Source organism: Podarcis erhardii (assembly GCF_964252035.2).
Source record: "Podarcis erhardii genome assembly, chromosome: 8".
NCBI lineage: Eukaryota > Metazoa > Chordata > Lepidosauria > Squamata > Lacertidae > Podarcis > Podarcis erhardii.
Window position 1 is genome coordinate 60,301,158 of NC_138499.1, and position 576,716 is coordinate 60,877,873.

At 41.7% G+C, this 576,716-nt stretch overlaps 5 protein-coding genes and 7 long non-coding RNA genes across 22 annotated transcripts; 6 read left to right on the forward strand and 6 right to left on the reverse strand.

The window, feature by feature from the left end:
- Positions 1 to 19,140: 19,140 nt before the first annotated feature.
- Positions 19,141 to 22,128, reverse strand: SOX4 (SRY-box transcription factor 4). The gene has a single exon (XM_081873439.1). It carries the CDS (start codon positions 20,764 to 20,766, stop codon positions 19,447 to 19,449), a length of 1,320 nt encoding a protein of 439 aa, XP_081729565.1. The 5' UTR covers positions 20,767 to 22,128; the 3' UTR covers positions 19,141 to 19,446.
- Positions 22,129 to 23,344: 1,216 nt separating this feature from the next.
- LOC309348384 lies at positions 23,345 to 25,951 on the forward strand. The gene is made up of 2 exons (XR_014159377.1): positions 23,345 to 23,770; positions 24,884 to 25,951. It is a non-coding gene; the product is annotated as an uncharacterized lncRNA (long non-coding RNA).
- A 6,165-nt stretch (positions 25,952 to 32,116) lies between these two features.
- LOC309347999 lies at positions 32,117 to 32,907 on the reverse strand. Its single transcript, XR_014159121.1, has 2 exons — positions 32,796 to 32,907; positions 32,117 to 32,438 (listed from the first exon to the last, which is right to left on the reverse strand). It is a non-coding gene; the product is annotated as an uncharacterized lncRNA (long non-coding RNA).
- A 76-nt stretch (positions 32,908 to 32,983) lies between these two features.
- LOC309348358 lies at positions 32,984 to 137,467 on the forward strand. The gene is made up of 9 exons (XR_014159343.1): positions 32,984 to 33,378; positions 56,889 to 56,964; positions 65,333 to 65,392; positions 66,380 to 66,510; positions 66,612 to 68,540; positions 119,072 to 119,214; positions 133,991 to 134,104; positions 135,394 to 135,627; positions 135,872 to 137,467. It is a non-coding gene; the product is annotated as an uncharacterized lncRNA (long non-coding RNA).
- On the reverse strand, positions 104,923 to 336,184 carry CDKAL1 (CDKAL1 threonylcarbamoyladenosine tRNA methylthiotransferase). Of its 4 annotated transcripts, none has more exons than XM_081873411.1 (16): positions 336,068 to 336,163; positions 334,770 to 334,803; positions 333,520 to 333,692; positions 330,942 to 331,054; positions 291,608 to 291,692; positions 263,240 to 263,336; positions 261,022 to 261,070; positions 250,196 to 250,316; positions 230,784 to 230,887; positions 187,701 to 187,867; positions 177,987 to 178,132; positions 164,274 to 164,454; positions 161,653 to 161,715; positions 122,309 to 122,392; positions 121,499 to 121,663; positions 104,923 to 108,113 (listed from the first exon to the last, which is right to left on the reverse strand). In XM_081873411.1, exons 3-16 carry the CDS (start codon positions 333,687 to 333,689, stop codon positions 107,922 to 107,924), a joined length of 1,737 nt encoding a protein of 578 aa, XP_081729537.1. In that variant the 5' UTR covers positions 333,690 to 333,692; positions 334,770 to 334,803; positions 336,068 to 336,163; the 3' UTR covers positions 104,923 to 107,921. The 4 variants fall into 4 exon arrangements, with proteins under 4 accessions (XP_081729537.1, XP_081729539.1, XP_081729536.1 ...); XM_081873413.1 differs by having other exon boundaries at positions 334,760 to 334,803; positions 336,068 to 336,151; XM_081873410.1 differs by lacking the exon at positions 336,068 to 336,163 and adding an exon at positions 335,458 to 335,558.
- Positions 336,185 to 337,927: 1,743 nt separating this feature from the next.
- E2F3 (E2F transcription factor 3) lies at positions 337,928 to 365,841 on the reverse strand. 4 transcript variants are annotated; one of them, XM_081873414.1, is made up of 7 exons: positions 365,104 to 365,841; positions 350,047 to 350,158; positions 348,558 to 348,777; positions 345,985 to 346,145; positions 343,843 to 343,955; positions 342,057 to 342,192; positions 337,928 to 340,283 (listed from the first exon to the last, which is right to left on the reverse strand). In XM_081873414.1, exons 1-7 carry the CDS (start codon positions 365,824 to 365,826, stop codon positions 340,018 to 340,020), a joined length of 1,731 nt encoding a protein of 576 aa, XP_081729540.1. In that variant the 5' UTR covers positions 365,827 to 365,841; the 3' UTR covers positions 337,928 to 340,017. The 4 variants fall into 4 exon arrangements, with proteins under 4 accessions (XP_081729540.1, XP_081729541.1, XP_081729543.1 ...); XM_081873415.1 differs by lacking the exon at positions 365,104 to 365,841 and adding an exon at positions 364,171 to 364,393; XM_081873417.1 differs by lacking the exon at positions 365,104 to 365,841 and adding an exon at positions 350,729 to 352,810.
- Positions 365,842 to 380,282: 14,441 nt separating this feature from the next.
- Positions 380,283 to 421,840, forward strand: MBOAT1 (membrane bound glycerophospholipid O-acyltransferase 1). Of its 3 annotated transcripts, XR_014159338.1 has the most exons (14): positions 380,283 to 380,446; positions 390,294 to 390,439; positions 390,820 to 390,897; positions 391,374 to 391,469; positions 393,789 to 393,844; positions 396,089 to 396,143; positions 396,715 to 396,898; positions 397,901 to 398,093; positions 402,359 to 402,462; positions 403,203 to 403,267; positions 403,812 to 403,944; positions 405,195 to 405,346; positions 406,049 to 406,238; positions 421,530 to 421,840. XR_014159338.1 is itself a non-coding variant. In XM_081873421.1 (13 exons), the coding sequence occupies exons 1-13, from the start codon at positions 380,357 to 380,359 to the stop codon at positions 406,185 to 406,187; spliced, it is 1,491 nt and encodes a 496-aa protein (XP_081729547.1). In that variant the 5' UTR covers positions 380,283 to 380,356; the 3' UTR covers positions 406,188 to 408,561. The 3 variants fall into 3 exon arrangements, 2 of the variants coding, with proteins under 2 accessions (XP_081729547.1, XP_081729548.1); XM_081873421.1 differs by lacking the exon at positions 421,530 to 421,840 and having other exon boundaries at positions 406,049 to 408,561; XM_081873422.1 differs by lacking the exons at positions 390,294 to 390,439; positions 421,530 to 421,840 and having other exon boundaries at positions 380,284 to 380,446; positions 406,049 to 408,561.
- LOC309348368 lies at positions 391,613 to 419,623 on the reverse strand. The gene is made up of 3 exons (XR_014159357.1): positions 418,146 to 419,623; positions 413,387 to 413,560; positions 391,613 to 392,069 (listed from the first exon to the last, which is right to left on the reverse strand). It is a non-coding gene; the product is annotated as an uncharacterized lncRNA (long non-coding RNA).
- A 14,635-nt stretch (positions 421,841 to 436,475) lies between the features above and the next one.
- On the forward strand, positions 436,476 to 441,296 carry LOC309348377. 2 transcript variants are annotated; one of them, XR_014159370.1, is made up of 3 exons: positions 436,476 to 437,015; positions 440,844 to 441,010; positions 441,171 to 441,296. It is a non-coding gene; the product is annotated as an uncharacterized lncRNA (long non-coding RNA). The 2 variants fall into 2 exon arrangements; XR_014159371.1 differs by having other exon boundaries at positions 441,179 to 441,296.
- An 11,246-nt stretch (positions 441,297 to 452,542) lies between these two features.
- Positions 452,543 to 467,028, forward strand: LOC309348373. The gene is made up of 3 exons (XR_014159366.1): positions 452,543 to 454,833; positions 457,334 to 457,448; positions 466,844 to 467,028. It is a non-coding gene; the product is annotated as an uncharacterized lncRNA (long non-coding RNA).
- Positions 467,029 to 489,221: 22,193 nt separating this feature from the next.
- LOC309348375 lies at positions 489,222 to 497,297 on the forward strand. The gene is made up of 3 exons (XR_014159368.1): positions 489,222 to 489,336; positions 495,856 to 495,994; positions 496,943 to 497,297. It is a non-coding gene; the product is annotated as an uncharacterized lncRNA (long non-coding RNA).
- Positions 497,298 to 550,043: 52,746 nt separating this feature from the next.
- On the reverse strand, positions 550,044 to 555,388 carry ID4 (inhibitor of DNA binding 4). Of its 2 annotated transcripts, none has more exons than XM_081873324.1 (3): positions 554,462 to 555,388; positions 552,714 to 552,772; positions 550,044 to 550,460 (listed from the first exon to the last, which is right to left on the reverse strand). In XM_081873324.1, exons 1-2 carry the CDS (start codon positions 554,906 to 554,908, stop codon positions 552,728 to 552,730), a joined length of 492 nt encoding a protein of 163 aa, XP_081729450.1. In that variant the 5' UTR covers positions 554,909 to 555,388; the 3' UTR covers positions 550,044 to 550,460; positions 552,714 to 552,727. The 2 variants fall into 2 exon arrangements, with proteins under 2 accessions (XP_081729450.1, XP_081729449.1); XM_081873323.1 differs by having other exon boundaries at positions 550,044 to 551,579; positions 554,462 to 555,385.
- Positions 555,389 to 576,716: the final 21,328 nt, after the last annotated feature.

A 576,716-nucleotide genomic window follows, 5' to 3' on the forward strand; every position in this document is an offset into this window, starting at 1 on the left:
TGAGAGCGAGCCAATTTAAAACAAAAAGGAACCAACCTGAAATCAAAACATTTAGCGCATTAGAGAGGAACTTTTTTTAGGGCAGGCAGCAAATTTGAGACTTGTAAATAGTTCTTTTTAAAAAAAAACCACAAACAACTTAGTAAAAAGGGATATTCGAAAATTATATCCCTTCCGCTGTCCACAATCTGAAACTGGCACGGTCTATTCCACGACCACTGGTAACAACACCACCTCCTATTGTGTCACTATTCTGACCTTGAGGAAAGGATTCCAAGTTGTGTGGATTCATTCCCATGGCACTTCACCCCTGGAAGTGCCTCTGAGTGAACCTCCTACCTGTATGTAGATAGCAGGAGAGGTCAGAAAGCCATAGAATGTTTGGCCTCAGAATCAAGTGGGTCTGTTGAGCACTCCCGGCTAAGTTCAAAAACTGTTGAGGGAGGAATTCAACCATTCAAAAGAAATGTTGTTGTTGTTTAGTCATTTAGTTGTGTCCGACTCTTCGTGACCCCATGGACCAGAGCACACCAGGCACTTCTGTCTTCCACTGCCTCCCACAGTTTGGTCAAACCCATGCTGGTAGCTTCGAGAACACTGTCCAACCATCTCGTCCTCTGTCGTCCCCTTCTCCTTGTGCCCTCCATCTTTCCCAACATCAGGGTATTTTCCAGGGAGTCTTCTCTTCTCATGAGGTGACCAAAGTATTGGAGCCTCAGCTTCATGATCTGTCCTTCCAGTGAGCACTCAGGGCTGATATCCTTCAGAATGCAGAGGTTTAATCTTCTTGCAGTCCATGGGACTCTCAAGAGCCTCCTCCAGCAAAATAATTCAAAAGCATCAATTCTTCGGCGATCAGCCTTCTTTATGGTCCAGCTCTCACTTCCATACATCACTACTGGGAAAACCATAGCTTTTACTATACCGACCTTTGTTGGAAAGGTGATGTCTCTGCTTTTTAAGATGCTGTCTAGGTTTGTCATTGCTTTTCTCCCAAGAAATGTTGGGTCAGTCCAATTGACGCAATCCATCTAGACCTACATTCAGTGCTATTTTTCTAGAAAAAGAGGTGCCGGAACTCACTCTTATAATGGCAATAACGCCCACCTGAGAGGTGCCGGAACTGAGTTCTAGCAAGTTCCAGTTGGGGGGGGGACCCTGCCTACAATTCCTTCTTCTGGGGATAGTGGATTTACTATGAAGAGAGGTACAGGGTAGCAGAGGGCTTGTGCAGAACTGAGGTGGGCGGCCTTATTGAAGAGGGTTGTATACCTGCTTCAGTTCCAATGGTGGTTGGTACCTTCTGAGACTGGCAGAGCAGAAGGCTGGGAGACCAACAGTAGGCAGAGCCATCAGCCATGACAGGAAGAGGCAGCTAATTCTACTTCCCCCCACCTCACTGGGAGGAAACAACACAGACTGAGGAGGATGCTGACAGCCATTGCCATCCCTGGATTGGTGATAAGTATGAAAGCAGGCAGGTGGGGGCTGGGTGATAGCAAACTGGGAGCAGTGGGGCAGTGCCTCAAGCTCCCTAATGAACCAGTTTCCACTGGTCAACCCTGATTGTAAGAAGCACCCCTCATTCAAATGATCACCCCCACCTCATATCAGGGGTAAATCAGTCTGTAGACCATGAGACTCTTACTCTCATGGGTTTGAGCCCCACATTGGGCAAAATATTATTGCATTTTATGGGGGTTGGACTAGATAACCCTTGTAGTTCCATCCAACTCTACAGTTCTCTTGATTCTGCTGCTTAAAAACCCAGTGGCTATTTGCTGCTGTCTTCTCTGGGTTGCTTGAAAAAGGAGGTGCTGACTCTTAGGAATGCTCCCTACTTCCCTGGCAATGTGAACACCGCGGAACAGAATATGCAAGCAAACTACTGCTGCTTGGAAATGTAGCTAGGAATACATCCTGTTTCAGTGATAAAGCCATAATTCATGTTAGTGACTTCTGAGAATGGAACTGGATGTTGGTGGTGTGTAATGGATGCTAAACACTGAATCTAAAAATATTATTTTATATATCTGGTGTCTGACTTGGATTAGTACCCACCTTGCGAGACTCAACTCTTCCACAACATCCAAGACATCCTTGAAAATGCTGGAATCCTGACCTTGTGGGATGGGCATCAGTGGCACTATGTTATGGTGGTTGTCTTCCTACCTGCAAGGTCATGTCCGGAGACATGCATTGGGAGAGTTCCCTTAAGCCCCCTGATGTTTACAGTTCACTGTTTTATCTACATGAAGTTGCAGGGAGTGGTCATTAGGCGTTCTGGAGCAAGGTGTCATCAGTGCACTGATGATGCCCATCTCTGTTTCTCCATTGCATCTGAGTCAGATGAGGCTGTGCAAGCCCCGGGTGCAGTGGTGGATGGGACGAGAATAAACTGAGCTGTGTCCTACAAAGACAGAGGCTTTGGAGGTGAGAGGTTCCCATGCACAAGAGTTAGCCCAATTACCTTTTTTGGTTAGGTTTGCACTTAATCTGAAGAAGTTTGAGGGTAGTGATCCATCTTTATCACAAATGTCCCAAGTGACATTTTTCTGTGACTAGGCGTGCCTTCTACCATCTTTGCCTGATATTCCAGCTGTGACCATTCCTGGACCAAGGTAGTCTGACTACAGTGGTCCATGTATTGGTAAACTCAATACTTTACTACTGTTCACTACTGTGGGGCTGCCCTTGTATCTAGCATGTCTTGTATGAGACGTGGGGAGGGGGAGAAGAAGAGAATCCCATTGCAGTAATCTAGCCAAAGAATTTAGTTCAATATCACCCCCCATATTTTTTTCCTTGATTTAATGACTACATGGTGGCTGTAGAAACAGGCTTTATATCGACTTTCAAATACTGTAAGTCCAATCCATTTACAGTCCTTTTACTAGACCGCCTGTCCGCACACAGGTTTAAAAGCAGGTTTAAAAAAAATTGAAGTGAACCTTTTGCAAATACTTCTCTGTCTGTTGACCTAGGGGTGATTCCTATTTAACCAGTCAACCATTCTTTATTTTAAAGAAATTATGGTATATCCCATTGAAAAGGATATTTTCTAACACAGATCTCCTTAATTTTAGGAAAAACAGCATATAGGAATAAAAGTGTATCACAAATTAAAAGAAGTTCATTGCTATTTGTTGTTTCAAGCTTCATAGAACTGAAGGTTACAGGTCTTGATCTAGTAGTCCTACATATAACGTTGGAAACAATGCAAAAATACTTGCCTGTGACTTGCTGGGACATTTTTAAAAGGGGCATCAAAGTGTTCAAATCGTGGTGAAAAAAGTTGTCTTTTACTATCAGATGAAGATGTGCACTTTAGATGGGACCCAGAAGGGCTGTAAAATAGCGACAGAAGACTTAATAAAGTCATTTTTCATTCCTGTGTCTTGCCATCCCAATCTAATATCTCTCAACCACAGAAATTCATTTATCACTTTGTTTCACTTCAGCCCAGACCCTCCCATCATGTAGCTCACATTCAGCTACAATTAGATAATGCTACATGTATATTTTTCCCTTGTGAGCTTCAGGAGGCCCAAGGAGATATATTTCTACAAGATTAAAAATTATCCTTGCACATCAGGATCTTTCTACTACTAATTCTTAAGGTTTCAAGTCAGCTGAGATTTTGTCCTCTTGGCCACTTGCCAGGATTGGAGGCTGCAGACACAGAAAAGATTCCAAGTGAGCCATTTTGAGGAATGAGAAGCACCCATCTTCAAAGTATAGAAGTTGCAATTTTCTGGATGTGAAAAAATAACACATTTTGCCACCTTTAATTCTTTTATTTCTTTAAAACTTTGTTAAAATAGTTTATGCTGCTTTTCTGGGCATCTGATCATCCAAAGCAGTTTACAACTAAAAACAATATTAAGTTAAAAGAACAGCAATACAAATTTTTAAAACTTAAAACTACAACTCAGCAATATCCCATAGAGCTGGTGGGAAAGCATAGTTCAACCATACTATCACCCAGCTAATTTACACCATGCCTTGAAGGCCAATTGAAAAATATAAGAAAATTCTAAAGCCATGGGACCACCACAGAGTTAGAACTGTCCCTTGTGGCCATCCACCTGAATAGACCTGGGATACAAGGAGGACCAGAAGGTCAGCAGTTGGAATCCACACGATGGGGTGAGCTCCTGTTGCTCTGTCCCAGCTTCTGCCAACCTAGCAGTTTGAAAGCACATCAGTGCAAGTAGATAAATAGGTACCACTGCGGTGGGAAGGTAAATGGCATTTCCGTGCATTCTGTTTTCCATCACAGTTGCACCAGAAGTGGTTTAGTCATGCTAGCCACATGACCCAGAAAGCTGATGGCCTGAAAGTGAGATGAGCGCCACACCCCATAGTTGCCTTTGACTGGATTTAGCAATCCAGGGGTCCTTTACCTTTGTTTTACAAGGAGGACACATAATAAATACAATTTTGCAGCACATTTTTAGTGAGAATGTGTTTTGGACTTGGTCTTCCAGTTCCACCAGGCAGGTGAAATGTTCTGCTCAAAGCAGAACCCAAAGCCCTTCAGTCAAGTAAAGCCTTTCATTTATAACCACGGGCTGCTGCCACCCTAGGCAGTCAAGCTAGGACAGACAAAGAGAAGCATTCCTTGGAAATACATTATGCTTAGGCACTTTGATGTTAGATCAAAGGGGATGAGAGACTTGGCTGCTGTAGAAGAACAGGAGCTCTGTGCACTCTCAGATGCCGTCAGTCTGAGGTGCCAGAAGGATTGCTTTTCCACATATGTGCCTTCAACAGAGGCCTTCCTTAGTGTGTTCCTGCCATTGGAGGTGCAGCCTTCTCGATGGTGGTGTCTCACCCAGCACCTGCATCAATGTCATTTTGGCACAAGGTGAAGATCTATATTATTTTACCAGGCTTCTTAATGACACCTCTTTTACCTCTGCCAGTTACTTCCATTCTGCTTTGTATTCCCCCCCCCAACTGCTCCCCCCCAAGCTGTTTTTTTAATGGTATTGTTCTAAATTTGTTTTTGCTGTAATTTCAATTCCTTGTAAACTGCCCTGGGAACCGATGGAAAAGCAATATATGATCCTCTAATAAAGTACAGTGGTACCTCGCGTTACATATGCTTTAGGTTACATACACTTCAGGTTACAGACTCCGCTAACCCAGAAATATTACCTCAGGTTAAGAACTTTGCTTCAGGATGAGAACAGAAATCGTGCTCCAGCAGCGTGGCAGCAGCAGGAGGCCCCATTAGCTAAAGTGGTGCTTCAGGTTAAGAACAGTTTCAGGTTAAGAACAGACCTCCAGAACAAATTAAGTACTTAACCCGAGGTACCACTATAGAAAGAACATTAGAAAATTCAACTGGTTGAGTGTATGCTCCCCCTCCCATTCTTATTCTACGCGAACTTCCCCAAGATCAGCCAAACAATTTGCTCTGTCTTCAGAGTTGTTAGATCCCAGACCTCGGTCTTGATGAGACATTCTCTGAAGAGGAGAGGGAGCCAGAAGCTGTGGTTGACCCTTCTGAGGCACATCTGGACACCACTTCCTCAAGGGGGTTCCAATACCTGGAACCCACTCCCCTTTTCAGCACACCCATCCCAAGCCTCAGAATATCAAAGGAGCAGTGGTGATCAATGTCCCAGTTCAAAGCTCAGGACCAGCAAGGCCTCCTGTTCATTGGCTTGGTTCAGGAGGAGGGGGAATAAAGTTGTCTATAAAAACCCTCAGTGCCTGGCTGCAACAAGTGCATGTTAGCTCTTCGGCCTTGCATCTCTAGCATCTTTCCTGACTTGGAGCAGGACGAAAGGAAATCAAAGCTCTTTTGCTAGCTTTTCAAAGTGTAATAAGTCAAGCAGTTCCATGCACAGCCAAGCTAGGCCAGGCCACAGCAGATATATCCTGCCAATTTCTTCAGCCGCTAAGCCTCCATGCAGATGAATGCCTGTAGCTCACAGATATAATAATAATAATAATAATAATAATAATAATAATAATAATAATAGTTGTACCCTGCACATCTGGCTGGGTTTCCCCAGCCATTCTTCCTACCATAGTGTTGGCTAGTAATATTGATGCTAGCTGTAAATATTCAAGCTAGCTAGAAAACAGTACTGAAGTTAGGTAATAGTGTGGATACCATAGGCGTCTTGTGGGCCCCTGTGAGAGTAAGATGGGCCATTTTCCGGTTCCAGCAGACTCTTGTGTTCTTTAGTTGTTCTTAGGGTTACACTGGGCTTAATGAGCTTATGGCAATGTTTACATTACAGTGGTACCTCGGGTTAAGAACTTAATTCGTTCTGGAGGTCCATGCTTAACCTGAAACTGTTCTTAACCTGAGGTACCACTTTAGCTAATGCGGCCTTCCGCTGCCGCCACGCAATTTCTGTTCTCATCCTGAAGCAAAGTTCTTAACCCGAGGTACTATTTCTGAATTAGTGGAGTCTATAACCTGAAGCATCTGTAACTCGAGGTACCACGGTACATCACTTCCTTCAAAGTTCCTCTCCATTGGGAGGCCCTCCTGCTCATTCTGCTGAGCAGGACCCTGGATGTCTGCCTCAAAGTCCTGCCCTGACACTACCACTGGGGGAGGGAGAACATCCAATGACAGAGAGGCCTCAGATCACATGACTATAGAGAGTGACAGCAGATCTGACCAAGCTGCAGACACACAGGCCAGACACAATTGCATATTGGATAATGACCCGTTCGTGTCTCCATGGGTTATACTTTCCTACCCATACTTCATTCTTGCATTTAAGGTTGTCTCCAACTAAGTTTTACCCATTGAAATTAATGGCCCCAAGTTTGTATCGTTCATTAATTTCAGTGGATCTACTCTTGAGTATTCCAAGCAATGGCTACAACCCTCAATTTATACCCCACTCTTCCCCCGAAGGAGCCCAGGGTGGCAAACCCATCAGTAGTAAAGGGGAGCTTGGAAGGACTTGCTAGATATGCGGTGCAATGGGTCGGTGCATCTGGCTATTAACCAGAAGGTTGGTGCTTCAAACCTATCTAAGGATGGCTGTTGGACTAGATGTCTCTCAGCATCGCTTCAAACTCTATAATTCTATGCTTCTATGAATTGATTGATAAAAGGTTTCTAAAACTAGTATATATGATGAATCTTGCAATTTTTTAAAACACATGTTAAAACAAAGAACTCAATCCCCAGAATTGTATCCCTTTATGGCGATTGTTTAGTCCATATTATCATAAACATGGGATTCAGCGCTCTGCATCCCATTTCTTTACTTCCAATCAACAGCTTCTGTCTTCTACCAATGCTGCTTCTGAAATTATGTTTTAAGATAGGAATTAAATCATTAGACCAATCTACAAGTACAGATATAACAATCAAGATAAATGTGCCAGTAAGTGAAACAACATATGTTGTGCTGGGAATTATTACTGCTGCTTCTTTTTTTGCCTAGAGATGCCACCTCAGCAAGTCGGTGCTGTGTTTGTTTTGAAAGTCCAAGTGCAGGAAATGTCCATGTGACCTTAGTTTTTTTCCTACTATGGGAGATACATCAACCTGCAGTTCAGCAGTGGTCAAATAATGACTTAAGGCTGTGATCCTCTGCTACTCGCTTTGATAGCAAATGTTGCACCTGTGCTAATTATAGAATCATAGAATCATAGAGTTGGAAGAGACCACAAGGGCCATCGAGTCCAACTCCCTAATTTAGACGATCAGGATATCTAAGGACTTTTCATGCTTAGGGGGGCACTTCTAGACTCACTGTTTTCGGGTGAGATTCTGTCACATCCCAGTAAAGTCAGGCTGCTCAGTTAAAGCTGATTTTGAGCTATTGTAAAACAATACGGCTTCCCAAAAGTGATGGAAAACTGTGCTGGAAAGTGTAGAATAACACCTGCTGGGTGCAACATTGTCTAATCATCCCACAAATCGGACTAAATGCTTATTAAACAGGTTGGTTGGAATTGACCAGAGTTTCCAAAGTTTCAAGGATTAAAGATTTTCCAAATTTTGGGGCCATTCATTGTTCCAACATGTTCTGATTAGCTAATGATAAGCAGCGGTGCAGCTCTGATGACCTCAGAGCTAAAGTTCAGAGCCCCACAGTCCAGGCCCACCCCAAAAACAAGCATCCAGAGGTCAGCAGTTGATCATGGAAGCTGCAAACATTCCCAGACATCAGCACCTACATTGGAAAGGGTGTACTGGGGCCCACCAAGGCTGACATTGGTTGTTTCATTGTTTATTCTTATTTTTTTTAAAAAAAAAAATTAAAATCACAATATTATAGTCAGGGCAACTGGCCAGGTATGTGCCTGGTTACAGGTTCTCATTTTATTATTTTTACATTTAAAACCTGCTGTTGTTTTCTGCAACAAAATAGTGCTTTTTCCCAAGTAAACATGTTTAGCATTAGGGTAGCAGATGCAAACACCATTTTATTCCTGTAGTCATGACACACTGTGTTTTAAGTAAGTTTTTAAAATGCTAAACCTCATATGCTCAGAATATTATTATTTTTTAAGTGTTGGCATGTTTGTTTTTGCTCTAACATGTTGGAATGTAGAAGTAGTTTTAACGCATGGAATGTAGGGGGTGAATTGTGTGCTTCACAAATGAAATCATGCACATGATCATCTTAAGAGTGGAGTGTATAAGACTATTAAATGTGGATGGTAAATTACCTAACTGCACCACTGATGATAAGCCGTTATTCTCAAGTGTTGATCTTGAGTAGACTGATCAATAGTTTAATGGCTGGTACCCTGAAAAAATTGCTGAGATGCAAAGGCTCTTTAATTCAGAAAATCTTACCTTGGTCTTCCTACCAGTTCCTTTTCTACATCAGACTCTCTTCAAAGAGCCCGGTTTTGGCCAGGGGAAGGTGGGGTATAAATAAATAAAAATTTATTATTATTATTATTAAACTTTCTCAATTAACAACTTGCTGAACATTTTTACTTAACTTTTTCTTTTTTTAAAAAAAGTAAAACCCACAATTTAACAACCTATTTATTTATTTTTTAGTATTTCTACTTGAGAATAATAGAACTCATACTAAAAGATGGTCACACACAATTCTATCTATAAAGTTCAATATGGAGAAAAGAGGAAAACTGTATAGTCAAAAGATTTAAATGTAAAACTCTAGAGGTGGGCAAAGCTGTGGTGTAATGTGTGAGGGCACAGATTTCTACGGGGCACACGGAAAATTTCAAAAGGAAAATACTAGTAATAAATTTAAAAATAGTGCACCCTCCCCCTCACACAGAGAACTGTAGTCCCAAACAACAAATGAAAATAGTAACAGAGGTAGTGCTGCTCTCCTGGGAGTTGAAAGCCACTGTCTGGAGAATACCCACTGGCTATCATTAGAAAAAGAGGTCAGGTGATGATCACTGAATAAGCTGCCATGGTAGCAAGTGGGTGCCAAGCAGATGATCAAGCCGTGTCAGCACCAGACTCACCAGCATCTCTGGGGTTCCGCTGGGCCCTAACACATGTCCAGGTGACAGTTCTCCAGATGCAGGAGCTGCACTCCAAGTTCAGCCCATCGCAACTGGTCTGAGAACATGGGAGTGGGGGGGAAGATCCTTGTAATTTCTCAGCCTACATTTAATAATGCACAATTTATCTACAGTTGTTCCTTTTGGAACCCAAATCATCCTCCAGATAGACTTCTTTTACCTCCCTGAACCCAACTGTCACCACTCTCATTTTCCATCTACTTCTTTTAACTAAACTAAACCAACCCTGATTTTCTTCACAAAATTGATTACAGAATAGGAAAACCACTCACTCGTTGGTAGCTTGATGTGTTTGTAGATACACACATTTTACTTAACCCTTTTATACCATGAAACATCAGTATTTCATGTGCACCCTGCCCAACCATTACAGTGGTACCTTGGGTTACATACGCTTCAGGTTACACACTCCACTAACCCAGAAATAGTGCTTCAGGTTAAGAACTTTGCTTCAGGATAAGAACAGAAATCGGGCTCTGGCGGCACAACGGCAACAGGAGGCCCCATTAGCTAAAGTGGTGCTTCAGGTTAAGAACAGTTTCAGGTTAAGAATGGACCTATGGAACGAATTAAGGACTTAACCCGAGGTACCATTGTAATTCCATTGTACAATATTTTAAATTTCCTATCGCAAGTACTGGGAATGCTTCATTTTCAGAACCCAAGAATTATGCTGTCTGCCTGTTCTGCAACTGCATTATATTGGCAGCTCACAGACATTTTTGATGGATCAAGACCTTAAGGTCATTTTCTTCCCCTGTAATTTCAAGCTGACAAGTCTTCTGCAGGAGATATCCAAAGACAACCTTATTAGTCCCAAGCGAATGACTTCACATGCGGTACTGCATTTTCAACCCATTTTTGTTCCTTTTCTTACTCGTTCTGCACACTCTTCCATTCCCAATGTGCAGTAGTCATGCAAGGCAACTTGATGCAAATAATAATACACAAACTAGCATCTCTTATTGGGGCTGATAATGAATTTAAAGGGGCCTTGGTAAGTATAATTAATGAACCTGCTCTGTTCCTATTTTGCAAATGATATAAGCTGAAATGTTCACCCATGTAATCCACCACATGTATTATAGTATACATGAGTGTACTGCCTAACAAGTGCCTAAGCTTCAGGTAACAGGCTCAGCAATGAACGAGTCATTATTGTAGTTAATGCAGAAGTTCTATCGCCATGACTGGATCTCATGGCATTTATTTTAATTCTGAAGTGTGCATGCATGCACACACACACACGTGCGCACACATACAAAGTGGTGCTGTGGAAGAGAGTGCTTTAACCCTTCCCTTCCATGGCTTTTCTTCCACATATATTACAGTGGTACCTCGGGTTAAGTACTTAATTCGTGCCGGAGGTCCTTCTTAACCTGAAACTGTTCTTAACCTGAAGCACCACTTTAGCTAATGGGGCCTCCTGCTGCTGCCGCGCCGCCAGAGCACGATTTCTGTTCTCATCCCGAGGCAAAGTTCTTAACCTGAGGTACTATTTCTGGCTTAGCGGAGTTGGTAACCTGAAGCGTATGTAACCTGAAGCGTATGTAACCCGAGGTACCACTGTACTGCACTCTCTATCTGCTGTTCATCCAATTATGGGGGAAACTGCAGGCATGATATATGTACCTTTATTTTTTCCTTCCATGGAAAACAACAGGGCAGGGGGTTAGGGGAGGGAGGACAATGGTTTGGGAAAAAATAGCTTGGGAAAAGCTTTAAAGACACCTCTCCCAAAGCTATTATCCAATCCAAATTTTGTTAAAATAATTGTCAGGAGTTCCAGCCTCAATGAACGAATTAAAACAAAACAACACAACAACAAGGTAATGGCTTACATAGCCTCCCTTGCTATGCAAAAACTGTTTTAAGTTTGTAATTACTATTTTCTGGTAACCTTAAAAATCCAAAACACTTCCAGAGGATATAAGCATCTAGAACCTATGAAATGCTGAGGACGTAACTGTGGGAAATTGCAGTAAAATGTAACTAGTAAGCTTAGGGCTAGTTAATGCATGAAGGGGTTAAGACCGCAGAATTGTATTTCTAGACTCACCTAGGTCATGCACCCTCACCTCTGGTGAAGAAGGAAGTGAAGCTTCCTTTGTTTACTCTCTTCCACTATGTGAAGTTGACCAGGAAACACATCTGGGCTTGACCGTTTCAAGCTCAGATCACAAGCTCATTCCACACCCACCCAAGCCTGTGTTTTTGCTGCTACATGGAATAACAAATGAATCTGACCTTTGGAAGTTTTGTAAGTAAAGCATTTAAACTTATTAAAGTGTGGTCTGTTCAGCCTATATTCCAAATACTTCAGTCGCTATGCTTTGTGACTTTTAAACTCTTCTAAGGCTTTCTTAGGGACGTGGGTGGCACTGTGGGTTAAACCACAGAGCCTAGGACTTGCCGATCAGAATGTCGGCGGTTCGAATCCCCGTGATGGGGTGAGCTCCCGTTGCTCAGTCCCTGCTCCTGCCAACCTAGCAGTTTGAAAGCATATCAAAGTTCAAGTAGATAAATAGGTACCGCTCCAGGCGGGAAGGTAAACGGCGTTTCCATGCGCTGCTCTGGTTCGCCAGAATCGGCTTAGTCATGCTGGCCACATGACCCAGAAGCTGTATGCCGGCTCCCTCGGCCCATAAAGCGAGATGAGCACCGCAACCCCAGAGTCGGTCACTACTGGACCTAATGGTCAGGGGTCCCTTTACCTTTACCTTTAAGGCTTTCTTACTGGTGTTTAGTTCCATGCTTTGGATGTAGGGATTTAGCAAAGTTTTTTATTAATTACACCACATGGGTGATCTCTCTAGATTTCCCCCTCAATAACAATCTCACTGTTTGAAGAGGGAACTTCCAGCTTCAAACTGAATGCCAAAGGCAGGAACTAATTTAGTTATTCTTGTTTCAAGGAGTTTTAAATATGCTGCTGCCCAGTTACACCTAAGTTAAAATACTATTTCCCCTCCCTGTTTTCTATTAACAGCTCTCATTTCCACATTGGAAGAGAAAAGGGGTCTAAAAATACCAGAAGGCAGGTTCAATACAGTCCCATTCAGGCCCTGTCTGTATGCACATGAGCTCAAAATGGTGGCAGGACAGGGTTGTTCTAGGTCCTGTTCCTAACATCCCTCATCATGTAGGCTTCTTTATAGACTTTGGGTGTTTAGCATGAAGGTCTGCATAAGATTTCTAAGCGCATTCAGTTGAATGCACTTTTAAACCTCCCAGCAAAGATTTCTAAGCATGTTCTGTAGAATGAGGCTTGTGTGAATCCAGCCGTTATGTCTATAGGTTGAGAGCAATGGAGTAATATATATTATAGCTTTATGAGCCGTGGCAATACATTGGAGCATCTTTAAATGGCAGACAGCCACCACTGATGGGAGCCGAATTTGACTCCCATTCACCAAAAAGTTGCTCACCTCCAAAAAGCATCCAGAAGCACTACAGGAGTAATGCAGCTAGGTTGGGCCTGTGAGGGGCATCTGGGCCCCTTTGCAAGTTTTAATATACAACATAAAGGTCCAGTATGCAGCCTTCACTTCCTTCCTGTCAGGAGACCAATTGCTCCTCTCTTCCTTCCTACCTCCATATGTTTAGAAGCATGTAAGTTTGTGATATGGCCCCTGCCATTCTATGTCACTAACTCAGAAGGTGGCTTAGACAGCAGGAAGGCAAACTGATCGCAGTAGATTGTTGCACTCATCTACTGCTTCCAGGATTCCCTTAGAAATCTGTAAGAACCAGAGGACTTTGGTCTGATCTTATGTAACCAATCTGAACTGTACTGCTACATTCAATAGTAGGCTTGCAGGGGAGGGCATAAATACTGCCCCATATAAAATAATTTCTATGCCATGGAAAGCTAGCAAGTGAAATACCGGTAAGTTGCAGATCATTGAAATCAGATCCTCACTCAAACATTTCCCTTTTTCTCAATTTGTTTAAACAGTTGGGACTAAAAATTTTTGCTGGAAGTCAAAAGCTCACATGCTGCATGTGGTTTCTCCTAATAAAGGCATATTATACTGTCCTTGTATATTGGCTCTTCTTGGGCTTCTAACAGTAACATGAATTTGATAAACACAAGGTCTTCCTTTGTATCCCAAGTGTCAGTCCATCTATATTGCACCAGGAATCCAGTTTTAAAATATGCAGAACACAGCTGCACAAAATAATTGTTACTGTATCATTTATCTATTACTTTCTGTAGATGGGACCTACCCTGGTAGCTATTATGTGGAGCTTAATTAAAGAAATATACCAGCATTTGGGAGTATTGCATTCAGCCCTGCCTGATTTGACTTTATTTTTGCTAGAATCCTTGTATAGAAATATGAAAAATAACATTATTAAATTATTGTTGTGATCTACCAAATGTCATTTACATTTACAAAGAAAAGCATGCGTACCAAGGACCTCGTCACTTAAGGAATAACTGGTGTGTGCTAAATGATTACTGAGTGTAAATTCTTGCTTAAGAACTTACAGAGTGATTTCCTGGGTCACATTTCCAGTTCCTTGGCTTTCTTTGCAAGAATTCCAGAAACTAGTAGGTGGAATATCAGAGGTTCTCAAACTGTAGCCCGTGAGCTTTCAAGAGGCCCAAGGAAAGATGGTAGCAATGTCAAGAACATGTGTACTTGGCTTTGCACTCCATTTATTTTTCCTGCCAGAGATCAAGGCCAGTTTAATCATGGCCAGATTGTTAGGCGGGTTGATAAGGTCCTGGCCTAGGCCCCAAAACACACTAGTTTTGATCATTACACCAGTGCTGGAGAAACAACATTACTTTAATTTCCTTCATATTTAACCCAGAAGGGAAATGTGTTTTTCCCCCTTTTAAATTGCCACCACCCTCTTGTATTACATATCGTTTTAATTTATTGCATTTTGTCAGCCATGCATGCATAGCTTTCACCCGACGCATTTTGTCAGCTAGCCTGCATCATGGATTTTCATTAGATGAAATTCGGCCAAGTTTCATATATTGCTTTTGTTGGGTACCATTTGTCAGCTGTGTGCTTTTAAGTGTTTCATGGGTGGAAGTGACTGTAGAAAGAAAGAGATGTTTGCTTCCATACAGCAAATTACTAAATATAAATCTGTGTCCATTAGTGAAAGCAAAACGCTAATTCACAGCATTACGGTATGTCCTAAATGTGCTTTCCTTTGCTGGGGAAAAGAAAGATTTAAGTAACCATATGAGACCCCCAAGGAATTCAAAGTGACCCCCTCCATACATTTGAGAACCACTATGCTAGATGGCTCACCAGAAATAGGCCAGTAGTCTGCAGGTGGACCACACAGTCCACTTTCCATCCAGACAAAGGGGAAACTCTTTTCTGCCCAAGGGACACCTATTTCATAGGCAACTTTGCCAATGGTGACTGGGGCAAAAGTTGGGTGGGGTAAGGCCAAGGGAACAGTGGGTGGAACAACTGTTCTGACTCTTGCCCTTGTATAGTAAGCTACATTCCAGCCACACCAAACTCAAAAGGTTTGTTTCTACACATACTCCAACCTCAAAAGTTATTATCTCAATTCCAGGGCACATTTGAGCATGGCAAAAAGACTGGGATAGGCTGTGCTAGGGGCATGACTTACGCCTAGAGTGCCATGTGCAGCCTTGAGGGCGACCTGAAGGCCACATTTGGAAATTGTTCTGAGGTTCCCAACCCCTATTCTAGAAAGATCCCTTTAAAAGGATTTACTGTGTTTTCATGCATCATGTAATTCTTCGTCAACTCAATCCTAGTTTACTTGGAAGCAAGCTTCATTAAATTAAGTGGGGCTTACTCTCTAGCAAGAGTATTCATAATTGCAACCTAAGGCTACAAGAATGCTGCAGTTATTTTTCAACATGGGCTCCTTGCATGTATGTTTGTTCCTTTCTCTGTGAGAGAGTATACCTTCCTCTGGACTTCCAGTGTTTCCCAAATGAACTGCCACCATCTAAAATATAAAAGCTTATGAAATGATAACTAAAATCCAGTGTGCCCACTCTCCCTTATGAAGATCAAACTTTTTAAAATAAAAAACCCCAACCCCCCCCCCCCTTGTTTGGAAATGCTCTTAAACAGCCCCAATCTCAACAATGGCTTGTCAAGTGCAATGGCTTTCAGTTCATTCTGTTTCCAAGCCAGTGTGCTTGAGCAGGTGGTTTAAAAAAAAAATATTTGGAAAACTACAATTCATTCACTGCACAATTAACTGCTAAGCTTTAGATCATTGCTGTGTGTGTGTGTGTGTGTGTGTGTGTGTGTGTGTGTGTCCCCTAACCCTGATCTGCAATGCAAATTCTAAGCTGCTTCTTCAAAGCTGCTACAGAACTCACAGTTCACCCACTGACCTAATATTTCATATCTGCTTTAAAAGGATTATCTAAAAGGCCATTAGAGAAAGTGAAGCCAATGAAGTATGCTTGAAGATCAGCCCAAGTTAGAGGGGGGAAACATTTCAGTTGGCACTTCCCTGTCCTTTCCTAAGTTACTTTCCCCCCTCTCTTATAGACAGTGTTCTAATTGCTTTCCCCTGCATTTTCCACAAATAGATTACAGGGGGAGGGGAGGGTAAGGAAGATCCACCAAATGTAATTCATGTGTGTGGTTGTGTTTTGTTTTTTTTGGCAGTGCACCAAGCTAAAAACATCTAAATCCACTTTCTCGAATGCCAGAGATGGAATCTAAAGTGCTTTGGCTCTAATAAGTGGAATTCTAAAAGTTCCTCGCTGGTAAAAAATTAAAAAAAGAAGAAACCCTTCTGTGAATTCGCAGTGACCCCAAACAGGCTTGCTTTCTCCCATCTTAACTGCAGATGAACCAGCAGGCAATGCACGGAGCAGAATTGTAGCCAGAAGCCTACTGAAAGGGTGAGGCAGGATTTTCACACTGCAAGGTCAGACTGTTGAGGACAAATGGTGGATGGGGCCTTTAAAGCTTATCCCTTGCCTTTCATCTCCAGTGGCTTTCTCTGTTACCGTGAGCAGCAGCTCCTTCATCTCACTGCACCTCTTCCCCTCCCCCTTCCTCTTCCAGGGAAAAAACCCCAATGCTATCAGCACTTGCTTAGTGCATACAAATTCCTAGAAAGCATGCTGTGGCAGCACACATTCAAAGCAGCACAAAGAGCTTGAAGATCTGGCTTGCCAAATCCTTCCAGGGGGGCGGGGCAGGTGTGTATGGGGGGGGGGTGCTGGGAGACAAGGCCAAGCTTCTGCATTAACAGTTTTGCATTTCAGAAGCATTAAGACATTTTTTTTTCACTGGCAATGTAATAAGAGTACAAGAAAACCACAAAAGAAGAGCTCTGGCAATGACAACAAGGATGGCAGGGTTTTAGGGTTCAGTTCCAGCTGATTTTATTTCCTTTGGAAAAAAAAAGATAAAAGGTTATTTACAGAAAGTATATTGACAATCTGACAGGCAGTGAACTTGGCATCGTTAGCCAGCTTCCTCCCCACCCCTCCCCCACCTTTGTGTTATGGGCAGATTGTTAGACAAAGATATTCCACACAGCATATTGCACAGGATGGATGACCAAAAAACAAAAGGGAAAGAAAAGGAAAAACCCTTAACGGAACAACCTCCTCGTTAGGCAGATGGTCCTAGCGCCTGTCATGTTATATTAACATACATAAACACACACTCTTTTTTTTGCTTATTATAATACAGACTTAAATGTACAAAGATGTTTTCACTTTTTTTTCTCATCTTAAACACAACAGCTATAAACCTGAATACATATGCTATCATCATGCCATAAGAGACTAAAACAATTATATTTAGCGACAAGTAGAAAGGATTAAATAGTCAAAATACGAGAATGAAAAAATGCAGTACATAGTGTCGCGAACTCAAATCGGCATTTAGATAGATCCAGTGATTTTTAAACGGCACGGTTTTTTATTTTATTTTGTTGCTTATAAAAAAGTGCAAAAGATGTGGTTTAAAAGTTAAAGCTACAGGATCCCTTTTCTCTCTCTTGAAAATGCTCCAGTTGTTTCTGTACAACATACTATTTACTTTGAGAGGGTTTGTTTATTTGTTAGAAGTTAGCCCTACAGTGAATTAGTACAATCCCTCTCTCAACTCACAAGTAGAGTGGAATAGCAAGGGATGCTGTCTCTTTAAGAAGCCTGCAGATTGGAGTGTAAACATGAGGAAAGTAGGGGCTGATTTTTTTGTGTGTGAGAGATTAACCAGCAGCCCTGTTATAATCAGGAAATCCAAAACAGCAATTTACACCCCTTATATATTTTTTACAAAAATACACTGAGAAAATAATCAAACGTTTTCATCTCTCTTCTCTTGTTTTTAAAAGTGTCAAAAGTCTACATTTAAATATAAAAAATTAAAAGTTAAAACTCTAGCCCTTCAGTGAAGGTGACATAAAAATGGTGTGGGTAACAACAAAACTACCAAAATAAAAAATAGGACAAAGTAATACAGGTAAAAAAAATGTTTGGCCAGTATAAATACTTCACTTATAAAATGGCATCAAATTACATTTACAAGGAAAAATAATAATGTTTCAAGGATGGATCATGGGTGTGAAAAGAAAAGAGACTTCATTTACAGCTATAAAGGAGAACACACACACACACACGCACGCACACACATACAGACACTGAGGAAAAATTTGGTCCTGAATTTCATTTTTTTTAAGTCCAGCACAGATTTGAGTTGCGTTTGAATCCTTTAAAGAGTTAAGAATGAAAAAAGCTGGTGATAATTTTGTAGGAATCAAACATAGCGCCATCTATCTGCTTCTTATATTATTCTAACACTATTCTTTTAAACTGTTCAACAGTCTTACAGAAACCTCAGAAAGATAGGATAACATGCTATATTAAACCCCACCAGTGAAATAATCCAACACCATCACGATTCTGAGCAAGAAAACACATTTTCGCAAAAAAAAAAAAAGAGCAACTGCCCTCTATTTTCCCCTGTACCACATCATTACAGAAACTTGGTATGTTCTATATCTGTCTCCATTTCTTTTTTCTAAACAAAAGTTCAGCGTTGTTGAAATTCCACACATACTGACTTCTCTGTATATAATATAAGGTGACTTAAGAAAATCGCTGCCACCTCCTTTATACGTGCAAATCCTTTTCAGCTTTATTATTATCTTCTTAGCAGAGCTTCCAGTTCCTTTTTAACGTCTCCCCTCTTTTCCATCCCACTCGGGGTGCCAAGTCCAGTTCCTAGGGCCTCTCTCTCTAACCCCATCTGCTCTCGAGGCGAAAGAGGACACCCCCATTCCCCCCAAAACGCAAACTAGGATTCTCCCCCACCCCCGGCAATTGCAAGTCCTGTTGATTTGTTTGAAATATTATTTTTTTCCCCTCCCCCGGGAAACCCTAGCCCGCCCGCCCCCCAAAAGAGATCTCCAAAGCACAATCTGCTCCCCACCCCTTTCAAAACTTATGGACAAGAAACAAACCTTAGATGATGTGCCTGACTTCCAGCCCTCCCTCCCTCCCTCCCCCCCCCCCGCAAGTCGTTGCCATTCTCGTTTTAGCCACTTGATTCTCGCTATAGTCTCTGAAACGTGGAACTCCTTCTCCGGCTGCTGGAAGGATGAAGCGTGGGGGCGGGAGGAGAGGGGGGGGTGTTTCTGTGTGAGGATCTGTTTAGCCAGAAATCGGACTCCTGCGGTCGCTTTTTCTCCAAGAAGAAGGGGAAAAAAGGTTGATCCCTTTTGCCAAGTTCCGTATCTATATATTTTTTTTAAAATACACACAACTCCCCCCCCCCCAAGTCAGATTCATCAGGGGTGGGGGAAGAAGAACACTCAGAGGGCAAAATTCTCGTTCCTCCAGTCTGCAGGGCGCAATGGGGTCTGTGTGCCATCCATGCGCCCCACTTATTTTTCTCTTTCTCTCTCTCTCTCTCTCTCTTTTTCTGTCTCCACCTTCGACCCCCCTCAGTACGTGAAGACCAGGTTGGAAATGCTGGATTCGAGCCAGTCCCCCGAGATCATCTCACTTACCTCCGGGGTGCAATAGTCCGGAAAGTCAAAGTGGGAGCCCGAGCCGGGCTCCAAGTTAAAATCCAGGTCCCGGTCGAGCACCGAGGAGCTGAGGCTGCCCAGGGCCATGCCGTCGAAGCCCGGGCTGGGGTGCAGGTCCAACAGGTCGTCTTCGAACTCGTCGTCCGAGGAGGAGGAAGCGCACGAGGCGGAGGAGGAGCCCGACGACGACGAGCGCGAGGTGGACGGGGCCGGCGAGCAGGGCGCCCGCCGGCTGGTGTAGCTGCGGTGGTCGGACGGCGAGCAGGGCGAAGCCAAGGGCTCGGCGCCGTCGTGCGGGGCCCCCGCGGCGGCGCCCGCTTCGTCGTAGAGGCTCAGCGGGTCGCTGGCTTCCGTCGACGAGCTCAGCGTGGGGCTCGCCGGCACGGCGCCGCCGGGCGAAGCGTGCGAGAAGAGGTAGAGGCGCTTGGCCTTCTTCTCCGGGAGGTGCCTGGCGCTGCCGCCGCCCGAGGGCGAGGAGGAGCCCGGCGAGGCGGCGCGCGATTTGTACAGAGAGTGGTGCTCCGGGGGCAGCAGGGCGGCCGGCTGCTCCGAGGCGGCGAACGGAGGCGCGCCTTTGCTGCTGCTGCTGCCGCCGCCGCCACCCAGGCTGAGTTTGGGGTGCGGCTTGCCCGCGCCGGCGCCACCCGACGAGAGCTTGGCGGCGGCGGCGCTGCTGCCCTTTTTCAGGGCGACTTTGGAGGAGTTGGCAGCGGAGGCGGCTCCTCCTGAGCTGCTGCTGCTGCTGCTGCTGTTCCCGCCGCCGCCGCCGCCGCCGCCGCTCCCTCCGCCCCCGCTCTTCTCGCCCGGCTTGGAGGCGCTGGCGCCCGACTTCACCTTCTTCCTGGGCCGGTACTTGTAGTCGGGGTAGTCGGCCATGTGCTTGAGGCGCAGCCGCTCCGCCTCCCGGATGAAGGGGATCTTGTCGCTGTCCTTGAGCAGCTTCCAGCGCTTGCCCAGGCGCTTCGAGATCTCGGCGTTGTGCATGTCGGGCGACTGCTCCATGATCTTCCGCCGCTCGATCTGGGACCACACCATGAAGGCGTTCATGGGCCGCTTGATGTGCCCGCTGGGCGTCTTGCACCAGCTCGGGTCGTCCGCCTTGCCGCCCGTCGATGCCGTCGAGCCCGGCGTCGGCGAAGAGGCGATGCCCAGCTCCACGCTGGCCCCGGAGTCGGAGCTCTCGCCGGCCAGGAGCGCCTCCGTGTTCTCCGCGTTGTTCGTCTGCTGCACCATCTCGGCGGCTCGCGCGCGCAGCAGCGGCGGCTGTCGGGGGAAGCGGCGGCGCTCAGTTTGGCACCAGCTTGGAACCGGGCGCTCAACTTTCCCCGTCGCTCGGCAGCCCCCTCGGCGAGCGCGCCGTCCTTCGGCTACTTAAGGCACGGTTCCCTCTGGGAAGTAGTTGTAGCTCCACACCGCTCTCCTTCTCCTCTGCCCGGCAGACTTTCTGCCCGCCTTTCCGCCGCAACTTTGCGCCGGGGGTCTAGTTACAGAAGCCGGGCTCCAAGTAGAAACAGTTTCTTTTTTTAACGCCGCCAACCGTCAATCCAAGGTCTCTCGCCTCTCTCTCTTCCACCTCTTCCCCCACCCCGGAGTTTACAAGTGCTTTGCTCGCTCCGTCTTTCTTTCTTTCTCCCTCTCCTCTCCCTGCTCGAGGTGTTTCAGCAAAGCAGCACGCCCACTGCTGAAAGTCTCTCGTTTTCTTGGAAGGGCACAGCAAAAAACCAAAAATACCTCTTTTTTTAAAAAAAGGCCGCCTCCCACAAAGCAAAGGAAAAAAGAAAAGAAAATGAAAATCTTCCTCAGTCCGTCCAGGACTCGTGGTAGAAGGGAGCAGGAGTTTGTTCGACGGGCATTCAGTGGCTGCGAGGGATTAGGCGGCCCCGCGCATGCAACCAAGTAGCGTTAACAAATGTGTGTCTTCCCGGGAGGAAGCGCGGTGACTGGTGCAATCAATGTATTTAGTCCCGTCTCGCCTTCCTTTGGATGCACAGCCCCAAAGAGAGGAAAGAGACATGTACAAACCGGGGCGATGCAAGTGGCCTGCTTTTTCGCACCGCCCCCCTCTCTTAGACAGTTACTCTGGCTGCAGCTTAGAGCGGACCCCAATTCCGCCTCGCGCCCCTTTATCCTTTCACAGTCATTTCTCCAGCCAATCGCAGGCTGTATCCAACGCTCCGCCGTGCCAAACCCCACCCCCTCGGCTCCCATTGGCTTGGAACCCAATGTAACAATAATCACCGCGTGCAATGAGAAGCTCCAAATCTGACCTCATTCCAATTTACACAAACTTTTTAAAAGGGCCAGAAGTGCAGCTGAGATTTCTGGTTTTTCTTTTTCTCTCTCTTTCCCCCCACCTCTCCTCCCTTTTTTTTGCGTTTGCATTTCTCCTCCTACTTCATCGCGTGTGCGCGTGTGAGGGCGAAAAGGGCGGCGGGCCTAGGGCGGCGGGGGAGGGGGGCGTGGAGAGGAAAGTGCGTGTGCACGTGTGAATGCGTGTGCGCGCCGGCGCGCTCGCGAGCGGAAAGGAGGGAGCGGGGCTGGCGTCCGTGTGTTACTACACTCTGGGGGTGGAAGGAGGGAGGGAAGGAGATGAGCTCTGCCCGTTATGTTAGCAGAGGAGGGGGAGGGGAGGGGGGAGCGGGCGGGCGGGCGATGCATTGGAAGCGTGGACTTCCGCGTAAAGGGAAAGGCGACTCCTTGGGAACGTTTCCTCATTGAGAGGAGGAAGCGGGGTGGGGGATGGGAGAAGAACCCAGCACGTGTTTTTGCTTAATCTCTTCCTTTTATCTAAACAGATTAAACACACAAACTTCGCTCCCGCCCCGCAACGCGCTCTTCACTGCTTTCTATTCGATCCTGTCTTCTCCAGTGGAAAACATATGGCCTACTGGTTTGTATGATTGGGGCTACCACGGCCCCCACTAGTAGTTTTCGCACAGTAGCGCAGCTTCTACATACTTATTTGGGAAGAAGGTGCAAAGGAGAGTTTTTTTGTGGCTGTAAATTACACCGTCGTGTTGCTTTGCCTTTATGAGCTGCTACCGTGGATATCCTGAATGCCAACCGGCCCTCGTTATTCGCCATGCAGGCAGGTGGATAAGGTTCACTCTCCTGCATATGATTTCTTATAATCCTGGATGATTTGCATTAAGTAGCATGCCAAGTCTTCCTTCCTCCCTCCTCGCCCCCTTCAGTTTCTCTTGGAGGGAGGAGGCGAAAAAAGCCTCCGTGAAGAGCTCCTCCTCTGGAAAGCACTGGTGAGCCGGTGGCAAATAGGCTGGTCAATGAATGGTTTGCAGAACAAATAAGGCTATAAACTGGGTGCTTGTCTCTCCCCCCCCCCTCGTTAATACACTCAGGTACATTGTTTACAATGGCATACTTTGTCTATGATTCGTTGAGTTGCCCAACTCAAATCCTAATGCCTGTGAAAATGGAAAGCAGTAATTTTAAAACAAACAATAAATAGCTCTTACTTTCCCTTCTTATCCAACAGTACTGTCAGAAGTGAAACAGGTTCTACAGCACCCATCAAGTCATTGCTTCATCCCTAGTAGGTGCTGAGACAAAAAAAGGAGAACCTTCACAATAAATTACATGCCACCTGATGACAATGTAGGGGGGAAAATGAATTGAGGACAAAAAAGTACGATCAGACAAAAGCAGTCCAAACTTATCTCCCAAATACTCTGCAATCCTCAAAATTAGTGTGCCACAGATATGCTGGAGTGAACGAACAGGACCCCTATGTTGTGAACTGCCCTGAGATGTAGGGATGAAGGGTGGTTAATAATAATAATAACAGAGCAGGCAGGTCCCAAAACTGGTGTTAGATTCCTAACAGGATGGTTCTAGTGATGGTCTTGTTCTTTTCCAGTTTAAGCATGCATCGTTAATCATGAACACAGAGCACTGAAGAGTGCATAGGGACTGATGACAAATTACTGCACCCTTAACAGAGATAATACTTTAGGGGACATCTCAAATAAGGTTGGAAAGTGTAATTTCAGAAATCCACACAGTTGCAGAATTTGATTTAGTGATCATCCCATCTTAAAGAAATCACATAAAATAGCAGCAAGTATTTGAAGCGAAATTCACACATCAGTGGTGGAATGCATGTTTTGTGTCTCCAACCTCTCCAGATCCTGCCTGAAACCCCAGGAAGTTGAGTATCGCTGGACACGGCTGGGATGTTGTTTTGTGACTCAGCGGTGGCATGGATGTCCAATCCTAGGTATGTAACTGTGACGTAAATCTTAGAACAGAGTTTTACAGTCTGTTCCTAATAATATAGCACTTTAGGTCTATAGTGCCTTGAACTGGGTTTAAGGGCCCATACATAAAAATATAGAAAATGACACCAGGTGCCAATCTCACCATGAGAAGAAGGCGGCGACAGCAACTGATTCTGATGTGCTTTAGCATGACACTGTGTAAAGACAGTCATACAATTATTTTATTCATTTATAAACATGTTTATGGGTCACATTTTGGGGCATAACCCACACAAGGCAACTTACAGCAGAATAACAAAATGCTGTAACACACACACACAAAACAAGTGAGTTATGCAGCAGCATAAAAAATGCAACATGAGCCAGATAAACTACAAACAGGAATAAAAGCATAGGCTTTGATATTAATTTCAGGGCTGGGGGGGGGACCCCACAGCATTAAAACATTTTTAAGACAGCTGAATAACTTGAAATATTGTTGGTTTCCATCTGTCTTGAAAGACATTGGAGTGCACCTCCAGGGGCGAAGTCAAACCACTGGAGAATTTAAAGGACCTGTTGTGGTTGCAGAGACCGGTAACTTTAAACTTGGTTAGCAGCACCGAAGGGTCCCCCCCAGGGCACAAGCCTGGGCAGTGTGCATGGAGGTCCTGGGCTGCCCAGGAGACAAGACCTCCCTCTCGGTGTTGCTGATGTGGTCCAAAGAAAAGCAGAGCAATATATTTGGCATCAGCGTGGCTGCAGGAGTTGCTGGAAGGAGGCATACAAGGTGCCATCCAACCATCTTAGGGATTCCACTCTGTATTTATGTAGGGTTTACTCCTCAGCCTTTTCTTCTCCCAAGCATCAGAGTTTTCCTTCTCCTACATGAGCTACCTTCCCAGGTTGATGAGCATCATTTGCCCCTCACTTCCCTCTACAGCACATGCAGGAACCACATTATTGACCCTTGCAGCCACTATTGGTCTTGTCTGCTCAATCCACTAGAGCCTGTCTTCACATGCAGGGAAGTCCCTAACTCACTGAGGGTTTGAGACCCCATTACTTGGTTTAGCCAGCCAGTCGAAGCTGTTCCCAGGGTGTGGCTGCTGTCACATGCTGATTTTTTCTAGGAGCCACAGGTGAGAGCTCCCAGGATGAGGACAAAAGGTGGACAAACTACCCCAGAAGGAGCATGATGTGTTCCCAACCAGAGGTACTACACCTCCCCTAATACCCCAAACGCCCCACTTAAAATAATAATTAGGCCTTCCTAAATAAGCATGTTTTTAAAGCTATTAATGTAGAGTTTGTTCCAACTCAGTAGGGGAGTAGTTACGTAACCCAGGGCAGGCTTCCTCAGCCTCGGCCCTGCAGATGTTTTTGGTCTACAACTCCCATGATCCCTAGCTAGCAGGACCAGTGGTCAGGGATGATGGGAATTGTAGTCTCAAAACATCTGGAGGACCGAGGTTGAGGAAACACCCTCATTCATGCCCACCAACCGAACCAATCTCAGTGGCAGGCCTTTTAAAAAAGGCAGCTCTCAGTGTTCAAACAGGCTCCAAAGGGTGCAGATAACTTGCTCCTAAACCTTTTAGCGCTTCACAAGTCAAAACCAACATTTACAGTAGTCTTGATCCCAGAAACATACATTCAGTCAATGTGGACTGGCACAAAATCTGTGTCACATGCACTAACACCCCTAAGTCCCAGATGGATAAGATAACTATAGTATAGGTGACAACACAAGCTACTACCTCTGCTGCAACAATTACCACAGATTAGGATAAGCAGCCTGCCTTGCAGCCTTGTAACTGCAATGCAATTACTGAAAATATCACTTCAGTAAGAGAGCTGTGAAAGGAACAGTTCGAAGCTAAATTCAAATGCTCTTAATACATCACTTCTTCAGTGGCAGGAACATTTAAAAACTATTAATGTTTGATTTACTGCCTAAATGTGGACCCTTTTCTAAACCAGATCTTGCCTTTTCGGTTTCAGATCAGTCAATAACATTTGTATCTTAGACAGGGAAAACTTTGTATGCAGAGAATATCTGGATAAATTGTTGCTTATCCAAGCCAGCCAATATCTAGTTATGTCATCCATTTCTCAAAAAGTGCTGGCAGCATCTGATCATCATTTTTAGTTTACTCAGCCTGATAGCAATGATAATAAATACACTGTTAAGATCCTAATAGACCCCCTATTTTGATTTGTTTTATTTCTGCACCTTGTTTCTCTTTTTACTACTGGTCTCTGTTGCTGTTGATTGATTTGCTGAAATTCTGTTGTTTAAACTGTTGCAAGCCCCCCAACCCCATCACCGCAAATGCAGTGGTAGGCGAGGAGACTATATGATATTAATGGATTAAGAAAGCAGCTAACATTGTTCATTGTTAATACACATTACCTTGCTGTGCAGTGTTATAGCCCTGTGCATCTAATTGAAAGTAAGCCCCATTCACTTGGGACTTGTGTGTATGGGATCAGGCTCCGTAATTAACAACAGCACTTTATTTTCTGGCTTTACATTCACTGAACAAAATATAGTAGAAATCTATTTGCACAAGTGGCATTACATTGAGATTATATTAACTGGTGGGATACACAATTTGAGCACGTATAGAGGAGCTTAATCCATTTTAATATTCAGAATGAAATGCTTGTTATTGTTTGTTGTTTTTGTCTTCTAAATATATATATACAGTGGTACCTCGGGTTAAGAACTTAATTAGTTCTGGAGGTCCGTTCTTAACCTGAAACTGTTCTTAACCTGAAGACCACTTTAGCTAATGGGGCCTCCCGCTGCCGCCGCACGATTTCTGTCCTCGTCCTGAAGCAAAGTTCTTAACCTGAGGTACTATTTCTGGGTTAACAGAGTCTGTAACCTGAAGCGTCTGTAACCTGAAGTGTCTGTAACCTGAGGTACCATTGTATGGCCCACTGAGTTCATTGGGACTACCAAGTGTGTGTGTGTAGATTTTCAGCCTTAATGGGAGACAAATAAAATGTTCTGGCGTAGAAAAAGGCCAGTGCCTTCATTGGTAAAGAACCATTGCTATTCGAAGTGCCTCAACCAGAAACTTACATTCGTGTAAATGACATTCACTTCATAGGGAGCAATCCTATTGCATGATCCACCGGGATAAGCAAGGTCAGGATCCAGCAGATCTCTAGCTGGGCTGGAAGGGTCTACTCCGGCTTAACTCCCTCATCCTTGGCTCAGTCAAGAGATACAGCAATGTGGATTTCCTGTCTCACTTGGGACCTAGCTGGCTAAGCCTAGCCCAGCTGGTCTTACGCTAGTATGCGTTCAGGAGCAGGATTAAATCAGGGCTGGATCCAAAGCCACTCAGTCAGTGTTATAGGGGTCAGCCCATGACAGCCAGATGACCTGGCAACCTGAGGTAAATTAAGCTGGCGAAAGTGTGGTGTGACAAACACTATTTCCAAGGCTCATTTTCCCTGTGTGAGGCTTGGGCCAGCTTGGATTTGGGTATAATTTTATGCTGCCTTAATTTACACCAGCTTCCTGGGTATAATAATACTGCTTCTCTAAGCACTTCCCAGCCCCACTGCAAAAATATAACTTGTTATATTAGGTACATCCAGGGATTTCACTGTGTATGAAGTTTTCGACATGTAACTTTATGCCCAATGCACAAAACATTAGTCAGTAACATACACGTAACTGAACATGGCCAATGTATACATCCCAGCAACTTTAGCAAAAGCCTCAGGTTTAATTTCAGTCTGATTGAGCAGAAGCCTACTACTCAGGCGTAATTTCAGTCTGACCTTTTCCAAAGCATAGGATGCCATTTCTGGGTAGGGATCAGCTCCAGATTTTCACAGTCTGTGTTGCACATGAACACTCCACAAGTGGGCACTGGGAATGAATAAAAAAACTCAGCTCCCTTGATGTGCAGTACTGCACCTGGTGACTTTTTAATCTTGCAAAAAGACCTGGAAGCTTGTAACATAGCAAAATGGCTGGAGAGAAGGGGATATGTAGGAAGTGGGAAAGCCTTAAACAATCACCCCTTCCCTCTACTGTGTTCCACTGCAAGTTTCCTCCACCACCACCCCCAATACCGTTTTGCAATGTAGAAGCAGGCCAGAAGGGTTTTATTATATGCACGTGCATGTAATATTTAGTTAGACCCTTATATGGAGAAAAGCACAGCCACATCCCATGTGAGTCAACCAAAACACATCTGTTGTCTTCTGTTATGCTGTGCTATAACTTCTTACTACAAATACTATATATCAGAAATGAGGTTAGAGGAACACTGCTGTTTCCAGTCCTGCCCCCAATTTCTACACTACCAGCCACAGCTTTCAGTGTAATATAGTATAGTATATAGTATAGTATAATATAATATAGTGTAGTATAACAGCACTTAAAGCTGCTATGGTGTACCGATTTTGGTAGCTGTTTCCACTGCAGTAGCATGAGCATGCACATTCTTCACACCAGCACAATGCTCTGTATCTGTTCATGTCTCCAGCAGAATAATCTAATTTTATACCATGGTGTGGCTGCAGTAACCCTGAATTTGATGATGCTTATTTGCCACTGATGTGAACGAGAGTCAGCCTGCAATAATAACTAACTTACACCTAATACTAATTTAAGGTTAATCTCTGTTTAGATTTGTTGTGCCGCGTTTGGTATTTTGGAGAGAGAAAATGTAGAGTTGAGAGGAGCGGGAGCAGTGTCTGCTTTAGGTGGAGGGCACAGAAAGCAACCCACCTGAATGTTAGGGTCCTCCAGGCGCATTTCTGAGCAGGCCCAGATTTCTTCCCTTCACCCAAATTACAGAAAGCAAAGCAATCAGCATTAGCGTCTGGGTTGAGCTAATCAGAACTCTCAGAGAGTGCAGAACCTGCAAAAATCAGCCCCAACCACACAAAAGCAACAGCAGCAGAAGCTGTAGGATGTGCGCTACAGGAGGCCCCAAAGTTCACTTTCCCTCAGGGTGCATTGAAGAAAGCATATCCTAAAAGGAGCCACTTACAAGTTGTGGCAGGTGTAACCGGCAGCAAAGTAAAGATAGGTTCTGAAAGCAGGTTGAGGAGCTTTTGCACGAGACTTTCCAAATTTCCCTTTCTTCACAGCTTCTCCTTTGAAGGCCCTTGTATCTCCTGGTCTACTTGCTTCTGGAGTGCTCAAACTGCACTGGGTGCTGCATCATCAATGCAAGCACATATACATTCTTGAAAATAGAGTGACAAAGCTGAACGAAACCATTGGTAATTCCCACCCCCTCACCCTTATAGCCTGATACTGTGATAAATGTTTCCATATGAAATCAATGCTTTGTCTTTATCTTCAGAACTGTGTCAACCATGTAAGCAGGGTACTGTAACAGTTAAAATTAGTAAATTCAAACACATATTTTTAACAATACAGAGCAAAACAAGCACTTATGTATAACACTAACTTTGTTTTGTTCTTTGTTCATGTGATAAAATTATTAACTATTTTTATTTTGAAGGGAGGCTCAAAATACCTAAGGTGTGTCAATAAGCTAATGGTGAAAGACAACGAAAGGTATCATTTAAAAACAAACAAACATATTTTTAAAAGAACTGGGCATTCTGGTCACCATCCTCTGATAACTTACTCCACAAGAGTTTTGTAAAGATCCATACACTGGGGTATAAAATTGCACATTTTCACTTTTGATTATATTTCTTCCTAATAAATGAAGTATGTCATGGAAAACAGAACACTAGGGGGCAGTGCTGAGCCTCTTCTGCAGAAAAGTAAGTAAACGTGGGAAAATTCAGATGTAACTAACACAATGTATTATTTCCCCCCATGATTTATTGAACAGCATAAAGCTGTATGCTGCTGACTGAACTCCAAAGGCTTTTTTATATATAAATATATTCTTGAGGGAAAACACCATACACCTACACACAACTTCGAACAGTTGGAAGTTAGCTCTAAATATTACCATAGTGTGGGAAATTTAGGTTTTTGGGGGGTTTTTTTACTGCAATTTGTGGAAAGCATTGGAACTTATAAATTACAATATAAAAGAGAATATGCTTGAAGTTGCTGCCTCCAGAATACCTCTCTCCGCCTGCTTGATCCTACAGCAAGTACACAGTGGGATTTATTTCAGAATAATTAAGCATATGATTGGGCTGTTCAGCTTAAATTTCTGTAAGATTGATTGTGATGTTATCAGTATTCTTAAAAAATTCCAGCGTTCCCGCACCCCACTTCCATATTATATAGATCAGGGATAAAAAGTCACATTCCTTATCCAACAGATGCCTGGGGTCACACCCATAATTCCCCGTAAAAACATACAAATGTTACTGTGGCTAGACACCAAACTGTTGGTTCCATTTCAATCAATGTCACACACAGACACACACGCGTTTTGAAATCTTTAGCACACACCTTTTCCCTTGCTATGCTCTGGTAATGTCTCTAGTGACCATATGAGTCAGGCCACTGCCCTTCATTCTTCCTCCTTCCTGTCCTTTGCTGAAATGCTGGCCAGTCCCAAAGTTCCAAGCACTTAATGCAGCACATCCTTTGACACCCATGTTGCTCATTTGGAAAACTTGGCAGGGGTGGGTGGGTCGAGGGGCCAAGTGGGTCTGCTTTCTTGTCCACTGAAAGCAGGGATATAGGGCACCTCTGCCCCTCCAGAATTTTTTTAAAAACACATAGATGCCGTTCATAGAAGCAAAGGATCGTAGAACTTCCAATACCAAATAAAACAACAGCTAATAGGCCACCACAGTCGTGCTTGTTGCACCACAACTTCCACCACTGACCATTGCCATTGGAAGAGCCACAGATCCCATGTCCCAGCACTAAGAGTGCAAGCTTTTTATCCTAACTCTGGTCATTCAGTAATTCTGGGTGGATATAAGTAGGGCTCCCCCCAGGGGGGACGCAAGGGTACGCAGTACTGGCACCTCTTTTTGTGTGGCACTTACTGTAACAACTTGGTGGTGAGTTCCGGCACCTATTTTTCTAGGGGGAAAAGCACTGGATATAAGCACCACAGGCCCTGCTGATGACCCCAGAAGTATCTCATAATAAGGCCCCAAGCCTTATATTTGATAGTCTTCCTGATTTACAGTGCAGCTGTATACATGGGACTAAGTGACGCTCACTCTCAGGTAAGTGAATAGAATTGCACCCATAGAGATGAAGAAATGGCCTGGAACTCCCGTCAGACTGGTTTTATGGTACTTAATGGTTTAAGGAACTATGCACACCAGCCTGAGGATGTGCTCCCACTGAATACAGTTACACTTACAGCTGAGTAAAGGATCGCAGTGCAAGATTGTCAGCTGTGACCCAGGAAGTTGGCAGTTCAGGTCTTTCCCAGTGGTTTCATGGGTGATGTGGCCTCCGGCAAGATACTGTGGGGACAGCTATGAAGCATGGAGCTGCAACTTGTCCCAGTTGCCTGATATGCATTCCTATATGATATACGTAGCTGGGAACGAGCATCACCATTAGCTTTTGCAGAGAATGTTAAGAGATACCCCATGTTTTGCAGGCTAGGCACCCATGATAAATGCAGTGTGTGATGTGCAAATCACTCCTGTTGATTGTCCTCTAATACTTGTTTCTCATAATCCCTTTGCAAGCTTACCAAAGCTCAGTTGGTAGAGCATGAGACTCTCAGGGTTGTGGGTTCAAGTCCCACATTGGATGAAAGATTACTGCCTTCCAGAGGGTGAGACTAGATGAGCCTTGAAGTCCCTTCCAATTTGACAATTCTATAGTTCTATGATCTCCTGTTCAAACTTTTTTAAAACATACCCAAGGCTCACATGGTTAAGGAGCTGCCTTCTACAGTTGCACCATTAACCCATCCAGCTCATTACTGTCCACATTGACCTTGAGGTGGTTTATCCAGGATTTCAATCCCAGTCCTACCGGGAGATGCCAGGGATGGGACTTTTTGCATACACCAAAAGCTACAATCTCTGTGCCTTTTAACTGTTTCATGCCTAGCACAGCTGCAACAAAGCCTTTTCCATTACAGCAAGTTGTTGGCACAGACTCGCAGTGCCTTTCCAGGCCCGTGACCTGTAATCTCAGAGCTGTTTCATTTGGGCCTGCCAACTGTGCAAACAAGAAGCCGCAGCCAAGCCTGTCTCCCTGACGAGTGCATCTGTATTTGTGATCTGTCACACTTAAGACTTTACACTTTCAGATGTACAGTACATTTAGAACAGGGCAGGCACGTGACACGGCCTAAAAGCCTAACTATTGACAAGGTCATTGCCATCTGCAGGAAGCAATTAATGGGTTCCAAGCCGATGTCCGTAGCAGGCAAGTTCCGTACTGGGTGAGCACAAGGGACTACAAGTACATACAGCCCATTTATTGCTAAAAATTATATCTCATTGCTGGGAGGGAGGCTGCATGGCATTCCTTAACTGGTTCATTTATCAGTCCCACTGGTTTTAAATGGAAGTTGACTGGCTTTGTAGGACCACATCCCTCGAAGAGAGCAGGTTCACTGTGCTGTGGGTTGTGGGTGTGTTTTGAGCCACACTCGTGCAAGCGTTTACCGAATTCTTACGAGTCCTGTTTGTGCATGCCAGTGGTTTCCCATGGTGAGAACCGCAGTTAGATTTCTACATTTCTGAAGGGGAATGGGATGGTGGAAATAACTCTTCAGCAATCTTCTCAGGGGGGAAAAGAAAAGGGAAAGGATAATATCAATATTTTATTGAAAATGATAGAGGGGAAAGGGGGGGGAGTAAAGGGGGGGAGAACAAGGATATGTATAAATATATACACGTGTGTGTGTGTACGTGTACATACACACACACACACACACACACACACATATATATATGGATGTGCCTGACTCGCTCCCCGTAGCAAGCGCCGGCGCCGTTCACCCCGTCCTTCCCCCTTAACCTCCCTTCTCTTCTTCCTGGTTCCTCCCCAGAAAGGCTGCGGCGGGGTCACCGAGAGAGAGAGAGAAACTGGGAAGAGAACCAACTGCTGCGCAACGCTAAAATAATAATAATAATTACGAAAAAGCCGCAGGGGGAGGGGGTTGCTCCGCTTTCGCGGTCAGGCAGGCCCAGACACCTGCCGGAGCGGGAGGCCGAGAGGGAAGGGAGCGCGCCGCTGCCTCCCGCCGACCCCGCGGAGGAGGGGCAGCAGCAGCAGCAGCAGCAGCAGCTTCGCTGGAGCAACTCGAGGCTGAGCCCCGCCCGCGGCCGCTGTCTTTAACCCCTCGCGCGCTGCGGAGTACCCGGCGTCTCGCTCCAAGCCGGAGGGCTCTTTTTTTTTTCCTAACCAGGACCCGCGTCGGCGTGACATTTTCGCGGCCCTCCTCCTCCTCCTCTTGCAAACGGTTGTGCTTAAGCTCCCGCCTCAGGGTGAGAGGGAAGGAGGTGGCCCGATTTCTCCCGCCAAAGTCCACTTTCCGCCGGCAGCTTCTCGGTTACACCCACCCGCGCTAGGAGCTCGTCGCCACCCCTTCCCCGAAAAAGCCAAACCAATAGGCGGCGTCTCCTGACGAAGGCTTTCCCGCCCTTTCTCCAGCCACCATTGACGCCCAGGGCTCGCTCGAAGGAAAGCGCCTGTGGCGACCATCCCCGTCCCGTCCAAGTAAGTGCGCAGATAGCGCTACCTTGCGCCCCTGAGCGGGAGGGGACTGGAGCCCTGGTAAGCCTGCGTGAAATGGCCAGCTTTTGCAGTGCGCCCAGGTGCGAGTCTCTCCAGCACATTTACTGGGTGAAAATGCGAGTCATCGTGGAGGTGCAGCTTGCTTGCCTGAGGGTTTAAACCCTGCTTTGGTGTCCTAGGTCACAAAGAGACTGAAATCCTGTGCTCTATTGTTAATACAGTGGTACCTCGGGTTAAGTACTTAATTTGTTCCGGAGGTCCGTTCTTAACCTGAAGCTGTTCTTAACCTGAAGCACCACTTGAGCTAATGGGGCCTCCTGCTGCTGCCGCGCCGCCGGAGCACGATTTCTGTTCTCATCCTGAAGCAAAGTTCTTAACCTGAAGAACTGTTTCTGGGTTAGCGGAGTCTGTAACCTGAAGCGTATGTAAGCTGAAGCGTATGTAACCCGGGGTACCACTGTACCGTACTTGAAGTAAGCCCCTAAACAAAACCGCTTCTGACCGTCTAAACGCGCAGACGGGTTGCGTTTCATCAGATCCACCCGGGACTGCGCAGCAACTTCTTTCTGTTTGCCAAAGTCACCTTTCTCTCCCCCCCCCGCCCGTCCCTCCCACCTGCACCCTTCCCCTCCCCCCCTTTTTTTTGAACTTGGATTTGCTCTTGGGTGGGGGAAAGGAAAGCACCGCTTTCGGGAGGAGCTTTCCAAAAGGAAACGCCACGCGCCTCTTGGCTGGCAGAGAGAGAAAGGAAGGAGCGGGCGTGGCGCGTGGCTGCGCGCGAGACAGGCAGGTGGCGCCGGGAGTCCTGCTGGGGGAGGGGAAAAGAACAAGGAAAAAGGTGAGGGATTGCACAAGCGCAATTCCGAGCCTTGCCCATGCCTGGCGGTGGGGCTTGTTCTGCACTGCCGATGCTTAGTTCATGTGCTGACAGCGCAGTCCTATGGATGCCTGTGCTCAGGAGTAAGTAAGTCCCATTGAGGTCTGCGGGACATGCTCTCAAGGAAGTGTTCGTGTAGGATTGCAGCCTGCGAGTGCATGTAGAGAGAGACGCAGACTTTAGAAGGATTACTTTGGAGGCAAAGGTTCTTGTGGCATCTTATAACAACAATAATAATTTTTATTATTCATACCCCCCCCTGCATTCTGGCTGGGTTGCCCCCAGCCACTCTGCCTGGCTTCCAACAGATATAAAAAGGCAATAAAACATCAAACATTTAAAAAAACCTTCCTGATACAGGGCAGCCTTCAGATGTCTCCTAAAAATTGCTTAGTTCTTTATCTCTTTGACATCTGGTTGGAGGGCATTCCACAGGGCGGGCACCACTCCCAAGAAGGCCTTCTGCCTGGTTTTGTGTAACTTCACTTCTTGCAGTGAGGAACCACCAGAAGGCCCTCGGAGCTAGATTTCAGTGTCCAGGCTGGACAATGAGGGTGGAGGAGGTCTTTTAGGTATACAGGTGCGAGGCTGTTTAGGGCTTTAAAGGTCACCACAACACTTTGAATTGTGCTCGGAAACATGCCAGGAGCCAATGTAGATCCTTTAGGACTGGTGTTATATGGTCCCAGTGGCCGCTCCCAGTCACCAGTCTAGCTACCGCATTCTGGATTAAAAAGATGTTAAAAGATCAACACATTTATCATGGCATAAACTTCCTTGGACTGCAATCCACTTCACCAGATGCATGAAGTGTTATCCTGAGTTGCAGGTAGAAGTGGAGATTGTAGGCAGTGAGGTCGGGGGGAAATGAATTACAGAAAAATACAGTGATAATGCCTTTATTAACAGTGGCAGTTTCTACCCCTCTTCCTCCCAAAATGTTGAGAACACATACACTCTGGTATTAGTAGTGTTCATTGAAATCAATTGAACTACTCCAAAGTGAGTGGGTTGTACAGTAGTTTGAAGCTTTGCCCCTGCTTCAGTGTCCAAGCTCAAAGAGACCAGGTCACACCTAGCTAAACGGCAATTGCAGTTGAACTACTTCCGTGCGTGTCTCCTTAGTAAGCCCTAACACTTGTCATTTTCAGAAATCAAATGCCACGTTATAACTTGAAGCTCAAGTGTTGTGAACAGCCTAAGAGTGAAAACAGAGCTTAAGGCTGCAGTTCTATGCACAGCTGTAAGGAAACACACATAAATCAGTGAGCTTTACTTCTGAGCAAATATGAAAAGTTTACTGCACTGTAAATGCGGTGGACGTGGTTTCAGTACACATTTGCTGCTTTGAAAGCAGATGCATTGGAATGGAACCCTGTTGTTGAGTGCACTTAAAATGTTATGTATGTAGTTGCCCATGTGCTCTTTTCACATGTTCCCTTTGTGCCACCTGCATGTGTGAAAGATAGAAATGCAGTTTTAAATGCACGTGTATAAGGTTTTTTTAAAAAATCAATTTCTGTGTAGGAAGGTGTAGGATTTATAAACACCTTTCAACCTTTGTTCATGTAACCTGTGAATAGACATTTTCTAAACTAAGTGAAGTGTATTTTTAGTCTTCCATCCTCCACCGCCCCCCCCCCCCATAACATTGTACATATTTGTGAATAGCGTTTTTCACACGTTAATCTTGTTGGTCACAATTAACAGGAAAGGTGCTTTTAAGGCTCCTGTGCTGCTAACAGCAGCTTCACAATCAGAAATTTAACGGGTGAAGGTGCGTTTCCCCCTTGTACTAGAGATGAAGCGATAGGGAAAACTTCATATAATACATTTATTCATGTCAGCTGCCTGTAGGCACATTGATTAGCCTGTACGTAATGAGGGTGCTCTTGATTCTAAATATGAACTATCTTAAGGAAATGTGTTATATAATTACAACCCCCCCCCCAAGTTATCTCTTTAAAATAGTTTTTCAAGAAATACTAGATTGGGCACCATCCGTTTTATTCTGGATAGCATTTTTACAACTGACACTGCGATCATTTTTTATGATTGATCTTAATGTGCAGGTGTGCTTAACTGAGGCAGGATTTGAATTTGCTTTTCTCTTTAAAGCTTGTATTTAAGGTTGATGAATTGTTACCTAATACATTTTCTGGGCAGGAAACGGGGAAGTTACAGCTGCTTACAGCTGTACTGTACAGAGACTGTGTAAACGTAGTCACTTTAAATTAATCGAAGTATTCTATAGTTTCAGATTTTGTGCTTTATGACAATAAATATTCCAATGGCCGCACTATCTTTCTTTTTTTAAAAAAGTATTTTTTGGTTTTTTTTACAGTAAAATAAAATTCTCAGGGACCTGCTTGTCAGGCAACATAATCCTAAACCAGGAGGGGGGAGCGAGATGTTGCTGCTATGCTGGTAGAAGGCCAATATCTAGTGTGCTCTTAACTCAGGAGGGGAAATACTCTACGCTTGAGTAGGCAATAGAAAAGTGGGGTGAAAATGACAGGTGCATCTCCAGCCTCCCTGGAACATGGCCATTGGCCATCAGTTGGGGACTGTGTCAGCAATGACCCTACATGCCAGTGAAACTCACAACAATGGGGATGTGCCCTCAGCACACATCCCTGCAGTACAGCATGATGCAAGAGTGCCCTAACTCCATCGGTCCAAGGGACACAGCCAACAGTAATGCCAGCACCCTTCACATCATTCTCCCTCCCCCCCCACCCCCCGCTGACTGCCCCATACACCCCGGCAGCAGCACCCGTCCTCCTGCCGCCTGAGAGGCTGCTTCCTTACACTACAGTGATCAGAGATAGGAGGAGGCACACATCGTGAACTCCCCAAAGTTCCTGCTTTCCTTTCCTGAGTCCCATCCTGTGACTAGCTGAAGGCAGATAAAGCTAGGGTGGGGACAGTTGAATCCTATCTTCCAATCCCTAGCACGGAAAACAAAACAAAAGGTGCCTGGGAATGAATAGCATCTAGGACAATGTTTCCCGAACTTAAGTCTCCAGCTGATTTTGGACTACAACGCCCATCATCCCTAGCTAGCAGGACCAGTGGTCATGGTTGATGGGAATTGTAGTTCAAAAACAGCTGGAGAGAGACCCAAGTTGGGGAAACACTGAACTGAGGATGCCTGAAAAGGAAACACACATGTGTGATGTTGCCAAGCCGTCACACCAGCAGTGTAACTCAACAAACGAGCAGAGGAGCAAATGGAGTCTGCTCTTCGTCTTCCATGCTAGGGGAGAGGACCTCAAAGCGATTGTGTATTTCTAAACAATCAGAGCGAACCCTGGGCCTCCTACTTCTTTGAGTCACGTTTCTCCATATATCTGGCTCCTGTGTTGGTGAACTAGCCTCCTTCTCAGGGGAGTCCCCTGTCTCCTCTTTGGTGGAGACTGTGTGCTCTGTTGCTTCCAAAAAGAGCTCCAGCTCTCTAATTCTTTGGAGCGTAGCTACACGTTCCTCCAGTTGCTGGACTTTGTCTTCTAAGAGGGCAATCAACATGCAATTGCTGCAGGTAAAGCTGCCTGCAACCTTTGGCAAGATGGCAAACATTGCGCAGGAACCGCAGGCAACTGCAGCTGTTCCCCCACCCTCCATCTTGAGAACGTGTCGTTGGGGGTGGCTACAGCGGTCCTCCATCATAAAAAGCGTGAAGGCAGGACAAATAACTCTCCCCCCAAAAAAACCTAGCTCTCCCCCAACAAATGTTTGAGACTAGCTCCCCTAAATCTAAAAGATGGATCAAACTGTGCGCGCCGCTGCCCTGCAATCTCTGATAAGCTCCTCCCACAGCTAACAGAAACTCTGCCCCCTCTGACCTTTGCACAGGGAGAGCAGCTAATCAGCCACAAAGAAACACACACACACAAGAAAACCCTTTTTGCTCCTTCTTCAGCTGCTGCCCTGCAAGCTCTTTGACGTGCTTTCGAACTGCTAGGTTGGCAGGAGCAGGGACCGAGCAACAGGAGCTCACCCTGTGGCGGGGATTTAAACCGCCAACCTTCTGATCGGCAAATCCTAGGCTCTGTGGTTTATCCCACAGCGCCACCCAAGTCCCATGACATGTGCATAGCTATTCATAATTCCTTCGTCGTAAGATGCACATCTTACAAAAGAAACCAGTACTTATCAGGGTGCTTATAAAACACATAAAACATTTTTGGTAATTTTTTTTCCTGCACTCATGGCAATGGAAATTATATGCAGAATGCATATGGCTTGGTAAGAGAAAACACAAGTTATCTGTTTATTTTTACAAGTTAGCTAGCTATATAGACACTGATTCAGGAGTAATAACAACACACTATGAGTGTCTTCTGTCTGGCATCAGGCCTCGTGGAAAACCTTCAAGAATTTAATTGAGAATTGGATGAATTATGTCTGCTATAGTAAAATCTGACAGGCTTGCAGTCCCGTCTTAGAGAGTAAAAAATGGTGAGCTAGCGAAGCTCTTAATCGGTCAGATCTCCTATAGTTAGGTAATGTTCTAATTGAGTGAGGGGGGCTTCAGTCTGCTTGATTTCCTACAGTATCTTAAGAGATGTTTGTTGCATTGTTCTGTTTCATTTTACAATGTATCCCCAAACATGCCTGAATCTGTAGACGATCTAGGATATTGGCTCTAAGCAACATGGAACAGACAGTTCATTTCAGTTTATAATGTCAATGCCCAGAGTTTTGAGCAACTCTGCCCAAACGTAGCTGAGAATATTTTCCATTGATCTTCACAGTATCACCTATAAAGCGAAATTCTTAAGATTTGGTTTATTTTGCAAACTGAATTGTAAACCAAGTTTGTAGTATAATTCCATTTTGGTTTGTAATTTGGGTTAAAATGCAAAGTTTTGGTATAAAAAATGGTGTCTGTAGATTTTTTTATATAATATTTATACCTCTTAGTTTCTCATTTAGTTCAAGGCAGCTTACATGAATAATAAAAGTCAACGCCATAAGAACAGCAATATTAAAAAGGCAACTTATTTAATTTTATACATTTTCCCTACCTTTGTCTATTTATTTGTGTTGTTCTGTTGCTGCACTTTCTTTCATAACCTTCAATTCACTTGCTGTTGCCCCCAAGTCCTTAGTCCTAAGCGCTTGTCACTTATGCATTGCCATAGCTAGGGGGCGGGGTTTCCTAGCTGATTTTTTTGCCTTGGGTGAAGCCTCCAGAGGAGCGCCATTGAGGCGCCTGTGTGTGTGTGTGCGCGTGCGCGCGCACACGCCAAACTGTGTCTTTGACCCCAGTGAAATAAAGCCTGGTTTCACCCCTGACCAGACATAAGCTTCAGCACAGTGATATAATCTTGTCTCAGAGGAATTCCAGCAGTGCTTTCTTCTGTTGCACTATATGCTTTCATCTCAAAACTGGTTGCAATCACTTTGTTCATGCATGTTGATTTTTTTAAAATAATAATTTTGCCACTATGTCTTAGTGATAAACTCAGCAATAAAAATACTTCTAAAATTTTGAAAAGAGACTTTAAAAATGGAACCCCGCCCCCCCCCCCAAATAACTACTAGGTGATTTCAAGAAGTGGTGGAAACCAAATCACTTAAGAGTAATTTAAGTTAACCTTAGGAACATCTGGCAAGTTTTTGAGAAATCAGAACGGTTATATAAGAAAGACTAGTTTGTTACTTCACTTAACACGGATTATTGTCTTTATCTGAAAGGCACTGATCTGGATAAGTCAACCAGTGTATTCCAGACCATGTACCAAACTGTTTGTTCTTCACACAGACCTTCTCATCTTGTAAATCATAAATCTGCACAGAGACAAAAGTTTGTGCTAAGTAAAATACTATCAGCTGTTCCTACAAAACAACAAAGTCTTCTCTCTCTCTCTCTCTCTCATATTAATTACCAAGCTAGAAAATGCTCACTTATCACCGTCCCTAGTTAAATCACAGAGAACATTTTATTGAAGGCCAGGTGCAATGTTATCGCTCATTTGTTTTACCTGCAGCTGCAATAGTTGGTGTCGGTTAATAGTTTACTCACTATCAAGAATACTATTTCCTTTTAGCTGCTTTCTGACTCAGTTCTAATACATTGCCCTATTGTGTTTGTGCACTAGCAGTTTGGATTTAATGCCACCATTTGGAAAGCAATCCTGTTTGTTGTTTAGAGACTAAAAACACTTGTGTGTGCAGAGCATTAATTCCCTAAATGGACCCTGTTAAGCATGACCCTCAAACTCAAGCGTTTTCACCATCTGGGGCCAAAAGTTTTATATTCAGCTGAAGAAAAAGAGGCTGCAATGCAAGACAGAGACGGGGCCGGTACTGTATTTATAATGGTGCTTGCCTGTTTCTTGTCAGGTCCCTGGAAACAGACATACAAGGTCCCCATGTTCTTCCTGAGACCAATGATTGCTACCAGTCCAAACACTGTTGTGGGAGGTGGAATTGATCCCCCACAGAAATATGTACTGGGGCCCCAACAGACAAAGAGATTTACTCTCCAGTCAGAGGTGTGGTGTGATTGTTGTATATACCTGTTGTTTAAATTTTGAATGTGGCCTTGGGCATCTTTGAATGGAAAGACAAATGTCATCAATAAATACTCATGGAGGTTCCATAATAAGGAACAAGGACTGTAGAAGTAAAGGGAAATGCACAAACCATGGTATTGATAATAGAATTCCGTTTCCTGTGAATCACTGGTCTCTGTCACTTTTAAATGCTCAATTAAATTTTATTTTTGTAATCAATTTTCATTGAAAGTTTTTCACATAAGAAACAATAAATAGGTAGAATAGGCACTGGCCTATTGGGCCCTACGTCTTTTATGTGCCCTGCAACAATGGATCACAATAACATTGATTTGATCTTGAAAGAAAATTACAGTTGAACTTTCTTAGTTCAATGTTATCCCACTAGAGTGCATGCATGAGCCCCCCCCCCTCGAGATTTTGGCTGCCTAGCGGCCTCCACAGGATTTAATCCAGCACTGCCTGGGAGCTTGCCCCTCTGGGAGGCCCTCTCTGCCCTGACCCTCAAACAGGACCCTCCATCTTCAGTCCATCACCTTCTTGTGTGCATCTTCCTTGATAAGAGATAGGGAACTTCAGATTACAGGATGACTTAAATGTTATTTTTGGAACTGACAGTAGAACAGTGGAGAAGCCAAATGTTAGGACACAAAGCTAAGAGCATATACTGTAGGAGCAATGGTTAGGGTCTTTGTACTAGGGACTAGCACAAAATTGTAAAGTGTGGTTTTGAAGCAATAGCACAAACGGACCAGAACTTTATATTGATCAGATGCTTTCCATTTATTTGTTTATAGCATTTATATAGGATTCACAATGACATACTCTTGGTGGCTTCAAAAACATGAAATACTACAATACAGTATTACAGTCCCGCTCATGAAAGCACAGCGTCAGTCCGAGGTAGGTGGAGAGTGATCATTGTGATGGGCAGTACAGCAGAAAGTACAATCCTGTCTAAATTGACTGGATTGAAGGCAGCAGCAACAAAATGCTAGCCATTATTTGAATATCAATACTCAAACTTAAAAGTCTTAGTAATGAACTCATCTTTCAAGAAAATGTATTCAGGTCTAAAATTCAAGACAGCAATGATTAAAATCACTGACACGACTATTGAAGACATTATCACGTAAAAATAATTTTGCTATACAGTGGTACCTCGGGGTACAGACGCTTCAGGTTACAGACTCCGTTAACCCAGAAATAGTACCTCAGGTTAAGAACTTTGCTTCAGGATGAGAACAGAAATTGTGTGGCGGCATGGTGGCAGCAGGAGGCCCCATTAGCTAAAGTGGTACCTCAGGTTAAGAACAGTTTTAGGTTAAGAACAGACCTCCAGAATGAATTAAGTTCTTAACCTGAGGTACCACTGTAATGTTAAGTGGCTAGAAAAACACAGTGCATAGATGAGAAGAAAGTTACCTGCACAGCATATTTTGCCACACTAGATAACCTGTGGGTCAAAATTATCTTTAATTACTTCTTAATAAGTACAGTATACAACACCTAAGGAGATATGCACAATGGGTAAATTCCTAGTCACATATTACATTGCCACAGATGTGGAAAAACTAGGCCAATTTGTTTTCATGCTTTGCTTAATTGTGCAGAAATTGCATGCCATATAAAGTATAATAAAGGCACCATATTGCAGAAACGGCATGCCTTATAAAGCATATAAACAAAAAACTGGCAGTGAAGAAGAAAAGCCGCTTTAAGAGGGGAATTATGAACAGTATCTGGAAGGAGCAGTTGCCAACTCTTGTTTCCAGCTGTACTCTTTTTCTACTCCAAACATACCCCCAATCTACTTTTTTACTTGTATTCAAAGCACAACTCTGTTTTGAATGATACAGGGGAAAGAGAGAGCTCCAGGAAGCAACTGGAGCAGAGAAGCCATATAAGCATTCTTCCAGTTCTCACCTAATTAAAATTTCTCCTTTAATATAATGACTTCTACCACAATAACCAAATCAATTAACATTTACCATGGATGGGTGCTGTACGGAAAAGGGGACCATGACCCTGTGTATATACCACACACCTGTGAATTTTCACGAGACCAGTTCACTGCTACAAAAAACACAGACCTGCAAACCTTTTCTCACAATGTCTGTGATATTACTGGCACCATATAATACCTAAAAATTTGCAATGAACATTGCAGCTATTACTTTCCACAGTGCTCATTTATACAGTCGGTGCAAGCAAGAGAGTTTATCAAAACTGATAAACATTTGTCTCCTATTGAACAGGACGGTGCCTGATCTCCCTTGTTTTGCAACACTTGACATGCTCATTATGCCTGGGGTTTTATCTGTGTGTTCGTGTGCTTATATAAGCAAATGGAACTGGCACCTGGCCAGTTTTAAATTGGTCCAACAATTTGAAGGTGAGGCTTTTACCATCAAGAAAGATGCATTAGTGGGCGGTAGGTATAAAAAGGTTGACTACCCCTGGTGTAGGGGGACGTGTCAGTCACATGACATCAGTAGGATATCAGGTGATTGGTAGCTGGGTGGCCCCACCTTCCTGTCAAAGTTGGTTTGGCAGTGTGAGGGAAATAAAGATCTGGCCCACCAGGCCAAGAAAGATTCCCCACCCTTTGGCATAGAGGTAAGCACTGCTGAAAATGTGTCCCTGCTGATCTTTTAGGCTCAGTTGCATGAATTTACTCCAAACTCATCTATCAAGTATGTCTTCAAACAACTAAAAATATGCCTAGTTTACTGCTGGTTCAGCCTAGAGATGGACTCCTAGAATGAATTTCAGAGTGTCTCTGTGATCTAATAGTGAAATTATATATTTATGGCACACTCTCGTTATCTTGCTTTTTATATGTGCTTGTTACTGGTTAACAGCTATTTGCAGTAATGCTAATGCATTTTTCGTGTGTTTTGTTTCACTCATCAATTAATGAAAAAATGAATTGCATTTTGAAAATTTCCGCAGGTGAACAAAAATGTCTGAAAGTTCTCATTGGGTAGGGTGCAGGGTTTTCGTCACTGATATCTTACTTTTCTCAGTGCTAGGGTGCAAAACTGGCTCAAGGGGTGGTTGGAAAGGAAAAGCAGAGATAAAAGCAAGAGAGAGAATAAATGGTAGGAAGCAAGGAGTTAAGCTGCTAGGGGAAGCCAGCTGCTGTGACTTGATCACATAAAGATAAGATCTTTAGGCTTGTGTCATCTCCTAATCTGTTATATTATGTGCCTAAATACTATCAGATTTGACCCTTGTGAGCCTAGATTTCACCAAGTTAAACAAAACTCATTCCTTGCAGAACTAACAAAAAACCCAAGACTTTAATTTAAGCAGGCACAAGGCCTTAACTTGGGACGCAGGTGGCGCTGTGGGTAAAACCTCAGTGCCTAGGACTTGCCGATCGTATGGTCGGCGGTTCGAATCCCCGCTGCGGGCTGAGCTCCCGTCCTTCGGTCCCAGCTCCTGCCCACCTAGCAGTTCGAAAGCACCCCTAAGTGCAAGTAGATAAATAGGTATCGCTTTATAGCAGGAAGGTAAACGGCGTTTCCGTGTGCTGCTCTGGTGCTGGCTCGCCAGAGCAGCTTCATCACGCTGGCCACGTGACTTGGAAGTGTCTCCGGACAGCGCTGGCCCCTGGGAAAGTGCATGAGACCAGTGGGAAAGTGCATTCAGATCTTTTTAAAGACCATTGTTGAACATGCTGGGGGGGGGGGCTAGCAGCATTTTTTGATTTCCTGTCTTTTGGTTTACCCTACACTTTTCTAATGCTCTATATTGATCCCTTCCATTGATATTACGTGGGCTGCAATATAACAGAATCCCTTCTGTCTCCCTACCTTTTGAACTCATTTGAACAGGCAACCTTAAGAGAACCCCCCTGCCACCCTTTTTCAAATTTCCCATCTCATCCTAGCCTCTCAACACTTCAGATGAACATCTGGCCCAGAATATTACTCTTCGAATCCGTCTGAGCTGAACTTTATTTAAGGAGAGTGCAAATAAATAAGTAATGCAATAGTTGTCTTTAATAGGGAAAGCAGGGTGGCATGTTTCTTTTATTCATTATTGCTTAATAAATCAGAAACCTGCAGTGACTGTGAGCAAATCACCATTTAAATCCACGGCCACCCAGAGGAAAGAGGCAAACAGTAAGATGTATTGCTGAGTCGGTACCTGGCAATAATATTGAATTACATGGAATTTTATATATATAATGCACTAAAATGTAGTGCATTTTAGGCAGTTTGATACATGATGGCTTTCCTACACAAGATATCAAGGTGGGGGGAACATACATGTCTGCATTTGTCACACATACATGTGCATTTGTCGTGCATGTGTGTTCTAGTAGGACTGATGCTTACAATTCGTGAAGTGCCCCATGGGTGTTCAGATGCCCTGCTGATTTCAACAGAAGTGTGTCTCAGCTAGCTTTCTCTGGCCTATTTCCAATCTCTCTGTATAAAACCCAGTTCCCCACATCCCTATTAATATCAAGAAGCAGAATGTTGGAGACTGGTGGGAGGTGGGTGGATGCTAAATTTGGTCACATGAGATGAAAGAGATTTATTTCCCACATTCCTGAATGCAGTCTGGAAGTTGGCTTTGGGAGCAGTGAATGGAAGGGTATTTCGGACACACGGTGTTCCTCCTGTTTTCCAAAGGCAGCTTCAGAGAGCTGCAGGGCAACAGAGGATTTGCTTCCAGCTCCCTGCCAACCTTTTCCACCTGAAACTCTATTGACTAGCAGAGCATAGACAGACATCCTTGATGTCCTAGACCAGTGGTTCCCAATTAGGGGTCCAGGGAACTCACCTGACCTGGTGCTGGGTAAGCCTGGCAGCGGACTGGGCAAGCCTCGTGCCAGCCAGGCTGAGATTGGCGCACCTGGAGCAGGAGCCCCTGTGGCATCCGTCACAGCATCCACGGCCAGCAGGGTTCCTCAGCTGCAGGAAGACTGGCTGCTTGCAGACCCGCCTAGGCTGTGACCGCCACAGCCACTAATGCTGAGAGCCCCGCAGCCGTGGGGGAAGGTGGAGGTGGTAAGGTGCAAGTTCTGAAATCCTGAGGTCAGGGGTGGTACGTCTCATTTTGCCACTTGAGGCAAAACAGGAAGTGCCACCCTGCTCTGCCACACTACCACCATACCACTACCCACCACGGGGCACTCACCCCCACTGAGCCACCTGCCAGATGCACTACAGCTGTACCACACCCTCCAACATTTCTCCAATGAAAATAGGGACACCCCATTCCATAATTATAATTTTACTATTTATACCCCACACATCTTACTGGGTTGTCCCAGCCACTCTGGGCAGCTTCCAATGTATATAAAAATATAATAAAACATTGAACTTAATTTTTTTTAAAAAGAAACTTCTTGTATCTATATAGCATGGGTAGGCAAACTAAGGCCCGGGGGCCAGAGCCGGCCCAATCGCCTTCTAAATCCAGCCCACGTATGGTCCGGGAATTTGTGGGGCCTGCCTGGCGTTTTTACATGGGTAGAATGTGTCCTTTTATTTAAAATGCATTTGTGGGGCATAGGAATTCATTCATGATTATTTTTTCAAAATATAGTCCGGCCCCCACAAGGGACTGAGGGACAGTGGACCGGCCCCCTGCTGGAAAAGTTTGCTGACTCCTGCTATATAGCAACATCCTTAAGACTGTGGCTGTCAGCAGCAGATAAACATTTCCCACCTTTCCTACAGTCACAGAGCACATATGTGATGGGCTTTTTTTAAGGAAGCTGGTGGCAGCAAATCTAATTGCCAGCAATTCACCTGGCAGGAGTCCTCAGCCCTTGCAGGATCCTCTGCACATCTAATTTAAGCAAAGAAAGGCACAGGCTTGTAGGCTATCAAGCCTATCAGAGCATGACTGAAGTGTAGCAAGGTTAGGTTTGGAATTGTAGCTGGTCCTGTGAAAGAGGACATGGGTGATGAATTCTCCCTTTCCCCATCCACAGAACAATAGCCTTAACACTTTTCTGGATACAGCAGTATTTTCTGCCAGTGTGGCACAGGAGTGGCTGGTGGAGAGATGGAATCGTTGGCTACTTAGTTGATCAGGGAAAGGTTGATTCAAACCCTGCAGCTTCATACCATAGACTGGGGCAACCCAGTCCATAGCTGTCAACTTTTCCCTTTTCTTGCGAGGAATCCTATTCGGAATCAGGGAATTTCCCTTAAAAAAAGGGAAACGTTGACAGCTATGACCCAGTCGGATGGGCGGGGTACAAATAATAATTTATTATCTTATTATAAAGGAGACTAGATGGCTGAGAACCCTTTACAAAGAGACTGGCCTTTTGGATCAGGCATATGCTAGCTTAATATTCTGAACATACTCATTTTTTTCCCTCAGAAGCAAGCCCTCTGAATGCAGTAGTGCATGGGATTGCAGCCCTAGTCAAAGATGGGTAGACTAGAAGATGGTTTCTCTGCTACCAGTGGCTTCTGTTGGGTCACTTCGGATGAAATATTTTGGTGTTCATGCCCAGGCACAGTACGCATTTCAACTAGACTGAAACCGGTTTAGTCATCCAGAATTTTCCCCCAAAATGATCTATCTGCTAAAGTAGGCCTTTGCTGACAAAAACCTAGTGTCACAATAGTCTTCAAGGTGCCACAGGGTTCTGTTGTTTTTCATGTTAATGCTCTCTTGGGACCATGGCTCCTTCATAGAATTAAAGTTCCCAGGGATCCTTGATTTGGTACTGTGACACTTGAACGTGTTTAAAACTGGCTTTAATGTGTAATGTCGGCATGCTCTCCTAATTTTCAGACATCAGCTCGTGTTAGCTTTAGCTGAGAACTGCTGCACGTTTGTCACCTGTAGGAGGAGGGTTGCTGTCTGAGCACCAGCATAATGAAGACTAAAGAGCTTTCTCCTGGACTCTTAGAATTTGCCGTTCCTTTCTTGGTCTGCATTTTCCCACGGCACCCATTACTTCAGTATCTGGGCAGCAGAGACATGTTCAGAGTCATGTTAGCAAACCTTCTGTAACCCATTCCTGCCTATCTGTTGCTCCTCACTTGATGATGATGCTAAGAGCTATGTAGCAGCTTTAGAAACGCTGCGAACAGTTCTGTATGCCAAAGGGTAACTCTACTAAAAGCAGCAGGACTCCCACCCCCAAAAACAAGTCACCCCATGCAAAACAGCTCAAAACAACACATCTGATATAGGGTAATAATAGAAGAATCCCTGGCACCACTGCATCCCTGCAGGTTTTTGGGGGGCTGGATTTGGTATGCCGGGTCATCCTCTGGTGCTAGCTTAGAAACTGGCCTTATTTTTAGAGAGGACATTGAATTATAACAGTGCAAGTCAGCTGACTGCTTTGTCACAGAGCTGCTGCTTTCTACATTATCGCAAGTGCCAGAGCTCTCCCTGCTGCAGTTTTCTAGTCGCAGTGCGGCAAAGCAGACGCCTAGAACCGGGCACGGAGCAGCATAGGCTTTATTATTTTGTATTAAAAAACCTTCCATCTGTTTTACTGCGGTGTACATTTTTTACCTTTGTCCAGGAGAAGCATACCACCTGGATGTGCACGTTAGCTTCAGACATTTGCAGCATCTCTTGAACGGAGGCACGCACTGCTCGGAGCCTTTTACCTAAATTGCCTCTGACGAAGAGCGATTGGTTTTTCTGCCTTGTATGTGAACAGTTGCTTACGCCACAACGACACACACCTGCAGGGACAGGACAAAGGAGACGATACCTGTTACTGTCTGGGGCCTTTTTAACCCCCCCTTCTGTTTTTTTGGTTGTTGTTTTTTTGCAAGTGCTCTGCTGCGGAAGCCTTCTCAATATCCCAGAGTAATATATTAGTTCCTGGTCCTATAGATATAGCCACAGTTTCTCCCACCGGTTAGAGCAAAAGCTCAAGCGAGAAAGCAGACTCCCTGACCTAAATCAATCCCAGTCCTTTTGGATGGATGCAGGGTAGCAGTCGGCTAGCAGTGTCACAGCCAGCCATCAAGTGGAGAATCTCTGGGATTGCAATCTCTTTCGCTTTCAGCCTGTGAGAATCGAGTGCTCCACTTTGCTACCCAACTGCTGCTGGTTTCTGTTTTTTACATTTTCCATAAGCAGCTATTTACTTGCGGTTTTCTTTTCTCTTTTTTTTTAGCCTCCTAAGTGTATATTTGTGTGGATTAGTCTGTCGTGAGCGCAGTCCTTGTCCGCGTCACATTGGAAGCGAGGGCACTGAAGTCAGCCTGCCTTAACAGTTGTTTCTTTCTGCGTGATGCTATGCAGCTAGAATGGGTTACATTGACAACAAAGGAAGACGCACAAAACACCACTATCTTCTGGGTTGTTGTTTCAGGAGAATATATAACTCTTCTTCAGTTGCAACACGCTCTCTTTTTTTGTATTTTGCTGTTTCTTTTTCCTTTTTCCTTCTCTAAAGCCATCTAATCAAAGAACAGGCAACGTTGTGGATGTGGGTTTTCAAAATGCTATTGGAGGGGGGGCGATGTGATGGGGGGAGAGAAAAAGCTCGTGGAGAACTGTGATTTGTGGCAAGCAGCACATCCTTTGCATTCTTGCTGATTTGAAAGACTCAGGTTTTTGTTTTTGTTTTGTGAAGAGGAAGCCCTAAGGGACAACTTCTGTAACTAAGAAAGCGATCGCAGATAAAGGAATAAAAATGACAAGCGTAAATGGAGGCTCAGAGCAGAAGAAACTGTCAGTGCCTGGATGGCAGCTTCACCCAGTCTGAATAATTATGAATAATTCATAGAACAAAATTACTCTGCTTTCACCTTTTCCACTTAAAATGGCATGATGTGAATCTCTAATAAATTTTCAAGATAAAATATAATGCCAATTTGAATCCGAAGAGCTTTTTTTCTTCCTTTTTGCAGCCAGATGCTACATGCCGATTCTTCCAGTATACCTTTCACAATTATTCCGTGAGAATCCCACTTCATCACGAAGCACCATTACCAATGAAAATTACTGTGATTACAATGGCAACAATAGAATGCCATCAAACGATTTCTAATTTACCTAATTTGCTAAGGCTGACTGCATTAGTTTCATTGCCCTGGTCTCCATGCCTGGCATCTTGGATCCATATCAGAAAGAGACAAAAGTGGTTCAGCACCTTTAACTTCTACAGCACAGGAGAAATGCAGCCATGTGTTTCATGCTTTCAGCCATGTATGTGTTACACGCCTGCTTTTCCATCATCCTTGGCGATTTTGTTTAGCTTCTGGGCGTAGGATGGAATTCTGTTACAGGTTTGTGGATACCGTAATGCTCAAGTGCTTTAAACTGCAGGAGATTTTCAACCGTACGATCTGTACAGTATATATACTTTGAATTAGATAAATCTCCCCCCCCCTTCCCCTCATTTGAACGGTTATCTGATTGCAATATAGAAGAGCTTTATGCTGCCAATGAGCGTTATGGTTCGACTACTTAAGTGTATAATCTGAAAATGGTTGTAGTCGACAAAGCAGATGAAAACTCTGTACGTGGCTATGAGGATTGTTATTATTCATTCAACTCTTATCCAGTGATTTTATAGTTATATGTCTGGTTAAACTAAAATGTTCCGTCCATTTTGGGAGGGGGGGTTGAAATTAATCAACTAGGCAGCAATATAAGTAGTGCTTTTTCTTCTTCGGGGGTACGCAATACCTGCACCTCTTTTGTTGTTGTTAAAAAGTGCTGCACTTAGTGTAGAAACTTCATGGTGACCTCTTTTTCTAGAAAGAAAGAACTGAATATAAGACATTATCAAAACATGCTAATATTCTGAATGTGCTCTTTTGGTACTAAATTTCAGTAGTAGCCATTACTATGGAGAGACAGAGGAATTGAGTGACAGTATATTAATGTTGGTTCCTAACAGGGCAATGCCTAACTCAGAAGTAAGCCCTGTTGAGTTCAGTGGGGGTTACTCTCATGTAAAACTACAGGACTGCATCCAAAAGTGGAATTCAAGATTGTCACTATGTGTTCAGATACAGACAGATTCTGAATGCACTTGAAATAGTAAGGGGAGCTAGAATATATTAGGGTTGAAAATCTGCACTGGGGTGAAAATACTGTTAATTTGAGTAAATGCATTAAAAAAATAATTCATTCGTATCAGCAGATTCAAAGAATATTTAAAAGGTGGTTTTTATAAAAGCAAAATTATGCAGTAGTTCTTTTCAACTACAAGACTTCTTAATTATGCACTAACTTGCCTTAGTGGTAGAGATGTCATCTATTGGCATACTTGATTACTATTGCAAAAGCATATTTAACAAAATACGCCCACTATACATTTTTATAATACTATTTTTAAATGTTATATTTTGCATTTAATTTACATAATCTGTTTGTTGATGGAGTGCTTCTCCTTGTATTTTTAGTTTGCACAGAGTTTTAGCTGAAAGTTTGACAAAATTTTTGCATGGTACCACTGTATATTTGAAAGGTACGGTCAGCACCACCCACAAGCCATTTAAGGCTGCTGCCTACCAAAAGTCCACATCACTGCGTGAAAATATGTGGTCTTCAGTAATTTGTGCAATCCAATCTGATTCAGATATAAATTTCCATGTTTTTATATCTGCTGTGTTTAATTGGTGTATCATTTAACCCTTTATTGCATTCTGCATTCGGCAACGGATTCGGAAGAGTTCCTTGCAGGCTGTTACTAGCAGAAAAAAAAGCAGACTTACAGAATTACTTGAATTGCCACAGTGCAAACAGCCGCTTGCGCTGCAGTCCCTTACAAGTGAGCAAGAGCCATTTTCCTCATGAGGCAGGCACTAGAAAAAAAACCAGCATTCAGAGTTGGACTGCAGTGGCTGGGATGCTCAAATGGTCCTTAGAATATCACATATCAGAACTCTCCAAGGCTCCACCTCCTCCCCAGCTAGTTTCAGGGACGCACGCCTGCCCTTAACACTTTCAGTGCTTGACATTCTGGTACTAGGTCTTGAGCTTCTTTGTGATGGCTAGCACCCAAACTCTTATTTGTGGCATTGTACCAGTAGAGGAGGGCACTATGCCTGGTCCTACGCACTTCTGGAGCAGTGATTGGATGGACAGAATGTGGCTGCGGAGGCACGGGATTGGCTTGTTTCCATAATCCGTATCAGGAATAGAAGCTCTTCAGGCTTGTGGGATCTGCTTTTTGTTTGTCTGGCATACTTTTTGTTTGTCTGGCATATAAGACAGATGCTTGGTCTCTGAGCTACACTACTTGCCAGTTGTTGAGAACCTACTGCATCAAGCAAAAGACCTCCCCTGCCCTAGCATCTTGTTCTCACGGTAGACAATCAGATGCCTATAGGAAGCCCATAAGCAGGGCTTGAACGCAACAGAGCTATCTGCATTTATGTTCTCCCACAACTGCTATTCAGAGGCACACCACCTCACACCACATAAGGAGGCTGAGCTTAGGGACAAAGTTACATATTTTTATTAGATGATCAGCAATCTGATATTAGGGATGCGGGTGGCGCTGTGGGTAAAAGCCTCAGTGCCTAGGACTTGCCGATCAAAAGGTTGGCGGTTCGAATCCCCGCAACGGGGTGTGCTCCCGTTGCTCAGTCCCAGCGCCTGCCAACCTAGCAGTTTGAAAGCACCGCCGGGTGCAAGTAGATAAATAGGGACCGCTTACCAGCGGGAAGGTAAACGGTGTTTCCGTGTGCTGCACTGGCTCGCCAGTTGCAGCTTCGTCACGCTGGCCACGTGACCCGGAAGTGTCTCTGGACAGCGCTGGCCCCTGGCCTCTTAAGTGAGATGGGCGCACAACCCTAGAGTCAGACACGACTGGCCCGTACGGGCAGGGGCACCTTTACCTTTACCTTTACCTTTTAATCTGATATTGATGCCATTTCGCCCCAATGATGAGTTTGTTTTAATTTTGTCAGTAAAGCCTAAAACAAGGGTCAGCAAACTTTTTCAGCAGGTGCCTGGTCCACTGTCCCTCAGACCTTGTGGGGGGCCCGATTATTATTTTTTTTGGGGGGGGAAATGAATGAATTCCTATGCCCCACAAATAACCCAGAGATGCATCTTAAATAAAAGGACACATTCTACTCGTGTAAAAACATGCTGATTCCCAGACCGTCCGTGAGCCAGATTTAGAAGGCGATTGGGCAGGATTCGGCCCCCGGGCCTTAGTTTGCCTGCCCATGGCCTAAAACATTGTCTCTTGTGGCTTTGATTCCCCTTAGTTCCTCAGACTGCTATCCTGGGTTAGCTTGTGCTCCATACTTTTAAGTGGCCATTGCCAGTGGGTTTAAAGTAGCTATAACAAGCGCAGGGGATGAAATGGGAGTTCCATAGGACCCATAGGCCAAAGGCTAAGGGGCTGAGCAGTGGCCCCCCAGCACCACCTTCTGGAACTTGCCTTTCAAATAGTGCTGAAGCTGTCGCAAAACCATCTGTAACCCAGGTAGAGAATCCAGAGGTTACCATAGTAGGTGGCGTTGAAAGACACAGAGCGATCCTACAGAAATGACGATGCCACGCTCCCCCCATGCAGTTTCCAGTGCAGGTCATCTGTCAGTGCAGATTCAGTCCCCGAACAAAGCCGTCTTCCCAACCGGAATGCATCCATCCTATCCAAAAACCTACCATTTGCTTAAACGTCTTGGACACAGAGAAAGGGACAGTGGAAACTGGCTGATAATTATCCAGGACAGAAGGCTCTAGGACAACCTGATGCGCTCCAGATATGTCATACTCCATGTGCCATCATACCTGACCAATGGCCATGCTGACTGGGCTGATGGGAGTTGTAGTTCAAAGTATCTGGAAGATGCAATGTTGAGGAAGGCTGGTCTAGGGATTGACGGATGTGCCAATGCAGATGCTTAAGATCAGGGTGTCAGCTGTTTTTTTTAAGCATTTCACTTCCCACTCAACTAGTTTATCATGTGTAAAACTGGAATTTCTGCAAGTAATTTAAGTTGAGCATATGTTCCAAATAACAAACATATATTTCCAAGGATTCACAAGTTAACTGAATTAATGAGTCTAATATAATACACAAGTATTTTTTTTTAAAAAAGGAGTGAGATTAAATTAATATCCTTTTGACATTTGTGGTTCGTGTGGACATGCATCAGGATATTAAAAGCATACAGGGGAAGGAATTCAATGTTGTGCTATGTCAATCGTTCCATCAGGGCGAGCTTTTCTTTCCGCTTGCCAAGTGGAACAGTCCCCCTCTCCTTCCCCCATATGCTGTTCTAGGGGTTCTCCCAACTGCCCTGGAGCCAGTTTTGGGGGGCACGGGGAGGAGAGGGGGGAGCCCCACTCCACTAGCAGAAGCCCACAACGCTCCAAAGTATTGAGGATCCTACATCATCATGGATAAATGCTATCATTCTTTAGGGCAGTGCTTTTCAACCAATGTATCGTGGCACCCTGGGGTGATGGTTAAGGATGCCATGAGCAGCACTGAGCCCCCAACCCTCCTTCCTTCCCTCCCTCCTCTGATGAAAAAAACCCCATTGCTTCTGACATAAGTCGGAAACTCCCTACTCAAGCAGACAAACGAGCCGCGTTTCTTTAATTTTCATGTATCTCTGTGCTTTGTGATGCTGGTCATCTGTCCATCCATGGTCATCTGTCATGGATGCTTTACTTGAGATTCCTGTATTGCAGGAGGTTGGACTAGGTGATCCTTGGAATCCCTTCCAATCCTATCATTCTGTATGCATATTGATTTATACCAGGCATAGGCAAACTCCAGCCCTCCAGATGTTTGGGACTACAATTCCCAACATCTCTAGCTTACAGGACCAGTGGTCAAGGATGATGGGAATTGTAGTCCCAAACATCTGGAGAGCTAGAGTTTGCCTATGCCTGACTTACACCCAGCCCTAACGCTATTTACAGTTTCACCCAGTGGCTTTGTATAGATGTTGAAACATTTCGTGTGAGAAGATGGGCTCCTTTGACAGCTGTTGCTAGGTAAACTCATTGTGGGGTAGGGGAGTGGGTGGGATTTCAACACAGAAAGGGATCCACCAGAGAACACTTTGCCAAGGTGGAGCCAACATGGAGACAGCCCTGTATGAACTACATAGTCACAGGAACTGTAGTGTAACTCAGAATAGCTCATTGATAGTAACTGTGCAAACCATTGATACAATTATTATTTTTTATTCAAGTCATATTCTAGTAAAGTATTATTAAAGTAATATTTAAGCAAAGTTGTAGCCTGGTCCTAACTATGTTTTCCCTAAATCAAATCAAATTGATTTCAGCAGCATTCCAATTTAATATATTTCGGACTGGAGTCTTAATCATATTTTTTTTTAGAAAAAAAATGTTCCTAATTTCCAAAACAGAGCTTTGCTTAGTATGTTTTCATGAGTAGTAATGTCAATGTAAATGTTTGCAAAAGCAAAAGGTTGGTACAGACCCAAACACTAGTCCCCTTGTAACTTCTTATAGGAGATCAGGAGCCAGCAACTGGTTTGCAAGGTCCCTCGGCTGGCTTTAAGAGGAAACTGGCACTACAACTGCATGTGCCATGCGACTTACCTTTACTTTTCCGGGTAACAATACTGAGCACTGTTCCAAATTGTCAGTCTTGTTTCATTTCAGTTTGAGAGAGGTGATTGATTATTTTTTATTTTATCTATAATAGCATTTATAGAAAGCATAGCACCCACTGGGGATTTTTTTTTTTTCTTAAGCCACTCATTCCTTTACAAGCCTCTACTTAATAGGACAGACTTTTACATGTGGGTGGCGGAGGGGAGGGAGTTGTGCATGGAAGTTTCTTATAATTTATTTCATAACAAACATGCTTCTTTTTGGAACGCTAGCTTATTAGGACATGTCTAGTCCAGGCCAGCTGTGATGTGCACGCAGCCAAGGTCAGCTTCCTTGGGTGTGTAGGAGAAAAACAGTGCAAGAACTAGCCCTAGCACAATTGATCTTCTTCATACATATATTCCCATAGATAATTTAATTGCAAACATTAGCACAACTGAACACAAATGGGGGAAACGGGATCATGCTGACAAGCCCTGACTTAGTCTATGCAAATACCTTTGTACATAAAAAACTGTATGCCCATAAGTTCTGGTATATGCGGGTGGGTTCCTGTCTGACATACTGCTTGAATGTACATAGGAACCATGCAAAAAAGGTCAAGGGACACAACTTGTTGCATGGATTCCATTCTCCCCCTGCCCAAGTACTGTACATTCATTGTACACACATCCACTCAAGAGAACAAGTGCTGCTATTTCCTCAGCTTAGCATACGAGGAGGCCTACGGGAGAGGAGCAAAGGCATATCTAGTCTACGTAGCATCCTGTTTACCACAGTGGCCAACCAGATGCCTGTCGGAAGCCCGAAGAAGGGCATGAAAGCTCTTTAGCAGCTGATAACCCATAGCATTTTGCCTCTGATGCTGGAGAAAATATATGACCAACATGGCTAGCAGCCCTGGATAGCCTTATCTTCCATGAATTTATTCAGTCTTTTAAAGCTGTCCAAGTTGGTGGCCTTTGCTGCACCTTGAGGCATCAAGTTCCATTCTATGTGCTGTGTGAAGAACGGCTTCCTTTCAGAACTTCTCCCACCATTCAACCTCTTTGACCACCCTGGGTTCTAGTATTATTGGGTTTCAACATCCAGTTGTCCAAGGTCCCCTACATTAGCTGCTGTAGGATCGGCGCATAGAAAGAGGGGAGGTTCATGACAATGTTGCTTGATGCTGATGTTGTTGTAGATGGTTTGACATGTAGCAAACAATCATTTGTCATTTCCCCACAGTGAGTGCAGCATGTGACAGGTCTGTAAGAATTCCGTAATTGACTCTCAGGTGTGTGGTCTCAGCTCGATGGGTCTGGCAGCAGGAGCCGTACTGTATTTTTCAAAATTTAATTTTGCCTTTCTTTTGTGTGGCATGCCGCCTTTTTTTTTTTTTTTTTTTTTGCTATGAATAGTGTTATTACAACGGCAATAACCAGATGCCTCAGCAGGCATATTTTCATTATGCTCCTATTGTTTATACGTGAGCAGGATTTTAAAGCTCTGTTTTACACTGTTTCCCCTTCCTCCTTTAAGTTTGATATGATTTCTCACTGTGGGCCATTTATTATTGATAGGACAAAGTGAAGTTACTGGAGGAGCCCTTATGAAGACGGCAGGCGAAACACTGGAGAAGCTCGGAGCTAGACCAAGGTAAAGTCTGAATTGGATTTCATGTGTGAAGAACCTTTTGAACACCTAGGACAAGTGCTGTGCTATATAAATGACTCAGGGGCTTGATCTCTGAGTTGAGCACTATTCCTATGAATACCAGTTCCTGCGAATCATAGAATTGTAGAGTTGGAAGGGACCCCAAGGGTAGAATCATAGAATCATAGAATCATAGAGTTGGAAGAGACCACAAGGGCCATCGAGTCCAACCCCCTGCCAAGCAGGAAACACCATCAGAGCACTCCTGACATATGGTTGTCAAACCTCTGCTTAAAGACCTCCAAAGAAGGAGACTCCACCACACTCCTTGGCAGCAAATTCCACTGTCAAACAGCTCTTACTGTCAGGAAGTTCTTCCTAATGTTTAGGTGGAAACTTCTTTCTTGTAGTTTGGAACCATTGCTCCGTGTCCGCTTCTCTGGAGCAGCAGAAAACAACCTTTCTCCCTCCTCTATGTGACATCCTTTTATATATTTGAACATGGCTATCATATCACCCCTTAACCTCCTCTTCTCCAGGCTAAACATGCCCAGCTCCCTTAGCCGTTCCTCATAAGGCATCGTTTCCAGGCCTTTGACCATTTTGGTTGCCCTCCTCTGGACGCGTTCCAGTTTCTCAGTGTCCTTCTTGAACTGTGGTGCCCAGAACTGGACACAGTATTCCAGGTGAGGTCTGACCAGAGCAGAATACAGTGGCACTATTACTTCCCTTGATCTAGATGCAATACTCCTATTGATGTAGCCCAGAATTGCATTGGCTTTTTTAGCTGCCGTGTCACACTGTTGGCTCATGTCAAGTTTGTGGTCAACCAAGACTCCTAGATCCTTTTCACATGTACTGCTCTCAAGCCAGGTGTCACCCATCTTGTATTTGTGCCTCTCATTTTTTTTGCCCAAGTGCAATATTTTACATTTCTCCCTGTTAAAATTCATCTTGTTTGTTTTGGCCCAGTTCTCTAATCTGTCAAGGTCGTTTTGAAGTGTGATCCTGTCCTCTGGGGTGTTAGCCACCCCTCCCAGTTTGGTGTCATCTGCAAATTTGATCAGGATGCCCTTGAGTCCATCATCCAAGTCGTTGATAAAGATGTTGAATAAGACCGGGCCCAAGACAGAACCCTGTGGCACCCCACTAGTCACTCTTCTCCAGGATGAAGAGGAACCATTGATGAGCACCCTTTGGGTTCGGTCAGTCAGCCAGTTACAAATCCACTGAGTGGTAGCATAGTCAAGACCGCATTTTACCAGCTTCTTTACAAGAATATCATGGGGCACCTTGTCGAATGCCTTGCTGAAATCAAGGTCGGCTACATCCACTGCGTTCCCTTCATCTACCAGGCTTGTAATTCTGTCAAAAAATGAGATCAGGTTAGTCTGACATGACTTATTTTTCAGAAATCCATGCTGACTATTGGTGATCACAGTATTCCTTTCTAGGTGCTCATAGACTGTTTGCTTAATGATCTGCTCCAGAATCTTCCCTGGTATTGATGTCAGACTGACTGGGCGGTAATTATTTGGGTCCTCTCTTTTCCCCTTTTTGAAGATAGGGACAACATTTGCCCTCCTCCAGTCTGCCGGGACTTCGCCTGTTCTCCAGGAATTCTCGAAGATGACTGCCAGTGGTTCTGAGATCACATCTGCCAGTTCTTTTAATACTCTTGGATGCAGTTCATCTGGCCCTGGAGACTTGAATACATCTAAACTAGCCAAGTATTCTTGTACTATCTCCTTAGTTATTCTGGGCTGTGTTTCCTCTGCTGAATCATTTGCTCCAAATTCTTCAGGTCGGGCATTGTTTTCTTTATCGGAGAAGACTGAGGCAAAGAAGGCATTGAGGAGTTCAGCCCTTTCTGTGTCCCCTGTTTGCATTTCACCATCTTCTCCTCTGAGTGACCCCACTGTTTCTTTGTTCTTCCGTTTGCTACGAACATACCCATAAAAGCCTTTTTTGTTGCTTTTAACCTCTCTAGCAAGCCTGAGTTCATTCTGTGCTTTAGCTTTTCTGACTTTGTGTCTACACGTGCTGGCTATTTGTTTGAATTCCTCTTTGGTGGTTTCCCCCCTTTTCCATTTTTTGTACACATCCTTTTTTAATCTTAACTCAGTTAAAAGTTCTTTAGATAGCCACCCTGGCTTCTTTAGGCACCTTCCATGTTTCCGTCTCATTGGTATTGCCTGAAGTTGTGCTTTTACTATCTCCCTCTTAACAAACTCCCAGCCATCATGAACTCCCTTTCCTTTTAATATTACTGTCCATGGGATCTCACCCAGCACTTCCCTAAGTTTTATGAAGTCGGCTTTCTTAAAGTCAAGAAATTGAGTCCTAGTATGCTTGGCTGCTCCTTTCCGCTGTATAGTAAACTTCAGAAGATCCTTCCACTTCTACCCCACTAACCAGGTCATCAACATTGGTTAGGACCAGATCTAAAATGGCTGTTCCTCTTGTTGCTTCTCCCACTTTCTGGACAACGAAGTTGTCTGCAAGGCCAGTGAGGAATCTGTTTGACCTTATGCTCTTGGCTGAGTTTGACATCCAGCAAATATCCGGGTAATTGAAGTCCCCCATTACTACTATCTCCCTTCCTTTTGCATGCTTGGCCATCTGTTCCAGGAAGGCATCATCTATGTCCTCCGTTTGGCTTGGGGATCTATAGTAAACGCCCACAATGAGGTCCCTGTTATTCATCTCTCCCTTAATTTTGACCCAAATGCTCTCACTTTGGCTTTGAGGTTCTAAATCTTGGATCTCTTCACAGGTATACACATCCCTGACATATAACGCCACTCCTCCTCCTTTTTTGTCTGGTCTGTTTCTCTGAAATAGATTGTAACCCTCCATTATTACATTCCAGTCGTGGGACTTATCCCACCAGGTTTCAGTGATGCCTATTATGTCATATTTAGTTTGCTGTACCAAGAGCTCAAGCTCATCTTGTTTATTACCCATGCTTTGCGCATTAGTGTACAGACATTGAAGTCCATTAATCATTCCCCTGTGTCTCTTATTTAAGGATTTTTTCCTCCCACCACTAGGTCTGCGTGCTGTTTGCTCCATTTGGTCTATGACATTTGGATGATCATGTTCATCAATTGATAGACTCCTACCTTCAGGAGCACTGTCTTCCTCCCCCACATTAGTCAGTTTAAAGCCCTCCTGATGAGGTTTCTGAGATTTTTGGCAAAAACATTCCTTCCAACTGTTGTGAGGTGCAGCCCATCTCTTGCCAGAAGTCCATCTTCAAGAAACTGCAGTCCGTGATCTAAGAATCCAAACCGTTCCTGTTTACACTAGTCCAACCCCCTGCAATGCAGGAATCTCAGCTAAAGCATCCATGACAGATGTCCACACTTAAAAACCTCCAAGGAAGGAGAGTCCACAACCTCCCGAAGGAGATCGTTCCACTCTTATAAGAGTGCCATTGCACCAAACTCCTGCTTTCAGGCTTCCCATAAGGCATCTGGTTGGCCACAGGAACAACACAACACTGAGACAGATGGGCCTTTGGCTAGATCCAGCAGGGTTCTCCATACCCCCAGATGTTTTTGGAAATCGCTACTAGGCACTTTCAAAGGTCTGATATTGATACTGTGTTTGGTATTAGCTGTTTCCTCAAGTCTCAAAAATGAATCAAATCATTACCACCTCAGCAGCAGTTCAAAGAAGTGAAGGTCAGAAATGCAATGCCTCCTAAGCCCTGCTTGGGTGCTCTGCTTGCATGTGAAACCTACAAGCTAGCACAGAGAGTGGGGACGGGTGTGCTAAATTCTTCCCACCCCCCAATCGCCTGCCAACCAATGGAGGGAGGAGGTCTGAACCAGGGAACTCTTCAGAGTCTCCCCATGTGATTTAGAATGTCAGTTGTGCAGCAGAAAATTCTATGATTGTATTATGAGTTGCATGTCTGCCCGAGACTTGTTTTATCCAAGAGAGAAATACTGGCCATTAAATTGCAGTTTATTCAAAAAGGGGAAATTCTCCCGGAATATGATCCACTTTACATGTTATCCTTGCAAATATGCTAGGAAGTCAAACGTCCTTCTGGCTGAGATCCTGCAGAGCCTCTACAGGGTAGATATTACTAGGCTAGAAAGATGAATAGTTTGATCTCTTAATAATGTAACTTCCTGTGTTCCCTGGGAGTACTGTGCTCCTTGTGGCCAGCCTGGGTCTGTCAGGAAACAATTTTGCACTAGTGGTAGCTTCTAAACTGCATCCTCAAGGCATTCCAGCGTAGGGTTTATCCACACTTTGCTTGTCTCACGCCCGGAAAGAATGGCTCTGAGTGGTTTTCCATTAGCCCTACTGCATTCTATGGAAAAACCTGCTCTTTACTGCTGAATCGGAGCAAATGTCAGTTTGTGGAAAACCCGATGGACGTTTGTTCCAGTTCAGCAGTAAGGAGCAGGTTTCCCTTGGGCAAAGTGGCAGGACAAACAAAAGTGTGGACGAGAGCTCATGGAGTGCAGTGGTAAGTGTGGCATTACTCAGGCATGGGTCACTGAGACCAAATCCTTTTCAGAGAGAAGCAGGTAAGTTGGTGCAGCATAAAAGGCTTAGCTCTGTGCAGGGATCTGATTCTTGGCTCAACATTCTGCTCTTTTGCTTAGGTTTCTCAATCGCACACCTTTCCCTATATACATTGCTCACTTGGTAGGGAATTTGCATAGTGTTGTTAACAGCTACCACGTGATGCTTTTAAGAGTGTCCATGTGAGGACCATAGCATATTTGCTCTTTTCAATCTCCTTACTTCTAGAACAACCACATCTTTTTTTCTTTTTTCAAAAACAAGAAGCCTTGATTTATAGTACTAAAGAAAATGGAAAGTGACACAGAGACACAGTGAGAGAAAAAAACCCTGCAGGAGGAAGTATTAAAACATGCTAAAACACACACCATTCCCTGGCCCCAAATCTTTTTTTATTCATATTTTCAGGAACAACCATCTCTACAGGGTACCTAAAAGATAATAATGTACTGGGAGTTTTCTGAGTTCCTTCCCTGGATCAGCACAGACCAGTGCACTATAGATTTTGATTGCTTACTGAGCACTTCTTAACTGCGGTGTTATTTTAACCTAGGGCATTATACTGCCTAACCTTGTTGTGTTGGTTAATTATATTTCTTTCCTTTCTAGGAATGTAAGTTTACTCTGTCTTGATTATGCCAGACCGCAAATCCTTGAAAGGCATATATACTGTAGCTCTGGGGGTGGAAAGGGCCAGTTGGGCTTAAGCCATCTCTGGGAAAGCTCCACCATCGTTTGTTATTAAACTGGCCAAATTTCCTTTTGTTCCCACATTAACAGCTCGCCTGCGGTGCCTCTAGCCTTGACGTTGTTTTTCAGTTGCACGCTAAATTTCAGCAATTGAAAGAAATTTGGCCCTTCCCATGTTCATTTGGGAGGAAGGGAGTGAAAGAGAGAAATAACAGTGTATCTGATTAATTCTAAATTCTATACACCAGCAATAAAAACGTCAGTAAAAACTGCAAGCTATTGCCCCAAATTATGTCCACCTAATCCATCCTGATATTTTTTCCCATTGGCAAAAGGAAACAAAGTTTGGTAGCCTTAATTTTGTCCTCCCCTCTCCTGCTTCCAGGGGATGGATTTTGCTTGGTTTGTGTAAACTGCGCAATTTAAGTCAGCTCTAGAAACCAATAAAGATGAAACATACAACACGCAAGTGAAGTCATTTGGGAATATTGAATCCAATAACGTTAACCTGTGCCTGGAATCCATATGGAGAAAAGGTACTGCGGAAGGAGGAGATGTGAAATGTTTAGACGCCATTTTCCGTTGTTAAAACTGTGTGTGTTTTTGTGCTTTTTGACAGCCCACCACTGCACAAGGAATGGGCAATCTGTCTCCCTTTGGATGTTGCTGGACTGCGATTCTGATCATCCCTGTTGCTGGCTGGGGCTGATGGGATTTGTAGTTCCACATCTGGAGGGTTGTCACGAGTGCCACCACAGCACTCCACTCTAAAATAAAAGGCAGTCTCCTCCTCTTAATTTAAAAAGGGACCATATATCTGGCATTCATTGCCAGACGATCACTGTTCTTGCTGACAAGCCTTCACTGGAATGTGGCCAGTGAAAGGCAATGAATGGAAAGGTCACTAATGTCAGGGACACAAAACTGTTAGGCCACAAATTATAAGCCCTGTGGGCTGTTATGCTTTCTGAGCCTTGGGGCCATGTTACGCCACAGTCGGAGCTGTTGTGTTCAAGATGGGGTGTTCAGTAGGCTCACGAATTAGAAAGATCACTATGGTACTCTAATCCTGACTATCTTCACCAACATCATAGCAACATTGCTGCTACAAGCAAAGTTATTTCATTGACAAGTGGGGCCTCCAGCACAACGCTGTGAAGAGGGCAGGTCCTGTTCAGGGCTCTAATCAGACCAGAAGAGGCAAATTGTGGTCCTGGTCAGGCCTCTTAGCTCAGTTGGTAAAGCATGAGAATCAGGGTCATGAGTTTGAACCCTATGTTGGCTGAAAGATTCCTGCACTGCAGGGAGTTGGACTAGATGATCCACGTGGTCCCTTCCAATTGATTCTAAGAATTCTGATGTGCTATGTAAATTTAGAGGGCTTCTAGGCCCAAACATGAGCTTTTATAGTGCTTTAATGGGGTGGGGAGATCAGTTATGGAGAACGAAGTAGGCTCATACGAGTGTTTGTGTGTATTGTGTGAGTTTTTTAATTTCACGTCTCCCAAACACTAATATCTCCCCTTGTCTAACCTGAATATTTACTCTAAACTGTAATAGGTCTGAACAGGTTAATTCCCTCATATTACTAGATATGCAGGGAGGAAGCTATGTTACACACAGTCAAGAGTAGTTTAAACATGGCTGAGCATGTGGTGCTAATGGGTGGTTGCTTTTTAGAAATACAAACCTGGAACCTCACTGCATTTTAAGACTGGGCGATATAACAATATATCGTCCCAAACTGGATTGAAGTGATATTGAACCGTGATACTGTTTTTATAATTTTTGACCTGGCAATACATCAGGAATCATGGTGTGTGTGTAGGAAAAGCCAGTGCCTGTACATACCTCCATCCTTATATCAGATATTGTGATATATCAGTATATCACAATGTTTAGCTGGTGATATATCACAATGTTAAAAACCAGGTATCGTCCAGACCTACTGCATATGTACACTCTCCCTGCCATGAGAATCATGAATTACCACCATGGTTTTTATTATACTTAATTGTGTTGAACCTTCAAAAAAGGTTATCTGTTTTAGTGAGTATCTGAGTTACATTCTCACTAATGATTTTTTACTGCCATGGTATTTTCATGAAGAAAGTACTAGAAATAAATCAATGGCCTTTTTTCTGTTTTTCGGGTGGCGGGAACCATCAAGTGGAAGTTATGCTATAGCTGAAGCTGCCGAATACCAAGTCAGACTATTTGTTCTCCTAGCCCTGTGTTGCTTATTCTGACTGGCAGTAGCTGTCTCCAGCAGAGATATTAGTTCTTCTGCTTTAGAAGTGCTTAAAACTTTGGGCTGGAGGGTTGTTGCCTGTTGCATTGTGAAGATCATAGCAGTTTCGGAATTCTACAACAGCGTAACAAAGTACATCTTGTTTGATTGATGGAAGAAAAATAAGAACCTATACTTCAAAGGTCTGGTGTTTAGGAGGCTTTCCCCATATAATCAGGTGAGAAGGGCATCCAGAGAGAAAAGCTCCAGTTTTTTATTGCAATTAGACGATTCGAATTAAGCTGAGTTTGTTTTTAAAGATTAAGACAATGCACTTTGATGAAGGTTTTATTAGTGAAGATGAACCGTACTCAAAAGGGGAGAGCATATCACTGCAGTCTGTCTAGCACTTCAGTGATATTTCCTAAATTAATCTGAAAATAGCTCTTGAGGCAGTGTGTAAAGATTATTAAGCATGAGGTTTTTATGTATGCAGAAAATTTGCTTTTGCATGATTACACTCTTAAAATGTTAATGCATGCGCGAGAAAATTGTGTTCCTTAATCTCTAAGAAATTTGTTTCTCAAAAGAAGCTCTTAGCTTTTTCTGTGCTTGGTTTATTAGGTGCTGAAAACATGGTACAACTTTGCGAACGACTGCATATTAATAATGAACTAATTTATGCCTTAAATGCAATCACTGTATCGAGTAGCATCTTAAATATATATTGGAATTCTTACCCATGATGGGGGGGGGGGAGGTGGATAGCATGAGAACCCAAGTTCAGTGCATCTTTCACCCCTTTAAGCCGCACTGACATTTCTCCCTGCTTTATTAAATCATGAGTGCACAGATTTTTACATTAGCCAAGCTAATTAACTTCTTAAAATTGTGTCATTTCAGGAATTTGAGGAGAAGGCTCAAAAGGTCTAAATACAGAATGAATGCAGCAAAAGTTGGTTGGTAAGCAGCAGAACCTTCCCAAAGGATGCAGGTCACATACCACTAGTAGGGATTATAAACATGTAGGGTGGAAGAGGCTCACCAGTTTTCTTTTTAAAAATGATGAATAGCTATTCCTTTTCAGAAGAGTCAAATCTTCCAGAAATTCCTTTCCCCAAACACAACCATCTACAAAGGACAGAGATAACAAAACAGATAAGTGGTGGCACCCAATGATGCCACTTCCTGCGGAAGGAATCTGTCAGCAGAAGAGGGTTAGAATAGGGTTGCAGTACACGTCTTGGCGCTGTGGTCTAAACCACAGAGCCTAGGGCTTGCTGATCAAAAGGTTGGTGGTTCGAATCCCTGTGACGGAGTGAGCTCCTGTTGCTCAGTCCCTGCTCCTGCCAACCTAGCAGTTCAAAAGCACGTCAAAGTGCAAGTAGATAAATAGGTACTGCTCCAGCGGGAAGGTAAATGGCGTTTCTGTGCGCTGCTCTGGTTCGCCAGAAGTGGCTTAGTCATGCTGGCCACATGACCTGGAAGCTGTACTCCGGCTCCCTCGGCCAATAAAGCGAGATGAGCGCTGCAACTCCAGAGTCGTCTGCAACTAGACCTAATGGTCAGGGGTCCCTTTACCCTTTACACGTCTTGAATTTGCAAAAAAAGAAAAGAAAACCTCAACAACTTTATTAGAAGCGGATTTCAGTGGTCCCCTCTCCTCCCTGCAGTGCCCTGTGTGCCTTCAAATCTCTTCCAGAGGGTAGCTGACCCTCCAGAAAAAGATTTAGGAGTTGGGGCATGGGATGCTACAGGGCGTGATTGCCAAAAATTGCTCTCCGCTTGTTCTGCTGATGGAGTCCTACTGTCAGCAGAGAGTCACCACTGGATGCCATCCACAATCCTTCATTTGGATTATCACCATGTTAAACCAATAGTGGTGATGATGATGATAATAATAATAACAATAATAAAAAAGATAGATTTTTTTGTTTTGTTTTTTTTCAGATGAGGTAGGCAGTGGCACATTGCTCAAGCAGTAAACCACTTCTAAGTGCCATGCTTGGCTTCCCAGAGACATTTGGGAATGCTGGACTTTGGTCTGTCCCAGTGTGGTTCTTACGTACGGGTGTGATAAGGTATTATTTGCATTTTAAGGCCATGGAAGTATATGTTGTTGCCATTATTATTATTATTATTATTATTATTATTATTATTTATTATTTCTGCCATTATACAGTTTCCTTACCACTCAGTGACTCCTAAAGCAGCCGACGGTCAATGAAATACAAAAAACAAAAAAACCAAATCAATTATTAACACCTCACAACAAAACAGCAACTCGAAGCTATAAACATCAAAGGAGGAATCATTAAACAACAGAGTTTCCCTGCTCTTCAAATCTCTAGCCAAAAGCATATTTAACTGGAAAATGCAGCAGCAAAATAGTTTAACAGTTTGGCCCAATACCAATTTGTAAACTAAAAGCCCATGGCCTCAGTCCTGTAGTTCACTTATTCTGAGTTTCATTTGGGTTTTTTTAAACTCCAAAGACAGCAGGTATGCAAGCGCTTAGTCAGTACAAAAATGTTTAGGCTCTTCTTCATTCATGTAGTGTTGGATCCAGAGCAAATTCGTTATGCTTTGTTCCCATAGAAATCAATGCAACTTGGGCTACAGACCTACACATGGGGACTGTAACTACCTGGGAGTGTTTGACTTGTTTCTGCCTAGACGTATAATGTTGCACTGCTAAGTTAAGAATCAGTAACATTACACACTGATTTCAGTGGCGCCTAACTGCTACTAATTTGGACGGGTTCATTGAAATCTATAGCTTGTGACTTATTCTTAGGGCTCATCCACACTTCCATTTCTCCCATGATTTCTATGCATGGGTCCAAGAGGTGTGTTTTTTTGTGTCTTACCATTTGTTCCAATTCAGCAATAAACAGTAGGGTTTGTACCTCTGGCTAGAAATCACAGAACAAATGGAAATCTAGATGAGCTCACTGGGAGGGGCCATAGAAGCACTCAATTTTAGCTGGCAAAATATTTTTAGTATGCCAAAAGGCTGTGTACACATTCCCATTTACTCTGCAGGCAGTGTGCTGGTTTGGGAAGCAGTGTACACATGGCATTAGCCACAGTCCATATCTACTTGGTAGCTATCCTGTTGTTGCTTATGAAATGCTGCATTTTGATGCTAAACCAGCTTTGATCCTAACGGAGGAAAAGAATGACAGAGCTGTGTTTTAAGCAGGCAACATGTACACATGTTATAGTGTGTTGGGGGCCATTTCAAACATTTCCATTCTTCTTCCGTGGAGATAAAACAGGATGCATAACATCACTACTGCATACTGGACTTCCTAATCTGTAACTTTGCAGGTCAGCACCAGGCTGCAGAGGGACTAGGAAAGCATCTCTTAATAAGTAAGCATGTGGTTTCACCACCAGGAGTTAGCAAGTTCATGTAAACAAGTTCCTCTCTGAAACCTAGTTCTCACAAGCGGCAGATTGGGGGGGGGGGGACCTGTTCGTCAACAGCAGATTGACAAACCACTGCAGACTGCAAGGGAATGATTCTCCATATAATTAAATTCTCTCCTTGTAGAAAGTTAGTATGCCTACGAAAAGACAACATTGCAACCTTTGTTGCTAACATCTAACTTTTATATAGAATGGATGCACATGAAGACCCTTGGATTATTGGTTGCATGCTTAAAGTGTTACAGAGATGACAACTCTAATATAATAAAAAAAAACTAATTAAAATTCAATGTGTGCTTAATTTGTCATCCTCTCCTTCATCAATGGTTCCTCCTTTGCCTAGGAAAGAACCATATGAATGGGGTGGATTGTGATCTAATTTAACAACATATTATGGTTCCTAACATAGCAAGGCATCTTAAACAGTCAGATTCCTGGTCCATCTGGCTCAGTGTTGTCTGCATTGGGGGGGTAGGTAACCTCCATCCTGGGGGCTGAAAGAGCCCCACTAGGCTGTATCCAGCTCATGGGAGTCTCCCCAGGCCACATCCCTCCACACATTACTTGAGTGCTTTTCCTAGCATGTTAACTGGAACTGAGATACTGCTTCTTGCTTGGATAGATATCTGTAGAAACGTCTGACTTACATGGCAGGAATGTAACCTACTGAGTGAAGGTAAGAGTTGTTTCAGTTCTTCTGCCTGTTGTTACCTCTGGTCCCACCCACCTGCTGGCAAGCCCCCCACCCCACCCCTAGGGCTGCCCACAAAAGAATGTGATGTCCTGGCTGAAAAATGCTTATCTGCTCCTGGTCTACATGGACTGACTGGCAATGGTTTTTTCATAGTTTCAAACAGGAGGCTTTCTCAATCTGGAGATGCCAGAAATTGAACCTTGGATCTTCTGCTTGCAAAGCACATTTTCCCAAAATGTCTGTGCAAATTAAGAAAATATTGAACCTCTTTAAAGCACCTTTGGCTTTTAAGAGGACTGAAATCTTGTGCTTTTTGGATCATGACTTTCAGTTACTCTGTGTTGCTGGTAAAGTTTGTCATCATCTTATTTGGGACACTCAGAAGCCCAACTCTAAAGGGTAGCCGCTATTCAGAAAAAGTTGATTGCGATTAAGTGGAGTCCCATTTCCTTTTCATAGGACTTAGTCCAAACTAGCTTTAGCTGGGCAATGGCCAACATGTTGGTGATCCAGAGAAAGTTGTCCTTATCTGCTCTTGACAGCTTTGGGATTAATTGCAACGAATATGTCCTACTGCTTTCGATGGGAGTTAGATGCAACTAATTTTCTCTGGACAGAGGCTAGCATAAACAAACAGCATTATATTACAGACTCTGTAGTGTCTCAAACTTTCTACCTTTAACTAAAATAAGTATTTATTTGCCTATTTTGGAATAAGTGGAATACAAGAAATCTCTACAATGGTTTCCCACTTGGAACACTGTCCATGTAGTGAACACTCTACAAACTCAATAAGATGTTCCTGGATTAAGTTTGCAATGATGGGTTAATTTGAGGATTTTACTGTATGTTATTGAAGGATTTTTATTTTGTTGGTCTTTGTATTGGTGTGATCCACCCTGACCTCCTTTATTCATCATCTGCATTTCATGATTATTTATTTGTTCACATGTTGTTGTAGTTTAAGGATTTACTGTGTTTGTATTAGGTAAACTGCCTAGGGAGTTTGCCTAAAGCAAATAAATATTTATTGTGTAATCCCAGAAGCTCCCAGGTTGGTTAGCAATGTAAAAATAAATAAATTAAAAATGGAGTATTTGTTGTTTAGTCATGTCCAGCTCTTCATGACCCCATGGACCAGAGCATGCCAGGCACTCCTGTCTTCCACTGCCTCCCGCAGTTTGGTCAAACCCATGTTAATAGCTTCGAAAACAGGATGGCATGCGTACTTATGGCAGGGGAAGAGGAAAAACAGGATGGCATGCGTACTTATGGCAGGGGAAGAGGAAGCACAAGGGTTTCGCAACACATATTTTTAAAGGCCCTCTATTGGAAGTTTGGGAGAGGAATAGATTTCTACTAGAACCTAAAGTACCACACTGGCTATCCCCATTGGAAGTTATGAGCGTGAAAAAAGTAAACATGAGAGGTGACTGGATAACTTATGAACAATTGTTAACAAAAGTAGGGGGGACATGGAAATTGAAACCATATGACCAGGTTAAAGGAAAAGTCTATGATTGGTTACACTATTTCCAAATAAACGAAATGTTTAGACAAGACGTTAAAGAGAGAGGATACGCGGATAAAGAATCTAAATTCCAGACTGAAATAATAAACAATGACTACAAAATTCTTTCTAAAACGTATAATATGCTATTAGAGTATAACCTGATAGATGAGGAAGTGAAGTCTGTGATGATTCATTGGGCAAGGGACATCGGCCATAATATATATTATGAAGAATGGGAGAAACTCTGGAAAAAAAACCTTAAATTTACAGCTTGCATAACGTTAAAAGAGAACCTCATGAAGATGTTCTACCGTTGGTATATAACACCTGCAAAATTAGTAAAAATATATAAAACTTGCAATAAATGCTGGAAATGCAGGGAAAAAGAGGGATCCTTCTTCCATATGTGGTGGGACTGCAGAAAGGTCAAAGGCTTTTGGGAAAGTGTATATAATGAAATGAAAAGTATATTAAGATATAACTTTGGGAAAAAGCCGGAGGCTTTTCTGTTAGGCCTAGCAGGAAGTGATATAAAGAACAATGACAGTAAATTCTTCCAATATGCAACAACGGCTGCAAGGGTCTTATTGGCTCAAAATTGGAAACAACAGAACATACCGACGCTTGAGGAATGGAGAGCAAAACTACTAGAATACGCGGAGATGGACAGATTGACGGGGAAAATTAGATATTTAAAAGACCAAAGGTTCATTGAGGACTGGGGGAAATTTGTGGAATATCTGGAAAATATAAGTGAAGGTCAGATAACGCTAGCCGGGTTTAAAAAAGCTCTGTGAAAAGGTTGGAATATTGTCTAAAGAGAAAAAGAAGGAAAGAGAAAATAATGTCAATATAAGCTAGGATTTGTGTGAATTTGTTAAATTAGGGTATGGATGATTTCAGGGGAAGCTGAAGGAAGTCTTATAGAAAGAAATCTGAGACAACAAGGTGTAAATTGTTTTATTTTCTTGTTTGTTATGATTTAAAAACAATAAAAATTATGCGGTGAATAGCTTCGAAAACACTGTCCAACCATCTCGTTTCCCAGCATTAGCGTCTTTTCCAGGGAGTCTTCTCTTCTCATGAGGTGGCCAAAGTATTGGAGCCTCAGCTTCAGGATCTGTCCTTCCAGTGAGCACTCAGGGCTGATTTCCTTAAGAATGGAGAGGTTTGATCTTGCAGTCCATGGGACTCTTGAGTCTCCTCCAGCACCATAATTCAAAAGCATCAATTCTTCAGCAATCAGCCTTCTTTATGGCCCAGCTCCCATAATGCATAGAAAATACCAACTAAATCCTAAACTAACTGAACTCAGGGTATTTATTCAAAAGCTTTTTCTATTATTATTATTATTATTATTATTATTATTATTATTATTATTATTAGAACTAGTGCTTCTGTGTGCAACTGAGCATGCAACCTCTGTGTAGATCATTGCGTGTTTATCCAGTAAAATGCTTAATATGAGCAGCCTTGAAGGATAGCATTGCAAGATGCATTAAACGATCCCCTCTTATCAGCAAATTGTAAACATTGCTATTTTGCTGGAAAGGTTCTCAAAGCATTCCCAATAGATAAAGCTAGAATCATAGAAACATGTTTGAATATCATAGGTGATAGTATGAGAGAAGACAGCTAGCTGGATCTGCTTTCATAAACATGTATTCTGGATGACATTTTTGTTTGTCTCTCACTATTTCAGCCCAACACCCACCCACCCCATTTCTCCTAATGCCCTTTCAGGGTCATTTGACTTTTCTCCCCCATCATGCCTGCTATTCTTTAACATTTCCCTCGCCTTCCTCCATCCTCCAGGGGTTAGGGTGGGAAGCTTTAGGATACAATGTCACTAACACATCAGGGCTTTTGGTCTAGATTTCTTTGACAGTCTGGACAGGCAATGAACTGTATCACCTATCTGGTGCTTCCATAAATCACAGTGGTATGTGTGTCTCACCTTGGGTGTTTTTCAACATTCAGAACATTCATTGTGACCGAGATGGTCAAAAAGACATCAGGTTTCAAATAATTCAAGAATGCAGCTACCGGTGAGATAATTTGTACATTCCTCCCATTGAAAAATATTAAGCTTACACACATTGAAGCAGAAATGGTTTGAATACCCCAGACAAGGAAAGGGGCAGAGGATGGTAAAATAATATCATTGTATGTCTGGTAAGAGTCTTATACTTTTTTCACAGTAAGAAGACGATGAATAGCATTCATTATTTATCCAATAATTTAATATAGGCAATGTACAAGGAGAAATAGCAACACAGAACTCAGCCAATCAAAATAGGGAAAGTATTATGTCTTATCTCTTTATTTTTATTAATTTTTTAAAAAAATCCTAATCATGCCCTGTTCAGATTTGAATTTATTTGTTCCTTGTTTTGCTAGTGTAACCATGATGTAATTCAAGTAGCTGAGCCTAGTTAAAAATGGTCCCTTTAAGGGATTTTCCACACACGATGGAATATTACATAACAGAAGATGCAAAATGGCATTTAAGAAAAAATAAAAATATATAGCAGTTGCACTGTACATAAGATCTCTCTTCTGAATTAAAATTCATGCATGGTATGAATTGTGAAAGGGACTTTTTTTAAAAAAAACCCTCATAAGTAAAAAGCTCTAAGGGTTTTTTCACATGGGCACACACCAAATCCAGAATGCTTTCATGAAGAATACTTTCGGCCAAACTGAAATAGATACGAAGCCCACCCGCTCGCCCCCTCCAAGTTTGCCACTTTAAAAAGCAATTGTGAATTACCCTGCACCCGTTCATGATTCAAGAATGGAATCAATGAACCAGACTGAGAAGATGTTCAGTTGTAGAAGATGTTCAGAAAGCAGAACCGCAGTGGACTAAGCCTAGAGAACACCCTCCCTCCTACCCCCTCCTTCCAAAGTATCTGCATGAGGTCGTTTTTGGCTGGAAGTTGTAAAAGGAACACACACACATACATATTTTCTGAAATCAGCCTAGTGATCTGGAAGAGGAGAGCGGCGCTGTCAACTTGAGAAAACAACAGTGGAAGTGATTAGTTTTGCTTGGGAGTCAGAGGGAAGCCATTCTGTCCTTGCCTTCTGGATTATTAAGGAACAGTATCAGTGCCAGTTTGTGTCACAAGATGACCTGATTCTTCAGACAGAGTAACCGGAACCAACACACACACACACAGAGAGAGAGAGAGAGAGAGAATCTACATAACCCAAGTCATGTTTTACACATCTGTCAGGCCAGTTAATTCATAGCCATGATCATACACTGTTGCTGTACAGACGTTGCCATTAATCTGCTAACATTGCATTTTAGGCTTCATAACAAATAGGATTGGCAAAGGTATATCTGAGGGGATAAAAGTTTTGCAACTACAACACCAGTCACATTTACCACAAACGCCACAAGACACATTTACCATGAACACAACAGCCTAGGTATTTAGTTTCCAGGTTCTTGACAGGAAATGCAACTGTTAATTCTGCTTAATTCTCCCCACCCCCAATCAAGATATATGAAAGCTCAGTTTTTTGGCTTTTGGTGACAGCATCTAGATTCTGGCCCAGAAGTTTTATGCTCCCTGGTGGGGATTAGGCATTGCCACTTTCTAGACTTCCTGAACAGGATATATATACCAGGGCTGGGGGAAGCCAGCAGAACCAGCTGTACCAAACTCTAAAGAAGCAAAAAGACGCAGGTTGGACAGTATGCCCTGAGAGCCTTTCACACAATCTAGCAGGAAAAAGTAGAGCGTATTCATGCTGGCAGCTTCGGCTTTCATAGGAAGATTCTGATGCCGTGACCTCTAAATGCATTCTGATTGGTCTAGCTCAGGGGCTGTCAGCCTGGTCCCTACCACCCACTAGTGGGCATTTCAGTATTCTAGGTGGGCGGTAGGGGGTTCTACGGCACAAGCTGAATCCTCCTTCCATTGAGCACTGGTGGGCGGTAAGGAAATTTTACCATCAATAAAGATGCATTAGTGGGCGGTAGTTATAAAAAGGTTGACTACCCCTAGTCTAGCTGGAATGTAATGAAATGAAACAAGCTCAGGAACAGAGAGACAGAGAGAGAGGCAGGCAGGCAATGGGCAATTCTTCCCAAAGTAATAATTCACCAGAAGTAAGTCCTGCTGCATGTGTTGCAAGGTTTACTGGGAACTCAGGCAAACCCAGTCAATTAAGAATTTTTGCTAAGACACTGACAAAGCTAACTTTTTACAGTGGGTCAAACAGATGTATGAAACTATCAATATACAGCAGTCCACCGTTCTTTGTATTTGTAAATACATCACTTTACTCTGGTATTTTGCTTTATGGGAGCTACCTCTTGCTGAATTTACACTGTTCAATTCCACTTGTTTTATAATACTAATGGTCCCCCCCCCTTCCCGGGTTTCGTAACTGGGAAGTATCCTGGGACTTCATGGTGAAGAGCAGTTAATAAATCTTATAAATAACTAAAAATGCAACAGACAGGAACTAAGCAGTCTGACTCAGCAGTCTGACCATATAAAAGCAGTACTGGCACAGTCACACTGGTTTCCCACACATTTCTACACCCAATTCAAAGTGCTGAGTTTCACCCACAAGGCCCCATATGATCTAGGACCTCATTACCTAATGGGATGCTTTTCTCAACAATGACATGCTCAGATACTACGGTCATCTGAGGCCTTCCTCCAGGTGCCCACCAAAAGAGACATTTGGAGGGTAGCAACAAGGTAGAGGGACTTTTTGGTTGAGGCCTCCTGCCTATGGAATGCTGTTTCCAGTGGGGCCTGCCTGAGTTAATGTATTTCCAGATACGTGTTTTCAAAGGTACGAATATGAATTCCATGCAGTAAGGAGGAACTATGGTTGCATTTAGTATGTTGTCCAGACCAACAAACACCAATGCATTACTACAGATCAAAATGTGTGATAAATTTCAAGCCATTCTTGGAAGCAAGAAAATTTTGAAACGTAACTGGGAGCTTCCTTTGGGTTATGATTGGTTGCCATATACCAACTGTAGACAGACAGCTATTTTGAGCACAGGGGGTAAAACAATATGTGGAGCAAATAGGAGAAGGAGGATTAGAATGAATGGTGGGCAGTAACTGAAATGTCTACAATAGCATGGAAGGCATCCATATCATCTGAGAATTTGTGAACCTCTAAGTATCTCACCTTGAAACCAATCCTCCTCAATACAATGGTTTCCTTTTACAGTGGCAAACACCTTTGCGTGATGCAAGAACAAGGATAATTGCTTAAGGGAAATTCCTTGCTGCCTCCCACTGCCTCCCTGAAATGCACAGTGTATGTGTATCAAGTCAAAGGGGCACGTGTAAAATTATTATAAGAAATAGCCCTTACCAACCCAAGACTGCTCCTTTCAGAAAGGATCTATGCATGTCTAGATTCTTGTGACGATGGAAACTCTTGACACTGAGGGGCAAGACAAGATGAAGTGAAATGTGACAAGACTGCTACTCTGAATGCAACCAAATATCTGACACATATGAATACACAAATCAATATTTCTTATTACAATCCAGATTTGCTGATATGGGGAGGGAAGGGAACTCCCAGACCTCTAAGAAGTTATCAGTAAAGCCAATGGATTTTTCAGGATCTTATTTTCAGGACAATTTTTTTCACCAGTCAAATGCTGTTTCCACAAAGAGTTTTAGGAACAATATTAGCTCGCATGGAAATTATTTTTAATCAGCTGGGAGTGGTTCCCTGATGGTTCCTGTCACCGCTCCTCACCGTTGATGTCCCATTCAGCCGGCACATGTTAGGAACTACAGCCAGCATGTAGAGTGACCTCTGTCCATAAAAACCCACATGATTTATTATTCATGGAGGGGACAAATGACCACTTGTACACAAATGACTGAGTGTCACGATGGGACCTCAGCTGCTTGACTGGCCAAATAAAAGCTAGAGAGTCAATTATACTACACATGAATGAAAAATTCGTTCTTTTACTGCTTTGTTCAGGCATTACATTAGAGTATTTTATCTGAAATAATGCACTGAATGTTTGTTAAAAGCATGTGGTTGCTAACTTATAGGGTGTGTGTGTGTGTGTGTGTGTGTGTGATATATATATATATATATATATATATATATATATATATATATATAAAGTTTACAATATACCATTAGCACAAGTTGCAAATAAAACATTCCAATTAATTGAAAACCACATAGGGTTACATATTATCATTGTACTTACTAATCCAAAACTTCAAGAACACCCACCTCACCATAAACTTACTGGGTTAATTTACTTGTATTTTCTTATATATATTAAGTTAGTTTGATTATTGTCACAATGGATTTTGTTGACCAGATTTTGTGGACCCCTTCAAAAAATGGCTAATATCATACAACCAGAAAGAGCATATTCACCTAAAGGCTGGAATATATTCACAAGTGACTCCTGTCTGTTTTAGCACAAAAAGGTGCATCCATATAAGTTTCTATGTCCTGAAAGAGACATTTCAAAATAAGAGTTATACAGGACATTTTGCCTGACAGCTTGCAACCATAATCACAAAATGGTCTTTTCCAGGGATTTTTTTCCAGCTGGAACTCATCAGAACTCAGTTCCGGCATCTCACAGGTGGACACCATTGCCCTTATAAGAGAACAAGGGAGGCATTCATGGTGAGTTCCAGCACCTCTTTTTCTAGAAAAACAGCAGTGGTTTTTTCACAAGTCCATTTTATACCATATTTTTTAATGAGGGCCTACAGTTACCTCAAAAATTATTGTGTACATAACATGCTCTAAGACAGCTCCCCCCCCCCCCCGGTGTCTTCCGGACCTTTTGAGCTACAAAACATAGGCTGGCAAAGGCTGCTTTAAGATATATAAGCCAGATGTATTTAAGCTGTGGTGAAAGTTGTTAAGACTGTTGAATGTCCTCCTTGCTTAGTGTAGGAGAAGTTCATCCCTTAGGGATTTCATAGAAACAACAGAAGCACATGCATCTGGTGACATGTCAAACATGGTGATCTGGAAACTACAGTCGTATAGTATATTCATATCTAAGTTAGCAGGCTCAACCCCTAGAATACAGCTAGATATGCAAATTGTATCTTCCATGGAAGAACAAGGATGCTAAGAGGAAATCTCATGGAACCAGGGGCAGAAATAAGGTTAAAAATTAGTGCCAACCTTTGCAATTGCTAAAAACGAAGGACTCGGCAGCCACCAGACCTTTATTATATCTGGATCCATCACTTATCTCTCTATTTGCCTTCTAAAACATACTTTGTTCCAAAGCAAATACATAGCAGATCATTCATCCTCCTGTCCTATAGGCATACCAGACAGTGACAGTGCGCTCTGTAGGGATATAAATACACTACAGTCAAAGGGGCCTAGCCTGTTGGCTACTATCCTTCAAGCCGCTTCAATTGGTTCATTGATCTTATTCAAGTGCTGGGGAAGAACAGATATGACAGTGTTGAAGGGAACTATTCCTTCAGACTTCAGAGGGGGAATATTGCTGCTCTAGCTCTTTTGCAGTTATCAGCATCCTTTTTTTAAGCTGTTACTTTGGCCTATAAGCCAGCTGGCTTCATAGTAAGACAAACTTGGCAACCTGAAGGCATCAAAGCCTGTGTGAGTTTAGCAAGGTATGATTTATGGCTCCTCTTTATTGTACAGTACACGCAGAAGCCAAAAGTATGTAATCCCCTCTTGGAAAGCAAGAATTCAATAGCCTTTCCAAGTAATAACCAGCATGAGGCAACTTTCCCCTATGCTCCTGGGGATGGAATTATGTTTTGGCAAGGCTAGTTTTCCTTTTGGGCCTGACAGTTCTGGAGGGGTTTCAGAATATTCTATGACTGGCTGCCATGAACAAGCACCATAAGGAAAATATTTTTTTAATATCCTGTCCTATCTTGAAGGCTCATGGAGGGTCGTGAAATGAAGCCAATTCTCCCCCACTATCTGCTTCTTGTGTGTGCCTCCTGGATGCATCTTCATCAATTAGTGAAAGAAGAAATTGCATTTGAAAAGTATGAAACAAAAGGACATTTTGGGGACATTTTCATGGGAGCATGCAGGGGTTTTGTTCTGCTTCCTTTCCTTTTGAGGTAGCTGGGGAAGAAGGTTGGGAGAGTCTCCTTCCTTTCATCCTATAAATCATCTCATCACCTGTGACCTGCACGCCAGGTGCCTAATGAGCTGACTCCTCCCCTGGAGTCTTTTCAGAACAGGAAGCACAGCCAGTCAGGGAGACTGCAGAGCAAATGAGAAATAGACACACATACTACCACCCTCAGCCATCTCACAACGATAAGGTAAGCTCAAAATCTTGTGCCTACCAAAATTCAAAATAATTTATAAAGTGCCTTGAGAACAAATCAGGAAAATGGAAACTTCTCTCTCAGGGGAAGTAAAAGGTTTACGAAACAGCAGTTGAAATAAGTTGGGAGTTGCAAGTTTCAAGGGTCTCCACCTGGGACCTTAAAAGAAAGTCACATGCTGCTTTTAACGTGCACAAGGACCTGACACTTTTTATTGCCTATTATTTTCCACATTGGCTGAAATACACATTTTGCATCTCACCCCAGCTGAATGTTCTCTTTCAGACAACGAGGAGAAGTGCAGAGAAGAGGAAGAACTAGGCCCCTTCTTCTCTCTACTTCCCTGTGAAGCTATCCTGAGTCATTGTTTGGAAAGTCCATATGCCAGACTTTCATTATAAACAATAACAACGTTGACTGTATGGATTCACTGGCACTTGCCTTCTCTGCCTAGGGTATAAAACAATACTTTTAACATATTGGTGGTGCACCATTGTATGGTTCAAAAACAGTTGCTATTTTTCCACTGTGGGATGTTATAAAGCCTTCTTGTCTTCACTGTGTTCATGGTTAAACCCGTTTACACGTTGGGCCTTCTTCCCTCTCTTCTGGCATTAATTTTATCCAAAACAATAGTTCCCTCATGTGTCTATATATCATTGCAAATGGATTTTCTCTTGAGTCAACAAGGTGAAATTTGTATGCAATTCTTGATTTAGGTTACTTGCTGCATTTGTAATTTAGTTGTTTTAGATGAGTCCAAAATATATAACTTCTAATAGTCAGGCAAGTCTTTTCTTTATTGTGCAGATTTGTTATGTTCTGATGTGCTTTTCCTTGCATTCAAAAACAATGGTCTGGGGTTTATGTTCAGATGGCGCTTTGAAAATTATTCCCACATATATAAAAGGAAATGGCTATTACAGTTCTGAATATAATATAGGAAATGCTGTGAAAGACTATACTCGCCAGTTAAGAGGTTTTGTAAACCTAATATCAAAGAGACAGTGGCTTTTCAATTGTGATAGCATGTTATGTAATTATCATTGGTTATGCATTTTTGCTCATTTAGGTGTTGAGCAGTTTCTCCTCTCTGTCACCCAATAGCATTTTTCTGTCTTCTCCATGCAGAGGACCTACTACTTGCTTGTTCTTCCTCTTCCTTCAAACATAGCAGAATAAACTTCTTCTTCTACCTCTCCTACAAGCCTGAGCTCGTTCTGAGCTTTGGCTCACCTGACCTCCTCCTTGACTTTCATCTAGAAATCTAGCCTCAGTTGGTCAGGTGCTGACATGATGACATAATGCATCATCTGCTCTGGCATTAAAATCCAAATGGAGATCTATATAGATATTGGTATCCTCCAGGTTTCTGCTCTAATGTCTACCTGCTATCTAGAAGAATTAATGGGATTCTTGCTCCACCTGTAAATGGGCTGTGAAGCCCCCAGCTCCTCCAAACATTAACCTTGCCTGGGGATTTTCCATCCTATTAAAATAACTGCACAATTAACAGTCAGGACATAGCCAGTTGGTAGCAGATGCTTCAATGGCCCTGTCTGTATTTCTCTTGTATATATGCTGGGTTTGGATTAATCATGAGCTTGCTTGTGAAAAAATTAAAAGGCTGACCTCTTCATCGAGGATCATCAAAAAGTAATCACAGCAGTTTACTGCTTCCTTCTTCCTATGTATAATAATTGCCCGATGGAAGGAATTTAATTTTCATAAATTAAGGTCATCTGAAGTCATCTGTTTTATTTAATAGAATTTAGTAAAGAGAATAATTGAGTTTATGTCAGATAGCAGTGAATATCAGGGGAAGTCACTTACTGGCTTTAGCATATGCCGTGTTCCTTGTGGCATTACTAAAGAGGTGGGAGATGTGGAGCCATCTCAGCTACTATTACATAATCCATTAATTTAAACTGTTTCTGTGTGGTTGCACGTTCATCCTGAATGCATCTAGTACATGAGTTGAAAGGTTTGTATTAAGCTTATATTAAAAATGAAGGTTAGAAACTAGTCCAAAGTGCATTGTTTTTGATCTCACAGGCTTCATAGCCATCCACTCTCATTAGGGGAACATAAATGGACACTATCTAGCATCAGCCCTGAACAAACAGTGAATTGAAAGATTTGGCCACTTGGCAAAACCAGGGACCTAACTATTTTCTTTTGCTTTGAGGCCGTGAAATCCCTCGGTAACAGGAATACCCCTCCCCTCTTGTTTCAAATGTATTCTTTTCCTTGGCCATTCCCATCAAAGGGAAGATATATGAAGAAGGTTCAAATTTCTTCTATGCTTCTCAGCCTTTCAGCCCAGTGTTCTTGACAAAGCTTATTTTTGTGCTCACCTCAGTCTTCGAGACCAGAGTTTCCAGCATCTATGCAGGATGCTGGTTTTTTTGGAATGAAGGTCAATTGAAACTGCAGTGTCTTTCAGATATATAATTTTATTTACACATATATAAAACCTGAGCTTGGGTTGGAAGGGCTCACAGCATTAATACTTCAATGGGTCTTGCTCCCTGTTAGGTTTCTAAGGAAGTTTGCTGCCCCAAAGCGATTCAACCCGTTGTGTCTACTTTCAGTATCATGCAGAATTCATCCACAGACAGTCCCATCCCTGGCCTATGGTTCTCCTCCCTAGGAGAATGTGGTATCCAGGTGGGTGAGGTAGGAAAAGGCCCACCTCCCTCTTCCTGGAGAGCACCACCACTTAGTTGTTGCTATGGTAACCTTTAAGTCATGTAAATATAGTGTTTACTTTAGCTGAATGTCTAAGGCAGCTTCTTTTACTAAATCCTAAACCTCACAGGCCTGGAAGGGACTCACAGATGTCATCCATTCCTATGACAATACGATGGTTAAATGGGAAGATATTGAAGAGTTAAGTTGTGTTCTTGTATTAACCTTTTCTCATTCTCACTTCTTTCGTCTTTGCATTCCTTTGCACTTCTTAGCTCTCCTTGCATTTTTCACATTCACACAGTACAGAAGAGACAAGGCCAAAGGCATTCTCCATACCTCTGGCACATTCGGCCTTTGGGCCAGCCTGCAAAGTCACTCAGCCAACATCTGAAAAGCCAGGCCATTACCTGACACACCCAGCTAAGGCAATATGGAAAGAAGCCCCTTTGTGTCCCCCCCCCCCCCAACAACTGATGAGGAAACTAGCAGCTACACCTTGCTTTTTATTATTTCATTCTATTCAATTATTCTAAATTGAATAAATTAATATAGATATCCCTTCAAATAGAGGACTGCTGCAAGGCAGGGCTCATGGTCACCTTGTCACTAGGGTCCTGTCCAGTATTCATACAACCAACGTGGGTGATGGACGTGGGACCAGACACACTGCCCACCAGAAGCCCTGCTGTTGTCTCTCCATTCTGTGAGGTATTTTGATCAATTTTTTTTTGTCTCATACAGTATAGGAAACGAGATAGAGAGAGCACCAGACACAAAATAGTCTAGAAACAGCTCTGCCAAAACCTTGGTTTCCAACTGAAATTAATGCACTAGATTTCAGAATTGTTCTTTAAAATAAAGGCAATAATTTGTTTCCAGCTGGTACAATTGTTAAATAAAATGCTTGCGGTGCCTCTAGGAACAATATTCCCATTCCCCTTGCAACAAAGATAATTTATTCTGTCACTAGTAAATCTATCCAAAAATGTTGTAATTTTAAAAGTATAAGATTTTCAGTGACAGTAATTTACCATATGGAAGAATAATAGTAGGATTTTTTTCTTTTAAAAAACCCACACTGGCATGTGTGCAAATTGCAAAAAGAAAATGGTAATAGAAGGCTAATGCATTTTGCTGTTGCTGAAATGATTCATCAGATGTTTTTGTATTTTAAAATGCCAGCAGCTTGTCTCTCTTCTTGTTTGCATTGAACTTCCACAATTGCTAGGTGTTAGTCTTTGCACCTCCCAACTTTGAAGTACTGAAGGGGAAAAAGCAGCCTCAATACTTCAAGGGCTGAAAATAATATGTCCTGGAGATGCAGTTAATTATGTGTCTAATGATCTATATGTTAAATCATGTGTTTATCAAGAAAATTAAAAGGAGAGGCAATAGGTGCTCCTGAAGAGTTATTAATGATGTGTTATTGGCTTTTTAAAAATGTGGTTATTTCCACGTTGTTCTGATTTATTTTTCATCTTTTTCTTAAAAAAACAAACGGAAAAACACGCTCCCAAAGGCTTAATAATTAAAATAAATGGATTTATTTCCTTTCACTCTGTAAATGACTAACATAAAAATCCTAAGTGGGGTTTGCTAGTCTGGGTTCAGGCCTAGGTTTTGGGACTGAATCAGCCATGGTTACCTCAATGGATGACGGGGAGGACAGGGAGAGTACAACAGATCAGTCTCTCAGTGGCTTCTGGACTGACTCTGTGGAATGGGTATTGGTGGCACTAGAGTTTCTCATGCCAGAGATACTCCAAAATAGAGGAAAGGTATGAGACAATTCAGATTGAGGGAGGGGGAAGTGCCAGAAGGCAGTGATTCGGAGGAGGACAGCAGAGAATTTATGGAGGTATGGGAAGCTTACTATCTACATTAAACAACTATCTGGGTGATTCCAAAGAAAGCTTTGGGTGTAAACGGAAGTGAAGTTTCATGTGAAAGAACTGTAAGCTTGGGGCTAGTACTGAGGAGAAGCTCCTGGACTGTGTGATGCATGAAGAAATGTCCTGTCCCTTAATTCTAAGTTTATGTTCAGCCTTCTTTCTAAGCTTTGAATGTTGGACTTCTAGGACCCCCCCCCCCGCCAAAGTAGATTCTACAACCTTGATGTTATTCATTCCCAAATGCCATTCCTGTTTCTATATGCTGTATACCAATATCCTCAGTAAGTATGCAAGTCCCCCCCCCCCTTATTTGGTGGAAATTACCATTTTTCTCAGTCATTATCCCACCCCAGCTCAGAGATTTGTATACACTCTAACTTTTAAAAAAATAAATAAATGCTGGAACAATATTATTTCATTTGACGGTTAAGCTAACATGTAGACATATGGCATAACTGAAACTCCTGTGCTCCACCAGCACTACTAGCAGATTTAATTATATGGACTGTTTCATTACAAACAGCCCAAAGCTGTCCACTCATACTGTTTCCAAGCCCTCACAGACCCTTAGCTCCGACACAGATGGCTTAAGAATCATTGGATGAGAATGAATGAAAGCATAATGTACCTGAACCATTTCTTTTTAAAGTTTATTTCTATAAAAATGTATGAAAGGTTTATATCATAACTAATGCATCCTATATAGTCATGGCTTCAAAATACATCCTCTCAAACAAGCTAACCTATGCTTGATTTTGTACAATAAGGGACGCGGGTGCTGCTGTGGTCTAAACCACTGAGCCCCTTGGGCTTGCCGATCGGAAGGTCAGCAGTTCGAATCCCTGAGACAGAGTGAGCTGCCATCGCTCTGTCCCACCTCCTGCCAATCTAGCCATTCAAAAGCACAATAGTGCAAGTAGATAAATAGGTACCGCTGCGGCGGGAAGGTAAATGGTGTTTCTGTGCGCTCTGGTTTCCGTCACAGTGTTTTGTTGCGCCAGAAGCGGTTTAGTCATGTTGGCCACATGACCCGGAAAGCTGTCTGTGGACAAATGCCAGCTCCCTAGGCTTGAAAGTGGAGATGAGCGCTGCATCCCATAGTCACCTTTGACTGGACTTAACCGTCCAGGGGTCCTTTGTCTTTCTTCCCCCCTGACTTTGTATCATTTACCCTTGCCTCTGTCCTCCTGCCCCCTCATTCCCTGTCAAAATTTAGATTGCAATGTCCTAGTGGGCAGACTCCTGTCTTCAACTTAGGTTACTTTGTAAATCTCTGCATACATTGTCCATGTTAAAAAAGTAATAAATGGTTGCATCATTGCTGTGCAAAATGTAGCATATAACTTGGGGGCCCTCCTATACTGAACCACACTGTGAAGAATATTTCCTATGGCCCTGTTTGATGTCTGTCTCCTACCAAAGGTCCATACCACCCGTTGCTTGCAAAAACAGCAAATAAATCAACCATTGCAATGTAGCAAATTTCATATGACAAGCAACTCTGCCCGGTGACTTTTCTCCCGTCTCCCACAGTCAGCAGTGATTATTCTTGGCATGGATTTTGAGTAACAATGCTGAGACTCAGACACACAAGCACTGGAAAGTCCCTAAATTCCAGGAGCTAAGATTAACCACTTAAAAAAAAACAAAACCACAACTCACACTTCTCTTGGTTCTCACCCACTCAGTAGCTATAGCCTTAGGACTGCATGAAGCAGCCACCCAGAGTCAATTTTAAGGAAGTGGAGAGAGCAAACTCACGTGAGCAGGGGCAGAGAGACACCTCTCTGAACTTGCTCTAAGATGCAGATCTGCAAGTTTTCACTTCACCACGCAAGACTACTTGAAGCAAGTCTTACTCAGTGCATTGAGCTGCAACCTTAAGGAATTTCACTTCTTTTTAAAGCACGCCTATTATATGCATGTGGAGCACATTTCATTCGGGTGTGTACTCAGTGATTTTTTTCTTTTTTAAAGGCGAACATTTATTGAACACATACTCATAAGGGATATCATTATGCTGTTATGCCTTTGTCTGCAAACATACGTCAAACTTCAAATACATGATAGGGCTGAATACATTTAATGATATGATGGATCGATTGGTTTCTTACTCATAGATTCAAAACGTAGATTTTTTGTTGCATTTAATTAAACTTTGATCCCTAGAGGTATTCCCCCCCTCTTTTTTGTGTCCTTCACACTTCTCCCTTGTTTACTAGGGAGGCAAAATGGAAAGCCATCTAAAGCTGCATGCTTTGGCACTGGTGCTATGCTTGATAATTATTTCCTCATTGGCATGTTCTGGGATAACCCACTGGAGAGAAAACACTTTGTGAATACCCAGTTTCTCTCTCCCCACCCCTTATGCAGTATTACTCTCTGTTTTTAAAAATTGTAGGTGGCAGTATCATAGAACTTCATCAGTTGCCTAGCTGAAGAGGAATGATTTGAGTACTGTATTTCATTTAAAAATTACCTATACACCATATGCCTGAAATCCATTTCTCTGATTTTGCTGAATATTCAGGGTAGCCCATGCAATGTGGGGTGAAATTGTTCAACCCTTCAAAACGCTAGGAAACGTTGTCCTCCCTCTGTTTTGTCTTGGTGATGTTGCCCTCACTCTGATTTATCTTGGTGACCCAATAGCTTACAGCAACAATTGGGCTCTTTTTCCCCAAACCTCCACTTTCATCTCAGGCATTTTCATGAAAATTTGGTGACCCCCTTGTAAATTGTGACCAGTTTCTAACCAGCAAAGAAACTGCCAGTAAATGCCACATGAGGGCAATCTTCCTACAAATGCATTTTTAAAAAATGAATTTTGTGCAGGTGCACCTGCTTCATCTGAAACTGCATGTATCTCACGGAACAAAATTCTTGCTACCAGAAAGCCGTGAATTATTTAATTAGAAGTATATTCAATATTCCTCTATTATAGAATGTTTGCTCATTAATGCAAAAGAGAAAGAAATTCTTTTTTTAAAAAAAAAAGTTGTGTTTTTCTTTTTGAAAGAGCGACAAAAAATAAAAGAAATAAAATATAATAAATAAATAAAAGTCCTTGATTCCCTCAATGTCTTTGCCATCTTTCTTATTCTGTCTTCCTACTATTACTGTACAGCTTATTCATTACAGAGAACCTTGAATTTGCAGAATGCTTTATAGCCTTTGCTATATTTCTCTTCCTGTGCTGTAGATGGCAGGACCTGGTTTGCAGCTTTGTTTTCCATTAGGCATTCAGTGCTGTATTGAACAGCTGGTTATTGAATGGCAGCTTCATATTATCTTGGGCTTGTAGAACTGCATTGCAAACCCATATATCACAGCAGCAGCTTCAGTTTCTAGTCCAAGAGCAGATGTCAGGGAGTGGGGGTCCTCAACAGTGACAAATATTTGGTTCACTTTTGTGGCTTGTTTCTGAACAAAAAGAGGACGCCAGGCAGTATTTTGAACACACAGCCCACATCATTTAAAATCTCACTTTTCTATGATCATGAGCTTCACCTTCCTCCCTTTTATGGGGCTATAGGAAGCTGCCTTATCCTGAATCAGATTGCTGGTCCATCAAGCCCAGTGTTGCATGCACCAACTGGCAGCAGCTCTCCATGATTTCCACCACTGAGCTATGGCCCCTAATCCTTATCCTTCATCTAGTGAACCATGGGAAATATTCTCAGTATATTTATTTATTTAACAAAATGTATATGCTGCTTAATAGAACAAAAGACCTTTAACCAGTTTGCAATAAACATTCTAAAATATTTACAGTGGTACCTCAGGTTACATACGCTTCAGGTTACATACGCTTCAGGTTACAGACTCCACAAACCCAGAAATAGTACCTCAGGGTAAGAACTTTGCTTCAGGATGAGAACAGGCGCGGCAGCAGCAGGAGGCCCCATTAGCTAAAGTGGTGCTTCAGGTTAAGAAGTTTCAGATTAAGAACGGACCTCTGAAACGAATTAAGTACATAACCCAAGGTACCACTGTATTTTTATTTTTATTTTTATTTAAAACTTAAGCACAAGTTAGATTAAAAAAAATAAGCTATAAAATAAAAACAGTAATTTTTAAGATCACATGTCAAAATTATTTGCTAAAATTGCATGCCTAGTTAGGCCTGCTGGAAGGAAAAGGACTTTAGTGGGAATTGAAAACAATACAGTTCCAGAGTGCAGGGGCTGCCATGCCACGCTAAAGAACGGGTTTATTGCAAGTGTGGAACAAACATTATGTGGCAATTGTAAAGATGCCAGTTCTGAAGATCTAGGCAGTTGAGTAGGGCTGGTTGCACAATGGGTTAACCAGAAGGTTGGTGGTTCAAGCCCACCCAGGGACGGCTGTGGGCAGGATTCCTGAATTGCTGGGGTTTGGACTTTGGGGTCCCTCCCAACTCTACAATTTTATGATTCTGTGAGTGGGTACTTATGGGGTGAGGTGGTCCTTCAACCAAAGCAGTTGAGGCCTTTATATCCCAACAGCAGCACCTTGGATTTGCCTAGTAACAAATCAACAGCCAGCACAGATCTTGTGAGAGCAAGATGACAGCAACTCTGAAGGGATAAACTTCTAAAGGTCAAACTGGGAGCGGACACCTGTATGCTAGAACTACGTAGTTGCCTTCTGCATGTAGGGCAGATCCTGCTCTACCAGCAAGCTGCAACTCTTCCCCCAGAAAACAAATGACCCACAGCCATTGAGATAAAACCCAATGCCCTGCCCATCACTTCCCCAAGTCTGTCATTCTCTGTGCTGGAGGAATTAATATGGCTTAAATGCTGCACCTTCCTACTCCAGCTTCTACATATGTAACTGGGCACTGGAGGCCTCCAAAGGTCCAAGGTGACTCTCCCATTTTGCCATTGAGTCCCTCGGGCCTTAAGGCCCGTCCTCCATTTTGCCACTTGTTGCTAAGCAAAAAGCCGAGTGACTTATTTAGTCGCACTGCTGAAAACCTTTGGTTGAATAGCTCAGTGCTCTGAAAACCAATTAAGGAACGCCAGGAATTCTGAATATTGTTAGGAAGGGCACAGATGACTGACTTACTGGGAGAAAAACAAAAGCAGAAAGCTACCAGAATAGCACAAATATATTCATTACAGTCTTTTAAAGGCACCTTTTCTACATGTGTCTCCCCTGCCGCCCCCGCCCTTGTCAGTGACCAAAAAGCTCTTGGGCTGAAAAGTTTGCTTATAAGCTGCTTCCTGAACAAGCCCTCCTTAATTACTTTAAAGCCTCTGCAGTTCAAATACTTGGAAAGTTCTTTCTAACAACCACAGCAGCATGAGCAGAACAGTCAGGGTGGTCTCCTTGCTTGAAAGGCCTTTGAAAATTCACAGCCTGCAGTCATCTTGACATGTCAACGTCCACAGATTCAGAAAGAGGGAGAATAGCAGCATTTCAAAAGGCCTGCTAAATGCATCCCACACACACACACACACACACACACACACACACACATTACCCTCACAGCTCCATAGACAGAGTCAGATTATGATCCCTGTCAAAAAAAAAAAATGATTTTTTTAAAGCCACATGTATTTTACTCTGCACAACTTGTTGGGGGGGCGGCGAGGAATGGCTTCCACATTTAAAAGACTGTTGCGAGGAAGTACAACATGGGGGGAAATAACGAAATAAACCAGGTTGCTCCTGAGTACTTATCCATGCGACTTAAGTGAACCTTTTTGGCAGTCAAGAGTCAGGAATGTGATCCTGAGTGAAAGCAGCTGGGTATGCCATTGATCTATAACTAGGCTGAAAATAAAGATTAGTTTCTAGATGTTCCTTTCTGGAAAATTTAAATTTCATTCTCATGTAACAATTTATAATAATGAGTAAGAAGGCCACAGTGAAATCTTGCTTCCCCACTCCCCAAAGTTTCCTGCAGAATTCTGCTGAACTGTAACACCCAAGCAATATAATGGATTACAGCAGCAAAGAGGGGGTCTGTAATTTTTAAAAATTTACTAGCCTTCTAAGCCAGCTAGCATGGAAACTTCACATGCTATCCTCTTAGTAGGTTGGTTGGTTGGTTGGTTTTGTTTTAAAAGGGCTTCCAACAGATAGGTTGGTAGAGAAGAAGGACAGCCAGCATGGAAACCAAACAGCAGAGAAGCGATGGAGAAATTCATCCTTTCTCTACTAGCTCATTCACTCACCTGCACCAGGTGAGATGTCGAATGCAAGGATGAATAGCTCCCCTTCCTAATCAGTCATATGCACAGGAGCTGCTGTGCTCCCACAAAGCTGTGTTATAGCTGCAAGTCAGGCCAATTACATGGGAATTTCCCACCTAATTGCCCCATATAAAGAAGGGCAACAACTTGGTGGGGAAGATCCTTGTGATTGTCACTGAATACACACACATATTTGGGGTCTCTTGCTTGGTTCCTCCACCATTTGAAGTTAGAGGAGTGATGATTGGAGGCAGGCTCTTTTCCATTGTAGCTCCCTGTTTGTTTATCATCGCCATTCAAATCTTGCTGCCCCCTTTTTTTGGGACCAGCTCAAGTTTCCAGGCTGCTTTCAAACACAGTTCCATATATAACACATTGCAGAAATCCAGATAAGATTTCTTAGTGCCAACTATGTGGGGCCCTGAGTGCCCAGGCACCCACAAATTGTAAATGAAGGGGCCAGCCCCCCCAGTTCCACTCGGCACCCCATAGGGGGCACTGTGTCAGCATGGCCCTGCAACGTGCAAGTGCCAACAACATGCCGCAGACATGCTGACATCATTCGCACATGCCGTGGTGATATCAGCACACCCCGGGCACCCAGTGTTTGGTACCAAGGTGGCTTGCCTGCTACCAGAGCATGATTAACTTGCTAAGTCCAGATAGACTGATGTGCCATCTATGTCCATAAGCTGATAAAAAGCCCTGAGAGATATTGAGGCCACTTGTACTTCCAACAACAGTGCTGGACCCAAGAACGCCTCCAAAGTTCTGTGCCCTCCACAACAGGCTGAACAACACTCAGCTGGGCAGAAGAACCGCACGTTAAACAGTTATCTCAGTCTTATCTAGACGGAGTTTCATCCTGTAGATTCCTGCAGCTGGACCCTCAGCTTTATCTGGATTTGATGAAAAGCAGATAAAGGGATCATCCACATATCAGTGATACCTTCAGTCCACAACTCCAGATAGCCTCCCGGAGTGATTTCATGCATTCTAGAATCAGCAATAGAAATTAGGATTGGGACACTTTCAAACACCCGTCTCCAACAACTATCCAGAAGGAGACCACCACCAATGGTGTCAAAAGCTGCTGAGAGATTAGAGGGAATCAAGGGAGTCACACACTCCTCCTGTCTCTGTCTCAGCAGAGGTCATTCTTACAGGATGATCAAAGCAGTTTCTGTTCCAAAAGTGAAATGGATGTAGAGAACTTATTTCATCCAAGAGCAACTGGAGCTGAGCAATCCAGCACCTGATGCCAACTGTATTGACTTTTCAGCACCAGGGAAAGATATTTTTAATTGTACTGCCATTCCTCCATAGACTATGAATGGCCTGATTTAATAGAGTTTTTACCCACTCTGCTGAGTCCTCCCTCCCACCCCAAATTGTTATGCTGCTGTTTGGCATTGTGCTCACCTTTGCTGCGATTTTGTCTGCTGTGCTGATAGTTTTACTGAAGGGGGGTGACCTAAACATCTGTTACGGAAATGGAGCTGCACCATGAGGGCAGTACATGAGCCTATGCCTGGGGCTGTTCCCCCAACCAAGTTGTGTTTGGGCTGCACCCACACGTAGGTAGGATCAGAAAAGAAAATTGCAACAGAAGCAGTTAGCTGCTTAAGAGAGGGAACCACTCCTATTCCCGCAAAACAGCTGCTCAGTGGTATTGCCAATGATCTGACCTGGGTCATGAGCTTGCCTCTGCTGCTGCTGCTGCTAGAATTATCTCTTGATGCTGGAGAAGGAGATCTGGGAGGGCACCTGGGGGAAGAACCATCTGGGCTAAAAGGCAGAGTCTAGAGCAGGGGTCAGCAAACTTTTTCAGCAGGGGGCCGGTCCACTGTCCCTCAGACCTTGGGGGGGCCGGACTATATTTTTTTGGGGGGGGGGAGTGAACGAATTCCTATGCCCCACAAATAACCCAGAGATACATTTTAAATAAAAGCACACATTCTACTCATGTAAAACACACTGATTCCCGGACCGTCTGCGGGCTGGATTTAGAAGGCAATTGGGCCTGATCCGGCCCCCAGGCCTTAGTTTGCCTACCCATGGTCTAGAGTAAAGTGAACACAAGATCAGAGCCAGAAGACAAAGGCCAGAATTTTTTGGTATGTGTAAAGGGGAGCCCAGCTCAAAAGCTGCCTATGAATCTCATACAACAAAACCAAGAAAGGGTATATACAACAGAAACCAATTAATATACAGTGGTACCTCAGGTTAAGTACTTACCGTAATTCGTTCTGGAGGTCTGTTCTTAACCTGAAACTGTTCTTAACCTGAGACACCACTTTAGCTAATGAGGCCTCTTGCCGCCGCCGCACTACCGCTGCACGATTTCTGTTCTCATCCTGAAGCAAAGTTCTTAACCCGAGGTACTATTTCTGTGTTAGCGGAGTCTGTAACCTGAAGCGTCTGTAACCCGAGGTACCACTATACTAAGTGAGCAAGCAAACTGAAACAAAGCATTGAACAATAAAACGGGATCACTATGTATAAGACAAGACATTACAAATAGAGAACAAAGCAGTTTTCTAATAAATATGTAATGAGATTTCAATTCTGTTCTAGTCTGTTCTGTTCTATTCTATTCTATTGATTGGAGTGTTGGCGAAACTATTTTGCTCCTTGTTGTAACTGGTCCCCAAACATAAACTCTAGCAATGCTATTTTTTAATGGCCAGTTCACAGATTTTTGTAGCTGCATCATCTACAGTAGTGAAAAACTGATGGAAAGGGTTTTTTTTTTTGTTAGCATCCACATGTACCATTCTTCTTATTTTTTAAATGATGTTTTATAGTGGCCCTCTCTCCATCTCAAGCTGCCCAGAGGACCTTTAATGACAGACATTAACAATGTGACAAAGGCTTGAAAGGATATCCTTAATATTCAGTGACACAACAAAATTATAACCCTGACCTTTCAACTGAAATTAAAGGAGAGAGCATCTTGGGCAAACATACACTCTGTCAAGTAGGCCATTCCCCATGGGTGAAGAGAGCACATTATTTTCTTAGCTTAGGGAGAAGAAGTAGAATTAAAAAATTGCTTGTTCTTGTCACGATAAACCTTTTAATGCCTTTAATGAAAGTTCTTCACTCCCCCTTCATGAAGTATTTGCAAATTATGGGCAAATTAATGCATCATTTCTGATACCCTTACAATCAGGTTTAATTGGGGCAATTCCTCCAGCGAATTGAAATATGCCATTCTTCTTCATTCCTTGTGTTGAATGTTCGATGGAAAGCAGGGCTGAAATGTCAAAGTAAAATAATGCCAATAATTATTCAGAATGTTACATTATCCTTGACCTTGGAATTTAAAAGGCAGGGATGAAGGCTTTTTGTCAAAATTCAGGAAGTCATCTAGAGACTCTACTGACATTTATGATTAATGGGATTGGGCAACGTGAAGGAGAAGAGAGATATGGTACCATTACATTCCTGTATGTGATGGAAATCCATTGCTAGAGCTCATTAAAATATCTATACTTATCAATCATGGCACATCACTTGTAATCTGGATGCCTTTAGAAAAAGAAAAAGCATCCTACAATATATGATAGTCACAGCACAAGAATATAATTATGTCAAGGGAATGGTGGAATAAGAGGTCTCCTGACCATGTGATACATTTTAACAAATAAGACACATACATTGGCCTTAACATTTTTTACAATAATACAATATTTTAGAGGGAGAAAGGGATTCTAAAGCATGTGGTGGAAGGGGGACTCAGATAAGCTCTTGATCAGTAGTGAATAGACTTTAGACCTCTCAGACATTGCTTCTGAGGGCCAGATATGCAGGACTGGAGGGCCACCCCCCTGCACTAAACAAAACATAGCCCACTGGGCCTGCATTATGGCAGAGGTGGGGAGCTGTTTGCAGTGCACAAGCCACACTGCCTCATGAGCAACCTGTGTGTGTGTGTGTGTGTGTGTGTGTGTGTTACATTCCCTACCAGGAGTGGGCAGGGCCAAAGGCAAAAGTGGGTAGAGCAACGGGTGTTTGATTCTCACCTTTGAAAGACAGGCTGCATTCCAGCCAAGCAAAAGACACGAGGCTCCTACATACCAGGCAAGCAAGAGGCATCATCAGAGTTCCAGGACACATTCTAGCCATGCAGAAATACTTGAGGAGGGAGTAGAACATGGCTGGTGAGGGGGCATGGCCCGGGGAGAGTCCAGAGGCCCAGAAAGAAAGTCTGGAGGGCTGCATTTGGTTCCTCGTTTTGAGCTGTCCTGCTCCTGTATTAGGCTCTGCCAGGCACTTGACAACACGTCTATTTTACAGTCTATGAAGGCAGGAAGAAAGGAGAGGAGTTACTGAGCCCCTGGTGAGCTGCTTTTAGCTTGATGGGTCATCCGTTGTGCTGGCTTGCAAAAGTCTCTAATGAATATTTTGGAACTTTCACAGTCTGCTTAACTACTTTATGGATTATTTTAATGACTTGGGGAATCAAGAAGTTATTTAAATTTATCAGTAGTTTTGTGCTCACAAGTGTGAAGGTTAATATGCTGGAGAAATTTCAGGATGACGTTCAAAAATCCCAACACTGTGTATATGTTGCTGGCTGGCAAAGGTTGGTATGATGCACCTGTCATATGTAACAGAACCTTTGTTGTAGAACTGGAATAGTACAGTTTAATGTTAAATATTTATATTGAATATATTTAGCCCCAATGAAATCAATAGGATTTGCTTCCAAAATGCAGTGAACAGAATTGTCCAAATCCCATGAAGCCTCTCAGAAGCCGTTGTTTTCAGCCTAGCCTCCCTTAGAGGACTGAGGACTGTTTAGGAAATGGGATAATCTTGTGGTCCTGAGCTCCTTGGAGATAGGCAGCTGATCAGCACCATACATTTAAAACATATTCAACACACATTTAAAGGACGTGGCTTCCCCCCCACTTGGCTTCTGAACAGAGACTTCCACCTAACCTCCTCTAACAGGTGCCTAGAAATTGCATTTACTTTGGGTTGGGGTGATGCAACCCCTAGGTGGACTAGGATTCCACCTGTGTGTGCAGCCAGCCTTTAAGACTTAGCAGGCTATCTCGCCGTCCAATGCAGCTAGCTAGACGAGGACCCAATGGCCTTTTCCCCCAGGGATTTTGGGGGGGAGGCCACGATGGGCTGCAACTGCCACCCTCCCCTGAGCAGGGTAAGCGGCCATTATCACCATGAAGCATGTGGGATGGCCCAAGTAGTTCTTCTGCACTGGAACAATCTATGACCTCTCAAAGTTGCAAAGCCTACTGGATGTCTAATATAAAAGTCCAGGTAGCAACTTGTTCCTCCTAAGGATATGTACTGAGCTGCCCAAAGCATTCTGTCTCTAATGAGGCTTCGGCATCCCAGCAGGTCTGTGGAGCAAGAAAAAAAGTAACTTTCAGCAAATGGAGCACACACACACACACAATCCTTTCTATATAAACTTGGAGAGGTTACATTAGTTTATTTGGGTGTTTGAAAATCTAACTCCAATAGACTTCCCCATCCTTAATTTTTATTTTACCATGCTTTCTCATTTTATCCTGCACCTCCCACCTTCCCTACAATATCATGTTGTATTGTTGTGAAGAGGGAGAGGGTTTCATTTATGCAAGAGCTGGGTAAGACCAGTCAAAATGTCGTGGGGGCTTGAGCTTCTCTTTTGCAATGCAAATACGAGAAGAACACTAGTTCCATCAACACTGCAGCTTGCGATGATTATTTTCTCTGTAAATGAGACAAAATAATAATTACTGTTTGGGATTGGTTTTCTCTATAGGTCTTGCTCATGAGGATATCTGTCTGCTTCTGGGCAGTGTGTTTTTGAAACCTGTTATCCTTAGCAATTCTTGGAAGAATTCCAGCTTCATTCTGCTAGGTCAGGCATGTCCAAAATCTATTTCAGGGGCCTAATCTGGCCTGCCGGTCAGTTTAATCCGGCCCCTGTGACAGTTTCTTTCGTGGGGTAAAATCCTAAAAAAACTCAACAACTTCAACTTCTTACAAAAAGGTTAATAACTTTGTTCGGCCCTCTGGTCAGCCCTCACGGCCCTTCACTTCATCGAATCTGGCCCTCTTTGAAAAAAGTTTGGACACCACTGTGCTAGCTCATCAGTGGTCTTGGAGCAGCAGGGCTCATGGTGGAGGGAGAGGGAATTATATTTTGCTACAGATCTCCACCATTAGTTATCTGGCCCTATAATAATGGATTAAAGTAGCTTGAAGGGCTATAGCTTAGTAGTAGAACATCTGCTTTGCATGCAGAACGTCCCTAGTTCAGTCCTCGACATCGCCAGGTAGCGCTGGGAGAGAAGGTATCTAGATAGGGCTGGGTCTGAAATCCTGGAGAACCACTGCCAGTCAGACAATTCTGTATTTGAAATAATATTTATTACTTTTAAACCTTACAAACAAGAAGAAAAAGAAAAGGAGAAAAAAGAAGGGGAAAAAAACAAAAGAAAGAAAAAACAATACAATACAATATATAAACAATACACCATACAACATTAACACATTAAACTAAACAAAACAGAACAAAAACAATTTAAAAACATACATCATACCATTTCAATGCCTTATCTTTCATTCCCTTGTTTCAGCGACTTCCTCTCACCTCCCTTTTTGTGTTCCACTTCTATTAATTGTTTCAGCAAATCCTTTCCATCTTTCACTATTTTCATATAAATATCTTAACTTATTTTAACCTTATTTCCATTAATACTATAATACTTATTTATGCTTAACTCCTTATAACACTTCTACTAAGGCCATATAATTTCATTCCAACATTTTTCTAACACTCATTAATTTTACCCTATTTCTATAAATAAACTTTAAACTTTTTTCAATCTTCTTCCACCATCTCTTCTCCCTGGGCTCGGATTCTGCCAGTCCTTTCCGTCAATTCCATATAGTCCATCAACCTGGTGATCTTCTGTCCGAGGCTCTTAACTCTTTTCCAGGTCCCTTCTGCAAGTCTTCTTCGTATTTATACATACACTTTACTTTGTCTTCTGCTGATCTTGTTCTTAATTTCCTTTCTTTGATGCTGAAGAGTAGGTCTCGGGGGAGCTCCAACCTAACAATGTTTTTATTCCTTCTCGACATGTCATCCACATCTCCGTGGTTAAAACTAAAATCCAAAAGATATTTCAGGATGTGTTTCAAAGTCCCTCCAAATCTGCAGGTCCCCACAACTCCAATTTCCTCCTGACCCAGGTCCAAATCCAAAAGGTCAGTAAATCCCTGCATGAGGTGATCTATCCAACTTTCCTTCTCCAGTCCAAGCAGGGTTCCAATCTGACTTTTTCTGAATTCAATCATAGAGGGCAACAACTTGTAATCATCAAATTGCCTCTGTAAGGCTGGGGCTCTCTCCCTCTCCACTTGTATTACTTTAGGTTCAACAACTACAACTTTCTCCCTCGCCTTCTCCCCAGTTTGCCATGTCAAAGTAGATTCCTGTATCGATTCCTGAATAATTTCTGTGTAGATGTTCACTTTTTGTCCCAAATTAGTCACTTTTTGTCCCAAAATATCAATTTTAATATTCATCACATCCGTCTTGTGGAGCTGTTCCACTTATCTTGCATAGTGCAATCACTAAGGCTTCTTCTGTCGACATTCTCAAGCAATCCAAGGTCAATCTCAAGGTTTTCTCTTGCAGCTGGAGATTCCACCAGCCCAACTCTTGTAACAGTTTCAAAGGCTCCCTCTAGAGGGAAACAATTTCTGTTTGTATCAATCCTTTTAAGCACAGTTCAAGCAGTAAAGTTAGTTTCAATTTTCAGCTACTTTTACTCCTTTTTAAATGCAGAAGGAGACAATGAAAACAATGTATTTTTCTTATTTAACTAACTGTCACAGTCCCAAAAACGTCAGTCTTACTAGCAGTCCATTTCCAGGTTCAGAGCGGTGGTGATCCAACTTTCTTCACACTCTCCTGCAGGCTTACGTGATCCAAAATTTCCCCCCTCTTCTCCTGCCTCCAAGGGGGGTTTAATGATTTTAGCCGATGGAAGTTTAATCCTTTACATAGGACTTTCCAAGACTTTAGCTTGCAAATTCTTTGCTTCATTCTATTTACAAAAGGGGAAGGCGGACTTCCTGTTTGAAACCTCCCCGTTTCAGTGCCAAATTAAGACGTTGAAAAATCAAATTTTCCGTTCTACTCACGGGTAGTTGTTTAGAATCAAATTGTCCACAGGAAAAAGTCAGCACTCTCCGGCAACAGCAATGCGGCTTCACTCCGTGAAAGAAGTAGTCAATTCGAAGCACCGCGCTGCTCACCCCACATCGCTCCGGATCCCCGAAACCGGGTCTCCCCGCGAGTAGGGGAGGCACGAAAGGTGCCAGCCGAATCCCACGTTCACAGGCTTCTCCCGCCTGCAATTTTTAGTGCGTCTCCGCCTTTGCCGTGGCGGCCAGACCCTGAATTCCACGGAGCAAGTTCCTCCCGATCAGAGGAATTCCGCCATTGCCGGAGGCGCTAACCCGGAAGTCAGAGTAGACAATTCTGAACTAGATGGACCAATGGACTGAGTCAGTATAAGTCTCCTTGCTATCTCCTTCCTCACACAGCTGCTCTTTATTAGCTGGACTCTGAAAAAGCAATGTCAAGCAAAACCAGGGTTGCATTCACACCCTACATTCAGAGCACATGGCTTTCTTCCCCACAAAGAATTGTGGGAACACTAGTTTCTCCTCACAGAGCTACAATTCTCAGCACTCTTAACAAACTACAACCCCCAGTACTCTTGGGGTGGCGTGGACCATGTGCTTTCGATGTATGGTGCAGCTTTGACTCTAGACTAACCAAGCCATATTTTTGGTAGATGGTCAGCTTTGGTAGGTGGTCAGAATTTTGTTTGTTTCCTATGCAACTGGGTTCTGCAAATCTGCCTGGCTGTCTTCTACTTGGAAAGCTGAAGCAGAGATCTGCCCGCCTAAGGTTTGTATTCCTGCTGTTCAGAGCCATTTCTCAGTTGCAGGAGTTCAGCAGAACTTACTGCTCAGAAACTTCCAGTCAATGGCGACCTGATATGGCAACAGAATTCCAGGAACCTTTTCTGGCTCCTCAGCAACAGAGTTAAGAGCTGCCCAAAGTATGCTCTTATCTTTCTCTCTTACCCTATATAATTAAGCGGTTACTCCTCCTCCTCCTCCTTGGGATTATTGCCGCAAACTGATGGGTTATTTGGAAGAGCTGGCAACCACAGGAAGGGACAGAATACTGGCAACAGATAAAACAAAAGGATACACACAGAAAGCTATTTAATTAAAAACTCCTCAAGGGGGTATGAAGTGCCAGCAGAGATTTTAGATACCCTGCTGAGCCTCTGTCTGATTAGCTCCAACACATCTGCTTGGTTTCCTAGTGTCCATCTGTACCATTAGGGAGAAATTTATTCTGACCCTATTCAGTTCCCTACATGATGACTCCACAATGGCAGTTTCAGATTAAACCAGAGGTTGTACATGCTGACAATAGTGTTTGCATGTAGCCTTAGCTGGGTTGATAAAGCACTGAATGCCAGTGTGCACATGCACACAAAAATTTTGCAGAATGTATGTGTAACCTCACCAACATCAGAAAGGGAAGTGAATTCTTGCAAAGAAGATCAGGTACATAATTATTTTTCTGACAGCTTCTGCCACATCTGTCCATAAAGAGCAAGGTGGTCTGCAAAATAGAGGGACCAATTTACAATCTGGCAAGACTTTTCTATTGATCTTGTTAGCCTTTTTACTATCCAGAACAAGAATAAAAGCCAAGTTTTTGAGTTTTGTGTGTGCACACGGAGGCATGGGTGAAAAAGGCTGTTATTGTGTGCAAGTACCTGTCAGGTGTCATAGAATATATTACTAACTGACTTTCATGAAGCTCGCAAGGTGGACAAGCACACTCCTTTTCCATTTGCTCAAATGGATTAAAACCAATTCCAAAACTCAGATAAAGCACTGCTCCAATCATACTTATCCTTGGATTAAGAACTGGACACTTGTGCGATTAAATTATGGACATTAAGAAATCTGTAGAAATGTAAGGCTTTTTAAAAACCCAATGTCACACAACTGGCCTGAAATGTCTCTCTGCACTCAGCTCCTCTGTTTATACTGCTAAAAGCCAGGAATCTGTTTGCAAAAATAGAGCATGAGATTGGAACTGTGGCGATACCCTCTCAAGGGTAAAGGACCAAGAGTGAGAAAGTACACTGCCCATCTTGTAGCCTGCAGAATGCACCCAGAAGTATGAAACTGATAAGAGGGGAAGGAAAGTACTTGAAATGTTGTGAAACTAGGTCACCCCAAGAACCACAGCTTTCAGAGACCAGTACAGAATGACATGAGCAAATTATGAGGACTTCCCTAATTCTTTGAGATGCCATTAAGAAGCCAACACACACTCTAAAACTGTAGCACTGCACTGTTTTTGGCCCATGAGGATTTCTTAAAAGCAGCCTGGTGGTTTGGCTTTCCAAGAAGATGAAGTAAAAGCCATCTTTGTTGTGCTGTAAAGGTACGTGTAATTGCAGGGAAGTGAACTGAATGTATAGAGGTCTGTGGTGAATGAGAACAGTCTCCAACTGAGACATTCAAGTGGCAAGATCCATGAAAAAGCACTTAGGAGAAACATGAGCAACAAAATGTTTTTTTATGTCTCTTGCCCCCCCCCCCCCACTCCTGGCCGACCCAAGTAGTATTTCTTAGAAGTTTGCAGGGGAAGTCTCAGGTGTCTTGATTCTTTGGGAGATAGCACTTCTGTTGCCTACAGGCAGATAAATTTATCAGAGCCAGGGACTAGCTTTGCCTTAGAGAAATGGAATGTGTGAAGTTCTCACCAATTTCTACTTTGACAGCTATGAACATGTCCACATTTTTACCTATAAGGAAGCAGAACGGTTGATGTGAGACTTTGAACCATAGCAGTGTTGGTGGTGGTGATGAACAACTTGTATAAGCAGAACTGCTTCCTTTTTAAAATTAGCTTCACAGCTGATTATTTATGTGCTAATGCTCATTCTTTCCAAGTAAACAATGCAAGATGTTTTTATAGGCTAAATGGATGCCCCAATACAGTCACTTCCTCACAGATGGTTTGATTCTTTTCCAGGACCTTTAAAAGATATGCCTAGGAATCAAAATACCTAGCCTTTTTACATTCATAGAACAATGGATTGTTCTATGAACATAGCACTGACTTCTGTAATGTTTACAAAACCTCTAATGCTCATGCTAGATAACATATTGTTTGATGTGCTAAATTTCTCGCAGCAAGGCCACTTTAAATTGCTAAAAATATTTGTGTTTGTAATAGGTTCTGAGAATCGGGAACTGTTCTAGGCTGCTTGATGACATATGTAGTGTAAACTTGAAAGCTTGTGTATTCCCTTTGCTATAAAAATAAATTGCTCAGTTAAGTGTAGGTAGATATATATCTGAAACATTCACACGCTCTCAGAAAAAATAGAGCCACAAGTTTCCATACAAAAGTAGGTGATTCAAAAGCTATAGTCCATAAATGTAATGTGAAGCAAACAATATGAAGTTCACCTATCTTTTATTTGGACAATGGTCTCATAGATTTGCAGTAGCATTGTAAATGCTGTCCTCTTTCCCAGCCTTCCCCAACCCGGAGTTCCCAGAGGTTTTTAAGACTACAACCCCCACAATCCTCAACTATCATGGCCAACGGTCAGAGATTATGGGGTTTGTGTTCCAACAACATATGGGACCCAAGACTGGAGAACGTAGCTCTATACACTAGCTTAATTCAAGTAGAAAATGCAATGGAGTCTCAGCATTAAAAAGCCATGAATTGTTGAACTGTAAGTAAAATCTGTTGGTTACATCTATGTTTACTAAGAAGCGAGTCCCACTGTGTTCAGTGGAGCTAATTCTGAGGTGTGCATAGGATTGCAGTCTTAATATCCCAGAGTCCCTGTTTCTTCTGACTGAAACAGATCCTAATGCTTTGGAGTTTGATATTGTTTTAAGGATGCAGTAACCTTATTTATCTATAAAGCATATCTTGTGCATAGAAGATACATGAGGCTGCTTCTTATACAGTGGTACCTCAGGTTACAGACGCTTCAGGTTACAGGCGCTTCAGGTTACAGACTCCGCTAACCCAGAAATAGTATCTCAGGTTAAGAACTTTGTTTCAGGATGAGAACAGAAATCGTGCTCCGGCAGCACAGTGGTAGCAGGAGGCCCCATTAGCTAAAGTGGTACCACAGTTTAAGAACAGTTTCAGGTTAAGAATGGACCTCCAGAACGAATTAAGTTCTTAACCTGAGGTACCACTGTATTTTGAATACAACACAATTTTCAGTGTCATGCCTGGGTACACTGTCATGGTTTAAAGTGTATATCCCTTGCACTGATGTGCCAGATTAGCAAGTGTGTACGCAGCAGAAGGGTGCATGCTAAAGTGTGCAGGCTGTTTTGCCAGTGATTTGAATGAACGAGGCAGCTCTTTGGCAGTCTAAGCAACGGATGCCTCCAAACACAGCACAACATTATTAGATAGTAGCAGTGGCTGCTGCAGACCTTCTCAAGCCTCTGTCCTATTTCTTCCTCTTCCTGTGTGTATTGCCCATCACATTTATATGATGCTTAACATACATACATATAGGTGTTGCTCTGACATTATTCATTCCACTCTGCTTACTACCACCTGCCTTTTGTAGTTTCTAAGTGGAAGAGATTGTGCAGTTCTCGGAACTCACATTCTCTCACAGTTTGAGATCTCACAGATAGCAGAGGGGAAGGAGACCTTTGACCAGCCTTCCTGGGAAGCACAAGCCTAGAAGACATTGAAGGCTGTATACACAGTGGTCAAAATCCTGCTGTCTAAAGACATTGCTTCAGGTTCTGATCCACATCAGGCCAGCAGGGAACCCTTACACAGCCAAAGTCAGGAAATCTCTGGCAGTTGTGGCAAAAGCTCCAAGCCTGAGCGGCTTACTAAAAATAATCTCTGAGAAGCACGGCAGAAGCTTAGAAACTGCCTAAGCATACCTCAGTGCTTGGGGCAAGTAATTAGGATTGCATCAGAAGCCCATATTGACTTCCATCAACAAGAAACTAGTATGCATGTATCCATCATATCTCATTCAACCCCAAACTCTTCTGAACAAAACCAGACAGCTATCGAGCTCTAAATTTGGTGCTCACTAAGCACTAGTTCACACCCTCAGTGCCACTGTCACCTTTTCTATGCCACCCTCTTAATAGCTGTCACAGCCTGGGCTATGCAGTTAAGGAGGGGTGTGGGGGGAAGGCAACCTACACAAACGGCTGAAGCCTTTGCTTACATATTCCTCCCAAATAGCTCAAGAAAGCAAGCCTTGCAGGAATTCCCTTTTGCTCTTGCTACAGCTCATTTCAGAGACCAGAGAGGTTCACCTAAGGCCTGTGGAGTTTGTGCTAGCTGAAAAGCTAATGGATACATTTTAACTGCTGGTGCCAGGCCTTGTGAATACTAATGAAGTAGCAGCAATTATGAGGCAGTTCCCCCAGTCAAGGCAAACATAACAAAAAAGACTTTACAAATCTAACTGGCAATTAAGGCCATTTTCTTCCCCCTTCAGAAAGCATGGCCCAGGGAAGAATGTGCTGTTGGATGCCTGGGACCTGGTGCCAGTAACTTTTGCTGCGAAGCCTTTATGCTACCCCTCTAGTACCCGTATCCTAATGTAACTAAGCCTAAATACACAGAAAACCACCCGTTGTTTTCTTTTAAGCTGTTTCCATTTCTGCTCCTTGCATCTGCCATTTTCCTTAGCCAGCCATTGAGGACCCATCTTCTCGGTCTTTGTAAAGCTGTTTACATGGATAGTGATGTAACAATGATAACATTTAGGATTGTTGTCCCTGGTCCATTTACTGGAGGAGCGGGGAATCTGCTCTGGCTAGCGTGGCTGATGCAAGGGATGATGGGAGTTGTAGTGTGGCCACACCTGGAATGCCACAGGTTCCCGTCTATCCTTCGGCACCTCACATTTCTGCACACGAGCTTCTCAACACCACAAATTCATTTTCTACAGAGATGTTTGCTGTGAGTATAGCCATGCTAAAATTGTGAGACCAGTATACAGCAACAATAAAAAGGGTAAAGGGGACCCCTGACCGTTAGGTCTAGTCGTGGCCGACTCTGGGGTTGCGGCACTCATCTCGCTTTATTGGCCGAGGGAGCCGGCATACAGCTTCCAGGTCTTGTGGCCAGCATAACTAAGCCGCTTCTGGCGAACCAGAGCAGCGCACGGAAATGCCTTTTACCTTCCCGCTGGAGCGGTACCTATTTATCTACTTGCACTTTGATGTGCTTTTGAACTGCTAGGTTGGCAGGAGCAGGGACTGAACAACGGGAGCTCACCCTGTCGCGGGGATTCGAACTACCAACCTTCTGATCGGCAAGTCCTAGGCTCTGTGGTTTAACCCACAGTGCCACCCGCATCCTGCCACAGCAACAATAGGAGCAACAAAAAACCCTGGCAGAAGCAGTACCTTTTGTTAAGCTCTGTTCGTGATGCTTCGGGGCCTGTAGTTCCTTTTTTTCAGTTTGGGCTAAATTCAGCTGTGGGTATTTGCCACTTGAAAGAAGTAACTGAATGCAAAACTATTACTGAGTAGCACCAGGGTAAGAGAGATGGGCAGAAAAAATCACACTGTGATTATACCATAGAATACTGCATTTGCCAGCATAAGCAGCGAGTTGGTCTTTGTGACACCTTGAATTTACATACATTATGACAAGTTTTTTTTTAAAAAAAAACCCCAAACATACAGGCTATTAGCTGGTTTTTATAGACATCACATATTAGGAAACATCCTGTGTGTGGGCAGACCATGCTGTTCTCCCACATGTATTCAGAGGCACTGGAAATCTTTTTAAGTTGTCAGCCCTGTACACAGGGTACGAGGAATTCTATTTTCACTCATTCCACGGTGAGAGATTAGCAGCTTGAAATCACTTTGACAGTTTGTTACTCTATTGCATACTGCAGGGAATTTTAATTCCAACCTGTGAAATTGTAATTGCTTCTCAAAAAGAACAGAGGGATTCTGGGTAATGGCTGCAACCAAGCTCAGTATCAGAGTTGCCAGTTGCTGCCACTTTAGATATTACTTGCTGTTACTCAAAAATCACTCCAGCTTTCCATATGGGGAGCTGAACTGGGGAGTGAGACTAAATTAACAGGAACTGTCAGATGTTCAGAAATCTGCAGGCAGGAATGTGACAGAGGTGGCGGAGTTCTCAGAAGGTACCATTTTCTCTCTCACACACCCTAAGCATTGTGTTACTTTTTTTTCTACCAAGGGGTGATTGTTTGTAGTCAGCTTGTGAAAGATATTTGCATGCTTCCTAGACGTGGCAGGTAGTTCGGGCTGCAATTTATAGATAGGCACAAATCACTGGGTAAAGTGAGCATTGAGTCCCCAAGTACTAAACCAGCCTCCCTTTTCTAATCTTTTGGCTACGGCATCGTGGAGTTTGCTCCAATGCCTGTCTTGGCTACTTTCTCCTGGGCCAGGTTGCTATTGTGGGACCTTGCCTACCTGTGTTGAAGAATCATAGAATCGTAGAGTTGGCAGGGACCCAAGGGACATCTAGTCTAGCCCCCTTCAATGCAAGAAAGACCCATGTACTGGAGGAACTTGCACTAGATCTTTAGCTCAGGGTCACCACAGGGCAAACTGAACATACGTTATAGTTACATCAGGCGGAATCATCAGACAAAAGACCAAGGCTTAGAGTAAAAGAATATACAATTTATTACAGGAAAGGATGCATTGCTTTTCACAGAACCAGGCGGCTGATTATTCAGGAAAAGTTCCAAGGGGACTTCCAACACAGTTCTTCCAACGGAGATGCTCGTAAATTGTCTTGGGTGCCAAGCCCATGGGGTTGCCTGGATGTTCTGTGGTAGAGAAGTGAAGGCCAGTGGAGTCCTACAGGTGAAGTAGGAGCAAAAGGCTGTGCATTGCCTGATGATCCAGACTAAAACAGATGATAAAAATAACAGAGAAGGGAAGGGAGGAAGGGGGCAGGAGGGTATGAAGGGCAGCTAAGCTGACCAAAGGTTGGAGCCATCTGAGCTAGAAGGGTTGCCACCAATATGGAACACCGAGGCTTAAGAAAGAGATCTCTTAAAGGGTCAGTCACCTAGGGAAGAAACCAAAGGAAAGAAGAAGAGCAAGGTTTCCCAAACTTGGGTCTCCAGCTATTTTTGGACTACAACTCCCATCATCCCTAGCTAGCAGGACCAATAGACAGGGATGATGGGAACTGTAGTCCCAAAACTGCTGGAGACCCAAGTTTGGGAAACCCTGGTCTAGAGTGTGGGGTAGGGGGAATCAAAGTGCCCATATCCATAGGATTTAAGTTTCCAACCTCAGGTGATGAGTGCAAAGGTATGCCGAGCGCAAATCGGGGTTCTCATTGCAAATATCTGCTGGAGTGTTCTCACCTCAAGTCATGTTAATAAGTGCAACTATGAGAATTACTGGGGGCAGGGTGGCTTACTCTGTCAGGAGGTCAAATCAGGATGATGGAACTTGATTAGAGGTCAGGTAGAAGGGGAAGCGGGGTTATTGTTTTGTTTATTATATTACACATTTTTGTGTTGTAATATGCTGCAAACTGCCCTGGCATCCTAAGATGAAGGGCTATATATATGTGTGTGTGTGTGTGTGTGTGTGTGTGTTTACATGTTTCAGGTATCTCATGGTAATATGCATGGCAATAGGTTTTACTTTATTTTAAGGCAAGTGTTACTGTTGACAGTGGTTTCTGTAATCCCCAAAGTGCGAGCCTGGAGATGGGGAGGGCTTGGTATAATGCTTGTGTGTGTGTTGCTGCTTGCTGTGTATGTTGGCATTTTGCTAGCTTTGTCATGAGTCTCATAGTGAAGTTATGTGGGGGATTGTTGCTTAAGGATGTGACACTGAACTCTGGGATTGGCTGCAGAGTGTGCATAGTCTGACTGAAGGGTGTGCAAGAGGAGTGAAGTTTGGGTATTTCAGTTTATAGTGTTTATGTGTTTGTTGTGAGTCTCTTGATTATGTAAGGGTGTGTTTGAGTGGAACTAAGTGGGATGCATTTTAGCTGTGGTTAGATTAGGCTGTGTTTCTTTTTGTTTAAGGGGCTGGGAATTTAATTGGCTCATTTAATTGCATGATTGATTGGGCATATGGTAGGTTAGAGTGATTATTTTTATTTTTATTTTGCTTAGTTGCTAACTACACTATTTAAAAATGTGGCTGTTTGGGGTAATGTTTTATGCCAGTGTTTAAGCTGTTAATTGTGGTGTTTTATGTAATGTAGAATTTCTCTAGGATTTTTTGTATTTGATCTTTTAAGATAGGCTGTAAACTACTTAGAGATCCCCCTTCTCAAAAATAATATAAGCAGTAATAAATAAAAACAGATAAATTTCTACACCCATCCACTCATGGAAGAACAATGAAGAGACAGATTTATCCAATGTTCAAGTTAATGGGCCTAATATCCATCAGGCCAGTAATTTAATTCCCAGCAGAGAAATTCAAGAGCAGGTTACTTAGGGTCTTGCATCTTTTGAGGCCTTGGTTTTAGGCATGGTTTCAAATATGTATTGTATGCTGCACTAGCATAGCATGGGAGGCTGATTGCCCTTAGTGTGGTTTGGAAGATATATGGTGGAAATTCCACGTAGTCAGTGGGATAGCATCTGGAAAGTAGAGCGGTTATTATCTGCTTCTATCTATATCAGAGAGGATATATCAAAAACAATCCACAGATCGTATTATACCCAAGTGAAAGTAACACACAAACTGGGTACCGTGACCCCAGACTGCAGGTCTGGTTGCTATCAATCTGATACTTTTATTCATCTGTGGTGGGAGTGTCCTATAGTAGTGAGAATTTGGGATGGAGGTACTCTTGAAGATCAACCCTATAATGGATAAAGCAGAGATACTCACTTGTAGCAAATTGGCAGGAGGCATTCTGATGGGTGAAAACCAACCAAGAAAACATTCTGCTTTACCCAACCTCAAGAATGTGTCATTATTTGGGGAACTGCAAAATTGTGATCTGCACATGTTCTTGCTTTAGGAAGCACATATGGACAGATGATGCATTAGCCAGGGAAGAAAGACACCAAATGAGGGAATAGTAAAACATTCACTACTTTAAATATTGCCTTATCTCCTCTGGATCTTTACGTATTTGAGAAAATGGATTCTAAAGTGATTTACTGTATTTTAGTTTTGTTGTTTGCATTTAGAGTCTGAACTACTCATTCTTATGAACATGAAGAAAATATATAACAATACAAATCAATAGTTACAACTTTTATAGTCTGAATGCCCAGCAACTTTTGAACTGAACATTTCATCAAAACACAAAAGATGACATGTTTCTAGGTACATTAAGAAAGTTTAATAAGGCTTCACATAAGCGCATTATCAACTGTTTGACTTAAGAAAAATACTTCAATAACTTAATTTTCTAAAACATACACCTATGGGTGGCAAATATGAACCTGGTATATGCAGACAAACACTTTCTTTTAAAATGGAAAAGCATGGAAAAGCCTGTTAACTTGATCTTGGAAAAATAACTAAATAACTTATAGGAGAGTCTTATCTAGATTATGATTACAAGGTAAGGCCTTGGCGTATAAATTGTCCGACTTTTTACTCTGACGTTTCCAACCATCTTGTTATATTTCCTGACGATGTCATCATTCAGTTCAGATTTCCACTTAAACACCTCGATAGTAAAAGGCAATAAGGACTGCCAGAAGAGTCACACTTAGTGACAGCGCCTTCAGTACACCTCCCCCTTGTTGCCAAGGCAACTGCATTGCCATCCTGTAGCTCAATGGTCCTTTATGCCTCTCAGCAGATGGACAGGCTTTTGATTCTGAGCTGTTCTCCAGTGCATGTCTGAACTCCTGTGGAGAAATGCAGAAATTAAATTGAGAAAGATGCAAAGAACATTTGGCACGTATCAAGTACAAAGGAAAATTCCCTTCAACTTTCAACAAGCCAATTCTCTCGTAGCCTAGAATAAATTAAAGAATATAGTACAATTGTATAAAACAAAGAGCTAAGGCTGTTGCAACATGGAATTGGCCTTTTCAATGAAATTAACTGCCAAAGCAATAAAGCTGTTAACATCACTGTAGACTAAAATCCTATTTTACAATATAACTCATGCCAATTCATTTGAGATCTGTATTTTCCCTTTAGTATTTCTGTTTCCTTAAAAGGCAAATCTGCAGTCAGTGATAAAGTGGACCAGCAGCACTGTTGTCTTTCCCACTGTACAGCACCACTAAGTCTGATAATTGTTTCTGTCCCACAGTATGCCAGCTCAGCAGTCTTCTAACATCCTCTGCAGTTCTTTCCCTATCTCTCTCAGGAGGTAACTGCACTAAAACATCCATCTTATTGATCATACTCGGAGCTACTTTTCCACACAGGGGAAAAAAAGCATGTGTGATTGGCATGTGCATCTATTTCACTGCACACACTCTGGAAGATTATGGCCAACTATAGCTTCCCAGCACCTGAAATATGCACTATTTCATTGTTTCCTATTATAGATATCACTTGGGAGGAATATCCAGGTGTGCTTACAACCACTTTTGCTGCTAAGGATACAAACCTGATGGAAACATCAGGTATATACTCCTGTTGTTCTTCTATTGATGTATTAACAGTAAATCCATCACTGCCCAATCTGACTTACTCCTGCAGTCCTTTGGTTCTTATTGACGTGGTGCGACTATAAATACTTATCAGTCAGGTCTCTGTCTTTGTCTCCTTGCCCATCTGCCTCCCCTCTCTGTGTACACTGGTGCCTGCTGGCCCTCTTGTTTTCCTACCTTGCCTATATAATTTTCCTCCCCATCACTGCCCTACATTATTTAGCAATCCTCCTTCAGATGGATTCCTGGCCTGTGATCAACCTTGTCTTTGGAATGGTCATCTTATGCTGCAAGTGCACAAACCTGCTTCCAATATCTCATCTAGACCTTTCCAGGAGATTCCTCCTGGATCTTCCGTTCAGAGCTAGCCTTTGATCCCACAGGGACTCTCAGTAACTTGGTTAATTTAGCTGTCAGGCACCCATCCCAAAATACACTGACACCATCCTTATTTACCAGTACGTGTTGCTATCTTTATTCGGGCTAATAGCAGTATAGCCTTGGCAGCAGGCACAAGGTTCAGCAGTCAAGATTACAAGGTACATGAGCAAGGTAAGAGGTTCATAAGCAAATGGAAGCTATGAAGATGTCCCAATGGTTGACACAGCCCTCCCACCAAGCTTTTAAAGATGAGGCAGCTTGCCCTGTGTGTCTACTATGTGCACGCTGTCTGATTCCACTTATGAAGGCAGCGCCTGGTTCTTGATGATAAAACAGTGACCTGCCTCTCTGCTTCCAGCTCTGCCACCACCTCTTCCTCCTTCAGACCTTCCTCTGGCTGGTTGAAGTCCTCCTCCCTCCCTGATGAGGCTCTGTGCTCCAGCAGAGGGGCATGCCAACAGCTCTGCTTCTCCCTCTCGGACATCTAGGCTCATAAGGAGAGGGCCCCTCTCCATCCCTGGGTGCCAGCCTTCCAGCACCCCCCCCCAGCCCACAGATTCCGTTTTAAACATCTAAGGTAGCAATGACTTATGGTGCATGAATGAACTACAGGTGTTAGAAACTTGTGGAACGTGAGGTTATTATGCAGAAAGGTGTTAAAGCCATGGGAATAAAAGAATACTAAACTGTATCCACCATTCGGAAGGTAGTACTAGACTTCCATCATAAAATATTACATAAATAGATGGCTATTTCCATGTAGCGACAGACAGAGTAATTAAAATCAATTGCCTAATGAATCTGAAAAATTAATAACTAGCTAAAGCTATTCATTCCTGGAGTCAAAGCTAATTAACCTTTATATGGAGAAATAAACTGGAAACCACAGAGTACCAATTATTAAACATTTCACTAATTTGCAACAAAAGCTACCTCATAATAGACTTCATTTTGTAGACTGATTAAACTTGGAAGAAAAGCTTGCACAGAGGAATCTAATTATTTCCTTGGATGCCTATTAGTTTTCTTTATCCCATTATCAATGTACAGTATACCCTATATTCAGTGAATATGTTTTACTTTCTAAGTGATAAATTTTTACATTTATAAATTGTGCTTAGACAAATGCCTAATTTGATCAATGTTACCTAAACTAGAATAGGAGTATCTGCATGACCAAAGAAAGCCTAATGAGTGAATATGGTTTGCTGCAGGGCCAATCTTTCTTTCTGAGTTTCAGCCAAGCCAAGAGTTCCAGTGTGAAGAATGCTCCATTTTAGTCTTTAATTTGGTAAGCTAACAACATCCAAGACTCTCTTGACAGAGGTTTTTATGATATGGTTTACTTGCTGGGAAAATGTCCAAGGCATCATTGATTGGATTAAAAATCCAAATTTATTGATATGTCTGTTTGAAAAAGCTTTATTAAGACATTATCCACAAGCATTATTATTGGTCAACAGTAGTTTATGCTCCAGGGGTACAAAGAAAAAGGCACTTTAATCTTCTATAGATCTGGGATAAATGCTAAGTAAGAACAAGTCCTGCCCCAAATCCCTACTAGCTTCTGTAGTTGATGATTAATTAGAATTTATGTGGGAAAACATGGGACATGAAGGGGTAACTGTGTATTCAGATGAAATGATGACAATACAATTTAAGTTTTCTTTAAAAATCAACTTTGGGTAAAAGGTTCTCTGCTTAGTTTGAGTTTTTTCCCAAATTAGATCCATCTAAATTACTTTTTGAGATCAAATATCCAATTAAGAGTTTTAATAAGATGGGAGAAGGAATAATAAACAAAGCTTGTGAAGAATCTCTAAAATCTTGCGGAAATAAAAATATAAATTTGAAAAAGGTATAAGAAATACAGTGAATTGTACTCTGGGCATCAAAGAGATATCTATTCAAATATGGGAACATTTTTCAATAACTGCCAAACCTTTCTCCTAAATATGGACACTTGAGGAAAATTACTACAAGTTGCTTATCAGAGTTTATTGCTGCTTTCCTGATAAGCAAGACAAAAATGTTCTCGAATTCCTAACAGTGAAAAGGGATATTTATCATTTGTGATAGACTTGTTCTTGGACCACCAGGATCAAAGAAGCACTGTATGGAAAACGATACATATTATAATGGAAAAGATATAGGGATGTACTGAACATTGTCACTGTTGCTTCTTCTTACCTATAGGAATTGATATATGATAATAATAGTAAGAATGGTTTTTGTAGAATACTGGAAACAAAAATTTACAAACACAAATAGGTTAGCTAAAATGTAGGAACATGCAAAAATAATCAAATATGCAACAATATAGGAAGAGACAGCAATATAAAGAATAGGATACCATTATAAATTTTTTTGCATCATGAATTTTCAACCGTTGTTAGTAATAAATGCCCAAGGCATATTAATGAGCTTACAATCTACCACCCTTAAAAATTGGATGTCCAATGGCAGTACATATCTGTGGCATCATAACTATTTTGATTATTTTTATATCAGTCATTAGATCTAAGAGAATTAGAGCAAAGCATGAAACTATTTGGATTTTTTGGACAGTGGCCTCTACTACACGAATCACATAGTATACTGTCAGTCCCAATATTTAGCAAATATTTAAAACCACTCAAAGAATGAGTTCAGTGTCATGTCTTGAAGTCATGTTAAATCCAACATTTGCAGCTTGAAATAAACTGTGTCTTGAGAAGCCTCATTACTAATGGGGATTCCTCCCCCAGCCCCAAACATCATAGATTTACATGAAATCCCTGAAATGCCGCAAGGCGCTCCCCCGCCCATAATGACAGAATTTTAATAATTAATCCTTTTTTTACAATGCAGCATGAAATATGTACGCTTTTGCATGAAAGAAGTGAAAACTGAGAGCAGCCATCCCAGTTCAGTTTAATGGGCACTTTGTTCAAATAGAACAAGAAAAAGGAGGAAGGAAAGAACATATATTGGGGGAGGGGGAATGGAACTGTTAATCAAACATCAGTAATAGATTATATTTTATGAAATCCCCAAAGTCAGGTGTAAAAATTACCATCAACAAGGCAAACATATGAACTGTTCTGGAAGTAGCCTTTCAACTTGTTTTGGCTGTGACAGCAGCAGAAACAAAAGGTTTTACTAATAAGGTATAATATAAATTATTAACACTTCCAGTGTATGATCAAATGCATTTCAGAGTATTTGCTGAATAATTCTGACCTGATGTGTGCCAGTAATAATATGTATTTGCGCACTCTTATTCATTCTCACTCATTTCACGCTTTCTGATGCACCTGCAACCTAAAAAATAAATCTAATAATTATAGTACAGGTTTGCATGAGATCTTACTCTTGTACGCCAAGACTGACATTACAGATTGGAAGGAATATATATGTAAAACACAGCTTCCCTTATTCTAAAATAAACAAATCACCTCTTGACCCATCTGCTCTCGCCAATTATTGTGCAATTTCCTTTCTCCCCAAACCCACTGAGCACACTGCTTACTCCTACTCTCAACTTTCTCTCCTTCAAGCCTGATTTTGGTCCCCCTCCTTCTACCCTCAGCACTCCACTAAAACTGCCCTCACCAAAACTATCCTGCTAAATCCAAAAAGTCTCTATTCAAGTCCTCATCCTCCTTGGCTTCTCTGCCTGCTTTTGATACAGTTGAAAACTCCTTCCTCCACTCGTTTCCTCTGTAGGTCTTGATGATTCTGTTCTCATAAAAGGTAAAGGTACCCCTGCCCGTACGGGCCAGTCTTGACAGACTCTAGGGTTGTGCGCTCATCTCACTCTAGAGGCCGGGAGCCAGCGCTGTCCGCAGACACTTCCGGGTCACGTGGCCAGCGTGACAAGCTGCATCTGGCGAGCCAGCGCAGCACACGGAACGCCGTTTACCTTCCCGCTGGTAAGCGGTCCCTATTTATCTGCTTGCACCCGGGGGTGCTTTCGAACTGCTAGGTTGGCAGGCGCTGGGACCGAACGACGGGAGTGCACCCCGCCGCGGGGATTCGAACCACCGACCATGCAATCGGCAAGTCCTAGGCACTGAGGTTTTACCCACAGCGCCACCCGCGTCCCTTCTGTTCTCATAGAATCTATCAAATCACAAACCCCATGTTTATACAGGGACACTTTCCCTCTTCTTTCCCTTTCTCCATTGGTCACCTTTTTGTTACACGGGAACAAATCTGTTCGGTACGTAGGAACATTAGTAGCTTATGGAATCATGTGCATCCTTCACATGCTAGTGCCAGTGGTCCTGGTGGCTGACATGGGATTTGATCAATCACCAAGCGCAAGTCTACCAACAGACCACTTTAGCATTCCCTGAGTTCACCATGAATACAAAGTTGTTTATATAAAAATCTCATGGCTCCATTGTCTTCTCACACACCAAAGTAGTGTAGGTGCTTTCTGCGCCGGCTGGCATGCATCTAAACACCAGAGGGAGTGACTGAAGACTCTTTTTTTAATTTCATGCTCAGTCAAGTTTAAGAGTCATTAACAGAACCTCTCTCCCTGGAAATGTTAAGTTCTGGGAACTTTTTTTGATTTACCTAATCAACAGTGGGATAACCTCACATAAATGTTCGTAATGTGTGCAGGAAAGACCTCTGCTCTCTGAAAGTTGCTGCTAGGGTGTTGGATGGTTTTTTTGGCATGTTTCCAAATTAATAATACTGTTCTTTTCCAAACACATTCTATCAGGAAGGTTAAATTTATACCATATATGCTTCTAGAGAAGTTACTTTGATTCTTGAGTAAGCTCTGTGGTCTCAAAAGGGAAATAGTTGCTGAATGGCACAGCTCAAATTTATTCTACCGGTTTTAATGGATGCTATGTAGCAGTGTAATGCCAGGCATACATCACCAAGGTTTGAATCATGGCTTACTACTCAAGCCCCTCAATTCAGGATCATAACAGTAAGGTTCCTAGGCAAAGTTTGAGCCAGGATTTTTAGTTGTACGTGTGTGTGCTAGAGTCACTATCAAATTGCTGAAGAAGACTGTTGAGACAACACAGTAACTGACAGTGATGTGTCACACAGTTTATTATGAAGCAATGAGGCACACTTCCTATACTGCCACCAGCCAGAGGGAGCCTCTTAGGGCCACTGGGAGCTTGTACCCCATGACAAGAGCGAAAACCACGTACACTGGGAGCAGTTGTTCCAAGGCTCCTTCGGCCTTCTTCGCATGTCATGGTAAATAATAGTTAAGGTTTGTTTTTGGCTTACTGATGGTGGTTCATGATATCTGGTTCAGTAATAACATGAAGAGAGAGACTGTGGTTTGTTTTTCTCACCTGCTAAGCAGGCAAGAACAAAATGGCTCAGATCAGGATGTTCATGGCCCAAAATGATCTATGTGCAAACTTGGCCCTTGTGAGCCTGTGGGCAGGGACTGTTTTATCTTTGAATATCTATACAATGCTTAGAAAATGCTAGGCACTTTATGAGTGTTGATCAACAACTTATTGATATTATAAGGACTTGAACAAGAGGCCACAGCCTACGCTTATTACTGCCTTCTAAAAACATCCCAGCTGCTTGACTTGCCTGCCACCCTCTTCCCCAGTCCAATTGTTTGGTGGCTCCAACTCATTTATTTGTATGGCAGTATTTCTGAGACTTGCACTTTAAAATCCAGAGTGTGGGGGAGGACTGGTAGGAGATCTGCTTACAAAAGTCTGTATTCATGAGTAGAGAATAGAGTACTAGAAACTGGGTGATCCAATTAAGTTGACTACTAGTAGATTCAGTACAAATAATCTGATGTTAGCATTTCATAACTCTTTGCAAATATTTTAAATTGTGCAAAACCCAGAATATTTCAAATATGTATGTCTTATTCTGGTATGACTCCCACCTTCCCTGCAAAACAGAATTTCCCTCTGAACATTTAAATACCCAACATCTTGAAGCATAAAGCCACTCAGATGTGAAAAACTGCATTTCCCATTTCTCCAAGCCACACTTACTGGAGGGGAAAGAGCTCACAGCAATATGGCTTATCAATATGTAGCAGTCAACCAGCCAGAGGTGTGGCATAATTTATCTTTGCAAGAATGCTTTTTAATCCTCATGCATCACTAAAAGTAGCAAAAGTAATTCCTCTCTCTCTGCAGGTTAGTTACATTAAATCATTTTAAAACGTTTATGCTGAAAACAATCTGCTTGTATCATAAATGTATGATCTCAAAAGTCCTAGGCAATATAATTTCTTGCAAAATAAGAGACTCTGAATCCACGTGAGCCTCTTGGATTGCTTCCACAAGCTTAGCAGGCAGTGCTTTCTGCCTATTTCAGTTTCTTTTGTGAAATTCCAAGTAGTTCCATTGAAATGCGTTAATGCTAAAACCATCTATCAGGAGTCCAAAGAAAGAAATTGTGGACAACATAGGAGATACTTGAAAATGACAACCATATGAGATATGCCCGGAGGAGAAAGGAACACAAACTTACAGTACAACCACCTCATTACCTTGGCTGGTTCAGGTTTTCAGATGCTATTTTTGGCTGTTAACTCTCTCAGACTCTGAAGGCACCACAACAGTAGCTTTATATACTAAAATGATCTCTGATGAAATAGGAGCATGATTTCTTCCTCCTAGGGAATTCTGGGCTATTAATCTATGCTAACAGTGTTCTCAGCTTCTTTGTTTATGTGCAGACATGCATGTTAAACAGTTCTGGTAGGAAAGAAGCTTCCAATAAGATAAGCAAAATTTCTAATGCTTATCACACATAATAGCCTTGGAAAGAATGGGCAATATGTTGTTCCTATAAAGAGACCTGTGTAAAATGATATTGTTCACTGATGTACTTTTGTTCTTTAGCAGCTATTTCTAGACTAAAATTAATGTGAATACTCTACAAGGCAGTTTCCTATCTTAGGAAATAACTGTTTCTTTAAAAGAATTTGCAGTCAAGCACAAAAAACCTTACAGCTGGCAAGCAGGACTCTTGTGTGAGCCATTCACATAAAGCAGCCTAATGCAGCCTCCACTGCAGTGAAAGCTGCATTGGCTTCAGGGCCCCCTCTTACATGCACCTAGAAGAGGTAGAACACACAAACTGAGAATTGGGTTATGCCGCTCTTGATGATCTTGGTTACTCTGTGGAAACAGTAGAACTGTTGGGGGGCCCCTCTGCTGGTCTTGGGGTCCAGGCAAATGCCCACTCTTGCCACCCTCTGGAGCTATCCCTGAGGGGAAGTGTTTATTTCACAAACAAAAAATGCAGTTGCACAGAGAAAATTTCCTGCTAATGCAACTCAGAGAGCATGCAAAGAACTATATGCGGTCAGGATACTTGCAGAGGAAAATGTTGAGATAGACATGTCAAAGCTGAACCCGCCAAATATACAGTTTATCAGGGATTGCTCAGAGGAAACAACAACAGTGCTCTAGTCCAAAGATTGCCATAATGCAAGAAGCAGTAATGGTAGCAGATTTCAGAATTCAGGCTCAAATATACTTTATTCCCCAAACCCAACATAAGCATAGTCAATATATCAAAGTATGTTGTGTATATAAAGGAAATTAGGCCACATAAGTTCCTATCCCCTTTTGAAATAATAGGCAATACAAACATTGTGTATATTAGTTATGAGAGTAAATTAAAAGTTAATTGTTCATTCATTGAGTTGATTATCTTCGCAGTGGTAAAAACCATATTAAATATCTAAACTATTACCGGCATGTGAGCTATTCTTGGCTTCCAATAGTACATGGAACACAGAATGTACAATTGGATTCTCTAAAATATTGCAAAAAGACCCCCTGCCAGGAACTCAATCAAAGATCTTAGGTGTGAAAAATTACGAGATGAGAAAGGAATACCCGAACTGGCTTTTCACAAATGGGTCACTGATCTGTCGGACATCAGATCTACTTTCAACACTTTTTTCTTTACTACTTCTTACCTTTACACATGCAGCTTTCATTTGCTTTTTTATTATTAAAGTCTGCAAATTTAAAACTGCTTTAAACTTTTGTGCTTTAGAGAATAAAGGTTCAGAGGAAAGAGTGTTAATAGATGTTTTAAGGGTCAAACCTTCTGTGCTACATATACATATAATTAAGAACATCTGAATCATCTGAATCTTCTTCTGATCTTTAGCCCGGTAATGGAAAAAACACTCACACAATTTATTTAAAACCCAGTTTCTTCTCAAAAGATTAAGGGTGGGGAGGGGCAAGGGAAGGGTAGGTATACCTTAATGTTCAAATGAAGTTGTTACTAGGATCAAAGCTTCATCTGACAGAAAACCAGGTTGAAAACATGTGAGCCACAGGTTCCACCGCATTTGAAATGAGTATTTGGGGTTGCAAAGGAAATACAAAAGGAGGAAAAGTAGTCACCTCACCATAATTTGGACTCCAACTAGGAAGAAAGATATTGCCATTTATAATGAACAGCACTATATCATGTTTTGGGTGAGTGAAATTATTTTCCTGGGGATCATCCTTACTCTCAAGAGAAGCCTAAATGGAAAACTGTTGGTGACTATTTGACACAATTGGCTGGAAACAACTGACCCTGACATTAAAAAAAATAATGATGAAAAAGAGTAACTATGTTTCAGTTCTTTCTGCTGTGCAACCTGGGGGAAATGTATGAAATGTTGACTTTATTCCTTTTGATATTATTGGCAGTTAACCATCTAACATTTCTAAACTTCAGTTCTAACCAGCAAAATCTCATTTTTGAGTGAAACACTTTATACTTTCGAATCAAAACAGACAAAATTCACTTAAACTCTAACTCTGTGGGTAATACATCCATACTGTAGATAGTCTTTTGTTTCCTTAACCATCCTAGAGGACATTGTTTTAGTCGCTCTCAGGTTAAGTAAAGCATTTCATTGTCGGGAGAATGAAAAGAAGCTTGCCCAATTTGTGCTAGACTTTGGACTTGCTCCTGGATGAGGATGCTGATCTAGCCTGTGTAGCAGAAACCTAATTAGGGAAGGAAGGAGAGGTCAAATTGAAACAATTATACCCACCAGGTTACACATGCAGCAGGAGGTGGGAGGCAGAGTTGTATGGAGCTATTGAAAGTCCATCCGCCTATCAAGATACACTTTCAAGTGACCTGGTTTAGAGTGTGTGAACCTTGGGTAACAGATAGGATTGGGATTCTAATGATTGGTTTTATTTATTTATTTAACATGTTTAATATATTGCTTTTCATCAAAGTGTTTTGCATAATTACGCATATATTTGATGTGATTAGATGCCACCCACCATTTGTCTCCTTGCCTGAGCTAGGTGAGGCACTCTTGGGGATGGTATTGGTTTCCCCCAGATTACATGAAGCTGATGCGAGAGGTCATGCTGACAGCCAACTCTATCTCTCCATTTCAACTGGTGCCAAGAAGGCTGTAGATATACTGGACTGTGGTGTGGGGACAATGATGGATACGGGCTAAAACCCGAAGCTTCATCTATAGAAGGCAGAGAAGCTGATGGTCAGTAGACAAACTGGTCCAGGAGTGGATGTACAACCGGTTCTGGATCCAGATTGCAACTTGGGAGCTACTATTAGATCTGACAGTGCAGATCTTGCTGGCAATTGTAGCTAAAATGTGTGTTTGCTCAATTTAGACAGATGCATGAACTGCTTACTTTCCTGGAGAAGCCAGAGCAGGCCAGTTACACATGCCTTACTAAACAGAGCATTTTACTGAAACATACCTACACAAAACTGGCAGTAACTGTGGTTCATGCAAAATGTGGCAGCCAGAATGCTTTCAGGTTTCCACTTTTTGGATATTACACTAATCGTGTTGTATCTGTTTTCAGGCCCAATTCAAGGTGCTGGGTGCTACCTCTAAAGCCCTAAATGGCTTGGGGCCAGAATATCTGAAAGACTGTCTTCTCCTGCAAGAACCTGCCTGTCAGTTATGGTCATCACCAGAGCCCTTGATCCTTGTTCTACTTTAAAGGTAAGTGTGACTAACAGTAACATGGCCTTCTTAGGGGCATCATCTCAGTCGTGAAACACTCTCCCAAGTAGGCCTGGGCGAAGTATCGATACATAGTCCAGGATTGGTATGAGGGCCAGAGTGTGATGGCTGCTTCACCTGGCTTTATATTGCGGGTGAACTGCCTCTGCTGAGTACCTCTGCCACCAATGCCCAAAGCGCAAGGGAGAAACAAGCTACCGTATTTTTCACCCCATAAGACGCACCTGACCATAAGATGCACCCCGTTTTTAGAGGCGGGAAAGCAAGAAAAAAAAAATTCTGTGCAGAGCATGTAAGCGGCTCTCGCTTATCTTCCTTTAAAACAAGCAAAGCGAGAGCCGCTTACATGGCTTTTGTCCCGCTTTGCACAGCTCTCACTTTGCTTGCCCATCCCTCCTCCCGCCTTGCTGTAAAAGAGGAGGAGGAGGAGACATCAGGACAGGTGCTTTGCAGTGAGGCGGGAGGAGGGATGGGCAAGTAAAGTGAGAGCCGCGCAAAGTGGGACAAAAGCCATGTAAGCGGCTCTCGCTTTGCTTGCTCCCGTCTGTCCCTCCTCCCAGTTCGCTGTGAAGCCAGCAGAGCAAGCTGCGCAGCTATCGCTGAAGCCAGCAGAGCAAGAGCAACAGCGAGCGACGGACGGGAGCCATGGCTCCGGCTGCAGAGGCATCCCTCAGCTCGCGACTGCAGCAGTAGCCGAGGGATCCCTCTGCTGCCCAGCACATTCGCTCCATAAGACACACAGACATTTCCCCTTTTTAGGAGGAAAAAAGTGCATCTTATGGAGCGAAAAATACGGTACATTGGCAGGGACCAATGTAGCTTGTTCCTCCCTTGGCTTCCTGCTCATCAACAAAGAAGTGTAATAGAGCCCCCACCTTTCCTCCAGCTTGCATGAGCTGGAGGTGGGGTGGGGGCTCTTTTGAACTTTTCTGTTCAGGGGCATGCAGCTGCCTGCCCTTCAGTGGAGACATCGGACTCTCTCAGCTGGGGGGGGGGCCCTTCCCGCCCCCCCAGCTGAGCAGCTGGCCAGCGGCTAGCTGCATTGGTCCCAGCCTGCAAGGTGCTGGGGTGAAAGAGCTTCAGCTCCCAAGGTGAGAGCTGTGACAGTTTCACCCCATGCCTCACGGGCTAAGGCCAATGTGGCTTGTTTCAATATTGCGGTGTATCGCCAGATTGCGATGTTTGGCTGGTGACACACCACAATGTTGAAAACCTAACATTGCCTAACACTACTCCCAAGAGCATGAAAGTATTAAAATCAAGGCACAAGAATTACAGATAATGTGACACTGGCCCAAATCCCCTCTGTGTTTAACAGACTATATGCTTTAGCTCCCCATAGAAGGTGTAACACCATTTGCAATCACATGTCATAAAAAAATTAAAACCATTAAGTTTATTTACTATTTGTTGTCTGTGCTAAACCATGACAATGAAAGCCAAAACTAAGGGATAATTTAAGAATAAAACTATAAAAAATAATATTATTTGATGAAAAATTCAAGCAGAACTGGTTCATCGAAAGGGTAATAAATACATGGAGTGTGTTACGGTTAAATGCAAAGCAAATCCAAGAAAAATTAATTCCAGCAATGCAGCTATTTTGAGTGCAATAGTATTTCAGGCATATTACAGGAATGTGGATTGTGAACAAAATATAACATGCAAAAACCATAAGGAGACCTACTATTTTTACATATACCGTATTGGCCCGAATATAAGTTGCACCCAAATATAAGCCACACCTTTAAAATTCAAGGGGGAAAAAGAAAAAAAAGGCAATACCTGAATATAAGCCGCTCCCTTAAAATTCCGCAGGCACTCACACCTGTTCCATTTTACCATATGTCTGTTTCAGCAGCGATATCGTAAAAACCAATTTTTGTAAGGTCTCAAATTTAAGCCGCACTTTGGAGAAAAAGTGAGGCTTATATTCACGCCAATATGGTAGTTGCAGAAATTTCTCATGAAACCACCTCAGACTGGCAGCATTCTTGTCTGATGATTCAACTGGATTATAGCAAGATAATCCTTTATAATCTTCTCCCAAGGACTGTTAAAAGTTGTCCTCCTAACTATTTTCCCCATTTTATATCATAGAAATAAAAAAAGCAAAATTAGAGATGCTTCTACAATAAACAATTCACTTAAAATTCAGATTGTAATTTGTTTTAAAAGGTTAGAGCTTCATTCACATCTAAAAAGCCTTCACATTCACTTTTTTTTTACTAGAGTAGCAAAGGCTGACATGTATTTTACTCACCTCTGTTAAACCAGACACCTCTCCTTTGGCTAATGGCCTAGTGATAGACGGGGTGAACACTCTGGCATCTGACACTGGGCTCCCCCTCATAAAGTGCTTCCCTGCTTCAAAAATGTTCACTTCTACCATTTTACCCATGAACTCAGGGTTCTTTGGCACAAGTACCTTTAAAACAATAATAATAAAAACTTGCTTAAATGGAACACTTTAAAGTACTCAAGTTTGACATGCAGACGTGGGGAGGGGGGAAGTAAATATAAAATCTGCAAATCACAGTTACTAATGCATGTTACTGTAAAATTTGGTAACAGGTAGACCTACCTTAACAAAAACATATGCAACATCAGATCTACTTTTTCTTTCAGGTTCTCTGATGTATATCCTCAGGATTTGAGTAGATGTATTCAAATTAATTTACTATCAGGAAATTTTAAACAGTTCTGCTTTGTAATTATATTCTTAACCAAACAAGCATTCAGGACAAACAAATTGTTACATGTTTTATTGTGATATACATTGAGGCTTTCTTTCATGTCACATAGGTTCCAGATATCAAAATATTGTTATAAGCATGTAGCTTTGCATACAGCTGAAAATCAGTTGCCGATGATTTTAAAGGGATAGAAGCCATATAAATGAGGATACACTAGGGTACCTCCATATGAGTGATATCAGTGTTTTTGAAGGAGGTAATGTCAGTAAATAGATTGCATTGATTAATTAATTTTTATATGATTGTTAAAATAAGGAGGGAAAGAAAGACCTTCTCTCTCCTGTTGCCTCCCCCACCAGTCCAAGAAAAAGATTTACCTGCTCGTAGAATCGATTATGAGCAACATAAAACTTGGAATCAAATGATTCTTCTGTCACAAGAACATTTTGTTTCTCCCCAATCTGTAAAGTAAAAAAGTCAACAGGTGAAGCCATAAATATGAAGAAAGAATTCCTCTCTGAAGGAGGAATCAAGAAACTTTCTCTTACAAAGAACCACATCACTTTATCTGTAAGGCAGATAATAAACTTATTATTACTAGGGAATTCATTTGAACTCATAACTTATTTTTCATTGTCAAAAGCTTTCAGTGTGAAACTCAAAAGACATCCCCATAAGTGCATCATATATGAACATGTGCATGTTTCATGTGCATCTCCACAGCACAAAACATGGATCTTTAGACCATGGGTAACTTTACCATTGGGGCATAGTAAAGCAAATGCCTCAGGCAACAGATGTTGAGGGGCAGTGGCGGCAGCAGTACCTATATTTAAAGACAGCGTTCTATATGTGCTACATCCCGCTAGCCCACCAACACCAGCTTGCTGCCCTGAGGTGTGATGGAGGGTGCTGTTCCATCACCAATGTTACTATCCAATCACCAGAATTGAAGCAAGATTCAGCTATCAGCCCAGCCTGCTTCTGTGCAATAAATGAGATGACATCACTCTGCCATTTGCTTTATTATTATTAATTTAATTTAATGTGTATACTGTACAAGCAAATATTTGCATATGCTGTTTTGGAGAATACATAACCATATAACTTTTTTGTATTTTGTGCACAGCTGTATACTATGTGTGTAGTTACTGTAATGCTGCATATACAAATCCTATGTTCTCCCCCTCTTACTTCTTTAACAAAATAGGACTGAGCTAGGCAGCAGATGTACACAGTGCAAGCCTCCATTTTTTCAACTGTTTCCCTGCCTGGCTTGAGGCTGGAGAAGCAGGAAGGATTAAACAGAAGTCAAAGAAAGCAGGGCTTGAATAGCATCTAGTTAGCATAACAAAAGGAAGTGCCTCAGTTATTCAGCATTGGGCAATGCATCTCATTAAATACAAGTGAAAGAACAATTATTTAGGCCCCCTATGAATACTGTTTGGCACTGAGATATATATCAGAGAGAAATAGCAGGGCCATTCTGCTGGGAGAGTTTCTGCTTTCCCAGCCCAGCAATCCTGCTTGAGGGTAAATAGCCCACTTCCATTACTGTGCACCTGCATCTGACTGCTTCATTTTGATTTGGTTCCCTGCTGTGAAAATGTCGCTTCTTCAAGCACATACAAGCCCTGAAATGCAGTTCATATGAAAATTATATTCAGAGATGTCAGCAGTGACCTAAAAATGACAACCAAGGCCTCAGACTATCTGCTTTATTTTAAATTCTGTAATGTTTTACTGATTTCCACTCCCTTTCTGTCGCTTCTGTTTTCTACAATAGCATAATAAACTAAGCTATAATGCTGGAAGTTTTAGAAAACCGTATTTTGATTTAAGATTAAACAAGTGTAAATATATATAATTTCATTCTTTATGCGTCCCAAAGATTGCCTCTTTTGATTGTCTTTTCCAAAAATATGGCCAAATAATCAAAGGACTCGGAACACAGGAATTACTATGGAAACCTGCTCTAATTACTTATAATTTGCCAACTTCAATGTCCATAATTACCACTAAGCATCACAGTACACGTTTTGAAAATTACTTTAGTATAATAAAGGAAAATATACCAAATGCATATTCCATTACCACTTCTAGAAATATATGCATAATTAATACAAACTTCAACATAATAATTCACAACTATAATAATCTTCAAACCTAAGTGTATTTAATTTCCAGATACATCATACATATGTACATAAGTCACTATATTGTTACACGCCACCCCAATCTCATAGCGGTGTGAGATTCCAGGGGTTCCAGACACTCAGCCGGGGTTCATTTTTCATTCTAAAAATGAGGCACAGCAGAGACTGGGCTGTCTTTAGGATATATGGCCTATTTGCACACATATACAACCTGAGCCTAAGATGGATAGGTTCACTGCATCAATATCCCCAAAGAGTCAGCTGCAACCTTGGATTCAAAGAGACACCCAACATCCACCTTTGACTTGCTGCCTTTACCAGCTTGCAACCTGTTTCCCTCTAGGTCACATCACAGCCTACCATCAACTCTAAACTCTGGCTATCTCAGAGCGGGAGGAGCGGCCCCAACCACTTGTCATCTGGCACAAAGCCCCCTGTCTTTGGCTTTCTTAAGGGTCCATTATCTTTCTTTTGTTCTTTTAATGGCCCAGCTCCCAGGTGATCTCCTGAACACAGAAAGCTGGGTCCAGGGATTAGGAATCTGGCATCCAGTATAGCCCCCAAGTGCTGATTAAATTCTAACACCTACTGGACCCAGGACTTTCCATTGCGTGCTTACTATATTTTCCCACTCACAGGCACTTAGAAGATGCTGATGCTGCTTTTGCAATCCAGCTATGGAGTGCACAAAAGAACAATATCCATTGTGGACTTTTCTTGCATAAATATAATCATTTCAGGGCCATGCAGCTCCAATTCAATGTTGTGCGTCTCTTATTCACTTCAGTTGGATAAAATCTCAATAGCTCATAGTCATCATTCTCAGAAAGGCCCAGTTTGAGACTAAATAGCATTTTCTTTTCGTTTTGCATTATTTTACAGTGAGACCAACTTTCCCCTTTTGGAGAAAGATGTTGTTATCTTTCAGGATGCATCTGTCTGACATTTTCACTGTCAAGCTTAGAATAAGAAAAAGTTAAAATGATTCCTAGAATACTACTCAGTCTTTATCTATCAATATTGATCAAGATATAGGAAATATTTGTTTCCTGGCACTTCTGCTAAATGTCTAAATTAGGGGATCAGATTAAAGTACTGCTGGGCAGATTAATGGAACACTATCACTGTCATTATAATATGCACGATGAATTTCTGTAAAATAGTACACAGATTATGCAATTATTGGACAACTGAATTTAAAGACTTCCATTTTGCTAGTGAGCTCTGCAGAACACAACACTTCAATATAATGAAAATGCCATTCATATACCAAAACAAAGTGGCCCAATTCACTAGCAAGCTAAAGACAATGAAAGTGATTGCATAGGAGTAAAAACAAAAAGACCCGGACTCCTTTTAATTAGATAGAGCAAGGTGCTCATGGAATGCCTCCTGAATATCAAACAGTGGTTTTCAAAAGAGAACTACAGTGATTGTGGGGGAAATCAAATGCAATTGATAGCACTGATTCAAATTTTAAGTTTTGGATGCTCCAATTTAGTTTTCTTAATTAAGGGAGCAATTTTAACTCTACTCACCTGGGAGTAAGCCCCACTGAATTCAAGTAGCTGTGATTACAATTGCACTGTTAATAAGTTTATGTTGTAATCAAAAGTAGGAAAGAACAGATAGGCCATGTATACAAGATCATGTCATATGATGAAACATGCTAATGCCTTCTTAATTAAGAACTGGGGAAAGCCTGTCACAGATTGGTAGTCCACAAATTGGCGGGTCCACTATAGGTACCAATAAGTCCCTACGGCTCCACAGTGTCTCCAGTGTGACTTACTCCCTGAGTTGTGAATATGTGCCATTTGACCAGTGTGAGGAACCATGAATGAACAAATTTCAAGGCGTTTCTCTAATGGAGAATTATACTGAATACAGTGGTTGTGTGAACCGAAATTGATTCCATCTTCCATGAGAGATGGAGAAATGAAATTCAGTCTGCATTTAAAGGCAAGTTTACTTAATTAACACTTTCTGAAACAATACATGAAATAAAACACAGCCTTCCATTGACATTTGCACTTCCCTGAATTTTACAATGCAGTTCTGTGGCCCATTAATGTGTATGAATTGTGTATGTTTGGGGAAATGTGCATGTAAATGCATATATGAGGGAAAATAAAATGCAAAAATACACTGTGCTGGGGAAAAGTACCGTATTTTTCGCACCATAGGGCACACCGGACCATAGGGCGCACATAGTTTTGGGAGACGGAAAACAAGAAAAAATTATTCTGAACCCCAGAAGCCAGAACAGCAAGAGGGATCTGGCTTCCGGGATACCGTGTGGCTGTTCTGGCCTCTGGGGTAACCGCGCCAAGCCTCTTCAGGGCAGCGGGATGAAGGCTCCCCCTGCCCAAAGAGGCTGCACAGGGCTAAAGCAGAAGCCAGGACAGATGCGTTGTTCAAGGGGCGCTGCGCCTTCTCTCTCTCTCTGCGCAGCACCCCTCCTTCACAGGAGAGGTGCTGCGTAGAGAGGGAGAAGGGGTAGCGCCCTTCAGGGAAGCTGGAGAAGGGTCTCCTTCTGTTCCTCCTCGGGCTTCGCTGGACAGGCGCGTTGCTCAAGGGGCGCTGCGCCTTCTCTCTCTCTCTGCGCAGCGCCTCTCCTTCACAGGAGAGGCGCTGCGCAGAGAGGGAGAAGGGGCAGCGCCCTTCAGCGAAGCTGGAGAAGGAACAGAAGGAGACCCTTCTGTTCCTCCTCGGGCTTTGCTGGACAGGCGCGTTGCTGCGAAGCGGGAGGAGGAACAGGAGACCCTTCCGTTCCTCCTCCGGCTTTGCTTGATAGGCGCGTCGCTCAAGGCGCACTGCACCTTCTCTCTCTCTCTGTGCAGCGCCTCTCCTTCACAGGAGAGGCGTTGCGCAGAGAGGGAGAAGGGGCAGCGCCCTTCAGTGAAGCTGGAGAAGGAACAGAAGGGTCTCCTTCTGTTCCTCCTCGGGCTTCGCTGGACAGGCGCGTTGCTCAAGGGGCGCTGCGCCTTCTCTCTCTCTCTGCGCAGCGCCTCTCCTTCACAGAAGAGGCGCTGCGCAGAGAGGGAGAGGGGGCAGCGCCCTTCAGGGAAGCTGGAGAAGGAACAGAAGGAGACCCTTCTGTTCCTCCTCCGGCTTCCAGGACAGGCGCGTCGCTGCGAAGCGGGAGGAGGAACAGGAGACCCTTCTGTTCCTCCTCCGCTTCCAGGACAGGCGCGTCGGGGCGTAGCCAAGGAGCCTGCATTCGCTCCATAGGACGCACACACATTTTCCCTTCATTTTTGGAGGGGAAAAAGTGTGTCCTATAGAGCGAAAAATACGGTATGTTTAAATAATGTGTATATCTGGCAAAAATACATACAAAATGTATGGATTAAGAGAAATTTACACTAAAATGCTGATGAATCTTCGTGAGAACTTAAAAAAAGTGAACTGATGTGGAAATGTGAAAACTGAACTTAACATTTGTAAAAAATGAAAAACTAAGAGAAATCAAAATTGACATATTCACTCATCCCTATTCTCTGCTCCCAGATGTGCAGTATACTCATCCCCTTCAAAAGGGTGATGATTCTGTTTTTAAAATAAAGCATATCTTGATCTTTGAAAGAAAAGGGCAGAAGTTATGTCACCAAAATTAACATTTTTTCCCCTGTACAGGAGGGTTTTTATGATCCCAGTAAGGAAATTATCACAAAGAATATCTGAATTCCAAAAACATGAATGTAGTTGGAGATGATTAATGTTGATAGAGATACGGTAATTCTGGACTATTATTTTAAAGAAAGCTCATAATGATATGTTTTTTAAAATGGAATTTCCTCTTTTCCAACTTAAAGATGCCTGAACAATTTATGCTTTTAGAACCTCTTCCTTTCCTTTTTGAGGCTTGCTTCCTGCCCTGAATTCTTTCCTAATTTTGTCTGCCTGTCTTTCTGTCAATCTTCCCTTGTGTTCCTGTACCTGTACCTGGCTTGCTTTTGCCCTGACATATATATAATTTTGTTTTAATTTTTTTCTTAATTAATAAAAATAATAAATACACATCATGGGCATGGTGGGTATACAAAAGAGAGAGAAATGCATAAATATATATTTTGCTATATAAATATGTATGTGTGTGTGTAAATCAAACATAGTTATGAAAAAAGAAAGAAAGAGCATTAAGGAAAATATTAAGGGGAAAAACAAATGAGGTAATTCATGGATGAGGAAAACAAAGAGGAAATGGCTACTTCTAATGAAACTGCATGAAATGTGGAGTCTAAGTCATAATGGATGCAAGCAATTTTAACCTTACAAATATACCAAAATGTGCCACCAAGGATTCAAACACATGGATTATGGAAAGCCTCTAACATAAAAAAAAAGCTCTGCTGCACAACACTAAAAAGAGACAATGCTAGTGAAGGAGAACTATTTCCTCACCACCACAACTATAGATTAGGTTCGACAGAAAGCTCTAACCCATGTGCAATCCAGTTCAGCACAGGTTTCCCTCCATTTCTGTTCAAGCCACCTTCCCTTCTTGTTTCATTGCCCTCAATTTATGCATATGGGCATACAGAAGGGGAAAAAGCAATAATGGACATGAGGCTAGTTTACAATGTATTATCTTAAGTATGTTTTGGTAGCTAGAAAGCGAAGCGCTCTGGCATAAATATACCCACTTCCTATGTTGCAGTGTATTATTACAATGATACTGGAATTCAAACATAAACCTACTGCATTTTTGACACACAGATGCTGGCAAAAAGTAATCTGTGCATCACTGTAGCTGCGGACAGGAATCTTGCATAAAAACACACAACAGTTTTCACCTACAGTTACTTTTCAACAACTTTCATGTTCTCAAAATGGGATTTCAGCATCAATTTGTGGCCTGTCAAAATCACACAAGCTCCTGTGGTGGTGGGAAGAAGGAAAGCAGTATGGCATTATACAAAAAAATTACCTTTGGGTATGAGAAAATAAAGCAAGAATTGTATTTCTAATACTTGTACACATTCCTCTCTCTCATTCTTTTAGTGCTTTCAAAGAAGCAACAGTGTCACTTGCCTAGCACCTCATTCCCCCAACACCAGTGGATATGATCAACTTCACTATCTCCTCCCCAACTTCATATTTCTAAAAAAATGCAAACAAAACACTAGGAGAATGGATAACAATATGGGACTCCACCACTTGGTTCTTGTACACTACTCTCTTTGAATCCTCTGTCTTCGTAACATGGCTTAACAACACTAAACTATTTTGCAGGGCTAATGTAGGCCACTCTCTTGCCTCTCCCACCCAGCTGGCAAATTTGGAATAACAGCAATGGCCTTCATTCCCATTAGCCTTGATAGGGCAATTTAAAAATCATTTACATGAAATGAAACCCAAGTTAGAAAGAGCAAAGTCCAGTCTTAGCTGCTACGTTTTGTTTGTAGAGAGATATAGTCATGTCCAATCATGACAATATTCAAGAAACATGTCTTTTAAATGAACCAGGAAATCCTTTATTGAGACAGCAAGTGTGTCACTCTAGACTTCTTTTTGCTCCTAAGGATATCACTGCTTCCCTAGAGGTCAATGTTAAGGCTTCTTTCACTGGACAGTGGAAAGTTGCAGTGGGGTTGTTTCTCACAAAATGATTGAGCAGAATACCACCTGCACATTTCCCCTCATCTTTCTGCTTCAATAAGAACTGGATAGTGTTTTTTTTTTCTTTAAGGAAAAATTGGAAACCAGACCAGCTAATGGTCAAAACAAGCAGTGGGTGGTGTGGCTAGAATTGGGCCAACTGCCCATATAGCAGCCTTGGTGTAAGAGATAAGGGGGGGACGACGACACACAGACTTTTTGAAATCAGGGCCCCTATTAAGTCTCTAACCTGCTTGAAAGATAAACCTGGAATTCCAGATGCTTTGGGGTTGAATCCAACTTGCTGAAGCTTTTATTACATGTCAGCAGGGAGCAGAATTTCAATCATTATTTTCTTCAATATTATGCTGTACTGTAAGATTAAATTAATGACTTTAGATATGCGTTTTAGGACTGCCAATATAATCCTACTTAAGGCAAACTAAGCAACTTATAAATGATTAGAAGAAGAGTCATTATATTGCCATGCTCACAACTGGCACAACTTTCTTAAGTCCCCACTTATTTTCAGAAGTAATAGATTGAACACTTGACACAGGAAAATGTGGCATATAGTGGGGATGTGGAAAGAAGCAGACAAGTGAAACAGATTTGAAACAAGCAATTGATTTTTCCTTGAAATTCTGATTAAAAAGGGTTTGCTTTTGGTTTGTTTAATCGAGAGAGAGAAAGAGAGAGAAAGGCCCAAAAGGAATGTATTAGCCATGTGTCACCTTTCCCTCTGAGTAAAGAGTTAGTTAAAGTGAAGGAAGCTGACGAAATAACCTCTGACATGCTGAATAGATACATTAAGTATAGGAAATCTGGCTAGACTCACTGACTGGCCCAAGGTCAACCAATGAACTTCATGGCTAATCAGGGATGTAAATCCAGCCAACATCTAATATGTTAACCAATACCTTTGCTAACACACTATTCTATGACTGTCAGCTGATCCTAACAGCCCATCCCTGGGGTCATGGCTATGGGGGCTGCCAGGATGAGCTCCTGAACATTTACTACACCACAAGGGTTTCATGACAGTGGTGGGCAGAGTTAGAGCTAAAACTGGGCAAGGTGAAAGCTGCCCCTCTCACCTTCCTTCAATTCCATTCTCTCTTTCTCTTTCTCTCTTCCTTTATCCTCCCCATTCCTTCCCCTCTTTTCTCTCTCTTCCTTTGCAATTAGGCTTGGCTTTTTTTTTTTTAAAAAAAGTTCCCATTAACACCACTGAAAGCTTTTGGGAAGAGGGCTTTACAGTGTGTAGGGACTAGAGAATTAGAATTATCCTCCCAACTGTGATCATCGCCACCAGAGCATGCCCAAGCAACAATTAGGCTAAAAATAAGGTTCCATTTGGCATGAATGCAAGCTTTTAAAAAGCCCAATTCCTGCATGGGCATGGGGTAAGGAGGGGAGGCAGCAGGGCAGGTAAGAGACTCCACCTTCCACATCCAACCCATGGGCTTTATGTTCTCCCTTGTTCTATTGCATCAAAGCATTGTGTGGTTGATTGAAATCTTTCATATAAATAGGAGATATACAAATAAATCATGATTAAGACCCAAAGGGGAAGAGGGATTTGTTTCCAGTAACAAATTGCTGAAGGGATGGGAGGAGACTGCCAGAGCAGGAATCTACATTACTGGAGTGATGATCAGATACGGCAGGCCTTAGAACTGTTTTCTTTAGAAAGAATGTGCGATATACATAATTGTATCTGCTCAGTCTGTCAAAATTCTATTTTTGGGGGGGAGGGTAAATGTTATGCATTGGTAGTTTGTACTAATCAATACCAGCTGACGACAGTGTGTTTCCCTTCCAGGCAAAAACTTATTTCACTACAACAAATGTTCTTTAAATTAACTAAATAGGCTTGTATCATGGCTCTTTCATAGAAAATAAGCTGAAATTATGTGATGGAACACAATTTCACTATTTCTTCAGCAATGTTCTGAAAGCACTCACATGCTAACATATCCACCTGCTGTAGAATATGAAATATGAAAAACCATTGTACTATGAAACAGTATTAGGATTAGGATTTTAAGAGGAAATTAAACTGTATACTGTCTCTTTTTCCTATGAACAATTATACCTTTGTAAGCCAATTCTTAGAAAAACTATAGCATCTTTTTTATATAAGTGCAATACTATTTTATTGAGATTTGTAGATCGCAATTAAATTAATTCAATCTGTTTGGCTCAATTGTTTCAGTTTTCCAGAGGCTGAAAACTTACTTTTCAACAACTGCTGTGTGCTGAAATAGGCCTAAACCAGTGGCTTCATCCAGTATGCACCATAACTGTCAGGTTTGTCAATAAATTAGATTCTTTTTCAGCTGTTCTAAAAACTTCATTGCAGTTGATCTGTCTAGTCTAGTTTCTCCCTTGCAGAGCAGAAATCAGAACAGATGTTGCATTTGTGAATATAGTATTTTCTCTCTCTGAATTGAAATATAAAAATAAAGAAATTCTCAATGTTAAATTTGAGAAGTTATAAAGTGTCAGGAGGAAACAGGTAATGACATGGACCAATGGCTGACCAGCAGTTTAATGTGTTTGATCACACTTCTGTATTACAATTATCAAATTCAAATGGTTCATTATACCTTAAACAGCACTTTACGTCATCACCAAAATAAGCAGAGTGCTCTACCAACATGGCCAGGCATAAACTCTGTAGATGCTGAACAATTAAAAAATAATTGCCTTTCACAGATATAGTCTATAGAACAATGTATTTTGACAGGCTTTTAAAATCTAATTTTAATATTAGTGCCATGTAAATGGTATGGTATATTAATTAATGAGTGAGCATATAAATTCAATCAATCAATCAATCAATCAATCAATCAATCAGATATGGGGTACATATATGAAAGTTGCCACCTTGTTGAATAAACTAGTTGGCTTCCACTCAGCCACAAAGTAGGTCATCTAAATGTCAACAAAATTATGTACACTAGCTAAAATACTACTGAACAGCAATTAACTTTCGTGGTTCTTTATTGCCAAGCTGCTTGAAGTCAATAGACTTCAAAAGCAGTTTAAGGGATTTGTTCAAAAATAACTAGAAGAACCTTGAGATATGCCTAGATCTGTCCTATGGATCACAGCCAATGTATTTTGCAAAAAAAAAATTTGCAAAGTAGAAATCATTACACAGCTATCATTCCATTTCCCCCTTCTTTAGGAAAAAAGCCTATTAATCTGAATAGTTATGTAAGAATAGTAACTTACAAAAATATATTCCCAGACAGGAGACTGATTTTAAATTATTTGTTCAGCTATTATGAAATCTGATCTAACTCTATATACACACTGATGTAATGCAGTAAATATGAAGGACTGAAGTAGTTAAATGAGCTCATTCAAAAAAGGCCACATATTTTCTATTTTTATTGGAAATTATACTGATCACATACAGCTTTAAAAATGTTGCTTTAGAGGATCTGAGCAGATACTGAGAAAGATGTCATACGTTGTATGGTTTTCATGATATGGACTGAAAATAAAAATATTTATGTCCTGTCAGAGCAACATACCTACAGTAGACCCAACTAATGAGTCCAAACATTTCACCAATGATAGATTGACACAACTAGGGCTATGGCTAAACTGTGGGAGTTCCATATTATATTCTGCACACCTTTGGATTATACTGATCACAGTAGCCTTTCCAAATATTCATAATTCTCTATGCTGACCTTGACACCACTCTTGGAGCAGCATGGATGTAGCCAGAACACCATGCTGTCCAGCTGAATAGGATCAGTTTCAGTGGGTGCAGCCTGATTAAGTATTTGGACAGATATAAGTAACTACCTGCATACTTTGCCATCTCGCTATTGATGACTGATGGGGTGGATCAAGAAGTTTATTAATGTCTCCTCTTGAAGAATCAAAAAGGCTCCACTCCTTTGGTCTCTTTCCTGAGATTGTTCTGGTGTCAAAAACCAGGCCTGAAGACAGATTGAAATGGATCTAGATAATCCACCAATCATTTAAGCACCTTGTACAAGGTTCTCAGCTGTCCAGAGAGGACAACCTTCTTGGACAAGAGAGCTTGGTTCAGTACTGCAATATAAAGATAAAGTATTACTTGGGGCTGTAAGTAAGACTGAAATGAAGAACACTGGAGATTTAAAACCCCACTTCCACAAGTGTGGTACTTAGATTGGGTAAACTTTAACATTTACAGGTATTAATTTAAAATTGCAGATTCAGAATTGTGATCAATTTCAGTTATCCAAGAGGCAGTCAAGGCAAGATGACACTTTCTTTGTCTGAATTTAGTTCATCGAGCCCAGAAATTGGAGAACTAATCTATAATCTATGGGAGCTGATGATGACAACTGCTGCAATAGGAAATAGATACGATCCTTTTTCTACAAGGCAGCCTCTTCCTTGGTAATTAGTAGATTTGGGTAAGATTAAAGTGAGCTGCTCAGTATGACATAACTACACTCTTAATAAAATAGCCTGCTGCTGGGAGGCAACACTGTAATATTGTAAAATCACTTGGCAGAACCACTGAAATGTTCATTTGTCTCAGGGAGCGATCAAACAACAATGAACAGCCAAACAGAACTCAAAATGGTTTCATATAAAATTGAGCACCACTATGGCATAGCTTATCTGAAAAAAAGTGTAATTGCAGCATTAACTTCTCAGAACAATATTATTTCGGAAGATAACAGTTTTTGGAACTGAAACCACAGAGTGAATGTACGGTAAAAGTCTTTTGCAAACAACACCAGATGTTCTATTGGCTCCAGCGCATCAAGTGGCTGGAGATTTCACTTTGGTGGGAGGGGAGATAGAGCATGTGGCTGTGCTCCACGTGTCTCTGGTTTGCAAGTGTGCCCAAGGGCCCCAAAGGGTTGGCACCCCTGGTTTAATCACAAAATTAAAGCGGGACCCAGAGCAGAGGGTTGAGTTTGAGATTGCCCCTGAATGAAACTCAGATACCAAACTCTCCATAAATATAAGCTTCATCTAAGGAAGGCTGCAAAAGCAAACAGCAGGAATCAGATAGAAGTCTGACATCCACACAAAACGGGTCATGGTCCTGAGGCGTCATTTCCATAAATTGTCTCTAATACTGAAACATGTGGAAGAGCAAATTAGGAAATGAGCGCAAGAGAAAACAAGCTGGATAGGTCAGAAGCATTTTGAAGCCTTTTGGTTTGGAGTTTGTCTTTTTTACTGCTGATACGATGTATACTTTTGTTCCATGCAGGAAACAACTCTTGCTGCCTGGATTTTTAGTCTCTCCCTGCAAATCACTTCTGTACTTTGCCTCGTGGCTTTACTGTTTAATCACAATCTTTGGTATATTCTGGGAACTAGTAATTAATTAATTTATAACCCGCCCTTCCTCCCAAAGGAGCCAAGGGCAGCAAACACACAAGCAATAAAAGAATTAAAACATCCAAAAACAATTCCAATACAGATGCCAACTGGGAAAGATTGCTATACTAATTTGTTATTACAAAACTGGCAGTGAACAAAACAAATAAATGGTTTTATGAACACTAGAATGGGCAACACAATAAAATACTTGATCTATTGTACTGCTGTACACTGCACCTGGGGGTGCTTGGTTCATATGACTACTGCAACATTCTGGCCATTTTTACTCCATCTATCTCCTGATTTACTCCCCTTAAACCTTTCTCTTTCTCTTTCCTTTATAGAAAAAAAGGCATGGAATATGAACATTATCTGTAGGAAAAGAGCCATAATACCTGCCACAAGAAATGGCCATTCAGTACTACGACTTTCCTCAAACCAGCCAGCTTAACATCACCAGATGACTCCTCCTCAAACTGTTCCTTTCAAAAACCCAATATCCATTGTAACTGTGATTGTCAAAAGCACAAGCACAACTCTAGGGATCATAAGCAGCCTATCTAATTAGAACTACAGTGGTACCTCGGGTTAAGTACTTAATTCGTTCCGGAGGTCCATTCTTAACCTGAAACTGTTCTTAACCTGAAGCACCACTTGAGCTAATGGGGCCTCCTGCTGCTGCCGTGCCGCCGGAGCCCGATTTCTGTTCTCATCCTCAAGCAAAGTTCTTAACCCGAGGTACTATTTCTGGGTTAGCGGAGTCTTTAACCTGAAGTGTATGTAACCTGAAGCGTATGTAACCTGAGGTACCACTGTATATAGCTTGCAAACTAAAAAAAACTAAAACAAAATAACAATGCAGACTAAAATCATGACAAGAAGTCAATGGATGCTTTGCTTTCGTTTGCATTATTGAGAGCTTCAGAGCAGGTAGGACAGGGCACATGCATCAATGCGGCTGATTGGGCAATGGGTTTGTCACTTGCCTTTGCTTTCAAGGCGCATGCCCCTCCCCTTACTCTAGCAGCTGATTTGGCCTCTTTCTGATGTACCTTTTAAAATCGCTATTCAAGGCTCAGGGGAGCTGCTTATGCAAGTTGCTCTGGCATGGTTGGAAGATTGTTTAAATGACCCAGCAACGTGGGTAAGAGCTAGTCACCTGGGAGGGCTGGGCTGAATCCATGGGAAAGGCCCCTGCCTACAATGTTGAGTAATTGTGAAACTTCCTCCTAGTTGGTTATGGGTAAGCACTTAAGTGTAGCTTTAAACACAGACAAGCTGTTTGAGGATTCAAAAAGGGAAAAGAATAAAGGTGGCAATCCTAACCCCACTTACTTGGGAGTAGGCCCACTTTATTAAATAGGACTTCAAAGTAGATATGGTTAGGATTGCCATGAAAATAGTTCTGTGGGCAGCTGAGGAGGTTGACTAGTAAAGTATTTACAGATAACTTAAAAACCTATTAGAAGCATTTTAAGGAAACAATATTCTAGGATTCTGTGATTAAGTATGTAAGGGATAAGTTAAATGTGGATGTTAAAGATAAAGAGACCTTGAACAAATTAATAAAATAGAAGACTGGAAGAGTTTTTTTTACTAGTGTTTATTATACTAAATACTGCTTGATGAAATGGGTGTTTTGGTAAGTTTGTTAAATCATAAAGAAGAGTAACAAGACTCTTATTTTCTGTCTCCCAGATTCATACTTGTAAGTGGGAGGCCTTAACAGGATCATCTGGTTTTTCTTCTTCTAGAAAGCTCTTATATATTATGAGAAAAGATTGCATTGGCTTGATAAAGTGGCTGAACAAAGAGATAGGTGTTGCTGCCACAGAATATATTATGATTTCTCAGAAAAATCTTCGAAGTTTTGCATGCTTTTCTGTTTGCTTTTAGTACAATAAAAAGCATGCAATAAGAAACGAAGCTGTTGTAAGAAAAGCAGAAGGTTAAAAAAAAGCCAACATAATTGAATAAAGAAGTTGAGAGAAGGAAAAATTATTTCTAGCACAAGGCTGATGCAGTCCAGCAGCAGAAGTTTCCAGTGCCTGCAGCTGTCTGACTTGCTGGTTTCCATCACCATTGCTTGATGTTTGTCCCCTGTGTAATGAGGAGGTAGCATATCAGATTCCTGCAGATGCTGGCAACGGAAAGCAAAGCTTTGACATCCTGTCACAAGGATGACAGGACAAAATGGCCTGCACTAAACAACAGTTCGAGCAGGGTAATTTGATGTATCGAGTTCTTAAGCTTCTCAGATGCTGAAGTCAGCTTGCATGCAAGATAAGGGTGGAACGTTTACTTTGCTGGATAGCCTGGTGTTATGCAGAACTAAAGAAGAAGGAATTAAAACTCTGTAGGGAAACCTGGGGAATCTGAAAATATGCTTTCCCTAGCCCATTCTTATCAACCAATATATATATATAAAATAAAGATAGATACTTCATTTATCTGTTAAGCCGATGGGAGTAATGTTGTTACTCTGTTGTGCTTCTCTGAGATTTTTTTAAATCTACTGGTTTTGCCAGTTTTATTTTAGTATTTCATTCATTGCACTGCATTTTAAAATTTCCTTTTTAACTGTTAAGCCGCCCTGGAGACATGGAGAGTTGCAATGAGGGGTGTAAATGTAGATAAATAATTCACTCTTTCAGTTTCCATGTGTTGCAAGTTATTTAATGTTATAGATTGTTTACAACGATGGTTTACAAGCTATAAGGAACACCATTTCAGATAAAACCACAGCGGACTTTGCTACCAAACTCTGCCAATTTGTCCTTACCCACAACAACTTCAAATTCGGCGATGACCTGTTCCTTCAGATCAGCGGCACAGCAATGGGCACCCGCATGGCCCCACAGTATGCCAACATCTTCATGGCAGATTTAGAACAACGTTTCCTAAACTCCTACCCACTCAAACCTCTCTTGTACCTTCGATACATTGACGATATTTTTATCATCTGGACACATGGTCAACAGACCCTGGACACCTTCCACCAGAAATTCAATGATTTTCACCCCACAATCAACCTAACAATGAATCAATCTATGCAAGAAATACATTTTTTGGACACTACTATAAAAATACAGGATGGGCGCATAGACACCACCTTATACCGTAAACCAACTGACCGACAAACATATCTACATGCCTCTAGCTACCATCCCAAACATACCAAACAGTCCATTGTATATAGCCAGGCACTACGTTACAGCCGCATCTGTTCCAATTCTACAGACAGAGACTCTCACCTAAGAGATCTACAGCAAACCTTTTTAGAACTAAAATACCCAGCAGATGAAGTTAGACAACAGATCAACAGAGCCAGACTGATACCCAGAGAGAACTTGCTGCAAGACAGACCCAAAAAAGAAAATAACAGAACACCTCTAGTCATCACATACAGCTCCCAAGTTAAAACAGTACAACGCATCATCAGAGATCTACAACCTCTCCTGGACAATGACAGTTCTCTTTCTCAAGCTCTGGGAGGAAGACCTTTCATTGCCTACAGACAGCCACCCAATCTTAAACAACTCCTAACCCACAATAATACTACTACCAGACTTAACACGGACACTGGCACCAGAGCCTGCAATAAACCCAGATGCCAACTTTGCTGCCACATACACCCGGACAACACCATTACTGGCCCCAACAACATCACACATACCATCTCGGGACTATTTAATTGCTCATCGTCTAACATTGTGTATGCCATCAAATGCCAACAGTGTCCTTCAGCTCTCTATATTGGACAAACAGGCCAAACCTTACGCCAAAGGATAAACGGACATAAATCTGACATCAGGAATCACAAGACAGAGAAACCAGTAGGAGAACATTTCAATCTCCCAGGACATTCTATACAAGATCTCAAAGTAGCTGTTCTATTACAAAGGAATTTCAGAAATAGACTGGAAAGAGAAGCTGCTGAATTGCGACTTATTCCCAAACCTAAAACCATGGAGAGACCTGGTCTTAACAAAGACATTGGATTCTTATCTCATTATACATGACAAAGCCATTTTTCACCTTCTCACCCCTTGCTTTTTCCTGTAAGACCTATTGCAGTCGTTAAGAGTCGTCAACAGGCTCATCACAGCTATCTGCCAATCACCCATTCCCACCACCCTTCTGAGTAATACCCCTCCCCACCTTCCCACTATTTAGAAGGGTCTGGTGACTTCTGTTTCAGTGTATCTGAAGAAGTGTGCATGCACACGAAAGCTCATACCTAGAACTAACTTAGTTGGTCTTTAAGGTGCTACTGGAAGGAATTTTTTTATTTTGTTTTAAGTTATTTAATGTTCATTAACTTTTATAAACAAATTCTGTAACCTTATATCAAAACCTATTTTCACATTTCCCCCGATTTTATAGAAATATAAATGGTCTGTAACCTTAATTTACCACTAACAATACCATAATCACCACCCTTTCGCTCTCAAAAACACAGCATTTCTTTTCAATATTATGAGGTTTCCTTTCCATCCTATTCTGAGATTTATAGCTGAAATCTACATGTGCATTGTGTGAGAGAGAGAGATGGGGTGGGGGGGGGGGGAAGGAGAGACAACATTTTGAGTATGCTAACACTTCTCTCTTCTTATCCAAGGGCCATTTCATGAGTTATGAAGTTTAGTGTGGTATATGTGAGGCACGTGAAATGTTGAACATACATACATATTTGTGTATTGCGGAGAAATCATCTTATTTCTTGAGATTTCCAGTGGGAGACACAGCTTTATAAGCAAACATATAGGACAGGGTGGCTGTTAGGACTGCAGACCTGTCAGTCACCTGACAGAATCATGACATTGCCATCAATGTCAAGGAAAGAACTGGGAACACATTCTAGGTGAACTTCCTATTTTTCCTTTGCAGCTCAGCCTCAACGCCCTAGTGCAGCCAATCCTAGCAGGGCTTGTTCTAAGCATTAAATTTAGCCCAAAGGCCTGAGATCTCCCACTGACGATGCAGGACAAGGATCAGCTCTAAGGCCAAACTTGGCCCTCTGAATAGCAACTGCTTGCTTTCATGCAATTGCTAACCCAGAGACAAAAGAGGTGTTTGTGACGGAGAGCAAGGGTAGTAGCTACTGGAGCAAAATTCGCTGGCAGTTCACACTGGGAGATAGGTAGCACGCCACACCTCCCTCAAAGTGCCCCCCCTCAAAGTAGTTGCTGAGCAAGCATGGAGAAAACTTGCACACAGAAATCCCTAAAGCATTCAGAACAGTAGGGTGCAAACCTGCCTCATACTTCCTCAGGCTTGAACTAGACATTACAGCAAACACAAAGTTGCCATCCAAAACAGCCATCCATTTTTCTTTCCTCCCCTTTGGCTTGTAACATCTAGGGATGCTGAACGGATAACATGTCACCACACGATAATTTTCCCTGCCCTGGCAAGGGGCAGCGAATGATGCGTAGTGGCTGGGGGAAACGTGCAGCCTGATGACATCATACTTGAATATGACTAGACATTACAAGGGAGAACAGAGGAGACAACAGAGGGCTGATGTTTTCTGCATCAGACTCGGGGTTGCCATAACATCAAATTCCAACCCCAGTCTTGTTTGTAAATCAAGATTCTATTCAATAGACTGAAATCCTCACTTCTCTCATGTTGAAATAAACTAACTGCAATGCAACTTCCAAATGGAAACTAAGACCCACCACAGTAGGGTAGGTCTTAACACTATAAATGATTTTGTGCTGTCATCTGGGAAACTAATCAGCCCCCCAAACCCAAAGAAGTTGAATTCCTGCTTTCACAATCATGGTCTTTTGGATGAAGAAGATGTAGATAACACATTGTAATTTTTTTTTAAGGGACTATGCTTACATAGGCGTATTTTATTTTATTTATTTCCAGTGTATGACTGGATCCCATTGCAGAACATTGCCAGTGAAATAGAACATTTACTCTGAACACTGTGGTGCATGACAATAAATTTCACACCTCATTAGTCAAGGAAACCTTAAACTTTTTATCAATGCTTGCTGGATTGATATTCATGACAGATTTCTTTCATCACCTCAATTTAAGATTCCCTGGTTGGAAAAATTACTCACTACAAGAAAATTCTGGTGCATGCTGTATTAATTCAAACTACACAAGAGGCAGCCACAGGGATGATATAACTTGGAAAACTCCCACACCCTGCATTTGCCAATTCAAGATCCTTTACAAAGCATCACAGTGATGTCTTCCCTCTATCTTAAGGTTACCAGACGTCCCCGTTTCCTGGGGACAGTCCCTGGATTTACAAATCAGTCTTCTGACAAAATCCTATCATTCCTATTGAAGTTGAAAAGTGCCCCCAGATTCATTGAAAAAAATTTGGTAACCTTACTCTGTCTCCCAAACCAACTAATAATAAGCCCCCTCAATATTTTTCCAGGTCAGCTGTATTGATCATGTTGTTGTGCTATGCTACTAACAGTCCAAGAGGAAGATTTTGTCATACAGAGGTAGAGACGTTACTAATACAGTGAAATGATTTCTTTCAAGGCTTATGACCTTATCCCAAGAGTCAGCTTTGGCTGCAGCAGGAGCATAGATGCACTCACTAGTAGTCTCAAATATTGGTAAAATGTGATACTTATAAATTGTTCTCAGAGACAAAAAATTCCATATATATATATGGTGCAAATATCATTCATAACATTTAATTATGCAGTTTCATCCACCTGAATCTGTTCCTTTTCATTCTACATATTTCTACTGCGAGCATTCTGCAGTGTCATCTACAGCCACAGAAAAAGACCAGTTTGAGAAACATGGCCTGTGGTATTACAGACCCTTCTTCTACTCAAGGTAGCATGTCCAAAAGGAGGGCTAAATTTACACAAGTATTATTTCTTCAGGCAAAAAGCCTGCAAGGGTAGCAGTTACAAACAATGACTGCAAGTAATTAAAAATGTATACACTGGTCTCTGTAGGGGCTCATTCCATTCCACACTATTCAATGAGGACATCTAACTGAGGAAATGGAACAAGCTATTTAAAAAGAGAGAGAATGAATTCTTTCTGTATGTTCCTGAAAGATCTGCAGTGGGTTATTGTAACACGAACCATTTTAGTCTGCCTTGATCAGACAGCAAGACCACCATTGCTGCAGCCTGATAAACCTTGGTCATTTACCTGACTATCATGCTCAGTGGTATTATAGAAGAATGGAGAAAACTGATAAGCAGCAAAGGCCATTTGAGAACGCTGGGTAACACATTAACAAAAGCCTGTATGAAAGATTAAAGTAGCTTAATACAAACTACTTGGAGCTTACAAAATGGGCCTGAATTGTTATGGTACCATTATTTTAACAGCTCCTGGTGCTAACACAAGCCTTTTCCAGACATATTTGACTTACAAGGGTAGAAAAAAAAGCTATTTTCTCTTGTCAATTTCTATGGTGAAAATGATAGTTGAAGTCCTTGATTGGGCAATGGAGATGGGAGTGGCCACATGTTACAAGCAAGGAAAAATGGCAGCTTTCCTATCATAAATGTAATCTGTAGACTGAGGCTTTTCCATTAAGCCCACTAAATATGTATTTTTTCCACATCCTTTTTGGCTTTAGTGTATTTTTTGTTTTGTTTTGCACAACTTCAGATCTCAAGAAGAATTCTGATAAACATAAAAACTTGCATATTGTGAAGCAGGTCTTCCTAAAACTATTATGCTACTATTTCAGTAGATCCTCATAAAGCTATTGTGCTATTGTTGGTTTTGAATTTCTTTCTACTAACATCCACTAAATTTTTTTATTATAATGTTTAATCTCAAAAGCACTGGGTTCAGACACCATAGGAAACCATGGTTTCACAGACCATGCATGAGCCACAGTGAGTTTTTGGGTTACACATTCTCCCCCCGCCCTTTTCTTTAAGCTATGAAGAGATAGCTGACAACCAAGTAATGAACACTTAGCTCACAGCAAGCTGTGCCAATTTTCTGATATTGTGAATTGTCCCCATGGGACTAGGATATACTAATCTTTAACATTTAAACTTGAGAAAACTGATGATACATTTTTCATCACACATGGACTACTGAACTAAATTAACAGCGATGTAGCACAGGTAACAGAATAACACTCAAAGTGCCATACATATATTTGTAAGAGAGCCTAATCAATTGCAATGGAACTGATGTAAACTGTAATTTCCAAAGGTGCGTTTTTTGAAAAGCAGATATCATTGGGTTGGATATAACTATATCAGACGGTAATCTACCTAGTAGTGGAATTGCATTTATTTAAAATAAAATATTTAGGATTTATGTATTTTGAGCTGTAAACACAAAAATTTCACCACAACATGGCCAAAACAAGCTTATGTAAAAATGGGAACAGTCTAAATGAAAGGACATACCAATATTTTAATTGTAATATGCTGCAGTGGTACAATAAAAAATGATAAATATTAATATTCAATTATAAATCAGAAAACACATTGTTTGAAAAAGTAAACAACAGTCTTCCTCCACACCTCCTCCAAACACTGAAAATGATTCTGTGAGATTTTGTTGAAAAACTGTTCTTAGTTTTTTTAAAAAAGGAATATTAGCTCCCAGTGACGTTGTATTTAGAAATGTTCTAATTAAAGTTACTTATACAACAATAACAACACAAGAGAAACAAGTTCAACATTTGCTTGCATATCTTTTGAAATGAACCTGCAAACTTTTCTTCTTCAATGACCTACAAATTAATATCCACTTTTTTTCTTTGCAATTAAAATATTTATCAGTGCTGTGTCTTCATCTTATTAGAGACAGCAACAATGATTTCAAAACGGTCCCACAAACTCTGTCCTGACAGCACTCCTATCTTGAGCAGCTGTAATATGGAAATCCAGGTATAAATTCAGGTAATGAAAGAAGTCAAACTGCTCATAAAATGTCACATTATTATGAGAGCCCACATCACTTCTCAGATACTGTATTGTCAATCAGTCAAAAGGCTATCCTTATGACAGTAATTTTGGCCCGATACATTCCCCCAAATAAAGACAAACCCCAAAACTAAATTTCATATTGTTTTGACAGCTTTAGCAGTAAAATATTATAGAAAATTCTTTTCTATAATGCTCTCTAGGAGGCAGCAGCTGACTCAGTATTTGACAATAAATAAAATGTTTATAGAACAACAAGGAAAGGAAGGGTGACAATATATTCTACTGTGCTTGAGGGGGCGATTAGCAAATAAATGATTTTTAAAAAATCAGATGTGGTGGATCAGCTGCACAAGTACACACAGAACTTAATCTGAGTCAGAGCTGAGTCTCACAACTTTTCAATGTAACGGATGAGCTCTGGAACATGTGCCTGTCACTGGTTCTGTCTCCATCTACTTCTCCTTGCCTTCTACCTTACCAGTCCCAAAGTGCACCAGCCACCATAGGAACTAGTGGTGAAGAATACTTCTGATCCAAGTATCATCTGTTAAAAATATATTTATAGAAGTGACTTTGCAATACCATTAAACCTGAGAAAAAGAGGAGGGGGGAGGAGGAGGAGGAGGAGGAGAAGAAGAAGAAGAAGAAGAAGAAGAAGAAGAAGAAGATAAAGCCCCTTCCTTTATATCCCAGAGAGCTAGTCTCAGGGTTGCAGGCTGACCACCAAGATGTAGACTTGATTTGGTTCTGTTATAATGCAACTCTTTAAAGTAGAAAAGGAAAGCCAGACAGCAGTTTGACATTGTAATCCTATGAGTGTGTCTATCTTCAGCAGTTACATATATCTAATAAGTAGAGCAGGTAAAGTAGAATGACAAATATATAATCTCCACTGTATGTTGTTTATAATTTAACTTAATTAGCTGGACTATATCTATCCCTTCATACTCTTCCCCCCAAGTATTCATTAACAAGTATTTCCAACTGTGCAAGATATTACCATCATTTTCAAGGTGCAGATGGTGTTAAAATGCAATCTAAAAATATGATTGAAATTGCAAAACTGAGCACCCCAAGTTCATTTAAAAGGGGGGGGGCAAGGAAGCTTATTTGGGGTTAATTAGTTTGTATTTTATCCAGCCCTCAATTAAAATAAAGACTCCTATTCTCTGCTGTAATTCTGAAAGAATACTTAGCTTTAACAGACCTTCCTGAATAACCCCATGAGAAGCAGGAATTAGTTAAACATTACCATTCCTGTCAACATGTTCTTTTGCCTAAAGATCTCAGTTGCCTTCCTGATTACACTTAGATTTTTCAATGTGAGAAAGAAGTCCATACTTCCAAAAATTACTTAGAATGGGGTTTCACAAAGGCGGCACATGATGAGAACAAGCTGAAGGAAATTACAATGGGAGTGGCAGACCTACCCATCTGACTGAGAACATAAGAATGAGAAACACAGTGACAACAGAGCAGACACAAACACATTACAGCAGGATGGTGCCCTCCTGATATATTGGAACCACAGTACCTAGGACAACAGTGAATCTCTACAAACCAAGTCCAAATAGGAACAGGAGGACTGCTATGGAACAGTGCAGCAGGCAGTGTCCACACAGAAGAACACTGTGCAAAATCAACTTTTCTATGCATGACACGTGTTTGCAAAGTATTGTTTCTTGCATTTCTGGTTTAACACTAAAGCACTGAACCTACTACTAATATTTGTTGTGTTCACTTATCACCAGAGATGTGCTAGGCAGGGTAAAAAGGAAAACTAGTAGCTTTAGGGCATTCAATCGGGGAATTGTTTCAGCCAATAAGAAAGCACTACTTTTGAAGCCAAAGGAGAAGAAACATTCAGTTTGTCTTTATTTCAGCTGTAGTTCTCCTATTATAAGTACGAGATCAACAGTAAAAATTCTCATCTTTTAAAAAACTTAAACTCCTAGAAGGCCAAAAAATGAGGCCTAAATATAAAAAGGAAATTGATATGAGGAATTAGGCCTGATTCAGAAACCCCTGTAGTATAAGATACTACAGAGTAAGATGAAAAAGAGCTGTCGGAAACATGTAAGGCAGGAGCAGGGGGAGTCCAGACTGGCCACTTGGCACATCCACAAAAAGAAAGGGGAAAAATTTGTATATGTATAGCTGTAAATTTAGGAGTGATTACTATATATTTCACAGTAGTGGGAAAGAATGTGATCAGGTGTCCCAGTTGTTATATAACATTAATCTCAATATTATATGTGCATTTGAACTTCCTTCTATTTTTCAAAGACCAGTTAAGTTTTATTCATTTCACAACCTAATAACATCTATTAGTGTGCACTGTTAATATTAAGAAGCACATTAACTACATAGCAATAGAATTATGATAAAGATAAAACCTATTATTAAAAAAAAATCTACTGCAATACCATACTTGCACACAGAAATCTGCTGCTGGGTTATAAGTGCTCCACTCAAGTCCCTTGACTGGAATTTGGAAATTATTCAGATTACTGCAGAGGGTAAATCCAACCATCTTGCACCTCCCATTGAAATACATGGGGGCTATGAAGGAGCATGCTTAGTAGACGTTAGTTCGAGTAATGTATACTCAAGGTCAAATTATGTAAACCCCAAGTGTTCTCTGTGTCACGTATTATTCTGTAAAACAAACACTGTGCAGCAGTAGGGTTTGAGAGTTAAAAGGCAAATTCATTTTAATGAGCTGAGGTTGAAGGTTTGTGTTTTACCATTAAAATATTCCTTTGATCTTTGCCATGAAGAACAAACAATTCCTGTGCTTTCATCCGTAAAGGACTGACTTGACTTCTACCGAGCTGAGGTTATGATCTTTCATTTCAAAAGAGAAATGTGACTGCACTGTCACACAGTCACAGAACATAACAGCACTGTATCAGAAGACTCGGGACAGTTATGGCTCTAGAGTAGTTCTGAAAAATAAACCGACTATTCACAAAGTTCTGCAGACCCAGGTACCATGCAGTGTGCGCAGAGATGCCACAAAACCATTCCTGGAGCCTCAGGCAGACTCTAAGAGGTCTCCTCTCTTATACCTCATGAGGTGCTTACAGGATTAAGATGCATCCCGGGGTTTTTTTCTGCACTGAAATATGGATTCTGAACAAAAAGTCTAAGGAATTATGTGGGCCAGCTTTTGAGCACTTGCCGCTGAAGCTCTTTCACAGTCTAAAGAGGATCAGAAGTGAGATAAACATATTCCCTCCATGTAGAAAAAAGAAGTGTAGAGAATACTGTAGCTCCCCCACTTTTCCACTAGGTGCTAAATGTACAGACAACATAAGAATTAGGAATGGGTAGGTGAGGGAGGTAAAAGAGAGGGGGTCAAGGGGGAAAGGAAGATAGTCTATTCCACCATTTTGTAAGATGCCTTAATTGTAATCTCGATGACGCCTAGTAATATCTTTCAGTTGAGGCTTATACATCTGAATTGTAATATTTATATCCAATTTTTTAACAGAAACTGGCTACTGCCCAGCAGTCTCCTGGCCTGAGCTGACAAAGCTGCTGTCAGAGGTGTGGTGAACTCCCAGACTCCTGTTCCGGGGGACTTCAACATCCACGGCAAGACGATTGGCTTTGGGGTGGCTTAGGACTTCATGGCTACCATGATGACCACAAGGTTGTCCCAACATGTCACCGGCCCAACGCATGTGGCAGTCCACACTCTGGACCTTGCTTTCTCAACTGGGCATGAGAGGGTGATCTGAAAGTGGGGGATATTGACATCAGTTCCTTGTCATGGTCAGATCACTTCCTTAGATTCATGCCTTGCACTCTGTCCTCTATGTCACTGGGTCACTCAACAACTTACATAAATTTTTCTCTGCCTTCATCAAATATAATTTATGAATGGGATGCTTTGCAAACAAAGCCAACAGATCTGATAACATCTCTGCAAGCCCCAAAATGATCGACACCATAAAATATGAATTTTATTTCTTTCATTGCTTATGCTCTCTCCTTTTTTTCCATCCAAAAAACTCCTACTGGAGAAACTCACAGGTTATGAGAAAGAAAAACAAGTTAATAACGAGGGTCATATTTTCTATACTTAATTCACCTTGAGGCAGTTAATAAGACCAGAATCAGTTCCCAATAGAGAAATCATTGTTAATTCACAAGGATATATTAACTATTATTATAGACAACACAGCATCTTTAGCAGTAACAATGTCCAATACTGAAATCTGACTTATGTTGCTGTACAGTAATAAAGAATGGCAACATTATCAAGAAGAAGAGAAGAAGAAGAGTTTGGATTAGATATCCCACTTTATCACTACCCGAACGAGTCTCAAAGCAGCTAACATTCTCCTTTCCCTTCCTCCCCCACAACAAACACTCTGTGAGGTGAGTGAGGCTGAGAGACTTCAGAGAAGTGTGACTAGCCCAAGGTCACCCAGCAGCTGCAGGTGGAGGAGCGGAGATGCGAACCCGGTTCACCAGATTACGAGATGACTGCTCTTAACCACTATACCACAGCTGCTTCACTGTATCTTCTAGATGGTTTTGTTTTATACCTGTTTGTATGCAAACTTTATATAATGTGTACCTCTGCATTATTAACATATTGTTTTTAAATAACTGAACTTTCATTCTAATTATTTTCTGCATATTTCTTATTTAAAATAAAATACCAGTACAGGTGCCTTGCATCTTATGTGAGGGTTAGGTTCTGGGGGTAGACATGTATATATCCCCAGAACCATCCCCTGCAAGGTGGAGGGCTGCATGCCCAGCTTTGGGAAGGCGGAACAAGGGCTACGGAAGGGTCCTAGAGTCCTCCCTTCTCCTCCCCAATGCCTGATAAATACTTGCCTGGCTTTGAGAAGGAAGCACAAAGACTCTAGGACCCTGCCATGATGTGGTGAGGATGCTGCCAGAGTCCTTGCACCACCTTTCCAAAGCCAGGTAAGTTAGCAAATGCAACTTTGTGCAGGTGTGGGCACACCCTTCTAACCACTTTCCACTCTCAGAATTTGCTGCCTCACTCTGCCTCACGGTCGGGCCTGGCCCTGAGCAAGGTGATATAAAGAGTGTGGTACTGAGTGTCAACTTTAGCATATTATCTTGCATTTAAAATCCAAGACCACAATCTTCTTTCTTATTCATAATTCTTAGGAGGCACCAGCTTTCCTGATAAGGAAGAAAAAGGCCTTCAGAACCATAACAGCTTGTAATTATTTAATTGTAGGGGTGGATGGATCAGTCTACTTTTGGTCTATGTCAGTTTTGCATGTGTTCAAACATAGGTTCCTTCCATTTCCTCATTTTTAAAAGATGCACACAAATGCAGTATTTTTCACTAAAATGCACAATTTTATATATTTTCAACTAACATTTACACATATTCCCTCCCAAAATAGACAGTTTTTTTCTATTTTTATAGCATAATCCAAATAAAAAACCCCGTATTTCAATCTATGTATTAGTCCAAAGAATACGAATTAGGTCTGTTTGCTTAGAAAAGAAAACTGAACGAAATTCATTACCAACCCATTAACTCATTCCATCTTGATCAGATTGAAGCCGTATAAAATAGCAACTGCTGGGTGCCATTTGGTAGGGAGTCTTGCATGTAAAAAAATGTCTCAACATGCCTGTGATCTATCACAGTATCTTGCAGGATCAACCCCACCCTCTTTCCCACAGAATCATTAAGGAATCCAGCACATCTTAGACCAATAAATCAAGGCTCCAGATATGTTAAAATTAAGGCCATTAAGTCACCATGGGAGCAAGTGTGCAGAATAGCCAACCTGGGTTTGTTTGTTTTCGCTCTGTCAGCAACTGGTTTTTCCAATTTCTCGATAGCTTCCTAGGGCAGCATTTATTTTGTCCCAAACTACACGACTTAATTATAATGAAGACTATGCCAAATGTCTTCAAGTAAACCTGATAAATATTTACCCTAAAATAAACCCTGTCAGGACTAGTTTGACTAAGATTAGACCTGGTGATTTTTGTTTTAGCTGGCAGGAAGATGTGTAGATTGCATCTTCTACTCTTTTTTGTTATATGTTATGTTCCAAAGATTTTGAAGAAGGAGGAAGACAGGCAGGAAAGGCAGAGAAATTTGTATTGTTTCTTACTGGTTGCTCAGCTTAAAAACAGTTTCAGATGTTTTTTTGGATGTTTGGGGAGAAAATCTCGCCAAAGCACTACATCATTTGCATTACCTCCCCAAGTAGCTCAGTTGAAATGATGCAGCTTCCACCCCCCAAAACTCTGTCTTCCACATTTATTTATTTTATTTACAGTTTGACTGTGCTTCACCCCACCAACGGAGTTGTGTCAGAGCCAAGGTACTACTGACTGCTATTTACACCTAGTTGTGTTAAGGTAATTTTTTTTTGGAAGGTACGTACAAATTCTATTTTTCTGCCTTTGAAATTTAGCATTTAAACTTCTACAAATGTCTTTGGAACTGGAAAAGAAAGATGCCTTCATGAATATAGACAGGTAAAACTCCAAGGTGACTTGTTGCCCAGGATCCAAAACGTGCAATGCTCTGATGCACAAGAATTTAATGTTTATTCCTAGCTTTGTCAGAGTGCTTATAATTTGGGGTTCGCCCCACCTTAGCTAAAGTACTAGTAAAGCCAGACACCTGAAACTTAAAGAGCATAATTATTTTGATAATTCTTATCTTTACACACCAGTTTATATAATTTTTTAATTGAGACATCTCATAAATGTTGTGGAATACAGTACTGTGGCTTTCACTTAATGGAATCTATGCCTGAGGTAATAAAGCACGCAGGTTTACATAAAAGCTTAACTTCGTGTTATGTATTAGATCACTAGCAGCATCAAGCTATATTGCACTGTAGAGGGTTGAAAGCATTTCATATACTTCCAGATTTATGCTGTCCACAGCAAACGAGGGGTTGGAGCCTTGGAGCCAAATGTTCTGCTCCAAGTCATGGAATGATCCTTTTTGTGAACAGAAACTCCTTCTGTGAGTGGAATGAAATTCTGTATCAAATCCATAGTATTCTGTGGGTGGCCTGCACATTGACGAAGTCAGACAACCACAAGCCAGGTGTCAACCATGGTGATCACTGCTAATCCCAATACACAAGCAGGACTGCCACTGAGCAGGGGAGTGTGAAATGGAAGGACAGCAACCAATATATTGTCCTCATGTGCCAACTACCACCTTTCAGAAGAATCCATTCTCTATCACTCTGACTCTGATCGCTAGCTGGAAAACTGGAAAAGCACTATCCTAGACACAAGTCTGGTGTAAGAACCAATCAAATCATGATTAATAAAGTACAGTGCATAGCACAATATATTACTTAAAAACAAGAATGAAGTATTAAAGACACCAAGGAACGTCTATGCAATACTGTATTTTTAAATATCAGAAGCTATTTGCTCCAGAGACACCGTTCTGCAGTTTTTTAAAGCTTACTGTGACTTCTTTGGGGTTAACTGATATTGGGGGATGGTTAGGTTGCTAGTCTTTTAAGGCTTCACCTAAGGAGCCCCATCAGCAGAAGCCCTGCAGAAGGACTTCTGCTTCTGTGATGGGGCTTCTCCACCTACCATTCCCCAGGGCCCCCCAAACTGACTTGGGGTGGTGTCAGAAGAACCCACAAAGCAGCATACAGGGGGAGGAGAGGAGGGACTGTTCCAGCTGGCAAGCTAAAATGCTTGCACAGACAGAATCTTCCATAGCATGACAGTGAATTACACCCTGAGTCTCTCTTTTTTTAATAGCCTGTGCTGTCATATCTAGATGTTTCATCAGCACAATGGCAGCATTAAAAAAAAATCTGACACTCTGCTGGTGTAACTTGCTCCTTCAATCAAACTTGATCATATGCTGACACAGTAAATTTAAGGAATGAACTAAAATCTACTAAAATATTTGGCTTTAAATAGGAGGCTTTAATGATAAAGTAACAGTACCCATCATATTCATAAACTGAATGTGAAAATTAAATTCATGTATTTGATGATACTAATATCTAAGAATAAATAGTACATATTTGAAACAGAGCTAATGAATCCTTTTAAAGAGATTTAAAATCATATTCACAATTTTCAAGTGGTTTTATAAAAAAGCCACAATTTTGTGGTTTTACAAAAAACGCAAAGCAAATAATTTTGAACTCCAAAGGCCATTTTTAAGTGGCCTAAAATGTAATCTGAAACCTAATATTAATTATACACCCAGTCATTTTGATGTGCTCAGATTCATTTATAATCTCTTGTGTTAGAAATGGAAGAAAACTGACAGCACAATCCTACACATATCTACTCAGATGCAAAGTCCACATCTGGGACTTTCCCCCATGTAAGTGTGTACAGGATTTCAGCCTGAATGAAACATAATTGAGTTGCTGAACTACTATGAAATATACACACATGAATGGATCACTCTCTATGTAGGCTGCATAAGTAATTTCATATGTAACCAATTTTTATCTATCAATATAAATGTTTTTAATGTTATATACTGAAATTAACACTCCTAGACATTGACACGCACAGACATTAAACAGTAATGAATATATTTTCTTGGTTTTCTTTCTCTGGGTTATGATTAATGCAGCCTATCAGAAGCCAGATGGTGCAAAACCAAAACCATCAATCAAAAGTGAAAAGACCACTGAGTACTATTCCACAATGATGTGCTTGCAAATGGAAATTTTGTTCATAGACCCTTGGCTATGATATGCATAGAAAACCATAAACAGGCTTACACTGTCACCAAAGAACTAGCAGAGATGGCCTGTGCTTTGTTAGCTAAAAGCTGGAAAGGCAATGGTCGTTGCTGTGAGGGGGTAAGCTTGCATAAGCCTAAATGCTACTTAGCTTAAAACAAAGTTAAAAGTGAGTTTCAAAATTATTTTAATAATCTTTGCATTGATGACAGTATCTATCAAACTGTCCATTTGCCACTGATTTAATATGGATAATGGCACACATGAAGAAGCAGCTGCCACTGTCTGCCTGACACATGAATTGGCATTTAATGACTTGTCCCGCACAAGCTTTTTAAATACAGTAATCTCAAATGTCTTCGTTTTACAATGCATTCCCCCCCCTCTCTAAAGTTCCAAAAGAAAAACAAATGCTCATTCCTTATAAACTCAACTATGATGCCTGGTTCTTGATTCATTTCTCTTAGTAGAATTTACACACACATAATTTAACATACATGAGAGCTACCACTGAATCTCACAAACAGTATTTTCTCTCTCTCCACACAGTGTTTGTGTGTGAAGATGCAAAATAAATCCAATGCCTCTCTGTGATCTTATACTCACACGTGACAACACTTTTATAAATATCTGTATTGCTATTCATGACATCATCTCTACATTCTATATATTCCATACTTTTCAACCCAACTATTTTGCAAGGTATTAATGTCCTGTTGTAAATTATTTTTATTTTTACCTGGTGATGCTGAACAAGTAGCAGTGAATTCAACAAGCTGCCTACAGTGGAATAATTCTACTAAAGTAAATAGAACTTATTTAGGTTATATTGTTGGTAAAATTAATTTCACTTAGGCTTACACTGCTTTGAGGACTCATAGCTTATATAAAGTAATATAAGCTATTGTTGTCTCTGGGTAGTCCCCACACAGAGGTGACTCGTAAGCTACATGCTGGGTGGTGTGCAGATTGCTTCAGGAGAAAGCTTTTGAAGAACAGAAAGGCTGTAGCACATCGTCACAAAGACAGGACTGGATCAAGTGACAGATTTAAAGTGGAAACACTTCATCTGCTTATTTTCTCCTGAATTATATTATAAGGCTGTGGTTTTAATTGCTTATACTGAAAACCAGGAAATAAATATTAAAAATACATGCAGAATTCTGGAAAATGGCAAAAGTAGGAACGATTCCTAACATCAGCAGGGAGTGGCCTACCAAATTTATACTACTCTGCAATTACAGACAGCAGCCATGTGGAAGGATCTGTGATGGAGAGCTTGCTGTTCTCAAGAGGAGGGACAGGAGCACCATTTCCCTTCAAAAAGCTCTTCTTTCTCAGTTTTGTGCAGACACCAAATCCATTTGTGGGACATCACAAAAACATAGGGAAAGCATTTTGCAAATGTTAAGCACAACTGAGGAAAAATGTACTAGATTGCTCATAGATGTGCATCTCTGTTACTGCCCGAAATGAGGGGGCAGGGAGGGAGAGAGGCCCAACGCTATATTTCACCCAAGAATTAGTAAACATCCCTCTGTTAAGAAAACCTCTGCCCTCTTTAAAAATAAAGTATCAAATACAAAAGTTTCTACAGTTTGTTCCAAGTTTCTTTGTTTGTTCATATAACTTTTGCTAGATTACTAAACAATTAGCCAAAATACACATTTAGGTGAAAAAACTCAAGCCCACACAATTATGGTTATTTCTAAGCTATTTAGTTGAAAGTAGTTACAGATAGGTAGCCGTGTTGGTCTGCCATAGTCAAAACAAAACAAATTCCTTCCAGTAGCACCTTAAAGACCAACTAAGTCAGTTCTTGGTATGAGCTTTCGTGTGCATGCACACTTCTTCAGATACACTGAAACAGAAGTTTCCAGAAGTTTCCAGACCCTGGAAACTTCTGTTTCAGTGTATCTGAAGAAGTGTGCATGCACACGAAAGATCATACCAAGAACTGACTTAGTTGGTCTTTAAGGTGCTACTGGAAGGAATTTGTTTAGTTGAAAGTAGTTTGTGTACTCAATATATCTGGCAATGCTGCAATCTTGGAAGTACCTAAGATGACTCTCTGATTTGATAAACTAGCCCTGAACAACAGCATGATGCATATATAGGTGAAGGACCAAAACCACACACCCTAAATTCTTCTATTAAGCTAATCTATTATCTTTATCAACACATTCTGCCCAATCTGCTTTTCTGAAACAGACACTCAGAAGCAAGATAACACCTCATCAGCTATTTTATATTCCAGGAGTTTAAGGGACAAGACTGAGAGCCTTCTAAGTTCCAGGGGTTGCCCTTTGGATAGACACATCTGTAAAGAGACAGAAGTAAAGAAGTGCCACGCATTAAAAATGAAAATGAGAAAATATACTCCGATCAACTCTTGATCTTTTAATGTGTTATTGTTACGTTGCTCAGGATACAATAAGACATTTGAGAATTTTATTTCTCTTAGGACATCAAAAACAAGCAAACATGGACTAGCCCTGCAAAAAAGGCCCAAGAAGCACTAGCCAAAACAATATAATGGTGCATGTTCACCTGGATTGTATTTTATAAAGATGCAATCTCCCATCTGGGCAGTTTTTCTGTTTTCCTGCCAAAGCACGGTCCTAAAGATGAAAGCCACAGAGGTTATCTCAACCCTAGTATATTATGTCTTAATGCCTTTAAGAAAATGTTTCCTTGCAACATATTAGGAGGCTGTAATAAATTTATTATTTCAGTAAGAATGCCTTTGTGAACAGACTACTGTTCACTGCCTGATAAAAAGAACTGGCTCCTATAACATCTCTCATTCTCTTGATATAAAACAAAAAAGCTCTTCTCACATGCAACACATGAAGATGTCTTTTGAACTGGAACAGAAGAAACTGAGAAAACAAAATAGCTCAAGAACAACTTGACATGGACTTCTAACAACATAAAGGGATAATGCTGGATTGCATCTGAAAGGAATCATAATGCCGAAGGTGAGGTGAAAAGCGATGTGCTTGGGTACACAATTCTGTATAGTCTGGGTAATGTTCAGGTGTGTATGGGGTGTCAGGTGCCAGTGGGTCTGAGCAGATAAGACCAATAGTGTGCCCTGTGATCAGGAAGGAGGTTCTTGCATGTGCTGTAGAGGAAAGTGAAGGGCAGATGGGACTTATCAATCTGGGAAGGTAGCCCATGTAGAAGAAGGAAAACTCTTAACTTAAACCCCCACTGCCTTGTAGGATATCTTTGGGAGAAGAAAAGGCTAAGGAGTCAACCCTACACAAATCTGGAGTCTCTAAGACGGTTGGATGGCACCTTGTACACCTCCTTCCTGCAGCCAAGCTGGTGCCAAACATATTGCTCTGCTTTTCTTTGGTCCACATCAGTAAGGCCAAGAGGAAGGTCTTGTTGACTGGGCAGCCTGGGACCTCCATACACACTGCCCAGCCCTGCACCCTGGAGAGGTCACTTTAGTGCTGCTAATGCAGTGGTTTGACTTCACCTTTGGAGGCACTCCACTGTCTCTCGAGAGAAGACAGATGCCAACAATAACATGGGTCATGTCCATCTTAAGGAGTGCCTTTACCTTGGTCAGTTTCATGGAAACTGACATCAGTTCCCTGGTGAAGGATCCTTATTCATATTACATGCTAGAAAGACCAAGGGAAAAAATGAATATAATGCTCTCAAGCTAATGAAACAATGAAATACTATCTTAAACCCAATATTGGTTTTATAAGCAGGGAAAATCTGATCAGTGCCTTTGTAGCTTAAATGAAATATATCTCGTTTTAGATCCTCAGCCTCCCTACTTCTGCAATCAATCAGCTGAAGAAAATTCTCAATTTAGAACTATTCCACATCATGCAGAAATACTTCAAAAATGCTGAAAGAAGTCTCATCAGTTTTAGTCAATTGTCAGCTATGACATCTGTTTCTCTACAGGGTTTTCAACAGGCTCCTGGAGCTTGAGTTAACCTCTGCCTTTTTTTGTTTGTTTTAAGACAACCACTGTGCCCCTGAAGAACGTCCTCTGAACTCTTAACAATAAAGATATACCACAAGAATCACAAAAGCAAAATCACAAAACTATTCACAAAGCCAGGGACCCCAAAAAAAGAAGAGGAAAATGTCTATCACCCATCAAGTGCTTTCAGATGTCACAAAAATAACAAAGAAGCTCCACGGTCAGTGAAGAGACAGCTTCCCACCATCCTAATCTTGAGCCATTACTAAAAATAAGGGCCTATGCTTATTATTATTGTTAAATTTACACTGCTCCTTTCCACCCAATGCTCAAAGCAGCTAACTATGCAAATGCAATGAAATATAATAAACACAATTTAGTACAAAGTAAAAACATGGAAAGAAGATAGCTAAAACAGTAACACAACCACCAGTAAAAACCAACACCTAGCAGCCAAATGTCTGCCTAAAAATGTTTTTGTCTGCTAGCAGAAGGCTGTCAGCGATGGCAAGTAGTTCCAAAGTCTGGGGGCCGCTATCAAGAAGGCATTTGCTCCTAAGGATATATGATCTATGACAAACAGGTGCAGAAATTCCTTGGACATTTCTCTTCCCCACTTTTGGTATGCACTGTTATCCACATGGATAACAATAATATTTCCCTGGGGTGTCTTTGGTAAGGATAACAGACTAGACAGAATTTGAAACACAGCCTCTGCCTTTCTATAGCCACTCCATTCCTCCAACTTTCTCAATGGTTTTCTACTCCTCTCTCTGTGTGAACATAGTGGGAATGGAAGTCCTACGTACCGGACTACAGAAACTCCCAAGAGACAAATTTCTAAATGTAAACAGGGAAATACCCTGCAGCTATGAGGATATACATATACTATGCAATTATTACATCTTACGTTTGGTATTGCATGCGGAAATATTTCTAGCACCGTCCAAAACACTTTGGCTCTAATTCAGAGTCTTGTGAGCACACCCTGGGTTTTGATGTCCTTTCTAACTCAGTAGCCTCACCAAAACCACAAATAAACTATACTAAAAGCAGTTTGAAATTGTGCTAGGGAAAGCAAGGAGAGAAAGGCACACCCTCCTTTCAAAGATTAGGATTTTGTTGGATTATAACCATGACGTGGAAATAAGCTCCGCTAAAGTCACTGTAACTAGCTTACTTCCAAGAAATGTAAGAAATTACACTTTAAGAATGGAATCTGTGGAAAATATTAGGAGCTAAAAATATGTGAAGTAAATTAACTTGCTAGGCTGCCACAAGGCAGCTGCTTCAATGTATTGAATTACAGAAACTGTAACCTAAAAAAATTAATGTGATGTGAACATGATTAGGTTACAGCAAATGTTTAAACTAAAAAACAATAGCAGAGGGTTGGTATATTGAAGCTGCTTTGCAGGGGAATGGGAGCTGGAATGCAGAATGACAAAAGAAAAATTGAGTGTTTCAGGTGGACACGCAGCAAGATATAAACGTACAGTGTACTGTATTGAGTCGAGATGATTTGGGACATAATAACACAGCCTTTTCATTTTGCTGCACTTCTCTTGTTTTTCTACCTCCATTCCTCCCAACAAACCCTTACACAAGCCTGTGATCTTAAAAAAACTATCTGCCACTTGATTCTGCAACTTTTGTTATTTATAAAAGGCCCTAAAACAGAGATCAAAAGAAAAGTCTTAAGAATTCATATTCCTTTTCTACACCTCCTGATGAGTCATTAGTAAAATAAGTGCATAAACTCACAACTGAAGTCAAAAACAGTTGAGGATACTTTGATATAGCGCCACAAAGGATATGTGCAAGGAGGCAACAGAGGTTACAAATGGCCCAGTTCCAATAAGAGTGCTAATAAAAGAATAATGGAATTTTCTTGTACTGTGAATGGAGAAAAAACAACCCTGTGCCACCAGGGAATTTAGACAAGGGGGAAAATATCAAAGCTTTGCCTCTTCAGTTGATTCTCTTTATTATATCTTAATTGATCTACTATTACATTTACCATATTTTTCGCCCTATAGGACGCACTTTTTCCCCCTCCAAAAATGAAGGGGAAATTTGGGTGCGTCCTATGGGGCGAATGCAGGTTTTCGCTGAAGCTTGGAGAGCGAGAGGGGTCGGTGCGCACCGACCCCTCTCGCTCTCCAGGCTTCAGAAAGACATCCGCAGCCTAGGCAGCCCTGCGGGAGTTCCTGCAGGGCTGTCTAGGATGCGGATAGCAGCCTGCTTCCTGGAGCGCCAGGCGCGCTGAAAGCAGAGAGCCCGGCGCTTTGGTAACACATCCGCAGCCTAGGCAGCCCTGCGGGAGTTCCCGCAGGGCTGTCTAGGCTGCGGATAGCAGCCTGCTGCCCGGCGCGAGGGGCGCCGTGAAGCAGAGCGCCCTTCACGCCGGGCAGACATCTGCAGCGTGGGGAGCCCTGCAGGAGTTCCCCGCAGGGCTCCCCTCGCTGCGGATAGCAGCCTGTTGCCCGGTGCAAGGGGCGCCGTGAAGCAGAGCGCCCCTCGCGCTTGGCAGACATCCGCAGCGTGGGGAGCCCTGCGGGAGTTCCCCCAGGGCTCCCCTCGCTGCAGATAGCAGCCTGCCGCCCGGCACGAGAGGCGCCCTGAAGCAGAGCGCCCCTCGCGCGGGGCAGACATCCGCAGCGTGGGGAGCCCTGCAGGAGTTCCCCGCAGGGCTCCCCTCGCTGCGGATAGCAGCCTGTGAAGCAGAGCGCCCCTCGGGCTGGGCAGACATCCGCAGTGTGTGGAGCCCTGCAGGAGTTCCCCGCAGGGCTCCCCTTGCTGCGGATAGCAGCCTGCCGCCCGGTGGGCAGGGCGCGCTGAAGCAGAGCGCCCCGCGCGCCGGGCAGACTTCAGCCAGCCCCACAAACTCGGGGGACAGCAGGGAGGCGTAATGCCACCATCCCGCTGTTCCTCGACCTGGTTCGGTTTCCCTGACCTGGTTTTGGGGGGGAAATAAAGGGGGGGAAATTTCCTTTATTTTCCCCCCAAAAAACTAGGTGCGTCCTATGGGACGAAAAATACGGTAACTTCAACAGTTCCATATCACAAAACTCCCTTCAGAACTCATAGTTGTCAATCTTTTTTAAAAAAACCATTAATCAATTTACACAAGCTTTACCATTTGAAGCATAATGCCTATGATTGCACAGCAAAAAAAAAAGAGCACTTGGATGAATGATTTAGCTAAAAACATTTCACAATTACACCTTTACACCTATATATTACACAATTACACCTATATAAGCACAATTACTGCTTATATATCATTTTACATATGCCTCTCTTTCTGTGTGTCCTGCTTTTTCAAGGAGATTTATGTACCCAAAATTCCAGAAGACAGTATTAATAATAAAACAAATTAAAACCTCTAAAAACCTCCTCCTACAAAATTAATAAGCCAGCAGTCATAACACATTTAATTATTAGCTCAAAATGTAAAAATCTACAAACCAACAATTAAAAGGAACAGATGGGGGGAGGTCTCACTCTCTGCTGCCTGGCCCACCATGGTCGAGGTGTGGCTATAGTTTAAGCCCTTCCTGCACACCACAAAGCAGCCTCCAGTTCTCCCTCCATCCAGCCACTAAAACTGTAGAGCAGAGCTTTCCAAACTGTGTGTCGCAACACGTTAGTGTGTTGGCTGCAGTGTGTAGATGTGTCACACGAAAGCTCCCAATGCTCCTCCCGGGACTGGAAAGGGGTTAGTTTAACCTCCGATTTGCTAGTAAAATTGAATTATTGTGTCGCAAAATGATGCATGTCTAAAAAGTGTGTCACCTGCATGTAAAGTATGGAAAGCTCTGATTTAGAGGGTGGATAGAGAAGGGAGGGGATGGAAAGAAAGCACAGAAGAGCTACAGAGGTGAGAAAAGAGAAAAGAAAGTGGGAAACAAGGTAGGGCTCTAGCACATTGGGTTCATAGGGAGCCCAGTGAGAAACCACAGTACATGACCAGCCAGTGGGAGGAACCATCCTAGACCGATGACTGTCCTCCTTATCAAATTCATTTAAAAACCTGAATTACCAAAATTGTGATAAACATGTCATTGCTACCTGATAGGGCCATATTCTTATCTGTTTTCCAGATGGCTACCACTAGCTACCTTGAACCCCTTGAACCATGCTCTTGCTTTTGCCTAATCAAGACAATGTTGATAGACAGGTAACAGTGATTTCTGAGATTCTTCTGCAGTTGTGAACAGTAGTGTAGGGTGTGTCATTATTCCCTCCACTCAGGATAATGTGACTGCCCACATACACTGTTAGAGAGATGGGAAGGATCTGTGCTGGAAATGGATTCCCCATAAAGCAGTAGATGCATTCATTACAGTGGGTTAACATCCACATTTTACAGTTTGAGAATCAGTTTTAGACACATAAAGAAAGCCAAGTGCTTGAATTATTCCAACACACAGCTGTTCAATTACGGCTGGTGCAGAGGAGGAACGCAAAAGGCCTCCCCATGGAAACTTCACCAAAGGGTACAAATTCTAGCTAAAGGAGTATAAAAGAAAATAACCTTCTCAGAATGGTGCTGATTGACATAAGATCCACTGCTGTTGGTCTGAAAATGTGCAGAGCAAAATGTATCAAGACCCCATTGATCTCTAATGACCTAATTCAAATTAAACTACACCAAGGAATGGGAGGAAAGGGAAAACCCACAGGTGGTCTTAACAGAGAATCAGTGGTATTTTATTCATGCAAGTAGGCAAAATGATTCATCAGAGTCAATGACTGGCTGGTCTAGGTAAACAGGATAGCCCTAAACTCCAACCAAAGGTAAAGGGTGGGTTTTTTTTTTTACACAGTAGGTACGTAGCTCTATCCTCAAAGATTGATCCTAGCAGTACCATGTCCCCGAGCAACAAGAACCACCCCCCGAGGTCACCACAGGGGTTGAACTGGTTGTACATCCTTTAGTAGCTTAAAGGGTGTGTATACCATCATCATTAGCAGAGTAGTATTACTGACAAAAAAAATTCTGCAATTTATTTTTACCTTGTGATCATATGGGTTGTACGAGTGAAACAATCTTGACAGTTCTTTCGTTCTCTGTTTTTTCTGTAGAAAAACAAGGAAACGTAGCATTATAGAACTGAAAAACAAAATTATTACATGTTGGATGAAGCCGTAGGAAACCTATTTTTATCCTAGCACTATTTGACTGCAAATCAAAAATATGCTTCATTCACATATTAGTGCTCAGGTTGGAAAGCTCCTTTTTAATAGTTTCATGTTGTGGAAATCAGAACTTTTCCACCAAGTTTTTTATTGCTGCTGTATCTATGTTGTGATTAATGCAATGAATGAATTGACTGTGGCAATCCTACTGTAAGTTTACACTGATTACTGTTAAACAACTTTTTGAAACATGTGCAAGCATGTGACAGCAAGAAACAACGCAGAGGATTATGTGTGTTTAAGATGTCCACAACTTCATTGGTTACAGTGCACACAGTTTAGTGTAGGGTAGGCTGAGGATACCATCACTGGGCAGCTAAACTATACTTGCCAATGTCCTAGTTCCAGCCTACGGGCCCACCATGGTACCCCAGGCAAATTCAGAGTATGGCAGCCTACCAACTAGCCAAATTGAGGGTGTGGGCAGAAAGCAGCACCCCAAAACCTTACAGGAATTCCCTCAGGATGCCCATCTGATGCCCATCTCCCAATTAAGTCCACCATGGATGCTGCCAAGTTCCTCTCCCACTTGTGACAAGGTTGTGACAGGTTCTCGACAACTGCTGTGAGGAAGGCAAAATCTGCTCAGAGCCAGGCCCAATTATACCTTTAGATAAATTTCCTCCTTGCAGCAAGCCTCAGTACACAGCTGTGTACACCAACATAACTTCAAATTAAGAATAAAATGAAGGTGGGCGAGCAGGTATGTTGTTGACAGCCATGCTGCAGCTGCAAGGTGGTCCTGTATTTATAGCAGCTGATTGGCTTTTAGAAGTGAGGCCTCCGCAGAACCCTGTGCTAACCTGATGCCAGATACCCTCTTTCAAACCCCGTGGGGCACAAACTGGCATCAAGGTGGGAATCTGGAACCTGCAGGAATAGATTCTGGGCCAACTGTATAAAGACAGATGTCCTCATGTCCTGATTTCACTGACATGCGTGGAAGCGGGCTTCCATGAGTATATCCTTAGCTGGATGGAGGCCAACAGGTTCAAATGGGTGCAATATACATGAGTTCTGAAATAAATCCAGCAACTGGGGCTGCATGTACATAGAAAACTTTTAAAAGCTGAAATCTCACTAATAACACGTTTGAACTGTCCTTCAACCAGCCTGTTCCTCTTACCAAACAGCTGATTTGCAGAAATTCAGCTTTTAAAAAGGCTTATGTACACACAGCCCCAGCTACTCTGTGATGGACTGGAGCCAGAAAATGGATTAATTTCAGTTAAGGGATTGTTAGAGAGCAGAGTTCCCATCATCACAGAACATTTACTGCCAGTCTATTATGCCACTGAATTATGTGATAGTGCCTGAAGTTCACAGGGGTGGTCTAAGACAACTTTCATGCTATATATCAAATGCTAAGGGTTAATAAGCCAACTTTTTCTCATTTTTGTGAAAGACTGTCCCCGGATGGATGAAACACAGATTAAACTCACTAAAATAATGCACATTAATATTAACTGACACTATCGTTTTTAGCTTTGAAAGCTTTGGGACCAAAAGCAATTTAAAAAAACAGCAACCCACAAACTCCTCTCTGTATGAATTAAAATAGAGTTGATGCCATCTTGTTCAATTAAATTACTTCCCACATTAAAAGGAACCCAGAGGAATGAGCAACAAGGTTGATAAACACAAAGTGGTTGCAAAATTTCTGACCAGATATAAGCACGTTCCTGAAAACCCCAAAGTTATAAACAATATTTGCAAAATCCCTAATAGATTTTAATGTAGAGGTTGAAAGGTGATGTACTATTTTACAATGCTATGCGATCATGGTGGATATTTATGAAGCAGGCCTCCACAGATCAGAAGAATGTAACATGCAAATCTGACCTTTGATATATACTAAGATTAATATAATTTGACTTATTATATCTAGCAAAGGATTATAGTGGACATTTATGAAAGCATTGGTCTGCATAACCAATCTTCAAAAATGTAGAAAAGGTGTGTGGGTGTGGGAAGTATACCTCCAGTCTCTTTCTAATTATTAGATTCTTACCAGGAACACAGTTTAGAAAGAGGCAAAATTAGATCCAAAATTGTGCAAGTGGAACTCTATTCACACAACATAACTTTGCCACCTCCTTTCAATTTTCTTATTTCTCTCTGTAAATCTCTACCTTTTCATGTGTATGATTTTGTTAACTTGTTTTAATACTTAATATGAAATTAAATGATTAGAAAACATACTCACTGAAACAGGATGATGGCTGGCAATAACAAAAGTTTGAATTGAATGAGGCCAATGAAACTAAACTCTAATCACTTCCTCAATCTCCTGCAAAAATGAAACTCCTAAGTAAAATAATAATAATAACAATTTTTAAAAATTCCTGGTATCTACTGACCCATGTATACACATCTTAACATCTCACATAAGATGAGCTGTCCTTTAAAGATGGGGAGGAGGGAGAAGGATCACTTACTACTTGGGCTGGAACTTGATGCATTTTTGCAGCAGGAGTCCCAGGGCGTGGGTAAAACTGGTTAATAAAAAGACTTGGAAACTTGTACTCTTCTACAAGCTTCATGGTTTCTTGAAAATCTTCATCTGTTTCCCCTGGAAACCCACAAATGATGTCTGTGGCAATTGTTATTCCAGGCACTCTGAAACGAATGAAAACAAGAAGTGTTAAGCTGAAGACTGGACATATTAGCTTCTTCCCCTAGCAAAATATTAGGCATTTAGCGTGTTGCATAACATACACTGCATTTACCTATGGAAACTGACAACCATTAAATATAGCTTTATATAAGGAAAAGCCCAAACTACAAAATTCAACTAGCTTAACTGTCATGGTTTCTCTCTAATACACCCATAAATTTTAGTTCTGCAAGGAAGCTTAGAATTTCTAAGAGATCATTCTCGGCATGATACAAAAAACTAAAATTCTCAGGGCTCTTTCAGGGAAGCCGTAATAGTTAAACCATTTTATATTTGCAGCATAGATGTCTGCCCAGAGACCAAGGAAGAGGTTAGGCAGGTATCATTTTTGAAAGCGAATGACCAGCTAGACTACAATACTTCAGGGCATATCTCTGCAGCAATTTCCAGGTCTTCCAGGCTAGCCAGACTCATCGGAAGCACACTGGAAGAGACTGGGACCTTTCTAACCCATGCTGTTGATGGTAAGCCATTTGTGTGGATGGTATGCTGAATACTGGAATATTCCCCTTCTAGGGTATGGGGTGTGGACTACCAAGGGGATGTGGCAATTGTGCAATGTCAGCAAATCCAAAAATGCACACTGACATATACTGAGCATATTTTTGAGCTCTTCCAGGATTTGCATAAATATGTACTCCACTATTATAATACAGAAACATTCTGAATTCTGTCCTTGCTTCACATGGGAAAGATTTGCAGCTCTGACAGGCTTAAATGAGGCAAGCTATACGACTCTACAAATGAATGGCAAGTAGCACTGTCTGACATCTCGAAGATTAATAAGATGCACATTATATTTGACAAAAAGCAGTTACAGTTTAGTTATACCAGTCATTTTAATGACACAGCTGGCATTAGCTAAAGCATGTGATACCTACAGCATTGGTAATGACATCCACTGCATGTGTATTTCCAAGTTTCTATGGGAACGTGAATGGTAAGTTTCAGTCATGCTAGATTCAGTGAAATGTCCATGACATGTGTTCCATCCAAGAAAAAAACCCAAAAACCTTCTCTGATTGACATGGAATAATTTTGGTGCTAATATGGAAATTAAAAACTAATGCATTTCCCTCCCTAAATGTTTCTTTCCAAACAAAATGAAAACTTGGATAAAGAAGAGCAGCAGGCCTGACCTAAATCATAAGATCCCTATGGTTCTCCTAACATTCTTATAGACAATAACACAAACACATTTTAAAAGTAAAAAGGATGTACAAAATCAGTAATTCATAAAAGAAAAATGAAATTACTCCAATCCTCTTTTTTCTTGACCAATTTTTTAAAATATGATTTATTATTGTTTTTTCTCAGAAAAAAATTATTGTTTTTTCTCAGAAAAAAATTATTATTTTTTCTCAGAAAAAATAAGGAGCTGTTGGGGTATTGCATTCTAATTTGCAAGCTTAAAACAATCCCAGGGGTCTGAAATTATTTCCAGTATGTTCATATTGAGCACCTATTCCAAAACCAAATGCAAAAAAGCACTGTGCAAAAAAAGAATCTGCCAGCAGACCCATGTCTGAGCTGCATAACTTCAGATTGCAATAATAATATTGAATGACCAAATGCTCATCCTTATAAAAACAACCTCTTCAAATAGAAATCAGTCTGTCAAGGAAACATTGTTCCTCCCTCACTTTGGGGTGAGAACCCACCCAAAATTGCATGAAATCTTGCACGCTTTATAAGATCTTGCCCAAACGAAAGTGACTGGCTCTCACCTCTAAAGCCCTAACCTGCATGGGACCAGGGTATCTTTAGTATTGCTTCCATTCATATAAATGGTCCTAAGCTTTACCATCTGGGATGGAGGCAGCATTCAGAAAATGATTCTTGGTGAAAGGATACAAATATGCATTGAGTGTCACCCTTTCATTTGCTAGCTATCCGAGGGTATAAATCAAACATCTACACCAAAAGCTATCTATATATTCCTATTGTGCCATGTAGTATACAAGTAAATGAAAAAGCACAAACAGATGTTTAGAAACTAGGGCCTGACACATCTTTAAGAAAAGCCTAAATGAAAGCTACCCCTGTCATAAAACACTTTGTAGCAGCAGAAAATAAAATCATTCGGATCCATACTGAAAAACAAAAAATATAAATTCAGTATGCGGTATTCAAGGAAGTTTTACTAGAATAAAACTACCGAAATAAATGGACCTAACTTATCCTTGCTCTGTAATTGAAATGTGTCTACTGTGAGCAAAATATAGTTGAATACCACCCAGTTTAAGGAAGTTCCTTTTTAAAATGCCAGTTATTGTGTGTTCTATTATAAGTTCATTATTTAAGCCTTCTGTTTGGATTACTTTTAACAAACTCAAATCTGTTGATGATGTTCATACTTCCAATAAATACATCAGCAGGAGACTCCTCACAGGCAGGACACCTGCTAACATCTTTTATTCATGTACATGCTCCCGGTGCAGAACAATTACATTGTTTCATATATTGTAAAATGTATTCTATAAGCAGCTGATATATTACTGCAGCCTACTCTGTCAGGCACTTTCCTTTGTGCTCTAGTTGCACCGAAGTACAAAATGACTTTTTACTGTTGCATTTCCTTTTAAAAGTCTGTAATGACAACACACTGCAACACTCTACAAACAGTGAATATTTTAAATTGCAAATACGTCTTTCAGGCTTTTAAAAAATGCAATTTGCTTCCATTGCTTCATATACCAGAGGGGAGAACAAGAGATGGCAATGCTTTCCTACACACATCAGGTCACAGTAACTAGAGCTTGGGTTCTGGGAGGTGCCCACCCACTCCACAAATCAGTGTTTTGTCAAGGCTTTTCATCTCTTCTCCTTTTAACTCTTGTGGCACACTACTACCACCTAATCCCCAGAAAGAAGACTTCCTCATCTAAGCTCTTGGCTACTCGCTCCCATCAGACATAACCTTTGACACACACTGGCTGAACTCAGGAACAGAGGAAGCAAAATTTGCAGCAATCCAAGATTTAAAGAGAAGTGGGCTACTGCAAATATACAACCATTCAAGCACAACCTTCAATGGGAAATCTTTGTTTTAATCACCATTACTCTCAGATTTTCAGCATCCTGACTATGAACATTTTCATTAACCTATTCGCCTGAAGTACTGAGCTGCCCCCTTCCAGAAACATGTCGTACTGTGTGCTATTTGAATGAGCCACTATCAAGTAATTCATCATCCGATAACTTTCCACAGCGTGTTTGACATATATGCTTGGTAAATTTCCTATCTATATCATGCCAAGTGGTAGGAAGAATTTATTTCCCATCCTATGAATAAATGTTAAATATCAACACATTATAAATACTACAAAACAGGCAGAAAGGACTCTTCTGCAGAATATTTTTTGAATAGAGGAAATAAGTGGACAATTCAGATTTAGGCAGCAATTGATACATTTGATTATAAACTGAGATATCTTAAGTTCCTTTGGCTTTTTCCTTCTAGGCTTATTGACATGGTGGCATCTATCTATCTATCTATCTATCTATCTATCTATCTATCTATCTATCTATCTATCATCTGTCTGTTTTTCTGTCTGTCTAACAGAATCCTCTGCTTTAATTGCATGCTGAGTGAATCGAGTCTTCTTTCTGTTTCCGTAACAGTAGTGGAGGCTTCTCAGCAAGCAGAAGTAGCCTAAATGATTTTTCCTCCCAACTTTCATCATTGATTTCTTTGAAGGCACAATTTCAGTTTGGAGCCCCATTTGGGCTTACTTATCCTTAAACAGTCTACACTTGCCATACAAATGAAACCCTGTACAAAACTTCATTAAAGATTTATAACTTCAGATCATTACTGTTTTATGACTTTAAAATGAGAGACTTAAGACAAAAGCTCAACATCCTTAAACTTCATTTCCATTAAATCTCTAATAAATACCATCTGGTGTGTACTTTGGGGATATAATACACGTCAAAAACTCAGCCACATTATGAGAACCAGCACCAAGTTTATCTGAAATGCATATTTGAACAGATGTGTTTAAATTACATCTCCTTCTATGCACATGCATAAATTCAGAGCAAGCGTGTGTTGATTTAAAATGCATAAAAATGGGATTTGGAGATGCATCACAAGTGAATGGCATCTCAATGGATCAAGGCTCACATTACTAAAGGTCATTACTAAAACTAAGGTTTGCATTTATTAAGAGTTGCATCGGGAAAATGATCATGAGAACTGGCTTAACATTTGCTGCATGATAGCAGTCACTGAGAACTGTCAACTAATTTTCTGTTATATCTCCACATTTAGTTTTCAGCACCATCGCTAAATATTATTTGCTCTACTAAAACAGGAGACAAAATTATTTAGCTGTAAGCTGCTCAATCTGGCTTTAAACAGCTGCTTATGCCAGTTTGGCATAAAAGCAGAAATTCCTTGCATTTGGCATGGTGATTTCAGAAGACGGAGTCCCAACAACATGAATGTCATTCTCTCAAAACCAGTTTCAAGCTACCATTATAAAATGGCATGTTCAGTAAGGAAAACTTGTCCGGATGGTTCAATAATTCATGCACAGAGCAGTGCTGACGTGTAGAGATATGGACTTGGAATGGGAAGACTTGTTTAATTCTTCACTCAGCCATGCAGCTTTTGGGGTGGTGTTGGGCAATTCAAGATTTCATAGCTTAAAACTCCTCACTGGATTTGTGTGTGACCAACCTCATCTAGCCTTGCCCCTTTGCCAAAGCCACTTACCCCTTCACATCTTACTGAAGCCCCTCCCTCCCTCTCTACACTCCTTACCAAAATCACTCTTTCCCTTAGACATAATCAAACCTCTGCTTGCTGGCCTGGGCCACATGCTTGTCTGTGCTGCATGGTTGTTCGTTTTTTAGCTTCGGCCACATGCCAGCCTGTCTGCAACTCCAGTTCCCTACTCCTCACATTCCTGCTCTGACGGCTTAGCAGCTCTGTAGTTCACAGTGCCACCTGTTGGCAGCCATGCAAACTGCAGCATGATGACATCCTTAGGAAAATATGCATTAGGAGAAATTAAAAATAAATAGTTCAATATGAACCACCCTGACACTCCTTGAGAAAAGGGGTGTGTGAATATGCAAGATTTAAGAGCATGTGCTTCACACTTTACATCAGAAGCACAAGTCAACTGCATTTCTACAAGTCCTGTCTCTTTCGTGTGACCAGCCTATAGCCCAATCTTCTGCTGGTTTACACAGCTAAGTTCAGTAGGGTTTACTCATCTTCAGGTGTTTAGGACATAGAACATGCAGAGGTGTACTATGGAAAGAAACCTTGACCTGTGGTCCACATTCAGCACAGATGTGAAAAGCATCATTACCTACTGGCACCCCAAGAATCTGCTTACAAACTACTTAAGGAAATGTGTAATTTTTCTTACATGAAGCGCTGGCATGCTATGTGAGCACTCAAATATGTTAATTGTTTTATAGGTTAAAGAAGGGTGCTGTTTGTCTTTTCAAGAAGACCACTCTGTAAGTTTGGTATTTAGTGTGATTCTGTTGCCTAGATACTCTGGAAGTTTCAATCAATAGTCACTGGTAACTATCCTTGCAACTGTCCTCAACACACAACGTTGTTTGAATTAACATTATTTTGCTAAGAATGTTGCAATGCATTCATAGTGATTTCAAATTGTTATGGATTTGTTTACCTTGGAATGGCATAAAGTGGGTGAAGAACAATCAAGTTGCTGCATATTCTGAACTCCAAGAATGGGAGGAAGACTGGGGGTTGCCTGGCAGTTGTGCAGATCATCTTGACAGCACAGTGCCAAACAAATCCAATCTGGATTGGGACCAAAGTGGAGGAAATTTTGAAAATTCCTTTTCATGGCACTCTCCTCCTTATATAAAAATCACGCTCACTCCAGGCTGCTATTAGCTGCAGAGGGTGGGAAGAAGACAGGTACAGAGTTGTATCTGTCTCTCCCTCCACTCACCAGGATTCTTGGTTTCTTCTTTGGTGTGTTTGTGATGACAGTTCTCCCATGTCTATTTTGTCTTTTAGATCTGCTGAAATCAGTGGAGCTTAAGTTCTTTAATACTTGCAAAATGGGATTTAGGTGCAGTTACCTAAGTTGTAATCAAACAACTCACGGCATTTGCTTTTGCAAATGGTTATAACCATAAATAAGCCAAGACCTTTTTAAAGTCCAGAGATGGCCTCTTGAAAAATGCTCTTCAGCAGAGTTGAGGTGGGGGGAAATGATGAGACTAGAAAACAAGTGAGCTAGCTTATAAATAATTACATGTGCCAGAAGCTGTTTGACTTGAAACAATATAAACTCAATAAAAAGCCATTGCCCTAAAGCATGAATTTAACTTTTTTATTGTTCATGTCAGTGGAATGCTTCTCTTTAAATGGTTACTTCACAAATCAGTCAATGTTTTGAAACATATTACTACGACAGCAGCACATCTAACTATTCTTGGGGAAATGGAAGCAAATAGTATGTACACTTTCAAAAACAGTGGATCTCATGGCTATGAAAACCTGGAAATACATTTCATAAAATAGCCTAGGAATGAAAACAGAAGCCACAAGTGGGGCTTACAACAAAATGGTGCAATGGGGAGGAGTGCTCCTGAAAGGTTTCTGGCCAACCAAACACGCCCTCTTTCAGCATTTCCCCACTCGATTTTCTGCCCCTCTCAAGACAGTCAGAAATATGTGCCACGGAACACAGTTAGCCCTCAGTGGGGTGTTTTGATGTCCTCCCCCTTTATACAGTATTCTAAATAGCGTGTTTTTGTCATTCTAAACGCCTCGGAATTTCCCAAGCTTGCTGATATGAATGGTGTATTTTGGCTACGCTAGGCCAGGCACTCTGAGAATGATTGCATTATTAGTATATTTTATTACTGTGTGCTTGGAAAGCATGTTCTCTTCTCTTAGACAAAGTCCACAAACTTATCTCATGCTATTCCCACCATTTAAAAGCTTTATTAGAAACGTTTAAGACTTACAAATACCTATATGAAAGTTTTGCCTACAGAGTGGGTGAACATGCCCTTCAAATATGATGTATATATCTTCCAGTCATTTCATACCTTGTGTGTTATTTATAACTAATTTCCAGTTTGATGAATATAAACACTACTATGTTTTCTTTCTTTTTGTCTGCTCACTGTGTTCCAAGGTTCCCATAAATGCTAGAGACAGATCTGAATAATTGCTAGCTTTTATATCATCTAAGGAAAGTGGCTTTTGCTTTGTTGTTGCAAGCTGCTACGGTGTAACATGCACTCTTTTGCTCTGTACCCAAACTATCCTAGTTATTCTGCAGCCAGCATCCAGAATCAGCATCACCATCTAAAGGTCACAATATATTGGCAACGATACATGCCCCCAGTGATTTTCATTGAATGTTGAATCCAAAGAAAACCTCTTAGTAACTCAAAAGCTCGCTCACTATTTTGTAATCTTTACTTGAGATGGTTTAAAATAATTATCCAATATATTTTCCAACATGATTTCAAATTGGAAGAGTTATCTTTGCTTGGCCAGTCCAACTCTATTTCCCATCACAAAATAGGTAATTTGTATTACTCCTCTTAGGCTTTAACGATCTGAGGGTGTTTTCAGTGAAAACTATTACCCACATGGAAGGAGGAAACCTAAATATCTTAAGCAAATACATTCCTTGACTAAGAGTGAACTGCATACAGAAACTAAGCAGAGTACACACTGTATTTTCCACAGTGTTATAAACAGGTCCCCTGTAGGCAAGAGGCTAGACGATAAATGATCGGAATGAATGGAATGGAGAAGTGAATGTCTGGAAGTTTTAAATGTAACACTAAGTCACAGGGCAGTGTTTCTGAATGCAGGATTCAAGGAAGAGGGTATATTGCAAGACTAATGGCTAACTGAGATAACACTTTTTCGGTCACTGCTCAATTGGCTGACTTAAGCAGTTGCCAGCAGTAGGTGTATGAATCAAGTCTGCTTGAGGACTGAAACACACAGTGTGGGTGAAACTATCCTGTTACTTCATAAAGTTCCTGACCAAAGTTAACTGCCACATCTCTGGAGGGAAACCCAAAGCTTTTTCTTTTTTTAAAAGAACAGAGAAGTCCAGCAACAAGTTAACTTTATTAGGAAAATGTGTTGTTGTTTTTGGATATAAAAGCTAACTTTTCTAAATGAAAGAAAGTACTTTTTTATGCAGGCTGAAGATCATCAATCAGATACACTCAAGTTAAAATCATAGAGAAGGATGCATGGCACGAGGTGGGCATCTTCACTGTACTCTTTTCAGCATCTGCTAAATATATTTTTGTTTAAGCAAGCCTATCCAGACATGCAGAAGTTGCCATGTGTTTAACCATGTGTTACAGCTTATTATTGATTTCAGGCTTTTTTTTTTTGAATGTATGAATGTTTTAAATATTTGTTTTTAACTGTTTTTTACTGACCATTTTACTGTTTTATTCTTTGTGTAAAGCACTTTTATTAGAATCAAAGGCGATATAACTGCTGTGAAATAAACAAACTAGCATTAAGCCTAACATTAATATTACAAACCTTATATATGATATTATCTTCTTCTCCTCCTCCTCATGTTGTATGCATATGAGGGCCTGAAAATTTCATCAAGCATTTAAAATGATAATTCTACCGCTGTAAGTGTATGAGCTACCAGAAAAGCCATATTTTAAAAATCCATTAAGAACCCTTCATTTGAAAAGCATTACGATCTATTGGATCAGTGATCTGTAAATAAAGAAGGATCAGCAAAAGGACTGTAATTAATCTGAAGGTGCTTGTCAAAAATTGCTTGTTAATATTACATGCTGATGATGAGTATTAGTAGAAAGCGAGCTGTGCAGCACTGCTGAGGAAATGCACTGTCTGAAAAACTGCACTTGCCAAAATTTAGATATACAAAACACAAGGGATATTGTGTACCCAAAAGCCTCACATGATTATTTGTTACTATCTAAATTTCAATTGATGATGAGTTATATATTAATTCATTAAGAATGTATTTCATCCTTCTTTGCAGAAAGTGGGGCAGCTTCCAACTTCTACATATTGTGAAAATATTTAAAATGTAATAAATTACAAAAATGCTCCATGCCAGAATGATCAAAATACAACAAATGCTTCAATTCCATTCAATGGGAAGCCTAACATCTGTTTTGCTAGAGGCAGCTTAGCATAAGAGAACCATTCTGGGGAAACGAAGACATGAGTTTATTTATGGGATGTCCACAAATAAATCCATTATGGGAGAACAGACCTAGGTAAAGAGGTTTTAAGCTCTCTTTAAAATACGTATGTAGCAGTAGCATAATCAATAACTCAAATACTGATATGTACTGCAGTCACTGGCTGGCTACTCTGTTGCTGCCATCTCCTTCTCTTGTTGGGGAACAAAGAGTTTGAGATGGGAAGATGTTGTGTTGCTTCCATCTTGGAGCCTTGGCTGTAGGTTGCACTGTCCCAGTAAGTTGAAGGAGATGGTGGTCTAGGAACAAGGGAGCAGTTGAGCAAAGAGGGCAGGCACTGGAGACCCATTAGAATGGCCAGAAGGATGTGTGAGTGTCCTTGGGTAGTTTTCACATTGCCATGTCTGGGGTTCCTGTTGATGTTTTAGCTATGTTGTGGAATTCAAAGATGAGGTGGGTGCTTCAATATAAGCAACTACGGTATCTTCCTGTATAGGCTGCCTGGGCTGGAAGCTGGGGACACTGTGTTGCTGTGTTTCTGTATTTATCTCAATGGCATATTCCATAAGATTCTGCTTATTTTGGGGGGCCCACATGGCATTGGTTCACTATCTACATAAACTGATCAGAGAGGTCATCCAGAAATTTAGAGTGTGGTTATCCAATATGTGGCCTACATCTTATTTTTATTTGATTTTGATGAGGTGGTAGACCAGTGTTTGAGATTCCTAATGAGTCAGATGAGAAGCAATATACTGAAACTCAGTTCAGGTAAGAAAGAAGTGCTGCTGGTCAGTTGTTCACCTGTCAGACTGATGGAACTCAATCTGTTCTGGATGGGGTTGGGTCCCCTGCTAAATGGGCAAAATACTTATACATTAAATTAAAAAGTGATTGGGCTTTTGTACAGAACCATGTACAGAAGCAGAAGTATGGCCAGCAGCACTATCCAGCTCCAAAATGAATACTTCATTCAAAGCTGTATCATCATTATTAAAAGGCCTAGTTGAGCAACACAAGAGCAGTCAACTATAATGCTGAAACTCTGACAGCTAACAAAGTAATTAAAATCAGTTAAAAATATAAGATTTTCACCGCCATTCTTAAGTTGCTTAAACTGATTTATGTCAGTGAAGTGAATACAAAAAAGTGACATTCAGATCTAGGACATTTTTTCAACTGTTGTTACCAGATATTATATACAGTGGTACCTAGGGTTAAGTACTTAATTCGTTCTGGAGGTCCGTTCTTAACCTGAAACTGTTCTTAATCTGAAGCACCACTTTAGCTAATGGGGCCTCCTGCTGCTGCCGCGCCGCCGGAGCACAATTTCTGTTCTTATCCTGAAGCACTATTTCTGGGTTAGCGGAGTCTGTAAATGAAGCGTATGTAACCTGAAGCGTATGTAACCTGAGGTACTACTGTATTATAAAAACGGTGGATAAATGCAACATATAAATGCTTCGGGGGAAACTTATCATTTGCTCATTCCTGCAGTTGCAGGAATGAGCAAATGATCAGTCCCCCAAAGCATTTTCACTCCACCGCATTCACAAATATTTCATACAAATTGTTTTTAGAGAAATGGGAACATGGAATTTAGATGTACTGTGGCAGCATCTCCTGTTTCTCTGGTGTTATGTTCAGTGCTACAATGCCCAACCTCAGCTCTTGATCATGACTCATGTGTATGTTTGCAGCTAGGTTTTTGAATTCCATCATTACAGCCAGGTGGAGGAAGAAGAAAAAATGGTTGGACTACTGAACGGACCCATAGATATTCTATTAATACAACATATTAGTGCTAGAAACTGCAGGTGCCTGATGTAATGTTTTGCTTTTGCAATGTCTGTGATGAGATGTCTATATGGGAATAGCTATACAGGAAGGTCATAGTTGGCTGCCTCTAGGAGATGAGACACTACAAATAAAGACCTCCCTATATACAGTAGCAAAGAGAAATGAGTTTTACAGATGTGACCAGCTTCAAATATCCAAAATGTGCCCCTGCTCCCAGCAGACCTAGACTATATGTTGGAAATATTTTCTCATGTTGTCTGGCAACTCTTAGTTACTGGGTCCACTACATGAAGAGGTAGAATTTTAATACAATTTTAATAAAAATAATTATGTTAAAAAAGCTTGGATTTCAAACTTTTATCATTTTTTTTTTAAAAAAAAGCTAATGGAGAATTCCTTAGGTTGGACTGATATATACTCAATAACCAGCTGTCAAATTTGGATATTAAATAATTATATGCATATTTTGTGCTATGACTGCTCAATTGAATACATTTCTACATAAGTCAATGTCTGCGTGTGCTCAGCAGCTTTGCTGGGTTATTTGACAGCAAGATGCTATTGTAACAATAGCTGCCAACTTTCAACACTCCAAAGATTAATGAGTCAGCTTTAATCTTTGAATATATGCAGTTCCATACAAAGCAGTATAAATTAAAAATAATGGATACTTTAATGCTTTGTTTGAAGAAAATACAATATTGCCAATCATACTGTAAAATTATAGTGGCAATAAATAAAATAACTGTCCCAATCAATCTAACAATGAATAAATTTTTTTTTTAGAAGTGATGTAATAAAACAAACTTTAGTATCACTCCTGGTCATTTGCTACGTGTAATCACATGGTAGAGTTCCACAGCCCATGCGGGCTGTGGGAGTTTATTGGAGTAGTTACCTTAGAAAAGTTTTTTTTCTGCTTCAGAATCTATAGGTAAAGAAAAATGGGCTAAATACAGTTGCATGCATGAAGCCTTAAGCGGAGTCCTGAATTTGAAGTACCTGGGATCAATATGCTTAGTTTTAAGTGTCATTAGAGAAAACGTGGTTCTGGTTAACTATTGGTGCAGAAATTAAGAGTTTTACAAATATCACTGCAACTGGAAGTGCCATTTTTACATATGGTTTGGGGAATATTAAAATCTATTCATTCAGCTTTTCTGCAATCTCTATTTTCCTCCTTTAGCACATCTTTGACTCCCTTTTTGTTCAAAGGTCCAAGCATCGTCCTAGCCAATTATAGGTTTTAGAATGTATTTTTATGTCATGTGCGAATTACACTGTATATGCTTTGATGGAAAGTGGTTTAAGATATTTAAAATAAAAAATGGATATTTACTTTATTTCTATTCCATTGCTAACTCTGAGGAGCTTAGGACAACAGGTATCTAGGTTTTCCCAGCTGGTCTACCATCCCACCCTTTCAAGGCTTGGGTGATTACATATTAATTACAACAGGCCATTCTTGCCCAGACCATATTGTTCCTACTCCCAGAGAAACAATTTACAACAATCCTACTTTTATCACTAAAGGCCAAATTATGAGTAGTCATTGGGAAAATGCAACTATTAAAGTTCCTAGAGCATGAGCTCTGTCTTTTTTAACAGTAGCATGGTTTTTGGTGAAGATGGCTGCTTCCTTTTCCAAAATCTGTTGCATATTTAAAATCTTGAAAAGCTGAGAAATAATTTAGATCCCTACAAACATTTTCTTTTCATACAACAATGCTAACTCGTTCAGTGACTTCTTCAGAAAAAAAGAGAGATACATACATAGAGTCAACAGCACTATTCTGTACAGATCTGCTCAGAATTCTCATTGTTAATAGTGCATACTTCCAGATAGGAAAGTAGCCTAAAATAATTATAAGTCAGACATTCCATAAAAGGACAATCAGTACAATTTTTGGTAAATAGTCTGTTCACAGTTCTCAATAATTGAATTGCTCATTTCATGCTGCCTGCTGTAAATATTTCTTAGATAGGAACAGGATTCTGTTTGTTGGAGCCAATGGAAAACACTTTCAAAAAGACTGTTGTGAAAATAATTCATGCCATTATGGAAAAGGATTCTGAACTAAAGCCATAAATTGTAATAATTTGCTAAAGTTAATTCCTTGGATTAACACACAAAAGCCATCCTATCCCATACATAGTAAATATAAAAGCAACTTTAGAGAGTATTATCCTGTTATGTTATTGCAGCTTGCAGTTTTTTTTTGCACTCAGTGTCAACTATCCTGAAAAGAAACATTGAAGAAGATTTCAATGAAATACATTCCAAAAAATCTATATATAGTTATTCAGGCGTAACTTGAAATAGATTAGAAGCCCACTGGATAAACCACATCAAAGCAACTGTTGGCACAGACAAATTCTGAAGATACAGAAGGATTATTTTCTTTTCTACATTAATTGTGATGTTGCAGGTTAACTGCTGAAAACCAGGGTGGCGGGAGATTTTGATTTTTTTATTATGCATTAGACTTACTTTTCTTTAAGGAAATCCACTACCCTTTTGAAGTCCGCCACACAGTATTCCCTCTTCATGTCCATGAGTACGCTATCAGAGGCACTTTGAACTGGTACATGAAGAAATGCATAGACTCTTGGATGGTTGAGAATTTTTGCCATTTCCTAGAAGATTAAAAATGAAAACAATAACATTTTTACCACATCCTGATAGGCACGCCATTGCCTCCATTCATCACCAGCTTACAGAATGTAATATTAACCAGCATTACAACACACATTTGTGTGAGGATGCACTAGAGTACTCAACATTTTATTTATGATGAAATCACATGCACCTGCAATGGATCACCGATGAATACGTGAAACATATTTACTGAAAAGCATCATGTCTGAGGTGGAGTAAAGGAATATGGAAGTTTCGAGGTGCTGCATTGTAAAGGCCCATCCCCCCCCGCCCTACAAGTCAACACTTGATAACACAGTAATTAAGTATACACATGTGTGAACTAGCCCTCCTCCAATTCTGTTACTTCTTCTGTTTTCACAATTTCCTGCTGGCAATTTCCCCTTACCAAAATTGAGGCCTAGGTGAAGAACATGAATATCTCTTCATTCTATTGGAGTCATAATTTGACTTGCTGTCTGCTGATATGAAGTTAGATTTGTCCCGGGAATTTTGTAAAATACAAAATAAAAATCCCAATTTCAAACTTGTACTAAATTGGGTGGTTTAATTTAATTTTTTTTACTACTCAGTTATTTTTCCTGATGCCTGGAAATATTCTCCTTTCTACCTCCTTGTACTTCTATAAATTATACTGTGAGACAGCAGATAACACCTCAAAATTTCAGTGCTTCTGTAAGTCCATAAGCCAACTGAGGCAAGGTCCAAGCATGCATTATTTGCTTATTTGCATTTCTCCACCACCTCATAACATAACTTGTTTTGAATGACATATATCATGACCAGGATCCCCACAACTATTTTTACGTACACAAGAGGCGTTCGAACATGCATTTCTCAGGCAGCAGATTGGATGCTAACCAGCAAATGGAAAGTTGAAACACATAAGGACTTATGAGCCACAGCCACCAGGGAGATTTTTCCTGCTTCTATTATGTTCAATTCAATATAATACAAGGTGTTAACAAATGAAGCCATGGAAGATGGTTTAGGACACAGAGAGTTAGAGCCAACCAGGTCACTGTGCGAGCAGAACAGCTTCCATGAGTGTGGCGAAAGTCCTTTCCCTCTCATCTAGATCCTACGTCGTAAAATTAGTCCTAGCTTTATTATAATAAGCAGGTTATAAAAACTGGCACAGAACGAACATCTAAAGTTGGGGGGTTCCCCAAAATATTTTTATTGGTCTTTTCAGAGACTGGAGGTGTCAAGTGAACCGCCACACACAAATATTGTAGCATTATTTTACTATGTGACTTGCTGGGGTTGATATATCATAAAAAACCTTGCTGCAGAAAGTTTAACTGCTCTAAAAACAACAACAACAACAACAACAAAAAAAAAAAACCCGGAAAAACAACTCTTCTTCCTCCTTCCATATAATCTCATTTGTATTTACATCACCATGTTAGATGCATTCTAAAGTCGAACAAAGGTACTATCGTGTTCTTACACAAGTAATTTAATTTAATGTAAAAAGCCAAAAAAGCTACAGATAGCAACACGTTTCCGCATAATTTTATGATGTTTTCTGGGATATGTGCTTATTAAGCTTCTTTTTTTCCTCATTCTCTCATTTAAAAATTATATACAAAATATGCATTCAAAAAACGAAAACAAAATCCTGATACTAATGAATCAAATTGCATTACTGCAGATTATTCAGATGATGTTGTAAAGCAGAAAAATGTGTCAGGTCATCTGTCAAGGAACACAAAAGATTTTATGCATTCAAGTCAAATGACAGATTTGTAATAGCAGAGGTGGTGGCTGATAGGACTTTAATTAGCCATCAGAATATAAATACCTCATATACTGATATCTCATTTGGTTATTAATGAATATACAAATATTAAAAGAAAAACTGTCGACAGTTAATTATGCAAGGTATATATTTGCTCTGTGTTAATAGCATTATCTTTTGGCCCTGGTGTCCTGAGCCAATAGCAATTATAAAGATATGCTGTTTCTTCTTCTTCTTCTTCTTCTTCTTCTTCTTCGCAAAAGCAGATAATTTTATTCTTTGTAAAACTGTATTTTTCAGTGATACTTACATTTGCTACCAAAAATCTACAGACTCAATTAATGTTGATCATCCTCCTGCTGCTAATCCATGAACAAAATTAGCCTTAGCTCCAAAGATTTGCCACAGGCAGATGGCATTTATAAGTGACTGACAGAGGACTTGACACCGAGCACAAGATTTACGAGTGGAAAAGTCTGCATTCAAATATCCCCCCCCCCCCACTATCTCTCATGGAATAATAGGAATTAAAGAGAACATTTGTGATGGATTTTAATTGCTGTAGGCTGCTTTGGGATCCAATTTTAGTTGAAAAGACAGAAAGAAATGCTAGGGCTGAATCAGGGTTGCATAAGTGGGACTCTACTCATGCAGCAGGGCTTTTCTGGCCCCACTTCTCTCACAATCAACTACACACTCACAAAGCTATACCAGAGCACTGAGGAACTCTCTTGAATGGCATGGGATGTGGTACTCAGCTTGTGCAAACTGCCTAAGCCCTACTGGGAGAGTTCAGCTGGTAGAGCATGAGACTCATAAACTTAGGGTTGTGGGTTCAAGACCCACGCTGGGCAAAAGACTCCTGCATTGCACAAGGTTGGACTAGATGACACTCGTGGTCCCTTCCAACTCTACAGTTCTATGGTTCTACTGCTGTTCATTCCCCACCACCATCAGTACCACATCTCACATTGTGCAGGAGGGTTCCCTAACTCTCAGCGGTTGCTGGGAACTGTAACAGGGAAGAGGGGAGAGGACCCCACCCCCTGTCCGCTGTACAAGCAGAATTCTGCTCATGCAAAACCTGAATCTGTACCATGCTAAATTATTGTATGATAAAAACAACCACCTTGAAATCTAAGAAGAGAGTTCAAAGAACCTACAAATTCACTTCTGCTCCAAAAGGCATGGGAATTGTAAATTACAGCACCACCCTTAACTTGCCCACCATGAAAGCAGTAAAGAGGCTGACAGTCTTAGATATGTGTTCGCTTACAACTAAGCCGCCATGCATACACGCTATGCCTTGATCTTTCAGCAACAGTAAAGCTGGCACTGCATAAAAATTTAATAAGAATTTTCTTACATACTGAAATTCCCATTGGAAAGAACGGATGCAACAGCAACCTCCATTTGGAAAGAAATCCTATTGCTGGTCACAGATCAAATGAAGTGACTCTGGGAGAATACAGAGGAGCAGCATCTTTGGGACTGGCAGGGGTGCATGATGGCATGGAAAGGGGAAGGCACCACAGTGAATGGGGGTAGTGGGTGAAATGACAGAATACAGGGACTGGGTACAATGGCCAAGAAATAGGTGGAATGATAGGACTATGGTCCAATCCATCAGTCAGTAAAAGAGAACCTGCTCTGTTGTTGGCTTCCCTTTTCCCACCCCACTCCCTTTTCCTTTAATATTGTGTTTGTTAAGATGTGAGACTCCATCAAGGCCTGCCTCTCTGCATGTAGGAAAGTAGCATGTCTCAGGTAAGATTTCAGCTCTACTGTCATGTGAATTATCCAAGGGAAGAAAGGTTTGTTTTTTTTATGAGGGAGAATTCAAGCATGGAGTTCCCCCACTTGTTACCTTAAATGGTACTGTCTAGAAAGGGCTGTGTTTTGGGGTATTTCCAAACATGGTAGCTTCATGAACATGGCTAAGATGAAAATCAAGAAAGACTATAGGGCTTGCTAAACAACACTAAGGAATGGTTAACTGATAGCACAGAAATAATACAATTGTGATGAAATCAACTCAACACATTTCTCAAAGGTGGCAAATTCTGTTAACACTGGGAAATATATTTCTATCACTCGCTAAATACATTTCACATCTTCTAAACAACTTCACAGTGTAGAATATTGAAGTATTTATTGTGTTATAAAGGGGGAGAGAGAGAGGAGAAAATTAGTGGTTGTATAACAATACATTTTAAAGTGTTGTGTCAGAGCATGTCTGGAGAAGTGAAAGAGCAAAGAAATGCTATTGTAACTTGCTGTACCATTGGCATTTTGTGGGCATTCAAAGGAAGGGGAGGTGGAAAGCACCATACAGCACTCGACTCTATGGCTGGTGTATCACTGAAACATCCTGAATTAATAATGATGATAAAATCCACAGATGGCATATGGTGGGGTTCGAACTAGACTCAGTTTGACAGGTAACATGGAAGGCTATGCATCTCATCTCATCTTCTGAAATTAAGCATTTAAATGGCACTAGCAGATGTGAGTGGCCTTTAAATTTACCTATATACCTTCACACTCAAACACAAGGTGCAGTACAGACAGGGAAATTGTGAAAATGTTTAAAAAGGCTCATGTCAACTCATTTCTGAAGCAACAGCAAAGCAAGCAGCATTTAGAGCCAGATTTCTCAACGGCATAATTTCACTGCTTCAGTTTACTTGCTACTTACACTGAAAAACATGGGCTTTAAAAGTGTTTACCACACAAGCATACATACCGCAGAATATCCAAAATTTCAACTCAGGAAAAAACAACAACCATAGAAGAAACTCATATACAAGCCCAGTGTTCAAATTCTGGCACTCTTTGGCTCACTAATTCTGATCCTGACAATGTAGCCTCTATATAATGAAGGGAGACAATCTCCACATGGTCTCTCCCACAGCTCAGTGGAAAGAGCCCTCTGATCTGCAGATTAGTGGAGATGATTTCTCTGTAACTAGTCTCATCTCTCAGCTGGAAAAACCCTCCTCCAGCTCCTGATGGAGATGGTGTCACTGCAGTGCTCCAGAAGAACTTATTATACTGCTCATCAAGTCAGAAAGCTGCAGACAATCAAGGTGGAAGGCAAAAGCAACAGAGTGGATACCATTTTTTTTTTTTTAAAGTTGCCACTTTAGTTTTTCTAAATGTTGCTCTCTGTCCATTCTCCATTGCTGGTTCTAATAGCCTTGGCTTTCACCAATGTTGGCCATTGATGCGATCTCTCAAGATCATTTCTAAGAACAAATGAAGTGCACCAGCTGTTCTTAAATGATTTTGAGTGGCAAGTATGAGTGTGAAGCAACAGGAAACGATGGAGATGCATGTTAACAAGAGCTGTGGAAGCATTCTTACCAAGGAAGTTGCAGGCAGCTTTTAGAGAACAAAGCTTTTATTTAGTAGGCCCAAGAAATTTAGGTTCTAGCCCTGCCTTCAAGTACCATATGTCCATTAACTGACCTGGATGAAATGTAAAGCCATGAAAATCGTGCTGACTTTTCTTCAGTTCATAAAACTAAATCATGCTAAAAAGAACAAATTTAAAATACTCCATATTGTGGCTATACAATAGGAATAAGCTGCCTACTGTATCCTGCAATCTGAGCTAAGCTTTGCCTTGAGGATTTCTTGCAAGACCTTAGACTCAGCTACTTAACAGCTCAGATATAGGAAAGCTCATCTTCAATACTTCGCAAAGAATTCGAGGTCTTGAAAAGCATTTTGCTTTGATGTAACACCTCAGGTTCTGCAGGGCTTACTTTGTTCTAAAGGGGCTTCTCTGGTAAAATCAAAGTGCTCTAAATCACATTTTCTGAATTTTGTAAACATGCTCAGCCTTCTGTAAATGAATTAGCAAAATGCTATGCAAACTGAACACTAACTCAGTAAAAGCTCAAGCTATGCAGTCTACAGGTTCTCTTTGATACAACAAACTCAGTTCCTGGTAGCTTTAATTCCGAAGAAAACTGTTTTGGGCAATTCCAGGCAGATGACTTGTTCTGAGCAAGTCTGTCTCCATATTAGAGTTCAAAGCAAAACAGAGTGAGCTAAACTTTAAAAATACAGGGAGTTTCCTATTCAAATTCCTCATTGGCAAGAACTGATGAGAAGTGACATTATCTCTCTGCGTGCTGTCGGAAGCAAACTGTGAAATGCAATATTTACCCCCAGAAGTACAGTGTCATCTAGAAGTAGATGACTTTAAAGAAGTAGATGAATTTAAAATATACATGACAAAGAAGTAAGATCCTGTTCACGTGTTGCTTTCCAGAAAGGAAACTTGACACATGATGGATACAATCTTATGTTTTTACCACTATGAGGACAAAACAACAACTAAACCAGGCTGTATAGGGGAGGCTTTTACAGTAAAACCTCGGTTGTCAAATGTAATCTGTTCCGGAAGCCACCTTGGCTTCCGAAACATTCGGCAACCGAGATGTGGCTTCTGATTGGTTGCAAGAGCTTCTTGCACTCAAGTGGAAGCCACGTCGGATGTTCGGCTTCTGAAAAACGTTCAAAAACCAGATCATTTACTTCGGTGTTTTCAGTGTTCGGGAGCCGAAATGTTCGAAAATGGAGCCGTTCAACAACCAAACTTTGACTGTATCAAGATGTACTGCATCAACACAAATACCATACAGCCCACTTCTAGTTTACATTTTCCTCATGGAAAGGGGTGGGCACATGCCTGTGAAACAGGTTGGGTTTTCTCTGAAGAAAACCATTATTGAAGTTGCCCTTAACCCACTTGCAACACAAAATTCTGTGAAAGTATGAGCTCCTTTGACAATGTTATTTCATAAAAACATACTAGTGTACAAATTCTGTTCATAATCTGATAGACAAAAGAATTCTAAAATAATTTTGAGATGATCATCTATGAAGGCAGACTGTTGTAACTTCCCATCCGAGCCAGAAGTCTGCTATTAGTTATTTTGGACCCTATCATCACAGCATGCAATTAATGTCAAGAATTCACTCCATTGCTTTATACTGTATTTTTTGCCCTATAGGATGCACCTAGATTTTTTGGGGGGGGGGATAAAGGGAAAAAAATTATTTCCCCCCCCCCCCCAGGCATCGCTCTGGGAGCTTACGGGGCTGGGGGCGGAGACCCCAGCCCCCAGAACAGGCTGCCGCCCCAAGCCTCGCGCGCCCGGTGGGACCTCCCGCAGGGCACGGGAGGCTTGTGGACACCTTCCCGAAGCACAGGGCGTCCTCCGGAGGGCGCCCCGTGCTCCGGGCTGCAGGCTGCTGCCCGCAAGCCTTGCGAGCCCATGGGAACTCCCCCGGGCTCACAAGGCTTGTGGATAGCTTCCTGAAGCCTGGAGAGCGAGAGGGGTCGGTGCGCACTGATGCCTCTCGCTCTCCAGGCTTCAGTGAAAGTCTGCATTCGCCCCATAGGACGCACACACATTTCCCCTTCATTTTTGGAGGGGAAAAAGTGCGTGCTTTAGGGCGAAAAATACGGTATATTTATCACCACCCAGGGACCTCTTTCTTATCACCACTACTTGAAACAAAAGCAAAGGTTGTTCTGGTTAAGAAAGATGCTTTCAGAAGTACAGTGGTGCCTCGCAAGACGAAAAGAATCCGTTCCGCGAGTCTCTTCGTCTAGCGGTTTTTTTGTCTTGCGAAGCAAGCCCATTGACGGATTAGCGCTATTAGCGGCTTAGCGGATAAGCAGATAAGTGGCTTAGCGGCTTAGAAAAAGGGGGGGGGAGGAAAAAAACCCCGCAGGAACTCGCAAGACATTTTTGCCTTGCAAAGCAAGCCCATAGGAAATTCGTTTTGCGAAGCACCTCCAAAACGGAAAACTCTTTCGTCTAGCGAGTTTTCCGTCTTGCGAGGCATTCGTCTTGCGGGGCACCAATGTAGTCACCACCCCTCCAACTCTTGCTCCCTCTAATCCTGCACACAATGCACACTGCTGAGGAATTTATAATTTCAACTGGCCCTAAAGGCCAGATGGGGAAGGCATCTGTGATCGCTAGCTCAACTTGCAAGCACTACTCCCCAGACTGGAAGAAAATAGACAGACTAAATCACATGGCAGTAAAAAACAACAACCTTGAAATGATGTGGTAGAATTATCAAAAATATTTGGAAGCTTTTACACAAATTCACTGATCAAACCTGCATGGTGCTTGAAATAAACATAATAATGTGCTGTTGGGCAGCCACAGCAAACCTGTGACCATCTAGATGCTGTTAGATGACAACTCAAATCCCCCTGACCACTGAATCAAACCATAAAATTATTATTATTGATGGTAGGTTTAAGATGACCCTACTGCCAGAAGCAGAAGTCAAAAGATCAGAGTGCTGCAGCAAGATTTCTCAAGCTAAAAAAAAAATATCAAAAAAATCCTTCAGCTCTTACCAGAGAGAGAGATAATCTGCAGTTAAACTTAAACAGTATGGGATGGTGGGGTGGGAGCTCTCACCTGACCTCCAGTTGCCCATGTTTCTGTGGCATACTGGGATGGAAGGGAGCAAGATGGCAGTGTGAAGCAAATGCATTATGGGAGTGCTGGATTAGCTCTCCTGCTTTGCTGATCCCGCCCTATGTACTGATATGCAGCAGTGATGCAGGTGACTACAATTCAGGCCAGCACCCCGCTGACCTGTCTGATAATGGCTTTAGAAATGGCCAGTCTCTTTGGCTATGAGCTATGTTTCAATCAATCAATCAATCAATCAATCAATCAATCAATGCTGTTTGGACTATTGGCACTATGTTAAAAAATCAAGGAGACATTTTGTACTCCACCCGACTTTTATTTCTCTCTCTGTTTCCATTATTTTATTGTTTTTGTAGTTTGCTGTTTTAATTGTTTTATAATATGTATTTAAGACATTTTAAATTTGCAAGCTGTCCTGTGACTGCTTGGTTAAAGCCAGCAGAGAAACTCCAAAATAGTAAAAATAAAATTAATACAGCATTATCTGTACGAACACCAAACCAAATATTTCACTATATTTATAAAAGTGCCAAAAAAGCCTCTTAAACCTTTAAAAAATATTGCTTGAGATCTAAAGGTTCAAGAACAAAGGGCTAAAGTCCACATATGGTGCTGCTACTGTATGACACAGAATTAAATTATGCTAACTAATTCTGATAAGCATCTCCAAGCATCTCACACCCACACAAAAACCCTTAGTAATTATTTTTTTGTGGGGGGGGGGAGTTAAAATAGCATAGATAAAGAAAAAGCAAAATATTCTAAGGTATGTTCTTGCTTATGATAACTCATACAAAGTCAACATTAGCGCTGGTTACTACACATTTTTTAAATCCCAATGAAGAGTTCACAATAACTGTAGATTATTCAGAACTGCAGAGTATAGATCTTAACCAAGGAATCTAATCTTGGATGCTTAAGCCTAATTCTTTAAAAAAACATATGGGAGAGATAGCTTTGATCTGCTTGTACACAGCAAGAATGCTACCTCTGCAAAGCAAGGAGTGTGTGAGTCAAAGTTTGATTACGAAATGTATTTTATCTTTCATGTAGTATATATTGCTTGATAATTTGCTGGTGAACGGCTACTTCCACAGGGGTCCACATTTAAAAGTTGCACATTCACAGTTTAATTTCTGTGCATTTACACTAGACAAATTGACTCCTGATTTTATCCTGCCTTGGGTTTAATGAAGTAAATTTAGCCATGACATAATCCCAGTTTTGGCTACAGATAAAACTTGTTGCTGTAAGACTTTATTTCACACAGGGTGCAAAATCAGCTTGTTCAGTCACCACAGTGATTCCCCTTTTGAAAGTTACCTCCAGATGCTCTAAAATATAGGGAGGGTTCGTCATGCCAAGTCTTAGCATTGCTCCTTCAGGGATTACTTCAACCAGCTTCCATAGGAGAGTAGGGAGGTCTGTGCCAATGTCTCTTCCGTAAGCCCCTGTGTCTTCACTGGTCAGCCATATCTCGCATACCCCTTCTGTCAATAAGAGAAAGAGCAAGATAATTAACAAATCTGCTTTTGAGCTTGTTATTTTAACATACAGCTGCTCACTCTTTTTAATGCACTATTTCATAAACTAAACTATTACGCCGCCAGTCTGGTTATTCAATTGCAAAGAAAGAGAGGTATATCCCTTGGGTAGTAGTGGATTACTGAGTTCATTTTATGAGCATCAGAGTGCTACAACAATGCTGTAAATTATTGCTTTGGAGTGATTAACATTCACAGCCAGTGACTAATGTGAGACGCCTTTTTAATGCAACTCAGACAGGAGTAAGATTGCACTTCCATCTCTAAGACTTTCTGGCTTATTAATCCATGAGCAAGTACTATATAGTGCTGGTCAAACTGCTAACAGTTAGCTGACTTACTGCCTAGTTAACAGCCTGTAAAATGCAAAGTAGCTAAGTCTCAAACAGGCCAAACTGCTGACTATACTGATCATCCCTTATAGGGAAGCAACTGTTACAAACCAAAACCTTTACATGGTATTTACAAGGCTATATTAAACTTGACTATTTAAAAACAACAACAACCAGTCAGTGTGATATGGAGAAATATTCACCTCAAGAAAATGCTTCTTCAAGCAGCTCATGTATGACTGAGGTTGCAGGAAATCATATTATTTTACTTGTAGCTTAAAAGAATAAGATTCTTGAACATAAGTTAATTACATCTTCCCTTACAAGAAATGACTGTTAGACTGCAAGCTTATTTTAGTTATAAAACTCTGTAAGCCACCACGTAGAATGAGTGGTGGAAAAAAGGCCCCCATTGAGGTCACCATGTTATTTAAGAAGAAATCCTAAATATGGAAAGCCAGAATAATTTACACCATCTTAAATTAAACCGGCATAAAGTATGCCATATCCGAACTCTGCCCAGGAGCAAGTCTACTGTTGGCTGAGCCATCCTAAGCCTGGCAGAGGGAAGACAATCCTTTAAAATAGAGTTTGACTTCACCCTTTTTGCCAGAGTGCATTCTGCCATGTTGCTAGGTTACATGACTGAGCTGATTGGAGTTAGGATCCAGCATTAAGTCCTGCCCCACTATGCTCATTTTTCAGGGCTTATGCCAGTGTCAGTTCTGCCAGTCTCAGCTGAGCGGGATGACCAGTGTCTCTCTGGCTGAGCTAGAGCTGGGGGCTTATACCAGCATAGCCCAGCTGAGCTGGGAAAATGCTGGCACTTGTTCCTGGCTTCATAAACTATAGGAAAGATAGCAAAGACTGTCCAAACTCTGGCATGATGTCAGTCCATATGCTTTCCCTCTTTCCATTTTAATCAATGGAAAATCTCACTTTCCATTTTAATCAATAATGTTGTCACATAAACTATATGAGAGGAAGCACATACATCAAAACCAGTTAAACAAACAATACGAAAATATTTCATAAAGCAAATCACATAAACAGGACATTAACTACTATTTTCCAGTTGCAAGTGTTCATCAAAACAATGTGCAGGCTTTAAAAATGAAGAGTAATCTTCATTATAAATTTCCCAGTCAAATGGTTCCACATTTTTGACCTGTGAAGAGGGTTTCTGGAATGCTGCCTTGCTGGTGCCAGATGAGTGTAAAGAAATAGTCACCATGAATAGGAATGAAAACAATATTCACATGGAAAAGAACAGCTTTCTCTGAAATCTGCATAGGTGGGGATCATTAGCCCCCTGGTGGGCTGAAAATTAAATCGTATAAAGAGGAAGCAGCTGCAACAGTAAATTAGCAACAACAGGAATAACTGTCTTTACCGCTCTACCATCAGGGCGTTAAATAACAGGGAAAGTCTATTATTCATCCAAGCACAAATACAAACTTCTAAAGAATCTCTGCTTTACCCAGCCTGTTTTTATATCAAAAACATTAGTTCAATTCAGACATCACAGCAAACAATGTAAAGGTAGTTCAACTATGATTTAGTGCAGAAGTGGCCAAGCTGTGGCCCTCTGGATGTCCTAGCCTTCCATTTCGCATCACCCTGGATCACTGGCTATGCTAGCTAGGGCTGATGGGAGTTGGAAGACTACAGGTACTGCACACCTGGCATAGTACAATATGGAAACAGGCCAGCAATGGTTTGATGTGGGTTGTGTACACCCTGGTGTGTGCTAACTATTTTCGTTGTGATATAAAAATTAACAAACCAAATCATAACATTATATAACTGTATCAACAGCAAAATGTTACAATTTGAAAGTAATTAGTAATAAAGGAACATACCACAGTATTTGGGGGAAATCTATAGTCTGTTGGCTTGTCTATGTATGCAAGAAAATTGTGACACACTAAAAAAACTACTTCTTCCTAGGTTTAACTTCTGCCTTCCTTATCTACTGACTCAGTATGAGTGTAATCACTATTTCACAGGCACCATTTTCCTGGGTTATTATTCCTTAAGGATTTTTCAGGGGATTTCCAACATCATGCCACACAGATTTCATCAGGTATCAACAGACTCAACAGAAAGTCTGTAGATGTAGGCTGGTCTCTCCTTTCAAAATTTATCACCAATAATTTGGAATTGAAACACCAATAATTTGGGGGTCAAAACTGCCTTGGTCCCTAGGAGTCGGCACCTATGGTACTGATTGAAATATTAATCTGTAGATGTTTTCCTATATTTTTACTTAGTCTTCTACATCCACAGTCTCACCTTCCCAGGCTATGGGATACAATGGAATGTCTTCATTTTTAAAAAATACAAGAGCAATTCCTAGTAAAACTAATGCCTTTCCATTTCTCATGGATCATACTAATGTTCAGAAAATACAGATTCTTGATCTGAAGCCATTCTCATTCTTACATTACATTACAACTTGTGACAGAGACACTGGTACTGCACTCTGGGAAAAGTTGGTGATTTCTGAGCACAGAATTTCTATTCCATTTCTTCTGATAAGCTAATAAATACATTTCAGTATTAATGTGTCTAAATAGATGCCGATGGAACAAATGTAGAAACCGAAAAAATTCATTGTCAAAGCCCACAGCTAATCTGTGAAGTTGCAATTGTAGTGGCTAAAGAACACCAAAAAGCATTGACCTGTCGCTTGAAACTTTCATATGAGCATTTGAAATGGTAACAGGCTGGATTCTACTGTAGAGTGGTTTGCTGCATGATGCTACTTTGGGTGAAACCTAGCTCTGACCTTCACCCTCACCCTCATATTCTTATTAATAATTGCCCAGCCACTTTGCCCTTCCTTTTCCAGCAGAGAATTATTTTGGCAGCCTGCCATGTTCTCCAGAACACAGAACTCTCCCTCACCATACCAAACATGTTTTAAAGAAGACCATCTGCCAAGGATAAGCCTGATTTTGAAGTGTTTGTCAAAAATTGCCTGCAGTCTCAAGGATAATTAATCCAAAATTGCCATTCCTGCTCATGCCCATAGAATTCATCAGTGACACAACATTAGCTCTAAGAAGAAGGAAAAGGCAGATATAGACTGGAAAGCTTATGAAATCAAATCCAACTAACAGAAGCTCATTGTTAAGGTTAATCTTACCCCACCTAAATTATTTGGTTTTCAATTAAGTGCATACTCCTAAACTAAAACATAATAATTAAGCAGGTCCTATTTTAGGAATTTAACAAAATTTGGCAAATGTTTCAGATATAAAGCGTGGAAGCTGCTAATTTTCCAAAAGCAGAAACTTGCTGCATAATTTCTAATAATAAAATAAACACAGCAGGCTCACTTAAAAAAAAGAAAAGAAGATGACAAGATGAAGAAGGGCTGGAGGAGCAATTTTATTTTTCTGCTTCATAGTGGTCTATCCCTTCAGCCCAAACAGTGTCTTAAAATAGATTTTTAAAAACATAAACAAAGTGCAAAATGGGGGCGCAGTGGGGGACAGAAGGACATTTCTCATCACTTCCTTCTGTCACACCTGTTATGGTCGCATTTAATTTCGTGCAATCAACGTAACATGCATGAATAAAATCATATTTCATTTCCCTTTAAAGCTATGCACATGTAGGAATATTACACCTTTCCAAGATAATTACACTGTTCTCTGTGCAGTTAAGAGGCTGATTTGCATTCCTTTCCTTTGGATTCAACCTGGCACAGCATTTTCCTACTTTGAAAAGGTAAAGGCAAAGGTACCCCTGCCCGTACGGGCCAGTCGTGTCCGACTCTAGGGTTGTGCGCCCATCTCACTTAAGAGGCCGGGGGCCAGCGCTGTCCGGAGACACTTCCGGGTCACGTGGCCAGCGTGACAAAGCTGCTCTGGCGAGCCAGCACCAGCGCAGCACACGGAAACGCCGTTTACCTTCCCGCTATAAAGCGGTACCTATTTATCTACTTGCACTTAGGGGTGCTTTCGAACTGCTAGGTGGGCAGGAGCTGGGACCGAAAGACAGGAGCTCACCCCGCCGCGGGGATTTGAACCGCCGACCATACGATCGGCAAGTCCTAGGCACTGAGGTTTTACCCACAACGCCACCCGTGTCCCTTTTTCCTACTTTAGATCATTTTAAAAAATTCATTGTGAAACTTCTTTCTCCCTATCAAACTCTGAAACCTGGCCCATCAAGTAGGATGCTAATTCCTAAGAGATTAGCCTGAATACTGAGCTCACTGTGGACCTACAATCTGAATTACAAAATTATTTTTCTCCTCCCTCTGAAGTGGGGTAGAAAGACTGACTAAGTCCCAAATGGGACCCTCTTTGCGTCACGCTTCATTAAAATGTCTAACCATAGAAAATAAACTAAAATCCTAAACGGTAGGCCCAGGGAGACCAACGTTTAGCTGGGTTGAGGGTATACCCTCTTTCACTTTGCATTTAGGAGAAATGAATACATAGCTTGGCTCTCTGTACAACTATATTAAACACATTATTAATAAACAGTGGCATATTGGTTTTCTTGGCATCAGTAGAACAGAGGAATAAGACATGATGGATCCAGAGGACAACTACGTATTTGAAGCAAAGCAGATCAGTGCCAAGAGACTGATAGTTGGCCAGATGAGTCAGAGAAGATGGGCAAGCATACAAAGGGAAGAATGGACAGGACTTGAGAATGAGAAGAAGCAGAGATCTGGCCAAAACAAAGGAAGGTGGGACAGGTGTGGACAAAATAGCTTATCATGTTTCAACTTAATAAGCAGAGATAAACAAGCCAATTGCCCATGAATACAGCCCCTACACTGCTTTCAGTAAATGCTTTCATCAAGCCATGAAGTCGCTAATTAACCATAGTTTCTCCTTTTGTCCACAATGGAAAACAATGATCACCAGGATCAGAAAATGCCAGGATATTAAACCAACTTCAAATGGTGGTTAACATCCTGGCTTTTTTCTGGTTTCCTAGACACTTCCTGGTTTGATTGCTAGTGCCACAAAGCGAGGGGCAAAGGGGCTGCATACCGCAGCTTATTAAGGCAATAATGTTTGAATTAGGTCAATGTGCTGGATCCAACCTAAGTCACACTTGGGTCTCACAAAAATCTGTCTGAAAAATTATTCATGACCCAATGATTTTTAGGTGCAAATGACTTAAGCTAGATCCAGGTCAATATCTACATGTGAATCACAAGCAAGTCATTTGACTTTTTCAAAAATAAAAATAAAACAAATCCCATCTCCTCAGAGAGAGACTGGAAAACTATCTAAAAAGTAGAAAAGCCTGAATAACGCATGAAAACAACATATTCTGTGACTGAAGAAACTAATTGTAAAAGAAAGGGTATTTTAAATACAGGCAGTGCCCTTTTTAAAAAGTATGCTCTCTCTCTCTTCTTCAGTAGATAGGTCTGTGGGATCATTAAATGATAAATGGAGCATAGCCTGTTTCTTTCCCCTTACAATGCAAACTATTGTATTTGCTTATAAAAGAGGTCATTCTACCCCTATAGGGACTTCTGCTTTTGTGGCCTAGCAAAGTATAAACTAAGAGCCTTGTCTCACAGTTTGCAGTGATGGACCTTCAGTAGAGTGGAGGGGGATCTATAATGGCTCACTTGATCACTGCAAACAGTATGATAGCAACACTTTACTAACAAAAACAGACCCTAAAGGAAACCCAGACAGACATAGAAGTCTTCATTGTTGTTTTAAGCAGTACCATCTATAATATGCATACGCTTAAAAAAGTGGAGCAAGGGTGAGAGAGACTCATTTATGTCATATATCACGATGATAGATTGGAGTCTCGGGCCACTCTAAGGCTGCAGCAAAAGTTGAATAATGGATCAGAAAATACAACATTTCAAATGGACTAGACATGAAGACGAGAGGGCTTGATTTTCCTTTCCCCATTCACACATACATGTACAAAGATTTAGTATTATTACACTAAAACAAACAAGTATCAGTAAAAGCAGCACATTAGCAACAGGATAACATACAAACTTCAAGGCAAATTCAAAGGGAAAAATTCTTCCTAGGCATGCCCAAGCCGTTGGATGTGCCTAAAATAGTACTTTGCCAATGCCTGTCTAGCTCTCTTTTGTTCCCTAACATAATTCTTTGTACTGCTCCACTTCAGGAAGACAAGGTCTAAATACTTTGGATTTAGAATATTCCCTATGGCATTCTCCCTGCCTCACTCAATGACTCTACAAGATGGCTAACTGCTTTCATTACAATAGAGAAACCAAGATTAAATTTTCAGGGGGCGGGCATATTAAGACATTCACCTCTTGCAGGTCCAAGATAAAATGTCTGTCCTCTCCTTCTTGAGAAGGAAGAGCTGCTTGACAAAGAATGCCTCATCCTCAGGTGGAGTCAGTACTATCAAACTAGATAGGAGTACAGTGGTACCTCGGGTTAAGAACTTAATTGGTTCTGGAGGTCCGTTCTTAACCTGAAACAGTTCTTAACCTGAGGTACCACTTTAGCTAATGGGGCCTCTTGTTGCTGCCGCACCACTGGAGCACGATTTCTGTTCTCATCCTGAAGCAAAGTTCTTAACCCAAGGTACTATTTCTGGGTTAGCAGAGTCTGTAACCGGAAGCATCTGTAACCTGAAGCGTCTGTAACTCGAGGTACCACTGTACATCAAAAGCTTGTTTCCTGCTCATATTTTCCTGTACAGATATTCTTGCAGGTGACTTCAGGCTTACTGTTTCAGAAACCCTGGCTTATGTTATGCACATTCAGGGCTCCCTCCCCTCCCATGGAACTCACCAGAAGTCAGTTCCAGCACCTCTCAGGTGGGCGCCATTGCCATTTTATTAGTAAGACAGCCTTCCCCAGCTTAATGCCTTCCAAATATTTTGAACTCCAGTTCTGTCAGTCCCAGCTGACTGAGGCTGATGCATGTTGTAGTCCAAAAGCATCAGGAGGGCACCAGGTATGGTAGACTGATTTAAGGCAGGTATTTTAAACCTGAAAGAGGGACCATAAAATGGTTTTAAAAAACCCTAAAAATTCAAATAAAATCATGACACATCTCGCACTGAATGGTGTAGAATGTCTGACTATGTACCATTAAAAAGCAACAGTAACATAGCTGCAAACCATTACAGTGGTGCCCCGCAAGACGAATGCCTCGCAAGACGAAAAACCCGCTAGACGAAAGGGTTTTCCGTTTTGGAGGTGCTTCGCAAGACGAATTTCCGTATGGGCTTGCTTTGCAAGACGAAAATGTCTTGCGAGTTTTTCCGACTTTCCCCCCTCCCCCCCTTTTTCTAAGCCGCTAAGCCGCTTATCCGCTAAGCCGCTAATAGCGCTAATCCGCTAATCCGCTAATGGGCTTGCTTCGCAAGACGAAAAAACCGCTAGACGAAAAGACTCGCGGAACGGATTCTTTTCGTCTTGCAAGGCACCACTGTACATGTGTAAGACTAGAATGCATTTGATGGCTTGAGAGGCATATGTAGCATAACAGAATAACCATTTAGTATTGATGGGCAAGATATCAAAACATACTCAAATGTACAGTATTGTTGTAGCTAAAACATCAAACACATATTTTTCAGAATTAAAGGCAATCTTAACAGTTTTATGCACATAGCAGGATATAGGGATGATTAAACTTTTTAGTACTAAATAAGAGCTACAAGCAGTTTAAAAAACTTGTTTTCATGGAACCAGATGAAATGGGGTTTCACATTTATGTAATACCAAATTATCATTAAACACTGTTCATGTAAATATAGACTTATTCGTGCTTTAAAAAAATACTTTTTAAAAAACTGCTTCGATTGGGAATAAATACATCCATGGCTGATACATATTTCCTTGTGAATAAGTCCTACTTATTGCGATGACATTTATTCCTAGAGAGTTGAGGACTGTAGTCCGTGCTGTCAACTACCATTTGAATAGACGGATATTAGTCTTGAAAACCAACATTCAATCACAATGTAAGTCAAACAACTGTCAGAGTATTAGTTTATGATAGAGAAAACGATTTGTTACTACCGCAGTCTTTTAAACACCTTGCTTTAATTTGCATATTAAAAATACAGTGGTACCTCGGATTAAGTACTTAATTCGTTCTGGAGATCTGTTTTTAACCTGAAACTGTTCTTAACCTGAAGCACCACTTTAACTAATGGGGCCTCCTGCTGCCGCCGCGCCACTGGAGCACGATTTCTGTTCTCATCCTGAAGCAAAGTTCTTAACCCGAGGTACTATTTCTGGGTTAGTGGAGTCTGTAACCTGAAGCATATGTAACCTGAAGCATATGTAACCCGAGGTACCACTGTATAGGTGGAACACATTCAGGGATGGGGACATTAATGGAAAGAACTGACACTGTGAGGGAGATTACACTTTTCCAGAGCCTTTGGATTCTTCTGTGTTAATACACAGTAAGCCAGTAAGCTGATATTCAGTCTTCGATATATTCAGGCTTGGTGGGGATGAAGAACATAAGGTTCAAAAGAGCTTGGGGCATTGAAATAGAGTATTGGTGGGTGGGTTAAGCATCCAACTCCTATATTAGCAATGATGCCCCCTCCATATCTGACTCATAATGTATAGTTCTATTCTGAGTATTACAACTTTTAAAAAAATGCTGCTCAAATCTTTGACATGAATGAAGAGCTCGTAGGATGGTTTCACAGTCAATGAATTCAGACTATTTCAAGTTACATTTTAAGTGTGATCTACTATACAACTCCCTTCTAACCTTTTATTAAAAGTAGAAAAAAGAAAAATGAGGTATGTTAAACTTATTCTTTATCTCTTGAAATGTCTGTGGCAAGAAAGGTTCTACTTGAGAGTTATTGAAGGTATTAATTACTCTTGTGGGAATTAGAAAAAAAATAGCTTAAAAGGTCTTGAATTGTCTGAAGTTCGACCCCATCCTCTTTAAAACAAGACATAATTAAACACACTCAAAAAGGGAAATAATAGCAAAATGGAAAATGCAGTTTTTGTCTTTGATCATCAAACTGTGTCCCTGGACACAACATGATTATTACATAGAGAAGGGAACCAGAAGGAAGAAGAAATGAAGCATGTAAAGAAAAATAAACCATAAAACTGGAAAAAAGGATAGAAAAAACATAAATTAAGGCAGAAGAATTTTCTTCAAGCCCTACATATCTTCCAACAAAACCAGCTTGTCAATATTCTTCTTAAATTGTGGTGACCAGAACTGGACAGTGTACTCTAGATGTGGTCTGACCAAGGCAGAGTAGAGCAGGATTATAAATTCCCTTGATTTGGACACTATACTTCTGTTCATGCAGTTTAGAAGCATTAGTTTTTCTGCTGTTACATCACACTGTTGACTCATGTTAAGCTAGAGATCTAGTAAAACCCCAGATTCTTTACACATGTACTACTTGCTAGCCAGGTGTCCGCCATCTTTTATTTGTGCATATGATTCTTCCTACCTAAATGTATAACCTTATATTTGCCCTTGTTGACATTCATTTTGTTAGTTTGGGCCCAGTCCTCTGTTAAGGTTATCCTGAATCCTGATTCTGTCTTCAGAAGCATTCCCCCCCGCCCCTTCCAGTTAGGTGTCATCTGAAAATTTGATGAGCATCCCCTCAATTCCTTCATCCAAGTCATTTATAAAGACATTGAACAATAACAGGCCCAGAACTCACCGAACCCTGTGGCAGCCAACTTGCCACTTTTTTCCAGCATTACAAGGAACCATTAATGAGCATTCTTTGCATTTGGTCAGTCAACCAGTTATAAATCCACCTAACAGTTACCTTATCCAGTCTACATTTTACCAGCTTCTCTGCAAGAATATCATGCAGGACTTTGTCAAAAGCCTTGCTGACGTAAAGATACACTATGTCCACAGCATTCCCCTGATCCACCAAGCTATCAAAAAAAGAAATGAGATTCATCTGGCACGACTTGTTTCTGAGAAACCCACCTGAGTCTTAGTAATCACAGCATCCTTTTCTAAGTGCTTACAGGCTGACTGTTTAAATCTGTTCTAGGACCCTTCCTGGTGTTGACGTCAAACTCACCGGCCAGTACTAGTTACCTGGGTCTTCTTTCCCTCCCCCTTTAAATATAGGGATAATATTTGCCCGCCTCTAGTCTGCAAGGACCTCACCTGTTCTCCAAAAATTCTCAAAGGTTATAGATAAAGGCTCTAAGATTACATTCACAAACTGCTTTAGTACCCTTGGGTGCAGCTCATGAGCCTGGAGATTTGAATTCATTTAAAGTAGCTAGTATCACCTCTTTTCCTACCTTAGGCTGCAGTTCCCTCCATGCATAGTCTAGTCTTTTATCACCAGATTGGCCACTGCTTTCAAACACTGAACCAGAGTTTATGAAACTAGCTTGTTGAAGCTAACTATGGCCAGCAGCTTAGGGTATGCAAACCTGAGGTTTGCTGCAGCTTATTCTCATGGTGATATACCATAGTTTAGAGCAGGGATAGCCAACGAAATACCCTCCAAATGATATGGACTGCAATTCACACCATCCCTGAACATTGACCATGCTGCCTGGGGCTTATGGGAGTTGTAGTGCAAAATGTCTGCAGGGCACCATGTTGGCTACCACTGGTTTAGTGTTTCATCTGAACACAGCTAGTAAACTCCAGAAGCAAAGGAAAAACTTGTGGAATTAAATCTTCATAGGAGTCTTGCGCTATTGAATATTTTAATCATTATGAAACAGCTTATATTCTAAAGACATTTTAGAATATATTCCTTAAAAAATTTAAACCTCAAGCATATATACATTTGACTTTTGAACAAAGGAGTTCTTTTTAAAAATCCTACTTGAAGAGCTGGATTTTTGTCAATTTGCTTTTAGGAATAGATATTCCAGAGAGACTTCTAGTCACTGTGAATTAATCTAAGTAAACAGGGAACTGCATCTGCTATTTTGAGAATGGTTATATTATTATCCATTTTTCACAAATTAAAAACTTTGAGAGACTTAAAATATGAAAAACTATTAGCTTAGTAAATATACTGTGAATCCATTTATTGCCTTTTCAATCAAGGCCCAACAATACTTTTACTTCACGGAATATATTTGTGTCTGCTGGTTTGAAAGCAGACTTTTAAAGCTATTTCTAATAAATCTCCAGAATTAGGATTTTTTAACAGTGGAATCCTAAACTTAACTGCTACTGTATTTATACTGGCCTGGTTTTCATGGCACAATTATCTAAACTATGGCTTATTGGGACCATGCAAAAGTGCTGGCTTCTGGAGAGGAGCTCAAAAGAGGCTTTGTTCCTCTGAAGTAGTTTTTGTTTTGTGTTATTCATGCACATGCTGAGCCAAACCAAAGTTTGTGGTTAAGCTCTCACCTGGCCCACCATGAGTCTGGCTTACCACATTGTGTAAATACATGCCACTGTGTATTAATTTTTTATTGTTGTTTTATCTTGTTTGAATTGGTTTTTATTGTTGGTGTTTCAATCAGTATCTTGTAAACCACTTTGGGATCCTGAGTGCATGAAGGGTGGTTTAAAAGCTGATCACCAGGAAGCGGAGAAGGGGCTGGTAGATGCTGCAGCCATCAACATCCCCCTTCTCTGCTTCTACCCTTAGCCCAGATCCTTGAGGACTGGCATCTTTTTCTGGAGGACGGCACCTCCAGGAAGGGCTGGTGGGGGGAAAAGAGGGAGCCCGTTCCTTGCCCGAAACCCTGGTGAGCTGCTGCTGGTCCACTGCCGGTCCACTTCCATGCCTAAGGTTAGGTGAGGCAACTTGTCAATTTCAATTTCACTCAGTTTCCCAATCTTATTTTCAGTTCTCTGTATTTCCACATCAGTGTGAGATTTTTCTTTTTAAGTCCTCATGAAAATTAGCCAGCATTTTAGCACAAAGTTCTCCTAACATACACATGTTTGCAAGGCAATCTTCCTTAAAAAATAATTCAGGCCATGAGTTGAGAAGCATCGAGCGTGTTCTTTTATAAAAACATGTTTTAACCTTTTTTTGGTGCATATTATTATCTACATCAGGAGTCACTCAACATGGTAAATTAAAGCCCAAACTATGAAAGCAAAACTAAAGTATATCCCATCTACTGAATTCACTCCTCTAACGATAACCTTCTATGGGTGCTTTGCAGATGTTTGGTGATCACCCCCATCATCCCTGACCATTGACCAAATTGGCTGGAGGTGATGGATGTTGTAGTCCAACAACATCTGCATAGCACTACATTTTGCCCTTAACAAAGAATAGACTTTTAGTTATTCATCATCGTATATCATCACTTTTGTGAACCTGGATTGGAATTTAATTAATTTTTGTGGTTATCTTTTCTCTTGTAGACAAAACATACAGAAAACTGAATGACCCATTCTCTTTATTTTCAACTCTGAAACTTTAGTCCTTTTCAGGAAACATCTGCACAGAAGGGGCCTCAGTTTCCATTCTGGCAAGGTAACATTAAACTGGAATTTCCTCTAGGAAAAAAATATATGTGAAATGGGGGCAAAGGAAAGCCAAGCCCTCAAAGATCATACAGTCATGTGCTGTCTGCAAAAAGGTATGTGCAGCCAAAGTGCAATCACTGCAGGCCACAAAACTGTGAGACCAAACATTGGTGGGTGAGCACCCATCCTCCACACTCTTCATAGCTAATGCTTTGGATCTGGCTTACTGCTTACTGTGGTGTCCTTAAGGCCTAAATATTTATTGACTATGCTTTATGTTTTAGTTAGGGTTTTGCTAATGTGTTTGTAATGTTGCATTTTTAAACTGTGTGCTGCTCTGCTATATTTTTTTGAAAGTGTTGTCTACTAAGAGAAAAAGAAAAGTAGAAATTACCTCAATGGCTAGATATACAGTATCAATATGTTTATGCTCAACAGAGTCATAATATGACACAATGAAATTACTGAACCCGTGAATGAGAACTGACTCATTCTAATTTTAAGTTAACATTAACTTAAAAAAATGAAACAAGAGCACATGCTACCAAAAATGGTACATTATGCATGAAGTTGGTGCTAAGATTCAGACATATCTGAACAGGATAATCTGTAAGAATTTCATTCTTTTGAGAATTGCTTCACTTCTGAAAAGCAGAAGCCATCTCAGTAACTGAACAACATGTAATTTATCCTAGAAATTCTCAAGCTGTTTACTTATTTCATAGCCAGGGTGCCTTACAATGCCTATTGTATTAAGTATTTGCTCAAGTTATTTGGCTGCCTGCCTGCCTCTAATTCCGATTTGTAACTTGGAAACCAGTTTCAGCCTATGCTGACCTGTTGTATCCAGAACACAAATTACCCATCTACTGACCACCCGCAGAGCATTTTCTGCTGTTCATATTTAGCTAGGGCAAGAGGCACATTTAAGACACATTTTGTGCACTTGTGTGTATGAGATGCACACGCCCCACACATAACTGATTGTTACCACACAGCTTAATTTACAGCATATAACATAGCACGACAATGCATTTCACATGTCAAATGTTTGCAAACTTTTTTTTTTTTGCAAAACACTATTATTATCCAGTTTGTAAAAGTGGCAACAATATTCCCCAACACATAATTCTGCATTGCTTATCAATGACTGATAACTTGATTGCATTTGTATAGGACTCAGTAGCAAGCCAGCACAAGTAGAAATAACTGTATTCTTTGCACAAACTGGTAAGAGCCTTAGCTCTGTGACACAGCACATCATTTGCATGCAAAAGGTCCTAAATTTCAATCTCTGGCATCTCTAAGTAGTATTGCAAAGGACCAAGACCCTACTAACAGTCAGTGCAGACAATACTGAGCAAGATGGACTAATGGGTTTGACGTCATATAAAAGAAGTTCCAGGTGTTAGTTTCATAATTCAGTGACAACTCTGCCACTAATCAGAGTGTTGTGCTGCAATAATACCCCCATAACTCATGCTAGGAAGCCAAGTCACCAATCAGTGCAGGGTATCGTAAAATTATTATCCCATTATTCCACTGTGTAGACATACTATACATAAAACGCACCCAGGGAGAGACCACACAGTCACATGGCACAGTGGAGATGAAGGAGGCAGAAAATGCATACATCTACAACATTCATTCTTCACTCCAATGATAGTTTGAAGCCTATAGCATGCAACAGCTTTTTAATAGCCACTGTTTCCATGGGCAAACAGACAGGATCCTGCTGCAAGGAAGGACTTGAGTCTTTCAAGAATCAACCAGCTCCATGTTCCAGTTGGTAAGATATTTGCAACAAACTCTCATTCCAATGCCATACTAGCCCAGGGCTTGCAAATACTGCCCTTTCACTCAGGACTTTATTCTCTTGACCTCATTTGCCAGCATATATTAATTTATAAATGAACCATAACCTGCTATGTGGAATACAACGCAGTCAATGCTAGGGAATGTTTAACAGCACCAACCTCTATTGAGAGAAAGGCCTTCAAGCTCTTTACTCAGACAAAAGGTTTTGTCTTTCCCCAGACTGTGCATGGGGAAATGTATGTGTAGAGTTGTCACTGGTGCTGCCCAGATATTCCCTGTATTTCCAGGGAAGATGTATTTTGGGCCTGAAATTTTAACAAGTAATATGCTTTGTTGTAGTATCCCACTCTGAAAGTGGGGATGAAATTCCAAGAGAAAATCTCTCTGTCAACCAAATCCCCAAAGCAGAAAAGGTACCTAAATCTGGACTCTTGTGTTAGATATATTATGCCTATGTTTCTTTCCAACTTTTGCATTTTCAAACTCACACCTCTTGCCCCAATATTGCTTCCAGCATCACACAAACAAATCAAGCAGCTGTATTAGAACCAAATAAGTATGTACATAAACAACTCACTCCCAACCACACATTTTAAAAATCAGCTTAGCTTTTTCCTGTCAGTGTTCGTGGTTCTGCCATGCAACAACATTAACAGAGGTAGCCACAAGAATGCTTAGTGAAACATTCTTCATTTGTATAAGACAACAGGAGGTGGTGGTGGTAAAGGAAAATAGAGCTTGTAATACTACAACAAAGTACATATGCACATGCACAACCTAACCTAAAACAAATGGTATGTTTTTATTTAAATTAAAAATTACGTAAAAACTATAGTTCCAGCACTCAACTTAAAATACAGCCAAAGATAAGAGGCTCAAATGAATAACCACTTCAAAAAGCTCTGTACTCTTGAAAATGCTCACTTAGCCTATTTTGGCTAGCAATGTTTATTCCCACAAGCCGTTGAAAGAAGAGATTACAGTTGAAACACATTAGCAATTTTAAAACATTAGCATGTTAAAATAACATTTTGAATACCCACTAGCATTTAATTGCTTCTTCTTGATATTAGAGTGCTATCGTCTTGTTGTGTGAGCCATCTTAACTATGCAACTACTGTAGTTAAAATAACCAAATGTGACCACAACAAGTGTCTACACATGCAGTTTTTATAGAGGACAGTGACCGTACTTTATCCAACCCCCATCCTACCCCTGAAGATATCATTCCGTTCCTAGTAGTAAAAACTGTAAGTGTGTGTGTGATGGTCCTCAAAGTTGGTATGCAATTGTGTTTCTATAAAAGGTAACACAGGAGGAAGCAAGTTTCCTGCATCTACTGTTAGGTCTCAGCAAGAGTCTAGCAAAGGGTACTATGATTCATGAGATCCAGAAGAAAGAAGCAGGTCCCAGAGAAGAGGAACAAGGATCAGAGGAGCTACATAGCCAAAGGTCAGATCCAAGACACCAGTTAGGGAGAGGATCATGGAATGAATCAATGTACGCACCCCTGAGAGATATTAGTGATTTGGATTAAAAAGCAAGATCAAAGAGGGCTTCAGTGAGCTTGGTGGATGGGAATGGAGTCAGCAGAATGACTGTTAAGGCAGGCTTGAACTACAGCCAGAATGGTGCTCCCAAACCACAGAATTCAGTCAGTGGGCTTACTGGGCAAACAGCATACTGGTACCACATGAGGTAAGGTGCAGCAACCTGAAGGCTGGAAGTTGGAGTCTGAAACACACACCCTCACCCAGGTGGCCATCCCACCTTCTTTAGTTCAAGGACCTCTGGGAAATGTGGGCAAAACTGATGGTACCGGACAGAAAGTCAGTGAGATGTCATTTAAATCAGGTAACCCAGGAACTTTGGATCCAACTCTGCCATATTTTACTGTTTTAGCTCTCAGGAAGGAGCTTTTTGTGTTGTGGTGGTTGTTTTAAGTAGCTTTTGGGGCATTACACGGACCTGGTAAACTTAAGAATCGTGAAATGTGTAAGGGACCAAAAGTTGACAATACCCATTATGAGCATACCTCAGTTTAAGGGTGGGGAACCCTTTTCAGCCTAAGGGCCTCATTTTCTGGGAGTCACTGGCTAGCGGTGGCTAGGGCCGGATGTAATAGGTGGGTAGAGCAAGGGGCTATAGAGCACACTCCAGCCCTGGTAAAAGCACCACAGAAGGGCGCAAAGCAAAGGCAGTGAGGGATGTGGCCAGAGGAGTAGGCTGGATGGCCTGGGTGATTGGGGTTCCCCATCCCTGCCTTAATTTAACTGGGCTGCAGTATGCTAGAATAAGATTATGAACATGAAAAAGATGGTTGATTTAGAGTCAGCTGAAATAACAGTGCAGGATTCTTTGACTTCTAATATGCCATATGCATATAAAATTAACAGCCAAAATGCAGAAGCATTTCTCATGCTCATGCTGCAACACCATAAAATAAATTTCACCCAAGTAACATGATTTTAGATGAAAGAAAATAGGAACTGTGTAATTATATACATTTACCTTGACAAATAGAAAGCAATCTGTGATTAGAGCATAGCAATTAGGTACAAAATGCTTCCAATGGATTTAATTACCCATCAGTCTACAAGTTTCTTAATTACTTCTATCTCACTGCATCAGTTTAAAAAAAATTTTTTTTTGCCTGAGGCAGCTAGTCACTTATTTACCAAGCTTGAAGATTTTGAATATGAATAAATTACTTCACTAAAGCAAAAATATTTGGGTTATGGATAAATTGTTTTTCTAAAGCCTGTCCTTATTCAGCCTTTTGTAGGGTGAAGGCATACATTATTGTTGCTTCTAGAATGGATCTTTCTCCAGCAAAACGCAAATAGTATCCAGTTATCTATTTTTGTTTTTTAAAAAACTGTCTCAAGCAAGTTCCAATGGTTATTTTTGAAAAAACAAAGAGTCACATGGCCTTTTGAAGATTTACATGTTTATTAAGGCATGAACTCTTGTGGGCAAAATCTTACCTATACTACTAATAGGAATTGGCTCTTGCCCAGAAATGTAATATAATGATTTGTTTTAGTCTTTAAGATACCAAAAGATTCTGGACTCCATCAGAAAGTTCATTGTACTATTCTGAAATATTTCTAGTTTCCCAGAGATGCTTTCTCACTACCACATCAGAAGAGAAATTCACACTCTGCGGGAAGCTTAAGGTACCGCTGCCCCACTCCTCAAAAGACACCTCCAAAAAAGGGGGGGGGGGAAGACACCTCCCAATTGGACAGATATCAAAAGCCTGATTTTCCACTTAGCTTGCATGAGTTAAAAATCAATGAGGAAAGTAATCTTAATGTAGAAGACTCTCAGGTCATCTACATTATTAATAGGCAATGCAACTGAAAAATGTTTTTGTTCACCTGTCTCCATTGCATTTCCAAATGATTTTGAAATGAAAGGTGCTGAAGCATGAAGATTGCAGGCACTCGTTGCCTTCTGAAATCACAGTGCAGGGAATTGGTGGAATTCCTGCCTCCTTTGGCACAGTGAACTTTCCTTGAAAGCAGACTACAAATTCACAGGGGTCCCTTGCCTTCAATCAAGAAAATGCTTAAAATGACCCCCATCTGCCACTTTAATGTATTCTGCCCAAAGACTTCCATAAATATTTAATGCAAGAAAGGGACTGTTTAAACACAATGAATAGCTTGTGAAATTAAAGTTGGCTGATGGATTACACCACGTAATGCACTGTAAACAGTCTTGGAGAAAGCATAGGACAGACAGATACACATGCCATCTCTTCAGTTAGAAGGGTCGGAAACGTACTCAAACCACTGTAAGGTTACTTTAATGCTTCTGTATTACAGAGACAATGACTTGGATCCAAAACTAATTGCCTCCCATGTGCAAATAAAAGGCATTTCCTCTTTCTACTCCCATTTCCTCAGCTGTAACCCCTCATGTCTCCTGAAGATGAGCTCTGGAGGGTCCCCCAAACCTTCCAGAAGGGTTAGGAGGAAGAACCATAGTGCTCATTTGGCTAATACTGTCTTCAATGTTGGAAAAGCTTTCTGTTCTTCTTGCACTCATGAACATATAATACAGGCACGTGTTGCATGAAAAACCATTTATTAAATTATTTAAATTTTGTTACTATCTTATTAAACAAGCTAGCATATTGATGAAGTTAACTACAGTGAAATGAATTACAGTTTTTGGACAAAGTACAACCAGTGTAACATGCCAACATCTGACAGAAAAAGAAGTCTGCTGGGTTTTATTCTAGACAGACCAAGTAGACCCAAATGAGTGAACCACCTGTACAGAATATACAATATTTTTGATTTTTTTTCTTAAAAAAAAAATGTTTTCCTAAACGCAGGAAGGATCTTCATTTTTAGGTTTATACTGTTGCATGTTTATTGTCACAAACATTGCACTCCCAAATTAATAGCTTGCTCAACATTTCAAAATTCTATACAGTGTAACAAACTTGGATTGTTTATTGTGTATCATGCTACAGAAACAGGTACAGTTAGCAGGCAAGTGCCAGTGCCAGGTACAAATACTTTAGACATTGGTACCAGTATGAGAATAAGAAAACAGAAACAGTAATTTCCTGACAATATTGTAAGAAAAACACGCATTTCAAATGTTTGTTTCACTTGGTGTTCCTGGAAACCTTCCCTAAATTTTCCCAGCATTCATGGTTTGAATTGAGGAAAGTTTGTATGTAAGCAAACAAAAACATCCAAGGACAGGACATAAACACACATGAAGAGGAAACACACATGCACACAAACCACAAAGTGGTGGTGAGTGCAGAGGGCTCTTATAGCCAAGGGAACACAACGGAGAGCCATATTGTTTCATTCATGCCTAGTTTATTTTTTATATTTGAAAAAAAGAACCACACACTCATGCACTGTGCACATTTTGGATGGAGTCGCCCTCCTGACTGAGCAGGTTTCCAGACTGGTCATGCTTCTTAATCCATCTTTGTTGCAGGTTACTTTTGTGACACAGAGCATCTCATACTATCTTCAGCTGGTCTGCCAGCTGTGACAGATATAGTCCGAGTTCAGCTGTCCTCCTGTACCAGGAGTCATGGGACAAAACCAGTAGTCAGGACCAAAAGGAAAAACAGGAGGCAGGATTGAAGTGCAAGTCTGAAATCAGGATGGAAGAGCAAATCAGAGTAGGAGTAAACCAAAAGTACCAGTACTGCTCATGAGTACCAGTCACTGGCCATGTCCTCCTTATTCAAACTTCTGCTTCTTCTCTCACAAGCTTGCCTTTCTTCTTTCTTCTGTATATCATGGGTCAAATGACTGTCACTCCCTGAAAGCCCCTCTCTTCAAACCTTCCCTTGGCCAATCTCCTTCCTTCCTTGTTGTCTTCTGTCATGGGCCCTAGTCTGCATGGCAGAATGTCTGGTTGATCCTTTGGACATCTTTGCTAGCCTCAACTTGGTCACTCTTGAGTCAGCCCTGAGTGGGTGTACCCCTCCAAACCACAACAAAGGTTTCAGTTTCCAGCAGTCCAACAAGGATTTATAAGTGACAGGGAAGAATAAACAATGCAGATTGCTGATTAAATTTATCTGGTTAGTATGAAGTATGGGAAGGTAAATGGCATTTCCGTGTACTGCTCGCCAGAAGCAGCTTAGTCATGCTGGCCACATGACGCAGAAGCTGTCTGCGGACAAACGGCGGCTCCCTTGGCCAGTAAAGTGAGATGAGCGCCACAACCCCAGAGTGGTCCGCAACTGGACTTAACGGACTTTACCTTTATGAAGTATGTGGGGCAGTACATATTGCTTTATGGCATACTGCAGAAGATATTAAGACATATCTTGAATTTTACACAGCCAGAGCCTGGTCTTGCTAGACTTTCATCTCTCCCTCTGCACATGACCATCAACAACTTAAGTGTCCTGTGGGAAGGATTCTGAGAGAGGGAGAAAGAGAGAAAGGGGGGGTGTAAGCGAAGACCTTCTCAGAGCCTTCTTCAGCAGGATCCATCTCCAATCAACTGCCCTATGAGATGTTTATATTATTTACTCTCTCTTTTTTTAAAGTAGCTTAATATTACTTATATGCCATTTTGGCATGGTTTTGATGCCAAAGAGTGGATATATAAATAGTTTAAGTAAACATAAAGAAATAAATACATCCTTTGGGCTTCCCCATAGAAGCCTGAAAACGTTCAATAGCTAAAATGTGGCCATTCCTTTCCTCTTCTTCTAGTTTCTCATCACATTTTTCTTATCTTATTCAAGATGAAACCGATCCTAGTTCTTCAGTTCTCTGAGGGTGTTAGGCTGGAGCCATCATCCATCTATCTAACACCAACACTGGTCATGTTGGGAAAAGGTAGTCCTGGACACCACCTTCTTTCCTGGGTTCGATGCCATTCAGATACAAGATACTACACTTTACTATTTTCCATAGATAACTGAAACGTTCTTAATATAGTAGTATGTCTTCAAAGCAGGGAAAAATGTCGTTTTATCTAACAATATAAATAAAAGACAAGCACAGTATACCATGTGCTGTAAGCAACTCTCTTGTCCAAAATCATCAACTTTTTGAGATGTATTTCTATGAAATACCTTCAAGTAGAAACACCTGGAAAAGATGAAAGGCTGTACCAGTGAAGAGGGTAATGTCTTTTTACAAGGCTTTGAGATCAAAGGGGAAAGTTCCCTGTATACCAAGACAAAACTAGTTTTGTTTTTTTTTAAAAAAAATAGTTTTCATTTTAAACCCAAGCAGTCACATCCTTTGGTAAATAAGAACTGGTGAACTAAAACTGCAAGATGCAGTTGCTTTAAGCATATACCCAAGGCTGTTACACACACATCACCTTGAAGAGACGTTTCAGGAATTTTATCTCATTCTCAGAAAAACCACTGTATACACATATACAAACACACACAGTACGATGTAAAAACCACTCACCTTATACCACAGACAATGGTTATAAATCAGACATTGTGGCAGGCAACACTGCAAGAAAAATCTGACAAATACAAAGCTAAGAAATATTTTTCAACTTCAAAAGAAATGCTCTATAATGAAGTGTGGGGGTTTTTACGTTCATTTCTTGGTCTTTTGGTCGGTTGCTTCATTAAAAAAAAAACCTTTTAAAAAGCAGCCAGGCTGCGAAACTTTTTATTCTTAAGTAATCTCACTGAGATTCCACTTCAGAGTCCAAGAAGGGTGCCAAATGAGAGCTATTACAAAATGGGATATTAAGTGGTCTTCAAATTTAAGTGGTCTTCAAATTTAAGGACTACTGTCATAATTCCTATGAGCTGGGCTAATCTGTTTCCATTTTTTTGTGGACAATAAAAACATTAAGCATTTTTATTTTATTTTATTTATATTTTATTTAGGATTTTCTTGTTTTACAGAAGTGTAATGCCTCGTATTTCCCCCCCCCCCATGTAACATTTTTACATTTATATAGCACTTTCCCTAAGGACTCAAATAAATGTTCATCCGTTGTCAGTAATCCCACCACCAGCCTTGTAAGGCAGGCCATTATTATTATGCCTCTAATACAAATGGGGGCTGAAGCTCCTGATGGTCTTACCCAGGGGTCAGCAACCTAAGGCCCATGGGCTGGAAGCGGCCCACAGAGGTCTTTTGACCAGCCCATGAGCCACCCCCGAACTGAGCTGCCCGCTTGCGTGCTGTGCTAAACCGGCCCAGCACGGAGCGGGGACTTGCTCCCATGGTGCCGGAAATTAGGTCTGCACTGACACAGATGCCAAAAATTGTGGGCGCAGGCACAACCCTGCCCACGGAGGGACCTCTGCGGGACCGATCCGGCCCAGGCAAGAAAAACCTTGCTGAGCCCTTCATTTATACTTCAGTTTCCTGATTCAGTTCCCTCACTGTGAGAAGCAAAGTTACATGAAACCAAGCAGAGGGCCTTCTTGGTAGTGGTGCCCGCCCTGTGGAATGCCCTCCCATCAGATGTCAAAGAAATAAATAACTACCAGACATTTATAAGACATCTGAAGGCAGCCTTGTTTAGGGAAATTTTTAATGACTGATGTTTTAATGTATTTTTAATCTTTTGTTGGAAGCCATCCACAGTGGCTGGGGAAACCCAACCAGATGGGCAGGGTATAAATAAATAAATTATTATTATTATTATTATTATTATTATTATTATTATTATTATTATTATTATTGCAATGGCTTGTGTAAAGCACAATGGCTGATACAAGATGCAAGACCACCACAGAGAAGGTCTTGTCCCTAATGGTGCCTGCCCTGCCACTGCAGCTGCAGGATACCTGTTCCAGGGAGATATGTCTGACTAATCTGTGGTTCAGGACCTAGCCCATCTCTGAACAATGGTTTTCTCTACTGCTATTATTTCAATGTTACAAAGTTGCTGCTTGTTATCTGTTGTGTTAATAGCTCGTACAATGAAACCTTGGTTTTTGAACGTAATCTGTTCGAAAACTGAGGATCAAAGCGCTGTCAGCAAGCTCAATAGGGAAAATTGAGAAACACGCCTTGGAAACCCTAGGCGCGTTCGAGAACGGAAGCATTCACTTCCGGGTTTTGGGTGTTTGGCAGCCAAGACATTCAAAAACTGAGGTTTGACTGTAATCTTATTACCTTAATGTTTTAGCAAGTGTTTTGTAAACCACATTGGGAGGGTGAACATTCTGAATGGCAGGATAAAAATATATAAACCTATTAAATAAGTAAAAATTTAACAAGATATGAACCAGCAACTTTCGTGCTTAAAAGTTCTTTCCCTTAATTGCTGTACAGTGGTACCTCGGGTTACATACGCTTCAGGTTACATACGCTTCAGGTTACAGACTCCGTTAACCCAGAAATAGTGCTTCAGGTTAAGAATTTTGCTTCAGGATGAGAACAGAAATTGTGCTCCGGCGGCGCAGCAGCAGCAGCAGCAGCAGGAGGAGGAGGCCCCATTAGCTAAAGTGGTGCTTGAAGTTAAAAACAGTTTCAGGTTAAGTACGGACCTCCGGAACGAATTAAGTACTTAACCCGAGGTACCACTGTACTGCAAGTTTGGGTCTGTAGTTGTTTTTGGACTACAACATGCACCATCCCTAGCTAGCAGGTCCAGTGCTCAGGGATGATGGGAATTGTAGTCCAAAAACAGCTGCAGATCCAAATTCTGGAAACTCTGCTGTACTGCATAAATATTCAGGCTCAGTGGCTTTCCCTTCACTAGAATTGTTGGTAGGTACCCTTTTCACGCAGCCTCCCAGGGAATAGATACCAGGAAGAAGCTAGTCATACATAAATGGTCATGCAATCACACTTCATAGAATTACTTGTTTATTGCACCTGAAAGTCTTTGAAAAGAATGAACACACATCACTTAAAGAAGCTAAGAGAATGACGATGACACCCAAAGTGCATCACTGTAAAGCCTAATAGTTGTTAATCAATGTGAAACTACAAAAGGGAGTGTCTGAATCAATATAAACAAACTAAAAACTGTTCCTCCTGCCAAACCAAAAGTAACTACCGGTAGCTCACTGTATCTTCAATTATTTTAAATATATGCAAAATACTCTCACTGCTCTCCTCTGAATGCCTTCCAAGTTGTTTGCATCTTTCAAGATCTGGCTCTCCAGATTTAGCAACATTAAATATTCAGTGGAGAAGGCTCAAGCAAAGGCTTTATAATACCATATAGAGAGAATCGCTGCTGTTGTTGGATTTCTGTAATCATGCGAAGAAACATCAAAATTGAATTTTATATGTTTACATATACATACCATAGCCTGTGCAGAGATTACTAAACCTCTTTGCCCCCGCAAGCACTCTGCAAGGAGGCATAGGGCAAAGCCAGTTAGCCTGGAAACCTGACTGTGAAGGAGGAGATGGCAGGAATCACTGTGGCTGTCTTGTAACTATTCCTTCCTGACAGCAGAGAATGAGAGAGAGAGGGATCCAAGCTGGTCCCATTTACTCTTTCATACTGATGAAACCACACCGGTGCTTGACATAACGATACTAATGATTATAAATGCTTTTTTAAAAGCATTTTTTCTTGGAAGCCATCATAATGCAGCATCTGTGTATTTCAAAGATAAACCTAATATTGCATATATTTGGAGATGCCCCAATTTTTCTACAATAAACCATTATGATCTAGTTTACATGTAGCACTATGCCAAACTAGAGCTTATGGTGAATGAGCAAAATGTGAGAGTTCCCAGGTAGAAGATCACAGCTGCTTTGGTCCTCCTCTAGTCCTACTGTTGCTGCACTGCTTTGAGCTATGCCATGATCTGGCTTAGTGTTACACCTGAACCTGGGCTTGTTGCTAATCCTGTCCAAGACAAAGCACAAGAAGTAGCCAAGGTGTGTTCTGTGGCTTACCACTCATGGTTTATCTGGAGGAAACAAACCATGAGTCCAGGTTTGGGTGTAACACTATGCCAAACCATGGCTTAGCTCCTAACAGTGTGGCAGCACTTGGACTGGCGGAGCGAAGATGTTGTGATCTTTCTAGCAACCTGCACATTTGCCCGTTTGCACTAAACCATGGCTTGGCTTAGCATTATGTGCAAACTGGGCCTATGTGTAATTCTATCTGGCAGAAAACCTAAGTTTTCAAAGCTGAAAGCAAAGGATTTTAAGCTGAACTCTGTTTATCCGTTGAAAAATTCCTATTGGCGTCTTGTTTCTGCTCAAGAACCAAATGGCATTTTTTGTATTTTACTGAGGGTCTAATGAGAGCTGCTTTTGTAATCAGTGGCTCCAAGCAGTTAGTAGATGTAGGTGCAGTACAAAGAGTTTTGTATTTGAGTCCCTGCTTAACCGTACAATGTTATTCTCTTGGTAACAGCTGTTTCCACTTCCCTTAAGTGTGGCAGGTGCAGGACAAAGGATTCAAATTCTCCCCACCTGCTGCCTCAAATTCTACTCAGGTAACTCACTAGAACTTATCTTTGTGTACCTGTCACCACAACAGATGTTCAATGGGAAGGCAAGACAGCCACACCCACATATCTCTGGCTTAATCTTTGGCTTGTTTAGCCAATCTGACTAGAGTAACTGAGCAGTGCAAATGATAACATTTGCTATCAAAATACAGCCAATCTGTTTAGTCAAAATGCAACAAATGAAAAAAAGCTGTTGCTTTTTTCCATCATGCCTCTGTTGAAAAAAGTAAACCAGTGAAACAGTTTTCACTGCAAGACATTTGATTAAACAACCATATAAGTTGATATGCAGCTTCAACAATCCTTCACGAAAATATTGTGACTATTCTTTCTAGGGTCTCTCCAGATGACCTGTTTATTGAGCATTAATCCTGATTTGTCTGCACAAAGCTTACACAGAGATTAGATTGTATCTGGTCTTTACTGAGGATTCGTTGATTTGTTTGCAGGACAGTTATAATCTTCCTGCTAGTCATTTGTTCAACCCTCATCTTTCAATGCATTTCTCCGTCACTTTCCAAACCACAAAAAAATCTGATTCCTTTTAAAAGTGGATCTGTTGTGCCAGGATGACAGAGCTCTTTAATCCACTTTAATTGCACAAACTAAAGTTTTGGTATGCTTCCTGCTAAATAGTGACAGTTCAAGTTAACGTTGTTAATAATATGTGAGAGTGTGCATTAGAAGATGCACTTTCACCAAGCTGCTGCCTTATATAGTCAGAGCATTGGCTCATCTCACTCAGTCTACAGTGACTGGCAACAGCTCTCCAGTGTTTCCAAAATTTACACCGATAACTGCTTTAACAGACGGAAGAAACACACACTTAAAAAAAGAGTGTTTCCAATTTCATTTTAATTTTTAAATTAACAGATAATGCAAGAAAAACCTCATTTTCTCCTAATTGAATGCTGTGTGTTCATAGTTATTGCAAACAAGACAGTTAACTAGTATTAAATAATAGAGAATGCCTACACATATATTAGAGACTATCATGTGTAAAAAAAAATAACCTTACTAACCACTGAATATCTATCTATCTATCTATCTATCTATCTATCTATCTATCTATCTATCTACCTACCTACCTACCTACCTACCTACCTACAAAACTGCCCAGGGGTGGGGGAGAGTACACGGAGAAATCTTAATTAGCATGATTTACATAATTTCAAATAACGGAAGCTCAACTCATGACAGTGCATTCTAAGGAAGCTAAATGCAGCATTATTGCTTTTTCAGTGAGATGAAAACTGCAGATATCTCATTAGTTCCTATGCATCCAGTTGCAGCCAAAGATAATATGGAAGCCGTGGGTAACACCTGCCCTGCTGTACACGACAATATTAAAGAGAGGTTGATGAGTTGAGGAATTTGCTAGAATTGTACATTTTTAAAAACCAGGTGATAGCTGAGAGCTCGGTAAGAAGGCACATGTATTGAATGCAGAAGGTACCAGGTTCAATCTCTGGCACCTTCAAATAAATGACCTCATGCCTTCTGGACTGGTTTGCTGGAATCCGCCATAAGTGTATGCAACTTTCCTACACATATGCCATATCCACACCATACATTTGGAGCACTCTTAGAACACTTTTAACAGCCATGGCTTTCCCCAAAGAATCCTGGGAACTGTAGCTTGTTAAAGGTGCTGAGCATGGTTAGAGGATCCTTCACAGAACTACAAATCCCTACACCATGGCTTGGCTTCAAAGGTTGTCCCCTCAAATGGAGGAGGCCAGCTTGAGGAAGGCCCTGGTGCTGGGAAAGTCATTTTCTATTTCTATAGGAAACAGGGTCTTCCCAATGACTTTGGAGATGGGAGGCGCTCTAGGAGGGCTCCCAAATAGTGGCAGCCCAGCAGTAAAAACAGAACAGAGAAGAAAAGATGGCAATGAAACAGCTCACAATGAATCCTGCTAATTCCCCTGGCTCACTCTATCCCCTTGTGCTATAAACCACAATGTTCTAGAGTGTCCCTTAACCCCCAAGAGAAGCTTTTGACGGAGTACAAGGGACTGCAGTGGGAAGAATGACCAGAAAGGGGTCATTGTGTGAGTAGAGTTCCATCCATGCTCTGCTGGAGCCAGGGAAAAGGTCACCCAGTGAAATTCATGGCTGAGCAGGGATATAAACTCATGTCTACCACACAGGCTCATGTTACATGACTTTCACCCTGAACCTAACTCGTGAACAGTGCATATTACACCATTAGAAAAGTGGGGCACTATGATACTGAATTATATTTGAACCATGAAACAGAAATATCTTAGCAACAGAGTTAAAAGGTGCAAATGGTGGTGCAGGGGGAGCCCAAAGCCTCCTATAAACTGTGACAGGTGATTTTTTTTATTTATGAAATTTATACCCTGCCTTTCTGCATATGACCTCCAAGGCAGCTTACAACAGGATTAAAGCGATACAACTCTCCTTGCCAAAAAATAAACTAAAATTTTTTACCACATTTTACCTTTCAGTAGTAATTCTTTAAGGAAATGTCACAGAGATCATTTTCTACACACATACAGCATACACCTCTGAAATGCTCAAATGTGCTCAAGGTGTCAGAGGAAGACAAGTTAACAGTTTCTGAATAGCACTGCTGCCCTCTTCTGGGCTGAAAGTTGCCCATCCCCCATGCTTTTAACTAATTCTACCATTAAGTCCTGGAGTTCCCTACTAAACCACATAAGGAAATACATTCAAAATTACTGAAGAAAGCAAAATTTTGTGGAAACGTGTGTGGGCTATTAAAAAAAGATTGTTAAGAGCTCTAACACATGAGTAGTGAAAGACCTTACTGAATAATAGCAATTGTTACCAAAACACTGATAAATATGGGCAGTGGGAGTGTTGTGCAGATGAAACTATCAAGGAAACATCTGGAATAAATCGGAAAAGTCTCTAAAGGAAATGTCTCGAAGAACACCTCCCCCTGCCTTTCCCCTTGCCAAACTTACAGGCTGCTTTAGGAAAAGAATGCCAACAGACTGCAATCCAAATCTTTCATAAATATTTGAGATTATAATTTCACAAATATTTCACACTTAGAAATAAGATGCCTGCATATTTTTATGTTATCAAATGACCTAGCAAAGAACTATGATTCAAGGAGGAGGAGGAGGAGGAGGAGGATGAAAAGAGGCTAACACAAAATCAATCCTCCCTTCGTCTCGCAGAGCCACCAACAGTTCATTACGAAATCCCAAAATAAAACCCTTAACACAAGTTCATGTACTGTTCAAGGGCTCAGGCAATTCAGTGCGTGGTGTTTTCATGACGTATTGATCATTCTCTTCCCTCTCCCACACACATCTTGCTTCCCACTGATTTGGCAAGCGTATCTTAACCTTTTACCAATGGAAATGAAGGCTTCTTAAGACATGCATCTTAAGAAGGATCTTTCTTCGGAACAAGTACATTTTTGTAGTTAGGATTGCTCTTTGGTATTAAATAGAGATGTGAAGGCCAAGAAAAAAGGTCTCCACCGCAAGGCCTGGAATTAATGGAGGAGGAGGAAATACTGGAAAGCTTGGAAGAAATTTTTTAAAACCATTAAATGGTTTTGGGGTTGTTGTTGTTGGGTTGTTTGTTTTTGTTTGTTTTTTTGGAGTAAGGGGAAAATGTAAACACTTTAAAAAGCGGTTATAAAAAATAAGATTGTTACGGTCCATTCATGCTGGTGTAAACCTCTTCTGTTCAAGCATTGATTGCACTCACTGGCGAAACGTGGCGTCTCAAATTTCGAGACGACTCTTAACGACTGCCATCAAATGCCAACAGTGTCCTTCAGCTCTCTATATTGGACAAACAGGCCAAACTTTATGCCAAAGAATAAACGGACATAAATCTGACATCAGGAATCACAAGACAGAGAAACCAGTAGGAGAACACTTCAATCTCCCAGGACACTCTATACAAGATCTCAAAGTAGCTGTTCTATTACAAAGGAATTTCAGAAATAGACTGGAAAGAGAAGCTGCTGAATTGCAACTTATTACCAAACTTAAAACCATGGAGAGACCTGGTCTTAACAAAGACATTGGATTCTTATCTCATTATACATGACAAAGCCATTTTTCACCTTCTCACCCCTTGCTTTTTCCTGTAAGACCTATTGCAGTCGTTAAGAGTCGTCAACAGGCTCATCACAGCTATCTGCCAATCACCCATTCCCACCACCCTTCTGAGTAATACCCCTCCCCACCTTCTCTCTATATAGAAGGGTCTGGTGACTTCTGTTTCAGTGTATCTGAAGAAGTGTGCATGCACACAAAAGCTCATACCAAGAACTAACTTAGTTGGTCTTTAAGGTGCTACTGGAAGGAATTTTTTTATTTTGTTTTGACTATGGCAGACCAACACGGCTACCTATCTGTAAAGGAGGAATAGCATAACTTGCCTCAAGGATTGAAATTTTAGAGCAGTGACTGGGAATCTGCAGCCCTCCAGGTACTGCTAGAGTACAATTCCCATAAGTCCCTGTTAGCATGGCCAGTTGTCAGGAATAATGGGGAGTAGTCCAGCAACATCTGGAGGGCACCAGGATACTCATGCTTGTTTGAGCAGCTACACACGTGGCAAGATACTTGGGGATGCAACAACAGCCTTATAGATGTGTCTCTACATCTCTCTCTCTCTCTCTCTCTCTCTCTCTCTCTCTCTCTCTCGTGTTGTTTTCTTCTATGTTGCATGATTTTCTTGTGTTTACGATTTTGTGTCTGGAAAATCTCTTAAAATTAGGTATGTAAAAGAAGTGAATAATTCAAAGTGAGTAGGTAAATAAACAAAATTAGACAAAAGATGTTAAATGTTACTATCTAATTTACAGTATAGGAGCCACATTCATTTTATAGAAATGCCTTCTGATTCTGCCTATTTTGGGGGAAAGCCCTTTTAAAAAAAGACCATTTATCTTCAGATTCAATACATACACAGGTGAGTCATACTAAGTTATGTTGTGAAGGAAAATGGGAGATGAGTAGAAGTGAAGAGAAAGCAGTTTAAGGTTATTTATTTAATAGATTTTTATTCCACTTTCTAAGATAATCTCTCCACAAAGCAGCAAACACAGGATATTGTAACAATACAAAACCCAGTTTAGAACTCCCACCCCCAAAACCCCCCAACTTTAAAATTAGCCAGCACACAAAAACAACAGTCTGCCCAGCACAGTCTTAAAAGGACAATATAAACCTAATAAAACTGTCTCACCGTGGAAGCAGCTGACTTAAAACTAGGGCCACTGACAGGTAGTGGTGGGATCAAGCATATTGCCATTCTGGGCTCAGAGCCAGACCCTTGAGCATTTTTAAAGAAGGCAGCTTACAGCCTCTTTAGAAAGAAAGTTATCAAGCAATATGTAAAAGCACTATTGAAAGCTGTTGCTTTCTGAGATGCGAGCTTGCTTCTAATCTTTCACCTGATGAGTGATGTTGGAGCTGATTGATACGTACTAGAGATGGACGCAGGTGGCGCTGTGGGTTAAACCACAGAGCCTAGGACTTGCCGATCAGAAGGTCGGCAGTTCGAATCCCCGTGACGGGGTGAGCTCCCATTGCTCGGTCTCAGCTCCTGCCAACCTAGCAGTTCAAAAGCACGTCAAAGTGCAAGTAGATAAATAGGTACCGCTCCGGTGGGAAGGTAAATGGCATTTCCGTGTGCTGCTCTGGTTCGCCAGAAGCGGCTTAGTCATGCTGGCCATATGACTCGGAAGCTGTACGCCGACTCCCTCGGCCAATAAAGCGAGATGAGCGCCGCAACCCCAGAGTCGGTCACGACTGGACCTAATGGTCAGGGATGACTTTACCTTTAGAGATAACGTTAAATTTATACAAGCCCAAGAGGAGATGGTTTCAGTTACAAGCCATTTTTCAGTCTTCTTTGGTATTTCTATCACTTCATATTTTACCTCTAGATTCAAACCAGAAGTGGCTTGCTGGTTGGGACAGAGCTGCTTCCTGGCAGGAAGAGGAGGTAACAGGTGGTGCAGAGGTCAGTCCAGTGCTCCTGTCAGTATGTTTGCTCCACAACAACTCCCCTGCTGCCTTTCCTTCCTGGTAAGCAATGCTTACCAGTAAATTATTTTTAAAACCATTTGCAACCCGTGCTATGGTTACAACAATATGCTTTAAAAAATCTGTTGAAAATGTTGTAGTTGACCCAGACATAAACCTGAGACTTTTAGAAGTGTTAAGAGTGCAGCTGTTGAAAGTAACAACATTTTTGGCAGGAAGTGTCTCTACAAAGGCAAATGTGCAGCACATTATCTTGAATAAAGCATTTACAAGAGTTGTTTGATCCAGTGTTTCAGGGCTGTGCCTTTAAAAGTTAAACAGAAAGGAAATTTCTACCAGTTGCAGTTTTTCGACAATGCTGGGGAATAACATACATAGTGAAATTCTCATTTTTATGCAACCCTTAAAGGTACAGGAAAACCCCTCTGGATCTAGATCTGGCAGCCCTAGCTGTTCTCACAGCCTCGATTAAGCACTGAAGTGCTATTCTAAGACAATTTGGATTAGGCCTAGGAAACAGGAATTAATGAGAAAATAGCAGATGGTATTGCAGTACCTCTTACTTCATCTATGCAACCTTGAGCAGTTTCTATACACGTGAAAGCTCAAGGGCCCCACCTGGTAACAGGATAATGATCCTAAATGTGCACTTATACTCCATTACTATGCACAGTGATTAGAAGCATCACTCCTTTTTATTTCCATGCACCTCTACATTTCTCCAGCATTTAACTGTGACAACATGACACACTCTCTGCTTCTAAAACAAGGCACATGCTAGAGAAGAAAAACGACAACAGCAGGCAAATTATTTGTCACTCGAAAAGGTGCCAAGTGAGCTTAATAAAGGTGACATCATCCTCTTTTTGCCAATGACAATGGGCCTAACAAGAGTATATAATCAACAAACCACATAGCCAGACTAGCAGTGGCAGGTGCAATCCCCCTTTTTTCTAGAAGTAAGTCAACATTCGCTTCCAGCACAAAACTATTCCTTTTATTACAATGTTAAGCAGAAGTTGGCTTCCAGAAGGCACTGCAGCTGCTGCTGCCACTTCTGCAGATGCTTTCATTAATTTTATCAAGGACATACTGAAATAAGTGCTTATTCAGCACAATGGCTGCTTGGAAGCAGCTGGAGGCATAAAACAAACTATTTTGGAAGGAGCTACAACTAAACCCAACATGTAGATTAAAAGAAATTAAAGGGTAAAAATTGAAATGTATTTAAGGATGTAACCCAAATCCAAGAAAAGCAAGAAAATTCAAGGTTACAGCAAAAATGTTTTCTGCCAGAAGAGTGCTCAGGGGTGGGAGTGGGCTTCCCTCTTTTTCTTGCTAAACCTAAACCTAGTTCATTATCATGCAAAAGAATACGGTACTGTCATTAAGTTCTGCATGCATTGAGATTGTTCTCAGACAATAGTGTCCCAATAGTTATAAATGTGCAATCACCAGCTGAGATACAGAGCCTCCTCTTAAAACCTTTGTTGCCTCCCCTGTCCAATTATTGCCACACTTTTGTTTTTGTTTTTCGACATGTTGCAAAATTTTGAACATTTTCTCCAACTGTATCACTTCCACAGAGTATTTTGCAAGGCAAACTCTGTTTGTAGAACACACACATTTTATTCATCCTTATTCAACTCCCCCAAATAAGAACTCTCTAACACTAATACAACATTGCTCAACACCAGGCCTGAATTTGTCACTCCCCAATAAACCTTTAGGTTCTGTGGAATGAAGGGCAATCTGAAATTCCAATTTAAAAATAGTGTAAGTCTGCCTGATCTGTTTTGCATCTCTTATCTGGAAGCAGGTTAAGTGACTTTTTGCACCGCCATGTTTTATTGCTGCTAGAATCATCTCCACATTCACATTGACCAAAACACCAAAAAGTGCAATATAGGAGCCAGTTAACTAAGGAATCTCTGCCACATCCACTTTTGAGGATGCAACTCCCTTACAGGCCTCAGCAAGCTGTGGTTTAGTGCTAAAAGCCACAGGGACTGCCATGATGCAAGTAAAACAATAAAACTATGGGTGCACTTGCAGACTTGTCTCACAGATTCATACTGCTAGATTTTGGTTCAGAAAAATACCCACCAGTTTAGTAGTAGTATTGCTTCTCTCCCCATTAGTATTGCTCCTCCCTCCGAAATTGCTTCTCTCCCCATTATGTTGAGCAACACCCTACAGTCAGCTGTGCAATACCACTGGATGCAACCCAAATATTTTAGAAAGTATGCATTTCCACCTCCCTCCATTAGTTAATCCAGTGAAAACAGATTTGTGGCTTGAATTAGAATAAGGGTAGGTGAATGTCAAAAAGTTCAAGATCCTACGCACATATGTTTGAGGTGCCTGTTCCTATTCCTATTGGCCCTTGTGATCTGCTAAACCTTAACATTGGGGAAGAGAAGCTAAATACAGCTATCTATAGAATGGTATAAAATGGCTACATGAGATCCAGTCTACAGTCTCTGAAGCTATCTTCCCACCCGCACCCCAGTTCATGTGATATTTGATGGATATATTAGCATTTGAGCATTATTTTTGATCTTTATTTTTAATAGTTCCTTCCTAGAACAGCTGCCTGGGATGCCAATCTCTTTTTCCTCAGTCTTTTGTAAATATTTGAAATAGCTATTCATTAACAGTTGCACATTTATTCAGCACTGTTGTTCTGCTTGTGAACTGGAATTAGCTTTGATTCTGCCCCCCTCCCCCTCCCAGCTTTGGCTGAGCTGGAGAAAGCCTGCTGCTTAGGTTCAATCTGTCAAGATTCAAATTATGCTCCAGCTGAGACCTAATCAAAGGCGTCTGACCCGGTTTGCAAATAAACCAGAAACAAGAGTGGGTTTATTTATTTTTTTCTCCTTTGGGGCACTTGGTCTGCAAATGAAAGCAAAGCAAAAACAGATTACAAATACAACTTAAATTAAAAGCAGCACAACTTGTACTTTTATACGAACTAAATCCCTCTTTTGGCAATGCTGGAGCACCCCACGAATGTGATATGGATCATAATCTTGTAAAGATCTGGTTTATACAAGACATATTGAAAATAAATATCTACACTTATTTTAACAAGTGTATGCCATAAAAAGAAGCATAAACGTTCAGCAATCAAGCTTCATTGATACGTATATCAGTGTTTGCCAAATAAATGCATAAATGTAAAAACTCTCTAAAGGGCACATGAAACAGATTTTATGTTTATGCCACATTCATCACACATCACTTTACATTTTTATTTTTATAATCTGATTGTGAAATTTATCTTTCATGCAGATTTTATATCTAATCAATTTTACAAATTTAACTCTCCCCTTAAAACAGTTACAGATACTTCCTTAACCAAGAGTACTATTGACACATATTATTATTATTATTATTATTATTATTATTATTATTATTACTATTTACTTATACCGCATCCATCTGGCTGGATTTAAATCCTGATTATCCTGCAACATCCATCACTATCCATTTCTACACTTTTTTGAATATGAAATAGCTTTACAATTGGTGCAAAAAAAGTAGAAATGCCCAATATTATGTGGAAGTTAAGCCATACATTATTACTGCCTCTAGGGTTGACAAGTTCCAGGTCCTCAAATACTGGCAATGACTACAAAAGATCAGTTGTACCAATTATGCAAATCAGCTGTGCCAAATTAGCATACCCAGTGTGTACAGGTACTTTGTCACTGCTCCACCAGAACACCAGAGGCAGTGAGAGACAGGGCAATTGCTTTCTATCACAGGAGAGAAGAGCTGATCATCTCCTAGTGCCATGGGTATTATTCAAAGAAACAACACATACCAGAGCTGTGTCTTAGTTAGTGTCCCTGCTTCTTCTCCAAGCTACTTTTAACATCACAGGATGTGTGCTTTTGTGTGTGTGGCAACAAAGTTAATTTTCTTATCGGTCTTGAACTCTTCTATGACTAGATACATAATAATAATAATAATAATAATAATAATAATAATAATAATAATAATTTTTTATTTGTACCCCGCCCATCTGGCTAGGTTTCCCCAGCCACTCTGGGTGGCTTCCAACAAAGATGAAAGATACACTAAAATGTCACATATTAAAAACTTCCCTGAACAGGGCTGCCTTCAGATGTCTTCTGAATGTCAGGTAGATGTTTATCGCTTTGACATCTGATGGGAGGGCGTTCCACAGGGCGGACGCCACTACCGAGAAGGCCCTCTGCCTGGTTCCCTGTAACTTGGCCTCTCGCAGTGAGGGAACCGCCAGAAGGCCCTCGGAGCTGGACCTCAGTGTCCGGGCAGCACGATGGGGGAGGAGATGCTCCTTCCGATATACTGGACCGAGGCCGTTTAGGGCTTTAAAGGTCAGCACCAACACTTTGAATTGTGCTCAGAAACGTACTGGGAGCCAATAAGAATGAATAAGAATTAAACATAAAAGTAGCTTGTCCAGTTAAGCAAAGGCTAGACTGTAAGGGATTGGGGGATGCCTGTATAGTATCCTCATAAAAACATTTCTGTACTTGCAATCATATCTGTCACCTAAAAATATGCAATTATCCTTTCTCATTCAAATTACATGTAACAAATTGGTCTAGAATCCAAGGTTCTATTGAGCCAGCTGAAATCATAGCTAATCAGAGACCACAGAAGCTACAGCGCTTTGAGCCACAGCTTACATTTTTGAGTGCCATGCTGCCACTGTTATCCATGCACAGCTAACATTGTGTTTATACCATATATGCTGTGCATGGAACAGTCTGTTTAGAAACTGCAGATAATGCAAAACGCAGCAGCAAGAATGTTAACTATGACTGGTTGTATGGAACATATTATGCTGGTCTTGGGACAGCTGAGTGGCAGCTGGTCAATTTCTGAGCACAATTCAAAGTAGGGTTTTAAAAATCCCCCCAAAACCTGAAGGACCGCCTTCTCCCAACATTAATACAGAGGTTGGGGACCTTTTTCGGCTGTGGGCAACCTTCAGGGGTGACAGAAAAAGTTAGTGGAGTTCCGACTCGTATCCACTTCTCTGTCCTCTATCCAGGTCAGCTAGGCAAACACACTGAAGAAAGAAGTGAAGAAAGGCCTGCAGGAACTGTGGCTGAGGAGAAGGTACAGCCTATGGACAATCACAAGGGCCAAATAATGAAGTATGGATGGCCACATTTGGCCAACAGGCCTGAAGTCTCCCACCCCTGAAAAGAGATTTGTTTTTTGTCTCCATACTGACTTGAAAAACCACCTTACTTGCCTGGCATCATCTTTATTTTAATAATAATAATAATAATAATAATAATAATAATAGGAAGAAGAAGAAGAAGAAGAAGAAGTTATTTCTACCTTGTCCATCTGGCTGGGTTTCCCAAGTGTATGCCTGGTGAAAACTTATTTATTTGCTCGGGCTTTTTAATGACTGTGGGTTTTAATGCTGGAGTTTAATCCATCTGCTGCTTTTTGGGGGGAAACCTGCCTGATTACATTGTATTTTTGTTTTATTTTGTAAATTGGTCTGAGACTCATGGCTGGAAAGCAGCTAATAAACGCTTTCAGTAAATAAGAGTCCAGATGCAAATGATGAATGCCAACTGTATTTAAGTCAATGGGAGTGATCTTTGACTCAAACAGCATCTTGGGACTTAACAGGTGTTATAAAGCAGCTCCTGATGCAGGAAGGCCTGGCCATGGTCCTGCATTGCAGTGGGTTGAACTAGGTGGCCCATGGGATCCCTTCCAACTCTACAATTCTGTGATTCTATATATATGCAGTAGTTGCAGTTCAACTGGACTACTGTAAGATACAATACAGTGGTGCCTCGCAAGACGAAATTAATCCGTTCCGTGAGGCTCTTCGTATAGCGGTTTTTTCGTCTTGCGAAGCAAGCCCATTGACAGCTTAGCGGATTAGTGCTATTAGCGGTTTAGCGGATCAGCTGATAAGCGGCTTATCATTTGGAAAACCATTTGGAAACTTCAATTGGTGCTGCGAAAAACCTGACTGAGCCAAAGTGTTGGGATCATGTGTCTCCATTACTGTATGAGCTGCACTGGCTCCCAGTCCATTTCTGGGTGCAATTCATGGTGCTGGTTATTACCATTCCCCTTTCCATCCTATGCTGCCTGGTAACTTAGATAAAACTCAAGTATTCATGGGGTGAAATCAAACCCCCACGAAAACATGCTGTTATTTTTCAAGGGAAAAAGAAGAATTTCCAGCTCTCCACAAGAAAGCCTGCTGAGAAGGGAGCATACTGAAAGCAAGCCAACATTAATCTGTCTAAAAAAGGTTTCAGCCACAAACTAAGGTGCCTTCTCAACCCTGTGCCTAAGACTTGCCTTCAGACTATGAAAAGCAAGCAGAAATATCATTTAACAAACAAGCCACTCGCTTACGCAACATTCCTCTGTTGTCTACCATACTGTAAATCCATGGAAACCATCCTATATACAGACATTTACCACAACACAAACAGAAATATTACACAAAATCCAGAAGCAATGTTCAGCCTCTGAGCTGTGCTTCTGGGAAGGTTTTATAAAGTTTAGCTGGTGAGTAATACTTTTTTTAAAAATGTGATTTTGAAGGTGGTCAATGTTACATAGCATCAAGTAATTTCCCTCCTTTTACTCATCAAACATACTTACGTAGCAATGTATCTTAAAGTTCTTGCCATTTGAAACACAGGTTAATATAAACAAAGTGGTGAAACACTGTCGCCATTGTCAAGAAAACAACAACCCCTAACCTTAATTACATAATTTACGTACACATATTCTCCAGATCTCTCATCAAAATCAAACTTTCCATGAAGATTTTTGGCTCAATTTCTTAGAACTCAACGCCCAACCAAAATGAACCTTAAGTATAATGGGCCTTTACAGATTGCTTTTTGTGGCAGGGAATTCAGTTTCACATGTACTGATGTAATATCTAAAGACGTGGCACCATATAGGCAAGGCCTCTCATATCAGTCGTCCTCACCTGAATGTGGCCTTCTCACCTGTAGCCCCACCCAGAGAATGTTAAACCTATAAATGTCACAGCTGATGAAGCAACAGCTCTCATGCTTCTGCTGTAATCTATAAAGAGTGCCAGAGTAATCTGATCTTCTTCATCCCTTGTTTCCTCTTCCTCCTCTATCTTTTTGTTACCCATGCCTCTCCCTAGCTTTCCTTCATTGTCCTGTCATACTGCCACATTTCCTTGTTCCATCTCAATAAAAGGCCACATACAATAATGGAATAGCAACATTTTCAATACAAAACGATGTATTTTCTCTTCCAATGCAGCTCAGGGAAACACAGAATCCTCATCCCAGGTTGAGAAATGGTGAATGACACAAGGTTCACATAATGTTCTTGTGCAACATTTTACCAGTTATGCCACACTAGCATCATTAAATCATAATAGTACCATCAACTTCCTCAAGATTTTGCAGAGGCTTTAGAATCGGAGCTATTCTCTGGCAGCAGGATGGATTATGGTGGTCACTTCTGAAAGGCAATGGTTCTCATTTAGCCTATCAAACAGATGAAATTTCTCAAGAGGCAGAGCTACTGCATTTAAAAGGTAAGGCTAACATAGCATTCCTAGTGTCTGGGCATAACTGTAACCAATTGCAAACCAGATCCAACAGAGAGGAGGGTGTTCAATACAAGTCAGAGTCAGTTTTGGCCTTACTGCTCTTGCAGTGCTAATAACCCAATTAATAATCCAACTGTTGAAATAAAAATAAAGGCAAATTACGTAAACGCCTTAAGAATCGTGGGATGGGGATTAAAATCACAGTTTCCTAAATAATAACACTTCATGCAATGCACCTGTACCTGCTTTCAATTTCCCATAGAACACTTTAGTCTGAAGGGTTATAAATGAATAATACCAGGGATAATCCTTGCTGAAATCACAAAACAGGCAAACTTTCCTATGGACAAATATTATTTAGAACAGTCACTTGCTCTAAGACGGCACTCCAAGGTTGCCAGAACATATTTCAATTATTTATTTAGAGGGTTTTCAGCTATAAAATAAGTACCATTTGAAAGTATGCTGGCAAAAGGTGAATTCCACTCTACCTTTCCAACATACTCTTGCATCTGGTGTTTTAAAACACACTAGCATTTGAGCAACCCTAGGAAAGCTAATATTTCTCATGTGTTTTCACACCGCAAAGCCACTAAAGAGTACTACACACAAAACTGCCATTATGAACAAACTTGCCTGTGGCTGTTATCATTTGCCGAGTCTTGTGGAGATCTTCTCCATGCCATCAATAATTACACAGGAGCAGATCCTGGACTATGCTCATAGTTAATAGAATTTATTTAATGTCACAATCTAAGGTGGCCGTATTGGTTTACAGTATAACCTCTGTTAAAAATATAGCTTTATATGCTTGTTTTTGTGTTGCACAGTAGTATTCATGGCTACCTAAATTAATAATAGTCTGAAGTCTGCAAATACATTTGTTTTTCCTGAAGAGCCATTAGGAAGCATTACATGGGATAATGAAAAAGAACAAACCCTAATTCTTCATGCTGTCCTGTGGAGCTTTAAGAAACCAACAGACTGGTATCAAAATATTTATCTTGGCATTAAGTGTTTCTACATTAGCAGAGTCAGCAGCCAAGTCCTGAACATTTCTAATATACAAAAGGGAGCAACAAAGCAAATTTTAAGTTAACCATCTTGAGAAGGCATTCCTGTTCAATCTGGTATATCAGAACTTTTGGGGCCAAAAGGATAAAAAAGGGGTTGGAAGAGATAATAGCATAAAATAGGCTACCCAAGTTATCTTAAACCAAGACCTCACATAAGTTTAGTGAGTACATTTTTTAGCCTTCTGCACAAATAACTTCAGAGAATATTACAATAATAGAATCAATTAATAAATAAATTACTTGCTGGGCAGAGCAGTGGTCATCCAGTTATCAAGTGGCTATCAAGTGTGTCACTCAGGTCTTGAGTGTATAATGAAAGCAGAACGACATTTATTAAATAAGGGACTAAATGATCTTCGGCAAACACTACAGTAAAAAAATATTTTGGATTTAATCAAAAGCAAATACTTGCACTGCCAAGTACAAACAGGCTCCCTCTTTGTTGACCTTCCTTCCATTATGCCGAACAACATGTCACTTAAAGTCTTAAGGGACTTCAACAAAAGACAGTGAAACAATGCCATGATATATAAATTGTTTAATGCTACGCCAGTTAAGAAAAAGGAAAAAAAGTCAAAGCAAAAAGAGCCCAACGTTGCTGTATGTCAAAAAAGAAACCCAAAACAAACCTTAAACAATGGTAAAGAATAAGACGGCAGTATTTCAAAGCAAGAGGATAAAGGGTTAGATATACCAAACCTTACATTGTCATCAGGAAGTTCTTAGTAGGAAAAGCTCTATGGGAATGAAAATCAAAACTTTGTAGTTTTCTTTTCTGGTGAAGCAAGTAGCAAAGCCCACACAGAAAAGAGCATGTGATTGAGATCAATAATTGAACCTTTTTCTCCTGGGCCTCTGGCTACTTAAAACAAACCAGACATAGACATAGAATCACAGAGCCGGAAGGAACCCTGAGGATCATCTAGTCCAACCCCCTGAAATGCAGGAATATGCAGTTGTCCCTTATGGGGCTTGAACCTGCAGCCTTGATGTTATCAGAACCAGGCTCTAACCAACAGAGCTATCTACGGCCTTACTGGAAATTAAACAACCCAAGTATCTAAGAAGATCACCTGATGCATTTGCTTTACTAATAAATCTACAACACAATCATATACACGCTGACTCAGGAGCCCCATTATCTTCAACGCAGCTTACTACCAGGAAATATGACTACAGATCTGTAAGACTGCACTTCTTAAGTGTCCACAGTATTTTTCCAAGACAGGAGGATGGGGAGAGAAGCAGAATGCCCCCCAAGACCTCTTAATAGTCCTACCAGGTCCAGCGGGCACCAGCTGCCACAGCTAATGAATTCAGGTAAATTCTGGATATGTTTATCTAGCAGATGCATGGGGAGGATTGACAGTAGAATGATACAGTAATGCATAGCACTTCAGTACATCTTACCATTCCAGTTTTCATTTCAGCTAGAAAACTACAAGAGAGTGAAGTTTTGTTTCCCCACAAAATCCTATCTTTGGCCTTTGCTGAAACTACAGTGGAGCTGGGAAGACAGAGGTTTAACAGCCCTTCCAGATGCCCTTGACTTGGTTAAGCTGTTGCCACTCAGTGGCGTAGCGTGGGTTGTCAACACCCAGGGCAAGGCAAGTAATTTGCGCCCGCTAACCCGGGGCAAGGCAAGTAATTTGCGCCCCTAACCCCTAACCTGCCACCGCTGCCAGCTTCTTCTTGCTGCTGCCTGGGCTGGGGTATTTGCGGTAAGGTAGCCACGGCGGCGGCGGCGGGTCCGTGTCAGGTGATCTGAGGCGAGTTGCCGCTGGCGCTGCCGCCCAAACGACGCCACTTGCCCGGAGGAGGGCAGAGAGGCGAGGAAAATGCAACATGGCCCAGCAGCTGCAGCAGCGCCGGCGGCGGCGGGGCTGTGAGGAGGGGCTGCCTGGCACGCCCTCCGCGGCCCTGACGCGCAGGGACCGCGGCGAGTGCTGAGAGCCGCTGCCTGCCGGACGCCTTCAGCCCGGACGCATGCACAGCTCGTCGGTTCCGCGAGACATGGGGCTCTGCTACAGCCTGCGCCCGAGGCTCTTCGGCGACTCTGGAGGCGGAGAGCGCCCCCCCCCAGATGTTGCGCCCGGCCCCCCCGCACCCCCCACGCTAAGCCACTGTTGCCACTCAGTAACTAGGCAGCTTAGAACCAGACAACAAAGTGTTAAGAGAGCCTACAGTCAACAGCATAATGAGATTTGAATTTTAACTTCCTTATGCAACTTCTATTGAATTGTTTATTTATTAAATTTCTATACCGCCCTTCATCCAAGGATCACAGGCTAGTTCACAATATAACAATTAACAATGTGACAACATGCTTTACTGGTATAAAAAAGGCTGAACAGTTTCAGATTCGTTCAATAAAAACCACTGGTTACAGACATGTTACACTTGTTGCTTATATGGAGCAATTCCCGTAAGTTTGCCTGGTGCTGATCATCTTGCAGTACTATGGGCTGTCTTTTTTGTGTGATTTTGCTATGTTTAGCACAGCCTTCCCAACCCTGATGTTGCTAGATCACAAATTTCATTATCTCTAACCACTGGCCATGTGTGCTGAGGATGATGGGATTTCTTAGCAAATACTACTTTATATACACTGATATAAATTTGATAGATCAAACCAGACTGAAGTTTTAGAAAACAAAAGAAAACAAAAAAAAGCTTACCTTGAAAGGATTGTTTGGCTCTGTTTACCAGTTCTTCAATAGGATAACTTGCGAGATCTCCTCTGGCATGCTTAGTTTTGCAGTAGGTACATGCATTCAAACACCTAGGGAGGAAGTAGAAAGCATTACTTTATAAATTAGTTCTCCCTAACCCCACAACATATTGTTAAATGCAGTTGTTTAAGCTTCAGCACCACTGCCAGATTGCTTTCTGCTGGCAGTGGTAAAGTCTAAAAGAAGTACTTGAAGAAATACAGAGAGTCTAAAAGAAGTATCTGGAGAAAAATTAGGTGAGCAGGTACCACAACTTTTTAAAATGCACAGATGAAAAGTCTGCTAGATGAGCACAAAAATACTACTACAAAACCTTTATTGCATTAGCATACAGCCATAGCAGGATAAAAAAAAAACAAAAAAATGCTATAGACAGGCAACCAAACAAAATTCAAAGCAATATTACTGGGGTTATGACATTTAAATTACCCTGAGACAATAATGTAAAGATTTAGTTGCCGGGGCCGGGAATCAAGAATGCGGATGTATATAAAGCATATAATGGCCCCAAAATAGGCACAAAAATAATTCGCAACAGATCTTGATGTTCACTGTACTGAAAATGAATCCATCTCCCCAGTAAGCCATTCTAAAATTTCATTTTCCCCACCCCAGTGAATGGATTTTAGTCTGGTTAATAGAAGGCTATTAAAAGTTAAGATGCTCAGTGCTGGTAAGCTTCTTGTTTTAACTCAGGCCAACAGCTGAATAGCAAAGGATATACTTCTCTTGCAGTTTTTTCATTTAAATTCTTTCTTTATACTCCAGTTCCATAAACTTCCATAAATAATATACGAAGCAGAAAACCTACATCAAGAAGGGAAAATAATGTCCATTCATGTTTGTAGGGATAGTAATCCTGCTAAAAAGATAATTCGGTAAAGGTACCTGGAGTTAGAAATGGTAAATACGAGGTGTGAACAAGATTATGAAGTTGCAGGAATTAAGACAAAAAGATACATAAAACCACAACAGAAAGTAAAATAATGGTTGATTCACAATACAGCGAAGATTACACAGCACCATATTTTCTAACACCACTTTCCTTTCAACTTTTAAACTGAACTGAATCTGAAGTGATGTGCCTCACAGTTGGAAATCAGAACAACTATGACAGAACAGGGAAAAAGACTTCCCCAAAGTATGGCTCTCATCTGGAGAAGAGAATGAAAACAGACAGTCATAGAGACATTAAAAAAGATAAAGTGCTTTTTGGAGAAGGGTAATCAAAGAGCTCAAATTTTATAAGCCAATTACAGCCCTCAGAGTGCATTTAGATGCCCACTTTATCCATCTCTGCTTGTAGAAACCAATGGTACGCAACAGATAAGAAATTGGTTCATTTCTAATCCAACTGGAAGTAATATGCAATTACACAACTGAATTTGTGTCAGGGCCTGGGGCCTAATACTTCACTTACTGCCGTAGGCTTAAACAAGTCATGCGATATACAGCACCCCAGAGTAATGCTGTGTTCCTGATATAGCAGTGCAACTAATGCATCACTGCTGACTCAAAGAGAAAAGCCATCCATCAAGGGTCTCTGGAAGATTGCACCCTCTCCCTCCTAGGTAGACTGTCACAGCAAGGGGAAGTCTAGCTTAGCTAAAGTCATCAGCTTGAGAATGAACAGCTTGAGGGAGCAAGTTCATCTCTGTTTGCTGGAAAGAACTCTGCTCTAACTGGGGCCCAAGAAACACCAGCGAAAGAAGATGCATTTGGCTCCCACTGGATGCAAGTATCTTTTAACGTTTTGTTCCGACATTATCCAGCTGATGATTTCCATTCCCTCCACTCACCTTCTGCAATGGCTCATATTTTTTAGATTATAAGCCTGGGGTCAGGGCTTATTGTTTCAATTTATGTATAGCGCCTATTAAACACAGACACTAACTTAACTAAGACGCGGGTGGCGCAGTGGGTTAAACCACTGAGCCTGGGAATTGCTGATAAGAAGGTCGGCGGTTTGAATCCCCGTGACGGGGTGAGCTCCCATTGCTCGGTCCCTGCTCCTGCCAACCTAGCAGTTCGAAAGCACGTCAAAGTGCAAGTAGATAAATAGGTACCGCTCCGGTGGGAAGGTAAACGGAGTTTCCGTGTGCTGCTCTGGTTCGCCAGAAGTGGCTTTGTCATGCTGGCCACATGACCTGGAAGCTGTACGCCAGCTCCCTCGGCCAGTAACATGAGATGAGCGCCACAACACCAGAGTCGGTCACAACTGGACCTAATGCTCAGGGGTCCCTTTACCTTTACCTAAACTAAACACTAATACCAATCCTTAGGCTTGTCTTCCTCATGGATTCATCTTTACAATATTTTCCTTCTTAGCATTCACTAAGCCCAAAAATGATTAATGCAAAGACTCTGGTGGACTGAGGTGACCATAGCTCAGCCTGCTTCCTGGGGTAAAAAGGCAAGAGTTTATTGCAAGCTTTGTGCTCTCACCTTTCAAGCTGTAGCATTCAATGGCACATTCTCCTACACCTCTAGCCTTTTGCTATCTTTTGCCTCAGACAGGAAGGGCAGTAAGTATCAGGAGGAGCTCGGGAAGAAAAAAGGAAGGGCTGCCTTATGCATAGTCAGATCATGGACCTATCAAGTTCAGTGCTGACTAGCAGCAGCTCTCCAGTGTTTCAGAAAGTTTTTGTCTTTTCTAGTCCTAGCAGGAGATGCCATAGATTGAAGCTGGAACTTTTCGTATACAGAGCATGCACTCCATCATGGCAGGTTCAGAGGTGGCAAACATTATGAAGAGTAGATTAATGATTATGCTGAGGAAACATCTCATGATAGTTCTCTGGATATCAGTTCTACTTGGATAAGAAAAACACTAGTCACTCGTGCATGTGTATGCACATGAACCATGTAAGTAAAATATATATTTCACATATAATGTTAACAAGCTGCTGATAGTTTTATTGTGGCTTATTGAGGTTGCCATTTTTTGTTTTTAGTACCAGGAAGCTTTTTCTTACCATAGTTTTGTAATATCAAGGGATGATATGTTGATATTATTGTATAAGAATGAATCTATGTATTTCAAATTGTATTTTTTTTTTGTAGGTTGCCATCAGGAATCAGCTTAAGAACAGTGCTCAAAATCAGGCAGGAGACAGGCACATTTTGTGAATGGGAATTGTTTGATTGGGGACAATTTGAGAAGTCTTGGTGCCACGTATGGCAACTGAGATTCAAGATTAAAATTGCTGCTGCTGACAAAAAGGCGCAGGATGATAAATGCCTCCCTGCCCAACTCCAAAGTAAGATCGTTAGCTGCTGCCTTCCGTGCTGTTTTGCCTTGTTTCACCTCCCCAAAATGCTATCTAGCTGATTGCTGCCTTCCATGTTCCACTTTGCCTCCCCTCCATACCCCAAACAGGTAAGTTCAAATCTAGCACAATACTTTACATATCTATTTCACACACATACACCAGTATATATAAATATTAAATATTCAGATGACCTATGATTTTAGCCACAATTGCAGGGGCTGAGTCCCATTTATGCTTGTGGTGTCCAATTAAAAATGTGATATTAACAATGTTTCACTGATGTGAATTGTGTATTAGTTCATGCATTTCAGAAAAATAAATAGAAAGTGTTGCTGCACTTGGAAAATAGCGACTAGCCATCCTGTTTTTGCGCCCGTAACCTAGGTTCCAGGATTCATGTGGCGAATAGCTTTCTATCCCAGTTTCTAACACTACTTAAGTGCACAAATCTAATAATTTTGTAAAGTTTTAATATAGCAAGCAGGTGGATTAAAGAAAAACAAAACATAATTAAAGTAAGTAAAGAAATACAAGGATTTGGAAGATGACAGGATACACGAATGTCTCTCAGGAGCTTGAGTCCCTGCTTCAGAAGCTGATGGGGGAAGAGAATGAAGGCATTTATTGCAAACATATAAAAAAGAAAGGTGGTGATGAAGGCTGTCTTTATGCAGAACAGATGGACTAATTGACATTTCAAAAGCAAACTTCAGCTCAGACCAATGGGGAAAAACTAAAGACCACACAGATGTGATACTATCAGCAATCCTCTCAAGACAGCAATCTGGGAACTGCAACTGTTACTCAGAAGCAAAAATATGGCAAAAGGGAGCGCTTTGGCTGCCTAAAACAAACGGCTGATGCAATTTCTATTTTGTGGCTCAAAATTATTATTGACAAGTAGTACAACTGTGAAGTAGCATAGCACAGAGGACTGGACATTGACCAGAGGGACTAAAGCCCCAACTCATTAGCATACAAATTTGTACCTCTGGTTCACTGTCCCGTGTGTAAAGAATAAATTTTTATGATAGCTTGGATGTTGTGATGACAACGTATCTTAGAGAGACAGAGCTGGCTCAAAAAGAATGATATATTTTATTTAAAGAGAATTATGTATCTTAGAAGCATTACTCTGTTTAGGGCTCAAGCTACACAATGTGATATAAAAGATGCTTTACAATTCATAAAAGCACCAAACATTCCTTAAAAGCTCTAAGTGACATTTATGATGAAGAAACTTGACCTTATTCTAAGACATCAGCAGCTGGTTCCAGAGTGGAGCAACCCATGAAAATATAGCATTCTTTTAAATAAGAACAAATCTGAGGCTATTTAGACTCTCCAAATTAATTTTTTGTGACTTGGGAGATTTACTGCAATAGCCCAGGTCTAATTAAGGCTGTGCCAGGACCCAAGAGCTTAGGACAAGGCATGACAGCCTTATGCAATAAAACATGCTAGGTAATGTCAACAGGCAGATATGTTGGCATAAGTGCTTAGAATTGCTGTGTATAAATTATCAAGGTTTAAATCCATTATCATTTTCAAATTCAATCATCATGCTTATGAAAGTGCACTAAGGGAGTCTGCGCAATCTACATGCGGGGTGGGCAGGGAGACACAGAGACAAAACCCAGCCTAGGTTAAAAAGCACTTTTAATTATTTTTCTGCTATGGCAATACCCACTGAACACACCATAAAGTATCTGCCCCCACTCTCAATATTTACACAGAGCAGAAGGTTCTTTAGTTATAAAAGGTTTTCCATCGGTAGCGATCTGGGAAAGGACAGTTCTCTTACTCTCCCAGGTACCTTTACTGTCTTGTTTACTCCTCCTTAAAATAATGCCTAATACTTTTCTGATAGTACTTGAACAAGCACCAGGCAGCATGTACAAGATGGAACAATTTTTTAAAAACAAAAATCACCCACAGAAGAATTCGTAACATTAATTACTGAAATTTTTAATTCCAAAGCTAGAGGAATTTTGATGTTAAGAAATGATTTCAAAAACAAGAAAATGCTGCAGTTCTGGCAATGCATAGATGCGCTACGGTAAACAAACCTGTTGGATAGGAAATTTCTGCAAGTTGTAAGCTGTTCTCTTGGTAGCTGGTTACTTCACTGGTGGAGCTTACGTCACATTATGGACCAGCAGAGAACAGTGGAGTAGATTGAGAACCATGCCCCTCCTCTTTTGTTTGTGTCCTACTATTTTATAGAAAGTTGACTTGGAAGTTCAAGACATTATGGCTTTTGCAGGTTAAGTAACAAATTAAGTAAGGAAATAATGCACTTCTAGAAATCATATGCTGGTGTGGCTATACCTAAAGCTGGAGTATATTGTTTACATTACTCTCTCCACCTCAATTCCATTACTGCCCCCTTTTCCTCCAATCTATTGGAATGATGGAAATCACAGGATTCCCTTACAGTCCTTACTGTACCTATTTTTGTAGAAAGTCAATCTGCATCAGCTCAGCATAACTGGATTATAACATGGAGGAATAGTTTTAGCAGTTATTTATAAAACAAGAATTGCTATCCCCACCACACTCCTGTGGAGTGAGTAATGCACTTAGCAAACCAAGAAGTCCTCTAAGATTAACAACCCCTAAACCAGCCATATAGAAAACTCAGCTGAAAAGTGGGCCGCTGCCTATGATAAGAGCTATTGTTTTCACTTCCTCAATGGCTTTTGGGACATAGTCTTTCAGAGTGGTTAAATCACACAGGAAACATTAGGCTTCAGTTAATTCTGAAACATATAACAGGTTCTTTGGATAAAAGGTATTGTTTTAGTACTGGTCAAAACATCCGGAAGAAAGGGGTTAAGAGTTCTATGTGAGTGGGGCATGTTAGCAAGCTTAATTTAGACAGACAGAGATAGCTATCAGACTTGCTTCAAAAAAGAAAAGAAAAGAAAGTATGTCAGTAGTCTCTGTGGGAACACAGCTTCTGAATTGTGTAAAATAATAGCAAAAACACCGTAAGCCATCAAAAAATGCAACACCATGTCTTTGAAAATAAGCTTCCTACAGTGACACTTAGGCAAGATTTTTCTCTTCACATTTCTGCTACAATTTGCACTAGGTTCTCAAATAGTATGAAATTGTACCACGAGCTGGTACTCAAAGCATGTTCCAATGCTACTAATGTTGCCAGCACCTTGTTTTCTCAAAAGATGATCTAAATTACTAGCAACCAGTAACTGCCATAAAAATTTGAAGCCAGCTTAGCAGGAGAATGCTACTGATGTGGATTCAATAAACAGGCTTTTATGGGAAGAATTTTGTTTCTATTAAATAAATGTTCTCCTTTTGAGAGGAAAATGCACAGCTACAGTAACACATCTAGCTGCCCCAAATTATGCTTAAAGCTAATAAAAAGGTTTAATATCTGAAGTCCATTGCTCTCTTGAAAGTTCAGAAGTAGCTAATATTTCTTTTTCTAATTTATAATTATAAGCACTCTGTGAGGTAGGGCCCTATTGCAAAAATTCCACAGATTGGGAAAAATCAATTGCTCTGTGGAAAATGTGCAGAGGAATGACCAGAACTTCTATAGATGATAGATGATTTTAAAAGGGTCTTCTGGGTAGTGGCACCCACCTTGTGGAACGTCCTCCCATCAGATGTCAAGGAAATAAACAACTATCTGACTTTTAGATGACATCTGAAGGCAGCCCTGTTTAGGGAAGTCTTTAATGTTTGATCTTTTATCATGTTTTTTAATATTGTGTTGGGAGCCGCCTAGATGGGTGGGGTATGTATGTATGTATGTATGTATGTATAAATAAATAAATAAATAATTGGTTGACAGTATTGGGGAAGGTCAGTTTGTGTGACTGCATGGATGACCACTTGAAGAACCAGTTACAGGTAAGCTACCTTCCCCCCTGCCTTTACAAGTTTCTAGGGGTAAAGTCAAACCTATGGACTATGCAACTACATAGTGGTCCTTCGTGACTTATGTCAAAGGACAAATTTATGGCTCACAGGTTCCTGCAAACTGTGATTTTATTTGGATTTGATGGTATTCCAAGACTTATTACTGACCGCTCCATTGTGCTTTCATGGAATCATGATCTTATTATTCCTAGTATTGTATCTATCTATTTCTACCCTGCACCATTCTTTCCTCGCCCCTTAAGTTGTGGATCATCTGATGTTGAACAGGTGTGTTTCTTTATCTCTCAAACACTTGCATTGTTATATGCAATAAAATAATTAAAATGTGGGGGGAAGGAATGTTACTACTCCCACTGCCAATAACAATAATTATTCTTTTTAGGGATTGTGAACATAACCCAAATTTGTGTGTATATTCAATTTAATTCAATCTTTCTGTATTCTTGTATGTAGTTGATATTTATGTCCTTTCCTTAATTTTTTAAAAGTCCTGTAAATGACAACTTTGGCCCTGAACATTGCTGGATAGAGGAAGAGTGTGATAAAGTTATTACCAATAACTAAAGAATTTTGGGAAAGGGAAATGAAACCTTCACTTACTTATCAGATCAGCCTAAATCAGGAATGTCCAAAGTCCGTTTCATTTCATCAAATCCGGCCCTCTTTGAAAAAAGTTTGGGTACCCCTGGCCTAAAGTTTGGGTACCCCTGGCCTAAATGATCAACCTTTCATCTTTCTTACATTTTAAATGTTGTGTTTGCACCTGTCCTGCCACATTTTCATATCTCAGTTACCAAAAACCAGTCTGATTGTCTTGATGTACCTTGGCCCAATCTTGCCTTCCTCTTTTAAATAACTCAAGCCTGGAACTATTCCAGGTCACCGGCAACCAGGTATTATAAAAATAATAGTTTACATACACTCTTTGAAAAAGAATAGATACTCTTCTAATCTGGTGTTTAGCTCATGAGTCAGTCTTAAGCAATTGCAACTGTGCAAGATAAATCCATTTCCTCTCTTTCTGAAGCAGTGGCTTCTGGGCAATATAGATATGACAAGGCTTTTTATAAGGCATTAGACAATAAATTAAGAAAAGTACACATTGGAGCATAAAAACCAGTTCAATGAAGTACAAGCAGGCACAACCTTCTAGTCAACCATCACAAAATGTTCCCAAGTTTCAAGAATAAATTTGTGAAAATTAACAAGGAAGAAAACAGATGTGAGCTAAATGAAAACCTGTGATAAAGGTAGATGGGGTAAAAGTGTATGTGATATTGCTCAAATTCTTCAGTAGCTGAAACTTCTGTGACCTTGTACCCAAACACCAACTTTTCCTCTTGAGATGGATATTGTGCCTTTTACACAGGAATGCTCAGAGAGATAGCTCAGTTGGTAGAGCATGGGAGTCGTAGAGAGGTAGAGATCTCAGGGTTGTGGGTTCAAGCTCCAAGTTGGGCAAAAGATCCCTGCATTGCGGGCGGTTGGAATAGAAGACCCTTGTGGTCCCTTCCAACTCTACAATTCTATGATTCTATATACCTGTCAGCAATGAGTTTTGAGTACTAGTGAAGATAAGAGTCTGGGCAGTCAGCCATATTTACAGGATTTATTACGCCTTTGAAGCTATGTACAAAGCAAGTTCAGAAGTTTGACACTTTCATGGCGGGTCGGTTGTCCCGACTGCCTTTCCTTTCGATTTTCCCCAGCATAACCACCTTCTAAGCCCAGCCCCCCTCGTTCCTCTCTGCTTGTCCCCGGAAGTACCTCCCCCCTCTCAGATTCACTACCTCCTGACAGCTCTTCGTCACCCTCCTCGTCCGAGGAAGAACAACTGCTTATTAAAAAGGACCCTTCTCTCGGTAAGTTCCCATTCTCTCCTCCTTCTCTGGCTCCAGTTCCCTGATAATACCTGTGGCCTTTCTGAAGCTGAACTAAAGCTCCCATCACGGCTGACCATTGACCATGCTGACTGAGGTTTCTAAGAGTTGGGATCTAGTAACAGTTAGAGGGGCACAGGTTCTAGGGCGACAAGCAGAAATGCAGCAAGTGACATCATTCCCACCACTGAGGGCATACACTTTTAATCACACAGCTGTTAAAGGCATACAAACCTGGCAGCTGGAGGCAAGTAAAGTCAACAAGCCTTCCCCCCTCAGCTAACTGACACTATCTGTCCTGAGAGAAGGAAGAACAGAGCAAGCAAAGCAAGCAAAAACAACAGCAGGGCCTGCTCTGATCAGACTGTCCCTTCCTTGGGCCAACTTTACGTTTTATATCATTTATTTGTTTTAGTAAACTGCCTTGGGAGCATTGCCAAAAAATGCCATATATAAATACAACAAATGCATAAATAATAGTAATGACTGAAGCAAGCCACATTCCACATATATTGATGATGTAATCTTTGCTTGCAAGTTTTCCATTTCCACATATATATATCTGTATTTCCACTGTCTTAACTGTTCTACAACTGCCAGTAGAAAGTGAAGTAGCTATATATTCATAACCAACAGGAATTGTATTGTATATTATTATGAAGGCTGTTTCACACTTTACGCACCATGGCAGATGCATAAACTGTGTGTCAATGCGCTCAGGAGCTCTAATTTGCCGCAAGTCCCTGACATGTATACAATGGATATTTATAGAATTGTGCCTGTCAATCACACTTTTGTGTGTTTGCTACAGGGTGTACATGAGGGTAGCTGCTGCAAATGTGATTGCTGTGTAAAGTAGCTCAGACAGTAACACAGCTATTTGGTTCAGTATTGCAAGCTGTGAAGAAAGTTGGTATTGAGATCTCTACCGAAAGCTAATATACTTTGGTCTAGTGCTCAGAGATCAGAATGTTACATCTCAAATCTCACAACTTTATTGACAATCTGTTCGTTTTTAGACTCAATTTAAGTGATGTTTTTAAAGTCCTAAATGAGCTGGGACAAGGTCATCTTAAGGACACCTTGTTCCCATAGAGACATGCCTGGACTTTGAGATCAGTCTTGTAGGCCTTGCTCTTGGTGCCACGATGAGGGCCTTTTCAATGGTAGCAGCATGGCACTGGCACACTATTCTAATGGCACCGTGTCAGAAGGCCCTCTCTAACCTCCTTTCAACAGAACTGAAAATTAAACTTTTTTTGCAGGCTTTCAGTGTTTAATTCTGCTACTGCCTCAATTCTGAGATTTAGCCTTAATTATATACAAATAATATGTATGTTCTTAGCAGCTTATTTTAAATGATTGTTTTGTTTTGCATTGTACTTTATGTGTATCATAAGCTGTTCATGGTATGATTCTAAAATAATAGGATATAACCAATAATTATATTCAGCAGCACGGTCTAACAATTTAAAAAGTAAAATAGTTCAAAGCATTTTAAATTTGTACATTTACTCTGCCAACTATGCATTCTCACAAAAATTTATCTCCAAAACGTAGGCCATTTGACACCAAACAGCCTTTCCATGCAAGAGCCACAGCACCAGCCTGCCTTCTTCTGCAGGTGGTGGAACCAGTCAAGGTACCATTACTGCAGCTGCCTTTCTGAGAGTACAATACTCCCAAGCCTCAGTTCCCAGTCTCATATCACACTGTGAATTCTTCAAGGAAGAGTAAAGGACCATTCTGGACTGCAGCCCGATACAAGTTTAACCAACCTTAATTTTTAGGCCTACTGAAATCAATTATCTAAAAACATCGAACCTTTCTTGTGACCTCTGCACTTTTCTTTATATGACATGACTGATTAGGACACTAAGTAGAAATGGTGAATATTAATATTTTCTCTTTACTATTCAAACACACTAACCTCCATTCCTTCACTTTAGAAAATAGTTAACCCACACCGCAATGTTCTCCATATTTATTTTGATAACTTGTTTTGTCAATAGCTATTTCTATAGTCACATAGGGCCATAAGAAGTTCACGTGTCATCTTGTTGTCAAACGTCTAGTTGAAAATACAAATAGTGCTCGGGCACAATTGACAAAGAATTGTACAATAGAATCATGTGATTTTAAACAGGTTCATCCAATTCAATGAGTCCTGGTTTATTAAACCTATAGTGAATATGGAATTCACACCTCTGATTGAAACTTATTTATATCTAGTGTAAACCTGCATCTGTTTTTCTATTTTCCTAATGCTGGTTCTTTTCTCTCTTTTGCCATGGTTTAGGACTTAAGATAAATCAATAAAAGTATCAGGGAGAGGAATGGTTATTTACCCTCAAACCATGGGAAATAGTACAGTGAATCAAGCACAATCTAGTTTGCAGAAAGTACGCCAACAAATGAGGATAGTTTATCAAAGTAAAAAGAAAAACAGATTGGCAGAAGCTGGGAAAAGCAGATGACTAAGCAACCTCTTTTGTAAACATACTCCCAGCTGTACTTTCAGCCTAATAGGAACTCAAGTTGTTGAGCAACAAGTTACCTTGCTCCAAGGTAACTAAGGCTTTAAAATGAGTATATAAACACACATGACTCACACACAAACCCCAAAACACAAGCATACTAGACGTTTATCTCTTAAAAACAAGAGAGACACCAAGTCTCGTTCTGGGCTGCTATATAAAGAGATCATGGGACTGCCAAACATTTGCTGAGAATTTAAAACTAAATTAATAGATGTGGTGAGTGGCACATTCCTGCTTGACCTTTGCATAAACTGCTCTTTAATTCCCCCCCCCCACACTCCATCTACAAATTGCCTTTACACAAAAACAAAAAGGAGAAGAAACAAAACAAATTCCTTCCAGTAGCACCTTAAAGACCAACTAAGTCAGTTCTTAGTTGAACTTAGAACTGACTTAGTTGGTCTTTAAGGTGCTACTGGAAGGAATTTGTTTTGTTTTGACTATGGCAGACCAACACGGCTACCTATCTGTAACTGGAAAAAAGGAGAAGGAAAGAAAAAGAGAAGACTTCAACTTATTTTGGGACACTTGAGTTCCAAGGGCCTACATGCATTCACCACAACATACATAGGCTCCATAGACATTATCCCCATCCTTGAAGTAATAAAAGACACCTATTTGGAGTGTAAAAGCTTAGGATCATGCGCAAACAGAATTTCCAATGTGCAGAGACTGAGTGTGATGAGTGGAAGGGACTGGGAGATACATCCTCCACACACCCAGTAGAAGAGACTCTCACAAGAGGTGATGGACTCTCCTTCCTTGGAGGTTTTTAAACAGAGGTTGGATGGCCATCTGTCATATATGATCAGGTTGAAATTTCTGCATTGAAGAGGATTGGACTAGATGACTTTCGGGGCCCCTTCCAACTCTACAATTCTGTGATTGTACAATTCTATGACTTATCTGCAGAGGACTATGGGGGAATAGCACTAACTCACATCAGACTGCTTAAGCATAATGATATGCCATCAGAGATGACCCAACAACAACAAAATGCAGCCCAATTAATGACAGGACAGAAATGGATGAACATCAGCTGAGCCAAAGGACAGGAAATGTCAAGTCTTGATGCTCTAGAAAATGGGAACATCTGTTTTCAAGCACACAGAAGCCTTGATGTTTTCAAATGTAAGACTAGAAACCTACTATTTAGATTCCTGACAACAGCCACACGGATACTTCTAAGGACTGGTAAATGTGCAATACTGGGGGTTGCTTAATCTATGTTTTTAACCTCTGCTTAAAAGTATAACTAAAAAGAAATTTCTTCTCATTCTTTCTTCCTACTTACTAAGAGTAGAGAGAGAAAGAGCTAACAAGTAGACAAAAAACAATGCTACTCCCCTTTAAAAAGTGGAGAGGAAGGAAAATACCTCTTGGGCTTTATAGCAGGAAATGCACTGGGCCTTTGTTCCAAGAGAAAAAGTGACATTACACAACACCTTTGAATAAACTACTCTTGGCTTGGCTCAATAAAAATGCAATCTGAAGCAGTTTGAAGCCAATCTGCGACCAACATGGCATAAAGATTTGGGCACATATTTTGTAAGTCACAGCCAAAAAGAGATGACTACATTTCTTTAAAATATATGATGTCAGCCACTTAGATTAGAAAAATAATGGGACAGACTGTGATCTGTGAAACTGTCTTTCCATTCTGTTATTGTTAACTATCTGATATCATGAATATTTGATATACTCCAGCTGGTGCTCTTGCATGCTTCAGGCCTGGCAACAGATACTTCAACAAGTTACAGTTAGACAGGAACGATGGCTTCTGCATTTAAGATCGTTTAGTTATCCTTAAATAATTCAAAAGCAGGAAATCACAAAACAGTTTCTACCTCACAGAAATATACCATATCCTAAAATGCATAGTTCTGACATTTCACCGATATCTGTCCTACATCTAAATTATGTTTTTGAGGTGCCTTTTTGTTGCAGTTAATGCAAAAACTGTACTTTAGAAATGAGTGGGTGGGGAGAGAGAAAACGATGCATATTCACAATCAAAAATACAGGTTTTCAGCTGCCTAGCTGCTCAAGAACCAAATAATTTTGATTAGCTATCCATCCCTACAAGAATTAGCTTCTATTACCAAGCAATTTGAAATATAGATTCAGTCTTGCAGCCAATTATCTTATTGGAGCAGTAATAAACTTTGGCTCTCATACTTGGCATTTTCTGAAGGGAGTAGAGATTTCTACAAAAAAATAAGAGACCCCCACAAAACAGGAAATGATCTCTTACCAAAACTCTGTATTAATATTAGAATTCTTACTCCTGTATAATAAAATGTGTTTACACAAATTAGCCACTCAAAAGGCAGGGTTCCCCCCCTTTTAATATTATAATGAGAAATGTATTTCTGCTCACATGATTACAATACCATTTCTATGGTATCAAGGGGTCTGGTTTGTTAAACAAAACAACATTAAAAATTACTTTTATCAATATATTCATAAGAAATTCTGTCAGGTGCAGAGTCTGAATGCAGAGTGCTAAAGAAGGTAATCAACAAAAATTATTTTGACGAGAACCAAAAGAGTAATTAGCCTTTGCTTAAAGTGAGCTGTCAGCACTTGCTTCAGTACTTTTCTATTTCTTGCTAACAAAGAGGGTCTTCTACTGGGAAAATAAAGGCCAATTATAATGAAGCATTTTACGTCAGCAGGCAAATTTCATCTATGAATGCCATTCTGAGTATGAAATTCCTCTGACTTACAAACAAGATTTAGGAATCATAGGTCAAAATTATATTCTCAGAAAGACTTAACACAAAATAGATATGTAAATTCTTAAGTCTGCAGCCCTGTGTACACTGACACAACAGTGTCTCCAATAAATGCAGTGAGATTTACTTCTAAATGTGAAACAGATCCAGTTGCAAAGCTATTGACAATAACGTTCTTTTGAGATACTGAGCAGATGCTTAAAATATTGCATTTATATGCAATTTTTGAGACTACAGTGAATTAAAAATGCTCACTGAGAGTTTTAGCTAACATAGGTTGCAACGAAAAATAGGCCATTGATTAGTGCTTTGGCTATCCTCCAAAGGGTGTGTGCGCATGAGCATGCATGTGCTGGGGAGTGCGCACCCAGCACATACCACTGTGCTGAAAAATGGGTTGCAGGACTAGACAAGTAGCCATTAAGTTACCTTGATCCCAAAATATTCATAGCTGGAATGACAAGTAATTTAGCTAAGTTCTGTATTTGGAAAGTCCCTCCTGTTGGCCATTACAGTGAAACATGAGGTGTAGAAGGTTGTGCAACAGCTTCACAGAGACTGAAATACCCGCAAGAAAACTGTGGAGACAAAGCATTATCAATGACAACTTGCCATGCCTTCTCTCTGCCTTACATCTGCTACATCTGGCAACTTAACCAAGGCAAAATAAGCGGGGTAACTTGCAATGAGAGCACAGTGAGACACAGGTTATGAAGCTGCATTCAGTTGTGAGCTCAACCTGAAATATTCATGGACCATTGCAGCAGATTGTGGAATTAGGCAATTATGTTTATTCATGTAAGAACACTGCTGCAATAAGGAAATTAGCAGACCCTTAACCACTCCCTTGTAATAAAAGTATGCTGCCTGTGATCGGTAACCACTTAGAGGTGGCCAGGTGCAGCCCCTGCTGCTACCACACGTGAACACATTCTCCCCATTCTGGAAGATGACAGCATGCAGATGCAAGCACGCACTGCAATTTCCACAGATGGAAACACAACAGAGGCAGCCACTGGTAAACTCTTCCTCTCTCCTGGCTGAAGAGATGATCACATGAGCAGGGGACAGAGGGATCAGAGCATGAGGATAGTTGAATGGCTCCCAATACGTATCTGCAAGGCTGCCCAATCAGTATCTGCTTGCACATTTCACAGTGCACATGTACTCCAGCATCCCAGGGGAAGAACCCTCTACCCTGTTGTGTATTTAAAAACCACTGTGCTAAGGGCCAAAATGGATATGCTGAGGGAGAGCTGTGATCAGGATCTCTAGTCCCTACCCTCCATTTCCTTCTTTTTATAACTAGTTAACAACCCTACTCAAGCAGCTTCAGGTGGAAGTAGTGTTGAAACTTTTCATTCTGCACCAATTCCCTTGATCTATATCACCCTCTCCAACCACTACTGGGGAGAAACCAGAAAACCCCGCTTCTGTGGGGGGTCATTGTTTTGGTTTCTTATTACGCTATGCATTTTTATGTTTTTATATTGTAAACTGCCCTGTGATCTTCCGATGAAAGGCAATATAGACATTTAATTAATAATAACTGCTGCAAACTGTGGCTGCCAGAATATATTGGCCAGTGAAGTCATACTACAGTGGTACCTCCGGTTGCGGATGGGATCCGTTCCGGAGCTCCAGTCGGATCCTGAGGTTTTCGCAACTGGAGGTGCCTGTTCTGTGCATGCGTGAAGCGGGAGAGCACTTCTGCGCATGGCGAAACCCAGAAAAATACTTCCGGTTTTGTCATATGCGTATCCCAAAGGATACGTAACCAGTAGAGGCACCACTGTATACCAATACTGGTCGCCTATTAACTTCTGGGCCTAAGGTGCTCATCTATATAGACCGAAATAGCTAGGATTGCCTCTCCTTATATAATTCAGCCCATGTCTTAAGAGCTCTTCTCCACAGTCCACTGCTGGGTGAGACTGTTAACCAGTTAAGACAGTTCCATATAATATTGCTTCTCTTAGGAAATGTATGTGTCCTAAGAACATACTAATATGGAATCACAGTTCAGAAAAGATACATGGACCATTATTATAATTCTATAATATTCAAGTCCTTCAGGGCAGAGGGAGCCAACACAGTGCCCTCCAGATGTCTGGGACTAGAACTCGCAGCACCCCTAACCTTCGTAGTGTGTGTGTGTGTGTGTGTGTGTGTGTGTGTGTGTAATTGCTGGGGTTTTTTTAAGATATGCAATTTGTGTGTTTGTGTGTGTGTTTATTGTGAAATCACCTTGAGATGCTTCATAGGAAGCAATATCAATATCATCATCATCATGGTGGCTCCTAGTCATGTTGGCTATGCTCTACACTTTGCCCCCAGAATTGGAGGCAATATGCTTCTGACTACCAATTGCTGGAAACTGCAGGTGGTGAGAGTGCTCTTTGCTTAGTCTCTGCTTGCATGTTTCCCATGGGCATCTGGCTGGCTACTATGAGATGGATTAGATGAGCCACTGGTTTGATCCAGCAGGCTCCTCTTATGTTCTGAAGGGCTGATGTTAAGAAAAAGCAAAGGGCCAGCTATTTCAGTGCAACCCTACCCAGTGGATAATTCTAAAGGGGATGCAACTAACAGGCACAGTAGCAGGTCTAGGAGCACATTCCTTATGTAAGATGCCGCTGGAACGATGCTGGATTCAGATAAACTTTGAGCTACAAAAACTGCACATGTTGGCTGCTCTTACCCCTTGGGGCAAGTGTGGGAATATCAAACTAAACATATAAATGCATAAATCTAAAGAGCAATGTTCTTTATAACAGCTCAAACATATTCAGTGATGTAGAACTTCATAAATAAAACAAAGAAAATAATGTTAAAGTACTTAGATTAACAAAGCTGTGGTTACATATTTGGACAAGTAATTGGAAAAATACTGTGTGTCAGAGATCCCATTTAAATAGTTTAATGAAGAAATAGTATCTTTGATGTATTCCAGTACCACTAATACATGTACATGCATGTGTTTGTACACATACCTCTAGCCAAAAATAAAAAAAGATTTTGCAATTATTTCTATGGTAAACAATTATTTTTTTCCTCTCTCGTCTTCTAACTTTTAAGCACAAGTTGTTTTGTTTCATATGAAGAAATGTCAAAACTTTTTATATCCTTTTTGCTCTCAGTCAGATGGATCCAAATCACCTATTACTGGCTTCTCCATTTAGCTTTCTCATTTTTAATTACTCTTTGAATACTGTGAAATAATGTGCATGATTACATTATGGTTCAGTTCACAAGTAATGCTAAACCAAGCTATGGCTTAGTGTGAACATGAGATCCCCTGGACAAGAGATTGTGTCTGTTTTCCTCCTTTGGTCTTGCTGATTCTGCACTGCTATGAGTTCAGTCACTGTATACTATGCTCTAGGAGGCTTAGTTTGGTCCGAATTGAGTAAACACTTCCAGAGTTAGCACTAAATACTTCTGGTAAATGAGCCAGGGCTGTGAAATTTGTGCCCCAGGCTTTTTAGTCTACACCTGTGCTATCTGGAAACCAAAAGGACACATTGGTTGACTGATGTGATTTTTTTCTCAGCTCTCCTACCCCACTATCTAAAGGAGAAGGCAGAAAGAGGGGCAGTGCTGGGGAAAGCAAAGTTACTGTGAGGGGAAATCGATGGACCAAGAGAGGAAAAACTCATGGAAGAGGACTGTTTTCTGGGCAAGGGAGCCACAGTTCCAGAGAGAACGAAAGGCAAGAAGGAAGGGGGGAAAGCAATGAATATGGGGAAATTGGACTGGTGGAGAAAGAGGAGGAGGAGGGTTCGTGTGTTACTGCTGTGTTAGCAACCAGGGATGACCCAGGCAAGAGAGATAGTGTTCTGTTTTTAATTAGACCAGCTGCTTGCCTAATAAGAGATACACCACAAAAACAATGACATTTGCAGCTCAGTCTTCTTTTACATAAATAACTGATTCTGCAGGACTTAGTTCCCATGGTGCAGACTTTGGAGTAGATAACACTATCCTGTAACCTCAATTCCCCTTAGCTGACTAGTATAAGCTTTTGGTAAATAATTAAAAAGAGTGTTAGAAACTCAGATATATAAGCTAGGCACAAATGGGTCCTTAAAACAAGGTTACAGTCGCCAAAAGGGAATGTTTAGTTGTCATTTTTGGGCAAGACGGCTTTAAAGTCTTATTTTTCAAATGATCGACTGACTGTGATTGATTCTCAGATAAACATCTAGCTAGTACAGATGACAACCTTGAACTAGGTTAAGAGCTTTGAGAACTTGAAAAGTCATTTGATCCAGGGACAGACTATATATTCCGACCTCTTTTTCTTAATGGTGACTGCTCCTGCTCAGGCTGCACAGAAAAAGCAAATTTGATCCAGAAATTCATTCCAATTGTGCAGATAAAACATAACTGATGGAATTCTACAGGGTGGGGTGTTAGTGTGTGAAAACAGCCAAGATCCAATGATCCTCAGCCATGTACTTTCAGATGGTAGAGATGTCAGGCATCATTCTGGCACCCAGGCACCATTCTGGCACCCAGGCATCACCCAAAATAAGAGCCAGAGCCCAAGCATATTAAAAAGGCAATGTCCTCAAAAGTGCTATTCGATTTCAGGAGAGCTTTCCAACAGTATCTTGTGGGTCCTGAGGGGGAAAGTAGCCCCATGGTGGTTCCTCTAACCACAAAACGGACATGGAAATTGGCTGTATAAAAGCTGGTATAGGAAGAGTTAGTCATCATACAAAAGGGATCTATCACAACACAAAATTATGTTTTCAGGAAAGATTAGAAATAGCAGACACTACAGTTTAAGCAAACACGCACACCCCTTCAATTTTTATAATTGTGAAATATAAGTAAATAATTAGGTAACTTGTCTTAAAGTATTAATGCTACTGAATATCATGGGAATTTTCACTGTTTTGTTCTTTATGGTACGACCTGAGGCAGCTCTGCATTAAGAATGGACAAAAATGAAATTGAATTTCTAGGCAGTATTGAATATTTTATGTCAGTTTGAATGATGCTTACCCTGTATTGATGGAAATTATTTCTATCAGTGGGTTCTTTCTAATCTTTGGCAAATCCAATCGCGCTCCCCCCAACCGTTTTCCATTATCCTTTTTCTGACCCAGCAATCTCACAGAGTGACCTTCAAATAAAGGGGGAAAATGGTACCATTATACATAAAACTCATTTGTTTTAATATATTCTACTCAAATATTTTGCATTTTGTTAAACAAAAATAGACCCAGGAGTCTTCTGGTAACCAACAGCTTACCAAGTAAAGGAAAAGCCAACATTGAAATTCGTTGTTGTTGTTGTTGTTGTTGTTGTTGTTGTTATTAAGCTTAGCTCCTTTCATTATATCTTGTTCAGCTATTTGACAAAAGCAAGTCAATCCATTTTAAAAGCCAAATTCCCAAGAAACAGCATTTTGATTATAATTACTGTAAAAATATTACTATTGAGTTTAAGGGTGTTGTTGTTCCCTTTTGAACAGTATTAGACCACAAACCCAAAGTTCCAGGCAGTATGATTGAACCGATGGGTGTCAGCTTGAGCAAGAATTTCCATTAAGTTCTCACAAAGTAATGCAAAAAGATTCGGATGAGGGAACATTTTCACAATTCAACCCAGCTTGTTGTGCTTCTCACGTATAATACTACTGACATGTGAGCACTTTATTGTAATTTATGGCTCCATCTGTAGCTTAACTGAGCTCATTCAGAAGCAACTGCATATTGACTTCAAAATATTCAAACACAAATATTCAGAAAGCTCCTTTTCCATAATTCTAGACACATTGTTTCAGGTCACCCAAATCAAAGTGAATGCTTTGGGCGGGGGGTAGCTTTGCAAAATACTGAGTTACAATTTCTAATTAAACGTTATTTAAAGAGAGAGAGAGAGTGTGTATGATTTCCAATAATGGATTGGAATTGGCACCTACCATGGTAGTAATAATCATCATCATCATCTTATTTCAAATGTAAATGTAAATAATCAAGATTAAAAAGCCCAACCAATCTGAGTAAAGCTCTCTGCGGACAAACTCCAGCTCCCTTAGCCTAAAGCAAGATGAGCACCGACTGGACCTAATCAGCCAGGGGTCCTTTTCCTTTACCCTTTTTTACATACAGTCAAACCTTTATTTCATGTTGGCATAGCAAGTGCTAACTTCATTTCATTCATCATATCTCCCACTGGATAGCTCAGTTGGTTAGAGTGCAGTGCTGATAATACCAAGGTTGCAGGTTTGATCCCTGTAAGGGACAGCTGCATATTCCTGCATTGCTGTGGGGTGGATTAGATGATGCTCAGGGTCCCTTCCAACTCTGATTCTATGATCAGTAAGACCACTGTCCAGAATCACCTGAGTGTACCACTGTGCCTGAACATGCAGCACCTTCCCCCCTTCCTTCATGGCATGTTTTAATGAAATGGAGGAGTCTCCAATTCACCATTGTTTCCATTTCATCTGAACCATGAAACTATGGTTGTTACCATCTGTGGAACAACTGTGGGACTGAAACCATCCTTTGAAGTTAGTTTACGATCCTGGTTTGTTCCAAAGTTAGTAAGCATAATTTCCCTGTGCAGATAAAACAAACTTGGAGACTTCAGCACTGCCACAAATGGAGGAGGGGAAGGGCCTGCATACACAGGAAAAAGACTCATACATAACTAAGCTTATTAATATGATCATCCATGCCCAGCCATTCAGTCAGTCATTTAAATTTAAAATGTGACTTGTTTCTTTTGAAGTAGGAAAGGCTGAGGAGGCAAAATCATACAGGCCCTTTATATTGAAAGTTACAGAAACATTATTTTAAAAACCATTTATTCATTTGCAGGTTTTCCCAAGGCAGTAGAAATGGCCTTAAGTTACATATGCAAATAAGCAACATTACTAATTACTAATTAGGGGTCTGTACTGACCGCAAGACTCAATTTGTACTGTAATTTGGTCTGAACTGATCTGGAAGCAATCCAGTTTTGCTAGGTGTCTGCAGCCAAATCCCAATTTGCAGAAGTTAAGTGTTAAACTTCCCCATTCACTATTATGGGCAAATTAAAATGAAACATTACAGCATTTTCTCCTTATTGACAGAACTGGATGAAATTTGTGGACATATCAGAAACAAATTGTCACAGTATTTTTATTTTATGTGATGATTTTTATCTACCCACCCCAATGGCAAATGAATTGCCTGTAATTTTAATTTTTGGGGGTATGGTAGCCACACCTGAGGAGATGAATCCCGCCAAGTTTCAAAAGGATAAATGCAGTGATTTTCCTACATAGTTTGGAGGCTGTGAGGGAAAAAAAAGTATACATGAGAGATTTTCCTTGATAAGGAACCTGCCAAAATACTGATAAATAGGACCAGGAATTTTCCTACTATGTATATTTAACATTGATTTGGGGGAGGGGGTATTTAAAGGGTTTCGCTACCTGCTCTGTGGTTTTAATGGGCAATAATTTTATTATAAAAATAACACAGGGCTGCCTCTGGGAAAAGAGTCCACAAAATTTCAAAATGATGATAACAGAATCTTAGGGACTTAAAATTTAAATAGAGCTTTAGGTTTTTGTACGGCTCAACTAAGGTCAAAGCTGATTTGAAAGGAGTGGGTATGTGGGACAGAAGCAGAAGGATATGAAAGTCCAGCATTTTCCAAGCAAGCACTACTAGAAGAACTAGTAAAACTAGCAAAGAACATTGTGACTGGAGAGCCCTGGTAAAATCATTCCCTCTTTTTAGAAGATAGATCTCTCAGTCTCTAAAGAACTTTCCCTTCACCACCTTTCCTCATCCTGTTATTTTCCTTATAAAATGATAAGATGAGGGAGAAATGTCTCATTTTTTGAAGTTACAGATAGGTAGCCGTGTTGGTCTGCCATAGTCAAAACAAAATTAAAAAAAATCCTTCCAGTAGCACCTTAAAGACCAACTAAGTTAGTTCTAGGTATGAGCTTTCGTGTGCATGCACACTTCTTCAGATACACTGAAACAGAAGTCACCAGACCCTTCTATATAGTGAGAAGGTGGGGAGGGGTATTACTCAGAAGGGTGGTGGGAATGGGTGATTGGCAGATAGCTGTGATGAGCCTGTTGACGACTCTTAACGACTGCAATAGGTCTTACAGGAAAAAGCAAGGGGTGAGATGGTGAAAAATGGCTTTGTCATGTATAATGAGATAAGAATCCAATGTCTTTGTTCAGACCAGGTCTTCATTTTTTGAAGGCACACTGTCTGCAGCACTTTTGAAACATCTGATTCCTTTAGTTGTCCCAAACTGTTTTGGAGGTCCCTGCTTCAACTTTGGGCACGTCAGAGAGATCCCACTTCACCCTGGACAAGTTTTAAATCTGTCTGAAGTGGCCCACTTTGGTTCAAGATACATATGAATCTGTTCTATGCTCCTACTGCTTATAATGCAACTGTGCAGAGGTTGTTCGGGGTGGCAAATTGTTTTCACCAAGCTGTTCCTACCAGCAATCACCATTAAAAAAAAATACAACACTCTACTGCTAAAATTACTGGAACTGAACACTGTAAGAACTGCATGGCTAGCTCTTTTATGCGACCAGGTTGCTCCACAAAGCAACTGCCACCTAACTTGCCTTATAAAGGGCCACACCACCATTGTTTACATTTGTGAGTCAAGACAAATGTAATAGTATCATGGCAGTAGCGCACTGAAATCTTCCACTGATGTACCAAAAAAATCAATTGGCAAGCCAGCCTTTTCAGAGTTGTCAAGTAAAACTTTTAGTCAAAAATTCAGTTTAATTAAGAGGTAAAACACCATTTTATGTTAAGAGTATTACACCTATCATAGATGTCAAAAAGTTCAATAGCATCTAGAAAAGGCCTGTTACTTTCATACCAGCAAATGCCAAGAATTCCATTATAACCTACTGTGATTTCAGTAATACATGGACTCTGCTAACAGCATTCACTCAATTATTTATTTCCACTGTATCGCACTAATAACAGCAATATCGCCAACTGATGAGACAATTATTTGCCCATACTTTTGTTCTTTAAGTATTCTTGGATTTAACAATATGCATACTACTTTAAAATTCAGGTAAATTAAATCCAGCTAGACATCAAAAAGAGCTTTCTGACAGTAAGAGCTGTCAGATAATGGAAAAGACTCCCTTGGAAGGTGGTGAACTCTGCTTCATTGGAGGTTTTTAAGCAGAGGTTGGGTGGCCATCAGTCATGAATGCATTAGTTGAAAATGCTGCATTGAAGAGGTTGGACCAGATGAACCTCGGAGTCCCTTCCAACTTTACAGTGGTGTGATTCTATAAGCTCTGTGCTTACCTACATCTGTGCTGGATTGTGGCCTGTGGGAATGCGAGTTAAAGGAAATATAAGAACGCCTAGTTCAGTCCATTTCAATACAGTGGGTTGGATCCAGACTTTGGCAAGCTTAGTCTAGACACACTGAAAGCTGACAGGGCTTAATGATTATTCCTGTTGATTTGAGTCTACTATTAAACCTGACTAAAGGTACAATCCTAACCCCCTGATGGTGATGGCTGTGGGCATTAGGATAACATGTAGGCCCAAAGCTGTGCCCTGAAAGCTGCTACCAGCTTTTCTGCTATGCTAATACACAGAAAACCCTAATCTATGAGATCCAAAGCTCCAGGGATTCGTCAAGGAGCACAGTTCCTGTCTCCTTCCTTGTGACTGGCAGGATTCAGCATAACATTACATGCATTAGAGTCTCTACCCCTCTGCACTTCCCCAGATCCTATTAGGATTGCTCTGCATGTTTGGATCCAGTTCAGAGTTGGACTGGTTAATTAATGATATTTTGAAGAGTTTTAGGGGCATGGCCTACTGGAAGCCTAGTAGAGGCAGAAATTCCATGCTCCAGCTTCCTAACCTAACTATCAATACATATTTTTACAGAGCTCCAGAAAGCTGCAGATAAATAGAATCCTTCCCTTTAAAAAATAAAAAAGCTATTTTCGAAAGCTAACATACTGAGTTCCTTTTGTAATGCTGTTATCTGTGATCTCTTTTGTAGCGAAATCAAGTGTAAGTAAGAAAAAGTTATGTTACTGTCAGGGGCTCAGGAGCAGAGGCACAGGAGAGGGAGGAAATGGAGAGCGAGGGGGAGGAATCCGAGGGGAGCGTAGGCGGTGACAGTGGTCAGAGGGATTCCATGAGCCTCTCCAGCGAATCGGAAGATTCACAGAAGGGAGCGCCGATGGCCAGGGCAAGGGGGGTGCCAAGGGGGAAACCCCAGAAGGAAGGGGCCAGCGGGGACTCCCAGAGCAGCAGCTGGAAATCAGGACCAGCTTCCCCACCAGAGCGCAGTGGGGGGGAGGAGTCCCAGGCATCGGGAACAGTGTTCTCACCACCAGCGAGAGGAGATGAGTCAGGATTGACCACGCCTCCATCGGAGAGCGGGGAAACGGTCAAGAGGAAAGTTACCGGCTGGGCGCGCGCGCCAAGTTCAAATGTACAGGCGAGCGGCACAGCAGGTAGCCCAGATAGGGAGCCAGGTCCTAAAGCCCGCCGGAAGGAGGGGCAAGACTCAGGGGGGTCAGCGTCAGAAGAGTCCAGAAAGGAGGAAACCCCAGGGGGCAGAAGGACCCAGAGGAGGAAAGAACAACGGAAGAGGTGGAGTAAGGCTAGAGTCTTAAACTGGTGTCTAGGAGGCAGAGACTCAGATGGAGCTTCGCCGGTCTAGGTTCTAAGACGCAGAGTTGCACGCTGCGGTTTGGAAATGGAAACTAATCTTCAATAAAGACTTTTATACGTTATTACTGACTAGCGTTGGTCCTCTGTGAGCTGGGACCTAGAGGCAACTCTGACAGTTACGAATCTTAAAATGATGCATGATTGGGTAGGGAAAGCTTTTAAAAAGGCATTTCATCTGAATAAGGGAGGTCCTATCTGCCAGCTTCAGAAGCCAGCAGATAAGTGAACTCTCAAGGGAAACCAAAACATAGTCATTTGATATGCTGAACACATGGCATGTTTTTCAGTGTTTTACAACTGTTGTACACTGAGCTGGATCCAGAGCAAGTTAGTCACAGTTAAGATCCCATCTACATGAAGTGTTAGTTCATCTTCCCTCACAATCCATTTTTTCTATGTGTTGTGACTTTTAGAATCTAAGTCTGCCGACGGGGATTATCTTGTTTGTTATTGGTCTCTTGTGAGTTTTGAGGGACCAAAAAGCAAACTAAAATGCAATCAATCAGTGTGACTAATATTACATGGATTCAAGCCATTATCTATTCCGAAAAACAGAGCAGAACATTTGGTTGCTGCCCGAGAAAAAGACAACAAAATGACCATGTGAAGGGCACTGAATATCAGATTTCAGATTAGAGCATTGTTGATATTGCTGCTACTGTTTACAACCAGAAGCACATGGACTCGTGACAGCGCACTGCATGCAAATATGCCAAGCACCCTCTTGCTACACAAAACTCAGAAGCACTAAAGGAAGACGGCAACTTGCTTCACATAATTGTTATAGCCACACATTGAGGAGGAAGAAAAGGCAGAGGAAAGCGGGGGCAACTTCCTTTTCCAGCTATACCTATTAGTCTTAGGTAAATTAAGAGTGGAACAGTTTATCTGAAGATACTGTACTTTCAGTTGTTTTATCTGAGCAGCAACTTTGTTCAATAATGTTCATCATCAAGGTGAAGAGGAATTCAAGGGAAGGATGAGTAACATATAAGTAAACTCCAAGCTTTTTCCCTCCTTTCTCTCACAGTGAATAAGCCAAAGCAGATGGACAACCCACTAATTAGTGGGAAAATGGTAAGAACTATTTCAAAAAGTCAAGTAATTAGCATTAAGCTTGCCTACAGACTTCAAACTAAAGCAAAAACTATTTTCATATAACCATGATCACCACTTTTTAATTTTAATAGCCCTAAGAAACAGACCATTAAAAATAATGGAATGCCTGGGCATTCCACCACCAGTCAGGCCAGAAACTCTCTCGAAGTCAGCATGCTATAAACACCCATTGTAGGGAGCGCATTTCTCATTATCTGCTGAAAAATTCAAAGAAGAGAAAAGACTTCCTACTTTGACCAAGTGAAATAAGTGTGTAGCTTGAGAAAGAAAGACTGGAAGAAAACAAGGGGAAACATGCCTAAATTGGTTAAACCAAGTACTCAGGCAAACAATAAAGCTTATATTGAACATAAAGCCATCAGACATGACAACCCTCTCCCCTGTCAAGCAAGGCAAATAAATATAAATCTGGTGAATACTGTGAGAGACAGTACTGGATTCATACCATCAAAATGTATTGCAACTGTCATAATATGAAAGGGAAAAATTGGTTGTCTATATAAACCCTCTCTCACTACAGAATGCTGTTTGGCATACCTCTTTCTGTTTAAGCTAAGCAGTAATTAATTAGTATTAATTCAATTAATAAGCAATCCACTCTTCTTATTCACATAGTGAATAAATATTGTATTTAATATTTTTCATGTGACTAATGAACATCAACAAGAAAGGCTACACAGAGCGTGTCATTGGCTGCCCACACTATGGCTGTGATATGGTGAGAATGTCTAGATTTAAAAAGACAAGCTATGAAAACTTTTACCGATGAACACAACTCCTTTGGTCCTCCCCTTCCACTAGCTGTAATTAAACCGGGAAGTCTCTAATTAACTATAGTTTCCCAGTGCTCCAACTAAACACATATGTAACACCCTCTTTTTTGATCCGGAATTGGAGTTTGAATATTCACACCATTAATTCAAAGTTACCCACTATCCTTTCCATCTCTTTTGCTAACGTTTTTTGGATAGGTGGGAGCACATCATTTGTCCTCCCATTCCACCAATATCCTTTATATAAAACTCTCCCATTAATAACACTACCTCCAGTAATACCCACTATGACAATGTCTACTTTTTCTATTTGTACGGCCGACCAGATTTCCACAAGCTATCTACAACGTTATCTTCCTCTCTTCTCCAGCTAAGTGTTTCGTTTCAATGCCAGTTCTATTATTATGTTTCAAAGATGTTAGCGTTTTATTTTAAAGCTTAATTTACTAGTTTTATTTAATTTACCATGGCTATAGAAAGTTTAAAAGGAGAGCATCCTTCCATATTCTGGAGTAGAAATGGAAGTAGGAAGTAACAAGTTAACTGAATGCACACATGAGTGACTGATGGGTTTTTACTACTTGGATTTCACTACCATATAGGAAGAAATATCCACAGTGATTTTAAAACATTGAGTGTGAAGAAATTATATGACTATTTTGCTACATGCACATGCAACAGAATGCTGAAATAAGACATAGGTTTTCAACACATGCACACGTGACAAAATATATACGTGCTTCTTCACACATTGATTGTACATGCTTTTTTCAAAGGACAGTGATCTCACTGTTAAAAAAATGTATTGCGGAAAACAGCCCACAGAGAATGTGAGAGAGCACTTTGATACTTCTACTCTTAACCACCCTGAAAAAAATATTATGAAAGCCATTACATAAATATTGAAACAAACAAACTGCTAACAAACACCATGCCAGTAAAAGCATTATTCATTAGGCTATACAACACACACACAAATCACAAAACTTTAAGCAATCAACAATAATAAAATAGGCTGGTAGCTAGCAGTTAGCAAACATTAGTTAATATTTAAACTAGGAACAGATAGACCATATTACTAGACACATTAATGTGACTGAAACTTAGAAAGCGTATATGAAGTCTGAAAAGTCCAACATCATTGAAGTTATTTCCTTTGACTTGTTTTCAACAATCCTGTCCAGTGACCCATTTCACAAAATGTTTTGTGAAATACTCTAGACTGCAACAGTTTTAGTCACAAAGTCTAGTTTCCCCTTAATCCCATAGGGGTGCACTTTATATGCATGATGGCATTTGATTTTCCTGCAGGAAGCTAATTAATTTGATTTAAAATATTTAAGCCTGATAGTGTTTGCAGTATTAAAGTCAAAAGGATCTGACATAATTTTGTGTCAACAAACAACAATTGAGCACTCTCTTGTGGCATGAAGCAAATGCCCTCACAGGACCTCCAATCTTGTGGACCTCACAGGACCAGATATCCCCAGTGTTGCCATGACGGCACTGGCAACAAGGGCAGAATCAAAATTACATTCTCTATTATGCTTCATTATCATGTCTTCATCAGTCTCTTCTTTATATGCCTCACCTGAGAGAATAGCAGAAGGTAGCCACATGAGAACAAACCTTTTTAGTGGTGGCCCCATCTGAAGAATGACCTCATCAGGGAAACGCACCTGGCACAATCAGTTTTTAGGCATTAGGCTAACACCTTTTTATTCACTTACGCCTTGGGTAGCTAAGCCAGCCTCTAGAGCCGGCTCTAAGCCGGGTCATCTTTGAGCAGGGTGGGTAGGCTTGCTATTATTATGTCATCAGACAAGCATTTTAGGCATTAGTATCATAAACTGCTTCAAATTTTCTGGCTTTGTTTTTATTGGTTGTATTTTATCTTGTTAAGACACTATGGGACTCTTTTTGTAAAATGCAACACGTGGAATAAATAATAAAAATAAACAAACAAACGTGGCAGTATAAAAGTGCTGAGATTCTCAGAATGATACTCTGTATGGGACTGTAAATTGTTAGGCAAGAGTGAATAAAAAAATAATCTATAGAATCATTATTTCAATGATCATTGAGGATTCAGTGAGCATGGAACTTTACAAAAAAGAATGCAGTTCCCTTCCCCAAATATCTTAAATACTAAACACAAATATAGCTTTTCTTCTACTGGACATGTACCGTATTTTTCGCCCTATAGGGTGCACCGGCCCATAGGGCGCACTTTTTTTGGGGGGGGGAGAGGGAAATAAAGAAAAAAAAATTCCCCCCAAGCCCCAAAGAGCAAAGAAACCATGACAGCCAGCGGGAAGGCTAGCTGTCTTGGCTTTGTTTTTAGCCTCGGGGCTGGGGGTCCGGGAGCGAAGGCCAGGTTGCGCTGAACCTCGCCATTGCTCCTGGAGCTTGCAGGGCTGGGGGCAGGGGAAGCCCGAGCTTCCCCCAACCCCAGCCCCCAGAACGGGTCCGGGAGTGCTCAACCTCACCATCGCTCCCGGAGCTTGCTGCTATCCGAAGCCCGGGGAGCACGGCGCTGTAGCCCGCTGTGCACCCCAGGCTTAGGGCAGCTATCCGCAAGCCTGCGGCGCCCGGTGGGAACTCCCGCCGGGCTCTGCAGGCTTGCGGATAGCTGCCCTAAGCCCGGGGTGCACAGTGCCGCGCTCCCTGGGCTTCGAGCTGCAGGCAGCTATCCACAAGCCTTCGGAGCCCGCAGAGTTCCCGCCAGGCTCCACAGGCTTGCGGATAGTTTCCTGAAGCCTGGAGAGCGAGAGGGGTCAGTGCACCGACCCCTCTCGCTCTCCAGGCTTCAGCCAAAGCCTGCACTCGCCCCATAGGATGCACACAATATTTCCCCTTCATTTTTGGAGGGGGGAAAGTGCGTCCTATAGGGCGAAAAATACGGTACTCATGATCAGATTGTGAAGTAAGTCATATTGGCCAATGCCCATATCATGAAATAGTAGTAAAAGAAGCACCGAGGGGCGGGGAAGGGTGGGGAAGAGAATGACCAAAGATCTAAAATTGTGCATTTCTATATTGATATGGCTAAGTTTTCTACAGGTTTTTCTAATATATTCAGCATATGTTTACAGTCCAGTCATTATTTACAGTACATACATGATATATTTCAGCAGTAAGGCTGCTTATGGGGTCTATGTGTTCAAAGTCAGTAATGAGCACTGGAAAGAATGAAGACACAATCATTTCAGGTGAAAAGCTTACCTTTGATCGTCTCCTCAACAACTTCTACGACACGATCTATCTGCTGAACCTGCAAAGATTTTAAAAATTACAATGTGGATATTCTGATGATTTTTGGACGGTTCTCATTCTCTAGGCATTTAATTCACATAGAGAAGAAACATACATTTTGCTGAATCTGTATTATATTTCTGCTTGTAATATAGGAAAGACAACATTTTACTCCTGCGCAAGTGGGTGGGGAAACAAATCCTAATGCCACAAGCTAGCTATAGCACTCCTTTAGCAATTATCCAAGGTAAAGGCCGGTGTACAGCAACTTATTTCATAATAATAAAGAAACTGAGGTACCACCTTTACTTGTCACAGAAATAACTGAATCCAAAGAGAAGACGGGTGCAAGTTTCAGACCACTAAGACAAGGAGCATTTATACAAAGCAGCAAACTGATATATTAATGCATGAGTAGCAAAGTCGCTTGGTCTGATGGGATTAATAGCAGATCTGGATAAAAAACAGGATGGGACACCAAATCTGGCTACAAATTCAGACTTACACTCCTACCTGCCTCTCCTGTAGCAAATTCCTCAGATCAGTAACCCACAAGCAAACACCTACAGATGCCCAGAAAATCCAACACCACCACTTCCCTTGCACAATTGGCTTGTATAATTCCAATTCTAGCAATGAAGACAGGTATGGTGTACATGTACACGAATACACACACACACACACACAGAGCGAGAGAGAGCGCACAATGCACACACACTTCAGGGTCACCTCTTTTTTGAGTTTTAGCTTGTTGACCTGATCTCTCCACCAACCCCTTAGCTACGTTCTTATATAATATTGCAGTGTTACTTGGGATGTTTATTACCTGCTGAAAGAAGATGGGAGGCTGCTGCTGTGTATCTTGCTCCCCCTGATTGGAAGACAGGTGGGCAATGGGTGATGTATGCCAGGTTTGTAAGATTTCTCCCATTTCCTCTCAAGGCTCTATTTATTATAATGTGGCGTTAATGATAATTTTGTCTGCTGGTTGGCTGACTGCAATGTAAGAAGCGTTTTCTGCCTCAGGATGAGAGCTTGTTGGTGGAATCTGTCCCCCCAAGTAAGAGGTGAGAGGGAGGTTTGTACTCCTAGGTGGGAGAGAGGAGTAGCTTGATCCATGTTTTTTTTCTGTTTCTTTGCCACAGAAATTAACCGGTATTCTGAATACATGCCCAGGGTGATTGATGAATATTTTGCGATTTTGCAGTTTTATATTGTGTTTTATATTTATGTTGTGCAGGTACACTTTTCCTGGCCCCCACATGCATCAGCAGAGTGTGCATAAGCACACCCCATTCTGCCTTCTTCTGGGTCCAAAAGGACCCATGCATCAGCGATGGCGCGTCAATTGGATGCCCCTATAATGGTCATTGCCTGTATTTATTGTACCAGTGTTGCATATTTCTTTTTTATTAATATGCTGTTCATCGTTCTGGGGATATTTGGGCCAAAAAGAGGTATACAAACATGCCATAACATAACACAACCACACACACACACACTTTTAATTGTTTTCTCCACTATATATAACTCCCAGCCTCTAGTTCCAAATTTTCAGGTCAGCTTCTACTACAGTTTCATGTATTTGTTTTCTCTCTGGGTTTGTTTGTTAAACCCCTTTGGGTAGTATGCTTCATTTAACTTTATGTAAAATGCTCATTATATTAATTGAAGCTGATGCTGATAACAGGTCTGCCACTAGTTCTGTTCAGTTTGTCAGGATCAGCTTAGTGATCATATATATTCTACTGCCTTTTCTCCTTGCCTCAAACGCTAGCAAAAATGGCACTTTCAGAATGTTTTATTTCTGTATTTGCCTTAGTTAGAAGTAGTTACAGGTATATAAAGAACCCTAGAAGTGAATGAGTATGCTTGTGCCTGACTTGCAAGCACATATAGGTGTACAAGTCCTTCTGAAGTCATGTTTTGGAGGTGCATTACTGATGCCACAAGTTTGCCACCCCAAAATCTGCTCTAGAGGGTTGTGACTGCTTCGTTGAGGCAGGAGAGAAAACTGAAGAAGGGCCAGCTTATTTCCTGTTAGCTACTCCTGCCTTTGTTCACTAGAGGCGCAAGTAAGCCAAAACCAGTGATATTACACTGGCACACGAAACCTCAATATTGTTACATTATTAAAGCTCTTGAGTTAAAGTTTGAGGCTTAGGTTTTAACAATGCTACATCCTTACCCCAATGATACTCAGGCCTTGTAGGTAGTCTTGTCGAGGCTGGGCTTGTGGAACACATCCAGCTAGAACAACTTTCTTTTTTTCTTCTTGTGCTTTCCTAAAAGGCATTTTTAAAAGCAAATATTATTTTCCTTGAATGGCGCAGCAACCTTCATATTTCATTGCATTACTTAATATCTTAAGTAGCATTTACTGAAGAAGCTTACAAAAATGCACCAATTTCATGCTGTAGCTTAGCATACCCCAGCTACAGCATTTACTATCTACCAAAAACTGTAGTAGCATAGTTGTAAGATGTAACGGCAAAGCTTGGCCTGATGTGATATGTAGTCAATAGATCACCTTCCTGTACTCAGATACAATTTATGACAGGGATGGGGAACCTGTAGTCCTCTAGATCAGTGTTTCCCAAGCTTGGGTCTCCAGCTGTTTTTGGACTACAACTCCCATCATCCCTAGCTAGCAGGACCAGTCATCAGGGATGATGGGAACTGTAGTCCAAAAACAGCTGGAGACCCAAGCTTGAGAAACACTGCTCTAGATGATGGTGGGGTACAACTCATCACCTGCGATCTTTTGATGAGTCTCTCTTGGTTGTGCCACAATCTGCTTTTACTCATTAGGTGGCAAAAAGGAAGGAACCATTTTCAATTGTAGTATCTGTGTTGTGGAAGAATCTCCCCCAAGTGCTCCTGTAAAAGGTAAAGGACCCCTGGATGATTAAGTCCAGTCCTTGACTATGGGGTGCGGCGCTCATCTTCAGTAAGCCTATGCAGTAGCTTGCTTCCACAAGAAATCGATATCATTTTTATTCAGGCAGGCATTCAGTGGACCTGAACGTATTTTCTGCTGACTGTTTCCCTGTTATCCTGACTCAAGACTCTTGGCTAGGATATCCCAAAAGTTTTGTTGACAACATCGGCAAGCCATCTCTGCATCAGCCCAGAATTACGTTACAAGGTTCAAAAGGCACAACAGCAGAATCCATGATTCATCACAAGGCATAAGCAAAGACATCCCAACACCTGACCTGCTCCTCCTCCTATACTTTTAGAGGCGTAGAACCCATAATTTGCACAGGTCTGCTTGCAAGCGGGCACTCTAGTTGGAGGGCGGAGGGCTGAGTCTGCATTGATGGCAGTGTGCCCTTGGCAACAGGACTCAAGTCCAACACTTTGGCTGCTTCTGATCTGGCCAGCTCTGCAGATTGGCCAGCTGGCTACTATAGGTGCCTCACTCCCTGGAGGCATGGTGAAACTGGTTTGACTGTTTCCCCCTCCCCAAATGGGACATCCAATGACCCTGGGGAAGAAGCTGCATCCAGATCACAATTCAAACTGTCTCCCCTGCGCCCTTCTTAGGGTCCTCCTCTTCCTCTGGCAGAGCTTGCCATTCCTGGCTACAGCTGCCTGGCAACACAGGGTGCATGAAACCAGTTTGCTGTTTTAGTTTACATCTGTGGAAATTTTATTGTATCTTGATGCTTACATAAAAGTCGGTATGTAAGTTTTTCTAACAGATTGTAAATGAAATAAATAGTCACTGGCAATAGACCATACTAGCCAGGAATTAAAGTCTGACAACAGTTGGAAAGCCTCAGGTTCCCTACCCTGATTTATGGTATTTTCTCCAGTCATCATGAAGAAAATATTAGTTTGGGTAATATATAAAAAAGCATTGCTATATTAACTGCATTAGCATAGTGCTGCAAACTCAGACCTCCAGTGCCAAGGAAATGTGCATGCCAGTCCTCTGAGCCCCACCCAGTGATACATTGCTACCTCCTGCAAGAAAACCTAATAGGCATTTTTCATGTTTGGTCATGCCATAGCAGTTACGTTGGTGGACATCTTGTGAAAACATTGCTGGTGGCAATTCGAATGGAATTCTACTGGAGTGGCATTTACAAAACAGTGTCTATGCATGAGCCATCAACGAGGGCACAACAAACCACACAGTATTTCAACAGATGATACTAAATGTTAAACTGTGAATACTGAAACAGTATCCAGCAGTATGCTTTGCCTGTGCATCCATAATATCAGCATTAAGGAGATTAGATAATGGGACTGGTATAGTACTAAAGAAAACGACAGCAAGTAAAAGAGAGGATTTTTTACCACCATATATGAAGTTTAAGGAAACCTTGTAGGTTTGCTTTTTTAACTTTATTTATTAAAAAAACACACGAAAGTATGAAAATATATTCAGGTATATATTCAGGTATTTTGACATATTTGGTCCAATATTTAATGGCAAAGCAACATGACCAGTTTCTTATAATCATACACCACCACTAGCTGCTATCTCTACATTGTAGAATGAACATGTACAGATCCGTCTACTCAAATATCTGCAAGGATAGCAAAGGTAAAACTCTGCTGGTCTCAGCAGAAAAACACATAAATATTTTTGACATATTATTTGGTATGGTAACGTTATTTAATAACTTTGTCATTTTTTGCAAAATCTTCATGAAACGTAGATAGGAACTGGGGGACTGTTATTTAGAACCGCACATCAAATATTGGCTTAATTTACCCTTAAGCTGAAATTTACATAGACTTTTATATATTTCTCAGCTTTAACTTCACACTAAACAGAAGAGCAGTCATATTTTGAATTCTGCTGTTTAGATATGAGCAAACATTCAATGTAATCTTTTTAATACTCTCTAATGAGCTTTGCTGAATTTAACAAAAGCCTTCACATTATTTCTTCTTTAGAAAGCTAGCTACATCTAGAATACTACTACAACAAATATCTTTAACCTTCAGAAATTTTAATGCTATAGGGAGTGTGGGGGGTGCATTTAGCATAAATAAATACATTTCCATTTCCAGAAACATTCCCACTTTACAGTTAAATGAACTTTACCTTGAAATTACACTTTAATTGGCTCAGAACAATTTTTCTCCAAGAAAATATACTTCAACTTAAACTTGATTTATCAAATCTCACAGCACAGAAGTTTAATTAGACCAATTTTCTTTAAAAAGCTTGGTGTGCTGGAAAAAGTAATATGTAGAATGGTTAAAACACATGTTGAGTTATTTTAATGCTGGTACATAATATCTGCCTGCAAGGCCATAAATAGCAAGAAGAATAATCCAGTCCCGTTAGCAAAGAGTGCACACAAGCAAAGGATTTCCATAAGGACAACGAAGAGAGATTAACTGGGATATGGAAGGTACATACAGTCTCCCAATTGCCCCTACCATTGTCTGCACATAGGGAGAGGTTCCACTGAACCTATGAAAACGCTTTGCATGCAGTGGGCTACATTACGATGGAAAACGAAGAAACACCTCAGTGAGCTGCCACCACGGGGGGCTTATGAGGGACTATATCTGAGAAAGCAGGTCTGTCTGAACTGCATTATACAAATACCATAAATATGGGATAAGCTGAATGAAAATCTCACAACAATTATAGAAAAATAGGTGTTATTTAAAGGACCACTTAGTATGAAGAAAGAACAGACGAGGGGGAAAGGATATTTATTGGCACTTGCATTAAATGGCCCAATTCACGTGCTTGTCATCAAGCCTATGTATTACTAACATGAAATATTTGCAAAGGAATGTGCCCTTTAAACACTGCTGTAGCAACGTGGAATGTATGGATGTACAGGTTTTTAGAAACATTAGGGGGAACATACATGGTTGGTTTTGCTCATGTGGCTGTATGTTTATTTATTTATTTGCAGTCCACCTTAGGATCTCAGGATAGGGACAATCAAAGCTTTATTTCAAACAACAATCCACCCACAGGTAAAAGCAGATAAAGTTCACAATTTAATCAATTACGAAACTGCAGAACTTCTAAAAATTCCTGCTGCATTTTAAAGACTGCTAAAGCCTTGGCTAAGTAACCATGTTTTAAGTTGGCATTAAATGAAAAAGAAAGGGTGGGAGTCAGGCAAATTTCAAAAGTGAGAGAGTTCCACAACCAGGGTACCAACCAAAATGCAGCACACTTTTTCAAACAATTCTCTCCCTCCCGACCAGTCTGATTGAAGTGTGTTCTTCAACTCTTGAAAAAGTGGTAGATACAGGGAGAGGCAGTCCATGAGTTCCAATGGACTGGGAGAAGAAGGAATTTCTACAGTACAAATTTAGGTTTAATAAAGGAAATATTGCAAAGCTGAGATCCACTGTGATTGATGCAGCCACTAACCTTGCAGAAGCATTTTGCGTCTAGCAAACTCTCCTATTACCTGATGGCTCTAAGCAACTGTATGCTTCACTTCGCTATTAGGGAACTTTCCTCCCTATACTCTAGCCCTCATCACAAGAACCTAGAAAGTGCTGCTTGAGGATGCTCCTTTACAGCTCCAGCCCTATAGCTAATGCGCTGCTTCTTCAGAATATCTCTTGCTCAGCACAAACCGCTCCTCTCATGCAGACTGTCAATGGGCTTTTCATCCACTGCAAACACATACCTGTATACCACTTTACCCTGGCTTCTGATAACCGAGATGTATGCTTTTAGGACCAACCTATTTCTGTGACTGTAGGTTGCTTTAAACTGTTTGAATTGTTGTAACCTGCCCTGGGACCTTAGGGTGAAGGGCGGGTAATAAATAAACACATTAACATATTTTTATGCTAATTCAAATCTTTCCAAGGTGCTTTTATCTCGGCCGTTTACTCAAAAGGTTAAACACATGGATTAAGCCATGTGTTGTTGCAGAAAGCGACATGCTGCTGCTTACTGTAACATCCGCTGTTGCTTCATCTGAACATGGTATTGTTTGCAATGCCCTTTTAAACAATTCTGTGGTCTAATATGAAAGGCAGCTGGATTTCAGTCACAAACACAATCTTTCTGTTCATTTCTCTCCCACTACAAATCTTTCAAGTACAAAGAAACAGGATATTAAATAGTCAAATACCCAAGTCTATTATGCCATTGAATTCAGAGGAACACACCCATATACACTTAACCTTTCCTTACCAATGTATAACGCTAGTGAAAAAAGTGTTAATGGAATTTAACATCACAACATTACAAGCGTTCTATCTGTGCAAGCATATTGGGTTAAGAAAGAAAGCAATCCCCTCCTCTCCTGGTGTGCTCTTCTAAGGGTTCTCCTGACCACCTTAGAAACAATTTGGGGGGCAAATTGTAGGAGGAGAGAAAGAAAGCCCTGTTGCGCAAGTGAAAACCCTTACATAGGGATTTCCCCCTCTGTGAAGTCTTGGCCTCAGATCACGGTTTCTTTCAGGCATAATCATAACCACTGGTGAGAGGAGTGAAGCAGGACCTCTATCTGTGTTCAAGATATGCAGCACTACCACTGAGCTGTCATTTTCTGTTTCACAATTAATTCTGCCCTAGTTTTAACTAAAATAAGAATTGAAACATGCAGTCAGGTATTCCATTAGATTAATAGACTGTTACATTAGTTGACTAAAATATGTTGATCTATTAAAAAGATGCCACTGATTTACCTGGCAGCAGAATTATAATTTTAATCACATCTCATTACCAAAACCAGCAGGTACCTGCTGCCATCTTAAAGCAAGTATCCCTTCTCCTCCAGTACACAGTACAGAATATATCCTTTAACACTGTGCATCAATGATATATGTGCATCACCTACACTCATACGCAAGCTAATATTGATTCCTTGGACAGCTAAACTCACACTATCAATCGGTGGGAAGAGCAATACAAACTACAGGAAGCCAGAATAAGTTACACAATGTAACTCACGCCTGTTCCAAACTGTTCAAGAGTGGAGCTATTGCTGGCTGAATCTCAACAAGCCAGGCAGAAGAAAAACAAAACTTCAAAACCATGTTTTGACATACACTGACAAAAAGGGTGGTGTAACTTCCACTGGGTTGCTAGACCATGTGACTGAGCTGAACAGAGTTTGGAATAGGAGTAAGTCTGCCCCTGTTTCATCCTGCCACTCCCCTTTTTCGAGATTTACTCCAGCCTCAGCTGAGCCCTGAGTGAGTCAGGGTGGACTTTTGCCAATGTAGTTTTGGTGGACCTCAAATTCACCCAAACATTAAGGACAAACCAGTATTAATTATCAGAGTTGATACACCATCATCTATTATTATACAAAGCTAGATTTAGGATATGCTGATTACACTAAATCTCCCTTATAATTTGATGCAGTCCAGATCCAGGAATGCCACTCAAGACACAGTTTTGAAGCTTTCTCCCATAAACCAAAACAAAATTCCTTCCAGTAGCACCTTTGTTTTGTTTTGACTATGGCAGACCAACACGGCTACCTATCTGTAACTGGAACTATGGAAGGTCCCATAAACCAAGTGGTCCTAGCAGAGCAATATTGCCATCTGCTGTCAATGAACAACCCAAGGCTATGTAGTTTAATTAAAAACAAATATATTGATAATACTGATTTATTAAAGCTTGTGATTCCCCCCCCAGTCTAATTTAAATATTATATAATACTATACAGAATTTATTCTCTCTCAAAGAAGAAAACATGATTGTTTACATCTTCCTTGAAAAGGGGCTGCAATCCATATTTTTCTTTCATTTTCCTGCTTGAGATGGAACACAGCTAATGAGATGTTAATAGCTGCTATGCAACCAGATACTGATAGCTAGTTCCACTATTAAATTCCAGGTCGAGTGGGGAGGTAATGAAGGATCAATAAGAGCAGCCAAATAGGACTCCTTTAAAGAGCAACTCAGATGTATGGTTTCTAGTGTAGAACAGCATTTTCAAATTAATGTATCATCTCAGAATTCACAAGGCTGGGGTGGTGTTGCTTTATCAAGTCTCCCTCAATGTCAACCTCACAGCCCAAGGAGTCTGTGGCTTTTGATATGGGGGCACTATACAGAAAGGGACCTACACATCAATTCTGAGGACAAAGGAAAATGAGTATCTGCATAAAATCTGTATATGGTATTTTATATGTATAGAAGCATGTTTAGAAAGAATTGCTATGACTTGAACATAAAGAGAGTTTATCTCACAACAGAGTGGGAAGCTGGCTAGATGACCTACAGTGAGGGAGGAAAGTATTTCATCCCCTGCTAAATTTGCCCATTTGCCCCCTGACGAAGAAATGACCAGTCCATAATTTTAATGGTAGGTTTATTGTAGCTGTGAGAGACAGAATAACAACAGGAAACACCCCCAGAAACCCAGGGAAAAGAGGTCAAAGCAGCAAATGCCAAACACAAGGTAGATCAAAACAAAGCTGAAACCATAGTTCCTAGAGCAAAACATGGTGCAGGTATCACATAATACATCTTCACAAGGCAGCATCAAGTAAAGGATAACAAAAGTTGTCAAGGTGATGCAAAGTCATTACTAGAGACCTAGAGGGCAGGTGGAAAAACTGAATCAGGAAGTGGGTTAACAGGCCTGGAAAGGGGCCAGACTTTAATCACTGGAGATTTTAATTACTCAAATGGACTGGTAAAACTTCTTATACATTTTTTTAAACCACCAAATGCTGGAACACATTCCTGGAAGTAATAATAAGATTACTTTCAAAGTTTGCTTAACTATATTCAGAGGTATACTGGGCCTACTGAAAGAAATGAGTTAATTAAGGTAAATGAAATGTGACAATCATTTTTATCAAACCACAGTATGAAGCAAAGAAGTAAAAAGCCGCACACTGTAAAATCAATAAAAATGTTTCAGAGGCAGTGGTGCAAATATTATGCATGAGTTTTCAATGCAAATTCTCTAGTAATTCAGGAAGGAGTGAAAGAAATCAGTAGGTATCCAAACACAGATATGGTTTTTATGGTTGATGAACAAGGCATGAAAAATAAACATGGATCCCAATAAAAAGACTTCCTCTTTGACCTTGCCTTAGAAAGAACAACATGTACAATTCTTAGAGGTTAACATGTATTTTGGCTGAAACACAAACAGTGATATGAGGAATAATTTTCATGAGAATAAAAATATACACTCTTCTTTTAGTGATACACTGTGAGAGAAAGAGAGAGAGAATAAGCCTCAGTGCTTACATTCCTTGGTAAGGAGAACATAATTAGGAAGGGAGAACAGATCTGATCCATGTTCTCTAATCCATCTAATTTCACCCAAGATACTACTTGGGACCCTTGGTTACACTTGATTGAATTTACAATTATTGTATATAGTGGATGGCATTCAGCTAAGTTTTACTCAAGAGTAAAGTAATTAATATTGAAATTGAAAATAAGGAACATGACTAAGTTAGGTCCATTATTTCAATTTCAACCCAACCTTGACATATTTGCCTCAGGCTCTCTGATCTCGGTTATGGCCCCAGACTTCTATCTGGTCTGACTATCTATACACCTGGCTCTGGCCCCACTGACCTTAATTTGCTGCCCTCCACCAAGACCCCACTCTGACCTTGACTATGTACTTTTCCAGCTGACCAGATCTGCTATGCCCTAGCACTGAGAAAAGCTTGATTGGAAGCTAATGGCTTTGTTGTGAAAAATGGCATTTTTCACCTAGAATTCCAGCAACAACTTTGTGCACTCACCAAGTATCGGCTGGAATAGGTGACTTTTCTGTAGTGATCCATTTTGCAAGCAAAGATGGAAGCTGAAGCATAATGCCAGTGCACTTAAGGGAGTTACTTGGACAGGAGAATCAAGGCAGAATTCAGTCATTTCTAGCAAAACAAGGATACTAAGCCATAGGTTAACACTCTCTGGTGTATTCTCAAAACCGTCAGAGCAGTGCTGGCCTACAGTTGACCCATGTGCTGAGAAACAGAACAATGACATCAATCCTTTCCCCATTCTTTTGAAAGAAAACATTACTGCTTTAAAAATTAAGTGAATTCAGTGGGACAAGTACTTGAGAGTGAATAAAGCCTTCAACTACCATAATTTTAATAAACACTGCACATACTGTACATAATGATAATACAAATATTAGGAAGAAAATTGTGGGTGGTTAGAGTGCCAGACTACAACCTGGGAAACCAAGTTCAAATCTTCAGTCAGTCATGAAGCTCACTGGATGACCTTGGGCCAGTCACTGCCTCTCAGCCTAACCTACCTCACAGGGTTGTCGTAGGGATTAAATGAGGAAGAGGAGAACCATGTGTGCCACCTTCAGCTCCTTGGAGGGAATATAAGTTAAATAAATAAATACAGTCGTACCTTGGGAGTCAAATGGAATCCATTCCAGAAGTCCGCTTGACTTCCAAAATGTTCAAAAACCAAAGATCCTGCAGCCAATCAGAAGCTGCGGAAGCCCCGTTGGACATTTGGCATCCAAAAATACAGTGGTACCTCAGGTTAAGAACTTAATTCGTTCTGGAGGTCCATTCTTAACCTGAAACTGTTCTTAAGAGTCTGTAACCTGAAGCATCTGTAACCCGAGGTACCACTGTAGTTCGCAAACCAGAACAGTCACTTCCAGGTTTGCAACGTTCAGGAGCCAAAATGTTTGGGAACTAAGCTGTTCCAACTGTCAAGGCACGACCGTAAATACCTAAATAGTAGCACATCATATTATATAAACCTTTCAATATTCTTATGATTTTTAGGGATATTTGTATGTTTTAGAAAAAAGTACTGTGATGTTGAAAGTTTTTTGCTTCTAAAGTATCCAGATTTTTTCCTGCCTAAAAATATACAGTGTTAATATACAATGCCAGCAAGGCCTACATTATAATCCACCTATTTCAAACAAAAAATATTCCAATCTGTTATTATTAATATTCTCTAGCAATGCAGCAGCAAGTTCCTTAATTCTTTCAAAATTATTATACTGAAGGAATGCAACTATTCTAAATCTCAGAGGGCATTAGATAATCATTCTAGTGGTCCCTATAGCATGGATTTTGCCTGGACACTTTTAGATCAACATCCCATATACCAATAGTGAAGCAATTTAAATACTAATAGTATTATAGCATAAAAAATAGCAAAGCAAAAGTGTACAACAGTAGTACAATGCTGACTGAGTCAAAACTAGAAGCAGAGGGGCACAAGAGTTATTGTGCCCCTCTGCTTATTGCAACAATATTTTGAAGAGCTACCTGTATCATTCCAATGTGTATTGTTGTGTTCCACTTCCCCCTATACAGCTAGAAAGTGAAAAGGAAGAAGCAGAGCTAAGAACCAGCATTAAAAAGACTATCTTCCTGACTGCAAGCCATCCTTTTGAACAATAACTCACAATGCTACCTGTCCCATGGGAGAGTGTAGTTGAATGCAGTTCACATTCCAAAGGTCTGATCATACATCAACCACTTTGCCTCCAAGGAGCGAGAATACTCCCGATAGATAATATACCCATGTATTCTGCCAGTGATGCTGTCTTCCATGCTTGTACCTTTGAGACATTTCTATGAAGATGATATAGGCAGACAGCTACTTGTTCTCTAATTTCTGTGTTTGTAGCTGTCCTTGATCCCTACACCAAACCAATACTCCTATTCCAATTAGTTATTATTCCAATTCTCAAAAGAGTTAATCAACAACATATATATGTATTCTTCTTTCCCTATTGCCACCACCATATACACAGCTTCTCCTTAGTTGTAATGAAGTGATCAGCTAAAAAGGAGAGCTGGCTCCTCTAGTACTAGACATTCTGTAGAAAGCAGAGATTTCTGGAGTTAGGCCTTGACTGGCGGAGGCGGGGGTAACCATTTTCAATCTGCGGTCTTGATCACCCCGTTAGTTTCAATGTGACTAGAAAGTGGTGCAGTCACTCACACTCTTGCACATGTGCCACATGCACAACAGACAAAGTCAAATTCAGGCAGACACATGCAGGCACACGGTAGCTGGTATGACCACAGGGAAGCTCAAACACTTGATCCTTCATTAAACCCCACTTCTGACACTCATTCCTCCCCATTCACTTTAAGCTTCTATCTCTATATGCAGCCAAAAAAGGTAGCGACAGGGAGAAGAAAGGCTGCTCTAATGCTGGGCCTGTGGATATGTGCCTTGCACCTTTGCTCCTGGCCTACTCAGAAGTCTATGTGGCATCAATACTGGCATGTCACAGGGCAGCCATGCGCCCAACTTGCTTATCCCACAGGGAAGTCGACTGTTGTTGGAAATACAAGACGAGACTTTGCAAGTGCTCATTCAGTGCTCAGTGTCAATAATACTGAGCTAGACAGACCTATGTTTGATTCCTGTGTTATCCACAACTGACCAGGTTCCAGTCTTGATTTATTCCTCTTATCAAAATGTTATTTCATGGGAAACCTGATTTAATACTGACACTTTTACTTCTCTGTCAGCTGGTCCTTTAATATCTGAATTCATTTTAAAATGTGAGATACTCTGTTGGAAGACTGCCACTCCCTACAAGTGGAGGTGGTGATTGGTTTATTTTGTCCTTGTTCTTGCTTTTATTGTGTGTTTTGTGTTTTTATCGTGTATTTTTATGCTGTGAACATCCCTGAGATCTACAGATGAAGCGCGGTATACAAATTTAATGAATGATTGAATGAATGTTGGAACTGGCTCTAACTGGCTCACTGAGCCCTTGTATTCTATGCTGGTTGCATCCAGAAAGCCGGGGCCCAAAGTATCTTGCTGTGGACATGCCATATTGACCCAAATATAAGCAGCACCCGTATATAAGCAACACCTTTAAAATTCAGTTTTAAAGCCAACACCTTTAAAAGACAATACCTGAATATAAAAGACAATGCCTGAATATAAGCCACTCCCTTAAAATTCCACAGGCACTCACACCCGTTCCGTTTTACTGTATGTCTGTTTCAGCAGCGATATTGTAAAAGCCAATTTTTGTAAGGTTGAGAATTTAAGCCACACTTTAACTTTTCAAAGTCGGATTTTGGAAAAAAGTGAGGCTTACATTCAGGCCAATACAGTAATATTCTTGAATACAAAGGACCACATTTGGCTGCAGAGTTCCCTTTTTCTAACCTAACTACAGGTGCAGCCATCCAATCACCTACTTAAAATGGAACAAGCAACTGCTAAAACCTGATCGGTAATCACAGTCCCCAACGGTAACAGGATCCTTTTCTATTTTACTTTAGTGATTTAGATAACAAGACAGGCTGGCTTCTGATAAAGTTAAAATGTTGTATCAACACGCTAAAAGCATTTTATGATTGTGGAAAAAATCCTGGTTTTATTTGTATAAACACCCAGTAGCTAAGCACTTCATCATTGCAGTTCACAGCCGAGTCAGATGGTTCCAAAGACACGACAAATAAAGAGAGATCCAAAACAGCAGAGCCTCTCCTGCCAGATTGCCGCACAGACAAAAGTACAGCAGGTGGCTATCTGAAGCTCCAAATTAAATCATATACTGCACAGAACATTATACCAATCATTGTGCGATTCCTTTTGTTTAACATTACTCATCATCTTCAATTTGCAAAGTGAAAAGAAAATTGCTTTAATGATAGATAAGCCGCAAAAAGGAAAGTAATGATGATCTGAATGGTATTATTCGACATTATGTAACAAGAGGGAAAACTTTGACCTCTTGAATTCACTCCTCCTCCCCGCCTCTCTCAATATTATTGTTTATTAAGTAAACCAGGGCTTATCTGGAACAAATCCTTGCTGAAACACCAGGTGGTTCATTGGGAACATTCTTCCATCAACAGATGGCCTAGAACATCTTTATGACACACACCTTGCATGTACAGATCTATGTAAAAGCTAGTGTTTCAAAGCAAAGTCGTGACCACAGCCAATCACAGCAAGCAGAACATAATCTTGGAAGAGGGCAACAGATAAGAAAGATAAAAAGCTAATGTTTCAATTAGTTTTTTAAATCCTCACATCATGATAAAGCTAGAGAGTAGAAGTAGTTTATCACCGTTCCATTATTATTGTCACATTGAATGAGTAAGCGAGGTTGTTTGCATTTCTTGAAATCTGTACAGCGAAACAATGTGTTCTGTATGGGAAATGCAGGACAATCACAACTTTTTTCTATTTCTCCTTGGCATTATGTGTGTCTGTTTTCAACTAGGGCTTGGCAATATCTGGTTTTCAACATCACGATTTATCACTAGCTAAACATCGCACTATATCACAATGTCTGAAATAAGGATGGAGCTATGTAGAGGTATTGCCTGGCTTCACCGTTTTTCCCACATTGTGATTTTTGCATAGTGCGCACGCACACACCCCAGGATTTGTGATATATTGCTAGGCCAAAAATTATAAAACCAATATTACAATATGGACTTCAACCCAGTTTTGGATGATATAGTGATTTATCGCCCGGCCCTACTTTCAACTCATGGAATCTGAGGGTGCTTAGCTAGCAACCCTGCCTGAAATATAGACTTCATCATCCTTACAAACCTGACCCTTTGGGTAAGAGAAAAATGCTAACTTTGCTTTTGCAAATCTGACACCCTCCCCACCACAGACATTTAGTGATGATTCTGGTGACAGAAACTAGAAGGCTGTTATGATTCTTATTAGGACTGCCATTGAAGATAGCTCAGAAACTACTGCTAGCACAGAATTCAGCTGCCTGACTTTTGGCCTGGGCCAGATGGTCAGATAGTATCACAATGTTACTGCACCAGTTGCGCTGGTTGCCAGTGCGTTTCCAGGCTTGACTCAAAGTGCTGATGATAACCGTTAAAGCCCTAAACAGTTTGGGACTAGGTTACCTTATGGATCAGTTACACAGGAATGGAAAACCTAAAGCCCTGGGGCCTCTCTATCTTGCCCATGGAACTCTCCTCAGGCCACACAGCCCTCTCTCCACAGATGACGCCTCTCACTGGCTCTGCTTCCTGCTACAAATATTTTTGACAGGCTGGAATGTGTCCTTGAATTCCAGTAATGCCTCTTGGGTTGTCCGTATGGAAGACGGAGAGCGGTGTACATATAAACAGAAAAACTCCAAGCTGACAATGGATCTTACATAGATGCTTACAAATATGTAAAGAGGAAATGTGTGTTACCTTTTGATAGTAATTACAAGATGTAACTATTCCATTTTTTATTTTATTTTTTGTATTGTGGATGGAAAACAGAAAGAGAGGAAGGGGTGTATATATGAAGAGACCAATCATCATTCATTACTCTGCACACCTTTCCATCTGGCCTTCCCCCAGGATGAAAAAGGTTATTCACCCTGATGTACCAGACTACACAAATCTTAAGACTTAGGATATAAGTAAAGTCTCCGCCAATAAAAGTTGTGGGGGTTTTTTGTCTGAAGGAGCACAAGGAACAGGGCCTTTTCTGCAGTGGCCCCCTATTTATGGAATTCAATTTTGCAGAAAGTGACACAAGACCCATTGATTTTAAAGAAAGATCTTACAATATCCATTTTTAAAGGCATTTGGGAAATAAGATGTAAGGTGGCAGTCGGGTCAAATAATTAGAATATGTGTCCAATGGTAGTATGAGACTATTTTAGCCTTTATTTGTCTCATTGTAGTAAGATTCAACAGTTTTACTGTTGTGTTTTTACAATTGCTATTGTTATAGTTTAGCAATTGTAAACTTCTTTGTTCTGAAAAGCAGTATTTTAAATAAATACTTTAAATAATGAAATAAAGCCCTTTAAATAATGAAATAAACAACAGAATGAAGGAAAAGGGAGACTCCTGATTACAACAGCTCTCTCATCCACATATTTTCATGTACAACAGTGCAGGTAAAGGAGAGGATCACTGCAGATTATTTGACAGAGGGCCAGTGATGGGAGAGATGGTGCTAAGTGGCTGCTACAAGGAATAAACTCTAGCATACAGTTTTGATTCTACTCCACATGTAGATACAGCAATGCTTCACTACTAAACACAGTACATGCTTTCACTCTAGCATGTTATTCATTTAAAGTATTTATGTCCTGCTTTTCCATGAATACCAAACAATACCACCACCTTCAATGAGCTTCCAAGAATAATGTTTATTTTGTTGTTGTTGTTTAGTCGTGTCCGACTCTTCGTGACCCCATGGACTGGAGCACGCCAGGCACTCCTGTCTTCCACTGCCTCCCGCACTTTGTTCAAACTCATGCTGGTAGCTTCGAGAACACCATCCAACCATCTCGTCCTCTGTCGTCCCCTTCTCCTTGTGCCCTCAATCTTTTCCAACATCAGGGTCTTTTCCAGGGAGTCTTCTCTTCTCATGAGGTGGCCAAAGTACTGGAGCCTCAGCTTCAGGATCTGTCCTTCTAGTCAGCACTCAGGGCTGATTTCCTTAAGAATGGACAGGTTTGATCTTCTTGCAGTCCATGGGACTCTCATGAGTCTCCTCCTGCAATTGTAATTATATATCAGGAGTTATCTGCCTACACTGAAATACGCACCTAAGCAGATAGAATCCTATGTACAGGATGCACAGTCCAGGTATTCAGTTCTTCTTTTTCCTATTACCTCTAAAACAACCCCTGCTACCCATTCCTATGCCTGCTCAGAGACAGAGTGGTAGTGGCATGGACAAGGACAGTAGCACTGGATTGTGCATTAACAGCCTGCATTAGAAAAGGTTCCTGGGCTCTTGTCTGAATTTCCAGAAAGAATGGTGTTTTGTTACAGCCAGCTGGCTCCGTAATTACTGAGATGCCTCATCATTGTTACATGCCACATTCCCCCCATAAAACTATTTGCTAGTTCTGAAGCGGGCTGGTTTTTGAAATACTGAACAAGTCTACACAAACTGTAACCTACATACACAGAACATGTCCTACCTTCAATATAGAGAGATACCTGTCACAGGTAAGCCTGCCAGCTGCTCTACAACTGCTATTTTTTAATTTAATTTAATCTTTTTGCAGGACTGTAATTATTCACAGCACTGCACCTGTCTTGGGCGGGGGACACCCCTTGTTCTTGAAGTTCTTCTTTTAATAAATTACATGTAAACATATGTTTAAATAGGTGTTCATGGGTCCCAACCTTCATCTAGCTTAAATTTTGCCAGATTGCTGCACTTCCAACCAAATAAAGTGTTTAAAAAAAAATACTGAGAAGAAAGTCCATTGTGCAACTCAGTGAAAATCTGAAGTTAGATTTAAAAGCTGTAATACAATACAATGCACGCATTGTCCTGTTTGGGGTAATTGCATATTCGGTGTTTTGTGAGGATTTGGGCTCAGTTCTTTAAACTATTTGATTGTTTTGTAGATTAAACAAAGGGGGAGGAAAGGCAGCATTCACATCTGCTTTTATGCGTTGAAGGGTCCACCCACTATTGAGCAATATGAATTAGTCAGCCCGTTAATTAGTCATAAATGATCCAGTAAACAGCAGTTTGAGGAAACGCACTTTGTACAGACATAACTGCCTCTCTTCCCATTATGGCTCTCTAATCCAGATGGTATAAAGCCTTTTCTTTAAAGACTTCACTAGCACTTGGTAAACAAAGTGCATATGGTAAGCACAACTTTATCTGCAAGAAAAACACACAATTTCTTTGGTTACCTACCTGCCCACACCATCTGTCAAGCAGATGGTTCAGGTTTCATTCATAAGATTAGGTAAGGGTGGCTGACTGAAAGAAGGAGCCTCAAGGTAATATTTGATTCCATGTGGCAGTCTGCAATGCATTTATTCTGAAACATGAAGCATTTGTACCAAATACGTCAAAGCTCCTTGCTCAAAGGTACATCTTGTATATACTGCTCCTCTATATACAGGTTTCACGGTGCCTGTTTACTAAATAAGATATAGACATTTACTTAAAAACAGCAGAGAACAACTTGTTCGGTGCTGCGGGTCACATTAGAAATACATCAAGAGACTGACAACTAATCTTGCATTAGGGGCTTTATAACTGAAGATTAAATATTATAATGCTACAGTGAAACCTCAAGCTTGTACATCTTTAAATGTTTTAGGAATTTTTAAAACTCCAAAGAGAATTGTTATAAGGTGACCAACTATAGCTTCAAAAGACCTTTTGAAGCCCGCTAAATCAGATAATGATGGCATTTGATAGATGCCTTCTAGACAGACTACAGGGTACAGCCCCTCTGTTAATTAATGTTTCCCCACTCTTTGCTTTCAAAACTGCTTTTGAAACTGACTGGTTACAAAATCTACTTGTTCTGGGCCAGTGCATATAGACCTTGTGCACTAATTCATGGAAAAACTAATTGGGGGGAATTTGCAACACTATTTTTGAGATTTGAAACACTATTTATTTGAGACAATTGTGCACTACAGATGGAATTGTGTTTGCTACCAATGCCTTGTTTACTTTGGGGGGGTTCAAGAAGAATCCATAAAAACCAGTAGCGTCTAGTGGGGTGGCAATAATCATACCAGGGTTGCAACTGTTAATATATATTCATGAAAGAATAAAATGATTTAAGAGTAAAAATAATGGTTTTGGCGGTTTGAGGCACACTTACTTGAAATATAGAGTAAAAAAGGCTTATATGCTACCCACCCCACATTGCCCAGATTATATTATGGAGATGGGGAAGGGAAAATCTGAAGCTAAAACCTTACCTTTCAGTAACAGACTTTAGCAAACACAGATATTTATTTATTATTCACTTGGCAAAATTTATATACTACTAGACTGTAAAAAAAGCACCTTCTAAGTGGTTTACAAATATGGAAAACATTAGAAAACAAAACATTAACATTCTTGATAAAGACAGTTAAAAACAAGTATTTAAAAAAATTAAAAGCATGATGGAAACCAACAGTAGCTTAAAAGAGAAAATACACATGTAACATCTACATGCCTAAATAGGGTTGCCTAAACAGAACTTTTACAGAATTTTAAGCAAATACCAATGTGAGTGCAAAAGTTTATATCATAAATAATCTGAAACAAAGAACAGAGAACAGTAACAAAAATAGAGTTCAAAGTAGTTCTACACGGATCAAGTCAAGGGTTTTTTTTCCAGGCCATTTGCTAGGATAGGACAGGTGAAGTTACCCACAAAACTTGATGGCGCAATAGAATATTTGAGGATCGGGATTAGGGGGTTTGAAGCTTATCTTACTTAATAACTGTTACGGTACTGGTGTACACTGGCGGAAAAACAGGGGTGTGGGGAGAACGCACTGCCCCTGGTGGCACGATCCCAGTGGGGTGCTATCGTGGCTGCCCCCCTACTGGGCGCCACGCCCCCGCAGGTGGCATGCCACGCCCCTGCTGGCAGAGTGCCAAGCCCCCAGGACATGCACCAGCCACGCCCCCGCCTGCTCTCTCCCCGCCCCCGCTGGAGCTTGAAGCTCTACCACTAAAAAATATTCCAAAGGAAGGCTGCTGTCATGCTGGGAGGATGCAGAGTTCCTCGTGGCACTATGAGTAATTTGTAAAAGTTTTTAAATTTTCAAATACCTGCCACAAAATCATAAGAAAAATAGCTCCCCTTTTCCTAGGGGAATAATGAACCCATTAAACTAGAAATCAGGCACATCTTTAGTTCAAGAGCATAAGAAGAGCCTGCTGGATCAGGCCAGTGGCCCATCTAGTTCTGAATCCTGTTCTCCCAGAGGCAGATCAGATGCCTGTGGGAACTGGTATTCAGAAGTACTGCTGCCTCCAAACTGCTCCCTCTCTTGTACAAATTTATCTAGTCCTCTTTTTTAAAAGCCATCCAAGTTGGTGGCCATCACTGCCTCATGTGGGAGTGAGATCCATAGTTTAACTATTTACTCCACGAAGAAGGGAAGCCAATAATCTCTTTATTGTATTTTTAATATTTTATTGGGAACCTCCCAAAGTGGCAGGGAAACCCAGCCAGATGGGTGGGGTATAAATAAATTATTATTACTATTATTATCATTATTATTAGTAGTAGTATAATCACTAACCTTAAAGCAACTGTCAGTGGAGGTTTGCACAACAGTACAATAAAGACATTTCTACTCTACTCTACTCTACTCTACTCTATTCTATTAAGACAGATTGAGAAGTATAATTTGGCCTCAGCACACCTGGATGGAAGAAAAATTCCTTATATTTTGGAGAGGAAAGCTGGAACTTGCACCCAAATGTTTCCATGGACACTTCACACATTTCAGCTAAAGAAACCTGAGGGTCACCCAGCTGGTTGCCCTTGTGCAAAATCTTCACTACTTTTAAATATCAGAGTATCAGCTCAAGGTCACATTGATCCAGAAAAAGTGTCACAGCATAAAAGCAAAGCTGAGGTACCACCAGCAGAGACTACTTCAAGTAGATTACTTATACTAATTATGCCATAAGAGAATGCACAGGTTGAACACTTCAGCGTTCATTTAGAACTCATCTTCCCTTGCATACAATCAACTACAGGTCAGAATAGTCTTATAAAGTAGCTGTATTATCAGTTACAAAATGCACCTAAAACCATAAAGAGTGCAAAAAACCATTTAGTATAGCTCCCCTGTACTTCAGAATTACTAAGCAGGAATCAGAAGGAACTGTAATAAATCCATATTGTTCTTCTCTAAAGCTTCATCTTAGGATGAAGAGTAATAAGGGGGCTTTTTTATTAAGAGCTGGCACTCCAACAATAAGTTGTAATAATTCAAGACATTCTTATGAAGATCTTAACTTTAAAGTTTTACAATAAATATTTTGTATCTCATGCACCACAACTGGGAACCACACACTACTTTGTGCAACAAAGATGGAATCCACTGACTTTCAAAAGCATATTTTCAAGAGCTATTTTAATACTTATTTCAGCCAGGCTACAACAAATAATAAATATGCATTTCAGTTTAAAAAGAATAAAAACTGCCTTACAGACAAAACCAACTATTATACTACTTATCAGAAGCAAAAAGAACCATTGTACAGTGGTACCTTGGGTTAAGTACTTAATTCATTCCGGAGGTCCTTTCTTAACCTGAAGCACCACTTTAGCTAATGGGGCCTCCTGCTGCTGCTGTGCCACCAGAGCACGATTTCTGTTCTCAACCTGAAGCAAAGTTCTTAACCTGAGGTACTATTTCTGGGTTGTCAGAGTCTGTAACCTGAAGCGTATGTAACCCAAGGTACCACTGTATTTAGAGCTCTATGGTAAACTCTTTAAAAGCAATCACATCATCATGTGTACACCCCCCCACCCCACTTGCTCTTTTTTTGGTAGTAGATAGTGTTGTGACAATATCAAACCACCCCCTTCTTTAAAAGCCTAATGTGCAAGCAATTAAGTAACTTTTTACTGTTTGCAACAGAAATTCACATTTTTCCTGGGTCTTGAAACAAGTGACATGACTAATATTTTGTGATATTTTATCGAAAGCAAGATTTTCATGATTAAGCATAAACTTATGAATAACTGAGTTGTTGTTCATGTACTTTTACTGACAGAATGAATACCTTTCCAAATGAAATGAGAGAGACCTGCAATGGCAACTTTTGAGTCATTCCCATTTATCTCACATGGAGAGGTTTGATATGATTTCTTGAGCTCTTTGCCTAATATAAGAGGTAAGGACAGAGACCAAAATATACTTAATGCAGAATTCTACACAATATCTACTAGGACCTGCTCAAATCCACCTAGCATGTCTTATTAACAGTGAGTGTGTGTATGAGAGGGTGAGGAAAATGATACTGCATTCCACAATCGTCAAATGCAACAATAACCAACTTCAGAACCCGCCACCTAGAAAGGAGAGGGTTTCTATAACACTCCTTTGAGAAATGCTGGAACACCTGACTTGAGAACAGGACTTCATCCCCTTCCTCCATAAGGAAGAAGGTTGTAGATTAGCAGTTGCAGAGGGAAACTGCAAACATGTCTGAGATGCCTCACTTTGCAAAAAAAAAACCCCAGCTGTTGTGAAAATGGTGGTGGGATTCAAACGGGAAACATGTAATTGTGTTTTGAATGTACATGCCTATTTTCATTCCAGTATCTCCAGCTTCATGTCAGATACTGTATTTATTTGTGTGTATATGTACACACACACACTTCCTTCTCCTCTTGAAAATACATTCAGATGCGGAACACATGCAGCTGATTTATATTGTTGGACCACTGGTCCATCTAGCACAGTACTGTTTACTCTGACTGGCAGCAGGCAAAGCAAGTTTTCTGCCTCTGAACTATGGCCTCTCCCCCAAGGAGATATCCAGACCTGGTGTCAGCATCTGCCATGGTCAGGCAAATGCCAGACCTCCCTAAAACCAATGCTAACCATATCTTTTTCAAAATACATTATTATTATTAATCATTCAGATACAGAACCATGCAGGTATAGAGGTAGACAGTGAAAGAGAGGGTTGGCTCATTTCACCAAACTGCAACAGAAGTACAGTGGTACCTTGGTTTATGAACAGTTCTGTTTGTTTACGAACTATTCGGTTTATGAATTCTGGTTTGCGAATTTTACCTCGGTCTACAAATGGAAGCCGAACGGTGGAAGGGCACCGGCAGCGGGAGGCCTCATTAGGGAAAGTGTGCCTCGGTTTAAGAACGGGTTTGGTTTAAGAATGGACTTCAGGAACGAATTAATTTCGTAAACCGAGGTACCACTGTACTAAACATGTCTTGGGGACAGGGCTCCCGCTTTGTTATCTGGCCTTCAGCAGAACTGATGCCATTAGGAAAAACTGCCAATGATCTGAACAAGTAAATCAGACTTAAGCTTAACTAATATCTAATAGGAAAACTCAGCATGAATCTGTCAGATAGATTTACAGTGTGAAGCAATCAAAAAGCTAACCTGCTTCACTTTTTATAGCCACATCCATCAGCAGAGTTCTCTGCCTGGGAGCTACAGTGACATCATTGCATACAGAACAGCCTCACTGTGCTTTATGAACTTTTAAAGTGGATTTCTTTTACAAAATTAAATTTGAAGAGGCAGTGGGTTATGTCTCCCTGCTGTGTCAGGAAATCAGCCCCCGAAAACACACAATAATGGACAAAGTTTCATGCTATTACTGGTTTTTATCTTGCATCTGTAATTAAGGAAGTAACTGACAAGATAAAGATTTCTGTCAAAGAAATCATAGGCCAAATACACAGACCTAGCACTAGGGAGGAAGCAGGCAGGGCAGTGGCTGAGGGCCCAGAAATTCTCAGGGGACCCCTCACCAGACCAGATAGGAGCTGCTCCTGTCACTATGATTACCCATCCAAGCCCAGCAATTCAAATGGTAGCATGAGGGAATTCTGTAGAGCTGCAGCTACCTGCCTATGTTAGTAGTCCAGAATAAACTTTGCTTGTTTATTTAAATTGACTGTAATTCCATATTCTGTATATTTTGAAAAATCAAAATGTTTGGTTAAAGTACAGCTGATGTGATTTAATCTAAGGGGATTCCAAATAACCTATACAGTATTTCACCCTACATTCTTGTTCTATGCTTTTTAGCCAAGCTACTGTAGAGTCTTAATATTCTATATTCAGGTGGTGGCAGTCAATACTCTACCGGGCCAATACCAGAACTCAGATAACTGAGACCACAATATTTGTATGTATGGTGAAGGCTTCATTATGTATCTATATTGCAAAGGCAAGAAATACATTAGATTTTATCAGGGTAATAGCAATCTCTAATAAGGCCTCTAAAGTCACTAATTAAGGAAGAGGTTTCTCCAGGTAACCAGGCAGGGAATGTTTATACGAGCTGTGATATATGTATTTTTCTCCCTAACCATAAGTGACTCACAAAAGCTATGCGGCCAAGACAACAATCAGGATTTACATAATAAAGAATTAGTAAGCCATTTATTACAAGCAGGGAGAAGCAATATAACAAGACCCAGAAAGACCTTTCTGGCACTACAATAGACAACTGGTACAAAACAGTTTGGGAAACAGCTCTTCTTGAGATATTAACAAATAAACTACAGTTGACATGTGGACAGATCAAGAAAGATGGCTTTAACCCAGTGTGGTTTAATTTAATAACATATGCCAGTATTCCAGAAAATGAATAATCCCTGCCATCCGTGTTTGGCTCAATCTGGTTGATCTAAATTTAAATTTAAACATAAATTATTATCTTCACTTTGAAGCCTCCTCCCACGTTCATTAATATACCAGCATTTTAAATTGTTCCATTGGAAACATAAGAGAAAAAATTGCCTATTACTCGTACTTAATCTAAGCACAACCAAAATGGCTCCTGATTAGGCGTTTTAGCTAAGTGATGTTTAATGTTATCTGTTAACACTGTTCTATCCTGTTTCCCCTTTGTTATTGTTTTTATTTAAAATACTCTATGAACCAAGAACTTGTACAATGACCACTAATAATGAACCATATGTAGTAGCTATTGCTGCCAATTTATTAAGCTATTTTTGTGATGTGTGGGGTATTAGAAGAAGACTTGTACTTCTGGTGGGGGAGCACACTGTGCTCCTTCTGGGGTAGTTTGTCCACCTTTGGTCCCCACCCTGCACTCAGCTATCACCTGTGGCTCCTAGAAGCTGTCAGTATGTGACAGCGGCCACATCCCGGTAAATGGATTCTACTGGCCAGCTAAACCAGGTGAGGGTAGCCCTCAATGTGTTAGGGGCTTCCCCAGCATGAGAAGACAAGCTCTGGCAGATTGAGTGAACAAGACCCATAGTGGGTCCAACATCAACAAGGCAGTTGCGGCACGTGCTGTAGAGGGAATGAGGGACAGATGGGGATGGTCAACCTGGGAAGGTAGACCATCAAGGAGAAGAAAAACTCTGATCCTAAATCTCTGCTACCTTGTGGACTATCTTTGGGAGAAGAAACAGTTAGGAGTAAACCCTACACAAATCCAAAGTGGAGTCCCTAAGATGGTTGGATGGTGCCTTCTATGCCTCCTTCCAGCAGCTCCTGCAGCCAACCTGGTGCCAAAAGTCTTGCTCAGCTTTTCTTTGAGGCTTGTCTTGTCATATGGGCAGCCCAATACCTCCATACACACTGCACAGGCTAGCGCCTTGAGGAGGACACTTTGATGCGGCTAACACAATGTTCTGACTTCACCGCTGGAGGCACACTCCATTGTCTCTCAAGACAGATGGATGCCAACAACAGCCAACAACAAATGGCATAGAAAACTTTGTCTATTTATTAGTATCATTTATTATTCATACAATCCCTGTTTATAAAACCCAAGAAAAAGTTATTTTTTAAAATAAAAAGCTATGCGAGGACAAAGGGACTAGTGATTTTATTTTATTAGCTAAGGACTACTAACGTTTTTATGTACACACAAGGTCCCAGACTGCCACACCTCCTACCAAGTTTTTGCAGCAACACTTTTGCAAAACACGTTAACCTTTGTCCTGCATTCTTACACATTAACAATTAACATAACCTCAAAATAGAGCTCAACATCACAGTTCAAAGGCTCTATTCTTGAAATACAGTCAAGTGATTTTTAGGATGTTAAACATTAAACAGCATGAATAATTCTGCAACACAGATTCTGTTTTCCTTTCCAAAAGTCATTCAAGTTGCACCTTAAACATTATAATAAGAGCTGGTAACACAGAGACTAACAGAACAATCTTAACTATGTCTACTCAAAACTAAGACCTTTTGAATTCAAAGGGGCTTCCTCCCAGATAAGACTAGTTAGGATTGCAGCCAAAATTAGATTTCAGGAAGTCCTCAAGTTGAATCTCACCTCTATCTACTATATACTTACTATGTGCTTTAAGGAGGATACTCTCAGCTTCAATCCCTAGTACTGATTTATCTTAACAGATTATTGTAAGAATTTAAAAAACTGTAATATGTATGAAGCACTGTGAACCCTCTAAAGCACTCTATAAATTATGTGCTTTATATGAGAATTCCATACCATCAAGAGAAAAGGAGGGGTTTTTAAGGTAGTTCCTGCAGCTTCGACCCTCAATATAGCAGCAGCTTTTTTGAACTGATAATGCATTTTACACATAAAACTGCCTCAAGTTTTCCAAGAGAAAAACATTTTTTCCCTAAGAGAAAAAATATTTAAAATATTTTAAAGAAATATACCTGTTGAGGGTGTTCCTAGGAAAGGCTGCTGTCCAGGAAAAGGCCCTAGTACCACTCACTTAACCTTAGAAAGTGATGGTAGACTGAGAAGGGCCTCAAACTATGATCTGAGTGAACAAACAAGTTGGGAAAGGAGGAAAGGGTCCTTTCGATATCCTAGTCCCAAGGCCATAGTGCTCTATATGTCAAACTAACATTCTGAATTGCACCTGGAGGCAAACAGGATGTCAGTGCAGATGTTTCAGCACAAGGGAAGTATATTCTCTTTTCCACAAGAAACAGGTCACTGTATAATCCTGTGGCGCACAATTCAGTCCCAATAAGCATCACATTCTTATAAAGACATAAAAAGAAGCTGAGATGACTGAGGGAAAGTTCATTTTCACCTCTCTTCTTCAATGCACACAAAGATTATTGTCAAAAGCTATCACTTGTAACAGCTGGAGCTAAACTTATAAGGATTCTGCCACGAGGATAATTGAGTAGCCCACCAATTATTATTTGCCTAACAGCAGATTAATAGCTGGTGTTTAGTAAACTAGGTTTTTCTTGGCAAAATAAGAGCTACCATTGCCAGGCTGCCGGTGCTTCAGTCTACAGTGAACACACGACTACATTCAGAACTCTAAACCAACAGTGGACAACGTTTTCACTCTGAGGGCCACCTGCCCACAAATGGTCATGACCAAAGTTTCTCCTGAACTTTCACCTATGTGCATCCCCACATACAACCCACACATACCACATATGCATAAACATGCACTCTCCACATATGTAGACCAGACATACACTCAGACATAGCATGCTCTCTCACACACACTTACTCACCTGGGCATACACCACAAGCATCTCTCTCAGGGGTTTTCCTTCCCATTGCAACATAGAATCGTATAACTGAACCTCTCCTCCCATACCAGCAATGCAATGCAAAGGGAGATGAAAGCTGGCTGGCAGCTTGAAAGGGTTCGGCTAGCTTCACCAGGCTAGCACGCCACAGGTTTACCACATCTACCATAAACTGTGATGACTATTAACTAAGGCTAGTTGAAACAAGCCAGCTTCAGTACCTATGGTTTGAAATGGCTCATTACTACTACACATGGCAAACTGCGGTTAATGTAAAATAGAAGCGAAAGCTTTCATATCTCACATCATAGTTATGTCGGCGAGGGGGGGGGGTGCGGAGCAAGAGAAGAGGAGGACTCGAGCCCAAGGCTCAATACAGTTAATTCTTGCTAACAAACCTGCCCAATTAAAGGTAGAGGAGGAATCTATGTTAATCTACTAGCTAAAGCACCAATATGACCCTCTGCTTTATTCTTCTGAGCATACTAGCTGCTTAGCTATAATTATAAGGTTAGGTCATGCTCAGTTTCAGTAGATGCCATTCTGCGCACTATACTAAAACTTTGATTACCAAACAATCACATGGAAGTTTACATAAAGACAAGATTTTACCTAACAGGCAACATTTTTAGTTTACACTGGACACATGAGTCAAATTCCACCTATTCTCATTCCTATCTACCAATAATCAAGAGATCAACAAGGCTCTACTAAAATCATAACATGCCATTTCTTGGGTGGTGTGATGGGAAGTTGTATGCTTAACAAATAAATAAATCAGCATTAGAAGCAGTTACAAAGAAAGTGTAGCACAGGCTAAGTTCAATGTTGTGTAAATTTTGGGAAACTACACGTAGACCCAAAGCTGATGTGACCACATTAATTCACTTGAAGCCACAATTAGTGGTTTTTGTTGTGAAGGCTAAAGGTTGACTCCCATGCCTGGCAAGCAGGCAAAGCTCATGCCTACTCACAAGACAGCACAAAAATACAATCTACAGTTTCATGCAGGAGAAAGAAGCCCTTCAAGTACAGATGGCCCCGAACCTGATGGCCAACGGTCAGGAGTGATGGGAGCTGGAGTCAAGGTTCCCTGGAGGACTACAGGTTCCCTAACCATGCCTTAGAATGTCAATCAAGGTAGCCAGAACGGGCTCTGCTCCTGCTATATTAAACAAAAGTTAAACCACAAGAAGCAGCACATAATTAAAATAGTGGTCAGAGATAAAATGATGCTGCTCTATTGCGGAAACTAAGTAGGTTGGCCCTGTAAGTTATCTCATTGAGTCGTAATGTGAAAACCATAACTGCAGACTGCTATGAGGACTTAGATTCATAGAATCATAGAGTTGGAAGAGACCACAAGGGCCATCGAGTCCAACCCCCTGCCAAGCAGGAAACACCATCAGAGCACTCCTGACATATGGTTGTCAAGCCTCTGCTTAAAGACCTCCAAAGAAGGAGACTCCACCACACTCCTTGGCAGCAAATTCCACTGTCAAACAGCTCTTACTGTCAGGAAGTTCTTCCTAATGTTTAGGTGGAAACTTCTTTCTTGTAGTTTGGAACCATTGCTCCGTGTCCGCTTCTCTGGAGCAGCAGAAAACAACCTTTCTCCCTCTATGTGACATCCTCTTATATATTTGAACATGGCTATCATATCACCCCTTAACCTCCTCTTCTCCAGGCTAAACATGCCCAGCTCCCTTAGCCGTTCTTCATAAGGCATCGTTTCCAGGCCTTTGACCATTTTGGTTGCCCTCCTCTGGACACGTTCCAGTTTGTCAGTGTCCTTCTTGAACTGTGGTGCCCAGAACTGGACACAGTACTCCAGGTGAGGTCTGACCAGAGGAGAATACAGTGGCACTATTACTTCCCTTGATCTAGATGCAATACTCCTATTGATGCAGCCCAGAATTGCATTGGCTTTTTTAGCTGCCGCGTGACACCGTTGGCTCATGTCAAGTTTGTGGTCAACCAAGACTCCTAGATCCTTTTCACATGTACTGCTCTCAAGCCAGGTGTCACCCATCTTGTATTTGTGCCTCTCATTTTTTTTGCCCAAGTGCAATACTTTACATTTCTCCCTATTAAAATTCATCTTGTTTGTTTTGGCCCAGTTCTCTAATCTGTCAAGGTCGTTTTGAAGTGTGATCCTGTCCTCTGGGGTGTTAGCCACCCCTCCCAGTTTGGTGTCATCTGCAAATTTGATCAGGATGCCCTTGAGTCCATCATCCAAGTCGTTGATAAAGATATTATTATTATTGAAGAAAAATTGTAATACACAAAGTGCTTTTGTTTGTGATGGTGCTCATCGGTACAGAGTACTGCCACCTCTCTTTTTGTTGTTGCTGCCCATAGCAACCACAACACTTGGAAGATATGAGTACCTGCAGCTCATTGTTTACCAAAAATAGCACCAAGTAAGTACACACATATTGTAAGTTAACAAGCAAGCAAGACTACAGTGTTTTATTCAAGGCAATGACTACATGGATTAGATGCTACTTCTACAGTTCAACTCTATCAGTCCTTCTGTATAATACTGCAAAAAGGTATTCCGTATGTTCTAAATAGACCCCACCCTGTTTTGCACAGAGTCAAGTTACAGTTCTAGATTATAAGGGGTCTCTCTGAAACAACGATTGTTCACCGACAAATGCAACATATTTTCTTTTCCAAGAGAGCAACTTACTTAATTGAGTTTCTAAAGTGGTCTTCAGCAGGGCTTTTTACAGTACAGCTGTTCAGGAGCCACAGATCAGCTTCTGCAGCATTGTCTGGAAGACAGAAATATATATTGAGCAATTAGAATTTGATCATGAGTCTTCTATAGGACTGGATTTAACCCTTTAGCAAATGAGAACAGCTATCAGAAAAACATGAATATGACATTGTTCATAATCAGCATTAACATATTTTTAAAAATTAGATTCCAGTGCAGGGAGGAGGTTTCATATACAACTATTTAAGGCTCATGAGATGGACAACCTGATCAATCAATACCCTATAGAGCAGGGATGAGGAACCTGACAGCAATGTTCTTTCACAGATAACCTACTGGGTACCCGGTTTCAGTGGTAGATAGGACAACAGATGCCACTCTGATTTTTGTATAGCAGGCTATATTCTGGTCACACAGATGTCAGAGGTTTCTACATACCCACTTCCACACCCACACCCCTCTATCCATCTAAGCAAGCAAGAGCCATTATCACAGTTCACATTCCAGTCAGCCAAAGAACGGAGAGAAAGCCCTGAGAGTTGGTTAGGAGAAGCCTGGATTCAGCCCTTGGCTCTAAGATCCCTCATATCTAGTATACGGCATTTCATTATCACATATCACACCTCTGTGTTTTCACCCATTTCTGTATACCAGATAACCCCGTTCTTTTCATGTGCCAAATTCTGATTCTTCCTGAAGTGCATTCTCAGTGTCTAAATACAATTACCTTCTCTCTCACACTATTTCTACACACACATTGCAACACAAGGTTTAACTTCTGACAGTGCAATACCATAGAACAGAGAAGTATGGGTGAATATTCCAACCAGCCAATTAGCACCCACACACATGGCTGAAATGTTCATACTCGCCCGTTTGTTCTCTACAAGAATAACAAATATTTTAAAGGTGTCCCTCATTCTAACTGTGGTTTTTAAAAGCACCACAGTTGTTGTTGTTTTAACAAAGGTCAAGGAGACACAAGTGTGGCCATGTCAAAAACTCTAATAAAATGCAAGAATTTAGCTGTAGCTTCTTTTGTATATATTAGGAAAGTGATAGTTTAATACTGAGGGTAGGTTCCTATTAAGAGCAGAACTGAAGAGCTGGCAGTAGCATGGCAGGTGTTTGAATACTAATATATTGGGAGCAATCATTGGGTCAGTCACATCAAGTGAAGCTCCCCATGGATCAGTAGTGGGACTTTTGCTTTTAACCCGTTTATAAAGGACCTGGTGATTGGGGGGTAAACAGTGAGTGGGTATTGTCTGCCGATGCCTCAAAATTAGTCAAGGTGACTAAAAATGGTTATAAAGGGTCCAAAAGGAACTCTTTTAAAAGTGCCAAGTTATTGCTATTTAAGAAAATGAATGAAAATGAAACTGCCAATATTATAATATTGTTATACAAATCTGTGGTGCAACCACATTAGGATTCCTGCTGCTTAACCTCAAAAAGGACAGAGTAGAGCTCAAAAAGGTTTTTAAAAAGGTGAAACCAAAATGATCAAGAGGCTGGAACTATTCCAGTATGAAGTAAGGTTGCAACATGTGAAGATTTTTAGTTGGGGGGAAGGTGAGGAAGTGGGGACTAGAGGTATATAAATTAATGCATGATGTGAGAAAAGTGGATTGAGATCAGGAGAAAAACTTACTTCTGGGGCCATCCAATGAATCTAAACGTTGGAAGATTCAGACAGCCAAAAGAAAGTACTCCTTCACACAGCAGTTAAAATTATGGAATTTGTTCCCCCAAGATATATTATTATTATTATTATTATTATTATTATTATTATTATTATTATTATTATTCCTGACCACTCTGGGAGGCTTCAAACACCTACAAAAACATAATAAAACATCAACCATTAAAAACTTCCTATTATAGGACAGCCTTCAGATGTTGTCTAAAAAGTTGTGTAGTTCTTTATCTCCTTGACATTTGATGGGAGGGTGTTCCACGGGGTGGGCACCACTGTCGAGAAGGTCCTCTGCCTGGCTCCCTATAACATCGCTTCTTGCATATAGCAATAGCCACCAACTTGGATGGCTTTAAAGGGCATTAGATAAATTCATGGAGGATAAAGGTATAAAGAACTACTAGTTAGGATGGCTGTTTACTGCCTCTAGTGTCTGTGGAAATTTGCCTCTGAATACCAGCTACAGGAAATCACAAGTGGGGAGGTTGAGCTCATATCCTGCTTGCTGACTTGCCATAGGCATCTAGTTGGCCACTATGAAAGCAGAATGCTACACCAGATAGGGTCCTTTTCTTCCTTGTTCTTCCATCATGCCTCACCCCTGTAAAATAATTAAATAATAATAATAATAATAATAATAATAATAATAATAATAATAATAATATTGAACATAGTGAGCTAAGTGTGTACTGTACACTGAATGCATGGTGGGACAGCTGGATTGTGGGTGGTGGGGAATTAACAAACCCTACTGGTTTCTATCAATTGAAAGAACTGGGTAAAAGATACAAATATATTTTATTTTTGTATGGATGGCAATGTAATTAAAAGGACATTTGCCCATTTACAGGAGCAAGATGGCTAGGTTGTGTGGTTAGTTCTATCTGAACTTTAATCCTACACCATGCATATTTTTGGAATTCAACACCGGGGAGAAACTGAAAGCTGGTAAGTGTTGTGTGTGGTTGTATATATTTGTGTATATATTTGTGGGAGTGCTAAAACATAATAATACATTTGTGCGCAATGATCCTGTACTGGAACTATTTTAATGTCAGCTCTTTTTGGATCAACTCACATATGTTGTTTTTAAGGATTAAGATGAACTGTTTAGCTGTTCAAAATTTCCCTTATGCTCCAGTCCTAAAAATATTTGCTACCACAAACAGCATTTCTGTAAACCATATTGGATACAAGGAATCCAACAATAATACTAAATTAACACTGTTCAACTTACAAACAACTCAAAACAATGACTTTTAGCTTCAGTTTGCCTTCTCCAAGAAACAAATACTGCACAAACCGCAACATCTCTCATGCATTTGTAAAACACCAACACCAAAGAAATTCAAAAGGTCATGGAAACTTCTGAACAATTTCAAAATACTAGGAGGTTCTGAAAAGCACAAATACTCACAATTATGCAATTAAAACAGAGGGAAATTCGGTAAAACACTGAGTAAGCAATACAGATATCCACAAAAAGGATCAAAATGTTTACACTTTGGTTTTCTAGCTAGGCCTTTCTGTTTATATCAATGTTCTTTTAAGAATATAGATACAGGCCTCCCCCCTTAAGCAGCATTGTCTTAGCATCAGAGGCAAAGTGGGGATGTGTAAAGAGATGTTGAACTTTTCTGACCTTGTTCAGGCAAAACAGACAGTAGAAATGAGTATGAAATGACGGAAATTTAACCTATGACAAGTATCTATTGAAAACAGAGCCCACTGTAACCCTGTTTTCAATTAATTAAGACAATATGCAAAATGCTTAGATAATGCTAATACCTCTCCTTAATGTGCCATGGCTGTCTATTTTTAAGAAGTTTCTTTGCCAGTTTTGTTTCAATTATTAAGTTTGTTCATTTGTTATAGTAGGTCTGTGTATGTTTGTTTGCTGACAGGGGGAAGTATAATAGTGCAACAGCATGCTTTATTCAACAGGTAACTTCTTCTGCTTTTGTATTCACATATTCTTGAAAACCTAATAAAAGTTATTTTTAAAGTAAGTGTCTTTGCTAAAGGACACCTGATCCTTGGCAGCTGAACTGATTCGGGCATCATTTCCCGTTTTTATCTCTTCTAGGTCATGGATGACCAGCTTCTCAGCTTCCAGAAAGGGCTAGAAGCCTATTTTACCACCCAAACTGGCCTCCTCAAAATGGGTCATGCATTATAATAGAGGCATCACCATCCTGCAGTGAGATCTGCACAGATACAGAGAATATACACCCATGAATCAAAAGGAGTATGGGAAAACTCAGATCACACCAAATGTATTATTATTATACAGAGATTTTCGTGTGATTTGGCAAGCATAAACAGCTTACAACATATTTCACAAAAAAAGAGCTCCTACTTTTAAAACTTCAGATTTCATCTGACATGGCTCCTTTCTACTCCCATGCAAGCTGACTTGCAGTTTTTAAAGTCTCCCACTGATTTCCATACATACGTTTTCACAAGAGCCAAGGTCAGCTTATAAACTAAAACATATTCTGTTCTAATACCTATTTCCCAGCCTATATTTCTGTAACTTTTGTCTGTATTATGTTGCACCCAGAGGCAATATATTGATTTCAAATGCCTTGCTTCCACTTATTTCCCCTGACATCTAATCCCACATGGAGTCTGGATTTAAGCTACATCTATCACTTTTAACAGAGAGAGGGCTAAAATATAGAAAACTTATCTGAGCCAGATATGTCCAAACACTTATTAAATTGTAGCTTCCAGCTAGTTATTGACTTTCACAGAATTACCTTCATACTTTATCCATTTGTTACTGTATCTGTCTTCTGAAAACTCAGAGATACCAGCACTGAAGGTTTCATACCCAGAAGTCACATTAAAGCCTTGCAGTGCTTAGCAGTTATCTCCCAGCCTAAGATATTAAGTGAATAGAATTGCTTGAGAAAGTTTCAAAATGAGTGCATCAGAAATTAAAGCTAAGAGGACTCTTAATGGATGTCTTGTGGGTACAAAGCCTTCTAATAAAAGACACCAATAAGCTTTTATTAAAGCTGGGAGCTGGTCCTCTCCACTCCCCCCTTGAGTAGTTTCATCTCTATCAGTCACTAAAGTTGGGTATGGAATAGCAACTATCAAAATAAATTGGGGGGCTGTGGGAATCATGCTCAGAAAAAGGATGGCTGAATTATATAGAAGTGTGATGTATCATGTTTTAAGACATGGAAATAGTCAGCTGCACCATGCCGGCCTTTAACTCTATGGTCTTTCCCCTCTTTCTTCCAGTGTCTTCTACTAAGGAGGCATGAGGTAAGAAACCGGAATCCCCTCACTTCTATTGCATTTTCATTGACCTTGGAAACCTGGTGCAAGTTTACTTCCTTGAAAATATATATGCCAATACTTCAAAAGTCCCAAATAGCTTCAGGTGGGGATGGGTATAAGAATAATGGCAAATACCTGACAAGTGTACAGATCTTTTTGCTGATGTAAAAGACTAGCTTTTAAAGAAGTCATAGGGCAACCTGCTCCCCTTAATGAATGGCAAGAAGTATGTATCAGCTATGACAGCGCTCTCATCTCATCTTCCAATGCACTTTACCCAGGAACTGGCTGGCTGATGAGGAGTGGTGGGAGGCACTAGCTGGGGAACCCCCAAGGAAAATCCCAGAGGAGGAGGGCTCAGAGCCTGGGGATTAGTGATGGGCTATACATCCAGGAGAGTTCAGAGTGGAGGAGTTTTTGGATGCTGAGAGGCAACAGAATTCAGTGAACAGGGAGAGCCTGTGACAGGGAGCAGTTCTGACTCAAGAGGATGAAGCAGAGGAGGAGGGGGAAGAGGTTGCAAAAGAGGCTGCATGGAGTCTGCCTCTCCTATTGTGACAAACTTCTTTTCCCCATTTGTCATGATGGTGGACTTCCTGGGATACTGACTGACCAGCGGGGTGGTGAAGATGGATCCAGTGAAAGTTCAGAGCGTGGCATCTGGGCAAGTACCGAGGACCACGTCTCCAAGTATATGCAGAGTGGAACAGAGATTAGAGATGCCTAGACACAGTTTGAGACTGCTTGGGAAACAACTGGCAGAAGAGAAGCCTTAGATGAGGTTGAAGGTGAGGACTGTCAGTCCTGGCAACTGCTCCATAAGGGCAAAAAATATTGGAAAGTGTTGCTGAGTTGTATGCTGTTTCTTTGAATAAAGAGATAATTTCTCTGACAAACTCTGCTTCTTGCTTCCTGCCCCCCATCTGACTCCAGACCACACAACCTAGCTTACATTGCTTTGAATCATAATGCTTTTGTGCTTTTATGTCTTATTCAAGAGAACAACATAGCACCATTTTTGAAATATCAATAAATTATTTTGGAGGGGAAATAGTTCAGTTGGTAGAACATGAGACTCTTAATCTCAGGCTCATGGGTTCAAGGCCCACATGGGACAAAAGATTGCTGCATTGCAGGGGGATTGGACTAGATGACCCTTGTAGGCCATTCCAAATCTACAATCCTATGATTCTATGTAGAAAGTAAACAGTCCACTTGAGTTTGTCAGATGTACAAGGAGAAGATAAGAAAAGGCTTGGGGCGCATTTTCTGCTGTGTATAAAACAACTTCTACCACCAGGACTCAAAAAAAGTAGTTAACTACTGTGCTGGACTGCCATACCTAGTCTGTCTCCACAGTCATATTAATCACACTAATACTGCACCTAAGTGACTTCTGCCAAGTCAAAGGTCACTGCATGAACTAATCAAATTAACAAACAAATAATTGAAATTAAGTAGACTCTTAAATATTCATCATCATTGGGCTGATCCATACAGGAAAATTCTCCCACATGCATAGCCAGCACATTATGATCACATGGGGAAGCAATAATTCACTGGGCTATACACTGTAAACTTTTGGGTTTGTTGCCATACTAAATGGAGTAAAAGAGATCAGAACCTGTGGAGGAAGTGTTGCCTGCAAACTTTCTGTGTATCCCTGAATTAAACCAGACTGATGAATACTACTAGTCTTTTACTATCACCAATATTCAGAAGATCATCTGTGCCTCTGCCAACTTTTTCCTTTTGTTGCACCTCAAAATTAATCCCTATTGCTTAGGTTTATAAGACAACATCAGAGAGAGCACATGACAGTACAAAGAGCAGCCAGGACAAAATACACTGGCAGACTAGATGTTCTTTTAAGTAGAAAGTCACTTGAACATTGCAATGATCATGGGTGTATTACTGCAGAATTCCTAAGCAGTGTAAAGCTATGGAGAAAAAGAAGAGGGAAGAAATATCCTTGGTGAAATTCCCCTGAGAATATTCTGAAACTATAGGAGGGATCCATTAATTGCTTCATCTATCACAGTCTACCAGCAAAGCAGCTGTAATAAACTGACAGCTACAGTTTTAAAAATATTGTAGTGGAAAAACAACTGCCCATGCAAATACTTTCCTTTTATGTTGATTGCTAACTTTAATCTTACATCTTCAATTATCACAATTTAATTGTGTGTTTGTATATTTTGTATCTCCACCACCTTTGCAGCTGTTCTCTCACAGCACATGACTGGGGCATTTATATTTATCTGTGTTCAAAGATCTAAACCAAAATAGAATATCAAGTCTTTACAAGTTAGCAACATGTAAACCTGCACCTCGAGAAAAAGGTATGCTTAAACCATTTTCTTGGAAGACTGTTTGAAAGCCTGGAGTGAACCCTAGTGGTCAATATCCAAATTTTTACAGAAAGGAACAATTACATATATAGAATAATAAAACTGCTTCATCAAGTTAGGTACACATTTTGTTACTCAGTACTCCACTGGAGTATCACATTTTCCAACTGTTCTGAAACCTTGAGAGCTGGACATTTTTAAAAGCTTCCCCCACAACAATCACATATTTCAAAAGGACAGTTTCTTAGAAGTGTGCTGTTAACATTGCTATCTTTCTGGAACCAGATTAAGACTTCTTTATCCAAGCACTTCGAAGGTTTTTATGTTGTTGATGGTCTACTCACTTTGCTGCTGTTTTTACATGCCTTTATGTTGTAATTTTATGATTCATTACTGAATGACTTGTTTTGTGTATTTCACTTCACCATGGTATCTGTACAGATGAAGGATAGATTATATTTTCCTATAAACATAAATATGTAAGGCTGTCATCATGTGGAAGTTTTAAACCTAACACAGAGGTTAATATTGTTTAGCATCTTCAAACAGTGGACTTCTTTGATGGCTTATTATTTCACTTGCTAACATTTCACCAGAATAACTATTGGATTGGATTGATCTTTATTACGGCCATTGGCCCATTACACGACAGTTTCCCATACCAACATATTATACTTAAACCTCCAAATTTAAAATCGCCTAAACTTACAAAAGACAAACAGGAACCGAAGCAAAATAAAAACAAGGACGACCATCATACATTACAATAAATTTGTAACCTATACATCGCCCTCTGCTCATAAATTAATCAAGGATATCAATGGTGATATCGCCTAAAACATAGATCATGGTTTAAAACAATGGTGATATCACCTAAAACATAGATCATGGTTTAAAGGGGTTATCCGAGCCACACAGGAGACCGTTTCTCTTCTTTAGGGATAGGACGCTGATCAAGAATCTGGCAACCATGAGTGATCTTAAGGGGTCATCGTCAATTAGTAGATATCTCAGTTTGGCTTCAATCGTATCATCGGCAATTCCCTTAAGATATTGAGCAAGAAACTTGCTCCTGGCCGGTAAGTGAAAAGCACAGTCAAAAATTATGTGATGTAACGATTCCGGTGCCCACCAGAATAACTAACAAATGTTAATTTCTTGCTTCAATTCAACATTTACAACCTTTTATTTCTGTCCAAACCTTTCTGATTACAGTGGTACCTCAGGTTACATATGCTTCAGGTTACAGACTCGGCTAACCCAGAAATAGTGCTTCAGGTTAAGAACTTTGCTTCAGGATGAGAACAGAAATCGTGCTCCGGCGGGGTGGCGGCAGCAGGAGGCCCCATTAGCTAAAGTGGTGCTTCAGGTTAAGAACAGTTTCAGGTTAAGAACGGACCTCCGGAACGAATTAAGTACTTAACCCGAGGTACCACTGCACTTTTTAAAGATATTGTGATGGACAACAATACTACATATGATGAAATGCATGCCAATTCCAGGATTATCTTCTTCTGCACACACTGTACAGATAATGGACAGCTTGACTCAGGATCTCCTCCTTGTTACTTCATGATCCTGCCCACCTCAGTATCCCTACATATATTTCAGACATGTTAAACTGGTCGACCGGTAGATCCCGGGGTGTTCCTGGTCGATCGTAGGTGCTCCTGATCGACTGCGGGATTAAATAAAGTTGGCTAGGAATGTTGTTGCTCCCCATCTCCGGTGCCAGGTCCCCCCACGGCTGCAGCACATTAAGCTGTTCTCTGCAGCAAGCTCAAGTAAGCGTGATGATAGCGAGTGGCTGCGCTGGTTAGGCTCTGGGCAATCCTCCCCAAAAGAAGCTCAACAACTCTGAGCATCTCACCCCATGTATGCTCCTCCTCCCTCCAATGACAATGGGTAGAACACTTCCAGTTTTTTTATACTGGGAGTAGATCGCAGTCTCTTAAGAGTTGGATGTGCCTGATATATTTAATGCATATGTTATTTTTATTAAAGTTGCCTTGACAAGAAAGATCTACCCTTTCCTGAAATCTCCAATAGCATTCAAGCTCAATTTTAAACTTTCAGAAATACTAGCATTTTGCGGAGGGGTGGGGGGCATGTCTATTTTTGACTGCCTCAATTTTTAGGAAGGTTGCTGGAAAAAAAGGGGAATCTGTATAAACAATTTAAAAACAAAACACCAGTTTTCTGGTTTCTCAGAAGCAAGACTGGCACAGATATGCTTTTGCAAGAAATGCACTGAGATCATGCACATAATTGGTTTCACAAACACAGGCCTTATTAACATCCAGATACTGTCAACACTGTGGCATTTCTCCTTTCATACCTACCACAACATAGATAGAATGACGTTCAGAGCTGCTGGCGAGGGTTATACTGCACTGTTTTTTAACAGGTACAGTTTCAGAAAATGCTGATCTCATCTACCACTGAGCTATCTGCTGCAAGTCACAAGAGTTCTGAGCAGTGGTTTAGGAATGCAAATGTTATAAATGAGACAAATTCCTCCCACACCTGTCTAATTCTTTATTGCAATATGATGTGCACAAATGCTATTATTTATGCTGAACAGGAAACAATCAAGGTAGGGTTCTCCACAACAGGGCACAAGACTTCTGCTCTAATAACAAATGGTACACTATCATATTGGAACATCTTTTAACAAGCTTAGTCCATGGAGCAGTCTCTAGGGTGCCACAGATTTGCAGCGCTTCCCTCTTAGATGCTTACTGGAGGTGAAGCTATGTGTTCAATAGATGCTCCATAGTATACTTAAGAGTAGTAGACGAATTTGTATAGAAATGACAGCCATAACCCAGCCACTCTGGGTTCCTGCCACCTGGGAAAATGAGACCAGGCCACAGCATTATAGTCCTCTCTTGTACCCTCCATTTCCCTGTTTGAGTCACTTGCTGCCACCAGCAGCTCCTTATCAAACCAGCTTCCCAAAGTTCAGGATATCTGTTCAAGTGGAATATCTAGCAAAGCATAATAAAATATCTCATGGCCCCTCCCCTCCCTTGCTTCAGTTTGGGCAGAGCGACTCTGTGGATTCTGTCAATTTCCATTTTCATAATCTCAAGATCGGGAAAAGTTTGATTAGCCCAGTTGAGGGAAAGAGCTTAAAAGTATTGTTGGTCAGGGAGTTCATTCCCAGATGAATATTTTGTCTACGGCTCCATAAGTGAGGCACCACTACTTAAAAGGTCTGTTCTCGTGGTGCCAACTTCCAAATGCCCTCAGAGGAGGCACATCAAGAAGGGCCTCAGATGATGAAAAAACTGCTTTTGGTTTGCTTGTACAAAATGCAATCCCTTACACTTCAGTCCTATCCATGTAGGAAAAAAAGAATTTGTTATATACAAAGGGACATCAATTTTCTGGTCCATATCAAAATATCAAAAAGAGAAAGAAATAATGCTATCCTTCCAACATGATTGTTGATCAAAAAGAATAATGGAATGCAAATTAATATGATAAAACCCAAGTTAAGACTGTTTTAAAAGCAGACATTAAGTGGAAGAGAATGGCACAGGAACACATTACGGATTCTATATTTTTTTGCATAAAAATTTTAAATGAGTACACACACACAAAACCCCAACCAACTAATTATTTGCATAAAACTTGGATTAGCTTGAAGCTATGAAGCTCTTATCTCCATGGCCAAAATGTTATGGAATGTTTTGACTAAACACATCTCTTGTTTTTTATTTACAACAGGTTACCACTAGCATCTTCCAGTCACTTCTCAGTTCCCTCTACCTTTTTACTTCAATAGGTAAAAGCCCTGAACATGCTGACTAATCACTGATCCTGAGATGAAACACAGCCTCATTAACACTTTTAAACATCAATGAGCAAACAAATGAGGGGTTAATGATAATTATGGAGTTGTTATCGCTTACTAACGGCTTGGGCAAAACCTAATTTGTCTGCATTAAAATTTGCCTCATCAGACAATTAACAATGGGACTATTTTATCCTTCATGGGGCCAATCAGAAGCTGAAAATGTTGCAAGCGGTCACAGAATTCCCAGTCAGATAAAATGAGTAACAGGAGCACAACAAATAGAACCTGGTCTTATATCACTACAGTATTCAGTTTTTAGTCTGAGCTTTTTTATGTTTTTCAGATTACAGAAATATGGGGTGTACATGTTAAAAGGAAAGTGGGACAACTTTCTCTCATACACCTATCAAATTATTTCTGTACAAGACTGGAGATAAGAAAAGAAACAAGAGTTATCTGCAGCATAGCCAAAACATTGCCTGAGTCCAAATATACCCTTATCTGAGTTTAAGTCCTCTTCCTAACTTAGCGGAAGAGCCGTGCAATCTTCTCCCTTAGAATTCTCCTACGCTTTCACAAATATTCCCTCACTAAAAAAGTGATGGCATTGTCAGTAGGTAACAACATGCAACCCATGTATAGATATCAATGGACATAGGCATAATGTGCCATAGCTCCAGTTACTTTGTGCAAAATTTCTGGCAACAGTTTGCTGAACAGTACTAATACGTGAACTCCTACTCATGCTTTTAAAAAATTCAACCCATTGTTTTTATCTATAAGTACATGCACAGTGGGTTAGATGTTATGCTCAGATCTAGTTATTTCCTAGTTATGGGAAGGGCCCTGGCTCACTGGCAAAGCCCATGCTCTGCATGCAAACAAGTTACAAATTCAATCCCTGGCATTTCCAAGCAGGGCTGAGAGAGACTCCTGCCAGAAACGCTGGAGAACGATTGCTTGTCTGTGTGCTGCTTTAGATGGAATAATGGCCTGACTAAGGCAGCTTCCTATGTTAATAGAAACGAACGACCTTTTCTCATTTCATAGATATGGAAAGGCACCAATCTTCTCTGTATCTATGGGTAGGCATGAGCTCACCGTTTTATAAATGTTCTGGACAAATTCATATAAGTGAGAAAAATGGTTCCCCATGCCCCAAACACAGAATATACAAAACCTGATAAGCTTATAGATTCCATTTGGGGACTCTTCTTGGGACTTCTTTCAGCCATAATTTAGTTAGCAGACACAGTCCTAACCTTTTAAAGCTTTTCTCTGCCAAAAGGACTACAAGCTTGCTTAAAAAAAGAAGGGGGAAAAAGATTGCTAGCTAGCAGACTATTCTATGGAAGGCAGACTCCATGGTTTATACACCAGTTCCAGTAAATCCTGCCTGTGAGAAACCTGTTAAGATTCTCTAGCATGCTTCATTACCAAAGGCTGATACATCAATATGCCATAGTCTTATTGTATTCTGTTGACAGACAAGTAGAAACAGAACTCTACGCCCACTCAGTTACGCAACGTTACCTGGAAGTTTTAAAAATAAACTTGGTTACTAAATTACCTATCTGAATGCCGATAGGAACAGACTTATTGAGTCACATGCTAATGGGGTTTTTTTGTTTACTATTTAGAAGAAGAGGGCACCCAAGCTGAACTGCTTCCCCTTCTGCAAGGATCAATTTTACAAAACTTGAGTGACAGATAAGTATCAACAAACTTTGCAGACTTGCACATCTGGCATAGTATTTCACAGACTATTTGCCTTGATTATTTCTCTCCAGCCAACTTTGCCTGCTGGTTGTAAGGTAGCAACAGTAAAATACACCCAGCTATTTATTCATGCCTATATACAAGCATTTACAGTGATACCTCGGTTTACAAACTTAATCCATTCCGGAAGTCCGTTCTTAAACCGAAACTGTTTTCCCTAATGAGGCCTCCCACCGCCGGTGCCCTTCCACCATTCAGATTCCGTTCTTAGACCAAGGTAAAGTTCACAAACTGTAACACTACTTCTGGTTTTGTAGTTCGGAAACCGAATAGTTCGTAAACTGGACTGTTCTTAAACCAAGGTACCACCGTAATAGAATAAAAAGTTACAATACAGAGTATGTTACACAACAGTGTAAGTAATGATTCTGAAGAAGTACAGGAAAGTGACAAGGTACTGGGTGCAGAATTCAGCTTGTTGTTTTTTTCCTGAAAAAGCCCTTATGGCTATGAATTCATGACTGACAATGTGTGGGCAACGCCAGATGAGGTTTCAGAAACCAAAGATGGCTGAGTAAGATTTCCTGTGGGCAGAAAAGGTTTTGATTAACCTTAATAGTTCCTTGACACTTTTCATGATCTACAAAAGTAGATTAAAATTGTATTCTTAAAATCTGTGGCATAAATTATGACGAGTTGTGCAAATTTACACAATATAAAAAGGTGGCAAAATCCAGCTTTTCATAGTATAGAACTTTCCTTCAACAAGAAGTACAAACAGTCCAGATACTACATTAGTCAACAAAGCCAAATTTAGGAGGCAAAACATTCCTTCAGACTGATCAATGGTATAAGTCCTATGACAGAAATAAAATATTAAAATTGCTAAGATTTAAAGTACCACCATCTAAACAATCTGGTTTATTTCTGATTATAGGGCAGGAACAGGTGTAAAATTCTGCTATGCTATTTTTCCTTGTCACAGAAAGTCATGTTTTGGTACAAGCAAGACAATTAAGCATGTGCAGGATATACTCCTCAAGACAGACTTTTTACCCATATGGGGTAATTATTTTCATGCAATTAGAAATGCCATTCCAGCTGAACTAACTGAAAAGGTTATTTAGCAATCTGGACAACAAAATGTTCAAACCAAATTTACATTTCATTTCAATTTATTAATAGACATATTGAGCAAAAGGAAAATTATTATCTGTAACTTTGTTACAATAGCTCCAAAGGACCAATTTATGATTTGGGACCATATTTTTAAACATACTTTAATTGTCAATGTAAATTATGAAACAATGTTGTGTGCCCACCTCCCTTGAAACCTCCATCTTCATTCATATAAAGGAAAAATGTGTATATCAAAATATAATTCACTCTAAGAGTAGTCAGTAGCTGTGTGCCAGCTGGTTGGCAGACAAAAAGCATCATAAAAAACCATCAGGAATTACTTATGCACTTCTTTAGGTTCAGTGATGGAAAAAAGTGAAATATAAATCTTTTTTAAAAAGAAAGAAATCAAGGACTCCCTGGAAGAGGACAAATGTTTTAAAAAATTAAGGACTGTGGTTCTGTTTTGTGAGTTCATGTAGAAAAGAGGAGCAACACAGGCAGCTCAGTGAGCCAGTTGGTTGAGTCTCAGACACGGCATGAATTCTGTTTGCCTGCTCAGGCAGATATGTAAATATTCAAGAGCGTGGGCTTGAGGACATCAAGTGGCAGTTGCTTGCCTTACTACATTTCTCTGTCATTTCCTTATTTGGGGCCGCACACTTTTGTTTGCCTCCATTCCAAGCCAGTTCCTCCCCAATGACTTTCCTGCTGAATTCATGGGAAGACTGACCAGCTTGAAAAGAATATGCCGGATCTGTGCTCCACCTTTTCAGGGTCCATACAGGTCCTCCAGCTTTCTGCATATCTCAGGGATCATAATTCTGTGTAGGTCTCCAATGAAGCAAGCACCAATTCATGCAGAAGGCTCCAGGTTCAAACCTTGGCATCTCAAGACTGAATTGGAAAGACCTCTGCTTGATGTTCTGAAAAACCACTGCCAGAGTATACTATACTAAGCTAAACTGACCAATGTGTAACACTAGTATGACACACTTTTTCTCTTTCTGCATTGCCTACTGGCACAAAAGGACGGGGCAACATCCTGTACAGATAATTAGAGAGGAGGGTTGCAGTGAGAATAAAACAGGAATTGGTTACCAAAGTTGCATCTAATTTGCTTTTTCCTACCACCAATCCATGTGATGTTGCAACTACATATATCCTGAAGCTGATTCCTTACTTGGAAGACATCCACATGCTAAGATTCTCAGCATTTTAACAACATCCACACACCACAGTGCAATTCTTTAGAAACCCTTTACACACCCTTCACACATCACAATCTCTAACAAAATACACATTGCACTACCGTTTTGCCCAAACATAAGTGACTGTGGTCTCCTCTGCTATCTGGAAAGCAAAATACCAAAGAAGCATGGGTCAGAGTTTTCTTTGACAAGTTTATTTTTTGTTCATAGTGATTTATTAACACACACAAAATTAAATCCAAAAGATGTATTTCATTCATCTTAGCTGCTCTTTCAACCAGAAAATTCTACTCAAGGTCAAAAGCCAAATGCTTTTTGGAGAGGGGATCTTGTATATTAAGACGAAGGCTAAAAAACGAAGGCCGTGTTCTCCCCAGAGAGTCAGTTTTCATGGACCTCAGCAGAATACAGTGGTGCCCCGCAAGACGAATGCCTCGCAAGACGAAAAACCCGCTAGACGAAAGGGTTTTCCGTTTTGGAGGTGCTTCGCAAGACGAATTTCCCTATGGGCTTGCTTCATAAGACGAAAACGTCTTGCGAGTTTGCTTCCTTTTTCGTAAAACTGTTAATACCCGGGGAATCCGCGCTCCGCAAGACGAAAAAATCGCAAGGCGAAGCGACTCGCGGAACGAATTATTTTCGTCTTGCGAGGCACCACTGTAAATGTATTCCCTATTTACTGCTGGCTTTCTGAGTACTTTGTGGATAAAATATATAAGTATACAGGGCAAAGAAATCAATAATGAAAGCTACAATGGGGGAGAACCCATGATTATTGAAAGCAATATTATTAATGGCTAAAAGGTATGGCAGCCAAATGGGTATTTCCAGCCAAGGAGATTATATCTCTCTGAAGTCAAAAGGTGGCTAGCGCCACCACAATCCGTGTGGGGTATCTCTGTGATTATCTAGACACCCTCAGCAAAAGAAATGCTATGCTGTCCAAAGGTCTGGCCACAGCATGGCAATTTTTCTCTTCTCTCAAGAAAACCCTAGGTGAATGCTTTAAACAGTAGCTGACAAGCCATATAACAATTAATCATAAGCAGCAATGCAAGTAACAAGGGGAGGCCCCTCAGAAATCCCTCTAAATTGAAAAGGGTGAGAGAAGTAGAAATGAACAAGGAATGTAGTGCATGCCCTGTGCCTTTTCTGTTCCTGCCATCAAGCATAAACTTCAAAAGATAATGTCCTTTGGAGGCTGCAGATGTTACGTTTGGAAATATGCCATCCACCAAACACTTGTGTAACAGAAAGGTCAAACAGTCAGATCTGCTGAATACTTTTATTCTTTTTCAACCTTAAAATGTTGCTACAATACAAGGAAAAAACGTTGGTCATTTTCATCTTTGTTCTGTAAGCACTGACAAATCTCCAATTATGAACAAAAGTAGCCCCCTTATTTAGTTTTGGACGGATTAAGCTCTTTTCACTAAGCAAGCAAAAACTATGCAAATTTCTTAACTGCAAGTATAGTGTGGGGTTAAGCTACCCATAAGCCAACATTTAACATGCAAAGTGCATGGAAACAGTCATGAACAAGTTTATCCTGGGAACAGGACTTGACAGATTTTCAACTGACAGCCTTTCAATTGCATGCAAGTTAATCCTTTTCATATCAGTATCTGAACTCCTGGCAAGAGATAGCCAACTCATTATGCAAATTGTTCTAAAGAATCCTGCCCTGTTTTTAAAATTCCAAGCTGCAGATTTGTATAAAATATTGAAAGTTTGCATAAGTAAGTTTGCATGGGTTGGGTCAAACAGAAACAATTATAACGGATGGCTCTGTCAGACCAAACATTCATTGCATGGAAAACATGCTTGACTTTGAAGGAGCAGGTGTTAAGTAGGGACAAGAGGAAGTTGTTATTGTATAGCCCTTGTTTGAATGCAAGTTCTATGGTTACACAGGAAACAAATTTCTGGAGAGATTCCTGTAGTAGGTAAATGTTTTATATACCTACTGTACTTTCTTTATAGGATTCTCAGGGCCTCCCAATATATTCCTATCCATGCATTTCTGATTATACCTGGTATAGTCATTTCTGTCCCTGCTTTTTTGCTGGGCAGATGCTACATTTTTCCAACAGCTGGGTGATATTCAATCACCTGCTAACACCTTCCAACCATCCACAAAGCTCTCTGTGTATACAGTTTGCAGTTAATTCTGTCTCTGCAGACACAGGCAAGCTGAACCAAAAGTTCTGGTGCTAAGGTAATAAGTTACTTGCAATCTCTTTCCAACAAAAGTACCTTCTGGATTTAGATTTTGCTGCCTCAGTAGTTAGAAATAACTGAAAATTTTCTGCATACATAATTTCCATTTGAAAGAGCAATTATGGTAGCTGGAAAAAATGCTTGCTATATCTTTTTCCCCTTATATGTTTAATAATTCCTCTTAATCTTGAGAGCTTTAATTATTTCTCCAGCCATGCAGAAGTGTAAAGACTGGAACAGCTACAAAAGGTTCTAGGTAATGGTTTGGAGGTACTACACCAAGAACTCCTCCACTTCATAAAATCCTCATCCAACCAAAAGCAAAAAGTACTCCCCTCCTAAAAATATAATACAAGAGACCAAACCCACATAAAGATTAATTATGCCTCATCTTTGACAAAAGGCGAAGGGAATCCTCACAGCCAAATTAGTTAACTGCTTCTCAACTTTGATGCAAGTTATCCAACAGAAGCACACAGTGCACCAAGGAGGGAGAAGGAGCTAGCAATTATGCAGATCTTGCCCCCAATAGCCCTTAATGCTGCCAAAGCACTAAGATTCTTAAACTTACCTCAATCTGTAAAGTATATGGTATATAAGAGAACTGATTTGCAGGACCTGGCAGGGAGCAGGTCACTTAAGGACACTAGCCCACAATCGGGGGGTGGGGGTGGGCGGGGGAAGCCAGAAATTGATAAAACTTTTCTGAAACACAGTTAGGGGAAGCCATTCAACAGACTGTTTATAAAAGTTTAGTTAGAAACTGGGGCTTATTACCTATTGCAGAATTCAGCCTCTATCAGAAGGTCTGAAGACATTCTGAGGACTGAGATGATTGATTTCTCTGTTGACTCAAGTATAATTAGTTTGCTTTCCGAGAGATGCTATCAGCAACAGTTGAAGCACTTGTACAGAATAGTACTGTCATTTTTTTATTTATAGAGGAACCGTAAGAGGAGTTGGGAATAGGTCAAGCAGGAAGAAACTAGTATGCTGATTTCTGTTGGGACTACAATTCTCAGAATTATTCGCTCGGTTTTGATGTTTGGGGCTAATGCGAGTTCAAGCCCAATGCCAACTTGCAGGGCCATAGGGTCCCCATCCCTGATTTAGAACCATGGTTGATTTGCCTGAAAGTACTCAAAAAGTATGCTCCTTCTCTTCCTCATACCTTTCCTATTTTACTTTTAAACATATGGCACACAGGCCAAAAGAATATTCAGATTCCTTCGTTCCTATTACTCATAAGGATTTCCCTTGCCTTATGAACAGTAGGGCAATGTGCTAGTTGGAGCATCTGCTTATTATGCAAAGCTCTTCTTAAAAAATATCAGGTGACAATGGTTGTGTGGTTATAAAGAGGATCCTGAATTCTTCTATCAAATTCAAACTCACACAAACAAAAGGAAAACTGATCCAAGTTCTCTCATAATCAGATAGGCATAAAATAAACTCTCTTGCTTTGGAAGTGGTTTGGTCGTTCTAATCTTTTTCCTGACTGTTGTTGTGGTTTTCCAAGTATCTGAAAACTTGAAAAGATCCAGCCTTTTGCCAATGCCTCTCAGCTGGCTCACTGCTGGTGTCTTTCTTCCTCCCTGTTCCCAGACGTACCTTTCAAGGAAGGAGGGGGAGTGAAACTAGTTAAAGGAAGGCCCCCCACATCCAAGACCCCTTGGTAAGCTTCTTCATTTCCTGGGCAAGATTCACCTAATGAGCCCCATCAGAAGAAGCCCTGTGCAAGGACCTCCACTTGCACAAAGGGGATTCCCCCTCCCCCAAAATCAGCTTGGAGGGGGGTTCAGGAGAAGCCCAAGAATATCATATGTGGGGACAGAGGGGAGATTGTTCTGTCTGGCAAGATGAAATGGTTGTGCAAATGGAATGTTTGTAATAGCGTTGAATTCAACCTGCTCTCATTTCTCTAAAACATACCTTCTAGCAGCAGCTATTGTGGACTGTGGTGTGTAGCTCCTTAGGTCCTTAAGCCTTACAAACAATACAAAGATGCCTGGGAGTTGGAGTTTGGCAGGGTGTTCCTATCCTTACGAGGAGCTCAGGTGCTTTAAAAGTCTTCTGCAAGGGGTTGAATTTGGATTTGGGGAGAGAAAGAGGTGACAGAAAGAGCAGAGACAATTTGAAATTCCCTGAGCTTATCTATGAGTGAAGCTCACAGCGATGGTGAGTGGGCATTTGGGCGATCAGCAGCAGCGAACAGGAATTTGGCAGCTGTGGCAAGGTGTGCGAGTGATCAGAAGGCATGCATGCATTCGATTGGGGGCTGCAGCTGCTGCAAGTGGGCAGGCAATTGGTGGTGAGTGGGTGGGTAATTGATGGCAAGCAGGCAGGCGGGCGATTGGCAGTGGCGACCTCCCCCCCCCCCAAAGCTCAACAATTGAAGGGCGACCTCCCCAACTGAGTGCTGAGTGACCTCTGCAAAAAAAGCTAAACAACTCAGGGAGATCCCCCCCCAAAAAAAGATCAAAAACTCAAGAAATAAAATACTGATTTCTTAATTTGGGGTTCAAAAAATAGGGGTCATTTTATACACAGAAAAATACAGTAATTCACACATGCCAAGACACTGTTGGGTACAAGGAGTCAATGAGTGACAAACATGCATTTGTGAACTGGCCCTTAAGACTGCCTATGCCGGAAATCAACAGAACATCAGGTCTACTCCTTAGAACAAAGTATCCTTTCAAATGGTATTCAGAACAGAAACCATTTGCTAATTGGAGGCTTGAGGCTACAATTATTTGTGTGCCTGCTTATGTTGTTACACTTATATCCCACCTTCATTGCAAAGAGTTCAAGCCACAGAACATGGTTTTCAGTGTTATCCTGAGGCTGAAACTGACTAGGCCAAGGTCACCCAGTGAGTTTCATTCCTTGTAGGGGCCTCCCGCTGCTGCCACTCGATTTCTGTTCTCATCCTGAAGCAATATTCTTAACCTGAGGTACTATTTCTGAGTTAACAGAGTCTGTAACCTGAAGCGTATGTAATCTGAATCGTATGTAACCCAAGGTACCACTGACTCGCAATAAAACTACACTGAAATTAGTGGGATTTCTTTCCAAGTAAGCACTTAGAGGATCTGGCTTTATGCAGGCTTTTGTTTAGTCATTGAAATTCACACTTAATTCTGGCAAAAACTATATTTTTCTTCTAACAGATATATGGGTTTCCAACATTTAATTCCTATTTGTTTTTGAGACTGAAACAGTAAGGGAGCAGCATCAGACAAGAAATAGAGAAGGCACAGTTTTAACAGTGGAAAATGTTGTCTTTAGCTAAAAGAACAGAATCTAAGGAAGTTCAAGGTCAACAGCTCAAGTGAAAACAAAACCTAATTTAGCAAGTATCTTACATGAAAAAGGCTCTTTGATTTAGCCAGTCGACTATTCAGTAAGCAGAAGAACTTAAAGTATGCAGACAAGAAACAGTGCAAATTAACTCCTTTTAAAATACAAGTTTTTCTAGAAATGCCTTTTTATATAATTGTATCTTTTAAGTAAGAAAGCTTATTTATTATACATTTATGAAAATAGTATTAATCCGCAGTGCAGAACTGCTAAGAGGGACTCCCCACTAAGCCGCCTAAGGCATTAGCTGAGAAGCAGCAAATCCTGTGGCACAATATACTTTAACACATAATTGATAAAAAACAGGCAATTTCAACTGAGACTTGCATTGAATTATAGATAACATAAGTGCAATTTACAAGCTGAAGCTCCTTCTGTGTCATTTGTCAATAAGCTTTGAAACCCACCAGACTACCAGGATAATACAGATGCATCCACCCTGAACATTTGATGTCATATATTGTAGAAATGCTTTTTCAAAACAGATATTTAGATCAGACATTTTTGTGTGTCTGCATTGCACAAAGTACCCACATCAAATCTCAATAGCTACAATTGAGTTCCACTGGGTAATGTAAACAAGCTGAAATCTGGGGTGCAATTGGAATGGAGTTGAACCTTGATGAGACCTTGAAACAATTGGGGTTAGATTTACTCTCTACCTTAGCAGTATCCCCAAGTGTTAACTTCAGGTGTGGGGAACCTTTGGCCCTCCAAAAGTTGCTGAGCTATGACTTCCATCAACCCCAGGCACTGTCCATGCTTGTTAGAGATGACAGGATTTGCAGTTCTCAGATAGTGAGGTTAAGTTGCCACTGACCACCTGGCTACACCCAACTTTTCCTTCCAATCACGGAGATTACAAAAATGGTTTCAGCACTAGTCAACCAAGTTCCAAAGTGACCTGAGGACTGTCAATTGCTGGGCAGACCTGTCTTTGGAAGAGCAGAATGCTAGATAAGCACCTGCAATGTCTTTGCTCACAAGTGACTATTTGGCTATTCCTGCAACAAATCTGATGGAAGCTATTGAAACTACAGGAAAAACTAAAGCCCTGTTGTTGTTGTTGTTGTTGTTGTTGTTGTTGTTGTTGTTGTTGTTGTAAGCTACTGAAACTACAAGAAAAACTAAAGCCCTGTTGTTGTTGGTGGTGGTGGTGGTGGTGGTGGTGGTGTCTAGTCGTGTCCAACTCTTCATAACCCCATGAACTGCCTCCCAGAGTTTGGTCAGACTCATGTTGGTAGCTTCGAGAACACTGTTCAACCATCTCGTCCTCTGTTGTTCCCTTCTCCTTGTGCCCTCCATCTTTCCCAACATCAGGGTCTTTTCCAGGGAGTCTTCTCTTCTCATGAGGTGGCCAAAGTATTGGAGCCTCAGCTTCAGGATCTGTCCTTCCAGTGAGCGCTCAGGGCTGATTTCCTTAAGAATGGATAGGTTTGATCTGCTTGCCGTCCATGGGACTCTCAAGTGTCTCCTCCAGCACCATAATTCAAAAGCATCAATTCTTCGGCGATCAGCCTTCTTTAAGGTCCAGCTCTCACTTCCATACATCACTACTGGGAAAACCATAGCTTTAACTGTACGGGCCTTTCTTTGCAAGGTGATGTCTCTGCTTTTTAAGATGCTGTTTAGGTTTGTCATTGCTTTTCTCCCAAGAAGCAGGCATCTTTTAATTTTGTGACTGCTGTCACCATCTGCAGTGATCATGGAACCCAAGAAAGTAAAATCTCTCACTGCCTCCATTTCTTCCCCTTCTATTTGCCAGGAGGTGATGGGACCAGTGGCCATGATCTTCGTTTTTTTGATGTTGAGCTTCAGGCCATATTTTGCACTCTCCTCTTTCAGCCTCATTAAAAGGTTCTTGAATTCCTCCTCACTTTCTGCCATCAAGCCCTATTCAGGCATTATAAAGGCAAACAATCCTGGAGCCAAGAGGGCCATGCATGCTAAACCTACCCCCTGTACTTCAAGACATGTACAGCCTTCCCACAAAAGTTGATTACACAGCGGGTTGTGTGTTCAAGCAAACACACTTTTAAAAAGCCCTTTGAGATCTTGACAATGAACACGGCAAGACTAGAAGGCCCAATATTCACAGCCCTGGGCTTCCAACGTAAGTTTATTTTTTGTAACGCTTGAATAGGGCTTAAGTATGTAGGATTTAAGTATGTAGATGTGGTTCTGTACTTAAAGATAGAATTCTGTATCCTGATACATACTGACCGATGTCAGCTTACCTTATTCAACTGTGTATCACCTAAATCCTAAATGTAATCCAGCTCCTTCTACCAAACAAGTACACATAAAGAGCCAGCCTTTTGTGGTACCATTGTGGAAACTGCTCATTTCTTATCTTTCTGACAACACTGGGAACCACAGCAGATGGTCTGCTTCAAATATAATTCTAGCAGGGTGTTTCTTTTGTGCAAACATCTGATAAAGGCTGAAGCAATGATTTACTAATATGTAAATCGGGAAATCTACAAAACACAAACTGATTCTTTTTACTGGTTGAACTGTTTTCACCCTTTTCTCCGCAATATGAAAAGAAATAAATGTAAGTTAGACGGCAGGTAACAAAACAGGTGAGGTTATATGGTTAAGGGGCAGTTTTGCAGGAAGGAAGAACTGGCGTGAAAAAAGAAAGCACATGTGTATGTATAAGAAAGGATTTTCAAAATCAAAGCAACAGATTATTTTCAGGTTACTGAAGTATGAGGTAGGCTTCCCAGTGGAACACAAATAATATCTAGTAAAGCTTGGCAAAGCATGAACCCCCCCAAAAAATTCCCTAAATTTAAGACGAAAGGAAATAGTTATTTCAGTTTACATAGATCTGCACAGCCCTGACTGCATGGTCTTGGTTAAGTGCCAGACAAATTTCATACATGGTCAGTTTCAGGATTTTTTACAGATATTGGCCTAATTCAAACATAATGATTTTAGCCAGTAAATGATGGTCTATTAGAAAGAGAGTGAGCTGTATGCTCTTCCACTTCTTCCTCTCCTTGCCTTACATGTCTGACTTTGGTGCCAATAACATGATTGGATCCCTAGTTTTACATCCTAGTTAGTAAGCAGGGATTAAACCACAATTTCCTGATTTGGATGTAACAGGAAACTGTAGGTTTAGGCACCAATGCTGGGTGTGTGGCGAGAAAAGCGGGGGGAGTGAGTGCATAGTTACAGGACTCATTCTCAAGCCAACAAATGATGGTTTATCATTCCAATGTCATTACATTCAAACCAGGTCATTGTCTCTAGTTGGGGGTAGGGAGGAGGGTAAGAGAGAGACATAGCATAAGCAAAAATCAGAGCCTTGTTCCTGACTTGGAAACCTTGCTTCAAGACGTGAAATAAAAATAAAAGAAGCTGACCTCTGCAATGTAGAATAATGTTCACATTTATAAAGAATTATTGGTGTGCATGGAATGCTTTCCAAACAGAGAAAGTGCAATATTATTCTAAAATAATTATTTGTACAGGTCTTTAAAAAAAAAAAAAGATGTAAATGTACATATACTACCCAATTCAGTTCCAGAGCAGCTGATAGCAAAGTAGTAGGAATACCCCATATATTATACAATTCCAAAAGGACAGGAGAGGTTGAAGGCAACTTCTATCTCTGAATGCAATCCTTACAAGTAAGATTTCACAGGAAACCAAACCCTCATTCTGCTGTCTGCTGGCAGTGATGCAGTTCAAAACCATTACATTACTCATGTCGTCCCAAAGTGTGGGAGCTGCCAAGGAGCATCTGCAATGCACTGCAAAGAATCCAAACAGACAGTGATGCACTAGACATATCCATAGGGCTCTTTTAATGTAGGTCATGCTTATCTGACCATACGAAAAGACACAGTGGCATATATTAAAAGAGGGCCATAGCTTGCTGTGAAGAAGTGCTGCTCCTCAGGCTGATATCACCCATTATTTACTTGCTGTGACCATTATATGGGAGGAAAAGAGCAAGATAAAGGCAGTAGTGGCTCTGGAGCTCTGAACTAATTGATTAGCAATGAACATGCTACATCAGTGGCTGATGTATTGGCAAATACTACTTTATTAATTTTTTCAGCTGTGCACTTTCTCATCACATAATAGCAAAAATAAGAGGCAACATCTATTTCTGAAAACGATTTGAAGGATCAACATTACAATTAAAAGAACATTTCCTACAGCCCTTGGGAAAACTAGCTTCTAAAGCAAAAAGACTGTCATAGTGGGCATGTGACTGTTTCCTTAAATACGCATCAACATTTTAATGCAGTATTTAAAGAAACAGTCATATGCCCACATAATTTCCATATGGACACCCAAAGCTGCGCAGGTGCTGAAATCTGAATTTAAATTAAACCCAGGAAAAATGTATCACACAGCAAATATCACACTAGATTAGAAATAGTACTTCTAGCATTTCCCCTCTGAACTGTATTGTTAGCAGGGGTGTGCCTTTGATTCAAGGAAATCCTGAATTCCTAGCCAAATCAAGCAGATTCAGAGCTCTTCCAGGGCTAAGCGGGTGTCCTTTGGAGACTCCTGGCCCAAACCAGGCTGCTCCTGAAGCCTTGGAGCCTTCTCTGAGTTTTCACAATCCCAAAAACCTCAGAAAGAATCAGAATGTCTCTTTAAACAGTTGCACCAAGGTCAGGGGAGGGGGGCATTTATTAAACTGATTTTGCACTACTGTGTTCTCGTATTGACCTAGCTGAAGATGAACAAAAATGAATTGTGTTCATCTCAACTTAAATAAAACATTGAAGGCAGTCTTTTATGGTAATATACATCAGGTTAATAAGTTTGAACAGATTTAGAATCATAGAATTGTAGAGTTAGAAAGGGTCACAAGAATCATCTAGTCCAAACCCCTGCAATGCAGGAATCTTCCACACCACATGGGGGCTCGAACCCATGACCCTGAGATTACAAATCTCATGCTCTACTGACATGTATTAGGTTTGAAAACAGGAAAAAGACACACAAAAAGACAGGACACATCAATTGTTGTATCTATGCAGTGTTTTTATTTATAAAGTTAATTATATAAGCTCTCTATTAAATTCTTTGGTCTGATGCATTCTACTTTAAAGATTTGACGGATGACATTGGCCTCTTTTTTCAGAACCACTTTTCTGATGATGGATGTCTCTTAGCTGTCCATTCTTTAACATTCTATATTTGCATGAGATCTCTCGCAACATTAAATATATAACATGTGCACTACACTTGGATGTGCAAAATGCACTGGAACTGTATTAACTGAAATTTTCCTAGGGCTTGCAAATACTTTTCATAAAGATATTCCAGTGGGTTTTAAAATGATATTGATTAATTTAAATTAAGACCAGTTATCTAGCATTGCCAACCCTACCTGCGCAAACTGTGCATCAAGGATAAAGAGTACTCAGCAATTCTGTTTAAATAGCTTCTCCAGGATTATTACAAATGTTGCAGACTCCAGCTGAACTTAAAATGTTCAAGCTTTAAACATTAATTTACTCTGACTACGTGCATGCCACACTGAAAGACTTTTGTCTGGACTGAAACATGAAGTATTAATACTGAACATGTGCATTCATTTCAGGTCAATAGCCATTCCAACTTCCAGCAGGTGGGGAAAGTAATGTTCTCATTAAAATGCATGCTATAGAGGTTCAGTATGCTATCTACCAAAAACAGTAATCAAAAACGGAGATGGCATGGCAAGTCAAGTATTAGATACACCAGAACTAGCCTTTAATTGCCCCATCCCATATCTGAGGAGAATAAGACCCAACTAATTTAGATAGTTTCAATGAAATTCTGAAGGTCATACTTTGGGCTTCCATACTAGTCTATGTCTACCATTATGTGCAAATTCTTAGCAAACAAATCCGTCAAATTTTACTCAATTATCTGGAAAGAAAGGTAGTTCATCTAGTTGATGAATGCTGCACAACAGCTGCTGAGCCACCATGGCAAGGCACACAGAGGCTTTTTAGTAAAGGGGAGAAGGTGTTATAGGAGCGGGAAAAGAATCAGGAAAAAGGTAAGACGCACAAACTAATAACTCCTTAAGTATCTATTGTTACTGCCCTAAATGGAAGGAAATTTCTTTTATGACAGCAGCAGTGGTTCTCAGAGTTAGGAGCTGCTATGACCCCCGCCCAATAAAAAGCAGAAGCCTATCGAAAGACTCCTTGAACAAACAGAAAATATATTTGGAAAGTAGATACAGAAGAAGTAAATGAATTCCGTTTCTGCTGAGTAACATAGCCCTCATTCTTGAAACAAATTTGCTTTGTTTGAGGCAAAAATGGCTAATTTAGCAAAGCTGAGATGCACTGGCAAATATGCAGACATAACCTTTGGGGTTGTAATAGGAGCCCCTGTCCCATAATGACAACTCACATTTCACAGAGAAAAAAAGGCCACGGAGCAAGAGGGCAAAAAGAGAAGCAAACCACTAGAAAAGAACCATTCTTAAGTGATTAACTGTTATCCTTGCATGGGAAGCGTCAGGACCTCCAGAGAGGCAGGGGTTCTGGTAAAGTAGGATATTAAATAATTAGGGAGAGAGAGAAAATGCTGTCACTGGGCCTATGGCCCAGGGCCAAAGTCATTGATTGTATCAATAGCTCTGCAATATATTTTTGGAAATCCTGGAAGAATAATTTAGGTTTCTAGGTAGCATGTTGAAGTCCACAATCGAAACTCCAAACTACTGCCTTCAGAAATAGTACATGTTCAAAATGTAAGGCCAGACTGACGAGTGAAGAAAGGAGAAGGTGGTATTGGAAAGGAGGATTTAGACGTGATACACACTGAGAATAGTAACCCTGTGCACCAAAATGGATGAAACGGGAAGTACAAAAACACTGAATAAAATGAATAAAGTGTGTGTTTTTTACAGTCAAGCCTGTACAAAAGAGAAAGAGGGGAGTGGCTCCATTTAAACTGCATAGGACTAGATTACTAGAGTTTGAAAAGCTTAAGCTTTGAAACCAAATTTATAGGGGTGGGTGTCTGATAGGAAGTTCTGGATCAGGATAGCTCATCAACTAGGGATTGTCATTAAAACGTTTCTAGTCATCTATGTGAAGCTAGGATAGAACTTCACAACAACCATACAGAAATGAGAGAGAATAAAGGGCCATAGGAAAAACTGCACACAGCAATATAATTAGGAGTTGGACACAAGGCAATACTAGAAACCCCCAACCCAATAAGGTGTAGTGGAGTACTACAATGAAACTTCATTATGTCTCTCCAAATTGGTTGGATAGATAAAGCACAAATGCTTAGCTCCAATAGTGAACACTCGGACAATTAATGCACCATGAAAAAAGAACTGCTAATGTGCTGAAAATAAGAAAATTGAAGGCTTTGGTGAACTATTAATTTACTGCTGCACACCAACAGTTTCCCCATGCCATATTAGCACATCCCACAACACGGTGTAAGAAGTATAGATCTGAGTTTTAGCCAACACACATGCAAAAGCACCCACCTGGGACTGAGACCACCTGCTGGGTCTTTGCATGATTTACTGCTCTAGCACGACCTCCTTCCAAATGGAGTTAGCTCAAGAAATTTTCCTGCACAAGTCAAAGATGGTAACCTTCCATTAAATATACAGAAGCCAACTGGGCTGGTAGCTGAATTGTACTTCAACCCTGGCAATGGGACAATGTCCTCCACAGCATCTGATGGCAGCAAGCAAGGTGTGTGGCACACACAATTCTTGCTGCCCTCATTCACTGCATCATCTGACTCCTGCTCTACCTGAACGATTTCTGCACTGCAGCAACTGTACGCACCACAGGTGCACATGTGATACAGATAGGATTCTGGGGACAGGGTTGGTTGCCACTCTTCCTGCATGGTCCTGTTTGTGATGCATTGGGATAAGGTGCACTATCTAACCCAGGCCAGTAACAAGCAAGAGCTGCTGCCACCAGAGTGCTGGCTCAAGAGAGTGCCACCTAACTCTGCCTGATGGTAGGACTAGCCCTTTTAGGCAGGTAATGTGCCCCTTCAAAGGTGCAGTTGGATCATACAATAAGATGCCCTCAAAGAATGCTGCCTGTTGCATTACTGCATGAATCAGTGGTCCAGATTTGCCTGCTTCTAATCAGGAAATTCACACAAATCACAGGCCATTTTCCTCCAAGGACAATTTATTCTTATTCTTATCCACTTAAAAACCTTTATGGCTGTAAAAGGAAAGTTTGCCTCCGGATTTAAATCAGAAAAGTATGTTTCAGCTATCATGAGTTAAGGAAGCTATACAAACATAACAGACTTTAAAATGTTATTTGTTCCAAGTCTACCCTTGCAAGGAGCTCTAAATGTAGTTCCAAGAAGAATGTTGACATTATTGCCTGAATGATATGGTGTGCAATGGCAGTTTGCCTGAAAGCCAAAGTGAAATATTGTCTCTCCTCAGATACTTATAAACCTGAAGTTCCAAACCAAAATGTCACTCTTATGTTTTCCCAGTCTTCTTAATGAGAATATGCTCAGTCTTCTTAGCTTATTTGAACACAATACATGCCTTTATAATCATTTTCACCAAGAAATTATAACATGCATCTAATAGATCTACTTTGGTATTATCGAATGCTGAAGGAAACAGATTTTTGGCATGGACATTGCTTGGATAGCACTGAGTCTGAACAGCTCCAAGCTTCAAGGAAGAGAAGTATTTTTCTGGCAAAAGAAATTCAGACCTTGGGACTTGAGCCAGGTGTTAAGCAAGTGAATTGTAAGTGAAAAAGTTCTCTCTCCATTAGGGATTTTTCTTTGCTCAATAATAAATGGATCCTCTTCTTTTAAACTTTCCATTTTGAGATGATCCAACACAGCAAACACTAGTAAAACACAAAGTAGAACCAGGGATGCAGCCAAGAAACTAGAAGCTGTGGATTGCAGGCCTTCAAGTTATTAGAAAATAAGGATATTCTCTAAACATATGGACTCACAGGAAAAAAAAGGTTACTCATTTCTGAGTATACTTCTTCTAAAGCAGAGGTTAGGCAAAATGTCATCTAGGAAGCGTCTTGAAGTTAGACTTTTCTATTTCAAAACTGGTTTCTGAAAAGATTATGGGAAGGGGAGGAGTTGCTCCACCATGTACTGTTTTCATCAACCAGTTTGGGTAGTTCAGTGGCTCATGATGTAGTCAAGAAATGTTTGGAAGCTGACGACCAGTCCAAAGAAGACATGCAGAACTGGACAGTAAATCATTCTTGGAACACTCTGCAAATCCAATTATGGCATGAAAAAATTAACATCAGCTACAACTAACAAGTCCTAGCAAATGCCTGTGCTTCAATTGCAAAGCCTGTGAAAACCTGTAGATTGAAAAGAGAACACGGAATGTAACTTTTTATTTTTTAAACTAGGTTCAAGGAATGAAAGTATCTGTCTTTATAACCTGCATTGCACTCATCTTCAAAAAGTGAGGCAGAGAACTAATCCACTTTTAAGGAATCTAATTCCTGTACTCTGTATCCATTCTTACAAGAAACATTGTCAGTGGTCATGTATAAGAATACCATATAGCGCTACCCACTGCAGTACAAAAATAACCAATGTTTGATAAAGTTTCAGGGTTTATTATTCTCTTTAATACTCATCTGACTGTGTATTGACATTACCTAACTAAATAGATTTAGAAAGGCTTTCATTCAAAAACAAGCAAACAAACCACTTTTGGCATATGCCTCTTCAAGTTGCAAAAACCAAAAGCACCATATTGCAAATTCAATGCCTAAATCACCTAGAATTAAAGCCAACTCTATCTAGAATTTTAAAATGTGCATGGTTCCTGTCAAGACCTTTAAGCTATTTCAAATACCATTAAGACAAATTCATGAAGTCAAGTTTATTGTATGCTGCGTACCTCAGAACCACACAAGTACTTTTAATTTACTTGTGAAGATATTAGTCCCAAAGCAGTGCTGGGATCACTGCTGAAGAAATAAACAGTACATAATACATCACTGCTGTAGAAATAAGCAGTACATAACACATGCAAAGCTATACAAAATAAATATTATGCAGCATCAAGGACAGTGTCCTTTATTTGGTAGACGACATAGGTTCTGCCAAATATTTAGCTCATGATTCCAGAAAGCATGTTGTCTGCTAACTTATTTGTCAATTTGTATCTCCCAAAGTGTAATTTTGAAAAAGGAGGTCGCAGCAGCTGCAAAATAGGACCTTTAATTGCTTCTCTGTCTCTCTCTCGTAATAGCTTTCCTCATACAGGGAAGCAACTTTCACAACTTGCGTACCTAGAAAAGATGAAAAAATATGCCATACCTGGTTGTGGGTTATGGGGTTTTTGGTAAGACGACACACCAAGCCTTTATGGTAAGTGAGACACAACTGTTTGGTACTCCCTATTCCCAGCTTATCAGCAAGAACCACCAGCTAACATGGATCGTAATGAAAAAAACCGTATACCGCTCTGATTGGACAGAGAAAGTCCAATCTAAAGCATGTTGCTAACGTCCTAACACCAGAAAGCTTTATTTGGATACAGACTCTTTTCATGAATGAACGCTTTCGAAGATTGCACATAATACAATGAAGCATCATTACCCAGCCATATTTATATTAAGGACATAGTGAGGAAACTGTATCATTTGCAGTCTCAATGTCAGTAATTGTTTCATCCCAGTTTTGATAATAAACTGCCCTAGTAAAACAAAATGCAGATTAATAAGTGGAGAAACTATGCTAATTACCAACATCTCAGATGTCATGACATACGATCCATAATTTGGTCTAAACTTTTGATTGATTATTTATGCAAGAAATTATGTAAAAACAAGAAAATATATCTGCCAGGGTGTTTAGAAAGGCTGAAGACATGTAATATTGTTTAATTCATAACTGTACAGCAATTTAAATGGAACCTCACTACTGTTTAATAGACGCCACCTGGAAAATATGAAGCAGCTTCAGCAATGTAAAAGGCTCTTCATAAGCTAGGTGATTATTTCTCATTTGATCTATTATGTGACAAATACTGAAAATTAAATCTAATAAAACTTAATCTTTTTAACCAAGTGTCATTGCTTTTTGAAGTCTTCATGAGCAAGATCTTCTATAAAAGCCTATTTTAAGTATGGATAAACAGTGCCATCTTCTGGCAAGTAATTATATGATTCCTAGAGAATGAAATTAAAAAGTATCTGTGTAGGATAGTCAATGCTCCCAATCTCAGATCCATGGTTAACATCACAAGATAAAAATTATCCCTGTAAGCCTCAATAAAGTCATACCTCGGAAGTCAAACAGAATCCGTTCCGGAAGTCTGTTCAACTTCCAAAATAATCGAAAACCAAAATGCAGCTTCTGATTGGATGCAGGAAGTTCCTGCAGCCAATTGGAAGCCGCAGAAACCCCATCGGATGTCCGGCTTCCACAAGAACGTTCGAAAACCAGAACACTCACTTTCGATCATTCGGGAGACGGAACGTTCGACTCCTAAGGCGTTTGGGAGCCGAGGTACAACTGTAGTGTATAGTGTATACTATACAAGTGTATACTATAGTGTATAGTGTATACTATACAAGTATAGTATAGTTAAATACTATACTTCTACTGTTATAATTGGGATGTATGGGGTGTTAGGGGAGGGGTAGCACCTTTGGTGGGGATACACATCATGCTCCTTCTGGGGTGGTTTGTCCACCTTTGGTCCCCCCACCCTGCACTTAGCTCTCACCTGTGGCTCCTAGAAGCTGTTAACATGTGACAGCAGCCACACCCTAGGAAGGGCTTCAACTGGCAGGCTAAACCAAGTGAGGGTAGCCAATGGGTCTGAAAACCTCAGTGGCAGTGAGTTAGGGACTTCCCCTGCATGCGAAGGCAGGCTCCAGTGGATTGAGCGGACGAGATGAATAGTGCATGTGCTAGGGAAGTGAGGGGGAGATGGGGCTCTCAACCTGGAAAGTTAGCCCATCTAGGAGAAGGAAAACTCAGGTCCTAAACCTCTGAGGACTTGCGGGATATCTTCAGGAAAAGAAATGGCTAAGGAATAAACTCTACACAAATCAGGAGTGGAGTCCCTAAGACAGTCTGATGGCACCTTGTGCACCTCCTTCCGCAACTCCTGCAACTAAGCTAGTGCCAAAGCAGCTTAAAAGTATTGCTCTGCTTTCCTCAGCAACACCAAGAACAGGGTCAGGACCTCCATACATACACACTGCCCAGGCTTGCACCCCAGGGAGGTCACTTCAATGCTGATAAACAGTGGTTTGACTTCACCCCAGAGGCACATCCATTGTCTTTTGAGACAGATGGATGCCAACAACTTAACAATATTTAACACTGCTCTTAACTAAGACTTTAGTAGCTGCAAGGCTGGTTAACAGCAATGCCTTGCTAACACTAACCATAATTAAAATCGGTGGCAATGTAAGCCATAATTACCATTTAGAAAATGTACTGTCTGAATGAGAACAAAAAGGAACACAAACTTTGACCCCAAAAAAGTAAGCAGACAAGAAGGTACATGGGATATTGTAGTGCTGGAAAAGGATCAGAAAAGCGCAACTAAAATGACCAAGAGTTTAGAGCATTACTGCATTTGGAGCTTTTTAGTTTTGAAAAAATGGCAAATGAAATAGAGGTGATTAAAGAGTACATTGTGTGGAGAGAGCAGATGGGAGGAAAAAACCCTCTCTTAATACTAGAACCTGGGGATATCTAAGGAAGCTGAATGTTGGAAGACTTGGGACAGACAAAAGAAAGCACCTTTTCACACAGCACACTGTTAAAGTATGGAACTTGCTTCCAAAAGATCAGAAAAAGTCTTGCAGAATAAAGACTATTCTGTGGCTGCTGGCCACAATAACTATGCATTCCCTCCACTGTCAGAGACAGAATGCTTCTGAATAGAGTTGCTGGGAATCACAAGTTGAGAGAGTACTGTTGTGCCCAGGCCTTGCTCGTGAGCTTCCCTTAGGCATCTAGTTGGCCACTGTGACAATAGAATCCTGGACTAGAAAGGCCTTTGGGCCTCATCCAGCAGGGCTATTCTTATGTTATTAATCAATATTGCTAGAAGGGCAAAATGGTAGCTGTATGGTATTATGACAGACTGCCATCTACATGCACTCAAAACCTTTCCTGGGAAGTAGGGATCTGTAAGCTATCGTTTATGTCTTTGTAAAGACAAGACAGACTGCTGCAATGCTCTCTAAATTAAACTATCCCTGATATATACTAAGAAACCACAGCTGGCACAAAATACAGTGGACTTGAGAGGAATGAGAAGACTAACATGATTGTATTACAAAATTCTCAGCACCAGATCCAATTCAATGCAATAGTTAATTGCCAGACAGGTATCAGTGATGTAGGCCTGGCATACCCTTCTTGTTACAGGTCCATGTTCCATGCAGATCTAAAGAGAGAAGAGATCTTACACATGGGCCCCTTCCATTTAAATGGAAAGACCAGATACGGCATGGAGCAGAGATTTTTCATACTTGGCTTACTAAACAAGATATCATCCAAGACCTACCATAACCTAATTCTGCAGGTATTTTATACTTGATTGTCTTTGCTTTGTTTAAACACTTTTACTCAGATATGAACCCCACTACAGTGGTGCCCCGCAAGACGAATGCCTCGCAAGACGGAAAACCCGCTAGACGAAAGGGTTTTCCGTTTTGGAGGTGATTTGCAAAACGAATTTCCTATGGGCTTGCTTCGCAAGACGAAAATGTCTTGTGAGTTCCTGCGGGGTTTTTTTCCCTTTCCCCCCCTTTTTCTAAGCCGCTAAGCCACTTATCTGCTTATCCGCTAAGCCGCTAATAGCGCTAAGCCGTCAATGGGCTTGCTTCGCAAGACGAAAAAACCGCTAGACGAAGAGACTCGCTGAACGGATTAATTTCGTCTTGCGAGGCACCACTGTACACTCAATAGGATTAACTCCAAGGTAAGTGTGCACAAAACTACAGTCAAAACCTAAAACTTACATAGCCCTTTCCAAAGTCGTAGTAATTAAGAGCTGTGAATGATGGAAATTGAGAAAGGGCAATTGAAATATTTCACTGGATCTAACATTGTAAATATATGCTTTGCACAAACTGATTACAAATCATCCTATGATTACACTCATAGGATGCTTTGATTTATTCTCCCTTTTTCACCAACAGGTAAATCCTACAAAACCTGTAAAGCAGGACAATGCCACACCAAAAATAAGCGACTATATTAAAAAAGCTGAATACAATTTAGGATTTCAGTTTAGCAAACAACCACAGTACAGAACAAATGAGCAAGCATGTTTTGCCCCTGAAATCTAGCCAATGAACTTTCAAGGTCTGAAGGTCTTAAAAATATATGAGCATCTGTCTTGCATTAAAAAGCAAGCCAAAAAACCTCACTCCTTTATATTGCAATACCTTTTGCTAATCAACAGCAATTCACTTTTGGCTGGCTGAAGTCAAAAAGCTATTTATAGTCATCCAAGACAAAGTTGCTCTGCATTGTAAGTAGACCCCAGTGCCAAAGATTTGACATAGAAGACAAATGTCAGTGTCTTCTGCTCAGTGGGAGTCTCTCTCTCTCTCTGCTTTTGCACAAAATAATGCTTCATTGTGGTAGGGCAGAAATGCCAAAATACTCACAAGCATGCAATTGAGTGCAAAGCTCAAACTGCATTCATGCTATGCTGGCAACTAAAAACTTTAGTCTTTGACAAGCCATCCAAGTCAGCAACATTTAACTGACCTTCCAATCTGTGTTTTGCGGGAAAGCAAAAGATTCCAGATACATCCAAGGTGAGTAAGCTAAATGTCAATGAAACAAAGAACGCTGCTCGACAGAAAAATGGGCTTTACCGCAACAAATTTGGCAGGCTGCCTTCGAGAACTTATAGCAATTTTGTGCAAATGTAAGTAGCATGTGCACCACCTCAAACAGAAAAGATTTCACTTCTGCAGCATTATTCAGAACTAATTGGAAACTAGGTTGCTAGAAAAGGGCACAGCAACCCTACAGCGGTTTCAGAAAGAGTCTGTAGTGGAGGAACTACCACTCTCAAAGTCTTACCAAGAATTGTTGTGGCCAGACAAAAGGAATGGTGCTGGCTTTGTTTTTCACCTCACCAGTTTTTCCTTTTTAAAATGTTCCCTCCAACTGTTTGTAATGGGAGAGAAAATCATGCCACCATCAAAGGTGGCACAGTCTCTCCCCCCCCCCCATTCCATTTCAGATATGTGACTGTAATATCTGGCACATCCGAAGTCTACCCTGATCCACACTCCCATTTTGGTCTTACTGCCCTCAGAACACATCAGCAACAGACGTAGAGCTTTCTGCTGAAGCAATGTGAAGGCTTCCAACCTCTGACAGCGAAGAGGGATGTTCACTGTACATAAGCCGGTTGGGTTCCTTTTCTGAGAGCTTAGGATTGGTCCAGAAGAAAATCAGTGTGTGAATTTTGCAACACGCTGAAAATACTAGCAACCCAGTTAATTAAAGTAATCCACTGGAAATATGCATCTAACAAATACATTGTGTCAAACTGTAACACTCCTGCAGCTCTCAATAATGTAGTTACTATCATCAGTAGCTTTTTCAGAATTTACTACAAATATTTAATATTTGTGGGAGATTTAGAATGAATATATGAGCCCAAGGATCAATCTAGTCCAGAATTCCATTTCCAATGATAGATGTTGTTGTTTAGTAGTTTTAATCATGGAAATTACTTAAATTGACTTATAGACAAAATTGTCAATTGGGCATGAAGGAAAAAACCCTCAACCGTTTCCCCCACTCCTTCTAGCATGCAGAAGAACACTGCCCCTGAACCTGGCTGTTATGTTTAGCTAGGATGGCTGATGTCCACTGATAGATCACACTTCCTTATGTTTGTCTAATTTCATTTAAAAACCACCTAAACTTGTTTCATCTTGTGGAAGCAAGTTCCATAAAATAAATGTTGAACAAATTTATTAGCCATTCTGAATCAACTGCCAATCATTTGTGATTAGTAGTGTCAAATCTTAATAATATGAGGAAGAATGCCCCTCCATATTAATATGCTAACCTTCAGTCATCTTTTTTCTATGCTTATAGTCTTTTCTCCATAGGGAATATACTCATAACACTTCTATCACTTCAGTTAACCTTTTCTGCACTGTAGCCAGATGTACAATTTCTTTTTAAGGTGCAGAAATTAAATCGAATGTGACTGTACCATGGACTTGCATATGAGGAGTATTATATGAGGCATTTTATTTTCAAACCCTTTTCAATTATCCCCAGCATGAATTTATTTTCTTCAGCACTACAGCTTAGTCACTAACTAAATGGTTTCATTGAGCTAGCCACCATGACCCTAAGAGTTATTTTCCTTGGGTGTTACCAACAATTTAAATCCTATTACCATATGTGAAGTTAGGGTTCTTTTGTCCTAGTGTGCATCATGTTTCAACTGTTTACAAGGTGTTTCATTTGCCATTTTGTTGCCCCAAAACCTCCAAAGCTATGTGTCACATACTACAAAATATGTGGGTCTTCAAATTGTCCTTATTAAAAGGGCAGGAAGAGTAGTGACTTTCTTATAGAAACTACCATTTGAAAGTAAGTATTATGCATCCAAGTTTCTAGGTGCAATTCCCTTTAAAAAATTGCAGTCTACCTGAACAGAAAATATTTTAAGTTTACAAGTATACATAAAGCCTAGTTTTATGATTTTGCAACACCAACACTAACCCAAATCAACCAAAATTATCCATTACTAAACAGTCATTTAATGGTTTTGTGGTCAATCCTGTTATAGCAACAAGAAATTCAGGATGTCAGTAAACAACAGAAACAAGAAAGTCCCATATATTAAGAGTATGGAAATAAATTGCTACAAATTATGCCTAACTCAAAAGGTTGAAATCAATATCTTAACTATCACTTTAAAATTATTAGAGCAAGCAAAACAGGCATTTTTACATTTTGGGAACACAGCTAGTAAAAAAAAAAAAACAACCACAAAGATGTTAGCCAGTACTGCCACCTAGGGCATACTAAAGGTAAGTACAATTTAAAATCTATAAAATGCCAGATATAAGTGGGGAGGAGATAAGAAACTCAGCAATAATCATTAAAGGTTATTAAAGGCTTTACGATCAGTGGTATTTATAAAGCAGAACACTTCCACAAAATAACTTCTGAGTCAATGCCTACTTGGGCATTAACAGTTCCAACATAAAGCAACAGAGAGGAAAAGGTGCCACACCAACTAGAACCTCCACTTCCAAGGTCTGAATGTGCCAGGGGAGCCAACTTGGGCCCCAGGTTATGGGTGACCAGTGAGTGTGACATCATGGCGAAACGCGTGCCCCCCAGCCTCAGAACCTGACTTCTGGTGCTACTGGAAGGCGGGTCCCAAGGTCTCAGAAGGCCATGGACAACATCTCTGAGGTCAAGAGACCTCGGAAGTTGCATGTGGGGCCCTGTGGTCTGGGTGCTGACCACCTAGAGCAATTTTTTGTGTGTGTTTGGACACCCTGAGCCCCCTATAGTTGGTGCCACTGGAATGTCCAGTGTGAAAGCCTGCAGGGATGGAGACTTTGTCTGTATAGGGTATGCACAAAAATGGAATACTGATTGTGCGGAGTTCCAGGTTGCATGAAAGCCTTCATGCATACCCAGGCACACACAATGGCTCCCTCCCCGTAGATATTTGTGCTATGTGCTAAGATGCCAAGGAACAGGGTTAATCAGTGTATGCAATGTCACAAGCATGACTACTCAGCACAGCCCCACACCTTGTTCCTGCGTTGCTTATATTGGAACTATCATTGGAACTTAAATAGAGTTCAAGGCTCACCATTTCTGAAGGGATAGCTAGTAAAGTGTTCCATATTTCTACAAAGCCTTACAAATAAGCCTGACAAAGCCCAGATCCTGATACGATACCTGGGTCTGTTAATGAACTAGAAACCAGAGCCCAATACTCAGCTTGCTGCAAACCATGATCAGAAGCTTTACATTTCCTCCATTCACACAAAAGGGAATAATCAGCAAACATGGGTGTTTGTGAGACCCAGTCCCACCATAACACTACATTTATTACGCCTTGTCAGAAATAATAGGAATTTCAAAGTTTCCTGAGAATCTCAGTACTCATTTTTTAAACATCGCCTTTAGCTGTAAAGATAATGTAATTAAATCTGTACTGAAGATCATAAAATGTGCCTTTTTTATTAGTAAATTTGATGGGTGCTTTCTCCTGCATAGGAGATATACAACTATAGTTATAAGTTCTGTCAGACAGGTCAGACCCAGTTTCACTATAGTAGAAAAACTAGATAATCTTCAAGTCTTTCCAGTTTCACATGTCTATAATAAGAACTTCCTCAAAGGCCTGGATTTATGCTACTAGAAAAAGCCATCCTACAGCAAATGAAAGTCAACTCTGTTCATTTTGCAGATATTGGGTAATATTAAATAATATTAAGACACTAGAAAGCATGGCAGCATATTCAAGCTCCTATACAATCCTGATTACCTGTAATTCTGTATCCATATGCAGCCAGTTGTCCAGCCATGTATTCTCCATCTGAACTATTATGAGAACATCCCCATGTGCGTATCCAAATTTTCTGTACACCAGGAATGACACTGTCAAAGAAAAAGGCAAGAAAAATAGGTAAGAGCATTCATTTCATTTCATCCACATCAGAAAACAAAGCTTTGGCCATTATAACATACTACCACTTAGGATCTGTATAAGGCTATGATGACCAGTGCTCACAATATCCTTTGGCAAAGAAATTACTGTAAATGTATGATTTGGTGAATGTTTGTGTGCACTGCACAATGTGAAAATATTAAGCATAGGCTTTTGATTTCAATAGTGACAAAATGATAAGCATGGGAAAGAAGATGGACAAGGATCTTATTCCTGAAATGCTTGAGAAAAGAATTAAATCATAAAATGTTAACAGAAGAAGTTATCCAGATTAAGGTAGGAGCACAGCTAAAGGGATACAAAGATATTGTTACAAGTACCGTATTTTTCGCCCTATACAATGCACCGGCCCATAGGACGCACCTAGATGGGGGGGGGGGATAAAGAAAAAAAAAAATCCCCCCCCCCGGCCCAGGGCTGGGGCGGGGGAAGCCCGAGCCTCCGCCGACCCCAGCCCCCAGAACAGGCAGCTCTGGCAGCTTGCGGGGCTGAGGGACCCCCAGAACGGGTCCCAGAGCGATGCCGAAGCTGTGCGCAGCTTCGGCATCGCTCTGGCAGTTTGCGGGGCTGGGGGAGGGGGAAGCCCACCGCCAGCCTCCAAACCAGGTCGGGAGACAGCGGGATGGCGCGCTGCACCTCCCCGCTGTCCCCCGAGCTTGCGGGGCTGGCGGTGGGGAGAAGCACGCTTCTCCCCGCCGCCAGCCTCCAAACCAGGTCGGGGGACAGTGGGATGGCGGCATTCCGCCTCCCCGCTGTCCCCCGAGCTTGTGGGGCTGGCGGTGGGGCTCTCCTGAAGCCTGGAGAGTGAGAGGGGTCGGTGTGTACCGACCCCTCTCGCTCTCCAGGCTTCAGCGAAAGCCTGCATTCGCCCCATAGGACGCACACACATTTCCCCTTCATTTTTGGAGGGGAAAAAGTGCGTCCTATAGGGCAAAAAATACGGTACTTCTCCCACCCTTCTATATGAAATACCAAGACTCAATAACAGACTCAACAGGTAAAGCAATGCTACAGTCACATTTCTTCCAAAGGTAGAAAGATCCACTCTTCAGATCCACTGTAGTAATGGCTGTGGAGTGTTTGCAACATCCTTCCACTGAAGTCACTGCGAGATTAAGTTGTTCCAGACCCTCTTCTGCTGTGAACATGTTCATGCAATCAGGAAGGTTAGAAATCATCACAAACACTCTCTGCCCCTGTGCTGCTCCATTTTCAGGCAGAACTCTGCTGGTGGAGCAGTCAGCCAACAGAGCTTTTCTGCAGTACCCAATGGCATTTCTGCAGGTGTGTTTTCATCCGGTGCTATCTGCCTCATCATAGGACCCCCTAAATTCATGAACAAGTAACATGAGATCGCACAAGTCATAATATTTTAAAATGCAATTTAGAATAAGCATTAAAACACATCACAGCTAAAACAATAAATAGTAGCAACTACATGTTGGAGGAGTGCACCTTTGGGGGTGAAGTCAAACCACCAACCTTCTGGTTAACAGCCAGACACACTGACCCACTGCGCCACAGGAGGGCTCATGCTCTCTGTAAGAGGGTATCTCACCACCATTTAGTGTAAGGTCCCTATCTACACAAGAACATTAACAAAAGCCCGACTGGATCAGTCGTAGTCTGGCATCCTGTTCTCACAGTGGCTAACATGAAGACTATGAGAAGTCTGCAACAAGTGAAGTATAATGGGCTACTTGTTTAGCTTTATACTCATAGACCCCATTTTTCTCACTTACAAAGGACAAATGTCCTGTTACTTGAAATGCATGAGGTTAGAAAGAGAACTCACTATATTAAAACAGAATCAACCTAATACACACTGTAGTCTGTGTAGTAAAATATTTCAAGTTATTAATTTGTTCAACAAGACTAAGACCTAAAGTTTTCAGGTTATTTCAAGTGTAAATCATTTAATCAGTACAAGTGCTGGTGTTTTCTATCTCTCCACATTGTTGTTGTTTAGTCGTTTAGTCGTGTCCGACTCTTCGTGACCCCATGGACCAGAGCACGCCAGGCACTCCTGTCTTCCACTGCCTCCCGCAGTTTGATCAAACTCATGCTGGTAGCTTCGAAAACACTGTTCAACCATCTCATCCTCTGTTGTTCCCTTCTCCTTGTGCCCTCCATCTTTCCCAACATCAGGGTCTTTTCCAGGGAGTTTTCTCTTCTCATGAGGTGGCCAAAGTATTGGAGCCTCAGCTTCAGGATCTGTCCTTCCAGTGAGCACTCAGGGCTGATTTCCTTAAGAATGTATAGGTTTGATCTTCTTGCAGTTCATGGGACTCTCAAGAGTCTCCTCCAGCACCATAATTCAAAAGCATCCATTGTGTACATTAGTTATGCAACAAAAACTATCTCTCCACATAGGACTGGCAAAAAACAAACATACCTGTCACTTGGGGGATCATCATAATCTGTTTCTACATTTTTTTGTGAATGGCGTTTTCGCACTTTAGGAATAACATTTTTTCTCCTGAACTGCAGGTCTTGTGGCTTTGGGTCTTGCTCTGAGATGATATCTTCAATGTCTCCAAGGAGGGAATCACAGACAGCAGGCATTTTCTATGAAGATTGAAGTACACAGTGTTAGGTCAAGAACTGAAAAAACATACATACTATTCTACACAGCAAACATTAAAAACAATTCCTCATGTCTTTTTAATAATACAACAACACAGCTAGACTAATTTATTTATAAAACTGTTAACCCAATATTCATTAAAATACTTAAATCCCGTTAGAGACCATACAGATAGAAAAAAATGGCCCAATAATTAATAATTCATTTTAAACAGCAGCACTGAATCAAGCTGGGCACCTGAGTTTTAAATAAGAGTCAATGTGACTGATATTTCCATATATGTTGATGAAAGCTTATCTAATGGGTTGCCAATACTGCATCCACAGGCACACATGTGCCAACAGATGCCTTCTCTATTGCTCATAGGGTCCACTCCCTGCCCCAGCCAAAATTAAGTTTGAAAGAAACATTCTACTTTAGTCAAGTAGGTTGTGAAGCATGTTTAGATGTGATGTGTGCGTGTGATGCCCTTGACCATTTTTCCGGGTTACAAACTTGCCCTTTGGCCCAAAATGATTGGTGACTCCTGGCTTATCTAATGCCAGAAATAAGGGTACCTGCCAGCATTATAACCAGTACATGTTTTAAGTAATATCTTAATTCACTATACAAGACAGTTCAGCAATTCCCTACAAACATTCCATGTGCCTTTATCAGTTTGTAACAATGGATAATAACAGATTAGCTAAATATTTTTACTGGAATATTAGACCCTTTGAAATTTATCTAGTTCTGGGTCTTCAGTACACACATCCCTAGTTAGATGAAGTACTGAGCTCACAAACAGGTGCTACACATGTGGCTCGCATTCTACTAAGTGTCTATATACACACAACTGAGTCTGAAATTTGCTGATAATGCTAATTAGCATCTCAGAAGATTTAACAGATATTTATGCTTGGCCCATTATCTTAAAGAACTAAGCCCCCAGTAAAAACAGATGACTATATCTTGTTCATCTGGGCCCTAGCTGTAAACCCACTATAGTTCTTAGCAATTTAAACTATAACCAAGCAACACTAAATAGCTTATTGTAACAACACTGTACCTTAACTTACTATTTTATCTTTGGAGTTCCAGCATTTTTTTATCCTGAAAAAAATCAAAAAGTTTTCAATCATTATACTTTCTATAAATCACCAAGGCTGAGACAAATTGATGTTTCTACAGATACTTAATAAATGATTCAAAATGCCTAAGTCATGGCTCCATCCAATGATATTTCATATATGTATACACAGACGCAACAGATTCTTCTTTGAGAAAAACTGGGAATGAGCCTTGGGACTGCATATTCCTTCCACCATTTTCCTTAGTTTGGGGGGAAATGAATGAAAGAACTAGTGGAAGAACCTGCCTTTCTGCGACTCATTTCCTCCATGCTGGTATTCCTTCCTAATCCCATCCAACCAGCAGATGCAGGAATACACTGTTGTCTTATGGACTTCAGCAAAGAATTAATGAATAAATTTAGAGTATTTTGAAATTCTAAATAGTGTATTATAACATGTCCCCCCCCCCCCCGAGGTTTGGATTCATGTAAGTGTGAGTGTGTCTTCATTTTCATCTTCGGCTTTAATTTAATAAATTATTAAGAAGCCTGCCTGCTAACTTGCGTTCACGTGTTCAAGACCTTTCTACTGGCTGATACAGATATATGATGGAAACTCGTTTTTCAAAACCTTTTTTTAGAAATGTAAACCTTTCCTGGGGGGGGGGGAGAGAGGGAGGGAGGGAGAGACTCACAGCATCTTGTCGTGGAAAACCTTACATTCCACAACACTGCTGGATGCCCGCTTCCCTCGCTAGAAAACTGCCCGCTTCGCACACCAGCTGCGTCCTCGCTTTTCCTCGGGGCCACAAAAGGCACCCTGGATCAGACACGCAACTCACTCACACTCTCCTCCTTCACACGTTTGTGGCTCGAACCCCAACAGCTGAAGTTGAAAACTCTACGGCGGACCCCTCAGTCCCGCCAAAAGCCCTCAGCCGCCTTCTTTCCCTGGGCAAAGCTGCGAAAAGGCTTTACCGAGAGAACCGGGGGTGGGGTGGCGTCGCAACCCCGAGAGGTGGCTTCCGTGGGGGACATTCGTGGCGGGGGGAGAAGAGGGAGGTGGGCCGCGCTGCCGGGAAGAGAAACGGCTCGCGTCTGAAGGCGACGCCACACGTGAAAGCTGAGAGTGAGAAGCTAAAGGAGGAGAAGAAGGGGCCATATGGGCCCGTTCTGGCCGCCGCGCCCCCACTGCACGCTGCGGGCCGCTTTCACGGCTGGAAGCCGTCACTTAGCCCGCTCGCCCACCCCACCCCACCCGTCGACCGGCGGCAGCAGCAGCAGCAGCAACAACGAAAAGTTCACCTGCGGAACCTGACGCGTTTTTCGCCTCACATGGACGACGCCATGATGGAACGCCGCCCCTCTACGCAGCTAAACGGGAAGGAGGGGAGGGAAGAAAGAGAGGGCCTTTTCGACGGCGTCCGGAAAAGGACAAATTTAGGCCGTCGGCAGCTTCGCGCAACGGGGAGAAGGAAGGACCTGGGAGATTTCCCTAAGTGGTGTGATTGGCTCCCGAAATAGAATCGCGGTCTGATTGGACGGGGAGAGCCAAGAAGGGTCCCGCCTTTCCCGTCACAAATTCTGGAGCAGCTTGAAGGTTAAATTCATCCCTTGCCTGGGTGGGTGCTGTTGTCTGTAGGGGGACGTGTCGCTGTCCCGTCCCAATCACACACACACACACAGGGGTCTACTGAAGCATGCCTTTAAAATAGTAATTTAAAGGAACAGGTGGGAAATCGCTTATTTAGGTTTGAAGCGGAAACCTTGCTGCGCCTGGTTTGTTGGAAGTGAGTTGCACTTAAGTAGGACTTCCCTAAGGTTGGGCCGTTACCGCCCAAAAACGCTCTCCAAATATATTGGCCAAAACATAATTAAAACTGCCATTCAACACCCTGGTTATTTAGGACATTCGGGAGCTACATGCGATGAAACAGGTCAAACAGCAGCTAGAGCACAGGTGACACAAGTCCCGAGATGAAGACAGAAAACATGGTAGAGCACATAATTGTGCTTACTATCTACTAAAACATTATTGTTTAGAGAAGCCTAACCAGATGCTTCGAAAGTTGGGGTACTCTTAATGTTTTAGTATTTTAACTTTTGCATGTTTGTGAATTTTTCCTTTCTTTTTGTAACTGCCTTGAAGGTGGTTGTTGTTTTTTACAATCACCATAGTGTAAATTTTTTGAAATAAAGGCAGAGAAAGGGACCCATTTCATTGCTTCTATTATTTTGAGGAATCTGCTACAGGACAGACAGGCCCTTTTGGACCCTTGCCTTCCACTGCTGGTTAAAGCTAGGCAGGGCTTGGTGAATGCATCTCTGCACACGAAGGTGGCAACAGCCACTTGTGGAAAAAAAGCTACCCTGGATTTTATGGTATTTAACAACTACCATCCTGTTGCAAATAATCTTTTGGTCAAAGTATTTGAGAGGGTCATGGCAAACCTGCAGGCATTCCTGGAGGAATCTTGATTATCTAGCCCCATTTCAATCTGTCTTCAGACCCAACTTTGGGACTGATTCTGCCTTGTTCCTCGGATTTGGGATTGAACTGAAGTCTGCAGCTGGTGCAAAACACAGCAGCTGTTGCTTGTGGGATACAAACTACCACTAGCACATACCTTTCTTTTAAGTTTTGCACTGGCTGCCAATCTTCTAGGGTGTTGTACTAGCATAAGGCCCTAAACTACCTGGAAAAGCTCCTGATCCCTAGTTTGCAGGACTCCAAAAATCGAAGGAGCCACAGTAGCTCAAGAGCAGGGTTTTTAGGGTGGGTGGCTGCCTGTTCTGTGAAATAGAATGACTGAAGACACTTTTGCTTCAATACTTTCCTGGCTGGATAAATGGGAAATGAGCATGTATTTTGCGTTGCTGAGTTTTGTTTAAATGTATCGCTTTTTGTGTTTTTAACTGTATGTTGCTGTTTTTATTGTACAACACCTTGAGATGATTACTGTTATTCGTACCGTCAAACAACCATGAGCAGCCCCAGTTTATACCCAAGCAGTTTCTTTGTGTTAGGAAAGCAGGGCAGCCCAACCATTGTGCAGCTATGGTACATTTTGCTCATGGCTCCTGAAGATACCTTCACTGGTATACAATGCTTTGCCAAAGCCATTGCTGTAGCTGGGGAGGAAATGTAACCATAATGCTGAAGAATTTATATACCGATATAAAGCTTTATTGATTACCATAAAAAAAATCTGTCAGGTACATACATTTGAAGAGTCAATATCACAGCTAGAACAGGTTATCTTTATAAATGCAAAGCTGTTTGGTTGTTTTGTTTTTACATTATTTTACAGATTTGTAGAACTAGCATACTATTCAAAGGTATATTAAGGTCAGTATTTTGCTCACACATTGGGGAAGTATGTAAATTGTACAAAACAGCATACAACATTAGAGTCCCCCTTTTTTTCATTCTACCCACAGAGATCCCCTTCATACCACCAAAGTGTTCATGCTCACAGCGCTTTTACTTTTTCTCCACAAGACAAACTTTAAATACTCTATTTTATTTACAGACCCACAGTAAGATTTTTCAAGAAATTACAAACCAGCTATAAAATATTCTGGCAGGTTTTACAAATTCATTCCTATTGTACAAAACTGTTAGATGACTAAAGTTTAAGAACATACAACTTAAATAATCAATGGAATAACTATGCACATGTTTGTACACAAACACACTTAACACTGTTTAACAGTTCTTAATGTGTTGCCTTTTTCACACAATTATATTCCAAGGCTCACTCATACAGCTTTCATACTGTTACTCAGCCATTTAAATTGTGAGTGTTTATAGCAGCATATCAGTGGTACCAGAAAATCCGCACATATATATTTAAAACAAACATTCTACTAATTTATTAATCATCAGATAGAAAAAATACAAACTGCTAATTCATCTAAAGTGGCAACATTTTACAAAACTGTGTGTAAGATGTATGAATTGTATTAGTTTCAGAACACATACCCTAAACCAGCAAAGTGTTATAAATTAAAATTCACTAGAGAGAGTACTGACAGGTATATGTTATTTACACTTTGGGAGAAATGTCAGCTTTGTATCAACTCCCAAAATTGGAAGCAGAGGCAACTAATCCACTAAAATAAACACAGTGTTCTGAATAAGTGAAGCTTGGCATAAATAGTATCCCTTACAGGAAGAAGCCCACAGTGCAACTCTAGTAGGCACTTAACACAAAGCCCCACTTCGTGCCACAAAATGTTTACGTACCAGTTCTATTGCACACTGCGGACCATGAAACTTAACGTGTGCGTTTTTATTTCATATTTAACAAGTGACTTCCTCACGTACAGAATTTATAAATTTCTAGTTCCTATGGCAAAATGGTCACCCTGATCCAGCTAAAGGTTACAGGCACGTGGAAGCAGATTTCCACAAAAGTATTCCACAAAGTGGGTGGACAACTTCACAGAAATGTGTACAATTCCCAGCCTTGTCCAACACATGAGGGTGTGCGCGTGTAGCTCTTTGGGGGTAGTGAAATCCCATCAACTGACTGTCCAGGAGGGAGACCAAGGAGCTGGATTCAATTTACGCTGCCCACTCTCCTCCTCTCTCTGTTAAACAGCTGGTCTACAGAACTTCAGTTTTCAAAAGGTTAGTTAGGGGTGTGACCCTGGCTGTCCCAGGTATGCTGTGTTGGACTTGGGCCACCATTAGTTTGTTTTATTTAGAACTGCAATACATTTTTATATAAAAACTCCAAGATAGAGGCATGGAGAAGGTTTCAAACATTCCACAAAAGCTTTGGAAGAAGTCCATCTCACATCTTTCTGTATTTTGCACTTTTTTGCAATTACTATGACGGAACATACAGATTGAAGACTCAAGACACACACTCTACGGAAGGCACAGTTGAAATATAAAGAATTGCTATGTGTGACTAAAACTGTTCTTCAGCCCTTCACAAAGCTTGTAGACACAAGAAAGTATAATCATTCCTCCATTTCAGATTTCATCCTTCTATACTTTGCTAAAACCAGTAGCTACCAGAACATGGGATTGAGGTAACTCTGATGAGAAAGTCTGCAGTTCTGTGTTTGCACTATTCTAGAATTATTTTTTCCCAACTATCAAGCATTCCAAATTATGATATTGAAATGTGACAAGGATTAAGAGGTAAGAGAACAGAGAACATGGAATGACAGCAGGTACTCTGGTTTCATTTTAAAAATATGTGGGGGCTGCAGGGGGGGGGGAGAGACACAAGGGATAATCAGCTGCATAAAAATTCATCTACCAATGCTGGCAATTTTTCAAAATCGTAAGAATCAAAGAGGTCGCTGATACCCTCCTCTTCGCCAAGACTGATCAAATAGTCTTCATGAAGTAGAGGCGGCAGCAAGCTTACAAATGGCCCTTCAAAACCTGATGCAATTTGGTCCTCTGTCTGCTGCAGAAGGTTGGTTGGAGAGGCCAATGGGGAGATGGTTGCTGTAGTTACTGAACAGTCAAGACTTCCCGAGTTATCAGAAATCAAATCTGTTTCAAGAAATAGCATTATTTTTTAAAAACGCGTAAGAGGGTTGCACACACGATTTTACAATATTAATGCATGTCAGTGTTCCCCCCTCTGCCCTTCCCTTCAAAGTCTATTGTTGCTGTCTCTACACAGCTTATCTTGGTAGACAAAACAATTTAAAAAGTGGGTAAGTTGCTCTGAGCAATAAGAATGCATCAGAATGATTGGGATACAAGTCTTTCCCTCCCTTTGGCTGTGTTCAATGCGGAACAGGGGTGACCCTTAACACATGAGCAGGGGTGCACAAAATTGTGATCTCTGGGGTGTGGGAATAATTCCTGGCGGTTGCTTCTATCAGGTGCAGAGTTCATCTCAAGATGCCACTGGAGAAGTCAGCACAGCTATTTGGTCTTTTGACCATGCTAGTGTAACAAATGGGTTTTCAAGCTTGTATTTGTTCAAAGTAGTCCTACTGAAATGAATGAAACCAAGTCAGCCGTGTCCTTAAATTTCCATGGGTCTACTCTGAGTAGAACTACCACTGGATACAATACCAAGTCTCATGTGACCTTTTATAAAAAGAAAGAAGTTTCATTTCTCAATGCTGAATGTTACACACACAGCCTTCTATCTTAGTGGCCAAGAGGTGGACCCAAAACAACCAAATAACAATTATTCTGGAGATAAATGAAAATAAAGTTATCAGACGATGGTTGTACGTAAAGCAGCCAGGCTAAAACTGAAAGCAAGGACAAGGCGAACGTCAACAGACACAGCTAAAGTTAACACTATCTTTTTCAACCAGCAGCTATTTGGAGTAATTGCTGCAAAAGGAATGCCTTCCCAAATAGGGATGACATTTTATTGGCAAGATACACCCGGGTGATGGTGGGGAGGTCTTTAGCCCTTAACTCTCCCCCTCTTGCAACATACGGACATTATCTCCCCACACACCAGTTCTCCATCCTGCTAAGAGGACAGGAGGGTTGGAGCAGGAGAAGCTTTCTTCTGATTGTAAATTGTGTTGTCTGCTTTTAATACTGCATGTTTACATTCTTGTAACCTGTCCTGGGAAGAGCGGCATTGCTGTCAACTTTTCCCTTTTCTTGCTAGGAATCCTATTTGGAATAAGGGAATTTCCCTTAAAAAAGGGAAACGTTGACAGCTATGAAGAGCAGGTAAGAGCAGACCCAGTAGATAGTTGCCTGGCCCTCGAAGAAGCAACGGCTGCAACTTGTGGCAAATGCAAGTAGTGACAATACATTCCTTCCTGTCCCACCAGCCAAAAGCCACCTTCTGAGCTATGGAAAACTCATCTATCCTCTTTCCCTTTTTTGCTCTGCCTCACATGCTCTGAGCATCACAAGAGTTTTGGAACTTGACAGAGCATGTCTCTTACAACAGACAAAAATAGCCACCACTTTTAAGTGACAAGAGATAATTCATAAATGACATTACCTATCATGCATAAATAGACAGCTCATAGTGATAGCCTTAACATGTACATGCATGAGTGTACATGCACAGCAGAATTAGTTTATGGTCCATGATTTCCCACATCCACCAACCTAGATGGCAAGCTCAGAGCATGGAAGTACTTACAATCAAGGCTATATTCTGAATAAAGTATGACAGTGTAGAGAGGGAAGGTACACCCCCCCCCATAGCATTCATACTTCCTTTAGTCTAAAGAAATCTAGCATTTAGCACATCATTTATTAACTGAACAGACTGAATTACGCTTTCCCTTTAATTATACTTGGTCAATACAATTTTAAAAGGTAAAATGTTACCTTTGGAAACATTCCTTGAGATATTTCCATTATGATCCTGATCTTGCGTTTTCATTGGACTGTGGTAATCTGTTTCTTCTGGACACAAGTAAACTTCAATAGGCCCCTGGGTACTAGATAAGTGTATCAGCTTATTCTGCAAAGACAAAATATCCCCATTTTCAATATGTCTTCTGCCAACAAAATGCTATAAGCGGCTACTGGAGATTTATGGTTCATTTTTATAAGGTCCAGGGTGCTAATCAAAGTCAGTTTTGTGTGGGTGGAAGAGTAACATGTTTCTGCAAGGGTCTGTGCACATTTAATCATGCAGATGAGACTGCTATTCATTTACAAATGATATAAAAATAATGCGTAAGGAATCAGTGGATGGCACATTCTCTTCCTGAACATCAACCTTTGTCTCAGGACAACATATTAAAGTACTTCATATGCAACCTCACAATCCATTTCACTCTCAATATACTAACAGTGCAAGTCTGTGCATGCCTATGCAGAAGTAAGTCCTACTAACCTCACTAGGAAAGTATGTATAAGACGGTAGCCTAACCTAAGGAAAAGCCCTGCATAGGTTGAAAGCTTACAAACCAACAGAGAATTGGTCCATCAAAATATACTGCTAATGCTAAACAGGCCAGCAGCGGCGGGCATGCGGGACAGCCCCCCAAGAGGTTCAGGGAGCAGAGGGCGCCCTCCACAGGTCACAGTTCAGGGTTAGGAGAGGGGCGGGGAAGCTGCTGCCCACTCTCCTCCTGTCTGTCCTGGCAGCGGAGGTGCTGCAGCCAGGCAGGAGGTGCCTCGCAGTCAAGGAGGGTGAGCAGCAGCATTGCCGCCCACTCACCTGCTCTCATTCCCTGACCTGGGCCCCGCAGAGCTGCGCCAGGCGCAAGTGCCGCAGCCAAAGCACAGTTCCTTCTGCCGCAGAGTCAGGCTTCAATTAAGGAGCCTGCTGTGGGGGCACCTGTTTGCATCCCTTCTCAAAATTGGGCCCAGGACCATGGCACCAACAGCACCCCTCTGCTTGCTGCCCATTCCAAATTGCCCAGCTGAAGCTTTCTTAAAGGGGTAGTTGTTTGCAGACCTGTTTGCTATGTTTTGCTCCTGTTGCTTGCAATCTGTAACTGGTTCCCCCTCCCCCTACATGTAGCGGTTCTTGCAATGGTTGATTTTGAAGTGTACAGTACTATTTCCCCCCCCCCCTTTGTTGTAAGCCACTTTGATTCTTTTTTTGTGGAAAAGCAGCATACCAGTAAAATGGTGAATGAAAAATAAACGAATATTAACGGCAGGGGTGTGTGGCCTGCCCAAAATGGCCTGGTGGACCAAACTGGGAGGTTTGGCAGGCCAGAGGTTCCTCATTGCTGTCTTAGAAGGTGGAAAAGCCAATAATTTTTTTTTAAAAATCAAATTAGATTAAGTAGTACAGGGTGGAAAGTCAGTGTAAGAAACAGCAAGACACAAGGCACAAACACTACAATGAGTGAAATAATCAGAGGCGGTGGTAGCAGACCAACTTCTCAGGGAACAGAACGAGCAAAAAAAGATAAATGAGACAGCATTAACCAAGATCTAGTAGTCAGAAGGAAAGAGAGGCATAGAAGAATGATCTCCCAGGTTCCAGAAACTAAAAAATTAGAAGACTGCCCATTAGCATTTTTATTGCCATATAGAAAAATGATCCCATTCAGTAAAGCTTATGCATAAATATGGAATAAGACCACTGCAAATGTTACATATTGTGTAAGATTGACTTACAGAAGAAAAACCATAAGCATTTTATTCTTACCTCTATTGGGTCAGGCACTTCAAGTTTTGTTTCTGGAGGAGCTTTCACAAGTATGACAGTTTGGTCTTTAAGGCTACTTATTTCTTGAATGTCTTCGTATCTAACATAAGCTAATGTAAACTTTGTTAAAGAATTGTTCAGCAGCAGCCTTCAGTCACATGTATCAGTACACTAAAGTAAATATTCTTATACTGTTGCCCCATCAAGGCTACCGTTAGCTGCTCTCTCCCTACTTCTAATACTAAATTTAAAAAGTAAATAAGAATGAAACTGAAACAGCCCTGAAGTTGGACAATGCGAGGAGCGATCTGTTGGCTATACTTCACATTTTTTGATTATGAAACAATTTGTAAGGTTTTTAGAAATTACACCAACAAATCAGTCTTGTATTAACTAGAATCCAAACAGTGTTGAAGTGAGCTGCTACTGCAGAACATCAGTCGTAGTTTGAAAAATATTATTATTATTTATTACCCACCCTTCACCCAAAGGTCCCATGGCAGGTTACACAATGAAAACACTTTAAAACCGCTTACTTACATGCGATTTAAAATTATCAGAATAGCTATAAGTAAGCATCATGCCTGCTGCAGTATATCATTAATACCACCAATACAATCCACTACCCCTAGCCATTAGAGAAATGTTAAGATTTCCCAAATGAGTTCAGCCTATCTCAAATCTTCCATTCTTGGGCAAGGTGATTGAGCGCGTGGTTGCTGAACAACTCCAGGCACGCCTGGAGGATGCGGACCATTTGGATCCCTTCCAGTCGGGATTCAGGCCTCATCATGGGACTGAAACTGCCTTGGTCGCGCTGGTTGATGATCTCCGGCGAGCTAGGGACAAAGGTGAGAGTTGTTTCCTAGTTCTGCTGGATCTCTCAGTGGCCTTTGATACAATCGACCATAACATCCTTCTGGACCGTCTAGAGGGGCTGGGAGCTGGGGGCACTGTTATACAGTGGTTTCGCTCCTTCCTCCTGGGCCGTGTTCAGAAAGTGGTGGTGGGGGATGAGTGTTCAGACCCCTGGGCCCTCACTTGTGGGGTGCCTCAGGGTTCCGTCCTCTCCCCCATGCTTTTTAACATCTATATGAAGCCGCTGGGAGAGATCATCAGGGGGTTTGGACTGGGTGTTCATCAATATGCAGATGATACCCAGCTCTACCTCTCTTTCAAATCAGAACCAGTGAAGGCGGTGAAGGTCCTGTGTGAGTGCCTGGAGGCGGTTGGAGGATGGATGGCGGCTAATGGATTGAGGTTGAATCCTGACAAGACAGAAGTACTGTTTTGGGGGGACAGGGGGCGGGCAGGTGTGGAGGACTCCCTGGTCCTGAATAGGGTAACTGTGCCCCTGAAGGACCAGGTGCGCAGCCTGGGAGTCATTTTGGACTCACAGCTGTCCATGGAAGCACAGGTCAATTCTGTGTCCAGGGCAGCTGTTTACCAACTCCACCTGGTACGCAGGCTGAGACCCTACCTGCCCGCGGACTGTCTCGCCAGAGTGGTGCATGCTCTGGTTATCTCCCGCTTGGACTACTGCAATGCGCTCTACGTGGGGCTACCTTTGAAGATGACTCGGAAACTACAACTAATCCAGAATGCGACAGCTAGACTGGTGACTGGGAGCGGCCGCCGAGACCACATAACACCGGTCTTGAAAGACCTACATTGGCTCCCAGTACGTTTCCGAGCACAATTCAAAGTGCTGGTGTTGACCTTTAAAGCCCTAAACGGCCTCGGCCCAGTATACCTGAAGGAGCGTCTCCACCCCCATCGTTCTGCCCGGACGCTGAGGTCCAGCGCCGAGGGCCTTCTGGCGGTTCCCTCATTACGAGAAGCAAAGCTACAGGGAACCAGGCAGAGGGCCTTCTCGGTAGTGGCGCCCGCCCTGTGGAACGCCCTCCCATCAGATGTCAAAGCGATAAATAACTACCTGACATTCAGAAGACATCTTAAGGCAGCCCTGTTCAGGGAAGTTTTTAATCTGTGATATTTTAGTGTATTTCTGGTTTTTATGGAAGCCGCCCAGAGTGGCTGGGGAAACCCAGCCAGATGGGTGGGGTACAAATAATAAATTATTATTATTATTATTATTATTATTATTATTATTATTATTCAGCCTATCTGATATAAAAGGATATCTCCGATTCTCAGAATCTTCTCTTAGTAGCTTTAGGTCAAGAGAGCAGCTTTGTATCAACTCGTCCAACTTTTGCTCTTCCTGGTTGAGTTCTGCCACCTCCTTGGACAAGCCTTGACAGTGTGCCAACATGCCCCCAAAGTCCGACAGACTGCAGCCCCTACAAGACAAGTGAACAGACACTTCACAGGCAATCCTAAAGTTTCCCGGTCCAGACAAGAGTTTCTCTTAAAACTTCATGTGACTATTCAGTTCAGAAGAAGCTGAGTGCTGAGGATTTGGCAAGTCGCATCGTCTGAAAAACTAGCACATCAAAGCAAGCTGGCGAGAGGCGAGGCTTAACAAGATCTCTTTTTAAAAACATTGTTTCACTTTATTCCATACGTATACAGAGGGATTTCCAGATTCCACCCATGATTATCTCATTCCTCCTTCTGGAAGAATGGTGTGCCTTACCTGATGTGCAAAGATAACAAAACACCATGTACTAATGGCATTTTGGGCATAACTTTCTTTTAGTGGCAGTGACTCTTGCTGCATGTTTGAAAACGCTCTCTAGTTCCATTTGTTTTTGTCGTTTACTTTTAAGATTCAGTGTTTGCACATAGTTATTAATAACAAAGAGCTGCTGCTCCTGCTTGCTCTGCTCACTAACCCCAACTTCCCCCACACCTGGCCAAGCCCTCCTTCCTTTACACCCAGCCCAACCCCCCAAGCTGCACACTTCCTTCACAGCACACTTTACTCCCAAACCCTTTTAAAGGAGGGTGGGAGGTGCTTCAGAGAGCTGCTTGCTAACATACTCTCTGAAGCACCTCCCACTTTCCTATAAACAGTGCAGCCATGTGAACTGTAGCATGATTACATTCTTGCAATTTCATTATATAGTAAGAAATGTGCTGTGGGGGGGAGGGAGAGAGCCTCTTCGGGACCTTTGGGTAGTGGATAGTGGGGTGCTTCTCCACTTGGACCCAAGTCCAAGCAGGACCCCATGATAAGAGTTTCAGACTAAGAAAAAACTTGATTCTCACTTCTTAGTCCAACCATTATATTCCCTGTTTTAGAAGAATTAAGTCAAAGCACATAAGAAATGCACATGTGCTGCAAAGTACCTTTTTGCCAAGAGATCAATACCACCAAGTATCAAAATTCTCAAGTTGAATGTACGCCACCTCCATATCTGGATCAAATTTAAAGTTCATCTCATTTAATGGGAAGTACATGGCTATGAACTGGAAACTTCTGGTTCAAATTTCAACTCAGTCGTGAACTCATTATATAGCTGTTGGGCAAGCCACTCTTCCAAGCTCACCCCCAAATATCCACCACTGTATTAAAACCAAATTTCTTCTGAGGCTATGCTCAAGCTTCAGAACAAGCAAACTGTTATTGGGCGGCGTGGGGGAGAAGGCAACATCTTGCATTCCTACATCCCACGATGTTCCCTTGCCTTCATATGCTTCTTATGCAAGAGGAACTGATTGAGTTTCTCTCTCAACAGTACTGCTGGCGTAACCTGTGTACTTGAGCTGGGGGTGTCTAAGCTCACACCTGCACCATGCATAGACATCTCATGGCTTTCCCCAAAGAATCCTGGGAACCGTAGTTTGTTAAGGGTGCTAAAATGGCTCTCTGGAGGCAAACTGTATTTCCCATGATTCTTTGGGGGAAGCCATGACTGTGTGGCATAAATGTGCTTTTCATATGTATGGTATGGATGTGACCCAAATTGTCCCTGACCACAGCTCAAAATGCTTCATGTGCATTATTTAAGCAGAAGCTTAAACATGCAAAATCTGATCCCTTTTTGGTCTGTAGCTCTGTATTACAAGTGAAAAAAATATATATTTCTTTGTTTTTTCCCTAGGCAAGTAAGTCCCCAGCCGTGGAGAGCTAGTGGATAAGGAGAGTAGAGGGCTCACTTCCCATAATATGCCGATTTCTATATACAGAGAAGTTTATTTTATTTTTTAAAGAAACGTGAAAATATAATGCCACCAACCACACGCCAAAATACTCTATTGAGAAAAGGGCTGTGCTACATGATATTTCTAGATGTTTGAGTAAGCCATGAGAATGTAGCTGAATCACTTCGGGCACATCAGAATTCAGTTGTCTGTCTCCACTGGTAGCCAGAGGACTCCAAGCAGCTCATAAGTAAAACATGTTGTAGGTTTGTCCACAGCACCTGACAAGCAGAGGGACGCTGCCTCTGAATAAGCCTCATTTGACCAAGTATTATGGGCAGTGGTTTGCAAGCCACCATTCCCTTTCCCAATGCATTCCATGTGATATGTGGCCTTGACCTACAGCCAATCCAAACACACACAGTCAGTCATAACATACCTCCATGAATGGCAGGATTAAATTTCCCTGGTTGGTAGTCAACTATGTTTTACTCAGAGTAGATTTAACTTAGCGGTGTTCATTGATTTTAGTAGGCCTACTCTGAGTAAAGCTTAGTGGAATAACTCTTGTTATCCTCCAGCATACAAAATACTTTCGTGAATATGAAATGTGAAAGTGCAAGGCCGTCATGTAGGCAACAAGAATATAGCACTAAGATACTTACATCCACTGAATGTTGTTCTTCGATTTTTTTTTAATGAGGTGAATGCCTTCCAGGACATTGGTGATGTCATAAATCCTCCTTTTTTGTACCTTAAGGACTTCTGCTGCTTTGTTCAAATCTACGACACCATCTGGGGACTGGCTCAGAAGCTGAACAAACTTCTTGGTGAGAAGACCCAGCGATGTATCGTATCGCGTCTTTTCTGAAGGGGATTTGGGAGCTTGAAGAAAAATTAAATTCATGATGGTTATGAAGCTGGCATTAAAACTCTTTTTTAAACCTTCTGAGTAATTGGGAGTAATTGTGTGAACTGTACACGGGACCACTCAGAGCCAGTTCAAAATTATACATCCATAGAGCAGCTAGGCTCGAGCACCTTTTTCCATTGCTTTTCTCGAGACATGCTAACTTTCAAGCCATATCTATTGTATAAAGAAAAGACTGTGTGAATAAACTGGAGGTATAGCTTTGTATGTAAGAGAAAGGTAGAAAGTGCTTCGTGATTTTGTGCATCACCAGCTTGTAAATAACAAGCTAACAGAAGCTTTAAAAAGAGTCACATCGGTTCAACCATCCTCCAGTCACGACCAATACCTCTCTGTTGTGACATTCAATGTAACTCTTAACATTTTATGCATTTATTTTGAATGTGTGTATCCTGCATTGTAGCACCAAGAGCAGCTTTTAAAAAAATCTGCATTCACAGTCAAAATAATTTGCACATATAAATCAGAAGCAACATGGCGGGCACGGTTATTCAGAAGGCTCAATCTATGATGGAGACAAAAGTTCCCTTACTTGTACTAGGCAGTTTCCAAGCAACAGTCCTATTGAAGACCTCAAAAGCAAGGGAGTGAAGCAAGTGGCTAGAACTCACTCAATGCAAGATGAATGTCAAGCCTTTCTTTGTTGGCAATAACCTTGATTTTCCCCAATTCTAGAACACGAGGGGACAGGTAGCCCCCACTTCAGAAGATTTCCTTCCAAGTCATGGAGGGCAATTGCAAAGTCAACCCACATGTATGTGCATAAAACTAGCTCACTTTCATCTGCTATCCCCTACCCTCACATGTTCACTTTCCACAAGCTAGAGAACACACGAAGACGACTAATATCTAGCTCAATAGCAGTACCTGTGGCCCTCCAGATACTTTGAGATAGAATCACAGACTTGTACAGTTGGATTGGACTACAACTCCCATCAACCCTGACCACCAGCCATGCTCTCTGGGGCTGATAGGGAGTATAAGCATATCTGGGGAGCCACAGCTTCCTCACCCCTGATCCTGCATACATAGTAGAACAAAACTGCAATGTGAGACAGGGGCTGATAATTTTAGCCAGAGCAAAAACAACCATGAAGGGTACCTGAGAACACACTGAATGCACTGGCTTGATCAATGGGCAAGGAGCAGTGATTCAAAATCTAGTACGGTAACATAATGCTTTGAAGCTCTTTGCAACACAGTTAACCAAAAATGTTCCTTACTTTTGGGACTATCTGGACTTCTAGTTGCAGCTCTCCCTTTCCCCTTCGGCGTTCTTAGTCCTTCAGCCAGAAACTGCTGTCCGCTTCCTCCCAGTTCCAGTCTTCGCTTTGCCTGTCAAAAGAGCAGTTCTCATAAAGAGCAAAATCAACCTTATAAGATGAAGTTGTGCTTACAGGACCTAGAAATTATTATAGTCAGGAGGTGAGCCAGGAAATCCATGTATCTTTCTCAACTTCTTAGGTGCCTGTAGATATAATAGAATGCTTTTATTTTGTTGCAGATACCCCCCCAATAGGTTCCTTCTTAATGGTGTTCTGTAACATAGAAACTCACATGTGCTTCAAGTTGAAAGCCTGCATATTCTTGCATTGATTAGGGCATAGAATCATAGAACTATAGAGTTGGAAGGGACCCTGAGAATCATCTAGTCCAAACCCTGCAATGCAAGAATATGCAGACGTCTCATGCAACTGGCACATCATGAGGCTAGGATCTGAGGCCCCCAAAACAAAGACTGTGATCGCAAAGTTTTCCCCACCTTCTCATTATGCAGCTGAAGCAAATAGTTCACTATCTCCTCCTTTCCTAGTGCCATAGCAAGACAGCTTTCACCCTTCCTACATCCTTCAACTGTCTGCCCTGGATCACAAACAAGATTCAGCAGCTAAGCGAATAACCCACCATTGTTGCATTCTAACCGGGTTACTTAGTCTGCATCAATGCTTTGCTACACAACCTAAAGTTGCTTCTGCTAAACTCTTCTTCCAAATATATAACTTCCTAGTATACCACACCAGGCATCCCCTACATGCAGATAGCTTGAAGTTCTAATGTGGCAGCTACAGATAAAGTTCTGTGGGCATCGTGACAACTGTAGGGGCTTACTTTAGCAGTATTTCCAAATCATGCAAGTACAGTTGTTTTGCCAAGTAAAATTATCCAGTTATAGAAGAGTATCTATGTTCACCATGTCTTCCTTATTCACTATGTTATAACAAGCCAAGTTTTATATGGTAGCCTCAACTCTATTCAATGAATTCTGTGGTGTGCATTTTATTTATTTCCTGTGTTTTATTATAATCGTGATTATTTTAATTTGTCAGAAAACCCAAAAAAATGGCCAACATAGGTTAACTGAATGCTGTTAGCTAGAAACAAATGTTGTAAGACATTCTAGGTTTTTCATTTGACCTAGAATATCAGACAGACTAACATTTTCACGGACCTCAGTAGCAAAGTTCACTTCCACAGTGGCGACATTTGTCAAACACAACACACATGCAGACAATATGAGGTTTGGCACCATAAACTTTGTAAAATTGCCTAATGAGACTCATTGCTATTTCAATCCTTTTTTTATGGTGGTAACCATAGATGGGGTGAGAACAGCTTTGAAATACTACCAAAACATTTCAGTCATCTTACGCTTAAGTCTTTGGGGACTAAGAGTTTTCCCACAAAACCGAGCTCCAAACTTGCCACCATGTTTTGATTCACTGAAAATGAAACTTTTTGAGAAATATGGGCAAAAAAGGAGCAACAGCTCAGAGAAGAATACATGCTTTGCAAGAAAATGGAATCAAGTTCAGTTCCTTAAACATCTGGTTGAAATACAGTGGTATTTCAGGTTACATACGCTTCAGGTTACAGACTCCGCTAACCCAGAAATATTACCTCAGGTTAAGAACTTTGCTTCAGGATAAGAACAGAAATCATGCAGCGGCGGCGCAACGGCAGCAGGAGGCCCCATTTGCTAAAGTGGTGCTTCAGGTTAAGAACAGTTTCAGGTTCAGAACAGACCTGCAGAATGAATTGAGTTCTTAACCCGAAGTACCACTGTAATGTTGACCTGTAGACCTAAGCTGGTGCCCAAGATCTTGAAAATCCATTCCTAGTGTTGGGTAAGATTTGATATAAAGACAGCTCTTTATATCTTAACATACTTCTGTGGTCACCATATTAATCTGATGCCATCCCTTTAGTCGTCTGTCTTTGTGGGCTATATTAACACTTCTACTGCAAAGCCCTAACATTTGACTTAACTGAAGGCATCCATTGTAACAGCATTCTAACAGAAAACATGTTCAAGTAGGAAATTTTCAAAGAACCACCATGAAAGTTAAGCTTACTTATAAAGTATGTACTATGAAATATAGTTCATGTTAGGTTAGTTCAGAGATAGGTCCCCCACTAGTTAATTTGACACTCAACACATCTTTCCACCACACACCCACTTATATATTGGCATGAGCACCGCCATTAAAATGAGGGCATTTAGAAAAGGGTTTGAAATCTGCAACTCCCAAGATGTGTGTGGACTACAGCTCCCCCATCATCCCTAACTGCTGGCCATGCCAGTGGGGGCCAAAGGGAGTTGTAATCCAATTAACATCTGGTGAGCCACAGTTCCCACCCCTGCTTTAAATATCTCGAAGCAAGGGCTGTGAGAATGACTGGCCCACTACTGCAGAATTTAAGGAAATCCACACCCCATTCTAAAGATGCACCCTTCATATTTATTGGCACAGTCCATTTTGGTTTCAGGTATGTATACAACAGTACAGCAGACTCTTAGGGGTTGTTTCCACAACTGTGTAATTTTGTCTCCTTTGAAGTGCACCAATCTTCAGCCTCTTACAGAAGAAGCCGTAAAACTTTTGAGTTGGATTTATATGATGGGGTAGGCATTGGAAGATTGAAAGGGTTTCAGCTTTGTTATGTGGGCTTCTTTTTCTGGTAGTTATTGGACACAGAATTTAAAAGTAAATCACGGATCTGCTGCAACCTGCCTCAAGATATGTGTTTGTGTGAGCGGGGGGGGGGGGGGGGAGGGGAGATTTAATAATAACTCAAACAGCACCTTCAGCTGCAAATTGAAAATGCAAATAGGCAAGTATTGTACATAGCAGTCACAATCTCAGCAGCCACTTATTTCCTGGAAGATCTTGGTCTGCAACAATTCAGATGTTGAAAACTACAAGAATTACTTGAGGTGAGCACGTACTTAGAGACATCCATGCCTTCTACAATGGCCAACACCCTCCACCCATTAACAAACTACAGAATTCAAGCCAATATATATTTCACACAAATATATGATATGGGTCTAAACCACAGAGCCTAGGGCTTGCCGATCAGAAGGTCAGCAGTTCAAATCCCCGCGACGGGGTGAGCTCCCGTTGCTCGGTCGGTCCCTGCTCCTGCCAACCTAGCAGTTTGAAAGCATGTCAAAGTGCAAGTAGATAAATAGGAACCACTCCGGCGGGAAGGTAAACGGCGTTTCCATGTGCTGCTCTGGATCGCCAGAAGATGCTTAGTCATGCTGGCCACATGACCCGGAAGCTGTATGCCGGCTCCCTCGGCCAATAAAGCGAGATGAGTCGCTTACCACAGAGTCGGTCACGACTGGACCTAATGGTCAGGGGCCCCTTTACCTTTAAATATATGATGTACTTTAAAAGGTGCTGTGTTTTCATCAGTTAACAGTAACCACAGTTGGGATGATACATGTTGTGGTTGAAGAGCAACATAATCAAAAGCACCCAAGTGTCTCCTTAGTCAAAAAGAAGTCCCCAAGGCCAGCTGAGGCTTGTTCTAGTCACACTAAACTATAGTTTGGCAGATATCTGAAGGTGGCCAGTGAGCTCTTTGGATCCTGGTCTTACGGTTAACGTGTAAACATATAAATAAGGGTATTAAGCCTGTTGACTTTTCTACTTCAGTCATTACAAGCTAACCTGAAGTTTGGAAAGGACAGCTGGATGCTGACATCTTCCATAAGGTGGCAACCCAAAAAAAACCCTGAAATGGCTTCTGAAATATCACAGAAACCATTTTAAGTACAGAATGGTTACCAGTGACTTCCAAGAACATGTAACCTAACCTTTGCAGCTGCACTAGCATGACTCATATGGAAACCCTCGTTCTAAATTGCAAGTTTCACAGTTTTATATCATAATCTTATGCCCATCTACTGAGAAATAAGTTTGCATAGGATTGCAGGCTTAGGCACTTTCTGTAAATCAAGTTATTTGAAAACCACACAGAACTCCATCTATGTTTTTCAGCCACCAACATAATTCATGAATAAAACGTACTTAACAGTGTTTGCTTGAAGCTTTAGCTCCCCTTATCATAAATTGCATACCAGCAAAGGGGAGGGTAAAATATGGGGAGAAAAATAGCAAGGAGATGGGAATTTGGTTTTATTTAAGTGTGAGCTGTTGGTTTCCATTGGTTTCTCAGCAGCTTTTGGCACCACTGACCATGGTGCCCTTCTGGAGCAGGAAACCATGGTTAATGGCTTTTTGACAAGCCTGGGTATGAAGCCAACTTCACAGCATTGCTCCATATCCTGCATTGTTCTGAAGCTTTTAACCATAGTTTATTGGTCTGAACTAAATGGGAAACCAGAGTTAATGGGAGATTTTGCTTCTGTGTGCTGTCAAGATTTAAAAAAGAAATTATACATAGACACGCCTTTACAACTACCAGTAATTCAGCATGCATGTATTTTGTATTTGGGAGTCCGCTTAGAGTGCAAAACCTAACATGAGAAGCAGACATAGGCTAAATATGTTCATAATGGAGTACCCCTTTTGCAAATGACAAGTTATTTCCATATAAAGCAATCAAAGCAGAATATTCCTTTCCAGAAACACAAAAGTTCCTAAACTCCTGATTTCATCATTTCCCCCCAAACATTTAAGAGCATAGCTTGAATGACTGGCTTACATGAAAACTACTCCAATACTAATAAGCATAAATGTTAAAAATTATGGTCTCATGCTTTCAATAAACCTTTTAAAAGAATGTTAAGTAGAGCCCTGCTAGGACAGGTCAGTGGGCCTGATCCAGTCCAGCATCCTGTTCTCACAGTGGTCTGCCAAATAGGATCTGAGCGCAATAGCACTTTGGCCACTTGTGATTCCCAGCAGCTGCCTCCGACAGCCGAGGTAGAACATAGCAATCCAGGTGTGGAGTTGCTGAATGTGGAGAATATTTCAGAAACAAGAACTTTACTGTCACCCTCCCCTCAGCAATAATCTCCAAAGTACTATCTTGATAATGGCTTTACAATTGAAGAGCATGTGGGTTGTTGTTTTTTAAATGCCGAAGTCCTTTGCAAAAGCAGCCTTCATTTTAAAGATGTAACATTGTGCTTTGAGACACTCCTAAATATTTCAAAAGCAGATCATATAAACAGCATTTTAAACAGAAAAAGAGAGATCACCTTTGCCGATCAGGTCGGAAAAGGTGATTTTTAAAGTCAGGCTTCCTCAACCTCGGCCCTCCAGATGTTTTGAGACTACAATTCCCATCATCCCTCACCACTGGTCCTGCTACCTAGGGATCATGGGAGTTGTAGGTCAAAAACATCTGGAGGACCAAGGTTGAGGAAGCCTGTTCTAAGTGATTCACCAAAGGCTTCATTTTTGCTGTTGCAGACAGCTATACTCTGAAAGAATGAAAAACACACTCTCACACTGTGTGTGTGTTTCAAACTCTCCTGAAATGCAGGCGGTAGAACAGCTCTATGACATGCAAACCCCTACCCAAGAGAAAAATTCATTTTTTTTCTTTTCTTTTTTTTTTTGCAAGATTGTATTAAATGTTCAGGTAGGAAGATAATGAAAATGATCAATTTGTATGCTGCTTCTATCCCTCTCACAATCCAAAATTACTAATGGATTCACTGCCATTCCTTGGTGAGCTGCTTATCTTTTAAACATACTCTCATTAACTGCTCTTTTTCACCACCATTTCACTTGTAATATCCAGTTTCCTCAAAATCCAGACACATTTTAGGAGTAGAGGGAGATATGCATTTCCATTTGGAAACAAACCCAGTGTGTCACTTTAGACATGAACTAAGCCACACTCCCTGTAGCTAACGTCAATGGGCCACAGGACTCAGGAGTATGTTTCTGTTAAAAGCAATTAGCTGCCTTTAAAAAGACTGGAATACTTACCATCCTACAGATGAAGGGTAGTCAATTCAGTGCCTTCCAGATGTTGTCAAACTCCAAATCAATTATCCCCTGTCCTCGTAGGCAATGGTTAGAGTTGATGGGAGTTCAGCAACATCAGGATGGCACTGTGTCAGCTAGCCCTGCTGTAGATAATAATAATAATAATAATAATAATAATAATAATAATAATAATAATAATAATTTTTTATTTATACCCTGCCCTCCCCAGCCAAGGCCGGGCTCAGAGCAGCTCACAAGCAATAATAAAAACAAGATGAATGATTACAACTTAAAAACAAAAATAAAATACAACATTAAAATAATGGAACATTAAAATGTAGCCTCATCGCAGGAGGAGAAGGAAAAGAAAAAAGAAAGAGGGAGGGAATCAAATTGGCTCCAAGCCAAAGGCCAGGCAGAACAACTCTGTCTTACAGGCCATGCGGAAACAAATCAGGTCCTGCAGGGCCCTGGTCTCATGAGGCAGTATGTTCCACCAAACCGGAGCCAGAGTTGAAAAGGCCCTGGCTCTGGTTGAAGCCTATCTAACTTCCTTAGGGCCTGGGACCACTAGGGTGTTGTTATTTATGGACCTTGAGGCTCTCCGTGGGGCATACCAGGAGAGGCGGTCCCGTAGATACTAGGGTCCTAGGCCGTGAAGGGCTTTAAAGGTCAAAAGCAGCACCTTAAATCTGACCCTGTACTGCACCGGGAGCCAGTGCAGCTTGAAAAGCACTGGGTGAATATGCTCCCATGGCAGAGACCCCGTGAGGAGCCTCGCTGCAGCATTCTGTACCTGCTGGAGTTTCTGGGACAGCTTCAAGGGCAGCCCCGCATAGAGCGAATTACAGTAGTCAAGCCTGGAGATGACCGTCGCATGGATCACTGTGGCCAGGTTGGGGCGGGAAAGGTAAGGGACCAACTGCCTGATGCGGCAAAGGTGGAAAAATGTCGCCTTGGCTGTTGCTGTAACTTGCGCCTCCATGGAAAGGGAGGCGTCAAGGATTACACCCAAACTCTTAACGGAAGGCAATGGCACTAATTGGGCCCCCGCAAGAGAAGGGAGTTGGTCCCTCATCCCCATGCCATCCCGACCTAGCCATAGGACCTCTGTCTTCGAAGGATTTAGTTTCAATCGGCTCCCACGAAACCATCCAGTCACAGCTTCCAAGCATCTGGTGAGTGTGTAAGGGGCCGAGTCGGTGTGGCCATCCATCAGCAGATAGAGCTGAGTGTCATCAACATATTGGTGACAGCCCAGCCCAAAGCTCCGGATAATCTGGGCAAGGGGGCGCATAAAGATGTTAAAAAGCATCGGGGAGAGAATTGCGCCCTGCGGCACTCCACACACCAAGGAGTGGCGCGACGACATTTCCCTCCCTAGTGCCACCCTCTGTCCCCGACCAGAGATAAAAGAGCACAACCAGTTACGGGCTATGCCCTGTATCCCCACGTCTGCGAGGCGGTGGTCCAGAAAATCATGATTGACCATGTCAAAGGCTGCTGACAAATCTAAAAGGATCAGCAGTCCTGACCCGCCTCGATCCAGTTGTCTATGGAGATCATCTGTTAGGGCAACCAGAGCTGTCTCCGTCCCAAAACCAGGACGGAAACCGGACTGAAATGGATCTAATGCCGATGTTTCCTCCAGAAACCTACCAAGCTGTTCAGCAACCGCTCTCTCAATTACCTTACCCAGGTATGGAAGATTTGAAACTGGGCGGTAATTGGATAGGTCTAAGGGATCTAATGAAGTTTTCTTTAAGAGTGGACACACCACTGCTTCCTTCAGTTCCCCTGGGAATGTCCCCGTGTCAAGGGACAAATTGATAATTTCAACCAGGGGGGTCCGCGCAACATCTGGACACTCCCTAATCAGCCAAGACGGGCACGGATCAAGGAGGCAGGTGGTGGGCCTAGCAACTTGGAGGAATCTATCCACATCAGTAGGGAGTATCCGATCGAAATGGTCCAACACTGGACCTGAAGTCAGTCGAGGGGCCTCCAGTTCAGTCATTGTATCTAAATGGGCAGGGAGGCCAATTAGATAGATGGTATCTGAATCATAGAATCACCTCATCTGGACCAAAAAGAGAGCCCTAATTTAAAGTAAAGCATTCAAAGCACTAATTATCTCAGTGTCCAATTCCCCAAATCAGTTCAAACCTACTTCACTTTAAGACGCTACTTAAGAAATACGAATGGTCCAGTCTTAAGGAAAATTTAATTCAAATGAAGCACCACTGATTTTACTTTTTGTTAACATGAGCAGGATAAGACAGCAAGCTGCACAGGCAGTGTACCCCAATACACAAGTTCATCCCCCCACTGAGTAGTGAACAGTGCAATCCTATGCCTGTCGACTCAGACAGGGCTTACACCCAGACAAGTGTGTACAGGACTTCAGTCTAACAAGTCCCATCAATTTAAACAAGGCACAACTAGCTTTCTCTGAACTGGGGCCAGTATTTTATAACCACTTCTCTCAACCCTTGTTTGTTTTCTTGTCCATTTTAGAGCAAATGCACCTTCCATCACTATCAGAACTATATGGCATACACATGAGCGGTCGTCATCATGAACAAAACTGACTACATTCAGGAGGCTCACAGACAACTTTCCAATACCGCCTTTTACATAAAATTGGACTCAGACCCCACACAAGAATACAAAAAAGAACTGAACAAGATTGTTAAGGAGCTACCCCCACACATCCAAGAACAGATCCTCACAAACACACCAACAGAACCTCGACCAGGAACTTTCTATCTTCTACCTAAAATACACAAACCAGGAAATCCAGGACGCCCCATCATTTCAGGTATTGGCACTATTACAGTGGGTGTCTCCGGTTATATGGACTCTGTTCTGAAACCATATGCCATCAGTGCTCCCAGCTATGTACGTGACACCACAGATTTTCTGAGGAAAATACAATCTTTAAATAATCTTCCCAACAATACTATACTAGCTACTATGGATGTGGAATCTCTGTATACCAATATCCCACACAACGATGGTTTACAAGCTATAAGGAATACCATTTCAGATAAAACCACAGCGGACTTTGCTACCAAACTCTGCCAATTTGTCCTTACCCACAACAACTTCAAATTCGGTGATGACCTGTTCCTTCAGATCAGCGGCACAGCAATGGGCACCCGCATGGCCCCACAGTATGCCAACATCTTCATGGCGGATTTAGAACAACGTTTCCTAAACTCCTACCCACTCAAACCTCTCTTGTACCTGCGATACATTGATGATATTTTTATCATCTGGACACATGGTCAACAGACCCTGGACACCTTCCACCAGAAATTCAATGATTTTCACCCCACCATCAACCTAACAATGAATCAATCTATGCAAGAAATACATTTTTTGGACACTACTATAAAAATACAGGATGGGCGCATAGACACCACCTTATACCGTAAACCAACTGACCGACAAACATATCTACATGCCTCTAGCTACCATCCCAAACATACCAAACAGTCCATTGTATATAGCCAGGCACTACGTTACAGCCGCATCTGCTCCAATTCTACAGACAGAGACTCTCACCTAAGAGATCTACAGCAAACCTTTTTAGAACTAAAATACCCAGCAGATGAAGTTAGACAACAGATCAACAGAGCCAGACTGATACCCAGAGAGAACTTGCTGCAAGACAGACCCAAAAAAGAAAATAACAGAACACCTCTAGTCATCACATACAGCTCCCAAGTTAAAACAGTACAACGCATCATCAGAGATCTACAACCTCTCCTGGACAATGACAGTTCTCTTTCTCAAGCTCTGGGAGGAAGACCTTTCATTGCCTCCAGACAGCCCCCCAATCTTAAACAACTCCTAACCCACAATAATACTATAACCAGACTTAACACGGACACTGGCACCAGAGCCTGCAATAAACCCAGATGCCAACTTTGCTGCCACATACACCCGGACAACACCATTACTGGCCCCAACAACATCACACATACCATCTCGGGACTATTTAATTGCTCATCGTCTAACATTGTGTATGCCATAAAATGCCAACAGTGTCCTTCAGCTCTCTATATTGGACAAACAGGCCAGACCTTACGCCAAAGAATAAATGGACATAAATCCGACATCAGGAACCACAAGACAGAAAAACCAGTAGGAGAACACTTCAATCTCCCAGGACATTCTATACAAGATCTCAAAGTAGCTGTTCTATTACAAAGGAATTTCAGAAATAGACTGGAAAGAGAAGCTGCTGAATTGCAACTTATCACCAAACTTAAAACTATGGAGAGACCTGGTTTGAATAAAGACATTGGATTCTTATCTCATTATACATGACAAAGCCATTTTTCACCTTCTCACCCCTTGCTTTTTCCTGTTAGACCTATTGCAGTCGTTAAGAGTCGTCAACAGGCTCATCGCAGCTATCTGCCAATCACCCATTCCCACCACCCTTCTGAGTAATACCCCTCCCCACCTTCTCACTATATAGAAAGGTCCGGTGACTTCTGTTTCAGTGTATCTGAAGAAGTGTGCATGCACACGAAAGCTCATACCTAGAACTAACTCAGTTGGTCTTTAAGGTGCTACTGGAAGGAATTTTTTTATTTTGTTTTGACCATGGCAGACCAACACGGCTACCTATCTGTAACTAGAACTTTGTTTCTATTTCTTTGAATGGATTATGTCTCATCCCCAACTTACCCAGATACCTTGCTTGGGTTGTTTTTCTAAAACAGGCTACTTCACAATCCTAGTACACCTACTAACATATGAGTGCTCATCCAGTTAAGAAGCCGTAACATACCTTGCCGTTCTTAGGAATCCACAACTCAAATTCTGCCAGAGAATCAAACCACTATTGGAAACAATAATCTCTGGCATCAGACCTAAGAGAGACCTACTTGCTCACAGAAAACTTTTATGTGGGAGGTTATGGTTAGGTTGAACTGCCCTAAAGAATAAAAGGCCACAATCTTACCTCACTTACCTGGAAGTAGCCCAAATGAAGTAAATAGTACTTTTAAGAAGAATTTGTTAGGATTGCACTGTTAATCATTAACTTTCACAGCTCTCAGATCTTAATCACTTAGGCACAGATCTTATATCTAACTTTTCCATTTATATCAAAATTATATTGAAATTATCCGAGATGATCAGAAATCCTACTTAAAAGATTCTGTAAGAGGCCAGGATATAACCAAAGGTCCCTTTTCTCCAGGTTCTTACGAGTTATGTATTAGTTTAATTCAAGCCTTAGCCACTTCCATGATGGGCTACAAGCATTTTCACTATGCAACAAGGCAAAGTAGGCTTTGCAGAATTTGGGATTTAATTCTTCTGCCCCCACCCCCATGATATGCCCGTTGATATACCACAAACTAGTAACATTGTGTGAAACTGTCTAGCAAAGCTGATTTTTAACACCCTAAGCAGTATTTGCAGATAGCGCTCAAATATTCATTTTTCCACTACATAGCAAGCTTCAAGTTATAGAGGAATACAAACTGCTGGCACAGCTCTAAATGTGTATCTTGATTTAAGAGAATATAAACTATGCCTGTATTTAGTTTATTCAGAGTTTAAAATCTGAAATTGTCACAGGATCATAGTAGTTCCTTCCCCTGATCCAACTCTAATCAGATTCTAAAAAAAGAAAGAAAGATACATAGGCATGACTACTTGCACCCGAAACACGGGTACAAATAAGCATCCCAGTGAAAGCAATGCAGTTAGATAGTATCCTCTTTCAATGTGTATTCCAATACATGTCCTATTTGTACAAGTACTGCACTTCCGTATCCAGGAAGTGATATGAATACAACCATCTACTTGCCCATAGTTTGTTTCAGACTCTTACTTTCCAAAGTCTGTGTATTTGTAGAGCACGAAATCAACTATAAACTGTCACTAGAAACACTATGGTGTGCTTTTTCCCCCCTGGTATACATTGTGGACGTTAATGCCCGCCACAATATAGAAAAGGCAGAAAAAATAATTCTATATTATAGTTCATATTAGTTGATAAATCATTAACCTTCACTACATTAGCTATATGAGACCCCAGAACTTCTGCCATGCAGATGCCCCAACAGATGACATAGAAAAGGTTCGTTGAAAGTAAAGTTTTTGTTAAATTACTTCTCTAAAATGTCACCTAAATTAGTGTGATGTACTGGAGTGCCCAGTCACCACGGGCAAGGGCCTAGATCACAGAATCTGCTCTCAGCAACAGACAACCCATTTGTGAGCAGAATTAGTGGTAGAACAAGGATTTGCACATGTGTTAAATCATTCTAATATCTATACTTGTAGACACTACCACTGGAATAAGAACAGACTGTTCTTCTCATTGAAAACCACACAACCATCATGTTACAAATAGGCTTTCTTCACAACACAAGTAATCATCTGCTACTTGACAGACAGACAGAGTTTCTATGGGACCAATACTATGAAAGACAATTGGGCGATCAGTTTTCCAGATTCAATACCATTTGGTAGTACATGAAATATATCTGCACTATGGCAGATGCCTGGCTTGATGTCATCAAGATTTAAAGCCTTATCTCACCATCCCAAATCCCTTAGAGAGCATGCTTCATATGACAAAAGCTTATATTAACACTCTCCAATTTACAGAAAGTGTCCATTAGGCCATTTTAATGTGATTCATACATACATTTTAATTCTTACTGCACATTTAACCCTGAATTGCCATAGTGGTGAAATGGCATTTGTTTGATTATTTTAATAATCTGATTTGAAGGCTAATAATGGGAAGAAAGATGGAACCATTCACTTTATTTAAAAGGAGTTGAAATTTGGGTTGTCTTTCTCTTTCTCTTCCCCTACCCTCCAATCCTGTCAGTTGGCTATAGGCCTTCTCTCAACTGAGCGAACAGCCAAGACAAAAAACAAAACAGAGATGTTCAAGGCAACAGTCATGTTGTGGGTATAAGCCTCAGCCTAAAAAAGAAAGGTTCAAATGTTAGATCATACAAAATAAGTAGTGTGGTATCCTAAATCATCAAAACAATGTCATGGTGATTGGGGCAAGAAAGGTCATTCCCACAAGCATGCATACATACTGTCAAGCACTCTTTTCAAACCTATCAGTGTAAGCCTACTTAGCTACCTGACAATACCCATAGAAAGGCTCCAAATTCAACAAACAGAAAAGGCCTTCTGGTCCAGAAAGGTCCAAAATAGGGCTGCCCCAAAGTTGAAGACCACACCTAGCAGCTTCCCCATTTTATGGCTGTGTCCTATTTTGCAGGCCTACATTTCCTTACACAGCAAGAAGAAAAACGGGGCTCTGTTCCTGCCTCTAATCTCCCCACTGCCACTTGTATATCCAAACTTCATTTTGTTTCTGAACTACCAACTCCTGTGGAAAGTTTATAGGTTATAACAAACAGGTACAAAAAGGCCTCCAGGAACAGCTTCAGAGGAGAAGTTGAGAGGGTGCAGTAACTTAATTATTCTGTAGCCTACAAACCACATTCCCACAGTTTATAAGCCTAACACAACAGGGTTTTTCCAACTTAAAGGGGGGGAAAACATTCCATTCCTCACAGAGATCACCCTTCCACCACCTTATCAGTAAAGAAATTATAATCGAATTATACTTAACAGGAGGGAGGGGGGGAGAGAAGAAGAGTTAGAAACAAGACAAGTGGAAGTTTCAGTTTGAAACCCCGCACTGACCCAAGCTCACCCCACACACCCTGACCCCACACCCAAGCCCTGAAGTCATTTCAAACATGAAGCGGCACACAGGCAACGGTGGCCTGAAGCAGTTACTTGAACCGTCCCAACTTTCAGGGAGTCATCTCCAGTGACAGGCAGAGGCCCAACTCAGCTCAGCCACAGGAAGGAAAACACCGCATTCAGGGGCGGGGAGGGTGACCCCACGGTCATTCCAGTCGAGGGGCAAGATGGGGGGGAGGTGAGGGGGTACTTTTTAAATATAACCTAGCACCCCAACTTTAATGCCCCCCCCCAGGAAAAGGACAGTGCTTGAATTTTGAGAAACTCTGCCGGGAAAATGAAACACAGTTCCTCCAGTGGGCGGCCAGTTCTGAAAGTGCCCGACCCCCCCCCCACCGCACCCCCAAAGAGCCCACACGCCCCCCTCCCCCAGCCTACCTGCTGCAGGGGCATTTCCAAGCCTAGCGGTGCCCCCCGGCAGCTCCCAGAGTTGAGAAGCAGGAAGGGCCGCGTGTGCGAGAGAGGGAGGAAGGCAGAGACCCGGGCACACGCGCGCTGTTGTGTGTCCGGGGGTGCGCTGCGCTGCGCGGTTGCCCAGGCCAGAGGAAGAAGGAGCGTGTGTGTGCGCGCGTTTGTGTGTCCCCCTCCCCCCGCTCGGCTCCGCGCCCCCCTCCTTCCCTCTCCCTCCTTCGCCCGGCTCCCAGTCACAGACGCGGCCTCGGCGCACGTGTGCGAAACGTCACCGCCGCCGAGTCCGGGGGTGAAGCGAAAAGGAGACCAGCGGGACAGAGAGCCTCCCCCTTCCCCCACGGCCATGCTGCCGAGGCAGACCCTGAACCCCACCCGCCGCCCCCAGGGAAGGGGGGGGCAGCCGGATCGCGCGCCCCCTCCCCACGGCCGCCCCCTCCAGTGCAGCCGCACACAAGAGCCGAGGTCCCGTGCCCCGCGCACCCCGCTCCGATGTCACGGGTGTCCCAGCCCGGCAAGCACGCCACTTGCAGCACCGGCCTCTGCTACACTCTCTTTGTTCCAGCCAGCAGAAATTGAGGGGGGAGACGGGCGCAAGAGACACCCCCCCCGACCCTCTTCCTTAAGGGAACGGCACCCGCGGCCCCCCTGCGTGTTTTTTGCACCGGGTGGGGGAGACTCTGATCGCTTCCCTCCCCCCACAATCCCGGCCCGCAAGAACCCACCCTGCGCCAAGAGGGGCCAGGAAATAATAATAATAATCATAATACTGTAATAAAGTTTCTAGCAAAACAGGGCGATCCAAGGCAGGCGGGCTTCCTCTCCCACCCCACACCCCGGTGTGGGAGGAGGGCTGAGCCCCGCCAGACATGCACAAGATTGGGGAGGGAGGGAGGCATTTACCGAGGGTCGGCCTGCACTTTCCAGGGCGGGCTGCAGCAACACCGTCCGTCCGGCGGGCCCGTGCGGGGTGCAGCACAAGGCGCTGCTGCTGCCCACGAGACTGGGCCGGGCGCCCTCCGCCCCGCCGCCCGCCGCCCCGGGAAAGCAGGAGGAGACCCAAGGCGCCCCCAGCGCGGATGCCCCGGAACTGCTGCGGATCTGGAGGAAAGCAGCGGCGGGAGCGAAGCGAGCAGGGAAGCTGACGGCGACGGCGGAGGCCGCCGCCGCCGAGTCCATGGGAGCCGAGGGCGGGCGAGCAGCGAGGGCGTGCGGCTGCAGTGCTCTCCTCCGCATCCTTCCCCTTGTGGGTCTGCCTGCGCCCCGAGCGAAGTCTCCTCCCACCCTTGGCGCTGCTCCGCCGCCGCCGCCGCCCCCCGCCCGGCCTGCCGGGCTCTTTCGCCGCTCGATGCCCGCGCCGGACTCGAAATGGTCCCGGCCGGGGGTAGCGGGGGGTCTGCGGCTGCCGGAGGCGTCGTCGCGAGAGCGAGCGAGCCCGCGCGGCGGGCAGATGCCACGGATGGAGCCCGGCCGCTGCCGCGCGCTGGGGCTGCCTGGAAAATGGCTCCAGGAAGCAGCGGCGGCGGCTGCCGCTGACAATGAATGAAGGGAAGGGAGAAGGGTTACGCGCCAAGAGCCTCCCGCGAAACTCAGATTTCCCGCCCGCTTTTCAAATCGGATTTGCATAGCCAGGCCCCCTCGCCACGCCGAACCTGCAGCGCCGTCTCATTGGTTTGCTCTTTCGGCCGGGCCTTCCAATCGCGAGGGGCTTCGGGACTTTGCCAGCTCCTCATTGGGCTGCGAAGGCGCGGGGTTGCCCTGTTTTGCATAGTGCTTGTTCATTGGCTGCGGCTTCGGGGGATTCCCTTCTGAGCGGCTGGGATTCCGTACGCCGGGCTGACTGCTTTCCCTCCTCCTCCTCCTCCTCCTCCTCCTCCTCCTCCTCCTGGCGCTGAGCTGCGCGCGTTCCCGAGCTTGGAAAAGGCAGGGAAAGCCCGCAGGTGCCTGGCTGAAGGCCAGCGAAATTGCTCTCACAAGTGAGTGAATGAGAGAACTCAGAACTCGTCAGATATTACATTTTATAGCGCGGTCTTAGACCTGTTTGCAGAAGTAAGCACTGATTTCAATGAGACATACAGTACTTCGAATAAGTTTGATCGGCGGTATTAGCAAGTATCTGAGACTGAGTCCCATTGAACTCAGGGATCTTAACATTATATGTATATGACAGTGCTGTAAATAAGTCTTGTCTAGACTTGCCAGGTGTTATGAAAATGAATGTAGCCTAGTAACTCTTGTTTCCATTGCTGCATTGCGAGGGGGTTGGACTAGATGACCCTTGGTGTGTGCCTTCCAACTCTACAATTCTATGATCCTTTGAAACAGATATGCAATTATTTACCCAAGACAGGAAGTGATCCAAATGACAGCTGTTGTTGTTAAAATTATAAACAAATATTGTTTGAACATACCCTTTTACATTCCAGAATCTACTTCCCCAGATGATGTGAACCTCTTCTTTTCTGTCCATTGTAATATAAGTTATTTTCATTTTATCCCGAATGTTCTTCCATAGGCATTTTGTACAGAGAAAAAGTGTTGTGACCATATTCCCTTGCACTGAATTTGGTAGTCTGGAGAATACTGCACTGAACAGGTCACGTTGAATAGTAATTAGAACTATTGCTAATTTATTAATCCCTTTTGATTTTGCTTGCTTAACTTCTCCATCTCCTGCTAAGGCTTTTCAGATTGCTCAAACCAACCATAGGCCTGGGACTCAGCCTGAAGTCTAGAAACCCTAGATCACTATCCTAACTTGCATGTCTAAAACTGAACTACATATCTTTCCTAAGCAACTGTCCTCTCCTTTATTAGACTCTCTATGAAATGAGAGGCAAAATGAGAGAGAAATGAGGGACGTGGGTGGCGCTGTGGGTTAAACCACAGAGCCTAGGACTTGCCGATCAGAAGGTCGGCGGTTCGAATCCCCACAACAGGGTGAGCTCCCGTTGCTCGGTCCCTGCTCCTGCCAACCTAGAAGTTCAAAAGCATGTCAAAGTGCAAGTAGATATATAGGTACCGCTCCAGCGGGAAGGTAAACAGTGTTTCCGTGCGCTGCTCTGGTTTGCTAGAAGCGGCTTAGTCATGCTGGCCACATGAGCCGGAAGCTGTACGCCGGCTCCCTTGGCCAATAAAGCGAGATGAGCACCGCAACCCCAGAGTCGGCCACGACTGGACCTAATGGTTACCTTTACCTTATGAAATGACAGCATTGCCACCCCTCCTTTTGACCAGCCATGAAACTCTGGCTTTGATTTTTCCCTCTCCCCCGCCTCTCTGCCTCTGCTTCTCCCACCCAACCTACCACCAGATCACAGCTTCTCCCTGTACAATATGAAAATGCACCTCTTCCTCTCTGCCCCTTGGATAAAAGTCTTCATTATTTCAATCTCTCTCTCTCTCTCAGCCTTCAGATCTCTTCAAAACATTTGATCAAAGCCATAGGTCAACATCCAGTGTTGCTCAGCAGAAAAGGGGAATGCCATGACTTAAGGATAATAGACCATCTGCTATGTGTTCAGGTCCCAGATTTAATCCCTGGCATCTCTGGGTAGGGCTTGGAGAGTCTTTGGTCTAAAATCCTGGAAAGCTGCAACCAATGAAGGTGGGCATTAGTGAGCTAGGTGGACCAATGGTCTCACTCAGCATAAAGAAGCACCCTTTCTTCCTAAATCCATGTGTGCAGTGGGGCCCCTGACATGCCCAGAAAGTCTGCTCTGGAGGGTTCCTCAACCCCCTAGAGCTGATTTAGGGGGCACATGGGAGGCTGAAGGAGGTAGGAAAAGAAGGAGAAGCCCTGTTGTACAAGTAGATGCCTGCTCACCATATGTTGCTCTTCCACTCACACTTAGCTCAAATAAGTGTAATTTTGTTTGTCACATTAATTCTATGCTACCTTTTACTCAGCTTCCAGTCTTCCCTTCTTTTGGGAATTTGTTGCCTTTTATTCCCTCTGTTATTACTTCCATGATTCTCATTTAGAAGAAGAAGAGAGAAGAGTTTGGATTTGATATCCCGCCTTTCACTCCCTTTAAGGAGTCTCAAAGCAGCTAACATTCTCCTTTCCCTTCCTCCCCCACAACAAACCCTCTGTGAGGTGAGTGGGGCTGAGAGACTTCAAAGAAGTGTGACTGGCCCAAGGTCACCCAGCAGCTGCATGTGGAGGAGCGGAGACGCGAACCCGGTTCCCCAGGTTACGAGACTACCACTCTTAACCACTACACCACACTGGCTCTCACACTGTAAGCTCCTTGTGACCTGCCTTGTTTACTTATGTTTCTTTGTAGGGTGTACGTTGAGGTATTTTATAAATAATAATCTTAAGAAAATCTTAGAGAATTTCACAGAACTCTTCTTCAGGCATTGTGTGTGATGTATATCCATAGCACATTTGTAGCCTAAACAATGTCTTTTAAAGCAGCAAAGAATGTATTTTAAGAGCACCGGTCAACAGCATTTCCTCCAGATATTATCTATCAAGAACAGAAGCAGCCAGAATGATTAATGGTGATTATACTGAAGTGTTGGGGAGGCTGGGGTTTGTTTTTATTGTTCCATAAGGCCTTGTTGTAATCTTAATTTCCTTTTGTAATTTTTGATATCTACACTGTATCTTTCTTTCTTTCTTTACTGTAAATCACCTTAAGATTTTTCTATAAGGCATTGAACATATGAAATAAATAATAGAGCTCATTTTGAATTCTCCTTTTTGCTAGTTTCTGCAGAAAGAAACTGTGTATAGGATGTCACTAAAGCAAATTTGCAGCTTCCTATCTAACAAATGGAATATAGGTTAACTGGAATGTATGTAGCAAATTAAACTGGGATTAAGAAAAAAACCCCTCAATCCTACTTTTGGCAAAGGCACTAGTCCATCTGTTACTATAAAAGTGGGTTATTCCCTTTCAATTTTTACTCTTTTCTCCTTGAAAGTGGAAGGGCTATTGACTTCCTGTTAAGCACTGGCTTCCTGTTTCTGGTAAGACTTTTATCAGCTAACTATTTCTTTAGTTTTTGCAAATAGATTTCGTTTGTGCAACTTTGGGCGTATTTCCTGAAATTGAAAAGTTTGCCACATTTATTTAATTGAAATATTGGTGATTTACTTTTTGACTTAACTTCTCCAGTGTAGCTTATAAGAAACTGAAAACAATACATACCGAAAGCAAAGTGGGTTGATTTAAATCAAGACAACTGAAATCAGCGAGGGAACAAAGACCTATTTAAATTATTGAGCTAAATCAAATTTCCCATTGATGCCTCTTTGTAGTTCATAAACAGTTGTTCAAATCTAATTAGGAAACCACATTGACTTACAAATAAGGCTGTGTTCCTATATTGAAGATATGCCCTATTGGCTGCGGCAAGGGATGCGGGTGGCGCCATGGTCTAAACCACTGAGCCTCCTGGGCTTGCTGATCAGAAGGTTGGTGGTTCAAATCCGGGAGGGAGCTCCCGTTGCTCTGTCCCAGCTTCTGCCAACCTAACAGTTTGAAAGCACACCAGTGCAAATAGGTAAATAGGCAGCGGGAAGGTAAACCTCTTTTCCATGTACTCTGGCACTTGTCACGGTGTCCCATTGCACTAGAACCATTTTAGTCATGCTGGTCACATGACCTGGAAAGCTGTCTGTGGACAAACGCTGGCTCCCTCAGTCTGAAAGCGAGATGAGCGCCACACCCCATAGTCACCTTTAAATGGACTTAACCATCCAGGCATCCTTCACCTTTGCCTATTGGCTGTGGCAGAAATACCACTGTTGTACTACATGGGATTCAGTTTCCTAGGTATGCCTACACAACACTCTACCCATACAGCTGCTGAATTGCTGAAAATTCACTAGCAGGATGGCGTTGTAAATCAGAGGGTGGGGTCCCAGCATAAAGGTAAAGTAAAGGGACCCCTGACTATTAGGTCCAGTCGTGACCGACTCTGGGGTTGCGGCGCTCATCTTGCTTTATTGGCCGAGGGAGCCAGCGTACAGCTTCTGGGTCATGTGGCCAGCATGACTAAGCTGCTTCTGGCGGACCAGACCAGCGCACGGAAATGCCGTTTACCTTCCTGCCGGTAAACTTTGACGTGCTTTCAAACTGCTAGGTTGGCAGGAGCAGGGACCGAGCAATGGGAGCTCACCCCGTCGTGGGGATTTGAACTGCCGACCTTCTGATTGGCAAGTCCTAGGCTCTGTGGTTTAACCCACAGCGCCACCCACATCCCGAGGGTCCCAGCATAGGACACATTTAATGCCCTGTCCTCACTCAGGCCACTCCCTGTTGATGGTGCAACTTTACACTGACATCAGAACCAGCAGAGGGAAATTCCTTCCCATTTTGTTCAACAGAGAGGAATGGGGGGGGGGGATAGCTGCTCTGTGGTACCTGTATCAGCATTTATTTATAAACAGATTTATATGTTTAGAGGTACTCTCATTTTGACTCAAGAAAACCACCATTTTATAGTTCAAAATGAGGAAATAAATACAGTAGATGGACGAAAGTACAAAGATTCACCAAAAGTTTAGGGGTATGCATACCCCTGCGCCCCACCCCACCCCAGAAAAAATCACTGTATATGGCTATATCACAGAAGACATCAAAGTCCAATTTAAATTAGAGATCATCAACTGCTACAGAAAGATGTTTTCTTATTTGCCTGCATAAGCTTAGCAGCAAAGCTTTCAGCATGTGTTCAAAGGTTAACACAGAAGGTGCTGCTAAATCTCTATTGGCACAGCATCCCACTGGACTGGGGCCAGTGGTCTGCAGACAATGGACTAGGGGGACTATCCTAGTCCCCTAAATGTTCCCCTGGCGACTCCTTCCCAAAGCCTAGGAAGCTTCTGCCCAGCTTAGGGAGGAAGGCGCAATGCTCAGACATACAACATTGCCCTCATAAGCGGGAGCCTCTGGCCCTATCTGTTCCCCTACAAAAATTTCACCACACACCACTGACCGGGCCGATGACACTAAAGGCTCAATTTCTTGTTACTGTCAGGTGAGTCTCACCAGCTCAGGGTATGCCCAACTGCTCCTGCAGATGATCTCAATGATTGCACTGGGATGAAAGGGTTCAAGAGGTCCCTAAGATACCCTAAATGATGGAAGGCTTTGCAAAGGAATACAATGACCATGACACATTATGGGATATGTCGCAAGCCCCAGTACACCACTACCCATATACAAACCCCACACAAGGATGCTACAACTCAGATGATAGGTACTAAGGAGCATTTGGCAATGTATGTGGTTCTCTTCCACAACCCCATTTATCTTCACAATAACCCTGTGAGGAAGACTAGGATAAACAATTCCAACCATTCCTAAGTCACCCACGTAGCTTAATAGCTGAGTGTGGATTTAAATCCTGGTCTCGCTAGTCTTTGCCCAACACACAGCAAAGACAAGCTAAAAAACAAAACAGAACGCACAGATCCAGTTCATTATCAGTTTCACATGGTGATAACCCCATGGTTACAAAACAGAGGCTGTAAAAGTTCTTCTGATTGTCATTCCACATTCATGTTTATACAATCCTCTTGCTTTTTTAAAAAAGTGCCCATATTGCTTTGTTATTGACACTACAGAAGGGGGGGGGGGACTTAAAAGTTCTGTCGTAGCGAATGGCACACAGGGGAGGAAAGAGTGGCCTTTTTCAAATATAAGATAAAGCAAAGAAACAAATTTCGGTGAGCAGCTCTCCTGCCCCAATGCAAAAGATAACAAGAAAGACCTATGAAACTTTATAAAACAAGTGCTCCGTTACAGCAAAGGGGCTGGGGGAAAAACAACCCAGGAAACTGCTTCCAGAAATGCAAGATGCTTCTAGAGGAGAGGTGGCTAACCTGTGGCCCCAGAACTTCATGCAGCCCCCACCCCAAGAATTTGTGATGCCTTAAGACACCCCCCCATTTGTCTTTAAAAGCGTTCAGCGGGGGAGGAATAAATGTAATTTTGTGCTGACTGCTTCTGTCTCCATATGGGATGTCAAGATGCCAAAAACCTTTTTTGCCTGTGTGTGTGTGTGTGTGTGAGAGAGAGAGAGAGAGAGAGAGAGCTCTGTCTGTCTGTCTGTCTGTCTGTCTGTCTGTCTGTCTTTCTGCCTGTCTACACTTACACTAGGTTACCAACCGCTTTATAGGTTCCCTGCTGTAATACTGTGATGTCTAAAGTTTTTGTGCTACCTCAAAGCCCCCCAAAGTTTGCCCATTTTAAAACAAGTAATTTCTCCCCCCCCCCACCATTTCCACAATTCCCCAGATGTGATTCTGTGCAGCCCAAAGTGCTTTGTGGCACCCCACCCAAATGTTTCCTTTTTTAAAACATTAATGGCTGGCAGTGTCCCCTTCTACTATTAGGCCATGTTCTACTTTTACATGTGGCCCCTGGAAGATGGACCATAGGTCAATGTGGCCCTCAGACAAAATGATTTTAACCATTCCTGTGCTAAAGAATCATCTGATTGGTGTGGTTTGAGTGTGCAAAACTGCAGGAAGTGTAATGATTAATTTGATGAAAAGGACAGTTGCCTTCACTGATAGATTAGTTTATTTTGCTCCCCAAAAAGTTAAATAGTGCTGTAAACTAGTACAGTGGTACCTTGGCTTACATACGCTTCAGGTTACAGATGCTTTAGGTTACAGACTCCGCTAACCCAGAAATAGTACCCCGGGTTAAGAACTTTGCTTCAGGATGAGAACAGAAATCGTGTTCCAGTGGTGCAGCGGCAGTGGGAGGCCCCATTAGCTAAAGTGGTGCTTCAGGTTAAGAACAGTTTCAGGTTAAGAACAGACCTCCGGAACGAATTAAGCACTTAACCCGAGGTACCACTGTACTCATATTTGTGTGTGTGTGTGTGTGTAAAATTTAAAAGAAGTTCAGTGGTGTGGGAGGGAAAGCAGTTGTTTGACCATTTGTCTTAAAATGTAACAACTACCCTATTCAAGAAGCAGTCATCTCTCAATCCACTTAGGGCACATTGATAGCTTCCATTTTACATTTTGAAACAAACGCATAGATGTTCTACACATCCACCAGCAGGGGTCATAGCTTCACAGGTGATTCCCCCTAAAAGAGAGATACACGCACAGAGAGACATGCAACACAACACACACACCTGTGTAAAGGAGCTTTTGCAATTTCTAAAAGTGCAATTGAGTCAATCGTTATTGCTTTAGAATACATTCAGATACATTTCAAAAAGCAATTGCTCTTTCAGAAGTAAATTGCTCAGAACACCTTTAGAAAAACATTCAAAGGCCTAGGGCACACACTTTACAGTTGTCAGGTGAAAACACCTGCAAATCACTTCACGTAGCTTGGGTTGATACGTGATAATTTGGAATGCCGACTGGCAGTTGGGGCAGGGAAAATAAGAAGCAAGGAGAGAATGGAATTCTGATCTGAATGGAAGAACTTAACACTGCAACATTTTGTTACAGAGTCCCACTTGTTTTTGTATTCTCTTTTGCTTTGCTTTGCTTTTTTAAGCAGCCTGAGTGCATGCATTTATGTATATATTGGAGGACTCCAGAGGTATGAGGTAATGTGACTTTGAACTCCGAGGCTTTGTACACACCATAAAGCGTGTGTGCATGCGTGTGCCCCCCCCCCCACTGCCTCAAGTTATTCTGGAGACTGTAGTACACCCCTCAAGAGTTTACCCATTCAAGTTCTCAAGAGTTATACTCCCCACCAACCTTAACAAACTACAGTGTCCAGAATTCTTTGAGGAAGGAAATGTGCTTTAAAGTATAGTGTGTATGCAGGCTGTTTCTGCTTTTCACTGGATCCAAATGAACAAGTACTAACAAGTGGCTGGAGCCCATAATGAGGATGGATGAAAGTTAATACCACAAAGCTTAATCCAGGTAAACTGATGACAGCAGTAACAGAGGTTGTCCTGCCCTGTAAGGATCAGGTTTACAGCATGGGTATACTCTTTGGTCACAGGTAGACACAGGACTCTCTCCAAATGGCACCGAACTCCAGCTTTCATCCTCCCTGACCATAGAGCAGACTGACTGGCCTGATAGGACTTACGTATCCTGCAACACCTAGAGGGTACCACCTTGGCTACCCCCATTTTAGATCCATCCTTTCACAAGTGCCATCCATGGCACAAATCACTTTCCACCAAGTCTGATTTGTTTGGTGTAGGAGCTGGCCTGGTCCCCTTTTTCAGAAGAATGACCTCACTAGTTACTTTAAAGAAAGCTCATACCAATAACCAACTTAGTTGGTGTCTAAAGTGCTAATGGAAGGACTTTTTTTTTATTTTGTCTCACTAGTTATATACACTTGGACAATGTACAGGCTAATTATTGTAAACAGGCCATGTTTGAAAGGCATTCAGAAAGTTCCGGATGGTTCAGCAGCCTGCTTATTAACAGGCTTGTGCCATAATGAATATATTTTGCCTTTGCTGAAAGATCTGCAAAGGCTTACAGTGTATTTTCAGATGCAATCTGAAGGATGGCTTTGACAGCGGACTTCCGGGTTGGCGCCATCGCCGAATGGCGGACTCCCTCCGAGCTTCGGAGGGAGCCTGCTCGGCAGGGGCTGGGTTCTACCGCGCCGGCGACGCGGGGACCCTCAAAAACCATGGGCGCTGAAACCCATGGGCATGGTGACTCGGCGGGCACCGTTTGCGCCCCCCCCCCGACCACGCGAAGGAGCCTTTTTAAAGGCTACGGAGCGGGTGACAGGGGGGGGGTGGTGCTGTGAGTCCTCCGCTTCCCCTGCCGAGTGAAGCCGCATGCCATTTGGCGGAGAGCGCTGACTTCTTCCATTGAAAATCTGGACTTAAAAGAATAACCCGTGAGTAATTGGAACTTGGATTAAAAAGGGGAACAATTTTTTTCTTAAATTCGGAGCGAGCGGGGGAGGTGCAAAAAGGAAGTCAGCCTCCCCCCCTGTTGTAGAGGAGCTAAAGCAAAGGACCTGACAACTAAGATCGAGTGCAACCTTTTTTTTTGATAAAGTTATTAATTTCGCGATGGAAAATTATAAGCTGGGCTGGAGGAGAAAAGTGGAATGTGAATTAAAATACACACCCCCCCCGAAAAACCCCGGGAGCGATCCGTGAGAGCGCCGGGAGAGGAGAAATAGAGGTTTTGACAGCTGTCAAAGGAGCTGCCAAAACTGAAGAACAAAAAGAGAACTTTGTTACGAGGACTTTGCTGGTTACATTTGTTACAAATTGGATATAAACTGTTTAAAACAAGGAATAATAAGTTACTTTGACTGGTGGGTGTGATCGGGAAGGAAACTGAGTTATTATAATCCCTCTAGAGGAGTTGTGGGTCATTACAAGTATTGCTGGCATGGAATTTGAATCGGACTTTTTATCTCCTGGGAAACTGCAGAAATGGAACACTATTTTGTCTACAGAGGTCTACACACTAAAGGAGACAATAGATTTATCTATTGAAGAATGGAAGGGACTTGACGTAATGTTTTGTTCCTGAATAACAAAGCCTCTGTAGAGGAATTACAAGCTTTTTGGAATTAGAACATTTGTGCAGGAGAGCAGGGGGAAAAAAAAAAAAGAGGAGAAGAGAGAACAACAAGAACAACAAGAATAACAAGAACTGGACAAAGTTGGAAGATAGACCCCTTCCAAGATTGGACATTCGAAATCAAAGATGACCAAAAGATGGCAAAGACTATTAAAAAGACGGCAAAGCGGACTGGTGAAGGACTATGGCTTAGATGTGGGAGCTCCAGGACGACAGTAGACATTGATGGACATTGGGAACGCAACCGGGAAAGGGGGGAGGGAAATTTGGAATCCAAAGGGTGTTAAATTACATTTTATTCTTTTTTCTATTTTTTTATGTTAATCTGTATTGTATACTAAAGAGGGGAACTCGTGGAAGGGAACAGGTCGATTTTAGGGGATGGGAAAATATTTTTTAAATTGGGTTAATGATAATAATTTTAAAACTTGGGGTAAGAATTTGCTGAATCTATTTGAAAGAATTGGAATACAAGAGGGGGAGGGGAGGGGAAGTCCTGGAAAGATGACATTGAAAAGAAGGCCTTAAATTTGGATGTTTTTCTTTTCTGTTATATTTGAAATTTTTTAATAAATATTATTAAAAAAAAAAAGAAGGATGGCTTTGACATGTGGGATAAGTAACTTTTTTTTAGCCCCAAAGCCACGTTTCCTATTAGCCAATCCACACTGGAATATGCATTCAAAAATGCACTCTTTTGATTTGAAAACAAACAAATTTTTATGGGTCAATGAAATTACATCTATGGCAGCATGCCATCGAAAATTAAGAAGCAAATTAAATAAGAGAAAACATATACAAAGAATAAGAAGGAAATGTATACTAATTGAAGGAACAAAAAGTTTATATATATTTGTAATAAGGTAAAAAGGTAAAGGACCCCTGGACGGTTACCGTAAGTACCTATTTAAGTACCTAGTTATCTACTTGCACTGGTGTGCTTTTGAATTACTAGGTTGGCAGAAGCTGGGATAGAGCAATGGGAGCTCACCCCGTTGCGGTGATTCGAAACGCTGACCTTCCAATCGGCAAGCCCAAGAGGCTCAGTTTACCTTATATTTGTAATAGTAACTATACCAAGCAAATAATTTGTTTTAAGAGAACAGTTTTGCAATAAAAAAATGTTAACAGTACATCTTGAGGAATAAACAAAAAAATAGCATTATTAAGAGTATGTTAAGTAATCAAACATGCTTAGCCTCCAGGTTTGCATCTGCAAGAAATCCCACTCCACTTCCTTACTGAATTGACTTGGCATCAAGGCAGAACTCTTGTATTGTAAGCTGCCTTGAACCTAATGAATCTGTTATTTTGTGTAATATGAACTTCCACTATATTCTATGAAGCTGAGATAGTCTGAGAATCCCTAGCTACCTTTGGTCAGCTACAAAGGGCAGGAGTCAAGAGGGCATGTCACTGGGCACCCTGTCAACATTGTTGTCAATAGAACCCTTTCTGCCTTCAGGTTTTGCAAACTGGAATCGTCCTGAGGGGGGTGGGACAGAATTATTCTGCCTGACAGCTTCCAGCAAAAGCTGACATTAAATTAAATTACAATTCTGCTTTGTACAGAACTGGAGTGAGATGAGAGGTCTAACAGGGAAAGTGACAGAACTGGGAGGCAGCCTTCTCTTGCAGTTGCCACTTTAACCTTTAAAATAAAATTTCAAAGCCTGCAATAAAAGGGGCTGAAGTTCAAGTGTGTCTAGAAGCCCACACTCCATTCTTAGTTGAGTGGGTAGTGGGAGAGATCCCAGCAGTGTGGCTGTTTAGTGGAGAGACAGAAATACTTTGCACATGCTCAAAGATCCTGTTTACTATTATTTGATGCACGAGGGATGAGAACTAAGGTTTGTCCTGGACCCAAGCTTTGCCAAACCTTAACTCTGCAACTTATTCACAGACTGAAAATAACAACTATGAGGAAATAACTGTATGAAGAAACATCCTCCAACAGGAAAGGTTACAAAATTTGAGGATTTTAATTAAGAAAAGAAAGCAAGTAAGGGGGAGGGCATGACAGAAGTGTACAGATTTAAACGTAGGGTGCGGAGATAGGAATAAGGAAAAGATTTTCTTTCTTTCTCATAAAACAAAAACAGGGCCTCTTTCTCATAAAACAAAAACAGGGCCTTCCAATGAACATGAATGTTGGAAAATTCAGTACTTCTTCACATAGTGCATAGTTAAACTATGGAATTTGTTTTTAAGCAGAAGTTGCAATGGCCATCTGTCATGGATGCTTTAACTGAGATTCCTGCATTGTAGGGAGATTCCTGCATTGTAGGGGGTTGGACTAGATGACCCTCAAGGTCCCTTCCAACAATGCAATACTATTGTAGTTATGGCCACCAACTTGGATATCCTTAAAAAAGTTAGACAAATTCATGGCAGCCCTGTTTAGGGAAGTTTTTAATGTTTGAATATGATTTATTGTATTTTGAATATTTTGTTGGAAGCCACACAGAGTAGCTGGGGAAACCCAGCCAGATGGGTGGGGTATAAATAGTAAATTGTCATTGTTGTTATGGAGGATTAAACTGTCAATGGCTACTAGCCACGATGGCTATATTCTAGTTCTACTGTTGGAGGCAGTATGCCTCTGCATACTAGGACAGTGTTTCCCAACCTTTTTTGGGCAAAGGCACACTTGTTTCATGAAAAAAATCTCGAGGCACACCACCATTAGAAAATGTTTAAAAAAATAACTCTGTGCCTATATTGACTATATATAAAGTAACTCTCTTTAATAGGAATCAAATAAACACAAAGAAAGTATTTTATAATTACTTTATTATGAAATAGTAAGAACCGTATTTTTCGTCCCATAGGACGCTCCGTCCCATAGGACGCACCTACTTTTTTGAGGGGGGAAATAAAGGAAAAAATTTTTTCCTTTATTTCCCCCCAAAAAAACCAGGTCGGGGAACAGTGGGATGGCGGTGCTGCGCCTCCCCGCTGTCCCCCGAGCTTGTGGGGCTGGCCCATGTCTGCCTGGCGCGAGGGGCGCTCTGCTTCAGGGCGCCCCGCGCGTCCGGCGGCAGGCTACAGTCCGCAGCATGGGGAACCCTCTATTTCAGGGCACCCCATGCGCCCCCCGGGTGCGCAAGGCTTGCGGACACCTGCGTGGAGCACGGGGCGTCCTCCGGAGGGCGCCCCGTGCTCCGCGCTGCCAGCTGACGCCCGCAAGCCTTGCGCTCTTGGGGGGAGATCCCCCGGGTGCGCAAGGCTTGCGGACACCTGCGTGGAGCACGGGGTGTCCTCCGGAGGGCGCCCCGTGCTCCGCGCTGCCAGCTGACGCCCGCAAGCCTTGCGCTCCCGGGGGGAGATCCCCCGGGTGCGCAAGGCTTGCGGACACCTGCGTGGAGCACGGGGCGTCCTCTGGAGGGCGCCCCGTGCTCCGCGCTGCCAGCTGACGCCCGCAAGCCTTGCGCTCCCGGGGGGAGATCCCCCGGGTGCGCAAGGCTTGCGGACACCTGCGTGGAGCACGGGGCGTCCTCCGAAGGGCGCCCCGTGCTCCGCGCTGCCAGCTGACGCCCGCAAGCCTTGCGCTCTCGGGGGGAGGTCCCCCGGGTGTGCAGGGCTGGCCTACAACAGCGCGGAGCACGGGGCGATGGGATGTGGGAGGGAGCTCGCTCCCCGCCCCGCGTGTGCTCGCCGCCGCCGCCCCGCCTCTCGCCGCCCGACTCGCCAGCCTCCCTCCCACGGCACACCAGGCAACGTCTCGCGGCACACTAGTGTGCTGCGGAACACCGGTTGGGAAACACTGTACTAGGAGACTCCCAAGTCTGGAGAAAGTTACTGAGCAAATTCCCTGCTTGTGGGCATCACACACGCATAGCCTGGATTTATATTGGGGTGTGTGTGTCAGGCTTTATGTTATTGGGAGCAGAACCTATTTTTATTAATTTACTTAAGAGGGGGACAACTGTCCCCCTACCCCCCCCCCGCTACGCCCATGGCATCCCATAGGCACCTGCTTGGCCACCAGGGCAAAAGGATGCTGGCCTCAAGGGGCTTTTAGTCTGGTCCAGCAGGGCTTCTCCAAAACCAAAGGGAGGAGGAGGAGGAGGTTGCTTTCGAGCATGCGAAGAGTGCCAAAGCGCCACCAAGCCGGATCTGGAGGGTTGACTGAGAGTTCGAGGGCAGCCCTCGAAGGATTCAGCGTCGAAACCAGCCCCTGGCAAGCAAAACAGGTTCTGCCTCGCAGCGAGACCGACAAGGGAGAGAGAAGAGGAACGCCTTGTCCCGCGCAAAGGCGGCGGCGCCCGCCCAGCTCCAGCCCGCCGGGCGCGGCCCGAGGAGCAAGGCGAGCGCCGGGCTCGAGGGGCTGGGAAGGAGCCAGAGCCCCGCCCGGCAGCCCAGTCCCCGTCGTCGTCGTCGTCGTCGTCTTCTTCTTCTTCTTCTCCCCCCCTCCTCGCGGCTGTTTTCGCGGCAGCCCGGGAAGAAGAGGAAGAGGCCGCGCGAGAGGCGGAGTCCCTGCCCGCCAAGCGCCTGCATTGGCCCGAGGCGCACGTGTCTGGGATGGGTGTCTGCGCCCGGGGAGGGAGGGAGGGAGCGCAGCGCGCCAGGGCCGCGGGCGAGGGCAGGCGGGGCGCCGGAGGGAGGGAAGAGGCTGCAGGCGAGCCGGGATGCGCGATGGCAGAGGCGGCCCGGATCCCTTATAGGACCACGGGGTCCACCCTTTTGCACCCGCTGAGTGACTTCCTGGGCATCCCGCTGGACCAGGTGAGGGGAACTCGGAGCGGTTTGCAAGCGGGCAAAGGAGCAGCTCGCGATTCTTGGGGGTTGTGGTACGTGGTGGAAATCCGGGTGGTGGTTTTTCATTCAAAAGAGAAATTGACCAAACAGGACTTTTTTCTCTCTCCCTATTGATCGCGCTGTTTGTTTTCCCCCCAGTCTACACAAGGGTGGTTTTCTGTGGGGCAATGATAAAGAACGAAAAGCCCAGTCTTTGTGCATGTTTACTACTACTACTGAGCTTAACGGGGTTTATTTCCAAATAAGCGAGCGTAGGATTGCACCCGCAATAGTTGGAAAGGCTCGGGTTTCAGAACTGTGGCTTTATTTGCATGGTAGCAATCGGTGTGCCTTATGGCGATATTGGGTTTCATCGAATGGGTTGGGACCCCAAACTGAGTCACAGGTAAACCTAAGGTGAGTCATATCTATGGCACCGATTTACCTTAGCTTTTTTACACTCCGCCCTCCCCCAGGCAGAAATGATAAAGCAGGAAGAGTTGGGTTTGGTTGATTTGCAAAAACTCTTCCAATTTTTTGTCATTAGGTGTACCGCTTGTCAAGTGCCTCTCCCAGAAGACAGGCGCTTAAAGTCAGGAGACCTGTGAGACTTGCCTGTTCTTGTGATTTTTTTTTCCTTCCTAATGTGGTATTAAAGATTGGTCACCGTTGGAAAAACTTGACGGATACTAGGCTGTGTAAGAAAGCATAATGGGGTGTGTTGTTTGACTAGTACTTAATCTCAGTCACTAGGTGCAAGTGATGCAGTGTGCCGTTGATGCTTACATGCGCAGGAAGCAGCAGCCTAAATGAACAGGAAGTAGCAACCAAAAAAAGAAAGTATTGTTGTGGAAGGTTTCCCATGGCAACTAAATTGAAATTAAGCCCGTCTTTGAAATGAAGATGCTTTCTTCTTATGTTTACATCACGCCACCTTCCTTCCCTGTTTTCTACAACCCGCCCTTCCCTTTGTTATATGTTCAGAAGGTGAGCTCCTTGGGCCAGAGAGTTGTCTTGTTGCTCTGTGAAGCACCACGTGCATAGATGAGGCTGACAACCATAATATCACCTGTCCCTTGTATGGAGCCATCACCTTGTGGGTTAGGATGACGTGCTGTCAAGGTTTAGATGCATTGCAGGGACACTTCTCATTCCTGAAAATCACCCCCTTCCCATTGTGCATGCGGATCCTTGATTAAGATGTGCTTATTAAGCAGAGTCATCCCTACCGTTAGGCAGAATGTGACTGCTGCCTCAGGACACAGGTGCTGGTGGGTGGTGAGTGAGTGACAGCAAGCAAGATGTTGGAGGACAGAGCTGTGCAAACCTGCCTGATAGTTAGGTGTGGGAGAGGGTGTTGTCCTGTCACCAACGTTGAAGTAAGACTGAACTGCCAGTTGGGGTAGCTTCTGTTAGTGGCATTTGGGGTGGTGGATCATGTCCTCAGGCAGCGAAATATTGGGTTGGCACTGAAATCAGTCCCACTGCTATGGAAGAGGGTATATTCCCACATAGGTGTGCATAAGCACCTTGCCTTTGTATATAAGGTCTCCTTAAAGCTGCAGTTCACAAACTGTTTAACCCCCCCCCCAAAAAAAAAAACCTTAAGCATCTGTGTAGAAAACAGCCGGAAGTGCTACATCTGACCAAGTGGCATTTGGATTGAGGAAACACTAGTACAGTTTCAGAGTGTGTGCATGAATCAGTTTGTTTTCATTTGTCTTTCTTATTATTTGTCCATTCCTTGAATTCATCTTGACCTGCTTACAGGTTGTTGTTGTTGTGGGGTTTTTTTTTTAAGACAATAAAGCCTCCACCTTAACATTGGTGGAACTGGAATCTAATTTCAGGAATTCAGCTCTGAAATAGTGGGTAGTCATTAATACTCTTGCCAGACAGGATGTCAGCTTTAGAGTCTGATTTTATTTATATTCACTCAGACACAATCCCACTGAGTGAGGCTTACTCCCAGGAATTGTAACTTTTGAGCTGGCTTTGGCAATAGAGTGCCCAAAGTTCTTCACGTGCCTTAATTCAGTTTGCTTTGCTATAAACATTTCAGCTAATAAGACAAATTTGATGTAATATAGATATGGTTGTTTACTGTTGTTTCTGCACTTGGTAAATCAAACAAACCACTTGCCTATGTCACTGTGTTAATGCACGGGTAGGCAACCTGTGGCAGTGAAGAGTTTGTGGTGCTTATAGAAAGAAAGACCCATAGGTTTGATTATAGAACCTGCCTGATTCACTTGAACTATGCTATTTTTTGCTCCTCAGCTCAGAAGTTTACCACGGAGGCATGGATACCTTCATTAGTACTATAGTCCATACTAGTGAGCGTGGCACAATAGTTTCACCTTGGCTAACATGGTGGCAGGTACAATCCAACGGCACAACAGCGGTTAGGTCTTGAGAAGAATAATCTTTTATTGCTGCAAGTATTGAACTAAATATCTTAAGAGTATTTTATATATCAAGGCTGGTTTGTTGACTTTGGGCCCCCCCTATGATCAATTTGTCCCAGAATTATTATACAGGTTTTTAGAGCGATTGGGTTTAATCTCGGCCACTAAACTTACGTTCATCCTTTACATGACAGTAATCATTGGGGGCCCCACTGGACATCTCTTGGCCACAGCTGCAAAGTCTGGTATTAACTAAGAGGTAAGGCCTTTTGCGGCACCCACCTTATTGAAATGCCCTGTCACTATGCTGCTTCAGGCGCTTGGTGAAGACCTGAAGTTTTTAAAAGGCCTTTGGTTGTGTACTTTTTGTTGTCTTAGCTCCATATTGTTTCAGTGCTGCTGGAATTTGTTAAGTGGATCCTGTTGAATGTATATATTGAAGTATTTTTAGGTGATTCTGTTTGTTTTGTTCTGTTTTTCTCACTGTTTGTTAGTCGCCTGGAGTCTCTCTTTGCAGAAATAGTTGGGATAGGAACTTTTGAAATGAATAAGAACAACATATTGTGGTAGCACAAAATCTCGTGTGCCAGATGTACTTGGGTGGCGGTGGGAGGGCAATACAACTATAACATGGGATGTGCAGCTCAGTAGTGATGTATTTTCTTTCAAGGCTCGTGGGAGGCTTGCTCTTTTCCTGGCAGCGAGTGTGATTGGTCTTTCCTTGTTAGGTTTTTCTGAGGCAGCCATGAACTTGCTGCCCTTTCTGTATTCCCTCAGCAATGAGGAAGCTTGTGGTGGTGATACTATTTGTTCCACTAACTGGGGAAAAAATGGGCTCCACTTACAGATTGTGCTGAGAGATAAACCAGGCACCAAAGGATTTATTGTACTAGGTTTTAAAAGCAGCACAAAAAAGGACTCTCTGGAACAAGGATGAGTTGGTTTTAGTTTTGCAGGGTCTACTGTTTGAGGTTTGCTTGCTTTTTTAAACTTAATTAGAAAAAGGGAGCTGAATACAGAAATTATTTGTGTGTGATATTTGGTTCAATCCACTTAGTGTGGAAGAAAATAATAATGATGCAGTCTTACAATCACAGGGGTGGGGGTGGGAGAGTGCGTATATACCTGAATCTCTGTGTTGTTTAGTTTGCCTGTCTTAAGTGAAGGTTGAAACTATATGCATGTAGCTAAGGAAAGGGAAGATGTGGGGGTTTGAGGAATTGGGTAAAAAGGGGCATGTTTGTCAGCTTCTTTCTGAAAACAATTCCTTGTAATGTTCACACATTTATTGGTGGATTTGTTGAATAAAGGGGCGGGGCCAATAGGATATTCATTTTATGTGGGGTGGAGAGTTTAATTTATTCACTTCTTAAACTATTTATTATAAGGCTACTACAGTTTGTCTTGCACTGGAATTAGAATTCGTTTACAGTGGTACCTCAGGTTACATACGCTTCAGGTTACAGACTCTGCTGACCCAGAAATAGTGCTTCAGGTTAAGAACTTTGCTTTAGGATGAGAACAGAAATCATGCTCTGGCAGCACGGCGGCAGCAGGAGGTCCCATTAGCTAAAGTGGTGCTTCAGGTTAAGAACAGTTTCAGGTTAAGAACAGACCTCCAGAACGAATTAAGTACTTAATCCAAGGTACCACTGTATATTAAAAACATTTCTGGAATGTTTACCATCCACGGATCCCAAAGCAGATTACAGAATAAAACTCTAAAATGCTAAAAACACATAAAATAAGTATTAGAATCTACATAGAATCTAAGTGAAATCAACCACTAACAGTAAGCACCATATCTTAAAGGGGTCAATAACATAGCTGGGGATTGCTTGAGCAAACATATGTGTGCTTAGCAGCCTTTAGAATTGCCCTACTGTGAATGGCTTGCATGTATAACACACATAAGAAATGGGAACCATGCTTCTGTAGATAGTACCAACAAAATACATGGCAAATTTATTTATTTATTATTTCACATGAATTCTGTGAATTTGCATCTCCTTTCTTTAATCACTGAGTTCAATAAGGGCCGCTGCAGAAGAGTAAAGCGAATGTAGAATATAGGATGAAGCAGACATTGAAAAAAGTCAACAGGATGGATTGAAAGAAACATTCATTGGTATAACTCTCACCCTGTTGACTTCCCCCCCCCGACATTCCTTTCTTTCTTCCTGGAAGCAGAGTCAAGTTCAACCACCTCCGCAGCATGACTGTTGCACAGAGATTTTTAACTGCCTCTGAAGGTCAAGTGCTTTACCTTTGGAATGCACCACAGGGCTTGGCAACTCCACCCTGACTGTCAGGGAGGAGAGTGGCAAAGTCTAGTTCAATACTGCTGCAGACCACCCCAATCCGAGTGGCGTGAGATTCCAGGGGTTCCAGGTGCACATCCAGGATCCATGTTTCCTTTGGGAATGAGGCACACTGGAGGCTGTGGTGTCTTTATTATATATGGAGTTGTTTGTTTGTTTGTTTGTGTGTGTGTGTTTTACACATATATACAACCTGAATTTATGTTGGAGGGGTTCATAGCATCAGCACTCCAAGAAGGTCTTGTTTCTCCCATAGGCACAGCTTAGGATAGGGCTCCAGAAGAGATCAAGCATCATGCTTTGCCTCTTTCTCTCTAGGACACATTGCAGCAACTCTCACTCTAATCTCTCTAAACTCTGGCTTTATCGGTTGAGGGTGGGTGGAGTCTCATCAATTTGCCATCTCATGCAGAGTCCCTTGATCCTTTGTTCTTAATTGCCCATTCCCAGGCTATCAGCTCAATCCAGGAAGTTCATCCTTTTAACACTTGTCTTAATTAAATTATTAGGAGTGTCTAGCACACAGCCTAATACACACGGGTCTGGATTAATACATACATGGGTCTGGTACCCAGAGTTTTAACACCTGGATCCTTGATTAAATTCTAACACCTACTGGTTCCAGGAATTTAGGAGTGCCTAGCACCCACAAACTCATAACAATCCTATCAGTATTGTCATAACAGAATGCAAACATGTCTGTGCCTAAGCTTACTGAACATTTGTTTGCCAAAAGGTGCTGCCTTCTTATTTGCCCAGGAAAAAAAAGAGTTTTCATTTAGCGAGAAAACAAACACATTTCTCCATTATACGTACAAGTTTGGTGCTTAGATGCTTGAAGTTTGCAGCTTGTTTTATCAATCAGTACAACAAATATTATCCTTTCATGAAAGTTTCCATTCTGACCCATACTGGCATTACACAATCAAATAAAGTCATAATCATAGAAATAATCCTTTATTCCATCATTTTCAGCGTATAAATTATAGGGTTTCTGAAACAACTCCCCTTTTATCTCTAGTCTCTCATTTAAAATTATTCATTATATAAAATTATACTATGCATTTCCTCCTGTTTATTTTGGTTGCTATGTGCCAAGCACCACAATGACATTGCAGTAACAGTTGTTAACGCAAACAAGATTGCCTACAAGCAAAGCAAGGGCAGGCTGCAGAAAGAGTTTTGTGTCTCCCTTGTAGGAGTTTTGTGTCTCCCTTGTATACTTCTTTGTGCATTCTGCAATTTCCATCCTGTGGAATAGTGGCAGAACTTTGTTGCTCATAGCCGAACATTTCAGAAACTCTTGGGCAACATTTAAAGAAATGGCAGCTCAGTGTGACTTTTTTTTGAAGCAAATAAAATTGCGTCTGGATCAAAGCCACTCATTCATTCAATCAATCATAAAAAAAAACCTGAGTAGAAACGATTACGGTATCAGAGTCAACAAACATACATTGTAACACTTAATTCTTCAGATTTACATTTAAACATTTCTCCTCTTCACACCGTTGTTGACTAAGGATTTTCCTCTTTATTTTTTTTTGTTGACTAAGGACTCTGTCATCTGTTTTGCAGTTTCTCTGCCAGGGCTGCTAGTGATTATTCCTTCAGCTGTTTCATCATGGTAATCCCCCAAGAACATCTGTTTTGAATTTTTGAGTTCAGATCTCAGAAGGTTTTTTAAATTGGGAAAGAAGCAGAACTTACTGCTGGAAGCTAGACTTCAGTCCACAACACAGTCAGATTTACCGTGTGAGAGCTCATGCATGAAATTAAGAAAGATGACTACAAAGTGTAATTGTTTCAAACTAATGTGTGTGCATATTTTTATGCCCTCCTTGGAAGACTGTAATTTTCCATTTTAAAATAACACTCCAGCTTTAAAAACAAACAAACACATATGTGCTGTACAAAATAACTTACAGTATTTATATGGATGTTGTCTTTCTTTCAGCAGACTATTATAAGCCAGATATGGATTCTAACTCCCCTCAGTCCCAGGCAAGGGGAGTCGTAGGCCAATAGCATTTGAAACCTTTTCTGAAATATCAATCTGCTTCATTTTATGTACACAACTTAAGAATCGCAACGCCTTGATAGCAGAAGTAGCTCATCCTAGCATATTCCTATAGTAAACATTTAGTGGGTTTAGCTTAACATGTCCCACTGGTATTCTATATGTATAGAAGAAATTAAGTATACCATGACGTATCAAGTATGCCATGAAAGTATGCAGGTGTACATGCACACATTACAGGAAATTCTGCCCCTTTGGAATATGAATGTTTGTCTTCTACAGTTTTTGGTCTCACAAAAAGCCACAATGTACTTCTGTTGATTTCTTATGTAGGCATCTAGGGAACTATCCAATTTTCTCCCTTGCCATTTAAGTTCCTACAAGCAACACTCTTCCCAACGCACATGTATATTTCTCTGATTTCCATGACTTCTCTGTTAAATTGCAAACTTTCTTGGGAACTTGTTTTTAATTCTCTTTTGAGGCTTTCCTGTTAATAAATTTCCACCTTTGGACATTTTCTTACTCTTGAAAGGGAGCAATTCTATGTGGTAAATTAGGTTTTTCATTAAGTGTGCCTGTGTATTTGCCTTAATGTGCTTTGTCCTAAATGTACCAGTTAAAAAACAACAACTGCAGGAGATATGGATAACTAGCCATAGCAAACTTCTTTTGCTGTTGGCTTGCTTGCTGGGCAGTTTAATGAATTATGCAAGAAAAACCTGGATTTGCCACCACTCAGTATATACTTGACAGGGAACCGGACCTAATCAAGTGTTCCAGTACAAGACACACATCTGTCACATTCATGTTTTACATTTTTCGGTGTAGATATAAAAACACCCTGGGCGTATGCCTGAAAACAATTTGCTGGATTCAGACTAATAATGAACTACCACACACATATTCACTTACCTGGTCCTATTCACAAGTCCCTGGGAAAAGCTCCCTTGAATTCAGTGAGATTGACTTCTGATAAGACATGCCTATGATGGAGAGCCAGTATGGTGTGGAGAGCCAGTATGGTGTAGTGGTTAAGAGCGGTAGTCTCGTTATCTGGGGAACCGGGTTCGCGTCTCCGCTCTTCCACATGCAGCTGCTGGGTGACCTTGGGCCAGTCACACTTCTCTGAAGTCTCTCAGCTCCACTCACCTCACAGAGTGTTTGTTGTGGGGGAGGAAGGGAAAGAAGAATGTTAGCCGCTTTGAGACTCCTTAAAGGGAGTGAAAGGCGGGATATCAAATCCAAACTCCTCCTCCTCCTCCTCTTCTTCTTCTTCTTCTTCTTCTTCCACTCCTTTTCCATTCTTTTCATTGAGATCTGTATTCAGCTACAGTGGTACATTGGTTTGCATATGTCTTGGTTTGCATACGTTTTGGATTACAAGCACGTCAAACCCGGAAGTGCGTGTCCCAGTTTGCAACCTTTTTTTTGGATTGCAACCCATTTTTTATTTTTATTTTGGATTACGAACCAATTTTTTTTGGAGGCCCCATTGGCGAAAGCGCGCCTTTGGTTACAACCTGTTTTGGTTTACAAATGGACCTCCAGAACGGATTATGGTTGTAAACCAAGGTACCACTGTAATGTAGCCTAGATCTAGCTCAAATTATGAAGAGGCTCCTTTCACCTAAAATAAAATGGGAAGGTCTGAAACCTCTTTTTCTGAAATATCCTACTGGGAGCTTTAGGTGTCTTTTGAATATTTTTTGAGGAAGCAGCTCCAAATTACTTCTGTTTTGTTTTTTTAAAAAAAATAATATTTATTACTTTTAAACCTTACAAAAAAGAAGCAAAAGAAAGAAAAAACAATACAATACAATATATAAACAACACACAACGCAACATTAACACCTTAGACTAAACAAAACAGAGCAAAAACAATTTAAAAACATACATCATACCATTTCAATGCCTTATCTTTCATTCCCTTGTTTCATCAACTTCCTCTCACCTCCCTTTTTGTATTCCACTTCTATTAATTGTTTCAGCAATTCCTTTCCATCTTTCTCTATTTTCTGTCATATAATTATCTTAAATTATTTTAACCTTATTTTCCATTAATACTATAATACTTATTTATGCTTAACTCCTTATAACTTTTCTACTAAAGCCATATAATTTCATTCCAACATTTTTCTGACACTCATTAATTTTACAGTATTTCTATAAATAGACTTTAAACTTTTTCCAATCTTCTTCCACCATCTCTTCTCCCTGGTCTCGGATTCTGCCAGTCATTTCCGTCAATTCCATATAGTCCATCAACCTGGTGATCTTCTGTCCGAGGCTCTTAACTCTTTTCCAAGTCCCTTCTGCAGGTCTTCTTCATATTTATACATGCACTTTACTTTGTCTTCTGCTGATCTTGTTCTTAATTTCCTTCCTTTGATACTGAAGAGTAGATCTCGGGGAAGCTCCGACCTAGCAATGTTTTTATTCCTTCTCGACAGGTCAGCCAAATCTCCATAGTTAAAACTAAAATCCAAAAGATATTTCAGGACGTGTTTCAAAATCCCTCCAAATCTGAAAGTCCCCACAGCTCCAATCTCCTCCTGACCCAGGTCCAGGTCCCAAAGGTCAGTAAATCCTTGCATGAGGTGATCTATCCAACTTTCCTTCTCCAGTCCAAGCAGGACTCCAATCCTCAAAATCTTTCTCTGAATTCAATCATAGAAGGCAACAACTTATAGTCACCAAATTGCCTCTGTAAGGCTGGGGCTCTCTCCCTCTCCACTTGTATTACTTTAGGTTCAACAACAACAACTTTCTCCCTCGCCTTCTCCCCAGTTTGCCATGTCAAAGTAGATTCCTGTATCGATTCCTGAATAGTTTCTGTATAGATGTTCACTTTTTGTCCCAAATTAGTCACTTTTTGTCCCAAGTTATCAATTTTGATGGTCATCAGATCCGTCTTCTTGTGGCAGCTCCAAATTACTTCTGCACCCATTCTTTAAAGTGCAGTGCTAAGTTGTGCGGGGAAAATACACGACGACTTGTCCAGGATTGTACCCAAGAGGTCTTTCTTGGCGGTGAGGAGAATGCTGACAAACAAAAGTCAATTGCAATCTCTTTTCATCTTTCCTTAGGTCAATTTTGTTGCTTGTCAGCTCTTTGCACTCTTGGCCGCCTTTTGGTTTCGCTTGTACTTAAGTCCCAGCCATGCCAGCTCTGCTGTTCGTCACGCATTTGCCACCATATTTGGAGTATATTTTGCTGTTTTCTGCTTTGGTTGGTGAGTAATTGCTGTCTAAATAACTAATAATTGTAACAAAGATGATGATGCATGAAGTCGTGGAGAGAGATGTGCACTCTCCATGCTTTAAGGCATGCTGTTGAGCAACTATGGGAACTCCTGAAACAAATTTGAAATTGTTTTATCAGCAAGTAGTACTTTAGAGAGAGATGTATCCAAAAACTCAGTGATTTGGGAACAAATACCGTAACTTGAAAAGGGATCTAGTTAGGCAATTGTGGAATGCAGGGTTGGGGGAGAGTGGAGTTTGTGTTTGCTCTCTCGTTCTATATTGCTTATTTACTTTATAAAAGGTTTTTGCCCTCCCTTGGTATCCATCATTGATCTTTGAATATGAAACTTGTTTTCTTGTTTTTAAGGTACTCCATCCATATTTTCATGCTAGTGATGATAAGCTACAGCATCCTGCATGTGGCCAGCATTCCCAACATTCACAGGTGAGGTTTCATGGCTACCGTAAGTAACGTGTTTTAGGTTATCCTTTTTTTTATTATAACTGTGTCCTTTTCCCCACCTCCTTTCACTGGAGCTTTGTGTGCAGTTAGTTGATAGTGGTGTGGCAGCACCCAGATTGCACCAAAAGATTTGCTTTGCCTTTCTTCACGTTCATGAAGGCAGGACTGCTTTTTCTGATATGACTGGGGACAAATGTATTGCTATGCATGGGAGACCAGTAATCATTATTTGGATGTACTTAGTGGGTAGGAAGTTCTAGGAAAGCGATATGCACTTGCAAGAGGTAGTTAGACAACCTTTTGATGCCACATATTAAGCTTGAAAGTCCCAAACCCCTTGATGTGGCAGAATCAACATGTTGGTTTGGGAGTCAGTTGTTTTGAGGGTTTTTTTAATTATTATTACAGTTGTTCTTGGTAAGACTTACGTTTTGTGTATTAAATGTCTACGATTATAGGTACTCTTTTATGGTAGCTATGGGATATCTCACGTTATGCCACATTAGCCGGATATACATATTCCACTATGGTATCCTCACTACAGATTTCTCTGGGTAAGTAGTGATAAAAGTTATTTATTTCTTTTATTTAGAGTATTTGCAGGCCCCTCTTCAACCAAAAAGGCTCCCAGATTAATTAAAGCAAAACAATCCCTGCCTGTAGATTTTACAGTCTTAAAAACACGAGGGAACAGGGATATGAAAGAAAGAGGAAATAATTTGTAATATTAAAATGTTTTTATTCAATAATACATAGAAATCACTTTCTTTATTATGTTAACGGCCCACACTCACCATTATCTCACCAAGAAGTTGGCCTGGCTAGTCCAGCAATTGCATCCTTGCTGGATCCAGGAATTAGAAAGGGACTCAGGCATACAGGTTAACTGCCCCCCCCCCCAATTCACAACATGGACTGAGGTGTATAAGAGGTCCAATGTGTTTCAACGTGCGACAATTGTTCTTGTGGACAAGACAGTCTTGTACTGCTTTTATTATTCTGCCATCTTGCTGTAACAGTTCACTTGGGACATATCAAACCCCGTTTAAGTCCAAAAGATTTAAATGAACATACCTGGGCAGAGTTAGAAATAGGTTAGGCATCATATTGAAAATAATCGGTCAAGCACAGCATGATTACTTTTAATCGCGAACCTGTGAATAAAGTAAAGTTTTGCGTATTGCTCAGTTTCATCTTCTCTGTTTTTGGTTTCTACTTGCTTCAGTATTAAAACATTAACACTGTTTCTGTTTGTCGATATATTCTACATGTTGGTGTTTGCATTTAATTCATACTGCTACTTCTCTCTGTAACTGCATGTCTTCTCTTATGCCAAGAGGATTGTGTCGGTGAGTTGCTCTCTTCTATGCGTGCTCTTAATGTTTCTGAACTTCTCGCATGTTTGCTTTCAAATGATAACAACTGGTGGTGGTTCAGAGGAATAGCCAGTGGCTTCTGGTGTGATTGAGCACCCTGATCTGTTTTCAGATTCCTTGCCAGCTGGGGAGCCTTGCCTCTTTTAGGTCTTCACACATAATCAGAAACCTCCTTACTATCTGTTTCAGATACGGATTAGTGGGCAACATTAGTGCTTTTGAATTGTTCACATGTAAACAAACACCACCCCTTTGTTTACAATTGTCTGTGCATTTATGCATGAGGCTCTGAAGCAAGAAACCTCTGCTACTCATTGAGACTTCCCAAACAAGTGATTGCCCTGTAAATCAGGCTTCTAAAGGGGTGCCTCCCAAAGTAGTGGAGAACTTTCAGACGTTTGTGCACAAACTTGTGGTCAGCTGTAAACAGCATACAAGTGACTTGTGAGAAGGTGTGGGGTATTCTCCCTCCTGTGTGTGCTTCTATCTCATTCCTAATTGAGGATGTGGGTATTTGCACCACACAATGTGTATGAGACTGTTCAGAGCTAGCACATATTATTTACCTATTCCAAATAGCTCTACCCACCTCCCCAGTCTTTCAACACCATTTACAAATATGACTAAGACAATAACAAACATAAGAACGCAATGAAACACTGAAAAGATTGGAAAAAGCATTAAACAACACTACTGGTAAATCAACAAGACACTTTGTTGTATTGTTGTGTCTCTTTGCCCACCCCGCCAGGAGGTAAGCTACTCTGTTCTATACCATAGTAGGTATGGAGAACGTCTGACCATCCAAATGTAGCTGGACCACAACTCCCATCATCTTTGACCATTGGCCATGCTTCCTGGGGCTAATGGAAGTTGACGTTCAGCAACAACTGGAGGACCACAGGTTCCCCACATTTGACTTACATTTTCTGAACAGTCTTCAAGCCCTGTAAAGTGTTCATTTCCGTAGTCAAGACTTGATGCGTGAAGACGCGTTAAGGACAGATTAAGTGCATTCATATTTACTTCATTGTCCTTTAATAGTTCCTTCATGCCCCATATTTAATTGCATTTCTGTGCATTAAGTGGCAAAGACCTCTGTGAATAATTTTGTCAACTTAAGTGCAGTACACCAAGTTAGGAAATGTGTAATATTTTGCAGTATAAAAGTTAAAATAATAGTCATTGTAGTCCAGCGCATGCTTGAGTAGAAGTGATCTATATAGCCTGTTAGTTGGTCGTATTTGGTATTAAAGTTCATGTGGCAATATGACATCGTGGATAGAGTGTTGGACTTGGGCCAGGGAAACCCAAGTTCATATCCCCATTCAGATTGATAGGTCATTGGATGATCTTTCCAAACCTCTCTCTGTTGTGATGTGGATAACTCCCAAGTACATGGCTTTGAGCTCCTTTAAGCCAGAATGTGAAAATATGTAATCAAATGTTGTACCATGCAACATGTGATGCACACTGTTTTCCTGTATTTCATTATAGTCCGTTGATGATTGTAATACAGAAGATCACTACTCTTGCCTTCCAAGTACATGATGGTAAGAAAAGATACATTTTCCAGCCCAGGGCCTGTCCACACTAGGGTTTTTCACATCACTGCAATCTCTCACTCACTCTTATCCCACGCAATGGAATGACAACCTGTCATTCACCCTCCTGTAGGTTATATCCAAGGAAGTCATTGTGTTCATGGGTGTTGGCGCAATTGAACTTGCTCTCCTTCTCATCCCCCAAATCTGCTCAGGGTCCCCCCCCCCAACTTGCCCAAACAGATTTGGGGAGGTGCAGGATGAGTAAAGGAAGTGGGAAGTTCTGTTGCACAGTGAATGTCATTCTGCAAGACAGTGGATTCAGCCCTTCCCCCTCAATCTCTGCTCTTTTATTTCAGTGCTTTTCCAAGCCAACTTCATTAAAACAAAAGGAAATTGTGAAGAGCTCCAGAAGGGGAAGGAATGGGGTGGGAATGGCAAATTCAATTCAGTGTAAACAAGTGTGAAATGATGCATGTTGGGGGGGGGGGAAGGAGCGCCTCCACCTCCATTATTCTGCCCGGACACTGAGGTCCAGTGCTGAGGAGAGCCAGCGTGGTGTTGTGGTTAAGAGCAGTAGACTCGTAATCTGGGGAACCGGGTTCGTGTCTCCGCTCCTCCCCATGCAGCTGCTGGGTGACCTTGGGCCAGTCACACTTCTCTGAAGTCTCTCAGCCCCACTCACCTCACAGAGTGTTTGTTGTGGGGGAGGAAGGGAAAGGAGAATGTTAGCCGCTTTGAGACTCCTTCGGGTAGTGATAAAGCGGGATATCTAATCCAAACTCAACTCTTCTTCTTCTTCTTCTTCTTCTTCTTCTTCTTCTTCTTCTTCTTCTTCTTCAGGCCTTCTGGCAGTTCCCTCACTGCGAGAAGCCAAGTTACAGGGAACCAGGCAGAGCGCCTTCTCGGTAGTGGCGCCTGCCCTGTGGAATGCCCTCCCACCAGATGTCAAAGAGAAAAATAACTACCAAACTTTTAGAAGACATCTGAAGGCAGCCCTGTTTAGGGAAGCTTTTAATGTTTAATAGGTTATTGTATTTTAGTGTTTTGTTGGAAGCCACCCAGAGTGGCTGGGGAAACCCAGCCAGATGGGCGGGTATAAATAATAAATTATTATTATTAACTTTGTATATATGCTCATGGGTTTTGAACTCGCAGCAATGGACCAGGAATGAAACCTTATAATCAGAGTAGATAACTTGATGAAGATGTTGATGCAGTGGGGAAAAAAAGGCAAATTCCATGCTAGGAATCATTAGGAAAGGAGTTGGAAAATAAAGCTGCCGATATCATATGCTGTTATTCAGATCCATGGTGGGAGACCACATTTGGAGTACTGTGTATGGTTCTGGCCATCTCGCCTCCAACTGGGGAAAGGAAAGGGTTGTGCTTGTGGGAAGGTAGCGGCAATGTCACAGAACCATTGCCATGTGGACATGAAGCAACTTCTGTTTAAAGCAAATGCCGGTACAGTGATACCACAGAAACAAAGGGGCTTCCAGTGTCTTCTGCACCAAGCTCTCTAAATATACACTGGCAACCTTTTAGGAAAAGTTGAAAGTTTATGCTGAAATTGCCAAGATATTAAGTCATCTTTTTGCAGTTAGTCTGGCAGCCTTTGCTTGGAATTAAGAATAGGAAAGGAAAGCTGAAACACCCACCCACCTACCCACCCACCCACCCCCTTTTGCTCTGCTGCTTTCTCTATACTTAGAAGAGAATTGAGGCTTCGTAACCAGATCTGCTAAATTCCAGGTTTGTGGTCTAGTATGGAGATCCTGACGGTTGTCATGATTCTCTTGCTTGGTTCGATAACTAGGTCACATTTATGGAATCTTACCTATCTCACATTGCTTCTCAAAAAACATTTGCCCATCCCCCCACTTGGGTACAGAACTAAGCAGTAGTTTGCTTCTGTTTTTATTTAAGAGTGGGGAAGGAAGAAAAACTAAAATCATGGAAATAAGGACTTGTGCATCTTCCAGAACAACTCAGAAAGAAACACACATTCATTGCCAAGGGTGGAAAATTGTCTGATTGGTGAGGCCCTTTGTGTATGTTGGAGGTTTCTTAACTTGGTAATAAACTGATGTAAGAAAGTAGGCCATGGAGAAGAGGCCAAGAATAAATGTGTGAAAACACAGTATTTATTAATATACTTGCTAACACTAGCAGCATATTTGACAATTATATGTACCATCCCCATCGTTCTCCAACATGTGATTTGATTCTTGTATCACTTATTCTTGCTAGGAATAGGCCGGAAAGCTGAAGAACTAACTGCTGAACAAAACCTGCTTGCTATAAAGTAAGAAAGCATCTCTTTTACTGAACTGTTCCCCACCCCACCCCAAAAAACCCACACCTGGATTGTATTGTTTATGTGTGTTTATATAGAATAGCTTAAGTGGAAGTTTTCATTGTGTGGCTTAATATGCAGGAGTTCTTCCAGGTTAAAAAATATGTGTAGCTTTTCTGAAAGACAGCAACAGCACTGATTCATGTGGCAATAGAATGGGATGAATTTATAAATGAGCACATGCAAAACTGACATAGACCAGAAATAGACCCATCTATCCATGCCTAGTGGAGGCTTTGATCATGGATCTCTTGTGTCATATCAACTCTGTGTCTTGTGTATATATTATTTTGTTGTCTTTGAGTAAAGACAGACTGATCTAGAAGTAGCTTGAACACATGCCCACTGCCCTGAAAACAAGCACATAGAAATACAGTGACTTTGTGTTCAACCCAACTTCTTCCACGCTCAGAATTGCTCCCCATAATACTTTTAAAGGAGTAAACCATCTACGCTTCCCCCACATTATTTTTTTAAAAAATCATATTTTGAAATAATTATTGTGTGGTTGTTTTGGTAGAACAAGACCTTCATTACTGGAATATCTGAGCTATCAGCTCAACTTCCTGAGTATCATAGCTGGCCCATGCAGCAATTTCAAGGACTACATAGCCTTCATCGAAGGGAGACATGTGCAGATGAAGTTATCAGAAGTCAGCTGGAAGCAAAAAGGTCACGCTGGACTCCCTGATCCTTCTCCAGTGGTAGGTTGTAAAGTACTAAGAACTTACTTTCAAACTCTTCAGTTGTTTTTGCAGCAGCTGCTGCTGTAGTTAAATACTTTTTAATTTCATCTGTTCAGCTGCACGATAGGATGGGACATAAATTCAAATAATATATTTTCATACTCTACTCCTTTGTGTCAGTTTGGGGCAGCTTTCAACGTTTTGACAATCATCTCCTCTGTAACTTTCCCCTGTTCCGTCTTAATTGTCCAAACTTACAACTTTCATAGGCCAACAGTGGTGTCATGGGCCAACCCGGTCAGATGGGCGGGGTACAAATAATAAAATAACTATGACATCATCATCAAAGTGCCATTGCTTTGAACCCCTAGGAAGCCAAATCTAAGGGTAATCAGATGGTTGGGGAGGCAGAAGCTATCTGACCTCACAAGACAAATGGACTTGCTTTCTCTGGGTCATTCATCCTCTTTTCTAACATGCCATAATCTATTTTTCAGTAAACTCCTCCCCTCTAGTGTCTGCACAGATCCCAGCAGCCAAGAGATGCTTGAAGTCAAGCAAATTTCCAGGGATATAGATGCTTATTTCACCTGTTTGTTTGGGGGTGCACTTATCCAAGAAAGTAATGTTATTGAAGCAATATTTGCTGTACCCGCCCTGGCACTGATTCTGCAAGAAAGAATGACTCCTAAGTGGAACACCAGCATTACCAAAATGGTGTTCAGTGAACGAAGGTGGCTGTGCTCTGCACTGTCTTCACTAGTGCATAGTGGGAGCTTATGGTTTTGTGTGCAATGCTCCCCACCCTCAACAGCTGCAAACTTCTTACTTGCCTTGTGATTAGTCTCGGGGTTAAATATGAACCACTCCATTTTTGTGCTACCAATTCCTCTTTGCAAAATAGTAAGTGTAAGCAATGGGTGATACTTTTCATTGGCCAGTTACCTCTGAGTATTTTATAGGGGAGAAACATTTTGCCTTCTCTCACCACTGATGGCACTCATTTTCTTCTTCTTCTAGGGAGCTGTGCTGCGCAAACTTTCCATCACACTTGTATCTTTGCTTTTGTTCCTGACCCTTACCAAGAGCTTCCCGGCGACTTATCTTGTTGATAACCAGTTCATCAGCAAGTCTTCGTTTTGGTCCAGACTTGGCTTCCTATATGTTGCCATGCAAGCTTCAAAGCCAAAATACTACTTTGCATGGACACTCGGTAAGGTTGATATACTGCTTCTTTTAAAAAAAATGTATACACACTCTTGAGGTTGAAGTGATGTTTCTTTTCATACATTCGGGTAGCATGGCTATATCTGCGCATATAAACTCATGGAACAAGTGTGATGAATGGCTACTTTTTCTGCTAGGGTATTGGTAATAGAAGTAGTCATGGGAAGGATGCCAGGAACTGCTAGGAAAATAGTTCAGCCAGCGCAAGCTTTTTGGCGTGCCAGACAGAACAATTCCCCCTCTCCCTCCTCTGTGTGCTGTTCTGTGGGTTATTCCAACCCCACTCCCAAGTCAAGTAGGGGCGTGCGGGGGGAGGAAAGAGGGAGAAAGCCCCATTGCACTAGTAGGAGCCTCTGCACTGGCTTCTGCTAGTGGGGCTCATTTGTTGAATCCCACCCTTTGTTTCTAACCTGCCCTATATCTCAGGGCCGGCTACAATCCATACATTGACAATACCATATACAACCATAAAATCACAAATATCTGAAGGTAGTGTGCTGGGGTTAACCTGAGCAACACGGTCCAGGTCCGGTCCCAAATCCAAGGATTTCACGAGGAGTCAGTCCAACAGGGCCTAGGCAGGAAACCAGGCTAGGCTAGGTCAGGCACAGGATCTCAGACAGGTTCTGGCAAGCAGCAATGTTGCTCCTGCAACCTGGGGTGGGGTCTGACAGCTTTTTATCTTTGTCGAGGTAATGGCCAGTCCTGAACCCCGGTGACTCACCTCCCTGTCTCGTCCGAAGGTGAGCACTCCTCCTGCGAGTACTCAGGTCTCTTCTTCTCTCAGACCTCAGTCTCTGCAGCTCGGGAGATGTTGGTGGGTTACTAGACCCAGAGGCCGCCTCAGCCTCTCCTGACCCAACTGGTAGTGGAGCAGCTGTAAGTGATTGCCCAGCTGAAGGCAACGAGGTAATCCCCTCATCTGGAGCCAGGGCAGGCTCAGGCCCCTGACTCGGCTCAGCTGGTGCTTGTTGCAGGGGAATCTGTGCAGACTGGGGCTCTTCAGAATCAGGCCCCAGACTCGGTTCAGATGCCGCCTGAGGCAGAGGATCCGGTGTGGACCGAGACTCCTCCGGTTCCGAGTCCGAGCTCGAGTCCCAGGCCATCACAGGGAGGGCATTACATAGAACCATAGAACTGTAGAGTTGTAAGGAACCCTGAGGGTCATCTAGTTCAACCCCCACCGGTAATGCAATTTGAAACCATCCTGGACACTGCTTAGCTTTGCAAATGTGCTAGCAGTTTCATCGCTGCAGCACTACATAGCTAGACGTTTCAGGAAAAAAGTCACTTTTCCATGCCACTACAAAATGTACAAGTTCCCACAAGTGGGACATGGAGCAGAAGCCCCTCCCCCCCAACAGAATTCATGATCAAAAATTGTGATAGAGAGACACAAATGTTGACCAGTCTGAGCAAAATGTAAAGAACATAAGGCATGGAAAAGTCCCAATGTATGGGACATATCTCAAGAATTATTGTTCTTTAGGCATGCTTACATTCTTTAGGCTGTCCCTTCCCTTTTCAGTTCCCTAGAATGTCATATATCACTATTCCAGGTAAGGATGGTGGGGGACTTAGATTTAATTCACATTTAAAAGCAAACTTGCTTAGGGACAAGCACTTTCTGGGACAACTCATGAACCTAAATACAGCCATCTTTTGAAATTGTCACTTCTCTGAATTCTGCAGTACTGTTCTCCCTTCAAGTAATTTGTATCAAAAGAATGCATTCGCTAGGATAAAGTGTGCATAAAAAGGCCTATCATAGTGAAAATAGCATACAAAAATGCATTACTTTAGGAAATATTGATTTGAAAAAATGTATGTATTAGGAGAAATGTGCAGTATAATACTGTTGAATTTTCATAAGGACTTCTTTCAATTAAATTTGCAAGTTGATGGGATAATGTGGAGAACCAATTTAAAGACTGGGAAAAGGGGTAACTGAGAGAGACTGAAATTGACAAATTGACACCCATCCCTAATTCCAAGTGTGCGTTGGAAAGGAGCAGCAGTCCCCCAGTCCCCCCTACTTTCTAAAGCCAGGGACATCTGCCACTTTCCACCCACAATTCCACCTGTGCAGTCCACACCAGAGCTGTCCCACAGGCAGGGTGCAGTGCAGCACAGAAAGGTTTGTGCAGAGAAGAGAAGACATTGGAGAATAGCTGCTTAAATTGGAAATAAAAATGTAGAATTGGGTGTCTGGAACAACCAGGGCTGTAAACAACATTTTGCTTTGCATTGTGGTTTTCTGGGGACAGCAGCGCCTCTTCTGCATGGCTGTGGGCGAGACCTCTCATTGTTCTTCGTCCTGGACACCAAAATATCATTTGGGCAGCAGTGGCCTTTCCTCGCTTTCTCAACAAATTTTATCTAGTGACACAGAATAGCCTGTTGATCAAATATAGCTGCTGCTCTTGCTTGTGAAGTAGGACAGGCATGCTTTTGTGCGAGAGTCAATTACTGAATTCTCTGCTCATGAAAGGGGGGCGGGAGAGATAAGTTCATTTTTGTCCTAATGTTAACTGCTGAACTTTAGTTGGAATCGAAACTAAGAAGCCAGTCTTTAAAAGTGCTCTGCTAACGCAAGCTCCAGTGAAGTCGCTTTAATCAGTGGGCGATCAGAGCTTTGAAGTTGCTTCTTCAGAGGCAGAGATGCTGTAGCAGAAGTCGATAATCTTCTTTTTCTTGGCAATCACTTGTAGCCGAATAAGATTGCCTTCCATAAACAGGGTTTGAACAGTGAGAGAAGGTCACTCACTGCATCATCACCTTGTTGTGGGGAGTAGGCTTGCACGTTCCTATGACCCTATGAGCGAAGCAGTTGGGAGTCCCATACTCCCAGCAGGGTCACCCAAGGCAGTAAGGTCAAAGGGGAGGAACTAGACAAAGAATGATCCAAGAAATCCTCAATGGCAGTATGTTACAACAGCTGTGAAGGCGGATGAAGGCTGCAGCAGATAGGAATCTACCGGTCATCGTGATACTCACACCATCAGAATACAGTGGTACCTCAGGTTAAGTACTTAATTCGTAACGAGGGTCTGTTCTTAACCTGAAACTGTTCTTAACCTGAAGCACCACTTTAGCTAGTGGGGCCTCCTGCTGCCGCCGGAGCATGATTTCTGTTCTCATCCTGAAGCAAAGTTCTTAACCTGAGGTACTATTTTTGGGTTAGCGGAGTCTGTAACCTGAAGCGTCTGTAACCTGAAGCGTATGTAACCCGAGGTACCACTGTAGAGCCTTACTGTGAAGACTTTGCATTGATCAGCGTGCACTGATCTACACACATAAAACAAATTCAAAAAAAAGAAGTCTGTAATATTGGGTTCATGACTGTAGTGCCAAATTCATGGAGGGTAAGGCTGTTGATGGCTACTAGCTATGATGTCTATGCTCTGCCTTCTGAACACCAGCTGCTGGAAACCACAGAGTGGGGTGTAGGGAGCAGGTCCTGCTTGCATTTTCCCCACAGGCATCTGGTTGGCCAATATGCAGACAGGACGCTGCACAAGATTGGCCATTGTCATGATCCAGGAGGCTCGTCATAAGTTCTTGCATTACATTCTTAATTTCTAAATAAAGTGGGATGAGTTTCAAAATAAAATGTCACTGGTCCAGACTAAGTGACTCGAACTTTTGTTTGCAATCAAAGGGACTCAACTTCATAATTGTTACCTTTTTGCATTGATTTCAGTGGGACCCAAGATCCAACTTATTTATTCTGGATTCAGCCCATTATGTTCTTCTTACACAGGTAGTCATTTTGTGTACTGACATTTTATGCAGTACTCTTATGAAATTGTGGCTTCTGCCGCAGTGAACACTGCTTCTGCTCTCAGTTGGTAGAGCATGAGACTTAATATCAGAGCCATGGGTTCAAGCCCCACACTGAGCAAAAGATTCATGCATTGCAGGGGGTTGGACTAGATGACCCTCATGGTCCTTTTCGACTCCACAGTTCTGTGGTTCTGTGACTAGTTCCAGATACCCAAAGGGGTTTTGAAGCTCCTGTTGTTTTTAAAAATAAATCTTAGTCTGTGGCATGGAGACAGCAGCTCTCCATGCCACAAACGAAGGCTCTTTTAAACCAGGAGGAATTTCATATGGCATTGTAGTCTCTTTGTGGTGTGTGTGTGTGTGTGCTGGAATTAAAGGTCCCACTGGGCATGCCAAAATCCTTGGGCATGCATAAAGCAGGTCTTTGGATTTCAGCCTAAGATTCTTGTTTTTTTGCAATTATAGCAGATGCAGTCAACAATGCAGCTGGCTATGGGTTCAGTGGTGTTGACAAGACAGGCAATTTCCACTGGGACCTTCTGTCTAATTTGAATATCAGGAACATTGAGGTAAGTTTAAAAGAAGACATCATGAGAAGGGAATAGCATGAGCCTGAAAAGATAATTACATCCAGTGAAAACGTCTTATTACTACACAGATATGCATGCAAACAAAAGTTATTTTGTATTTTAGATTATCAGAAACATTTTTTGGTGTGTGTATTAAATTTTAAAAATGTAAAACCACAAAAAAGCTGCAGCAGCTGCTGCTGCTTTTAAAGAGAAACTCCTGACCATGTCTCACCCTTGGCTTGTTAACTTGAAGAATTTGAACTCAAATATCTGACATTTTCAGCAAGGGCTTCTTGTTATGCACAGTTCTGTTGTAAAAAGCAGTAATCTTACTGATAAATTCTCTACAAGAGATTATTATTTTAAATGAAATATGGATTGTGAGAATCCAAACAGTTTAAGGATGGATTCTGATCCTAATTTAGTAGTAAAGCCCACTGAATTTAATTTGTCTTATATGTGAATAGGCATGGTTAGAATTGTGCCGTAAAACAAACATTAGCCTCTGGATTTACCATCTAGGGTTTTGCTGGTGTAAAAAGGTTATGCTTCTTATCTTTTAAAATAAATTGCAAACCTCATCTCTGTGTACTATTTAAGATAAACAGATTTCAATGTTCTAGGGTGGTGAAAGAAGCACAGGCAAAGCATTTGAATCCAATGGGTGAGGATGAGTTGGACTGACATTTTTAACATGAATGCAGACCAGTAATGTGCGGGGCTTTCCTCTCTCCTAGATGGCAACGAGTTTTAAAATGTATGTAGAAAACTGGAATATCCAAACCACTGCCTGGCTCAAACGGTAAGAGCAATGTACTCGAGGTGCTTTTACAGTGCTTTGATAACCCTCCCCATCTACCCATACATTTAACAGGGCTTTTAACATTTGTCACTGAAGCCTATCTCTACACTAAGGGTTCGTCCCTCTAGCATAGGGCCAAGTGGTTTCCCCCTTGCCCCATTCCTTTCCTAGGGAAAAATTCACACTCTAGCTCTAAATTGGTGCAAATGTCGATCTGGGAGAAACCTGAATTGCTGTTTGCTCCAGTTAAGCATTAAAGAAAGAGCAGTTTTCCCTGGGGAAAAGCAGCGGGACAAGAGCAACTGGAAGAAGAAGAAGAAGAAGAAGAAGAAGAAGAAGAGGAGGAGGAGGAGGAGGAGTTTGGATTTGAAACCAAGGTTGCTGCTTTGCCATTCTGGGGAAGTCAGTTTTGTCCTCTCATATAAGTATGCTTTTGAAATGCCTCCCTTCTGCCGTAGTTATGAAGTCAGCTTCGAAAGCCTTTGAGATGCAATCCATGTATTGTCTGCACATGCTATTATTTTGGTTTTGCTTTTCTTCTCAGCGTCTGCTATGATCGAGCTCCTCAGTACCCTACAGTTTTAACGTTTCTTCTGTCAGCTGTTTGGCATGGCGTTTACCCCGGATATTATTTTACATTTGTCACTGGGATCTTTATGACACTAGCAGCCAGAGCAGTATGTATCTCCTTTCCATTTTTTTTTTTTTTTAAATGGGTGCAATCTGAAATGTAACTATTCACACTCAGTTCTCTTCAGGTCATTGGAACATGGTTGTGGGCATGAGTCCTATTGATTTTCAGAGTTTTTTCTTGAATATACCACCCTGCCTCTGTCTGAAACCCCACATTTTCTGAGCTATCTCACACTGACCTATTTATGGGCCATGCTTGCTATCCCTGCTCCCATTGTCAACCTCCCACCACTCTCCGTGTGTTGGTTGGGATGTTGATCTCAAGCAGGGAGCCCGCAGCATCCATGTAGGCTTATTGTGCCTGGTTATAAATATGTGTACAGAGACTCCCTGCTTCAGACCCCACCCCTACACTTAGTACATGGCAGGACCAGTCAGGGTGCAAAGGCATGATTGTACAGTCATACCTCGGGATGAATACGCTTCAGGTTAAGCGTTTCCAGGTTGCGCTCTGCGGCGACCTGGAAGTAACAGAACACGTTACTTCCAGGTTTCACCGCTCGCGCATGCGCAGACAGTCAAAATGACATCACTTGTATGCACGGAAGCAGCAAAACACGACCCGTGCACGCATAGATGTGCAGTCGCGTGTTACGTTCACTTCAGGATGCGAACGGGGCTTCAGGATGCGAACGAGGTACCACTGTAATTGCTTGATGGGAAGATGTCCAAAAGGAAAAGGAAATTCACTTCCTGGAAATCATATATCATCAACATATTCCTACCCAAAAAAATTGACAACAGTGTTTGCTAAAGAATCAGAAACTAGAGAAGGATTTGCCTGCAGTTCCTGGTAGTTGTGGTAGCTTAGATGGTTCCCCTCTCTTTGTCATCTCTCCTGTGACTGCTCCTGGACATTTATGTAAGTTTGGTATTCTGCTTTGTACAATTTGGGGTGGTGGGTGTGCATTTGTTTGTATGCTAATTATTGCATTGGCTTTGGCCTTTTGAGATATCTTTTACTGAATCTTTGTACTTTACAATGCAATCCTATGCATGCCTGCTAGGAAATATGTGTGTATAGGACTGCAGCCTAAGCCACTTCTTCCAGGTCTGTTCAGCTGCTGTTCTCCTCAGTTTCTTGCTGAGACACTTCTTTCTTATTTAGTAAGAGGAAAGAAGAAACCAAATATTCCTTATTGGTATACCAGACCACATCATGATTAAGTGGATAGGACAGCAGCCATTATGTGAAGATTGCTTTTAAACTTTTTTCTTTTTTGCCTTTTTAAAGGTCAGGAACAATTTCCGGCATTTCTTCGTCTCCCCAAAGCCTCTCAAAACGGGTTATGACATTGTGACCTGGTTGGTAACTCAGCTCTCTGTCTGCTATACCGTTGCACCATTTGTTCTGCTAGCTGTTGAGCCTACAATTAAATTATACAAGTAAGTCACCACCTATTATTATAGCTGCTTTTTAAAAAATCTTGGGGTTGCATCAGGCCATAGCTTTTTCAGATTTGCCAGCCTGTGGTCCACGTTGGGTGATGTTTCATCATGCTTTGAAGGAAAGCTAAATAGGATATATTTGCTAGCTGTGTCACCTTTGGAAGCTCAGTTAATATTTGAAATGTATATTTGGGCCTTTGATGCAAATATTTGAAAGGAATGAGAAGGGGCAATGCATCTGTTTCATTCCAAGTTGGAAAGTGCACTCAGCAATTTTATTTTTATATCTGTTCCTTCCCTTAAAATTCATAGTGTATGGCGATGGCAGGTTGTTGTGTAGATGGAAGAAGGGTGCAGAACAACACTGAGGGAAGTTCCATGTGAATGTTTGTTAGTAGGATGTGGTGAAAATTTAAAACTGAACTCTTGATGGAGTGTAGACTTATTAAATCTCCAACATACAAGGTTAGGTTTGGCAGATAGACCAGGGCACTTTCTAGAAACCCTGAGTTATTGCTTTGAGAGGCATAATGGTCTGCTCGCCTTTTCAAAATATTTTGCTTTAGTAGTCCAGGAAGAGCTACAACCCAATATGTTGCATCTCAGTGAAATACAATCACTACTCATCATTATAGGTTGTTTTAACCTGACTTCCACTTGCTTTATATTCCTTGCTACTTCTTTCTTTGTCCCCTACAGGTCACTGTACTTTCATATGCACATTTTATGTGTACTTGTGTTGCTGGTCCTTCCAATCAGATCTCAAAAACACATGAAAAGGCAGCAGGTTCCCATTCAAGGCACGCACAACTCTGACATAAACGAGAAGACAAAATGATACCTCAAAAGGGAATTGTCGCTCCTCTTCTGTGAGACGCTGGAAAAATGGGTACGAGCAATACATCATTGCAGTGGCTTAATTTAAGAAACTTTTTAAATGGACAGAAAGGAAATGGACTGATTACCAGTTAAGACTTGTTACTGGGTAATGTTTACATCCTTGATGGGCGAAGATAATATATTTTTTTGTAAACTAAAGAGAATAATGGAGTGTCTTTAATGTATTTAAATTCTTGCACACATCTATCATCTCTTAAAGTTAATCTTAATTATCCAGTGCTTTTGATGTAGGGGAAAGCTAATCATTGGAGGTTAGCTGTCATGGACTTGCTAGATGCAGAGGAGTGGGGGGGGGGCACTAGCTGGGGAACCCCCAAGGGAAGCCCCAGGGGAAGAAGGCTCCAAGTGAGGGGACTGGTGGTGGGATGACAGCAAGTGGTCAGAGGGAGAAGAGGGAGCAGACTGCGGGGGCGGGGAGGTGTCAGAAGCTGAAGAGGCAACAGAGTTTAGTGAGCTGGGAGAGGCCGTGGCAGAGACAAGTCCTGAGTCAAAGGCAGGAAAGGAGGCTCGGGGGGGGGGGCAAGAGGCAGTGATCAGGCAGGCTGCTGAAGAAGCCAGGGAGTCTCACCCCCCCCCCCCCAGTCTCCCAGAACACAAAGAGGAACGAAGAGGGCAGAGCAAAGAGAGACAAGATGAAGGAGCCTCAGGTTGCTAGGGAAGGTCCCAGGGGAGGAGGATACGTAGGCAAATGTGGGAAGACCTTCACTCCCCACAACTGACTCATTCAGGCAAGATCTACTGGGAAGAGTTGCTGTGCTGACTCAGCCTGAGCTGTTTTTTACTTCTTTGTATAAAACGTTCACTTCACTGACATCTTGTGAGTTATGGCTGACCTGACCCCGACGCCCACCTTGACATTAGCAGATGGGTGCCCTAAGCATCAAAATGTTTTTCTTCCCCCACCCCCACATAAAACGATTAAAGGTGAAAAGTATCTTGTAGTGTGTACCTGTAATTCCCAAATGGTGGGTTGCAAGGAATTTCATGGGTGGGTTTCCTGAATGCACCAAAAGCTGCAAAAAAATTGTGATTCATGGTCAACAGGTGTGGGGACCAGTAGGCCCACATAGACAGTACATCCCTGCAAAAAGGAAATTTACATGGGTGGGTCCTGTTTGGTAAAATGTTTTAAGAATCATTAACCTAGAACAAACAAAGCGCATGCTGAGTGACGGACTAGGCATTAGGAAAGGGAAGATCATGGAGCAGGCTGGCTGTGGTTGCCCATACAGATATAAAATCAGGTATAGACTGTCTGAGGTGAGAAATGTGGGCTAGACAGGGTTTGAAAGAGAATTACAGGCTTTTCCAGAACACTTCCTGTTAGACCTGTTTTCTATGCTGAGCTTGGGTGATTTCTCCCCACCACCACCACTGCCACTGAACTCCACAATCTTTTCCTGATACTACAAACCTTTCAAATGTTGCCTGCATTCATTATTTCATGATAGCCGAACAAAGATGAATGACTTTGGCACTTGGAAAATAACTCAGGGAACTTGGTGCGAAGCACTTGACTTAACCTTTTCGGAATATGCTTCCTAATATTCAAAACAATGCTTTTAGGTTTTTAAAACGTAAATGGTTAATCCTTGTTCTTTCCATTTTTAAATAATATGTTTTCTTTATGAAGGGAACGGTATAAATTTAAAATTAATTGAACTGATGCAAACCTCTTGTCCTGTAAGTTTGCCTCCTTGTCCCATCTACTCTTAGCTCATAAGTGCTTCCCTCTGTCTGCCCAACTTGTCACCTATAACCTGTCCCAATTCAGACAGCCTACTGAGCCTCAAGGATGGAGTGCCCTGGTAGTGAAAGACATGGGTGCTGCACCTGTCTACTACTTAGGCGCAATGATAATCTTTTTGCCCAAGTGGGTTCCACATTACACCCACACTTCTGTTCTTTTAAATTCCTGTTTGGCTAGATGCTTCAGAGCTGAATTTGCTTTGATAGTTTTGTTTTGTTTTACAGTGGGAAAGGTATTAAAATTCTGTATAAAGTTGAAGGATGAAAAAACGTTTTCCAGTTTCTGGTTGGAAAGGCGAGGGGAAGCTCTGATCTTAATGAGCTCGACTTTTCCAAATCAAATGATCAATGTGAGAGTAGCATTAAATCACCTTTTAAAAGGTGCAAGTGAAGCAGAATGCCTTGGGAACCAATGTTGCTGCTGTCTGTTATCACTTAATTGCTGTTTGGTCATATTATGTATTTATTTGGGACATTTTCACCCTGTTCTTCAATCCAGGGATTCTAAGCGCAAATCTTTGTAAAGCTTTTTAAAATAAATATTATTATTTTTTAAATCCAAAGAGCATTTTTTGAATAATTATTTATTTGAGTATTTATACCCCTTCCTTCCATTATAAGAACACTCAAGGTGGATCACAATATATGAAAAATAATTGAAAAGGTAGCAACAGAATAATTAGTAAAACCACGGGGCCTTCCTAGAGATCTAAGATTCTGTTTTATGGGTATGCTTTATTGATTGTTTATTAAGTTTTTATTTTTATGTATGATTCTTAGGTATAATTTATGTTCATGTGTTTTTGTCTGGCTACAACCTCTGTTTGACTGCCTTATCGACAGATTTTATTTACTCAAGCTAAATTTCCTCAAGAGTAGTCTCACTGAAATCAGTGGACCAAACTTAGCCATGCTTATTAATTTCAGTGAATCTACTCTCAGCAAAACTTAGTTGACTTCCCCCCCATGGCCTGGTCTATGCTTCCTTTCTGCTGCAGCTGCAGTCTGCCTTTGAACTCGCCAGTTCCATTTAGGTCTCCTGGCTATTTGCTGTTGATAGACAGCAAATTTATTTGATTTGTCAGATCCTTTTAAAAAGGGATCTATCTAAATGCCACAAGTTTAAAAAGCTTCCCTTTCAAAAATGTGACTTCTCACATATTGGGGAAAAGAGCTGGCTTAAAAATAGCATATGGTACTGGTGACATCTAGTGGCCACTGCCGCACACTTGTCCAATCTACGTTTAGTTTTTGAGCTGATTTTAATAATGCGAGAGGGCAGGGAACTGGCAGCCTTCCAGATGTTTAGATTCATAGAATTGCAGAGTTGGAAGGGATTGTGAGGGTCATCACCTTTCGTCAAATGCAGGGCTTGAACTCATGACCCGAGATTAAGAGTCTCATGCTCTGCTAACTGAGCTTCTATTAGGCTTGGTCTCCCATAATCCTTGGCCCACAGATTTCCCTGCCATGGATAAAGGAAATGCTTCTGTTTTTGTGTGGTTGGGAAGCAACAGGAGCAACTCTGAGAAGGGTGTGGAAAAGCAGTAAAGGAACACAACTTTCTGCTTGTCAGCCAGCAAATCCTATTGTCAGAGTTTCTGCTCTTTTTTCCCCTTTGGATCGACAAATCTCAGGGGGAAAGACTGGATTTATCCTCAGGAGTTGCCAGTTGCTGACCCCTAAAACAAAATTGAAGGACTCAAAATCATTCTTGGCAAGAGGTAGTTTCAGACTTCACCCTTTTATTCTGTTTGGATTTGAGCACCTTTCCAACACAGAAAGGTGAAAGCGTTTGGGGGTTTTTAAGTTTGGAGAAAAAGGTAACTGAAGGCTGGGATGTGATATGATCTAGTTAAGATCCCTGCATTTGGACTAGATGACTCTCAGGGTCCCTTCCAGCTCTAAAATTCTATGATTCTATGCTAGAAGTTCATAACATTATTAGCAGAGTCATGAAAGAAGGGACAGAGAGAAACTCGCCTAGCTTTTACTCTTGTTCCCACATTGTGATGCTGGCTGCACAATGCCAGAGGAACCTAGGAAATCGCCTTTTACTGACACAGCTGGTCTGTCTAGCCCAGTCTTGTCAACACTGGCAGCAGCTCTTCAAGTTTCCAGGCAGAGGTCAGCCCTACCTGGAAATGCCAGGGATTGAACCTCAGACCTTATGCTTGCAAAGCCATATGCAGTAGTACCTCAGGTTACAAACACTTCCGGTTTCAAACTCCGCTAACCTGGAAGTAGTACCTCGGGTTGAGAACAGAAATCGCACGCCAGCGGTGCAGCAGCAGTGGGAGGGCCCCATTAGGGAAAGCGCGCCTCAGCTTAAGAATGGTTTCGGGTTAAGAACGGACCTCCGGAACAAATTAAGTTCGTAACCCAAAGTACCACTGTACTCTCTCATGAGTTGCATCCCTCTGCCTGTTTACCTTATGATGCATGAAAGTGAAGATGTCTGGGCCTGTGTTACCTGCATGAATTGAGAATAAGCCCCCAAAACATCAGAAAACAGGCTGCCCTGTTTATGAAGAAAGAGTTGACTGCTGACCTTTGCTATGTGCAAGGCAGAGGGTGTTCAATGCAGACCTTCACGTGAATGTTATCATCAAGCAATCTCATTCCAAAGTCTGGTCAAGGGAGAGGAGCATCTTCAGGTTCTGAGGCGGTGTGTAAAGGTAGGTTCCCTAGCAGTGGACAGCTTAGTTGGTTAGAGCATGATGCTGATAACACCAAGGACGCAGGTGTGGTCCCTGTATGGGACAGCTGTGTGTTCCTGCATTGCAGGGGGGGCGGTTAGACTAGGGTCTCTTCCAACTTTACAATTCTATGATTCTATGACCAGTCTTGGCTGTAGGAGATGAATTGGAGAAGGAAGGAATCCTAGGAGCTCTTCCAAGAACTGGGACAGCAAGGGGAGAACTTGACACTTCTCTGCTTTTCAGACCCTTCCATGACAGGATGGTGAACAATGCTGAGTTTATGGGTGGAAACTCATCTCTGGAATGCTGTTTTGTTTTGTGCCCAGGGCTTGGTATATATAAAACTGCAGTGCAGTGTGTCCATTCAGCAGGAGCCTGGATGGGTGCCTGGAGGGGAGTGGCTCTCATACCATTTTTTGTTTTATTTGCAGTATTTATATAACATAGTTCTCTGGGTGGCTTTCAAAGAAAATGGTGGCATGCAATTAAAAACACAATACCAGAAAATAACAGTTTGCTGCATAATTGGGGTTCCCCCCCCCAACCAAAGCAGAAAGGGAGACAACTGAAAATATAAAGTGCACTATCATTAAAAGCAACATTGAAAGGTGAGCAAGACTTGTGGCAGGCACTCTGCAGCTGGGATGCCACCATCAAAAGGGCCCTCTCCCTGGTCACCCTTTCCCTTATTTCACTTGGCAGAGGCACCCATTTGGCGGACTGGGGCCTGCTGAAGAAGACCTCCGGATACAGACAGGTACATGTAAGGTAAAGTGATCTTTTCAGTCTCCTTGTCATAATTTTGCTGACTGCAGCACAACTTTCTACAAGGTACTTTCTACTCATTCCTTTGAGTTAGGAATGGACGAATCTGTCAGTTCTCATTTGTCTCTGTTCCTCATTTTTCCTGTTTCATTTTCTGTGTATTTTTGCATGCGTTTGCAATTTTTTAAAAAGAAGAAAAAATCCTCATGAAGGTGACTAATAAGTAAAATAAGTGGTGATGATTTGTAAAGACCCTTTCCCCTAGCATAACTTTTTTTTTTTGTACAGGTTTTTTGGTGGAGAATTGCACCACAATATTCAGAGAAGTGTGAATTTCATAAATAGCTACATTTTGTTTTGTGTATTGTTTTGGGAAGTGTGACTTAACGGAGGATCACACTGAAATATAAATCAAACTAAATTTCTCCCCCATCCTTGGCTACAATTCCTGAAGTTTTCAAGGACCTCTTGTGATAACGGCAACTCCCAAACTCTCTGAAGTTTACTTACCCCCTCCCCCCCAACTCTGCATTAATTTGTGCATCCCTCTTCTTCCTTTTTTAAAAATAGATTCCACCATGTTTTGTTTTATCTCGGATCAGTCATGGTGAAGTAGAAATATTTGCTAGAATATTTTAAGATGTGAAACCACTGCTATGATTTCAAGGAACTTTATAATACACTCTGGGACATCTTCCAAAAATCCTTGTGTGTGGATAGAGATTTATTTTATGGGAAGTGATTATGATGTTGCTATGAGATTAAAACGGTGTCTCAGCAGCTACTTCAGATAAATGCTTGCTTCATCCTTGCTAAAACATTGCAGAATAATGAATAGTAGCTGTTTTCCTAAAGAATAAAGCATATGGCTGAAAGCAACTTGACATATTCTCCCTAAAGAGCATGGAGTGCAAAGAGCACAGCTGCCTGGAGGGTGGAATTGCTTTTGTTTCTCCCGTTGAGCTTTTTGTTGGAGAATTTGGAACCATAATTGGTTGCTTATAATCAGCCTACTGGCTTGGATCATAAAATAGGTTAATGTGAGGAAGTTAACTAGAAGGAAAGTTTTCCAGCCTCTCAGTCAAATTTTGGGCCATTAACCTCTCCTCTAGAAGCCCCCTTGTACCCCATTCCCCATTGTTCAGGAGATAAGTTTTTTTAGGGGAGTGTGTAGGGTGAGGGGAGGAGATGGGAAGCTTTTCCTTCTGTGAACTTCGGTGAGTTACCTTATTGTAGGAATTCAACATGGTGCTAAGGAGGTTCTGCCAGCACATCCTGCCCTCTCTTCCACCTGTGTGCCGTTCTATGGTTTCTCCAACCTACCCTGAGCCAATTGGGTGGGGGCCTTAGGGCAGGCATAGGCAAACTCAGCCCTCCAGAGGTTTTGGTACTACAACTCCCATCATCCCTAGCTAACAGGACCAGTGGTCAGAGATGATGGGAATTGTAGTCCTAAAACATCTGGAGGGCCGAGTTTGCATATGCCTGCCTGAGCAGGAGGGCAGCAGGCAAAAACCCCCTTTGTGCTAGCGGAAGACCTTGTGCTTTCTTCTGCTGGCAGGACTCATTAGATGAACTCAGCCCAAAATGTGGCAACAGAAGAGGTTTTAGGGCAGTGCAACCAGTTCCCCCCTCCCCCTACTAGGCGCCGAGCAGAGAGAGTGCCCACTGAGGGTGCCCACCTGCCCGCCTACAGGAAAGAGGCAAGAGGGTTCTGACAGGGTCCTAGAGTCCTCCCCCCTCCTCCCCAAAACCTAGTTAGCACTTGCCCAGCTTTGGGAAGGAGGTGGAGGTGCTCTGAGACCCTGCTAGAGCACTCACAGCTGCTTCCCAAAGTGCAGCACAGTACAAGGAATAGTGGGCAAATTTTGGCCTCCCTCAAGGCGCCATAGTACCAAGTCTGCCCCTGGGGCCAACCTACCTTTTTGTCGCATCATGGTGTTTGTGGGGTGGGCTCAGAGACGATGATTGCTGGTCTCTGTGGCATTGCTCTGTCAAGCCAGCTGGATGTAAATATGGGTAGGCCCAAAGAAGAGTGGCATGGCGGCGGTGGGCAGAGGACACACACAGGCTCTGATGTTGCATTAAAGGCGGTCTGTGTTAGAGGAGAGCAAATTGACCGTAAGCATTACAGAGAAGGGCTTGTCTTGGTGAAAAGCAATGAGTTCCATTGCACAGTGTAAGACCTGCTGCATTGTCATGTTGACATGCTCTTAGTAAGCATCAAATCCATTTAAACTTGAGCACATTATTTCATATATGAAGGATGACCATGATGATGAAATATTGGAAGCAGGAAGGGAAAAATATATGGCCTATCAGTTCTTGTTGAACTTCAGCTTCTGTCAGCCACAGGCAGCATAGCCCGTGACCAGGGCTGATGGGAGTTGCAGTCCAAAATATTTCTGTTGTCCAAAAACATTAGCCACCCCAAGGATTCTTAGGTTTATGTGACCTATTTGTTGAGGGTTGTTCAACACTGCAACTGCATCTATAAATCTGCTTTGGATCAGGCAGGACTCCTATGATCTTATACATGCATCCATTTTATACAGCCGCGGCTCAATTAATGAACAGTCATCTTTTCAATCTCTGTAGAAATCCGGAAGCAGTTGACACTTGGGCTTCTGCCCTAGGCACTGTGGTCATCTGCCAGGGTTGGGGTGGGGTTGAGGGAGCAGAACATTTCTGCTGCAATGATCAATTTTTCCTACTTTGTTTGAGATTTTATTTCCCAGTGGATTAACGTTTCAGGGCAGCATCGCAGGCGGAGGGCAAAATTCAATTAATTGAATATGAAATATTTATAACCCTGCTCTATATGTCTATCAGAGAAAGGTCCTTAATAAATCTTCTCATTAGAATGGACTAGTGACTCATGCCTCTCTGCTTCTGTAGTTGTTCGGAATTTAAATTCAATTAATCTGCTGTCCTCGTGAATATGATTTAATTATTCGGAGGGGGGAAACCGCTGCATTCGCAAGATAATGACACATAGGGAGAGGACAAAAAAGGAATACCCTCTTTTCCCTTTAACAATGGCGGCTAATGCCCACCAGAACTGGTGGGGTTGTTAGGAGTCTGGGGGGATGTGGCCAATGAGCAGGTACAGCCTTGTTGTTCTTGTTGTGTCTCCACCCTCCTCCTTTGAGAAGTTACTATGGAAACTTAAGGATTGGCCTCTAGGCCCAAGGTGCCCTAAACTGGCTCTAGATATAGTTCGCTTGCAATTCCCATCAACACCAGTCAGCATGGTCATTGATCAGGAATTATAGGAGTTGTTGTACAACAACTGGAGGGCCCAACAATGGAGAAGGCTGCTCTACAGTAAAGATTCCAGCATGTGCCATTGGTGGGATATACTGTGCATTTGTATTACTGTTCAAGGGTGTGCAAAGACATTTGGAAATAAGGAACAGAACCTGCAAACTTTGTTCCTTCTAAACCTTGTATGTGGCGCAGCTGCCCTGTTGTCACTGAGTTGGCAACTTTTCTGTAGCTGTGTTTTTAACTGTAGCTTAGTGTGCAGGCACCAGCAGGTTATCAGGGCGGCCCACATTTTTCTAGCCAGTTGGCAACCCTGTTTATTGCCAGGTTGCTTCCCAGGCTTTCTGTTTACTTCTATCAGTGGCTTTTCTTGAGTTCAGCTGCCTTTTCCCATTCCTAGTATACCAGCCAGCTTATCCATTCAGTTTTGTTTTCATTATGCTGACGTCCTATGGTGTTTCAAATTGAGTGTAATGTTCCCTCCCCTCAATTTTAGGCCCCTTTAAGGCACTTTTGCTCTGCCAGCTCTGGTAAACTGGTGTGTGTTGTGAATCCAGAGAACAGTTTTAGCGAATGTGTAATGGCATGCAGTTAACTGCTTTTTAGGCCATATTCATACCATTCATGTAAAGCGCTATGATACCACTTTAAACATCACCGGTTCCCCCAAAGAATTATGGGAGCTGTAGCATGGTTAGAAGTCCCCTATTCCCCTCCCAGAACTACCGTTTACAGCAGAGCTTTCCAAACCATGTGTCGCGACACGTTAGTGTGTCGGCTGCAATGTGTAGGTGTGTCACGCAAACGCTCCCTGTGCTCCTCATGGGGCTGGAAAAGGGTTAGTTTAAACTAGTTTGCTAGTAAATCTGAATTACTGTGTTGCGAAATGATGCATGTCTAAAAAGTGTGCCGCTAACATGAAAAGTTTGGAAAGCTCTGGTTTACAGAGTGGTTTAACAATGGGTCCCCCTTTACGGAGAACTCCGAAAACTGTCAAGGGGAATAGTGGCCTCCTTAGCATCCTTAAACTACTGCTCCCAGAATTATTTGGGAGAAGCCATGATTGTTTAAAGTAGTACCATAGTGCTCTAATGTGGCCTTAGTCTGCTGTCTGTTTTAGTGTTGTCATCCACCACCTGCTTGGTTTCTGTGAATGTGTTAACAAGCAACAACCAGCAAACTTTCTAGTTGACCCTGCTATCCTATGGCCCTGCCTGGGGTGGTATCCCAGGGGCCATAGGATGCTTCTGAACACCGTCTCTGAGGTGCTTTGACCTCTGGGAGGATCCAGTGTTAGATTCCCCTTCCCCAGTGCTGTGACACCTTCTGCAACCTGGACCCTAGCAATGCCAAGAGGTAGGGAGTGGACCAGGGAAGAAATGGAACGTAAGGATCTATAACCTTCCCAATTCCCTGTCACACACCCAAACTACAAAATAAATCACACCAACTCTAGAGCTGGTTTTGTTTCAGCTCTCCCTACCCTCATCTGATAAGAGGTAAACCACTGGAAAAAGGACAGGAGAACAAAAGTATTCCTCTGCTCCAATTTCTACCCTGTCTGCAAGATCCCAACAGAGTGTTGGAGGAGGATAAGGTGAATTAGGCATATCCAGTTCCCCTCCAAAATCCAATACTTGTAGCCTAAATTATTTTTAATTATTTTGTAATGTTTAGCTGAGTTATAACAATATGGCTTTATCTGCTGTACATTTGTTGTCTTTTAGATAGTTGTTTTGATTTTATCTTGATTTTTATGCTTGTTCTTCATTTCATGCATTTTATGCTTGTTCTTCATTTCATGCTTTTTATGCTATCTTGTGAGTGAGGATATGTATCCTGAAAGGTGGCCTATGAACACTTTAATAAACTGCTTAACATTTCTGGAACACCGATCTCTAAAATGAGGGCTAGAAGCTCTCATAACGACAAGTATGCTCATAATCTGAGATGGCAAACTCTTCCGGATACATGAAATAAAGTGGTATTTTATGAAAAGCTATGGATTTTGGCTGGAGAGTTGCTGGAATTATCACAAATGGCTTCTGACGTTCAGAAGCCATTAGAGATTATTATGGGCAATACCATTTACAACATCCCCTCAGTCACGAATTCACTAGATACTATTTGGCAAGCTACTACCTCAGCCTTGCTCCAGCTTTGCCTTTATGAGACCACTGTAAAGATCAGTGAGAAAATGGCTCTCTTCAGATGACCTGCTAAACCATGGCTTTTCCTATCATAATAGGAATGAGCCCTGTGTGAATCTTGGGCTTTCATGCTCCCCACCCCTCGGCACTTTTGCTTCTGTTTTTTTATTAACTGCAGTTTAGAGTTACAGTACATTCAAACCTTAAAGTGTGGTTTTAATCCTAAACAAGCCATCTTTATACTTTGTTGGTTTGAAATTGGCTTGGTTAAGTTATAGTTAAGTTTAGCCACAGTTTGCCAGATTTCAACAACACCGGCAGGGTATGCACAGGTTACCAATACAGTATACTACTGAGCCCAATACAATATGTTAATGTTAACTTATAATGCCCTAAACAACTTAGAAGCCAAATAGTGGAATACTTTCTATATCAGCCTGCTTATGTATGGAGATCTGTCTGCAGAGGAGACCCTTCTTGTTGCCCTGTGGAACATCCCATCAGATGTCAAAGAATAAAACAACCATTTGACTTTTAGAAGGCAGCCCTGTTTAGGGAAGTTTTGAATATTTTATGTTTTATCGTGTTTTTAATATTCTGTTGGGAGCTGCCTAAAGTGGCTGGGGAAACCCAGCCAGATGGGTGGGGTATAAATATTATTATTATTATTATTTTATTATTATTATTATTATTTGAAGGCACCTTCAATACTTGGTTTCTGGCACCAGTTCCCAATTTATCTCTTCAGCTGGACTTTCAGAAAAGAAAAGATTATTCTGACTGAGATCAGCTGCATTTTAAAAAATTATGGTTGTGTTTAATATAGGTTTAAAAATGCTGGTGGGTCTTTCTTGCTTTGCTGTACTGATGTCTAGATGGTAAATGGCCCAGTAATCATAACTTATGAAGGGCAGTTTGGACAACAAATGAAAAAATTGTGAATTACTCAAATGCAGGAAAGAGGAGTAGAACCTTGTAAGTTGCCCCAAGATCGTTAGAGGAAACTTGGGACATAAATGTAATACAAAACAAATGCCCCAGGGTTAATCCCTGGCATCGAAAACTGGTGAGCCCTGATGACCTCTGCTAAAAATTAAGCTCTGAAGACTCTTCACTTACCATATTTATTTGAATGTAATGTGCCACCCTTATTTTCGTGATGTAATTTAGCAGAAAAAGGTGCACATTACATTCTAGTAAATACGGCATTTATCCTTTGGTGGAGCTGTGGAAATAATTTATTCACTCTGACTACAGTGTTACCTGGGCTGCACTCTGCCAAGGTATTTTACAGGATGACATTTCTTTGGTATGAATCCTGATGTTGCCTTCTCCTTTGGATGCTAAAAGGGAATCACCTCTAAACCATTTAGTGCTTTGATTTTCACATGCTGGCCTAATACTCATTACCTGCGAATTCTTTGAAACCAGAATGTTTCTAAGCAGCAGCTGAACCATCAGGGATGGTTGTGAATTGCCTTCTTTTATTTTACATTATTCTTTCTCTCTCCTTCCTAACATTAGGCTGAAAATGAAAATACCTCTTCAACCCTAGTATTATTACCCCTATAGATGGCACCTTTAATGTGTACTATTCATTGTCATAATAGCTGCACCTGTGTGGAGCAAGCATATTGGAACTGCAGCAGCTGTGGACTGTAATTGCAAAGCATTGTTTTCTGTTTCTCTCTGAGTGTGTGTGTGTGTGTGTGCGCGCACACACACACACACACACACACACACACATGGTTGCACTGCTGTGAAGATCCATTTATAATTATTCCTTCTGTAGGGCTCCCCATAACTATGATTACATGGTATGTAGGGCCAATGAAAAGGCGTGGAATTAGGGTTGCCAAGTGACCAGGACAAGACCACAGACTGCATGCTAAAGATGCAGATAAAAAGCTGGCCACTCTGTAAAGAATGATTTGCTCTGCTGATCAGTTACTTTTAAGCAGGTCAGCAAGCGGTATCAGAAATGTTTAATTTGTTGGTTTGTTTCCAGTAATTTAATTGTTCTCCTTCATCATTGCACACAGCCCTGTTCCTCCAGGCTCTACTTCCTCTTTCTTTTCTGTGACTTACTTCCAAGAAAGGCTCTGATTAAAAAAAAAAAAACTGCATTGCCCCACCTCCTCTCTTATGGCAGGTCCTTAGACTCATGCCACTCCTCAGCTCTTCACTTGCTTGGCTCACCATCCCAACAAAATGGCCCCCTTCTCTAATCCCTATCCTGGCTCCCCCTCCAGGCTCAGATGAAGTTAACACCTCTGGTGAACAAAAGAGGGTAGGCAATTTTGCTCACATATAAAGTCATCTTTACCTCCTCCTTCTCTGCAGGCTATGGAGCTAAACAATGGGATGACTTCTACCTCTTCTAGAGGTATGTTTTCTTTGATGAAAACAGGGACATCCTAAGGACAAGTGTGACATTCTGGTGTAGCAAAATTAACATTTGAGGCTAGCTCAATAATGGCTACCAAAAGGATGGGGCCTGCTTTATATACATAGCTATTATCTGTTAAAGCAATACATATGCATAAACTTCCTCCAATCTAAAGTAACAACACAATACTAATTATACCATGTATGGTCTTTCCTTCATTATCTATTCATTAGGCAAGGAAACAAAGGACTCTCTTGTCAAAAGTAGACACTTAGGAATGTTGTTTACAACATTGGGACTAAAGCTGTTCCTAGCACAAGATAAGGCACAAGGCCTCTAGCCTGGCTAGTTAGCTGAGGTCTCTGTTATGTACTGAAGTTCTCACCCTGGGCCAGCAGGGGATACTGTAGATAGTTATGCAAATAAGGGATCAAAAGTGAGGTTCAGTGATTGGATAGTTTTAGAAAATTGTTACAGATACGTTGTACTGGAGCTCTATATAAGCAGGCTGACTGAATCCTTCAGTTCAGTTCTGTTCTGGCCTATGAATAAACAAGAGCTGTTTGAAGAATTGCTGTGTCGTCTGATATGTTCACCCACAACTTAACAGTCTCTATGGGCATCACTGGGATCAAATCAGAAACTGGGATGGCTTCTGTAAATCCAGGACTTTCCTTGGAAAATAGGGACACTTGCATAATCTGCCCAACAGTTTCTGTCTTCAGCTGCTTTTCTTCCACTATTCAGTGTATCCAGAGGCATCCATCGTAGATTCTAGGACATTCATTCAGCTCTTTTCTTACATGAACACACACAGAAATATTCATGCAGGTTGGCAAATTAGTATAATTTGGAGAGGGAAGGAGGCAGGCAAGTGAAAAAGACACCAGGGCCTACTCCCGCCAACTGCCCTGTGGGGAAAATTTTCAAGAGAGCAAGAGATAGGCAGGCAAAATTCTCCTCAGAGCATGCTGCAGGTGACCTGTTGCCTCCCCTCATGGGGCCATTGATCATTGTCCTATGGGAACGAGTCCAGGAGAGACAGGAAAATATAATCTCAGGGCCTCCTCCTGCTAGACTCTCTCCTCTGCCCCCATGGGGCCATCTGCCCCCAACTACCCTGTGGGAAGGCATGGGCCAGAGGCAGTTAAAATGGCTGCTGTCTCCTCAGCAGCCCAACAAGCAATCAGTCAGAACAGGTTGTTGCTTGTAAAGAGGTAAAGGCTTTCTGGGAAATGGTATATAATAAGCAAAAGAAAATGTTTAAAAATACTTTTGTTAAAAAACCAGAAGCCTTTTTACTGGGTATAGTGGGTGAAGAGAAGATAAAAGACTGTTTATGTATGCAACAACTGCGGCAAGAATTGCTTTAGCCCCAAAATGGAAACAACAAGAAGTACCAACGAAAGAAGAGTGGCAGATGAAGATGATGGACTTTGCAGAACTGGCGAAACTGACAGGAAAAATCCGAAACCAGCATGATCAAGTATTCCAAAAGTACTGGAGTAAATTTATATGATATCTGAAAGATTATTGTAAGCAATTAACATCACTAGCAGAGTTGTCTGAAGACTTGTAATGAGAAATCTTCTATTTTTATTTAAAATGAGCTATTTTGTAATGAGTGTAATTAGAATTGAAAAACGTACAAAATGCAATGATACAAAGGTTAATTTTGAAAGCCATGAGGTGGGAGGAAAGGAAGTTGATAGGCTCTAAAGAGCCAAAGCAGTAAAGTGTATAATGATGATGTGAATGTATAATATTAAATGGAAAATAAATAAAAATTGTGTGTGTGTGTGTGTGTGTGTGTGTGTTTGTGTGTACAGGTTGCTGCTGAGTAAGGGCAGGGTTAAGAAGAAGCAGAAACCCTCTAGTGTGAGACTTTATTTATAAGTCCAAGGGAAAGAAATGAAAGAGCTTTTTCTTAAAAGAATTGATGCAGGGAGCAGCAAGTAATATGTGAGGTGGTTGTGGGGTGTGAAACTAAGGAAATCTGCTATAATCCTTAAACCATGGTATGCCAAATGCATGCCACATGGCTTAGTGGAATATAATTGTTTTAGAAAACCCCTTTACACTACTAGTGATTAGGTGGAAAGCAGGAAAACTCAGATGTTACCTGGACAGTGAAAATGCCATGTGGTTCATACCGTCGAAATGCTGGAATGGCTAACGTACAAGACAAACTTTGACACGGTGTGGATAAGCCCTGACTCCGGAAGGTGGAGATTGTTATGAGTTTGCTGTCCCCTCAGGATGAGCTGGACTTCTCTGGACTGACAAAGAAACACAATCAGCTGCTGCAAGAAGCAAGGACAGCTGTATGAACTCTGAGGGAATGGAGACCCTGTTCCTGTGACAGAAGAGTCCAAATGAACCATTATAATTTGAGACTGTTATGATTTTATTAATGCCTCTTCAGTTTACTTACAAACTGTCTTTGAAGCATCTGTATCCTGACAAGCAGGATATAAATAACTGTAAATGAATAAATAGTCACTATAATAGTCCAGACACATTAAGAAAGAAGAAAAATCAGATGCAAGCAACTACTGCCCATTAGATCTTATCCTTTTTTATTATTATTAATTTTTTAGAAAAGTTTTTCTTTTACAAATTTAAATAACACATACTTTCCAATATAATACATAAATTCTTTTAGACTTCCCCCAGCTCCCTCCACAATCCTCATGATTTTAAAATTTAATTCACATTTCCTTTACAATTGTATTGCTAGTTAGTGAATCTTTACAGCTCTTTCCCCTCTTACAACACCCTTTCTCCTCACAAAGCCTCTTTAAAACCGACTAGCGTTGTCTGTTCATCACATATATTTTCCAGATGAATCGTAAACTTTCTCCAGTCCTGTATGAACTTGTGATCCTTTTGGTATCTGATTTTTCCTGTCAGTTTATCTAATTCAGCAAAGTCCATCAATTTCCGTCTCCATTCTTCCAATGTTGGTAAATCTTCTTGTTTCCATTTTTGAGCCATTAAAATTCTTGCCGCAGTCACTGCATATTGAAAAAGTTTATAATCACTTCTATTGATCTCGCTTCCTGTAATTCCTAACAAAAAGGCTTCTGGTTTCTTCACAAACGTATATTTAAACATCTTTTTCAACTCATTATATATCATTTCCCAGAAGCCTTTTACTTTCTTACACTCCCACCACATATGATAAAACGACCCTTCCTTCTCCTTACATTTCCAACATTTATTACATGTCTTATACATTTTTGCAAGTTTAACGGGAGTGATATACCATCTATATACCATTTTCATGATATTTTCCTTTATCGTCATACATGCAGTGAATTTCATATTTTCCTTCCATACCTTCTCCCAATCTGTCAGCTGTATATTATAACCAAAATCCTTGGCCCAATGTATCATAACCGATTTAACTTCTTCGTCTTTTGTTTGCCATTCCAATAGCATTTTATACATTTTTGACAAAACCTTATAATCATTATTTATTATCTCTTTCTGAAATCTAGACTCTCCTTCAATATATTTCCTCTCTTTACAATCCTTTTTAAACATTTCATTTGTTTGGAAGTAGTGCAACCAATCATATACATATTTTTTAACTTGTTCATATGGCTTCAATTTCCATTCCCCCCCCTCTTTAATTACAATATCTCCATAAGTCATCCAATCCTCTCTCATGTTTGTCTTTTTAACACTCATGACCTCCAGTGGGGATAACCAATGAGGTACATTTGGTTCCAAAATATTTTGGTACCTATCCCATATTTCTATTAGGGCACCTCTAAAAATATGATTGGCAAAACTTTTGTGAGCTTTCTTCTTTCCCAACCATAAGTAGGCGTGCCAACCAAACCTGTTGTCAAACCCTTCCAAGTCCAATAACTTATTATTTTTTAGTGTTATCCAGTCCTTTAACCAACAGAGACAAGATGCTTCATAATAAAGTTTCAAATCTGGCAGGGCGAAGCCACCTCTTTCTTTCGCATCAGTTAGTAACTTAAATTGTATTCGTGGCTTTTTGCCCTGCCAGATATATTTGGAAATCATTCTTTGCCACTCTCTGAAGATCTTTGTCCCCTTGATTATTGGAATCATTTGAAATAAAAACAACATCTTTGGAAGCACGCTCATCTTAATTGAAGAGATTCTGCCCCAAAAAGATAATTTCATCCTACTCCACACTTCGAGGTCTCTCTTAATAATGTTCCAAGTTGTCACATAATTGTTTTGATATAAATCAATATTTTTTTGAGTTAACCATATTCCTAAATATTTTACTTTTTTCGCCACTTCCATCTCTGTTTCTCTTTAGATCTTATCCAATCAGTTCTTGTCATATTGTGACTTTACTTTTCAGATTGGAAGTTGAAGTTAATAAAAATATTGTTGCAGAAAAGCAAGGGTTTTTTAAGTAAAGGTATATTAAAGCATTTTTTAAAGGGCCGTACCACCACCCACCCCTTCACCATCCCTTTTACAGATGGCAAATATGTGTGTGTGTGTGTGTGTGTGTTGGAGATATTTTTGTGTGTGGACTTTTTTCAACACTTCCTCTTTAGCCAAGCAAGTCAAGTGGACACTGGATATAAGAATTGCTACTAACCAAAAACATGCCAAAATATTGAAGTAAAACCTGTGGTAGTTCTGCCATTTTGCCATAGTGCACCGTAGCTGTTCATAATGACCGCTCCCTGCATAAAACGGGGAGCGCCCTTTGAGTGGATGTGCGCAGACCCTGGATCTGGAGCAGCTCCATCAACACAGGCTTGGCTTTGCCTTCCCCCAGGTGGGATACCTGGAGGTCTCCGCCTACCTTAGTCAGTTGTCCAATCCCGCCTGGGGGAAGCGTTGCCAAGGAGACCAGGCCAGGTAAGGGAGGGACTACCTGCCCACATAATAGAGGGAGGATCTTAGCTGGGAATCCTCACTTGGCTCCAGAGCTTCTTCCACCCTACCCACCCTCAGTTAAGTCTTATTTTGCAGGTTAACTTTTCTTCACAGGTATGCGGGCATGGCTATGTCAAGGTCGCTGTTAAAGGGCCGGAAAGGAATTCCCCTGCATTGGCAGGTTTTGCCTTTCCTGTAGAAAAACGTCACAACTTTGGCAGTATCAGGCTTTGGGCGGAATCCTTTAGTCTATCATCTTCTTTGTAGTGGAGATACCAGGGTTCCCCGTTAAAGGGGTTTCTGAAGGGAGCCTTTGACCGTACTCCAAGAGGTCGTCATTGCTCTCCCCTGCGGTGGCGGCGTAACGGGGGTGGCTATCTCTGCTTGAACATATGTTCTCCAGAGCCAGCCCACCCCCACCCCCACTGGATAACCCTGATGTTCTCTAGGTCCCCTGCTGGGACTGGGGAGGGATAACACCCAATGCCTGAGCCAAGGTCTACCCACATCTGAAATATAATAAAGTTGTGCCCAATTTAATCCCATAGAACGTTGATTTGAGTCATTATTCCACATGGTGGGGGGGGGGCTGCCGGGATCTGGGGGCTCCGCCTGTCCACGCCATATGACCTTGCAAACTTTGGCTTGTGCCAGCTTTAGGACAATGACTGAGAGATGGGGGTTTCAAGCAATGTTATTCTCTGTGGGTAGGGCAACAAGTGATGTGAGCTTTTGATCTGCTGTGATAAATCACAAGAGAGCCAGTATGGCATAGTGGTTGCTGCATCAGACCGGGACCTGAGAGGCTACGATTCAAATTCCCACTTAGCCATGAACCTCACTAGGTGACCTTGGGCCTGCTGGGATCTCATCCTAACCTACATCACAGGGTCGCTGTGAGGATAAAATGGAGAGAGGGGAAAACCACATATGCCACTTTGATCTCCTTGGAGGAAAGGCAGGATATGAATGTATTAAATATATTTTAGTGAGCTTCAGCTTTGAGACATTTTGTGCACCACTGGCAACTGTGTCTGGAAGTGTGAGGAGAATTCATTTTGCTACCCAGACGTCTGAGAAGATATTGCTCATTTGAGTGTCATGGCATCCATCTGTGTCGGAAGAATGGTGGAGTCTGCCTTTGGAGTGAGGTCAAGGGCATATTATGGGACCCTTTGGGCCTGTTATATTGCTAGGTTTTGCAAACAAGCCACAAAACCTGGCAGCTCTGCAAAACTGACCACCATTTGTGTGTGTGTGTGTGTGTGTGTGTGTGTGTGTGTGTGTGTGTGGCATCAAATGTGCTCCTTGGCCAGGGCACTATTTATTTTAAGGCCAATCCTTTCAGAAGTTCTCAGATGCATCTGCAGGCTCTCATGTGAGATCCACTCCACACATTTAAAGCACAGTCAGCGCACATTTAAAGCAGATGACATTCCCCCAGATATCCTGGGAATTGTCACTCTGTGAAGGTAAAACTGCATTTCCATGGATTCTTTGGGGAAGTCATGTCCTCTAAATAAATGTTGTGGATCTGCTCCAACGCAGAAATCTACTGTTATGTTGTGGCTCTGACACAGGATGGCAGTCTCTCCACAAACTTTGCATGACTGCTGCAGAAAGCTGAATTTCTCTGTGGGTGTAGTTTTAAAATAAATAGATACAAATTAATAAGCGCATAAAATAGGGTTGCCAGGATACCCCAAAATGCAAAAAACCAAAAACAAAAAACCAACCCTCAGTTTTTTTAATTGACTTGCCCAAGATCCAGGACAAAGCGCTGCCTTTCAGAAATTTCACCTTTGAAATCTCTATAATATCTGGGAAAATCCGAATGTATGGAAGCCCTAGCATAACACAGTATCTTGTTCTTGTTCTTTGTTTTGGAGCAAGAAAAAGTTGGAACCATTTTTTTACTGAAAAATGCATTAAAATATTTCAGAGCTGCATATGAACAGTATTGTAGTCCTTTGCGAGTCTTACCGTACTTCACTTCCCACGGAGGGGTGTGTGTGTTTATTCTCTCAGAGGTGCCTATAGTACTGTATGGCAGGGTAGAAATCATTAAATAGATACAAATAAAGCAAAGATGTGTTACACTGTTCTTTTTCTAATATACTTGCTTTTTGAAGCAGCCTGCAAAAACTTTTCAGATCTTTTCCAACCACTGAGTTTTGTGCACTTGTTTTTGGTTTACAAGAACCACCCCCCCTCCAAAAAAACCAACCCTCCTAATACTGGGTGGAATTCGCTTCATTGTTTATTTAAATAATTTATAAGCCACCCATCATTCCAAAAATGATAGTGGTGGTATTTAAAAGCAAAAACAACAAATAAAAACAAAGCAGATAGTTAGAACAGTAGAAGGACATTACACCTTTCTGTAAAAACCACAAGCAGTCAGTATGCCTACAAAAAATTGGGTATTTTGTTTGCATGATGTAGGTGTATCAGTCAGAATGCTGAAATAGACTAAAGCGCTTTTATATTGCGCAGAAAAGAGACAGGAAGCATTATGAACCCTGTAGTGCAGACAGGGGCTGCATCTGAGACACTTGCCTAAGGTCACCTAGTGAGGTAGCACTTGAAGGATTTTTTCCACAGGTATTACTTATTCAGGGATAGTCATGTAAATAAGTGCTGAGTAGCGTGAGCCAATTTCTGGCTCTTGCTCAACGTCCTTCCAAGAAAATCCATGTGGATTTTAAAACTTTGACAAAGATTTACAACTTCTGCATATTATATATTTCTTCCCAGGAATCATTCAAAAATGTTCCAGTGGAAGAAATCTCCTCACCTTTATTATAAACAGGGAGTAAAACACATGCGCAATACAATCAATGATTGTGCATAATAAATATTGGATAACAAATTGTAGAATAATTTCATCTGTGACCTCGGTGAATTTACAAGTTCCAGGATAGCTTCAGAGCTGATCTTTCCTTTGTATGTTCATCGTACTGTATTCAGTGTCCACGCATATTAGTCTTCCACACATATTAGTCACAAAACCAGCAGAGCAGGATTTTGAGAGCTACTTTGTGCTTGCTGACAAATATGGTTCTAATCCTGCCCCTCAAAGACTACATATAGTAGGAAAACAATAGCATAGCTTTCCATCTATACTATCCTTTCCTTGGTCTGATTTTTGCAATAAGAAAGATAATTGTGCTAGTGGATACAGTGTTGTACTTGGAGCAAGGAGATTTGAGCTTATATTTCTACTCTGCCATGAAGTTCTTAGGGTCGTTTTGAGGCGAAAATCATAACAGTTATGTGTCCCAGCCCAATCTCTTTGGAGGAAGCTCAGAATACAAACATAATAACTATATAAATAATCACTTACTTGCACACTAATAGTTAGTGAATGTTGAAGCCATCAACTTTCCTTAATGGTCAGGAAAGCATTAAAATGACAAAGTGTGAGAAAAGTATTACTTACCATTCACTCACAGATAGGTAGCCGTGTTGGTCTGCCATAGTCAAAACAAAATAAAAATAAGGTCCAGTAGCACCTTAATTTTTTTAATTTTTTTATTTTGTTTTGACTATGGCAGACCAACACGGCTACCTATCTGTAACTGGAATTATGGAAGGCACCACACTGAGCCGCATGAAATGGAAGTCCATCAACCTCACCAAGAAACTTGCACAGGTACAGACTGATATCTTCTTTCTTACTAAATGCAAGAACCTGGACATTATACCCAAGGGTCTTAGAATTAAGAACCCTCTACAATCCACGTATCCCACTGAATATGCAAGAAAACTATGCAGCACTTTCTCTAAGAAGCTGCTCAAACATCTGATCAGCGTTCTCTACTCTAAACAGAAGCTAATGGTTTCTGAAGAAGTGTGCATGCACATGAAAGCTCATACCTAGAACTAACTTAGTTGGTCCTTAAGGTGCTACTGGAAGGAATTTTTTTATTTTGTTTTTACCATTCACTCATTAGTTATTACCACTGCCTGCAATTCGCCTTTCCCCCCAAATGTTTTGCCAGATATATTTTGTAAACCATCAAAAATTACAGGGTCCTCTACCCCTTCTTTTCCCCATACTGGAAATATAGCATGAGATCATATTGGTATCGCATTGTTTGGGTTCTGGTGGTTGCAATATTCTGTAGGCCAAAGTCCTTAAAGTGAACATGGTTCACTTTTTATGCACAGTGCAAAAGTCAAGATTTAATTGATGAATTGACAGGATTTATATACCACTCAATTGACAAAAACCTCAGCTAAGTGGCTTACATAAAACCATAGAAAATGTTCATTAAAAAATATAGATACACTCAAATTTTAAAAACAAGTAGATGTAAAATTTATAAAGCCAGCAGTTTTAAAACTCTATCAAAAGAGTTTATGAAACATTTCCTGGCTGAAGTTATCAGCCAGTTATAAGCTTCTCTGGCTTTTATTTTGCTCAGCAGTCCTCAGTTTCATCCACAAAGCCCTGGTGGATTACAGAAGCAGAGAAGGGTGAACAATTGGTTGAATGACACTTAAATGATTGTTAAATGAAGCAGATTTTTCTAGCTGATAACATTTATTTCTCATTAGTATCTCCTACATTGATGTTGTCCTACAAGGTAGAGGTTGGCGCATGAACTGCACATAGGCATAGGGTCGAATCCAATGTTATGTGACCAGGCAACCAGGCTCTGTTTTCCTCTATTTCGCCCCCCTGCCCCCCACAGCCCACCTCACATCAAATGAGATTTTGAGGGTTCACAGAGGTCTGCAGCCGGGAGCTGGAGTCCCTTTGTGTGTGTGGAAATCCTTTCCACTTGCTCTTGAACAACTTTGGATACAATCCAATGTTCTTTTTTAAATGCTCTTGTGACCACAGAATATTATAAAAGCATTTCAAAATAACACTTTGGTTTTCATTCAACATTGTCCATGAATGGAATGAAGTCTTGCATACCTCAAATACTATATCCTGAAGGCCTTTCAAATCAGGGTGGTGTGGTGTGGGGTGTGTGTGTGCATTAAGAGCACATTGATTTTGATACAGTCTGCACATCTTTCCTCGTGGTATGCTGGTGAATATTGCATCAGTGCTCTACGTATTGTGCCAGGTTTGCTATGCTCTGGCCTTGGGCAAATGCAATACTACTCCCAGATGATGTAGTCACTGCCAAGGTTACTGCAGTGAAGAAATAGGGACAAGGGGAAATAGAGAGCAGGATCAGAATCAGAATAATATTTATTTACACCAGTCACTAGCCATAGCAATAAAATGCAATGTACTGAAGATAGAGCTAAAAACTTAACTATACAAAATACATTCTGGAGGTTTACATCAAGAATCAAATAATAGATCTTATTCTAATTGCCCCTGCTAAAAAAGTTTGCAGTTTTTGCTGTCACCTGATTATCTTGATCCGCTGGAAGAAAGGACACAGTAGCAATGGTTGAGCAACCTAGTATTAATAGTAGTAGAGGGGTGATAACCTCACTCCTCAAATCTTTAAAAGAGTGCAAGCTAGAAGCACATGGCTACTGATTCAATACTGCCATCTCCAAATGGACATGTGTTTTTTCCAGCAGATTTTTTTGAAATCGACCCTCAAGTACAGCTGAAGGCAGTATATTTAATCTTGCGAAAGTGAAAGCACGTCTGTATTTTTGAATTGTTAAATTTTGCAAATAGGGTGCCAATGTATCAACATGACTAGGTGGAAAATAATCATATGATGGGCAAAATTTTCTTAGCGTTGCCAAATTATTTTGCCGCTTGATATCATATAGGTGCTGTCTAATTAAATTGTTTGCTTTACTGAAGCCCAGTGTTAATAACGGTTGTGGTGATAAACCACAAAAGTAAAGCTTTTGGTTGACAATTTTAGTCCAAGCGCTCTCATGACACTCTTGCAATACTAAGGGTAGTAGACTGATGGGGTTTAAGTTTAGCCAAAGCCAATAATTAAATGTCCTACACCAAATCTGTAATTCAGCAGAGGGGAGATTAGCCTCCAAGCGCAATGAAGAATTGGGAACACAGGATGGAACAGACAATTTTTTTTTGCCTTAGGCACTTAGACTGAACAGCTTCTGTAGATCCAAGGTGAGCACTGTCCAAATCTGAGCCCCATATAATAACTGTGCTAGGAGTTTAGCTTTAAACACTTCAAGTGCTGATGGTATGTGATTGCCACCTTTTGAATGGAAAAAGCATGTTAGGGGGAAAAGAGAGACAATCCAGGATCAGATCAGAAGCCAGGATGGCTTTTATAATTCTGGTTCTGTCCCTGGAAAATTGGGACTCTTGGAGGGTATATAAATCTTGCATAGGGAAGTTATATCTCCCAATGCTGTTTTGTTTTGTTTTTAGAAAAAGAGGTGTCGGAACTCACCACGAACACTTCCATTGTTCTCTTTTAATGGCAATGGCACCCACCTGAGAGGTGCCTGAATTGAGTTCCGGCAAGTTCCGGCTGGGGAAAAAACCTCTACACTGGTAAAATCAACTATCTTTGCAGTATTTTGGCTCAAATCCATGCACATTTTGCAGAGTAGGGCAGAAGCCTAGTTGCTTGTTTTCTGACAAACTCCACACACATTTTGCATTGCAACACAACAGTTTTTGCACATAATTGTCTTTGATGACAAATGCAACACCAGAATCAGCCCCGTCTGCATTTCTCATTTTTGTTGCTGCCTGAAGATTGGCCAGACCCCGTTCACTTTTCACTCTGTTGCCTCTTAAGAAATCTGTGAGAAGCAACAACAGTCTCATTAGAGATGCCCATATTTGGAGTAGGCAGAACTGTGGCTCCCATTTCCTTTATGTTTTCACAGTTGTCGAAAGCATCTAAAAGAGAAAATTTTAAAATAAGGAGCTCAGAGATCCCCAAAGGCAACAACAAGTCATTTTGGGGAGACAATAATCCTAGCCTAAAAAGCTGAGAACTGTTAGCTGTTGGGGTTTTTCCAAGCATTTAAGGCTGTAATATAATGAATGCCATGGGGTCTGCTTCCAAGTAGGCATGTATAGAATTGCACTGTTGTTTGGTGCCATGCGAGTGCCTTCTAGCAATGGGCAGATCCATCTATTTCCATCGCTTGTCAGTACTGCATGTGCCCAACCACATACATGCTCCAGTCTGTTGCTGGCTGTGTGTGTTTTGCTGTGCAAAAATAGGGGAAAATGCATTTAAATTGTATGTATTTTGTACACACTCTTTCCTTAAAATATTCCTTCCTGTATGCATTTAGCCATGAAAGAAAACACATCATCTCTGCATTGCTGTGCACTGTTCTGCATAGCTGATTTGTTATTCTGGTTCTGGTTATTTTGTGGGTTGTTTTTAATTTTTATGATTTTAATTGTGCATTGTGTTTAACTGAATTCTTCTATTTTTGTAGCCCACCCTGGTACCATTTGGTGAAGGGTGGGCTGTATTATAATAAAATAATAAAGAAAAGACACATCACTGTATGCATTTTAAAACAAATGCTGCATTGCAAAAACAAAAGACCACATACGCACCCAGAGATAGTAGCATTCTAATCCACACACGTATATGCTGAGGACCAGCTAATAAGATAGCATTTGGAGCAAATTTCTCCTCTACCTCGTGTCTTCCTCCTTATAACTTGTGCTTTATGGTAGCTCCTAGCCAGGAATCAGGAAGAACAATAATACAAATTGTCTGCTGCCAAGGCTCTGTGGAACCCTTGCTCCTCACTTGGCACAAGAAGGGGTTGGATTGCAGACTGAAGCACTAGTCTGGTCACAGGTCATACATAACATTGTGGGGCTGGTGCAGCCTTCTTATAGCAGGATTGCTTTTCTGCAGGGGAATGCCTCTTTGCCACTTACAAAAAGAACGGGAAGTTCTTTATTGGGTGAGACTTGGCTGGGATGGATAGGGAGTTATCCTTACACTTATTCACCTGTTTATTTGGATTTTAACATTTGTTTATTTGCCTTTTTAAAAGGCTATCACAGACAAATGCCTTCTGTAACTCTTGTCATACTGGTTTAGGGTAAAGGGTATTGGAGTTTAACATCATCTGAAGGGCACAATGTTGACTTCACCGCCATAAGGAAATCCAGACATATGTGGTCATCCTTAAAAGACTCTCCAATGCATTGGAATTCTGCTTCCTCTGTAAGTGGTTATATACGCAATTAGCCATTAAATAAAGGACCATACTCCCCAACCCCAACATTTGGTCTCTGTTTTCATACTTTGTGAGTATTTGATGTAATGAATTTCTGTATTTGGGGGGGGGGGATGTTTGAAGAGATGTGGATATATGCTTTAGGTATGTTTTTATTATAGAGGAGACACACCTCTGTGAAATATTTTTTTGTTTGTGCGTGTGTGTGTAAACTAATTGTTCAGAAATATTACAAACCGAATCTTTAAATAGAGTTTTAAACACAATTACAGCTAACCCTCCCCAACCCTTTACAGCTACTACCAAGGTTGTGCAGCCATAGTGGAAGAGAAGTGGCATCTCTTGCTGTTAATAGCATCTAAGTAGAACCAGTAGGTGCCTATGACGGCCGTACAACAACAACACACACAGCAGCAGACTCAATAACAGTGGCTGGGATAACTTCCTTTAAAAAGTGCCACCACCATGCAGTTTGACAGCTGGGTTCTCAGAGATATAAGCACAATGTGGAGGGGAGATATCAATTTACCTGGCAGGAAAAACAAAACAAAACACGTTTAAAGTGTGTGGCCACCTTCCTCCACAAAACACTCAAGCTTTTGTGTTGTGTTATCTTTATATCTTACTAGCATCCTCAGGCATGTTATGAAACACACACAAAAATAGCATAGTTTTGGAATCAGTGAATAAAATAAGTGTTGTTCAGCCCACCATTTTGATTCAAAATTATATCCAGATATAGATGAAAAACTTGTTCCTTGATCTCAGGAACCATCATGCCAAATTGGGTTACGATTTCTTAAGAGGTGTCCAAATACATAGCCAACAGGCAAACGGCTTTCCAAACTAATGATGCTGAAGTATTGATCACAGAGGTCTAGTTTTTAAAGAGAAGAGGGGATCATAGCACACATTCTCTTTTTGTTGCTGTTGCATGTGACTATTTCTCTGAATTCTTAGTTTTTATCTGGGTACATACAGTGTGCAATCCCTTCTTTATTACTGTGCCTGGACCAGAAGGAAAGAGAAGAAGAAACCACAATCTAAGCCACGTGTGTATTCCAGTGCTAGCATCAGAGCCTTACGGCTCAGGTACGAGTGAGTTGCAGCAGCAGAAAGGTATCTCTCCTACCTCCGTGTGACATGGTAACAATATCTTCAGGCACCGTATTTAATAAACAGATAACAAAGTGTCTGTCAACCTCCTCAGCATTTTAGAGGTTGCTTCTATAGAGAGGTTTATAGACTTATTTCCCATCAACAAGCAGCCCTGACGGCATTAATTCCTCCCATTGAAACAAATGAGCCTGGATGGATCTGACTGCATGGCTTTCAAGGGAATTCATTCTGTATCTTTCATGTTTGCGATATCTGTGAGAAACAGGAAACTGTTTTCCTATCTCATTCACATAATAGATAAGATGAGAAATTAGCTGCTGGATGAGCATCCTGGGGGCTGTTCGTTATGTCACAATAAGTAAGGTTTGGCTGATGCTGAAGCGCTCTCTCTCTCTCTCTCTCTCTGTGTGTGTGTGTGTGTGTGTACACAGCCTGCTACACACCCACACATACACCCACCCACCCACAGACACACAGAGAGTTTTGCCACAAATATAGCTCAGCTTTCTAATTGCCAAGTTTTGTTTCTTGGTTTTGCATGTCTTATATGAAAGGGGTGTTTTTGCTACACAGAATAATCTGTTCCCATCAAAATTCTTCCAGGATAGTGAAGCCAATGTCATAGTCTGAGCTGGAGATTGCAGCAAAGTTCTGCTTCTCCATCTTCAAAGGAGGTCCCATCAGGTCTCCGGTCTCTGGTGTGGACACAGGTAGGTCCTGGAATATGGCAATCAGGATGCACTGCTGGTGGCAGTGCCAGGTTGAAACCCCATGGGAACAGTCTACTGGTGCAATTATGGGCATGAGTGTGTGCTAAGGAGAGAAAGGGAGGGTGAGATTAGGAATTGACATAGTTAAGAGCCAACCTGGACTCTGGAGAGGTCTGTGGTAGCTATGTTGTGCCTCCACTCTCAGAAGCCACGTGCCTCTAAATACTAGTCACTAGGAGTCACACGTGAAGAGAGTGGTGCTGCATTCAAGCTGTCCTTGCAGGTTTCCCAAAAGTATCTGGTTGGACAATGTGAGATGAAAATGCTAGACTGGTTCGGATGGGCTCTTCCTAAGTTCTTATGAGGGATGGGACTCTGAATAAACTTTTACCAAGTCATGGGCCAGTTTTACTGGATGATGCCAGGGAGACGTAGGGTGGTAGCTGATTGAACATTACCAAGTTGGGCCCATTCATTAGGTCTACTCTGATTAAAATGCGAGTTGAATTTCACCCACATGTCATAGATGCAGGTCAGCGTTATCACTGAGGCCTTGTAACTTCTAGTTATTGGTCACTTCCACAGCACTCAGCATCTTCTCCGTAGTTGTGTTGTGAAACGCCTTTCACTTCCCCCTTCATTTTGTCACCTTGCAATAATCTTCTCCCCAAATCTGTGAAAATGAACATGGAGAAAACAACCAAGGAGATGCATTGTTCTTTCCTTGAAGCTGCGGCTCAATGTCTCCTGCTGTTTGTGTGGTGCGACTGGGGTGCCAGTTCTATGGAAGATACCTTCTCTCACCTTCAGCAGGGTCTTTGGAAGATGAGAGCGAGAGGGTGTCCATGGGTGTGCAGCTGGGAAGCCAACGGATGAAGGGATAGTCAAAGCAGGTTGAGGATGGGGGGTTTTTTTGTTTAATGTTTAGAAAACTAAAGAAAAGGAAATCAATTATGAGTCTTACCTGAATTTTATTTCCTCACCCAAAACCAAATTACTCAGCAAACTTATCGCTTGCTATTGCAGGCCTTGGTATTAAAGAAAACAATCAGGCCAGCAGGATTAATCTCTGACAGCTGCCTTATCTTTAACTTGCACCTTTGTTATTTTCTGATGAGCTTCTCTTTTTTTGCTGCCACGTTGTACCATACCTCACTGGTTCCTTTCATTTTATCATCAGCCAGGAGCGGAGGACCTTTCAGTTTATTAAAAAACCTTTATTTGTGAAGAACAAAGAGGGAGAGAGAAAAGGCAAACAATGAGGTCAGACAATCTCCTTCCTACCAGAAGTCACTCACCTGTTATTTAGAGCGTTATCAGGTGCTTTTTTTTTTTTTTTTGCTTTTTTTGTGCGTGTCTGTGTGGGGAGAGACTTGCATCATTGAAAAATGGGGCTCTGACAGGCTACTCTGTTAAAACGAATACAGACACACACCAAACAAAACCTGCAGAGCTCTGACGGACACAGATCATCCTCGAGACAATGACCTCGTCAGTTGTCAAAGAAGCTATATTTTCACTTGCTTCATGGGGGATTTGTTTTACGGACTTTCCTTTAAGGTAGTAAGCAGCCAGGACACAAACATAAAAGCCTTGACAGGTCCAGCAGCAAAAGTATAAAAAACCGCATGCATGAGATCTGCCATTAAGGAAGGTTTCCATTGTGAGTTATGTTGACTTTCTTGTTTCCGTTGCTGCTTTCATTGATGTATACAGTGAATGCCGTGTGATTTTATGCAGCCTGGTTGTATGTATGCTTACTCAGACACAAGGCTAGTTCGGATCAGTGGGGCTTGCTCTCAGGTAACAGTGCATAGGGTTGCAGCCCAAATCGGTAAACTAGGCAAACATTTGCACTTCACCTGGTTTTATTTATTCATCACATTTGTCTCCAGGTCTTCCTCCAAAGGTGCATGTGGAGCTTTCCCTTTTCTGTTCACAACAACCCTGGGAGGAGCTGAATTGAAAGCAGGGATTTGAATTGAAAACTACAAAGACAAATACAAAACTCTACACTACATGTGCATTCGTGAATGCTATCCCATGCTACTGTAAAGTGAAGAAAGAATATGGAAGACGATGCCTTTGATACCCTAGCCAACAATTTATGTCCCCCTTCAAATCTGAAGAAAATTGGGGGTACCAACATATTGAATTGCAGAATATATATAATATATATATATATATAATTTATAAATATATATGTATATTATATATATATATATATATATATATATATATATATATATATATATATACATATATGTGTGTGTGTGTGTGTGTGTAATATGAGTGGGAAATACTTCCACTTAACCCCAGTAATGGATAATTGACCTATGTGTCAACATAGTCAAACTGGTTTTTATGTGTGCATGAGAATGCAAAAGCACAAATGGATAATGCCCTTTTTTTTTGCCTAAATGCAAGGCTAATGTATACAGAACTGTGGCATGTACTTGGAGACTGAAGGGAGCACTATGCAAGCAGATCTTCCAGGCAAGCAGATGTGGCAAGGGAAGATATGTGGCTAGGAGTGGGAATGTGCCGCTCTGCTCTGCAGGAGCAGACAAGGGAATGATGTTCAGGGGAGCTGCTCTCCCTGTCTGAGGCCACAGATCAAAATGAGCCAAAGCTTCTTCCAGCCATAAAATGTAAGTGGTCTTAGGTCTGACATCTTGCACACTTCCAGGTCTAGACATGAGTGGCGAGTCCCATTAGCAAAGTGGTCTTCTCCACGTCCCAGTGATATAACGCTCCTATTCATAGCTCCGCCAAATGTGATATAGAGGACTTTAAAGTTTGACATTTTTATTCAAGGAAAGCTATTACTGATCTAGGACTGCTTCTTGCCTGGAGAGCAATTCCACATCTTTGGAGCAGACGTTTCCTTGACAGGTAGGTTTTAATGGTGGCTATCAGAAGATACATGGGAGGATTCTGTGAGACTTGTGTGTACTCTACGGGCAGGGAGGGAGATGATGTGGTCCTGCAAGTCTTACGAGGTAAGCTGTCCACACCTGCCCCCACCACTAAAAACAAAATCTCTGTTACTTTCCGTATTGCCATGCTTTTTGAAGCTGTAACAGAGGGATTGGAGGGAGAACAAACAAAGGCATAGTGGTGCAAAAGAAAGGGAATGCCTCATTTCTTTTCTTGTCTGCTTTCTCGATTTGGAAAGGCAAGAGGCAGTGGTGTGAGAGAGATGTGAGAAGGAAGGAATCATCTTCCATATTATTCCCTCCAGATACCCATTCCTGCCTCACCATGCTGGGAGCGGCTGCTGCAGCTCTGACATGGCCAGGATGGGGGCTGGGTTCCCCCTCTTTCCTTGGAGGTGTGGCCCTTTAGCCAATCATGAGTGTGTGAGGTGGTGGGGCTTGGGAGCAGACCTAAGAGAGAACTGTTTCCTTCTGATCTCACTGGTGTTCTTCAAGCAGAGGCTGGATTGCATTTCTTGAGGGATGCTCTTGATTTCCTGCATTGAGCAGGGGATAGCTGTAAACCGTCCCTTATTTGGTAGGAAAGTCCCTTATCCCAGCGCTGTGTCCCGCTGCTGTCCCTTATTGATGATGTCCCTTAAATTTCCCGGGTTTCAAAGTAAGCAGCTCTTCTCCCTCCCTCCCTGTAGGCCAGGGAGGAGGGAGGCTCCAACTGTGTTGCTTGGCTGTGTTGCTCACCCAATAAGGAGTCTAAGAATGACTGGGGGGTGGAGCTTGCATGCCTTGTGCCGATCAAATCGGCTGTGTTGCCTGGGGACTCACCTTTGCTCAGCGCTTCCCAGCGGAGAGGTGACGGTGGTTTTCCTTGCTGCATCCCCTTTGCCGGGTTGCTGCGCTGTGGGAACCACGGCTTGAGGCTTTGTTTGGCTGCTGGCTGAGTTTTCTGCCTTTGGCTTGGAGGGGCTCAGAGGTTGAACATACCTGTTTTTGGAAAATCCCTTATTTTGGCTGCTGATCCCATATTTTCGAGGCTGCTGGTCCCTTATTTTCAAATCTGTAAGTTGACAGCTATGAGCAGGGGCTAGACTAAGGTTACCAGATTTTTTCCAATGAATTCAGCGACACTTTTCAACTTCAATGGATTTTGTATGGGGACTGGTTTGTAAATCTGGGGACTGTCCCCGGGAAACAGGGACGTTTGGTAACCTTAGGCCAGACTAGATTGTTTCCAAAGCCCCTCTCCAATTCTAAGATTATACGAATACCCAGAATTTCCAGTGGGTCACGTGGTGATATGCTTGGTCCTTCTCACTCTAAGGAGCCCATAAATGAAGCTGGTTGCTGACCCTTGGCATCAATGCACTTTGATAGCTGCTGTTTCAGGTTGTGGCACACAGGATCCCAGTTCACCTGAGCAGATTTTACATGTTGAAAGCCAGTAATTTAATTTTTTTTCCTCCAATGAATTACATATTTGAACTTGTCTTGTACATTACAGCACGCCCTGCTGGTACCTAGTTTTTTGCAAGTATTTCAATACATGCTGTGTTGTGCAATGGGTATGCAATGAACTCTTGTGTTGACTTCAGAATGTTTTGGAAAACAGTAATTTGAATGAGGTTTTTTTGAATGATATGGACCAGTGCTATATTTTTTGGAAAGCTGGATGTGAAGACCCATGCTTCAGTGCTACAGATTGTATATAATGGTTTCCAGGCCACCATTTTAATATTCTTTTCAATACAGAAGATCAGTGGCGGGCAGGGGGAAAGTAGAGAAGGACTGATAGCCTCATGTGTGTTTGGAATGTGCAAAGACATTATCTGAAAGAAAATGCAGCATTGCAAGGAAGATAAAATGAAGCCATTGTTTGCAGTAGGGATCACTCCTTAGTAGGCTAGGAAATTGTACCCAAACCATACTATCTACAGAAAGCAGGCCTGACCCATTTGAGTTACTGAGATGATGAAACTTCAGTCTATGTTAGTAGCAGATCCACCTCAATTAAACTCGGATAAAGATGGAAGAAACAGCAATACTGCAGAAATACTGAATTCCTCGTAGTTTCCTCCATTACAAAAGACGTTTAATAATTCTTTCTGTGCGAGACCCTGATAGAAAGAACTGAAGGAATGTGCTTAATTAGAGCACTAATGGCTCACTCCTATGCAAAATTACTTGGAAATAAGTCCCACTAGGCTTAATGGGACATATTTCTATGTAAACATGCATAAGGGAGGAGTGCACTGTTACTGATTCAGATGCTTTTCTGGACATTATCATTTTTGCTGCCTGGTGGAATTTCTCAGGCAACACTCTTGCTTTCTAAATAAAATAAAGCAAAAGCATTCCAATTTGCATAACTAGTAGGCACCTTTACAATACCTGCAGCCTGGGCTAAGAGTGCTACAGTGATCTGATATATGATCCTCTCTTCCTCCCTCCCTTCTCCCTCCCTCCCTCCCTTCTCCCTCCCTCCCTCCTTTCCTTCCTTCCTTCATAATTTTCTAGGTCTTGTGTTGTCTGACTTGTGCAATGTGCATTTTGTCTTATGACTGCAGTGCAGACAATTGTGGTTTAGTACCACTGCACAGGACTCTTTGGTGTGTGGTCTTCTCAAACCAAACACCTACAGAAAGTATGAATGAGCAGAAAATGAGAAAAGTGGAGATTTTGTGGAACTGAAGTGTACAATGTGCCTGAGCAGAATGAAGGATCCATGCACAAGTGTGTACTGTTAATTCAGTCCACCTGCCTATCAGAATTGACCTAACCTAGAATTTCAGTCATGGTTTTGTTGCATGTCACCCCAGTCACCAAGCAGTGTGAGATTCCAGGGGTTCCAAGCATTTACCCAGGCTTCATATTTCCTGGGAATGAGGGACAGTGGAGACTGTGGTGTCTTTATGATATATGGTTTATTTACACATATATACAACCTGAGCCTACAATGGAGAAGTTCACAGCACAAATATCCCAATAAGGTCTTCCTCCCCCATAACCACAACCTTGGGTTGAAACAGAAATCAAACATTGCTCTGACTCTCTCTGGCTTCCCTGTTGGCAGCTTTTTTTTCCAGCTTCTAGCTCACATCACTCAACTCTCCTTTCTGGCCTTCTCCCGCCTTAATAATAATAATAATAATAATAATAATAATAATAATAATATATTATTTATACCCAGCCACTCTGGGCAGCTTCCAACTACCAGCAGTTGAGGGAGGGGGTCCACCCCATTTTCCGTCTGGCACAGATCCACTTCCTTTCTCCCTTAATGGCCCATTACCTAGGCTATCACCTCACCAGGAAGCTAGACTGGCTTATATTTTAACACTTGCTGGATCCAGGAGTCAGAAGGCCCATTGAATCAATGGAGATGAGACCATCCTGTGCTTAACTTTGTCACTGGAAGTAATGGAGCCGCAGTATCTTTTAAACTGGCTGTGCCGTGCTCTTACTAAGCAGCAAATGTGCCAAGATAGCAGCAGTTGGGTGGTCCAAATTTTGTAGAGAGCTGTCCATAGCTGCCAATCAGCTGAGCAACATATTGACACATTGGCCTGATGTCATTGGTGTGCTACTATCACAAAGCTTTCATCTGGAATTGCATTTATTTGTGTCTAAGATCCATAGGCTGAAACAAATGTTCCAGGAGCAAGCACAATTGTTTATGGATTTATAACTACACACACACACAAATGCCTTTAAAGAGGGAACTCATTTTGTATGATTAGAGAGTCTGCATTCCCCCCCCCCCCCGCTAATCTGTTTGCCTTCTTTCTAGGTGATTTCATTTCTTCTCCTCCTCAAGCATTATTCAGCCTGACGGCTGCCTTTAAATCCACACTATAGTAACCTAGCTGAAAAGAACCTGGAAAAATAAGCTAAGACAGCCAGACAAAGGGAGGTGTAGGGGAGCAGGGAGAAACCAAGATGAGAAGAAAAAGAAAGGTAAGATAATTGGGTGGGTAATTTCATCCTTTGGATCTAGCAGGGTTGTAGTTTGCATTGTTTGCCATTATATTTTTACTCTTTAGACAACTTGAGCCCAGTATTTTGTTTCCTTCCTTCCTTCCTTCCTTCCTTCCTTCCTTCCTTCCTTCCTTCCTAGACTACTAGTTGCCACACGCTGCAGTGAGCTGTCAGTATAAACCTGAAAGACATGTCAAGGCTCATGGATTCCCTTGTGAAAGCAAAAGGATGATCTCTGCATCATTTATCAAGTGCTGCAGGTTGGTCCAGGTAGGGCAAAGCCACGTGGGGGGGGGGGTTCCATGAATTCAGAAGGTATTAGGTTGCCCATTCCTAAATTTCTCTGAAATGTGGCTGTTCTTTTTCTTTGGGGTGGATTGGAAGAGCAGTGTCCCCTCCCCCCAGCTAAAGTCATTTCTCAAAGCTGTAGATTTTAGGTGAGCGGACAGTTACCTTCTGCACTGGTACCCCTCAGACCTGCTCAGAACTACTGCAAGCCCCCTTTCATTCCATCCCTGGACCTTCTTGTGTCTCTGCTTCCAAGTCCAATCCTACACACACACACACACACACACACACACACACACTACCTTTAAAGTACATTTGACACACATTCTTTCCCCTGAAGAATTCTGGGAAATGTAATTTACCCTCACAGAGCCAAAGTTCCCAGCAACCCTTAACAAACTACAGTGCCCAGAATTCTTTGTGTGGAAAAATGTGTTCCAAATGTGCTTTAAAGGGATAGTATACGCAGCTGAAGACATTTTGCTGCCTAAGGCAGAAGAGCAAAAGACGTTCTCTGCCCACCCCATCCTGGGGAAGTCAAAATGCATAGTAACTAACCCTTAGAAAATTCCGCAAGGACCTCTTTTCCTCCCTGGCAATAATGTTGGACTCCAACTTCCATCATCCCCAACTGACAAGGCCAATAGTCAGAGATGATATAGTCCAACAACATCTGGAGGGCCACAGATTCCCCACCCCTGGCCCAAGGCTTTGGAGAGCCATTGCAAATCAGTGTAAACTGGAGTCACCATATGTGTTGCTGGAGTCCAACTCCCATCAGCCCCTGCCAGCGTAGCCAAAGGTCAGGGATAATGGGAAATGCACTCCCATGGCTACCACTCTTGTAGGCAGTGCTAGGCTACATGGACCAAGGATCTGACTTAGTAAACGGCAAGTTCATAAACATCTATTGGTCAAGCACACAGTATAGCTCTGGAAAGGTTATACTGTATAAGCATCTAGTTACACTCACCCAAAATCGTGCTTACTTTTCTGCTTCCTTTCCCCAAATTGTCTCTTTTATTTGGAAGTTGTTTCTCAAAGAGATTATTACAGATAAGAGTCATAATATAATATTAATAATCTAAATACATGTCTTAAACCCTTCACTGAAGGTGCTGGGCTTCTGAGAGCTTGTCTAACATTAGAACCATTTCTGGTAATAAGGAAAGGATATAGTTTGGGGTTCAGTCATTTTGACATTAAAACCTACAAAACCCCACAGTTGAGTCATATCTAAAGAGGCATGAATTTGTATACATCGTTAACGGTTCAAGGAGTTGTTCGTGCGACTGTGAAAGCAGACATTCCTCCACATTTCTCCTGATATTTGGATAAGCGAGTTACTCATTTTAGCTATATGAGGATGATGATTATTAAAGGTATTCTATAGAAATATTCAAGCTGATTGGCAAATTTCTTGGAATGTCTTGGTCTTGGTGGTATAAAGAAATGAATGGGATTCTGATGCTTGGACAGATAATAATTTCTCTTTCCTTCCCCTCTCTCCCTCCCACCACCGACTTGTTGAGCCTCAACACTCAACGTTTGGTGGGTGGGATGGAGGACATTTTTCATTTACATTTCCTGCAATGAAACTAACATTACTTAATCTTATTTCCTGTAATGAGGCCATTAAGGTCCCCCCCCCACCCCGAGGTACTTTTATCTCAGCATTATCTCTGATCTACAGGGGCAGACTTGGATAATATGGTGCTGGGGCAGAATTTGGTGCCCCATCCTCCCCAATATTTCTTATTTGCACAAAAATTCATTTTGGTACAGTTGCTTTTTAATAATAATAATAATAATTTTTATTTATACCCCACCCTTCCTGGCCAAGACCAGGCTCAGGGCGGCTAACATCGAATATAAATACAGTAAAAACATTTTAAAAAAGCAAAAAACCAAAGAACAGTTGATTGAAATATAAATATAAAATATTATTTTTAATGGATTTTATCAGTACAGTGGTACCTCGGGTTACATACGCTTCAGGTTACATACGCTTCAGGTTACATACGCTTCAGGTTACAGACTCTGCTAACCCAGAAATATAACCTCAGGTTAAGAACTTTGCTTCAGCATGAGAACAGAAATCGTGCTCCGGTGGGGCGGCAGCAGCAGGAGGCCACATTAGCTAAAGTGGTGCTTCAGGTTAAGAACAGTTTCAGGTTAAGAACGGACCTCCGGAACGAATTAAGTACTTAACCCGAGGTAGCACTGTAGTATAAATACAGTATAGGGATGATGATGATGATGCGTCCCCTCAGCTCGGCACCCTGTGTGGGGGAAATGCCCACACAGTTGTAATTTGGCATTGCCGATCAATATTGTTAAACGGACTGACAGTGTCTTTCCAGAGTTTCACGTAGGGTCTACTTCCAGCCCTACTGGAAAATGCTGCACATTGAACCCAAGACTTTTACTCAGCAGATGCTCTACCATTCAGCTACAGTGGAGTGGGAGAGAAGGATATGTCAGTGTTCTGGTAGGGGCAGATGCTGATATGCCAAAGCCCCTTTGTTTCCTCAACATGCTCACAGAAATGATACATGATTTGGGAAATGGGGGGAGCTGTCATCTGCACTTCCTACCATGCCCACAGCAAAATGGCAGGGCAGTGGGTATGGTGGAAGCTCTGCCAGCAGAGTTTTCCCGTTTCCACCATAAATATGCAGTCAGATTGCTCAGTAAGCTTGCGACCCTATGCACATTTACCTGGAAGCAAGTACCTGGAAGCAAGTGGGTTTTGGTTCTGGGTAGACGTGTTCACATCAACTGAAAGGCAGGTAGCCCTAGAAAATTCATTTTGTTACTGGATTAGTTTGCACTATGAATTTTAAGACGGCGGGGGGAGAACATCCCACCATCAAAAGGCACCTTCTAACAACCCCCGACTGATCTGTCTTCCCTATGTTTGTATTTTTAGAGTTGCATCTATTTATTTTGCTGACTAAAAATAATGGCCTCTCCTACTTTTCTAAGCGTTGCAAAGCCAATAAAGTCCTTGGAGACTCAGCTAGATTGCGTTCTGCTTTTGTATGCCCTCTACGGGATTATTAATTAGCAGGGAATCAAAGAGTCGTTATTGCTGAAGACGAACGGGCCAGAAAGAACTCAGTGTCTCTTTTGGATCTCCTGCTTCAACTAGCAAGCTGGGACTTGTGGAATTGATGTTCTTACCAAAGGATAGAGCACGTTCAATCTGGAGACACTGAGAGATAACAGCACAGTATCTCAGAACATCTTTTTTTAACAACTGCATTCTGGAACTGCACATCCATGTTGTGTGTTCAAAATGTAGAGTCTATGGCTATGTAACCTTCAGCTCTGATAGTGTAACACTATGCTTTTTTAAAAAATAATTTCTTTTAGTGGTGGTTGCCCATAGATAAAGCTGTGTACAGGAGCTCCATGTACCAGAGAAATTTCAAGGAGGTCCTTGAGATACAATTTTAGAATCCACTCTAGAAAGGAGCAAAGTCAGTCGTGAAAATTTCCATGGACAAACTGGAGTGGTAGTAAAATATTGATAGCATATTTTAAATTATACCTAAATATAAATTTCAGTTTGCTCAGTTCTCAATCTGCTGCCTGGTTTCCAACTTGCAGAATTCCTAAATTGGTTGTTGGTCAAATCAGGGTTTTGTTATTTCTTGATGGAATTCACGGCTTAATTAATTTTTTAACACGTACGTTTTAGATGAAGGTGCCTTCCTATTTCCTAAGAACAGAGATTTGAACATATTTCTCCAGGAGGCTCCTTTGGGGAGATATTGGTGTCTTCCACTGTCTTGCCCACAGATGAAAACTCCTTGGCTCCTCGTGCTGCGCTATGGTCCTCACCCTCTGCTGGCAGCTTGGCAAGCCACTGTGATTGATTTATTTGATAACTGGAAGTTGTCAAGTCAAACGAAGCATATTCAAAGGCAGAAATTCACTATGTACACACAGCAAGTGCTGGGACATCCTTTGGGGGGAGCGCAGGCTACGCGACCTTCTCCCAGTGCCACGCACTCTTTCTTCCCTTGTTCCAGCCACTGTCATGTTCAGGTATGCAATGGCTTGTGATACCCATGCTAAGTTCTGATTTGGCAATTTTGCGGAGCCAAGACGAAAGCTTATGTAGTAGTTGCTAGGCAACAGGAAGGGACCTTCAGGAGCTGATTGGTTGGCTCCCTCTTCTGGAGGACAAATGCCCCATTTGCTTTCTAAGTGAGTTGGCCTTGGGCTGACGCATAGCGATATGAGATATGAGCTAAGTATTCAGCAGCTTGGGGGAGAAGGAAGGAAGGAAGGAAGGAAGGAAGGAAGGAAGGAAGGAAGGAAGGAAGGAATGGGACCATTAGCTAGGTGTTCTTTCAAAATGCCACCACATCTCATCTGGTCTCAGCAAAGTATGGAAATTCTATAAAAGTAGTTTAACGATAAGTGCTTGCTAAGTGGCTTCCAAACTAATCATATATCTCCTCGAGGTTTTTTTCTTTTTATTATTTCTCTGCAGTTCATTCCATTAGTAGATTACATGTTTGCTTATTCTGGGCTAGGAAATTTGATCTTTGCAAGAAAAATCAATGAGTGGCTTTTCTGTTATTTAACATAACGTCAATATAAGGTGTACAATAGCATAAGGATTACAGAAAGTCTTTCTGCACTCACTGACTCAGAAGACTAATCAATAGTTCCCCAAAAAAGCAGCAGGGTGTCGGGTCAGCTGCCTAGTGGTGTCAGATTCAGACTTGTCATTAGCCTGAAATATCTCCCTCTTTACAATATTGTTGCTCCTATGTGGGGGCATAGCAAGAGCATTCCTATATAGTGGTACCTCGGTTTAAGTACAGTCCGGTTTAAGAACAATGTGGTTTACAAACCCTGCAAAACCGGAAATAGTGTCTTGGTTTGAGAACTTTACCTCGGTCTAAGAATGGAATCCGAATGGCGAAAGGGCATCGGCGGTGGGAAGCCTCATTAGAGAAAGCGTGCCTCGGTTTAAGAACAGTTTTGGTTCAAGAACGGACTTCCATAACGGGTTAAGTTTGTAAACCGAGGTACCACTGCATTAAAGTGTTCCAGTTCTAAGTCTGACTTAGCCTAATGTATCCCCATCCACAAGCCACATGCTGTTGATTCCAGTGAGCTCCTCTGAGTCCAGGCACTTTGAGCAGAAAGAGCAACCTCGAAGGGGTGCAAGGAGAGGGGCTCAGTCACTGAGTCCTGTCGCCAAGGCAGGCTCTAACGCAGCATTTCCTATCCCCCTTCCTTCTTCCTATCAAACGAGCCATCTACAGTGACAAGTGTTCTCACTGAGCCTTTCCTTCTTCTCTTTCAGGGAAGCGTTATGGGGGCTAAAGGCTTAATCTCACGGCTGATCCTACATTTCTGTATCCATCACTCTTCCCTGCCCCCTCTGGCTGCTTCGGCAGCTGCCCTGCCAACACCACTGCAACTATTCTCTTAACAGATTATTTTATCAGAGAGAAAAATATGATTAAAAAAAGGCAGCCAGGCAGCCTCTGTGTTCACACCAATGCCGGTGGACAATAATACATGTGATTGTGCTATATGGCACAAAAGAGAGAGGAAGCTGAGAATGTTCTGCCTCTGTTTTTCTTTAGTTTGCTTCCACCGCATGATAACGGTGGCTGAGGAGGTTCAGATGCAAACCTCATGCAGTTGTGTCAGGGCCATATCTAGGTTTCAGAGTGGTGGGCGGGTCTTGGCAAGTGCTCTCCTATAGACCTCTGTCCTTTGTTGGTTGGCCCACCTGGCAGCAGCAGACCAGCACCACCATTTTATGGCAATGCCCTGGAGTGATCTTGCATTGGGGGGCATTGTTGGCTGAGACTCAGCTGCCAAGTGCAGGGGTATTCGAGCTGGTGTCAGTGCCAACAAGCCCTGCCAGGATGCTGTGACCTGAAGATGTCTGGGTGCCAACACTGGGCCCTGCCACAGGGTATTGGTGAAAGGAAAAGGAAAGATTTTGGGGGTAAATATACAAAAATTTCAATGCTGTGATGTAGACAAAGTTGCATCTTGAGCCCATGGAAATCTTGGAGACTGTTGCTTGAAGCGCTATCCAGTTTCCCAGGAACAATATATGTGGAGGGATATATTGCATCAAAAATGCAAATGTAAAAAATCGTCAAATGCAAAAAAAAATTCCCTATTTATGTGGTTACTGCTTTTTCAAGGAACACTTGAGGGGTGTGGGGAGCGGACTGATTCACAATAAACTGACTAAAAACAAAGCAATAGTTTTTAAACAAGAGATGAACAAGACAAACAGAAGAGGGTATAATTCATCTGCTGTAGAAAGGAATCCAATCTGCAGTATAATGTCACACTATAAGTACCCAGAAACTTGACTTTGGCTCACATGGACTTAATGGGGAAGATCAATGAACATTAAGAATGCTTGACTTAGTTCTTTGCAAATTCCAGTTAAGAGCTGGCTATGAGCAGCAGCAGATGGACTAATGTGTGCAGATTGCAACACATCTATCCTTCAGATTTTGTACTTCTCTGAACTTTGCAATGCAGTTCTTGGCTTTAACAAAGATGTACTAAAATGCATGTAAAATACATTTAGGATAAAATACATTTATGTATTTATTTCATAATTTTATACTGCTTGATTGTAGGGGGGGAAACCCCTCAAAGTCGTTTGAAATAGTTACTTTGAAAGAAAATGCATACTTCTATAAATGTGTATTTTCCAAGACAATACATTTATATAGTACTTACTTAAATGGCAATTGAGTAGTAGCCTACCTTTCTCACCTTAACAATATGGCCAGGATCTGTTTCTGATGTCCAAATTAGCCTTCCCAAATAACTGTTTTCCCAAATTACTGTTCATGTCAGTAGTCTAATTGCATTAGGAGCGGGAAATAGGAGCAGCAACCCCTTGTGCAAGATTGTATGTTCCTTTCCGTTAGCTAGAAAAATCGCAGCAGGAATAGAAAGTTGCTTCACGTTACACAGCTCAGATGAATAGACTGCTCATGCAAGCAGAGATTTGTGGCAGCAAAGGCTGATCTGATCATTAGAAGTGACTCAGACTTCGGTTTAAGGAGCCAAATCTTTTATGGAATATAAAGTTCAGAACACCACTGAAGAGTATTAATTTTGCAATTTGCAACAAGAGGAGCTGAAAATGAAATGCACACGCGCGTCTACAGGCAAGGGAAAACAAAGCGAGACTTCCCATGCTACTTCCATCAGGTCACTTGAGTGCTGATATACAAGGGGCATTTTAGAATAAAGACATTTCTCTGACAGCACATACAAATGAAACAAAAATTGGCCTGAGGCTGGGATGCCAGAATCTAAACAGAGAACAAGGACTTGGCAAAGATGCTAGCTTAATACACCAGAGAAATAGAGCTAGGATAATTTGCAGTGTGGGTGCTGAAAAGATGAAAGGGGGAAGGTATAACAAACCCTAAAATAGGCTTTATAGGCTGCAAAACGTGCCCCATAAACATGCCTCATAGCAAGTGAACTAAAGGATGACAACTAACTGCAGCATTGTAAAGGGTTTTAAAAGACCTAGATGCTTTCCCAGCCAACATTCTCCTGAAACTAAAAGGTATGAACTTTTCCACCTGGCAGATGAGCAAAATCCTGCAAAACCCAAAGAGTAAAACTTGGTCCGTTCATATTTCAAACCTGAAAGCCCAGAGAGAAATATATCAGTGTGGGGAGGGCAGGCTTGCTTGGAAAGGGCAAGGAAGTTGCAAAAAAGGAATTCAGTGAGTGAATGGCAGGATGCAGCATATTCCAAAAGCTTTGACACCTGCTTTTGGGTATGTTGAAAGCAGGGGCGAAGGAAGGCTCTCTGGCACCTGGTGTGGGGTGTTGAGGGGCGGGACAAACCACCCACAGGGGCGACACTACGTATGGCACACATGCATGTGCCATACGTAGCCGCACCACGCATGTGCCATATGGATGGTGGCAGGATCCACCACTCATGGCTGCAGCGGTGGCAGCGGGATTCTTCGCTTGCAGCTGCAGCGGTGGCAGCAAGGTCCTCCGCTCGTGGTGGTGGTGGGATCCTCTGCACACAGCTGCGGGGCGAGCCCCCCGTGGGGTGCCTTCTTGTCACCCCCCTCAGAGATGGCACCTGAGGGGGACCGCCCCCCACCCCCTTCTTCCACCACTAGTTGTAAGAGGCATGGAATATTTCTACATTTGCTGGTGCTAAAAGCAGCATGCAGGTTTTGGGTGGGGGGGGGGAGACAGGAGTGTGTGTGTGTGTGTGTGTGTGTGTGTGTGTGTGTTTACAGGGCCATTAAATGTATATGTGTGGTCCACATCATGACTGAGGAGAAAACACACAAAAACCATGGCAAACTATGCATTTAACATAGAATATACAGTTCTAGAGCTCAGGACTCATCCTTCTCCAGAGCAGCAGGTTCCCCAACCTGAACCATAGCTGTCAACATTTCCCTTTTTTTAAGGGAAGTTCCCTTATTCCGAATAGGATTCCTCACAAGAAAAGGGAAAAGTTGACAGCTATGCCCTGAACACTTCAATTCCAAACCATATATCATATTTCAGTATCCCTTTCTAGTGTGAAGGAAGTGCTTGTGATTTTGAGAAGCACCCCTTTAACTCATAAATGAATAGGGGGAAATTAGGCTGGGCAACACTGTATTATGAAAATCCTGGATCCTAGGCTAGGGCCTTGTTTGGCTGCTCAGTGGTCCTGGCAGGTGAAAAATGGCACCAACCTATCAGGAAAAAATCAGTCAAGTAAAGGGCCACATACAGACCGTTTTTGAAACCCTCTGACGGACTACTTGAATGGCTCTCCTTGGCTACCAGTAGCGTGTGGAGCACAGTTTGAGAACCTCTGAAGTACAGTACATTCCATCATCATCGTTTCTCAGAATCCCCTGGGAAGATGAGTTTATTGTTAAGCAAGTCTGGGAATTGAAGTTCTGTGAGGGGAATAGTGGTCTCCTAACAGCAACCCTTAACTACGGCTCCCAGAATTCGTTTTGGGGAGCTGTGACTGTTTAAAGTGGTATATTACTGTTTTAAAAGTATAATGCGGATGGTTCACGTGTGAAAGCTTGGGCAACAGAATTTCTGTTCATTTCCATCTCTGAAAGGCTGGAGACAGCACCTGTGCTACCCTGATACGTTTTTTTGTTTTGTTTTACTTTTTCCATAACACGCCCCTTTTCTGCCAAGCAGCTCAAGGCAGTGCACATGGTTCTTTCCCTGCCTTTTTATTCTCACAACAACCCTGTGACGTAGGTTAGGCTGAGAAAGAATTACAGTACTGGCCTAAGGCCAGATAGTGAGCTACATGGCTGAATGGGGATTTGAACCTGTGTTTCCCAAGTCCTGTTCCAGCACTTACACAACATTGAAATGAACCTGTGACCTAACTAACTACATGGAGAGAGGAATTGCTTTTATGGTGTAAACATATATTTCGTCCTATTGTTACTTATGGTCTAATATGATTTGCAGGGTTCTCCCCCCCCAAAAAAAACCAACAACAACACCTTGCAAACCTTGTGTACTAGAAGGAAAAGTGGGATGATCTACCAGGAACAGCTTTCGGAGAGCGAATTATCTGTTTCCAGTCTTACTCTAACACTCACCCACTGCTTTCTTTCATATTCTAGGTGCTGCTTTGTTTTTAAAAAAATCTTACACTACATCCTTCCTGCTCACAATGTGCCTTTTGCTACCACCTTTTATTTCTAAATTCACAACATCTGAACAGACTTATCCATCCCTTTGAAAAGGCAACAGGGGACTTTATACAGCTCCCCTGTAATAAGCTCTGCAGTTTCAGAATTATTACACATTTTGAAATGAGTTCTCTTCTTTCGTCTTTCAAAAAGAAAATAAAAAATGTTTATTATTTCCCCCAGTTTCATATTTATAAAAGAATGAAAGCCACAGTTCTGAATTATCTATAACTTGATTTTCTTTATTAATAATAAAAATTGGTAACAGCTTATCAGATACTTGCATAGACATGCATAATATATGTGGCGAAACATGCATTCTCTGCCTGCACACGCATCTTGATAATGCACTGTTTGAAACAAAAGGAATGGTAAAGGCTATTGTGGTAGAGAAATGCTACTACGGAGAGCTGCAGTTAACATGATTTTACTAGGATTTCCAAACCCTTGAAATAATAATAGTCATAATAATGTCATCAGGGTCTGCGGACACATATTATTTCCACCATAATAAGAGTTTGTTTTCAGCACTCTGGAAATCATCGTTCCTGTCGAATGGCAGTGAAAGCTTCCTGGGCAAGACTTCGGAAATGGTTATATAACCCCAGCAAACCATTCAAGCTAAGGTCTTGCTGTGACCCTGGCAAGCTTTGAAGCACTGCTCTCTCACTCAACGTGAAAAACAACCAGCCGCACAGCTTAAAGGGATCCTTGAGATGGGCTGCCCTCCTCCTCTTGACAACCCCCCTCCACACAACATGAATGTAACAACTGTAGTTTGTCATTTTGCCCTTCCTTTTCTGAGGAAAAAAATGCTAGTGATTTCTTTTGACTTAAACTGGGCATTCAGAAAGCTGTTTTTTATTAATGAACCATATTAAGCCACCAGTGAAAAGCTCCCTGACTCTGTTTAAATAACAGGCTATGATTCCTCCCACCCCCTCCCTTTGGCTCCACAGCTATTAATTGAGGAGTTTCTTTGTTTTTTTCCTAATGAAGCTAACAGAACACATCTGTCAGGTGCTCGTATTCTTCACCCGTCTATAGTATGTAATAGCCCAGCTGGAGGCTATAATGCTGCACAATACCCCTGGCCGTTACAGCAACTATTTATTCCTAGGCTTTTCCTCAGATAGGGATTTGGTAAAAAAAAAAGAGAGAGAAAAGTCTGAAATTTGGGCCTAATTGCTGTTTACACAGCGATAGACACCTGTTCTAGCTAAGACCCTGGCTCGTGAATCCCACACCTCAGACCTTGGGGAAAGCGGAGGGGGAAATTTCAATCGGCTGCCAGTTTAGACACTGAGAAGTTTTCCGAGTGCTTTGTATGCTAAAATGTACAAATGTGACTTGATCTATGTCCAATATTTGACATAACACCATGTTGGTGTTGGGGATGTGTTTGTTCGAAGGCTAAAAGGGACATAGTGGGAACTAAATATTGTCACACACACACAATTGTGGGTTTTTTTTAATTTAATTTTTTTAAAAAAACAAAACAAAACCCAGTCACAGTTTCCTGTTTCTGTTGCTGTGAAGCATCGCTGTTAGTAGCTAAGAGCCAGTTTGTATGCAACGCTAGGGCTGCTTTAATAAGATGTATGAATTATGCTCTCAAACAGGGATTTTTGTTTGTGGGATAAAGCTCATAGACATGTGGATGATGCCCTGTGAATTAACCAAAATTGGATAAATAAAGGGAGCATAAGAAAAGGCTTTGCTGGAACAGACCAAAGGCCCATTGGCGAGGGGTGCCTTGGTTTTGGATGAATCCCTAATCTCAAAGCAAAGCAGGGTGCCTTAAGAGGGATTTGGGGCATCTCAGAGGTGAGGGGGATCTTTAAGAGGTGGCATATACCAAAGTGGGATTGCTTTTTAAGGAAAAAATGCTGCAAACAAGCATCTGCTGAAAGCAAAAGGAATGTTATCATAATGCCAGGGTGAGGTGATAGGGAAGGGGAGAGCAAACATCAGAGTGGGGAGAGAAGGCTCAGAAGAAGAGCTCCGTTGTGGCTGTTGGGTCAAACTTGTAAGATGAGGTGCAATTATTTCCACCAGAAAGGAACCACCCCAAAAAGGTTCCTAACACAACTCCCCGAGACCTGTTTGCCTGCCATTTGGCAGGTTTCTTGTCTGACCTAAGTAACTCATGTATTGATTATTACTTTTCATGGTCCAGTGATGAGTACCGGTAGTTAAAGGGTTCCCTAGTAAGCATGGGCTTAAGCTATACCCTGTTTGTTATCTTCCCAAGAAGGAAAAACAACAATATTTGCAGCATACCCTCCAACATTTCTCAGACAAAAATAGGGATGTCCCGTTCCCTAATGATAATTTTACTATCTATACCCCACACGTCTTACTGGGTTGCCCCAGCCACTCTGGGCAACTTCCAACATACCGTATTTTTCGCTCTATAAGACGCACCCGACCATAAGACGCACCTAGTTTTTAGAGGAGGAAAACAAGAAAAAAAAATATTTAGAATCAAATGTTGTTGAAGAGGCTTTGTGCAGCAATCCCTCTTGCTGTTCTGGCTTCAGCGATAGCTGCGCAGCCTGCATTCGCTTCATAAGACGCACACACATTGACCCTTACTTTTTAGGAGGGAAAAAGTGTGTCTTATAGAGCGAAAAATACGGTATATAAAAACATAATAAAACATTAAACATTTTTTAAAAACCTCCTATGTTTAGGGAGATTTGATCTCTCTCAGCATCAGTGTCCCTGCAGAGTTTTTGGAAGTGTGTCTCCCAGGTCATTGGCGAGATGTGACAGTCTGCCATTGGTGGACTGCTAGTATGAAGGAGTATTATGGTCTTCCAGAAAAGGGCAGGATTGTTGGATTTGGCTGCATGAATAACCAGTGTCCAGTTCTTTGTTGTTGCTTCCTTTTTCTTCCAGGTCAGCGGTTTTTTGTATTGCCTTTTGTGATACAGGAGATCCATTGCGGAGGCTGGGGTTGTATTGGACGTGAAGGCTTGGTGTTCAGGGCTTTTTTGGCGTTGATACAGTCCTTGTCAAACCATGGCTTGGAGTAGTGTTTTTGGCATCTCCTGTCAGTTCCGTGACTATTGCTGAGAGGCTGATGTAATTCTCAGGTTAGGTCCTTGTAAGCCATCAGGAGGCTTACCTGATTAGTGTATATTTCCAGTATCGTCTAGGCAAACTCCTAGTATCCTAGTATCTTTGGCAAACTCCTCTAGAGTGAAGGTAGCCCCATGTGGCTTAGTTATAGTCAACCTATTAATGGAAGGAACTTGGTGTAATAAAACCATACATGATTCTAATATAAGTTAGCAGCCTCTCCAATGCAGTTCAGAGCGCAAATTGATTAAAATGCAATTAGGCCATAAAGCTCGCTGTTTATTACCTCAGCTGTTTGTCATAGGCATAGAGCGAAAGGAAGGGTTTGTTTCCCCATCTCTCCTTTTTTCCTCTTCTTTTTCTTGTGAGTTTATTTCTGATCAGTGCCAAGCACACTCATTAGCTGGGTACAGGGCAGAAATAAAATGTTATTGCCGTGCCACTTAATCCATAGTCCAATCAGAGGGCAGTATTCTCTACAGCTGTCAAGGGAGGATTGCAGGCAGTTTTTCGAAACTTTTATTTTCCATTCGCTAGTGCCTGGGAGCTACTGGACAGATACATTCCTGCAGCTGAAACGGCCGATGTTCTGACTGATTGTTGTCTTGTGATCGCTGGTTATTCAGAAACTGAAAATAAGATAAAGGCAGTTAAAGGAAGAGGATGGGAAAACGAGAGCAGCAAGTTCTAACAATTAACTGGAAGGTGAGCTTGCATCCAAACGAAGAAATATTTTATTTACACATGTGTACACCACCCAATAACCGAACATTATCTGGGCAGAGAGCAAGTAAATTTACAAGCCATAGTTGAAAACAACAACAGGCAAGCAAATCATCACAATGGTACATGGAATAGCTAAAGGGCATTTTTCACATATGAAGTATAAATTGGCTCTAATGGCTGCAACATACCATGTGTGCCACCTCAGTCTCCAAGCAGTGCGAGATTCCAGAGATTCCAGGCCCATACCAAGTGATCAACTTTCCTTTTGGAAATGAGGCACTGCAGAGACTGTGTTGTCTTTATGACATATGGTTTATTTACACACGGATACAACCTGAGGCTATGATGGAGGGGTTCACAGCATAAACACCCCCAAAGTGTCTTGTTTCTCCCATAGCTGCAGGCTTGGATTCAAGCAGAAATCAAACATTGCTTTGGATCTCTCTCCAGCTTGCTGCCTTCCATCTAGGTCACATCACTGCTCCCCAAACTCCCTACTCTAAACTCCGTTGAGGGAGGAGTCACCACCAATTTGCCATCTTGCATGGAGCATCTTAATTCCACTTAATGGCTTATCACACAGGCTATCACCTGGCTAGGAGGCTAGCTTAACTATTCAAAGTATTAGAACTGATTAAATTTTAACACTTGCTGGATCCAAGGATTAGAGGGGTATGGCACCCAGCTCAGCACCCCAAACTGATAACAATATATTTGATTTATCGTTTGAATTCTCACCCACATTTACAATGTTCATAGCTGACCTGACAAAGCAAGGGAGGCTCAAATGCTTTATAGACAGTTGTAGATAGATAAACAGCTATATAAAATGCAATTATTTGTGTGATTCTCTGAGAGTAAGCCTGGCTGAAATAAGAAGAACTTGCTTCTAAATAAGCATGCATAAGATGTCACTTGTGGAATCATCCAACCTTGGACTCTTTAATAGTGCCCTTAAATGCCAAGCTTTTAAACGTGTTTCATTGGGATTTTGCAGTTTGAATCCCCTGCTCTCCTTGCTTTGAACCCTTTTAAATTTTCTTAAATGTTATACACAATGTTTTATATTCTTTCCCCATGACTGTACTGTTTTGTGCAGGGTAGTTGCGTTTGCTAGGGTGGAATAATCCCAAACAATTCTTATAATTAATGATGAAGGAGAAGAAACGGCAAGAGCTGATATGGACATTTGTTATAGAAGCAGGTCACATTTTAAGAGCTAAAACTATGAACTTTTTTGAAACAAAGAGATCTGTAAAGAACTCGGTTCAGTTGCTGGAGTGTGCTGGGATGCTGAGGTTAGTGATGGGGAAAGGGAACAATTCTTACTCCATCTCTCTGCCTTGGGGCTCGCAAAGATGGATGGGTTACAGCCAGAGACAGAAATTAATTTCCTATGGGAATAAACAGAAATACAGAGGGAAGTTGAGGTCATCTGAGGACAGGTAATAATGAAATTAGAGTTAATGAAGATTAGAGGACACTGGACTCAGCTGGGCTCCCCCTTGGGTTCTAAGGGGGCTTCTCACTGGAAAAATGTATTGGAAAGAAAATCTGGGAAGCAGGTTACAACTGCAGCCTGATCCAAAGGGTAGGAAAACCCCCAACAACCTTGGGCTGTTCAAACCTAACTTTCAGCATTTCACAAGAAATACACCTTTTTAATTTTTTTTTGCCCCTTAAGCCCCATGTAATAAACAGGCTGCTTCTGGCCAGAGATCCGTATAGACCAATATTGTATAGAATAATGTATTCTAAGCATGCCCCCTTGACTACTAGTATCTTATAAGGCACTAGAAATTTTCTCTCCTCTAAAAAGCAAACATCTGCTTAACATAATTTAGAATGCAGTAGAGTAAAAATCTCATCTTCTTGCATTTCAGTGGGAAAATCTCAGTGACTTTGATGAGGTCATATTTTTTATTCTTTTTTTTCTTTTCAAAACCAAAATCATCAGGTAGGAAAATATTTCATGATTTCTGAAATAAACTATATAATGGCCTGGTATATACAACCGTAAGCTAAACCAGGGCTTACTGAGACTGTACAAAAGTGCAGGGAGCTTGGAACTACATTGATCTCCCCTGGTCCCTTTTAATGGCACTCCATAGCGAGCTGAGCTGATGTTTGACATAGTTTGTCATTCGAACTATGACTCGTGCTTAAACTCTAACCCCAAGCTGTAGTCCAGGACAAACCTAGTTAGTGAGGAAGCAACATGCTAAGCTAAACCTTGTCTTAGCTTGGCGCAGCAGAGCATAAGAGGATTTGAATAACAGAGCAGCTGTGAGCTCATCTCTAGAAATTGCACTTTTCTGTGATCTCAGTAAGCTATGGTTTGGCTTACCGTGCCATACAAACCAACTCAATATGTACTTAGGCCAATGTAAAATTCTTCTGTGAAATGTTGCTACTCATCTTGAGCTGCCTCTTGCTTTTTCCGAGCTCCTTGAAAGTTTTTTTTCCTTCCTCTTTGCAGGAATCTTCAAATTTGCCTCAAAATTTCAAGTTACAGGAAAGCCTTGCCTCAGCCACCTATTCACACCAACCATAGCCTTTCAGCAGAACATCCAGTGCCAGTACCATGAAGACTGGTAAGTGGCCATTAATGTTTTCTGAAGATGCCAGGAAGGTATGAGCGGAACTTGGCCAAAACATTTATTAGTCTTATTAAATTATTTTTGCTTACCTAAAAATGAACCCTCAAAACTGACTTTGTGTTTTGGCTATGACAACATTTGTAATATGTATTGTATCGTGAGAAGCATATTGTACAGTGTGAAGGGGGTGCAAAGGATTGCACAGCTCCATAGCTGTAGTAGTGCCCACCATAGCGGAGAAAGGAGTAGCTTCAGCAGCACATTTTAGGCCATTTTCTCCCCACACTTTTCAGAACCCAGGTGGCATTGCTGTCTTTGGTTTCATTAGCCTTGAGAGAACAAGATTAAGACACAAAAATGATTGATGGAGTTAAAGTCCTTCTGATACATTATTTCCACACCATTTGAAATCTGATGCTCTCATAATGGTTGGTCATTTGTGACATTGGTTCCACATTAATGCTCCACAGAGAAGGTGAGGGTAACCTAAGGTCCTTTTATCATGAAGATATTGAGAAAGATTCTTCCATGTCTCAGTACAAGTACGGTGACTATTCCTAGACTATTGCCATCCATATAAGAGTAGGTTTTTCATAAACCTCAGAGAGTTGGCATCTTCTTCAATGTCACATGATGTGGGATTGATTCCTTTCTCATGCTTTCGTTACACCCTTTTGTGAGATCTCTACTTTTTATGTAACACCCTAATAAAACGTTAATGACAACATACTTCTGTTACCCCTGTCATCAGATGTTCTAGGTTGTTCGACATTTTGAGTTTATAGAAAAGTACACACGCACACACACACTTTACAAATGCGTGTGTTTGTCAGAATTCAATGCAGAGAGTCTGCCTGCCTGCTCTGCAAAAGCTAACAAGCAGCAAGAGAAAGCATAGCTATTGTGCATCTTGGTCTACCATATCTTTTCCAGCTGCAGCAATCAAGACTGAGTTTTGCCCTATAGTAGGCTGGGGTGGGCATGGTAGTCAGTGGTAGAACAGGGCAGGCAGTGCATTAGCTTCAACCTCTTCCATGTGTAGCTTTTAACTTGGGTTAACACATGCCACTCATGTTTACTCTGGCCTGGAGTATAGAGAATGCAGGTAAACTGGTGAGTAGTACTATTACTGCCTTATAAAACTGCAACTGGTCTTGAGGCTTTTTTGGAATCTTCCAGCTCTGTGATTCTGTGGTTGATAAAGGCATTCTCTCCCGGCTTCCGGGTTGGCACCCCCGGCAATGGCGGAGCTCCTCCGATCGGGAGGAACTTGCTCCATGGAAAGTTGGGTCTGAACCGCCACGGCGAAGGCGGAGACCCATTGAAATCACAGGCGGAAGAAGCTTGTGAACCTGGGATTCGGCTGGCACCTTTTGCGCCTCCCCTACTCGCAGGGAAACCCTGTTTTGGGGATCCAGAGCGACGTGGGGTGAGCGGCACAGTGCTTTGAATCGACCGCTTCTTTCACGGAGTGAAGCCGCATTGCTGTTGCCGGAGAGCGCTGACTTTTTCTTGTGGACAATTGGATTTTAAACAACAACCCGTGAGTAAAACGGAAAATTGGATCTTTAAATATCTTAATTTGGCATTGAACGGGGAAGGTTCAAAACAGGAAGTCCGCCTTCCCCTTTTGTAAATAGACTGAAGCAAAGAGCTTACAAGTTAAGGTCTCGGAAAGCCTTATGTAAAGGCTTCCATCGATTGAAATTATTAGACCCCCCTTGGAAGCAGGAGAAGAGGGGGAAAATTTTGGACTGTGTATCCTGCAGGAGAGAGTGATTAAAATTAAATTACCACTGCTCTGAACCTGGGAACGGGCTCCCAGTGATTGACGTTTCGGGAGAGTTCATTGACAGCGAAGAGAACGGATGTTGACAGTTAAATAAGAGATATATATTGTTTCCATTGTCCGCTTCTGCGTTTAAAAGGGAGGAAAAGTATCTGAAAATTGAAACTATCTTTACTTTTTGATCTGTCTTGGAAAAGATTGATACAAGTGGATACTGTTCTCCTCTAGAGGCAGCTTTTGAAACTGTTACAAGAGTGGAGCTGGGAAATCTCCAGCTGCTTGATAAGAACTGTGAGAACTAGAGATTGACCTTGGATATTCAAGAATGTCGACAGGAGAAGCCTTATGGACTGCATTTTCTAAGATAAGCCACTTGTTGGAACAGCTTCATAAAAAGATGGATGCTATGACTACTAAAATTGACGTTTTGGAACCAAAAGTGAGCACCAATACAGAAATTATTCAGGATTTGGCACAGGAATCTATTTCAACAGGACAAATTGCTGAAAAGGAGAAGGAGAAAGTTGCTGTTGTCAAACCTAAAGTAATACAAGGGGGAGCCTTAGCCTTACAGAGGCAAATTGAGGATTACAAGTTGAGGCCCTTTATGACTGAGACTAGAAAAAGTCAGATTTTGAAGATCGGAGCCTGGCCTGGACTAGAAAAGGAAAATTGGAAAGATCCCTCTATGCAGGGATTAACTGACTTTTGGAATATGGACTTGGGTCAGGAGGAGATTGGAGTTCTGGGGGCCTTTGGATTTGGAGGAATTTTGAAACATGCCCGGAAATACTTTATGGATCCTAGTTTTAATTATGGAAATCTGGCTGACCTGTCGAGAAGGAATAAAAGTATCATTGGATTGGAGTTTCCCCGAGATCTGCTCTTCAGCATCAAAGAATATGAAGAAGACTGGCAGAAGGGACGTGGAAAAGAGTTAAGAGCCTCGGACATAAGATCTCCAGGTTGATGGACTGTATGGAGTTGATGGAAGTGGCTGGTAGAGTCCGAGACTGGGGAGAGGAGATGGTGGAAGAAGATTGGAAATTTAAAGTCTATATATAGAAATATTGTAAATGAGTTAATGAGTGATAGAAAAATGTTGGAAGGAAATTTTATGGCTTTACTTGAAATGCTATAATGAGTTAAGCTTAAATAAGTATACTAATTTTAATGGAAATAAGATTAAAAATATGTTAAGACATTTATATGATAGAAAATAGAGAAAAATGGAAAGGAATTGCTGAAACAATTAATGGAAGTGGAATACAAAGAGGGAGGTGAGAGGAGGTCAATGATACAAGGGAATGAAAGATAGAATACGGAAAAGGTATGATGTATGTTTTTAAATTGTTTTTGTTTTGTTTGGTTTAGTTTTTTGTGTTAGTTTAATGTGTTAAGGTTGTGTTTTGTATTGTTTATGTATTGTATTGTTTTTTCTCTTTTTTGTTCTTTTTTTGTTCTTTTGTCTTCTTTCTTCCTTTTCTTTTTTGTAAGCTTTAAAAGTAATAAATATTATTTAAATAAATAAATAAATAAATAAATAAATAAATAAAGGCATTCTCTCCCGCCCCCTTGGAAACAACCATTTGTCTGGTGAGTGGGGGTTTCAAAGAGCAGCCTGAAAGGGCATTCCTTGAGCACCCTTGATTGTGAAAGATGTTATACGCTGGCAGTGTCCCTTGGGCATGGTCAATACAGGGGTGAAATGATCTCCTCAGCTTGCAACCAGGCAACTCACAAGAGACTCGGGTGCCTTCTCAAAAGGCTTGTAGTGTTATATGGTTACACATGTCAAAGAACATACCAGATTGTTCATCTACAGGGAATGTATGTGTTCATGAATGTGTGCGTGTTGGAGTAGGAGCATTTATTCCTGCAAATATCCATTTGCATTCTAAAGTAGTACACTCCAGACATAGGCTTACTACTCTTGATGGATAATGGAGCTGACCTGCCACAGGTGTTTTCAGTGTAGTAGCATACTCTCCAACATTTCTACAATGAAAATAGGGGCATCCTATTCCATTACAGTGGTACCTTGGTTTATGAACTTAATCCGTTCCAGAAGTCCGATCTTAAACCAAAGCGTTCTTAAACCAAGTTGTGCTTTCCCATAGCAGCGGGGGACTCAGCTTACAAATGGAACACACTCAACATGAAGCGGAACATGTTCTGCTTCCAAGGCAAAGTTCACAAACCAAAACACCTACTTCTGGGTTTGCAGGACTCTTAATCCAAGGTGTTCATAAACTAAACCAAGGTATCACTGTGTTGTTGTTGTTGTTGTTCTTGTTGTTGTTGTTGTTGTTGTTGTTGTTGTTGTACCTCACCAATCTGACTGGGTTGCCCCAGCCACTCTGGGTGGCTTCCTGCATATAAAAACATAATAAAACATTAAACCTGCCTTCTAAAGGTTGTATAGTTACTTATCACCTTGACTGGGGGATAACTTCATACTCTCCAACACCTCTCTGATGAAAATAGGGATGTCCTGAGGAAAAGCAGGACATTCTGGGATCAAGTCAGAAACCGGGATGGCTTCTGTAAATACGGGACTGTCCCTGGAAAATAGGTACAGCTGGAGGGTCTGTAGTAGGCCCTAAGCAGTGGTACACTTGGGTAATTTAGACTCTGGTCATACAAGTTCCCCTTTGGACAAAATTGTAATGTGTATTACTTCACTTATGCCAATGTTCTTACTTCTTCTTTTGCTCATTCTGTTGAATGGGACCCTAGACTAACCATCCGCCAAGTCCTGTTGAGTTCTCCACTGACCCTAAGGTTAAATATATTAAGCGACTTGATCTTAAATACCTACCATAAGTCTGTTTGCATGCCCCGACAATGAGTATAATACATGGAAGAATGTTTGTCTGCAATCAATAACATGTATATTATTTTTTTGCCAAAAATCAATATAACTTGTTTTCCACGTAATGTATTTACTAGGTCCAATTGGTGGAGGCTGTTAGCATTTGACTGATATTTTGTTAAATATGCACACCCAAATTTTACCTCCTCTTTTCTTCTTCTTCTTCTTCCTCTCATAGTAAATTTAAGCACTATAACACAAACTCTTTTGGCAATTTATGGCACTGGCAAGAAATTAACTGAGTTCAGAGCTAAACATTTATTTCATCTTTCCTTGTGAGTGGGAACATAAAACCATTTTATTTCTGAGTATTCAGTAGGATTTTACCCTGAGGCATGTCCGTGTCAAGGAATATAGGGCAATTTTTACTATGGTAACCTGTTCTGAAAACACAGCCTTCCGTTTTGTGAAAATTTCAATTAGCAGCAAAATCACTTTGAAAATAGTAGAACCATTCAAAGTATGCTGCAGTTACTAGGCTGCCATTCAAGCAAGAGATGTAAATATAAAACAAAGCGGTAAAGGCTGGCGAAACATCTGGTAATATAATTTTGCAGACATTGTTTCTGCTTCTTTGTTTAGCTTTCATTGATTTGTTTCTCCCTTTTATAATAAAATGAATTCCTCCCAAACAAAGGCTTATATCTGTTCTCATTTTAGGTAGACTTGGATTTGCAGGCTTGCGATGGGACAAGGCAATTGTAGCCTTTAATCGGACTACAGAAAATAGAGTTCACACTAGAGATTTCACACAGCAGTGGTGTGACGTGAGAAGTCCTTTCCAAATCCTCCCTCCTGTGGAATTGCTAAATAGAGAGGGAGTCTTTTCCATTTTGGAAAATTGGTAGTCTTGGTGGTGTCTTCCATTCTAAGAAGAGAAATGGCCCATTGGCAGCTCCTGGGGAGCATCTATAGCCAAGAGAATGAGTCAGGGACACTCCAAGACCTTTTGCTGCCTGAGGCAAAGGACAAATGGCACCTCATGGCACCTTCATGTACAAAAGTCAACAAGCCTGCAGTTGAATATGTCTTCAACACAGGCAACAGTGAGCATCCTCCATCATGCAGGCTAGCTTACAAGGTGTGTGGCAGGCCATACTGACACCCAAACAGGAAGAAGAAAGGAGGAAATCTCCAGTGTTCAGGGCAAAGTTTATTAGCCCCAATGCATTTTGGGATATTTTTTTCTTCATGACACTCTTATTCTGTCCTGGAAGAAAGATTTATTCTGAAATGCATTGGGCCTGATAACTGCCAGGTATCCAGGAAAAGGATATTCTCCTTTCTTTTTTCTATGATTGGTACTTTCCCTTTCGTTTTTCTTCTTCAGAAGCGTCAGTTCCCAAAATTCTGTGACACTCTACAATGACCACAAAATAGACCCTGAGATGCAGATAGGAGCAACAGTCTGCATTCACAATAGTTTGAGTCACTGGAGACACCAGGGGCCTGGAATGGGTTTAACCCCAAGTACACTCTTTTGACTCTACCTCCCCCGATAAGCGAGCAATTGTGGTATTCTATTAGGAGGAAAGTGAAGCAGGTGAGGGGAAAATGTGCCTTTTGCCCCCTCAGACATGGCAGCCTGGTTCTCACTGACAGGACTCCCATGGAAGTAAGGGTAGAACGTAATGCATAACTAACTAACTAACCCAAAGGGAGATGAAATGTGTCTCAGTGGAAAGAAGCACTTGGAGAAATTCAGTATTTCCCATGGGTTTCTGCATTATTCAAATGACATACATGTTGCTAGTAAAATAATAACTGAAGCTGTACTCTTGAGGACCATGCAAACAGTTTTGTGCACACAGGCAGGGCCTCTTCTTAAAAATTTCCTACCACCAAAACCTGCATTTTTCAGATTGACAAACCATTTTAGAAAGTGGGGAGCATCTGACGGTAGCTTATGATGCACTGCGGAGAACTAATATTTGGGAGTGTGGAGAGATCAAAAGCCCCACCACATGTGCCCCTCAAAGGTTGTCTCAGGATTGTCGCCTCAGGGAACTGAGTCACTTAAAAGTTGAATGCATCTCTCTCAGATGGAAATGGGGCTCAGGGCAATCCCAAAGTAGTACAGCAAGCTATGCTTTCTTCATAGCCATTGACTGTGATTTGTGGACAGTGTCTTCCATAGGAGCTTAGAGATTTTAATTTGTAAACACTCCTTTACTCATCCTCTGGACATTAAAGTGCACCTGGAGGCAAGATTATGAAAGCATTCCCAAGCCTTCAGTAAAAGAAAGAAAGAATATGGAGGGGCACCTTTAAACTCTGTGCTTTGATCTCGAAGCTGCCTTTGCAAATTGTTGTTTGATTTGGGCAAAGTAAGTTTCAAATTGATTGGATGTGCTGTGTGATCCTAAACATGTTTACTGAGAAGTAGTTCATGGAGTGCTGTGGTGTTTGCTCCCTAATAAGATACAACTTTGTCTGGCCTTAGCCTGATAATCTAGGATGGTTCAGTCAGAGGTTTGCAGGAATGTTTTGTGATGGCAGCTCTGTACCCTGTTTCATTTTGCTTGTGGTAGTGAAGCCCCTAACACTGATTAAGTGAAAAAAAAAAAAGTTCAGTAGCACCTTATAGACCAACTAAGTTTGTTCTGATATAAGCTTTTGTGTGCATGCACACTTCTTCAGATACCAGATATTGATTAACTGAGTTAATGTGATGGGCACATAATATTGTTCACAAACATTCCAGCTAACCAATGTGGGAGCAGGGGGGAGCTGTGGGAATGTTAACAGTCCAGATTCTGTGAAGGCAAAGCAAGTTTTCAGTTTGGCTGGGATTAAAATTTCACACAAGCACAAATCTTCAAAAAAACAAAACAAAAAAGTTCAAAGGTAACATTATCAAAGATAACTCACACCCATATAAAACTATATGCAACATAACCAAAATAACAGATTTCTGAGGCAGATCACAACATGCCCCTTTTATTAAAGGTAAAGGGACCCCTGACCATTAGGTCCAGTCGTGACCGACTCTGGGGTTGCGGCGCTCATCTCGCTTTACTGGCCGAGGGAGCCGGTGTACAGCTTCTGGGTCATGTGGCCAGCATGACTAAGCTGCTTCTGGCGAACCAGAACCCTTTTATTAAAACAATTGTATATTTTAGGGGACTGCAGTGACCACAATATTCACTTTGTACCTGTATTTTATAGTATTGTGATGCAACCCGATCTGTTTCAGATCTGCTCTGTGTCGTTCTGATCAGATTTGTGATCTGGAATGAGATCTGATCTCTTAAATGTGAGCTTTGTTTGGCCCACATTGATTACAATGGGGGATCAAAAACGGGCTGTAATTTCCCCCCTTTTTTTACTGTGAAAAGTGGATGAATTTGTAGGCAAAGGAGCTCCTCTGGAGTGGATTAATCATACCAAATTTCAAACAAATCAATCGATTAGCTTTTGTTTAGCTTTAAGAACATTTTAAAAGTCTGTAACTTTTAAAACAAATTCTGTCAGAATTTAATATGAATTGCAGGCATGGTCACCATTTCTGAAGAGGGAATAAACTAAAAGATTGGAGCGGTGTTTCTCCAACAAGGGCAGCCTTCCACTCTTACATGCTGGCTGGGACTGATGGGAGTTGTCGTCCAAAACACCTGGAGGGCATCAGGATGGCGGAGGCGGCCATGATGGCAATGGCAATGTAACATATGCCCCAATTCTCTAAGCAGTGAAAAGTCCAAAGGTTCAGGGGTTACCCAGGTTGGGTTCACTTTGGAAAGAGATCACGGGATTTACTGGCAAAGATTGAATATAGATGGAGATACACAATTTTAATAGCCCAACAAACAGCCCAAGTCCACCCTTCCCATATCACATCTCAAAGGTCATATTCCCTCCTGGGCAACATTCTGAAGGCCACATGCCACTGGTGGTTGGGGCCAGCAGCAAATGTGAGTCTTACCTTTCATCAATGGGCTACATTCTCACCATGCAAAAGGCAGAGGTTTCTAAACATGTGCACGTACACCCACCTACCCTCCAATATTCCTCAGGTGAAAATAGGGATATTTGTAGTTTTAATGTCATATTCTTATTTTTGCTTTGTGAGCAAAAAGGGAACTTTTCTTATACAGCAACAATATAAATGTGCATAAGTAAGTAAGTAAGTAAGTAAGTAAGTAAATAAATAAATAAATAAATGCTTTTATGTATTTTTCTGCTTGTACATCTCATTTTTTAGGGTGCTGGTGCAATGCCTTAATTGTCCCCCAATCAATTTATTTCATTTGTGCTTTTTAAAAATCTAATCAACCAAATGTTATCTGGCTGCTTAAGAGGTTTCTCTTAATGCGCTAATGCATCTCTTGATATGATAAACTCATATTTGGAATGAGATTTCAATCGGATTCTTTCAAATTCCATCCATTACATTTTCTCTTCCTTTGGCTGAATTCATCATGACTGTTCCAGTCTAACAATGCCCACTGGTGATCTACTCTTGTCTTCCACACAGAGGTGGGTACTGCTCAGTGATGGAATAAGATACGCGTACATAACTCATGCCGCTCTTGGGGGTTCGTCCCTAGATGAAAGGCGTCATTATAACAATGTGATCATTATCATTATCATGAAAAATCTTCTTAAGGAAGCGATTCCACCTTCTGCTTCTGACACCTCATTTCTCTGTTGTCTCCAGAGCCCCCTTTGTATCTCCTAGGAGCGTCAGTTCACATCTTAATCTCTTTATGTGTAATCTCATTACAGATAATCCCATTTGCTGAAGATGTCAGGAGTACCTCGCCTCTATGTGAGGAAGGATTTCCACTCATCATCTCACTTTGTAACCGATCCCAGATACATTTATTGTATAAACAGTCTAGCTGGAGTGGGAATCTCCCTCAGGTTGGAGTTGTCTATGCTCTGCTGGTATAAAAAATATGTTGGGGAGATGCAGAATAGTTGGGATGTGGTGGGAGGGTGGGGGAGAGATACTGTCTTTTCCTTTCCAATTACTCTCAGCAAAATGACTCACTATTTACACTAGGTGGAGAGGGAATTTGTGATATTTTCCCAGCTAAAAGAACAAGATTTATAAAGTAATTAAAAACAAAAAGCTCTGAATGACTTTTAGAGACTCATTTATCTTGGACCCAGTCAGTCTTGTAGAAGAAGACACAGTGTGAGCCGTCCTTACTTTGATTCGGTGTGTTGTTTTGTTTAAAGTCAATTGCTGTTTTCATCTTGTCAGTTTGGGGGAGGATATAGAGGTCTCTCAGTTTGTAAAATGGGCCACAGTAGGTAACCAATGATGAGCTCCGGGAAGTAAAGGCCTTGAGGGGTGGAGGGCAGGATGACAGGGATAAAAACAAACAAACTTGGACGATAAATGATATGCGCAGCAGTTTGGGTGTGTGTGTGTGGAATGCTACTTCTTATGTTGTTTCCTCTAATATACTAATTCTTAATGCTGTTGAGTGGGCTACTATCACTGATTTTGTTTAAAGATAAAAAATATGAAACCTAATATTCTTATTAATAGGAGGGGGTGGAATAAAAAAAAAACCCAGTCACTTTCATTTGATGGTTTTGTTGGGGGAGAGGGAGATGTTTGTACCACTCACCGACTGGCTAATGAATAATCAGATTTCACAGCTTGAGTGCTGGGGTGGTAATTTGGTTGCACGCCATGCTCCAAATCCATGGAATAGTGCTTCATTAATGTGAAGACCTGTATAATCAAACAATTAGCAGTCTCTTTGCTGCTAAAGCAGCTTTTCATCAGCATATATACTTCACTGGGAGATGAGTCTCAAATTGGCGAATCTGACAGCAGAACAAGTCTTCTACTAAATCATGGTGGCTAAGAAGAGTGTGGACACAAGACCCATGTTTTTAATGCCTGAAGGGCACGTTGTCACTCCAGGCATATCACACCGCATATGTTAATATAGTGTCAAGGAACGAATGAAGTTGAAAGCCAATGGACTGCCCATTCATTAGGGAAAAAAGGAGATATTTTACTGTATATGTGAAGCCATTATCAAAATGCATAGCAATCTTTTTCTGAAAAGCAATCTATCAAATAATAATAATAATAATAATAATAATAATAATAATAATAATAATTTATTATTTATACCCCGCCCATCTGGCTGGGCCTCCCCAGCCACTCTGGGCGGCTTACATAAAAACCAAAAATACAGTAAAATATCACACGTTAAAAACTTCCCTGAACAGGGCTGCCTTAAGATGTCTTCTGAATGTCAGGTAGTTGTTTATCACTTTGACATCTGCTGGAAGGGCATTCCACAGGGTGGGCGCCACTACCGAGAAAGCCCTCTGCCTGGTTCCCTGTAGCTTTGCTTCTCGCAATGAGGGAACCGCCAGAAGGCCCTTGGCGCTGGACCTCAGCGTCCGGGCAGAATGATGGGGGTGGAGACGCTCCTTCAGGTATACTGGACCGAGGCCGTTTAGGGCTTTAAAGGTCAGCACCAACACTTTGAATTGTGCTCGGAAACATACTGGGAGCCAATGTAGGTCTTTCAAGACCGGTGTTATATGGTCTTGGCGGCCGCTCCCAGTCACCAGTCTAGCTGCCGCATTCTGGATTAGTTGTAGTTTCCGAGTCACCCCACGTAGAGTGCATTGCAGTAGTCCAAGCGGGAGATAACCAGAGCATGCACCACTCTGGCGAGACAGTCCGCAGGCAGATAGGGTCTCAGCCTACGTACCAGATGAAGCTGGTAAACAGCTGCCCTGGACACAGATTTGACCTGTGCTTCCATGGACAGCTGTGAGTCCAAAATGACTCCCAGGCTGCGCACCTGGTCCTTCAGGGGCACAGTTACCCCATTCAGGACCAGGGAATCCTCCACACCTGCCCCCCCAAAACAGTACTTCTGTCTTGTCAGGATTCAACCTCAATCTGTTAGCCGCCATCCATCCTCCAACCGCCTCCAGACACTCACACAGGACCTTCACCGTGTTCACTGGTTCTGATTTAAAAGAGAGATAGAGCTGGGTATCATCCGCATACTGATGAACACCCAGCCCAAACCTCCTGATGATCTCTCCCAGCGGCTGCATGTAAATGTTGAAAAGCATGGGGGAGAGGACAGAACCCTGAGGCACCCCACAAGTGAGAGCCCAGGGGTCTGAACACTCATCCCCCACACCACTTTCTGAACACGGCCCAGGAGGAAGGAGCGGAACCACTGTATGACAGTGCCCCCAGCTCCCAGCCCCTCAAGACGGTCCAGAAGGATGTTATGGTCGATGGTATCAAACGCCGCTGAGAGATCCAGCAGAACTAGGAAACAGCTCTCACCTTTGTCCCTAGCCCGCCGGAGATCATCAACCAGTGCGACCAAGGCAGTTTCAGTCCCATGATGAGGCCTGAATCCAGACTGGAAGGGATCCAAATGGTCCGCTTCTTCCAGGCATGCCTGGAGTTGTTCGGCAACCGCTTGCTCAATCACCTTGCCCAAGAATGGAAGATTTGAGACTGGGCGATAGTTGGCCATCGTGGCCGCATCTAAAGATTAATTATTTCCTTTAAAACACAAAACAAAGCAAATCATCATTTTTCTTTCCTCTACTCGTTTTGTTTGTTTTTACCAACCATGGTTCAAAAGTGTACTGAGATTGTAAGAAAATCTATGCTTGGAAGTAGCTTGGATAGTATATGTATGGGTAGCTTGGCTGAATATAAAGTCAATTTGGGTTGAAAGAACCAAAAAAAATCCAAACACCCTTAGGGAGAGTCAATACACAATGGGCAAAAACATGAATTTTCCCTTTGATGGCAGCAATGAAGTTCTGAACATGTGCAGTTTCAAGGGCCACATTGCAGGAGTTTGACAAATCTCTTACACAGGAAATAGCAGGCAGATTATTATTGTGACAATTGCACTCATGTCTATTTTACTATGTTCATGTAATGGGAAGCACATTGACTGAAACACCAATGGTGAGAGCAGTCAGGCTGGCTCGTTTCACACAAATTGCTTAGAAGCATACCTGTACATTTTGCTTCATAACTTTCTTCAGAGGAGGGCTAGGGATTCACTTTTTTCACTGATGTTTCCAGCGCTACTCAACCTCTCCTTTCATCAAAGAGCGGAGAAATGCAGAAAGCATCTTCTTGCAAATGAATGCAAATGTTGTTCTGATACAGATGGGGAACTAAGGCTGAAAAAAGTGACTGGCAGAAAGCCACATAGTGAATCCATGGCACCTAGGCTTCGCAAAGGCAAGTATACAATCAATGGACCACATTATATTATTCAATACACTAACCTTTTTCTTGCTTTTCCCCATAGAAGTAAAGAGGAACATGAAATAGCCAGCCTTCCAAAAATGCATGCGATTCTCTCTAGCAGAGAAGTGGGTCATCTGTAGCTCTACAGATGTTGCTGGACAACTTCCATAATCTCTAACCATTTTCTGAGCTAGCTGGTGCTGATGAGTATTGGAGTCCAACAATACCTGAAAGGCACAGGTTGCTGTAGGTTTTTTTTTTATGATGGTTGCTCTCAACCATGGTGGCCATGATCTCTTCTTATCAGCTCATTGCATTCTCTCCTGGGTAAGAATGTTCTAAGCACTGATAGCCATGCCTGATATTTTTCAGATTAGACTACTAGAACACATATTCTATGGCGTCCTGGAAGAACCTGATCATCTTCCAATCTGGATTTGGAATCACCTCTTCCAATCTGGATTTGGGACAGGAAACGTCTTTTGGATAGAAAATTCCTGGGTCACCCTAGTACGTAACCTGTTTCAAGAGTTGGCAGGGAAATGTCTCCTAGACCTCTCAGTGCTGCTGTTTGAAATCACCAACTGTGGTGTCCTTCTGGATCATCACAAAGGGATGGGAGACCCAGAAGGTAGTGCTGTGGGAGGGATGCTACTGTTCTTCTCCGTGGCTGATGGAGTTCATCAGCATTCCATCTTGTCCCCCATGCTGTTCAAAACCTATATGAAAATGCTGGGAGAAGTCATCTGGAGATTTGGGTTGCGGAGTCATCTATATGCAGATGATACCCAGCTCTGTTTCTCATTCATATCTGATTATAGGGAGGCAGTACAAATCTTGAAACACTGGTAGCTGTGAAGGACTGGCCGAGGCAGAGCAAACTGAAAAACAGTTTGACGCTACAACAGAGTTGGCATTAAAGAAACATATAAAAGGCTTAGGTAAATAAATACATTGTAGATACACTGACAAGTAGTGGATGGTGTGGCATGGAGGCTTTTTTTTTTTTTTTAAAAAAATAATTTTTATTAATTTTACAACATAAACAAAAAACAAACAAACATAACACGACTTCCCCATACCTCCCCTTCACTGCATTCTTGTTTTAAAATTTTTTAGCAATCCTTCATCCATTTTTATATTTAATTCTCTTTAAAATTTTCTTAAGCTTAAGTTTTTACAGCTGTAATTCTTTATATCCAATCCCTTGACATCTTAACATTCCGAAATTTTACAACAATTTTTAAGATAGATTTTGAATTTTTTCCAGTCTTCTTCCACTGTCTCTCTCCTCTGGTCACGGATTCTGCCGGTCATCTCTGCCAGTCCCATAAATTCAGTCACCTTGGTCTGCCATTCTTCCAGAGTAGGTAATTCTTTAGTCTTCCAATACTTTGCCAAAAGAATTCTTGCTGCTGTTGTTGCGTACATAAAAAATGTTCTATCTTTCTTTGGAACCATTTGGCCTACCATGCCCAAGAGAAAAGCCTCCGGTTTCTTTACAAATGTCCACTTAAGGATTTTCTTAATTTCATTATAGATCATTTCCCAGTAGGCCTTAATCTTCGGGCAGGTCCACCAAAGATGATAAAAAGTTCCTTCGCATTCATTACACTTCCAACAGTTGTTATTGGGCAAATGATATATCTTTGCAAGCTTGACTGGGGTCATGTACCACCTATAGATCATTTTCATTATATTCTCTTTTAGGGCACTACATGCCGTAAATTTAATACCTGTGGTCCATAACTGCTCCCAGTCAGCAAACATAATATCATGACCAATATCTTGTGCCCACTTAATCATGGCTGATTTAACCGTTTCATCCTGTGTGTTCCATTTTAGCAGCAAATTATACATTCTAGACAAATTCTTAGTATTGGGTTCTAACAATTCTGTTTCTAACTTTGACCTCTCCTTCTGGAATCCTAGTTTCCTATCCTGCTTAAAGGTCTCATTAATCTGGTAATAATGTAACCAGTCTCGGACTTTAGGTTTCAATTTCTCAAAGCTCTGTAGTTTCAACTTTTCACCATCATATTCTATAATTTCACAATATTTTGGCCAGTCTGAATCCATGTTCAGTCTTTTTACCGCCTTGGCTTCCATTGGTGACAACCACCTGGGGGTTTTACTCTCTAACAAATCTTTATATCGGTTCCATACATTATACAGTGCTTTCCTGACAATATGGTTTTTAAAGTTTCTATGAACCTTTACCTTGTCATACCATAAATATGCATGCCAACCAAAGTTGTTATCGTAACCTTCCAGATCCAGAATATCTGTATTCTCAAGAAGTAGCCATTGTTTCAGCCAGCAAAAAGCTGCTGCTTCATAGTAAAGTCTTAAGTCCGGCAGGGCAAAGCCCCCTCTATCCTTTGCATCAGTCAAAATCTTAAATTTTATTCTGGGTTTTTTGCCCTGCCAGACAAATTTAGATATATCTTTCTGCCACTTCTTGAAACAGTCCATCTTGTCTAAAATTTGTAATGTCTGGAACAAAAATAACAATCTCGGCAATACATTCATCTTGATTACAGCAATTCGGCCTAACAAGGAAAGTCTCAGCCTAGACCATATATCGAAATCTTTCTTCACTTCCAACCAACATTTCTCATAATTATCTTTAAATAAGTTCACATTCTTAGATGTTAAATTCACCCCCAGATATTTCACTCTTTTTGCAATTTCCAAACCGGTTTCTCTTTGGAAACTATCTTTTTCCCCCATCGTTAGATTTTTTTCCAACACCTTTGTCTTATGCTTATTTAATTTGAAACCTGCTACTTGACCAAATATTTCAATTAATTCCAAAACTCTTTTTGTACTGGCTTCTGGCTGTTGCAATGTCAAAACTAGATCATCTGCAAATGCTCTTAACTTATAATGTTTAGTTCCGACCTGTATTCCTTTAACCAGCTGGTCCCTTCTAATCATATTCAGGAAAACCTCCAGTACCGATATAAACAATAGGGGGGATATTGGGCATCCCTGTCGTGTCCCTTTCTCTATTGGGATCTCGTCCATGACCATACCATTTACAATTAGTTTAGCCTTTTGCTCAGAATATATTGCACCTATACCGTTTTCAAAATTTTGGCCTACCCCCATCCCTTGGAGATTCCTCTTCATAAAACTCCAGCAAATATTGTCAAAGGCTTTCTCTGCATCCACAAAAATCAACACAGCTTTTCTATTTATGTCAGTTTCCAGAAGTTCCAAAATGTCTATAATGTTCCTCACATTTTCTGACAATTGTCTACCTGGTAGAAAGCCTGTTTGGTCCCTGTGAATCTCCTCTAACAAAACTTTTTAAAATCTTTTTGCTAAAATGTCTGCAAAAATTTTATAATCCACATTCAAAAGTGATATAGGGCGGTAGTTCTTGACTTGATGTTTCTCAGTTTCTGTCTTCGGTATAAGTGAGATGAATGCTTCCTTCCACGATTCGGGAGCCTTTTTCCCCTCCAAGATTTGGTTGCAAACTTCTTTCAATGGTTGTACTAACCATTCCTTCAATGCTTTATAGTATCTCGCAGTTAGTCCATCTGGTCCTGGTGATTTCCCTAGTTGCATATCCTGAATGGCACTCTCTATTTCTTGATCTGTAATTTTCTCATTCAAACTCCTTCTGTTTTTTCCCGAAATTTTTGGCAGGCCGTATTTTTCAATAAATTCTTCTATCTCTTGTTCTTTCTTTGGCCCTTGTTTATACAGTTTCTTGAAAAAACTTTGAAAACAATTACTTATCTCATTTGGTTTATTAATAAACTTCCCATCTACTTCGAGTGATGTCACCGTATTCAGCTTTTGTCTCTTTTTCAATTGCCATGACAGTAGCTTCCCACATTTATCTGCTGACTCGAAGGTCTTTTGCCTCATTTGTTTTATTTTCCATTCTATTTCCTGATTCATCAGTTCCATATATTGTGTTTGATAAAACTTTATTTCTCTTAAAATCTCATGAGACTTAGGCTTAGATCTCAGTTTCTTCTCCCCTTCTTTTATTAGGTTCCAAATTTTCTCTTTCCTCTCATTCTGTTTTTTCCTCTTTATTGAATTCTGTTGTATTAGGAAGCCACGCATCACGGCTTTGCTTGCGTCCCAAATTACTCTTTTTTCGACATCTGATCTCAGGTTTATCTCGAAGTAGTCTTTAAGTGTCTTTTGGGCCTTTTTACAAATTTCTTCATCTCCAAAAAGGGTGTCATTCATTCTCCATCTAAAGGTTCCAGCTGTTGTCAGTCTCATTTCCATCTTCACAGCATTATGGTCGGAGCAGGTTTTTGGGCAAATTTCTGTTTTTTTAACCCTTGATGCCAGATTACTAGAAATCCATATTTGGTCGATTCTAGTCCATGTCATTTTTGCTTCAGAGAAAAAAGTCCCCTCCCTTTCCAGAGGGTTCCTAGTTCTCCAAATGTCAATCAAGTCCATAGTGTCAGTCAGTTCAAAAAAAGTCTTTGGTAGTCTTCCATCGTTGGATATTACTTGTCTTTGGGCCTTGTCCATGTTTGTGGAAACAACTCCATTCATATCGCCCATCATTATAATTTTAAGGTCCAAAAAGTCCATTAAAGTCTCATGCAACTTCTTGAAGAATTCAGCCTTCCCCTCATTTGGTGCGTAAACTCCAACAATCAAAATCTTTTCTCCTTGAATTTGAATTTCTACTGCCAGGTATCTTCCTTGCTCGTCCTTAAAGATCATTTTTGGCTCGAATTTTTCCTTGACATAAATCACTACTCTTTTCTTGACTCTATCTGATGAGATAAATTCTAATCCTAGTCTCTTATTTGTTAGAAGTTTTCTATGTGTCCTGGCAATGTGGGTTTCTTGTAAGCAAATTACATCTAAGTGTTCTTTCTTTAATATATGAAACACTTGGCCCCTTTTTCGGGGATGGTTTAGACCATTACAATTCCAACTCAGAAGTTGCAGAGACATTTTTATTGCTGGGTACCTCTTCCACCGACTGCACCAAGTTGTTGCTCCTCCTCGGTCGGTGCTTGGTTCAATCCAAATGATAGGTTTGAAATGTCCGGTATTTCCCTCTCACTAACAGTTCCTTTCTGAAGATCCTCTAAGTTTCTTTCCAGAAAAAGTTCTTTATCCTGATTTGTTTTTATTTTAATTTTCTTCCCTTTAAAGTTGAAGGACAGCCCTTGTGGGAATTCCCACCTGAATGGAATATTGTTCTGTTTGAGTAAATCAACTAAGTCTTTAAATTGAATTCTGACCTCCAAAAAGTGTTTAGGAATATCCTTGAAGATCTGTATCTGGGAGTTTTTAATGACCAAGGCCTTCTGGAAATGTAAATTCAATATTTTATCTCTTTGTTCCTTTGATCTCAAGGTGATTAGGCAATCTCTTGGTTTCTTGCCTTGCTTCCTGCCAATCCGAAAGGCTGTAGTTATTACAAATTCATCTTCCTCTCCATCTAGCTCATCATTCCAAAAATCTTGAAATTTATCTGTAAGGAATTCCCCAAGCTTGTCCTCTTCCTCTTCTGGTACCAATCTCAGTTTCAGGTTCTTACTTTTCCTCTCCAATTCCAAAAGGGCTAAAGCTGCATCATGTTCATGTACTTTCTTTGCAATAGGCGCAAATTTTCCCTTGGTTTCTTCAGCAGTGGTCCTGGCACTCTCAGCTATTTTCCTTGTTTCCGTGCTCTCTTGGATTAAACGATTGATAGAGTCTGTATTAGATGATATTGTCATTGTGTTCAGGTCTAGTCTTGTTGTCAGCTCCGTCAGTTTCTTAGAGTTCTCTGTAGACTGTTTAGTAAGCTCTGCAGATTGCTTAGTAAGTACTTCTAAAGATTGATTTATTCTGAGTAGAGCCTGTGTCATAGAATCCATTGATGCTGCTGTTGTTTTCTCTTGTGCAGCTGCTGCTCCTGATATAGAACCTCTTTTTTGAACTTGTTTTTGAGCCTGCTTTGTTTTACTTCTTGTTGAAATTTCTTCCAGCGGGTTGCTCATAACTCAAGGTCGTTCACACAGGAAAGTTGCAAGTGGAAAATCCCGCTGGATACACCGTAATGCAACTGAAGCCCTCTAGAGAGAGAAATTGTATCCAAACAGAGGTAACAGCTATACAAAGAAACGGAAAGTTCCAAAAGCACAAGTCCAACCAAAAGTCCGACCAAAGTCCCTACTTTGTAGCACTTTATGGTATTAAAACTTTAATCCACCAAAGTCCCGCTATTATGTTTCAAGTAGGTCTTATTTTGTAACCGCTATCTTTTGACAGCTCATTTGACAGTTCCTTTTCTAGGCGATCGCTGCTCCGGCAGTCTGGCCAGAAGTGTCGGCAGCGGAAGCTTCCCCGTTCATAACTCTTTCTTTCTTTTACAGGTTAGATTAATTCTGTCCCCCCCCCCTTCCCCTGCTCTACAGGGCGGAGATCCTTTCGATGTCTGGTCTGGTAAAGTTTAAAGTAGCTTTCCTTTTAAATACAGCTCAGTCTTTTCATTGCTCCGTTACTCATGCAGTTCCGGGAGGCTGACTTCCTTAATTTTGCCTTTCCCGTTTTCAGCCAAATCTTCTAAATTTTTAAAGTCCCGTTTCCTTAATTTTCCGTTCTTACTCACGGGTATTGTTGTTGCCAATCAGTAGTTTCAGAAAGGAATCGGCGCTCTCCGTCAATGGCGACGCGGCTTCACTCCGCAAGCTGGGTAGCGATCCTCAGCACCGCGCTCGCCCCGATGCCGCTCCGGAGCCTTTAAAAAGGCTCTTTCACGATACCGGGGGGCGCAAAGGTGCCCACCGAATCTCCTTGTTCACAGGCTTCAGCGCCTGTGATTTTAGGGGTCCCCCGCTTGCCGTAGCGGGTAAGACCCGAACTCGCGGAGCAGTCCTGCCTCGGAGCTCGAGGCAAGGACCGCCATTAAACGCTGGCGCCGACCGGAAGTCGGTGTGGCATGGAGGCTTTGCCCATTTGACCTCCCAAGTTGCTGCTGCTTACTGGAAGGAAAAAGAGAGAAATGAGGTAGCAGGAAGCTTAGCATGGTGCAAATGCGCTGTCAGGAGCGCTGGATTGGCTCCATGAGTGCATTTGCACCATGCTGACCTTCATGCCACTCCACACCTCAGTAAGCAGTGGCAACTCAACTGTCGTGAAAACCAGTAAGCACTGCCTTTCTACCACACCACCCACTAGTGACATTAACAAAGAAGATCCATAGGGTCTAACTACATATGAGTATAATCTTGATGGAACCAAGACTCATGCTGTCCTTTTGGTTAAATGTTTTGGATATTGGTGCCATTTTAAAATTGTTTTTATATTTACTGTGAGCCATCTCGAGGAAGACATTGTGTTCTGAAAGGCAGCATGGAAGTTCTCAAAATAAATATTTTTTAAAAAATGATTTTAAGTAAGATCAGCACTGTGCAATGCAAGAGATAATGCTGGCTGGGGGCGGGGAATTAAATGCATAAGCTGCACTGATAACTATCAACTTGACAGTAATTGTCCAACAAGTAAAGATGATTTTCTTTTTTCTGATAAATATATATACACATACAATATTTGTAACCAGCATTTTCATTTTCGGGTCACTTGTTCTGCTGTCATAATTTGTTCTGACCAATCAGTTATATGTTGTAACAGATGTGCTAGATTGGAGCAGACTGGAACATTTGGCTGCAGTAATACAGTTTGTATAATAGGGGTCCCAGCCAAGGAAGCAAGTGCTTAACTGTTTCACACACCGGCTGAGGATTCAATCCATTATGCTTGCTGCTAACATTGTTTAGTTGCAGTGAAAGTTAAACAGGCTTCAGGTTTTATGTGTAGCTCCAGATTTTATTTCTGCCAGTAGTGTAGTCCTGAAGATTCCTGTCCTATTGATCAAAGAGCAACTTTTATTCATAAAGTGTAGATGCTCTATTTATTCTTTCATCTTGTAAGCTAAAATCAGCCCCTGTGTCAGCAGGAATTCAGTTTCTCCTTGGTCTCTCCAGTCTACCCAAGGCTGAAATGATGAATGCAGCAGAAGGCTGCAACTGAATTCACATCCTCAGCAATTCAGCATGCCCCGCACAGGTCCATCTTCTAGGCATTGTACAGTTCGTACAGGAGGCCTCTCAGTTTGATAAATCGGGTCCTCCCTTAAAGAGGGCACGTATTGCGGTGAGACCTGGACAACCGACACCCTGTGTTGTGGGTGGGAACATTTGGTAAGCCACAACACCCGATTGGTAGGTCCCTCGAAGCTGGGGACAATCTGGCCAATGGGATGCAGTCCAAATGGTTCGAGGGACCTATTTATGCCCATGCACGTGACCCAGAGCTTCCTCTTTCAGCACATGCATTCGCAACACCTGCCCACCTCTCCCTACTTTTAGGGCTTGTTGCGTTTGACCTTGCTATGCCGTTGTGTGTCATCAGTCCGTCATTGGGACAGTGGCACAGCATAAATTTTCCCCACTTGGCTGATTGGCTGTTGCCATTTGGGTTTTGCCTGCCGCATAGCAAATCGTCACAACTTGTAAGGTTGTGGATAGGCTCTGGTTCAAGTGATAGGGGTGGGAGAACGCTCTCGCCATCCCTATGTGAAGGGTATTTCATTAAAGGAATCCAGGGACTCGATGGTTTGGTCAACCCCTGTGAGGGGGTTGTGCCCGTACCTGAGTCCAGGGGGACATTTGGGTGGTGGAGTTAGCCCGTGCCTGGCTTTCCGCTTATCCAGGTGTTCACCCGTGGCTGACCTATGCTGGTGCCCTGGGTCAGCGCTATCTGCATGGCAGGGAGCTAGTTGAACCAGAGCCTATGCAACCAGTCACTTTCTGTAATCAATAAAGTTGTGGCCTAAATTCTGCCAAAAACCAAACCAAAATTTTGAGTCAAGTGTGAATTTATTTAGGGGGGAGGTTTCTGGGTCTGAACATGCAACTACTGCAGAGAAAATGCCTCCAAGTGGTGATGAAGGATGGGAGAGGATTTCAATTTGGTTTGCATTTTTCAAACCCAAATGCAACTGAAATTCACACTTCTCCGAATTTTGCAATGCAAAACTCAGACGAAATAATGTGTACAAAAATGTACGAATTTGGGGGAAGTGTGTGTAAAATGCTTACGAGTGGAAATAACATACAAAAATGTCCCATATTAGGTAACACTGCTTGTAAAAACATGTGTCTTTGGCAAGGACAGCTGCTGCTCATTGGGACTGGTAGGGCAGAAGCCAGGGAGGACAACAAAATGACTGGTGGTGGCAGTGAATCTAGTGCCCCCCCCATCCTCCTCCCCACAGAGTTCTGCAATGGCAGTACTGAGATTATGGAGAAGGAAGGTGACAGTCAGTGCCGTCCACTGGACTGGAGGTAGGTCAGTCAAGTGGTGGTTGGCTGTGAGCAGTCTGGGGTTAGTGGAGCAATACCCCATCTGTCCTAATGGACCAGCCTCCACTGTTCACAGGCAAAATGGTGTATATGAGGAGCAATGAACACAAAAATGCTGAAAAATTGTCATCAGGCCTTTAATTTTAAACTGCAAGCTGCAGAAATGTGGCAAACTGAACTTAAGGGAGGGGAAGAAGAGAAACTGAGAGACTGAAATTGACAGATTTGTCATTTCCTGGTGGTGAGATAGCAAGAGCAGCCAGAAAAATAGATAACCTAGGAAAGTTTAGATAACCTAGGAAAGTGTCTGTGGGATCCGCACTGTGCCCCTCCTACAGCTCATCCTGTCACCAGTGCCGTGTTCTGAGCATGAGCAGAAAGGACCTCATGCCTCCTTCGGAGGTGAACCAGAAGTTATGGCAGGTCAGTTTTATCATACTGCCTTTACATTTGAGGGACTGTCCTTGTGAAAGCTACTCAGTCGGGACATTAGTCCATGTTCTTCCAGTGTTTCCCAAACTTGGGTGTCCAGCTGTTTTTGGACTACAACTCCCATCATCCCTAGCTACCAGGGGCAGTGGTCAGGGATGATGGGAATTGATGTCCAAAAACTGAGTGACTCCAGAAAATGATTAGAGTGAAAGAGAGTAAAGTTAAGATAGAAGAAGAGATCAAAGAAATAATGAAATGTGTTTGGAAAAATAAAGTAGCGTAACAAGAACGGCTGGAAGTCAAGTCACTTGGTGGGTGTCCGTGTGGGGTAGGTGTGTAGGTGTGTTGATATGTATGGTATAGGTAGGTATTATATAGAGTAATGTAGGTATGTTTTATGCTATGAAAACAAGGTAGTGTGTTGTGTATATGTATTGTGTAAATGTAAATGTATGCGTTTTATATGTTATAATAAATTAAATAAACAAAATGAAGTCCAAAAACAGCTGGACACTCAAGTTTGGGAAACCCTGTTCTACACTGTAATTTTCATTGGGAAATATGAAATATCTCTTCAGTACTTTCGCTGCGCTTGGCAATTCAGGTGAACCATATGTTTCAATTTTAATGGCAGACTCCAACTCATAAGGCTGCAGAAAATATAGCCGCCCAAGTACCATGCTTTAGCCATTAAAATTTGGGCACATCTACTAAAGAGAAGATGAGTTTTAAATCGAAAATTGTCTGTATATTTTAACTATTTCTGATTGTTTGTGGATTTTGCTATACTCCGCTTTTCACAGGCGCAAGACTTGCTGAAATAAACAGAACAAGTTAATTGTCTAAAAGTCTCATTTATTTAAGTGGAACAAAGATGGCTAATCTTCTATAGATCTGAGTCATTAAAAAGCTATGAGGTTTTATTTATAATTAAGTGGTATACAAATTCTCTTTAATAAAAATGCCCACATAACCAACAACAACTTTAATATCACTGCTCTGCATAACTATATACTGTAGACTTTCCATAGCATTCACTAATGGGAAGTTCAGCTTCTCTTCCACTTGTACACCTGACTGTGTTCATATATTAAATGAGTTCCATAATATTCCAGGGTTATAAACATGAATAATGGCTGATCTAATCTTTAATATAACATAATATACACTGGGTATTCCAATGGGGGGCGGCAACCAATGTTCAATTTTTGCTTTATCCTATGCAAAATAATTCAGATTCCTCTCCCCCACCCCCACCCCGCATTCTGCGGAGAACTTATGCCAACAAATTGCTGCTATGAGCTAGCCTACATCTAAAGCCAGAAATGGCTTTCAAAATTATCCTTCTCTGTTCACATATATTTGACGTAAATTACATCAAATTGTATTTGAAACACCAAACTGGCATTAATGGAAGCTTTATTCACCCCCCACCCCCTTTGCTTCAGGCACCATTTTAAAATAGATGAGCATAAAAATGCAGTCTGCATCATTAAGTTTATATGAAACTAGTGAGAATAAAAATCACCATGTAAGTTTTTAATAAGATGTGTTTTTCATTCCAGTTTAATAACCCAAGTCTATATTCATCTTCCAGTATAATAAATACACTGAAAGGGAGGCATTCTTTTGTGGGCTTTAACGTGTTGAAGGTTCCTGAAGATGGAGCTTTCCGGGAAGCTGGGAAAAAGAAAATTCTTTTAATATGGCAGTGTGGAGTATTATTATCATAAATAATTAATGTGCACAGCGGAAGAAAAGCTGAGCTTCATTAATAATTCTTATTTTTAGTTGGCATAGGCTGGAGGTGCTCTATCTTTTTTCATGCGATCCGTGTCAATTTCCTTGATTTTAATTTAATAGATGTTAAAATTTTAAAGGTGGTCTGCTGTGTTCTGCGGCGGACTTTGTGTGTGTGTGTGTGTGTGTTTATGCATTTGTTTGTGCCTTTTCATTAATATCCCAGCACCAATTCTTATCCGCAAAGATATTTTTAGTAGCGTGTACACAAGGAAGGTGGGGGTGGGGAAAGCACCATAGAGGCAAGGTAGAGTGGGCATCACTGTCAGCTTCTTTCATCTTACATTTCCCCGTGGGACAAGGATTCTTCTTTGATTAGGACCTCAGGAAATATTAAAAAGCTTTGCTGTGAATTTGAGCTCATCAAAACCGACTCTGTGTTTTTCTCCTTCTTCTTTAAAGAAAACAATATGCTGGGATAATTCACCTTTTCTTCTTCTTCTTCCTTGCAATGGCAGGCTCCCTTTCATTTGTGATGAAACGAGAGCTAATTTCTCAGACCGGTTTGCATGCTAACCCTTGTGATTTGCTGCTTTTTTTTTTTGCGCATGGCAAACTGCAGCCGCTCTTGGATCACTAGCTTGCATGGAGCTGCTATCAAGGATGCCTTTACTGTTGCAGATTGTTTGCTTCGGTTGTTCTTCAGCCGGCTTCTCCCTTGTAATGTCGCACAGTGATGTAGAAGAAGGAGCAAGAGCTGGTGGCAAACCTCTGATTTACGGCTTCGCATATTCAAGAGGACAACTTAAGACCCTGTTCAGGCATTAAAAAAATTCTATCCATGGAAGGGGTACAAGGCTGTGTCAGTTAGACCCAACCTCTTTGCCCCTGAGCTTTCTGGGGTGAGCGGGAAGATTTGAAGGATAATTCTAAGTGCCTTTGGCTGAATGTTCTTACAGTTCTCACTGCACTTGGGAACCTTGCTCAGTCAGAGGACTATAAATATGTTTGATCAATGTACTTAAAATTCCTCTTTATTTTATACATTTTTTATTCAATTTTCCATTTCCCCAAAATTACATCATAACAATTATTATTATTCACAATTTCAAAATTTCCCTCAACCTCCTTCTCTGGTTAATTTCACAATAATATCATTCCTGCATATTACCTTTCCCCTTCCTTTTTTATATTTTAACTTATAAAATATAACTTGCTAATTGTAGATGATTATTCAATTATTCAGTCTTTGCATTGATTCTGTATGTAGGCCGAAAATGGTTCCCAGTCTTTCTTGAAGGATTTTTTGTCCTTATTTCGAAGTCTCTCAGTTAATTTTGCCATTTTGGCATATTCCGTAAGTTTTTCTTGCCAATCTTGTTTAGTTGGTATTTCATCGTTTTTCCATCTTTGTGCAAGTAAAAGGCTTCTGGGCTTTTGACAAAGGTTATCTTAAACATATTTTTTTTCATTTCATTATATATCATTTCCAAATAATTTTTAATTGTTTTACAATTCCACCATAAATGATAAAACATGCCTTCCTTCTCTTTACACTTCCAATACTTAAAGTAAAGGTAGGTCCAGTCATGGCCGACTCTGGGGTTGCGGCGCTCATCTCGCTTTATTGGCTGAGGGAGCCGGCATACAGCTTCCTGTCATGTGGCCAGCATGACTAAGCCGCTTCTGGCGAACCAGAGCAGCACATGGAAATGCCGTTTACCTTCCTGCCGGAGCGGTACCTATTTATCTACTTGCACTTTGATGGGCTTTCGAACTGCTAGGTTGGTAGGAGCAGGCACCAAGCAACGGGAGCTCACCCTGTTGTGCGGATTTGAACTGCCAACCTTCTGATCGGCAAGTCCTAGGCTCTGTGGTTTAACCCACAGCACCAGCACTTATTGGAGCCCAATTTCTCTTTAGACTTTCCCACTCAATCTGCACAGCCCTGCCACAGGTAGAATTTAAGAATGCCTGAACAGGACTTCAGCTCTGGCTGCATGGAACCAAGCATAAAACTGAGAATACACTGATGTGCGAGAGCCAATTGAGACATTATTTTTGCCATGGGAACTGCAATCCCCATGGTGTAGTGGAAGCTCGTCCACTGGGGCAACCAGGCCACAGCCCTCCCTCTGAAAATGTCAGGTGATTTTTAGAAATTTCTGTGGGATATAACCAGCCTCATGCAACCAACAGGCTTAACTCTAATTAATGCATGAAGGGGTTAAGACCATAGAGGAAGCTGTTCTTCTAGGCTTAGCTAGGTCACACTCCCTCACCTTGGAGGGAAGGGCTACCTAACTCTTTGTTCTCTCACTTTCCACCTTTTTGCACCAGGAAGGACATTTGAGTTGATTGCTCCAAGTCCAAGCCAATACCACATGGCTTTAGCAAGCCATCTTTGTGTATCTATACAAATAATTTAGAAACTGCATTGGCTGCCAGTTAGTTTCTGGGCCCAATTCAAAGTGCTCAGGACCACCATACCTCAAGGACTGCCTCTTCCCATAAAAACTGGCCCAGACACTGTAATCATAATCTGAGGCCCAGTTTTGTGTGCCTCCTTCATGAGAGCTCTAGACTAGAGGGTGGCAACATGAGAACGGGCCTTTTCTGCCATGGCTCCCTGTTTGTGGAATGTTCTCCCCAGGGAGGTTCGCCTGGTGCCTTCATTATACATCTTTAGATGACAGGAGAACTCAATCCTCGTTAAACCTTTGGCTAACAGTCTATGTCCTTTTAAATGTGTTTGTGAGAGGAGGGTTATTGTTTTATTTGTTCTTGTTTTTATTATGCACTTTGTGGTTTTATTCTGTATTTTTTATGTTGAGAACCGCCCTGAGATCTTCAGATGACGGGTGATAAACAAATTTACTAAATAATAAATAACAATAATAACAGTCATGGGTCCTCCCCAATAATCCTGGAAACTATGGTTTGTTAAATGTGCTTGTGGCTCTGTGAGGGGTAAACTACAGTTCCCTGGATTCTTTGGGATAAACCGTGCATGTTAAAGTTGTGTGTGTGATTAAATATATGGTGTGAATATGACTTTAAGCTCAACAAGAGGCTTAACTACTGATTGTGTTTCATGCTTTTGAGAAACGTATGCATATATTAGCTACTTTTATTTTGAAGAAAAAGCAGCTACAGGACCCTGATCTGTAATGTTTCCTACCCATACCTGGCACACTCCCCCAAGTCCTGTTTGCCTCCAATGATGCTGTTTGCAATAAACAGTAGTTTATGCCAAACTATAGTTTGGTTATTGGGAGTATGCACTGCTGGCTCATGATTTCCCTCCTCCCCTCTCCCTTGTCCTTTTATGTGTTGTTCCATTCCTGTTTTCCAGGCAGGAAAGCTGTTTTCTTGTTTAAGAAGCAAGGAGCTGGAATAGCAGAATAAGGTGGTAGCATTCACCATGATATCACTCGGTCCCCAACCTGCGAGTCTCAGGGTCTGGATTAGCGGGGAGACCTAGTAAGCATAGACTACTTCACAAATTGCCAAGTCCTCTGGGAACCTATGGTGAAAATCAAGAAGTGAGTGTACAAAGGAACAAGACAAAAGGGGAGAAAAGACCTTGAGAGCACCCTGTGGTTTGATTTTCAGCTGTGGCCAATGCAAACCGGTTGTTTTGTGTGTACATGTCCCAAATAAACTGGAAATAAATGAGCTTTGCAAACTGGAAATATAAGTGCTTACAGATGGCACGAATGGGGAAACAGCACTTGGTTCTTGACCTATGCTCACTGATCTGAATGCTCCCATGTGCACAACTGTGTTCAAATGAAACTGTTCAGGTCATGCAAGTACGCTGGGGAGGCAAAGTTTAATGCCCCCGTACTTCCATACATATTCATTGAATGTGCTGCTGAACATCCTTGAGGAACTACAGAGTGATGACCACTAAAATCTTTCATTTTTGCTTGCCCAGGTCCAGCCTGTTGAGAGAACCTGAACAATAGCCAAAACCAGGTTGGAACTGCTACAGAGTCTGGTACACTGAAACTACCAAAATCACAGAATCAGGACTCTTAGGGCAGACTCAGAAACATTACAGGCATGGTTGCAGAAAAGTTCCCTGTTTCTCATTCTTGCTTATTTTAACTATTAATGGTCAATTTGAGATGGTTGTGTAAAGTGGCTAATAAGCTTAATTAATGATCCGTGGGGATGGAATTCTGTACTGGTTACCTATTATAGCAATATTATACTGCAAGAATATTCCTAGGAAGATTCTTGAAGTGCAATAATGATGAGTTATGACAGGGGGAGTCTTGAAGAAGAAGAAAACTCTCCCCCCCCCAAACTAACTTAATTTGAGATGTGATTGGAAGGACTGATTGGCAGTTGGCAGAAATTAACGATAATGAACTCATTTTGATAGAAAATGAACCAGATACCATGCCGGCTGTTAAAAGTTTTCAAATCTGGTTTCTCTCTACTAAACACAGTCCTCCAAGCTCTGTCCATCTGCCTACAAGAAAAGAACCTTTTACATGCTTCAAGAGAGGGAGGGGGAAAGAAAAAGAGAAATCCTGTTATAAAAATGCTGCTGTGAGTTACTGATTACACGATCACTTCTTTGCTCTCAGCAAGGAGGCGGAATGGTGTTAAATTCAGGGCAGAGGAGCAGCAGGTAACTTGAATGCAGCAAAAAGGGGTGGGGAGAGAGTCATCATAGATGTTTACCAGACATAATTTCCAATTTTGCTTTGAAAGCAACTTTGGATGTTTCAATATTAATGAACTTAAATGGGTTATATGCAGATTGCCAAACATTCAATAATATGTGCACGAGAAAAGTTTGCCTTATGCATGCCAAGAAGACATGGGGATGAGGTAGATGTGCACTCAAAGCTTCATTAGCTGGAGTAACATGTAAAAACAACAGCAACAACAACAACACACTAGTAGCATGACTGCAGTCAGAATCCCATGCACCTTTCGACAGCTTCAGTTCTATTAACTTTGGTGGGATTTATTTATGTCACTTGGTAGTGCATAGGTTTTCAGCCTGCAACACTGATTCACTCTGCAGACAGAATTCAATGCTGGAGAGTCAGTGTAGTGAACGATATATTGGCAGACAGCTACTGTTGACTGAAATGCCAGTTGTGGGTCATTCTGCTCCTCATCCTAATATAAGGCACTCTAGGACATGTAATCAGCTTTTACCTGCAGGACAGTGAGCTAATTCTTCACTTTGTTCTTAATCAATGAAAGCCATCAAACACAACAGACGTTTGTTGACCCACTTAATGTAATGTGTGAAGCTGTTCTCCCAAGCCAGGCAAAAGGAACACACCTATATGGTTAGGTATGTGCTAAGTCCCATTGAAGTTCCTGTGTGCTCCAATGCACATTCAGCATGGACAGTGACTTACATTGTTGATGTTAGCCCAATGCAACAAGTGAGGGGCTTTTCCTTCACAATTATTCCCTGCTACAGTGGCTCATAAGACTAAAATATAAATAATCAATAGTGGTTTGATGGCACCATTCTTGGTGCTGTCCAGTAGTTAGCTCCCCCATCCTCTTTCTCTCTCTCTTTTTTTTACCCGTGTCATCTTTCATGGATGTCACTCTTTAAATAATAAACTTTATTCCACATTTACTTTGGTGATGATAAAAGACAAGACATTTGCAATGGATTTGCATGCCTAAAGGAGCGTCTCCCCTGCCATTGTTCAGCTTGGACACTGAGATCCAGCACTGAGGACCTTCTGGCAGTTCTCACTCCACAAGAAGTGAAGCTACAGGGAAGCAGGCAGAGGGCCTTCTCCATAGTGGCACCCTTCCTGTGGAACGCCCTCCCATCAGATGTCAAGGAGATGAGTAATTTTATATCTTTTATGAGACATCTGAAGGCGGCCTTGTATAGGGAAGCTTTTTAAGGTTTAATGTTTTACTGTGTTTGTATACATGCTGGAAGCCACCCAGAGTGGCTGGGGAAACTCAGTCAGGTGGGTGGGGTACAAAATAGTAGTAGTAGTGGTAATAATAATAATAATAATAATAATAATAATAGTAATTTTGCTTAAAGGTGGCTGGAAAACAACAACATAGCAGCCTCCTATAAAACACACACACAGTTTGCCCTTTGGGGAGCGGCTTTGTACCTAGATACCTACACACACCTGTGTCACACACCTCAGTCACATTTCTTGGCATCTTGAGGAAAATCCCAGAGAATGCTACACACACCTTGAAGTAAACAGTCTCTATCAGAGTAAGAACAGGGACAAAAGAGATCTCTTGGGTACTGCCTTACATTTACTCTGTGTAACCTACTCACTTTCTTATCCTGCGCCAGTGTTTACTCCACCTGTTTAAAGATACATTCATTACCAGCTCTCCTCCCATTTCGGTGGCTAATCTAGCCTGGAAAAAAACTAAACTGATTGTTAACCTGACTACAGACAAGAGGCTTGCTGTGCAATTTTCTAACCATTAGGACAAGGGAGTGAACCTGTTTGTGTTTCAAGGAAATGTTTTGCATGTCCACCCATTTAATTCAGGTTAAGGGTATTGTTCTGCATCTCAGTGCAGTCTTGGGTAAGTGGCATGATTATTGCTGGCATGGAGGGGTGGGGTGGGGGGACAGGAATTAGGGCAGTGCTTCATGTGGGTTCAGCCAAAGTCTGTGCTTTATATTAAAGAGAACAAAACAGGACTGGACAGAGTGTTCTGGGAAACTAATAATCAAATAGACTGCAGCCCACATTTGCTTTTGGGAATGTGATATAGAGGCATTACTTGGAGATTTTCTATTAAAAACGAAAACGAAAAAAGCAACAGAGAAATCAAGGGAGCCTAATAATAGCTTCTTAACCACAGAAAGCAAGAAACAACATAGATATGATAATTGAATATGGTTTTGATGGTCAGAATCTGCCTTTATTCTACAGCTGTATTTTCGGATTTGAGACTTGATCCTGGCAGCCACGACGACTTTTTGTATGTAATTGCCTGCATATTTGTTCATTCGAGAGTGTGTTCCGTTTCACTTTTTAGCCTTGCTGGATTTTAATAAGGCTGGGAGATCTTTGTTGTTGGTACTGCTGCTGGCTGTTGTCAATACAATCATCTTGCTTTTTTAACTATTTATATAATACGTTTAATTTCATTTGTTCGGATCCCAGTCCAGTAAAGCATGCATTTTGGATATGGATACTATTGAACTGCAGAGCTAGTAATTTTCAGTTTATGTGGCATTGTGGGACAGTGACGGCTGCCACCCAAACTACGGCAAGGCCTACACTTCCACATGCTCAAGCCTTTCCCTGTGGATTCCCTCTCTCCCAGTGAGCTCATGGTCCTGCTTATTCTTGTATCTGGCTGAAGGTTCACTGAATTTTTTGCCTGACAACTTCCTTCCACTGCTGTTGAAAATTAAGATTCCTTGCTTGGCAGCTGCCCTTCCTTAGCTTCTTGGAGCACCAAGCCTTCTTTTTCTCCAACAGGTGTGCCGTGGTGTGAACGTACAGGCAGAACCTTATGCTGAAAAGCATTAGAAATGGAAGATTTTATTCTCCAAATCATTTGCAATTATTCAGTTTAATGTAATTGTTATCTGGATGCTTCAGGCGCTTTGGGGACACTGTGGTAGTCCAACGCAGGGGACTGTTCTCCAAAATATAATTTTCAATATGCGCTAAGATTCACAGGACATTGAAAATCATTGTTGAACATGCCATTAAAGGTCAAGGCCATTTTGGGCAAATTAACATAAGGATTATATTCAAAACTCAGGAAGCAATTGTGCCATTTTTGATCGCACTGGGAAGACCTCATTTAGAGCCCTGGGTTCAGGAGGTCTGAGCATTTTAATTCAAGAAAGGTGCTGACAAAGGAGAAAGGATTGAGAGGAGAGCGAGAAAATGATAAGAAGGTTAGTCGTCCAGGGGAGGGAGCAATTTCCCTTTCCCCTTCTGCACCTTCAGGTACAATATCTGAACTATTTGTCTCTTGTAAAAATCAGCTAAATGCCCATTGAAAATACTTGGCAATGAGCAGAATGGAACTGCAACCACACCTGCATTTGTAAGGCTGGGATGGGGAACCTGGTGCCTTCCAGATGTGTTGCTGGATTCGAGCTTTCCTCCACCCAGGTCATCATGGCCAATAGGGGTCATGAGATCTGTAATCCAGCAACACCTGGAAAGTTGCAGGTTCACAAGAAATTGAAGAATTCCTTAGAAATTACGGATTACCAAAAATTTCAGAACAAAATAAAAGGATCCTGAATGAGAAAATAACAGAACAAGAGATAGAGGGTGCCATCCAGAATATGCAACTGGGAAAATCACCAGGACCAGATGGCTTGACTGCCAGTTACTACAAAATGCTGAAGGATTGGTTAATACAACCATTAAAGGAAGTTTGCAACGAAATTATGGAGGGGAAAAAGGCACCTGAATCGTGGAAAGAGGCTTTCATCTCGCTTATACCGAAAACAGAGACTGAAAAAAACCAGGTTAAAAACTACCGCCCTATATCTTTACTCAATGTGGATTATAAAATTTTTGCAGACATTTTGGCAAAAAGATTGAAGAGAGTGTTATTAGGGGAGATTCATAAGGACCAAACTGGCTTTCTCCCAGGGAGATATATGTCAGCTAATGTGAGGAACATTATCGATATTTTGGAGCTGTTAGAAGTTGACATTAATAGAAAGGCTGTTTTAATTTTCGTGGATGCGGAGAAAGCCTTTGACAACATTTGCTGGAGTTTTATGAAAAAGAATCTCCAAGGGATGGGGGTAGGCCAAGGTTTTGAAAACGGTATAGGTGCAATATATTCAGAACAAAAAGCAAAGTTAATTGTAAATAATGTGGTAACGGAAGAAATATCTATAGAAAAAGGTACACGACAGGGTTGCCCAATATCCCCTCTACTCTTTATATCAGTCCTGGAGGTTTTGTTAAATATGATTAGAAGGGATCAGTTGGTTAAAGGAATTCAGGTCGGAGCTAGATATTATAAATTAAGAGCATTTGCAGACGACCTAGTTTTGACTCTGCAACAGCCAGACACTAGTACTAAAAGAGTGTTAGAACTAATTGAAATATTTGGTCAAGTAGCAGGATTTAAACTGAATAAACAGAAAACAAAGGTTTTGGAGAAAAACTTAACAATGGAAGAAAGAGAGAGGTTTCAGAGTGAAACAGGTTTGGAGATAACGAAGAAAGTGAAATACCTGGGGGTAAACTTAACATCTAAGAATGTGAATTTATTTAAAGACAATTATGAAAAATGTTGTTCAGAAGTAAAGAAAGATTTAGAAACATGGTCAAGGTTGAAACTGTCCTTGTTAGGTCGAATTGCTACTATCAAGATGAATGTATTGCCTAGAATGTTATTTTTGTTTCAGACCTTACAAATTCTGGACAAGATGGATTGTTTCAAGAGGTGGCAGAAAGATATATCAAAATTTGTCTGGCAGGGCAAAAAGCCCAGAATAAAGTTTAAGATTATAACTGATGCAAAAGATAGAGGGGGGTTTGCTCTGCCGGACTTAAGACTATATTACGAAGCAGCAGCTTTCTGCTGGCTGAAAGACTGGCTACTTCTTGAGAACACAGACATCTTAGATTTGGAAGGATATGATAATTGTTTTGGTTGGCATGCATACTTATGGTATAACAAGGCAATGGTGTACAAAGGTTTTAAAAATCATATTGTTAGAAAAGCATTATATAATGTTTGGAGCAAATACAAAGATCTATTGGAAACTAAAACTCCCAGGTGGTTGTCACCAATGGAAGCCAAGGGGGTGAAAAAACTTAATATGGATTCTAAATGGCCAAAATATTGTGAAATTTTAGAATATGAAGGTGAAAGGGTCAAGCTTCAGAGTTATGAAAAACTAAAGTCCAAAGTTCGAGATTGGTTGCATTATTACCAGATAAATGAGACATTTAAAGAGGACAGGAAAATAGGATTCCAGAAGGAGAGGTCAAAGTTAGAAACGGAACTGTTAGATCCCAATACTAAGAATCTGTCAAGAATGTATAATTTGCTGCTTAAATGGAATACACAGGAGGAAACGGTGAAATCAGCTATGATTAAATGGGCACAGGATATCGGTCATGACATTATGTTTGCTGACTGGGAACAGTTATGGACCACTGGTGTTAAGTTCACGGCATGTAATGCCTTAAAAGAAAATATAATGAAAATGATTTACAGGTGGTACATGACCCCAGTCAAGCTTGCAAAAATTTACCATTTGCCCAATAATAAATGTTGGAAATGTAATGAGAATGAAGGTACCCTTTATCACCTATGGTGGACCTGCCCGAGGGTGAAAGCATTCTGGGAAATGATCTATAATGAAATTAAGAAAGTCCTTAAATGGACATTTACTAAGAAACCAGAGGCTTTTCTCCTGGGCATGGTTGGCCAATTGGTGCCAAAGAAGGATAGGACTTTCTTTATGTATGCTACTACTGCAGCAAGAATTCTTCTGGCAAAGTATTGGAAGATGCAAGAACTACCTACTCTTGAAGAATGGCAGACAAAGGTGATTGACTTCATGGGACTGGCAGAGATGACCGGCAGAATTCGTGACCAGGGGAAAGAGGCAGTGGAAGAAGACTGGAAGAAATTTAAAATATATCTTAAAAACTGTTGTAAAATTGATGAGTGTTAAGATGTCAAGGGGTAAGAAGCAGAGAATTACAGCTGTAATCAACAAATTTATGGGAATTTAATGAAGGGATTTAAATGGGCAATTTGACTAAAGGGTTGCTAAAAAATTCTTTTTAAAATAAGGATGCAGCGAAAGGGAGGTATGGGGAAGTCGATTGAAAGAAGTTACAGGAAAATAAGATTATGAATTTATTTATGTCTGATTTGTTTATGTTTGTTTATGTTTTGTGATGTGTTTGTCTTTTAATTATGTGTTTTAAAAATTGAATTTTTTTATTTTTTTTAAAGGAAAGTTGCAGGTTCCCCACTTCCGTTGCAAAGTGATATGTGCAGGGCTAACTCAGGACATTTTGTCACTAGGGTAAAATGACAAGACAATGTGTGTCCCCCTTCCGATTGGACTGGTAGCTGAATCTGACTTCAGCACTGGTGATGGGGCAGCAGGCTAGTGTAGGGTTGATAGTGCAGGTTGTATGGCACTCACAACTTTCTCCTACAATACCTCCCCATAGCATCTGCTGTCTAGGGGGCTGCTGTATGCAAAAGTATATGTTGTGTGGGATGCCATATAACTACAGTGGTACCTCAGGTTACATATGCTTCAGGTTACATACGCTTCAGGTTACACACTCCGCTAACCTAGAAATAGTGCTTCAGGTTAATAACTTTGCTTCAGGATGAGAACAGAAATTGTGCTCCGGTGGTGCGGCGGCAGCAGGAGGCCCCAGTAGCTAAAGTGGTGCTTCAGGTTAAGAACAGTTTCAGGTTAAGTACGGACCTCCGGAACGAATTAAGTACTTAACCACTGTATACTGCTTCATATTTCAGCAGAAATCTCTAAACTTTTTCCATATCTCAACAAGAATGTACAGAACGTGGAAGTAAGGTTGCTTGTGGTGGGCAAACTGCCGTCAGCATATGATAACATCTTTTTTGTGGGATTTGCATTGGCTGTCAATCAAGGTAGTGACCTGGAGATTTTCTCCCCCAAATATCAGAAGCCCTCTCTACAGCAACTCAGAGCAGGACTTTTAAAGTTGGCTACTGCTGTTCTGTGGAGCAGCAGTTCTGTTGAGATATGACAGGCTCCTACTATCTCTATGTTCCGGAAACAATTGAAAATGTTTTTGTTTCAACAAGCTTTTCCAAGTAGATGGAAAGGTCATTGCTTTGGGTTTCGTTCTGCGTTGTTTTTGTGCCTGTACTTGGTTGTTCTTATACTATTTTCAAAAGCATTTTTGCTGTTTCTAAAGATGGAACATAGATAGATAGATAGATAAATTTATTGTCATTGTCCGTATATACACAGTATACACAACAACGAAAATCAAACACCCAAGACCGGATTCACATACACATTTACATGTATCTCCAACACTCTCATCCTATTCAGACATAATCTATTAAAACATACATAATCCAGAATATAACACAACCTATTAGAAGCATAGCATAACCTAAAACCTATCTCATTCCTTACTACGCACTGCTTGCTATTTCTTACAACTTCTTACAATTTCTCACCCTTGGGAGATATATTATGGAAGGTGTCTCACAAAATGAATGAATAAATGATATCTAATACAAATTCAACATCCAGTGTGCTACAACTGTTAATAATAACAGATCCCATGTTTTAAGTAACATAATTAAGTAACAATAAGTATCTAAAGACAATGTAAGTTAGTAAAGTAAATGGGGAGGGGGAGCAAATCATACAGAAAACATATGGTATATTTGGATATGTCTGCTAAATTTGTAATATGGATCACAATCCTAACACAGTTCCAAAGAAACTTAGCTGCCGAGTGCCTAAACCACTACCAGGCAGTCCAAACAGCGATCCAATTTTTAAATGATGAGAACATGTATGCTGGGGAATACCACATGTGGTAAGCAAAAGTGGAGAGACACTAATGTACCTGGCCTATTGGCTTTGCTTTTCTCTGTGTTTTTTGGGTTTTTTTAATTTCACTTAACTATCCAGAAGTAGAGTGAAATTCTATATCCTGTAATTTATTAGATTAACCTTTCAGAAACTGCTTTTAATTAGAACACTGGGAAACCTCTCTTCATTTGCTGCCAAATTGTTAAAAAAAAAAAAATCACACAAAAGGGGAAACAAATTAAACAGAGAGAAATGTTCCATTTTGGATTTTGGTCACTCTGTAAGAAATCCTATCAATAACAAAATTCTGCAGTGGGATTCATGGTGCATCTACAGTGGTACCTCGGGTTACATACACTTCAGGTTACATACACTTCAGGTTACAGACTCCGCTAACCCAGAAATAGTACCTCGGGTTAAGAACTTTGCTTCAGAATGAGAACGGAAATTGTGCTCTGGTGGAACAGCAGCAGAAGGAGGCCCCATTAGCTAAAGTGGTGCTTCAGTTTAAGAACAGTTTCAGGTTAAGAACATCCCTCCAGAACGAATTAAGTACTTAACCCGAGGTACCACTGTATTTGTTTGTCCACTACACCGAGAAACCTATTTTTAACAGAATGCAATACACACACACATACATAATTATAATTATCAAAGTATAAGAGTATCTGAGTGGTTGAAATAGCGACATGTAGTAAGGAGTCTTGATTTTTTATAATAATAATTGCTTTGTGTGCCCATGTTTAATCTTGCCCATTTCTAAAATTTATTTATTGGTGTGTGTTTTTCTTCTTGTAAATCTACCAAAGAATAAAATGAAATCAAATCGGGATTAAGGGGTTAAGAGGGCATGTGCACTGTGTCCTGTTGATGTCATGGTCATGGCACTTGCCCTTCATCTGATAGGAAATGTTCTGTGGGGGTGGGCACACACAAAAATGGGTGGCTGGGGGCAGTGAGAGAGAAATGTCCCTGTTTTCATCTGAGGAACGTTTGAGGGTGTGTGCTTTGTCCGTACAAGTAGATCTTCAAAACAATGCGACAGCTACCTTTCAGCTGAGAATAAATCTACGTGCTTGAAAGAAAGGCAAGTAGCATTAGCTCATCATGACTGCAGATGAGCCCTGGCTACCTTGGGATAATTGAATTGTAGAATAATTCAGCATGATCTAGCCATTTGTCTGTGATACGTTTTGAGTGTGCAGCCATGTACATTATGCCAAGGAAAAACTGGGCTGGCTTTTCACTGAAGGAAATTGTATTTTTTAAGAGAGAGAGCGAGCGAGGGAGAGAACTTGCTTTGTAAAGAACTTTTTCAGCGATGGAAGGAAAATGTCACCACATCCTCTGAACAGCAACATACTGTACAGGCCCACTTCCGTGCCAAAGAATGAACAGAGATAAGAGAACAGTGGGCAATGTTTATCCTTGTTCCTTTCAGCTCCTCACAGCTGTGTAGAGCCTGGTCATCATTACCAACAAATGAAAAGGAATGGAAACATTAACTCTGTGGAATCTTTGAAGAAGCTGGTGGCAATGAAGTTAAGAAAGCATTAACAATGGAAAGCATTTAGGAAAAGGTCAGCGCTCAGATTAATGTATGCTCTCACTACTGGGCTGCTTCGGGGCTAAGATGTGCTCGCACTATAGATGAAGGGACCAGTTTAGGGATGTAGTTAGTCACGGGCTTCCTTCTGTGAGACTGAGGACTGTAGCCGCTTGATGAAAATAATTACCACTACCATTCTTTGCCGCCTTTCATGGCTCCGATGGGAAACCGGCTAATGCTGCTGCTTCCTTTCTTAGGACTTCTGCCAAGCAGCCAATGTGCTTCTCTCTTCCCACCAGCAGGCCAGCCTTGATCCTTGGTAGATTTGACAGAGCAGGATAAGGTATCCATGGGACCTCCGATAGTTTTGTTGTGCTGCAAAAGGACTGGTCACCATGTTCATATAGATACCAATGAGTGTTGCTATGGGCGATGGTGATGAGGCAAACACAACACACACACACACACAACACCAAGCTAAGTCACTGCTTGATTTGCTATTCAGACCACTCTTGAGCACTGAAGCAGTGGCCATCTGCCAGTGTTTGTAATAGGAGGTCAGTATGCACTGACATTCAATAAACTGGTATTATATGCCTCAGATTTGTGCTTTATGGGTTCTACATTCTTTGAGAAATATGAGCCTTGAATGGAATTGTGATTGAAAATCCACATAGACAAATTTATGTCCAAAGACAAGCAGATGGTTGCATTGTCTATCTATAAATAATAACGTTATTTAACCAGAGAAATGGCTTGACATACTCATTGAAAGTAATGGGACTTAGGTTCAGTCCTAGGCACATCACTCAGCTCAATGAGACTTATTTCTGAGTACATGCAGGTCCCATGTTCCAAAAACAGTGTGTTCCCAATACATTGTTTGTTAGACGAGTGTTCGCATAACAAGCTGACAATTTCCATTATTTCCTATGGGAACATTTCTAATCTGTGATCTCTCTCCCCTCTCCTAACATAGTTTCTTCCTGAAATGGCTGCAGCCAACCAGCAAAAGAGAGACAATGGAAAAACCTATTTGCCTTATCTATCCTGCTCTCTGATTTATCCAATCTCTCTCTCCCCCTTCCCTCTCTCCATGGTTTTTGCCTGAAAATGACTGCTGTCAACCGGCAAAGCAGAAACAAGTAAGGAAGTGGGCAAACTCTGGCTGTTTGGATATCTGAATTAGCTATGTGTGTAGCAATGTTTCGGCATAATTATTCATGTTCGGATAAGTGAATTTTCACATATCAAGCTTTCAGAAAGCAGGACCTGTTCTTTGCAAACAAGCTTATTGGTCTGACAAAATTATGCTTTTCATTTAAACTCATTTATTTGGGATTCACTCTTTTTATATTTATTTATTTTTAATGCAATATTTCCTTGAAAACTGAGACATTGGAACAAAATCTGGTACTCATGTTTGGAACACAATTCTAGATTTAAAGTAGAAATATCAGCTTGATCTCTGCACCTATTTTCAAAGGAAAGGGACAGGAAAATGCAAAATGCACCGCAATGGAAGAGTGAAAATGAAAATTTAATAATTACCAATGAAAATTTAATAATTACCAATTGTATTGATGATTAGCTCCCTTTGTCCTGAGAAAGATTTTAAGATACTAGGCTCCCCACTCCTCCCCAGTTCATAAAGAAAACATATAGCTCATAGTGAATGTGCCTATTAATAGAAAAGCCAGTAAAATACATTTCAAAATGTACTAGTGTGAATCAAGAAATAGGACTGTTATTTCATTTCTTTTCTTTTTGACAGATCACATTATTTCCTTCATTAGGTTTGGGTTCAACTCCCATCTACAACGTAAATAAAATTCAGGGTACATTCACTGTTTTATTAATTGACGTTCCATGTCGGGTAGCAGCTCTATTCCACATTCCTGTGATGTGAACTTGTCACAGAGTTCACACAATTATTATTTCTCAAGTTATTCCTGTGGAAAACCACTCGTACTTTCACTCTGCAACATAAAAAATATTTGAGAGTACCAGAGACTTCTAAAGATTGGAGTGGGGGGGGGGGGAAGCATTTCTTACACTTTTTATTAGATTTTGACCTAGGAATGTGCCCAGCACATTATTAAGATCCTATACATGATGAAACAGCAGCAGACATTGATTCAGTTGGACCAGTGCTATCAGTGGATCTGGGAACTGAATCTGACCAGGGAATTAATGGGATCACCCTCTGTTAAAGGTAAAGGGACCCCTGACCATTAGGTCCAGTTGTGGCCGACTCTGGGGTTGCGGCACTCATCTCACTTTATTGGCCAAGGGAGCCAGCATACAGCTTCCGGGACATGTGACCAGCATGACTAAGGTGCTTCTGGCGAACCAGAGCAGCGCACGGAAACGTCGTTTACCTTCCTGCCAGAACAGTACCTATTTATCTACTTGCACTTTTGACGTGCATTCGAACTGCTAGGTTGGCAGGAGCAGGGACCGAGCAACGGGAGCTCACCCCATCGCGGGGATTCGAACAGCCAACCTTCTGACCGGCAAGTCCTCAGCTCTGTGGCTAAACCCACAGCGCCATCCGTGTCCCCACCCTCTGTTAGGAATGGGCAAAATCTGTCAGTTTTAGCAGATTGAATCCATTGTAAGTCATTCTCAGAGTATATACTCTGAAACTGCTCGGCATGTCTAATTTAGGTCCATACGTTTCATAGAATCATAGAATGGTAGAGTTGGAAGGGACCACGAGGGTCATCGAATCCAACCCTCAAACCCACGGCCCGGAAATTAAGAGTCTCATGCTTACTCTGAGCAGAATTTAGTTGGTATAATCCAGTTTCTAAATCTTAAATTCAGTTTGCCACATTTTTGCATCAGTTTGTGATTTTCATTCTCTAAAAAAAAGTTCTCATGAAATTCACCCACATCTCAATGTGTATATTTACTAATATACCAATTTTTAAAAGCAGTTTTGCCGAACACGCGCTTCTGTATGATTTTTCACAAAGATCGGTAACATAGGAGCCAACTTCTAGGGGCTGAGTTCCCTTTGCCCCCCTCCATAAGTATTTGAGGGGGTTGCCCCCCAAGTTGATGTGCATTGCCATTCAAATGGTGTGTGTGAACCATGACTTGTGAGTGATTATGCGGGGCAGAGCTCACTTAGCAAATCCCTCCCCCATATTTTATTTAAGTTGGCACCCCTGATCAGTAATAATGCTAGGCTGCCATAATGTGGATCTCAGTTTTGTTGTTATTTAGTCATTTAGTCGTGTCCGACTCTTCGTGACCCCATGGACCAGTGCACGCCAGGCACTTCTGTCTTCCACTGCCTCCCGCAATTTGGTCAAACTCATGCTGGTAGCTTCGAAAACACTATCCAACCATCTTGTCCTCTGTCGTCCCCTTCTCCTTGTGCCCCCCATCTTTCCCAACATCAGAGTCTTTTCCAGGGAGTCTTCTCTTCTCATGAGGTGGCCAAAGTATTGGAGCCTCAGCTTCAGGATCTGTCCTTCCAGTGAGCACTCAGGGCTGATTTCCTTAAGAATGGATAGGTTTGATCTTCTTGCAGTCCATGGGACTCTCAAGAGTCTCCTCCAGCACCATAATTCAAAAGCATCAATACTGTAAATACACATACTTATCAGGGAGGTGGAAAATAACACCAAGCCATAAGCGGGGGCTCCTAGGGGCCGAAGTACTCCCCCCCATGTTTTTTAGGGGGCCAGGCCCCCTCAATGTTTAGAGGGCGTTCGGCTCCACCCCCTGGCTCCCTGTGACATCACAAATGCTATGTCAGGACGTTGTGTCGGACCCCACTCAGTTGTGCTGAGATGCTGATTCCTCTGCAGCAAGAAGTGTTATAGTTTTGTTCCAGGCTTTTTTCTAGCCGGAACTCAACAGAACTCAGGTAGGTGCCATTGCCATTATAAGAGAACAAGGGAGGCATTCAGGGTGAGTTCTGTCACCTCTTTTTCTAGAAAAATAGCACTAACTTTTGTTTTTGTTTTGTTTTTTAACCATCTTCATTTTTTAAAAAAACTTTTTATTTATACTTTTCAGATTTATACATTTCACTGATTTTACAATCATTTTGACACTTCAAAACTTGACTTCCTTTCCCCACTTTCTGCAGTTCCTGAAATTTATTTTCAATATATTCTATATATCCAAATTAACTTCATTTGTTCATGTATTCCTCTTCTTTAAATATATATTATTATGAAACTACAGGTTATTTACAAGAACCTTGCCAATGTTTTTATCTGTTTACAATTTACCTGTAAATATTTAATAAACCAATTCCATTCTTGTATAAAAGTTTGTTATCTTGATTTCTTATTCTTCTGGTAAGTTTCGCCATTTCTGCATATTCCATAAGTTTTTGTGTACATTCTTCCTTTGCTGGTACTTCTTCTTCTTTCCATTTTGGGGCAAGTAACATTCGCATATAGTGGTACCTCGGGTTAAGTACTTAATTTGTTCCGAAGGTCCGGAGGTCTGAAACTGTTCTTAACCTGAAGCACCACTTTAGCTAATGGGGCCTCCCGCTGCCGCCACGCTGCTGGAGCACGATTTCTGTTCTCATCCTGAAGCAAAGTTCTTAACCCGAGGTACTATTTCTGGGTTAGTGGAGTCTGTAACCTGAAGCGTCTGTAACCTGAAGCGTCTGTAACCTGAAGCGTCTGTAACCCGAGGTACCACTGTATATGAATAAGTTTCTATACGTTTTAGGTAGTTCTGTCCCTATAATTCCCAAGACTGGCTTTTGTTGATCGGTGAGAAAGTGTAACCCCACAGGGAAGGGATGGTGGCTGGAAAAAAGTGGAGAAAAAGAAGGGGAAATGGAGGATGGGGGGCGGGGGAATAGTAGCCAAGTCAAAAGAGGGGATTGCAAGCTCCTGATAGGCCTTAATAAATGATTGGTGGCTTGTGGTTGGCTTAAAAGGTCACAAGTTGTACAGACCTATTGGACAAAGATGGTGCCTGTTCTGCTACCACTGCCAGTTCTTTCTCCTTTCCCTTTCTTCTCCCGCCAACCTTACTGAGGAGGCTGGGGGTGCAGCTCACGGTTAGGTGACCGCCTTTTTGCTATCGGCTTTCAGCATAGTCATTTCAGGAAAGAGCTCTATGGAGGGTAAATTTTAATATTCGTATGACTTGAAGTTTCTTGGACTGCGGCGAGGAATGGGAGTGTCACCTGCTATTTACTTGTTTGTCACACATTGCGACTCAGCCCTGGCAGGCTGAACAGAGGGAAACCTAACAAGTTCTGTATGGCTCACTGCTTATCAGGAGCAGGCACCAGCAGCCATATTGTAGGTCAGCAAAACAAAGAAACAACAAAAAGAGGCCTTTTGTGAGGGATGAAAAGGGTTTGGAAGTGTCTGAGCTGCAGAGTCACTGCTGCTGCCAGTGACTTCTTGACTGCATTCGTTTTTGAAAAACCATTTTTTTTAAAAAAAATACAGAGATACCTCGGGTTACAGATGCTTAAAGTTACAGACGCTTCAGGTTACAGATGCTTCAGCTTACAGACACTTCAGGTTACAGACTCTGCTAACCCAGAAATAGTGCTTCAGGTTAAGAACTTTGCTTCAGGATAAGAACAGAAATCATGTGGCGGCAGCGGGAGGCCCCATTAGCTAAAGTGGTACCTCAGGTTAAGAACAGTTTCAGGTTAAGAACGGACCGGAATGAATTAAGTTCTTAACCTGAGGTACCACACACACACTCTCTCTCTCTGTATGTATATATATATGTACCCGTGAAAATCTACGAAAGCAAATATATATATATATATATATATAGCCTGTAGGCGGATGTTTGTCACTGAGTCCTTCCCAAAATCTCTATTTTAATGGCCTTTTAAAAAGCTTGTATAAAGTTTAGGCGCAGTCTGTGCAAAAAGTGACCCTTTCTTGAGAGAAATGAATCAAGTTTATAATACTGGAGCCTCGCAGCTTGTAAAGTGAGATAAGAGTCTGTCAGTGCTTTCATTACTCAGGCACAAATTTCCTTTACAATCTGCACTGTAGTCTTTACTGTTCCAGCATGGCATTCCTATTCTCCTTTTCAGTAGACTACGTTTATTTTGCCTGCTACAATCCCAGTTATGGGAGATAATGGAACAAATGAGAAATGGTTTCATACACCAAAAACTCTATTATAAAGCCTCAAAGGGGTTTGGGCCTTACATTTTCAAAACAGTTTGCCTAGAAGTAAGTGGCATTGAAATCTGTGGGACTTACTTCTGAGAAAACAGGGTTAGGAGGACTGTGCAGTAAGAGTCCAATTCCTTTGCTGCATTACATACCCTTTAACATTTCTCTGATGAAAACAAGGATGTCCTATTTAATAATAATAATAAAATTCCTATATTTTTGGTATAGAAACTCAAGAATGGCTGAAGAAAGCCATGCAGTTTGAGCTTGAGCAACCAGCTCAAACCTCATTATATGCTGAGCTTCTCAGGCAGACTGGAAGGGGAATCTTTGTGCTTTTTCAGTCTTCAATCACATTCAATTACAGTAAGCTATGATCCAAACCTGTGCATTAACCTGCAAGGCAAATAGGTAAAGCTAAAGCTAATGGAAACCTGGATGATTAAGTCCAGTCAAAGGCGACTATGGGGTGTGGCGCTCATCTTGTTTTCAGGTCGAGGAAGCAGACGTTTGTCCACAGATAGCTTTCCTGGTCATGTGGCCAGCATGATGAAACCACTTCTAGCACAATGGAACACCGTGGCGGAAACCAGAGCGCACAGAAACGCTGATTACCTTCCCACCGCAGTGGTACCTATTTATCTACTTGCACTAGGATACTTCGAACTGCTAGGTTGGCAGAAGCTGGGAAGCTAGCTCCTCTCAAGGTGAGGGGAAGTGGATATTACTAAGCCTAGCAGGAAAGCTTACTCTGTGGTATTAACCCCTTCGTGTTAATTAGATTTACCGTAAGCATGTTGGTTATATGAGGCTGATTATCCCACAGATTATATATCTCAGTGGAACAGTTCTGCCAAAAGACAGTTTCAAATTCCCGTTTAATGAGCTCCTAATCAACTCATACTGTATCTTTCAATGAATATATTTGCTATAGCAAAAAAAGAACCCTGTTACGTTCTGTATAATCAAATTTTGCTTTGGCCACAGCCACACAGTTCCGACCCAAGACAACTTTCTGCCTGATGTGGAGTTCAAAGGGACCCTCTCCTCTCCCCACTGAGTCCCAGCTAAGACCCTTATAAGTTTTTCCTGCGTCCTTATGATACCAATCCCAGTCTTCTTCTGCCCCCTCTCATGGTATCACCTAAAGCAGGTTCTTTTATCCTGCTGCTTTGCAAGAATGGCCCTGTGGTCACATGCCAGGTTTGGCATGAATCAGGGACAGAAAATGTCTGTGTACACACTACCATATTAAAATGCATCTGGGGCATTATTATTTTTCCAGTTCAGACCAAAACTGGTTTGGAGAGTAGTGCAGCAACATGCAGTATGTTATAAGAAACAGCAGGTTAGATACATCCTAGATGTGGATTGTGTCTACTGTTGTGTGTACACTCTTCCAAAACCAACAGTGGGAGCACACTGGATGCAGAGTAAATAAATGGGAGTGTGTGGCCACAGTCCTATGCTTGGGGTCCTTGTTCTCCAGTCTTTGTGTCTGTGTGCACCTTCTGCTTTACCATGCAGTATTTCCAGCAGATGAAACCGAGATCTGATACTCTGCTGACACCCAGTATTAAGTGCTCAGGTACTGAGTGTACAATGAGAACGCAACGAGAGCAGCATCCTGTAATCTACTTGTAGATGTTCCTTCTCTCTTTCTCCCATCCCCCACCCCTTCCCACCCCCATTCCAGGAGCCTATTAAATTAATGAGACAGAAGTCAGTGCGCTGCAGCAGTCAACATGTTATTGGTGGTATAGCTCTGGTGCCGTTACAATGTGCCTGTTTTTTCTCCTGGGACATTTAATTTCCGCTTCTCAAATGAGCTGCAAAGCTGTGAAGCCTGGCAGTGTTCTTTCTAGACACTCTGTGATGCAGATAATGAGGGTACTGATAGGTGCCTAGGAGACTGTGATGGCTCTAAGCACAGCTATGGTCTGATAATGCTTTATGCCAGTAGTGTCACAGCGGAACCACTATCATCCCTCAAGGAATGGTTCATCTTTATGTGTAATGCAGCAGCTGTCACCTAAATGGCTAATGGGGAAGCAAAGTAGAACCTTACTGCTAGTAATTTTGTCACTTAATAATTTTTAAGGGGATCAAACTTCAGGAACGCCTGCAAATTCTAACAGAAGTCTCCCTCCCTCCTTGCCTCCCCAGCACTGCCCTCCCCTCCAAATCCCACACTTTTGCTATTATGATTTTGTTTGCAGTGGATTAAATGTAAATTGAGAAATCTGTGATACGACTCTGTGCAGATCTAATTTAGTATAATTTGAATAGCCAAGTAATTAAAATGTATTATAGGTTGAAGATGCTGAGATGGTGGAGTGCCTGCATTTAAGAGGAAGATTTATTGGGCTCGCAGCAACCACGGTGAACCTTCTACAACCACATTAGCTAACATCTGTCGAGATGCAGGGCCGTGAGATGTATGCATGCACCAAGTGTGCGTCTGTACGGGGTTCGAGCCGCAAAAAACCGGGGACGTGGAGTGCGGTTTTGCAAAAGGGGCTGTGCAATAATGTTCTGTGTGCCTCTGTGAACATATAGAACTGAATTATAGCCTTGCACCACGCTTGTTTGTACAGCGAAAAATAAATCTGTGGCATCCATACATATACTGCTTATACATACTCATCCATTTTAATTAATGTTGGACTCCCACAGTGCCGCAACTGCCATTTCGTTTGGTTTCAGCATCTAGGTAATAACAATAAGGATAATAATGGAACAATTGACACAAACGATGTCATTGTTGACATTGTACCAGCAGCTTTCCATGCCAGATATTTTGTTTGCTGGTTGTTGTTGTTTTTTAACTTTTAGTGTAGAAGATGAAAGGAGTTGGTTTGGTAGGAAGGGGCATTGCGATTCTGGACAGGAACCAAATTTGTTTTGATCATCCCTCCAGAGAGGCTCAGGGACTTATACATTTTATGCTGGGGGAGATTGTGCAGATAGCAGTGCTGGAATGTGCATGCCCAGAATTTGTCCGCGGAGTGGGGAGGCAAGGGACAGAGCGAGAGAGCCTAAAATTCAGCAATAGTATTACTAGGATAAATGAAAGCCACACCAAGGGAGCCAAATGAGCATCCAAGATCATTATATATTTGCAGTGACTGAAATCATCTCACATTAAGCAATCTTTTCAGTTTGGAAAAACATATTTAGAAGGTGGTGTCTGATAAGCCAGAAACTAGCTTACTCAGAGGCTTAGTTGGGGCAGCAGACTAAGCAGATTTGCACTGTTGCAGCTTCTCATTTGTTCTGTATCCGGAGCCTAATATTGTAAAGTAATGAATACTACTGGTAAGGAAGAAGAAAAGTGGAAACACATAGTGTTGGACAGCAATAGTTAACAAATCCCCCACCCCCATTCCCACCCGCCAATGTCATAACAATGCTTAAGCAGAAGCCATCTAAGTTTGGGAGAAAAAGGAATTCTAGCAGCAGTATCTCATAAAGGTCTACAATGATTTTGACTGAGTGATTTTTGGTTTGGAGGAAAGGGGCGGGGAGACTGCTGAGCATATAGATGACTAGTTACTTTACTGTGATTCAATATGCAATATAAGGCAATGAGGAGATCAGGAAAATACCACTAAAGTCAAAGTAAATGCATTTGGCATTCTACAAAGTTGAAGCATTTTTCACTATGGCGGGTGTTCTGTATTTGGCAAGTGTTTTCCTATTCTCAGTGGCGTACCGTGGGGGGTGCAGGGGGGGCTGGCCGCTCCGGGCGCAACATCTGGGGGTTAGGGATAGGGTTAGGGGGCGCAAATTACTTGCCTTGCCCCGGGTGCTGACAACCCACGCTACGCCACTGCCTATTCTGTGGGTGCAGAGGAAATTCAGAGACTGAACAACAGGTATGGGCCAGTGCCTCATTAAAAAGTCAATGGTGTAAGGCAGGACAATTTGGGGCAGTGGACTCCCATGTGGTTCCACTCATCTGAGGGGCTTGTTTACCATTGCGCTCACTTAGGCCTATCAAAATGGCGCCAGAAGCTTATTGTGGAAATTTAGCATCATCTAGGTCTGCTGCAGGATTAATGACTAGGATCTCAGAATCCTATGCAACAAGTTCCACATGCAGAAGATCAAAAGGTTTATCCTATGTTGACTCATCCAGAATGACTATCTGTCCCTGGGTCCATACTCACTAAAACAAACATGATTTGATTCCTCAGTTCACCCATAAGTTTTGCTGGCAAGATGGGAAGATACAATGACTTTGAGTATAATACAGCTAAAGGGCATTAAGCATAACTAATGTACACAATTGATACTTTTGAATTATGGTGCTGGAGGAGACTCTTGAGAGCCCCATGGACTGCAAGAAGATAAAACCTATCCATTCTTAAGGAAATCAGCCCTGAGTGCTCACTGGAAGAACAGATCCTGAAGCTGAGGCTCCAATACTTTGGCCACATCATGAGAAGAGAAGACTCCCTGGAAAAGACCCTGATGTTGGGAAACATTGAGGGCACAAGGAGAAGGGGATGACAGAGGACAAGATGGTTGGACAGTTTTCTCGAAGCTACCAGCATGAGTTTGAACAAGCTGCGGGAGGCAGTGGAAGATAGGAGTGCCTGGTGTGCTCTGGTCCATGGGTTCACAAAGAGTTGGACATGACTAAACAACTAAACAACAATGTACACAATGCAGTCTTGAGTAGGGATGGATGAATCTGTCAACTTTTGGTTCTCTCAGGTCCTACGTTTTCCAACCTTAAAATCAATTCTCCACATTTCTACAGTAATTTGTGATTATTATTTTTTAAAAAAACACCCAAAACTTATGATAATTCTTCAGAATTTTAGTGTGCATTTTTCCTGAATGGTCTGAATGGGTACTTTCTGTCCAATGCAAATACCTAGCACAGGAGTTCGGATCCGGACTAGGACTGTGAGGGTGAAGGATAAATGCCCCTGTCAAAGTCCCAATATAGACAGCTGCTTACTTTTTAAAAAGTTGTTCACACTGTTCCTAGCTTGAGTCCAATAGTGCAGCTGGCTGTATCTGTTTTAAGGGCAAATAGCTATAGCCCTGGGCTGAGAAAATTCTGGGCAATGATTCTGAAAACACGACTGGATTTTCTCCGGATCCTGAAAATATGCTTTTAAAACATTATCCTCAGCCTCTCCCATTATGCTTCATCCTGTCCCCATGAAGGAAGCCCTAAACATGCACACCTGTCCTTGTGTGTGCCACATTGGACTAATGGCAAACATGCAACATCTTGGGGGCATTGCCAGTGAACATATCAGTGTCCGGGTAGAGAAGGGCTAGCCTGCATATTCTTGCTACCACCAGCAGTGCTGGTTGCCCACTGGTACCAAATGTCTCAATATGGCTTCTGTGTCCTCCTTATGCAAATCACTGTAGCACATTGTATGTGTGTGAAAATGCCACTCTGGGCACTAGTAGTTATAAATGGTAAGCGAGGGATCATTTACATGAGCACAGATGTTCATGTCACTGGAGGAAAGAGAAAAGCAACATATGCACATAAAACCAGTTTAAACTAGTCTTAACTCCAGTACATAACCCTGGGAACACTTGAATTATGAACTTGCTACACACACACACACACACACACACACACACACACACACACACACTTTGCCTTTGTTCTTATACCTATGAAGGCAATAAACCTTTTTTTTAAAAGGATATCTAGGTAAACAGGAGGACTAATAGTCAATTGTCTTTATGTCTTTGGCTCGCTCCATAAATATTCTGTAAACAGCCAATTGATTATTTGATCTGGATCAAAAATGAAGGCTGTGTTCTAGTCCCTCATAATTTAAAGTCCCTACCATGGATTATTAGTTTTGTTTCTTTTTCTGTTCACTTGGGGGGGGGGCAAGAATTCTGCAGAATTATAAGAGTACACAAATTACAGTGGTACCTCAGGTTACATACGCTTCAGGTTACATACACTTCAGGTTACAGACTCCACTAACCCAGAAATAGTGCTTCAGGTTAAGAACTTTGCTTCAGGATGAGAACAGAAATTGTGCTCCGGTGGCGCGGCCGCAGCAGGAGGCCCCATTAGCTAAAGTGGTGCTTCAGGTTAAGAACAGTTTCAGGTCCTCTGGAACAAATTAAGTACTTAACCCGAGGTACCACTGTATTGTATAGTTTTAGTTACTATTCATGGGGTATAAATGATATTTCACATTGTAAGTCAGCCCCTGGCCTTCACTGTTAACTGTAAGTTGTAATTGTTGTACTTTTACACAATAGGAAACATTTTTTCTTCTAATAGTCTAACACATCATGCCTTCCGTTTTTCTGCCACTAGTTTCCATCTGTTATATTTTTAGGACACTCTAGGATTGCCATCTCTGAGTTTTCACTGATTACATGGTATTTGCTTTTCTCCTCCAGCAATTTTCCCAGCCATTTCCCAGCTTGTTGCATTTGTTTGTTTTTCCCTGCCATTTTTAATCTCTGCATTATTTCTCCTGGTTGCAGCTCGGGGTGCTCTGCCCAAGTTCGCTGCTTTATCACTCCAGATGAAAATCCCAAATATTGAGCAGCCCTGGTAAATTGTACAGGAAACCCGCAACTTATGCACAATTAACTTGTGTGCATTCAGCTTTACGTGCCTGGCAATTAAAAAATAAATAAATGAAAAGGAGCAGAAAGTGGGCAGGGTTCCAGGAAAAAATAACTTTGGCAATCCCACCTGCCATTGAACGCAATGGATTTTGACTATACACAATTTTGGCTTTAGGTGCAATCCATCAAACCTAACCCCTGCACAAGTGGTGGGGTTACTGTACTTAAGACCCTGTGACACTTTAGGTCAAGCCAGTGTGACACATTACTAGCTTCCATTTTAAAAGTGAAGAGCTTCATTCTGGGAGTCAGAAAAGCTAAATTGTTGTACTCAGTATGTGTTTTCCTATGTCACCTAAACAGTAAAACCTAGGCCTTCCTAGCTAGCTGATGATTGGCCAATTATCTTTTATGCAAATATAGACCCTCTCCTGTGAGTGGTGGGGAGGGAGAGATTTTAGAAATATCTTCTTTTATTTTAGGCTTGAACTCCAAGTGCTCTGATATCCTAAGGATAAGCATATTTCTACCATTTGCATTCGCTGGTTGTTGTTCCAATGAAGCAAGCCAGTTCTAGGCTTCTTATTTTGTGGACATTGCAAAAATCTCAACATGTTGTTGTTGTTGTTTACTAGGTTTCAAAAATTTCACATATACACTCCAAAACATTTTCCCTTCCCGTTTTCCATGGTGTTTTTAATTTCTCTCCCTTCCTGCATGCTATAGTCTCTCTTTTATAGTCTAATCACCATACAATAATCTCTTAATTCCTTCTGTTGCTCATAGTTCAAATCCTGCTCACAAATTCATCATACTATAAGATTTTTTTAGGTGTTCTGAGAAAGGCTTCTGTTCTTCCACAAAACAACCCTCATTTGGTTCTCTTATTTTTGCTGTTAGCTTTGCCAATTCTTTGGTGGGAACTTCTTCCTTCCTTCCTTCCATTCTTTTTTTTGTGTGTGTGTGCATAGAGAATCTTAGCTGCTGTTGTTACATACATAAGCAAAATCTCTAAAATATATGTATATTTTAGCACCAGCTGAAGGACTATTCACATAATCTAGTGGCAGCCAACATTGTGCCCTTCGGATGTCATTGGGATTCCAACACCTGTAAGCTCCGGCTAGCATGGCCAAGTCAGGAATGACAGGAGTTAATAATAATAATACTGATAATTTTATTATTTATACCCCACCCATCTGGCTGGGTTTCCCCAGACACTTTGGGCGGTTTCCAGCACATAAAAAAATAACATTAGACATTAAAAACATCCTGATACAGGGTTGCCTTCAGGTGTCTTCTAAAAGCCAGATAGTTGTTTATTTCCTTGACATCTGATGGGAGGGCATTCCACAGGGCAGGCACCACTACTGAAAAGGCCCTCTGCCTGGTTCCCTGTAACCTCACTTCTCGCAGTGAGGGAACCGCCAGGAGGCCCTCGGTGCTGGACCTCAGTGTCCGGGCTGAACGATGGGAATGGAGATGCTCCTTCAGGTATACAGAACCGAGGCTATTTAGGGCTTTCAAAGTCAGCACCAACACTTGGAATTGTGCTTGGAAACGTACAGGGAGCCAATGCAGATCTCTCAGGACCGGTGTTATATGGTCTCGGTGGCCACTCTCAGTCACAAGTCTAGCTGCCGCATTCTGGATTAATTGCAGTTTCCAAGTCACCTTCAAAGGTAGCCCCACGTAGAGCGCATTGCAGTAGTCCAAGCAAGAGATAACTAGAGCATGCACCACTCTGGTGAGACAGTCTGCAGGCAGGTAGGGTCTCAGCCTGTGTACCAGATGGAGCTGGTATACAGCTGCCCTGGACACAGAATTGACCTGTGGCTCCATGGACTGCTGTGAATCCAAAATAACTCCCCAAAAAACAGTACTTCTGTCTTGTCAGGATTCAACCTCAATCTGTTAGCCGCCATCCATCCTCCAACCACCTCCAGACACTCACACAGGACATTCACTGCCTTCACTGGTTCCGATTTAAAAGAGAGGTAGTCCAACCACATCTAGAGTGAACCACATTACTTATCCCTGACCCAATCTATTTTCTAAGTAGTTGTGATGAAGTGAAAATATCAGTTGATGGGCACTGCCTTCATACAATATTACTACTTAGCATTTATATATTCCTTTAGCATTTTCAAAGTGCTTTGCATACATTATCATGTTATAATCCTCACAACAACCCTGTCACTTATGTCTGTGTGATTATCCTATATTTCGGGGAACAATCTTACAAGGCCTGTGCCTAAGGCTACCAAGTGAGTTCATGGCAGATACACAATTTGAACCTCTTGATTTACATCTCAGTGCCTTAACACCAGCTATAAATAATTCCTAGGCATCACACCTACCCATGTGACCTTCCCCCAGCATAGCCACTAACATTTGATTCATTTGTCCATCACACAACAGTTACAACTATGCCTGTTGCCACGGTGTAGCCAAAGCACTTGTTTGAAATGGCTACAGCCATAAAACAGATTTAGCAGATTTTCATTGCACCAAATATCAGCTGATTTGCTTATTATTAGAATAAATGACGTAGATTAGTGTCAGTCATTTGCAACAATGAAGAACTTACAGAAAGCCTGCATGGCTCATTAGATTCTTGTTGCATGCTAAAGAGGGTCAGACCTTATTATAAAAGGGAGAGGATAAAGCCAGGAACTTACCAAATATATGTGTATAAAGAGCAGTAATAAATTTAAATGTGTTCTTTATTAAACAATAAAAAATAAAACCATAGTAAATTATTTATAATAATTGTATGACCTTGAAATCACTGAGGAATGTGTCTGTAGCAGTGCTGGACTTAAAGGGAGAAAGTTAAACTCCCTTTTATTGTTAGCTATTGATTTAATAGCTAGTTTCCCCCTAAAAATGGCAGAGCTGTGCCATCTGGACACAATCCATTTTCACATGGATAAGGATTCCCTGCAGAATCAATGGGACCCTCTTTCCTCAATTGCCAGCCTTGACTGGCTCTTGGTGAAGGGTGCCAACATTACTAAAATATTAAGGGAGCCTCAGGTAAGCTCTACCCCACATAATCAAGCAGCACACATACAATATTTGCCCCCTCAAATATTTTATGAGGGGAATGAAGGGACCTCAGCCCCTACGAGTTGGCTCCTATGTTCTTGGTTGACATACTGCACTCTGCCCATCACAGAACATTGATTGTGGCATAGATGGGAAGGCCCATGTGTGCTCCTTACCAGGTATTTCTCTTCTCTTCTCTCCTGAATCCCAACACCTTAGGTATGTAATGGCCATGGACTGCACTCTGTGTGACCAACAGATAGTGGGCGGGAAGGAGAAAGGAAACAGAACATTGAATCATTTGTCTGCCCCTCCTGGGGATAGACTGGGCTGGATCTAGACTTAGTCATGCTTAGAGTAGCCCCACTGAAATCATGATTCATAAGCCCTGTTGCTTTCAGTCTTCTACACTAAGCATGACTTAATGAATCTGCATTCCACTCATTGACACCTTCTTTAATTTATTGTTTTAGTCTAGTATTCTTCCAACTACATCAATAATGTGTGGAAACATTCTCAACCCATGATAAGTCCCACCTGAATCAGCTCCAGCAAGGTAGATGTTTGCATTACACTGTCATGTACTAAACTCACTGGCATCAGTTTTGGTATACCTGCAGAAATGTAGCCTGCACATGACTGTCTTCCTATGTTGGAACTCAGTGCATGTTTCTTTTACCATGACACTGGATTTTCTGATGGTGCATCAAAGTGATTCTGTGTCACACAGGTAAATGTTTTGGTAAATTTATACAAACTAATGTTCTAAATATGAGATGTCATGACAAAATTTGGAGCTCAGCATGTGGCCAAAGAATGTGTGAGACCAAACTGCATGCCTAGTTTGCAAATCAGCTCACATTGATCTTCTCACTATCCAATCCACCTTTTAGCATTTTGGGCATGTGAAAAATTTGGGTCAGTTTAGAAGCCTGTGTTTGTCTGTTTCACTGTGTACTAAACTCTGTATCCGTTCAACCCACATTCTACATAAGCCAGTTTGGTTGTGCAAATTGATTTGGTTCCTAGAAGGAAATGGAACTACTTATTGGTTCGTAATGGTAAAAGTAAGAATTGTTATTTATTTTATAGATTTTTATCCCGTTTTTTTTCAGGAGAATATCCTCACAAAGCAGCACACACAGTATAAAATGAAACAGCATACAATAGCATGAAATTGAACCATATGCAATAACAATGTAAAACACAATTTAAAACTTTAAGCACCCAATAACTTTAAAATAGCCAGCCTATAAAAATAGCCCAGTGCAGTCAGCACACATGCAGATAAAATAAAATAAATCAAGCCAGTACCACCATTACTACAGACATTAAAATAACTCCATAAAAGCAACAGAGAACAAGTGTATCTCAGGCCTGCTTAAGAACTCAGGCCTGTTTAAGAACTTGTAGGAATGGGGGTTGTCTGGTCTTGTTTAGAATTGAGTTCCACAGAAGAAGGGCCACTACAGAGAAGGCTTTGTTCCAACTGCCTGCCAGCCTGGTTGTTCTTATAGACAAGCACACAAACGGGGCCTCAGAGACAGATCATAAAGTGAGGGCAGGCAGATATGAGTGAAGTAACCCCAACATTTAGGACTTTCAAAGGTCATCACTAACACTTCAACTTGGACCTGGAAATGTGCTGTCAACCAGTGCAACCAGTACAATGCAGATGTTCTTTCTGCCTGCCACTAATATGTACTTAGGGGCCACATTTTGCATCATCTGCTATATCCCTGGGAGTAGGAATACTTTCAAGTATAAATTTAAAAGAACCTCCTGTTTAAACGAAGGGGTTTCCCCCTCCTTGCTGGTGCCGCAGGTCTGTGTGTTGCATTTCTTGGCTTAAAAACACGGCCACATGATTAGCATTTTGCTCGTTGGAAGCATTAATCAATAAAAGCAATGCCCTATAAACAAAACAAAATGAAAACACGATGGCTGCATTTTAATGGCCTAAGCAGAGCTACGCAGGGCAAGATGTTTCTATGCAGACATTGTAATCTAAAGAGGATCAAAAAGCACAGGGATGCAGGTGGAAGAAATGTTCAAGGCTGAATGCACACAGGGAACTATTTAATATTGTCTGGTATGAGGAGCTGTATTTTGAGTATTTTATTTCAAAATAATTTGTCTGACTACAAGATGAAGGATGTGTTTTCTAGCTCGCATCCTGGATGTCCGTATCTTGAGATATGGAACTTGTAGTCAGAAGCAGCTCCAGGTGAGAGAGAACGCCTGGCAAAATGCCATCTGATGCTGTCTATCATTGTGGGTCCCCTTTGACATCACTGCCCCACCCTGGGAAGCTAACTGGCAGTGACATATGATGGGCAGCAGCAATGCCGCAGTCTGTGTCAAGCAGCTACAATCTGTTACCCCTTTTAAATTTCCTACACTTTCTAATGTTGCACTTCTCCAGGGCACTGTGGGAAATTTAAACTGGTGTGTGACTTCCCAATGTTATTCTGTTCTGACTACAGTGGTACCTTGGTTTACGAACTTAATCCGTTCCAGAACTCCTTTCTTAAACCAAAGCGTTCTTAAACCAAGGTGTGCTTTCCCACAGCAGCGGCAGACTCAATTTACAAATGAAACACACTCAATGGAAAATGGAACATGTTCTGCTTCCAATGCAAAGTTCACAAACCAAAACACCTACTTCCCGGTTTGCAGCGTTCTTAATCCAAGTTGTTCATAAACTAAGCTGTTCTTAAACCAAGGTACCACTGTTCTTGTACCAGGTCTGAGCAGTTCAGAAGCTTCCTATTGCCTGACAGTTATAGAGCGCTATGTTGTAAATCCCTTTTACCTCATGCAACTTCAGAGAGGTCTGGGACCTACATATACACAAACTATGTCAGCTACATCCCACTTTCAGACTGGGGCTTCCCAGTTCCAAGGCCAGGACATTGACTGTTGTGGTAAAAACAAGGCCTGGGGAACTTCTGCTATAGCCGGGAAGCATTCTCACGTATTTCAGTGGAGAAAAACAATTCCCACTAACAAATGAATGTTTGTATTATCAACCTACTTCACTGGAGAGGGTATTCTACGGAAGTGAACAAGGCTGGCATGGGCATGTATATAGTTCTCGGCTCAGAATTAATTGCCGGATCAAGTCCCTTTAGAACAAAACAAGATATACAGTGGTACCTTGGTTCTCAAACATAATCTGTTCCGGGCATTGGTTCGACTCCTGAAACCAAGGCATGGCTTCCGATTAGCTGCAGGAGCTTCCTGCACTCAATCAGAAGCCATGTTGGATGTTCGGTTTCCGAAAAATGTTCACAAACTGGAACACTTACTTCTGGGTTTGCGGCATTCAGGAGCCAATTTGTTCAACAGCTAAACTGTTCAGGAACCAAGGTACCACTGTATCCCTATCAAAGCAGGGCATTTTTATTCAAAATTTATAAGGCAGGATACATTCCCAGTTTTGTCACCGGCACTGTTCCTTTTCTTGCTCAGGACCGTGGTCAACAACACACATACTTTTCTCAAATGTTTGTAAATATCTCATACAAAGATATGGAAATAAATGGGGTATTTTTATTTATATCCTTTTATATGAATGGATGAATTATATGAACATTGTGGCTGTTTTAAATCAGTCATATTTTCTCTTGTATTGTGTTCTTTCTTTCTAATGAGGGTCAGCGGAAGATTTCTGTGCCACGCGAATCTCAAATACCAGAAAATATACCTATTTAATGTCTTAACTATTCAGGAAATATATTGTTGTTCTTCATGTCTTATCAAGTAAAAAGATTTTACAGCAGCAGGCCCACATAATTTCTTTGTTCATTAATCAAACAATGGAAACAGGTTTTGCCAAAAATATCTCGTTGAGTCATAAATTTCAGTATATCCTGATGTGTTTCACTTTCATCATATATTACTTCAAGTTTCTAAAACAACAAGAGACACATTAAAATATTTCTCTTTTTTGTTTCATTTCAAGCACGTTTATCGTTAGCTGCTTAGCTTCATTATGTATCATACTCTGAATCTACAAATCAAGTATAATTGGACTTAGAGAACTGATTGGATTTCTAATTAAGCTACATTGGAAACAACAATGCACAATCAGTAAATATTCTGACTATGTACATTTTAAAGAGCAACTCTTGGGCTTTTTGCTGATGACTAGACACCAGTGTCATTAAATTTGTTGGTGGCAAGCAAATTTGAAAGCTAAAATAGAGGCAATTAGGAAAGATCTTGAAATATTTAATCACGTTTGTCCAATTAGTGTGCAATTAGGCAATGGTGTGGCGTGGGACAAACATTCTGCCTCAGAGTTTGGTGAAGAAGGATCCCTTTGAAATTTTGCTGTTTAGTTTATTGATATATAAAAAGGAAGTTATGGCTGTAATTTCCAATTTAAAAAAATACTGTGCAGATGGTCTGACTATATATTTAACAATGTTAAACAAAACTAAACAACAGAAGTATGTTACCTGAAATTACACAGCTGTGATCAGTGAATATGCTCCAGATCATGGTAGATTAGAGCTGTGGTTAGTTTGTTCCTTTGGAACTGCCAGGTATTTCATGTTGGAAGAGCCATAAACTCACCTGCCATGTCTCCCGATATTGATGACTCATTGTCTGAGTCATTTGGGGAGATCTTATTAAGCACACTGCTTGTTCTTCGGGGACTTCTTGTGCTGAAGCTCTTGAGTGCTGCTGTTGACCTTGTGTGGCTGATTGTTGATAGCTTGTTAAGGTTATTTGCTTTAATGAGTGTTTGCTTCCTTGATTTTAGTATGCACTCCGTAAAGATTAGTCAGGTCAGCAGGAAATAAGCCCAAGTTCAAATAAGGATACAATGCAATTCAGAGACATGAAAAAGAAGATGCCTGCACATAATGCTATTGTGTACATGTAATCCCCCTCACATGTGATTCAGTGAAATTTTGATGCCCTGACATGGCAGCATTTTTCATTTAAAGTTGCATCTTGCTTATTGATACAAACTTCAAAAACAAAATTCAGAAACAACCCCTTTTGCTATTGCTATCTCTCCATCTGTTTGATGGGCCCATTACCTAAAACAGACACAGTTTAAAAAAATAAAAATAAAGGCATGTGCAAAAGTTTTAATTAACGTGGTCTTCACCTAGACATCATGTGATCAGGGTGAAGTTTAGGGAATGTGGGACGACAGCACCCTATTTTTCAGACTACAGTTGATTATTATTCACAATTAGGATCTGGGTATTATCAAATATGAAAAGCAGCTATCACATATTCTGAAATATACAGCTATTTTGACAATTTGATATAAAAAAAATTAGTAAAGAGCAAGCGGCTTGCTGTGAATTCATAAAGACCTCAATCCACCTTTATGGTGATTTACCTGGATTGAGACTTCTGTGATTCTTGTTGCTGGGCTGGCCCACTGAATTTCTATTCCTGCTTTCTTTCCCCCCTGCAAACAACCACCATCTCACCATGGACTACACATAAGCAGGGCTGCAATCCTAACCACATCTAACTCAGAAGCAGGGCCTATTGAATTCAACGGGCTTTACTCCCAGGTAAGTGGAGATTGCAGCCTCTGTGTGCTTTTCCTCCATAGCACATCATATCTATTTCACCACACAGCACAAGAAGTGCAGGCTGTGTCCAGATGGGAGGTCTTCTCCCATCGCTATAATCCTGCAGATGGCTACTGCTATATGAGGAGAGGCCATCTGCAGTGCTATCCCTGTCCCCGTGTTATGGACGGAGGGCAGGCTGCCTTTGCAGCCAGAGGATCACCTTTGTCTGGGGCGGTGAATAGCTTTTTAAAAAGAAAAACAGAAGTGGGAGGCATGGGCTCCTGCTTATTTATTTATTTGTTTGCTTCGTCTTTAAAAGCATTTCTAAACAGCTCAATATTTTAAAACTGCCTGGCAGGATTAGAAAATTACAACACAACAGTATCATAAAAACAGATGCGGCTAAGCATAATAAAGACATCTGAAAGGAATTCAGTGATAAAAGGGTCCAGTCATACGGGTCTGCGAAAGTCTGGGAGAAAAGATATATCCTTACATGATGTCTGAAGGAACTGAAAATCATAGATTTTCATCTAGTCCAACTCGCTGCAATGCAGGAATCTTTTGCCCAATGTGGGGCTCAAACCCACGACCTTGAGATTACGAGTCTCATGCTCTACCGACTGAGCTACCCCTGGTCAAGAGAGATGGTGCTTCACATATAGCATAGAGAAGGGCATTCTACAATGCAGGGAACAGTGGTGGACAATGCCTGTTTTCAGATCTCAGTGGTTTTACAGGTGGGGGGGGGGGAGGCACAGGCTGTACTTCAGATATCCAAGTTGTTCAGGGCTTCATATGTTAATAACAAAACCTTGAGCTTGGCCCTGTAGCTGTTTCGCAACCAGTACACTTCCCTCTGCACCCAGGTGTAATATGTGTGCGTCCAGGGCTCCACTCAGCAACCTGTTCATAGCATTTTGCACCAGCTGCACATTTGTGACTAGACTCAAGGGAAGCCTCGCATAGAGCATATTCAGCTTTGTGACCCCCCAAAATCGCCATTATTAACAACTGTGGACTCAGCTACATTAGTCAAAAAAACAGTGTTTTGAATGTGTTATAAACATGCAACACTAGATGGCGCTGTGGAGCACAAAACGTTTTGATGCGATTTTACATAGCGTTTTCTTTTTCTTTTGTTATAACAATTTAATTTATGGCATTTATAGCAGGTTTTTTTCCTGTGTGTGTAGATCTACCCTGTGTCTAGTTTCCAGAGTAACACAATTATTATGGTATTAGCTTTCACGGACTACAGTCCACCCCATCAAATGTATGAGATATTATCCTGAGCTGCAGGTACAGTAGTACCTCTGGTTACAGACGCTTCAGGTTTCAGACTCCGCTAACCCAGAAATAGTACTTTGGGTTAAGAACTTTGCTTCAGGATGAGAACAGAAATCGCATGGCGGCAGCGGGAGGCCCCATTAGCTAAAGTGGTACCTCAGGTTAAGAAAAGTTTCAGGTTAAGAAGGGACCTCCAGAACGAATTAAGTTTTTAACTCGAGGTACCACTGCACATACCGGTATATACTTGATAGCGGTGGGACAAACTGCAAACAGTGAGGTCAAGAGGAAATGAAATGAGATAATACAGCAATAATTACTTTATTAATGGTGGTCATTCAGGAAAAAAGCCCCCAAACCCAGTACTTAATAACACAGACAACCTGGCACTGGCAAGTTATGTAGCACGGTAAAGATCCATTGTGCTTATTCAATACACAAGTTGTAGCATTGAACCTCTCGATGGAATTCAATAGTTTCACACTGCATTTGCCTTTGAAGTTTATTTGTTCAAAACTGTTCACCTTTAGGCAGTGCTTTTCCCCAAAAAAACTTTTAGGGGTACAATGGTACCTCGGGTTACATACGCTTCAGGTTACATACGCTTCAGGTTACAGACTCCGCTAACCCAGAAATAGTACCTCGGGTTAAGAACTTTGCTTCAGGATGAGAACAGAAATTGTGCTCTGGTGGCATGGCGGCAGCAGGAGGCCCCATTAGCTAAAGTGGTGCTTTAGGTTAAGAACAGTTTCACATTAAGTACGGACCTCCGGAATGAATCATAGAATCATAGAATCATATAGTTGGAAGAGACCACAAGGGCCATCGAGTCCAACCCCCTGCCAAGCAGGAAACACCATCAGAGCACTCCTGACATATGGTTGTCAAGCCTCTGCTTAAAGACATCCAAAGAAGGAGACTCCACCACACTCCTTGGCAGCAAATTCCACTGTCGAACAGCTCTTACTGTCAGGAAGTTCTTCCTAATGTTTAGGTGGAATCTTCTTTCTTGTAGTTTGGAACCATTGCTCCGTGTCCGCTTCTCTGGAGCAGCAGAAAACAACCTTTCTCCCTCCTCTATGTGACATCCTTTTATATATTTGAACATGGCTATCATATCACCCCTTAACCTCCTCTTCTCCAGGCTAAACATGCCCAGCTCCCTTAGCCGTTCCTCATAAGGCATCGTTTCCAGGCCTTTGACCATTTTGGTTGCCCTCCTCTGGACACGTTCCAATTTGTCAGTGTCCTTCTTGAACTGTGGTGCCCAGAAGTGGACACAGTACTCCAGGTGAGGTCTGACCAGAGCAGAATACAGTGGCACTATTACTTCCCTTGATCTAGATGCTATACTCCTATTGATGCAGCCCAGAATTGCATTGGCTTTTTTAGCTGCCGCGTCACACTGTTGGCTCATGTCAAGTTTGTGGTCAACCAAGACTCCTAGATCCTTTTCACATGTACTGCTCTCAAGCCAGGTGTCACCCATCTTGTATTTGTGCCTCTCATTTTTTTTGCCCAAGTGCAATACTTTACATTTCTCCCTGTTAAAATTCATCTTGTTTGTTTTGGCCCAGTTCTCTAATCTGTCAAGGTCGTTTTGAAGTGTGATCCTGTCCTCTGGGGTGTTAGCCACCCCTCCCAGTTTGGTGTCATCTGCAAATTTGATCAGGATGCCCTTGAGTCCATCATCCAAGTCGTTGATAAAGATGTTGAATAAGACCGGGCCCAAGACAGAACCCTGTGGTACCCCACTTTTCACTCTTCTCCAGGATGAAGAGGAACCATTGATGAGCACCCTTTGGGTTCGGTCAGTCAGCCAGTTACAAATCCACTGAGTGGTAGCATAGTCAAGACCGCATTTTACCAGCTTCTTTACAAGAATATCATGGGGTACCTTGTCAAATGCCTTGCTGAAATCAAGGTAGGCTATATCCACTGCATTCCCTTCATCTACCAGGCTTGTAATTCTGTCAAAAAACGAGATCAGGTTAGTTGGACATGACTTATTTTTCAGAAATCCATGCTGACTATTGGTGATCACAGCATTCTTTTCTAGGTGCTCACAGACTGTTTGCTTAATGATCTGCTCCAGAATCTTCCCTGGTATTGATGTCAGACTGACTGGGCGGTAATTATTTGGGTCCTCTCTTTTCCCCTTTTTGAAAATAGGGACAACATTTGCCCTCCTCCAGTCTGCCGGGACTTCGCCTGTTCTCCAGGAATTCTCAAAGATGACTGCCAGTGGTTCTGAGATCACATCTGCCAGTTCTTTTAATACTCTTGGATGCAGTTCATCTGGCCCTGGAGACTTGAATACATCTAGACTAGCCAAGTATTCTTGTACTATCTCCTTAGTTATTCTGGGCTGTGTTTCCTCTGCTGAATCATTTGCTCCAAATTCTTCAGGTCGGGCATTGTTTTCTTTATCGGAGAAGACTGAGGCAAAGAAGGCATTGAGGAGTTCAGCCCTTTCTGTGTCCCCTGTTTGCATTTCACCATCTTCTCCTCTGAGTGACCCCACTGTTTCATTGTTCTTCCTTTTGCTACGAACATACCCATAAAAGCCTTTTTTGTTGCTTTTAACCTCTCTAGCAAGCCTGAGTTCATTCTGTGCTTTAGGTTTTCTGACTTTGTGTCTACACGTGCTGGCTATTTGTTTGAATTCCTCTTTGGTGGTTTCCCCCCTTTTCCATTTTTTGTACACATCCTTTTTTAATCTTAACTCAGTTAAAAGTTCTTTAGATAGCCACCCTGGCTTCTTTAGGCACCTTCCATGTTTCCGTCTCATTGGTATTGCCTGAAGTTGTGCTTTTACTATCTCCCTCTTAACAAACTCCCAGCCATCATGAACTCCCTTTCCTTTTAGTATTACTGGCCATGGGATCTCACCCAGCACTTCCCTAAGTTTTATGAAGTCAGCTTTCTTAAAGTCAAGAAATTGAGTCCTAGTATGCTTGGCTGCTCCTTTCCGCTGTATAGTAAACATCAGAAGAGCATGATCACTCGCGCCTAATGATCCTTCCACTTCTACCCCACTAACCAGGTCATCAACATTGGTTAGGACCAGATCTAAAATGGCTGTTCCTCTTGTTGCTTCTCCCACTTTCTGGACAACAAAGTTGTCTGCAAGGCCAGTGAGGAATCTGTTTGACCTTATGCTCTTGGCTGCGTTTGACATCCAGCAAATATCCGGGTAATTGAAGTCCCCCATTACTACTATCTCCCTTCCTTTTGCATGCTTGGCCATCTGTTCCAGGAAGGCATCATCTATGTCCTCCGTTTGGCTTGGGGATCTATAGTAAACTCCCACAATGAGGTCACTGTTATTCTTCTCTCCCTTAATTTTGACCCAAATGCTCTCACTTTGGCTTTGAGGTTCTAAATCTTGGATCTCTTCACAGGTATACACATCCCTGACATATAACGCCACTCCTCCTCCTTTCTTGTCTGGTCTGTTTCTCTGAAATAGATTGTATCCCTCCATTATTACATACCAGTCGTGGGACTTATCCCACCAGGTTTCAGTGATGCCTATTATGTCATATTTAGTTTGCTGTACCAAGAGCTCAAGCTCATCTTGTTTATTTCCCATGCTTTGCGCATTAGTGTACAGACATTGAAGTCCATTAATCATTCCCCCGTGTCTCTTATTTAAGGATTTTTTCCTCCCACCACTAGGTCTGCGTGCTGTTTGCTCCATTTGGTCTATGACATTTGGATGATCATCTTCATCAATTGATAGACTCCTACCTTCAGGAGCACTGTCTCCCTCCCCCACATTAGTCAGTTTAAAACCCTCCTGATGAGGTTTCTGAGATTTTTGGCAAAAACATTCCTCCCAACCGTTGTGAGGTGCAGCCCATCGCTTGCCAGAAGTCCATCTTCAAGAAACTGCAGTCCGTGATCTAAGAATCCAAACCATTCCTGTTTACACCATTTGCGAAGCCAGCTGTTCACTTCCACTATTTTTCCCTCTCTCCCTGGGCCACGTCGTTCAACTGGGAGGACAGATGAGATGACAATTTGTGCATTTAATTGCTTCAATTTCCTGCCCAGAGCCTCATAGTCTCTTTGGATCTTCTGGAGGCTATTGCTTGCAGTGTCATTGGTTCGCACATGAACCAAGAGGAAGGGGTATTTGTCAGTGGGTTTTATGATTCCTTGCAGTTGTTCAGTTACATCTTGGATCTTAGCCCCGGGGAGACAGCACACTTCCCGAGACATCTTGTCAGGCCCACAGATCACTGCTTCTGTTCCCCTCAGTAGGGAATCCCCTATCACCACTACACGCCTCCTCTTAGGTTTGGTTGGGGTTCTTCCGTGAGCTGTCCGTTCCAAGGTTGCCTGCACATTCCCTGAGGAATGACTTTGCTGCTCGTCTTCATATACCTGATCGACTGTAATGAGGGAGAGATCCTCAAATGGAGTCTGCTCTTCGTCTTCCATGCTAGGGGAGAGGACCTCAAAGCGATTGTGTAATTCTAAACAATCAGAGCGAACCCTGGGCCTCCTACTTCTTTGAGTCACGTTTCTCCATATATCTGGCTCCTGTGTTGGTGAACTAGCCTCCTTCTCAGGGGAGTCCCCTGTCTCCTCCTTGGTGGAGACGGTGTGCTCTGTTGCTTCCAAGAAGAGCTCCAGCTCTCTAATTCTTTGGAGCGTAGCTACACATTCCTCCAGTTGCTGGACTTTGTCTTTTAAGAGGGCAATCAACATGCAATTGCTGCAGGTAAAGCTGCCTGCAACCTTTGGCAAGATGGCAAACATTGCTCAGGAACCACAGGCGACTGCAGCTGTTCCCTCACTCTCCATCTTGAGAACGTGTCGTTGGGGGTGGCTACAGCGGTCCTCCATCATAAGAAGCGTGCAGACAGGACAAATAACTCCCCCCCAAAAACCCTAGGTCTCCCCCAACAAACGTTTGAGACTAGCTCCCCTAAATCTAAAAGATGGATCAAAATGCGCGTGCCACTAGGCGTGCGCCGCTGCCCTGCAAGCTCTGATAAGCTCCTCCCACAGCTAATCACCTGCCTCAACAGAAACCCTGCCCCCTCTGACCTTTGCACAGGGAGAGCAGCTAATCAGCCACAAAGAAACACACACACACACACACACACACACACACACGAGAAAACCCTTTTTGCTCTTTCTTCAGCTGCTGCCCTGCAAGTACTTAACACGAGGTACCTCTGTACCTACTCATATTTGAAATATTGCCCCTCAGTGAGGCCAAACTTAGATTCACAAAATGTTTAGGGGTATGTGTACCCCAGTGTACCCCCAGGAAAAAAGCACTGCCTTTAGGCTTTGTTGACAGATTATGGAATGTGTCACATTAGAAGATGAGAAGGAAGACATGTCTGAAAGAACCAAAGTTTGGGTGTGGAGGTACTGACTCACTCACTCAGATCTCTGTGCTATCCCCCACCCGAGTGGTCTAAAAAATATTAATAACTTGTTATTCACTCTGCTGTCTGTAAGTTTTGTTTTATTTGGATAGTGCTGCAGTTTAACATTGGTACTCTGGGCTCTGTGTGATAGAAGGTGTTTTATTTCACATTACTCACTTTCTTGCTTAGATATAATGGCTCCTCCGTTATAGATCTAAGGAAGAAAGTGAAAGGATAAATGAATTTTTAATATATTGTGTAATCAGAGATATCTTTTTTTATCTTTGCTTGGCAGAGAGTGCTGTAGTAGAAGGCTGCCATAATAATTCACCAGCTTTGTGTTTTGGCACACATTGATTTATTGATTTATTTGTAAAAGTTCTGTCCTGTTTTTCTCTCTCTTCCGGGGATTGAAAGCTACTACCATGTGTTGAAAGTAGCATTGCATGTACAATAATTGCAGAACTGTCGTGAGACAATTAAAATAAAGCATGCGTAGAAATCCATTTTGAATATTTGTCATGCATGAGTTTTATCCAGGTTCCCCACCACCCCAGAGCAGGAATGGGTGGTGGTAAACTAGCCCTCAAATGCATTTTATATTGAGCTTGGAATAGGAAATATTAGAATTGCCAAGATTGCATAATGGGATGATGTGTCAGCCACCAAGCCTAGTAGAAGTTGATTGTTCATACTGCTGGGATGATACTCCATTGCTGCTTTCTCACTTACAGTAAGTGCACCTATTTTTGCTTGGCAAGTGTTGGTTAGTATGCAGATTGCAGACTATTACTGTTTATAGCTTCTCTTCATCCACATCTTCAAGCTAGACGAAATTTGTTTTTCTAGCATGTGGCGTATGTGCACTTTCTCTCTGTGTGTGTCTCTGAACTTTATTTCTTGTAATGAATAGAAAAATAACTTTCAAATGTCTCGTATCTTTATTGTACATGCAATCCAAAGATCTGTGAGTCTCCCAGACGCACACAAAGCTCCACCTGAGTTGAAGCTGCCCCCTTTCCTTCTGATGTTGGGGGAAGCTGCCTGTGTTCATTCCCATTGCTCACGTGTAGTGCTGTGAAAGGACTTAAAGCATGAGGAAGGAAGTCTCCTCTTCAAGCAGTCCTGGGTGGAGAGCCTGAGGTTCTCCAGATGTGGTTGGACTCCAACTCCTATCAGCCACAGACATGTCAATGGTCAGGGATGATGGGAGTTGTAGTCCAGCAACATCAGGAGGGCCACAGACTCTCCACCCCTGATGTAGTAGGAGCGCTCAGTCCTATAAGTCTTCACCGTAGCCTGAAGTAGTACAACTTCGGCCTAATATACTTTTGGGGAAGGAAGGAATTTCAGTAGCACATTCCGAGAACTGGCTCAGCCTACGAACAGAGACTGAGTTTGGAGTCAGAAAGTCCACAGTTTGACTTTCACTTCAGCCCAGGGGTGCCAACTTGAATAAAATATTGTTGGGGCACAGGTAAGCCTTGCCCCACATAATCCCTCACAAGACACAGCACAAGCACCCCATTTGAATGGCAATGCCCGTCAATTGCCTCAGATATTTGACTGGGGGAGGCCAAAGGGACCTCAGCCGCTAGGAGTTGGTTCCTATTCTTCTGTCACAAACTCGCTATACTTCAATCCCTCCCTCATCCGCAATGGGGTAGAAGGCAGAAATAAAACTACCGGACAGAGTTGTTGTACTGTTTACAACTAGATAGTGTAAGCAGAGCCCTTCAAGCACTGGAAAGTGCTGTACAGATGCTTCTTTTCATCATCCGTTTGTGAACGGCATCTGCAGAAATCTGTGGCATGCCTGAGCCTGTGCTTTGCTGCCTCTTCTACCTCGGTGTGAATCGCTTCCCAGACATCCAGGGCTTCCCACAATTACAGCTGCCGCCTGTGTAACAGAGAAAGAGCCTCTGAAAGGCAGGAGAGGCATTGGTCAGTGTGAAAACTGAATGCTCCCCACTTGCCTTTTATCCTTTAGAATCTGTGCATCCCTCGCCCCAGCTTGTGTTCCAGTGTTTGCCACACACGTCCTGGGACCAACAGGGTGGGCCACACACATCTCACATCCAGAAGGAGCCGAACAGCTGTGCCTTGAAAGAATGATGCTAATGTGGCTGTGTGATTTGGCAACTCGACTAATGTGGTTTGATCAGATCTCTTCCCATGACACTGTCAACAGTGTCTGCTGTGCCACATTCTGCTGCCTCCCAGTAACATATATGTAGTGAGTGACGGGAAATCAAAACCCCACTTCCCACTCAGAAGCACACAGCAAATGCCTGTCAAAATCACACAGATGGCTTGGAATCCAGGGTTTGTTTTGTTACCAAAGGGGGGGGGGGAGAGAGAGAGAGAGAGAAAGAAAGAAGATTGTTTCCTCTACCTTCTTTCCATATTGTACTCTAGACTGCGTGTGAATTCACAGGAAGGGTCTGTGGAAATTAATTATACTCTGAGCGCTTAGTAACCAATGAATTGTAAATTGTACATTATTAAAACAGCATCAGAGCACTGACTGATCTATTATTCTCAGGGGGAAATGAATGAAGATTAGACCTTTGTGTGCTTTTCAGGTCTTTCCAGACACTGTACGGCAAGCTCTGAAAAGAAAATATTACAGTATTTTTCTCCTCTTTTGTTTCACCATCAGTTGCAACAGTAACAGAATTGCATTGTTTGGTTGTGTGAAATCACCGCGCATATTTTTGCATAAGTCACCTCAGTTCCAGGGACCCCCAAGAGGAGTCATGCATGTGGTTCTCCCTGCCTCCTTCATCCTTGCCAAGCAGATGATTGGAGGGAAAGAGGGTCTTCACATGGAGTGGGAAAAGACTTTTGTTTTTAAAGAGACTTGAAGGTGCAATTTAGAGCCTTTGCTGTCTCTGGTATACAGCGTCCTTTCTTATGTCCTGCAGTTGTCTCTTGACAAAGAGGTTTTGCAAGTTCCGAAAGCGCAATATAAAATATTGTTTGAACGGAAGCAATAGTGGAACATTAAAAATAGGAAGCATGCTGAACTCATAACTCTAGCCCCATCTTCCCCAACCTGGTTCCTTCCAGTTCTTTTGGATTTCATCCCTGACCACTGACCATGCTGGCTAGCGCTCATGGGACTTTTAGTCCAAAACATCTGGAAGACATCAGGTTGGGTAAGGCTGCTTTAATAATAATAATAATAATAATAATAATAATAATAATAATAGTATGCCACCCATTTGACTGGTGCCCACACCAAGCACAGTAAAACATCACATAAAAACTTCCTTATAAAGGGCTGCCTTCAGATGTCTTCTAAAAATCTTAATATCTGATGGGAGGGCATTCCACAGGGTGGGCGTCACTACCAAGAAGGCCCTCCTGTAGCCCATTGTAGATCTTCAAACAAATGCAGATGGGCATGAGGGGATCAAGGTTTTGTCAGGCTGCACTCTCGAGTTATTCTCATTCATTTTAATTCATGAAGAAAGCCAGTATGCATGTTCTCAGGGCTTTCTTCATACGATCAAGAACCCTGGAAAAGCAAGGTACCCAGCGATGAAGAGAAAGCCCTAGCCAAGGGCTTCACACATTCAGATGGGCAGGCCTGGGAAGCAGAATACATAGCTGTCAACATTTCCCATTTTTTTAAGGGAAATTCCCTTATTCTGAATAGGATTCCTCACAAGAAAAGGGAAAAGTTGACAGCTATGGCAGGATCATGGCAGCAGGGCCCCATCCTCAAGTGATGTGCATTGATTTGAACATGTGAAGAGTGCTCCACTTCATACAATTATATTATACAGTGTTATCTTAATTCCAAGCAACAATAGGAGACAGTAACGTCTTTCACAGGTCATGGGTGACAGCTAACACCCTGTGATAGTCATGCCAGTAGGTTTTTCTTTCTCTCGTTCAGGCAACTCTTGCTTGTATAAAGCGCACTTCCTCTTTAAATTCAAAAGAGGGCAGCATTTTACTTAGACTGCTAGGAAGGCAAAGGAATCCAAGTCGGGGAAAGAATTTCTTAAGCGAAAACTGGTAGTTATGAAAAGCACACATCATGTTCTGAGAGATTAATTTTAATGTACAATGAATTTATGTTCTTGAGACTGTATATTTACATAGAAATGCTTTTAATTGGTCGCAGTTATTAGCAAATTCATTTGGCTTTCTTAAAAATAATGACTCCTTGTTGCACATCCGTGACTGTCATTAATAAAATACGTGCATCAAGACGACTGTTCCTCCGAATGAACAGTGCCCTGATGCAACATATTGAGATGAAATGCTGCAGTACGTGCACAGCTTTGCGAGCAAAGGTTCAAAATAAATCCATGTTTCTTCAATGACTGCAAGGTTCTTGTCTGGGTTAACCATTGTGGTAAGCATGCTACAGCATCAGTGGGGAAGCCAACGGAAGCTGAGTCAAATTTTAATGTGCTGCTTTATAGGGAGAGTGACTGACAATCCTTTTCATCTTGTAATAGTCACCCTTTAAAAAATTATCCACCACTCAAGATGTGCTTGCTGTTCTTTGATAATATAGCAGAAGACAAGCAACCATTTCTTTCATTGTGGGGAGGGAGTTGAAAATGGTAGTGTTCATGCCACGAAAAGGGCAATGGTTGTACTTCCAATATTTGGATTTCGGTTGCCAAACAACCAGTATTTTTGCTTTCAGGCCAGTTGTCAAAACAAGCAAGGGCTGAGGCCGGTTCTCTTCCTTCAGTTGTTCTTTGGGTTGTATCCAATGAAGTTGCCTTGCTTGTGCAAGGACTTCCACTTGCGCTGTAAAACTTCCCTTCCTCCTCCTTTCCCCTCATGCTCCCTCCCCACATTTTCTCCAGAGGGTTGGGGAGAAACCCAGAACAGATTTTAGGATGTGCCAGGGACGGGAGGGCATGGAAGTTCCATTGTGCAAGCTGAAGCCCTTGTGCAAGCAGGATTGCTTTGTTGAACATAACTCTTTGTTTTCATAGCATAGAGGGATAGATATTTTTTTTTAGTACTGGATTGCATTCCAAGATTGTTTGTGCAGTCAGCCCATCCTCTTCCTGCTCCTCATTTATTTGTTCATGACATTTTTATCCTACCATTCCTCCAAGGAGCTCAGGGTGGTTATTTCCCACTCTGCCATTTCCCCCTCACTACAACTCTGTGGGTGAGCGACAGTGTCCGAATCAAAGTCACCCATTCCCAGTTAATTTCATGGCTGAATGGGGATTTGAACCCAGATCTCCCAGATCTTAGTTCCAAACTCTAACCACTACACTCTGTGGACTCTCCAGAGGATACTGCAGCTACAAGCCTGGGTTTCGGTGGCAATATTAAGTTTCTGTTTCACATGTTACAAAGATGTGCTGCTAATTTCTCGGCATGTGAAGTGGCCCTGTGACAGCAGAATGTGAGTCAGCGTAAGTTCCTTGGGTTTTTCAAGCAAACGCTGTTTATCTAGTAATAGTGAAAGTCACACAGTTCAGCCACTGAGGATGGTGAGGGGGAAATCTGCTGCTTTTCTTACTCTGGAGGGAACAAGAGGTGGTACTTGTCTGCTGAAATATGTTGTTTCCTAATATTCAGGTTCAGTTGAGCAGGCTTTTATATGGTGATCATTTGCCACAAAAATGTCTCTGGAATCCCTGTGCTCTTTTTGGAAACTTGGTGCGAATGTTTACGGTGAATATCAGTAGCAGTTTGCATTATATGGTGACAGACTGTTTTTGCAACAAAACAGTATCTGGTTTCATGCCAAACCGAGATGCACCTGTTGTGAAGTATTTCCGGGTCCTTATTGCTGCATAGAATTGCTTGTCACTGCTGGTAGACTGAGGCACCTCCCAAGAAGGAGTCAAAAGGAAGCACTGGAGAACTTGAGTTTGAACTTTAATCTCAGCCTACCTCACCTGCACTTCCTGAAACAATATGTGAACCCAAATTCCCCCATCCCTAACTGGAAGTGGAGGAGGAGGAGGTGTTTAGGGCATTGCAAAAGTTATAATGATGACTCAGTTCTTCTCTGGGCTTGGGTTTTTCCTACGGTTGTCTGTGAGAAATAATGAAAGGTGGTTGAAGCTCCCATGAAATTCTCTCTGTAGTTCTGTGAGGGGTCTCCTAACAACTCTCAGCACCATTAAACAAATGACAGTTCCCAGGATTGTTTTGGGGTAAGTCATGGCTATTAAAGTAGCATACAAGCGATTTAAATGTATGGTGTGGATGGGAGCAGAGTGTCTACATTTCAAAACAGCTCTGTGGCTCGTCTCTCTTTCTCCCTCAGAAACATTCCACCCACTTTTCCTCCTCAGTCCTACTACTGGGACTAAAGGGCAGGGGGAGAAAAGGGAAGACTATGCATATTTAGCAAATATTTACTGAACCTTGTTTCAAATCAACCTGCAGCAGCAGGCTCTGAGATATGAAGGTCAAGCAGATGAGGGTCACACGTACTCATAACTGTGCTCAACTATGAATCTCTCGGACGGATATCCAGCATGAATGGGTTGGAGTGTGGCAAGTTGTGCTTGCTGAAATTCCCCCTTCAGCACAACAATTAAAAGTGCCTGTTTCACCTGGCCCACCCTCTTTAGACAGAAATATGTATTCCTTCAAGATGTGGTAAGCCAACCTCTCTGAATCTGGGGGGCACTCCTGCTCATTCTGCTGAGTGGGGCCCTGGGCTTCCCCCCCAGAGTCCTGCTCTGAGGGCACCACTGTTGTGAGTATGATACAATGGGTGTGTGAGTGTATACAATACGCTCCTTATTTTGAAGCTCTCCAGCTGGGAACCCTAGTAGTGTGTGTGGGGGGGAGTGGAGCTGAGGTCTTATTCTGCCATCCATCCAGCAGGATACCAGGGGCAGACCTTGATAATATAGTGCCCTGTGCCAGGCCTAATTTGATGCCACCCTCCCAGCCCTTGTGCCGCCTTTCCAAAGCCAGGTAAGTGAAGCTCTGGGCTTTGAGAAGGAGGCATGAGGATGCTAGACCCAGTCAGAGCCCTCACACCTTCTTCCCAAAGCCCAGCGTTTACTAGGCTTTGGGAAGGAAGTGGGAAGTCACCCCCCCCCCCGGCACCTGCAGCCCATAAGGGCAAGCTGCCCTAAATCTGCCTCTGAGGATAGATTCTTCCCTCCCATGCCCTGACTTCTGTGGTAGAGAGGAGGCACCTAGAAACAGGTGGGGGAAAGGACTAAGTGTTTTGCTCTTTCAGATCTTCTCTTTCCTTCTGCAGCAGGGATAGGGAACGTCAGGCCCAGCAGCTGAACATCCGGCCCTCTGAACTCTTCCCAGTCCACACTGGTTCAGCTTCACATCGTGTTGGTTCCCTCACCTCCACCCCAATGGCATGTATGCTTGAACTCTGATAATGCCTCTTCCTTCCCTGCATGGCTCTGGCCCTGCCCACCAATGGTATGTGAGCCACAGATGGTTGCCCAGAATGTGATGTGTCCCCCAGACAGAGAAATGTCCCCCCACTCCTGTTCTCCAGGGAAGGTGTGTGTGTGTGTTTGTGAGAGGTTTGCACTGGAACTTTTTGCAACCTTTACTTTTTAAAACAAATATTTCCCACAGCCAGCACGCAGTGTAACTTTAAGGTGGGGAAAAGACAACAGGGACAATTACACAATCATCACTTTATTCTCGTTCAGCTTAATAAAAAGTTGCTCGTTAAAAACATTTGTAGCTGATGCCACGATCAAGCGTGAGTAAAACATCATTTGCTTGATGTTTAAAACCCTTGAAAGCTGAGCTGTAAACAATTTGACGAATGAATAAAAGTACTGTCAAGTTGTCTGTAGCATCTTTTAAGCAATTTGTGGAGATACCACCATTGTGTAATCTTATGTAGCTGCTCTTCCTGAGTGAATTGTTAAGAAAATCCATGTACAAAGAGGATGCCTATGAAGAATTCTCCCCTCCCTCCTTTTTCTCTTTAAAGATGTACAAACAATTCACAAAAAGAAAGCGCTGCATTCTTGCTGAAAGAACATCCCAACACACACAACATTTATTAAACAGACCCTTCTGAAAATCTTAGAATTGTAGGGTTGGAAGATACCCTAAGGATCATCTAGTCCAACTCTCTATGCCCTGTAATAGTCTCTGCTTTGTTTATTGATTTAGTTTCCCAGATTTCGTTTTCCAGCTTACCTTTTCTTTATGGCTGAAACACGAGCTGCCATTGCAAAGGGCAACATGGAGACTATGGGGGCTGGGTTGCACATTAAGCCCCACTCTTGAGATCCCTTTGACCCCTCGCAGCCCCTCATGTGTTGAGGGATAACTTTTGAAGCTGCGGGTCTTTTCCATCTGTGTGCCCCCACTCCCCCGGACAATTTAGAACTCTGATCTTCCAGGGTTTCCAAATGAGCAGAAAGCCAATACAGTGGTACCTCAGGTTAAGAACTTAATTTGTTCTGGAGGTCTGTTCTTAACCTGAAACTGTTCTTAACCTGAAGCACCACTTTAGCTAATGGGGCCTCCTGCTGCTGCCACACCGCCGGAGCACAATTTCTGTTCTCATCCTGAAGCAAAGTTCTTAACCCAAGGTACTATTTCTGGGTTAGCAGAGTCTGTGACCTGAAGTGTCTGTAACCCGAGGTACCACTGTATGGATAAAATTGCCCCCTGCTCCATAGGTTATTTCCCTCAGCATGTGGCGGAAAGGGAGGAGCCCCATAGCCCCTCCATCGCTTTGCCCTCCACTTGTTTCGATTCAGTTTATTGCTTGCTGTGCTGCCTGTATCACAGCTCTGAGCAGCGGAAAAACATTTTCATGTCTGTGTCCCATCTGTGTTTCATGTGAGGAGGCTAAGTGTCTCTATCCCATGCTCCCTTGCATGGTGCTCAAGAGGTGAAAGAGGTCAAGTGATGACACCACTCTTAGCCAACATGCCTCTCCAGATAAAGAGGTGCAGTTATGTTCCAGTCCGGAAGGGCTTTTGTAGAGGCCTCATGTGCTGCTCATACAGCCAGTTCATGTTGTATTGTATTTTCAAGTGTTACACCTAAGGTGCTAACTGCAGGGGTATGCAGTTAAGCTTCAGTATATTTTAAAATGAAAAGCTGCCTCTGGAGGAGAACTTTAGAGTGAGATGTAACAGGAGAGGGAGGGCTGTCGCTTTTTCCTGCCTACAGTTTTTCTCCTACAAATGACCCTCTTCATAAACAGTTCCAAAAGAGTGCTGGAAAGTAATGTACAGCTATTTCCTGCAAGTGTACATCTAAAGACAGTGGATTGGAAATCCCATGACTGAATTACATAGAAAACTAGCAGGTCAGAGAGAATACTTGGATTTCTGTACCAACTAAGAATGGTGTGCGGGGCATTTTTTATTTGCGTTGCTGTTGTTGTTGCTGTTGCTGCTGTTGTTGTTGTTGTCATTATTAACCGCTCAGTCAACTTACACCCCACTTTCACCTTGAAGTGGTAAACATTAGATATAGGTCTACCACCTCCGTGAGAAGTAGACCAGAGTTGCTGAGCCCATTTGCAGGGGGGCAACTGGACCCCGGTGCCCTGGGTTCTAGCCACAAGGCTCAGATGGCTAATCATACCCCAGCCAATACCTCCCAATACAGGGTTCGAATGACCAGGAGCAAGATGACATCCCCTCTAGCTCTGCCTCTGCCTCCTCAGGGAGTCCCAAATCACATTTTGAGAATCACGAGCAGATATATATCTATGCAGTCAGACATGGAGAGTGCCAGCAACATTTTTTTGAAGTATAACCTCTAACAGATGCTAGCCTTATTTTTGAAAAAGGAAAACAAAGGACCTGATTTGCATGTTTCTCTCATTATTTCACACATACATATATAGGACCAAGTTTGAACAAAGCCATATTTATCCCCTGAGCCCTCTTCTGATGTTAATACCCAGGTGTTTAACACACTGTCTTTCTCCCTCTCCCTCTCTTTCTCTCAGCTGTGTGTACAGAAATAGCTCTCAAAGACTTGCACTATTGTACAGCTGCTGTTGCCCTCAATACACTCATTCTTTTTGAGCCCCACAATGGTCACTGGGCAGAGTGGTTTTGCGGATTTGGTAGCACTTGGAGTTGTACCACGGGCAAATCAACGTTAGCCCCCAGACGTCCTAGAACTGCTGCAATAAAGCTGCGTTCACGCAGCTCGCTTTTACTGCTGTGGAGACTCGCCATTTGGAGAATCTCCATGAGACATAATGTCATCTTTCCCTCTCTTTATCCTTTGCCTAGAGCAGTTCAGAATGAGGTTTTTTAAAAAATTGTTTCTAATATGAGAAAAGGGACGCGGGTGGCGCTGTGGGTTAAACCACAGAGCCTAGGACTTGCCAATCAGAAGGTTGGTGGTTCGAATCCCCACGACAGGATGAGCTCCTGTTGCTTGGTCCCTGCTCCTGCCAACCTAGCAGTTCAAAAGCACGTCAAAGTGCAAGTAGATAAATAGGTACCGCTCCAGTGGGAAGGTAAACGGTGTTTCCGTGTGCTGCTCTGGTTCGCCAGAAGTGGCTTAGTCATGCTGGCCACATGACCCGGAAGCTGTACGCCGGCTCCCTCGGCCAATAAAGCAAGATGAGCGCCACAACCCCAGAGTCGGTCACGACTGGACCTAATGGTCAGGGGTCCCTTTACCTTTAATATGAGAAAGGAAGAGCACTAATACACACATGAAGCGAGGCGGAAAGCACCTTGTTTTAAAACTGAGCGTGGGGAAATCTCAGGCCAGGGGAATAAATCTAGGCCTCTGTATCTAGTGCTCAGGACTCTCCACAGACAACACCCACATCCCTAGCCACACCTCACATTGGCCCTGCTTCACATCTTGGCTGGGATCTCTCCTTAAACTGTGATAGTGCTCCTTGTTTACTTGGATGAAGGATAGATAGGTGTTTGTGTCTAAAATCTAGGCTAAGGCACAAAGGTAAAATGTTTATGGCTCCACCCAATTTGGCTCTGTCCCCACTGACCAATGGCATGTGGCCCCTGGAAGGTTGCCTAAAAGGAATTGTGGCCCTCAGGCTGAAAAACGTCCCCCACCCTGCAATATTCCCAAGTTACACCACCCATTTTGAGAAGTAAGGTTTCCCCTCTGCTGTGTACGGCCACATAAACTACGTTTAATGCACATGGCTTCCCTCGTAGAATCCTGGGAACTATTGTTTGTCTCTCACAGAGCAACAATGCCCATCACCCTTCTTTGGAGGAAATTATGTTTTAAATGTACAGTGGTACCTCAGGTTAAGCACTTAATTCGTTCCAGAGGTCCATTCTTAACCTGAAACTGTTCTTAACCTGAAGCACCACTTTAGCTAATGGGGGCTTCTGCTGCCGCCGCGCTGCTGAAGCACGGTTTCTGTTCTCATCCTGAAGCAAAGTTCTTAACCTGAAGCACTATTTCTGGGTTAGCGGAGTCTGTAACCTGAAGCGTATGTAACCTGAAGCATATGTAACCTGAAGTGTATGTAACCTGAGGTACCACTGTATAGTGCAGATGTGACCATATGATTATCAAGCTGCTGAAGCCAATGAGCCAGATCCAGAACTGGCCACTCGCCACAAGCCACTTCCGGCAGCTCAGCGGGGATGCCCGTCTGTCAATCACTCAATGCCATCCAATGTCAGCTTTAAATCCAGTGCAGCACAGCTGAGGTGGGCTCTTTTTCCTTCCTTTGCGCCCCCTGGCTTGAATTTAAGCTGCAAAGATCCCTGCCGAAAGGGGAGTTTGCACTTGGATTAGGGGAGGGATAGGCTCCACTCATTGCGAGCTCCAGGAGCCTATCCCAGTGGGTGCTGCACGCTGTGCTGAATTTAATTTCGGTGCTGACTGCAAGCCCTGCTTTCTGAAGGGTTTGGCTTCAATTGGGAGCAAAAATATGGAGCTCCCAAATGGGGCCAATACTAGAGGTTCTTGCATTTGGCACCAAATTTAAAAGGCGATCAGTCCTGCTTGCAGAAGACCATTTGAGAGTGTATTCTAAGGCTGACAATTGTTCCTCCGAAGCTGTGTTTTTCTGTTCTCTGCACTCCACATCAGGTGCATAGCTGTCAACTTTTCCCTTTTCTTGTGATGAATCCTATTCGGAATATGGGAATTTCCTTTAAAAAATGGGAAATGTTGACAGCTATGATCAGGTGTGGAGCAGGTTAACATGTTTGGGGGCAAACAGCCTAACGCTAGAAGTTCCCCATCACTGCCCTGGATGCTTACCTGTGTGTGTAATGGTTGCTGAAGGAAGGCTACATTTCTCAGTGCGAATGCTGACTTTTCCTGGAGTAAGGAGAGGGCAGTTACCTGAAAACCGGTTAAACACACTGGCCAAATCACAGCAGCTCATTGTGAAACCTTAAAACTGTACGTGATTGTTATGACAATAAACTCCAGCGAGCTCCGGTTATTGCATGCACAGCTCTGTCCTAACTGCTCACTCCAGCGACTCTTGAATACTCTCAGTGTAGTAACACCTCACACACCTGTTCAAATAATCGTCGTGCCCATTACCTTCTGTTGACACTGAGTCCCTGCTTTTGCTTCATATAATAAGTGCCTGTAGTAAGCTGCAAAATGACAGCCGGCGGGGAATGGGTGTGTGTGTGTGTGTGGCGGATAGAGCTGTTTGTTTGCCTGTATCCAGTTTGTTGCCACAGATACTTCCAGCAAGAGTTAAACAAAGATTAGCTTGACATCCTTGCAGAGCAGGATTTGCCCCCCATCGATGCTGCCCCGCCCCGAAAACGGGTGACTCTGCACAGAGTTGCACAGGTGCTCTCTCACACCTGTCTGACAGAGAACAGAATAGGGATTGTTTGTAACCTCAGATTTACCTGGAATTGTGTGTTTGTTTTAAGGTTTCGGTGAATCTGAGTAAACAAAGCAGGATAGGATGGTTCATATTTAGCACTCAGGCTTAACAGAGTGAAAAATTAAATCCAAACAATCTCAATAAAAGCTTAATCCTCTTCCAGTAGAAGACAATGGCAAAGTTCCTGATGATTTCAACAGCAGCACAGAAAAGTTTATCTAAAAACATTAGTTTGCAAGCTACGTTGCTCAAAAGAGTTATGTCCCTTGAACACAGAAGTTTAGGCATGTGAGAACACAATACAGACACAGGAACTGAGCTATTCCTTTTGCACAGCGATTAACCGACATATGTGTGCATTTGTTTTGTGCAGTGATACCTCGGTTTAAGAACAGCCCTGTTTACGAACTATTCAGTTTATGAACTTCGCAAAACCAGAAGTAGTGTTCTGGTTTGCGAACTTTACCTTGGTCTAAGAATGGAATCTGAACGGTGGAAGGGCACTGGTGGTGGGAGGCCTCATTAGGGAAAGCACGCCTCGGTTTAAGAACAGTTTCGGTTTAAGAACGGACTTCCAGAACAGATTAAGTTCGTAAACTGAGGTACCCCTGTATTAGGAACTGGAGTCTGGAACCAATGGCTCACAGTGGTTCTTCAATTGCATCAGTGGCATTATACTTTGTTGTTCCTCCCACTCTGCCCTCAGAACAAAGTTCTTCAACCCTCTCATTTTTCTGCAGACATTTGTTTTCCTCCTCCTACTGCTATGTCCCCAGTTTTCATTCACTTTTTTCCTGTAATCTGGACACTTGGTTATCCTGTGCATCAGGTGCCCCCACTTTTTTTTTTAACCCAGCCTGTCTGAGGGATTACTTCATCTGATAGATTTGCCATTATCAGAAGCTGCAATTGATAATGCTACCACAAATTCTCCCTCTGCACAAGATTATAAGAGGAGGCTCTTTTATATCCTGAGGGAGAACTGCATTATATATGTACAGGAAAACAGTGACTTCTGTGTGGTGGCTCCTTGATTCTGGAATGTCCTCCTAGGGTTGGTACACCTGGTAGGGATGTGGGTGGCGCTGTAGTCTAAACCACTGCACCTCTTGGGCTTGCTGATCAGAAGGTCAGTAGTTCGAATCCACATGACGGGGTGAGCTCCTGTTGCTCTGTCCCAACTTCTGTCAACCTAACAGTTCGAAAGCACTCCAGTGCAAGTGGATAAATAGGTACTGCTATGGCAGGCAGGTAAACAGCATTTCCGTGGGCTCTGGCTCTTGTCATGGTGTTCCATACACCAGTAGCAGTTTAGTCATGCTGGCCACATGACCCGGAAAGCTGTCTGTGGACAAAAGCTGGCTCCCTCGGTCTGAAAGCTAGATGAGCCCCACACCCCATAGTCAGCTTTGACTGGACTTAACTGTCCAGGGGTCCTTTACATTTTACCTTCTTTTTTGAAATTTTGAAATTAGTTTTCCAATATACCCCAAAATAGCCAAATTATAACAATAACAATTAATTCCCAGATTATACAATTATCAAAGTGCCAATCAACTTCCAATTAATGCATTGTAGTTAAAGTGGCTCCCCACATGGTGGATTGGGTGCATTTCTGATCTTATATCCCTGTGTTCCATAATCTTAATTAATATCAGTTACATTTCAGTTATTATAATATTCCCTTAGTCAACAGCTACATAATTAATTATTTCCATTTGGGATGTTATAATATATAAATTTATAAAGCTTCAAGTGAGGAACTCAAACTAGTATCTTTATTTCGCCCTGCGTGTGAACTGTTATATCCATGGAGATTCCTTCTGTCCATATATGGCCTTATCTCTTTCACTTCCCAGCTGTTGCTTTCTCCCATTGTGTTTTGGGGCGGAACTGAATCTCGAAGCTTCTCAGAGGTCTTATCTCTCTGTCCTTTGCTTCGATGTCTTGGAACAGGTGACAGTTTACTAGAAACCATTTTGTCTCACTAGTAAAACATGTCATAGATCTTCGCCATTTTCCCCTCAGCCTAGGAAAACAATGGGGAATTTTCAAACGTGCTGAAGATTTAATACTCCTTTCCAACTCCCAGAATCTCTATAGTGTTCTTATCACAGCCCCTGGATTCTTTTCCTTTCAGCTAAAAATTTGCCAATGATCCCCCACTTTCATGGGGGCCGCCTCCATTAAGGCAGGTGGGACCGGAAGCATTTACTTTTTACCTTTACACCTGGCATAATTGTTATATTATTCTCCATACCATGTTAAAAAACGTTTAGATGAGGATATACTTGGCTTATTGAAGCTAAAACTTTAACTTAATACTTCTTAATTTTACTGTATTGTTGCTTCATGGTCTTTTTTGTAATTTTATACAGAATGCTTTTTTGTATGCCACGCTGAAATATATTGTTGTATCAAGGGCAGTTTATTCATAATACTAGGTACAGCCACACAGGAAAACTGTCATGTGTGAAGTGGTCTTCCAAAAAACAAAAAAAAAAAACAAAAAAAAAACAAAAAAAAAACAGGCAGAGGCTGAATCAAGCCTTGCAAAATGCTAGGGATCAGGGATCTAAATTGCTCCTGGTGTTATGTGCCCTTTCATCCCACATATTCTGAATTTTCTAATTCCAGTATGAGTTCAGAGTTGATGCAAAGCTAGAACTTTGGAAGTGCAGAATACATAAGGTTTGGAGCCAGACTAAGGAAGACAACTTAGGTCCCATTGAAATCAATTGGACAAGTTAGTCTTGACTTAACTTTTACTGATTTCAGTGGGAGTTAAAATCAACTAATTCAGTCTGGATTCAACCCATACATTATTGATGGCAGGTCCAAAGTGAATGACACAGCTGGTATTAACGGGTGGCAAGATAAACATTAGAGGCAGAGTCACAAAATATTTCCCCCTCAGAGGTGTATTGGCAAAGCCATCGTTCCAAAACCTGCGAGCAAGTGCTAAGAAACTTTTAGTTTGCAACCATTTTTTTAAAAGTGCATTTCTTGAAACTCCCCCTTCCTTATTTTTATTGTGTTTCCATAGCAAATGATGAGGTCTCTGTTGGATGTTAATGCTAATAAAATAAACATAGAATGGGAATTTAAGAAGAGTGTACAAACAACACTCATATTAGATTTTGCAAATGACATTTGTTCTACAGGCAAGCTAGCTTGAAAGTAATTTTAGCTTTCTTCTTATTAGAGCTGCACATTTTCTGTTTCAGTGAAAGCTTTGATTATTTCATCCTATATGAGATCCTGTAGTGGTCTATGTGGATTGCTCCCGCAAAGCAAACTTTTCCTTTTAAGCAGCGACACTAAGGTTTTCCTGTGGGTTAGCCCTCAGCTCCGTTTCCCCATTAGAGACAGAATAGTTTTATGAAGAGGGAAGATAGTAACTTCTCCCATTTGATATCCCCGCTCTTGAATTCGAAGAGCGGCCTAAGGAGGACTTTCCTGGGCTGCAATAATTTGTAGGTGCAAGTTTAGCACCCACTGAGAGGAGAGCCTTTTCAGCTGTTGCCCTGTTGTTATAGAATGTCCTTCCTCAGGAAACTTGCTTAGTCCCATCTTTTTTCAGAGGTATCTTATTCTCCTGGACTTCTGAGAACCATGCCATCAGTTGTGAAGTAGGAGGTCTGAGGACAGAGTTTATGTAGTCCTGCTGTTCTTTGGAGCACTAAAGATTTTATTGGGCTTCTTCTATGGCTAGTGTTTGTTGATTATTATGATTTTACGTTGTAAACTGCTTAAATTGGTATGCAGATTCTGTAAATAAATGAGTACGTATAAGCCTTCCATTGGTATCTGGATGGAGGAGCCGATGGGCAGCCATCTACCTCTAACTTTTGGAGCTTTTTTAAATATACATATATATTAAAGAACCATGGCAAGTATAGCTAGTGCAAGGAAAAAGTTAATGGGCCAAGTAAACAAATAAACCAAACAAACCAACACTTTTCTCCTTGCAGTGATCCATAGGTTCAACATTCATCATCAAATCCCATGCTTAAAAGGGAAGGAAGCTTTAATTTCCACCCCCCAAATCCACAAAAGGATATATAGGGTAGACTTTGTGGGGCTGGAGTAGAGTCTGATAACGCCAGGAAATATAATGGGGGTTGGCTGTGATTTCATAGGACCATCAGCAGCCTGGCCTGCTCTGTATGACCATAAATTGCTATGATTCTCTGGGTATTTATTCTCAACATCTGTCTCCCTTTTTTCCTGTTGCTGCCACTCACTTAGAAGTGGATGTACAGCAGGGGAGAGAAAGGGGTGCAAGGGAATTGGGGGAGACTGCATTGCCCCATGCAGGTGGCAGGACAAGTCCTTGGTTGGGTGTAGGTGCCCCTAGCAGTCTCAGTGCTCAGCCAGAACCAGCAGCTTTAAAGAGCCAGGTGAAACCTTATTGGTTCCTAGTGTCACCTAACCCTTGTTGAGCTTGTGTTGTTGTTTAGTCGTTTAGTCATGTCCGACTCTTTTTGACCCCATGGACCAGAGCACGCCAGGCACTCCTGTCTTCCACTGCCTTCCACAGTTTGGTCAAACTCATGTAGCTTCGAGAACACTGTCCAACCATCTCGTCCTCTGTCGTCCCCTTCTCCTTGTGGCCTCAATCTTTCCCAACATCAGGGTCTTTTCCAGGGAGTCTTCTCTTCTCATGAGCTGGCCAAAGTATTGGAGCCTCAGCTTCACGAGCTTGTAGTTTAATATTATTCCTTAGCCACTAGCCATGGTGGTGGTGCTGAAACACCGGAGAGAGAAATCTCCCCCTTTCAATAAATGGATACACTGATGTGGCAAGTTATTAGGTTTGCTCCCAGCTCCCAGTCTGACGCTCCTGATAGCTTATAGCACCTGCCAACAACCACACTGGAACTTACACACAGCTGCCAGTGAATGACATGGGCAAATTGTGTTGTTGAGCAATCTCACTGGAGAGAGACCTACAGCTTCATGTCCCAGACGGGCCAACAATGTGTCTTGCTGATGCTACACCCTGGCATCCATGATTCCCAAAAGGGACCACTGTATCTTTTCACACTTAATAGGATGATAGATAGTAAAGAAAATGGAATGATTATCAAAGAACATTTCGGTTCATCTACTTGTATCAGCATTGGGGAGCCTGCAGCTACTTCCATTCCTAGCATGTGTCTTGTCCATTCCACATGGTCTCTGGAAAGATTTTAATATAATGCCAGAAAGGGTGAAGAAAGCCACCTTGTGCTCATAACCATTACGCTTCTGTGCTATTGAAACTGGAATCCCTCCCCCCTCCCTGATCTAAGCCCTGAGCCTGTTAATGCAATCCATCCATAATGTTATTCATTTTTGACATCTGCATATTTTGATGTGAGGTTTCAAATTTAGCACCACAACATTAGTGCCAGGCCAAATAGGTTCTGAACCACCAAATCCATGGGTGGTGAGTAAAAGTAACAAGCATGAAAAAACATTCCAAAGCAAGGCATGTTGGTTTATGCTACAGGCTGCTTTAGGTACATTTGAGCATTTTCCCTGATTAATATTTCCAGAAGAGCTCTTCCAATCTGTTGACGACATGAAGAGATATTTATCTTTAAATGGACTAAATACATATTTAGATGATAGAATGAAGAATCTCTGAAAGAAGTGATAGCCTATTGAATAAATAATACATCTTTTAAAAAGTCTAAATGCAACTTACAAGATAAAGTGCAAGCGCTTCAAAGGAGCCATTGATCTATGGAGTGCATAATATGCATGTTAAAAAATGTTTGAAATACTTATTTACATGACATACGGCTCAGAAGGAGCCATTACGCTCTTCAAGTAAATGGGATGCATTGTAAAAATTGTCTAAGCATTGCTTTTATCAACTGCTAGCGAATCATGTTCTCTGCAAAACAAGCTAAACCAGTCAAAAAGATGTTAATTTGCAAATGAGCAATAACATGGGCCCCAAATTAGGATTTAGAAACTCAAGCCCATTGTCAATTAGGCAGCCATTCCACCCATGCAAACGAACATCTTTCACTTTGGGTCACATTGTGGTTATCAATAAATGTTATTTGTATGCAGGATTACACTCTCATATCTAGTGAAAGACAGCTAAGACCCAGTTTATGGTAAGACCCATGGAAAATAAAAAGAAGGAATGCTGAGAGTTGATGCTGACAGCTTCTGTCTACTGTTAAAAAGCTCATGGGCCCAAAACTGTCAGGGTTCCAGCAGTTTTTGAAAGTGGAAAGACATCCAAATTTAATTTCTTTCTGAATAATGGTGTATCAAAATTCATGATTACTGAGTTCACAGTATGCAAATTTGTCTAGGTCATAATGCTTATAATGTAATTGAGCATTGTTTCCTCCAGAAGTTCTCCAGATTGAATGTTAAATGTGATTCTGAGCATGTTCCCCCAGCATTTAGCCAACCAATTGCACAAAGAAGCTGTCTGCGGACAAACGCCGGCTCCCTTGGCCTGTAGAGCGAGATGAGCGTGAACCCCAGATTCGTCCGCGACTGGACCTAATGGTCAGGGGTACCTTTATCTTTACCTGCTTTAAGGTCAACCAGGTATTCTCCATGAAATCCTTACTGACTGCTTTAAACCATGTAATCAGACCATGAGACCAAGCAGCCTTTTGTTTGGTGAGTGTCTTCTCCAGTCTGCTCAATCACTTCTCACAATTTCTTCTTGCAAACGTCATAAGGAGTTGTTGTCTCCCTACGCAGTTCTGAAAACTCTCATTAGTCTTAGGTGTGTTGCTTGAGGTGGAGCTCATTTTCTAAGTAGCTCTTCTTCATCATGGTTGGGGCTAAGGGGTGAGCTGGGAAGATGCAGGGCAGGTCACGTGGCACACATAGCCACGCCCCCTCAGTATCCATCACCTGAGGCGGCTGCCTCATGGTAGGCCAGCTGTAGGGACCAGCATAAGTGAGGGATAGTAGATAGTTGTCATATTGTTATGTTGTTCATTGCTCTACCCTGAAGTTCCACATTGCTGTGGAGTCGGTGTATTACGTGGCGATTATAAAAATGCAGCAGCAAATACCGTGGTACCTCGGGTTAAGAGCTTAATTCGTTCTGGAGGTCTGTTCTTAACCTGAAACTGTTCTTAACCTGAGGTACCACATTAGCTAATGGGGCCTCCTGCTGGCGTCGCACCACCGCGGCGCAATTTCTGTTCTCATCCTGAAGCAAACTTCTGGGTTAGTGGAGTCTGTAACCTGAAGCGTCTGTAACCTGAAGCATCTGTAACCCGAGGTACGACTGTAGTGAGGAGGAGGAGAAGTAGAAGAAGAAAGTAGTGGCAACCCTGAAAATTAGCAGAGTTATTGTTGCATGGTGGGTCCCAGCCCAATGAGAGTACAGTGGACCCTTCAGATATGAGCTTAATTCATTCTGGGGGTCCGTACATACCCTGAAAAGTCTGCAACATGAGGCACTGCTTCTGCGCACGCATGTGGCATGACAGAGCGCTTCTGCACATGCTTGCGTGGTGAAACCTGGAATTATACACTTTGGGGTTTGCTGCGTTCACAACCCGAAAGTTACATTACCCAAAGGTAACGTAACCCAAGAGTCCACTGTATTGAGTACATGCCATAATATTGGATGGTGTTCATGCCACCAGAAGCTCAGCTTCAGATATGCCTGTGTTGTAGAGGGAACCAGAAATGGAAGTACCTCATGCTTCCTGCTCCTCCTGCATTTCTATCATTCATTCCCCCCACCCCATGCGTGAGAGATGTGAAAGTTCTGTTTTGGATGAAAAGGAGATAGAAATATCTCTCTGGGTCAGACTGTTGGTCTCTCTAGCCCAGTACTGTTTGCTTCAACTGATAGATCTACAAGGTCACAAGCCACAGTCTCATTCGTGATACTTAAGATCATTAAATTGGCGATGACAGCATTTGTTATGGGGCATATCTTTTCTAGTCACCTATGAGCCCTCTCCATCCTTGAAAAAAATATGCAAGAACAGGAAGTAGAAGCCACCAATGCTTCCTTCAACTTCATCACACCTAAAGCCACTCAAACCAGTTCAGTCTCCTAGGCTTAGTCTATTTTCTCTTCCTCAAACATGTACTTTCAGGCATCAACTTGCCAGTCAGTCAATCTTCTCCTTCACACAGCACCATTAAAGATACAGACACCCGTTTCTCATAATTCTACCCAGGAGAAAGTGGGACTCTGCCAAGCCCATATCATAAAAGGAAGAAATACACCTTTAAAAATGAAAAGACAAAAGAGGCTGTGAGTTAGAATGAAGAGTACTTGAAGGAGGTGATTGGGAACATGGACTCTGCTCTCCTATAATGCAAAGAAAGGCAATGCAAAAGGCAGAAACTTGCTAGGCTGTGAGGTAGTTAAACCAAGACTGGAAACTGATTTGTGCTGGGTACACATGACTGGTTTAAAACACAGCAACAAGCTTGATTCCCCAGTTCTGATTCAAATTGCGTTTGCACATCGTTGTACGCATCAGTGTGACGGGATGTGTTTCTATGTAGTCTGCTACCAGCGGTTGGAGAGAGGGCACTTTTGTCTTCTTCTGGCCTACGATTTCAAATTGCATTGAAGCTGCTTTCAGAGAAGATGCATCAAAATACAGCATTTTTCAAGAAACTACAGGATACATGTGAGTTGTGGCTAATGTTGCGTGTACATAGCTTCACAAACCAGTGGTGGGAGCACATTGGTTGCAGAGTAAAAGGAAATCTGTACGCAACCTTGGATAGAAACATATTCAGTACGTTTCCGAGCACAATTCAAAGTGTTGGTGCTGACCTTTAAAGCCCTAAATGGCCTTGGTCCAGTATACCTGAAGGAGCATCTCCACACCCATCGTTCAGCCCGGACACTGAGGTCCAGCACTGAGGGCCTTCTGGCAGTTCACTCACTGCGAGAAGTGAGGTTACAGGGTACCAGGTAGTGGTGCCTGCCCTGTGGAACACCCTCCCATCAGATGTCAAGGAAATAAACAACTATCTGAATTTTAGAAGATATCTGAAGGCAGCCCTGTTTAATGTTTGATGTTTTATTGTGCTTTTAATTCCATTGGGAGCTGCCCAGAGTGGCTGGGGAAGCCCAGCCAGATGGGCAGGGTATAAATAATAAATTATTATTATTATTAGATATCAGGGAGATTAGTGTTGAAGGACTCTTATCCTTATAACTTCTTAACTTGTTAATACTAGGGTTTGTTTGGTGCAAATTTGTACACAGGTTCCTTTGAACCATACATTGTTCAAAATCAGGAGTCATGTACCTCTAGCCAAGGCTCATAATCTTCTGGTCTCATGCAAGTATAAGGATATACAGTTCATGCAATCTACTTAGATATCTGGAAAAAGCCATTCTTCATTGAATGGATTTCACCCAAATTATGTATTTTAGAAGACACTTATGACATCAAGAGCAGTGCTGAGGTCATTTACACATTGAACTCATTGGGACTGATTTCTGAGTCCTATGGGATTCTGCTGTTACTAAATCCTAACAGTGGGTCTTACTTCTGAGCAAACACGTCTAGGATTGCACTGAAGCTGTTTCTAGTGTGTATTATGTTGGTTGGTTGAAATGTTTCTTTTGTGGATTAGAGATGCCCTTTTTGTTGGAGGCAGGAGTAAGCACAAGCTCTGTGGCTAAAGCTCTAGAATGCTCCGTGAGGGATAAAAAGAAGTCACAAAAAAGCGAACATATCAAGACTTCATGTTGTTTCATTGCAGTTTAGAGTATATCTCCAGGTACACATTTTGTATTTGGAAACATGTTCCATTTTTGAGAAACGAATTTTATTGTACTATTAATTAAATTTTACAAATTGCATATAACTGTAATAAAAGCTTGAGAACCAGAGGAGTGATTTAGAACTAATTTAAATATTGGGACATACAATGCAGCTTGTGACATGGCATTGCAACTAAAACCAGTGTGTAAATTCTTTTACTGGTACAAATACAGTTCAACATCAGAAGCATAAAAATGCTATATTTGCAGAGTATGTTTTTCTCCTCAGAAATACTATATATGTTAATTAATGGAGCATTGGTGTACAGTAACCCCTGTGGTAACCAGGGGGTATATCCAGTTGCTTCTCTGTTACTAAAATGTGTTTACCTGCAAAACATCTCATACCTGAATAACTTCTGACAAGGAAAACGTTAGTAGCGGTTCCTACATTTTGACACCAATTCCGTTGCCTTTATCATCATGTAGAGACTGCAAAACCCACAACCTTGCTGTTACTTTTCATTACACACAGTCAGTATTAGTCCATTAATCATTGGCATTCGGTGAACAAAAGATCAGCTAAAAATACAAAAAGACAGATCTACTCTCCTTGTCTATGGTTCCGCAGGAATTCCTCCCCGCCCCCCCCCCCGGGAAATAAAAAGTATACAGTAATGGGGTTCTGCTTTAGCAACCCTCTGTAAACTGCCACCTAGTTATTAAGCCAAGGCTGCAATCTTATGTGCAATCTTGCAGGGGGTTTCACTGAACTTGGTGGTTTTTACTTCTGGGTAAAGATGTGTAGCATTTTTCTTTCATATCTCGCATGCTTTCTTCCCACTGTGGAATCCAGAGAACTCATATATCACAAAGATAAAAAGCATCAACGTATTGTAGGTGTGGTGGAGGCACTGATCCAATGACCTGCCCAAGGTGAGACTCACATAAACAGCATTGGACCAACATTTGCACTGAGATCCTCCATAGCTGTACAGATGCTACACAGATATTTAGGAATCAGTGCAGACAGAGCAATAAACAGGGATTATCCACACTCTTTCCCAGCCTCCTCCAGTCAGCAATCCTACTATCAGGTGGCAGCCATGACAGGGCAGGGTGCAGTACTATGTTTATTTTATTGCACTTATTTGCTTGGCTTCTCCTACATTAGGCAATAGCAACCACTCTCCTTGGCATCCTGTAGGAGCAGAGAATAAGCAGAAGACAAGTTGGTAAGAGATGTTGCACAATACTCCCCCTATTGGGGGAAACTGCACTAGTATACACGTTTCTTGCTCTGCTGTTTGCCTAAAAGTATATCAAATATGCAAGCTTCCCCATCCTAAGTACCTCCCTCTGCCTAAAAATCCTATGTACATTTGGAGGTAAGCAGTTTGCTTCTGAATAGCAATTTCTGGGAATTGCAAGGGTGGACTGTGCTCTTACACTAAGGTCCCACGTTTTCCATAAGCATCTGGTTGGCTACTGGGAGAAAACGAGCATTTGGCCTCATCCGGAAAGGCTCTCGTTGTCTAAGTTGCATTTACAGCTGTAGAACTTACTTTCAGATGCCTAGACAGCGGTGTCTTTGAAGAGGAAAAGCACTTAAGTATTATAAAAATGTCACAGCAGCTCAACCTAGTTTCTCGAGTCGTAAGTGAGTGTTGGTACTGTCATTAAACTGGTAAGAGAAGCCTGGAAATGAAGCCATAGATTGCAACCACTGTATGTAACGGATCTTTCCTATTTCACCTTACATGGTGATGTCTTTTGTCAATCATTATTATGAACTTTGGATACTAAACGGCCTGTCAGTGGTGTTTTCCATCAATGATCGGGTTATTTAGTTTTGTATAAGTGGACAATGAGCATCCAGTCAATTATTTGGAAGACTTTACTGAAGAATTGGGTTATTCTGCAGAACAGCGAAAGTAGCTTGTAAGAAACTGGAACGGCGCTTTGAAACTATTCCGGTGATTCCTATTGTCAGTCCTATTCTCATTTCAAGGTTGGCTCATTTCTGCAAGTTCCAGCCGCCTGCGCAAGTTTAACTGCTTGTTGACAGTGCAACTGAAACTCCGGATTTAACTGGCCGGCTAGCACTGCTTTTACAGCGTGAACCAAACATTTATTCCACTTACAAGGATGTACTTGCTTCTCAATGTCACTATGCAAGGAATAACCATCAAACTGAGCAGTCAGCAGCACAGAAGGTGGCCTTCAGTACACGACAGCGATGGACCACTTTGGGAGGAACCTTTTATCATTATTATTCAAGCTAATGAGGATGAAAATAGTTTTGAGGTTTGGCTGGAGCAAGGTCACGTTGAAGAGACACATTTGGATTGGCTTTTGCATCTCTCACACCCGCTATGCGAATTGATTGAGAGGATCTAAGTGGCATGGATGTGCTTTATTTTGCTCACTGCACTGCATTAACATCCACGCTGGAAATGTTCTCAAAGGTGTTCTTAGTGTCACTTGTGAAAAAGGCTCAAGTGACTTCTGAGATGAAGCAGGTATTGCAGCATGCAAATGACATGCAAGGACAACTGCAAGCCCCTCCAAACCTCCAAACTGCCTTTTTCTCTTGCCCTTAGAATGAGAAACAGTAATAGCTGCGAACAGCAACTCAAGCACGTCTTTGATTATTTCCCTCTCCTCTTGTTCTGCACAAAAATAGTACCTTTTCCATGTACACATGTGGATGCAAGTGTTCTTTAACCTTAACTAAACTGAAGCCTGAGAACAGTTTTGGTAATCCCCAGCAGAGAGCTGACCTACGTGCTTGATATATTTTCCTTCTGAGATGTCACAATGCAACAGAGAATTATCAGTCCTTCTAAGTAGCCTTTCAGTATGCTCCATAAAGGAATCCTCATTCGTTTGAATTTCTTCATTTCTATGAACAGTTGCTTTATAAAACAGCTGCTATTGTTGTTCATTAAAACTCCTTTCAAACAAATTCACGCTGGGGCAACAAACAAACTCAGGTGTCTAGGCTCTTACATGAATGTGAAGACCATTCATTTAATGGATTTACAGTATTTACAGTAAGAAAAATATATAGTGTTAGGTGCAGCATATCTGCAACTGTAAGCTAGTGTTTTGGCTAAGTTCATTGCAAATACTAGGCATTTTGATTAAGAAAACAGTGACCTTTTACCACATTTGTCAGTAGATAAATTATTGCAGTATGCACATAAGTATTTTACAGAATAAAAAAAGATCCTCAGGCCAAAGTACTTTGACACTTTTAAAAATCTGAAACAAATCCGCCCACTTTTTTTAAAAAATAAATCAAGCAGACCATGCTACACACAGTTGGCTAACTATTTACAAAGCACCCAGTTAAATCCTACTTAATTCACCGACTCTGTGAAAATCCTATCTCACTGGTGTGTGGAATACTGATGATCCCACAAAATGTGTACCTTTCTCAGAGGCTGGACAGAAGGTGGAACATGGACTATATAAACTGTTGCTATACGATTAACCATTAAGCACCACGTTTTAAGGAAAGTGGAGCAGATAGTTCTGCAAGTACTGAAGAAAGAAACCAAGCACAGCACAAGGGCACGTCAATCTAGTTTAATGTTTACATGTAGAAGTTACACATAACAAGAGACTAAACACGATTTTCAGATGTAACAGAGCTGTAATGAAATGAATGCTGCGCTGCTGTATATTAGAAAAATAATCTTGATACAGTCATCTGATTTTTATTTTTTGGTCTAAGTTCTTTGAAATTGATTTACACCAGTAATCAGACTGAAATGTTCCCTGTTGTCCCCCCCCCTCCCCAAGTTTCAGTATCAATAGTCTTTGGACGAAAGAAACAGCAACTGTACATTTGTTGATAGTTTGCCCTTTGGTTATAAGCAGAAAACGTTTTTCACTGTTTTTCCAAAGCAATATGCCACAGGGCTGAAATTCTGGGGTAGCATCCCTCTTGGTGTTAAAAAAGTGTTCCGTGTTTTGTGATTCCTATTTCTGTTTAGGCAACAAAAGAATTTTATAAATGCTCATTATTATTCCTCAGCACTGTACCCATATTGAAAAAAGTAGTCATCTCAGTTCGTAACAAATAAAACCCTTACATCTCAACGCTGTTTCGCATACACTGTAATATAAACCACCACCCCCTGTGCCTAACAGACAAAAATGTAGCTTCAAAACCGTATGATACAAACATCTTTTAAAATTCAAATTAAAGAAAAACACATCTGTATGGACTCAACAAGTTTATTTGTGGTTAGACATCTCATGCATTCATGCAGGACCAACTCTACCTACAGCTGTGGTTTCTGAATCTAAAGGGGGTGGGGGGGGGAGAGGAAAGGAAGAGACACCCCCCCCCGACATCCAACATATTTTCATCATCAGCAGTTCTGCACTTAAGCCAGAAAGTTTTCCTAAAGAAATCTTCCCACAGATTTTTAAAAAAACATACACAGCTTTATAATATTTACAAAAAAATATTTAATTAAAAATATTTTATAATTACAGTAGGTCTATTAAAGCATATACTTTTCTCACACTTATAGAACCTCTCTCTATATACATAGTATGAAATGTCACTCATTTTTTTTTTTTGTAATCTATACAATATGTAACACTCCTGCAGGGAGAAGAAAGTCCCTGAGGAAACAATAAAATCATCTATTTTAAACAATAGATGTCAAAACAAAAGTTATCTACAACGCCTCTGGTAATTAGTAAAGCTTCAGTTTTCAGCTGCTCAGCGCATTAAAGTTATACTTCTAAACTCTGATTTGCCCTTGATCTTCTATCAACAGAAGGGCCACACTTACGTATGCTGAAGATTTAAACCCCCTCCCTCCCAGACAAGTGTACAATTCACATCTGATCTAAAACAAAAGAGTTAAGAGACATGTGTGTAAAATGCTATGAACGTGCAAAGTTGTGAAATTTTTTTCCCTCTCTTTCTCTTTTTTTCTAAAGGAAGTATGGAAAGAATTCTGAAGTAGTTGATTTATTATTATTTTTCCTTCTGCCCAGTGGCTGACATTTCTTTCTTTCTTTTTTCCCCTCCCTCTCTAATGTGTCTTTCTTTCTGCTTCTCTGGCTCAGGATCTGCCTGCTGCACACCTGTGGAAGAGGAATGAATAGAGTGGGGGTGTGAACCATTCTGCTCCAGACTGACTGGCGCCACCAACAAAACAGAAGACATGCTTGATCAACAACCCAAAACAAACCAGGTCAAACAACAACCGCAGCTCCCAGGCTAGGCCAAGCAGAGGAACACACAGCTGCAGGTCCAAGCTAGAAGCTCTCCGGAGGAGAGTGGAAGAGAAAAAGAAAGAAGGAGTTTCCCTCCTCCTCGCCCTTCCTTCCATCTCTTGTTGCTGCAGATCGGGCAGAGGGGTAAGAAAACACTGCGCCCCATCCTAGGCATGTTTACTTGGCAGCAAGTCGCATGGAGTTAAATGGGACTTGCTTCCCAGCAAGTGGGTGTGCAGATCACAGCCTGACTGTCAAAGAATTCCTTTAAGACAACCAACATTTCCACAAATGTATTATTCACTGCTTTTATGGGAAGGGACAGAACTCCTAAGGAACATGCCAAGGAGACGGCCTGATCTGTGAACCAGTTAAAAGCCTGAAGATGTAGACAAAAATGCAACACTCCTCTTCCTTAAAGGAATATGAGAAAGTGCATTGTTTCCCCCCCGCTGTTTTATTTAATGTACACTATCTGGAATTTATTGAAAAGGTTGATTTTACTTAACCTGCCACAATCCTATATATATAGTAAATAAATAAGTGTATACACATTGACCTGCCCCTGTAAGGTAAACGTGTAGAATTAAACAGAAAATAAGTGTACGTTTGAACCTGAGTCACAAAATCATTATGCCAGCACAACTGAACAATTGAATTGACTAGATTACATTGGTTTAAATCTTAAATTTTCCTGAATTAGCTGGTAAATTGCAGCCTAGCATATGAAGTGTAAATACGTCTAACATGTACCCATGTCCTATGATTCCAATTGTACTCAGTTTCCAGTAAGTGTGCCTGAGACTGGAGTGCCTAATTGTTGAGCAAGAATTACAACCTGATCCTAACTATATTTACTTTGAAGGCCTAGGGAATTCAACGAGACTTGGTTCCAGGTAAGTGTACCTAGAATTGCAGCCTTAGATGGAAACCAACACACATGGCAAAAGGACCCTGACCCCAGCTCTGCTGACACACCAAATCTTAAAAGAGGATACTCACCTTGCAAGTGCAGTTCAGCGGCACAGAATACTGTCCCCTGGCTTATTAACAGCCCCAGCCTGCACAGTAACGAGAGAACAGGAGTGTGGCGTTAGAGTTAGCACAAACAACAAGCTTAGCAATCGGCAACCTTCCTCGCGTGGCTCTCTAGAAGACTGAGAAGCTCCACAATAAAGGGAAACAGGACAACCCCACAAAGGGTCAGAGGAAACTGCAAGCTCTCTATGGATCCCCTCCTGGGCTAGCAACTAGTGACAGGTTGCATGCTGCCAAACGTGACAGCCTCTCGCTTTGCAGACCCACAGGGACCCCAGTTGCAGCTGAGGGTCATGTGCTTCCCCTGTGCAACCAAGGAAGGGCATCATCCATCGCAAAACCCAGAGATTCGACAAGAGGTGTGAGTTTGTTAACTGAACAACTGGAGCACGATTCTTTCTTTGAGTAGATCTTCACTGCAGGGGATGGTAGATCATAGGGAAAGATGATGGTAGTCTAGTCTCACATAGCCTAGGGTTATTCATTGAAACAATTAATATTCCTACCCATCTGGGGTGCTTGTATTTTGTATTTTTAATGGTCTAGTCCTAAATGCACTGACCCCAAGCCACCTCTAGTCATAAACACCACAACTAGTGGGTGCAGTAGGTATCTCAGTTCTCTTCCAAAGCTGTCTCCAGTCCGTTCTGTGGGACCCAGCTCAGCACTGTGAGGCAGATGTGTGCCGATATGCATCTGTATCCACACTGGCTCCATAAGAAGACCTCCCATGTGAGATGGGGAAATAAAGCCCATTCCAAGAAATGGAAGTAGGTTGCATATGAGGCATATACAAGTGGCACGTTAAGTGAATTATGTGCCTGGAAACATGCAAAGGCTAGATCCACTTTGCTGCACACCAGCTGTAACAGAAAGGCTATGTAGTGCATATGTATAGCTACCGAATGACAATACAGTCTGTATGTGTACACATAGGTATACATGTGCAAATTGCATCTTTCACTCTGTTAAGTGTGCAGTTACGTGTCTATATTGACACTCGCACAAAAACACAGGCAACCCAATTTCACGTGCAATTTGCAACCCACAAGCCAATTAACCCATATTGTCGGGATTTAACGAGCTTCCCTCCTGCAGAGGTCGGCACCCGATCCGATGCTAGTATTCTGCAGGCTGCAGGCTGCCACCGTATGCTAGATGCTGTACAAAATACAGGAAGAACAATTGTCCCTGTCCGGCAGGCGCGCACACTACCTATATCAGACATCACCAAAGGAGGGAAGGGGGAAGCTTTGAGGATTGGGGGTCGCTCCAAGATCCCCACACCCCGACTTCATTGTCTTGTAGATCGCAGTGACGGGACCCGATCTTGCACCCAATCTCTTAACGGGGCCCCGAAACGGACCCTTCACATGAAAGCACTCCCGAGCTTTCGAGGGTCGGTGGATCGCGACCTCGGGGCTCTACTTTGCCCCCAATGATCTGCTCTGGGTCTTTTCGCTACGGGAGGGGGGGGAAGAGGGGCAGGTTCCAGCTCCATAATAAGCAGGAGGGCCACGGCCACCCGTTTATCCATCCATCCATCCATCCATCCATTCCTCCCGCTCTGGGGGCGCCCGGCGTCCCGCCTCCGAGCGCCCCGGCGGAGTTGAGCGGCGCGTGTGCGCTCCTGCCGCTGCCCAACCCGGCGCGCCTCTCTCCCCCCTCCCGGCCCGTCGGAGCTCTCTGCCCGCCGCCGCCGCGGCTCTTACCGGGTCGCTGTTGAGCGCCGTGAGCGGGGTCCTGGGAGGCCCTGCCGGGTAGCTGGCCGGGTGCAGCGGGGGAGGCGGCAGCGGCGGCGGCTGCTGCTGCTGCTGTTGCCGGAGCAGCGCCGGGTGCGTCTCGAGGGCCAGCTGCAGGTCGAGGATGTAGTCGATGACATGCTGCAAGATCTCCACTTTGCTGACCCGCTTGTTGGGCGGGATGGTGGGCACCAGCTTCCGGAGGCGGCTGTAACAGTCATTCATATCGCACTGGAGGCACAGCGCCGCCGGCTCCTCGCCCGGAGACGGGCTCCCCTTGTAGCAGCCGTGCTCGGCCAGGCAACGCAGCGCCAGGTCGCCGCCGCCACCTCCACCTCCTCCTCCTCCTCCTCCTCCGCAACAGCAGCCCGCCAGCGCCTTCCTGCTGGGGTGTCGCACGGGACTCACCGCTTTCATGGTGCAAAAGAAACGCAGGCGGGCGGGCAGAGCCCTCGGGCGCCCCGGCCAAGCAGCTCCCACCCGCAGTGCAAGCAAGACAAGAGGCGATGCAGCCAGCGGTGGGCAAATCAAAACAACGGAGAGTCCGGATTTTGCAAACGGAGTGCGCGACGAGGGGGAGGCAGGAAAAACAGGAAGCAGCGGGAGAAAACCGTGTAAAAATGAAAAATAAAAATGGATAAATTCCAGCCACCACCTACCCAAGCAATATATCTATATCTATACTGTATACCTAGCGGGCTGCTTACTTCCCCTCCTTCCCTTCTGCCGCCACTCCAGTCCCAACCCGGCTCTGCTCAGCCCAGTTTGCAACGCCGCCGTATATATATCTAGCGCGGGGTAGAGGCTGGGCGGGGCGCGCGCTGCCCGGGCCCAAGGAAAAGGAGAGAAAAGAGCTAGCGAGAGAAAAGAGCGAGGGGGTGGGAGAGACACACAAGAGTAAGGGAGGGGCGATGTGTATGGAAAAAAGAGAAAGAAGAGAAGCACGAGTATTGAGCGCCGCGCTTTAGCCAATCGGCGGCGGCAGTTTTCTCTACGGAACGCCGCGCCAGCCAATGGCGAGCGGCTCCATTCTGTCAAACGCTGTGTAGGGTCTCGGCGAAAAGGGAGGCTGTTGAACCCGAGGGAGGAGAGATTGAGAGAGAGAGAGAGAGAAGGAGGGAAGGAGGGAGGGAGGGGGAAAGAAGTTCCTTCCGAAGAACTGCGGGAATGCGAATGGAATTCGCTCTCGCTCCTCGCCTGCCGGGATCTCGCTTTCCCCAGCGGCTCGCGGAGCCCTCGCCACAGCCTTGCATAGTGACAGGCGCTGCTCTGCTCGTGATCTCGCCCCGAGGCCGAGAAGAAGCAATGGCCGATTGTTATCTCCCCCCCCCCCCCGTCTCCGCGCAACATTTATTCTTCAGGCTGCTTAATTATCACTTCACCAGCTAGTCCCTGAAGAAGACAGCAGCTTCCAGTTCCATTTAGGGCATTTTCATATCTCTAGGATTCTTTCACCCACCCCACCCCCCACCCGTCATATTTCTTGACACCCAGGGTATTTAGCAGATAATAATCAGATCCAAACTTGAATGCGGAGAAGTGTGTGGAGGAGGGGGGCTGGAGGGGGGCTTCTCTTAAGAAAAGCAATTGCCTTGCAACATTAAATTAGAGCACATAACTATTAAAAATTCATGGCGATAGGGTATTTAAAATTCCTCCATGCCATATAATATTAATCCATTTAATGTAAAATTCATACCTGTAACTTAATTTGCCTCATTATTGCCCCAGATCACGTATTAGTTCAATGTACCATGTTTTAAATATGATGCTGGAAATGCCCGGATTTCTGTACTTTGAGACAGCACATTAAAATTAACATGCACATACCTCGCTTGGAGAGGACTGCAGCCTTTTAATTCCATAATGCCTTGCACCAACCTTCTACGAAGCCTTCTTAAACTATTCCAAATTAAAACCATTAAACTGCTGAATAATGAGCTAAAATGTTATCTCTTAGGGGAAAAAGCACTGTCCTATATTTCTGAACCACCATGCAATGATTTTGTAGTCATGAAATCATACAGTTCTATAGGATTAGTGTACTGCATGAATAAATGTACTGGATCTACTTCCACTGATTCTGATGTCCAATGAGCCACTCTGCAGCCAGTGGGTTCAAAGATACATAGTCCTTGTTCACAGGCTGTTTGTGAAACAAATGCAGTGAGAATAATTTTATTTTAAACTGTGATTGTATATGTCCATTTTATTATACTTCTTGATTCTGGAACAGCCAGAATGCTAGAATATGAATTGGAACACACAGTTCTAAAGTCCTGAGTGTGCAGAGACCATGGAACACACAAGCACATTTCTATACAACACAAAAAGTATCTTTTACTTCTCTTACAGACTTAAAAATATATTTGACAGCAGTTATTCCTTAAGCAAGTTTTTAAAATGTTTAGAGGAAGATTTGTTATTTTTACACACACCAAAAAGCCCCAGTTGCTTTTTGTGGAATGTAAGTGAAAAATAGTCAGAAACCAGTTAAACCGCAATACTTTTAGAATTTTAGTCACTGGGATTATAGTTACAATCACTCAAAGAGTTTGTCCATTAAACGCAGCGGAACTGCCTTCAAAGTCAACATACATTGGATAAGGCTGCCTGCTTGTACTCCAAGGAAACACGTTTAGGATCTGGGTGCTGATCAGTTTACCATTCTGATCCAAAATGCACTTGTCCATCTAAAACTACTTGGAAATAAGTCTCAACTTCAGAAGAACATGCCTAAAGAAAATAGAACTGGAAGTGAGCAAATCACCTTGTGAGAGGTGGATATTAAAGTATAGTTTTTACTCACTGACACCTCACTGGAAGCATCATTTATTTCTAAATATTTGCCTCTACTAGAACTAGGTAAGATTCTCATGAATTTTCCTGCAGTTATAATTTTTCTCTTGCACAAAATCCTGATGTGAAGGCTGTTTCTCCCTCCCACCAAACTTAACAGGATCTCTAGATTTAGTAGGTGCAGTGAAATCTCACTGTTCCATCTTAATTAAAATCTGTGTGAAACTAGATACACTACTGTAGTTAATTGTTTTGGTTGTACAGATTTGGTTCTTAGAGCTAATCTGATTTCACTTTAGGAAACTGGTGGGAAATCCCAGTATGGATCCCATTCTTCTGGCGCCAATCTGGTCTGAACAGATGGGCAGATAAACCATTCCTGAACCATTCTTGAGTCTTCATCAGCAAGCTTGCAGGAGAAAGGAGTCTGAGCTTATGTGAACTGACTGACTCTTCTAAATTATATAGTGCCCCCACAGTCAGATAGTCTAGAATTCTGTGTTCAAAATACATCATGCAGGTTAGAATAATTTGTATGCATATGTTTAAGTTGAATGGTTTGTTTTGAGTGCACTGGCTTCCGAGATTTCCTGTGATATTGGCTTTCCCCCTCCTTTCCTCCCTCTTTGCTAATGAGTAAAGTGATACATGAAATACTGAGCAAGTGAGAGTCTAAGAAACAGTGGCTGGAAAACACGGACCTGTGTGGAGTGTCAAAGTCAGTTTTCCAGATAGCATCAAGTGTTCCTGGCATTGGGCAATTGGGACAGATTAGGGATTCTGCTGGTTTACCGCCCAGGTTGCTACCCGACAGTCTGCTTGCCTCAGCTGACAGAGCTGGTCACACTGGTGGTTTTAAAGACTCCCAGACTGCTGGTTCGGAGGGACTTCAACATCCATGGTGAGGCAACTGGCTCTGGGTTGGCTCAGGACTTCATGGCTGCCATGACGATCATGAGGTTGTCTCAACATGTCACCAGCCCAATGCATATGGCAGGCCTCACACTGGACCTGGTTTTCTCAACTGGGCAGGAAGAGAGTGATCTGAAACCTTGTCACTATCACTTCCTGCTGAGATTTATCTTTCAGCACCTTTTCCTCTCTGCAGACGAAGGGAACCGAGGAGGATGATCCACATTTTAAATGTGAACGGAGTTAAATGTCTTGGCAAAAAGATAAATACAATAGGTAGGTAAGTATTATTATTATTATTGTTATTTATTATTATTATTTAGTACATCTGTATCTCCCCTTTCCTCCATCATGCAACTCAAGGCAACATACATGAGGATCCTTGGCAATCTCTTCTCATCCAGAAACCAACAAGACCCAGACCGGCTTAGTTTCTGCAAGGGGGCTGGCCTCATATGCCTTCAGACCTGGTAATTCTGTTTCCAAAATCTGGGTTTTTTGGGTGAGTTTCAGGCTTGTTGGGCTATTAAAATGAAAAATGGACATATCAAGATACCAAATTTTGCACCAGCAGTGTTTGCATTGTGTGTGTATGTATAACTGGTTCAGGTAAACCATAGCAGGCATAGATAAACCTCAATGTTATCAGCAGGCTCAGGGAATCACCAAAGGTTTGCAGCAGCACAAAAAATATTGGGGGGGCGGGGAGCTAAGGAGGAGAAAACTGTTCAAAACAGCCCAAAGAGGACTGGGTAGCCATGGAATGGTAACGATTGGGGTGTGGGGCAGAAAACTGTGCGGGAGGTGGAATGGAATGGAATATCCTTGAGGACAGCACCACTGGCTGACAAAAACTGAACAGAACTTCACACTGCAACATTTTGTTCCAGGGCTGGCCTGTATCCTTGAATAAAATGCTCCAGCCAGTTGTGGACTCTAGGCTCTCAAATTTCAACGGCGCCCCGTGTGATGCTAAAATTTGCCCCCACCTCTCGCGCACTGTTTTACAGCATTGGTGTAGCGCCTCCTGCAGCGCAGCTCCTAAACCGGCTGTGCTGTTCTAAAACTGCCTCTGCTCCAGTGGCAACAGACTATATCTTGTTGATACTCATATCACTATCCCCTGATTTTTCAAATCTGTCCGATATAGCATGGCATTATCATTTTATTATACAAAGTGCAATCTCTGCATCTTTTGTCATCTTCATCTTTTGTGAGCTCATATTTTCCTCCCCCCGCCTTCTCCCTTTAAGCAGTTTTACTCTCAAATAAATATAGTGTACAAACAGCACAGAAGACGAATGAGTTGCTAATGAGTAGGCATGATTACAAATCTTCAGTGTGAATCTTAAATGCCCACAAAAAATTTTGTGTGACCATGAGCAGTATCCTGTTTTCCAACCCTGACATTCTGGGGGTATATGAGGTTAAAATGCTCTATTCTGAATTTCTGGGAGGAAGGGTGGGAAACAAATGCAGCAAATAATATTTATGTTTCTGGTTCTAGCAATATACAAATAAGTATCAAGCCATCTGTGCAGACAGTACTAACTTCCATTTACCATATGCATTTTGCAGCAACAGTTCCGCTAGAAGAGTTCATAATCAGAATCTATTATTTTTTATTTTGAAGGGAGGTTGAAAAGAAGAATGTTAAGCTATCATTGTGAACAGGCACCTCTCTCTAATTAGTGAAGTCCAACTGATAAGGTTTCTCCTGGACGTATGACAAGCGGAATTTTGCTATCTATGAATCTGTGGTGTATGATTCACTCTAGACCAGTGGTTCCCAATTAGCTAATTACTGAGGACCCCCTATTTTTCAAAAGCCAAGCCACGGACCCCCTACTTTTGATAACTCTATGGTTGTTACCTCTGCAAAGCAATGTTTCGAACAAAATGTGGGGTAGTCCCTAATAAGCAAAGGATTTTAAGTACAGTGGATGCTCGGCTTGCGAAAGTGATCTGTGTGGGCTGCACATTTGCAATCTTCAGCGTTTGCAACCTGCAGTGGCACGTCTGCGCATGCATGACCACCGAAACCCAGAAGTAACCCGTTCCGAGAAAACGCAACCTGAAGCATCTGTATCATGAGGTATGACAGTATACTAAAAACGACCATAATATTTGTGATATTTCCATGCAAAAATTTAGTTGGGGGGAGGGCAAGGGATGAGGCAGTGGACACCTAGGGGTCCCTAATTGGGGACCCCTAATTGGGAAGCACTGCTCTAGACAATTCTTTCATTGACACTGTAACTAGGTCATGTCTCCTTGGGTCCTCATATCCTGTCAAGGAACAGCTACAAGAAAAGAGCACCTGAGACATTTCCAGTGACATGACTGCTGGGTTCACAGGTGCACTGAACAGAATACTTCAAGTGAGTTCCAGCACCTCTTTTTCTAGAAAAACAGCACTGCCTATATCTTACATATATAATGAGTGTTATCTAATCCTTTAAAAAATGTATTTAACCCAAGGGCCCCTCTCAACATGTCGCATTTGTAAGTTTTCAAAATGCTCTGTGATGAAGTATTTCCTTTTTATTTTTCCTAATTAAACTTGATGTTTACCACCGGCCCTTGTATTTTGAGAGCCTGCTCCTCGATTTTGAAAGAGTGGAACTAATTTTTATTTAATTATTTCCCCCTTTTAAGTAATGAGTTTATAAATGCCCTGACCATTTAAACATCATTTTAATTGCCCTTTTTTGTATTTTAATCCACTGATGGCACATAAAAAAAAAAAAGTTCCATATTTGGAGATCCACTGTGATGTAGATAACATGGGAGACTATTGCTCATGTTCTTACACAGCTACAAAATCCACATTGAGGATAAAGTTGTTGGGAAAATTATATGGGGGAGAAACTGGTGTTACATCTCTGAATGTTTAAGGAAATAGTATTCTACTGTAGTGCTGTAAAGCAGCCTTCTGCAAACTGGTGTCTTGGACTATAACTCTCATCAATCCTGACTCTAACTATGTTGGCTGAAACTGATGGGATTTGTAGTCCGAAAAATCAGGCTGGGTAAGGCTGGTATAAGAGGTAGATTGGGGAGGATTGCTTTCCTGTTGCCCCCCCCCCCCCCAGTTCCTGTAACGCAATCTGTGAATCTAAATTTAGATACTTTATGCTGTAATGCCATTCAAACACACTTTCTTTTAAATTCATTTTATATTAATTCTTGATTTTTCACATTGTCTTTTAAACTTTGGCAGCATGCTAAGTGACCTTTGTGCTGTGACTCTAAGATCTCTTTCTGAGTAACTACAGACAATTTAGTTCATTGAATATATTTTGCTTTTCTGCAACTACCCAGTATGGAAATATTTCTCTGCAGCACTTCAGTGTTTTTCAACTACCTTGAAATGGGAAATCAGCATACATGGTCATACTATTAATCTTTACATCCATTTCCTTTCCTTTATGCTTAAGAGCTAAGCCATATATTAGAAGAATCATGTGATATAGTCCTCCTGGGAATGACAGCTCTTGAGAATGCAGATGTGAGATAGGGACATAGGAAGCTGCCTTAAACTGAGTCTATCCTAGCTAGAAGTGGCTTTCCATGGTTTCAGACAGTTGCTTCCCCATCCTCACTTGTGTGGGGAATTAAATATATGAATCCCTGTGGACCCAGATGTGTGGATGAACAACAAAAGAAAATGGCTGGGTACCTGGATTCAAAACGTGGGGCTTTCCACACTCTCCTGCAGGGAGAGAGTCCCAGTAGCAGAGATTAAACTCACAAAAGTTAAGCATCAGTATAGTGTTAGGAATATAGGTTGCTAAACCTTTTTATCTTATTCAGATGTCAAAGAGATAAACAACTACCTGACATTCAGAAGACATCTTAAGGCAGCCCTGTGGAGGGAAGTTTTTAATGTATGACATCTTAGTGTATTTTTGGTCTTTGTGGCTGGGGAAACCCAGCCAGATGGGCGGGGTACAAATAATAAATTATTATTATTATTATTATTATTATTATTATTATTATTATTATTACTACTACTACTACTCAGCCGCACACAGCAGCTGAGCTATTTCTACTCTTCTTGTATTGGAACAGACCACACACTGCTAAGTAAGTTTAATATGATTTACTTACATATTGAAAGGTCTGGTACATGTGCCGTTCAGAGCAGTTTTAAGGAGAAACACAGGCAAAATACTCTTTGGTACAAAGTACATAATATGGTTCCCAAAACAGACTGTAAGTTTGGGAGCAGAGAGAGTGAAAGAAAAGGAAGAGGAAATAAACTTAACTTCCTCTCCAGAGATGGAGGCGAGAACAAACTCAGTCTACCAAGCAATACAACTCTATGGTCTCTAACCCCTTCATTCGCTAACTAGCAGTTGTGCATAGTTATGTTTGACTGCAATCTCCCACAGCTTGAAGATGCCTCAGATGTTCTGCTATCAGGTTTTTGCCCTTCCCATCATTATCTGAAGGGCTGGTCCTATCATTAGACAGAGCAAGACTGCTGCTTCAGGTGATTGATTTTGTGTGTTATAGAAGGGTAGCAATTTGTTAGTTTTTCATTTATTATTGAATTTTTAACCCAAAGGGAAGAGCTTGGGAGGATTTTATCTCTTAGGTATCTATATAAATTGGTCCCCCTTTGGTTTTATGCACCTTGGTTTTGAGGGAAAGGATGCCATTTGCTGTTTTGCCTTAAGCAGCAAAGTTTATTTGACCAGCCGTGTTCCTGCACATTAAAAAAACGCTCATTCCCATTGACTTGACAAGGATTTTAGCATCAAGACATACTATTTTTCTCCTTTTATCTAAGGAACTTTTGATGTGATGGGGCATTCAGTCACGTAATATCCCCACCATTTTGAATTGGTAGAGTCTTAAGATTCTTTCAAAAGCATAGCTCAACCCTCCAAGTTAAATAGCATCTGCCTGATTCCTTGCAGATTTTTTTTAGACACCCTCCCTTTTAACTTGGATGGTCAAATTTGGTGCTGTCTCCTGCGTTTGTGCTTGTTTCCTATCTATAAGAGGATTTACATGGCTGCTAAGTTTCCTTAAGATATGGGCTTTCCTTAATATAATAATTATTAATAATTAATTGTTATTATAATTTTTAATACTTGTACCCCATCCATCTGACTGGGTTGCCTCAGCCATTCTGGGAGGCTTCCAAAATAAAGACAACAACAACAAAACATTAAACAGCTTCCCTCTACAGGGCTGCCTTCAGATGTCTTCTAAAGGTTATATAGTTTCTTCTCTCAGGGGGTCCCATAACTCCATACCCTCCAACAATTCTTCAGTGAAGATAGGGATGTCCTAAAGAAAGGTGGGGCATTCTGGGATCAAATCATAAACTGGGGTGGCTTCTGTAAATCCAGGACTGTCCCCGGAAAATAGGGACGCTCTGAAATTCCTGCTTAGGCAAGTCAATTGAAAATTCGTGTTCCTGTTAAAAAAACCCCTCAAGAACTTTTGGGGTTTCCTGGTTTTTACTTTTTGAAATATGGCAACCCTACACTTGGAGGGTCTGGAAGCCCATGAGATATGTCTACCTGGCAGGAACGATGCTGCCAGTATAACATAGGAACAGGCCCTATGTCAACCTGCATCTTTTAAGGATCATGACCTAGGTGTCTTCTTTCACAGGGATGGCCATCCAGCTGCATTGGCAGTGCTCCCTTTCATGTTTAATGTTTTACAAAGAGAAGCCATCTCTCCTTTCATCCTTATAATCTACAGTTTCACCCGTCTCCCAGCATGGTAACGAATATGGTCCCTAAGATTCCCAACCCCCACCCCACCTTGCACTGACAGAAAAGACGTTTGCTTCAGCTAAAGCCTCAGGTTGCTACAACATCAGCACCAACTGAAACTTAACCTGACGCTATAGAAACACAGCACACAATGGGTAAGCTCTCGAGACATCATTTATTTCCAATTGTTATTGATGGCCTTTCATACTTTGCTCGTGGGTCTACTTTACCTTGTCACTTATGAGCTACGAGGTTATCAATAACTCATGGAAATAAATGTCTTATTGATAGCCCACTGTATATCCAATGCTTTGTCTCTCTTTCTCACACTCATGCACACATATATAAAAATATACCCGGTCATATATAATGCAAACCAGAGAGAGAATGAAGAAAAGTGTTTGATGTTACAAATCCTCTTATCTTTGAATATTGAGGCTTTAAAGACTCTGGGGTTTTTTTCCTTCTTCTCTCCCTTTCCTCCTTCTAAAGGCATTTCACAAAGATCTGTCCCTAATTTATTTATTAAGGTAAGCCAGCAGAACAAGGTAAAATTACCAGACCGGCCTATCGGTGCCTTTATATACACACAAGTGCATTCATAATTAATGGAACGGTCTATAGTGTTGTGTCTGGAATAAACTTAAGGTCAGATCTCTGGGAGAGCAAATCATGCTATTACGCCTGATGAGAAATGAATACACGCAGGAACTCAAAAGTGCTGGGCTGAAAGGGGAATGGCACTGAATGTACAAGAGGCATTTGGAACAATTCATTCCTAAGCGAAAGTGCTTTTCCCTTAGTTTTCCTTCATTGCCTTGATCTGACTAAAAACTGTTGTCGGGGCAGGTTAATGATTGACCTTTGCGAGAACCACATACCAATCTTTGTTCCCTAGCAGTCAGGAGCTTGCTGGGACTAGAAATCTTTGATGGAGGGAATAGGATTAAACCATTGTAAGAAGTCCACTGCAGGTGATGATCAATGGAGAGAGAAAGAGAGGGAAGGTTCTCAGGGAATTTCTACTCTGCAGCAACAGAGTGTCATCATATTAGATCTCTGCCAGGTACATGAAAGCTATACATGGGAGAGATGTAAGTGCTGCTAATTTTTCTTAATTCAGGTTATGGAGAAACGGTGTTAAAATGTCACAAAACGTTTTTAAATTGTTTTTAAAGAGAAGCAAAAGAAGGATTCTGTGAATTCGCAAATCATCATAAACTTCAGTTTGACCCTGCTTGAGAAATTAATCTGCATTCTAAAGCCTACATAAATTGCTTACTTGTTGTGCTTTAATGCTGAAAAAACATGAACAGAAATTGAACGGTGCAGGGAGTTGCTTCAAGATCTTATTCTGTACAGTCTTCAGTAAACAGGAATCTGGAGGAGCAGCACAGTCTGGTGTTTACAATTCTTATAGCAGCACTTAATATCAGGAATGTCCCAATAAATACATTACATGATACATCAAGCCACAATTTAAAGGCATTTAACATGTCCTCTTACCTACAGAACAAAGGACACAGTGATAAATAATTTGGAGGATCATCTTAAGCATATTGCAAGACTCAAGGAACAAGGAACATTTACAACAAAGCTGTCAGCATTAACCCCCCCCCCTTCCGCTACCCTTTATTGCAGACAGCTTGGGTAAAAATTTGAGTAAAAAACTAACTGATTGATTGATTTACTAACAGGCTCTATTAATGTTTTCAGCCCCAGAAGTGATATTCCCTGTTTTAATGCACTTAATTTAAAAAGTATAGTACCTTGATGTTGGCAATTATATTTAGAATCTATTTAAAACAATACATACACACACATATAGGATTTATATTTCTCTTCCTTCATGATCTTATGATAGGTTGGAATCAGAATCGTTAAATACCTAATCCATGCTTAATGTTTAAAGAAAAGGAAATCTAAAAAATAAAATTAATTACCCTGCTTTCCCCTCTTCTCTCTTTTTACAGCAGTTTGATTCTTAACCACCATTACCACCCCAATCGTTTGGGAGCTAAGTTTTGAATAGAAAGTTTTAACTCTCGAAAGTGTCAATATTCAGTGAAAAAGTATTAATGCCTGTGGTCCCCCCCCCCCGAAATTAAGTTTGAAACGTCTGTAAGTTTACTCCAAAAATTTGCAAAGGAATATATTTAATACAACCCCTCCTTTGGGCTCAATAATCCCCCACCTAAGAAATCTTGAGCCACAGTCAAACTGTTAAATTGCTTAAAAGCCCTCCCAGCTGATGATGAAAGAAAGAAAAAAGTGCAATCCGGCCAAATTAAGCACTTTTAAGTCCCATTGACTGCAGCGGAAGAATTAAACTCGTGCTTAAATTTCTCCCGTCAATGGAATACAGTGCCTAAATTGGTTGGATTAAGTCCAATGTAATTAAGTTTGAGTACTTTAATAACTGTAAACAATGGTACTGCTAGTCCCAATCCATACACTATATCCTGTTCATTTAATGCATGGAATAAGTTTACTACGGAAGGCAGGTCACTGCTTGAAAATAATTGGGAGCTGTGTGTTTGGAGAAGTGCTGTTCAGCCTGCTTACAGCATTGCTGCAGAGGAAAGCAATAGCCACGGTGACTACTACCACCATTTCCTTATTGTTTAGAGAGCTTTATGGATGTTTCTTTGCTTGAGTGGTACAGCATCTAAAGAAGTATAAATAATAAATAGTAAATCAACCTAAACTTTAAATTATTCACAAAATACCACAGGCATCATAGCTACCTCTTTCCTCTGCAGCAATGCTGTAGAAACTGCGCGCACACACCTCCCAGCCACGCATCTCGTTATTTTCACAGCATGACCTCCCTTCCTAACAGCAAGCTTAGCGTGTACGCTGGTCAACAGCAGCAAAGCTGCGGCATGGGGACTGTTCCGTGCACATAGTACACAGTGTCAACCGCTGCTTTGGCTGGGGAAATAGTGGGAAGAATAATGTTATGAAAGGCACAAAATGCTGCTGTTGGAATAAAGTGTTGGAATGTACTAATGATCTGGGTCTAGTACATGTAACTTGTAGCAAGGGAGGTGTTCCATGGTTGCTGCAGGCCAGCAAAACTGTACCCATTATCATTCTTACAGGTAAAATTTAAACTTGCATTCGTTCATTCTTTAATTTACACAGACTGGTAATTTTATTAACAACTGAGCGAAGTTTGTTTTGCACGAGCAAAATCGTACAAGAATATGATCAATGTGCAAAGATGGTGGGATTTCTTAACCTAAAGGTGCGTTCCTGTCAGTGGTCCAGTGGTCCAGGATCACAGAGGGACGAGGAGCTCCAGCATCCTAGAGTCAGCATGAAAGGGAAGCTTTTCAACCACCACACACTCCAAAGCTAAGCATTCAGGAGTACTGGAAGTACAAGGCGCTTCAGTTTCAAGAGAATGGTGTGCAGGTTCTTTGATGTACAAGGGGACTTTTATCAAAAACACAACTTAAGTCACAGTAGAAGAAAATGCTGGAGCACTCCAATTCATCTGCCCATGTATGTGCACAGATAATAGTAGAGCTAGCTGAGAAGCAACACATGAAGATCTGCATTAATAATTGCAATGCATTCCTAATTATTATATAATTGTAAGATTATTGTATGATCTTAGTATGTGGCTGTGACTGTCGCGAAGGGACCCTGCACTTTTTGCCACCACACTTCTGGTTCCTATATTATTTTAAGGAAAGAGAGAGACAGTACAATGCATGTGTTAAAGAAGAGGCTTTGCAGCAGGGTCAAACAACCTGCTTCAAGGGTGTGTGGGTGAATGTGGCAGCAAGACTTCTCAAAGTGTTGGCCCTAGAGCAGGGAGTTTGTTTCAGGCAGCAAAATGTCTTGCTCTGGCCCTGGGGATATGTGTCCACACCTCCATGGGGTCAGTGATGGGCAGAGTTGTGTTAAAGAACGTCTGGAAGTGTGAGAGGTAAAACAGGAAACAAGGTTTGAAAGATAAGGTGGGACAAGGTAAGAGCAAAATATTTCTGCTGGGGACAGAAGAGGATGGGGGTCCAGTAAAGGGATTTGAAGAGGGGCGTTGCATTGTCTGAGCGATGTGAGGCCACTTATTTTGGTAGCAGAGTTTTCAATAGATGTAGGAGAGCTGATGTGTGACAGGAAGAAGGCAGCTGTAATCAAGCAGCAGATGACCAAAACATGCAAGCAGGGCTTACTCTGAGGGATCAGAGACAGACAAATTTTTGAAAGCGAGTCTGTTCTGTCTAGGTTCCACCAAAATGTTTTATTATAGAATCTCTGCTGAATCATGATTGTGGCGAGACACAGTGCTGGGTCCAAACTAGTCATTTCAGCAGCTACACCAGAACTATTCAGTTACTGAATACTGTATGCTGTACTGTATCTGGAATGAAAACATGGCAAAATTCGACATTATTATAGTAACTGTAACACAGGTTTGCTGTCTTATACAGTACAAGCTGCATTTGGAGTGGGAGAGCTTGTTGTCCTATATTATGGGTAGGGAGTAGAGAAGGCATGCTTGTTCCACCGCTGGCAACCCAGGGCCATAGATCCTGTTAAATTTCACTTCCCCTATTGCTTTTTCAGATATCAGCGAGGAAGACAGCAACAATCAGCTCTGTGTCAATTAGGCTACATGCAGACCTTCCAACAAAAGGGAGTTGCCAGACCACCTCTACATTTGAGTGGAATTCAGTCACACACCAACAAATAAAAGTTGCTGTTAAATGGCCCTCGTGCACAACAACACACGCTCCCCCCACAACTTTTTGCAATAAGGAAAGTGACAGGAAACTGAATGGGAAACTGGGAGAACTACCGCTTGACACACAGTTGTATAACCTCCCCACAAGCAAGTCAGAATGACTGGTTAATCAACAGCAGTCGTCTAGCCTCCCGACAACTTTGTTCAAACAAATCACAATGGATACCAGGGGCACCAACTTGAATAAAATATTGGGGGCAGGGAGGAGCAAGCCCCACCCCACATAACTGACCACATGATGTGGCGCTTGCACACTATTCGAATGACAATGCCCATCAACTTGGGGGGGGGAGCACCCTCAAATATTTTAGGGTGGCGGAAGACCCTTTGGCCCCTAGGAGTTGGCTCCTATGATGGATGTTCAATAAATTAGGTCATCTGGGAGAAAAACCTGTTGCCATATCTCCAGAAGGGCCCCTTCAGCCAACATCAGCATGAGAGGCTTAGATTCAAACATCTGTTTTCCTCAACACTGCTTTTTCATGCTAAGAAAAGCAGCAGCACCTCTGCACAGACTGCCTGTCACAACAGTAGCCAAAAAGCCACAAGAGCCCAGGTACAGTAGGTAATTGAGGGAGCTACACTACACCGTCTTCCTGGTTCCACTACTAAATATTCCTAGGTTTACCTGTGCAGGAAAGGTGGGCTCTCACCTCAAGGCAGATGTGAACTTCAGGCAGAGCAGCTCTGATAGACAAAGGAAAATAACCTAGCTTTTTTATTTTTAAAATAATACTTCTGAAGTATTGATGCTTTGCATAATACAAAGACCAGACACAGATTCCATCATGAACCTTGGGCGTTTCTGCAGTTGAGTGAGGAGAGAAGTTCCTTCCAGGACTTCTCCTGCAACCGAAGCCTGCTCCTCCTTCCCTCGCAGAACGTGGGGCTGCAGAAAACGGCGAAAGCCGCGCTCGCTTCCTCGCCTGCTGGTTAGCCAGGCTCGCGCCCAGCGCGCGCCTACTCGGCCGAGCTTCCGGCCCCCGGCTCAGCTGATTCATTGGCTCTAGCTGCTCTAGACGGGCCGGCGCCTGGCTCGTGACATCACCCATTCACACTTCGGCCCAGCTGGCGCCGCCCGGGCGGTCGCCTTGGCAACGGGGACGCCAAGCTCCACGCAACGATTTCCAGCTGTAGAACAAGGGGCAGGCGGGCGGCTCCGACTGCGCGTGCGCCGGCTGGGCAGAGGGACCGAGAGCAGCTTCCTTGGGAGCACAAGGGGAGGGTGTCGATGGATGGGGACGGTAGAAGCTGCGTCCCTCTAAAGGCAAGCTTGTTTTTGGGTGACATCAAAGTCAGAGAGGCATAATTTAAACCATAGGGGAGGTGCGCTTCATGAAGCGCCTTTTTATTTTTATTTTATTTTCGTTTGCAAATGTAAATGCAGAAAGTAATCGGTGGTGGGTGGCAAGAATATTTTGAAAAATCTTACCGGCAGAGGATAGTGATCTGGTTGCCAGCCATGCCACTAGCACATCTGAGGTCATCATTCCTCTGATTTTTATTTTATATAATAATAATAATAATAATAATAATAATAATAAGAAGAAGAAGAATAAAATTATTTATTATTTATATCCCGCCCATCTGGCTGGGCTTCCCCAGCCACTCTGGGCGGCTTCCAAAAAAATATTAAAATACTGTAATGCATCAAACATTAAAAGCTTCCCTAAACAGGGCTGTCTGCAAATGTCTTCTAAAAGTCTGGTAGTTGTTGTTCTCTTTGACATCTGGTGGGAGGGCATTCCACAGGGAGGGTGCCACTACCAAGAAGGCCCTCTGCCCTTTTGCATTTATATCACCCCTTTTCTCCAACAAGTTCAAGGTGACCTACATGGTTCTTCATTTAATGCTCACAACCCTGTGAGGTACCTTAGGCCACCCAGTGAGCTTCATGGCCAAGTGGGGGTTTGAACCCCAACCTCCCAGTCTGACACACTAACCACTGTGCCACCTAGATTCTCAACCTACTAGTCTACAAGTGGACTCTGGTCCCAGGCAGCCAATAATTCTGCTTGTCTTTATGGTGCCTTAATACACTTTTGGGGGCTGGTGGGGAGTCCGGAACATTTTTAGCTGCTTCTAGCCCAAGGTTTCTTCCTTGACAGGAAAAGCTTGTGTAACAAAAGAACAATTGATGATGATGTCAGTTCCTGGATAATATGTTGAGTTTTGAAATTGTATTTGTTTGTGAAATATCAAGGTGGTGTACAACAGTTTATGCACACAAAACGTAAAAATATCATAGAAACTGTATGAAGGAATCATTAAAATGACTGGCTCATCTTAAGAAAATGTAAACGGAATAGGCCTGTCAGCATATAAAAGTCCTCAAGAGATACCTGAAAGTCAGAAGTGAGGACGGACAACAGATAGTAAAAAACCTGGGGAACAAATAACAACATTCTCTTGTGATGGAGCTATGACGAGAATCTAGAACCTGTGCAGGTAACATATGAGCAGCCAGTACAGATGTTTCAGCAGAGGTGTCAGATGCTGTTGGTTGTCTGCCCCATCAGCAAGTCATCACATTTCTTCATTAGCTGGAGCTTCCAGCTGAGGGTCAAGAAAAGCCCCACACAGAGTGCAGTGCAGTAATTCACTGTTGAGGTTGCCAGTGCTTGGACTCCAGCGGTCAAGGTGGTCCAATCCATATCCCAATCAAAACTGTAGAAGCCCTGTCAATAACTGAATGCATGAAACAGCAAAGGTGTACTTTCTAGGGGTAGTTTTCACAATGTGATCGGATGCGTAGGCTTTAGACGTGGCGAGGTGCCAGCTTCAACTACATGGAGAACATCATTAGTGCATGAATAGCTCAGTTGGTTAGCACATGGTGCTGATAATGCCAAGGTTGCAGGTTCGATCCCCATTTTGGTCAGCTGCCTATTCTTCAGGGTCCCTTCCAACTCTACAATTCTATGATCCTATGTCAACATCAGTGTACATGAGGTGCAAGGTGGGGAGCATGAGTTCGAGGATTGATTCCACATATTCTCCAGTGGTCTTGTGCATGCTGTGAAAGAGCAGGCACATGTGTACCGCTCATGCATAAAAGATAACATGTTCTGAAGGTGGTATGTCCCCACATTCAGAAGCAGAGAGGAGCTTTTTAGGGAGTGAGACATAAAATCCAAATAGTGCCCGTGTGGTTGTTAATATATAACAGCGAGTTAGATAACTATCAAAACAATGTAGTCTAATAGTACCCCAAAATGTGCTGCAGGAGAGAAGCCAGCTGCTGCCTAATAGTACAACTAGCATTGCCATATATGGAGCCAGTGCAGATGCTGGCTGTAAATGTGAAGTGCTTTTGTGAGGACCTGCCATCCTCAGAAGCTCTGCAGCGGTTTCTGTACCAGCAGCGAAAGCTTTCAAACTGCCCCATGTGTGCATGTTAGTGTGACAGTACCTCAGATTTCCAGTTCTGAAGGCATGGAAGATTTGTTTATTTGTAAAAAATATTTATATATAACATTAATGTTAAAAACAAGTTAAGAACAAAAAAGTTAACAACAAATATTAGTAAGCCATGGTGGAGGATGTACTCTTAATCGCCTGAATAGGCCTGGCAGAATAGAAAAGCTTTCGGCAGATGTTTAAAAGTTGGCACAGAAGGTGCCTGCCGAATCTCTCCTGGCAGAGTATTCCACAGGACTGAGCCAATGACATGACAGGCTCAGTTTCTTGTTGCTGTCCAAAGAGCCACATTAACTGGGCCATAGGGAACATTGTACCTCCTGTGTTTTTCATAGCCTTGACAGGCAGAAGTGAGACCTCTAGGTTTGGGGATAGCAACATATATGCCTCTGATGCTGTGGCTCAGGAGGATAAAGAATTGCTATTTACTTCTATTTCTGGATAACCAAAGCCAGCATTAGGTGGGAGTATGTCAGAGGTCCAAAGCTAATGTTATATTCAAATGTGTAATAACTTTTCTCCTGAAGGCTCCGACCCAAGGGTTTTCTGGATGCAAAGGTTTTCCTCACCATGTTAACTTGGTGGACAGAGAGAGAGTGAGATAAGTATGACTTAATTGTGGGCTTTTTAAAAAAACACATTTTTAAAAAATAAAATTTATACGGTGGTACCTCAGTTTAAGAACAGCCCTGTTTATGAACTATTTGGTTTACAAACTCTGCAAAACCAGAAGTAGTGTCCTGGTTTGCAAACTTTACCTTGGTCTAAGAACGGAATCCAAATGGTGGAAGGGCACCAGCAGTGGGAGGCCTCATTAGGGAAAGCACACCTTGGTTTAAGAACGGTTTTGGTTTAAGAACAGACTTCCAGAACAGATTAAATTCGTAAACCGAGGTACCACTGTATACCGCTTGGTTTAAAAAAACAACCTCAAAGCAGTTTACAAAAGAGAAAACAGTAAAATCAAGAAAAAATTACAACCCTACTTTAAAACATACAAAGTTAAAATGCTAAAGCAGATTAAAATTACCTCAAGTTTGTAAGCATCTGTTATCCATTCCGAGCGCTGAGGGTTGGGTGGGTTACAAATCAGATAAATAAGGAACAGTTCAGTGAAGCTAAATAATTTGCTTTCAATCACTAACAGGAATGAGTTTAGTGTCCTCTTGTCATTACACCTTAAACATGAATCTATATGAGCAGTGGGAAATCTGTCCTCCTGTTTTTCACGATCCATGAATTCATAGATCTTTGATTAGAACCTGCCCCTGTCAATGGTCCTCAAGTGTTTTTCTAGAATTCACCTCCAGTGTATAATCTGATTGTCTCCCGGCCCCCTTTGCTAAGATTTTTAATTAGTTTCTTTCTGCTGATATTGTTTGTGTCCTCCTGTCTAGGAAGATCTCTTCAAACAACTTTGATTTTAAAAATCAAGCATGACATGATCCCTTCTCTGTGGATAGCTCCTTATATTCACCATAGCAAAGCTGTTTTCTCTCCTGAGAGGCTGTGCTGTAGACCCCTAAATAAGGGGAAGCTATATGAACTTCAATTTACTCATGAAATTGCAAGCCCAAATTCCCAGACAATGCTTCAGGATCTTTACTGAAAGATGACTGGTTTAAAAACACACACACAACTTATCTATAATTCCCTTCCTTCCCTAGATTTCAACTAACTGGTATTGTCTTTAATTCAAAGTGTCATCTCATTTTGTTCATCAATGCCATTTTTTTTTATCCACCAACCTTTTCCTGGTAATTATGAACATGTTTTGAATATCAATTCCTGTGTCCTGTCAATGGTTTCAAGGGCTAAATATAGAATTGCATTTTCAATCTTTAGCTATTCCCATATCTGTGGGAAATGTGCTACAGGTAAGAACTTTTCAAACAAAACTTTTTACAAGTGTCAGGTTCACACACATACAGAGTTGTCAAAACACTGAATTGATCATGCCATATGTGCACAAGGACATTTTAAAACTTGCAAAATTTGATTTTCTCTTTAACATGTTTTGAATGAGTGAAAAAAGAGATGAATGTGAGTCAACTTGGTTTCTTTCAGATTTAGGCATGTTTTTAGAAATAATATTAGAAGGATTCTCAGTCCTTTATTTTATTAAATATATTTTTGAATAAACCTAACACTTGTAAAAAGTTTTTTTTGGGGGGGGGGGGAGTCATTGTAGCAATGAGCTGGTTATTAGGCTCAAATGAGACACATCACCATGGTTCAGAAATCAAAATCTGGTGGTGGGCTAAATCCTGTATAAATCCCCTTCCCTTGTTACCATTAGCAATGCATAGCGTATCATCTGCCCTAATACTGACTATGGTTAAAAATAATCGGATGGTAGATCAGCTTCAAATTCTGGTTCCAAACACTGATTGAATGTTAGTCCTAGTTAGAGGTAGAGGAAACTGTGGTCCTTCAGATGTTGTTGGACTCAGTCTCCCATGATTCCCAGCCAGCACGGCCAACAGACAGGAATGATGGAAGAGGTACAGTAGTTCGGCAGCACCTAGAGGGCTATAGGTTAAGCCACTCTTGCACTGCACCACCAGTTTTGCTGTAAAGGAAACAAAGGGGGGAAACTTGCTTTGAAAGATAAGCAGCTTTAGATCTGCACTGGGCATTAATGTAGGGTTGCCATATTTCAAATGGTGAAAACCTGGACAGAAAAGTTGTTGAACTTTTTTGGCAAATTCCCATTTTTTAAAAAAGACTTTTTGGAGTTATTTTAAAGGAAAATCACCAAAAATGACACTGCCTACATGGGTTACCATACATCTGGATTTCCCCTGACATTTTTGAGATTTCTGCCCGGACACTGCTTCCGGACGTATGGCAACCCTACATTAATGGCAGTATCCACAATGCACTTCTCTGTGGGGTTGTGTGAATGTATGTGGGTTGCAGAAGCCACAGAAGTAGGGGATCCTGAACAGGAGCTGCAGCGGGAATAGGCATTGTAGGGTACCTGCCAAGGCCTGCACCCCTGCAAGGAAAGACTAAGGGACCAAGCACCATTCTCTGGAGGCTCCCGGCCCTGATCCGGCTCTTCCTGCCTGCTGCCACTGCCAGTTTGCCGGTCCTCTTCAGCCAAGCAAGCTTATGGCAAGAGTGAGGAATGGAGCAACATCTTCCACTAACCTGGTTCTCTTCACTTCCCCTGAGCACTTGGTTTAATACAGTGTCCCTGTGTCCTTTTAACCAGCAGCGATTTTTTCAACACTACTGAGCTTTTCCCCCTTCTCCCCCTTGTTTCTCATTTCCCTTTTCTTGGCTGTGTGCAGATAATGGGAGTAACAGGAATGAGGGAGAAAATGGTACACATTTCATTAGAAGCAAAATCAATTATTACTTTTTGGAAGGAAAAAAAAAATCCCACTACCTGTTTTCAATTAAGCAGGAAATTATCTAACCGATTACTTAATTTGCTCTGCCCAGCAATCCCACAACTGCTTTATGCTGAATGAAGCATGAAATTAAATATGTAACAACTACCCTAATGGTTATGTTTTTGAGAATGCTGCATTTTGGAAGCAACGGTGCCGATTCACTACCAAAAATAATAAAAACATAGAAAGAGATGGTTGCTACAGCAAAGCATTTGTTATCTGAAAGAATCTATTTTGCTGCAGTTTATTTCAAGTTTTAATGCACAATAAAGGAATCTTAATTTGGTATGCATCTGAACATGGCATCATTTTCTCCTTTTCCTTAATTTTTGAAGGATCATATCCCCACCCCCACTGTATCTGTCCAATTAGAACTGTCATTGCAGTGGAGGTGATAATAATTGAATACTGACAATGGAATTATATTTTTACATGTTAGAACTCTTATCTTAGAAATTAGTTTTGCGGGGCTGGTACACCACATCTCACACTAGTGGTCCCCCCCCCCCCCAGTGCTGTATACTTGAAAAATAAAAATATTTTTGGACTTGCTGAAAAAGAAAAATTGTGAGCTGCTGTACATCATTCTATTGCCAATGTTCAGGCTGTGAGTGTCATTGTGGAAGCGGCCAAAACAGCAAAACTCTCACACAAGGAGGTATCAGCAGGTTTGAGGGGGGAAACCCAACTGCTCCCCAAAAAAGACTACCGTACATTGCAAAGCAGGGGAAAGTCAAAAGTTTATACTGGGCGATATCCAACTTTTTCAGCACAGGCATGTCCACTCATGCAATGGGACTTCCTCTATCTCCTCCCCACTTCATGACCTGCACCCTCCCTAAATCTGTTTTGGAGGGTTGACGGAAACCCCAGAACATTTAGAGGGCTGGAGAGAGGGGAAGAAGAGGCATGCAGTGCTGAGAGACTGTTCAAAAGTCCTGCAGTGAGTTTCCTGGCTGAGTGGGGAAATTGAAGGCTGGTCTCTCAGGTCATAGTCCAACACACAAACCACTGTTCCACACCGACTTATGCAGGAATGTTGTACATTTCTCTAGTGATGACATTTGGAAAAGCCTTGTTTCTTGCTTTCTTTATAGTTTCTTTTCCGAGGTGTTACTTTTTCACATCTCCTAGAGTCCTGGAGAGGTAGGAACTCAAATTCACTTCTGTTTGTTGTAAAGGCAGCCTTA

Coding starts and splice junctions, on each gene's coding strand:
- E2F3 (XM_081873414.1), bottom strand. CDS start 365,826: ATGCAAATCCGATTTGAAAAGCGGGCGGGAAATCTGAGTTTCGCGGGA. Junction 342,193..343,842: donor AAGTGCCTGACCCAATAGAG/GTAAGAATAAAA, acceptor TTGTCTTTGCAG/AATAAGCTGATACACTTATC. Junction 340,284..342,056: donor CTCAAGGAATGTTTCCAAAG/GTAACATTTTAC, acceptor TTCTTGAAACAG/ATTTGATTTCTGATAACTCG.
- MBOAT1 (XM_081873421.1), top strand. CDS start 380,357: ATGGCAGAGGCGGCCCGGATCCCTTATAGGACCACGGGGTCCACCCTT. Junction 390,898..391,373: donor AGCATTCCCAACATTCACAG/GTGAGGTTTCAT, acceptor CTACGATTATAG/GTACTCTTTTATGGTAGCTA. Junction 402,463..403,202: donor TGAATATCAGGAACATTGAG/GTAAGTTTAAAA, acceptor CCTCTCTCCTAG/ATGGCAACGAGTTTTAAAAT.
- CDKAL1 (XM_081873410.1), bottom strand. Junction 333,693..334,769: donor GGAACTCCAAAGATAAAATA/GTAAGTTAAGGT, acceptor CAATCTTCATAG/AAAATGCCTGCTGTCTGTGA. Junction 250,317..261,021: donor TGTTGAGGAGACGATCAAAG/GTAAGCTTTTCA, acceptor CTTTATTTGAAG/GTCACTCTGTGAGATTGCTG.
- ID4 (XM_081873324.1), bottom strand. CDS start 554,908: ATGAAAGCGGTGAGTCCCGTGCGACACCCCAGCAGGAAGGCGCTGGCG. Junction 552,773..554,461: donor CGGCGCTCAACAGCGACCCG/GTAAGAGCCGCG, acceptor GTTACTGTGCAG/GCTGGGGCTGTTAATAAGCC.
- SOX4 (XM_081873439.1), bottom strand. CDS start 20,766: ATGGTGCAGCAGACGAACAACGCGGAGAACACGGAGGCGCTCCTGGCC.